Raw genomic sequence first — 576,716 nt, forward strand, 5'->3', positions numbered from 1 at the left:
GACCCAAGCCATGGTATTTTCAATCACATCATATGCATGTGAAAGCTGGACAATGAATAAGGAAGACCAAAGAAGAGTTGACGCCTTTGAATTGTGGTGTTGGCGGAGAATATTGAATATACCATGGACTGCCAAAAGAAGAAACAAATCTGTCTTGGAAGAAGTGCGGCCAGAATGCTCCTCAGAGGCAAGGATGGCGAGACTGAGTCTTACATACTTTGGACATGTCGTCAGGAGGTGTGAGTCCCTGGAGAAGGACATCATGCTTGGCAGAGTACAGGGTCAGCGGAAAAGAGGAAGACCCACAACGAGGTGGATTGACACAGTGGCTGCAACAATGAGCTCAAGCTTAACAACGATTGTAAGGATGGCGCAGAACCGGGCAGTGTTTTCGTTCTGTTGTGCATAGGGTCGCTATGAGTCGGAACTGACTCGACGGCACCTAACAACAACAACATTATGCTGCTGGTGAGATGATTTTATATTCACTGATGTGTAAAGACCTTTACAAAGGATAACAAAATAAGAAAAACAGATTTTACAACAATGTATATCATCCGGAGCAACCGTGAGAATGATAGATGTGAGCAGCCCATAAATCTCTGTACCAGCATTCTGTTTTGCTCTGAGTAGTGAAATAATAGGCAACCTTTGAGTTTTTTTTTTTCTTTTTTAACTGTATTTTCCAATTCGTCTACAGAAAACATGGAGTACTTGTGTAATAAAAATAAGTAAAGTTTTAAAAATAAGAACGACTACACCTTACTAAGAATTTGCCTTATTCTTTATGAGTAACTTAACCTTTCTAAGTAAATGTGCATGTCTGCCCTCACTTGTTGGTCCTTATTCGGTAAGAACACATATTTGAGAAGCCATCAGCTTTTCCCTGGTGGCGTCGTGGTTAAGAACTATGGCTGCTAACCAAAAGGTCAGGAGTTCAAATCCACCAGGCACTCCTTGATAACCCTACAGGGCAGTTCCACTCTGTCCTATAGGGTCACTATGAGTCGGAATCGACTCTACAGCAGTGGGTTTGGTATTGGTTCTGGTGTCCACTTTCCCAGACTTGGAATTACATTCTGGCCCGGATTTGGACGTGCTGGCAGAATAGGTAAAATGCAAGTTCATTTGTCAGGACAGGGTGTGAAATACAAAGACACACGCTCTTTCTGGAAGACTTCCTTCTTTTCCAAATCCAAGTCCACAGATGGAACATAACTATGTTTCCAAGTGGGATATAAAATGGTAGCAGTATTGAGATAAAGTAATGTGTCATTTCTATGGTTTAATTGGATTGATTTTCTTGGAAATAATCACAGGCACGTTCCCCCTGAAAGTCTTTGGTGCCCTTGCCTCCCTGACAGCGGCCACTATTCTGATTGTCTGGAGGATGCAGACCTTTCGTTTTCAGGAATGGCAGTAAGTGACTTAATTCTTTCAGTTTATAAATATTTAGACTGTTCAAGTTAAATGAAATACATCCCATGCCATCCCCATGTCCTTCCCTTCTCCTCCTTTTTTGAAAACAGCTTATGTTTTAAACTGTTATTCCTTGTTTGAGTTAGAACAGTCTAATGCAGTCCGCTCTTAGACCTACACAGCAGGGAGGATAGTCCGCACCCTTGGGTAAGTGACACATCGCCTGCTTGTCTGGGGGAGGCCATCACACCTACAAATACTTGAAGTATATCCCCACACCTGGCACTGGTAGAGACATGTCAAGATGTTTTATAATAAAAGATTTATTACTTTAAGCTATTAAGAAACTACCTTATTAAAATGCACGTGGGAAAAATCACATATTGGATCTGCCATCATCACTTATCAGAAATGAGTTTATGAGGACTTTGCCATGGTGACATTTAGCTTAGAAACTGGGGAAGAGGTAGACAGCATATGAATTATCCTGGGAGAACATTTAAAGGGTGGAAGTCTAGAGCCAAGTTCAGTTAAGTAAAGATACTTTTGATCAGGATAGCCTCGTGAGAATGCCAGCTAATCAGGAATGACCTAAGAGACTGGAGAAGGAGCGCTTTGGCAAGGTAACTTTGGGAAGACACTAAAGACACCCATGTTCTTTAAATGGCTCACGTCCTTTGGCCAACACTCACCGTTTATGGGGCAGATGGAGGGCACCGTCCTGGAGGCTTACTTTCCCCCACCAGGAGGTGAGGCTTGTCTCTTCTTCCACACCTCTTCTTTATAGGAACTTTACTTCTAGTTTGTATCCCAGTGAACATTCTTGTTCTGTGCCATATCTGACTTGCCACGTCCCTCTCAGGCTGAGAGACAAATGAGCTATGGTAGTCTACCTCAGGATTTCCTTAGTTTTAATGATCCTTGCAGATGCCTTCAGATACATATACTCAGCCTTAGTACTGGCTTGTCATGCAGGTTGAAGGATGGAAGTAATTCCTGCTGCAGTTGGTGGTTTTTTTTTTTAAATAAATTGCTGTTTATTTAGACTATGGAATAGTATAGTGATAAATGAATGAACTATAGCCAGATATAGTAGCATTGGTGAATCTCAGAAATACAATGTTGAGTAAAAAAAAACCAAATTATAGAAGAACATATAGATTACATTTGAAGAAATAGAAATTCCTGTCCCAGTTTTATTTAGCAGCTGTGCTCAAGCTAAATTTTTGTTCTTTTTAGTGTGGTACTTTGTACAGGGCTGTTTTTGTGTGAGCATCAGGGTCCCTGGATGGTACAGATGGTTGAGCACTTGACTACTATCCAGTCTGCTTCCAGAAGGTCATAGCCCCTGAAAACCCCACAGAGTATAGTTCTATTTGAAGCACATGGTGTCTCTATGAGTTAAAATTGACTTGATAGCAACTGATTTTTTTTTACACTTTCGGTATGAGAACCAAGGCCTCACATGTAATCAGACAAAATCTCTAAGTTAGCCAAACACCCTTGGATCAACAGAATGTTGTCAATGGTTTAGGAATGAAGGGACTTCAAGGATGGAAAGAGGCCATGCAAGAGTTTAGCTAAGACTTCTCTGCTCCAGCTAGTGGAGACTAATAAAATATTATTCTTTAAAACACATCTACACAAACTTGAGAATATAGAAATCATCTTTCCATTTTGAAAGAAGAATCCATTTGCTCTACAATAGAGTTCCTTCAGAATCTCATTTTCTCTTGATTTTGAAATTTCCTTATATGTTATTGCATTTTTCTCATCATAAATTATACTAGAAAAAGTCTTAGAGTTTTTTTTTTTTTTTTTGGACGGGGGGGAGGTAGGGCAGGAGTTTCAATCCATAAGACATTAAGTTTTCCTTAATGTATAATTAGGGAGTAACTTCTGTATTGTAGGTGAAATTGCTATGCCCTTTTTTTTTTTTTTTTGTCTAGTTAGGAAAGTGAAAAGTAAGCCTTATGAGGGTTCTGAAATTTTTGCTGCCTCTGTGTAGTAGGGATGGTTGAAAAAAGCCAAAATTGGGCTAAATCATCACAGTTTCAGGCACCTAATTGATAAGTTGTTAATTAATGGAGTGAGTGGGGGAGGGGATAAGGTTCAAGAAGAGTTGAGATCTGATTCCTGTAGAGTCCACATCAGGGAACATCATTTTCTCTAATATTTTATTTAATATTTATTCATTCTGTGGTACTCAGAGAATCTTATGCTGGATTCAACTCAGGGTTCATCCATTCACTCATTCATTTAGTTGTTTATTCATCCATTTATATTTAGAAGCACCTTTTCCTTGCCAAGGAGGCCTGGTGGTGCAGTGGTCACAGTGCTTGGCTGCTAACCAAAATGTCAGAGGTTCAAGCCCACCAGCTGCTCCGCAGGACAAAGATGTGACAGTCGCTGTTGGTAAAGATTTACAGCCTTGGAAATCCTATGGGGCAGCTCTCCTCTGTCCTATGGGGTCACTATGAGTCTGAATTGACTCAACGGCAGTGGAGTTTTCTTTGCCAGGCATTAAGCAAATTTATAAAACTTAAAAAGGAAACAAGTTTCATTTGGACAGAATATCAAGATAGATCATAAACCAGCAAATGCCTCTGCAGATTATTTAGCACCTAACCCACCCAAGGGGATTAGAGCAAATCCAGCAATTTAGTTCTTGGCTAAACTGGCAACAATGTTCCCTCCATATTTCGTGTCCTCTGCAACCTGTTAGTCTCAATTCTTCAGCATAAATCGTGAAGGCTTTGCATCTTCTAATAAAAGGCAGGATTTGTCTTGATTGACTTTGTACAAGAAGACCTTCAGGTAAGACCGTATTATCCTTTGCTTTATTTTTTTTTAGTAACAATTCGTGAAGAGGGTTGTCATTTCCTCAAATTATTTGGGAGGGAAAGATGTGCAAAGAGGACCACGTTGTGTTTGTGAGACAGCTGATCACTTTGTGGGTATGGGTGACCTCCAATAAACATGTCCTAACATTGGCACAGGTTTTGCTACAACAGAAACAACTAGTCTTTGCTGCTGAGAGTTTTAGGTGACAAAAGATGTACTTCTTAGTGCAAGGACTTGAATGACTGCAAAGACATCCATTTATCCTGATATTAGGAAGAAAGGAAAGTCAATTGCTTAAGACAAAAAGTTGAGATGAAAGAGCTTATGCTAAACACATTGGTAATTTTCAGCTCCATTGTGTTTACTAATCCAGGATTGGGGAATATAGCTTCTGGAATATAGTAACTGAAACTAGCATTTGGTCTTCAAATTTTTCGTTCTCCCTGGGTAAAGTCCTGAAATTCTGAAGTTGTTCGTGAACTTGATCCTACTAGTTTGTAATGCTACATTTTAACTACATCACTGGGCTTGTGAAAGAAACATTTACACTGCAAAAAAACATATGGATTCAATAACCCACCCTGGAAAATCAAAGACATCTGGGTTTTTTTGCTATAAACATTGTTTGGAAGTCTAAACACAAAGCACCGGTCCAATTCATTAATATTTTGGAATGAATTTAGTTACATATCATAATAGAAATGAGTTGTGCCTAGCCTTTTAGTAGTTAAAAAAAATTTTTTTTCATACTATCAGTTAAAACTGGGGCAGTTCTACTATGTCCTGTAGGGTTGCTATGAGTCGAAATCGACTCGACTGCACTGGGTTTTGGATCAGTTAAAACCACATTTGAAAGAAGCATTTTGAAAATTGAAAGTAGTGTTTTAAACAAATTTGGTAGCAGATACTCTAGAAGGGAAAACCCATAAAGGATGTAGAAATGTGCTTTTAAGAGTTAAAAGAACGCTATAACTTGGAAACCATTTGACGATGTCTAAAATACTCCTGAGTTTTTTTTTTTTATATACTGTAGTTTATTTATTTTGAACTGGCCATACGGTTTTAATTAGTTTCACTGTGGTAGAATTAGCTTTATTGAAGTAGGTGTACTTCACCGAAAGCTGAACAGCCTTCTGGACCCCAGATTCCCAACATAAACTATAATTCACAAAGGCCAATATGACTCTTTTCTTTGTAGCTGGGTAACCATTTACGTTTGAGGTGAAGATGTTAATATGGAAATTTTGTGAGCTAAGAAAGAGAATGAACACTATCATTCTAATTTATGACCTTTCATAGAAGGCCAAATGTAAAGGCAACTTCAATTGTTTTATATCTCAGGGCTGGCACATAGCAATGTGTGAAATTTGGACCGTTAGACATAAACTTTTATTACCAAATTATAAATAATTTCTCCCACTTATAATGTTCACCTTTCAAGTTCAGCTTGATTAAAATACAAGGGCAGCTTCATAGTGATTTCGCTGAATTATACAGCTCAGAGAGGTTTTCTGGAGTTCATGGTGGAACGAGCAGCAGTAAGCCATTTGGAAGATTCTCTCCATGGTACCTCAGACCCTGAGTACATCTCTTGAAATTCAAGTCATACCAGAATGGTGGCTGGTGAAGTCTGAACATCTATTTAAACACCTTAACTGTTGTGTCTTAAACTTAATGCCTATGATACAGAATACATCCCTTCTTTTGGTATAAATAAAAGGTATACAGAAAAAGGCATTTCCTGGGCAATTTGCATGTCCGTCAATAAGCTTACATTGACTTCTCAGAAGATTTCCAACAACTATAGAATACTTTCCTTTTTCTTTAACAAATAATTTTCACATCCCATGATGAAAGATAGATCACAATGGCCCCAAATACCCACAATTTAGGTGTCACAACTTAGGGTTTAGTTGCTTTTTACTGTTCAGTATTTGAAGGTCCAGTAAAGGAGGTTCCACCCAGTCCATGCCAGCCCTTCATATCAGCTAATACATGGCTCAAACAAGAGCAGCCAGTTTTCTTAGGAGCTTAATATAGAGGCTATGTATTAAAATCTACTTTGGGGACTGTGGTCAATCCAATTCCAAGTTTGTGTCTATCATCATCCTCATAAATATCAAAATACAATCACCCACATGTTCACAGGACTGTCAGGTATTTTATAAAATAAGCTAGGCAGGATGCATTCTCCTATGAACATGAACCATTAAAGGAGATAGCTAGTTAAAGGCATAGATACAAAGAACTGCAGGAAGACGGAACATATAATGAAATGGCAAAAGTTTGTCTTAATATTTTTGTACCAGCATTTGCCTACTTAGTAGCTTATGTCTGTACTATTCTCTTTATAAAGCCTTTTCGTATACATTTTTTTTCTCGTTTGATTATCACATAATTCCAGGGTAATAAAAGTGGCTTTTATTTTTCCCATTGTAAGATAAAGAAACAGGGTCAGATAAGTTAGTATTTACTGGGCCAGGAAAAGTTTTGCAATTCAGAAGTGGAAGATGCAGAATTCAAACAAAGAAACTTCTCACTTCATAATCCTTATATTTTTAGTTTATCGGACAGAAACCCACATATAAACAGTGCTAGAGATGGTTTTTCTTTTTTTAGAGACAGCTGAACTAAACCTTGTCAAATTATTTTGTGTGTAGGCTTTGAAGACTAGTTCTCTGTGGACTACTATTCCAGAAAAAGTCTTGCATGTTTTCTCTGTATAATACAAGATGCTGGAAACACACACACACACACACACACACACACAGAGAAATCCTGCAAAGTACTGAAAATTGCTTTGTAAATTAGAACACACCGATTCTAAGCTGGGAGAGGGTTCTGAGAATGGTCCCATTTTTAATGAGTTTGTTAACTTGTGAGATAGTTCATGGTGCCGAGCCGTTTGTCTAGTTTGGCCCTTACAGATCAGTGGCCCTTGGACAAGGCTGAAGCTGCTCTGTAGACGAGCCATACCCTCAAAATTCCTGACTGTCCCACGCCCACCGTACCAATCTTAATGGCTCAGCCACGGCTCTGTGATAAAGGGGAAAGATGCTATGAATCCAAAAAACTAAGTGATACCAGTGAGGAATGTGGTATAATTTGATATCTTCTGTGAAGGGTTTTATATCTTTTTATCTTATTGTGTTTGTTCTTTGCAACTAATTATTTGAATTAAATCGTGCTCTACTTAAGACTTTTTATTTACATTATATTTTATATAATAAAGAACTTCAAGTACAACCTTATAATAAAGAACTTCAAGTACAACCTTTTCACTATATCTGTAACTGCTTGGTCTTTATCCAAACTGAGCTTTTATAGAAGGTCTTAAGGAAGTCTCTCTTCACCAGATCACCCTCAGTGGTTCTCTGTCCATGTATTACTCAAAGGCTGATATTTTTCTGAGTTACCCAAGAGAAACTTACAAGAGGGGAACTGATTTTTGCTTTAGGGGAAAAAAAAAAATCTGCATCTTAGATCCTGTGATAGTAACAGGTTTAAGGATCTGTTGTTTAAAGATATTAGCACTTAGTTTGTGGTGTAAAAAATCATAAACAGGATTAAAATCAAAGATTTAAACTGATGGGGAAGAATACTGAGAATTCGTGCAAAATTCCAAACCAAAGTTCCCATAGCAGCACTTAAATATCTGCACACATTTCCCATTAGAACTACTGTTGTAATGTAACCCAATTTATGTCATAATAACAAGGAGTTACTTCAGCGATTTTAATTCTTTTTCTATCAATTAACATCGCCATGGAGACAATCTCTTGCTAATAATGACTTCATTAAATCAAAGCATAAAGGTGGATTTAGAGATTTTCAGGCTGTTTGCTTTATTCATTCATTTATTTATTTATTTGCATTGTATTATTCAGAGACATTTCTGGGCACGCAAAGTCATTACCTTGCCGAGTAATTTGTAGTTTCCTATTACTTCAAGCTCTTTCTTATATTTATGCAAAGAATTTCCGCCTAAACGATCACTTTCACTTTTTTTGGAGTTGTTTCGTTTTGTTTATTATTATTATGTTTTAAAATACAGTATTCGGCTTTCTGTTAAGAGAGAACACCGCCGCTTTCTACTTTAACTCCATAGACCGACTTTGCCACGAGACAAACCAAAACTCTCCGATTTGCGCGCTCCGGTGAGGGCTGGCCTTTTTGGCCCCCGCGGGCTGCCGTAGCCGAGGAAAGCAATGATTGGCTGAGGCAGAAAAGTACCGCTGCCCCGGCGGTTTCGGCGTTCGCAGCGATTGTCTGCCAAGGTCCGGCTAGTGTGGCGTCTGGAATAGAGGTTCTGGGTCCGGGCCGCGAGGTGAGCCGGGCGGCCACGCGAGCTATGGGGCGGGGGGGGGGGGTCGCGCGCAGACTCGGGTTCGAGGCCTCGGTGTTCCGTCGCTTCAGCAGGGTCCGGGGAGCGGCTACTGGTGCAGCCCCAGGCCGGGAGCACCGGAAAGGGCCTGGAGGGAGCGGGGTTCGGGGCCGGGAAAAGGGCCTGGCGGGAGCAGCGTTCGGGGCCGGCGAGGATGCGCCCGCACCAGAGAGTGCTGGGCGTCGGGTCCCCACGGAATGCTGTGCCCTCACGCTCTTCTCAGCCCTTTTAATGGCCGGGAGATCTCCGGTCGTCGGCGCCAGGTTACTTGGAACCACTGCCCGCGAAGCGCTGAGACCGGGAGGTGAGGAATGGCGGTCCTGGGTCCCGCCGAGTTTGCCTCCGAGACTGTTCCTGGTTTTCTAAGCTCTTCGGGGCACCCCGACGCTAACCCAGGAGTTTGGTTAGAAAGCGGACCAACACAGGCTCAGGGAATTGGGGAGCCTACACTGACGTCCCGGTGGCTGCGCCTGATCCCCAGAAATTAAGAGCTGCACTTCCCTGCTCCAGCCCGCCTCATGGAGTTGTCACGTGGGGGACACCCACAATTTTATGGTGGCAATTCCTACCGCCAGAAATAGTCTTTGCTCACGTACATAGCTGGTATTTTTGTTTGGGGTGTCTGGGATTGGGACGGTGCAGATAATGTTGTTAGTGACAGTGTGTTCCCCTCACCCCCGGTAGTAATACATGCCTCTTGTAGAAAAATTGAAAATACAGAAGCCTTTAGTGAAGAAAGTAATATTTACTTAACACTTCCATCCACAGTTTCTGTATTTCGCTTTTGTATGTGCTGTTTTCTGCTTGAACTAAGACTATACCTATGTTTTTCACTGAAGAGTATATACAGTTTTCCACTTCCATTAAAAAACTTCCTAGATAATGGTTTCTAATTTTGTATTTTCTTTTGGAGGAGCCCTGGTGGCACAGTGGTTAAACTGCTCAGATGCTGTCCACTCCACAGGAGAAAGATGTGGCAGCCTGCTTCTGTAAGATTTACAGGCTTGGGAACTCTATGGGGCGGTTCTGCTCTGTCATATTGGGTCAGTATGAGTCGGGATGGACTGGATGGCAGTGGGTTTGGATTGTCTTTTGACTGGCTGCCTATTCTGTAGTTGCATAGGTTTCATGAATTATTCAGCTGTTTCCCAGTTGGTGAGTTTTTGCTTTGTTTTAATGTCCCAGATAATACTTGAATGAATTTTTTAAAAATGGTATTTCAGAACTAGATTCTCAAAAATGGAATTATTAGGTTAGATGGTGTGGACATTTTTAAGGGCCTTGATCCACATTGCCAGATTGTTCCCAAAAAAGTTTTAGTAGTTTACATCTTTGGTTTACGAATGTACCTGTTTGACCAAGTGTTGTAGCTCGTAGTACATTTCTCACACATCAACCAGCGAAGTCAAGCCTCTTCTTGGAATCGTTTTTTGTTAGTGGTGTCCAGCAAGTCTCCTCGCTTGAATTTTGTGCAGGAGTCTTCAGAAACTTGTGTGTGTGTTATTGGTGTTACTGCATAGACTCACTGAATGTTAGAGCAGGAAGGTACTGCAGTGATCATCTAGCATAACTCCCTTATTTTGCAGATGAGAAACCGGGGGCCATGAGAGGTGAAGTGATGAGTTATCCAAGCCATGCAGCTAATTAAGTAGCAGAGCTGGGATTAGAACTCAGGTTTCCTGCCTCCCAAGTGAGTACTCTTTATGCTACATCAGGCTCTCTCTCACTGAACTGTGGCATAGTAGGTAATAGAATTTAAAAAGACGTTTATGTCACCTGGATTATTTTATCATTTAAAAACTGTACTGAATAACAAAGAGTTTAACCGTGTGAGGGACCCGTAACACTGAAGAAATTTGTTTGTGGTCATTTGCATGGCCAAGACTAGAAATTCATGGTTTAGCATAGCAACCATTTCAAGATTTTGGCAGTTGTTTTCAAATTCTGTACGTATTGGAACAAAGTATGCCTTTTGTTAGTTGCCATTGAGTCAGCTTGGACTCATGGTGACCTTATGTATAATAGAGCAAAATGTCCAGTCCTGCATATCCCTAATAAGTTATAATTTATATTCCAACTTAGCTGTTGGTTCTCATTAGTTATACCTTGAAGAGTTTTTAAAACTCCTGTTGCTTTAAGACCAAAGAACAATGGTTTTTTGATTTCAGGGCTTATAGCTTGGTTTCTTAACCCCCGTTGACATTTTGATCATTAATCTGTCCTGTGCATTGTAGAATGTTTAGCAACATGCCTGGGCTCTATTTACAGTAGAACCATCCTCCCCCATCATGATAATCAAAAATGTTCCACCCCCAGTTGAGAGCTACTTACGTATAGGAGTTATTTGGGAAGCTTTATAAAATGTAGATTAGACTACTTTTGTCTAGAGAGACTGACTTGAAGTTGCTGTTATTAGGTGCCACTGAGTTGGTTCTGCTCATAGCGACCCTGTGTACAACAGAATGAAACACTGCCCGGTCCTGCACCATCCTCACAATTGTAGCTTTGTTTGAGTGCATCATTGTAGCCACTGTGTCAGTCCATCTTGTTGAGGGTCGTCTTCTCTTTTGCTGCCGCTTTATCAAGTCCTTCTCAAGGAACCTGTCTCTTCTGATAACACGTCCAAAGTATGTGAGACGAAGTCTTACCCTCCTGTCTTCTAAAGAGCACTCTGGCTGTACTTCTTCCAAGACAGATCTGTTTGCTCTGCTGGCAGTCCGTGGTATATTCAGTATTCTCTGCCAATACCATAATTCGAAGGCATCAGTTTTTCAGTGTTCTTATACATTGTCCAGCTCTCACATGCATATGAGGCCATTGAAAATACCATAGCTTGGGTCAGGCCCACCTTAGTCCTCAAGGTGATGTATTTGCTTTTTAACATTTTAAAGAGGTCTTTTGCAGCACAATGGCCCAATGCAATATGTCATTTGATTTTTTTTTTTTTTTAAATTGTACTTTAGGTGCAAGTTTACAGTTCAAGTTAGTTTCTCCTAAAAAAATTTATATACACATTGTTACGTGACCCTGTAATATGACCGCACACTCTCCCTTTTTCTGGTATCCATTCAGCCAGCCCCTGTCCCTTTCTGCCTTCTCATCTTGCCTCTAGACTGCCCATTTAGTCTAATTTATCTGCCCATTTAGTCTCATTTATTTACTTGAACTAAGAAGCACACTCTTCACGAGTATCATATTATGTCTTACAGTCCAGTCTAATCTTTGTCTGAAGAATTGGCTTTGGGAATGGTTTTAGTTTTGGATTAGCAGAGAGTCCAGGGGCCATGTCTTGCTGGGGTTTCTCTGGTTTCAGTCAGACCGTTAAGTCTGGTCTTTTTACTAGAATTTGAGTTCTGTACCCCACTTTTCTCCTCCTCTGTCGGGGACTCTGTTGCTTTCCCTGTCAGGGCGGTCATTGGTGATAGCTGGGTACTATCTAGTCCTTTTGGTCTCAGGCTGATGGACTGTGGTTTATGTGGCCGTTTTTTGCCTCTTGGGCTAATATTTTCCTTGTGTCTTTCATGTTGTGTTCTTCATTCTCCTTTGATCCCCGTGGGTTGAGACCAGTTGAAACATCTTAGGTGGCTGCTCGCTAGCTTTTAAGACCCCAGATGCCACTCACCAAAGTGGGATACATAACATTTTCTTAATCAACTTTGTTATGCCAGTTGACCTAGATGTCCCCTGAAACCATGGTCCCCAGACCCCAGCCGCTGCTACTCTGTCCCTCAAAGTGTTTGGTTGTGTTCAGGAAACTTCTTAGCTTTCGGTTTAGTCCAGTTTGTGCTGACTTCCCCTGTTTTGTGTGTTGTCTTCCTCTTCACCTACGGTAATTCTTATCTACTATCTAGTTAGTGAAAACCCCTCTCCCTCCCTCCCCACCCTTGTAACCCTCAAAGAATGCTTTCTTCTGTGTCTAAACCTTTTCTTGAGTTTTTATGATAGTGGTCTCAGACACTATTTGTCCTTTTGCGACTAACTTCACTCAGCGTAATGCCTTCCAGATTCATCCATGTTATGAGATGTTTCGCAGATTCATCATTTCTTAGTATTCCATTGTGTAAAATAAGTATACCATAATTCATTTTTCCATTCATCTGTTGATGGACATTTAGGTTGTTTTCATCCTTTTGCTGTTGTGAACAGTGCTGCAGTGAATGTGGGTATGCCTATACCTATTCGTGTGACGGCTCTTATTTCTCTAGGATATATTCCAAGCAGTGGGATTGCTGGATCATATGATACTTCTATTTCAAGCTTTTTAAGGGGGCACCAAATTGATTCCTAAATTGGTCTTACCATTTTATATTGCCACCAGCAGTGTATAAGTGTTCCAGTTTCTTCACAGCCTCTCCAACATTTATTATTTTGTGTTTTTTGGGTTAATGCTAGCCTTGTTGGGGTGAGATGGTGTCTCATTGTAGTTTGGATTTGCATTTCTGTAGTGGCTAATGATCGGGTACATTTCCTCATGTATCTGTTAGCTACCTGAATGTCTTCTTTCGTCAAGTGTCTGTTCATATCCTTTGGCCATTTTTCAGTTGGGTTATTTGTCTTTTTGTTGTTGAAGTTTTGCAGTTATCTTGTAGATTGTAGAGATTAGACCCTGATTGGATATGTTGTAGCCAAAAATTATTTCCCAGTCTGTAGGTTGTCTTTTTACTCTTTTGGTGAAGTATTTGGGTGAGCATAAGTGTTTGATTTTTAGGAGCTCCCAGTTATCTAGTTTCTCTTCTGGTGTTTGTACTTTGTTAGTTATGGTTTGTATTCTGTTATGCCATCTGTTAGGGCTCCTAGCGTTGTCCCTATTTTTTCTTCCATGATCTTTATCGTTTTAGATTTTATATTTAGATCTCTGATCCATTTTGAGTTAGTTTTTGTGCATGGCATGAAATATGGGTCTTGTTTCATTTTCTTGCAGATGGATATCCAGTTATGCCAGCATCATTTGTTAAGGAGACTGTCTTTTCCCCGTTCAATGAACTTTGGGCCTTTGTCAAGTATCAACTGCCCTTAGGTGGATGAATTTACATCTAGATTCTCGATTCTGTTCCATCATTTGATTTCTTAAGTGCTGCTTCCATAGGCGTTGATTGTGGATCCAAGTAAAACGAAATCCTTGACAACTTCTTTATTTTCTCTGTTTATCATGATGTTGCTTATTGGTCCCCCCCAAAAAAACCAGTGCCGTCCAGTCGTGAGGATTTTTGTTTTCTTTATGTTGATGTGTAATCCATGCTGAGACTGTAGTCTTTGATCTTCATCAGTAAGTGCTTTAAGTCCTCTTCGTTTTCCACAAGCAAGGTTGTGTCATGTGCACATCGAAGGTTGTTAATGAGTCGTCCTCCAATTCTGATGTCGAGTTCTTCTTCATATAGTCGAGCTTCTCGGATTATTTGCTCAGCATACAGATTGAGTTAGTGTGATGAAAGGATACAACCCTGATTTTAAACTACACAGTATCTCCTTGTTCTGTTTGAATAACTACCTCTTGGTCTATGTCTAGGTTCCTCATGAGTACAATTAAGTGCTCTGGAAGTCCCATTCTTTGCTGTGTCATCCATAATTTGTTATGGTCCACACAGTCCGCAGTGATAGGATAATAGCCACACCCCTACAAGGAAGACAAGTTAATATGACTAGTATTCCAATTTACACACCAACTGCCAAGTCCAAAGATAAAGAAATTAAAGATTTTTACCAACTTCCGCAGTCTGAAATTGATTAAACATGCAATCAGGATTCATTGATAGTTACTGGTGATTGGAATGCGAAAGTTGGAAACAAAGGAAAAGGATCAGTAGTTGGAAAATACAGCCTTGATGACAGAAATGATGCCGGAGATCACAGGATAGAATTTTGCAAGACCAATGATGTATTCATTGCAAAACCTTTTTCAGCAACATAAACAGCAGCAATACATGTGGGTCTTTCCAAATGGAGTACACAGGAGTCAAATCGACTGCACATATGGAACGAGATGACGGAGCAGCTCAGTATCATCGGTCAGAACAAGGCCAGGGACCAACTGGGACAGACCATCAATTGCTCGTATGCAAGTTCAAGTTGAAGCTGAAGAAAATTAAAACAAGTCCACGAGAGCCAAAGTACAACCTGGAATAATAATAATAAAAAAAAAAAAAAACCAGTGCCATTGAGTCGATTCCGACTCATAGTGACCCTATAGGACAGAGTAGAACTGCCCCGTAGAATTTCTAAGGAGCGCCTGGCAGATTCGAACTGCCCACCCTTTGGTTTGCAGCTGTAGCACTTAACCAGTACACCACCAGGGTTTCCCTCCTGGAATATATACCACCTGAATTTAGAGAGCATCTCAACAATAGATTTAATGCATTGAACACTAATGACCAAAGACCAGTGGAGTTGTGGAAGGACATCATACGTGAAGACAGCAGAAGGTCATTAAAAATACAGGAAAGAAAGAAAAAACCAAAATGGACATCAGAAGGGACTGTTGAAAGTTTCTCTGGAATGTAGAGTAGCTAAAGTGAATGGAAATGATGATGACGTAAAAGAAATGAAGATTTCCAAGGCCAGCTTGAAAAGACCAAGTATTACAGTGAAATGAGCAGATACCTGAAGTAGAAAACCAAAAGGGGAGAACACATTTGGTGTTTCTCAAGCTGAAAGAACTGCAGAAAAATGTAAGCCTTGAGTTACAACATTGAGGGATTCTGTGGGCAAAATATTGAACAAAGCAGGAAGCATCAAAAGTAGGTGGAAGGAATACACAGGGTCTTTGTGCCAAAAAGAATTAGTCAGCGATCAACCACTTCAGGAGGTAGCATAAGATCAGGAACTGATGGTATTGAAGGAAGAAGTCCAAGCTGCACTGATGGCATTAGCGAAAAAGAAGGCTCCAAAAATTGACTAAATACCGCTTGTTATATTGCAACAAACAGATGCAGCACTGGAGTCGCTCACTCATCTATGCCGAGAAATTTGGAAGACAGCTACCTGGCCAGCAGACTGGGAGAGTTCCATGGTTTGTGCCCATTCCAAAGAAAGGTGGTCCAACAGAATGTGGACATTATCGAACAACATCATTAATATCACATGCAAGTAAAATTTTGCTGAAGATAATTCAGAAGCAGTCGCAGCAGTATATTGCCAGGGAACTGCTAGAAATTCAAGCCAGGTTCAGAAGAGGACATGGAACGAGGGATATCATCGCTGATGTCAGATGCTTCTTGGCTGAAAGCAGAGAATACCAGAAAGATGTTTACTTGTATTTTATCGACTATGCAAAGGCATTTGAATGTGTGAATCATAACAAATTGTGGTTGGAGCCCTGGTGGCATAGTAGTTAAGAGCTCAGCTGCTAACTAAAAGGTCAGCAGTTCAAATCTACCAGCCCCTCCTTGGAAATCCTATGGGGCTGTTCTACCCTGTCCTGTAGGGTGGCTGTGTGTTGGAATTGACCTAACGGCAATGGGTGTTTTTTTTTTTTTTTAAGTAGTAGGCCTCATGAATCTGCATTTTAACAAGCATCTCTGTTGATTCTAATGTAGCTGGTTCTTGAACAGCACAGAAACATACCTGTTTTTCTCTTAGATTTTGCTTATTTGGTGGTCGTAATAGAAATATTACTGTTTTGGTAGTTGTTGAAATGCACGGAAGATCCTGTACTAGTCGCACTTCCCGTAGTCTGAGGGGAGAAAGGACAGGGGTTTTGCTTGGTGCTGGCCTTGAAGTTGTCCCGCAGAATTAGGCAGTGTGCTTAGGTACCAGGACTACCAAATGAGTAGAACATTCTCCCTGTCCCCATGAAACTTAGATCCCACTGTGGGATGCTGGTCAGCAAACAGGAAAATTACAAAACAGCCTGGTAAGTGCCATGACTGAGAGTGGAAAGGAGGGCTCTGAGTATAGGAGCCCTGTTCACTTGGGCCTCAGGAGAGAAAGGAGGGAAACAGCCTCCTACTGCACAGGAAGGAGAAGCCAAAAAACCAAACCCATTGCCCTTGAGTCAGTTCTGGCTCACAGTGACACTATCGGACAGGGTATAACTGGCCCGCAGGGTTTTCAAGGAGTGCCTGGTGGATTCGAACAGCCGACCTTTTGGTTAGCAGTCATAGCTCTTAACCCCTGTGCCACCAGGGTTTCGTCAGGGAGGAGGGAAGATATTAAGCCTTTAAGAGGGCTAGGCAGCCCACATTCGCAGAAGGGAGATGTTTAGAGAGTTGTTCTTCCCCATGTCTGGTGCTTTCCTCAGACACTGACACATGAGGTTAGTGCTGCATTTACTGGGGTTGTAAGGTTAGCTTCCTTGCAAATTTTTGCTTTCCAAATATTTTTCACCCTGAACTGTAAACATTCTAGAAGTAGATGAAAGTTTACAGGTAAACATTGTCATGAAACAAAGATTTTCATGTCTTCTGCTCAGTGTCATAACTCAAAATCACATCGTTCACTATTCATCTGTTAGAATGACTAAAATCCAAAACACTGACAATACCACATACTGGCAAGGATGTGGAACAACAGGAGTTCTTATTCATTGCTGGTGGTTATGCAAAACGGTACAGCTGCTTTGGAAGATGGACACTTACAAAGCTACACGTAGACTTACCGTACGATCTAGCCGTCAGGCTCCGAGATCTTTACCCAAATGAGTTGAATATGTATGTCCACATAAAAAACCTGCACATAAATGTCGTTAGCACTTTTCTCCATAATTGCCAAAAATTGGAAGCAACCAAGATGTCCTTCAATAGGTGCATGGATACACAAAGTGTAGTGCGTCCATGCAATGGGGTATTATCAGCGATAAAAAGAAATGAGCCGTCAAGCTAAAGGAAAAAAAAAAAGACATGGTAGAACTTAAATGCACGCTGCTAACTGAAGGAAACCAGTCTGAAACAGCTCCATACTGTATGATTTCAACTATCTGACATTCTAGAAATGGCAAAACTAGAGAGCAAAAAGATGAGTGGTTGTCAGCAGTTGAAGAGAGGAAAGCGTGGAAGCATGAATCGAGCAGAAGGGATTTTTAGGATAGTGGAACTATTCTGTATGATACTGTAATGGCAGATAGAGGCCATTACGCATTTCTCAAACCCACAGGACTATACCATACAAAGAGCGAACCCTGTTGTAAACTGTGGACTCTAATGAGTAATAATATGTGAACATTGGTTCATCAGTTGTAAGAGATGCACCACAGGAATACAAGATGCTAATAGAAAGTGTGTATAGAGGGGAGAGGCGGTATACTGGAATGCTACTTTCTGCAGTTTTTCTATAAACCTAGAACTGCTTTAAGAAATAAAGTCTCTCAATTTTTTTGAGAAACCACATTAGATACATTTCTGTTTGGTCGTTATGTTTCTTTTCAGGCTAATTTACAGCACCTTGTCACTTTAGGTATTTCCCCCAGTTTTAATACTTTCTCACTAGTTTTCTCCCTGTCTCCATGGCCATCCCTCAGGCTTGGCAGGAGAATCCCATGCACTGAAAAGAACAATTATGCCTTTTTAAGGGCTTGGGCTTTGGAGGGTCAAGCCGTAGTTCTGCGTAACCACCTGACAGGGCTGCTGTGTGAATTGCTCATGAATCTAACACAGCCTACCACGTAGCTGGATGAATAAAATTTCCTTCTTTTCCCTCCATTCCTTTGCTAAAAAGTCTCTTCTGGGCAGTTTGCAGGTGTCCTGGACTAGACCTCTCAGTTGTTTCTGACAGAATATACAGCCTTTGACTTGATGGGCATTTATGGAAATAGGTCGTTTAAAACAAGCCTGAGTAGGAGTCAGGGGAGAGAGAGGATGCATAGAGGGTGATTGTGGCTTTAATTTTGAAGGAAGATGTTTTCCCAAGGTGACCCTGAAGAAAGGAGGCCTGTTTCCTGTTAGGTGTTGATGGTGCAAGAGTCTTACCTCTTGCTTCAAAAATTGTCAGAACAGTTCCTTCTGTGTTACTCAATTTAAAAGATGAAAACTTAAAATCACTTGAGCCAAGTGATGGGAAAAATTGTGCTGTCAGTACCAACGTACTCATACAAAGTGGATTTGTGGGCACGCCATTAAGTAACAGAGAGTAGTAAGGAAGCCTAATGACGACTAATGTAAAATATATGGCTCTCCTAAAGTGATGGATAAAATGTGTTTGAGGCAACCACCTCTTTCGAAATAACGAAAAATATTTTTTTTTATCCAAGAGGTTTAGCAGAATGTAGATCTTCTGGAGAATAAACGAGAAGCTCGATGTTAATCTAGTTTTCGTTGGGTTACAGTCTGTAGAGAGAGAAGAGACTCGTGTGGAAAAAACTAAAGAATACAAACGAGAGTAAATAGTGGCAGGTTGTATCAAGCACAGCCAAGTGCCAAGTGATAATGATGACAGAACGAAGTGAGATGGCCTGTAGTTGCCATCTCAAACAGAAAGCGGAACCCAAGCAAGTTCCTGCCTAAAACTTTTCCCTGTCTCCTGCCACAGCGGTATTTCCCAGACTTGCCAGTGCATGATACTCTCCTAGGCCTGTGCGGACAGATTAGGAATCTGGGTCCTGCTCCAAAACTACTGAATCAGAATCTCCAAGTGCCACAGTGGTTGCAGTTTGTTCTTTGGCCTGACTCACAGTGCTCCCCAGAATGTGGCCCTGCTCCCTCTGCCCCTGCGTTTCCTCCTTGCCTGCAAACCCTTTTACCCTCAAACACTGTCCAATGCCTTTGCTAAAACTTCTCTCCTTTTAGCTGGTAGACTCCTCCTTTTCCTTCAGACTCAGTTCAGGGGTCACCTTTTCTAGGAGTCCTTCTTTGACCCACCAAGACTGAGCCAAGTGGTTGTTCTCTGTGCTCTCAAAGCATTCTGTGCATAATTCTATCCAAACACATACACTTTAATAAAATACTCTAGTTACAGGGTTTTTTTTTTTTTTTTCCCTCTGGAATTTGATTTCTGAGGGCCCAAGACCATGTCTCATTTGTGTTATGTCCCCAGCTTGTGTGCCTGACAGCTGGTGCTCCAGGAAAGCTTGAAGTGTTAAATGCCTTCAGGAAGAGATTGATGCGAATTGGAGTAAAGACCAGGGTTAAAGGAGGAGGTGTGATCTTTAACAAGCTTAGAAGAACAGATGTATAATATCTGCCTTATTTAAAGGGGTGAATAGATAATATAAGTAACATCTTTAAAATAACCAATACTGCGAGATAATAATAGCCTAGATTTCAATTATTTTTTTCTGTTATTGTGACTTTGGACAAGGTAGTTAATATACCTGTGAACTAGATGTTGGTGCAGTGGTTAAGCGCTCAGCTGCTAACCTGAAGATTGGAGGTTCGAACTACCAGCCACTACACAGGAGAAAGACATGGCAGTCTGCTTCCATAAAGATGTACATCCTTGAGGGCAGTTCTGCTTTGTCCTATAGGGTTGCTATGAGTGGGCATCACCTCGTTGGCACTGGGGAACTAGACGTTCACATGACAGTGAATTTTAGTGGTTTTTTAGGGGAACACGAAACAAAATAAACATTTTTATCTCGGTCTTATACATGAAGAAAGTGTGGCATAATGGAATTTAGCATCTGTGATAGTCAGGAAACAAACCTAAAACTCATGAGTTGAGTCTCTATTGTGCCTTCAGAGTTCATAGTCTACACCTGGTGATGCAGTGGTTAATTGCTCAGCTGGTAACCATAAAGGTGGCAGTTCAGATCTACCACCCGCTCCTTGGAAACCCTATGGGGCAGTTCTACTCTGTCCTGTAAGATTGCTATGAGCCGGAACAGACTCTACGGCAACCAGTTTGGGGTTTTTTTTTGCACCTGGCAACCACAAAACAGCGCGTTCAAGACAGAAACAGGGTAGTTGGTAGATTATTAGGAAGGTTTGTTTTTACTAAACTCTTTCAAGATACTGAATCTGTTATAGGATTTACTTTGTAATTTTTCACCTCCTGTTTACCATAAATGAAATTGTTGTGTGCTTTTTTTGTGAGCCCTGAATGAATGGTGGTTGTCCTGAATAGTAGTAATAATTTCAGTTTTCTATTGAGACTGTGTAGATGGAGAAGTAAGCTGGCAATTCATTGGAAAAATTAAACTTAGCTGAGCAAAACAGTAAATTGATTTTTTTTTTCTTTTAAATTTTTCAAGCTTGGGGGAGAGAGGACTAAATGACATGGCCTGAAATTCAAGAATAGGTTTTGAAATTTGCATTTTCTTTTTTTTTAACTTATGGCACTGACTTTTCTTGGTTAAAGAGAATTATTTTACTTAAATTATGATCACCTTTTTTTACTCACACCCTTTAAACAAGAGTTTAAATTTTTCTTCTGGATTCTGCCTTTAAGGCCAGAGATTGTGTGTGATGTATTCTTTCGTTTCCTGGCACAGTGTGTACATACACATATTTGAATAAATGAAAAACCAGTAATACAGTTCCAGGTCACCCAGACTGCGGAGCCTGTAAACCATGATCCAAACCCAAAATCAGATCACTGAGTAGCTGGGCTTGGAGTGAAATAAGCAGTGCTATCTATGGAAGGCTGAGTACTTAAAAGTTTAATTGAAAACAAACAAAAACCAGTTTGAGTTCTTGAGGAGTGTCCTTAAAATATTGTATCCATATTAATCTTTAAGTCTTAATGCTCAATGGCTACTAAATAATAGTGATGTGAATTTGGCTGAAAAAGAAAAATTTATTTCCATAGTCCTTTTACTGTTAGTTTTTGCTTAAATAACCAGTTTTGTTAGATGTGTTTGCAAAAAATATTCAGAGAACGATAGCTGTTATGTAACAGAATGAGTATGGAAAGGAGCTTTGGGCAACTTTGTATGTCTGATACTATTTGGTGAAGCTCTCTATTTCTCTGTTTCAGATTCCTATTATACTTGAATTTTAAGACTTTTTTCTTTATTATTTAGAGCATATATCTACTGTAGTTATAATGTTATTGTTGTGAGGTGCCATCGAGAAGTTCTGACTTACAGTGACCTTATGTACAACAGAACAAAACGCTGCCCGGTCCTGCGCCATCCTCAGAATCATTGTTACACTTGAGCCCGTTGTTGAAGCCACTGTGTCAGTCCATGTCATTGAGGGTCTTCCTCTTTTTTGCTGACCCTCTACCTTACCAAGCATGATGTCCTTCTCTAGGAACTGTTCCCTCCTGATAGCATGTCCAAAGTATGTGAGACTGGTCTCACCATCCTTGTTTCTAAGGAGCATTCTAGTTGTACTTCTTCCAAAACAGATTTGTCCATTCTTTTGGCAGCCCATGGTGTATTCTGTGTTCTTCGTCAACACCACAATTCAAAGGCATCAGTTTTTCTTCAGTCTTCTTATTTATCATCCAGCTTTTGCATGCATATAGGACAATTGAAGATAAACCTTGACTACATTAGCATCTTTCAGGAGGCTGAATAAGGTCATGATTAAGAGCATGTACTGGCTGTCCTCTTAACTAGCTGTGTGACCTTGAGCAGGGTGCTTAACCTTTCTGTGTTGGTTTTCTCTTCTGTAAAATGAGAATAGAAACATACCAACTGCATAGGATCATGAGGTTTAAATGGGTTAATATATGTAAAGTACTTAGAAAAGTGCTAACATGTAGTAAATTCTCCATTACCCCAAAACCCGTTATCATTGAGTCGATTCTGACTCATAGCGACCCTATAGGACAGAATAGAAACGCCCGTGAGGTTTTCAAGGAGCAGCTGGTGAATTCAAACTCCCAACCTTTTGGTTAGCAGCCAGGCGTTTAACCACTGTGCCACCAGGACCCCTACCTCTCAGGTATCCGCTCTCAATTATGATTATAATTATTTTCAGAGATGGTGTTCAGAGATCAGTTCCTTGTAAATGTGTCTACCTTATATAACATGGACCTTGGAATAGGACTGATTTCAGCTGGAATGTTGATTCTATCACATTTTTGGGCAAGTTCTTTAATTTTCTGTGGCTTCATTTTCATCAACAAAATGAGCATAATACCTGATTCCCAGGATTGTTATAAGGGTTAAATTGGATAGCATTTGCAAGGATCTTAGCAAGAGTGCTCAGCTTAAAATAAGCATTTAGTAAATGGTGGAGGTGGCAGGGATTATAACTATGTCTGAGACAATACACCTACTTCTCACTTACCAACTATCTCGTTATCTGACATTTCACATTTACGACAATAGTGAAAAATTTACTGTCCGACTATTTTGTGCATTAGTGATGTATGTCTGGCAGTAATGAACGCCAAGGCATGAGGCGAGAATAATGCTGGCTGTGATAGTTAAGGTTATGTGTCAGCTTGCCTGGGTGCTGATTCTCAGTGATGTGGCAGTTACGTAATGATATAATTTGGCAGTTACGTACTGATGTAGTCATTCTCCATTCTGTGATCAGACGTGATCATCCTCCATTTTTGCATAACTACCTGGTCTTTGGAACCTAACCATGTTGGTAAATGAGGAGTGAGTGTAGTGACAACTGGTTAAGAACAGGGCCTCTGTAGACACAGGGCTGGTGACTTTGCACAAACCGTCTTTTGTAATGGAGCTATGTCATGGGGTTGTTGTGGGAGCTGAATAAGATGATGCATGTAAAACAGCCTGGTACCTGGTTCATAGTAACTGCTGAAAAAAATTTAAGCTGTAAGCTGTCATGTAGTAGTAGTAGTAGTAGTAGTAGTAGTAGTAGTAGTAGTAGTAGTAGTGGAGCAATAATATTGATTCTTTGTATGTGGTCCTTTGATAACTTGATTTTCTATAAATACGTTAAAGATTTCAAAGCTTTGCCTCTTTTGTTGAAAAATTAACTTTTGTCTTTACTGTTTCTTTTCATATTTCCAATCAGGGTTGTTAAAATGAGTCTACGGAAACAAACCCCCAGTGACTTTTTAAAGCAAATCATAGGACGACCAGTTGTGGTAAAATTAAATTCAGGAGTGGATTATCGAGGTAATATTTTCATGCTTCATCTTTACTGTTTTAACTAAAGGAAATAAGACTTCATGTTGATTTTTGTTAACTTCTTAAACGTTCCCATCTCTTTTTCTAGCTTGGAGAGGGTTCCTTTTTAGAGGTAACTCTGGCAGCATAGTGTGTACCCTGTTTTTACACAAATAACGAGTGCCTTCTACATTTGTTTGCCAGTTGCTACCTCTCCCCTCCCTCCCAAGTATTTTTTTTACAGCAAAAAATTAGCATACTTATGAAAATACCTCTGGGGGAGGGAGTGTTTGGTAGACAAATGTAGAAGGTGCGTGTTATTTACATAAATATATGGCACTTCTGGTTTCCAGTGTGATTTGTATGACTCAGGTCTCTGCTTTGAGATCCTGTGTGCCTAAGTTCCTTGGGTTGCTTAGTCAGCTCAGATGTTAATAACTGGAGACCGAAGAACAGCTTGGCACAGCAACACTTGTTTTTGCAGAGGTATTCAAGATTGGCATGCAACTATTTAGACAGTATCATTTAGAACATGGACTTTCTCACTCATACAACATGTAGGGTATCCAAAGATCCCTCTCTGTTCTTTTAAAGAAAAAAAAAAATTTTTTTTTAAGAGCCTATGACACTTCTGAAATTAACTTTTGTGGTAGGAATGGTATCAAATTCCATTTCTTTAAAGATTACTGAATTCCTAATCTTCCGAAGTTAAGATATGTTACATTACGTGGGATATTCACAGGTATAGATAACTAATTATTAACAGGATTTTGTCGCCTTTCCTTTTCTGAATAATTAATAATGATAATCTTTGGAGCTTTTTCCTCTTTTCATACATATGCCCACATAATTTTATCGAGAGCTGACTATGCACCCAGTGTGTGTTAATCACTTCACATACTTTTCTATTTAATCTTCACAGAAATCCTTTGAGATCTCTGTTGTATTATTTCCATCTAAGGACTCAAATTCAAGCTTGTTTCCAAAGCTTGTTAAGAGCCCACTCTGCTGTTCATGTACTGCTTCAGTTTCCTGGCTTTAACATACCTCCAGATCCATTTGATTTTTATAGTAGGACTGATAGTTTATACTGAATACTAAGGTAGTGTAGAGGATTTATGGACTGCTTCTCACTCATGAGCTTTTGATGAGCTCAGAGGAGGTAATAGCCTTCTGGAGGTTTGAGAATATTCATCTACTGATTAAGTGGGGACATTGTGTTCAATGTCTTCTCAGTACCCACCTTACTGAAGAGAGAAACCACCTCGATCTTTTTTTCTCTATACTCTTGAGGGAAGTTTTTTTCTATTTAATAAGTTGATATTATGTACTTTTATTATTTTTTTTTTTAGACATTTCAAAGCAAACAATGGAGAAAAGCATGTAGCAGAAGGCCCAGCCTCCCAAAATTCCACTATCCAGAGATAATAAAAAAAAAAAATATGCCTTACCAATTTGGACCTCTATGCATATAAACTTAAAAACAAAACCCATTGTTGTCGAGTCAGTTCTGATTCGTAGCATCCCTGTAGGACAGAGTAGAACGGCCCCATAAGATTTCCAAGGAGCAGCTGGTGGATTCGAACTGCCGACCTTGTGGTTAGCAGCTGGGCTCTGTAGAGAGAGATAAGCATAATTTTTACATAAATGGGATCATTCTGTACACACTATTGTGCAGTGTGTTTAGCTTTTTTTTTTTTTTTTTTAAAGCAGTGCACAAGTTCTGACAGTGTAGGGTTTTTAATGACTGCATAGGAAGGGGTCCATTGTAGGGATGAATCATAGTTTTACTTTTGTTCTTGTTTTTAACTAGTTTCCTACTAATGGACATTTAGGTGGATACCAACCTTTTTTTTTTTTTTTTTTTAATCCTTTGACATGCATTTTGAGCACTTGTTCCAATATCACTTTAGAATAAATTCTCTGAGCTAGGATTTCTTGAGTTAGAGAGTATGCCAAATGGCCCTCCACCAGAGAACGAGGATTTGTCCTTTGCCATGTTCTCACCAACTTTTTAGCTTTTTTTTTTTTTAACTTCTTCAGTCTAATTAGCACCAAATTGTATCTCATTTGTATTTCTTTATTAGTCAGGTCAAAAAACCTTTAAGATGGGCAGTAACCATAGTTTTCCTCCTTTTATGAATTATCTGTTCATGGCTTTTATACTATTAAAGCAAAATATCTTACGCTATTAGAGAATACTGCTATAAAGAATGCACTTATTTCGTGGTTAAACAAAAAGAAAAAACAGCTGTCTGTAGCAGTTTCTTTTTAAGTTTGAAGAAAACGTCTTGGCTTATATTATTTATCCTTGTTTACTCATAGCAATCCTATGCACTGGGTTTGGTTTTGGTTTTACACTTGTTTAAAAGAGCCCTCATGGCATAGCGGTTAAAGTGCTCAGCTGCTAACCAAAAGATGGGCTGTTTGAACCCACCAGCTGCTCCGCAGGAGAAAGATGTGGCAGTCTGCTTCTGTAAAGATTTACAGCCTTGGAAACCGTCTGGCACAGTTCTACTCGTCCTGTAGGGTTGCCGTGAGTCAGAATGGACTCAATGGCAATGAGTTTTGGTTTTTATAGTTGTTTATCCCTTGAAGAAGTTACAAGGAGTTATAATTCCAACCTCTTGAGCATTTTTTTTTTTTAAACCTTTGCTGTGAGAATAGGTATTTTGATTAGAAGGTGAATATTTAACACTGAAATGCTTTTGATTAATTTTGAGACAGATTTGCATATCACATTTCAAGTTCCTTGCTCATTTCTGCTTGTGGTTTAGACATAAACTGTAAAGTTGCATTTTAAGCTTTCTTTTGATTTTTTTTTTTTTTGATAGGAAATAATGGTTATTAATTGTTCATAGCCCTGATTCTTTGAACGTTTGCAGGTTCTAGCAGAATTCCGTTAGGTTTATGTCTTGTGCTCTTATTGCACACAGGCACAGTTCTGAAAAGGAGCGTTTTTGTTTACCGGATAATGGGGGCAGAGGCGGAGAGTGAGGAGCATGTTAACCAAGTTGAGACTTTAAATGAAACTATTGACTTGGTTAATCGAATCAAATCTGTGTGGTATGTTTTACTTCATTGTTTTTGGTTTTTTTCCTAGAAAAATACAACTTCAAAGACTCAGAGTTTGGAGGCTTTTTATCTTTTGGAAAAAAATCAGCAGGTCAAAATATTGCAAAAAGTTATACCATCTTAGCACAATTAAAAAGATTCTCGTGAACAGTTTCCTTGAAAGCTCCCTAGAATGTTTTTAGCCACTTTTCTATATTAGTTTTGATTTGAAAAGATTGTAACTGTAACAGAACAGAACGGGCTGTGTTATGATGCGATATGTTGCCGTGTATTCTCAAGCCGCTCTGCCCTGTGAGTCACAGCTCTGAGAGGTTCTTTCAGGAGCACCTGCTGGCTCCTCTTCTATTATTTTAACAGATTGTGGAGACTTCCTCTTAACCCTGGAGTACATTCATCTGCTGCAGAAGATGTCGGGAAAGAATGAAATAAATCTGCCAGGCCCGTATTTCATTTAGTGGCTAAAGTAGAAAAAAAAATGCCACTGGGACAGAGGAGTCTTGGATAGTGGTCATTTGTTCCTGTATAATTGCCCACTCCTGTTTGTAGCTTTCAAAGAATGGTATTTTTGTTGGAGTGCTCATATTATGTTACTTTGGTGAAGGTTTTAAAAGTTGCTGCTGTTATCATACATAGGATGAGGGAAGTGACAGTTCCTTGTTTTCCCTAGTAGCGGTGGCCGCATGACTGCTTTCCCGTTGTACGCTTCTCAGCCTTCATTCACATTGGCATGGAGTAAAGAAAGGTTTTTGTGCTTCAGGCTATTGAGTTTCATTTACAGTGTGAATTTTTATATTAAACATGTGAGAGCTAATGAATAAAGAGATTGTCAGCTCTAAGGTATACCCTGTAATTTTCAGCTCTTACTTGCTTTGTATGTCTTTCTTTTTGACTAAATCTGTCTCCAGGGGTCCTGGCTTGCCTGGATGGCTACATGAATATAGCCCTGGAGCAGACGGAAGAATACGTAAATGGACAACTGAAGAATAAGTATGGGGATGCATTTATCCGAGGAAACAATGGTAACATTCCTTCACTCTCCATTTGTACAGCATCCAAAATAGCCTTTTTAGTTATAATCAGATCACCAGAGAGTTTTCCAGATAATTTGAAAGTTTGATTTTAGTTTGGCTCAGGTCTTCAATGTGACCAGTTCTTTCTTACATGTTTCATAGAATTTTATAACTAGAAATTCACTCTTACTCCTTTTACTGATGAGGAACGTCTGAATACTGCCTCCCTCCCCCATCCAAAAAGAAAAAACAAAAACTAAACTTGTTGCTGTCTAGTTGATCCCAGCTCATACAACAGACTAGAACTGCCCCTTAGGGTTTCCAAAGAGCGGCTGGTAGATTTGAACTGCACATCTTTTGGTTAGCAGCCAAATGCTTAACCACTGTGCTACCAGGGCCGCTGTACTGCCCCAGAGCCCTTTTTTCTTCAATACAGGTTGTCATAGCCCTGCTATATATCCCCTGCCTCTTCCAGCCTGGAAGTTTGAGCTGTGAGAATGGGCACTATTTCCCTGCTGTCCTTGATTTGCATAATTTGGTAACGAGGTTGTCCTAATTGTCCTTTCTCTGTTAAACATTTAGATCTTTTTTGCGTGGATTTGCATCCTTTAGTTTGGCAAAAATGGCAAAATAGGAAAAACGGTTCTAAAGTTACTCAGCTTTTTAAAAGCTAATACATTGCTATGATTTTATTTGTGGAATTTCATGTAAAGACAAATTGTCAATGAAGTCATATTTGATTTTTTTTTTTGGTTGGGGGGAGACCAAATTTATGGGAATTATCCCTTGACCCATGCCCACTTTTTGGTCCCACCCCAAATGGAACGCTGGGACTCCGAGTTCAGATTTTTTATTGAAGTGTGCTCTTTCTTTCCTCCTTTGTTCATATTGTTCTCATTTGACTTCCTCCTTGTGCCATCTCTAGGGAGCTGATAGCAGCAGTCAGCTGCAGGTTCTGTGAGTGGCTATAGGGAATATCCTCTCACTTGAACGCCCTACTGAGGACATAGCCACTTTTCCAGTGGTGTTTTATTGCCCTTCTGATGCTTCCTTTCATATAACCTTTCCATGATTGTTTTTAGACTCCCAAATTCACATGTCTAGGTGCTTTCTCCTTGGGTCTCAAAGCAAATCGTGAATTATTTCATTAATCTGTGCTGTGTTCTTTGACCAAGACATCTCTTAATGTTCATTTTCAACACACTTACCAGAATCTGAGTAGGCATGGAGGGAGCAAGGGGCAGGGCACTGCTGATGAAAGTGTGACCAGAGTGACTTAGTCACCAAATTTAGTCTTTTTCCTTATGTACCACGTGTCCTAACAAGTTCCATTTGGGTTGTTACGAGAGGACTGGCTGGGCAAAGCTTTGAATGACACTGAAGGTGGAGACTCCAACAAGGAACTTTGATTAAGGACCTTAAAAAAAAATTAGTAGCTTTAAAAAAAATCTCAGGTCTTGTGTATTCTGTCACAATTATAAAAGGTAAACAGGAAGTTTAGAGTCTGTACTGGGGAGATGGATGGAAAATATTTACCCTTACTCTGAAGTCTAGCCTGATAGATTTACTGATTTCCTTTCCTGAAAGCATAATTATTACATTGTGATTATAAAACCACCGTGGGGGCTGGTGTGCCGCTGTGATGCCGGGAGCTATGCCACCCGTATTACAAGAACCAACAGGGTCACCCATGGTGGACAGGTTTCAGCAGATCTTCCAGACTAAGACAGACTGGGAAGAAAGGCCTGGTGACCTACTTCGGAGAGTAAGCCAGCGGAAACCTTATGGATCACAACAGAGTATTGACTGACACAGTGCCGGAAGGTGGACCCGTTAGGTTGGAAGGCACTCAAAAGTCACAGTAGCCAACTTCGATTACGGACTTTCCGAGCATACAAACAATTGTGAAGATGGAACAGGACCAGGAAATGGTGTTTCGTTATGTTGTACGCAGGGTTACTATGAACTGGGGCTGACTTGGCTGCAGCTGACATCAACAGCAATTGTAAAACATTCTTAGATTCCAGGGTTTTTCACATATGTTTTATTTCCTCTTCCTGGGCATGATTTACAAAGTCATTGAGATACATAGTTAAGACTAGAACACAATCCTATAACACATCAAACCCTGGTCTAGATTCATAAAATTAGTCTTAAAGTAGTCTAGAATTTATTACCTTGTATGAAAATTCAGGGAGCCCTGGTGGTGCAGTGGTTAAAGCAATCGACCGCTGACCAAAAGATCGGCTGTTCAAAACCACCAGCAGCTATGTGGGAGAAAGATGTGCCAGTCTGCTTCCGTGGGGTTTACAGCCTTGGAATCCCAAGGGGTCTCTCTGGGTCAGAATTAGCTCGATGGCAGTGGGTTATGGGTATGAAAATTCATTTTAAATTTGCACAGGTGTCAGGCCAAAACTTTTTGCCTTTAAAGTTCGCTGCTCTGATACTTAGGAGTATTTTTCCAATTTATTTATTTATTTTTTCTTTTCAGTGTTGTACATAAGTACACAGAAGAGAAGAATGTGAAGACCCCAAGAGAGCAATACTTTCATACTTGGATATATTTTTCATGAAATGTCTTTTCTATTTTTTGGCTCTTTTGTTATATAATTTGTTCTGTTTTCACAGTAGTTGGTGGTTTTTCACTGATACGGTGGTAAGAAATATGTATAAAATTGTTGAATTTAATTGTAAAGAGTTCTTCCACACTTCAGTTTCATTTTCTTTTACCTCTGTCGGTGTACAAGTTGTAAAAAGAATAAAACAAAACATAAAATCTGCTTCTTCCTATGAGATTATTTAACATACATTTCAAGCGGTGTCATTTCATTGGATTTGCTTTACCTATTCAGCTGCTCAAATGATGGACGTAATGAACATACGACTAAAACCTTTTAGAGATGTCCTCCTCTGTCTCATCACCTTCTGTTTGCCATGCAAAATAACTTGCGTGAAAATTGCTACAAAGATATCTAGTTTCAGTCTGAGGCTATAAAAAGGGTCCGTGAGGTCAGAAGTTCTGCAGCTGATTCAGTCACTTGTATTGAAAATAGAATTGGGGATCCAACAGTGGCAGTTCCACAAAGAGTGGGAATCCAAATTGAAATGGGGGAGAAATTACAAAGACTAACAGTATGCCAACCCGTTGCTGTCAAGTCGATTCCAACTGAAAGCGACCCTACAGGACAGGCTAGAACTGCCCCATAGGGTTTCCAAGTTTGTAACCTTTACGGAAGCAGACTGCCACATCTTTCTGCCACGGAGCAGCTGGTCAGTTCTAACTACCAACCTTTTGGTTAGCAGCCAAGCGCTTAACCACTGTGTCAGCCGGGGCTCCTTAACGGCTTGCCGGTTATGTGGAAAACCTGTTGAAGTCAGGTCTGTCTGCGGTCACGTGGCAACTCCTTTGCCGTTAGACATTTTAGACTTCCTCGCTCCTCAGGAGCTTTGATGTTGATGTTGAAAGCTACGAACACAGTGGGGAGGAGGCATGCCTGTAAACTCTCTGGCAGTTATTTAGATTAAACAAAGCCTGGAGTTGATAACCACCTTCAGGTTGCAATTGCTAAGTTGTGATTGGGAAAGAATTTCTCCTAACTGGCTTAGTGAATGGTTTTAGGGAAGCCTTTCTCTAAAATCGGAGCCGTGGTTGAGTGTGACGTTGTCCAGGAGCAGAGCACCAGGCATTCATAGTGCTTGGCACGAGGCTGCTCTTGTGGGTTATGTGACTCCTGCTGAGAGGATTTTCACAATTTATTAATGAGCTTTCCACAACCCTGTTTTATTCTCTGAACAGTTCTACTCTGTGTCTAGGAATAACAAATAAATCTGGGCACTGTGGTTGAATGAACAGCACACAGTTGTGTGAACATTGTATTTGCCTTCCTCTTCCCTCCCTCCCACGTCTAAACAATTCTGTTTCAGGACCCTGGGATGTGATTTTAAACAGTTGCCTGGTTGCAGGATGGGGGGCATGATAAAGAGGGAGGGAAGAGTGGTACTGGTTGTGGAGAGGTGCTGTGTGGAGTTCTGTCTTTTTATTTTAAGGATCAAAGAGTAAGTGGAAACTTTTTAAATTAGTAACTCAGGAAAGGTGAACAGAAACGTTTCAGAAGACTTTACTGTGTGCACACTGAAAATAAAACACTATGCTATGCTTCAATAATTTATCACTTCTTGACAGGGGCTTGAAAAGGGTCCAGTCTAAGTACGGATCACCCATTTGCTCTCTTACAAATGACTTTTAAGGAGAAAATGGATGCCCCTCCAAGTGGAGCGTGCGTGTTCTCATTTGTTTTGTAGAATGTGTGGGGCTGCCAGGTTGCCGTGTCCCTTCATTCACTTCCATCAGCCGCCTCTAAAAGCAGTTCCATTGTCTCCCACCCATCTGTAGCATCCTATTTTTGCTAACTTCCTTCCTGACCTCCCCTTTGGCATGTATGTCTCTATTTTTCCCTTGCCATCTCCCTCTTTAAATAGCTGTGTGGTAGAGGAGTGTTTTCAACCATGGAGCCACTTTTAATCCAGATGGACTTTGGGAAATGCTGCCATTTTTATGGTAATGAAGGCTGTCCCCTGTGTGTGCCTTCGCGGAGAACCGTGAAACCCAGTGTAAGAGCTCAGATTACTTTCTTCTTAGCTAGTCTCCTAGAGGTCAGGGGATGATTGCCATTCGCATTGTAACAAAGCCGTTTGTTCTAGGTTGCAGAATTTTTCACTTGCGTAAATACATTTTCCCTGTCTCTGTGCCCCCAAACCCTGGTTGCTATGCTGTTTCTCTTGGGCTGTGGCAAAACAGAATGTTTAGCAAGAAACAGAACATCGTGCTTGATTTTCAGACTATCTGACTTCACGTTCTGTTTTGGTTTTTTGAGCTATTCCTTGGCTAATCTTCCAACAAGTTGAATTGATTCTTCAAAATTGTTTATCCCAAAACAGAGCTGTTGACAAGTACAAATACAGATGGCAGACATGTGGTATGATTTTCATGTTCTCATCTCAGCGTTCGGTTAAGGGAATGTTACTGAGAGATGGTTTACATCTTCAGCTTTTTGTTCAAGGCAACACGGAATGCATGCTAGCAGTGCTTAATTACGTGACAAATGGTAACAAATGTTTAAGGGGTTTCCTTAAACATCTGAAAACACAGCAGGATTGACTTGACGCGTACAGTTTATCACCCTGGAGGCTATGATAATCTATAAGAATAGAAGCAACCTCTAGAGGGAAAAATTGTCTTTCATAATCACGCTGACTCTCAAGTGACCTTAGTACAGCATTCCAGGCCAAAAGTCCAGTCTGTATTCCCTTACAGGGGACAGACACACCCATCCTTGCACAGACCTCTGTCCTCGGAGCAAATGACCCTCCAGAGGATTGGCTGGCTCTTTTATTCAGAGGCTAATTCCAGCCCACTCTGTGGCCAGGGCTATTCTCCGCAGCCAAATTGTGCGTTAACCATTTTTCTCTTTCCACAAAAAGAAATGGTGGGAGGAAGACAACCGCATTTTCTCATCCCCACCTTGTTGTAGGAGGCCCTGTGCTCAGCAGCACGCCTGACTGCAGTCCTTTGCTAAGGCTGCCCCTGGCCAATGTTGAGCCAGACTCCACCTGAAAGTTGCAGGGTTAGCCCTGACCTCCGTGGGGCCTGGAGAACCAGCAACTCCATTTATTCCGATAACAGCTGCCTGGTTGTATGTACGTGGCAGAGCCTCGAGTCCTGTCCCCATTGTCTACTGACGAGCTTGACTCACCAGTCGGAGTCCAGTTAGCCAGAGTGGGGTGAGTGCAGGAGTGGGCAGGCAAGGATGGTGCGTGCTGTATGGGACAGGACACTGCGGGTAACCCTAACTGCTATCTGCTGTTGCTCCTTTAGCCTGAGTCCCTCCTTTGGGAAAGGGTGGGAGGTCCCCGGGAGTGGAGAGTTGAGAAAGTGGTAGCAGAAATCAGTGTACTGTTCATTGCATGGTAACTGTAGGCATTAGTCCCCTTTCCCAGATGTGGGATAGAAGAGTACACATGACACTGTTCATGCCCCATTTGTAAGGTTTGAATATGAAGGAAAGTGGCACTGTGTAATATTTTTTTTAAAAATTGGGACAAAATTGTGAGAATTCTTTTTAAAATCTTAACACTCTTCTGCATGGATTTGATAGTCTCACCTGTATGTTTACGTTTTGAAATCCTGGATAACCTCAGGACGTGGACTGAGTAATTTTGGGCCCCTACAGGCCCATGTGGTTCAAACTCCACTTTGGGTTTTTTCACCTAGCAAAAGCTGATTTCCTGTTGTTTAGCTCAACAGCCGTGTAGAGTTTTCTCTTTTTTTTTGAAGACCAGTTTTGATTCCTCTGCAGTACTGAAGGATTTTTTTTTAATTGGTAGTAATTGGGGAGTTACAGCAGATGGAAAGGTGGACACACTAGGAACTTAATAAAACACTGGAGTGGCTGGGATAGAGTAGTTTTAGAGACCTAGTCTACCAAAATGTTCAAGTCCACGTGGACTCCATTTATCCCAAGTTTTATCATGGAATGGGTGCTGGTGGGATGGCAAAATATTGAACCAATAATTTAGATTAAAGGAGAGGCCAGTTTGAAAAGTTTAAAATGATTTTAGAGAAGCAGTTCTACCATCATGTGCATACAGTATTCCAAGTCACTATTCAGTGTTTATACCAAATAGAACCCCTACTGAACTTAAACAATAAAAAGAAATTCGTAATCAGCATTTATACAGTTGTGTGGATGTTGCTAGGACAACTGGACAACTTTTTTAAAAACAGTGTATCAGTCACAACCCCAGAATCTCAGTGGTTTGAAACCAACGGCTCTTGCTACACATCCACACAGACCCATAGGTGGGACTCTGCCCACTGTGGTCACCTGGGGACTCAGGTGGAGGGAGATGTTCACCTTATATTTCCACCATCTCCACACAAGGACTCAGGGTTTACTGCCGCAGGGGAAGACAGAGAATCGCGCCCTGGCTTTTAGGTGTTTGTGCTTAGAAGTAACACCAGTCACTTCCATTCCATTTTATTAACCAAAGCAAGTTACACAGCCACGGTTTAAGTTGTCAGGAAAGTGTAATCCTTTGGTGGGCCCAGAAGGAGAGAAAGCCAAAAGGAGGCTACATAGGTGAGCCATGGTAACGTCTACCACAGTATGTTAGCCATGGCCTTTGCATTATTTTAGCACCCCTTCATAGAGCATACAGAAGTCTACCCGAATCCCAGACTGCAGGATTTCCGTGAGATTTTACTGCACTGAAGGAGGAATCTTTTCTTTGTTTAGACTGGGGCCAGAGAACTGTGTTCCTGCTGCCTTCATCACGGTTCTTCATTGGATTCCCCAGAAAAATTGTGATTGTGGTTCCTTCCATGGCTTCAGAGGCTGACTCTGGGTAGTTTGGTTTGGTTTTGTCATTGCAGGATACCATACACATTTCCATTTATTTCTGGATTTAAAAGAAATTGCAGAAGGTAAGAAAAATCTTTCCATAGACCAGGTAAGGATTAGCTCAAGCCAAGCAAATATGTGCTGTACCCAGGTAGTATGCTTTGCGTAAAATGTTTTCAAAGGCACAGGTCTGTTACTTCTGAACTGTACCTTGTGACTCTTGGTGCGTTATGTTTACATGGCTCTCTTCAGTATATGTGAAAGCTTTACAGACCTCTTCATCCGGATAGAGTGAATGTACTGCCTCGGCAGAGCAGTGTGATTCTTTTTCTAATGTGATGTCTTTGGCCCAGCCTGCTTCACAGCCCCTTCTGAGTGCCTCCGGCACCAGCACAGATGCAGGACCTTTGAGATGATTCCCCCACGTTAGCAGTGCAGTAGAGGACCCACGTGGGGACCAAACCTTCGCCTCGATTTTATCAGCCAGCTGAGCAACTAACTCCTCACATCCTCCCTCGTGGTCACTGACAGCGACAGCCCCCTTTGCCCAGATGTGGAAACCTGAAGCAAAGAGACTAAGTGACTTGCCCCCGGGCACTGGGGGAGTCCCTGCCACCAGAGTAACAGTTCCTACTACCATTTGACCAAGCCCTTAAGTGCTGGGCTCCATCGATTCCCTCTCCTAGTGTACATTTAATCAATAAATCAATGCTCTCTTCTCTATTCATCCTCCCAGTAGTGGAAATAAGAAGGTCCCAAGATGTGCACCTGGGCTGCTGTCCTCTGCATTCAGAGATGATGTCGCTGACAGTGATTAGTTATCGCGTGCTCGGGTGTGACAGGAAAAGATCAATAGGTGGCCAGCGGCCCTTCACATGTGAGGCCAAGTAAAAACTGCCCCTTGGCTTGTGCCTACAGACATTGTTTGCAGAGACTAACATCTTTGTTTTAATTGTCCTTTAGATGAAGGTTTACAGAACTAACTAGCTTCTCATTAAACAGTTAGTATACATACTGTTTTATCATTGGTTAACAGCCCCACGACATGTCAGCACTTTCCCTTCTTGACCTCGGGTTCCCTGTTACTAGCTTTCCTGTCCCCTCCTGCCTTCTATTCTAGTCCTTAGCTCCTGGGCTATTGTGCCCCTTTAGTCTCGCTTTGTTTTATGGGTCTGTCTAATCTTTGGCTGAAGGGTAAACCTCAGGACTGACTTCATAACTGAGCTAAAAAGGTGTCTGGGGGCCATACTCTCAGAGTTTCTCCAGTCTCTGTCAGGCGAGTAAGTCTGGCTTTTTTTTGTGTGTGTGTGTGTGAGTTAGAATTTTGTTCTACATTTTTTCTCTAGCTCTGTCCGGAGACTAGCATCTTTTGAGATATGGTTGTCTCTTAGAATTTGTCTCCCTTCCCCCAGAGTGTCCCAATCCTGATTACTCCACAACAGGCTATTTCCCAGCAGCCCTTTGCTGGGCCTCCACGTCTGAAGCAGTGCTTCCTCAGGCCCTGTAGGTACATGAGAGAGAAATGGAGGCAGGCTCTGTGAATCTGACTCACCTCTTCCTCCCTGGGCCAACCCTGACTGAACCATTGTCCTCTGTTACAGGCTCCTTTGCTCAGATGTTTAGTAAAGACTGAAGGACTGTGGTGCCTCTGCCAGATGAGATTTGCCATGTCACTTGGCCCACCCTCTGGGCTGCCCCCTCACCCTCTGTTTCCTCGGGCCCTGATTCCTGAGACATGGCCCCATGTGTGGAGCCACTCCACACTCCCAACCCCGAGCACACGTGGTGCTTACTGTGAAATGCTGTGTCATAATTTTTAATCCAACCATGTATTTCATGTTAAATACACTTTGTTTGACATGGGTCTTAGCCATCTGGTGCTGCTGTGACAGAAATACCACAAGTGGACGGCTTTAACAAAGAAGTTTATCTTCTCACGTTAAAGTAGGCTAAATGTCCAAATTCAGGGTGTCAGCTCCAGGGGAAGGCTTTCTCTCTCTGTCAGCTCTTGAAGAAGGTCCTGGTCCTCAATTTTCCCCTGATCCATGAGCTTCTCAGGTGCAGGGATCCCAGTTCCAAAGGACACGCTCTGCTCCTGGCTCTGCTTTCTTGGTAGTATGAGGTCCCCAACTCTCTGCTTGCTTTCCTTTCCCTTTATCTCTTGAGAGATAAAAGGTGGTGCAGGTCTCACCCCAGGGAAACTCCCTTTACATTGACCTGAGTAAGGGTGGTGTTACAATCCCACCCTAATCCTCTCAACATAAAATTACAACCACAAAATGGAGGACAACCGCAGAATACTGGGAATCATCGCCTCACCAAGTTGATACACACATTTGTGGGGGGACATAATTCAATCCATGACAACATGTTTACTTGTAACTTCTCTTTTACTATTCTCATTATTTTTTAGTTTATCATAAAACTAAAAATAACTTTTAAAACCTTTTCATTGAAACTGATCATTTTGAAAACTGTGAGATAAAGGTCCAGGATGTCAAGAAATGTAGTAGGCCTTGATCAAAATGCTATATTGTGTTTGCCGTTTGGAAAGAAGGGGAGAAGTCTATTTTAAGAAGAATTTAAGTACAGAATTGGTGAGAGATTGGGAGAGAAAAGACTCTTCCCTGGTTAGAACTGTGTTTTCCTAAATGAACCTGTTCTGCCTGTTCAGAGAAATAAAATTATTGTTTCAACCAAAAGAATAACCAGGCTAAATAAGCCATTGGGAGGCAAATTTAGAAGCCATTCTTTTTATTGAAAATCAGTGCTGACTTTTAATAGGATTCCTTTTTGTTATTTTTCATTTCCCATTAAGGAAGGGAAACTTGCCCAGAACTGGCACAATCTCTTCTTCCCTCTGTCTTCCCCTTCCATTTTATGGGTGAGACAAGGTTGTAAACTCTACATTTCCAATTCCCCACGCTTAATTCCTCCCAAATTATGTAGGTACTACTTCTCTCAACAAGGTGGATTGACAACAGTGGCTGCAACAATGAGCTCAAGCATAACAACGATTGTAAGGATGGCTCAGGTCCAGGCAGTGTTTCATTCTGTTGTGCATAGGGTCGCCCTGAGTCGGAACCAACTGTACGGCCCCTAACAACAACAAGAACTTCTCTCAGTGTTGCCCTAATTCTGAGTTTCATATCAAATTATTTATTATTTTAGAAAGCTGACCCAGGCTTTCTGTGGAGGTGGATGAGGGTCTGCTAAAGTCCCTGATGTATTTCAGGAGAAGCACCGCTCACACCTCTTGAGTGGCTGGTGGATGCAGGTCAGTGACCCAGGTGCTTTTAGGAATTTAACAAAACAGGAAGAAAGAGGTTCTTGTCAGGCATGTGTATGTGAAAGACACCAGGACATTAACCTAAACCTGTTGCTGTCCAGTCAATTCTCACACACGGCGACCCCATGTGTGCAGAGTAGAACTATGCTCCATAGGGTTTTTATGGCCGTGATCTTTTAAAAGCAGATCACCAGGCCTTCCAAGGTGCCTCTGGGTGCATTCACACTGCCAACCTTTTGGTTAGGGACTCCATTACCAGAACATTACTGCAGTTTACATTTAAAACAGTGAGGAGATTAGATCAATTTTTGTGCCCTTGTATAGGGTCGCTATGAGTCGGAATCAACTTGACCACAATGGGTTTGGTTTGGTTTTTAGACTGGAAGCTCCTTGAGGGCAGGGCTGTGTCTTATAAGTCTTTTTATTTCCAGTATCTGAAGACATCTAGCACATTGGCGTTCACTGGCTGTCTTCCTGCTGACAAACAGTTGCTTAGAAACACAATCCTGATGTCAGTAAATACCGAGGTCCTTGGCAGGCGTTTTTGTTTCCAGATAGAACCACTCTCGTCCCCAGCACCAGATCCATTATGATTATTTGAAAATTTGAAAACACTGGCAAAGAGGCAAGTTACAGTTCAATAAAAAATAGGGACCTTAATTTTCCTAACATCTGCTGGAGGTTCATTCAGCTATAGCAGACCATCTGATGCATTTTTGGCTTGGCTGGCTGATGGTTTCATTGCCCAGAAATCAGACACAACACAGAGGAGGGCTGAGACTGGACTATGAAGGAGGAAGTGTTCACAGATGGGCAAGTGATGGGAATTTGGGAGAGGAAGTGACTTTGCCATCTTGGCATGTGTGTCAGGGAATAAAATAGATGTTAAATTGTAGTCAGATATGCATCCTGACCTTTATGAAAGCAGATATCAAAAAGTTCAAACCAATATCGTCTTGTAGGAAGAAACTCCCAAAGTTTAGGAATCTTGGTAAAATTTCCTTCCTATGCACAAACCCAAAGAGAAAGAAAAAGGGGAGGGCTTCAGAAAATTCCAAATAATGGTGTTAATGATAGCTAACATTTTATTCAAGGCTTACTTTGTGCTGCACGCTGCTTTAAGCTTTAAAGAAATAAACAAACAAACCTGTTGCCACTGAGTCAATTCCAACTCATGGTGATCCCATGTGTGCAGAGTAGAACTGTGCTCCATAGGGTTTACGAGGCTGGGACCTTTAAGAAGCAGGTCACCAGGCCTTTCTTCCGAGGTGCCTCTGGGTGAGTTCAAAATATCAGCCTTTGTTTAGTAGTAGAGCGCTTAACCATCTGGCCACACAGGGACTCCTCTAAGCTCTTTATAACTCATTTAACCTTCACAACAGCCTATGAGGTAGGAGATACTGTTTTCCTTTTGCAGATGAGGAATCTGAAGCACAGAAAGGTGCTCAACATCACCCACCTAGTAAGTGGCAAGGGTGGGTCTGGCTTCAGGAATAAGACTTTAAACCACCATGTGAATATGTCAAGAACCCTCAACCCCCAATGAACTGAGGCTTTTTCAGAGTAAAACAAGCAAGAAAGGGATAAACCCACTTATTAATGAAGACAAGTTCTATTAACAGGTGGTGAGAAGGCCAGGCAACTCAGGTCTCATTTGCTTTATTCTCCAAACTTCCAAGCTGAAACATTTCTAGGAGAGAAAGGGAATCCACCAAAATACAGAGGACTGTAGCTCCTCTGCAGTCCCTGGGTGGTGCAAACAGTTAACGCGCTGGCTGCTAACCCAAAGGTTGGCAGTTCAAGTCCACCCAGAGGTGCCTTGGAAGACAGGCTAGTGATCTACTTCTGGAGAATCAACAATCGAAAACCCTGTGGAGCACAGTCTACTCTGATGCGTGCGGGGTCACCAGGAGTTGCAGTCAACTCCACAGCCACTGCTGGCTCCTCTCTGTTAAGTCAGGCCTCCGGTGACATGGAATTACAGCCCACTTTGTAAACAGCTTGCCGGTGGCCCTGAGGGAGCACCGTTAGGAACCTGTGAGAGATTCGGGAGAAGGAGACGTGAGCAAACGCCAGGGTTTACAGACGAAAGAGGTTAGCGAGACAACAGACCAGTAAACTCGACGTTAAAACCTTGAAATACTCAAAAGCATAATGCACTTAGGAAAAAAAAAAAAAGAGGGGGGAGGGAGGGTGGTATTTAGGAGCCAGTATAGGTTTGCTTGAAGAAGGAGTGTCAAGACGACATAACGTTTTAATCAGCATCGTTTTTAGAATGGTAGGCTAGAGGAATATCATAACATCACCATCGTCACCATCACCATCCTCCTGGAAACAATTGTTGAGTAGGTTCCATGTGCCAGGCACTGTCTACGGCGCTCAGCATGTATTGTCTCATTGAGTCCTCCTAACCATCTTATGTCAGAGTCATAGTCTTTCTTCATCTTCACAACATACTGAACAGTTTTTCAACTCTGTAGACGAAATAAAATATTCCAGAGTCATTGTTTGTATGATGGAGGACTTATAACTGATTGCTTTAAAGAAAAAGCAGTATATACAAACACACACAGCTGGGCGAACAGCTATTTTTAAAATGTGTTGTAGCCTTCTGTTCTTAGCTCTATACTGTTTAATATTTCCATTGATTTCTCAGATAAAGGAATAAAAGATTTTTCAGATGGTGCAGTATAGGTAGAGACAGATAATACTATAAATAATAGAATCAAGAGTGAAAAGCTTAATAAGCTAGAATATGAGACTGAAAGCAATAGATTGGAAACAAAAAGCACTTCATTTTAGATGCTTTGGTTTCTTTTAAACTGCATAACACAGTTTGAGGAGACCCAGAATCACTGAATCTCAGAGCTGGAAGGAATTTTTGGTCTTTCAGTCCGCCCAAGAAGTTCTGCCACATAGTTCTTAAAGCCTACTGTTTTCCAATCTGCAGGTTCGTACTGAGTAGTGGATAATGAAATCAATTTAGTGGGTAAAGGTCAGCATTTAAAAAAAAATTAAATAGAAAAAAATACCAGAGGACATCATTTGTAGTAATTATAAATAGTGTTACATTGAACTTTTGTTTCTGTTTTATTCTTGGTGGTGTGTGAACTTGGTTGTGATACAAAATATATTTTCTATTATAACCAAAACCAAACCCAGTGCTGCCGTGTCGATTCCAACTTATAGTGACCCTACAGGACAGAGTAGAACTGCCCCATAGAGTTTCCAAGGAGCACCTGGCAGATTCAAACTGCCGACTCTTTGGTTAGCAGCTGTAGCACTTAGCCACTACCCACCCGGGTTTCCATTTTCTATTATAGGTTGTCGTAAAAAAATAAACAAAAGTCATTGCAATGGCTAACTCTTAAATCCCTTCCTTTCACTGCTTCATTAATAGGCTTTGTCTACAGGGAAATTCAGAGACTTCTACTTTGTCTTTGTACAGATCTGACTCTCAGGAACATTTTTTCTCCTATTCAGTTTAAATTCGTCTCACTGTAGCTGGAGCACGCTAATCCTATAATTATGAGCGCGTTGGTTGTGTCTCAGCCCTGCCATGTACTTGCCATGTGACCTTGCTCAAATCATTTTACCTCTTCAATCCAAAATGTCCTTATCTGTAAAAATGGTGTTGATAAAAAATAATAACACTTTACATACCTACCATGAGGGTACAATGGATTTTTTTTCGGAGAAGCCAAGAGAAGGCCCTTCAAAAACTCTAGGAATTTTCAAATGCTGGTAGCACAATGCTTAAGTGCTTGGCTGCTAACCAAAAATTTGGCAGTTCAAACCCACCCACTGGCTCCATGGGAGAAAGACCTGGAGATCTGCTCCCATAAAGATTAAAAAAAAAAAAAATTTTTTTTTTTTTCAGCCTAGAAAACCCTATGAAGCCGTTCTACTCTGTCACGTGGGGTCACTATGAGTCAAAAATCAACTCGACGGCACCTAACAACAACAGGAACAATTCTTTACTACCCTTAGCTTTACCTTGTACAAGCCGAATTGTTTCTTGTCCATCCCTGGAATATTTTAAAGACAATGAGGAGTCCCAGGTAGTGCAAATCATTCAGATCCACCCAGAGGTGCTTCAGAAGACAGGCCTGGCAATCTGCTTCCAAACGTTTACCAAAAAAACCCCCGGTTGCTGTCGAGTCAATTCGTACTCATAGCGACCCTATAGGACAGAGTAGAACTGCCCCATAGGGTTTCCAAGGAGCGGCTGGTGGATTGGATCTGCTGACCTTTTGGTTAGCAGCTGAGCTAAACCTATGGTGGAGTTCAACACTGCAACACACAGGGTCACCATGACTCAGAATCTACAACAGTCATGAACCTTCTCCCTTGGTCACCCGTCAAGTTGAATTTCCCTTGGCTGTTCAAGCGCTCTTCATAATGCACAGTTCAGAGTCCAGAAACCACCGGCCCCTCTTCTAAATGCACTTCAGTTTGCATATGCTGTCTGTTCTGTTTATATTATCCTGCATATTGGTTCTAAAGTGTAGCCTTCAACATGGAAAATGCCAATGCTAGCAACGGCAAGAGCTGTGTTAGGGGGAGGATCTTATTGACAAGTACTTTGCTGTTTCAAAATTTTTCGTTTTAGTATATATATCCTATTTTACATAAAATAAAGCAGGGTGCTCAGAGTTTAATTCCAAATCTAGACTAGTCATCTCAAAGAAAAATGAGACAATTATATCCCTTGCTTAGGAGACAAAATCTCACTTAAAAATTATTGTTTTCTTTTTTGGTGGCATGTATTCATCTTAAAACCCTAAGAGGTTTTTTTTTTCCTTTTAAATGCTTGCTGGTGAGCCAGATCTCCTCCATCCTGGGTTTGTGCCATCAGTTTTTTTCTGACCTAAGAAAGCACTTAACATTTGTCCTTGTTTAATTTCATCTTGTTAGATTCAGCTCATTGCTCTGGTCTGTCAAGATCGTTTTTCATCATTATTCTGTCGAGCGGTCGTCTGCCTGCCCCTCCCAGTGGCTGGTCACTCGCGGGCCTGCTGTACCTACTTCCCACAGCAAGGCCCATCCAGGTGATGTCATGGAGCTGACAATCAGCGTCCTTTTGGAGGAAGTCCTTCAGCCAGTTTAGAATCCATCCAGCTATCCGTGCATGATTTTAGCCCATTTTTCTCCATAAGGTCCATAAGGATAATGAGAGGTAGTCAGCTGATTAGGTTTACCTTTTTTACTTTGCTCCCAGGAGGCTCAGAGCCTAGGACAGCTGCCCATTTTTAATGTGTCTAAACCACTAAAAAATCCAGTAGAAATAATAATAAATAATACATGTAGAATTTTTTTTTTTGAAATGATGTATGTATACTAAGAAGCCCTGGTGGCACAGTGGTTAAAGTGACCGACTGCTAACTGAAAGGTCAGCAGTTTGAAACCACCAGTGGCTCCAGGGGAGAAAGATGTGGCAGTCTGCTTCTGTAGAGACAGATTTACAGCCTTGAAAGCCCTATGGGGTGGCTAAGGGTCAGAACGACTTGACAGCAGTGGGTTTTGTGTGTGTTTGGTGTTTATATAGTATATGTGAATTTGAAGGATTTGACTATTAGAGTAAATCCTACTTAGGACTGTTTTGTATCTTGTTTATTTCACAGTGTACTATTATCTCTCTGCACACAACAGAAAAGCAAAACATATTCAGGCACGGCCATATTTAAATTTTGTTTAAACTTAAACTGTGTTCAAATATTGAACGTTTTCTACTTAAGGACAAATCCTTTGGTAATACCTGTGTTGATCTAGCTGCAGGAGGACAACACAGGTGCTCTGGTAGGGGGAGTAATACTAGCCGATGAAAGCCCTGCTGCTCCTTCCTCTGGTGAGATAGGCAGGTAGGTCAGCAGGGGGCTTAGTCAAAGCTGCAGTTAAGTGGGATCATTGGCTCCGCCTTCAGCAGACCTATAAACTCGCCATCTGGATTTTGCTCACTTTCCTGGGGTGCTTTTACGTGGCTCGGGAGTTGGGAAGTCTGGGTTTCTCCTCCCAGCTTTCCTAGACTGCTGTGTGGTTGGAAGCCAATGATATAACTTCTCCGAAGTGCCTCAAACTCATGATGACGCAGGCCACCCTCACAGATTCAACGATGTTACCAGGCAGTTTGCTCTCATTAGAGCCAGCTCAGGCTCTCCATGTAAGGGCCAGGTGTGGCATTGCAGGGCTCTGGGGTATTGCCCAAGAGGCAGCTTTTACTGCTGTTTAACGGAGCCTGGTGGATGAGGCCTGTCAGCCTCACGTGTCTGCTTAGCAGAAGCCAGGGCCACGATAACAGAAGGTGACAGGACTAGGGCTGGTTTGGGAGAACTGTGGCACGAGCTCTGGAGTTGAGGGTCATAAAGCAAAGGTGGGAACTGGTCCTGCAGAAATGTCTGTAAAAGTGAACTACAGAATCAGTTCTGCAGTTTGCTCTTCGTAAGCGCCTTGAAAACTTTTTTCTTTTTTAATGGAGAAAAATTAAATGTTTTGAGGAAGGACTTACTCAAAGATTTTGATATTCCCTCCTGCCAAGGTCAGGTGGGGCTAACTAAGCAATTTGCTTCTTCTTGCTGCAAAGAGGATAAGAGATTCGGATCGCTTCTTTAAAGGAGAATAAACCCTGTTTGTCGTGACTGCTTCTGAGATGGGAGATGAAAGGGCAGTGAGAGGGTGAGAAAATAAAGCACGATATTTAGATACTCAAATAATTACAGTGCTGCATTCTTTGTTTAAGGAAAAAAAAAAGAGAGAGATAAGAAAACAAGAAAATATATTCTTAGAATTTTAAAATGTTCTTTAATTGGAGAAACTCTACCACAGATGAGAAGAAGGAAGGACAGTTGCAGTGGCCAATAGTGAGCATTCTGAAGTCCAGGTATACAGGGATGGTTTTTACCTGCATGGTATGAAATGGTTCCAAAGACAGTTTGGCCACGTCGGGTTAGTTGTTATTATTTTTTTATACGTGTTTATTATTAATATTTTACCATGTAGCACATTGCTTCATGGCCTGGCATGATGGCACCCATGTTTGTTGTTGTGTTAGTTGCCATCCAGTCGATTCGGACTCGCGGAGACGCCGTGTGTGCAGAGTGGAACTGCTCTATAGGCAGTGGCATCACCAGGGTTGATGTCACCTAGCACAGTAACTCATGGTGATACCAGCCGGGTGGGCGGGGCTGGCCAGTGTACCCCTCCCTACTTTACAGCCACTGGTTTCTCTTTACCTCTATTTTGACAGCTGTTAAACGAATTGTTTTTATGGACCTTCCGGTTGCCCATTGCCATTGTGTGGATTCTGATTCATAAGGACTCTATAGGACAAAGTAGAACTGCCCCATAGGGTTTCCAAGCAGTGGCTGGGGGATTTGAACTGCCGACCTTTGGGGTAGCAGCGGAGCTCTTAACCACTGTGCCATCAGGGCTTCCAACCTCCTACCATGATATATAAATCCCTTCAAAGTTTGATTGCAACAAAAATGTCCAGCCTCTCCTTCCTCCTTCCCAAATATTCTTCTTTCTAGGCATGTCTCAAACATGCCAAGCCCTTCTCGGGACTCCATGGCCAATATTTCACAGGTCGAAAATCAAAAACGAACAAAAAGTATTCTCAAGCTAGGTATGTTAGAATTACAGAGAGCTCTCAGAAATGAAATTAAACTTGGCTTGCCATGTCACCAGTTCCAATCCTAACTTTTCTTAACCTTTAGGTCAAGCAACCTGTATTTCTTGAAAAGTCCAGATTCTTAAGAGACCTTGATGGCCTGCTGCCTGAGCAGTGGATTGACTAGTCTTGGGTACAGTGGCCACCTCTGGCCCAGTCAGCCCTGGAGTGTGTCACAAGACTGAGCTCTGGGTAGATTCTCTAGATCAGTGCTTCTCAAACCTTAATATGTATATGCCCAGTCCTGCACCATCCTCGCAATTGTTGCTGTTTGAGCCCATTGTTACAATCACCTAGGGGTCACGTTAAAATGCAGAATCCAACTCAGTAGATCTGTGGTGGGGGCCCAGATTCTGCATTTCTAACAAGCTCTCAGGTGGTGCTGATGCTGCTGGTCCACAGATCACACTTTGAACTGTGAGGACCTACAAGAGGTTGTAGGCAGGGCATGCAGTAAAAATTACTCGGTGCCTTCCTCTTACTCTAGAATATTCTCCATTTTCCATAGCCAGGAGACATCCTGCTCACTGTTTAAGATGCAGGTCAAACATAACCTCCTCTGTGAAACTTGTCTCTCATGGAGTTAAACTCACATAACCCCTTTATGACACCACACTTTTATCATTTGTGGAGTCGTTAAAAAAAAAGTCATTACTTGTTTATATTTCTGTTGCTTCCATTTTTTTGTTTGTTTATTCAATTTTTAATTTACGTATAATAAAATCTGCTTTTGGGTGTACAGCTCTGTGAGTTTTGATAAGCATGTAGAGTTGTGTGACCACCACCACAATAGATTCAAAGCCGTTCTACCACCCAAAAAAATTTCCTCATGCTGCCTCTTGTATTATTTGTCCCCCTACCCTCCCCTGCTGGCAGCCACTGACCTGTGTTCTGTTCCTATAATTCTGCGCTTTCCAGAATTCCAGTTAAATGCAGTCATACACTACGTGGCCTTTTTTTTTTTTTTTTGATAATTTTTATTGTGCTTTAAGTGAAAGTTTACAAATCAAGTCAGTCTCTCACACAAAAACCCATATACACCTTGCTACACACTCCCAAATTACTCTCCCCCTAATGAGACAGCCTGCTCTCTCCCTCCACTCTCTCTTTTCATGTCCTTTTTGCCAGCTTCTAACCCCCTCCAACCTCTCATCTCCCCTCCAGGCAGGAGATGCCAACATAGTCTCAAGTGTCCACCTGATCCAAGAAGCTCACTCCTCACCAGCATCTCTCTCCAACCCCATTGTGCAACTACGTGGCCTTTTGCATCTCCTCCATTTTGCTGTTAGTGTATAGAGAGCTGGGATGGTCTATGGATTATCTTTGTTTTTGTCCAAATAGATGCCTAACACAAAGTTGGTGTTCACTTATTAGTACTGTTATTGTTAGGTGCTGTCGAGTCAGTTCTGACTCATAGTGACCTTAAGTACAACAGAACGAAACACTGCCCAGTCCTGCACCATCCTCGCAATTGTTGCTGTTTGAGCCCATTGTTACAACCACTGTGTCAATGCATCTCATAGAGAGTCTTTCTGCTTTTCCTTGACCCTCTACTTTACCTAGCATAATGTCCTTCTCCAGGGACTGGTCCCTCCTGATAACATGTCCAAAGTATGAGATGAAGTCTGGCCATCCTTGCTTCTAAGGAACGTTCTGGCTGTACTTCTTCCAAGACAGATTTGTTCATTCTTTTGGCAGTCCATGGTATATTCAGTATTCTTTGCCAACATCATCATTTAAAGGCATCAATTCTCCTTCGGTCTCCCTTATTCATTGCCCAAGTTTGCATGCATATGAGGTGAATTGAAATATCATGGCTTGGGTCAGTTGCTCCTTAGTCCTCAAAGTTACATCTTTGCTTTTTAACACTTTAAAAAGGTCTTTTGGAACAGATTTGCCTGGTGCAATACGTCCTTTGATTTTTTGACTATTGCTTTCATGAGCGTTGATTGTGGATTCAAGTAAAATGAAATCCTTAGCAACTTCAGTGTTTTCTCTATTTATCATGATGTTGCTTGTTGGTTCAGTTGTAAGGATTTTTGTTTTCTTTATGTTGAAGTGTAATCCCACTGAAGGCTATAGTCTGATCATCAGTAAGTGCTTCAAGTCGTCTTCACTTTCAGCAATCAAGGTTGTGTCATCTGCATATCACAGTTTGTTAATTAGCCTTCCTCCAATCCTGATGCTGTGTTCTTCTTCACATAATTCAGCTTCTTGGATTATTTGCTCAGCATACAGATTGGATAAGTATAGTGAAAGTCTCACTTAAAGTAAGCCTTACTGAATCATATAGTCTACTATGTCAGGAATGACAAATTGAAGATGAATGGTGTCACACTCATCATCAAAAAGAACATTTCAAGATCTATCCTGAGGTATGGTACTATCAGTGATAGTATAATATTCATATGCCTACAAGGAAGATCAGTTGATAAGACTATTATTCAAATTTATGCACTGACCACTAAGGTCAAAGATGAAGAAATTAAAGATTTTTACCAACTTCTACAGCCTGAAACTGATCGGACATGCAATCAAGATGCACTGATAATTACTGGTGATTGGAATGTGAAAGTTCAAAAGAAAGAAGAAGGACCAGTAGCTGGAAAATATGATCTTGGTGATAGAAATGATGCCAAAAATCACATGACAGAATTTTGCAAGACCAATGATTTATTCATTGGCAATACTTATTTTCAACAACATAAACAGCAACTATACACATGGACCTCGCCAGATAGAATACACAGGATTCAATTCAACTACATCTGTGTAAAGAGACGATGGAGAAGCTCCATATCATCAGTCAAAGCCAGGGGCTACTGAAACACCCATCACCGATTGTTCATATGCAAATTAAAGTCGAAGGCAAAGAAAACTGAAAAATAGTCCATGAGAGGCAAAACACAACCTTGAGTATATCTCACCTAAATTTAGAGCCCACCTCAAGAATAGATTTGATGCATTGAACACTAATGACCAAAGACCAGACGAAATGTAAGATGATATCAAGGACATCGTACATGAAGAAAGCAAAAGGTCATTAAAAAGACAGCAAAGAAAGACCAAAATGAGCATCAGAAGAGACTCTCAAACTTGCTTTTGCATGTGGACTAGCTAAAGGCACTGTAAGAAATGATGACGTAAAAGAGCTGAACAGAATATTTCGAAGGGCAGCTCAAAAAGACAAAGTAAAATATTACAATGAATGTGCAAAGACCTGAAGTTAGGAAACCAAAAGGGAAGACAACTCTTGGCATTTCTCAAGCTGAAAGAACTGAAGAAAAATTCAAGCCTTAAGTTGCAGGATTGAAGGATTCTCTGGGCAAAATATTGAATGACTCAGGAAGTATCCAAAAAAAAGATGGAAGGAATACAGTCACTGGAGCCCTGGTAGTACAGTGGTTAAGAGCTTAGCTGCTAACCAAAAGGTCAGCAGTTCAAATCCACCAGCCTCTCCATGGAAACCCAATAAGGCAGTTCTACTTTGTCCTATAGGGTAGCTACAAGTCGGAATCAATTTGGCGGCAACAGGTTGGTTTTAGTTTTGTACCAAAAAGATTTGGTCGACGTTTAACCATTTCAGGAGTTAGCATATGATCAAGAACTGATGATACTGAAGCAAAAAGCCCAAGCCGAATTTAAAGCATTGACGAAAAACAAGGCTCCAGAAATCGATGAAATATCAATTGAAATATTTCTACAAACAGACACAACACTGGAAATGCTCACTAGTCTACGCCAATCTGGCCAACTGACTGGAAGAGATCCATATTTATGCCTATTCCAATGAAAAGTGATCCAACAGAATTTGGAAATTATCAAACAATATCATTAGTATTACACACAAGTAAAATTTTGCTGAAGATAATTCAAAAACAATTGCAGCAGTACATCAACAGGGAACTGTCAGAAATTCAAGCTGGATTCAGAAGAGGACATTGAACAAAGGGTATAATTGCTGATGTCAGGTGGGTCTTGGCTGGAAGCAGAGAATAGTAGAAAGATGTTTACCTGTGTCATGGACCATCCAAAGGCATTTGACTGTGTGGATCATAACAATTTATGGATAATATTTTGAAGAAATGGAATTCCAGAACACTTAATTGTGCTAATGGGGAACCTGTACACAGAACAAGAGGCAGTCGTTTGAACAGAATAAGAGGGTATGACGTGTTTTAAAATCAGGAAAGATGTGCGTCAGGGTTGTTTTCTTTTACCGTGTTAGTATTAACACCTATTACTATAATTGGCCAAATGCCTTTTCAGAAGTCCACTATCTGTATGACTAAATCACAGATGCAATGGAGCTGTGGAGGCTTGGGGGTTATACTGACTTAGCAGTGACTCTCTAACTTAGTTTTTCCTAACTTTCCTGGTCATAAGAGCCTTCTGGGATGTGTAATAAAAACACAGATTTCCAGACCTCCCCCTCTGGAAATTCTGATTCCATAGGTCTGGAAAGAAGCCTAGGGAATTCATAGCAGTGGTTTTCAAGTTTAGCTGGTATCATAATTACCTGGAGGGCTTATTAAAACACTGGTAGCTAGATCTGTGTGTGTCCGATTTTGTATATCTGGAGTGGGGTCCAAGACTTGGATTTCTAACAAGCTCCCAGGTGATGTTGGTGTTGCTTTTCTGGGTGTCGCACTTTGAGAACTACTGATCTACAGGAAGGAGCCCTGGTTGCACAGTGGTGAAAGCAATTGACTGCTAACTGAAAGATTGGGGGTTCGAAACCACCAGCGGCTCTTTGAGAGAAAGATGTGGTAGTCTGCTTCCGTAGAGATTTACAGCCTTGGAAACCCTATGGGGTCACAATGAGTCGGAATCAACTTGACAACAGTGGGTTTGGGTTTTGATCTGCAGAGGTCCCTGGGTGGGGCAAATAGTTAATGCTCACCTGCTAATCAGAAGGTTGGAGGTTCCAGTATACCCTGACGTGCCTTGTAAGAAAGTTCTGGCAACCTACTTCTAAAAAAATCAACCATTGAAAACCCTGTGGAGCACAATTCAACTCTGACATGCTTGGGGTCACCCTGAGCGAGAACTGACTTGACAGCAAATGGTGGTGGTAGGCCTGCAAGATCTGTGCTATTATCAACTGTCTCAGGTGGTTTTATGAGCGCGCAAACTGAGGAAATGCAGCTTTAGTACAAGTGATAGCAGTGGGAGTGTGTTGTGTGGTATTTTTTTTGTACCAAACACTGCTCTCTGGCCATGGCGTCAATCCCACCTTACCAGAGATGACTTCTTCAGCCCACACTGACTTAACAGAGTATGTTGAGATGTGCTTTGCATTTGTTTACTAGAGCTGCTATTAAAAACAAAAAAACAAAAAAACTCTGGTGGCGCAGTGGTTAATCACTCGGCTGCTAATCGAAAGGTTGGTGGTTCGAACCCACCAGACACTTCGTGGGAGAAAGATTTGGCAGTCTGCTTCTGTAAAGATTTCAGCCTTGGAAACCTCATGGGACACTTCTATAGGGTCACTAATGATTTGGGATTGGCTTGATGGCAATGGGTTTTGGCTGTAACAAAATACTACAAAGTGGGTGGCTTTAAACAACAGAAATTTATTGTCTCACATTCCTGGAGATTGGTAGTCTGAATTCAGGCTGGTGTGGGAGCATGCTCTCGCCAAAGTATCTGGGGGAAGATCTTTTCTTCTTACCCATGTCAGCCTCTGGTAGCCCCAAGTGTTTCTTGGTGTGTAGATACACTGTCTTATGGCATTCTTCCCTTTGTGACTGTCTGTGTCTGTTCTCTTTTATAAGGACAGAGCTTATATTGCGTTAGGACCCACCCTACTCTGCTGTAACCTCATGCTAATGGATACCATCTTCAAAGACCTGATTTCCAAACAAGGTCACAGTCACAGGAGCCAGGAATTAGGACTTCTCCATACCTTTTTGGGGGACACAATTCAACTCATAACACGTTTGTTCAAACATACTCTTCCTGGCAGGGAAACCAAGATGAAGACATCAGCTTCTGCCAAGGATGCCAGCACCAGCCGTGTGCAAAACCAGTTACAGTTCTTTCTGGTTCCTCCCTTTGGCTTTTGTGGCACAGGCTTGAATACTGCTGATGTGGTTGCAAACTCTGTGAGTATGTGCATTTGGCTTTAGAGAAAACTAACGTGATTAAGTCTGCATTTAGACACTGAGGGACAGTTCCTGTGGATGCTAAGGATTAGAGGTAACAGCTGTTATCCTCCCCATTAGAGGAAAAACTGAAGGGAGAAGAAAAGACTTTTGTTTAAAGGATGTGTCTTCACAACCCTGAGGGGGAAACTGTTCCCTCAAGCCTGAAGGAAAGTGTGTTCCTAGGTAAGTGGACGCTTCTCCGGGTTCAGGCAGACGAGGTGCTGGTGGGAAAGAAGGATCAGACAGGCCTAGGATGGGAGGGTGGGATTTGTGGTGCAGCCGTGGCACTTGCTCCCCTTCATAGGCATCTGTATTTCATCTGCCGTTGGAGAGAGGAGACCACTCTCTACCATCAACAAGGGCTTGAGGGGCATGTTCTATGTGGTCCCTCTGAAAGAAAAAGGGACCCCCTGGGGCCTCTCAACTTACAGCTTATAGCTTATTTCTTAATGTCTCTGGGAAGCTGTAGGAATGGCCCCCAGAGGGGTAGAGGTTTCGAGTTTTTAGTGCCTCCTGGAAAACAAACCTAGAGGAGAAAGGTGTTACCTAAGGGTCTCGTAAGACAAGTTTAAGAGGTTTGAGTTAGAGATGGCATTCCTGTCTCCCCACGTCTTGTCAATGTGAAGGGTGGTGGTCGTAGTGCGTGCATTTAGGGTGGGAGTGGATGGCACTTGAATATTGGTCATATAGATTATTTTCTCTTTTCTATAGCTAGTTTTCACTACACTTTTAGGATCTTATTTTTCACTTTAAAGCCAGCTTATTAAAGAGGATGGCTGTTGTCTTGCATTGCTCCTTGCATCAGAGTATTAGCCAAGCTTTTAAAATGTCTGCACGGGATTATTAAAAAAAAAAAAAAAAAAATTAAAAAAAAAAAAACAAACCAAACCCAGTGCCATCAAGTTGATTCCGACTCATAGCGGCCCTGTAGGACAGAGTAGAACTGCCCCATAGAGTTTCCAGGGAGTGCCTGGCAGATTCGAGCTGCTGACCCCTTGGTTAGCAGCCATAGCACTTAACCACTACGCCACCAGGGTTTCCAAAAAACAAACATAGGCTGATAAAAATATTTATTCAGAAAAAATTTCATCTGTCTTACTTCAGATTTCCTTCTTTATATTCATCTGTAGAGCTTTTCCAGTCAACTTCTAATTTTTTTTTGGTTGGACATTAAAAAACAAAAAGTTGCTGTTGAATTGATTCTGACTTATGGTAACCCCATGTGTTTCAGAGTAGAACTACTCCATAGGGTTTTCAAGGCTGTGACCTTTTGGAAGAAGATCACCAGGCCTTTCTTCCAAGGCACCTCTGGGGGATTTGAACGGCCAACCTTACGGTTATGAGCAGAGCACTTTACTGTTTGCACCACTCAGGGATGTGGTAAAAAAAAAATGAAACTCACTGTATAAATGTTATTTTAGCCAATCATTTTATTCTATTCCTGAGCCAATTTTTTTTTTTTTCTTATCCAGTATATTTAAGAAGGTATGGAATAGATTGGCTGGAGTGTAACTTTCTCTGCTCACCTTCTCTGCTAAAAAGTAGCGAAATAACTAAAAACAGCAGGAGAAAGGATAAGGAGATATCAAAGCTCCGCAAACTTAATAATCTCCTCTAAATAATTGGCAGTTGGCGGCGGTTCAGCTGCATTTAGCTGTATAATTTGCAATCGTAGAGAGAAGACACTAATCCAAGCCACCATATGCCAAACAGCCGGACCATATTGGAACATTGGCTGTGTACTTCAGCAGTAATGTATCGGAGCTTACACTGTCTTCGATGACAGACTGCTTTTAAGGAGTGTACGTTAGAATACAAATGTATTTCTGGTCTCATTTCTTTGACTTAATAATCAAAACCCATCTTTAAAAAGAAGCAATCTGGTCTTATATTATGAGAAAATTGTAAGAAGAGAAGTTTTTCTTTTTTTTAAGTTTTTAGAAATCAAACACCTCTGATAGCCTGCTTTGCCTTTTTGACCTTGACATTGGGCACTTAGAATCTGGGGAGAGAGCACTAAAAATATCTCAGGTGCAAAGGCTGTGTGGGAGTCAGGCCAGTCGCGCCCGAGAAGACTTCGAATTGTTTTCTTAGGTAAGCAGCCCCTGGATTGAAGCTGTTGTTCTCTTGATACAGGAAAGGACAGAATGATGGTCTCAGCGGCGCTCGCAGGCTGGGCTTGTACCACCCTCTGCCTGGCCTCCTGCTCAGCTGCCTTTTCCCATGGCGCAAGCTCGGCAACCTGTGTGGACATGCAGCCCAAACACGTTCAAGTCCGGCTTCAGAGTGCCGGGACCCACCACATTACCATCCACACCAGCAGCAATTCCTACTCACCAGGTGACAAGGTTCCAGGTACATGCCAGTTTACCAGTTGTCGTAGAGTGGACTCCCAATGCCTTCTGTGTGTCAGAGTAGAACTGTGCTCCATAGGGTTTTCAGTGGCTGGTTTTGGGGTAGCTTTTCTTCTGAGGCCCTACTGGGTAGACTCAAACCTCTGGTTAGCAGCTGAGCACATTAACTATTTGCACCACCCAGGGACTCCTCCAGGTACATACAGGAGAAGATTTGAGAGACTGCAAAGAACCCCAGAGCCCCAGGGGCAGATTCCAGATTGTGTCTGTACCAGGCAGGAGTTTCCTGGGCTAAACTTTGGCTTAATTCTAGGGAGCAATTATTTAGCCAAAAATAAGCATGAAGTATTTGACATGAAAAACACATGATAACTAATCTCTATATGGATATTAATCTTTTCAAGAGAAGAGTACACAGGTGGCATTATTACAAAAATTATTTTATCTTTCTCACAGGATATACAGTTAATCTGAACAACATTCTTATATCATATGTATAGATGAAATATACTTTTTTTCTCATTGTTTAAAATTATTTTTCAGATATAAAGAATGTTTTCCACTGTTTGAGTTTCTGCTAAAGCAGAGAACGACCTTGGGTGCAGGTATTTTATTTGGTAGATGGTCCTGGGAAGCACAAACAAGAAAGGAGGGAAAATGAGACAGGGAGGAGAGAGATGCTAATTAAAGGTGTGAAATTGAACAGGTCGCTGCTGTGGGCAACTGGAGCTCAGTTCCAATGGGCAAGCCGTGTGAAACACACCTCTGAATCCTCCGTCAGGAGCATGGAGAGACTGGGAAATGTATTGGTCAAGGACTGCTCTCCTGCCGGGGGCATTTCCACCACCCACTCCTCGCCTAACTTCAGAGTTGTACCCGCTTACCTCAGAGCAAGTTCCGGAGCTAGCTAGAGAAGGCAGAGAAGAAAGCTGCAGGTGCTTAAGGCGAAATGTTAGTGTAGAGAGAAAACCACCTGTGTAGCCACAGGTGAACGCAAATAGGCTGAGGGGATATGGGAGAGACGGTAGCAAGCTGTTTGCTCTACCTCCTTTTGAGTTTTGCTAATTCCTTTGATGGGCACTAGAGGTAGGACGGAGCCCTGGTGGTGTAGCAGTTTGAATCTACTAGGCGCTCCTTGGAAACCCTATGGGACACTTCTACTCTGTCCTGTAGGGTCACTATGAGTCAGAAATGACTTGACGGCACTGAACGACGACAGAAGTAGGAAGGAACCCTCATGGTGCAGTGGCTGAGTGTTTGGCCGCTAACCAAAAGGTCAGCAGTTTGAATCCACTAGCTGCTCCTTGGAAACCCTATGAAGCTATTCTACTCTGTCCTGTCTGGTTGCTATGAGTTGGAATTGACTCAACGGCAATGGGTGGAGGTAGTAAACAAAAAATGAAATGGGCTCTATAAATGTTATTTTATCCAATCATTTTATTCTATTGATGATAAGTATGCGGGGGGGGGGTGGGAATTGTGTGGGTAGTGTATGGCGCTGACAGCAACGTACTCCTCAAACTGAAATGAAGGCTATTCTAACAGAGGGAAAATCTGTAGAGAGCACACTGGGGCTCATGCGAGCCACCGCTCAGTGATAGAGGCAACTTCTTGGGGGGCTTCTTCCACCCCAGGTACACCCTTGACCCCAAGTATGGGGGATTGCTATGTCTGCACCCAGTGATTCACTCTCAGCAGCGCCCCAGTGTTCTGTGGCTAGGGGAGTGAAAACATTGTAAAAGCGACCCAAAATATCATGACACCCAAATCCTAATAAAAGGTGGCCTGAAAGTGTCCTGAGGGAAACATAATTGGATTGTGATTGTAATTAAGACACCATGTGTAATAAACGGCTTGACAGAGCGTCTCAGGGATTCGGTGAGGATCAGTTATTACTTTACATTGTGATTACATTGTTTTTGTTTTGCTGAGATCCCACACTAATTGCTGAGCTTCTTGAAGGTAAGGACTTTGTTACCTTGTTCACAGACGTATAGTCAATGCCAAGCACAGTGCCGGGTGTTGAATAATAAATATTTGTTCAAATGTTTGTTAATAAACATTCAAACGCACAGAAAATAAAATAACTACAGAGACTAAGCTGTATTCCACAAGTCTGTAGAAGATATGACTCTGATTTTAGCCACTCATTTAATTTCCAAATTATTTTTAAGCAGCTTAAAATATTATTACAGTTTTAAAATATTTTAACAGTACCAAAAAAATAGAAAATAAGTTTCCCTTCCCTTGTTCTGGACACTGAATTTGATTCCCCAGAGGTAATCATCATTAAGCTTCTCTCACATCTTTCCTGAAATGTTCCATGCACACAAGTGTATATGAGTCTGATATTTCAAATGAATATAACCCTAAACAGACGTAAATGAAATCACTCTGCTTCACATCTGTATTTTTCACCTAACGGTAGTGCTGAGGTCTTTATCATAGTCATAGTCTATTTTCAATGAATGCATGACAATTCTTTGTCTGGATGTCACATAATTGATTGAACTAAGTTTTTATTGATGGGTATTTACTTTTTCCAATTTTGGGCATTATAAACAATTCTAATGGACATTCTTATACTTATACCTTGGCTCACTCTATAAGTCTTCTAGTCGCAAATATGGGAAAAGCCAATAAAAAGGAACTTATCCCCCAAGACCTTTCAATTTCTCACGGGAGTCTGGAAGTGCGGCTTCTGGATTTGTGAAGCCATTCTGTGATGTCATCAAGATGTAAGGTTTTTCCAGCTTCCTGCTTGGCCATCATCAGCAAGTTGGATTGGCATTGCTTTGTTTGTCCTTGCACAGTGTCAGGACAGCTGCCATAGTTTTAGGCCTCATGCTGGTATCAAAACTGGAATAAAGGGTCAGGGCAAAAAGATGCATCCTCAGGAGTTACCAGCTCTCCCAGTTGCCCTCAGTGGCCAGAATTGAATCACCCTGAAGAAGAATGGAATTACCAAGACTGGTTTTAGTCTAATCACAATTCATCCCCTGGAAATAGGGAGACACTAAAGAAGAATGAAATTACCATCAGTGGTTGTAATCTAATCACAATTCATCCCCTGGAAATAGGGAGAGGACTGTTGTCATAAGCTGCCTTCTAGTTGGGCTCCAATTCATGGTGACCCCATGCATGACTGAATAAAATGTGCATCAGACTGTTGGGATCCACAGGGTGCTCATTGGTTGCTTTCAGAGGTAGATCGCCAAGCCTCTCTCCCTAGTAGTCTGTCTTAGTCTGGAAGCTCCACTGAAACTTGTTGAGCATCATAGCAACACGCAGACCTCCACTGACAGACAGGTGGTGGCTGCGCATGAGGTGCATTGGCCAGGAATCAAACCTGGGTCTCCAGCATGGAAGGCGAGAATCCTACCACTCAACCACCACTGCCCCCTAACTTTTCTGAAAACAAGAGATGTTCACCTGCTACATGGACATAAGGTCGGGGCTCTTTTAGCAGGGAATAAGTGGAGAGAAGCTGTTGGGTAGTGGACTCCAATGTTTGCTGTGCTTATTTATGCAGGTATGTCAGCAGCAAAATTTCTCAGAAGCGAAATTGCTAGGTCAAAGGGCAACTGCATTATTAACGTGGACGATATTGTCAGATTATCCCCAAAGAGTTGCATGGTTTATAGTTCCAGCATCAGTGAATGAGTGCCTTCATTTTTCTATAGTCCTATCATAATCATGTATTTCGTACTTGCTAATACAATAGGTGAAGCCCTGGTGGCGTAGTGGTTAAATGCTACGGCTGCTAACCAAACGGTCAGCAGTTCGAATCCACCAGCTGCTCCTTGAAAACCCTATGGGGTAGTTCTACTCTGTCCTGTAGGGTTGCTATAGTATAATAGATATAAAATAGTACCTTGTTTTTATTTGCTTTTTAAGTTATGATTGAGCTTACTTGCTTAATTTGTTTGTATCCTTTGATAATCTGGGGGGATTGTCTTTTTTATTTATTCACCGTAAGTTTTTGTATCTGTTTTTTTTATGCCTGTTTTATATCTTAAAAACACTTTTTTTCATTTGATGGTTACAAGGGTGGGGAGGGAAAGGAAGGAGAAATCACTAGCCAGATAGTAGACAAGGATCAATTTAGGTGAAGGGAAGGACAACACGCAATACAGGGGAAGTCAGCACAACTGGACCAAAGCAAAAGCTAAGAAGTTTCCTGGACATATCCAAGCACTTTAAGAAACAGAGTCGCTGGGGCTGGGGCCTGGGTACCATAGTTCCCGGGGACTTCTAGGTCAAATGGCATAACATAGTTTATAAATAAAACGTTCTACATCCCACTTTGGAGAGCGGCATCTGGGGTCTTAAAAGCTTGCGAGTGGCTGTCTGGGATACATCAGTGGGTCCCATTCCTCTTGGAGCAAAGGAGAATGAAGAAAACCAAGGACACAATGAAAATACTAGCCCAGAGGACTAAAGGACCACATGAACCAGAGACTCCACCAGCCTGAGACTGGAAGAGCTAGATGGTGCCTGGCTACCACCAATGTCCACCCTGAAGGGAACACAACAAACAGTCCCAGACCGAGCAGGTGAAAAATGTAGAACAAAATTCAAATTCATGTAAAAAGACCAGACTTAATGGTCTGACAGAGACTGGAGAAACTCCCAAAACTATGGCCCCCAGATGCACTGTAAACCCAGAACTGAAACAATTCCTTAAGCCCACTCTTCAGACGAAGATTAGATAGGGCTATAAAACAAAAAATAATACACCTGAGGAATGTGCTTCTTAGTTCAATCAGACATACCAGACCAAATGGGCAGCTCCTGTCTGGAGGCAGAATGAGAAGACATGAAGAGACAGGAACTGGTCGAATGCACACAGGGAACTCAAGGTGGAAATGAGGAGTGTGCTGTCACATTGTGGGGATTGCAACTAATGTCACATAACAATATGTGTATAAATTTTTGTACGAGAAATTAACTTGAGCTGTAAACTTTCTTCTAAAGCACAATTAAAAAAAGACTTTTTTGAGTTCATCTATGATCAGATTTTTTTTTAACGTAGCAAACTTCATTCATCTTTTCTTTTACGGCCTCTGGGTTTTGCTTATGGAGGCATTTCTGACTCCAACATTAGAAAAAAAAGAAATAGCCATTGTTTCTAGTTCTTTGTTATTTATGTATCTTTGATGCAAGTGGAATTTATTTTTGGTGTGAAATGGCCCTTCAACTTTTTCTTTTTCTCTAATCAATTGTTTGCTTTCAGAGGGATGGTCTTAAGCTTTTCTTGTTTTGAAAACAGCCGTTTAAGATCACGGAATGGAACTAAGTCATGCATGTTCCCTCTAATGGATGGTTCCTTGTTTTCTGTTGTAGTGACTATGAGGAGCAGTCATGATTTCATGGGATTTCTACTTCAGGCTCGAAGAGTGTCTAATCAACAAATAGTTGGCACTTTTGTTTTCATTCCTCCTCATTCCAAACTGATGACTTGTTCTGAAGAGGCTGACACAGTTACCCACTCGGACAAGTCCCTGAAGAGAAACTTATCATTTGTGTGGAAGGCCCCTGCCCAGCCTGTGGGGGACATCAGATTCCTGTAAGGAGACAGGAAAGTGCTGTTTCTTAGTAACTGCACCTCCCTCTTTGAGGAGAGGGGCTCTCATCTCCCTTCCTTCCTGTTTCCTGCCCTCCCTCCTGGGTCACCTTATAACAAGGACACGGTCACTGGGGCTGCCCCAACTAGTGAGCCTATCCAGAGAGGAACTAAAAAATATTTTTGGGCCCCCACACCTTTCCTTTGTCATTGTCCGTGACCCTGGAGTGTGGTTATTTCCCTTTTTTCCTAGGCACAGATGAATCCTGGCCACCCTTTCCAAGAAATTCTGACTAGAGGACAAAAGAGCTAAAGGAGAAGAGGGGAAGCCAAGAAAGAGAGACAGAGGCAGACAGACAAGTGGACACTGAGAGACTACTTGTGTCAGACCAGGGAAAGCCACTGAACGCTCTGTGCCTCGCCTTCTTGTCAACCAAATGGGCGTAATACCGAGACAGGGCTGTGGAAGGATAGAAGAGCCCGTCTATGCGAAGTGCTCAGAACAGTTCCTGGCGACTGGGAGCGCTTTATAAGCATCATCATTTCTCAAAATGAGGCCCTTGTTTAGTCATTCTTCTGATAATTGGATTTACCAAGAAAGAGGATTTTTTCACTTTTAGGAAAGGGTGTGTCTTCCTCAGTTTCTCCTCTCCAAAAGGAACGGTTGCTGAGGAGCCGGCTCTACCTCATGGTGGCCCCATGTGTGTCAGAGCAGGACTCTGTCCCACAAGGTTTCAATGCCTGATTTTTGGGAAATATATCACCAGGGCTTCCTTCAGAGGCACCTCTGGGTGGACTCAAACCTTCAACCTTTTGGTTAGTAGCCAAGTGCTTTAACTCTTCGCACCACCCAGGGACTTCTCCTCTCCACACCCTCATAAATGTATCAGGGAGGTTTTGCCTGAAGGTAGAGGCCACCTGACCCCATGCTTCCCCTCCAGGCTTTCCTCTCTGCACTGGGAGCAATGGGAGCTGTGACATATGTCCTCTCCCCAAGGCGTCCCTAGTCCATGCCATCCTGGTGATTTACCACAGCAGGAATGGCAGCTAGAAGGAAGCATGGTGCCCTGACAATGTTTTGGCACTTTGGCAAGGCCAGTGCCCACTTAAGCCCAGCTTCTGCACAGGGCTTTGGTTCTTATCATCTGCAAAGAATGCAGGTTGTTTGTAGGCCTTCCAAACCAAAAACCAAACCTGTTGCCATCGAGTCAAGTCGATTCCAATGGATAGATGCCTTATAGGACAGAGTAGAACTTTCCCACTGGGTTTCCAATGAGCACCTGGTGGATTCGAACTGCCAACCTTTTGGTTAGCAGCCATAGTGCTTAACTACTATGCCACCAGGGTTTCCTTACATCTGTATTAAAGCAAAAACAAAAACCATTGCCATCGAGTTGATAATTCCAACTCAGCGACCCTATAGGACAGAGTAGAACTACCCTATACAGTTTCCATGGAGTGGCTGGTGGATTCAAACTGCTGACCTTTTGGTTAGCAGCTGAACTCTTTAATCACTGAGCCACCAGGGCTTAGCCACTTTTATTTCTCAAAGCACCTCCATTCTTGTTTTCTGACTTACATCAGAGCTGCTATGTGCCATCTATGTAGTGTAGAAGTGACAACCTGCATTTGACAGTCAGAAGCCTCACACAAAGACACCCTCTGTCCTCTCACCTCCCAGAATCCTTTCCCATGATAACGTGGACTGAGTCTGGACACCATATGTTGAGGCCTGAAACATGACCCCTAACTTGACAAAGTTAATGACATTTTTATGACCATCTGAAGAGTTAAAATGCAAAAAATGATACTTGCTGATAATCCCTGCCTCAGCAAAATTTTTGGGAGGATAAATGAAACAATGTTTGTGAAAATGAAGAAAGGCATTATGTATTCAAAATATTATCTAAAAACATTAGTGATTTAAAACATCTCTAATTAAAAAAACTATAATTATAATATAAATGGATTATGGAAATGTTTAATTAATTATGTAATTCCATGAACAATATACCAATAATGGCCAATAATATAACTGAAGACGAAGGCTTTTACTTGAATCTAAACACTTATAGTTCAAGAAGATACCTTTTAGTCAAAATGAGATTTTTAAGGATTATATTTATTCTGGGGGGGCAATTGATTATAAATATCCTCTGCTCTTCTAACTATTTTGTTGCCACTGGGTTTTCAATTTTAAAAAGACTGAAGTCCCTCTAAGGGGTAGTAAAATAATCTCTCCGGAGTTCTTTGTTCTCTTTGACTTTATTGTTCTTCTTTATCTTGCCTTCTCTCTTTTCCATTAGGACGGCCTGAGCTATTATTTAAAGGACACTAAATCCTCGAATCCCTCTGCTCTTTGTTTTTCCACAGTTTATCAGTCGTCCAGTCGTACTTCGTTTACTGGGCACGGATTGAATCACCGGTTGTGTCCCAACAGACGCACAGCAGAGCCCACTCTGCCGGCCACATGGAGGCCCGCTCACTAATGCCAGTGCCTTGGCAGAGGCCAGGTGGTATCGAAGGAGCAGCCCCAGGTACGGCTTTCTACTCTATTTGCTAGCCGGGCTGTCATTATTTTTATAGTTTTCTCTTTTCGCTTAAAAGTTACTACTGTCTGTCCCTGCAAAATAAGCAATAAACGCCTGCCAGGGCCACCGCAGCAGTTCTTGGGGTGGTGACAACGCCATCGCCACCGTGAGGGAGGCAGAGCTCGCAGTTACTTTGTTTGTTGCAGCAAACACACTGTCTGGCCCGCCCTAAGGAGTTAAGTTGGGCCCTGGGGCGGAGGGGTAGCACGGGGTTGCCAAACCAAAAAAAAAAAAAAAGCACACACCTCCCCCCCCCGCCCCCCATTTACCAGGAATCACAATATTTTAGCCGTTTTCTCAGTTCTCTGAAGCTACTCAGGGAGTGCAGGAAAGAAATGAACCTTTTTTCTTTTTTTAATAAATCTCACCCAGTTTATTGGTACTTTCAAGGCTTCCAACCGGTTCCTCACCCCCCCCCCGTTTCCAACCCATGCTGAGACTTCACATTTTCACCCCAGATATACTGAATCAGAATCTACATTTTAACAAGATCCCCAGGTGATTCTTATGTATAATAAAATTTGAGAACCACTGCTCTACTAGAGGTTCTTTGAATTGGTCCCTAGCCAGTACATTAGTATCGCCTGGGAACTTGTTAGAAATGCGAGTTCTCAGCAGAGATCCCAACTGGTTCAAAGGCTTGGTTACTTTCCACGTAGGTAGATGGTGTTTGCAGCCTGGATTGTAGAATGCAATTAGGATTGAGAGGCTGTTTCTATGGGAATGGACTTCTTCTTGGCTCACTGCATGACTCTAGACTCCCTTGGCCCCTGAACTTCTAAAAACAAACTAACCAGCTAGAGAACGTTTGACCTGCCTCCAAATTCCTGGTGGTAGGGAGCTCATTTTCATTATTTGTTTCTAATTAAGTGCTCTGGACAGATATATTCATGAGGCATCCAGTCATTTAAACAGAAGGTCCAAATCCTTAATCTCTTCAAGCCCGTTTCCCTTTATTCTTTATTTTTCCTTCATTCTTTGCTAACGTATTAAGGCCGGAAAACCAATTTGTTTTTTTTTGTTTATTTTTTAAATTTACTTTTGTTTATTTATTTGTCTTATTGTGGCAAAAATATACATACCAAAACATCCACCAATTCAACAATTTCTACATGTCAAATTCCGTGACATCGGTTACATTCTTCATATTCCGCAGCCATTTTCATAATTCTTTTCAAGTTATTTCGCCACCATTACCATAAACTCACTGCCCTCTAAGCAAAAACTCCCCTTTTCTCCCTCCCTCCCACCTCTGGTAACCACTAACAGTCTTTGCTTTTTTAAAAAATCTATTTACTTATGTAAGTGAGATCATACAGTATTTGTCCTTTTGCCACTGACTTATTTGACTCAACATAGTGTTTTCAAGGTTCATCCGCGTTGTGGCGTGCATCAGGACTTCATTTCTCCTTATGGCTGAACAGTATCCCATTGTTTATATATACCATATTCTGCTTCTCCATTCATCTTTGATGGACATTTCTGTTGTTGGCAAGGATCCAATTGGAATCTCTGCCTCTGCTCAGTCTAGCCGACCAGGGCACAGGGATAAGCCCACCACCCTCCATACTCTACCTTTGTCCAGAACTTTTCGTCCCCTCCCCATTTCCCAGTCACCCACCTCCAATCATTCCGCTAACACGAAGGAAAGCTTTCAGAGGTCTGCGAATGTGGCCTGAAGAAGACCCGGCAAACCCAACATTTGTTTAGGAAGTCTGATGTTCTAATTTATAAATCATGCAAGTGTTGGATTCTAATCTCAAGCATAACCATGTTTGTTTTCATATGAATATGAGTAAAAGTGAGGTTTCAGGAAGGTACTTCCTATTTAGTGTGCGGCCTCTGATGATGCCTGACTCCTCTGGGAACCTTGTCCCCCAGGGGGCCGCAGACTCTAGTCTGAGCAGCTACAGTGTCAACTCTTACTATGCCACAGACTGTCACAGTTCTTCCCTTCTGCCCCAGCCTGCCTTTCCTGCCCATCCCTCTACACTAGCCCTGGTTTTCCCCAAGGGAAAAAGGACTCTGTGTGTGTGTGTGTCTGTGTGTGTGTTGGAAGAGGGTGTCATCTAACAAAGTGAAATAAATCAATAGATTTTCTAATTCTAAGAAGACTTTAACAAGTAAATGTAAATGATGAATTTTCAAAGCTGGGAAAATAATATATTGTATCCCCCAAACTCACCTCCCAACAGACCCTCTGGGACACCCTGGAATCCTACCCCACCCTGTTAGGTATGATCTGCTTTTACATCTCCAGGCTTAACCCTGTGGTATTCCCTCTCACTGCACTGTCCTCATGATGATCTCTTTATCTTTCAAGACTGTCCAAATATGTCCTTTGTGAAACTTTTCCCTACACTTCTTGGTACCTGAAAAATCCGTTGCCCTTGAGTCGATTCCAACTCATAGCGACCCTATAGGACAGAGTAGAACTGTCCCACAGGGCTTCCAAGGAGCGCCTGGTAGATTTGAACTACAGACCTTTTGGTTAGCAGCCGTAGCTCTTAACCATTACACCACCAGGGTTTCCCACTTCTTGGTGGGCAAGTGTAACTGCTTCCTCATCTCTGCCATTAGAGCACTTACCACATGGCAATTTATGTGGTAGGACGAGTCCGTGTCTTTCCTCCTGGATTTTGAGTTCAGGGGCAACAATGATAAGCCTGCATCCCTCCTATAACCCAGCGCCTCACAGTGCCCAGTGCGCGGGGCCACAGCAGTGTCTGAATGCGCTGAGAGTTCAGACAGGAGTTTAAACCTCTCAGAATGTTTGCCGCGTTCTGTGTGTCTGTATTATGAGGCTTTGTTCTCCACTTCGATCTTTTTAAGTGATGAAGTCATTGGAAAAAATAGGTGCCCCCCATCCCCCAGAAGAAGGTTTAATCCAACCCAGTTGGAGCCCTGGCCAGAGAACTTCTGCCAGTGCTGTTTTTGTCAACTTCATCATCGTCATCCTAATGATGACCATGATAAACCCTCAGTGAATGTTGCATACGTGCCAGGCACTGCGCTTCGTGCTTCTCCATCAATGATTTCATTTTACCCTCTCAACACCTCTATGCCGTGGGTATTGTCTTAATCAGCGTTCTCTAGAGGAACAGAACCAGTGAGATATATAATTATATCAAATATACATTTGATGTAAATATACATATTTGATATAATTATATATAATATATAACATGTATTTTATTATATATATATAGATGGGACCCTGGTGGCGCAGTGGTTAAGAGCTCGGCTGGTAACCAAAAAGTCAACAGTTCAAATCCACCAGCTGCTCCTTGGAAATCCTATGGGGTAGTTCTCTGTCATGTAGGGTGGGTGTGAGTCAGAACTGACCCAAAGGCAACAAGTTTGGTTTTTTTAGTTTTATACATGTAGATACACACACACACACACACACACACACACACGTATATATACATACAGAGAGAGGGAGAGAGAAAACAAGAGAGAGATTTACTTCAAGGGACTGGCTCACCCAATTGTGGGAACTGGCATGTCCAAAATTTGTAGGTCAGGCAGCAGGCAGGAGACTCCTGCAGGCTTGCATCTCAAAATTCGTATATCAGGTGATAGAAACAGTGTAAAGTCAGAGGGTGAGTTCTGCCAAAGTATCTATTTATAGTCTGGGGACAGAACACATTCAAAGGAAACTCCCTTTTCAACTGATTGATTACATTACATTATTGAAGATGAGTACATTACATTATATTACATTACATTACAGAACAACAATTAGACTTGTGTTTGGCCAAACCACAGGGAACCATAGTCTAACCAAGTCGACACATACCATCACAGGTACCATTATCATCCCATGAAGAAACTGAGATTCTGGGAGGCCTTGACCAAGGCCAGGAATTAGCAGAATGAAAATTCAGACCTAGACGATAACCTGGCCCCAGGTCTTGTTCTTGCTTGTTTGCTGCCCTATTTGAGGCCCTTTCTAACACTCTGGGGAGTCATGTTAGTCGGTTATAGATGAAAAATCAGATGGTGGAGGGTGGTGAACGGTAGCCATTTTGTCTCTGCCCGTAACAAGGGCTCAAGTCATTATCATTGCCACAGATACCTTTATTGTTGATAATAAAACAAGAAAGATTTAAGGGTTCTATCTTTGATTTGTAGGAGTCCACTTTTTTCCTACCTAGAAACAGTTTTTTGCAGAGTTGAGAGAAAATACAGTGCTTGTGACGGTTTCTATATTCCCTGGAGGGTGGTTATTAAAAATGTGCAAGGTGAGAAGGGCTGGGGACTCATGCTTTAAAAAGAGTAGGAAAATGGTGCTTCACTGCTTGGTCAGGGGCTTACATTACTGGACAGATCATCTTTATGTTGACAGTTTTAAGTGGCTCACATTTAATGGTCTGCCTCCAGGCACATTAAAGTCTCTAGCATTTACCCTGTTATTGTTCTAGTCAATACAAGGAGCATGCTCTTTCTCTCCCTGTTATGTCTTTGGGCCTCTGCTTAGCTCCCAGCACCACCATCAGTCTTCTGAAGCAGCACACAGATGCCACTGCTGTTGGTCTAACTGGAAACGTAGAAGAGGACCACTCGGATCCTGTTCCTGCTAATATTGGGGTAACAGAGTTCCCCAGGGGTACAGAGGCTCCGCCCCAGCCATCTTCACACACAGCTACTGCAGTCAGCAATGGCCAGCAACCCAGCAGGGACAGCAATCCAACCCTAGAACCATCCCGGGACATCCGAGCACTAGAGAGGCTGGTGGCCCTCAGGAGGTTCTCCTCACAGGGCTTTGAGTGCGGCCTTAGCACCCACCACAGGTAATGGGGAAGTGGGTGGGCCATTCAGTAGAGGGGAGGGGACCAGGCCAAACACTGAGGCCCTAAGCAAATGTAAACTTCCTGGAGTCTGACAGAAAAACATCTCCGCTACATGCTTTCTTAAGTTCTCAAGAAATCTTGACTATGGAAGGAGTATTGACCATAAAGGTCTCGATTTAGTAATCACACAGAGAAACTGGGCTCTCTTGGACAAGGCAAGGCCTCTGAGATGCTGTTATAAATAATAGCATTTGATGAGTGCTTTGCAGCCATCCGCACTCACTCCCCACCTCCACCACCACCTCTGCCCCAAATCCAAGCTCAGGAGTCTTTCTAAGAAAATCTGATTTGACAAGATACTCACAGTGGAAGACAGCAGTGGTGGTTCAGTGGTAGAATCCTCTCCTCTGCAGGAGACCCGGGTTCCGTGGCCAGTGCTCCTCATGCAAGGAGCTCTGGTGGCACAATGTTAAGCTCTCAGCTGCTAACCAAAAGGTCAGAGATTTGAACCCAATAGCAGCATCGTGGGAGAAAAGACCTGGTCATCTGCTCCTGTAAAGATTTACAGCCTAGGAAACGCTATGGGGCAGTTCTACTCTGTCCTATAGGGCTGTTATGAGTTAGAATTGACTCCATGGCACACAACAACAACAACGACAACGACAAGGGCAGCCACCATGCGCAGCCACCACCTGTCTGTCAGTGGAGGCTCGTGTGTTGCTATGATGCTGGACAGGTTTCAGTAGAGCATCCAGACTAAGATGGCCTAGAAAGAAAGGCCTGGTGATCTCTTTCCAAAAGTCAGCTAATGAAAACTCTATGGCTCACAACAATCCAATCCCACCGTGCATGGAGTTGCCATGAGTGGGGGGCAACTCAACGGCAGCTAACAACAACAACAACAACAACAACAACAACAACAACAACAACAACACAAATTCATAGAAGATGTTGCTGCCAACACACGTAGTGACCCCTTCTCAGCCCTTCCGTTCTCTCCTGTAGGACTCAAGATCATCCAAGCTTTGGTTCATCAGAAACTTGCTTGCCCTCTGGTTGGGATGACCAGGTAATAAATAGCCCGTGTGGTGCAGGGGGAAGGTGGATCAGGTTGGTATTTTGACCCAGAATGGGAAGTTCCAGGCTGGAAAATCAGATCTATTAGATTAGTAGTTAAAGACAAGGGTATGATGAACACAGAGTGTCTTTCTACCAATCAATACTGCCTCTCCATTACACACGGTGTCTCTGAAGTTATCGGCAATTGTAGAAATTGATGGTTTTAGTGATTTGTTTTCCCACTTAGCTTCAGTTAATAATTCCCCTCTTCTATCCCTTCCCCTCCTTCATAACATCAGTCTCAAAAATCTGTGCATGGTCCTAGAGGTTAGATCAATGGCAATATAAAATATACATGTCCACTGATTTACTATTCCTTTGAAGGCTTTGAAGGAACACCAAATAAAACATGGTACAATATTCTTACTCAAATTTATTGGAACCTCCAGTAAGATTAAATGGTCTCCCTTGCATAGATCCTAGCATAAAAAGACACTAAAAGCTTTCAGCCATCTGAGAGGACATACCACCCATATTTGTTTGGAAGCCTCGTAAAGGACCCTAAGTTTATTCATGTAACTGGCCTCCACACTCTCTGTGGGGTTTCCATTAGCCACCCCATCACTGTCAATAACAAGTGCATACTTATCTACTTGGGCTAGGCGAAGCACTGGGTGTTTCAGCTGCTGCCTGGGATTCTTTAAGGAACACAGAATGGTTACAAAGTTCAGTGGCAGCTTGGAGGAAGACCAGCCACTTTAACGTCTTTCTTTTTTTTTTCCTCTGCTTTTCTAGGACAAGACAGAGGTCTCTAATAGGACTGTGATGAGGCCTTCTCTGTATCCTGTCCACCATTCCTACCCTTGCCACCTCTGGTCCTCTGGAGTGTTCACTGGGAATGGAGATGGGACAGCCTACCCAGCCCCTGTCCTCCATAGCTCAGCCACTTCCAGGCACCCTGCTGCTGGCCAGTCAGAGGCATCAAAACCCTCAGCCAGCTTCTTGCCTCAGTCAAAGCACAAGGACCCTGGAGTCAGGAAGCAGAATGAACAGGGTGGTGTGGGATACCCTAGGAAGACCAACCCAAGTTCTGAGGTTGGGCAAGAGGGAGTGAATGCCTCTCTGGACCTCCAGTTCAGGACGCCCCAGCTGGGACTCCTGCTTTGCCTTTCGGTCACCCTGGGCATGGTGCTGGCTGCTGGCCTGCACTATCTGCACACCCAGTATTGCCACAAGCGGACGGAAGTGTCCCTCAGTGAGCCGGCCCGTGATGCCGTTGCCAGAAGTGACGGTGGTGAGACGGTGTGTGTCAGGAGGACAGGAGACAACACTTTTGTTTTGGTTCCAGCAGAATACAACTGGATCACTCCCTCTGTGGGTAGCAAGACCACAGTCCTCTAAGAAGGCCATTATAGCAGGGCTCTGGGTGGCCTCCCTAGATCCTGTGGATTGTGTTGGCAAGAACAGAGCTGATGAGTGTCCCTGATGAGGACGGGGACTCTCAGAGCCTCACCTCTGTGAGCAGCAGTGGAGGAAGCAGCGAAAGGACGGTTAGATCAATAGAGAGAGTTCTTCCCGAGCTTTGTTGTCTTAACATCTGTAATTTAGCTCCTTTTTTCTTTTCTCAATTAGATGTTCTGTTTGAAGAGTTAAACTCAACACAATGAATATTGTATAAGCTGCTCATTAACTAGGCTCCTGTGGCCGCTGAGCTTCCTCTGTCGCCTTAAGGAGCCAGCAGAAATAGAAATTCTGTCCCTCCTCAGCGTGGCAGCCTCGTCTCTTCTAACTCTTTGAAAAAAAGTAATGTTGGGTTGTGTCTCTTACAAGAAAAAGAACTGCACCCCTCACCTTGCCCCTCCAAACCGGCCAAAACGAAGTTTTCCTTTCAAACCTGGAGTTCAGAATGAGCTAGAGTTCTGATCAGATGAACAGGTGAACGCAAGGGTATTCAGTGTTCTTCGAAATGCAGGAGCCTGGCAAATCTGCCATGGACATTGATCGGCAGCAAGGAGAGCTTTAGAGAGCTTGATGAACACAGGGTTGGACCGCATATACAAGCAGTGCAAGGCCATAAACACCAGGGTGCAGCTAGCAAGCCTCTTCCTCGGGTGTAAATGGCTCTGAGACCTCTCCATCCACTTAAGCTTGACGGAGAGGTTGTGTATCCCAGTGGTGGGCTGACATACTCCCTTTTGCAAAAAAATGATGATAGCAGCACAGTTTGAAGGACGACTTCTCCTTGTCTTTTCAGGAAGTGTCAGAAAGGGAGCATCATGGACAAAGACCACCAGACAGCTTTTATATCTCTATGATAGTCACTTTGATTTAGCAACAGTTCTATAAAAAAAAAATTTTTTTAATTTTTTTTTTTTTTAGATAAGATAAAAACCAGTTGCCATCAAGTTGATTCTGACCCGTGGCGACTCCATGTGTATCAGAGTAGAACTGTGCTCCATAGGGTTTTCAATAACTGATTTTTCAGACATAGATGGCCAAGCCTTTCTTCCAAAGCATCTCTGAGTGAACTTGAACCTTCAATCTTTTGGTTAGCAGCTGAACGTGTTAGCCATTTTACCACCTAGGGATTCCATAGATAGTGTGGTCAATACAATAGGTTTGGATATAACTCCAGAATGTGTTCACCTGGTATATCAAACCCAATTCTATTGCCATCAAGTCAACTGACTCACAGTGACCCTATATGACAGAGTCGACCTACTCCATAGGGTTTCCAAGGCTGTAATCTTTATGCAAGCGGACTGTCATACCTTTCTCCCATGAGCAGCTGGTGGGTTCAAACTGCTGACTTTGGGTTAACAGCTGAGTGCTTAACCACTGTGCCACCAGGGCTCCTTCAGCTGGTATAACACATTGGAAAGAGTTATCTGCTTTTTCAAAGGTGAACCTATTTCAGAGTTATGATTCATTCTAATATGGAAACAAAAACTACTAAAGAGTCAGAAAGGACATTCATTAACTGAGCACCAAACCTGTATGGGTATTGTGCTAAGAGCTTCACATATATTTTCACATTTAGCCCTCACAATGGAGAAAGGATGAGTGAGGAATATGAAGCTCAGGGAAGTTCAGTAACTTGCCCAAGGAGTGAGAGGTATTCAGTGACACTTCAACAACAAAATACTTTTTTTTTTAATTGAGTATGTAGGCAAGAGGCAGCTCCTGCTGTTTTCTCTAGCTCCCTTTAGCTCCTTGGGCATCACCATCAAGGTTCTCTCCTCCTGGATTCTGGGTTAGGCAGACCTGTCCCCTGGTTTACATCAAGCGCCTCATCAGGCACCTTGTGGGTTCACAAGTTCAAGTGTTCCAAGAAGGCTATGGGAAGAAACAGATGCAGAGTACTCCAGTGGAAGCCACATGTATCCCTCCTCCATACTCAGCCCTCTGACAAGATATGCTGCCCGTGGTGCAAACAAAAAAACCCATTAGTGCTCTTCTCTAACCACATCACATCAGAGCCAGGTGTAACAGGAACACAGCACCTTCAAGATCTTTCCTGTCCAAGAGGTTATTTTCCTGTGTAAACAGACTGTATTAGTTATATATCACTGTGTAACAAACTACCCCTAAGCTTAGTGGTTTAAAACCACAACCACCACTACCATTTATGGTCTTTCATGATTCTGGGCTTGGCTGGGCTCAGCTGGGCAGTTCTTCTGCTCTGTGTGTTGCTGAATGGGCTGGAACATCCAAGATGACTCACTCATATGGCTGGCAGTTGGTGTTGGTGTCAACTAGGAGTTCAGCTTGGGTTGTTGAATAGTGTAGGAAGCAATTTAGTTCTCCCCTATGTGGCTTCTTACAACATGGTGGCTGGGTTCCAAGAGGGAGTGTTCCAAGAGCAAAAACCAGAAGCTGTGGATCTCATAAGGCCTAGCCTCATATGCTACAAAGCTTCACTTCCTCCACTTTCTATTGGTCACAGCAGGTCACAGGGCCAGACTATATTATTCAAAGGAAAAGACAATAGGTTCCACTTTTTGATGGGAAGAAATGGCAAAGGATTTGCAGCTATCTTTAATTCACTGCATTTTGGTTAGACTGCTGGTGTGCCCTGGGAACTTGTGTGTTCCCTGTTCATCCCTGGGAGATACCTCGGGTCACCTTCCCTGCAGAGCATCAAAGGGAGCGAGGGAAATCTCCCACCTTCAGAGCAAGGCAATTCCTCTTCTCTGGCTGGGACTTCAAGCAGAATAATGAAGTGGCACAAAGGTCCAGACAGATCTCTGGCCTCAGCTTCCTCGTGAGAGAAAAGCAGATCATAAAATTATTTACCCCTTTTAACTGTTGTGAAGATCCAAAGCATGTACAAATAACACTTAAGTTATCTATAACTAACTAACTAAAGAGCCCTGGTGGCACAGTGGCTAAAGTGCTTGGCTGCTAACCAAAAGATCAGCAGTTCAAACCCACCAGCCACTCCATGAGAGAAAATGTGACAGTCTACTTCTGTAAAGATTTACGGCTTTGGAAACCCTATGGGGCAGTTCTACTCTGTTCTGTAGGGTTGCTATGAGTAAGAATCGACTTCAGGGCAGTGGGTTAGCTAACTGACATGCCGTTGTTATTGTCAGCTTGCAGTTGCAACAGTCCCCACTCAGAGAAATTTTGTGACCACAAAAAGTCTGCCCCTCTGTACCCACCCCAGCCCAGCAATTTGAGTACTCACCCCAGGCCAGTTGTCATGGCGGCCATTGAATACCATTTCTGCCTGCTGCCTATCAGATATTCTTGCTGAGACATACTGAGCAAGCTCCTTTTTGGAAAAGGCAGCAGGAGTCCATAGGCCAGTAGTCAAGGGACATAAAACTCCTCTATTCTGTGATCTTGACGGTCCCCCAAGCCTGCTTCAGAGAATCCCAGACGGGAGTGAGTAGGAAGTGTTCATGCAAACTGAAGGGACTTACTAAAGCACAAAGCCTTTACACGTTAAAGAAGGCAGGGGACTTTACAAGTTAAAATAGCTTTTTGTTTTGTAGGAGCAGCCACAGAATTTTTCAACCAACGTTGTCTTGGAAGAAAATAAGATTCAGGGCTAAACACACATTTAAGGGAAAATGATGGAAAAATGACTGCAGAAAACTTTATATTTTAAACAAGTGTTTTCACACCTATGATGTTAATTTAATAACCACATATCTGGGATAAGATGAGGCTTAACCTTTTTACATCTAGAGACTTTTTTCTGATATTTCCAATTAATTTTTCTCCTGGATGCAATGATTTTGGTAAAAGGCTACTTAATACTTAACCTACTTAAATGTTGCCTGGCTGAGCTATCTCCCAGGTGATGCTGTCCTGATTAATTTGCTGTTATAATGTTTGTTTGCTTTTTAATTCTAATTAACAACAACAACAAAAATAGGTCAACAAGCCAGTAAATATTTAAACAAGTACCACATTTTATTCAAAAGGTTCTCTGGAAAGGGCTGGCAATTTATGAATAAATGACGGAGAGCCACGTTCCCGGTCTTGGACTTCCGGTATTAATCAGCGTTTCCTGCCCAGCCTTTCTGGAATGCAGACTCTGGTTCGATTTTATTCACCCCAACCTATTCCTCTTCGAAAAGTGATGCAATGCAAGGAGTTTTTGATTTGGACGAAATGAATTTGCATTCATTTGCTTTAATTAAACTTGAGAACTTCTCCATACTTCTTAAGATATTCAGAAGCACCCTCCTCCATCCCGGCTCTAGGCTGGTACAAAATCATTCATAGTGATCTCTGGTTGAGGATATCAGGAGGGCCTTTAACCAAGAAGTCAGAGGTTCGAATCCATCAGCTTCTCCTTGGAAACCCTACGGGGCAGTTCTACTCAGTCCTATAGGGTGGCTATGAGTCGGAATCGACTCAACAGCAATGGGCTTCTTTGATTGGTTGTTTTTTAATGATAAAAGTCCCTAGGTGAAGCAAACAGTTTGCCCACAACTGTGAGCCAAAAGGTTAGCAGTTGGAATCCACCCAGCGGCACCACAGAAGAATCTGCTTCTGTCAAGATCACAGCCAAGAAAACCCTGTGAGCAGTACTACTCTGTGACACATGGAGCTGCATGAGGCAGAGCGGACTGCATGAGCTGGAACTGACTCGATGGCAACTCTTTTTTTGAATGATAAAAGGAAGGCTGATGTTTTGTTTATTTAACCAGTTCTTCCAATGCAAAAAGAAAATGTGAGAATTTTGAGACTCATGCGTTGGAATTGACCTGAAGGCAAAGGTGATGTGTGGAGTGGCCAGGACAACCGGAGCTTGTAAGATAGTATTTCCCCCTTTCAAGACATTAATCAGAGCCCCTGGATGGCTGTTCATAGAAAGGTTAGACATTCAAGTCCATCCAGAGGTGCCTTGGATGAGAGCCCTGGTGATTAGTCACTGAAAACCACAGTTCTGCTCTGACACACATGGAGTCACCATGAGTCAACTGACTCAATGGCAACTGTTTTTTTAAACATTAATCTGTTCATGTCACACCGTATCTGAACTCTCTAATGACTTCTCATCTCTCTTAAAATAAAATCTGAATACCTGATTGGGCTGACTAGACACCCCACGCCTGGCCCTCTGACTCCACCTCTTCCCTCCCCCACACTCACCGCCAGGCTGGGAATGCTTCCTGAGAGCCCTGTGCAGCTCCCACTTCAGTGCATTGGCTTTTGCTGTTCTTTTCTGGAGCCTTATTTCCCCAGACATCCACAAGCCTTCAGGGCTCTGCTCAAATCTTCCCTCATCACAGAGACTTTTCCTGGCCATTCTGTATAAAATGATAGCCCCTCATCGTTCTCTATCCCCCTACCTTGTATTACAACACGTAAAGCCCTTATTATAACCACTGCTGGTTGCCACTGAGTCAACTCCGACTTAACGGCAGGCAACTCCATGTATGTGAGAGTAGAACTGTGTTCCGTGAGTTCTCAATGGCTGATTTTGCAGAAGTAGCTCACTAGGCCTTTCCTCCTAGTCTGTCTTAGTCTGGGAACTTCCCTGAAACCTGCTCAGCATCTAAGCAACACACAAACTGCCACTGTCAGACAAGTGGTGGCTGCGCTTGAGGTGCATTGGCTGGGAATCAAACACAGGTCTCCCACATGGAAAGCAAACATTCTATCGCTGAGTCACCGATGTCCCTCAATTAAGAAACTAAAACCAAAAACCAAATCATTTGTCATCAAGTTGACTCCAAATTATGATGACCCCATGAGTGTCAGAGCAGAACTGTGCTCCACAGGGTGTTCAATGGCTGATTTTTCAGAAGTAGATCACCAAGCCTTTCTTTCAAGGTGCCTGTGGGCGGACTCAAACCTCTAACCTTTCGGTCAGCAGCCAAGCTTCTTAACTATTTGCATGACTCAGGGACTCCAGTCTAGTAACTAGGAGATGCAATTACAGGCCCCTGAGAGCTGAATTTCCTAAATTGTTCTCACATTCAGTGATTGAGTGGACAATATTGAGATAGAGAACTACAGGATTTTAAAATTGGAGATAGCTTTAAAGATCATCTGACTTGGTGGCTTTCGGGTTTTTAAAAGGTAAAACAGTAAGAGCTGAATGCTGTAATTGAAGTTTGGGGGTATCTTTCCTCCGTCTTCCCTCTCACCTTACCTTGAGGTACCACCTCAGAATATAGGGCTCCAACAGGAACGGACTGAAAACTGTCAACAGCACTTTCTTTTTTACAGATGAAAACAAGGCACTGAGAGGTCGAGGTTAAACAACAAGTTAGAGTTTAGGATAGTCCCTTGAATTCCTTTGTTCCATTCTGAATTCTAGCTCACTTTTTTTTTTTTTTAGTCTTTCCACCATACTCTGCAGTCATTTATTTTCTTGGTGCATTGTGGGTGCTTTAGATATTTCAGTGGATCCAGAGAAGCCTAAGGTCCCTGGGTGGCACGAATGGTTTGCACTTGACTACTAACTTAAAGGTTGGTATTTTGAACTTATAGAGTGGCACCATGGAAGAAAAGTCTGGAGACCTGCTTCCTAAAGATTACACCCAAAAAAACCCTACGGAGCAATTCTGTTCTGTAACGCATGGGGCTACCATAAGTCAGAATTGACTCAATGACAAGTTTTTTTTTTTTGTTGTTTCGAGAAGCCTAGAATACAGGCTTCTAGAATGATTAATCTACAGCTGGCATTAGAACCAAGATGGCGGGACTTTAAGGACTGGCGATGCATGGTGGGCCAGGCCAGAGCAGGACCTGGGTGGCTGCCAAACGGTCAGCAGTGGACTGAGAGAAGAGATGTGGAAGGGGAAAGGGGCTGATGGGCCTGGTTGGGAAGGTGTTGACTATCATGGTCCCACTACCCAGTTAAGAGCCCACTGCTACAACATGGCCTTTCTCTTTTGTTTAATGATGGCATCTTGGACTCGCAGCCTCTCTTCCTCTGGGCTTGCATTTTCCTTCCTTCAAATGGCACCTTGGGAGCATCCTTCCCCCCTTCAGCTGATGACAGACGGCTTCTGCAAAGTGTTTTGTTACTTCATAGAGGAAAGAGGCTGCCTGGAAATACATCCCGCTGGATATTAAACAACGTATTTCCCTGATTTATAGTCAGGCTAGGCAGGGTTGTCTGAGAGGCAAGGAACCAATGGGGATATCTGTTTTGACTAACGATTAATTATTATATCTAAAGTGATGTTTTCCTATCAACTGATAGGCTGGAAAAATAGACTAGAGTTTGCTAGGTTAGCACCACGGGTCACAGATGTTGCTTCTGCATTTTCAGATTGTACTATCCATTACAGGCTGCACCGTCTCATTTAGAAACATAATTTGTTGTTCTCCCAGACCGAAAAGAAAAAAAGAGCTGACATTTCACATGCAAGCCAAAGATTAGAATCACTGCCCAGGATGGCATATGGAACTTTATTAGATGTGTGGTGTCCCTGAATCAAGGACACAGGGGCCTGGTGCTGAGAGAGATGTAGAAGGCGGTGACTTGTGATCTTTATTATGCAAATGTGCAGCCCAGAGTGCCAGGCTGTTTAACCTCATCATGGGAAATGCCGCTGATCATTTCCAGCTGCAAATGTAGCACGAGCATTAGTACCATTATGTTATTATTATTATTTGTAGGGCGTCTGTAAGCCTGAGCCCTCTGATTAAGCTTGAGTCCCTACTTGCCCTGTCCTTCTGGGGAGGAAAATCGACTCCTCTTGATACTGAAAAATACGTATTGTTCTCTCTCTCTAATGCTCCCCCTTCAGTTGGCGGGGGCCCTTCACAGGTCTGGTTGTCTGCCAGGGTGACAGCATCATGAAGCCCAGTTCTTACCTCCAGAGGCTTATGACAAGCTGCTTTCTCTCTCTCCAGGGTTTTATGCCCCACTGGCAGATGTGTTTAGAGAGCACTTAATGAATGGGGTTGGAGCAGGAGAAGGGATAGGTCTGGGGCTGGCAAATGGTTAGGAGGGTTGAAAAGAGAGAGGAGCTACATGGGATTAGAGAAGAACGGGTTAAGAAGGGGAAAGGTCCTTTATCCCTGCTCATAGGTCATTGCTGTCTACCAGAGCCATAAAGTAAACTGAGAAGGCTACCAGATCTGAAAGGTGGATACAAAAGGAGCTTGGACTCAGGCAACAAAGAGAAGGAAGTAAGTGAGAAGGGGAAACGTCAAAGACAGTCGATTAGTGGCCAGGGGTGATGGAGGCAAAGGCTGGACATCTTTGAGATCCAGATCGCATGACCTGACTTGGCTCAGTCCTACTTTCAGAAGAAAAAAGTCTCGTTGTGGGAAATAAAGGAATAAAAGTAAAACTTAAAGCTGTAGTGAAATTCTAGGAGAAACAAAAAGCAAAGAGTGTCTCTCCCTTTGTCTCCCACAGCCTGGTACAAGGGGACAGGGCCAACTTTAATAAGCAACCAAAGAGAGAAACGGTCAGTTGCACAACCAGACAGACTGGAAGCTTCTTCTCCACACACTCACAGGCTTTCTCTCTTCTAGCCCCAATCCTTCAGATATGAACACTGATATTAGGACCCCACCCAAACCCCATCCCAGTCCAATTAAACCAGACTTCCTGGAAGTGGGGCCGACAAGGATATTTTATAAGGCTTTACAAGTGACTCTACTGTGGAGCTAGGGCTGAGAATTGCTGCTTTAGACTCTGACAGATAAAAGCTCCACAGGGACAGGGATTCTTGTGTGCTACTTTTCTGCTATACACCCAGCACCTAGCCTGGTGCTTGGCGTAGAGTAGACATCGAATGTGTAGTTATTCAAAGAAAAGGTAATGAATGAAACAAGGCATTTCTCTTATAGAAATGTCTGAATACAATTGGATTATTCAAGGTGCCTGTGGAGGGTACTTGACTTGAAGACCTTCAAGAGCCATCAGCGGGCTCCCATCAGGCACGTGATTGTCCTTCATTGTTCTAGTGCGAATAGACATGCTGAGTGTTCCAATGCTTCCTAGGTACAAACCAGGAGTTGTCCCCGTGGAACCAGTGACTGTGTGAAACAGTCCCAGGAAGGCAGCTTGGATTCCTTCCTGTGGGCAGTACTTCTCGGGTTCCTTCTGGAAGGCTTCCTTTGTCTCCTGGAAGAGGGGCCTTTCCCTTTCTCCAGTCTTCTCTGGAACGGTCAACAGCAACAGTGACTTGGAAGACGAGAGGTTCAACATCAAGTAATAAAGGAATAAAAAGAGGAAAGACTGATAGGACCAAGCAAAACAAATCCTAAGCAGGACATTCAACTGGAGCCTGAACTAATTCAGATCACTGAGGTAAATTTTGATTAAGCACCTTCTGTGTGACAAGATTTCTGTTAGAGGTTATGATACAAAGGGAAGTAAGGCTTGGGCTCTGCCTTTAAGGAGGGAACCAATGGCAGGGTGCTGATATCATCTGATTTCAAAGCAGGGCCCTAGAGCTAACACTACCACCACCAACACCATCAGATGCTGTTGAGTCCAATTCATGGCGACCCCACATGCGTCAGAGTAGAACTGTGCTCTACAGGGTTTTCAGTGGATGATTTTTCAGGAGTAGATCCCCCAGAACCTTCTTTCGAGGCACCTCTGGCTGGGCTTGAACTTCCAACCCTTCAATTAGCAGTCAAGTGCGGTAACCATTTGCACCACCAAGGACAGAGCTAACACTGTTAAAGTTGTTATGCATGTACCCCACTCCCAGCCCATCTCTTTCCTCTCTCTCAAGCACTGAAAGTCCCTTTTTCAAAAGGAATCTGCTTATGATGGAAGCCCAATATGTAAAACAGATCAAAGTTCTGGGTTAGAGAGGAGTCCTGCTCTTTCACCTCCTCTTCACCTGTCCCTCCATCACTCCTCGTCTAGCTCTTCTTGGCCTCATAAGTGCTCCCCTTAAGACCTTAGGGGCTGAGAACCCGGTTTGAAAACCACTGTGTTGTATAGCCTGTGTTTTCTAGGTTGTTTAATTAACACCAAGTCAACAACCTTATCGCCCAAGGAGCTGATCCATTGTCCTCTTCTTTCCTGGGGGGGATGGTGTGACAGCATGGCTTTCAAGGACAGGAGGCTCTAAGCATGGCACCACTACCTGTGGTTGCTATCGTTCCCCACCAGCAGCCAAGGAATCGTCAAGGGTCACTTCTGGTGGCCTTTCCTTCTTTCCTATTCCTGCTTGGAATTCTGTCAGTGATGAATTTCCCATAACTAAAGTGGAAGGGGTCCATGTCCTGGGGTCAGGAGCCCTGTTCCTTTAGCTGCTGAATGAGAGGCTCCTTGGGAAGAGAAACTAAAGAGGATCCCCGGGTGCAGACTTAGGTCTGAGTTAGTCTGGGGGAGGAAATCCCAGTCTCATGAGGACAGCCTGGGGGAGTCTGAATGCTAGACTTGTGTACTACTCTCAAGAGATAGTCAAACAACACATTCGATTGGAGGTATAGCCAGGGAGTGGTGCAAATCATTAACACGAGCTAACCAAGAGGCTGGAAGTTCAAGACCACCCAGAGGTACCTCAGAAGAAAGGCCTGGTGATCCGCTTCTGAAAAATCAGCCATTTAAAATCCAGTGGAGCAGGTCTACTCTGACACATATGGGGTCTACATGAGTTGGTGTTGACCACAGTCGGTCACAGCCAGTGTGCCATCTTGGTCCTTACTCTGCACTTTAGCGAAAGCCCTGTAACCAGGTGCTAAGAGATAGGTGGAACAGTGTCAAGCTAACCTGCTAAGACACTACAGTGTACCTTTATAGGATCTTTGACTTGAGATGTCATTGTTTATCCCATGTTTTAATCAGGCACGATGGCATAGGAAAAGAAAAAATAAAGGGTTTCGAAGTAAGGCAGGCCTTCTTTCAAACCTGACAGTGCTGCTGATGAACTGCACCACTTTCGGCGAGTTAGTTCATAACTTCCAACCTCAGTTTTCACATCTAGAAAATGGGGATGATATGATCTCCTTGGCAGGTCTGTTGTGACCATAGATCTTAGGGCTCAGTTGTTTGAAATCTTATTAAATTATTGCTCCGTTGTTTGACTCTGAACTCTTCAAGAGCAGGACTGTGTTTTTTTTATCTTTGTATCCTCGATCCTGAACACAGTAAATATCTGGCACATAGTAGGTGCTTAAATGTAACATTTTCAGAAAGGTCTGCCCAAACATTTCATCCAAGTAGGTGCTTTGGGTTGATCTCTGTCCCCCAAAATATACGTTCAAGTCCTAACCTCCCCCCACTTGCAGATGTAAAAAGCCAGCATGAGGCCATACCCGAGCAGCATGGGCCTTAAGCCAATATAACTGGTGTCTTTACAGAAGGAGAAGGGACACACAGACAGATACTATGTGAAGACAGAGACAGGGATTGGAGTTATGCAGCCACAAGCCAAGGAATGCCTGGGACTGCCAGAAGTTGGAAGGATCTCCCCCTTGCTGGAAAGAGCATGGCCCTGCTGACACCCTGAATTCAGACTTCTAGCCTCCAGAACCATGACAGAATACATTTCTGTTGTTTTAAGCCACCTAGTTTGTGGTACTTGTTACAGCAATCTAGGAAACGTATACAGTAGGTATCTCCTTGTTATTCATTACACTCTTAGTAGTTCTTTCAAAGCTCTTGAAACGATACATTTACTTGTATGTTATCTACTTGTGAAACTGTAATTTCCTCTAGATCAGGTGGCCAGAGTCTAGAGCAGTGCCCAGAACACAGTAGGTGTTCAAAACAGATTTGTTGAGCAGCCAAATTAATGAATGGTAGCTATTTTTATTGCTACCAGTAGTAGAAGCTGTGGCTTAGAAGCCTGAATCGGAATTCAACCCAAACAGACAAAAACCAGATAAAAGAAAGGGCTGGTCAGGAGCCATTCACGTTTTTTTTGTAGAGAATTCTGCTTGGGGACCTTTCCTTAGGACTGGTGGGTGTTCTCAGGCTGCCGCCAGGAGGCCTTTGGTGCTAAACCGAGCAGACTGCATGAGGTTTTCTGACGTGGACAAGGGCTGCCTCGGAGCCTGCACGGGGGCCATCTGTGGGGAGCGGGGCGGGGCACGCCCTCTCCCTGGGCACTGCACCATTTACAGGCTCCAGACGGCTGGGGCCCTGGGCCAAGCGGCTCAGTTCCAGTGGGAAAGCTGACCTTGGCCAGGAAGAACCAGGAAGAGGCACAAATGACTCATTGTCCCACATCCTCCAAGGTAAAAACCCGGCAGTGTGTGTGGCCTTTGGGGCTGGACGTTATTGCAGCCTTGGCTCCCTCCTCAGCCAAAATAACAGCCCTCACACGGCGGCACATACGCAGCCGGCGAGCAAAACCAATCCATCTCTGCTCTGGTCCCATTTGACACACTTCCCTGCGTTTAAAAGTTTTAAAACACTGGACATTGAACGTTATGATTTCCAGTTTCTAAAAGTAAAGCGTGACTTCTTTTTAAAGACTGTAAGGCGGCATTCACTTCCAGTCAAGGCCATGTGACATTTTATGGACTTGTGGAAGAAATGCGATCTACTTTCCGATCACGTGTTAAGGAGGTCTCACTTGAATGCGCTTATTTTTGTTCAGGAGTTTGGGCTCCAAGTCACTGAATTGTAAGACGTGCTACTGCCGCCGGATTTCCACTAGAGGGCAGTCTTGGAAAATATTTATAAATACATATTCTATTGCTCTGTCTAGGAAATGTTGCCGTTTTTAAAAGAAAAAAAAATTGTCTAAATTTCAGGGCAAGTCCTTTGCCTTCACTTGGAACGACTCCTCATTCTTCCAGAATCGCAGCTAGAGGAGGAAGACGAGAGCACAAAGGCAGCTGCTTTCCTCTTCCTCTGGCCTTTTGTCGCATGGGATGCAGCTGGCGGCCGGAGGGGCAAAGCTGGCCCCGCCGGAGCCCGAGCCCCCCCTCTCCCCCGGTGCCGGCCCCAGTCGGCAAGGACGATCACCCTGGATAGGGCTGTGAGATCCTGATTTTGGGGGCCTCTGGTTTGAGTTCACCCTTTGTGGAGACCCTCTCCATGGAGTCCCGTCCTCTGCCCCGCCTCACAAGTAGTGGCCGGAAATCTTCAGGAAAAGTGTCAGGAAGGGTCAGAGGGGCGGCTGCGGAGTCACCCAATTAAAAATAGGGCTTCCAGGCAGGCAGCCATGCAGATCTCGCTCGATAAGTATGTAAGTGTAAATAAGACCGGCCAAGTCTTCGCCCTGGAAGGACTCTTTGTGTAGCCAGGGCTGTCCAGGGCCGTGGGGAGCAACTTTTTTGCACACAACCCAATTTAGAAAAATAAATATATTTTCCACTCAAAGAGAAAATAGCTCCATTGAGTTCCATGGAGTGGGACAGGGGTGGGATGCGGGCTGGGGGTGAGGGGGGAGATTATTCTTACCACTTAGATTTCTTACGGGATAAATAGAAGAATGTCAATGAATAATTAGAACTGTAATTTTAGCCACAAAAATTCTGAAGCATATTTGATAAGGAGCTTTCAACTCTCTCGTCTCTGACAGTTGCTTTGCCCTTGAGAGCTGACATCATTCACTCAGATGAGTGGCCTCATTTCATGCTGGAAACAGCCCCCTGAGGTGGGTATTCTCATCACCCCCACTTCACAGAGAGAAGCCAGAGCTCAGAGAGAAGTGGTGTGCACCAGTTGGCATAGCAGTGGCAGTAGGGCTGGGGAAGAATTAGTTCACTTTCTTCTGTGTAACCTTGGGCTGAGTGCCTGCCCTGTGCCAGACTCAATGCTGGGAGCTGGGAGCCAGACATGAAGGGCAAGGCTGTCCTCCCCCCAGGCTAGCACCAGGTTCTCTTGTCTGGAGCTGGGCAGCCGTGAGCGCCCCTCCCTCAGGATAAGTGCCACTTTCTTAGAAGGGCAAGGCCATGCCAAGTGCCCAAGACCACAGCCCCATGACTTCCTGGAGCCAACTTCTTTGCCTGCCTCAGCCCCTCTTCTGTGGACGCCACGTGTGAGCAGAGGAGTAATTCTCGAAAGTTTCCTCTGTGGTCAGGGGTTTGTTCCTGAGCCTTGTTCCTGTTCCCTCTGGGTGATGGCAGCCAGGGCAAAAGGCTGCATCTGGAAGCAGACTGAAGGCTCTGTAGAGGAGGCAGGTGGGCCAGAAGAGCCCCTAAAGAGCTCTTTTGTGGTCTGAAGTCTACAAAAGCAGGGAAAGCTGGAGAGCCAGACAGCGAAGGGGAGTTTCACAAAGTGTGCTCTGTAGATTGTACTTTTCATTAAACTCCATTCTGGTTTTTCCCTCCTGAGTATGTAAGATTATACATACACACACATGCACACACACACATGTGCATGCACACTGCTTTAAAGAGCAGTTCTAGTCCAGTTTCTCAGGGAAAGTAGCAGTGTGTGCCCAGAACAGTGACTCACATATGGAGACGAAGCCACTCACAGAAATTCAGATTCAGGAGGGAATCTATATTGATAACTGCTGGTATATGTGAATAGCAATAGATACAATATGGGCTGTCTCTATTTAATAACACCAGTGTGTCTGCCATGGGGTGGGAATAGAACAAAAAATGCAAATTGGGATATTTGGAGCCTCTTTTGCCAGGCTACTTCAGAAAGCTCTGAGAAGGGAGTAAGACAAACTGGGAAGTGAAAAAGGCAGAAAGAAGCAAAAGGCTTCTGCATTGTCTGGGGATTTAGGTGCCTCTCCTCATGCTCTGTTCTCTTCTTCCTTGTCCAACCAAACAAGGCGTGGAATTGAGCTCAGGTCTGGGGCCCCTTGCTCCCATCCTAACAAGCAGGGTCAGAGTGTTAAAGGGTTTGTTTGCATGAGTTCCTCCCACTGGGTGTAGTAATGAAAGCCTGGTCTGTGGGTGTTTGGTAGACACTCTACCAGGGTTTTGGCAGGGCCTGTCTGTGCACAGGAAGGGAAGAAGGGTCTTTCTAAATGTGGAATGCCTTTAGACTGGTGGCTTTAGATAGTTTTAAGAGGAAAAAACCCAAACCAAACCCAAACCTACTGCTGTCAAGTCGATTCTGACTCATAGTGACCCTATAGCGTTTCCAAGTCTATAAATCTTTACGAAAGCAGGCTGCCACATCTTTCTCCTGAAGAGCAACTGGTGGGCTCAAACTGCCAACCTTTTGGTTAGCAGCCAAGCACTTTAACCACTGTGCAATGGGCTCCTTAAGAGGGAAGAAGAAAGATAAAAATGTCTTAGAGGAATTGTCCCTCAAAGCCCCTCATCCAGATAGCTCCCTCCTGGTGAAGTCTACTCTGCCCTGCCCTGCCCACCCCACTCAGTAGTCCCAAGCCTTCCATCTGGACATTTTCAGCAACCCAGCCCAACCCAAACCAGCCCAGCTCAAGCCAGCCCAGCTCACGCCAGCCCAGCTCACGCCAGCCCAGCTCACGCCAGCCCAGCTCAAGCCAGCCCAGCTCATCCCAACCTAGTCCAGCCCAGCCCAACCCAACACACCCCAGTGCAAGCCAGCCCAGCCCAGCCCAGCCCAGCCCAGTCCAAACCAACCTAACCCAACCCAGCCCAATGCAGGCCCGCCCAGCCCAGCCCAGCCTAGCTCAACCCTAACCCATCCCAACCCAGACCAGTCCAGCTCAGCTCAGCCTAGCACAGCCCAACCCAGTCCAGCCCGGCCCAGCCCAGTCCAACCTAACTCAGCCCAGCCCAACTCAGTCCAGTCCAGTCCAGCCTAGCCCTGCCCAGCCTAATGCAGACCAGCCAGCCCAGCCCGGTCCAGCCCAGCTCAATCCAACTGAGCTGAGTCCAATCCAGCTCAGCCCAACTCAGTCCAGCCTAGCCCAGCCCAGTGGTGGTTTCTGAGAGCTGTGAAGAAGCCAGCTCACTGTTCAGGTTTGAACCCCTGCTAAGAATCTGCATTTCCACCCCAGATATACTGAATCAGAATCTACATTTTAACAAGATCCCCAGGTGATTCTCATATATAATAAATTTTGAGACCCACTGCTCTACTAGTGGTTCTCAGAATTGGTTCCTAACCAGCAGCATTGGCATTGCCTGGGAACTTGTTAGAAACGCGAATTTTCAGCACAGGTTCAAATCTGAAAAAACCAGTTGGAAGCCCTTGAAGCTCACTCAGGATGTTAATATGGAGGTTGGAGATGGGCACCCAAGACAGAATGCTCCCGGCCTGTCCCCATGTTAGTGCTCCAAGGGCAAGGCTATCCATATCCAGCTCAGCTGTCCACAGCTGTGCCATCCTCGCCCTGTGCTGCGTCGTCGCCTTTCTGGGAGCAGAGATTGTGTTTATGGAGCAATGAAGAAGAGCTCCAACTCCTTGCAGGCAGCAAGTCTGACTCCAAGCCTTTGGGTGTGGCCAGGAAGGACTGGAGTTAAATGTGGGGCGCTGGGTTGAAAAACTGGAAGGGGACAGAGGAAGACCCTGTCCTAAAGTTTCCTCTGAAAATAATTTTCCTTCATTGTCAAAACCTTGAAACTTTTGAGACACTGAACTGATTGAACTTGATTTAGGGCCAAGAGTAAAAACATTCTTTTAGAATAGAAAATTAGGATTTTTCTGAAGTGATTTTTGGCTGCTTTTATCTTGATGGTGCAGAATCAGAGTTTCTCAGTCACTCCATTACTTCAAACTACTGGTTAAACAGTTTTTCTAGGGCCGGGGGGTTGATTAATAAAGTGTTCATGAAACAGGTGTGATGAGGGAGCTCTCAGATCCTGACTCAGAGACTGCCAAAATGCAGGCTCGAGCTGACCTTGGAGCCCCTGCCTGAGGCCAGAGTGACTTTCACATGACTTCTACTCAGTCTCCACAGAGTCGCGAGCTGCTTAGTGCCAAGTGTGATGTGGACACTTGCCTGCTGGATGGAGACAGAAATTTATTTCCCGTCTGTCAAGCAGCCTGACAGAATTGGTAATGATTTTCTGTCAGGCGAGGCCTGGCTGGATTTGAACCATTGACCCAGAGGTAAAAGGCCCTGGAAAAGGGCTCCCTTTTCAATAACTGGCCAACTTGTGCCTTGTTATGCCTGATTCAGTACTCACTCTGGCATCTGACAATACTTTCTCCGTGTCCGGTTGATTTTTGGTTGGATTCTATCTAAGCATTGGGGATCTGTGTGGTTAAAGTCCTTGGAGGGTGAGCTGGGGACTCATTCGTGTCCTGGGGGAATGGGAAATGGAAGGAGGACAAAGGACAGAGAGGCGGGCCTGTTTGATAGTGGTCTGGGACCAGAAGCAGTATGTTTCTCCGAGCTTGGTGCTAGGCCCCGGCCTCAGGTCCCTTTCACACATACGAACCACCGGTTGCCACTGAGTTGACTCTGACTCATGGCAAACTCATGTGTGTCAGAGTAGAACTGGGTGCTCCATCGTGTTTTCCACGGCTGATTTTTCAGAAGTAGATCACCAGACCTTTCTTTCAAGGCACCTCTGGGTGGGCTCAAACCTCCAACTTTTTGATTAGCAGCTGAGCACGTTAACAGTTTGCATGACCCAGGGATCCGCTTGCTGGTGAAACAGCTCCCATGGTGACGACTGCGATGTGGAGTGTGAAGCCTACGTTCTCTGGGTCCCAACTATTCTGGGGTTGAAATTGTCATCATTATTTGCACTGATTGTTTTCATGGAAAAAAATCCTTCCATGAACATTCACAGATAGACTAATGCCATGACTCCCAATTTAGTTGATGGTCATTGAGAGTCAGATGCCACACTCCAAACTGGTGTTTTCTAGCTGAATACGCTACCAGACACAGAAGAAAATTCTGGAGGGCTTTTGAGTTAACTGGATTAACTCATTCCATAAATGTTTATTGAGGTCCTTCTTGGGAGCAAAGGTCCCTAAATCAAAACCAAACTCGTTGCTGCTGAGTCAATTCTGACTCATAGTGACCCTATAGGATAGAGTAGAACTGCCCCATAGGGTTTTCAAGGAATGGCTGGTAAATTCGAACTGCCAACCTTTCGGCAGTTCACTCTATAACATGTGGGGTTGCCGTGAGTCAGAATCGACTTGTCGGCAAAGTTTTTTTTTTTTTTTTACTGTCAGACAAGTTAGTTACCAGGGATACGAATATAAACAAAACATGGTCCCTGTTGAAGAAATGAATCATTTAGAGAGGAGAGATATGTCTACAAAGGTATTTAGGTACAACCTGATAAGTGCTATAATAGCAAGTGGGGAAATTCAATAGATGATTGAAAACAGGACTGTGAGCCTGGGGCTGAGACTCAGTCGTCACTAGCACACGGGCGGGGCAAGCACACACATGGCATGGCAGAGACCCCGGCAGGAATCTACGCTTTGCCACGTACAAGCTACGGGTCCTGGAACTTAGTCTCTTGGAGCTTCCATTTTCTAATCTATAAAACAGGAATAATTACAACAACATCAAAAATTGTCATAAGGATTAAACCGTAACCATGTATGAAAAGCAATTAGCAGAGTGCCTGACAATGGTAGGTGATTGATAAATGTCACCAAAGGGTGTCATGGGTGGGAGAGAGGTGTTACCAAAACCCAAAAAAGTCATTGAGCTGATTCCGATTCATGGTTATCACATGTGTTGCAAAGTATAAGGCAGCTCTTTAGGGTTTTCAAGGCTGTGACCTTTTGGAAGATCACCAGACTTTTCTTCTGAGGTGCCTCTGAGTGAGTTGCAACTGCCAACCTTTCAGTTCGTAGTCAAGCACCTAACCGTGTGTACCACCCTCGGACTCTAGAGTGTTACCAGGGGAAAAAAAGAACAGTTAAGAAGTGTATTTAAGACGGTGGTGTGGGATGAAGAGAAAGTACATATTAAGAAGTGGTTTTCAGATAGAATCAAGAGAATCTGGTGACTATTTGGATATGAAAAGTGAAATGTGAAGGCTGAGGGGAAGAAAAACCATGCATAGTTGCCATGGCAACATAGGAAGCTGGCTTGGTGATGAGTGAGTTTAGGGAAGAAAGAGGTTATCTTGATTCTCATTCAGGGTATATGGGGTTAGAGGGCCTTGATGATATCTGGGTGGGAATGTATAAATGCGGGGCTAGAGGCCTTGAGGGTATCTAGGTAGGAATGGCCGAATGCAGTTGGAAGCATGAGCTCAGGGCTCCAGATCGACATTTGGGAGTTCCTGTTGGTGGTGGACACCATGCGAGTGGCCCAGAGGTCCCCACAGGAAAGCGTGTGGGACGGGAAGCAAGATCTGAGAACACAACTCTGGAAATGTCAATATTAAAGGGTGAGTGAAAAAAAGAACGGGGCAGAAAGTTATTCCAGGGCTATGGCAGCACATGACAGAGTGGGAAGGGGACATTTCAGCCTGGACACAGAGCTCAAGGCCTGGCCCTTGAGGGTGCCAGGATCACAGAGCCTGCTCTAGGAGAAGCTCCAAAGTGGGAAACAGTCTTTGACAGGTGTTATTAAATAGGAAGCAATATGGGAGCAACTGTCTACCAGCTGCATCGTCAGAGGGCTCTCAACCAGATGAGAGGCTTGCTGGGAAGTTGGGCAAGATTGCTGCTTGGAGTTCTTTGCAGTAGGTAGAAAGATGCAAAATCCAGGCAGCAATGGTGGGGCCAGGAGGGCCTTTCTCAGTGTTCTTGGCCCTCAGTGCTCTTGTGGAGGCCTGCTAGAAGCCAGGGATTGCTACAACTACCTTAAAATTCAGGATATAGCATCTTCATTAAGTGATGGAGTAGGGACTCATGCCCTGGTCACTTCCTGACTTGATTAGTAGCGTTTAATGGACTTTGGAATAGATCTTTTGCATAGATTTGAAGTCACGCAGCATAGAACCTGACATCTGCTAACACATCCAATATGATTTACCCAGGTCCCATTCACTATTGAATAATAATAACAGCTGTCATTTACTGAGTTCTTGCCAAGTGCTGTTGGCAGGGATTATCTCATTTGATGCTGATAACAACCCTATGATGTTATGCAATGTGGCTTTGGCTTCATGTGCAGAGAAGTGACCTCTGCAAATGGAAATGTGTTTATCTCCAACATGCAGAGTACTTGTCAGGATGGACACAGAGCAGACTGGAAGCGGGAGAGGACGCTGTCACAATTGCCCTAGTACACCACGCAGGAGATAGTAATTGCAGTGGGGCACGGGGTTGGAAGTCATGGAACGCATTCGTTGGTGGAAACCATACAAGATAAGTTCTAGCCATGATGGCAAAGCCAGACCAAGAGTCCACACTGACAACAGTGCTGTCTGTTAATAGCTGGAATCAGGGTGCAGGATACCAGCAGTGAGCACAAATCCACATGGTTTCAAGGATTTCGAGTTTGGAATAGTTGGCACCAAGGAGATGACCAATTTCTATGGCTGCAGCCAAGATCGATTTCCTTAGCATATTCTTGTCCTACCAGTGGACTCGGAGGCCTGGCGTACATGTCAGAAAGCCTAGGTGGCTTCCTTCCTGAGTTGTGGGGCTTTTGACTTGCTCCACATGAAAAGAGAATGTCCTTTATCAAAACTTTGGTTGTAGAACGCAAGTAGAGTTTAGAATCATTGCTAGATTCTGGAATTTTAGAATATGGGAAATTTAAGATTTGCCAAGGACCCTGTGATTTAACGGTTGTCGAGGCAGTCTGCTTAATGGTTGGTTGTGTGGGCTCTGAAGTTAGGAAAGCCTGAGTTCAAACCCTAACTTCGCCACTTAATAGCTGTGAGGCTTGCACTCACTAGTTACATTTTTGGCCTTACTTTACTTATCTGTACAATGTGGATAATAACAGTACATTATTAACTTTGTAGGGTTGTTGAAAGAATTAAATGAGAAATTTGGGAAAAGAACTTCGTATTACTGGTAGTGCAGTGGTGTGCTGGACAGGACCTGGACCAGTTCGTGAGAGCCAATCCTGCTCATCTCTTCCCAACTCTGCCTCCAGTGACAGCGCACTGGTAGCTTGAAATCGGTCAAGGTCAGAGTATTTACACCACAGAAATTGGCAAGTGTACTAATCAGAGAGCGGAATGTAAGCTACTAATTGTTACTACCCCTGAATTCCTTTGAATGCATATTAAATTATATTTAGATCAGATGACTTGAGAATGAATTCCCATGTTCTGTGGGGTGTATTCTCCCCCTAAGATTTTTCTGGGACTTCGATTCTTCTGATTATCTCATGCACAGAACTCCTGTTATGCCCTGGTGTCTTTATTACTGGGTGTTATTATTTGAATTGTATTGAAATCCTAACCCCTGTACTTGTGAATGTGATCCTATTTTGAAATAGGGATTTTCTTTTGCTATGTTAATGAGGCCATGCCAGAGTATAGGGTAGGTCCTAAATCTAATCCCTTCTGAGTGGTCTCATAAAAAAGGAACACAGATACGTGGAAACCACCATGTGATGATGGAGCAGATAGATGCACCTACAAGTCCAGATGTCTGTCGAGGATTGCTGGCAGCTACTACAAGCTTGAAAGAGACAAAGAAGGACCTTCTCTTACAGCTGGCACCCTAAATTTGGACTTCTAGCTCCTGAACTCTGAGGAAATAAGTTTCTGTTGATTAAAGGCACCCACATGCGGTATGTTCTATTACAGCAGCACTAGATAACTAAGACATGGGGCATGCTCTACTTTCTCTTCCATACATCATCTCTTGGTGGTTGCTGAAACTTTTACTTCATTTTCTCCCAGATGAACAGAAACACAAACCAGATTTTTACTAAAGGTCTGGCAGGTGAGTTTCAGAACTGCACAAAGTGCAAATAACTTAGAAACAATTAATGGCGATAATGCTGCTGCTAACAACAACAATCACCACCCCTACTTATGAAGAAGGGCTTACTGATACGAGCCAGGCATTCTCCTAAGCCCTTTACATGCATTAACTTACACAGCGACTGTTCTTTGGAGACCGTTGGACGTTCTGCCCACAGAGAACTCTCACTGGGTGGTTTTTCTCTTCATTCTCGGCCACGTGGCTGAGCCTACTTCCTCTCTTCTCCCTCCTTTTACTCTTCTATTTTTGGACCTCTGGAAAGCCTCCTTTCAAAATCCCACTCACATTAATTCACAGAGCAACCTGATTGCCTTGTTGCCCTCATCCACCCTAGGTTGTGCTTAGGGGCCTCTTCCTTCTTAACCAAAAGATGATTTGCTTGACAAAAGTGCCATGGCCCACCAATGAATTATGCCATTTCCCCGAGAAGTTGTAGATGTAATGTCAGGTGGTGTTACATGCTTATTATAACCCCTTCAAAGCGTGACTAAAGTAAAAATGTAAAAAAGAAAACAAAATAAAAAACAACCTCCTCTTCTGCACTCCTACTGTCTGGGAGTGACCATTGTCACATGTAGTTAATAGTGGTTAAAGACGCCCTGGTGGTGCAGTGGTTAAAAGCGCTTGGCTGCTAACCCAGAGGTCAGTGGTTTGAACCCACCAGTAGCTCTGCAGGAGAAAAGAACTGGGCATCTGCTCCAGTAAAGATTGCAGCCTAGGAAGCCCTATGGGGCAGCTCTACTCTGTCCTATAGGGTGGCTATAAGTCGGTATCGACTCCATGCCATACAACAATAGTGGTTAAAATTCTTTCACTAATTTTGTGGCCTTGGCCATTCCATTTAATCTGTGACTCAGTTTTCTCATCTGTGAAATGGGGATGATGATGCTACCTACCTCACAGTGTTGTTGAGAGGGTTAGATAAGCTAATGCATGTACAGTGCTAAGAATAGTGCCAAGTACAAAGAAAGAACTCAATGTTAGCTACAGTTATCCTTTCAAACTTTTTTATGCACGTCCCTGTACATATGTAAAATATATTTTATCTATATGAAAATATGGAATCTATAAAAATAAGGTTACAAAATGCATATTTTTTCCTGAAATTTACTTTTTTTTCCCACTCAACAAAATAGTTATACAACTTAATTGACCCTCATTCCTTTGAATGGTAAAATAATGTTCTATAATAAGAGCACACCACTGATCGGGAATGTGGATGGTCTCCACTCTGGCATTCAATGCTCTGAAGAATACCCTTGTCAACAGATCCTTGTGTACTTGTCTATTTCTGCAGGGTAGAGTCTTAGAAATGAGAGTTGGATTCAATAACATATATATAACATAGTACTGCCAAATGCTGTTAGCTGCTGTTCAGTCGGCCCCTTACTTATGGTGACCCCATGCGCAATGGAACAAAACGTTGCCTGGTGCTACGCCACCCCCATGATCAGTTGAGGATCTGATCATTGTGATCCATAGGATTTTCACAAGTAGAACACCAGGCCTTTCTTCCCAGTCTGGAAGATGTACTTAAATCTGTTTAGGATCATAGCAACACGTGAACCACCACTGACAGACGAGTGGTAGCCGCACGTGAGGTGCATTGGCCAGGAATTAAACCCAGATCTCCTGTATGGAAAGCGAGAATTCTACCACTGAATCACCAATGGTTACCCCTCCACAGATTTCACGCCCATTTATACTGCCACCAGCAGTGTGCGAGTGCCTTCTCCTGATTCCATCAGTGTTGGGAGATTATCAGTCAATCTCATAGGTGAAAAATGCTCTCTTGTGTAAATGTACATTTCTCTGCTCCCTGGTAAGACTATTTGAAAATTTATCTGTTATTTGTTTTTATTTTGTCTTCCATGAATTGCCTATTCATATCCATCGACTATTGTGTATCTAGAGGACTCCTAGCCTCCCTTCCCCTCGCCTGACACGTGGGCACAGACTGTAGGGAACATACATGGATCCTCATATCACCTCATTCCAATGCCTCTTTAGGAATGTACGTTGCCTTAAAGGAGAGGAAAATGGAAATTGTGAAGCTTCTGTCAGGTTACATAGCCATCAAAGGGAAGGTGGCTTTTTAAAGCCTCCTGTGGCCATTGCAAGTAGGCCCTTGGGCACACGCAGGAAGTCAGAGAATGAACAAAGAGGTAGCTAAATTTTTGTGGCTTTGGGGGTTGGGGAGACAAGAGACAGGAGAGGAAAAGCTGGTAACAGGGCAGGAGGCTGGAGCCTATGGGGTTGCCACGAGTTGGAATCAACTGGACAGCAACTGGTTTTACTGGTATGCAATATATATGCTTCATGTATAATGTATGCTATATTTTTTCGTATATTACATAAAAACATTTTCTTAGAACACGTTATGTACATATATACACTGACTTCTCCCTTATCTACTATCTCGTTATCCAACATTTCACATTTACTACAAGAGTAAAAAATCTACTTTTCAACTATTTTGCGCATTAACAACGTACTGAATGCTGCGATGCGAGGCAAGAGTAACGCTGGCTGTGATGGTTAAGGTTATATGTCAACTTGGCTGGGCCATTATTCTCAGTGGTTTGGCAGTTAGGTAATGATATAACTTGGCAGTTATGTAATGATGTAATATGGCAGTTATTTAGTGATGTAGTCATCCTCCATTTTTGCATTAACACTGATTTTTGCATAACGACCTGGCCTTTGGAACCTATGTCAGTAAATAAGAGTGGGTATATATTACATAAATATATATACACACACACATATACACTATATGTATATTTACAGTATTTTCTACTTGTTTATTATTTTCCCAAATGAATTGGAGTTGCAAAGGCCAACTATGTACTCCTTTAATAATTTACCACAATGCCTATTCATGTTTGGGCATATGATGGATGAGAAAATTCTTGCTGAATTAAATGTTTCTTTTCTTAATTACCTGCTGGCACAATGGTTGGGCAGTTCAAACCTATCAGCTGCTCCTTGGAAACCTATGAGGTAGTTCTACTTTGTCTGATAGGGTTGCTATGAGTCGGCATCAACTCAACGGCAAAGGGTTTGTTTTGTTTTTGTTGGAAACAAGCTTCAGGTGATGACCATGCTGCTGATCTATGGACCACACTTAGTAGTTGGGCTATAGGCAGTCAACAGGTTCAGCTGGGGCACACATTGTGCATTGATTTTGGTAGAGCACACAACAGTACTTTAGGGAGAAGGCACGAGGTTCTGGTTTTTACTTTACCATGGAGCCAGTCTGCCTAGATGTGTAATGTCTCTGTGCTTCAATTACTTCATCTATAAAATGGGGACAATAATACGAGTAGCAGGTGCTCTAGAACCAATTCAAACTCATGGCAATCCCATGTCTGTCAGAGTAGAGCTGTGATCCATAGGATTTTGAAAGGCCGCTTTTTTGGAAGTAGATCACCTGGACGTTCTTCTGAATTGCCTGTGGGTAGAAGTGCACCTCCAGCTTCTTGGTTAGCAGCCAAGCACACTAACCATTTGCACCACCCAGGGAGTCTGGGGATAATAATACAACCTACCTTATAAAAAAAAAAAAAAAAGGGTTATCATAAAGGTTAAATGCTTTAAATGCATGTAAGAAAGGTAGAAAAATGCTTGGTACATAATATGCACTCAGTAAATGTTAGCTTATAAAATTGAGTAAGGCATTTGCTCCAATACTATAGTCTTCTGGCATAATAACTTTAATATATCTTTATTTTTTAGAGTTGGCGAGTCTTATTCTATTTAGAATGATACTTCTTGACCCAGCAATTTTACTTCTAAGAATAAAGGCATTTATTTTAGAAGCTGCCTATTCGAGGGTGGAATATTGTCTGTAGCAGTAAAACCCTAGAAAAGAATTGACATGTGCAGCAATTAGAAACTGGTTAAAAACAATACAGAATATCCAATACTATCTGAAATACTATTCAGATAGTAAAAATATCACATATATTTACATGGACAGATGATGATACACGAAAAGAAAAAAGAGCAAGGTCAGAATAGTTTAAAATATTAAAAAATAAATTTATTGAAAACATATCTGAACATTCATAGAAAAACTAAAAAAATCTCAAAGTATATACACAGTAACATGTTTTCTGGAGCTATTTCTGGGAGTGAAGCTGGGTGACCGACTACCTTTCAATTTTTTTTAATATCTTTTTTTCTCCTGTCACTATGATTCAGTTACTTTTTAAAATTAATAAAAGCTCCAAGCACAACTATTTCTGGTAGCCTGAAGAGGAGTAGCAGCATCGCCAGGTAAGAAAAGCCCTGAGATGCAATCTAAAGCAGTGTTTCTCCGAGTGAAGTCCTTGGATCTCTGAGGATTCTTGCGTATCTCTTTGGGGCTGCTTGAATTCTATTTGATTCTCTAAAAGTTCTAAGTCTGTGAAGATCTGGAGATGCCTACTTGGGATCACCTGGAGAGCCATCTCTGACTCTACACAGCCCTGCGGTCTCAGTGCCCTAGTCTGCACTTGTGTGTACAACCACACTGGCACTGACTGGTCATTAGAAAAACAGCATTTAATGTTAATACAGATTGTCTCATAACTGGGTCTGTGGATGAGTTCTTCAGGCCCTATGAAATTTTCCCCCCTTTATATGGAAACCCTGGTGGCATAGTGGTTAAGTGCTATGGCTGCTAACTGAAAGGTCAGCAGCTCAGATCCACGCTCTGTGGAAACTCTATGGGGCAGTTCTGCTCTGTCCTATAACGTGTCTATCAGTCAGAATCAACTCGATGGCAAGTTTTTTTTTTTTTTTTAATATGGTTAGTATTTTACTCACATTTGAGAAAAACTATCCTATAGTGCAAATTAGTTGGTTTATTAAAGAGATTAAACTCTTACAAGACCTCTCATATATTGTTTATATGCAAATCAACGATAATACACCTACTCCTTACTTATCGATTACCTCCTCATCCTACATTTCACGTTTTTGACAACAGTAAAAAATCTACTATACGACTATTTTGAGCAATAGCGACGTACGTCTGGCAGTAATGAAGACAGAGGTGCGAGACGAGTAACACTGGCTGTGATGGTCAGTTATTTGTGTCAACTTGGCTGGGCCATGATTCTCAGTTTGGCAATTATGTAATGATGTAATCTGGCAGTTATGTAATGATGTAGTCATCCTCCATTTTGTGATCTGATATACTCGTGCTCCAATTTCGCATAATGCCGATTTTCACATAACAACCTGGTCTTTGGAACCTAACCACATAGATTAAGTGAGGAGTGGGTATAATAAGTTTTTTCTAGTCTTTATAGAAAGTAGGTCAGAATTTCTTTTAAAAAATTATTTTTCGTGTATATAACATAATCACTAATCGAGATCAATCTGATTTAATCCTAATTATTGAGGGTTTGTTGCTCTGTCAAATCCATACAAGATGAAAGTTGTTTGCATGTCACATCTGCAGTCTCACTTTGGAGAATTAATATATTCACACAGCGAGAGAAGGCTGGATTGCGAGGAGTGGCACGATGCAGTACTTCACAGTTTTTTTGGGGGGAGGGATTGGAATAGCAGTAAAAAAAAGTTTCCCTTGTAAATTAATAATGAGATATATCCAGGGAAGAGCTCTCTCATAATTTTTAAGGTTCGTATCTTGCCTATTAAGATCAGAAATTGAAAAGTCCATACACATTTTTTTGGCTGCTCCTCTGAGCCAGGCACAGTATCTAGAAAAACAGAAGTGAGGTCCACATCTAAGGAGGAGCCAGAAACATAAGCTAATGATCAGACTATATAACAGTTTCAGAAGACTTGAGGAGCAAGTTCTAAGGGTGTGCCGAAGAAAGCTGCCCTAGCACTGGCTGAGAAAGCCAGGAATGCCTCGTGGAGGAGCAGACATTTCAATCAACCTTCCAGGAGAAGAGGGTTTCTAAACTTAAGAGCCAGCAGAGGCAAGAGCACAAAGGTGTGAAATTCTATGCACAGCAACTTGCTCATCAAAGAAACAATGGGTTTGGAAAAAGTGTTCTAAGGTTTCATCTTCCTTATCCCTCAAGAATATGACAAGGTAGCTAAAATTCAGATCTCCTAAATTTTGCTCCTTCTGTTGAGTATATTTCTCTTTCAGAGCTCAACCCTGATGCAGAGAAAACACATCCCTAGTAAAGAAGCAAGCGCCACCTCCAGGTTTTAACACTGTGGCATGGTGGAGGAACTAATATGGATACCTGGGGAGACCGTGATGTTTGTATCTATTTAACCACCAACGTTATAATAGCACTGGAGTGAATCTAGAGACATCTATAGACATTTGGAAGGTATTTTGAATGCATCTGAAATCAGGTTAAAAATAAGCCACAGTTTTTCTTATGATTTCGGAAACATCTTTGTTTAATCATAGAATTATTTTATCTTTCATTCATCATAAATAATCTGCCCATTACTTCATCAATCCTTCTGAAAAAATTTGGTATTTAGCATAAACAAACACTGAACATTACCCAGAGGTGGGTTAGTTTTAAACAGAATAGGGAAGAATTAAAAAACAAACAAACAAACAAAAAACCCTACAAAAGTTAAAATTTAGAACACATGAAATGATCAAAATTATGCCCATTAAAAAAACCTAATTTCATAACAACCATATTTAAAAAAAAATCCAGGTGGAAAAATGGTAAACTTAAATATAGTCTAATGTATTTTTCTCAAAAATACATTGAGACAAAACAAATGCATAAAACAGCTTGACAGTGCATAAACATAATTCAATATATGAATAGTTAAGTCCCAATAAGAATGAATTAAAAATAAATTTATATTTTAGTTTTTACTCTTTATGGAAAAATATGCTACAGAATTTATGTTTGAAATAAAAAAAGGAAATAGACATAAACCTATCACTAAAGCCATCAAAATTCACCATGCAGAGAAAACACCGAGTGACCAGTTCTAAGGGAGTGCCAAAGAAAGCAATCCCAGCATTGCTTGGGAAAGCCAGGAGTGTCTCATGGAGGAGGTGACATTCAGTCAGTCTTCCAGGGGAGGAGATTTCTAAGCTGAGGAGCCAGCAGAGGCAAGAGCACAAAGGTGTGAAAAAAGAAATGGACATAAGATTATTTGAAAACAAAAACACACTTTTTAAAGCAAAGGATAAAATGTATCATAGCTTTTCAGTTGAATTTTATCCCATAATCACACCTACTACAGGTGTTATACAATAGAGGTAGATCAGTTGGGGAAAAACGAAAATCAGTGTTCCAACGCTAGGCAGAAAGGATTTTATGATAGCCCAGACAGACAGACAGACAGACAGACAGACAGACAGACAGACACAGATAGTCATTTCCACCTGGAAATTCAAAGAAGCTTGTAGAAAAAAAGCATGAAAAGCTTTCGATGTGCCAAATGTAAGTGCCAAAGTATCAAGCAAAATTACTGTGGATTAGACACAAGTGAAATTCTTGACAACAGCGTATCCACAGCCTGTTTATCGCAGATTTTCGCAGGGTCTGGCACCAGCCTTAAAACTTACACGGACGATAACTCCTGTGAAATTTATGAGGTTCCATGATTTTTATGATATTTAAATGAGTCAGAAGTAATAAAAGATGAGACCTGGTAGTAACAATAATGTAAATTCATACTATCATTTCTAAGGAATGATTTTTTTTTTCATTGTTGTTGTTGGCACACCACCACCACCAATAACAACCAGCTGCTGAGGATATAACACAGCCTCAGTAAGACCCAAAATGCAATGTCATCTGCCAAACGAAGAAAGGGCGTGTAGACAGGACGTGACAGAATGGTGTGCAGGAAACAAAGAGAAGGCGTTCCCTAAATTCTGTATATTGCTTCATGCTTCTCTATTCGGGTGCAGTTAAAGCTCTTCCTGCCATTGTAGAAGCAAACGCTGCACGCTCCTTTGAAGGCTGATGCCCACTTGGGAGCTAATTTTACTTCATTTGGTTAATGAATAATTTTGCATTTTCTGTGCCCGTTTTTCTTTCCATCTGGCTAGACAGAAGGTGTGTATGTAACATTTGTTGGCATCCATGACCTTTATGTTTTCATTTATTCAGAAGAGCAAGATGATTTAATTAAGAAAAAAAAATGTTGCAAACAGTTATCAAATCTACCAAGGAAATTCTCATTAAAAAACTGTCTTGAATGCCTTACGTGTATGCTTAATTCCAGGACGTAACAGGCTACTTATGACTAAAAGGGGCAATTTGGAAACTGCTCAGCACACCTTTGTAACGGGAAAGAAAAAATTGGTCTCAGTTGTGGAATGTGACTATAATCTACCTTTAATTGTTGCTTCTCTCAAACTGTAGCGTTTCTGGGTCTTGCATTTGACTGTTATGAGCTTGCAAACTGTGTGCTGGCAAACAAGGAAGAAAAAAAATTATGGAAGAAAGAAAAAAAAAGCATGTTGAAATATAATTTTAAAAACTCCAAAAGCCAAATCCTGCACTTTACCTCAGAACTTGGCTTCCTTCACTCGTAAGTCAAACATTAGACCCTTTTTTTGAAGCAGCTTATAATAAATTTAAGACGTATAACACCACAGTCTCTTATAATGGAACTGAGGAATTTCCATGTGGAAAGGAATGTCTAAAAAAATGATGTCAAGAAATGCAGATAACTTGTGCTTTTCAGCATCTATTCAATCTCTGACCCCTGCTGAGCTGATAAGAAATAGGCACGTCACAGTTGTAGAAAAGAAAGAGTCACACAGTAAATCAAAGTATTCATGAATAAGACTTTGGAAATTTTCACTGTCATCAGAAGGGCATTTTCCTGACGGTGTGACCTCGTTTCAAACAGCACAGTAACGATTACAGAGTTGTACTGCAAACAAAGGGGGTGCAGAGGAGATATGTTTGCTTTTTTGTTACTTCCTATGACTGTTCACTACATTAGGGGGAAAAAAAATAATAAAACAACTCCAAAAGATTGTACTACCCCTGGCAGCAACCCAAAGTAGGTTTTGGAAACAACGCTTATCAAATACATTTTAAGGCACTTAAACAGATATATCATATTTTTGTGTAAAAAAATAAAATATGCATCAAAGCAACATTCACAAGTACAAGTCTTCGGGATTGCTCGTATGTACAAGGCTGTACACATCTACACTGCTGCCCAAAGAGCGCCTCCTTCATTATACCGTTGGCCTCGTCAGCTTCACTCCCTACAGGAAAGGAAAACACGCTGTTCAGAGTTGGACGGTATCCACCAGCAAGCTGACAGCATCAATTAACGCCAGATAACTTATGCTACTAGGTGGAAGAGGAAGCCCACACAACGTTATGTAACTGGTAATCCAAAACTCTGGGAACAGATTCACCTGCCCGTGTCACTGGCCAGCAGACTCTTGTCACCCTACCCACTTCTAGCTGGGCACTAGATGGTGGCGTTGCATCTCAATCAGTATTCTCTCTCTGCAAAGCAGAGGAGATACTCATAAGAGACCCTGAGGGATGACTTCATATTTATTTTAGGGGTCAAAAGGGACAGATAAATATCCGAGGCCTTCTGGCTTATTCTAACTTAGCCAGTGGCACCCTAGTTTGGAGTGGTTTCTGTGTAAAGGGAAAATGAACAGTATTGTCCAATTTGGTCTCCCTTGTGGAAATGCTTCTCTTGCTTTGTAAACTAAATCCCAAAGCTTTTAAACATTTAGAAGAAAAATTCACTCTGATTAATTGCTGTTCACTATGACTGCACATTATTGACAGAGTACTATGATTTTCAAATAATCTTCTTCATTCTTCGTGCTAATTTCTATGTATAAATTCTGACCCACAACGCACATATGCACTGATAAACATAAGCATAAATGCAAATGGAAGCATTGTGTCTAATTTCCAAAAGGGATACATGGAAAGAGAAAGAAAAAAGGTAATAAACAGACAGTTGCTTCTCTACCAATTCTTAGGAGGAGGACTAGAGCCTATAGAAGGAACAAGCAGGGAACAGTAAGTGCTAATACTTTGTTAAATGACTAAATAAATGAAGGTGCTGAATGGGCTAAACTCCTCTGGTAAGCTTCTGGTGGTCTAGAACACGCATTCTAAAAGTGCTGTTATATTTTTGTCTGGAGTGTCATCGGGGTGCCGGGCAAAGATTTTGGGGTCCAAAGAGACCAGGGTTCAAGTTGTAACTCTTGTTGTTAGTTACCATTGAGTTTGCTGTGACACATGGAGACCTTGTATATAACAGAACAAAACACTGCCCAGTCCTGCGCCTTTCTCAGAATTGTTGATATGTTTGAGCCCATTGTTGCGGCCATTGTGTCAATCCATCCCATTGAGGGTTTCCTTTGTTTTCTCCAACTCTCTACCAAACATGATGTCGTTTGCTAGCTATTGGTCTTTGCTGGTGACACGCCCAAAGTAAGCAAGATGAAGTCTCACCATCCTTGCTTCTAAGGAGCATTCTGGCTATACATCCTCCAAGACTGATTTGCTCATCCTGACTACCACTGACTAAACTACCCACATAATCTTGGGCAAGTTGCTCAACTCTCTGAACCTACTTCTTAATCTGTAAAATGGGGATAGCAAAGCCTGCTAGGAACAATGTTATAGATAAACAACAATGACAATCTAATTATAGTGGTTAGCTTTTATTAAATATCTGCCATGTAATCCTCTACAACTCTAGGGTGCAGATATCATTATTCTTCGGGCGGCAGAAACTGAGCACAGAGAAATGAAGTAGCATATGTCCAAGGTCACACAGTGAGAAAGTGGCAGGCTGACTCAGGAGTCCATACTCTGAACCAGGTATGCTAAGCATGGGGCATGCTTAGCACGTACAGTGCTCAATAAGTGGTAGTGTGCTATTCAGTTTTTAGGACAGAAAGGACATGACACGGGCACTTGGTCTTTGGCTGTCTGTTCTTCCTGCACTTGCTGGATAACGACTGCCTCATATACAGACAAACATAAGTCCTGTAAAGTCTAAGCACTCTCTCAGGGCTACAATGGTATGTATATGCATCATCCAAGCCTCTTGGGATTCACCCACTTTTAATCTGGTTTATAATTTAGGAAACTGGCTCCACAAATATCTGTGATGTACCAGGCCCTGAGCAAAGTCTGATGACATTAACGTGGTGTGGGCTCCTTTGTTACTTAAATTTTATTTTTAACGCCAAACACACAGCTTTGCCTTACAAAGGAGTTGTTATGTGTCTGGAAAATTAAAAACAAGGCAGGAATTGTGTGTTTAGAAATTTAAAAACAAAGTAGGACTTCTAGATAAAGCCGGGTTTTGCTGTATTTAGAAGGGCTTGTGAAATCAGGACATTTATGAAAGACGGAGCTGAGGGGAGATGGTATGCCAGAGTGGAGGGGCACAAAGCCCGAGTTTATTTACTGAACCTCGGCCCAGGCAGATGTCCTTCAACAGGAACGATGTAAGAGATTTTTAAAACTGTGTTTTAAGTACAACTGTACTTTTATAACAATTTCAAACATTTGACCCTCAACCCTCCTGTTCAATTTGAAATGGATCAATGAAGCCATATTATTATATTTAGCTAAGAAAATATGTATGTGAGAATGAGGATATGCTACCAAAAGCTAGTGTGTGAACATCTAAGATTCAGGAAGAGCATTTCAATCCAATTAGGATCCAAATAAGATCTTTGGAGAGTCTCACCTTCTGCCGTGACACCATCCAAGACTTGATTGTGGGCACCAGCACACTTCCCAGAAGGATCTGAGCTGGGTGGTAGATGAGCAAGGGCACGGATATTAAAGAGAGGTGCTCATGGCCTGCAAACACAATCTTCAGCATCGGAATTCCTGATGAAGAGAGAAGGCAGAAACACGAAGGCAAATTCAGTCTGTCATCAAATTAAAGACACACTCCGTTAAAACTGGAATAAGTCACTAGTGTATTTCCCCCTTCATGTAATCACATAACTGGAAAGGCAAGTCACCAAATCTGTCCATCTTCTAGTCCCATATACAGCTCTAAGCTCTAAGTAAACCAGACTGAAGCTGAAAAGGTGGGCAGGGTTTGAGGGTACTGATAGCTCTCAGTGCAGATTAGCAGCCTGTCTGACCAGGAGAGGAGAGAAGACAGTGTGGGATAAAGTTGCTCAAAGAAGGCTGAAAAATATGTAAGATAGAGGTTAGAAATGGATCTCTTTTTGCATAGTGCTGGTCTTAAAGGAGGCCTGCCTGGCAGCATTTCAAAGCCCCAAAGCTCACTTTGGAGAGTTGAAAGGAGATAATGTATGGTATATATGACTGTAAGTAGAGGGCACTTCAGTCAAATGAGCATAATAAAGGCTTTGCATGTTTTGGCCTAGGATCTCAAAGCACTTTATAATAAGCCTGTGCAAGGCAGGTGAATTGTAAGATCAGTGCTGAACCTTTCCATCCCACCCACAGCGAAGGTCTTGATGGAGCTCAAGTAAATGACTACTACTTCAGGAGCCTAACGTTCTAGTGTTGTGCAAATTGTAAGCAGCTGCCGGTAGCACCCACCTACTGAGCTTCTATAACCAACTGAATTCAGACAGTGGCAGTTTAACTATTATTACCAATTGTTTTAATATGGCCACGCTCACCAGAATTGCTGTGTACATATGTTAGCTTTTTCAGTGCAATAGCTTTAAGAGCTTTGCTTTCTTCCTGTTTCTCTGAGAACAGCCTCTGAAAAGGACCCAAGCCCCTAAACAATAACACGCACAATGGTGGCAGATAAATAACTTTTTATTATAATCCAACACGGAAGGCCTTGTTTTTTCAAATATTTTTACCTCCTACTAAATTTCCAGGCTTTATGCAAAAATGTATTTCCTGAGTGCTTTCTTTTCCACAGCCTCACATATCATTGCCATAAGCTGAAAACACTTAACCCTCCCCAAAGAGAGGCTCTCTCAGAGCTTCAAAACGAGACATTAAGATTTTTGTACAGTTTCTGTCTTTAATACAAAAAATGAAATAAGAGTTTCTTTTTAAAAAATAATATACTTAAAAAAAATCCACCGACAGCTGAAAAAGCAGCACGTAATACTTCAGCCCTGAAAGATATTGTGGTGAGAAAATATTAAGACCTTGAACTCAACTCCTCCTGCTTTCGAGAAAGCTAACTCATGTCTTGGCCCAAAGGGATGATGCCAAGAAACTGGGGGCAGGCGATGGAGTAAAAGTGAGGCTAATGGGAGCAGGTGATAGAAGTATAAAGATATTTTGTTCCTGATCAGAACAGGGATTTCTGACCCTAAATTCGATGACCACGGCTGCTGGGCTAAATCCCCTTAGTTACCCTTTCTTGGCTAAGAGTCTAAGCTCTGTGTCATTCTTCAGCAAGCTTTCCTGGCATGTTGCCTTCTTAAGTGGTTCAGAAGGGAAGCCATAGAGACAGTCACAGCTGCTGCTGCTACAATAAAAAAAAAAAAAAAAAATCTACTGCAAAACAATAAAAGGTATCTTCATGCAAGCAACACCAGGAATTCACTTTAATGTGGTGAATTAGGTACACAAAGATACCAATAGTAACGATAATAATGGTTAGTGAGTACTGAGTGCTTACTGTGTCTCGGGCACTGTCAAGTGCTTTCCCTGAACTAAGCCTCAGATTGAGCTGGTGAGGTCAGCGAAAAGCACTGTTTTCACCATTTTACCCATGAGGACACTGAAGTACTTTGTGGTCAGGAAATTTTCTGGTGGAGTCTGAACTGCAACCCGGCCACCTGAATTTTCAGTTCTGTGGACCAGGTAGGGTCAGTTTGAGATGTCAAATACAAAGAGAACTTGGGACAAGTAGAGTGAGAGTTAATGTGTCCCTGTTGGAGTGTTCCATGCTACGGTGGCAATCATTCCAAAGTGGGGAGTTTAGTATTTCTGCTCTAGGGCATCTCAGCAATTTTCCTATCACTATCAAGGTGGCTATGAGTCGGAATTGACTCAACAGCAATAGGTTTTTATCAGGACAACACCTGGAAACTCAAGAGAGAGAGGCTATGAACCTGCTAAGGCCACTGCAACCACTATCCTGTGATTCTGGCACCTGGTTATGAATTTGACAAAATCTGGTCTTCAAGTCAGATCGGTGAAAATCAGCTACTTTTCATTCCATGGAACGCATCGAATAATAAAAAACATGCAATATTATGCAATGCACTATTCTTTCATCCTCTTCAGTCATTTAATAATTCACTCCATCACTCATTCACTCACTGACTCACTCATTCACTTATTCATTCAATTAGCATACATATAACGGCGTTCCGGAAAGCAGGATGTGACATGGTTTACTTATGGGCCTATCTACCACCATTTACACCTCCTCCCTCTCATAACCTTCCATCAGGGCACCATCGGCTTTCATCGCGCTTCCCACGTTGTTCTGCAAACCGGTCTTGTGGCCTTCAGGCTTGTCCTTCCCAAGCCATTTCCCACTCTGTGACCAGAGTGAACATTCTAAAGTGCAAATGGGATTATGTCAAATCTGTTAGGAGTTTGTCACGCAGGAAAGACTCCTACGTGTGGTATACAAGGACCTCCACGACCCAGCCCCCAACTCCTTCTCTTCCTCCCCTTTATGTTTCACGCTGCCCCACTCTTCTACCTGTGTGCTTCAGCCAGGATGAGCACCTGGTGGTGTCCTCCCTGCCCATCCCTAGGCACCATCCTCTGCCTCACCTCTAGGCCTGTGCACCTCAGCTTCCTCTGCCCAGAATGCCCATCACCGACTGCTTGACCTGCCCAACTCCTCCGTGCCCTTTTGCCCTCGATTCATAAGTTACCTTCTCTCAGAAGCCATCCTTGATATCCAGGCTGGCCTAAATTTAGATCCTGTCTACTCTGTGCTTACCTGACCCCGGGCACATTCCAGCCTAGCATTCATCACACACGCTATCATTGCCTGCTTTTTGTGTTTTTCCTTTGCTAAGCTGGAAACTTAGGGTCAGGGACTGTTTCTTCATCCTTGAGCATACTGTAGGTGCTCAGAAGGAGTGCACTGAATGAATGGATTTGTGTTTTTCCAGGTTCATCATAAAGTTCGCATGCAGATTACTACTACATTTTCACTCCATTCATTAATTAGGAAAAAAAATAGTAATAAATTTAAAAACCAAATAAACTCGCTAGAATGAGTTTTCTTTCTCAAGTAGAATTTAAATATAGGACTCTTTTCATCTTGCTATCACTTCAGTAATACAAACGAAGCAAATTAATTTTAATGCTCCCAGGTACTGAGTCTGTGTCACCATGGTTGACAGGATCCAACCAGACTTTATGAGATGGCATTTGACTTTATGGAAGTGAACACTAGGCACACATTTACAATTTTACAGGGACTTTAAGCTGTCACGCTGAAAAATGTTTATAAAACATTAATCAAAAAATGCCTCTTTAATACAATGCATTGTCTGAAAGATGTTAGAAGACGCAGCCCATAAATGGATTCTTTTTCTGACTAAAGTAATTTCCACCAAAAGCATTCCCCCATTGCTCTACAAGTACCGCGTGTGGCTAGATAAAGAGCACTTTCTCAGCACATTACTACCTGATCCAAACACTTGGGAAATCACTAATGTACAGCATGCCATATTTCCATGTCACACACGACACATTTGTCTAAAATTATCCAACAGAATTTGACACAGCAGCATATTCCATAAACAGAGCTTTCAACTGACATCTGCCAAGTAGGGACTTCAAGTAAGAGCTTTCCTCTTCTAACAAGCAAGTAAGAGTTTTCTTTTATCCTATACCCAGGATGGAAAGGATAAAACAAGATGTAGAAGAACAAGTTTTTTTTTTTCTATTTTAAATATGTTTATTTTATGTTCTCTGAATTCGAGTATTCCCTTTGTATCAGGGTGTTCAAGTTTCAACAGTGACTACATTCTCCTGGATGGACAGCTTTTTATTTTTCCTTGAGAAACAGACATTTTTCTTTCTAGATTCAATGTGGATTTTATTTAATCCCCCACCGAAGGCTGCTCTATTGTTCATGATTTAAAAAGTTGATCTACTTTACCTCCTGGTTCAGAGTTAACTTACTTGTATGTGCAGAGAGTTCCCACCATTCAATCATGCATTTGGTCAGGCAGTCATTCATTTGGCCATTCAAAAAACACCTTTTAGGCTTCTGCTATATGTGAGTTACTGTATATAAGGAGAACAACACAGACAAGCTCCCTGCCCTCTCCGGCGCCTACATTCTAGTAGCTCATGTCCTGTCCACATCAGCTTTCTACCTCTGAGGGATCAATGCCACATAGCACTGGGGAACCCCTTCTGTCACGGGCTTACGCAGTTTCTACAGCTCAAGTCTTGAGGATCATATTTAACTAATCCCATTTGTCTTTCTACCACTAGATCAAGTCACCTAATTCTGTAGATTCTTTCCTTTGTCTACCACTTCCCTTTCCCCTCAGTTTCCACTGCCACCTTCCTAATTCAGCTCTTTGTAAAATCAAGCCAAGATTATTCTTACAGCCTTCTGACATATCCTCATCTCCAAACTCTTCCCCTCATCAATCCTACAAACCAGGCAGATTAATCTTCCTAAAGCCCCCAATAATTAAAGCCCTGCTCAAGAACTACAATGACTTTCCAGTGCCCATTCATCACATCCTCTATGTACTCAAATGTGGTAAAAAAAAAAAAAAAAAAAGGCGACCACCATTTTGTAAGTATTTACCAAATGCTACGTGCTTTGCATGCATTGTCTCTATGAAAACAGATGGTAGTTTTCCCATTGAAAGATGAGAAAACTGAGGTTTAGAGAAGTTAATTTGCCTAACATCATACATCTGGTAGGTGGTGGAGGCAGAATTAGACCCCAGTCTATTTACTTTCAATTACTATGCCATGTAGACTCCATTAAACCAAACTTTCAGTTGCCATTGCCGTTGCTGGCTCAGGCCTACCACTTTCTTGATTTTGTAAGAGCTGAGTCCCCAGCTGGGCCTTGTCCCTCCTTCTCTCCATGTTCCTAAATCCTATGGGTTCATCCACGATCAGTTTTATATTTCCCTTTTTTTTTATGAAAGGGGCTCCCTATTGATTCCTTCCTCTCCTGAAGAATGAGGCCAGCTTTTCTAGCTGCATCACACAATTTAGCATGTGATCATGTCATCTGCGCGTTCTTTTCTTTTGTGTATCTTTTTGTTCTTCCCTAAACATAGGCAAAGTGTTTTATTTTTCTTTTAGTCTCTTGCAATGTTTAAGCACAGGGCTGGTACTCAAGACATAAATGATTATTTAAGAATAGGTGCTAAAGTAATTTTTCTATGTTGAAAAAGACAAGATTTAGAACAAATACAAGCTGCTTCACCAGATTTTAAAGAGAGTGCATTCATATACCCTTCTTGGTGAGATTACATTTCATAGGACAGAAATATGTTTGATATGGCAGGGAGGAAAGAAACTGGTCTGACCACGAAACACAAAAATTGAAATGAGTATTGAAGTGTGAAGAGGGTATACTGAAAAATACCCTTTGTGTCTTTTGAAGTCTAATATTACGCTTAACTTTCCCACTTAGCGAAGAGGTAGTATACTGCTATCACCTGGATCGTTTTCTGTCTTTCAAAGATTCATTCGCCTCAATTCACACAACTTGTTTTCCACTGAAATGCTTTCTCAGACTTTTCACTGAGTTCTGGACAGTGCTGTTGGCAAATCTGGAATTCAGCTGCTTCACTCTTGAGTTGTCATGGTGATTTCCCACTGTTGTTTCATTTGTTCTTAGATAGAAACATCCATAAGTTTACTATCCAAATGCCCTACACATTGTTATCTGAATTCTATCTCTTCCTCCTTAGTGATTCTCATAAAAGCCCTTGTTTGCTTTTAAAATTCACTGAGATAGATGGTTCTCCCCACACCACTGAATGCCAATTTCTGCCTTCCCTACTACACAAACACACATACACACACACACACACAGAGGCAGTCTGGTATCTTTAGAGACAAATAGTCACAGAAAGTCAAACTCAGTGGCACTGATTTATCTCAATGACTAAGCAAATGGGAAATTATATGCAGTTTCTAGAGTGTGAAATGATGCCATGATAAGGTGCAACAACAATTCTGGAATTCTGGTTGGAATTTGGCTCAGTAAGGACTATTCTAAAGCAAAGCTAATATTTCAGTAATAAAGACTGTCATTTCATGCATGGATTTATAATTTATTATATCCAGCAACCTACAGTACAGTAGTTAAGAGCCCTGGCGTAGGAGTCAGACAGCCCTGGATTTGAATCCCATGTCTACCCCTTATCAGCTGTGTAACCTTGGTTGGGCAAATTATTTAATCTCAGTTTTCACATCTGTGAAATGTATCTACTTCACAGATTTTTTTTTTTTAAATAAAGAGAACGTGAAATAAAGCAGTGTCTGGTATGCAGTAAGTATTTATCCATTATGGGCCACGCACTCCTCGAGATGCAGTGACTAAATCGACAAAATCCCCTGCCCTCATGAAGCTTACATTCTTACTTCATAAAGACAGAAGAGAGAGAGTGCCATGCTAAAGCTAGGCGAAGAGCAAATTCCACCCCATAACTAAATCACAGCACAAGGCAGTGAGACAATGCAGCACTGCTATTTAAAGTTGTTAGGTAAAATGGGCTCAACTGTTTATTCCAATTATTGTCTCTCAGAGGGTGTATAAAGGGCACCTACTTCCAGGCTGATAGGCATGGCTTAGCTGACTGTCTGAGAATTGCTATCAGTCTAGAACTGCTCTGTACAGGTAGTTTTTAAGACCAGGATGGGTTTACTCAGTGCAGCACCCAGGAGTCCATCTGGTCATAATCCTGGCTATTCTAGAATCTGCCCTCAGACCATTCTGGGACCTTCCAAAGACTGGCCAGCCAACTTTCTGCAGCTTTCCCCAGGGAGGGAGGCAGAATTTCCCAGATCATGTGACTGGCTCTCATTGACCCCTATCTAAATGACTGGTCTTTTGTTCAAATTTCAGGGGGCATTTTAATATGCAGATTGCCCTGCCTCATACTTTCTGATGATTGACGTTTGTATGTGTTTTTTGTTCTTTTTGTGTCATTCTATCTTTAAGTGACCATTCCTGCCACATGTATCTTTGGTATGTCTCCACCACAGCACCAGAAATCTATTGTTGCTTTATGAGATGTGGAAGATAAAACATTTTTATCCTCATTATACACTGATTTATATGTAAATCAATACTTACAACTATGATGAACAAATGAGTCTTAGAAAATATACAACCAAAATGCTCCTTAGAAGTGAGGATGGAGAGACTTTGGCTGACTTACTTTGGAAATGTCATCAGGAAAGACCAATTGCTAGAAAAGGACATCATGTTTGGTAAAGTAGAGGATCAGTGAAAATGAGGGAAATCCTTAATGAGACAGGACTGATCCAATAGCCACAGAAATAGACCCAAATATACCAACAGTCATGAAGATGGCATGGGACAGGGTGACATTTTGTTCTGTCATATATATGGTGGCCATGAATTGGAGCCAACTCAATGGCAACTAACAACAACAATGTAAATGCACCTAAGCCGTGAATGGATACCACAACTACACTTCATTTTGAGTATAACTTTTGTCTTCCTGGAATTAGCTGCTTCATTTTTTTCTTTGTTTGATTTGAAATGCAACTATAATTATTTCCAAACTCTCCAAGGAATTATACAACCCCACTGAATGCTGTTTTCCATAGGGTTCTCCATAGTACCCAAAATGAGGTGCAAGTAAATAATACATGTGAATAAGAGCTATCTATTAGTTAGTTTTCTCAGTGTCCCAGTGTTAAGTAGATGAGTCCATGTGTACTTAGGGCATTTCCAAATTGCTGAATACAACAGCCAAGAGCAGCAGCTCTGGGATGTCCAACAAAGCCAACTTGCCAGACCTCTGGTATAAAAACAGATGACCTTGGACCAGTTTAATAGATAGGTAAAAGTGGGATTTTAATTTCTAGCCTCTGAATCTTGAAGAATGTCATACGGTTACCCTCTGTAGGAAGCCTATGAGTGGGAAAGGGACACTTCAAAATAGACATAGGAGCTGTCAGCCAAACGTGTTCATAGTATTGCTGCTCTCACACCCTTTCAGCTGACCACTAAGGGAGTGATTTCCCATGGAGCCTTCAAGAACAACTGTAAAGCTTGGATGTCTTTTCTGGCATCTTCAGCAACTATTTAGTTATGCTAAATATTTATGTAAAATGGTCTTGAGAGGCTGATCCTTGCTACACATTTTAAAATCAGAATTAAAAATATACCTATTTCCAGAAAGGAGAATTAGGCCTGGAAGAACAGGAAAACAAACAAATACAGATGCCTAAGGCTGTTAATAAGAGAAAAGAGCAATCTGTTCAGTAATTGAGATCTTTAGGAAGAAAGAGAGTGGTATTCACGTTTTAGCTGCCCAGCTGTCACACATTCCGCAGGCTTCCCGGGACTTCCGCTCAGGAGCTGTATCTGGAGCTCCCTGATATTTTTGGTCTTCATTTGTATGTTGGTAAGGCGGAACACGGATTGTAGCAAATACCCCGTGTTTATTATGTGCCAAGCACTATTCTGACAGCCTCCAAGTGGCCATCCATTCCTCACATCAACAATGTGAACAAAGTCACCATTATTGTTTCTATTTTGCAGATGAGGAAACTGAGACAGTGGATAATGAAAAAATTGCCCAAGGCCACACACAGCTAGTGACAGGATGTAGATGGGATGTGAATGTAAACAGACTGGCTCCAGAGTCTGTGCCTGAAATGATAGTCCGTGAAAGTAGTTAGGAACCTAGAAAAGAGATGCCTGGTAATATTAATATAGAATATTAACAAGGGACTGAAAAACATAAGGAAAATAATGCATAAAACAAGAAAGAACTGAAGGACCTTTCCACAAAGGTGCCTATGGCCTGGCCAGGCTTCTACTTGCTTTGAATAAAGGGTTGGTGGATGACCATCTTCTGCCCACTAGGAAAATTAAAGGTTGTGTTTTAGCCTTTGGTTACCTGGGCTATCACTTTGCTGTAATCCTGTCACTTTGCTGAAAGTTCTGTGTAAATAAAGACGCAAGAAAAGACCAAAATGAGCAGCTGGTGTTACTTCTGTTTTGAAACAGGTATGCTCTGATTGGAAAAGATGTTTAATGAATGGCCTGAGCCGACTCACCAGATGCCGACAATGAAACGTTTAACTCTGCCAATTGAAGGTTTCTGCCTGAGAAGATGAGATACCCTCTCACCTGTGTGAACGATGCAGGAATAATCAGCACACAGGGAATTCAAGGATGGATTAAAGAACTGAGCCATGGAGGCTTCACTGAGATACGGGCTGTGTCTTCTGGGCAGGGTCATCACGTTTATGGAGACAAGGTAGGCAGGAAATGGAGTGAAATTACTTTTTCCCCTTTCCAGACTGTGAATGAAGAGTCATTAGTCTTCTAAAAAGAAAATCTTGCAAATGTTCACATTTAGAGGATGTGAAAACAAAACAGAACGAGCGTTTCACATTACAAAAAACTGCAGTAGGCCATTACAATATATTTAACGTGGTCACCAACACAGAACTGGCCTCAGAAAGCCTTGTCTCATTCTGCAGAATTTCTTAGACGTGTTTTCACATAAACGAAGGAAAACACTTGAACATTTTAAGTGTGAGGCAAAGAGAAGCTGTGGGTACGTATGGTGTAAACTTTCATTGATTTTGCAACTCCCGACTCCCATTATCCTAAACTTAGTTTTCTCTAAAATTTTGTATTGACAATGTTCTTGTCAGTGGTCAGTGCAACTTTTGGAAGGCTTCCAAATGTTAGTTAAGTGATAATTGTGACCCAAATGTACATCAACCATTTTTAATAAACTTTTTTTTTTTTTTGTCAACATGACCACCAGTTATCCTCTGGCAGTAAATTTCTCCTGGATGATTAAGTGTTCATGGTAAATATAAACCTCAGAAGACGTGACACAAAAGAACACAATAGTTTTGATTTGGGGATTGGAAATCAGAGTTTATTTATTCTTAAATCCTCTTAAGAAGGCTGATACAGGTTTCTGCAGTTTATCTTGGCTAAATGATAATCCTGCTAACCTGTCCCTGCCCTTTATCTACTCTCAATGATATAAAAATTGGGATATTAAGATGTCATCTGGAAGACTTCTAGGCAGAGGAAGAACTGAAGAAAATCCTGGAAGCCATTTCCGGAAATACTGACGCTTTTTTAATCTCCTCAAGTTTCTTTAAACTGAAGAGCTAACATATCTAATCACGATGCAGGTAATTCTGGTTTTCACAAATCAGTACATACAAACAATCTTATTAACAGATGAGCTGGTATAATCCTACCTTACATTCTGTTTGGAACACAGTAGAGCATAAATGCACACAAACACAGCTAAGTAGTCTAATGCAGTGGTTCTCAGCCACAGCTGCACATTGGATCATGTAGGTGGCTTTTAAAAAATAAGATGCCTGGATCTACCCTGAGCGATACTGAGTTGGTGAGTGTGGGGAGGGGTCCTGGCATCCTGGGTATTCTAATGTGAGCTGGTGAGAAGTCTCGTCTGGTAGAAAGGAGGAGCCTGGACTCTGGAGGTGGATAGATTAGACATTGTGTTCCGGCTTTGCCATTTTCTTACTACGTAAACTGGGTTGAAGTTATTTGACCTCTCTGCACTTTGGTTTTCTAGTTTAGACAGAGGGATTAATAATAGGTACTGTGTAGGGTTGCTGCAAAGTTTAGATGAGATAATAGTCCAAGTTAAGTGCCTAATACAGTCCTAGCACATGGTAGGCACCAAATTAAGTGTCAGCTTCTTCCCCTTTTAATGTTTCAAAGTGTCCTCACATCTGCTTCCTGATTTAATGTTCACCCCAACATTGTGAGACAGCAGAAAAATACAAGCTTGCACGTTTAGATGTCTAAGTGGCTGATTTAGATTTTCATATCATTTTACTATCAAAATAATTTCAAATCCCCTATGAAAGGCACTCTGGAGTGCCTCAGGGCTCAGCCCTCGCTCCTTTTTCCTCTGTTTATTCACTCCCTTAGTGATCTCATCCAGTCTGTAGCGTTAAATAGCATCTGTACACGGAAAACTCTAGACTGGACCAGAATTCCAGATTCCTATAGCCCCAGGGGCCCAGTGGTTAAAGCTCCCGGCTGCTAACTGAAAGGTCAGTGGTTTGAACCCACCAGCTGCTCCATGGGAGAAAGATGTGGCAGTCTGCTTCTGTAAAGATTTACAGCCTTAGAAATCCTATGGGGCAGTTCTACTCTGTCCTGTGGGGTCGCTATGAGTTGGGATCAACTTGATGGCAGTGGGTTTGGTTTTGGTATAGTCAACTTCCCACTAGATGCTGAAAGACATCTCAAACTTAACACATTTAAAACTGAACGCTTGATCTGCTCCACTCTTGACCCTTACCCCACTAAAATCTGCTCCTCGGCAGTCTGTCCCAATCCAGCAGACGGTAACTTCATTCTTCCAGTGCTTTGAGTCGAAAACCTTGGAAGCATCTTTGATCCCCAACAATCTCTTATATACACATGCAATTCATCAGCAAACCCTATTACTTCTGCTTTCAAAATATATCCAGAATCCATGCTTCTCACCACTTCACTGCTACCACCCTGGCCCAAACCACCATCAACTCTTGCCTGAATTAAAGCAGTAGCTTCTTTACTGGTCTTCTTTTTCTCACTGCCCAGTTCCCCCCAGGTCTATTTTTAACATAGCAGCCATAGGGAGCTTTTCAAAAAGCAGAAGTTATATTGTGTCTCCCATCCACTCAAACCCCCCAATGGCTTCCCCTCTGATTCTAAGTAAAAGTTAAACCCTTATAATGGCCAATAAGGCTTTACACAATATTACTGGCCCCCACTCCCATTATTTCATATCCTGTAAGTCTATCCCGTACTCATTCTGCTCCCAGCAATACTGGCCTCCTTGTTGGTCATCCAACATGCCAACCACCTTATTGACTTAGGTGTTTTGCCCTTGCTGTTCCCTCTGGCTGAAATCTCTTTCCTCCAAATATCCAAGTGGCTTGCTCCCCTTCCTTCAGGTCTTTGATCAAATGTCCCCTTTAAGCCTGAAACCTTCCTTCCTCCACCCTGGCATGCCCTTATCCTCATTCCTAGTTTTATTTTTTTCTATAATACTTATACATCTGATGTGCTATACATGTAAGTATTTGTTTAACTACATAAGAAACCGAAAAAAAAAAAAAAAAAAACCAACCAAACAAAAAACCCAAACCCATTGCCGTTGAGTGGATTCAGACTCAGAGTGACTGTATAGGACAGAGTAGAACTGCCCCATAGGGTTTGCAAGGAGCAGCTCGTGGATTCAAATTGCTGACATTTTGGTTAGCAGCCATACTTCTTAACCACTGTGCCACCAGGGCTCCAGCCCCATGAGAAAGGAAGATAAAGGAGGGCAAGAACTTTTTTCCATTTTGCTCACTGCTGCACCACCCAGGGCCTAGAAGAGGGCCTGGCACACAGTAGGTACCAAGTAAACGGTAGTTAAATGAATAAACAAATCATGTAGACTGTGTTTTAAAAGCATCTTTTCATTGACACCTTATATAGAAAACTTGCAGGGAAGGCAGCTCTGGGAACTGTCACTTCTAGAGTATCATTAGCATGCTCAGCTTCAGTACAGACGGACGACATTCCAAACCAGCTGGCTTCCTGGGCCCAGGAATCTTTTGAGTTGAGTCCAATCTTACATGTCCTGCTGCCCCCACGGTAACTTGTCAAAACATACTGAGTACCCCCTGGCTTTAAAGAGTGGGCAGCTAATATTAATTTCTGGCTGGGGTTGTTTAAATGGGGCACTAGATGGGGACAGGGAGAGGCTGGGTACCACCCTCGTATTACAGCTGCAGGATCCTTTATTCTTTGCTGTAAAGAAGCAAGGAGCTGGCTGTCATTATACACGCACATCCTGGCTTGTAGTGTCTGGCTCAATTAAGTGAACTTCTACGGAAGAGACACGACCAAATAAATAATTGGAGAGATGGAACTCTGAAACGACAATTGTTATTCATCGGTCTTTGTTTGCAAGTTGAGATTGAGAGATATAAACTTCAAGCGAATGAGATCTCCTGGGTGAGAGGCTTCACTTCAAACACAGTAAACAACTGTTGTTCTGTGATGCACATTTTAGTACTGCTAGAGGCAAACTTTCTGGAAAAAAAAAAAAAAAAAAAACCTCTCTGCAACTGAGAGCAAGTGCACAGATGAGCAGGAGGCATCAGGAAATGGACCTGGTAAAGGCCTCATTAGAAAGGACAAGGGACACCAGAACAGAGCTCCTCTCACTTCTTGTGGAATTTCCCTCTCAGAAGTATGGAGTGTATGTAACTTAGTGCCTGTGAGTAGGTTATTGATACATACAATAAATCTCTTTAGCGCTACTTCTAACTGTGGTTAGAAATACTGGTTTTTAGAAAAAAATTGGTTTGAAATAAATATGGAAACTATGGAATTAAAGCTTCTAACACAAAGAGATGACAGCAGGAGACATACCGGAACGAAGGCTCTTCCCGTGGTTTGAGGTGCCGCTGTACAACATGCGGGGCTTTTGATGTCTCCTTGCCTTTGAGCTGTAGGGGTGACAAGTGCAGGTGGAGCCTGGCCAGTGAAGCCAAAGTATGTAAACACTTGGTCCTTCTGGCTCCTGCTCCGTCACTCAGCGAGCGGCAGACGCTACCACACCACTCTTAGGTACTCCCGAGAGGCTCTGTGGTATGATGCAAAGGAACTGGGCTCTGATACCAGAGACCTGGGTTTCCATCTTGACTGTGCCACCTACCAGCTGTGTAATCTTATACCTAACACTGCTCAGTTTCCACTTCTGCTCAAAATGAGGTTAAAATAACTATCTCAAAGGGTTGTTGTAGGTTTCAAGTGAGACAGTGTAAGTCAAGTACCCAGTATAGTACCTGACATGAGTCAGCGCCTCCAAAATGATAACTGTTAGGGTTATTAAAGGCAGTAGCATTATTAAATTGCATTATGGAGCTTGAATTTAGACTATGGTACACAGGACTGAACAGGGAAGGGGTTTGCAACCGAAGTCACTCAGGACGAAGGCTAAAGCACTTCTAAAATTTTTGAGACTGGTGACTGGTGAGGGCTGCCCAGGAACTGAAACTTCCCACCATGGATACTGCCAAGTGTACAGTGGCCTGCACCTGTTTACAAGTACTCTTGATAAGTGTTTATGATCATATGTGGTTTGCTCTCCTTTTCAGAGCCCTGACTTCTAGAAAGCACTGATTCTCTTGTGTTTCTGTTTTATCTTTCCACAGTACCTATTACAGTTGAGAGATTTTTAGAAAAATCATATATATTTCCTTTTATAAAGGGATTTCTATTAGGTTAATTTTCAAGTACATTCTGAAATTATTTTAAACATGCTTAAATGCTACCATCAACTTTCCAGGGAGACATGGTCTTAAAGAATGCCATACTTGTGCAGTGAGTGCTGGTTACAATGGACATGGAACGATGGTTTTCTTTTGTTCAGGTTGCACCTTATAAAGTACCGGCATGCATCCACATCCAAAGGCTGTGGTTTAACCAGGTTGGCACAAAGGGAACTCAAAATGACATCTGAAGTTAGGCAAAAAGATGGGAACTCCAGCTACAGATTAGAAAAACTGGACCCAGGTTTTTGTCCCTCCTAGATAGGAACATAATACAATAGACTGAAACCATGAATGAGGAAGTGGGTGATTCCTGGAGAGCAGGGTCCAGGCCTATTTAAAAATTTTATTATTTATTTTTATATAGTACCTAGTAGTGTATCATAAACATGATGCCTTAAGTATCTCCTTTTGGCTAATAATGAGATGAAAAAGTATCTAAAAATGGGTCACGCCATGGCCAGGCCAAAACAACAACATAAAAAATAAACAATCAAAAAAGACACACACACACACACACACACACACCCCAACTCAGGGTTGACCCAAACTGCTTCCCACTATTAGCAAAAAGCACTTACACAAAACTGACTGAATGCTCTGCTAGTAAAAAGCTTCCCCAAGTTCCTGGTGCAAAAGCCAGAACCTGAGAGGTGGTTCCACATGGATGTGACGTTGTGGTTCTCAAACTTCAGTGTGCCTAAGACTCTCCTTTGGAGCGTGTTACAAAAATCATATCCTTGGGTCTTAAAAACTCTGCTTCAGTAGGCCTAGGATATAACTACAACAATGGACTCAAACATACCAAAGATCATGGAGATAGCATCAAAAAAAAACCTGTTGCAGGTAGGTGGATCCCATCTCATAGTGACCCTATAAGACAGACTAGAACTGCCTCATAGGGTTTCCAAGGTTGTAATCATTACGGCCCTGGTGGCATAGTGGTTAAGTGCTACGGCTGCTAACTAAGAGGTCGGCAGTTCAAATCCACCAGGCACTCCTTGGAAACTCTATAGGGTCATTATGAGTCGGAATCAACTCAACAGCAGTGGGTTTGGTTTGGGAATCATTACAGAAGAAGACTGCCACATCTTTCTCCTGTGGAGTGGCTGGCAGGTTCTAACTGCTGACCCTTCGGTTAGCAGCCAAGTGCTTTGACCATTGTACCGCCAGTGTTCCCTGAAGATGGCACCCGTAACCTGTTACTGTTGAGTTGAACAGGTCCAGGCAATGTTTCATTTTGTTATACACAAGGCTGCCAAGGTTGGCATGAGTCAGAGCCGACTCAACAGTAACTAACAACAATAACAGGCCTAGAGTAAGGCTCTGGAATCTGCATTTCTAAGCATGCAAGCCCCTGTAATTTTGAGTCAGGTGATCAGAGGGCCACTTTGAGAAAATACTGATCTAATGGTGTCCCTCTGAAGGGCTCACGACTCTGAAGCTAAATACATAAGCAAACTTTTCAAAATTAGAGAGTCACTGGGTGTTAGAACTGGAAGGCCCAGAGATCATCTAATATAAACTTTTTGCAGCTAGTGGATGGTAGGACTGGTACTAGGTCCAGGTCTCCTCACTTACACATGAGGCCCTTTCTCCGGGGCTCTCACTGTAGCTTAGCACAATGGCCAAGAGCCAGGGACAGTCAGACCTGGGCTCGCGTTCTGGCTCTGCCATGCGGGTGTGTATGACTTGGGCAAAGTTATCACTCTGAAACCTCACGTTCCCTATCCTGGGTGATTGTGGGAGTAATGTGAGCTGGTGCAAATAAAGGAGTGTTGGGAAGTGACCTATGTCACTCTGGCTGTGCGTAAGCCCCAGATTCTTTCCGACAATGTGTAGTGGCCAAAGAAGTTTAAAATAGTTGAGGGCTAGCTATACCCCTACAACCTTGCTAGCAGGATTTAATGAAAGTAAGCTGCCACACACACATACAGGTATTTTTAACTCAATATGTATTAGCAGTCAAGCACAAAAATAGTTTATACAACCTACCCTGTAAACTCCAAGTCCCAGCTCTGACCTTCTAGGTGCTCTGACCAGCAGCCTGTGTGAAAGGGTCTCTCAAAGCACATGGCTGCATTTCAGAGCAGAACTCATTACCCTTACAGTTGGCCTCAGGCAAACACAGATCTTCCAAGCCATAGCTGAACACAAAAACAGGCAGGGATTCAGCCTCCAGCATACTCCTGAGGATTTAATACCAGGCTAGGGGACTTACTGGACTCTTTTAGCAAATGAAGAGTGTCTCTAAAGTATTTTAGGCCATCCACCTACCAATGGAAAACCATTTCTGAACATTCATCATGCAAATTAATAAGTCACTCATTTCACCAATAAAAACCTATTTCTGAATTCACTCTGCTAACTAGCAAAATCTCGGGTTGGCAGAGATATTGAAAACAAACACGTTTGTTGTAGCTGCCTCTGGAATATCTCCTTGCTGACAAAATAGTAGCCAAATGCTCCACAGAGAATTTTCCATTACAACAGCCACTGTTCCTGGAGCTGAAGTCTAAACTAACTAGTACGTACATGATCCCACACTGCTGATACAAAAGTATTTTAAAGTGAATCACTTCATGTAACAAGCACTTAATACAGTGTCTGCCGATTAAAAAAAAAAAAATTTTTTTTTTAAGTACCCAATAAATGCTAGCTGTTATTATTGCTATAGAAAACACGTTGAGTGGAGAAAAGAATTTGAAAAATAAATCATCAAAAGGTATAGAAATTCTGTTATTTAAGAAGAAACTAATTCAATAAGGTGGTCTTAACATTTCTGCAAATCAAGAATTATTCTAACTCTTCATTTCACTCTGGATCCTATGTGGTATCAGGAATACGGGTTAAAGTTCAGTGAAAAGGGGACAGCCATAGCCAAAGTCTACATATTAACTATTTGAGGAAGGGGACAAAGCCTCCTGCTAACTAAGCAAGGTATAAAGCAATATTCTTCAAATTTTGATTTATGACCCATTAGTAAGCTGCAAAATCAAGTTAGTGGGTTTTATCTAGCACTTGAATAGAATATATTGCATAAAGTAAGGGTGAATGTGGTTTGTCAAACTTTTATACCCAAGTAAATGTGTACTGGATCACACTGCAAACTATGTTTCTAACTGTAGGTTGTGGTTAAAAATGTTTCAAAGTCCCTGGTACAGAAAACATGGAGGAAGAAGAGAATGTGGGAGTATCAGGGCCTTGGTCTTCCAGATGAACATCTCCTAACATATCACTAAGATGAAGGACCACTTAAATGGTATTGGAGGGTCAGACTGGGGACCCCCCAAAGAGGTTCGATTATGAGACTTTTGAAATTTTTATGACAAAATCTAGACATGTTAGCAGTAATTTTCAGACATCATATTCAGAATCAAAAATTAAAAACGAAGTAGTACAACAAACCTCCGAGGAACATAAGTGTTTCACTTGATTTGAGAACTTAATTTCTCTCTTTATGTGGATCAGAAAATAGTACAAAACGACAGACATGTCCTCCCTCTTCTTCAGCATGGTGGGTCTATAATTTCAGTGGCATCTTTAAGAATCTGTCAGTGACAGAGGCCCCTAAACTGTCTTTCCTTACAGAGCTGCAGCTCCAGAGCAACCTGCAGGACAGAAATATATTTATGGCTGTTTTCCAAAGATAGACTTCTATTTTCCAACTTTAATCTGGATTTCTAGTTCCACTTGAGCAGTTTATTGTCAAACAGCACCAAAGCTCTTAGTTTTCTGAAATGGAGTGCTGACGGTGTTGCCTAATGAGAGGTAAGAATGGCTCAGCAAGACCCACTTTAAATAGAATATAACTTTTCACTAATAAAGAAAATATAAGGAATGAGTGCCAGTTCATGACTGGACCACATGGGAGTATATGTTTCTGGGAACAACTACAGATATCAAGTATTCTAAAATGGAGTGCCTTATAACAAGCTACGTAGTAAGAACTTTTCTTTTGAAATAATTAATAAAAGAACTCAAACCCATGCTGAGATCACACATTTACTGTATTTAGAATCAGCTTAGCACTTTTTGGTTTTCAAAATACTTTCATATGCTATTATCCAGTGCAGTTCTAGAAGTTAGAAGATCTGGAATCTAGTCTCTGCTAGGTATATGATCTGGGATATGCTTTTAAACATTTTTCTAGAAAAGAAATTTTCTTTTTTTTTGTATGTAAAATAACATATAATTACTGACTGGCTAATATCCATGGCTGTGCCAGTAATATGACTTAAAGTGCTTTTCAAAAGTGCCGCTCAATTGTAGGATAATTTTATTAATATTCTCCATGTGCCAAACAGAATCACGGATAAGCTTTCAGAGAAAAGAATAACAGAAATAAAAACTTTCTTATTTCAATTCTACTTCCTCTTGAGAAAATGACCCAAATGCTATTAAGTGACCTTTTCAGCCTAAGTTGTAGGTAATCCATTAATATTCTTGAAAAGCTTCCAATTAAAATTGAAAACAAGCTCTTTTCAAAATTTTGTTTCTCCTATGACATTCTTTGGAGAGTAGTTTTTTTAAACCTCATTAGGAAAAAGCAATAGCCATATTTTCTTTTCTATAATATTCTATTATTTACATAACTAGTCCTTCCAACAACTCTTTTCCTCGCACACATAACAGGGAAACTATTGTTGTCTTATAGAAAAGAAATATCCATCACTGATACAGACTTGTGGAAACTTAAAACTGTAAGGAATCTCAAATATCACCTTGACCACCTTCTCAATTTACAGAAGAGGCCTACAGCAGTTAAGTGATTTGTTGTAGCTTTTGGTGAGAGAACTGCAACTTGAATCCAGACTAGAACCAGAGATGTACTCTTTCTACTTTTTCTAGAATCCTATGTCTACCCAAAAGCTGTCTTTTCTTTTTGCTTAATGCATAGTTTTTATCATAGTTCAGCTGTGTAACTGCAACCACAAACCCATAATGAAGAATAAACAACAAACACTAGGAATAGCTACCTTGATTTGCCTTTGTACACAATTGTTTATAAATGGTTAGATATATACCAAAAAAAAAGAAAAAAAGAAACACCAAAGCCATTGCTGTTGAGTCAATTCTGACTCATAGTGACCCTACAGGACAGAGTAGAACTGCCCCATAGGGCTTCCAAGGCTGTAAACCTTTACAGAAGCAGACTGTCACATCTTTCTCTTGTGGAGTGGCTAGTGGGTTCAAACTGTTGACCTTTCTGTTGGCAGCTGAACACTTTAACCCTTTCATGAGTAATGAGATATATGGTCACCCACCTACATTTTCCACCTCTCAGGTTTCTTGGAAATTTACTTTCCTACTTCTAATGCATGCATGCTGCAAGAGGAGGGCCTGTATAACTGTTTGAAAAGGAAGTGTACTGCAAATTACTGTTTTCACAAGGTATTGTATGAGGTGGTGCATCCTGGGGGATCCTGTAGAGGGCATATGTGTGCCATCAACCTGCAGCTCAATCCAGAGGCAAATAAGTGACTCAGAGGCCAGCAGGACATATGCATCCCACCAATCCTATCCCCAGACTCCAGAGTGACATATGTGTTCCACCAGTCCTACGCCCAAACCCCAGAGTCCAGAGGGACACGAATTCAGATACATTCAATGATCTGCATGCATTCCATTAATGAAAAAAAAAATTATATCAACAAAAAATTTAAAGTGAAAAATAATTTGGTCATTGTTGTGGACTGAACTCTGTGCCCCCCAGATATGTGTCAACTTGGCTAGGTCATGATTTCCAGTATTGTATGATCACCTACCATTTTGTCATCTGATGTGATTTTCCTATGTGTTGTAAATTCTACCACTATGATGTTAATGAGATGGACTAGCAGCAGGTATATTGATGAGATCTACAAGATCAGACAGTGTTGTAAGCCAATCTCTTTTGAGGTATAAAAGAAAGAAGCGAGCAGTTCCGGAAGCAGAGCACATCCTTTGGACCCAGGGCTCCTGCGAGGAGAAGCTCCTAGTCCAGAGGAAGATTGATAACAAAGACCTTCCTCCAGAGCCGACTGAGAGAGAAAACCTTCCCCTGGAGCTGATTCCCTGAATTTGGACTTGTAGCCTACTAGTCTGTGAGAGAATAAATTTCTCTCTGTTGAAGCCATCCACTTGTGGTATTTCTGTTATAGCAGCACTAGATAACTGAGACAGTCATGAAAGGGTTTTAACCACTGCATCTCCAGGGCTCCTTGTTAGATACATACCAAACCAAAAACCTGGTGCCATTGAGTTGATTCTGACTCATGGTGAACCTATAGGACAGAGTAGAACTGCCCCACAGGGTTTCCAAGGAGTGGCTAGTGGATTTGAACTGCCGACCTTTTGGTTAGCAGCCATAGCTCTTAACCACTGTGCCACCAGGACACCGTGAGACACACCAAAAAACAAACCTGTTGGTGTGTGTTAGACACATAGAGGACTTTTAATAAGAATTGATCATAACACTCTACAAAATATTAAAATAGCATTAGTTCAATTCAGAGATATTTTTGGAAATAATTGGGAATCTCACAACTGACTGCCAATAGCCAGCTGACATGCTCAGAGACTATGTGTTTTCATTTTACATTCAAAAACATTAAAAACTAATGCAAACAAATACTTAAGGATCTCAAATATCTTTAAACGTTCTGTTTCTAGGTGTAGTGATTTGAATACTCAAGAGAAAAAGATATATAAAAGAAAAATAAAATGCCAATTCCACCAGGATATCTTGGATCGAATTTCTTTCTTGATGAGATTTACTTGAATGTGCACTGAGCCATTGTGAAGCAGGGTATAAACTGTTCTTTAGTCTCTACTCTGTAAAATATCTCATTATTATACAAATATCAGCATCAAACTAGAGAAAAACTGGGGAGTGTTCATGGTTCTTACGGCAACCCACAGCAAGTGATGGTGCCTTGACAAAATATAAAATCACCTCCAGCCTAAGATGAAACTATAGGGGAGCAGCAAACAAGCCCTGTAGTATTGTTTTAGATGGAGCACAGTGATAGCGCTGCACTTCCTCCAGGCCTCCTCTTTCTTCCTGAACGAACTCCAGGGAATGGCATCATGTCAGGCTTTCCAGATGGATTATGTGAAGCCATAGCTCAATGTCATTTTCAATAGGAAGCCTCATAATTAAAGGTCAAATAGTCACTTCATCTGCAATCAATCAATAGAAAAAGTACTAATACGAAGAACTAATCAATCAATGGCAAATGCACTAATAAAAGCAATGAATCAAATTCAGCATGTGTGTGGATGCAAGTACATGGAAGAGATTGAGATAGGGCAAAAGCAAGAACAATAAAATAATTGAAGGTGTATGTACAAGAGAATATTCAGGAAGCTTCTCAAACAAGTCTTTATCTTTTTGGTTTATCAGTTACATGGGAACACTTGCCTGCAATTATCTGTTCTTAAATACAAATAATAGAGATAGTAATAAATGGTATTTTATAAGACACACTTAATATATTTATTCTATTTGAGATATTAAAGATATATATGGAAAATCACTAGAAGAAATATGCGATGGTGATTGTATAAGGGAAAGATATATTTTTAAGTGCCAAATAGATACTCTAATCTGTTATATTTCACTTTTATGTGAGAAGTGAGAGAAAATATCCTGAGTATTACCTCAGATTTTCCCACCGCCTGCTTTCTGGAATATGAGTTCTCCATACTCTGTGTGATGTTCTTTCATTTCCATGCCTATAAGATTTTCCAACGAGATAATTATCTGCCTGTAGCTCAGGTCACTGTCATGGTATATCCTCTGTACCAGTTATGGCTGGTCACCAGTAGAGGGAAACATGCATTGGCTCTTGTGAGAGCTGATACAGTAAATTATAGGGCTTAACAAGGCCCATTCTAGCAATAGGAACCAAACATACCCCACTATATATGGAAACAAGGGCACTCCCAGGACAAGAGTGATCCATTCTACCTCTCCGAGATAAGCAGAAGAGAGAGTCCACTTTCATAAATGTTACCTAGGACACGCTGAAGGGAAGCCAAGAGTCATCAAGGAATGATTGAATATTTGAGTTGGAAGTCACCTTAGAAATTATTTAGTAAAATTCCCTAATTTTAGAGATAATGAAACAGGGGTCTGGGGAGGCATTCGTAGAAGGCCAGGATGAGTACTCGGGTCTTGCAGTCTCAAGAGAGCTGTCACATTATGGAAGTAACTGAGGATTCACACTACATGGTTACTTGAATACCACACTAGTATCTTATTGGAGGATCTAACCACCTATTTCACAGGAGAACACTGCAAAAGCAAAGGAAATTCCAAGTTTACCCAGCCCTTTCCAGAAAAACAACTACTTCTGACTGGTGTTCAGAGCGCCCATCTGCTTGTCTGGAAATGAGCTTTCAGAAAGCATCAAGAACAGAAGAGTGTGGCTTTGAGATAAGAAAAATGAAAAGACAAAAGATTAGATTGGTAGATATTTTGCTTATAGAAAAGATACCACCACACTGCAATGTTTAGAGTTCTCATTCAACATAGCCAGCTCTGGCATGGAAGAACATCATGGAGGAAAAAGGAAATCCATTTTAGTTTTCCTGACAAAAGCAAATCCTTAGGGGCAGCCCACTGCAGAAATGCAGAAATGTACCTGGTGCAGCCATGGCTCTGCATCTGCTCTAAGGACAAAGGCTCATTTAATCCTGCACTCTGGACTTGGAGGCATCTGGCAGCACCTGCCTCTTGACTACCTACTTTTATAACAGTCCCTTACCTTTTAGGAGCCCTAGAAACCAGATGCCACATCACAATAACACACATGCCTAACAAGAGCAAGATAATTTTTGTGAGGTTAGCAACTAAACCATACTTATTACATGAAAATCTACAAGACAGGCTGAGAAAAACTGAACACGGGAAGCAGTAATACAAATTATAATAGAGTTAATAATAACTAATAACAACTAATAAAATTGCTTCTAGAGTGCCCACTATGTTCCAGGAACTACACCAAGCTCTTTACATGGGCTTTCCCATTTAATCCACAGCAGTTCATACAGTGCAGCTATTACACCCATCTTGTCATGTATCAGCTATCCATTATGTACCAGAGGCTGTTCAGGTACTTTTCAAAATGTGTTATTCTGCCCCATTTTACAGAGGAGGAAGCTAAGGTTCAGAGAAGTGAAGGGATTTATCCAAGGTCACAAAAATCAGGATTAGAATATGGCTTCCAAAGCTCTTTCAACTTTGCTTTAATGACAATTATGAAGAAGAAAGCCAAACAAATATACGGCAGTGTGTAGACCATATATATAATTTATTCTGCTAAAGACCTAGATAACAACCGCTCCTAAAAGAGTTTATTCTAAATCATTTTCTAAACCTGGTAAAATGGATATAGGCTCTACCAGACAAATGTGTTTGGGATTAGTAAAAACATTTTGAAATATCTTCACTTTCTAGATTATGGAGTGATTTTTTTAACATGAGCAGACCCAGAGCAATGTCGTAATTCTTCATTTGCTTAAGTTAGTGAATCACGTGCCAAAATGAGTTTTCACTGATTTCACGTGAGTGTTTACCACAACATGCCTACCATCCCCAAGGACTTTATGAATGATGTATATTTCAATAAAACTTCTGGTGACTTAATGACTTTTAATGGCTAAAAGCATAGATTCTGAATGTCTGGACAGGTTATTGGTATAATGCCACTAAACTGGATAAAGCTAAGTAGAAAATGGCACTTTCCTCTTTGATCTATTTTTGTCCATTAAATAAATACTTATTTCACTTTCAATTTCAGATTGAGTTAACGCTGCTTATATGGTGCTCTTTTTATAGAGATAACATGACATTCCAAAATGAACTTCAAACCAGTGTCAATACTTAATCAGAGTAATCACATTATCTTCACCTTGCTCCAAGCTCCCAGAAACAAAGTTACATTTTCCAGGGGCAACTTTACAGCCTTCCAAAGCAAAGTTTTTGCCAGTTCCTATTTCAGAAGCAGTTTAAAATTTTTTTTTCCCTCTCTTGGCTGTTAATGTTAACATTCTACATTGAAAATCTTTTATAGGAATCAAAAACATGATTACAAATTAAGCTAAATCTAACACTGTTGAATTTAGGCTCTCAGAAACTGATTTCAAAACAATGACTCATCTTCACTTTGCTATTGTTCTTTATCATACAGAGTGGACAATACCCCCATTTCATTTAATTTGAAGAGTTCCTTGAATTTTAAAATCATGAGATATAACTATATGAGTTGGTTTTCAATTCTGTGAATTAAAATGTTGGTTTTCAAGTCTGCAAATCACTTACCCAATGTGAGAGATTTGTGTGTAGAACAGAAAATGATAGCCACTGTGTCTGCTGGTGTGAAACCCGAATTACTCCTAGGGGTAAAAAAAAAAAAGTGTTTTACAAATACTTTTTTCAGAAGCCTATTTAACACATCATAAATCAAATATAATACCTACCTTCATGTTAACATCCGTTTGACAAATCCTGGTGACAAAAGTAATTTTACGCCCAAATGTACAGAAGTATTTGAATTTCTTCTAGAGAATGATTTCTGAGTACTTTTATCCATGAAAAGGAGACCATTTTTTAAAAATGCGTGGTAGAGGTCTCCTAAGATCACATGTACAATATACAATATCCCTATTTATAGATGAGAAAACTGAGGCACACAGGTGGTTTAGTCATTTAAATTGAGTCTGGCTCCTGAGTGTGAGCTCTTAACTACGAAAATAACTACTGCAGTCCAGGACTTCATGAAAATAACATAGCAAGTAACTCTTTTAGCTAAGTCATAGGTTATCTATTACTCCAGTGGTTTGAAAGAGTTAATGCTTCTCTCAAGGATCAACATATCCTTCCGGTAGGGTACGCACACTTTTGAGAAATACATGGTCTGAACAATGACTGAACATCATATGTTTTAGTAAAAATAATATTACTATCATATTTTGAGCAGTTACCATGTGCCAAGCACTGTTTTAGGTCTTTACACATAAAGACAACAACCTTGTAAGGTAGGTGATAAGACATCCCTATTTACAGATGACAAAACTGAGGCACACTGCTAGACAGTGACAGACCCAGGATTCAAATTGCGTCTGGCTCCTCAGCATGTGCTCTTAAACTACTATAATCTACTATTGTTATTTTTTTTTATGTCTATAGGGTCGCTACTAAGTTGGAAACAGCTCTACAGCAATGGGTTTGGTTTTTGGTTTTATGTTAAGCATTAAAAAAACAAAACAAACAAAAAAACCCTCATTGAGTCAAAACCCATTAAATGTTATAAAGGCTCAGTACAGGCAGAAGATATCATAGTCAGAGTTTCCCTTTTAAAGAATTAGAGAACCACAAGTAGAAAAGGTTCGATACGTAATTATTACTATTTTGTCCTCTTTTATATTTTAGAAACTAGTCCCTCCTGCAGAATTCTGGTTTGAAGGTCTAGTGAATCTATTCACTCCCTGCCGAGAATTCAGACAAGAAAGGTAGGAAATGTAAAATTGCTCCAGCACCTGGCTGTATGTACCTAATTTTAAAAAATCTGTGAAGAAAGAGATCCCACCATTTGCCATAGTAAACTTATTCCCATACTTAACAGCTTTCACTGACAGAAAAATCTTCCCTAAATCAAAGGAGGAGAGAAGAGCCCTCTCCTCTCATCACACCCTGTATGTGTGTAGAGAGATTATTTAAGCTGCCCTTTGGCCTTCCCTACTCTGAAAAGTCATTTTCTTCATAATTCCTAATCAGCCGTAACTCCACTTCTTTGATAACAACTTTCCAAGCTGAATTTTTGGTATCTCACCTTGGTATCATTTGAATGTAAGACTGTGTTACTGTTCCACAGTTTATTCTCTTATTTATACTGCAATGTCATGCTTCTTTCTTAACCATTGTACTACATGGCCGACATATTCCTTCACCCCTTTGTTTCTCATGTAGGCTTAACAGGGAAGGGGCTCTGTAAAAGCATGGGCTGAGAGATGGTAAGAGTACAGATATATACTCTCTAAAAAAGAGAGAGAGAAACTGAGAGAGAGGAGAGAGAAGAAGAAAACGAAGTAGAAATAAGGTCTTGGCACCTAAGAGGAGGATTACCTCTGGTCTGTGGTGGAGGGGAGTGCTGGTGGTGGCTGATGATGGAATACATAGAAAATGTTCTTAGAGGAAATAACAGTTGAGCTGGGCCTTAAAGAATAGGTTCAGACGTATTCAGATGTATATTTTAGATAAGGAATAGTAAAACTGAAGTGTGGGAGTGCAGGGGCAGTTGGCAAAAAGAAGGTTCTTCAAGCTGACTTGGGTGCAGGAGCGTGGACTTGATAAGATGGGCTAAGAGCAATCACTGCGGGTCTTTGGACAGTGGAATGACATGACCAGACCTGCTCTTAAGGAGGAGTAATCACACAGCACGGCATAAGACTGAAGATGGTGAGACTGGTCAGGAAGCAGGAAGTTTTAAGAACCTGAAGAATCATAGTGAGAGCAGGAGATGGAGGTAAGACATGGAGAAATCAAATTAGCAGAGCTTGTCAAATGTTAACATCTTATACAATACTCCCTCCCAAAGGCTTAGGAGCACTGGCTTTCAGGCAAACACATCCGACTTGGATCCCAACTATCCTTCTGCTTACACATAAAAGGCAGATAATACGACCTACCACTTATGCAATGTGAGGATAAATGCCAACGTTTGTTAAGATTTTAGCACAGTGTAATTCTTCAATACACGCTAGTTGATACCATTACTGTTATTACTATTGCTTTGAAAGATGAAAAGGAATTAAAGCAAGATTAGAAAATTTGAGCATTAAGACATTAACAGAAATGGGAAACAGAAGGGACGGCCCAAATGGAGTTTGGGAAGGAGGCCACGGAGTTGATGTTTAAGTGTAGTTTATTTGTAGTAGTGAGAAGGGACAGCATTTTCAAGAAATCTGGTGAAGAGAAAGAAAAAGTTGGGAGGGATTTGAATATGATTGTGAGGAGAGACTGATGATGCAGCAGATAGAAATAACTGATAAAACCAAGTCCCCAAAGAGGGCTGAGAAGACAAGACTGAGGGGGTTAGCCCGAGAAGGGAGTTTCCTACAGCCTTTGAGATGGAAGAAGAGAAGATGGGTGAAAAATATGGAAAAATTTCAGATACAGAATGGAAAAGTAGAGGCAATTTGCGTCAGATACTTTATTTTCTTTGTAAAGTATGAGGTTCTTTAGTTATCCACATGCGAGTTTGAGAAATATTGAGGCCTGGGAACTGAGGAAATTAGAAAAGGTTGAGACAGGCAGATTGGGCAATATGGTATCCAGTCAACTCATGATGAATAAAAAACTTCCAGGCAGGAGTGAACACCCCCCTACAATTGTAGTGCATGTAGCATAACCAAGTGGCCTAGTTTTGGAATGTTCTCCAGCAACGCTTGTGGTGTTAGCAACAACACAAAGACCGTTTTAGTCTTTGGCTGCCCTTGTGTATAACCAATCATTGCTGCATCTGAATTTATATGGTTTGGTTTTCTTCCAAGAGAGTTTGGCAGTATATTTCCCCTTTAGTGAACTGTGTTCTGTTTGATATCTTGCTCTTTTCCAGATTATAGTACATTTCCAATGTGTCAAAGTCTTTCTGGCCAAGGAGACTGATTTAATGTGGTGCTAGCTGCCATGAGAGCAGCATTTACAATGTGGCTAAAGAGGATATTTGCAAAATATGTTAACACATCCTCTTCTTCAGTTAAGGAGACTGAAGCTGGGCTCATGCTGGGAGATTTCGGGCCTGATTTGAGTTGGAACTCTGTCCTATAGTCAGTCAGTGGGGAGGGAGGATTAGGATTAAAGAATAAAAACCAAATTTTTAAGGTTAAAAGCAATACTCCCCCTAAGTAGGGTTGGCTTATACTCTAGCTATACAGTAAAAGAATGCTCTACACCACAGATCTAAGGGAAAGCCAACACAGCAGATGCTCAGTCTTTCATTAATACTCATGATGATGAGTAACAACAGCAGTAAGCATTTATTGAGCACCTTTTAAGGACTTTGTATTCATTATTTTGTCCTCCTCAGAATAGCACTGGAAGGTAGGCAGTATTATGACCCTTTTTCTAAACGGGGAACTTAAAGCACAGAGGGATTCAACAGCTTCCCGCAGTCACACAACTAAATACCAAAACCAGAGCAGGACTGTCCCACAGGGTTTCCAAGGAGCTGCTGGTGGATTTGAACTACTGACACTTTGGTTAACAGCAGAGCTCTTAACCACTGTGCCACCAGGGGCTCTGTTAGGCTTCCTCAACTCTTGGAAATAAGCTGACCTTCAGAGAAGGACATTAAAAACAAAACAAAACAAAAAAAACAAAACAAAAAAAACCTCACCAAATATATTGGGTGATAGCAGCTATTATGGTAAGTAACCCACCCACAGTCATGTTCAGTCAGGGGCTGACTCAATGGGGAAGGTCATAGCAATACACAGAAAAAGCAAGCATCCTGGTAAAGTCAGTATATTTAGGTACTAATAATTATTTTCAGTGATTAACATTTCTATTACTTGTGCTCACATTCTTAAAAGGAATCACATTATTATTTATTTTCTAACACCATCTTATCTCTTTTTAATATTGATTTTCTTTTTATCCTGTTTTTATAATTCTTTTGATCACTTTAGCTTCCCTTGAGATGTTTATTTCCTTTTCTTCTCGACTGATCTTTTTATTCTCTCTTACAAAGATTTCAATCAATGCTTTCCACATAATATTTATTTTGCCTGTCTTTGTAAGATCCACAAAGGAAAACATGTCAGAAGGTTTTACTAGTAGAATCACAGAATGTAGGCGCAGAAAAGGCCCTCTGAGATAGTCCCGTCTAAACCCATTGTTTTTAGAGGAAGAAACTTCATGTAAAATACTTTCTTTTGTTAACACAGACCTGTGTTTTGTCTTTACTCATTTTAGAGGACGACATCGTCTGTCATTAGCTGTGCGGCATTAAACAAGTTACCCTGGGCTCTGTAGCTCAGTTGACTCATTCTAAATGGTGGTAACAATGCCTGACTTCCTTCCCTCCCTTCTATCCTCCTTTCAACTCGCCTTCTTTCCTCCTTGGGCTGGTGAGAGTCAGACTGAGGCATTTGATTGAAAACACACTCATAAGGCTTAAAATACCTATTCAAATATTTAAGTATTTGTTTTCTTCCTTTTCTTGTTTTAAGGTTTCTTTTGTCACTCGACCTACCAAAACTGTCTGTTACATGTTTTTTGACGGCTCCTGACTATGGCTTTATTTTTTAAAGCTTTTTCAACATTGTTTTTAAACTTCGACAGTCTTTGGAAGTTGCAGAAAGTTTACGTCATGATGGTCGGTGACTCTGGTTTTAGGAATCAGATGGTGACAGAGGAAAGTAAAAAGGAATGTATTACAAGGCTAGAAAAGTTAATTCCCTCTTTCCACCATCAGCTTTTGATATAATAGATAAACAACTTTGATATAATAAATAACTCTACTAGTGGCTAACTCTTATTGAGCACTTATTAGGTAGTATGCTAAGAACTTTACATATGGGAATATTATTTAATTCTTCAAACAACCTTATGAGACAGGTACTACTACTATCTCCATTTTATAACTGAGGAAACTGGCAAAAGTTACAAAGTTATTAAACAGAACTCAAACCCAAGTCTGTTTGATTCCCAAGCTGGGATTTTATACCCTGACACTATTCTGTGGTCAAATAAATGAGAACACAGAATAATAACTCTCAAATCTATTTTTAATACTCAGAGTAGAAGAGATGCACACATCAGACAGTAGAGTAACAACGGCACCCAGGTCAGCACCTCTAAGAAATGTTAACCAGGTAAGCAGAGCCTTGCAGGAAAGCTGACTTTTTGAGGCTGGGTATCTCAGGGCTTTATGCTTCACTTCCATCATCAGAGTGCGGTGGCATGCTGCACAAAAGAGACAGACCCATTTCCCTGCTGAGGTTTTCATCTCTTGATATCCAGAATAGTTTCAGATTTACTGAATTGGTAAGGAAAAATCTGAGAAAAACACAGGCCAATTTCACAAACTTTAAGTAGAGAGGAAGAAAAAGTAGAAAAAAGAAAATCAAACTCAACAGAGTATAAACCAATAGGGCCCTAGTTCAAACTCCTGATATCTCTGGCTAATTAGTATATGTGTGTGAACTTGAAGAATTCAGTTGAACACTCTCTACAAACTCTCCAACCAAAACGAAACAACAATAACAAAAAACCTGTTGTCATTGAGTTGATTCTGACTCATACCGACCAAAACAAGGATTATGAATTTTAAAAATAAAATAATTTAGCGAAGTGAGAAAAACATGAGCTTTGCAGTCAAATGGAAATGGATTTGAATTCTGGATGTACTACTTGCGTCCTGACTTTGGGGAAGTTACTGAACCACCAAACTCTGATTTTAGGCTTGTTATGTTACTAAACAACTAAATTGAACGACTTTAAGCATGGATCCTCATCTGTGAAATAATAATCAAAATGAACAGTACCACAGTTTTTGCTGTCAGACACGCATCATCCCTTGCCCAGTGCCTGGCGCACAGCACAGAGGCTCAATTACTGTTGGTATCTTTCATTTCTCCCATAAAATCCTCTGGGGCTGTGGGTCCTCTTAGTATGAAAGGAGAACATGGAAATCACCTTCTAAATTTTGTCCAGCTGAAAAATCTCCCATTTTTAATGCCATAATTTGGGGCTTCACAACAAGGAGCTTGATTGCAGGCACTCCACAGTCTGTTTATCAAGGAATATGTGTATCTGACAGTGGGTCCAGGAAGTCTAAAAGTGACAGAACTTTAGCCAAGGCAGAATGAGGCAGAACAGAAGGATTTCAAAGCCCCAAGCCCTTATGAAAGTCCAGCCTACTCCATGCTGAAAATTCTCGAATTTAATTCAAGCAGTTGTGACACCCCCTCCTGCTGTCAACAATCCCAGGAGTGGCTGTTTGGTGCACTATCTTTTCCAAGAATTTTTCAGTCACTGACAGGTTATCTCCATCCTAGTCTGATAGGATGAGTAAGTCTGATTATTACTTCTGCCACAAGGACCTGCTAACAAACAAGTACTGAAAAGCAAGCATCTTTCCTAAGGTGACACAACAAGCCATTTACAAAAAGAACTTTAAAATAACTCCCATTCTCAGTCTTACCCAATTAAGTCACATTTTCTCTGTGACTTTAATAGCTCCAGGCTTTACTCTTACTTCATAAATCACAACCACAAACTTGGAAAAATGGTTCAAATTATATCAATCAATAAGTTTTTATTGACTGTTTACAATCAGCCTAGTGCTCTACCAAGTGCTGTAAGACCCAAGCGTCTAACGTGGGGCCTGAGCCCACCCACTGCTCTGAGAGGATTTCAAGCCTTATAAATGGACCATGCCCTTGTCCTTCCTATAATCTGGCATTCAAGAGCCTTGCAATCTGGCCCAAGCCTACCTTTCTACTTATTACTATTATTACTTTTAATCTCCCTCTACTACTATTGTCCTTCTGTGTTTGGTGTTTGTATGTGTGTATGGCCATGCTTGCATTTTGCTTTTTTTCTCACCAAGAACCTCCCTCCCCTCTCTTCGCCTGTTTGCTGAACAATTACTTATTCTTTGTGACTCTTGTCAAACCCCATCTCTTCCATGAGGCTCACTCTACCACCTTCTTTGGAACTGCTTCCTTCTTCTTTGAAAAAATTGCAGGTTTGCTTGCTGTACTGGTCAGAGGCCCTTAGTTATGAGTGCATGTGTCTAGTCTATAAAGTGATGTAGGATTGGAATCATCTCTCATCTTGTGATATTTACTACGGTACTTTTCTCACACCAAAGGCTTACATAATATCTGCTGAATATAAAATATTGGTGGGAGAAGTTAAATTTGAGGCGAGACTTTAAGAACAGTAAAGATGAACTAGGACATGGAAACCAAATTAGACGTGGGGATAGCCTAAGTAAGGGACAGAAATGAGAAAGTATGGGATTCTTCTAGGGAATAGCACGGAGTTCATTTCACTTAAAGCTTAGAGAGCATGAATGCTAATAGTGGTTTATATGATCGGAAAATAGGTTGAAGGGCCTTGCACTTAGCCCCCCAAAATGAACTTTATTCTGAAGACACTGGATAACCACTGAACATCTCTAAGCAAGAGAGCCATTACCAGAACTTTGGGTCACTGGAAACAATGCTGAAAATGCATTAAATATAGCTGGGCTAAGAAATGGAGACCCTGGCAAGATATCTACTGCAACAGGGCAAAAACAGCAACGAGAGCCTGAATGAGGGAAGTGGCTTTGGGAGCACAAAAAATATTATACAGGCAGGATCAAGAGATTTCTAAAATAATGATGCCAAGGAGTCCAGCCAAGGTAACACTGAGGATGGTGTTTCCATTAGAAAATAAAATAATGCGAGAAGAGGAAATTTTGAGGAAGACTGATTCCATTCTGAATATCTGTGTCTGAGGTCTTGTTAAGACATTCAGGTGAAGGTATCTAAATGTAAGTGAAAGGTAGTGCTAGAGCTCAAGGTCTGGACTTGAAAATCAACAACATGAAGATGACGGCTTGAGCCAGTAGCAAGGAGGAGGTTGTCTAAGCAAATGACACAAGGGCTGCGGCCAGATCCTTTGGTAACATCTAGAGTTTGAGGGGGACAGGAGGAAGACATAATGGTCAGGAAGATAGGAGAGAAGCTAGAACAGTACTGTGGCCTGGGAGCCAAGTAAAGAGCATGATTATTCATTTAGGAAACAAACTAACGGCAGTAAGAGACACAAAATCACTTACCTTGTTGAAAAGATGAAGGTTAAAAGCATAAAGCTCAGCTGAATAGAAAATACTGAAGGAAAAAAAAGATAGAATAAATTAGCATATAAAAACAGTACCTGTAGAGTATATTTATTGCAACACTTAAGTTTTAACTGAAACCATGGGTACTCAAATAGAAAAACAAACACATAAATTGAACAAACGTGCATTGCTCAACTGATAGAATCATTTTAATTAGTGGGACTCAACCTGTTCTTATGGAAGATATCCCCAGATATAATCTATGATACCTACGATTCACGGAAAATCTAAAGTCCTCTTTGATTTGGTTATTTAATTTGGTCAATTTAGGGGAAAAAACAAACAAACAAAAGGAACAAACTCATTGCCGTTGAGTCAATTCCAACTCATAGTGACCCTATAGGACACTGCCCCATAGTTTCCAAGGAGCACCTGGTGGATTTGAACTGCCACCATTTGGTTAACAGCTGCAGCACTTAACCACTAGGCCACCAGGGTTTCCTATCAGAAAAAGTTGGTTTATATTATGAATATTTACAGCAACTACCATAAATGCTGTAGCATATTATATATTTTGGAATAACTTGTGATTTTAATAAAAACAATGTTTGATATTACAATATTATTAAAAGTTACCTTTGGTATAATATAAATAGAACATATGCTAAAGTTACTGAGTAAATATAATATGAAACTATTCTTTTCTAACCAAATTAATGTTTGAAATGAAATTAGAGCAGATCACTACACATTGCTATTGAGGAGACTGAGGAATAGCAAGATATCCCATCTTCCCACTTACTTATGAACACTACGACAACAAGGCTGAATTTATCCAGGTCAATGTTTGGATTAGAGAACGTGTCACAGAACGTTGTGTAGATGATCATGAGGAGCACACTGCTGCTGACGGCACCAAAAGGAGGTTTCTTTCTTTCCAGCCAATCCTTGATGTATCTTCGGACAATCTGAAATACAGAGATCAACAGGTTGCCTCTTTTCAGAGATGCAGGGAGTCGAATTGGGCATCACAAAGTGATTCTGACAGCAGTAAGACATAAAGGGAAGAGAATAATTTGGATGATGGCCACAGTGGATTTCAAAGCTTCCCTGCCACGCCACTCTTCTTCTGGGGAATTTAACATTTGTTGTGCAACTTCCACTGGGTGTCCATAATGACAGGATATTTTCAACTGCATTCAAATCCACCCTTAATTATGCCAAATGCTCTTTGCTAGCTGTCACTGAGACATGCCCATTAAGCCTCCCCAAAGTTTATCTCCTCTGCTGATCCTAATGGATGTGTGTAATTATCACAGTCCCCTTTGCCTCAACAGACAATTCCAAGTACAACTTTGGGAATCTTAAAAATCTGACATCTTCAAGAATTTCTAGACGGTAGATAATCGAAAGTGATCCATGGAACATATTAATATTTAAGATGCTAGCAATGCACCAAAAGTTTTTAATTAAATTATAACTCATGCTTGAAAAGCAAAAGTGCATGTGTTGTGGGAGTTTAAATAATTCAAACTGTGAATATCTATAGAGTTTTTGTGAATCCAAAGACAAATACCATTTGCATGCTCTTAGAATCCCAGAATTAACACTTAAAAATGAATAAACCTGCCCTAACTTTCCTACAAAAGGGTCAGTGAAATCTAAAGTTACATAGCAATCCTCTTGTCTTAAAATCAAATCAGATTAAAACAGAACAGTCTGAATACTGGTAATAACCTTGGTTTGAGCCACTCTGCTTAAAATCTTCTCTCACTTTTGAAAGGAACTGAACGAGCCCTATCCTAAGGGCTAGAGTTGAGACATGTTCAATTTTGACTTGCTCATTATCCTGTATAATTGACCATGAGATTTCACAATAGGCTAAATTACCATGATCCATTAGCAATAATGAGGTCAGGGAACTTCTTGACAGGCTGATGGGGTTCTGGTATCTACAAAATACTCTGTCATTAAAAAGGCTTAACTCATGATGGAGCATACCTTTACAGATACCCAGGTACAAACAAACTGCTCTCAATAGAACCTTTGAACAAATGGCTGTTGGATTGACCTCTATCATTCCCAAGAACTCACTAAGGGAAAAAATAGTGTTAATAAAGGGAGTCTCAGCAGAAAGGTGACTGACTGGAATGAGGTACAGGGGAAAGCCTGGAAGGTTCAGAGGAGTAGGAATGAAGCGAGAGAGTGTTATATGCAGAGTGGATAGCACGTTAACTTGCTAAATAGTAGTTAAAAACATTTTTTTAAGTAGATCTTGTAATAAAAGTTACAGTTGGATTTATAAAAAAATTATGTGCTTTTTTTTTTTGTAGAAATGATCGCAAACCATAGTCATTTATCTAGTGCTCATTTCTTTCTTTAAATTTAAAATGTAGAGAAATAAGAGAAGTTCTATTTTAGAGGACAAATTTTGGATAGTAGAACACGCAAATGGTCAGATATACCCCTGTGGAAGTAGCAGCTTACTGTAAGGCTATAGAGGGGCTTCATTGAAAAGGTCGTTTCATAATCTATTACATTTTATAGCCTAAAGCTGGTAGTTGCCAAAATTTAATACAATGCTTTTAAGAAATAAAATTAATGAAAATTACACAGGGGTTATTAAAGTAGATGTTCTCTAATCTTATTTTAATATACAATAGTTAAAACCCACAAAAGTTCTCTCTATGCAACAGGTTATAGAATGTATGCTCCCAATTCCAAAAGTTAAAGTGTCTTCTTCTCCCACCACTGTCCTTCTCCCAAAATATACAAAAAAATGTAAGTGAGGTTGTCATGGATTGAATTGTGTCCCCCCAAAATATGTGTCAACTTAGGCCATGATTCCCAGTATTGTGTGGTTTTCCTCCATTTTGTGATTGTAATATTATGTTAAAAAGGATTAGGGCGAACTGTAACACCCTTACCAGGTCACATCCCTGATCCAATATAAAGGGAGTTTCCCTGGAGTGTGGACTGTACCACCTTTTCTCTCTCAAGAGATAAAAAGGAAAGGGAAGGGAGCATAGAGGGGGGACCTCATACCACCAAGAAAGAAGCACCGGGAGCAGAGCACGTCCTTTGGACCTGGGGCTCCTGCGTGGAGAAGCTCCCAGTCCAGGGGAGGATTGATGAGAAAGACCTTCCTCTGGAGCTGACAGAGAGAGAAAGGCTTCTCCTGGAGCTGATGCTCTGAATTTGGATTTCTAGCCTACTAGGCTGTGAGAAAATAAATTTCTCTTTGTTAAAGCCATCCACTTATGGTATTTCTGTTATTGCAGCACTAGATAACTAAGACAGAGGTATATCTTGAAAGTCAAAGCCATTTTAAAAAAGAAGATAAATAATCGATTTCGTAAGTAGCAATCACTTAGTTAATCTGTTTTCCTCATTACAGAGTATTAGAGTCTCATAACATAATAGGACTCTTTCAATACAGGGCCTCCTGGGTACTGAATCTTCCTAAGCAAAATGGCTTTCTTCTAAATACATCGATGCTGGACACTTAATTGTCATAAAGAAAATGACTAAAAAGTTGAGAATCAGACAAGGACCCACAAGTGAAACAATAACCCTATAGAAAAACAGGTTGTCCTTCACCCTTTTTAGTTTTATAGTGATCTTTTTCTGGGTTTTCTAAGTAAGGTATCTTCTACCTTGCCAGGCTCCATATAACTTTTCTAACTTCCTCTAAAATTAAATTCACAAAGCAGCTGCGTTTTCATTGTGTAGCTAGAAAAGTGTTAAAATGTTTCATAAGCAAAACTGGGTGAAGTAGTACTGACATGCTTCAAAGATGTGTTTTGGTTATAAACTATAGGAAATCTCACTTTTTCTTAGTTCCACCAATTACAATTTTGACTATCATTCTCCATTCATCAAGAATCTATGTCATTTAAAAAACTTCCAAACTAATCTTGCATTATAGAAATGTTTAATAGCCTCATAGGAAACAAGACTTTGCTAGAGATGGATCAACACAACCTGATATAGACACCTCAGAATTCTCTCCTGGAAAAATAAAAAAAGAAGGCAAGATGAAGGTAGGAAAAGCCAGTCTGGAGAGGTGGCCATTGTATCTTTCTTCAGAATCTACACTAATTCATTTGTCCTCTGAGCTCAGAGAAATTTAGGGATTCTAGATTAAGTGGCAAATCCTCATTAAAGGTTACTTTTCCCTGTGGAGAGAGAAGGAAAAAATTCCTCCATAGGCAGCTTTGATCTTATTGTCTCCAAATTCTTATTTTCTTTATTTTAATTTAAATACCAGGATAGGTTAAAGGAAAACTTAAAATTGATTCCTTGTAATTCTAATGAGTGGGCCAAATATCAACTGCTGCATAACTTCCAAATAGGAAACCTAGAAAAATGATGTCTTGGGTGAAGAATGTTGATACACCAAGATAACTATGAAGTATAATATCCATTTGTCTTAGGTATCTAGTGCTGCTATAACAGAAATACCCCAAGTGGGTAACTTCGAAAAACATAAATTTATTTTCTCATAGTTAAGAAGCCAAAGTCTGAATTCAGGGCGTCGGCTCTAGGGAGAGGCTGTCTCTGTCAGCTCTGGGGGAAGGTCCTTGTCTCCTCAGCTTCTACTCCTTGGTGATCTTCAAGTGGCATGGCATCTATCTTCCCCTACTTCTCCTATCTCTGCTTGCTCCTTTTATATCTTGTTTTATATCTGTTATATCAAGACACACCCTACACTAATCTTGCCTCATTTAACATAACAGAAAAACTCATCCCCAAATGGGATTATAACTAGAGGCATAGAGGTCAGGATTTACAACACATATTTTGGGGGGATGCAATTCAATCCATAACACCATCATTTTTGTTTTCTTCATTTTCTTTTAGTCAAGGTATTTCCTTGCTTTTTCTTTATGCTTTATCTTTACATTTGTAAATTGATTTTGGAGTGGTGCTATATGACAGATAATTTTTCATGTTAAGTCTGAACTTTAAAGTGTGTTTTTCTTTCAGGTGGTTTAAGATCATTTCTGCAATTGTTATCTTTTAATCCACTGAATCCATATATTTTCATAATGTGTTTTCTTTCCTTGTTAATATCCTGCTGCAAGGTATAGTCAGGGATATAAAACCAAATCCAATTTGTATAACACTTTACTTTAAATACATTATTAAACATTTAGTAGATTCAAAATAATATTAATACATTTTGTAAAAAGTATAAAGAATAATAATAAATGGGTAAATAAACACCCATTATCTACTTAACTTTTCAAAAATTATTTTCTATTTCATTTCATTCCCATGAAGAAGGTTGTGCAGCTAATATCTCGCTCATTTTACAGATGAAAGCTGAGACACAGAGAGCCCAAACATGTTCATAAAATGTCAAAAAGCTAATCAGGTAGATGAACAGGAATATGATGACTCCCTCCAGAGGGAACCACGCAAAGGTATGGACTCTGGAGACAGAGTGTATCTGAGTTCGAATCCCGACTGCACTGCTTTCTGTATAGTCTTGAGCAAATTCCTTAACTTCCTTGTGCCTCATCTGGAAAAGGGCATAAGAGTAGTTGTGGATTAAGTAATTAATCTTACTTTAAATGCTTTAGAACCAGGGCTTTACATGGTGAATGATCACTATTCTTCCCTCCAGGTCTCGGAGTAAGGTATTTCTATCACAACACTGTTTACACAATACTGTGTACCAGTATATTCATTGCATAATACAGTAGCTGCTTTTCTCCAGAAATAATTCAGGTAAGGCAATGATAACAGCTCATATCTAATATAATTTTATAGGTAGCAAAAGTACACTAGCATTAATAACACTAACTGTAGCTTTAGTTGAAGCCTATTTAATATGAAAGGCCAATCTCAAACTGAAATAAATCACTAATGGAAAGACTAGAGAATGCGTGAATGATAATGTGCAGATATACCTTTTTATTATTAATCTACAGAAAAAAAGTGAGTTTTAGTGTGCTGCTCTGAAAAATGTTCAAGATGAGAAAAAACAGGGAAAGGTAGTAGAAATTCAATTTCATTAACATTTATTCATAAATCACTTAAATATAGTTCATTAAGTAAATACTTGTCACAAGCACTTAGATGCATTGAAACGGTTGTCAGAAAAGGAGAGGAAATGCTAGAATGGTACACATTTTCTTCCTAGAATCGACAGAAGAAACAATCTCCCAACAATCTATGGAAAGGCTAATTTCCCAGAGCCATAGCACACGAGCTATAAGATATAAAAACCCTTGTTCTATAAATGAGGAAAGTAAGCCTAGAAGTCGTGTATATAGCCAGGCAGTGGCGAAGACCAAGTTAGACCTCACATCACATCAGAATCAGTGAAAACAGGTTTCAACCAAAATGAGGTAGTGTATGGGGAAAACACAGAAAAATAAAATTCACTCTCAGAAATATAAAGTTTTATCATCACTAAAAGATTAAGGAACTATATTCAGCTCACACTTCCTAGTTTTTATCTCTCTTTAATGCCCATTGTTTGCTTAACAGATTATGATAAAATCTCAGCTTAAAGATGTACATAAAAATCTGTGGAAATATTTATTTTCATAATTTGGCACCTCTAGTTACAATTAAGAAACTGTGAGAAACTAGGCTACTTTGCTTGGTATCTATTTTTCTCTGAAAAAGCACATATGAACACTTCTAATGAAACCCTCAAAGGTCACATCACACAGTTTAGGTAAGTCAATAGATGAACTAGACACACAAAGTCTCTTTTCTTATGGACTTCACATTCTAGTTTGGGAGATACATAATAAGCTCAAATAATAAACAAACCAGAAGCAGACAATGATACATAGATGAGTAGAGTTTAAACTGGATTGATATATTAATGACCAAGTGGGTGCTAGGTGACCACTGTGGGGAGGGGGTTCTATGTGAAGTCTAGCTTGGTCTTTGCCCCTGCCTGAACTGAATGACAAGAGGGGCTAAGGCATGTAAAGATCAGGAGGGAGGGTGTGCAAAGATTCTAAGGCAGGGACAAGACTGCACTATTTGAAAACAGAAGCCAAGTCAGAAAGGCCAAATACCATTGTATTTGGGAGAGTGTCAGAGAAGGGATGACCGGAAAATGGATTTGAAAAGAGGAGAGGGTGTGAAATAATCCTTTTGGAATGTTGAAAAAGAAACATCGTAAGGAAGTAGAATAGGATCTGAGAGGTGTTAAAGACACATTTTAAATGTGGGGTCATGAATTTAAAAGGAGATGAGAATAATTGTGTGTTTCACTCTAGCAAAACTCAGGGGTTCCAGAAGAAGCATTATCGGGACTTCGTGAAGTAGAGGGTCAGCATGATGGTTAATGCTATGTGTCAACTTGGCTAGGCCTCGATTTTCAGAATTATGTAATTATCCTCCATTTTGTGATCTGATCTAATTGTCCTCCATTTTGTGCTCTCTTATATGGCGCAATGGTTAAGAGCTGGGCTGCTAACCAAAAGGTCAGCAGTTCGAATCCACCAGCTGCTCCTTGGAAACCCTGTGGGGCAGTTCTACTGTGTCCTGTAGGGTCGCTATGAGTTGGAACCGACTTGGTGGCACATAACAACAACAACAAGTAACATAACGTAATCACCTCAATGATGTGATCAGCCTATCAGTTATAAGGGGAGTTTCCTCAGGGTGTGGCCTGCACTCAATATATATATATATATGGACATTCTGGAAAAACTTGCTTGCTTGCTCTGGATCTTATATCTGGCTCATCTTCATCTGACCTCCGGTTCTTGGGACTTGAGCCAGTGGCCTGTTGTATTTCCTGCTGATCTGGGGGTCCATCAACCTCTGCAGCCTGTGAGCCAGTGGTCTGCTCTCTTACCTGCTGATCTTGGGATTCGTCAGCCTCCGCAGCCTAAGAGCCAGCAGTCTGCCTTCTGACCTGGTGATCTTGGGTTTGTCAGCCCCTGCAGCTACGTGAGTGAGAAGTCTCCAGCCTGATGCTTGACCCATGGACTTGGGACTTGCCAACCTCTACAACCGCATAAGCCATTTCCTTGAGATAATTTTTTCTCTCTCTCTCTCTCTGTATACGCTTCACCGGTTTTGCTTTTCTAGAGAACCCAGCCTAAGACAGTCAGCGAAAATGAGGGAAACCCTCTATGATATGGATTGGCATGACAGCTATAACAATGAGCTCGAATATACCAAAGATTGTGAGGATGGTACAGGACTGGGCAATGTTTTGTTCTATTATATGAGGTCACCATGAGTCAGGGCTGACTCAATGGCAACTAACAACAACAACAAAGTAAGAAAAATGGAGAGAGAGGGATGTAAAGAAGTTAAGAGTTTTGCCAAGGAGTAAGGCTAATGATGGACCATGGAATTTGAGCTGCTCAGTTGCATGCATGGGGTAGGCAGAGTTGAGTCTAACCAGGGTTGAGTCTTTCTGAGCAAATACAATAAAGGGAAAAAAGAAGGAGTTGAGAGTATTTGCACAAGAATAACTTTAATGATCAACTATGGAATCTAGGCTGGGTAAGTCAGGAGGATTGGTGACTGATAGAAAGTAGTATGCTCAACCGGTGCAGGGTCTTGGTGAGACTGAAGAATTACTGAAGTGGATGTAGAGGTTTACTGCAGTAAGTAAGTTTAGAAGGCGAGGAAACGGTGGCTAAGAAATGAGATGCCTAAGGTTAATCATCAAAATCAAACAGACCTGTAGCCAGCCCTATGGCATCTTTTTGCACATTAGAAAAGCCCCCTACCCCTTCCTTCCCATTACCATTGAGTCGATTCCAATTCATAGTGACCCTATAGAATGGAGTAGAACTGCCCCACAGGGTTTACAAGGCTGTTAATCTTTTTGTAACCAGACTGCCACATCTTTCTCCAGCTGAGTGGCTGGTGGGTTTGAACTGCATGACAATTCATTACTCTCTCTAATTACATAAATTATATAACTTTATACAGAGGAAAAAAACCACAAAACTATTGAATAACTTAGACGCAGATCTTTTTTTGTCCAAGTTTTGAGCCAAGCAACACTCCCTCGCTTATTCATTCAACAAATATTTATTAGGTCTATGGTCTGGGTATATAATGGTGTAACAATGGCACCAACTGTAAAAATGGCACGGTGGAAGCATCTGACCTCTTTGTCTAACTTCACTAGGGGGTGGAGGTCAGACATATCTTCTCTCTCCAGTCTTTTTTACCAATTCTGACACCAACCATCCCTCCCAAGACACTCTACTTCTCTGCTCGGTTTGATAATTCATTGCGATGGCTACATAGAGCTCACAGACAATACTCACAATTATGGGGTTTATTAGGAAAGTAACAGGTTGTAATTCAGGATCAGGAAAGACTTGGGATATAGCTCTTTGGTCAGAACAGCTTCTCAGCTGTGCTTACAGGTAGGCCTCTTGGCCCTCAGCCCCTTGGTCCCTCAGCCCCTGCCCTGCTTGGGGAAACGTTACGAAGCTCTCTAGCTCCTCTAGTAAGTGCCTGGGGACACCCCACTCCGTCAGTAAGCCTCAAAACCAAGGCACTCAGCTCCCTCTCTTGATTAGTGGGTTGGCAAGCCTAGCTCTCCCAAGTACCCAGAGGCATCCCACTCTACCAGTAAGCCTCCTGCCTGAAGGCACTCAGCTCTCACTCCATGGATCAGCACACCCACTGTAGCTGCCTTGCTTTGTGGGCTGGGAAGCCCACTGTGCTGTCTTGCACTGGTGTCCTGGTTCTGCTGCCACCACTTCTCTACAACCTCTCCTCATTGTCTCCTGGTCTGCTGCTGTGTTTTTCTGCAGCCACTTCTCATCATCTTGCACTGTCTCCAGTATTACAGCTCTCTCTCCCTCTGTCTCCTGGGTCTAGAAGGTTCTCAGCACAGGGACCCTAGGTCTAGAGGATGAGCTCCACTCTCAGCTCTTCTTCTTGGTGATAGTGATGTCCCCTCTTAAAACGATGGCTCATTTTAAGCCCAGTGGGATGGCAGAACTGACCAATTCCCTTGTTACAATTCCATACACCTTATTTGCATGGTCCCACCTTATTTGCATTATTAGCAAGCTATCCAATCCTCCTGGTGGGCCACAAGCACCTTATTTGCATAGCCCCATTCAATCATTTGGTGGAAGTGACAAGACCATGGTGAGAAAGGCCATATAAATGTGATCCATCACACTGCAAATGATAAATAAAACCAATATGGCTCCTGTGCTCATGAAGCTTAGTCTAACAGTAGAGACAAATAACTAGCAAGCAAATAAAAGGTAAGTATATGACAAGGGCCAAGAAGAAATAAAATAAACTGCTGCAATAAAGAATAACAAGGAGAAAAAAAAGAAGTAATAGCAAATGGAACATATTTCAGATAGCTGGTTCAATGAAAGTATTAATTAATTAAAAAGAGTCAGATAAGCAATGAGTTGGGGGTGGCAGAGCAGGCAGAAAGACACTCTAAACAGACAGAATAAGCAGGAAAGAGCTTGAGGAATTAGAACAAACCAGAGAGGCTAGAGTGCAGGAAATTAGGCAAAGAGGTTAGAGAGGCAGGCAGGGGATATAACATTTGTTCAGAACCCTTGTTATGAGCTCAACACTACAAGAGATACATTTGTTTCAAGAATTATTCTATTTTAATTAAATGATATTCTGTGTCTCCAAGTCCTCCCTTCTCTCCTAAGCTTAGTCCCTTTTCTAAGAATAAAAATAAAAATAATAAAAAAAAAAAGCATGTGTAGTGGATGCTGCAGCACACCACCCCGGCCTGTCTTTTCAGGAGTGAGGTGTTCATTTTTCCAGCTGCAGGGAGTGTCCAGTGCAGAGAGTCACAGCTCCCATTCTCAGCTGAGTTCCTCTTTGGGAATTGTCCTCAGTCTGGGAGTTGACTCAACCAAGGTCACACCCTGGGTATTAGAGGAAGGCAGCCAGAATCTAATAACTGGTCTGTCAGTGCAGGAGTATAAAGGCCAGACCCTCTTGCCTTAAGGCTGGGCAACTCTGAGGGGTCATCCCAGCTCCAGAGTTTCCCACAGGATTGGCCAAGGGCTTTGTTGGGACTGCACTGCAGTTCAACTCCTCCTCTGGCCCAGTTCTACTTTCTTCACTCCCTCAAAGCTGTTGATCCCCAGGGTAGTCCCCAGTAAGCTTACTGCACGGGAAACCTTTGTCTCAGAGTCTGTTTCCTGGAGATCCCAACTTAAGACAGTAGGTACATATCACGTATCTACACATATCTCATTTTGTATAGTCAACATTTCAAAGAATTACTTCCTGTTTTGTATTTGCAGGGAATTTGATGATGATGATGCTGACGATGACGGAAGCTATAGAGAACTTACCTGCGTCAGGTTCTATGCCAAAAATTTTATATACATCTGAGTTTCATATAATTCTCCCAAGAATCCTTTAAAGTAAGTACTATTATCATACTATTTAATAAATTCTGAACTGGAGCTATGAAGATTAAATGACTTGACCAATGCCACACACTGAGTAAGAAAGCTGAGTGTAGGATCTTGTGGTTAAACCAAGTGGTCTTAACCGTCCTAATACACTGTTTCCCTAAGACTCAGTAATTTTAGTAGTACATTAAATTCTGTACTCTGTTAGTGTGATTACCTATGATTAAAAAACCAAAACAAAAGCTTGTGTTTTAAATTTGTGTGCTTATAATTAAATTATGTTTGTTATTAGCTTCTTATAAGTTAAAGTAGAAGAATTTTTTCTATTAGCCTAATTGAATAAGGATAAGAACAGAAATAATACATTTTCTAAGATCTAATTCTAAGAGATAAAAGGATTAAATGCTTATTTTATCAAGTACATGATCACAAATATGGTAACTACTGTTGGAGGAAGCTACGAAGAAGTAAGCCAAAGACAGACGCTTTGGCCCCAAGAATGGCCAGAAACACTGAGCTTTTATTGGAAGTCATGTAGTAAGGTAATAATTTGCTAGATGTTTTTAAGCTAGCTACATAGCTACAAAGAAGGGATAATAAATAAAAATCAATATTTTGTGCTGAGGTCATATTAACTAAAAAATACTGAGAATATTTTGATTGCTGAAGCCTTTTGTTTTCAGTCTTAATTGTCTCTTCCCTCTGAATATCCATTCTTTCAATTGCCCTGACATTACATAAGAATTCACAAAGCTGATGTACAAAGAAGATCTTACCTGACCAATAATGAGAGGAACCACAACAGTCATAAAAAGCTGAGAAAAAATAGATGTAAAAGGCACAGTGGAGGATGAGCCAAGCTGTAAAACAAGAAAATAAGAGAAGTTAGAATTATTTTGAATCAGTTATCAAACATTTCTGTTAATTAAATAATGCAATAAATGAATTCTCTTATATGATACAAAAACATGGTAGTTATATACAAAAAGCAAATGAAGTTACTTTCAATTTACTAAATTTAACACAAAATAGACTATTTCAATATGCAATTTTTTAATTTAAAATTTAAGAAAATTTGTTTAGATCAAAGTTTACAGTGCATACTAGTTTCTCATTCAAAAATTTATATTCAAATTCCTTTGTGACATTGGTTACAACCCCTGCAATGTGTCAGCACTCTCCCCCTTTCCCTTTATACCCTGGGTTCCCCATGCCCATTCATCCAGTTTTCCTGTCCATTACTGCCTTCTTGTCTTTGCTATTGGGCAGGTGTTGCCCATTTGGCCTCGTATACTTGATTGAACTAAGAAGCACGTTCCTCACATGTGTTATTGTTTGTTTTATAGGCCTATCTACTTGTTGGATGAAAGGTGGGCTTTAATATGTAATTTTTATTGGGACACTAAAATTGAAAAAAAAAAACATTGCTTTGCAATTAATTGACTTATTATTAAACATATTTCTGAATAGTAAAGTCATTCTATGTTCATGCTATCTACAACCATATTTGTGTGATTTTCTTTCACCTGTCTGCAAGTACCTAAAACAAACAAGCACGTCTCATTATTCTTTTAATAATATAATATTCTTATTTATCCAATAAAATGGTTTCCAACTTTCCCACTTCTTGGAAACAAAGGTAATAAATCTCATATCCTTTCAAATTTATTCTTAGACAAGTTCTAGCAAATGTGAATTCTGAACCATAACTTATTTTTCAATTTAAAATTTCAATATAACTTTCCTAAATTCCTATGTCTTTAACACTTGTTTTAGTTATCTAGTGCTACCCACTGCTGTCCAGTCTATTCCGACTCATAGCGATCGTGCTACTATAGCATAAATACCACAAGTGTTTGGATTTAACAAAGAGAAATTTATTCTCTCACAGTCTGGGAGGTTAACCTGTTGCTGTTGGGTTGATTCTGACCCATAGCAACCCTAGAGGACAGAGCAGAACTGCCCCTAGAGTTTCCAAGGAGTGGGTGGTGGATTTGAACTGCCGACCTTTTGGTTAGCAGCCATATCACTTAATCACTGCACCGCTAGGGCTAGGAGGCTAGAAATCTGAATTTAAGGTGCCAGCTCCAGGGGAAGGCTTTCCCTCTCTGTCGGCTCTGGGTGAAGGTCCTTGTCATCAATCTTCCCCTGGTCGAGGAGCTTCTCAGTGCAGCGACCTCAGGTCCAAAGGACATGCTACGCTCCTGGCTCATTTTTTGGTGGTATGAGGCCCCCATGTCTCTCTGCTTGCTTCTCTCTTTTATATCTCAAAGAGATTGGCTTAAAACACAATCTAATCTTATAGATTGAGTCCTGCCTCATTAACATAGCTGCCGCTAATCTCCTCTCACTAACATCACAGAGACAGGTTTTACAACACATAGGAAAATTACAAAATGGTGGACAATCACACAATACTGGGAATCATGGCCTTGTCAAATTGATACACATATTTTTGGAAGTCACAATCCAATCCATAACAACAATGTTCATAATTCCTATTTTTTCTTTTTCCCTATGTTTTGAACCTTTCTTCACTGATTGCAATCTCAGCTTCACAAAGATTCTACTTCCAGTGCACAAGTCAGTGTTTATTTTTGTACAGTGCCCCACATGCATATTAGCTTCACCCATCAAAAATTGCTAAGTCTTCCTATCAACTTTCTAATGCTTTTCAAAATCTCCTTCTGTTTTCAAACGTTCCTGGACAAATGGTCTGTTGCACAGATTTCTGTCTCTTTCAGGAGTCCCTTTTGCAATCAGGTCCTCTCAAGTCATCAATAATCATCTCCTTGGCCCCTAGAACTCACTTTTCTATCTTTCCTCTGCACCCCAAACTTATATTTTCCAGATTTTACCTAAGTTTGGCTAAACTTGGAGATGTCTTCTGGAAAACAATGTTTATCCATGACACTGAGGTGGTAATGACTGATGGCACAGAATGTTGAGTAAAACAAATCAAATATTTAGGTAAATTAATAACTCCGGATGAAATGCTATGGGATCAGTGTTTTCACAGATTTCTGCATGATTTGGTGCACCAGTTTTTTTTCTACACTCTGGTGTATTTCATAGAATTCTGCCCCTCACCCTCACCCCCAATCTACATGCCCTAAAATTGCCAAGAATGTATGTCTTGCCCAACATTGGTCCTGCATGTATTTAATACTAGCTTCAACACTCACCACTAGCTGTCATTTTAGCCCATAAAAATTGTAGCCTCTAGCCTTTTCCTTCACAACCAATATAAACTAAAGAAATGAAAAGAGTCAGGAAGAAAACGTGAAACTTGTGCAGAACAGACAGGATTCCTGGTGTGTTAAATGTTACACGGCTGCTATATGTTTCTTTTTATGTGAAACCAAAAATTAAAAAAAAGCTAATAATTGCACCCTATTTTATAGTACCTATGTCCTTGCTCAAGGTGCTTTAGGAATATATTTTCTCCATAAATATGAACCCTAAAGATGTTCCTTGGGGCAAGATTGAAATTTTAAAAAAAGTATATTTACAGAGAGACTAAGTCACTGGAGCAACAGGAAATGAAACTTTAAAGTTTTTTTTTTTTTTTAATTTATATTGCGCTTTAAGTGAAAGTTTACAAATCAAGTCAGTCTCTCATACAAAAATTTATATACACTTTGCTATATATTCCTACTTGTTCTCCCCCTAATGAGAGAGCATACTCCTTCCCTCCACTTTCTATTTTCATGTCTATTCGGCCAGCTTCTGATCGCCTCTGCCCTCTCATCTCCCCTCCAGATAGGAGCTGCCCACATAGTCTCAGGTGTCTACTTGATTCAAGAAGCTTACTCCTTACCCATCTCATTTTCTATCCCATAGTCCAGTCCAATCCTTGTCTAAAGAGTTGGCTTTGGGAATGGTTCCTGTCTTGGGCTAACAGAAGGCCTGCGACCATGACCTCTGGGGTCCTTCTAGTCTCAGTCAGACCGTTAAGTCTGGTCTTTTTATGAGAATTTGAGGTCTACATCCCATTGCTCTCCTGCTGCCCCAGAGGTTCTCTGTTGTGTTCCCTGTCAGGGTGGTCATTGGTTATAGCCAGGCACCATCTAGTTCTTCTGGTCTCAGGCTGATGTTGTCTCTTTTATGTGGCCCTTTCTGTCTCCTAGGCTCATAATTACCTTGTTCTTTGTTGTTCTTCATTCTCCTTTGCTCCAGGTGGGTTGAGACCCATTGATGCATCTTAGATCGTCGCTTGTTAGTGTTTAAAACCCGAGACACCACTCACCAAAGTGGGATGCTGAATGTTTTCTTCCATAAGGTTTTTAATGTTGAGAGAGAGAGCTGGATCCAGGGTTATAATCCTCAAGTCAAAGGTGACAATTCCTGCTTGGAATCTCATGCATGATCTCACACACTCCTGGTCCTCTTTCTGTCCCAACTTAATGTGTTTTATGTTTTTAATGAATAACCATCTAATACTACACTACCTCTGTAAGCTGGTGCTTAGCTCTTAACTGACACAGAAAACATATTTGCAGATTAATGTGTACAGAGTGAATAAACAAAATAATTTGTAAACATGAGATGCTAAAAGAAATTGATATTCTTGTGTTTTCTAATGTAATATATCTCAAAATCTCTTATTATTATATGGTATTATGAAATCACCTGGTATTATTTTTTTCACTGCTAATTTATGACTAGTAGCCTATTTCTAATGTACACCTAGGAATGAAGGACATCTTGTCACAAACAGACCCGTGTGGAGCAAGGACTTACATGAGTGTGTGTGAGACAGAGTGAGACAGAAAGGAAGAGAGAGGGGGAAAGGGAGAAGGAAGAGGAGAGAGAGAGAGGAAGAGAGACAGCACAGAGCAGAGCATGTGCTGTGTGTGTTCTCTGTCTTCAGTTCTCCACTGCCATATCTTAACTCCTCAATGCTGCTTTGGAGGGCTAAGATCTAAAATGGGTAGAATCCTAGCACTGGAAGGGACTTGTAGTCCCATCCTCTGTTTTTAAAGATGTGAAGCTGAGGTCCAGAGAGAAGTGACTTGTAATTAACACTTCTAATACCTGCATCAGACCCATCAGCTGCTTCACTGGAGAAAGATGTGGCAGTCTGCTTCCATAAAGATTTATAGCCTTGGAAGCCCTGTGGGGCAGCTCTACTCTGTCCTATAAGGCCGCTATGACTGGGAATCAACTCAATGGCAATGGGAATACCTGCATTATGATGAGAAATTGACTGTGTTTCTTAAACATTTTCAAACAACTTTTAAGCCAAATCTTCTCTGTGATATTAGTCCTCTGACATTTGGGAAGGTCTGTTTGCTTAAACATAAAGTATTGGCAGAACAGTAAACCGAGACATCAAATGGAGAGAAATTAAAACCTGATTTCATTTATTAAGTTAATTTTGGGATTTATTTTTAATCCTAAACACAAATTGAAAGAGCCTATGAGCCCATTCGATGATAAGTGACATAAAAACAAACATTTAAACATTGGCTTTTAAGAATATCATGTATTTTAATTTGTCTTGTGAAAAAAAAGTCCATCATATAACAGACCGTTTGCATGTTCAATGTTTGGAAGCCCCAGGTTCCTAGCAGAGTGGTGAAACGGGGGTTACAGGGAAAGGGGGAGGCTGGTCACCATAGCCAAGGTTCCTCTGTCCCCTAAAATGCCTCTTATCCCTGTTCCATTGGATCAGGAACACAGGTTAGAGCAGCCCTCCTCTGAGGCTTTGTCAGATCAGACACCAGAGCAAGCTACCAGGGATGTAACTAACTCGGTACAAGGGGCTAGACGAGGTAGGGCAGGGGGGCTTGGGAGGAGGCCCCTTATGACGGCTCTTTTAGAAATCACCTCTGAGAGGAAGGAAACTCAGTAGTGGAGTCTAACTTGGCATAAGTTCTTTCTTTTAAATTTGCCACAGTCCTGTTGCTGTGGTCAAGGTGAAGACACAGAGGTGCCCTTGGGGACGTTTCTGACCCTGTGAAGCATACCCTGGCATCCAGAAGAAAGAAGAGGAGCATCTGGCAGAGGGCAGTGTATGAGAGCCTCACGAGAAAAGTACCAGACCCAATCATTTTGTATGCAGCACTGATTTTCACAAAAGCAGAATATGCTGCCTGGGATATTTGGTTCTTCACATTTTAATGAAGAAAGACCACTGTGTTTGTAAGAAGCATCAATAATTTGCACATTTGGGTAAAGTTGCAAGTTCAGGATAAGCATGTAATCGAGCAAGTGCTGTAGTCTTTGTTGAGCTACTCTGGCAGGTTTAGAGGTAAAATGTCATACTGCCAACCCATGCTTTAAGATATAACCATTATAACCATTGCCATTGAGTTGATTCTGATTCATAGTGACCCTACAGGACAGAGTAGAACTGCCTGTAGGATTTCCAGGGAACAGCTGGTGGATTCAAACTGCTGATCTTTTGGTTAGCAGCCAAGTTCTTAACCACTGCACCACCAGGGCTCGCTTTAAGATATAGAATATTAAAAAAAAAAAAAACCTGGTCATTGACTTACTTCTTGCAGGAATACAGTGGTTTAAACCAGAAAACTCACAATTAAGTTTGTATGTTTCAATATCTTATGCTAAGAAGAAAAGATTCAGTGAAAATCAAATATGTGGGGATTTTGGACCTTTGTGTTCAATCATTCAAATTGTAATTAAGTGCCTCCTGGAAGCCAAGGACATATTCCAGGCAGGGGGATATAACAGCGAGCAAAACACAAAACCCACCTCTTTCTAGGAGCTACTTTCAGAAAGTTGTGATCTGTGTGATCTTGACGCATAACTGAGAAATTCCTAGTTTTTCCCTAAGACTCAGTTTAAGCATCACTTTTTGTGCTCCTCTCTGGACGTATAACTGAGAAATTCCTAGTTTTTCCCTAAGACTCAGTTTAACCATCACTTTTTTAGGATTTTTTTCCAAACTCTCCACCCAAATGCAGAACTGGCAGCCTGCCTTCCGTGGACCACTGCTTTCTGTGAGTATTTTCATTCTAATTTTTTTTTTTTTCTCAGAACACTTGGTTTTTTTTTTTCTCAGAACACTTGGTTGTTCTTGTTCACAAGTCCACCTCTCTCAGTAGAGTGTACACTCCTTAAGGTCGGGGACTCTGTCTTATTCATGTTTATATTCCAGGGCCCCGCCGACTAACTTAAATAGTACATTCAGGGCGGTGGTTCTCAAAATTGAGCACATCAGAAACACTTGGAGGGCCTGCTAAGACATAGATTGCTTAGCCCCACCCCCAGAGTTTCTGGTTCAGTAAGCCTGGGGAGGTGGAGCAATAATTTACATTTCAAGCAAGGTCCCAGGTCATGCTGATGAGTTTATACTTTGAGAACCACTGAGCTAGTACATAAAAAAAAAAAAAAAAAAAATTTTTTTTTTTATGTACTAGCTCAGTGGTTCTCAAAGTATAAACTCATCAGTACATAGTAGATGTTTAACCAAAGTATGTTCTGTTAATGAATGGAAGCCGTGGTGGCACAGTGGTTAAGAGTTGGGTTGCTAACCAAAGAGACAGCAGATCGAATCCATCAGCCGCTCCTTGGAAACTCTATGGGGCAGTTCCACTCTGTCCTATAGGGTCGCTATGAGTCAGAATCAACTGGATGGCAACGGGTTTGATATTAATGAATGAACGTAATACAAAGGTAGAAAAAGAGGCTTGATTAATGTCTTCTTTTCTTTCTATCCTTCCAACTTTAGGTAACTTACGAAGTTCTACCTAATTCACAGACCAAAGACAGGATCAGTGCCTAGCCTCGCCCCCAACTGTCTCTTATAATTACAATAACAGCAACCTGATTGTGAATTTTCTATTGCCAGACACTACTTTAAATGCCCAATGTGTGTTGAATAATTTAATCCTCACAGCAACCCCTTCAGGTAGGTATTATCATTCATATGAGGCCAACAGTGGTACCCAAGCCCATAAACCCATTGCAATGGAGGTGATTCTGACTCATAGTGACTCTATAGGACAGAGTAGAACTGCCCTATAGAGTTTTCAAGGAGCGTCTGGTGGATCTGAGCTGCTGACCTTTTGGTAAGCAGCCGAACTCTTAACCACTATGCTACCAGGTTTCCAACGGTGGCACAGAACCTGTTAACAACTTGTCCAAGGTCACCGTAAAACAGAGCCAGAATCTGAACCCAGGAAGGGAAGCTCCAAAGCCCTCACACTTAATTCCTATGCTCTACTGCATATTATAGAAAGTACCAAACAAAAACCAAACCAAACTCACTGCCGTCGAGTCGATTCTGATCCATAGCAACCCTAGAGGACAGAGCAGAGCTGCTCCACAGGGTTACTAAGGAGTGGCTGGTGGATTTGAACTGCTGACCTTTTTTGGTTAGAAGTTGTACCCTTTAACCACTGTGCCACCAGAGCTCCATAGAAGGTACAGAGGTGAAAATGGGAAAGGTACCGGGAGTAGAAGCCAAAGCTGGACTCCCATTTTCTTGTCTATTGGAGAGAAAGACAGGGGCTGTGTATGTGGAGGGCAGGGAAGGTGGTTACATGGGGATGGAGAACTGAAGGCAGGCAGGAGCATGAAGAGGGAAGAAAAGTAAGAGAAAAATGGAAAACAAAACAAAACAACCTAGTAAGGCTCAGCCTTTCTCAACTGGGATTTTTCACTTGAGCCACAGGAACACAGAAAATTATTGGAGTGATTATTTTCTCAAGTTTACCCCCAAAACTAAAGAAAAGAAACCCATTGCCATTGAGTCGATTCTAACTCATAGCAAGTCTACAGCAAAGGGTGGAACTACCCCATAGGGTTTCTCAGGCTGTAAATCTTTTTTTTTCTTTTTTCCCATATTTTTTTATTGTGCTTTAGATGAAGGTTTACAGAACAAACTAGTTTCTCATTAAACAGTTGGTACACATATTGTTTGATGACACTGGTTAGCAATCCCACAATGCGTCAACACTCTCCCTTTTCGACCTTGGGTTCTCCATGCTAGCTTTCCTGTGCCCTCCTGCCTTCTAGTCCTTGCCCCAGGCCTGGTGTGCCCCCTTTGTCTCGTTTTGTTTTATTGGTCTGTCCAATCTTTTGCTGAAGGGTGAACCTCAGGAGTGACTTCATTATTAAGATGAAAGGGTGTCTGGGGGCCATACCCTCAGGGTTTCTCTAGTCTCTGTCAGGCCAGCAAGTCTGGTCTTCGTTTTGAGTTAGAATTTTTCCTGTATTTTTCTCCAGTTCTGTCTGGGATCCTCTACTGTGATCCCTGTTAGAGCAGTCAGTAGTGGTAGCTGGGTACCATCTAGTTGTACTGGACTGAGTCTGGCGGAGGCCGTGGTAGATGTGGTCCATTAGTCCTTTGGACTAATCTTTCCCTTGTATCTTTAGTTTTCTTCATTCTTCCTTGTTTCCAAAGGAGCAAGATCAGTGGAGTGTCCTAGATGGCTGCTCATAGGCTTTTATGACCCCAGATGCTACTCATCAAAGTAGAATATAGAACATAAGGCTGTAAATCTTTATGGAAGCAGACTGCCACATCTTTCTCCTTTGGAGCAGCTGGTGGGTTTGAATCATTGACCTTTTGGTTAGAAGCCAAGTGCTCTAACCACTGCACCAGTAGTGCTCCTTCAATTTCCTAAGGATGATACATAACTAGTACCATTGTAGACGCATGAGAGAAGTTAATCCAATACAATGGATGCCGCGGGACATTAGGGCTTTAATTCTCTAACCTGGCATAGAAAGGCTGAGTGGAAGCAAGACAGGCTGATATCAACCCCTTCAATTTAGAAACTATTTCATTTGGAAAGAATCGAGGGTCCAGTCAGTAAAATATTATGAGGTCAAACTAACCCAACTCGAAATGACAAATAGTAACAGTTCTTCTTGTTGAAGGGACGTTGACTGTCTGTAAAATCATAGTTATCAACGTAGAGTCAGAAAACAGATGGTGCATTTTAAATCACTCTGTAAGTGAGATGACCTGTAAATTGTCATTAATGCACCAGGTCTTCACTTGCTCTGCTGTGTAATCAGCCTTTTATCTCCTACCAGGGAAATCCATTAGCCACGCGCGTCTCCACTATTTGTGTCTCTTCTTTGCTATTAAAACATTATTGTATTAAATAATTCACCCTTGATGATTGGTCTTAGCTTTCATTAGTACCACATTCAGGGAAAAGTAAGAATAGATACTTATGGATTATACTGTGGAATGATGACTGTTAAATATCTTTTGCTAGAAAATCAGGAAACAGTCACTTCAGACATAGAGCGAATTGTTCCCTTTCTGCCCATTTTCTACTCTGCCCCCATGGAGTCCAGCCTTGGGAAAGAGAATGGGGGGAAGGGACTTGCTTACTCATTAGTACTTTTACCCCCACACAGACACATTCATAGATACCTGTCTCTTTGCTTTCACATAGACAAGCAGAGGGAAAGCAGTGGGACCAAAGAAGGGAGTCTCCTCAGGGCCTAATCCCTAAAGCATTTCCTGTTTTCCCTCTTTCCCCATAAACTACATACAGCTCAGCCTTTCTTTCATTCCCTGCTGTCCCTTCTCTCAAAGATATACATGCAACTAAATTGATTACTTACATGTAATCGACCATGTAAATGTATTCCAGACGACAGGCTCAATGTAAAACTACGATTTTTACCAAAATTAGGAATATGGCTGTTAAACAGCTGCATGTATCAAATGAAAACTGAGTTAATGTGGGGAAAGGGCAAAGATGATCCCTTTTGTATCTAAATGCCTGATAATTTTCCTTCTCTGAAAAAAAATAAAAGAACAAAATACCTTTTAGAAGAAATTTTCTAGATTAAAAAACTGTGCAGAACATGTTTTTACTTTTCTTTTTGTTTATATGCTAATTTAAAATGTTAAGATAAAAAGATCACCTTTCAGTTACTTTGATTGAAATTTAATGTGTACGATCCTCGGTTGCCTTGTTACAGAAACGGCTCAGTGAAACGTACCAAAATGAACTATAAATTGACTTATCATAACTCCAAGAAGATACTTGTGGGGAGATAGGCTTCCAGGACACACAAGGCTGAGGGTGAGATACTTAGAAGCAACTAGGAACAAACTTTGCTCCCCATTCCCTGCCCAAAGGATGCTGAGTTTGGTTCAGAAACCAAAGAGCCTGCTGTTGCTAAGTACCCCCGAAAGCAGAAGCAAAGCTTTCAGTTCCTCCCGAAGAGTGCTCTAAGCTTGGGTACCAACAGACCAGGGTGTAGCAAGGAGACAGCACCTTTCTGGACTCTGGAGGGGCCCTGCCTGCTCAGAGGGCGCCACCAATAGCTCCTGGGCACAAGGCGGAGAAACCGGCTCAGTGTGAAACAGCTGGGGCAATTGAATAAGTAATTTCTCTTTAAGTGCTTTATGTTTTATTATCATTTTATATATCTCACACATGTAGGACCATCAATTATGTAATCACCAATGGGAAAATAGTTTCAAAAACACTAAGACTAGTATAGAGGACAATGACTGTATATCTTATTTTTGTTTATGTTGATAGGATCAAAAGTTGAAAAATTTTCTATCACAACCAGCCAAATTACTAGGGAAACTGTCTTAATTATCTAGTGCTGCTATAACAGAAATACCTCAAGTGGATGGCTTTAACAAGGAGAACACTTTCTCACAATTTAGGGGGCTAGAAATCTGAATTCAGAGCACATGCTCTGGGGGAAGGCTTTCTTTCTCTGTCAGCTCTGAGGGAAGGTACTTGTCTATTCAGCTTCTGCCTTCTGGTTCCTTAGAGAGCTTCATGTGGCTTGGCATCTGTCTTATTCTCATCTCTGCTTGCTTGTTTAATCTCTTTTATATCTCAAAAGAAATTGACTTAAGACACACCCTACACTAATCCTGTCTCATTAACATAAAAGGATAATCCATTTCCAAATGAGATTATAATTATAGGTATAGAGACCAGGATTTACAACACATATTTTTTGGTGGGACACAATTCAATCCATAACATTCTACCCTTTGGCCCCCCAAAATTCATGTCCTTTCCACATGCAAAACACATCCACCCTATCACATCATCCAAGAAGTCTTAAATCAACTCCAAGTCCAAAATCTCATCTTCTGAATCATCTAAATCAAACATGGGTGAGACTTTAGATGTATTCTATCCTGGGGCAAAATTCCTTTTCATCTGTAAACCTGTGAAATCTAGACTACAAGTTATCTCCTTCTAAAATGCAATGGTAGAAAAGGCACAAAGTAGACATTTCTATTACAAACGGGAGAGATTGGAGGGAAAGAAGGGATAACAGGCACCAAGCAAGTCCAAAACCCAGCAGGACAATTTACATTAGCTCTCAAGGCTGGAAGATAATCTTTTGTTCTTTGGGACAATTTGGGCAACGGCCCTGCCTTCCAGACTCTGGGTATTGGCTATGCCCTCTGGATTCCAGGTAGAGGCCCCTAGGTCCTGGGCTTCACCTTCGCCTTCCAGGCTCATTGGGACAGCAACTCTGCTCCCTCGGCTTTGGACAGCCTCGTTCTTCTAGTCCATCTGAGTCACAACCCTACCTCCTCAGCCTGGCAAGCCTGTTCTTCTGCCTCTTGGGCATGGCAGGCATGACCCCTCAGCTTGGGGCAGAGGCCCCATTCCCCTGGCACTTGTGAATGGAAGCTCCACACTCTAAAACCTAGTTGGTAAAAATCTGTCTCTTTGAAACCTAGAAGGCTGTGACCCCATCCTTTGAAACCCAACAGGCCACGAATCCACCCTTTGGTGGGACTGTAAAATGGTACAACCACTATGGAAAACAGTATGGTGCTTCCTAAAAAATCTAGAAATAGAAATATTTGTGATCCAGTAATCCTACTTTTAGGTATGTCCTAGAGAAGAGCATATGCACACCTATGTTCATAGCAGCATTATTCACAATAGCAAAAAGATGGAAACAATCTAAGTGCCCATCAATGGATGAATGGTAAACAAATTTTGGTATCTACATACAATGGTATATGACACAATTGTAAAGAATAATGAGGAGTCTGTGAAACATAACATGGATGCATCTGGAGGACTATGCTGAGTGAAATAAGTCAATCACAAAAGGACAAATACTGTATGGTCCCACTATTATAAAAAATCAAGAATAGATATGCACACGGAAAGCAATGTTCTTTGATGGTTACCAGGTATAGAAAGGGGAGGGAAGGGGAATCACTTTTTAGATAAGATACTTGTTATTTTCGGTGGTGGAAAATGCAATACCAAATATGGGTGAAATCTGCACAAGATGACCAAGGTAACTGAAGACACTAAGAAGTACACAAGAAGAAGAGGCAATTTTGGGAAATGATATAACATACACAATTTTGCAATAACAGTAATAACACCAAAGAATATATGTGTGGTTACATAGGTAGATATATATGCATATATGTACACAGGAAAGCATATATATGCAACTACATGCATGTATAGGTATATCTGTAGGCATATGTATATACAGATTTGTGTGTGCTCCATATATATCCATACATATAATAAAGCACATAGGGGGCATAGTTACAGATACTTCCTGGACATATCCAAATAACTCATGGGACTGGTTTACTGGGTTAAGAGGTTTAGGACCATAGTCTCATGAGACAACTTAGTCAACTGGCATAACATAGTTCATAAAGATAATGTTCTACACCCTGGTTTGGTGAGTAGCAGCATCTGGTGCCTTGAAAGTTTGCAAGGGGCCACCTAAGATACAACTATTAGTCTCTACTCATTTAGAGCAAAAGAGAATGAAGGAAGCCAAAGACTCAAAGAAATTAGTCCACACCACGTCTTCTAGCCTGAGACCAGAAGAACTAGATGGTACTCGGCTACCACTACTGACCATTCAGGTGAGGACACAATAGAAGGTCTTAGATAGAATGGAAGAAACAGGTAGAATGAAATTCAAATGTCTAAAAAAGGCCAGATCCAGTGGACCCATAAAAGACTAGAGGAAACACCAAGATTACCACCCGAAAATACCCTTTAAACTTGATGGTGAAGCTATTCCCAAAGGTCACCTTTCAGCCAAATAATAGATTGGCTTATAAAACAAACAATATCACTTGTGAATAATATGTTCCCTTAAACAATCAACTATATGAGACCAAATGGTCAACATTTGATCCAAAAGCAAAGATGAGAAGGCTAGCAGGAGAAGGGAAGCTAGATCAATGAAAACGGAAGAAACAGAATGGAAATAATAAGAATGCTGACACATTGTGAGCATTGTAACCAATGTCAGGGAGCAATCTGTATAAAAATTGTTAAATAGGAACCTAATTTGCTATGTAAACTTACACTTATTGTTAATTTTCTATTAAGAAAAAAAAAGGTATACACTATTCTGAAAATTCAAGCCTATTGGATTTAAGAACTGCTGAAATGGAACCCAAACAGAAGAGACAGATCAATGGAACATACAGTTAATCTGGAAAGAGCCAGTGTGTATGTATGTATGTGTTTGTATGTCTGTGCATTATGCATATGTACATATGTGTCCAATCATCCCAATGCCTACTTGATGAGGGGCCAGATTTTTAAGAATTCAAGTCATAAGAAATCAATTGATACAGCAATGCTAGCAGTGCTTCCTCTTACTCGTTGTTGTTGTTGTTAGGTGCCATGGAGTCAGTTCCAACTCACAGCGACCCTATCTACAACAGAAGGAAACACTGCCCGGTCCTGCATCATCCTCACAGTGGTTGCTGTGTTTGAGCCCACTGTTGTAGCCACTGTGTCAATCCATCTCCTTGAGGGTCTTCCTCTTTTTCTCTGTCCCTCTACTTCACCAAGTATGATATCCTTCTCCAAGGTCTGGTCCCTCCTGATAACATGTCCAAAGTATGTGATACAAAGTTTTGCCATCTTAACTTTTAAGGAGCATTCTGGCTGTACTTCTTCCAACACAGATTTGTTTGTTCTTCTGGCACTCCACGGTATATTCAATATTCTTTACCAACACCATAGTTCAAAGTCATCAAATCTTCTTCAGTCTTCCTTACTCATTAAGAACCACTCACTTAGGGTGGTTATATGATGTTGAATGGGTAAGTATGTACATAAACATTTGTCAAGTATCCTAAGGTATAGATGTGACCATCCCCCACATATGAAGATGGTCCAAACATGTCCCTAATTTATAAATTCTGAGAACATAAGTCTTAGCAGTAGGCAAAGATTGGATCCTATGTGTTTCAAGAGATCTTAACATACAATTAACTTTCAATGCTGGGATAATGTTGTTCTAATGGCACAGTGTCAACGTCTTACTGACCTTTCACTGCCAAGCATCAGTTTATATAAATAAATTGGTGGGCTATAGAATTAGGGAGTTTGAGACCATGACAATACCATTCAACATCTGGTTTCCTTAAATGTAATTACAGTGAATTAGACTAAGTCATTTCTATGGTGTGAACACAGTTATCCCTGACCTTCTTTCTCTTAACTTTCAGAGGGGTGAGAGAGAAGAGGTTTAGACATTGCTTCCTTTTATCCCTTTTTTTATAGTAAGTGAGATGTAGTGAGGAAGAAGGTGTAAAGTTGCTATTAAGGAGACTGCTGGGAGCAGAAGTCCACAGAAGCAGGGGCTTCAAACTGCCAAATGGACTGTCCTTGACTGTCACCAGCATTTAAAACCTGACTGCCTAACTTCACTGACTACGTGCTTACTCAGCACTTCGGTCTCTTCCTTTTAACTACTATAGCATGCTACTTTTTAAGCTCTAAATTTTTTTCCTTGGGTCTTCTCTATTATTTGCTGCTGAGTAAAGACCATAATAATGGCTGTTAAACATAGTGCTACTGATAAACGACATCAAGGGAAAGGAAAGATATATAAGTTTTGAAGCGATGTTTGACTAACAGATTCAGAACCATGCATATGAAAAAGTTCAAACTAAACAGTAGATCCCCTGAGAAACATCAGATATTTCCATCTACCTTCTCATTCTCCTTCGATTAAAAGTTTTCTTTAAGGACAAAAATTAATTCATGGGTTAAAAAAACAAAAACAAAAACTACTCCTATTTAATTAGTGTTTTCCATTTTAGTAATCTCTTCTGAAGAACTATGAATCTTATACGACTTAGAATTTCTAACTTGAATTTTAATTATACGTGTACGTATCTTATTTTTTTTTTTTTAGAAACCCTGGTGGCATAGTGGTTAAGTGCTACGGCTGCTAACCAAAAGTTCAAATCTGCAGGCGCTCCTTGGGAACTCTACCGGGCAGTTCTACTCTGTCCTATAGGGTCGCTATGAGTTGGAATTGACTCGACGGCACTGGGTTTTGGGTATCTTATTTTTGCTATTAAACTATAAGCTTTTTGAGGGAAGGATCAACATAAAATTGATCATTATAATATTCACAGCGCACAGCAGGATAAAAGAACAGATATTTTGTTTAATCTTACTGAAAAAAATTGTCACTTTTTTCTGATTTTTTTTTATTTTATTGTGCTTTAAGTGAAAGTTTATAAACCAAGTCAGTCTATCATACAAAAATTTATATACACCTTGTTATATACTCCTAACTGCTCTCCCTCTAATAAGACAGCACACTCCTTCCCTCCACTCTCTATTTTCGTGTCCATTCAGCCAGCTTCTGACCTCCTCTGCCCTCTCATCTCTTCTCCAGACAGGAGCTACCCACAGTCTCATGTGTCTACTTGATCCAAGGAAGCTCATTCTTTACCAGTATCATTTTCTATCCCATTGTCCAGTCCAATCCCTGTCTGAAGAGCTGGCTTTAGGAATGGTTCCTGTCTTGGGTTAACAGAAGGTCTGGGGACCATGACCTCTGGGGTCCTTCTAGTCTCAGTTGGACCATTAAGTCTGATCTTTTTACAAGGATTTGGGGACTGCATCCCACTGCTCTCCTGCTCCGTAGGGGTTCTCTGTTGTGTTCCCTGTCAGGGCAGTCATCGGTTGTAGCCGGGACCATCTACTTCTTCTGGTCTCAGGCTGAGGTAGTCTGTGGTTTATGTGGCCCTTTCTGTCTCTTGGCCTCATAATTACCTTGTTTCTTTGGTGTTCTTCATTCTCCTTTGCTCCAGGTGGGTTGAGACCAATCAATGCATCTTAGATGACAGCTTGCTAGTGTTTAAGATCCCAGATGGGATCAGAGAACCCCTGAGGGAGCAGTAGAGCAGTGGGGTGCAGACCCCAAATTCTCATAAGACCAGACTTAATGGTCTGACTGAGACTGGAAGGACCCCAGTGGTCATGGCCCCCAGACCTTCTGTTGCCCCAGGACAGAAACCATTCCCGAAGCTAACTCTTTAGACATGGATTGGACTAGACAATGGGTTGGAGAGGGATGCTGGTGAGGAGTGAGCTTCTTGGATCAGGTGGACTCCTGAGACTAGGTTGGCATCTCCTGCCTGGAGGGGAGATGAGAGGGTGGAGGGGGTTAGAAGCTGCCAAAAAGGACACGAAAAGAGAGAGTAGAGGGAGAGAGCAGGCTGTCTCATTAGGGGGAGAGTAACTGGGAGTGTGTAGGAAGGTGTAGATGGGTTTTTGTGTGAGAGACTGACTTGATTTGTAAACTTTCACTTAAAGCACAATAAAAATTATATATAAAAAAAAAAAGACCCCAGACGTCACTCTCCAAAGTGGGATGCAGAATGTTTTCTTAATAGATTTTATTATGCCAATTGGCTTGGATGTTCCCTGAAACCATGGTCCCCAAATCCCCACCCCTGCTATGCTGGCCTTTGAAGCATTCAGTTTTTTCAGGAAACTTCTTTGCTTTTGGTTTAGTCCAGTTGTGCTGACATCTCCTGTATTGTGTGTTGTCTTTCCCTTCACCTAAAATAGTTCTTATCTACTATCTAATTAGTGAAAACCCCTCTCTCTCCCTCCCCCCCTGCTCTTGTAACCATCGAAGAATATTTTCTTCTCTGTTCAAACTACTTTTTGAGTTCTTATAATAGTGGTCTCATACAGTATTTGTCCTTTTGCAACTAACTAATTTCACCCAGCATAATACCTTCCAGATCCCTCCATATTATGAAATGTTTCATGGATTCATCATTGTTCTTTATCGATGCGTAGTATTCCATTGTGTGAATATACCATAATTTATTTATCCATTGATGGGCACCTTGGTTGCTTCCATCTTTTTGCTATTGTAAACAATGCTGCAATGAACATGGGTGTGCATATATCTGTTCGTGTAAAGGCTCTTACTTCTCTGGGATATATTCCAAGGAGTGGGATTGCTGGATCGTATGGTAGTTTTACAACTAGCTTTTTGAGGAAGCACCAAATTGATTTCCAAAGTGGTTGTACCATTTGACATTCCCACCAGCAGTGTAGAAGTGTTCCAGTCTCTCTACAACCTCTCCAATGTTTGTTATTTTGTGTTTTTTGGATTAATGCCAGCCTTATTGGGGTGAGATGGAATCTCATTGTAGTTTTGATTTGCATTTCTCTAATGGCTAATGATTGTGAGCATTTCCTCATGTATCTGTCAGCTACTTGACTGTCTTCTTTAGTGAACTGTCTGTTCATATCCTTTGCCCATTTTTTAACTGGGTTGTCTTTTTGTAGTTGAGTTATTGCAGTATCATGTAGATTTTAGAGATTAGATGCTGATCAGAAATGTCGTAGCTAAAAACTTTTTCCCAGTCTGTAGGTAATCTTTTTACTTTTTTGGTGAAGTCTTTGGATGAGTATAGGTGTTTGATTTTTAGGAGCTCCCAGTTATCTAGTTTCTCTTCTGCAGCGTTAGTAATGTTTTGTATTCAAGTATTTTTCACGGCAAAGAAAAGATTTTATTAGGTTGAAATCTCAGCTTTCTAAAATTTATTTATAATCCTCATCATTCTAATTATTCATGCCTCATCCACCTTTCTATTCCCTCCCTTCTAGAAGGGATCCCTCTCTCCAACAAATATTTATTGAATACTTGGCATAATGAATAAGACATGCATGGTTCCTGGCCCAGTAGAATTTAAAATCTGGTGGACACTTACCACTTCTAATATAAGGAAAATTAATGTGGAATTCCAAGTAATTAATGTATAAGTGCCATTTGTAAAGCTGGACCAGGCCTTATTTAATCCTCATGGATAAAAAATTAATGTACTGATGCATACCTTCTATTTCCATGCTGGAAATAGTTATCAAGATAACTGTGGTAAGAGAAATTAGATAACTGGGAGCTCCTAAAAATTAAACATTTATGCTCATCAAAAGACTTTACCAAAAGAGTAAAAAGACCAACCTACAGACTTGGAAAAAATTTTTGGTTACGACATATCCGATCTCGGTGGGTCTAATCTCTAAAATCTATACGATACTGCAAAGCCTCAACAAAAGAAAGACAAATAACCTATTTAAAAAACAGGCAAAGGATTTGAACAGGTACTTCACTAAAGAAGACATTCAGGCTGTTAACAGATACATGAGGAAATGCTCGCAACCACTAGCCATCAGAGAAATGCAAATCAAAACTACAATGAGATACTATCTCAACCCGGCAAGGTTAGTACTAATCTAAAAAACACAAAATAACAAATACCGGAGAGGTTGTGGAGAGACCAGAACACTTATACACTGCTGGTGGGAATGTAAAATGGTACAACCACTTTGGAAATCGATTTGGCGCTTCCTTAAAAAGCTAGAAACAGAAGTACCATACAATGCAGCAACCCCACTCCTTGGAATATATCCTAGAGAAATAAGAGCCTTCACACAAATAGATACATGCACACCCATGTTCACTTCAGCACTGTTCAGAATAGTAAAAAGATGGAAACAACCTAGGTGCCCATCAACAGATGATGGATAAACAAATTATGTTGTATTCACACAATGGAATACTATGCATTGATAAAGAACAATGATGAATCCTTGAAACATCTCACAACACGGATGAATCTGGAAGGCACTATGCTGAATGAAATTAGTCAGTCACAAAAGAACAAATATTGTATGAGACCACTATTATAAGAACTCAAGAAAAGGTTTAAACATAGAAGAAAACATTCTTCGATGGTTACGAGGATGGGGAGGGAGGGAGAGGGGAATTCACTAACTAGATAAAAAAAAAAGAATTATCTTAGATGAAGCGAAGGACCACACACAGTACAGGGGAAGTCAGCACAACTGGACTAAACCAAAAGCTAAGAAGTTTCCTGAATACAGCCAAACACTTTTAGGGACAGAGTAACAGGGGCGGGGGTCTGGAGACCATAGTTTCGGAGGACATCTAGGTCAACTGGCGTAACAAAGTTTATTAATAAAATGTTCTGCATTCCGCTTTGGTGAGTAGCATCTGGGGTCTTAAAAGCTTGCGAGTGGTCATCTAAGATGCATCAATTGGTTCCAACCCATCTGGAGCAAAGAATGAAGAATACCAAAGACATAAGGAAATTATTAGCTCAAGAGACAAAAGGGCCACATAAACCAGAGACTCCATCAGCTTGAGACCAGAAGACCTAGATGATGCCTGGTTACCACCAATGACTGCACTGACAGGGAACACAACAGAAAGTCCCTGATGGAGCAGGATAAAAGTGGGGTACAGAACTTAATGGGTTGATTGAGACTAGAGGAACCCCAGAAGACATGGCCGCTGGGTTCTCTATTAACCCAGAACTAAAACCATTCCCAATGCCAACTCTTCAGACAAAGATTAGGCTGGACTGTAAAACATAAAATGATACTGGTGTAAGGTGTGCTTCTTAGTTCAAGTAGATACACGAGGCTAAATGGGCAGCTCCTGTCCCGAGGCCAGATGAGAAGGTAGAAAGGGATAGGAGCTGGTTGACTGAACATGGGGAAATCCGGGGTGGAAAGGGGGGGTGTGCTGTCACATTAAAGGGATTGCAACTAAGGTCACATAACAATATGTGTATAAATTTTTTGTATGAGAAATTAACTTGAACTGTAATGTTTCATCTAAAGCACAATAAAAACAAAACAAAACAAAAAAATGTGGTAATATACATAAAAGCACTTGGATCTTAGGAGAAAAAGGTGATATTTCAGGAAAAAAATCACCATTGTCCCTGTGAGCCATGGTAAACACTGGATACACTTACCCACAAGATTATAAGATTATAGATTACATAGATTATATATTAGATCTTAAAGTTTTAAATTTTAAGACTCAGCCCATCATTAAGGTGTGAATTGGCAGACTCTTGCTTCATTTCAGGTGAGTCCTCTGCAGAACCTTGATGTCCTTCCTGGGATTAATGTCTATTTTTCTTGATAAAGTGTCAGATTTAAATAACTAACATTTACACTGCTCTTTTCAGTTTATAATGTGCTTCAACATAAATGAACTCATTTCATCCTTATCATAATTCTCATTTTACAAAGGTGACAAGTGAGGCTGAGAAGGGGTAAAGAACTAATTCACTCTAATATAACTGGCATTGGCTGCAATTTTACCAAAATTTTATGCTTTTTCACCATATCATGCTGCCTCTTGACAAATAAGATGTGAAGGAAGGTGAACTCATTCCTTTCAAAATGACTTTATAATAAGAAACGCGTCCCTGAAAGGTCTGCAGTTCAAAACTACCAGTGGCTCTGGGGGAGACAGATGTGGTAGTCTGCTTCCTTAAAGATTTACAGCCTTGGAAACACCATGGGGCAGTTCTACTCTGTCCTATAGGGTCGCTATGAGTCAGAATCGACTCGATGGCAATGGGTTTGATTTTTTGATTGCACATTTTTGGTTCCAAATTAATGCAAATATATACTCGAGTTTCCACTGGACTCATGCACACTATGAATTGGTAAAGTCCAAATTCGTGAGGTTTGTTATGCTGAGGGAAGTGATTTGATGATTGGAATGTTCTCCTGTGTCAGTATGGAGACAGTATTTTTCATAAGGGGAGGGCAGACTGAGGATTATGTACCTGGTAGTAATGTCTTTCATGAAAGATGCAGAATCCAACTGCTTAGTATTTCTATTCCTCTCTATTTCCTACACAGCTTGTAAGAAATGAGGTCCCTCACTCTATTACTCTAATTGAATTCCAACTTGGGTAATTATACTATAATTAAATAAATTTTCCCCACAGTTTTAACTCACTGACAAATAGTGCTAGTCAAACAGCTACAATTCATTCCCAGAAATGTATCCCCACTACATTTCAGTGATAAGTGATTTATATTTGGGACATGTGTGTCTGAAAAAATATGCAGTTCATAAAATATTTTAGGTATCATTCATGATTACATATGCTTTGCTCAGCATGAGATAACATTAATTTCTATTATAATCTTTCATCTAATTTTTCATATGCATAGTACCCAAAGAAATAAGACAGTTAATTAGCATTGCTTGTTTTCAGAATGATTTTTGTTTGATTAAACAGTAGCTTGTAACTACCTGTATTTTTTTTTTTTCTAAAGCACATCTCATTATCCCTGGGAGATAAACTGGGGTAAGTGTTATTATTTCCCATTCTACAGATGAGAAAATTGAGGCAGTATTCTCCAAGGTAAGGAAGCTAGTTATTATTAGTGCCAGCTGTGGAACTCAAGCTTCCTCTGGTCCCTGGCCCAAGGCTCTTTCTGTCAAATGCTATCAAACACTGGGCCACTATCACTCACTTTAATTTTACTAATGAGAAAATAAAGAACAGCACATTTTTGACCTGTATTATAGGCCATTAATTTGCAATAATTAATGATTTAACCAGAAGTCAAAGGCCCAAATAACTGGGTCCTGATGCCATCCTTGAATCTGGAGACTACGAAGCTTCTTTGTGTCTGAATGTTACTACTTCGTACAGCTCAACTGGAAGAACAGTCCAAAATGGATTCAAATTTCCATTTTATTCTAATAACCTTTCTTAAAGGGTTGTAGATGGCTTTTAATAAAAGGTATTAAAGACAAGATCAAAGTACTCACAAATAGCAGCAGTAGCAGCGGTGTTATAACGATGCCCTGAAAGAAATAAAAGAAATGATGATCATTTGTCAGCATGGAAAGCAGGGCACTTTCTTTGCCATTTTAAACTCTGATGCATGGAAATGCTTACCCTTCTCACTTTGGTTTAATAAAAAGATCCAATCTTGGTTCTCCCTACAATAATGCCTTAGCATCTCTGTTACAATTATTTGTATTTGGCATCATTAAAAGTACAACCACCTATCTTCCTTAAACTTGTCTTTCCTTTTTGAAACTTAAGTTCCCTTCTACAGTACATGTGTATCATGGGGGTGGAAGCTGGTGGCTGGCAAGCTTTCTCACTCTATGGCTTTCAACTCTAACTTGGATAAAGTGCCCCTTTTCAAGAGAAGACAGGTGGTTTAGTCCCAGTTGGGCTCCTCTCCCGAGCAAAGACCACGTCAGTTGTGATGAATGAGACGTCGTGATTTTGTAATGTGAACTGATCTCCCCTAGGAAATGAGCTGGGATCTTAAAACTCATTTCACTTGATTAGACTCCATGTCTCCATGGTGGAAGGCAAGTCTTTCATCTAATTTAGCCACATAGGACCACCTTAGTCCCTCTGCCTCCCCTAGGCAGAACCGAGCAAAAGATTTGTTTTCTTCAATGACAGGGAACAGTGTGAGGCTGTTGCCGATGAGGCAGGATACAAGCTTTTCAGTTTCTTGAAGGTAAATCTTTAAACTAGGTGTTTGGTTGGGAGTTAACATGACAGGCTTCAGTTTTAGAGCTGCACATGATTATTCACCCCTCTTAGCTGTTCCTTTCTCTCTCAACACTGCATTATGATTTATACAAGAAAAAGCATTTCATATTTTTATTAATGAATTCTACTTGGAACTTTAAAATTTCAGAGAGTCTGAGGGTGTGTGTGTGCGAGAGAGAGAGAAAGCGAGAACGAGTGAGAGAGACAGAGGAAGTGAGAGAGAGAGAGACCAAGACCAGATTGTGCCCAGGATCCAGATCTGGGACCACTTCTTTCATTTTGGAAAAAAGACCTTTTGGTATTCATAAAGAAGTCCTTTTGTCACTAAATTCTTTTGGATGTGGCCTAAAAGGGACTGGCTTACCTTATATGAACATTAATACCATGACTTTCTTGAACACATGTGAATATCCACATACAGACTTGCTTAATTATCAAATAATAGAATAAACGCTTCTTTATTGTATAAACTTTTGTTTATATATAAGTGTTATATTTTTAAATCTATTCATTAAAACATGTATTGTGGCTTATTAACTCCTGGTGTTTATGAAACAGGTTCTCCTTAGCACATTTAAGAGAGTTAAATGTGCTAACTGCAAAAATAACATGTAACTACTTCTTCCAGTGGCACAATATATGTAACAGACTTTGGGGGACACCTCTAAACCCTACCAGGTCATGTTGTTTAAACTTTACAAGGCCAGTGTCCCACATGCTCACAAAGAAATGAGAATGTCTTGTTAACTGCAGTCCATGTGGGAGCCAGCTGATTAAACATATGATTAAATACACTGATGCAATGCGGACAATGGTATGAAAGTGGAGGTGATTGTTTCTCTTAGAGAAGTATGACAAGGAGGAGACAATGAGCAAGGTTTGAATAGTTAATGGAAATTGACCCAGCAGAAAAGTGCTAAGGGTATTCCAGGAAGTGGGAAGGTATAGCAGCAGGATGGATCTTTAGGGGGTTGAACAGGACAGGAAGGAAAACGTGAAGTGAAGTGGTTAGAACCCAGATCGCCAAAGGCCATGTATGCCACGGCAGGGAGCCTGAAACTGATCCTATCAACAGTGGGAAACTATTGGAGAGCTAGAGTGAAGGCGTAATGAGTTAGTATATACTTTAGTAAACAAAGAAAGGATTTGACTTAGTTTATATATTAATGTAAGCTAGCCGAACAGTTTGACCTTTGTTACGTTATCTATGGACTTACCTAAATTCATGTAAAGGATAACAGAAACATGCATTAATGTTAATTATGGAATATCAGTAACACTAATAAAGCATGTAAAAAACTAGACATGATATCTGTGATAGGGCAAGAATTTTTACTCAGAAGCTTGAACATTGTCTCAGTTATCTAGTGCTGCTATAATAGTTGAAATACCGCAAGTGGATGGCTTCAACAAAAGAAGAAATTTATTCTCTCAACTCTAGGAGGCTAAAAGTCTGAATTTAGGGTGCCAGCTTCAGGGGAAAGCTTTCTCTCTCTCTGTTGGCTCTGCTGGAAGGTCCTTGTCATCAATCTTTCCCTGGTCTAGGAGCTTCTTGGTGTAGGGATCCTGGGTCCAAAGGACATGCTCCTTTCCTGGTTCTTCATTCTTGGTGGCATGAAGTCCCTCTCTTCTCTGCTCCTTCTCTCTTTTTATATCTCAAAAAAGATTCACTCAATACACAATCTAATTCTGTAGATTGAGTCCTACCTCATTAACATAGCTGCCTATAATCCTGCCTCATTAACATCACGGAGGTAGGATTTACAACACATAGGATAATCCCATCAGATCACAAAATGGTGGACAACCACACAATACCGGGCATCATGGCTAGCCAAGTTGACGTGCATATTTTGGGGAAACAATTCAATCTATAGCAAGCATTATCACCACTCTGGGGACATTTAGCTTTTGGAGGAATCAATGCCACACTGGTGTTGTATAGTGTGTGGGGATCCATGGTCTTCCTGATCCCCAATTCTTTTTTTTTTTTTGCAATAGTGGGGTAGTAATAGTATTAGTAATACTATTAGTGATATTAATGGTATTTTGCTTTAGCACTTTCATGATATTTCAAAATTTGATCTTCCTCTATTGAGGGAATTAGATTACATATTTTTGTTGGTAGGTTCCCTCGAGCCAGTTATGACTTATAGCGACCCTATGTACAACTGAATGAAACACTGCCTGGTCCTGTGCCATTCTCACAATCGTTGCTATGTTTGAGCCCATTGTTGCAGCCACTGTGTCAATTCATCTCATCGAGGGTCTTCCTTTTTTTTTCTGACCCTCTACTTTACCAAGCATGATGTCCTTCTCTAGGGACTGGTCCCTCCTGATAATATGTCCAAAGTATGTGAGATGAAGTCTTGCCATCCTCACTTCTAAGGAGCATTCTGGCTGTGCTTCTTTCCAAGACAGACTCGTTCATTCTTCTGGTAGTTCATGGTATATTCAATATTCTTTACCAACACCATAATTCAAAGGCATCACTTCTTTTGTCTTCCTTACTCACTGTCCAGCTTTCACATGCATATGAGGCTACAGAAAACACCATGGCTTGGGTCAGGTGCACTTTAGTCCTGGAAGTGATATCTTTGCTTTTTAACATTTCATAGAGGCCTTTTACAGCAGATTTGCCCAATGTCATTTGATTTCCTGACTTCTGTTTCCATGAGCGTTGATTGTGAATCCAAGTAAAATGAAATCCTTGACAACTTCAATCTTTTCTCTGTTTATCATGATGTTGCTTATTGGTCCAGTTGTTAGGATTTTTGTTTTATGTTAGGTGTAATCCATATTGAAGGCTGTGGTCTTTGTTCTTTATTAGTAAGTGCTTCAAGTCCTCTTCACTGCAAGCAAGCAAAGTTGTGTCATTCTCGTAATGCAGGTTGTTAATGAGTCTTCCTCAAATCCTGATGCCAGGTTCTTCTTTATATGGTCCAGTTTCTCAGATTATTTGCTCAGCATACAGACTGAACAAGTATGGTGAAAGGATACAACCCTGACACGCATCTTTTCCGATATCAAACCACAAAGTATCCCCTTGTTCTGTTTGAACAACTGCCTCTTGGTCTATGTACATGTTCTGCATAAGCACAATTAAGGGTTCTAGAATTCCCATTCTTCGCAATGTTAACCATAACTTGTTATGATTCACACAATCGAATGCCTTTGCGTAGTCAACAAAACACAGGTAAACATCTTTCTGGTATTCTCTGCTTTCAGCCAAGATTCATCTGACATCAGCAGTGGTATCCCTTCATCTATGTCTTCTGAAACCAGCTTGCATTTCTGGCAGTTTCCTGTCAATGTCTTCTGCAACTGTTTTTTAATTATCTTCAGCAAAATTTTACTTGCATGTAATATTAATAATACTGTTCAATAATTTCCACCTTCTGTTGGATCACCCTTCTTCGGAATGGGCACAAATATGGATCTCTTCCAGTTGGTTGGCCAGGTAGCTGTCTTCCAAATTTCTTGGCATAGATGAGTGAGCACTTCCAGCATTGCATTTGTTTGTTGAAACATCTCCATTGGCACTCCATCAATTTCGGGAGGCTTGTTTTTCACCAGTGCCTTCAGTGCAGCTTGGACTTCTTCCTTCAATATCATTGTTTGTTGATTATATCCTCCCTCCTAAAATGGTTGAACACTGACCAATTCTTTTTTGTACAGTGACTCTGTGTATTACTTCCACACCCTTTTGATGTTTCTTGCATCGTTCAATATTTTGCCCATTAAAAAAAAAAAAGAAAACCTAACCTGTTGATGTCGAGTCGATTCCAACTCATAGTTACCCTTTGGGGAAGAGTAGAACTGCTTCATAGGGTTTCCAAGGAGCAGCTGGTGGATTCAAACTGCCAACTTTTTGGTTAGCACCCATGCTCTTAACCACTTGCAACTCGTGGTTCGGTTTTTTTCGTCAGTTCTTTCAGCTGGTTAAATATTAACCCCATTTTATACATGATAAAACTGAAGTTCATGGAAGCCAAGTAACCAACCCAAAGTCATAAAGCAAATAAATAGCAAAGGCTGGACTTCAGCCTGCTTCTTCCAACTTCAAACTCAGAACTACCCACTATACCATTAGTAACTAGGTAGCAGATGTCAGTGACCAGTACAGTTTTCTACAGAGTTCTGCTTATGACATCTGTGTTGGTATTAAGTGCTGTATGATCTTGGTCTCAAAATTAATAACCTATTCTTAGTGATAACCTCATTCTGGAAAGAACCGTTTTCTCTGCATATTTTCTGCCTGAGTACTTCAAGTGTATAGTCACCAAAAAATACTAGTTTCTTTGCAGGTCTTCCAAGGAGTTATGATATTTTTTTCCTAATATATTAAGTTTCCTAGTGATTAAGATGTACTTTCTAATTCTGGATTCAAGAGCCCTCATTATTTTCTCAAGAATGACTGTTCAAGTTTATTAACTAAGACTGAATTATTATGCAATGTTGAAGCCTATTTTTCAGTTGTATTAGGGAATGAGTTGGCCACAATGTCATTAATTCTGATATGAGCATCATAATTAAGTTTTTGTGAAGTCATTATAATTATTAGTAAGATAATAAGAACTAACTAACACTTGTGACAAGTACTATGCTAAGGATTTTATGTATGTTATGTAATCCTTAAAATAACCCTATGAGGTAGGTACTATTATTATTCACATTTATTAGGTAAGGAAACTAAGCCTCAGAGACCAAGTGAACTAGTAAGAGACAGTGCCAGGAACTGGATCCATACCTCCCTGGACTCCAGGGCCTGTGGTGCTCTTGCAGGGTGTAGATAAAATCCTTGCGATCTTAAGCTGTTTCCTCAGGGTTATATTTTAAGAGTAAATCTGAGAGGGGCTTCCGTCTCTGTACGTCTTTATGATGGCATGAAACAAATGGAGAAATAAACCTTGATGGGACATGGGGAAAGTGATTTTGATACATTTTTTTAAGTCAAGTTTTTGCAAATATCAATGGTACAAAGACTGAACTAAAAATTTAAACTGTGACAGCAACGATCATTGAAAGTCAGAAAGCCCAATAAACATGTAATATTCTCTCAAAATAGGGCTCAATTTGATTTCTTTCCATCCTATTTCCCAAGCAAATCCTAAAAAACGTAATGGATAAAAACCAAAGAGGCAGTGGATGAGCAAGCACTTCTGGGAAAAAAAAAGTCACCTCCTGCCTTCCAGGTTCATTGTCTATTGAAAAACTTAAAACCAAACAAAACCATTTACACCTCCGATGTGAATGACTGGGTAAATGCATTTCAATGATTTTACTGGAAAGGGAAAAAAAGTGTCAACTCTGAGACACTGAAATTTAGTTACATTAAAACACAGAGAGCCAAAAGAAAACAAAAACAACAAATTTCTTTCAGCAGTTATACTTGAAAAAAGGAAAACTAAAGTGAACTTAGGATCTGTTTTTAATAGAAATTGTTATCAAAGAGTTTACTGCAACAACTACCATGCTCACACAGATAGTAAAAGTGACTTAGGTTTTTGTCTCCAGGGTACTGAACACAAGTCTTAGAAATGGTGCTTTTTGTCTCCTCGACATTCTCATCAATGACAGCTGTGCCTTTGTCAGAGGACTTTCCTGACAGAAAACTCTCTGCATCTCAAGGTAAACAAAGCCTCTGGCTGAAGCTCTCCACAAAGTGAAAGCTTTTTCTTATGCTCATCCCAGTCCACTCCCATTGCAGCCCAGTTTTCCCCTTGGAGCAATTTAACTAGTTTTGCCTCTAGTTTGTCGCTATTGTTGTTAGTTGCTGTTGAGTCAATTCCAACTCGTGGAGACCCCATGTGTGCACAGTAAAGCTTCTCCATAGGGTCTTCAAGGCTGTGACCTTTCAGAAGCAGATTTCCAGGCCTGTCTTCCAAGGTGCCTCTGGGTGAGTTCAAACTGCCAACTTTTCAGCTACTAGTCAAATGCTTGACCATTTTCACCACCCAGGGACTGTTTAAGAATGCCATTGTGATGGACTATATAATCCCCATTTCTCTAATCTCTTTGGAACCCACTTTATCATTCTGCTCGTTTCCGCATTATTCAGTTAAATAAATGTTGGACGTGTTCATTCTACATTTCTGAGAAAGTCTTGTTTTTAACCTTTTGAAAACTGTACTTTGACAAGTCATTTACTCTGTACCTTATACTTAAACAATAAAGAGAAGTTCATTTTAAAAAATAAGATTAATGTCAACTAAAAGCTACAGGCTGACTTCATATTTTGTCCTGTGGTCAGTATATAGTGATATCTTTAAAACGTAGAGAAAAGTTTACTCTTCAAGAATGAAATTGTATTGCACCGAAACGTGATAAGTGAGATCAACCAGTACATCTTATACAATAAAGTATAAGGAGATCCATGGGGGATTTTGGAGACAACTAAATTTAAACAAAATGTTCAAGGTTTATGGTCTCCAGAGAATATGATCCTGGAAGCATGGATATCAAAATATATACAGTTAAGTAAACTGTATAGACAAAAGAAAGAGGCATTTGGAGCCTAGGGAAGGGAAGATTGGAAAGTGGTGGTTGGTTGGCAGATGACGGTCTCTACTCCCTTCTCTGCCTATAGTTTTGTCTTTAAAACTGGACCTTTACAGAGTGAACACCTAAACACTCCCAAACTTAAACTTTAACAGCATGTTCACAGCTCTGTCAAGGGAAGAGGGTGTGCTAACAGCTAACATGACCAATCTGGTTTCTTTATCAGGCACTGTACACTATAGTGTAGATGGCTGCATCAAATTATTTGAGCTGGATAACACTAGCTACCGAAACCATCTAGTTAATTCTCCCTAGTCTGAGTCCATGCTTACCAAAAATACTTTTAGTAACAATTTTGTTTTCCAAGTAGTTTTTCTACAGGAAGAAAACACACTGACTGCCTGTCATCAGCCCCCTGGAACACGACCACACTGGGATGTGCTAATAAAAATGAGTTTCTGGATCTGCAAAGCTAAGGAACTATTCCAGGATTGAGGTGACTCCATTAAGGCAATGTTGCCCTGTGAGGTTTTTACATGAGTGGCAGCTGGCTTGTCTCAATGACATTACATTTAATCAAACAAACAGTTATTGAGTGCCGTCTATGTGTCAGATATGATTGGTGCTGGTGGAAAAAGGTGAATACAATGGTCCATGTCCATAAGGGGGTCCCCTTATAGAAAGCAGCTCTATTTTGTATTTTTCTAACTTCAACACTTCTATGAAAAAAAATCTCTATCATCTTATTCTCAAAAGATGATCATTTCCTCAGACCAAAATTGAGGACTTTATATATATTCATATTAAATTGTTACTAGAATGACCTATTATCTTTTTAGATCTCGATCTGTCACTGATACATTCAACAGATATCTATTTAGTCACTACTACACCAGGCCTTGTTAGTGAGGAATGGTGATGAATGGAGCACACATACTTGGTGCCCTCGAAGTTTTTTTTACAGGAGACAGACAAGTAATGACAATTAGACAATGAGTATTTAGAGATGAAAATCCCAGCATGCTATGAGAGTGTTTAATTGGAGGAGGGGGATAATTAGGATGAAAATGGAAAGGAAAGTAGGAGTTAGCTAGGCAAGGGAGAGATAGAAGAGAGGAAGAGGACAGAGAGAAAACTTAGGCAAAGAGAAGAGATTGCATAAAGCCTTTGGAGGAAAGAGAGAATACAAAAACACCGGAAGTGGAGAGGGGAGTGTGAGGCAAAGTTGTGAGATGAAGCTAGAAGCCAAACTAGAAGGCCTACTAATCCATGTTAAGGAGTTTGGGCTTCATTTCAAAGCAAGGGAAAGCCACTGAAGGGATAAATGCAGGCACGGATGTAGGGGAGGGGCCTTGTGGCAACGGCATAATGATAATTGTGTTTAGGGTAAAAATCACTCTGGGTACAGCTTAAAGAATAGATTAAAGGGGAGGAAGATTAAAGGGAGGAAGACTAATTAAGAGGTTGTGCAGAAATTCAGGCAGGAGTTCATTTGGGCTAAGATGATGGAACTTCAGTGATCAAGACAGACATAACAGATTCAAGAATTATCTGAGAGGCAGACTGGTTGATTAAATAAATACGAAAGGTGATGAAAAGGAAGGAAGGAAGGGCAGTTTCTTAGTTTTTGGAATTAAGTGTCTCTTGATCAAATTGGTACATTCTTGAGCCAATTATTGAGACAGGGGAGAATAGGGAAGCAACAGATTAATTTTTCTTGGAGAAGATGATGAGTTTGAGGTGTTTGCAAGGCCTCCAATTAGAGATATTAATGACAGTACTAAAGATATTATGACATTATAAAGACCAAAGAATTTGAGTTATGGTGCTGATGAACAACAGTGAATATACCACGGACCTCTAGAAGAAGGAACAAATCTGTCTTGCAAGAAGTACAGCCATAATGCTCATTAGAAGCAAGGATGGAGAGACTTCATCTCATGTACTTTGGACATGTTATCAGGAGGGGCCGGTCCCTGGTGAAGGACATCATGCTTGGTAAAGTAGAGGCTCAGTGAAAAAGAGGAAGACCCTCAATGAAATGGATTGATACAGTGGCTGCCAACAAGGGACTCAAGCATAACAACAATTGTGAGCACGGCTCAGGACCGGGCAGTGTTTTGTTCTCTTGTGCATAGGGTTTCTATGAGTCGGAACAGACTCGACAGCTCCTGTCTTAGGCTGGGTTCTCTAAAGAAGCAAAACCAGTAAAGCATATAAATACATATAGAGAGACATTTATATCAAGGAAACAGCTCACACAATTGCAGAGACTGGATTGTCCCAAGTTTGTGGATCAGGATAGAGGCCTCTCCTAATTTGTACAGCCACAGGAGCTGGTGAGCCCAAGATCAGCAGATCAGTGATCAGGGCTCCCACTCACGGGCTGTGAAGGTCGATGAATTCCAAGACTGGCAGGCAAGACTGCAAGGTTTCTCCTGGTTCACCTAGCTGCAGGGGTTGGTGAACCCAAGACTGGCAGGTCGAGAAGCAGGACTCTTGCTTGCAGGCTGTGAAGACTGAAAAATCCCGAGATCGACAGGTAATCTGCTAGCTCAAGTTCCAAGAACTGAAGGTCAGATGACCAGAGATAGCTGCTGAATCCAGAACAAGTCAAAAGCCTTGGCAAAGCAAGCAGGAAGGAAGTAGGTGGCAGGCAGTCAAGAGATGAAGGCTGAGGGGGCGGAGGGCCACCACAGGTCCTGCCCCCACTGGTGCCACTCAGCAGATTCCATCATGGGGGTGACTACACATCAAATTTCAACAGTGAAGTGATCACAACATTATACAAGTGCCAAAACAGTGAGACTCATGGCCCAGCCAAGTTGACACACAATCTTAACCATCACAGTGTACCCCCTGTCAACCTGGCACCTGTACACATCTCCCCGACCATACATAATCTCTGAATAAAGACAAAGTCATACTTGTGCCTAACATGATACAACTAACACATGTACAACTGAAAATACACTAGCCCCATTTACATCTTATATTTTATAAGAAAACAAAAATATCTGATGCACACATACAAAACGGAAATACTCAAAAGAGTTACAGTCCTCATTTCTGCAACTGGTCACGTGGCCATAACTGGTATGTAGAACTACCTTCTCCCACCACCCATTCCATATTCCCTTTGCCCTCAGCAAGCACCTCAGCTGGTGGTAGTTCTTTGCCTGGGCTGGGCCGGTGGGGGGCGGGAGGTGGTTGACCCAAACCTTCATTCCTGAAGGGTCTGGGCTATTAGTCATGTCGGAATTGGGTTGCTGTAGTTTTCCATTGACTTTACTCACAGGACATGGTAGTACTAAGAGACGCCTTAAGAGATCTCCTGCATTCCAGATATACTCTTCTTTACCTACATTATGTAATATCAATCCAATTTTCTCTTGGTAATCAAGGTCAGTGACACCAGCCAGTACTGTAACTTCTTTCTTCGCCTGTTGATCCAGAGGCATAAGGAGCCCAAAGTGGCCAGGTGACATTCTTAGCTTCTAGTTCAATGGAATCAGTGATGTGTCTCTAAGTGGCAGCATTCTTCCCTTTGGAACTAAGACCTCCAGACCTGTAGAGCATAAAGTCACGGGGACAGAAAGCAAAAATCTTGCGAGTAGGTCACTAGCGGTAATAGTGAGTGGTACCACATCCATTTCTACCCCTTGATTTCTGGACCCATGAATCCTGGGTATGGGAGAAACAGCACCATATATTGGATGCTGGTTTAGAGCATATACAATCTCCTGGAGAACACTGCCCCCGCACTGCAAGGTACTGCCACCTAGCTGGTGCCGTAATTGTGTCTTTAGGAGGCCATTCCATCATTCTGTCAAGCCAGCTGCTTCAGCATGATGGGAAACATGGTAAGACTAGTAAATTCTATGAGCATGGGCCCACTGCTACACTTATTTGCTGTGAAGTGAGTCCCTTGATCAGAGGCAATGCTGTGTGGGATATCATGATGGTGGATAAGGCATTCTGTAAGTCCATGGATGGTACCTTTGGTAGATGTATGGCATGCAGGGAAGGCAAATCTATATCCAGAGTAAGTGTCTATTCCAGTAAGGACAAAACGCTGCCCTTTCCATGGTGGAAGTGGTCCAATGTAATCAACTTGCCACTAGGTTGCTGGCTGATCCTCTCAAGGGATGGTGCCATACTGGAGACTCAGTGTTGTCTATCTTAGCCATCTGGCACTGCTAAAACAAAAATACCACAAGTGGATGGCTTTAAGAAACATAAATTTATTTCCTCACAATAAAGTAGGCTAAAAGTCCAAATTCAGTGTGTCAGCTCCACAGGAAGTCTTTCTCTCTCTGTTGACCGTCTCATCAATCTTCCTCCAGACTAGAAGCTTCTCTGTTGTGTAGGGACCCTGGGTTCAAAGGACACGCTCTGCTCCCTGGCACTGCTATCTTGGCGGTATGAGGACCCCTGTCTCTCTGCTCACTTCTCTCTTTTATATCTCAAGAGTCTGCCTCAAGACACAATCCAATCTTGTAGATTGAGTCCTGCCTCCCTAACACAACTGCTGCCCATCCTCCCTCATAAACATCACAGAGGCAGGATATACAACATGCATATATAGGAAAATCACACAATACCAGGAATCATGGCCCAACCAAACTGATACACACATTTTTGGGGGGACATAATTCACTCCACAACAGCACCTAACAACAACACAGATACTATACATAGTTGGATATACTCAATTATAGCTGAGAAGAGAGCCTGGAGAGGAGATATAGGTAAGTGAGTCCTCAGAATATATTTGGTGGCTAAAGCCAATGGGAATAAATGAGATCATCAAGACAGAGTGTGTCCATGAATAGATATATGCACACCCAGGTTCACTGTAGCACTGTTTATAATGGCAAAAGATGGAAACAACCTAGGTGCCCATCAACAGATGAATGGATAAACAAATTATGGTGTGTTCACACAATGGAATACTAGGCAACGATAAAGAACAATGAATTCTTGAAACATCTTGTAACATGGATTAAAAGCTAGCTAGCGGCCACCTAAGATGCATCGAGCGGTCTCAATTCACCCGAGGCAAAGGAGAATGAAGAACACCAAAGACACACAGAAAATATGAGCCCAAGAGACAGAAAAGGGCCACAAAAACCAGATACTCCATCAACCTGAGACCAGAAGAACTAGATGGTGCCCAGCTACCACCAATGACTGCTCTGACAGGGAACATAACAGAGAGTCCCTGATGGAGCAGGAGAAAAGTGCGGTGCAGAACTCAAATTCTAGTAAAAAGACCAGACTTAATGGTCTGATTGAGAATGGAAGGACCCAGGGGACATGGCCCCCGGACTCTCTGTTAGCCCAAAACTAAGACCATTCCCAAAGCCAACTCTTCAGATAAAGATTAGACCTGACTACAAGACATAAAATGATACTGGTGAGGAACGTGCTTCTTAGCTGAAGTAGACACGTGAGGCTAAGTGGGCAGCTCCAGTCCAGAGGCAAGACGAGAGTGCAGAGAGGGACAGGAACTGGTTGAATGGACACAGGAAATACAGGGTGGAGAGGAGGAGTGTGCTGTCACATTGTAGGGAGAGCAACTAGGGTCACATAACAATGTGTGTGTAAGTTTTTGTATGAGAAAGTGATTTGAATTGTAAACTTTCACTTAAAGCACAATAAAAATAAAATAATGTACAATAAAAAAAAGAGAGGTAGAGGCAGTGTGTCCAGTGAGAAAGGAAGGTTGCTAGGGCAGAATCCATGTGAAGAAGAGAAACCTACAAAGGAAACTGGAAAGGAGCAGCCAGAGAGCTAAGAGGAAAACCAGAATAGTATACTGCCATATAAATCAAAGGACAAGAATGTTTTAAAAAGGGGGACCTTGTCAAGATGGTGAACTGCTACAGAGAAAACAAGTTAAGGAGTATAATTGAAGCTCAGAAGAGCCCTAGAAGAAAAAATTTCAATGGCGTGACTAGTGGGAAGTTAAATTATAAAGGATTGAAGTTGAGAAAGAGGAGGGGAAAGAGACAGATTTGGACAATTCCCTTAAGTTTAGCTGTAGAGAGGAGGAGCAGTAACTTAAGAGGAATGAACGTGAGGTTAAAACAAACAAAGAAACAAACAAAAAAACAAACCCACTGCTGTCAAGTCGATTTCGACTCATAGTGACCCTATAGAACAGAGTAGAACTGCCCGAAAGGGTTTCCAAGAAGCGGCTGGTGCGTTTGAACTGCCGAACTTTTGGTTAGCAGCCTGAGCTCTTAACCACTGCACCACCAGGGCTCTGAATGTGAGGTTAAGGAAGTTTGTTTTTGTTTTTGTTTGTATGCTTTTGGATGGGATAGACTTGAGTATTTTCAAATCTTATAGCAAAATGTCAAAAAGGGGCAGGGGACTGAAGGATTGAAAAAGGATTATATTGATTGCACCTAAGGAGGTAGAAGGGAAGGATTTCCAGAGCCCAGCCAGAGGGTTTAACTTTAGGGGTGGTATACCTCTTCACTGTAAAAGGAGGGAAAAGGATAGAGTGGGTGCAGGTGAAGATGGGCTGTTTACCTGATGTCTCAAAGTTGAAAACATTTTCACTTAAGTTTCTCTGTTTTCTCCTTTAAATAGAAGTGAGAAATTTTACTGAATAGAGGGGGAAGTGGATACAGAGTGGGAAAAGTCAGCGATTGGAAACCTGTGTTGTGACTATTGGGAGATGGTGTCAAAACTGTGAAGCATCTGAGATTTTACCCTACTTGCAAGATAACAATTTAGTCTGCCACAGTATCATGGATGCTGACAGAAGACATTAGGCTCCTGGGTGACCGTCAAAGGACTATTACTCACGGCACACAAGGCAGCTTAAGCATGATGTCAGCCACAGTTCCCCCTGCCCCCAAGATCCATGGGGTGACACAGAGGGGATCAGATGGATGCTAGCACTTGCCTTGGGCTGCATTATAGGAGAGGAATCCTTACGTAGGGAACCCAAATTTTTTATAATGAGCAGGAAGCAAGTCTGCCCTTTGCTCTAGAGGGAGACATTAACTATATCATCCAAAGCTTTAGAGGTAAGCAAACTTGCCCTTTGCTCTGGAGGAACATATAATTTCTATCTTTCAAGGCTGTTCGCTATACAAACATCCTCAAAAAGACACTTGAGAACAAAGGACAGTCAATGCCTCTGCTCGCAAGACATGCAGAAATGTGTCCTAGAGACTCATATAGGATTGTCTTTCAAAAAAGGAAATAGCCAGCAGACCAACCCAGCTGACATTGGTCATCTAAATACATAAGTTTGCAAATTCATTACCGCTGCATTCAAATATCACTGAATTAATGTCTTCATATGAGAAAATGATGATCAGATACTCATTTCGAAATAAGAAGAAAAACTTCCCTCTAAGATGACACCTCTAACACCCATTGGACACTATCATGCAAACAGGTAACCCATAATTCTCTCCCTCTCTTTTTATAAATGGAGGAATTAGCTAAATGTCTTTCTGAAATCTGGATCCCTACTACTCAAAACATGGTCTGAGGACCTGTAGCATTGGTATTACCTGGGGGCTTGTTAAAAATAGTTGAATTTCAGACCCCTCTCCAGGCCTACTGAATCATGATCTGCATTGTAACAAGATACCTTGATAGCTTGTATGCACATTAACATTAAAAAAGAACTGCTCTATGATGGGATGCAGACCCCAAATTCTCATAAGACCAGACTTAATGGTCTGACTGAGACTGGAAGGACTCTGGTGGTCATGGCCCCCAGACCTTCTGTTGCCCCAGGACAGGAACCATTCCTGAAGGCAACTCTTCAGACATGGATTGGACTGGACAATGGGCTGGAGAGGGATGCTGGTGAGGAGTGAACTTCTGGGATCAGGTGGACACTTGAGACTAGGTTGGCATCTCCTGCCTGGAGGGGAGATGAGAAGGTGGAGGGGGTCAGAAGCTGGCAAAAAGGACACGAAAAGAGAGAGCAGAGGGAGATGGCAGGCTGTCTCATTAGGGGGAGAGTAATTGGGAGTGTATAAAAAAAAAAATTGGGAGTGTATAGCAAGGTGTATATGGATTTTTGTGTGAGAGACTGACTTGATTTGTAAACTTTCACTTAAAGCACAATAAAAATTATTAAAAAAAAAAAAAAGAACTGGTCTAGCTTCTAGAGCAGAGATAGGTAAACTCTTTCTGTAAAGGGTCAGAGAGAAATATGCTGGGTTTTGTGGGCCAGTCTCTATACAGTCTTTGTTGCAACTATTCAACTCTGTCATTGTAACTGGAAAACAGCCAAAGACACCAAAAAAAAAAACAAAACAAAAAAAAACCAAACTTGTTTCCATCGAGTAGATTTTGACTCATAGCGACCCTCCCTATAGGACAGAGTAGAACTGCCCCATAGGGTTTCCAAGGAGCAGCTGGTGGATCTGACCTGCTGACCTTTTGGTTAGCAGCTGAGCTCTAAACCACTGTACAACCAGGGCTCCAGCCAAAGACAATAGGTAAACAAATGGACAAGGTCAGACTTGGCCCAAGGGTTCTACTTTGTCCACCCCTGCTCTAGAGTATATCTTTGAATAGCAATTATACTTAAAAAAGAAATTAAGTAGTAAAACAAACTCTTTTAATGAATTGGTTTTTATTGACTTCATGCTGGTTTCTAAATATCAGAGAATGTTCCCTTGCTTATAATCTACTATTTAATTACTCATTCTTCAATTTTTCTCTAGACACATGTCAAAATTACCAGCTAATACTGTATCAAATCCACTTTCTTCCTCTTTTTGATATTTGCAATGACATTTGCACATCCCTAGCTGCTGATTCTACTCCTTTTTTCTCTATGATTTGTCAAAGAGAGCGATTCAGCAATCTCAGATGTTAGTTTTCTCAGGGCCCTGTGAAGTAATTTGTCTGGTCCAGCAAAGAGAGCCTGCTTTTCTTGGGCCTGCTTCCCTTTTTGCCAATATTGACTTTACCATTTCTAATCTGAAGATAGTGCTCCTTGCCAAGGTGATGGAAGCAAAGGGAAGAGGGACAAATTCAGGACACTGAACAGCAGGCAGAAGGTGTGGAGTTCTGGGTTCTAATATACAGAGATAAAGATAAACACTGTCACATGCACGCTGTTAATGAGAACTATCAGAGTGAGATCTGCGCTAATGCTGAAAAACAGTGTTTAGATTTGTGATTTATCTTTTTAGTTTTTAACGGAAAAAAGGAATCTTCTTTTCAGGCCATGTAAACTCATAAGCCTGTACTGAAACTATCAACTATTAATGTCAGTGAAAATGTTGGCTAAGCTTCGTTTTTTTCTAGGCCAGGTTACTACTGATGAAAACAATTTGAAATTTGATTAAAGCCCAAAGCAGGGTAGATGTGGAAATATTCTATATTTTCCAAAAATTTTCATGTAAATGTCTTTTAAGTTGATAGTATTAACATATAATAAATAATTTTCCAAAGAAGCTTTTAAAGATGCTTATCTGTAGAGTGTATAATAGGACAAACAGAAGTAAAAAAAAATTGAGTCAAAATGCACAGGCTTTTGTACCTGAAGAACGATCTGCCAGCGTTCATTCCAGCCTGCAGGCCTCCACTGTGGGTTTACAGCCTCATCTACTGTGCTGCGGTTTTACTTTCCCTGGGAATACATTTGGCAGCCTAATAAGGATCCTTAGTCACACTGCACACATCACACACGAGACGCACAACTATCCTAAAATGCCAAGAGGATGGTCCTACATGAACCAATGGTCAGAAAAGTTTTTATGGCCTGAACCCTATTCATAGGCACTTTTGGATTCTTTGTTTCAGTTGATACCAAATACCACTATCATAATAAAAACCAAAATAATGACTCTATAGGACAGAGTAGAACTGCCCCATCGGGTTCCCAAGATGCAGCTGGTGAATTTGAATTACCGACCTCTTGGTTAACAGCCAAGCTCTTGACCATGTGCCACCAGGGCTCTACAACTACTATAATGGCAGCCAACATTTATTGTAGTCATACTGTTTACTAGGAATTGTGTTAAGTGATTTATAAACATTACCTATTTTAAAGTTCCAATAAGTAAGTTAATTACCCTAATTTCACTGGTGAGAAACAAGGCTTAGAGAGACCAGGGAAACTACGGGAAGTACCAGGAGGAAGAACCCAGTAAGAGGAATAACGACAAAAGTTGAGAGGTCTGGAGATCATCCAAGGAAAGTAAAGTTGTTAAAAAAAAGAGCAAGTTGGAAATTTAAAAGAAAAAAAAATTAGGAAATGGGTTATAGAAAAAAGATATAAAATAGACACTCAAAACGAAAGAGGGTCAAAAATTACATTCATAACCTATCAGCGGTGTAAGAATATAAGAAAATAACGCACCAAGTTGCCTCTTCTAGGTCACTGGGGTAACACTGGGCATTTTTCACTGACTGGCTTAAAAGAGTTAATGTGTCTCCGCTAACAGTGCCCGGCATGTAATTGTTGTTGTTAGTTGCTATAGAGTTAATTCTGACTCATGGCGACCCCATGTGTGCAGAACAGAACTGCTGCATAGGGTTTTCAAGGCTGTGACCTTTCGGAAGCACATTGCCAGGCTGTCTTCTGAGGTGCCTCTCGGTGGATTTGAACCTCTAACCTTCTGGTGAGTAGTCGAGTGCTTAACTGTTTGCGCCACCCAGGACTCTGGCACAAATTTTTGTTATGTGAATCAATGAATGAGTGAATGGGTGTTCATAAATGCTTTTCTCAGGGAGAAGCATATCCATTTGATGAGAAATACACACTTTCTGAAATGCTATAAAATGCCTAAGTTTGTAATAATAATGAGACTAGCTGACAATCACTGAATGCCTCCTACATGTGTGTCTGAAACTGTTCTAAAAGCTCTTAAAAAAAAGCTCTTAGCCCGTATTAATTCATTCAGTCCTCACAACAAACCCGTGAGGAGCAAATAGAGGCACACAGACATTAGAAGAACTGTATGAAATTATCAGACAACGAGTGGCAAATGGGAAGCAAAGCCATGCAGTCTATCGAGATCCAGAATCCAGAAGTCTCTACCGTTATGCATTTATATTACAGTGGTGAAGAGTTCTTTGAACATTTACAGAAATCAGAGAATTCTAGCTGAAAAGGACACTAGAGATAACTTGCTGCGGCACTTTATGGATTGCCAAATTGAAGTTCAAGTAGGCATTGTTTCTCACCCATTAGTGTTATGGAAACACTAGGAATAGCAACTAAGTGTCTCAAATTCTCTGCTCAGTTCTTTATTGACAATACCTCCCTGACTCCTACAAACTAGTTGAGTAAAAGCAAAACTCACATATGAGAGAGCTAAAGCCATTATTCAGCGCTATATTATTTATCATACACATAAGGCAAAAACCACTTAGATAATGAAATCAGAACAGACTAGAGAAGAAATTTTTTAAGGAAATCCAGTCTTGAAATGGGTTCCCTTCTCCCCCCAAAATCGGCCATGAATTGACAACAAGGCTACGTGAGAACATTTTTAGGGAGGGCAAAAGCAATGCAGAGACGTGGGAGATGGAGAAGAGGATGAGGGCTAACCAGGATAGAGGAGGGAGGTGATGAAAGGTGATTTGGTGAAGGAGCATTTAATGTAGGTCTCTGATGTCAAAATAAATTTCTAGAATAACTGTGAACTTATTTTCTTTTAAATAGGACATTCCAAATAATGGTTTAATTAAAACTAGTGTCTGGAACTTTAACACAGGCAAACAAACAGAAATCCTGACCATGCCTATACAGTGAAATGAACAGGCTTGGCACAGCTCATCCGTTCCTTCTGGATGTGTCCAAATGACAGCACACGCTGCCGTTAGAGCTAGCTGTGACGGTCGATACTGAGTGCAAAGATGGACAAAATGAATGGAGACAGCTGCATTGCCCTTGCCTTGTCTCATATATTCATGGTCTGATTTGCCCTGTTTTTTAATAATATTCCTGAGCCAGAACCATTCTTACAGCTTAGAAAACTGAACTTTGTGACTCAAGGAAAAATCAGTCAGGGGGAGGTGGATTAACTACTGGTCCTAAAAAAAATTTGTACCTTATGTGAATATCATCAGTGCACAAATCCTCCCACCATCACCAGGGCAAAGGGGCACAAGGATTCCCATATTCACACTGACTTTCGGGACTCTCTTTTTGCTTTCCCTCCCTACCCCTTGCCTATCGATGTCAAATTTTAAAACAGGTTTTGCCTTAATAAGATGTTTTTTTTAATATCAGTGAGTAGAAGAGAAACATACAACGTGATATGCCTTGGGGTCTGAACAACCTAAAGATGGTCCTCCCTAGGGCAGTCCTACCCAAAGCCTGACAGAACTCCCAGAGACAGGAGAAAAAGCAACCAGGAGGGGAGAAGAATGTTGGTGAATGCGTGTTGCTCTTTTATAATCATGTGTTTTTTAATACAAAAGTTCAATAATTAAGACAGCAAGCAAATCACTTACCCATAATCAAATTTCATCTTATGACCCAGGAAGATGCAAAGGAGCTAGCCAAAAAAAAAATTTTTTTTGTAGAGTGCTTAGATTTTGACACCCAAAATTCTTGTGGTGAATTCCTAAAAAGTCCTGACTCATTTTTGGTTGTATAACTATATACACTAATTCCCTTTAGTGTTTCAGTACTCATCCCTACACAATTATTTCTAGACCTAAACTACTGGGTGTTGTCGCTAAGTAATTTCTTAAAAAGGGACAGCCAATATTTTCACACAGGAATGGCTGTGTGTGTGTGTGTGTGTGTATACCTAGTCACATCAGATATTTACTTTTAAATGCACTCTGCTAAGCACTTCAATATATTTGGAATTTGAAAGTGCCAGGGTATGAGAAGTGATTGTCTGGCAAATCACATCAACGAATTTAACTGAGAGTCTTTAAGGAAATGGAAACTCTATGTCACCATAATTTTTCCAGTTCCCCAGTAGAGGGCAACTTCTACACACTTTGACAGTTTTAAAAAAAAAAAAATCTATGCATACCAGCCCGCTACTAAGAACCACTGTATGTTTAAAACAAAACAATACCGTTTATGCCTGTGAATGGATTGTCACTGACAGCTAACTATAAAATGTCATGAAATTTTAAATAAGTAATTAGGGATTGAGTATATTTAGTAATGAGTAATTAACACTTTATGATTAACAGGAGTGTAATTGCAGGAACTTTAGAAGTGGCTTTCATTTAGGTCACTATGGTAGAATTATCAGTAGAAAGGCAAGTGATCAGAGTACTACTGTTCTTTAGTAGTCACTTTGATTGAATTTCATTATGACTGAGTTCCAGGTATAGATAGTGTGATGCATAAAGTCTTCTAGTAAGAAAAGGCAAAAAAGAAAAAAGGAAGGAAGAAAAGAACACAGCACAAATATTTGAAAGTATAAATGAACATCTTTGTTATACAAACTCTGAAAAAATTCTTATCAGTGTTCATGTTTTAAATTACATTAGACATAAGAAAGTAACCGTACATATATATTTATATATATGCAAATAGTGTAAAATTCTACTATAATACATTTCATTACTACACAAATCTGGACACGATGTGATATGTTCATATTCGTTCATTCAACATTTATTCAATGAGCACTTACTATGCGCCAGATACAATTCTACAAGTCCAGGATCAGTGTGATAGAACTAACAAAATTATTTCCCTCCTTGGAGCTTACATTCCCCATAACAAAAAAATAATCTATCATAATGCCATTGGCTGCTAAATGAAAGGCTGGGAGTTTGAGTCTACCCAGAGACGCCTCAGAAGAAAGGCCTGCCAATCTATTTACAAAAAACCAGCCCCTGAAAACCTTGTGGAGCACAGTTCTACTCCGACACTGTGCGGTTGCCATGAGTTTGAATCGACTTGAAGGCAACTGTTTTTTATAAGATGGATGCCTACTTTGTCTCACAATGCCAGTTTTGTTTTGTTTTTTTAATTAAAAAAATTAGGGATTATTTTTAATACAGAGAAATATTACAAGGAAAAATAAAATGGTTCATAATCTTAATGCCCAAATAATCCTTGTTCTAAAATAAAGCAATACATAAATCTGATTAGAAAATTTTAATTATATAGACAAGTACAAAATGAAATATTCCCCAGAAATATCCAACATTAAGTTTCTTGTGAGTCCTTCCAGAAAATAATACACTAGCATCTATCAATCCATCCATCCTTCCATCTAAAACCACCAAGCCTGTTGCCATTGAGTTGATTCCCACTCATAATGACCCTATAGGACAGAGTAGAACTGCCCCACATGGTTTCCAAGGCTATAAATCTTGGAAGCAGACTGCCTCATCTTTCTCCCAAGGAGTGGCTGGTGGGTTCAAACCAATGACCTTTTTGTTAGCAGCTGAGTGCTTAACCACCACACCACCATTTAACCTTCTTAAATTATTCAAATGTATACAGTTTTCTTAAGACAATCACATTATTCTACATAGCTTTATTTTTCCTCATTTCACTATATTTCCTAGAACTCGTTCCATAAAATACACAGGTCCACCTTATTCTTTAACTCATTTTTTAACGTAGAAGTATTTTATAACAGTCCATCTCTCAATATTTTACAACTGTAGTTTTAAAAGGAGTTACACAATTTTGTGTGAAACAGGTAAGAGCTGTGACATATGCTGTTAATTAGTCAAATCTATGAAGACTGCAAACGCATAGGCTTTAAAAAAACACAAAACCAAACCCGCTGCCATCGAGTCAATTTCGACTTACAGCAACCCTACAGGACAGAGCAGACCTGCCCCACAGGGTTTCCAAGGAGCAGCTGGTAGATTCGAACTGCCCACCTTTTGGTTAACAACTGAGCTCTTAACTACTGTACTACCAGAGCTCTGGGCTTTAAAAAAAAAAAAAGAACCCTGGAAAAATTACCTTTAAGTTATTATAGAGCAGCAAAAGCATAAATAAATAAAATAAAAGGAATAAGCAGATTCTCTGGATAAAAAATCTTACTACAACTCTGTTAGATAACATACAATGTAACAATCTTTTAAAGTGCACCTTTGAAAGTGAATTACTAATTTTTACAATTACTGTTACACAATATTTTGGGTTACACAATCACCATTTTTTAGAGTTCCACCTAAATTTTTCAACTAAACATGTAAGAATTACTTTATGTCATTCTATTTCTAACACTGTTTACACCATGTTTTTATTTTAGTTCTGTATTTGGAATTAAAATGTGATCATCAGAATTTTTAAAGCTATAAAAATATTATGCAAAATAAATATCGGGCGCTAGGTGGTGCTGTGGGACCTTCCAGATAAACCAATGCTGAGAAGTTGTGTGATTCTACATATTTAAATGCACAGAGAGAATATTTTTTCTAGATAAACCAATGCCACATAAATAATAAAAGTCGCATGATGCAAAAACAAAGTTTTGACAGATGATGTCTTTCAGGAAGACTTCACCCCCTCTCACAATTACATAGCGTAAACTCTATAGGGTCGCTATGAGTCGGAATCGACTTGACGGCAGTGGGTTTGGTTTTTTTTTTTGGTTTAAACTCCTTTGTTAAGCTATTAAAAACATCTTTATAAAATAAACGTCATCTTTGAGGCATGTTTCTCAATCATTGTTTCCCACTTGCGATTAAAGTTATTTTTATGTCCAAGTATAACAAAAAATATCAGTAATTACTAATTCTTGTAAATTTTTTTTTTCTATTAGGGGAAATTATATTTCTTATGTCACAGTATGTATTGCAATCTTCTTGGCTTCTATTTTTCTATCCCCCCTAGATGTGACTGCTTGTTGTAGGGCTGCTAATTCAAATGCTGACAGTGGCCAGACCACATGGTAAGTGTATGGCTGGAGCCACGTGTAAAATAATAGGGAGTGGGAGGGACCTAGCAAACATGGGAGTATATGCATTCAAATTCAGATGAAAAACAAAACCAACACACACATGCACGTGCGTGCGCGCGCGCGCACACACACACTCGAGAATCTGTGGCCTATATTTGGCCAGTGAGCCACTCATTTGCAACCTCTGATCAACATAACCCCAACCATTTATCCACGAGCAACATATCTTAATAGAAAATCCAAGAATTTCAATTCAAACTAATAAGTACAAATGATTTTTCAACTGTCCTGGGTTTTTTATTTGTTTTAATCACTTATGTATGTCCCTCTTTAAAGAACAGACATTACTAATAACTCAAGAGAGAAACTATAGTGCTCAACAGTATTAATCACCCCTGATGAGCTACTGGCCCAAGGAGAAGTGCAGACAGATCGGCAGCCTTCTTTCATGGTTTCTCTCTGTCTGCAGGTACTTTTATGATTGTGGGGAGGCAAAAAATAAGTACTTACTATTGGACAAATAGAAATACATGATTAATATAAATAGAAAAAGAACAGAACTTATTCCTAACAGTAGTGATAGTGCAATTTAATATTATAGGTCGAAGGTGTGATTAAAATGAATTTTTAACGAATGCAACAAGCTCTTTAAAAGAATGCCATTCTTTAAGTTTGCCACTGAGAGAAGCCAAACCCATTTTAAAATGATGCACCACTGCAAACATTTTTAGCTCCCTTCAGAGATAGCTTATGTGCCACATGATAATACAAAGTCATGTCATTTCTGAACTGGAGAGCAGAGATTAACAATCCTCTCGTTACTTCAGTTACACTTCACAAATCAGCGCTTCCTGAAAGACTAACACAAGGAAACCTGCACGGCTCGGCGAAGCTGTGTCATAGAAAACTAAGTGACCTGATTCTCACAGGAACAGATAAGCAAATCACAATTTACTTTGAATGGTGAAAAAGCCTTACACTAGCAACCAAGGTAAAAAATTTCAGGAATTTCAAATATTGCCCAAGCACTCACAAGAACTTCTACCGATACTAAAAATCACTTGGAATTTTCAGAGAATTTATGGGTTCAAAAGCAAACGCTGGGAAGAAGTGGTGAAAAGCCTGAAGTCTTTCTGTTTATTTTTGAGACGGCCTAAGATGCCATCTTGGATAAGATTCTTTTGGCTTAAAACGCATCATAATTTTAAAACTGCATGCTTTCTTCAAGAACGGCAGTTCTCACAGTGCAGTCTGGGGATCCTGGGGTCCCCAAGACCCTTTTAGGGGTCAGTATGACAAAAGCTACTTTTTCACAATACTACTAAGATCTTATCTGCCCTTTTCACTTTCTTTCTCCCACAATTGTACAGCGGAGTTCTCCAAGGCTACATGAACTGTGATACCGAAACAGGCTGAAAGCAGAAGCAGGTCGGAGACCCCAGCTGCCTTGTATAAAGCCAGACATTAAGGAGATTCGCAAAATGCACAATAATGGCACTCTTCTCACTACTTTTTTGAAATTATAGTTATTTTTCATAAAAATATGTACATTCACAGGTAATGGGGTTTATTACCGTTATTTTTAATGCATTAACACATAACAATGCTATCAGTTTTAATTTCGAATATGGTAAATACAGATAAACACATAAATGAAAGCTCTCTGTAGTCTTCAACAATTTATAGGAATATAAAGGGGTCCAAAATTTTTAAAGTTTGAGAGCACTGTTCTTCAGATAAGCCGTTCATATCTTAGTCTAAATGCCATTAGTGTACCTTCTTCCAAATACTTTTACGAATCTAAAGGTTCTATCCAAATGAGACTTTGGTTAGAAGCAGCAGGAGGCACTTTTATAGGTAAGGCGGGGCTATCTAGATTGAGGGCTCCGGGCTGTAGATGGAATGACTGGGGTAGGAGAAGGAATAGCAAGGCAGTCAGAAGGGTGCAATGGCAAACATTCTGTTTACAAAATTTGGCTCCATCTAAAATTTTTTTTTAAGAAACATTCATTTTTCTCTTCCCTCTTGTACTTTGGGAGGCTCTAACCTAGTCTCCGTACGGCAATGATTTCCCACTAGTCTTTAAAGATTAGTATTCTAATCCTGGCCTACAACACCCTGCATGATCTGCTCCTGCCTGTCTCTTCACCTCCATCTCTCACAGTTTTCCACTTGCTCCATGCTCCATGGAGCCCAAGTGGCACAGTGGTTAAGAGCTGGGTGGTTAATCAAAAGGTCGGCAGTTCAAATCCACCAGCTGCTCCTTCAAAACCTTATGGGGCAGTTTAACTCCATCCTGTAGGGTTGCTATGAGTTGGAATTGACTGGATGGCAAGGGTTTTTTTTTTTTTCTCCATGCTCCACCTGCGGTACCCTTGGTCCTTGTCCTTGATTGGGCTACTTTCTCTCCCATCTGCACATCTCAGTTCCCATCAGCCACCAAGGAAGGCTTCCTGCCAGTACCCATTCCTCCTTAAAGGACACCCTGTGGCATCACGGATCTTCTTTGCAGCACTCACCACAGCTGCAGTTTAACATTTACTTGTGCTTCTTTCACTAATGTCTGTCTCCTTTACGAGACGGTAAGCTTTACGAGGGCAAGGACCTACTAATTTTCACTCCATTTTATATTCCCTGTACCTAGTAAAACGCCTGGGACATAGTAGGAGCTCAATTAAACTTTAGAATTAAGGAATAAATGGTTCCTTGCTTCTAGAACTGATTAATATGGAGCCTTTGGTTAAGAGGTTAAGAGCTCATCTGCTAATCAAAAGGTCAGCATTGGAATTCACCAGCCAGTCCCTGGAAACCCTAGGGGGCAGTTCTACTCTGTCCTATAGGGTTGCTAACAACAACAAGAAGAGGTGATAGTTACTGAGCACACATGCCAGATGCTGTTCTATGCAGTTTTTAAGTGTTTCATAATTTTGAAAACAAGTCCATAAACAGGTGCGATTATCATCCGCATGCACAGATAAACAAACCTAGGTAGTACACACAGGTTAACCCATTTGCCCAAGGTCAAACAGTAACTTTTGAGGTCAGGATTTGAACTCAAACACTTTGATTCTAGAACTCATGAAACTATATTGTAGTTCAGTTCTTCTAAGGATGAATAAGCACTTTGTGAGTCTAATCTCCCTTTATAAGATTGGAATTAAAGATTATTTCTCCACAGAAATCAGTGGGTGATTTACACACTTTGGGAAGCTACTTTACAAACTACTGGGAACTGTGGACTATGTTCTGAAATTAAGAGGGATTAAGAGAATAACAAATAGCCATTTTTGTGCTCAGGCTTGAGTTAACATCTGTTTCATCGGTCAAAAGAGGAAAAGATGATTATGCATTCTGTTCTCTGAACATATAAGGGCAGTTCGAGAAGTAGTGACAAGAATGATGCTCTCGTCTAGATATCTAGCCCTACATAGTCCATATATTAGGATTAAAAATAAAACTCTGTATTTTGAAGAAGTCTTTTTTTTAAAGGAAATGAATAAAAATAGAACAATGAGCTTAAATTCTCTTAAGCAGATGGATATATGTACCCCCTGAAATTTTGGGTTTAATTTGAAATATAATTCTTTGGCTATTTAATTTCTTAAATAATTCAAGTTTTATTTACATGAACCTGTTCATATGAAATAACAAAAGTTTCATAAGTCTTTAAAACACATAAAACAATTGTAATTCAAGTCTATTTTTCTCTGGTGTCACAGTATTCTTAAGAATATATATTTCTATAAGAGAAACAAAGTGGAAATCTAAGAAACATATAAATTCTAATAATATATCATCACCAAATCTAAACATTTTTATGTTTAAAGTACAATTTTGTATCACTAGGGTTTTTGTAGTTTCATTCAACAAATAATTATTGGACACCTTCTCTGTGTTGGGCATATTCTAGAGGTTGGGGAACCAGGATAAAAGTGGCCTCGGCTCTATCCTACTCTTACAGTCAAGTTGTGGCAAAGTAAAGAGATAAGGGCCACATACAGGGCTAAGAAAAGGCTTCTAACTTCACCTGGGTGACAGATTCCCCAAAGTGGTGACATCTAAACTGAGAACAGGATGATTAGTAGCCATGGTGAAGAGAAGAAGGGTACCCAAAAATGGTCTCAGGGGAGGGAGCAGCATATGCAAAGGCCTAGAGAAAAAAGTGTGCATGTGGTCGTAAACTTGTTCCCGTCAAGTCGACTCCGACTCATATCGACCCTATAGGACAGGGTAGAACTGCCCCATAGGGCTTCCAAGGCTGTAAATCTTTATGGAAGCAGACTGCCACATCTCGCTCCTGGGGAGCAGCTGGTGGGTTTGAACCATCAACTTTTTGGTTAGCAGCCAATGCTAGAGGAGAAGACAGACAGGCCACTCCCATGACAGGAATATCACAAAAGCCTTATGAAAAGATAACCAGTTATATCTACTACCTTTCTTATCTTCTGGCAAATCAAAGAAAGAAATGGCAATTAGATTAAGGAAATAACCTTGAAAAGTACTATTTGGAATATAACTTTCCTCAGCACTAAAACTTTTTTTTTTTTAAATATTACTACCAAAATGTTAGCAAAACCAAAGACTACCCGTGCTGCTGAGATGCAGTTGGGGTAGAAGATAGAAACATAAAATTAGGATCATAAGACTGTTCAAATCTTCTACTGCTGGCAAATTCTTCATTCTCGGAAGAATACATATGACTATAGTAAACTTACTCCTTCTGGAATTTTTGTTATTTAGTGAGGAGTTATTTCTATTCAGAAATGGAAAATTCAAAGGCCTAAAAACCCTCGCTGTATGGTAATATATATTGCTTGTGCACTGGTGCTGTCTGCTCGGCCCCAAGCCATCAATTATGTATAGAAATGTACAGCTACAGCAGTCGCCAGTGTCATGGGCCTGCCAGGGTTTCTTAAGAGGAACAAAAATATTTGATTGTGTCTTCTTTTAGAAAACACGCCTAGGTGAAAGAGGAAGATCCTTAAAGGAAATATGAATAATCCTCAATACAGAAATTGACTCCTTTTTACAAATGAAAAATAAATTTAAAAAGAGTGCTTTAAATGAAACCAGAAATGTAACTAAGGGAAAGTCTCAGAAATAGATACGAGAAAGGCTGACATTGGCTCATCGAAATCAAACACTTCAGAATACAAATCCATTCCTTACATATTAGAGGAAAAATAACTAATGGAGGTCACCAAGCTCCAACCTCTCCAAATCAAATGCAATGGATTCGGTGTTTACAACAAGGAGTAGTCAGTTATTTGAAATAAAATGTCTTGTAATTACCAAACCTGGCTGGCTTCTGAGGTGTGAGTTTTCATTCCAAATGAATGACGCATGTTTACAGACTGACCCGGGAGCACGAGGAGTATGAAGATTAACATGAAGAAAATGCAATCTAAGCTATCTTATGGAATTTTCCCTATTATACCAAACACAACAAAAGCTTTCACTGGGATTTCAATAAATTCAGTTCTACACATAGCTGCAGAAATTTAGTTATTCTCCCTTTCTCTAGTGGATAGCTAGGGTAGCAGCTGGTGTGTTTTGTATTTAAAATGTGAAATAGAACTCTGTTCTCTCTCAGTACCTGTATAAATGTGCTTGAGAAAATTTGGAAAAATGATTTACTTTAAGTAAAATGGCTTTATTTACTTTTCTGTAAGGTGTCTGACAAGCTTTTAAACACCTAAGAGTCATGTTTTCAAAAAGCATACAGATTTCGTCTGGAGAAAATTATAGTACATACAAACCTATCATTTACATTTATGGAAATTTTCCTGAACCACAACACGCTTAAATGTATATCTTCATTCATCAACACTTTCTGGGGTAGAATTTTTAATGCTTGATTCTTATAAAATAGCTTAGTTGACATGTAAATAGTGTAGGTAGTCAGATAAAGATATAATTTTATATTACTTTAAAGAGTGTGTAACGGTCTCATTTTGTCATTAGTATACAAGTTAGATGACATTGCCATATTATTCAACTAAAAATTGAAAGCATATTTAAAAATCAATGCTAAGACATTAGGGAATGCTGAAACAGATGAGAAGCAAATCAATTTCCTCATTTCTGAGATTTAAAATGGTCATAATTTGTCCCTCATTCACAGAAATTGTAATTTAGCAAAAACAGACCTTTGAATGCTCAAATATTTGATTTTCTTAGTTCTTATTTATTTTTATTTTTTAACAAATGATTTTGGCCAGTTTCAATGTGAAAAATTCCATCATATTTAAACACATGACCATTAGATCAAATTAACCACTTATTACTAATAATAATATTTAAACACATGACCATTAGATCAAATTAACCACTTATTACTAATAATCTGTTTAAAAAGAGAGTGCTACAATTCCCCAACTGTTATAGTTTAATTTATTGGCTTCCATATTTTGGTTTACACACAATTAATTGAACATTTTGCAAATTCAGTGAGGAACTGAGTTCAGAACATTTAAAAAATACACTTTCCTATTAATTTTATGAAGCCCTGGTGGCGGCGCAGTGGCTAAGTGCTACGACAAGCCAAGGCTACTAACAAAAGGTCGGCAGTTTGAATCCACCAGCCTCTCCTTGGAAATCCTATAGTGCAGTTCTACTCTGTCCTATAGGGTTGCTATAAGTCCGAACCGACTTGATGGCAATGGGTTTTTTATTAATTTTAAAATTTTATTATACACATGGAATGTGAAGAAAATCTTTGGGTATAAAGAGCCAATTTTATTTTGTCATCTAAACCCAATTCCAGTTTTTCAAGTCAAAGAACAGCAGATGTGACGAAGAAATTCACATTGGTTGAGTGTCTACTATGTGACACGTGCTTTACATCAATCATCTCACTTAATCCTCAAAAATATATAATTGACTATTGCTCCAAGAAGTTAAGTAACATGTCCATGGCCACATGGCTACTGAGAGATCCCGTCTTACTCCACCGTTTCACAGCATTTGACTCCCTCCTTGAAACACACCTTGTTCCTTTGGCAGTAATATCGCTTTCTCCTTGCACCCAAGAGAGCCTAGGTCATTCAGTAAATCATTGTTATATTTGGCTCGAATATAATGATTCACTTGAGAGGTAAGTACAGTAAAACCTGCAAAAGCCAGAATCTGTGTAAGGTGGAAACCTGTCAGAGAAGGAAAACTAAAATATTTTTCACTAACGGAGAGTGACAGAAAAGTGGTTTAAGGCTGCACCCTGTCAAAGGTGGAAAACTTGTTTGAGGCCCAGAAAAACAAGACAGTCCCATCAAGTTCTGGCTCTCACAGGTTTTACTGTATATCTTGTCTTTTTTTTTAAATGAACAATCCTCCCAGCACAGGCTTGAGACACTCCCGATCTATTAGCTCAGTATATTACAGATATGACATAGTCTTACAGAATCAGGAGATTTTCCATTACTGAATATAACTTCAGTGCCCTGGGGCAACTACACATAGATGTGCTTCTCTTAAATTTGTTTTTCTTAGAAACGGTATTTGCTATTGCAGTGTGTGTGTTGTAGTGAAAAGATGCTGTGTTTCCAGTCCCAGTCTGCAACTGACTACCTAGCAATGGCTCACTCATGCCCACTGGGTTGATCTTCCACAACTGCACATTACAGGGCTGGTGTCTAACCTGTCTTTCTGCACCCACCCTGTAGTTCAAAACTAGAAACCTAGAAGTCATCCTTAACTCCTTTCCCTCTCATCTGCTACATCTAATCACTTAAGAACAGGCTAGTCTACCTCTTAAATAGCTTTTTTAACATATTTGCTTCTCTTCATTCCCACTGCCACTATATTTCTCCAAGCCACTGTTCTTTTTCCTTGAATAAATTGCAACAGCTTCCTAATTAGTCTCTATGCCTCCAGTCTAGATTCCTCCAATCCATTTTCCACATGCAGTCAGGGTGATCGCTGTGAGTTAATAATGGCTAAGTTTTCTACAGCACTTGCTCTGTGCTTGGTACTTTATTAGCATTATCTCATTTAATGTTCACAATAAACCTATGAGATAGGTACTATATTTCTTTCTTTCCAAATGTAATCATTGAGGCTTAACAAGGATGAGTAACTTTCCCAAGATCATTTAGAGAGGTAGACATAAACTGGGATTCAAAACCTGGTAGTTTGTCTTTGCTCAGGACTAAATGACTATTCTAATCAAGTCCTCCACACAAACCTCACCTGGTTATTTCTCCATGCTGGGCCCCTGTGTATACTGTGTTATCTTCCTGGAATGTTTTTTTTCTACTCTGTACTCCCCATGCCCCTTTTTTCTAACATGTCTCCTCATGTTTCAGTCATTAGCAACCCTGAAGTTCCTAGATTGAGTTAAATGTCTCTAATATATACCTCCATAGTTGCCTATCTTCTCCCATCATAACATTTATAAATTCTATTTTAGCATGTCGTTATTGTTGTGTGCCCTCCAGTCATTTCTGACTCATAGCAACCCCACGTGACAGGGCAGGAATGCCCCACAGGGTTTCCTAGGCTGAATCTTTACAGAAGCAGATCGCCACATCTTTCTCCCACGGGGTGGCTGGTGGATTCGAACACCAACTTTTTTATTAAGGGCTGAGTACTAAACATTTGGGCCACCAGGGCTGCTTTAATTTAGTACAGCATTTATCACATCATTTTATTTTAAAATCGATTTGCCTTTTTCACTAGAAGTACACTTCATATGGTAAGAGCTGTCCATCTTGCTTTTTACCGTATCTGTAGTATCTGCATAATGCCTGACTTTTGGGAGGCACTGAACAAATAGTAGCAATAGAAAATTTTCAGCAAAAAGTTGTGATTTGTTGATTGATTCATAAGAAATACAACTGACCACAGACTGCAAAATAAACCATCAAATAGAAATTATATTCCTACATCAAACTGTATCCAAATAGACAAAGATCCAAATAGAAGGTTGTAAAGACCTCCTATAAGTTCTTTGAGGGCAGTGTCTGTATCCTATTCATTTTGTAGTGCCTTCCAGACACAGTGGGCATTATTAAATGATTGTTGACTAGAATTGCTCACAACGATACCTCCCTTTCGATGATCTTCCCCCATCCGTCACTCATTGCTCATGTCTCCACTCATTTGAAAATATAATGTAGTATGGATTCTGCCTGCAGCCACACTGTTGTTGTTAGGTGCTGTCGAGTTGGTTCCAACTCACAGTGACCCTATGCACAACAGAACGAAACACCACCCGGTCCTGAGCCATCCTTAAAATCGTTGTCGTGCTCGAGCTCATTGTTGCAGCCACTGTGTCAATCCACCTTGTTGAGGGTCTTCCTCTTTTCCGCTGACCCTGTACTCTGCCAAGCATGATGTCCTTCTCCAGGGATTGATCCCTCTTGACAACATGTCCAAAGTATGTAAGATGCAGTCTCACCATCCTTGCTTCTAAGGAGCATTTTGGTTGTACTTCTTCCAAGGCAGATTTGTTCATTCTTTTGGCAGTCCATGGTATATTCAATATTCTTCTCCAACACCACAATTCAAAGGCATCAATTCTTCTTCAGTCTTCCTTATTCATTGTCCAGCTTTCACATGCATATGGTGTGATTGAAAATACCATGGCTTGAGTCAGGCGCACCTTAGTCTTCAAGGTGACATCTTTGCTCTTCAACACTTTAAAGAGGTCCTTTGCAGCAGATTTACCCAATGCAATGCATCCTTTGATTTCTTGACTGCTGCTTCCATGGCTGTTGATTGTGGATCCAAGTAAAATGAAATCCTTGACAACTTCAATCTTTTCTCTGTTTATCATGATGTTGCTTATTGGTCCACTTGTGAGGATTTTTGTTTTCTTTATGTTGAGGTGCAATCCATAATGAAGGCTGTGGTCTTTGATCTTCATCAGTAAGTGCTTCGAGTCCTCTTCACTTCTAGCAAGCAAGGTTGTGTCATCTGCATAACGCAGGTTGGTAATGAGTCTTCCTCCAATCCTGATGCTCTGTTCTTCTTCATATAGTCCAGCTTCTCGGATTAATTGCTCAGCATACAGATTAAATAGGTATGGTGAAAGAATACAATCCTGACGCACACCTTTCCTGACTTTAAACCAATCAGTATCCCCTTGTTCTGTCTGAACAACTGCCTCTTGATCTATGTAAAGGTTCCTCATAAGCACAATTAAGTGTTCTGGAACTCCCATTCTTCGCAGTGTTATCCATAATTTGTTATGATCCACACAGTTGAATGCCTTTGCATAGTTAATAAAACACAGGTAAACATCCTTCTGGTATTCTCTGCTTTCAGCCAGGATCCATCTGACATCACCAGTGATATCCCTGGTTCCACGTCCTCTTCTGAAACCAGCCTGAATTTCTGGCAGTTCCCTGTCAATATACTGCTGCAGCTGTTTTTGAGTGATCTTCAGCAAAATTTTGCTTGCGTGTGATATTAATGATAAAAAAAAAAAAAAGTGTTCTATAATTTCCACATTTGGTTGGATCACCTTTCTTGGGAATAGGCATAAATATGGATCTCGTCCAGTCCATTGGCCAGGAAGCTGTCTCCCATATTTCTTGGCAAAGACAAGTGAGCACCTCCAGCGCTGCCTCTGTTTGTTGAAACATCTCAGTTGATATTCCATCAATTCCTGGAGGCTTGTTTTTCGTCAATGCCTTCAGAGCAGCTTGGACTTCTTCCTTTAGTACCATCGGCTCCTGATCATATACCACGTCTTGAAATGGTTGAACATCGACTAATTCTTTTTGGTATAACGACTCTGTGTATTCCTTCCATCTTCTTTTGATGCTTCCTGCGTCGTTTAATATTTTCCCCATGGAATCCTTCACTATTGCAACCCGAGGCTTGAATTTTTTCTTTAGTTCTTTCAGCTTGAGAAACGCTAAGCGTGTTCTTCCCTTTTGGTTTTCCATTTCCAGCTCTTTGTACATGTCATTATAATACTTTACTTTTTCTTCTTGAGCGCCCTTTGAAATCTTCTGTTCAGTTCTTTTACTTTGTCAATCCTTCCTTTTGCTTTAGCCGCTTGACATTCAAGAGCAAGTTTCAGAGTCTCCTCTGACATCCATCTTGGTCTTTTCTTTCTTTCCTGTCTTTTCAACGACCTCTTGCTTTCTTCATGGATGATGTTTTGATGTCATTCCACAACTCGTCTGGTCTTCCTTCAGTCACTAGTGTTCTGTGTGTCAAATCTACTCTTGAGATGATCTCTAAATTCAGGTGGGATATACTCAAGGTCTTATTTTGGCTCTCGTGGACTTACTCTGATTTTCTTCAGTTTCAGCTTGAACCTGCATATGAGCAATTGATGATCTGTTCCACAGTCAGCCCCTGGCCTTGTTCTGACTGATGATATTGAGCTTTTCCATCGTCTCTTTCCACAGATGCAGTCGATTTGATTTCTGTGTGTTCTATCTGGTGAACTGGTGATAGTCTGGCAGCCAGGCTATCTGTGTTCAAATTCCAACTCCACCACTTATAAGCTGTAGGAGCTTGGCAAGTGATTTAACCTTTATGTACCTTAATATCTTCATCTGAAAAAATGGAGATATTTTATATATACATATATATAATATATATATCCTCATCTGAAAAATGGAGATATAATATATATATATATACACACACACAGGGTTGATGTAAGGATGCAAGATTAAATGAATATATATATTAGAATGGTGCCAGATAAAATGTTATATGTACTGCTGCTCTGCTGCTACTATTCACACTACTACTACTAATAAAAATACTACCACTGAAATCAATCCTTACCTTCTCTGAACTTCTTGAAAGCAAATGCATTAATTATCTTTTTTATTCCCCCTCCCCTCCATTGCCAGGTATAATGCCTCACACATTGTTGGTCTGTCATTGGGTAGACGGAGAGATGATTCTATATCTACAAAAAGCCAATGCCAGACAAAGTCAGACAGGGATTTTTTTTTTAAGGTGGGTCAAAGCTTTGCTATTAATTTCAAGCTAAGTCAAACTTGTGTTTTGTAGGTAAGTTGGAAGAATGGATTTGGAAATCTTTGGAAAACTTTTTTTGATGGAACCAATTAAGATGTAGCTGCCAAAGGAAAAGCACAAAGAGGGTTAGGTCACTACCTATTGCTTACTTTTCCAAGATCCTGAGAAGTACACAATCGGAGGGAAAAAAAATTTTTTTAAAAACCCTGTAAAAAGTTGAATTGGCAAAAGTTGTGTGATATATTTATAACAAGGACAAAAAAGAAAAAAAAAAAAAGAGTAGCTGCTGAGGCTGCTTACATTCAACCAAAAGCCTCATAGGATTTGGTTCCTTGGTTTGGAGGTTTAGGGTCCTAATTTTATGGGAAATCCCAGTTAACTGACTGGCCTAATAACATGTTTAGTGCTTCTATTCTCTTAGTTAGCTGCATAGTGCCTGGGGTATTAAAAGCTTGCAAGTGGCCATCCAAGGCATGACAATTGGTCTCTGTTCACCGGGAGCTACAGAAGAGAAAGGAGAGTCAGGAATAGGAGGAGGATACGGAATGTGTGGCTAATTGTCTCCATGAACAACTTGCCTCCTTTACCATGAGACAAGAAGAACTAGATGATTCCTGGCTACCATTAGTGAACATTTTGACCAGAGTTTCTACAGAAGGATCCTGATCTAAAAGGGGGGAATGCAGAACAGAATTTCAAATTCTCATGGACTACAGACTTTCTGGAGCCACGGATGCTGGATTAATTTTTGAAATAACTGCCCTGAGATAATCTTTAAACCTTAAACCAAAAATATCCCCTGAAGTCTTCTTAAAACCAAACAATAGTTTAGCTAGAACGTCTGTCTTGAGCATTGTGCTCTTTTAAGATCTATCTATACGGGATCAAACTGACAACAGTAGCTAGAAAGGTTAGATAGGAATCTTAGGGAGCAGTGAGTTTATGTTAATGGGGGAGGAACAATTCCGAAAAGGAGGGTGAGAATGGTTGTACAACTCAAAGAATGTAATCAATGTCACTGAATTATACATGTGGAAATTGTCGAATTGGTGTATGTTTTGCTATATATATTCTCAATAACAACAACAAAAGCCAAGACATAGTGGAAGCCACTTTCATTTACTCTCACTGGAGAGCAGACCCCTAAAAAGACCAGACTGCAAATCTTGGGCAGCAATTTAAGTCACGAGCTCCATGGACTGAGCGAAGAACCAGGGAAATCTGTAATTCTAACTCTCATTATTTTACATTAAGAACCTATTATTACAGCTTAAGGTCAGTAAATATAGGAAATATGAAGCTTTACAAAAAATTATGATACATTAATTGTATCTCTTCCACTCCTAGAAAGCATGAAACAAAATCCCATATTATATTGACATAAACACTTAATTGGTAATGATACAGATATTTACTTCCTTTCTGTCACGGGGTCGCTATGAGTTGGGATTGACTTAACAGCAACTGGGTTTTTTCTGTCAAGTATGTAATTTACATTTTTATCTTTAAATTTTATCTCGATCTCTAACATTATAAGATATACTAATCACATATATTATTTAAAAATCACAAAGTAGGTACCAAATATCATTTTAGTACATCATGATTGACAGTAGTCAACTTTATGATTGCACTCAACATTAATGCTTACCTCTAATTACTTAAAGCAAAGGTTGCAAAATTTTTGGCATTAAATTATTAAATTCAGGTTCAGAATCTTAATAAATTAGTTTTTCCTGACCATTGATATATTCGGTTGCATAGAAAGGGGGAAGGATGGTTATTGTTATCAATATCCGAAAAGCTCTGTTCAGATTCTATCAGGCGAATGAGTATGTATTCACTGTTTCTCAGCATACAGCAATTTTACTCAAATGAAGTACAGTATTAGGCACTCAAGTTCTGGAGTCAGACAAGACCTGTGTGAGTCTTGGCTCTGCTTCCTACTCCCAGAAACCCAGTGCCGTCGAGTTGATTCCAACTCATAGCGACTACTAGCCATGAGGATCTGGGCAAATTACTCAATGTCCCTATGTCCTCCTCAGGAATAATACAGTTTTACAGACCTTATCCAAAAATCTTGGGATCAGATGGAGTTAAAAAATTTTCAGAATTTTGAAAGATATTATGATACATATATTAAGTAACAGCCCCAGTGTTTGCGGTTCTGCAGCAAACATATTGCTATTCATACTTTGTTGTTGTCGTTGTTAGGTGCCGTCAAGTCAGTTCCGACTCATAGCGACCCTATGCACAACAGAATGAAACACTGCCCGGTCCTGAGCCATCCTCACAATCGTTGTTATGCTTGAGCATACTTAGAGAAGTAAATAAATAAATCATACTTAGAGAACTAAATAAAGAATAAAAACAGCCTCGTGTCATTTCAGGTCAGATTTTGTCCTAACACAAACTCTCTCAGTTTTGCTCTTGGTTTTCAGTTTCTGAACATGGAGCAGGTGTGAGAGACCTCCTTCATGGGGCTGCTGTATTAAATGAAATAATACGAAGACAGCGCAGAGCATATACTGAGTCACACTGAGTTGCCAATGCCATTAGACAGTCATCAATATTATTATAATTTTAAAAGACCAGAAAACAGATCAAAGTGTTAAAAGTGATGCCTGCTGACCAATGGAATTACAAGTGAATTTTATCTTGTTGTCTATACTTTTGTGTGTTTTATAGATTCTCTCCTGTGGTCATTCACCATTTTTATAATAAAACAGTTTTATAAACCTTAAGAAAACGCTTATTCCTCCTCCATTTGGAAGGATTTACTTTTTCAAGTCATTGTATTTACTTCCAAATTTTCTTGATCTTGCCTTTTTCTTTATCACACAGACAAAAATTCTTCTAGGTTTCCTGTGATAAAAATATGGTTGCGTTATAAATTCACTAAAGGCAAAGAAACTTTTAATTCCATATTGAGACTTTTTGTCTTCTGCCCAACCTGAAAGCAAGGCTTTTTTTTTTTTTTTTTTTTTGCTACTCATACTAAAAACGTGGTTTAGTTCATCTATAGGAATTTCTTCAGTTACTAATTACTGGAATAATGTATTATAGATCTGTGAGTCATTAAACATGACAAAGTAACACAAATATCAAAATTCTCACACTAATTCTTCTAACAACTATAGTCTCTACTTCCATAAAGACATATATAAAACTTATAACTAAAAACCAAAATAAAAAACAACTAACAAAAAACTTCTGTTGCCTTTCCCTGTTATTTTCCAATACAGTGCTGTCCAACAGAACTGTACATGGTGATAGAAATGTTCTACAGTCTACACTGTCCAATATAATGGCCATTAGCCACGTGTAGCCGTCAAGCGCTTGAAATGTGGATAAGGCAACCAAGCAACTAAATTTTATTTAATACTTAATTTAAATTTAATCAGCCACATGTGGCTAGTTACTAATATTAGATAGTGCAGGTCCACAAAACCCTAATCGTTTACGCAGTCCGTTTCGGTGGAGGTATTGCATGCCCCTTCTATTTTAAAACTAGTTGTAATGTTATCCAAATGATGAAATTTGGGAGCTCTTTTCTATAATCTTACTTGAAAAGCTTGATTTGAAATACCAATTCTCAGAGCCTCCACAAACGAAAGTTTCTGCTTCATTGTGCTGTGTTAGAAGTAGCTGACTGAAGAATTCATCACCTGACCTAACACTTGTGTTTGTTTTTGTCTATCTGCTAGTTCTTTAGGCTGTTCTGTCCACCCTGCCTTACCAATTATGTCTCATAAGTAAATATTTCCAAAAGTGGCTTTAGTTAGAGAAACAAAAAACAAAACAAACATCAACAATGCAATGCCAGAGTCAATAACAAATAAGTCTCCAAAGAACTGTGGCAAGTGACAAAAGCAATCAAAAACCTATCACAGGCAAAAACCTCTTTACATTCCACTTCAGTACACTGACCCTATTGTTCATTACTAAAGACTACGTGATTTTTGCAACATCCAGAAAGCTTCTGTTTTGGGATTCATTACACTGCAGCTCGCAATTAACACTGTCAGACAGTTTTCTAATCAATTATTTGTTAAGATGTTGAGCACTTCTTTGAAGCCCCGTACCTCAACATCAGAACGGTTTAAGAGATGATACGTGTGTGTACTTTTCCAGCTAAAAGGCAGACTTTAAGCAGGCTTTAACACTAAATGAGAATCAGGCTAAGAGAAGAGGAATCAACCCTTTTAGTCAAAGTTGAGCTTCTGGCGAGCTGCAGGCAGTGCACAGCATGAGAGTCTCTGGATCCAGAAAGTGCCCCTGTGTTGACAGCTAAGCAAGAGTTTGAAGGCTTAATGGTGCAAATGCTGTCAATGGTACTCTTACACGGGGCTTTACTTAACCAGAACTGCCAAAAAATCTCCAAAGCTGTTGACAACCAAGGACATGAAATTAATCCATTCTAGGCTTTGACATTAAATTAGCAAGCTATTAGTTTCACATAAGTAATAACCCTGCCCTGACTTGATTAACTGAAGAAAAGAAAGGGTCATTTTACCCAGCCTACAACTTTAAAGGAGTAGGACTTGATTAAAGACCACAGAAGAACACATTTGCACCCCTTCCTTCCTTCCTGAATCAACCCCCTAAATATTAAGTTGGCATTGAGAAACATATGATCAGCAAGTATGAATTCAATTGGTGCCACAGGTGAGAATTCTACAACTGGAAAATTTCCCAAAGGCATAACTACTCAAAATAAACCGAGAGTAAATTAGAATTGGTAACAAATAACTCCTACCAGTATCTAGAGTCACGTGTAAAATAAAGACACGGCAGATTATGAAATTACTTCCAGTACTGCCATTCAGCGTTTGGAATTTTAAAGGTTTTCCTAGTCATCTCAGGTTTAAGAAAATAATGACAAGTTGTTTTGAGAGCTACCTAGTCTATCCTAGTCTTCGTCTTCTCTTGAATACCAGCAACACCTCTCAGGGCACTTATTCTGTTACTTAATAATCTGTTTTATATTATGATTTAATATTCATTGTTAGTATCACCACACTGAGAAAGCAAGCTGCTGTGAACAGGGGCTACAGCTCTCACATATTCCTCCTGCAGGTACACTACAGTGGTTAGAACACGGTCCCTGGGGCCAGATGACTTGGGTTCAAATCCTGGTCTACCACCCACTGTCTGTGTGTTCCTGGGCAAGTTATCTAACATCTCTGGACCTCAGTCTTCTCATCAGTAAAAAGGGGATAACAATAGTACCTATATATCTTAGTATTATTGTGAACAGTAAATGAGTTCATACCTGCAAAGTACATGGTATGGTAGCTGGCACATAATAAACATTAAAAAAAAAATGCTAGTTAACATGATTGTTATTCATTGTTTTGAACAATATAGTTAAAAATAACAAAAGAGCATCCTTTTTTAAACATCAGATATCAAGACAAACAGAAGGAAACAGACCAGTAAACGGGGTTATCTGCCTTCGAATATATGTTTACTGGTAATGTTGACAGGTAAATTTCACCATCCTAATGGTATTTTGGAAACCCTGGCGGCATAGTGGTTACGAGCTATGGCTGCTAAGCAAAAGGCTGGCAGTTCGAATCCACCAGCCGCTCCTTGGAAACCGTATGGGGCAGTTCTACTCTGTCCTATGAGTCTGAATCAGCAGCAACTGGTGTGGTTTTTAAATATGTTTTTACGAAAATTCACCTTGTGTTTCATACATTATGAGGGCTGTAAGGCAGAGAAATGAGGTTATTCCTAAGGACTGGTTACTGGTAGAACATATAATGAGTAATGTTAGAGGCATTATCTTTGTTATTACAGCAAATGATTTATTCCATGATATAGCTCAGGAATCCTAATACTAACATATCTCATAGCAATCAATCATATTCAATTTTGACTTTCAAATCTTTGTGAAACATCACATAATCCTGCTAAGCACACAGCTTAATTGTATGGGCTGGTGGGTAACATGGACAATAATGCCATTAGTGGGCCCCAAATGCTAACTCAGCAGAACTGAGCCTGAAAAATAAAAGAGGTTGGAATTCTGAAGAAAAAGAGTTAACCTACCAATTTAAACAAGATAAAAACAGTAAAAATAATTTGCAAAACAATTTTCTTCATGCATTTAATAAACACGCATCAGAATAAACAAAAATCACAGAAGCTGAAAGTAAAAAAAAAAAATCAATTAAAATAAAGTCACGGGGCATGGTAGGGAATTATTTCTGGCAGTTATTTGATATAATATGGTTAATACTTCTAGTCAGTCAAATTAACACAATTTTGCCACTGTAGACTTACAGTCACAAAATGCACACTCCCAAGAGGCTTGTTCAAAGAATCAGAATAATAAATTCCTTTTAGGCAGCTAAAAAAAAACTTGACCATACTCTTCTGAACACGAGTAATGAAGAAGAAATCATCCCTCAAAAAGTAATGAAATTAATTTGTTACACATTCTCATGTGGCCATCTTTTCCCTCCTTGATTTCCCCTTCAAAGTCCTTGGGTAGAAACCAGTCCATTAACCTCTCCATTTGTATCAACAGATATGCTTTTATTTCTTATGGGTCTGCCTATCCATATTAGGGTAGTCTGCCATGTTATTGATTGAAAAAAGCTCCAGCGAGGTGGTGTCAGCTTATACGCCTGAAGGGGGTCCCCTGAGCAGACTGGTACGGCACTTAAGGTCAAATCAAAACGGTCTCTTCGTGTTCCTATGTTAAAATTCTAGGGCACAAAGAGAAAAACATAGAATTTTAAGCACGTAAAACAAACGCCAGCATTCAACCTGTTTTTTTTCCCCCCACTTTTACTTTCCCCAACAGAGCTCAGAGGTACCTTTCATGGAAGAAAACTTGTTTTTTATAAACCATACTTTTTACTCTCTTCCTCTGTTGCCTCTCTTATTTACCTTTCCAAAATATTAATGTTACTCCAGAAAGAGAGAAAGTATAAGGCAAATAAACTCACTAAATCACTCCATGGCTAGAGAAAGAGGCTCTAGTAGCTACCCTCAGAGGTTAATCTGATATTTGCCTGAAGGTTTATGAGGTAATCTGTACACTTTGAAGAAGGAGAAAGAAAAGTTAACATATTTGCAACCATGTGTTCGGAAATGCCATAAAAATCCCCCAGATCTGCTTTATGGAACCTCTAAATTCATTCATCAAACACTTTCCAGAGCATATATTATATACGCAGTACTTTTTCTGGAACTAGGCTTTCAAAGATGAATATAATATGCTTCTTGCCCTAAGAGAATTCATGATTCGTTGTCTTACAATGTGATATATGTTATGACATGACATGAACATGTCAGAGGATAAAACAACAGGTCACGGCGTGAAGAACTTCGGCAGTCTGACTAACTGGGGCTTAAATCTGCCTTCCTCCACATACTAGGGGACTCCTGGAGAAAAAAGCACCACACTTTCTGAACTTCACATAAAACAAAGACAAAATGTTATTTACCTTACTGGGTGCCACTGGTAGATGGTTAATAAATGTAAGTTTACTTCCTTCCTTGTATACTAAGTCAAGAACAATTCATTTGGTCTAAAAGCAGTGAAGATGATGGGAGAAGGGGTCATAGAAAGGGTAGAGTTGAGTCTGGGGCTTGCAGAACAAGTAGGATTTCAGTAGAGAAGAGTGGAAAGTAAGGTATTCTCAGCAAAAGCAGCATCATGAGAAAAGAAATGAGCTATAAAAGGCATGTGGTCAAAAAAAAAAAAAGAGAACATGGTATGTTTAAAACCAGTAGAGCAGAGTGGCTGAATATGAACTACGGGATTAGCTTGCTTGAGCTTGGATTTTGGCTCTGATGCCTCCTAGGGGTCACTTGGGGTAATTACTTACCTACTTGGCACTTCAGTTTCTTAATGTATGTTGCCCACACAGTTGTTGTTAGGTGCCATCGAGTCACTTCCGACTCATAGTGACCCTATAGGTCAGAGTAGCACTGCCCCACAGGATTTCCAAGGAGCAGCTTAGTGGATTTGAACTGCTGACCCTTTGGTTAGCAGCCAAGCTCTTAACCACTATGCCACCAGGGCTCCTGCCCACATAGTAACAGTACCTAAATTATAGGGTGTATTGAGGATTGTCCTCTAGGGTCGCTATGAGTCGGAATCAACTTGAGGGCAGTGGGTGTGGGTGATTACATACATGGAATCCTGGTAGCACAGTGGTTAAGAGTTTAGGCTGCTAACCAAAAGGCTGGCAGTTTGAATCCACCAGCCGCTCCTTGGAAATCCTATGGGGCAGTTATACTCTGTCCTTTAGGGTCGTTATGAGTCGGAATTGACTCAACAGCAACAGGTTATTATTATTATTATTATATACATATCCATTTAATACAGTGCCTCACGTATTAAATGTTATTGCTATTATTATTAGAGCTATTATTCACCCATACCTATTACTATTAGAGAAGTCTAGACAGCTAGAAAAGGCTCAAAACCAAAAAACCAAAGCCACTGTCATCAAGTTGATTCTGACTCACAGTGACCCTATAGGACAGAGTAGAACAGCCCCATAGTTACAGCCTAAGAAACCCTATGGGGAAGTTCAAGCACAAGAAAAATGGAAAGAGTATAGGTTATCAAAGTGACATTTCTCATTCTGTCACTTGATTCCTGGGCATCTTCATAAGTAGCATTAATTTTGAGATAAACGTAATATTTTACCTCAAATGGGAAAATGTGTTACTTCTATCAGGTTACACTATACCTCTTCCCATTGCTAAAGATATTCTGGTCCAGTGGTTCACAAAGCTGCCTGTACATCAGAATGACCTGGGGATCTGTTGAAAAAACAGGAACTCTTGGGCCTAAACCTAGAGATTTGTACTCAGTAAATCTAAGGTGAAGCTGAGAAACCTACTCTACATTTTAAAAAAGTTTCCCAGGTGATTCTAGGAACCTTTGGAGACCTTTGTTCTAGTCTACTCACAAGCCAAGTTAATATGTTTTATTTTTACTTTTATTGTTCACTGAATAAAAATAACATCTAGCTTACATAACAGTTAAGATTCCTGAATACACGAGTCTCTCTCTTTTTAATCTTACAAAAAGATGCCTCTGGTTAACTTAAAGAAGGCATTGACAAAGAAGGCAAATTTTTTCTTAAAAATTAAAGAACTTCTGAAATATTTTGCAAGGAACAACAGAGAGGCAAGTTAACTTTTCCTAAAACATTAAGAAAGAAAATACCAATTTCTTGGACTGACTATCACAGCACTGCCAAAATAAGTTGTTTCACCATTATTTACTCAATTCTGAGTTACATACAGCAATATAAATTATGAAGCAAGAAATCCAAGTAATTCATCTAGGTTTCAACTTATTACTCAAAAGATCTAAGTGTTAATTTCCCAGGATGCACTTTTTTTGAGTAGGTCTGTTTTAAAGAATATCAATGAACCATACCAGAGAGTCCTATTTGCTTCATAAAATACTTGTTAACTTCATTAAAAATCACCTGTAGCTTCTTAGTGTATGCAAGGGTTTTTGATCATTATTTGACCAACAAGAACAATTTAAGCAAGAGGCTGATTAGAAATACAAATAAAGCATCCTTGAAGTTATAATATAAAATAATTTTATGTGGCTTATAAATAAATACAATGGCAGGGTAAGATATGAGGGTTGGCAAGGTAGGCAGAAGGCCCAGATGATAAAGCGTCACGTTAAGGTTAGACTTGATGGAGAGCAACTGAAGGTTTTAATAAAACTTACATTACAAAATGGAAAAATGTAATAGCTCTCAACCTTGAATACACATTAGAATTACCTGGAAGTTTAAAAAAAAAATCAGCGTCCACGTTCCCTATTATAGATTGAATTGTGTCCTCCAAAAATATGTGTTGTAAATCCTACTATACCTGTGGTTATAATCTCATTTAGGAATGGGTTTTCTTTGTTATGTTAATGAAGCACTATTAATGTAGGGTGTGTCTTAATCTCTTTTGAGACATAAAAGAGTAGATTAAGCAAGCAGCAAGTAAGCAGAGATAGGGGAAGAAAGATGCCATGCCATATGAAGATCACCAAGGAGCCAAGGAATAGAAGATGAAAAGAGACAAGGACCTTCCCCCAGAGAACAGCCTTATCCTAGAGCCAGTGCCCTAAATAAGGACTCCTAACCTAAACTGTGAAAAAAGAAATTTTTACTTGTTAAAGCCACCCACTTGTGGTATTTCTGTTATAGCAGCACTAGATAACCACGTTCCTAACTTAACTGGTCTGGAGTGAAGCACATCCACCAACAATTTTTTGTAAAACTACCTGTCTTAGTTATCTAAACCAAAACCAAATCAAGCCTGTTGCCACTGAATTGATTCCAACTCACAGCAATCCTGTAGGGCAGAGTAGAACTGCCCTATAGGGTTCCCAAGGAGCTGCTGGTAAATTCGAACTGCCGACCTTTTGGTTAGCAGCCTAACACTTAATCACTGCAACACCAGGGTTCCTGTCTTAGTTATCTAGTGCTGCTATAACAGAAATACCACAAGTGAATGGCTTTAACAAGAAATTAATCTTCTCACAGTTTAGGAGGCTAGAAGTCCAAGTTCAGGCTGCCTGCTCTAAGGGGAGGCTTTCTCTGTCAGCTTGGGAGGAATGTCCTTGTTTCTTCAGCTTCTGTTTCCTGGTTCCTTGGAGATCTCCATGTGGCTTGGCATCTATCTTCCCCCCATCTCTCCTTGCTAGTTTAATCTCTTTTATATCTCAAAAGTGACTTAAGACACACCCTACACTACCACTGTCTCATTAACATAACAAAGGAAATCCATTCCCAAATGGGATTACAGCCACAGGTATAGGCATCAGGATTTCCAACACATTTTGGGAGGACACAATTCAATCCATAACGCTACTCAAGTTATTTTAATATGCAGTCGGGGCTGAGACTCACTGCTCATGACTGGAAGTGAGGAGAATTGATAAATGGCCAAAACAGACGATGGCTGAGCGAGGGTCCTGGTGGTAAAAGATAGAGAAATGTGGATAAACTGCATAGCTATTTAGGTGATAAAATCATCATGATGTATTGATTGATTACCTATGGAAAGTAAGGCAATAAATGAAGAAAAATTACCACGAGGTTCCTCCTAGGAAAATGGAAAAACCGAGGGCCTATTCATTGGCCTTAGATCCTAACGGACTTGGATGTGGGTCTGGCTTATCCATTTCCTTTTATGAGGATTTGAGCGAATTATTCAATCTCTGAATCTTTTACAAAACGGAGATAACAACACTTCTCTCATAGAGATATTGTAGAAATTACATGAGATAACATATATGAAGCACTTAGCACAGTGCCTATCACTTAATAGGTGCTCAATAAATATTCTTCCCTTAATGTTGTAACTACTGCAGCTACAGCTACTATGAAAAGTCAGGTGTAGTCATATAAATTCCTAAAGAAACTGTGTTTTTTCAATATATTACATTATTTGAACAGAGTATTTAATAAATATCCCTTAAGATGATGATTTATATTTCTTCTCAGAAGATATAAGAAATTTAAAAGGGTATCCTGGATGTTGGAAAACTGTACTATCATTTTTAGAAACAGACATTAAGAGATCTTCTAATAAGTTTAAATTATTTTCAAAAAAAGCAGTAAGAATAAACAAAATGCAGAAGCTTGATAATAAAGACAGGAGCCAATTTTAGGAAAATCATTTTAGTTCCCATTTATAAGAACAGGGACTTTGAATACATGGTGTAATGCTCCTCCCACCTTAGGGCCTTTGCATTAGCTGTTCTCTTTGCCTGAAATGCTCTTCTCCGGAAATCCTCAGGACAAACTCCCTCACGCCCCTCATGTCTGTCCTCCTAAATGAGGCCAACCTGACCCGTTAAAAAAAAAAAAACCATTGCTGTCGAGTGGATTCCAATTCATAGCGACCCTATAAGACACAGCAGAACTGCCCCATAGGGTTTCCAAGGGGTGCCTGATGGATTTGAACTGTTGACCTTTTGGTTAGCAGCTGTGGCATTTAACCACTACATCACCAGGGTTTCCCCAACCTGACCACCCTCCTTAAACTTGCAACTTATACCCCACCCCCACCCAGGCACTTCCAATCCAATTTACCTTAACTCTTTTTTTTTTTTTTTTTTATTGTTTTTCTCTTAGCATTTATCTCCTTCTAACAAAGTATATAATTTTTTTAATTTTCCTTGTTTTTTATCATCCAGCTACTCCCAATAGAGTGTAAACTCCACGAGGGTAGAGATCTGTGTCTGTTTTATTAATCAAGTACATATAAAAGGAATGCCTGTTGAATAACAAAATGATTTAAAGACTGCAGACAAAAGGCAAAATTGGTAAGTTTATATACCAGCACACCCTCTCCTCACTTATCAGCATGGTTGAGTTCCAAACACCAGGTTATTAAGCAAAACCAGTATTATGTGAAAATGGGGGATGACCACATCAGATCAAAAATTGGAGGATGACCACATCACTACATAATTGCTGAATTACATCACTACATAACTGCCAAACCACTGGGAATCATGGCCCAGCCAAGTTGACACATAATCTTAGCCATCACAGCCAACGTTATTCTTGCCTCATACCTTGGCATTCATTACTGCCAGATGTATGTCATCATTAATGTGCAAAATAGTCAGAGAGTAGAGTTTTTATATTGTCATAAATGTGAAATGTTGGATAATGAGATAGTCAATAAGTGAGGAGAAGGTATATTATAAATAAAAGGAGTCTCGGTGGAGCGATGGTTAAGCACTTGGCTGCTAACTGAAAGGTTGGTAGTTTGAACCCACTAGCCACTCTGTGGGAGAAAAAAACCTAGCTATCTACTTCTGTAAAGATTACAGACTAGGAACTCTATGGGGCAGTTCTACTCTGCCCTATAAGATTGATACGAGTCGGAATCTACTTGATGGCGCAAAACAACAACAATTATAAATAAGCATGCTACTGATATAAGACCAGTTATCAAAACTGACTTTTTTTTTCAAAGATAGGTGAAGCAGTTGTTAAAATAAAAAATTCTTGTTCACTGGCACTAACCAGTGCTTTCTCTAAGAGCATCTACGCCAGTGTTAATGGAACTTGGGGACTATGAGTTTTGAGGAAAAAAGACTGTCTTTGGAAGCAACATTTTGGGAGGAAGGCAATAACTAGGAACGAGAACAAAGTTTTGCTTTTAAGTGGGTAAGGACATTTTCTTATGTCAAAGAAGGGTATAAATCCACTTCCTTATCAATAATTTATCAGGGTACGACCTGTCCAGCCATAGATAAGATCATAATAACATATACGGTTCAACAGTCATTAGTTCTCTCTTCCTCCCTCCATTTCTCTCCTTGTTTCAGAAAACATGGGAGAATGTTGATAATACTCTGGTCTTTAAAAAAAAAAGAAAATTCACAATCCAGCCATGATTTCCTAATCCATAGAAACTGTGACTGACATAGATAACCAATCTCTCTGATCAAAACCCAGCTGCCTTGCAGGGGTACAGTCAACCAAGATTACCAGGATAGCAACGTAGGTTAGAAAGACTTCATGAGTATTCAGAAAAGAATAAAATTACATTGTAATGCTATACCTACATTACAGAGAATGTGAAAGAAGGAAAGGTGTTTGAGTAATTCCATTCTGCGTGGATTTCATGACCTGACTGCTTTCTGGTCTAAAGATTTCTAGGAGGTAAGAGTAAAATAAATGTGATTAAGGCAACACTAGAGAATACAGATTAATATAGAGAAAATGCCAGACCAAACAAGCCTAAAGTCATTTAACAAAGCAGTGCTTGTTGATTGATTTATATTTGGTTTTATAATGGGACTGCACACAGAGTCCACTATGCCGAGCTTCGTGCACTTCACATCTCAGCCCCGTGCTCTGCAACTGAAAGCCCAATGGGAAGGCTGATGATAGAAGATCAGATAATCTGCAAAGCAGATAATCTGCCTCTCACAATTGAGTATTAGAACAGTCCAGTTGGCCACCTGAGCCCCCATAATATACCCTTTCCAGGCCCACAAACAGAGCCTTTAAGGCTATTGACCTGAGCCCAGAGGCATCATGGAGGCTCACAATTAAAAGGCTTTGACCCAACTTCTGACCTCAATGTCCGCTTCCTGGGGAGAGTGTCTGAACTGGCCTAACAGAATTGCAGACTTAGGAATGCTGTCCAAATTACTTGCATTCTACCTTCCAGCTCACAAAACCATTAGGATTCTATTTGCTTGAATATATGCTGGTCTAACAGCTCAAAACCGTTCATATCAGTCTGTGTTACAGAGGACTTTGTTGTTCTCAACAATTGCTTACCCCTTAGTCCTATCAAAAGTGACAATCCTTATTTTAATACATGTGATGAATGTATGTGCAGCTTCACGTCTATCCTTAATTGATGAATGCAACATTTCTGCTCGATGCAGATTTATCAGAAGCCTTAGTGATATCATCGGTATAGATGGGTCTTCGAGAAACAAAACCTCGGATCAAGTTAATGGTTACCTTAATATTGTAATTGCTGTTGCTGATAGAATAAATGTATACTCAAAACTAGGATAAAAAAACTAGGATAGCTAGTTTAAATATTTTATTTCATTTAATTACTTACGAAACTGCCTGAATAGGTGAGAAGATCAGAAAAGTGAGAAATAAGTCTCTCTAAATAGAGATAAAAACTCTAACACTGAGAGCTTCTCAGTTGGAAAAAAACTTTTTAATGGAGAATGTTTTTACTAGCAATTAAGTACTTTATTCTAAATTAATGTATTTCTTCCCACATTTTCTACTATCTCCAAAGAACATGAAGCATGGCAATAAGAGACAGTACTCTCTCAGTGAGTATTTCTAGACATTCCCACCACTGAGTACAGAATCAGATACATTATTCCTAGCTGAGGGATATAAAATTCCTAATAGCTTGAAGAATGGCCTCAGCTCTTGTCAAATTACACAGTTCAGAGGTCATTCAGTGATTCATGTTACAGAAATATCTGCTTGCCAAATCTAGAGATCTGCTAGTATCTCTGTGTATTGAGCATGTAGGGGTGTGTGTGTCTCTGTGTGTATATGTGCGTGTGTGCGTGCGTGCGTGTACATGTGAAAGAATACCATGAGCAAGTAAGAGAGAGCTAATCTCCTGTTTCGTAGAAAGCAGTCTGAGCAAAGTTTGATATCCACTGGGAAGAAAACTACCCAAAGGATAACTTTCAGACACAAGCATACAACAAGAAGTACTACTGGTCAAATAAAATTTTGTCTATAACCAGGTATACTGCACTAGTTATAATTTTTCCAGATCAATCTATAACCCTATCGAAGCAGAGAAAGAGAAGCAACAACAATAAGAAAACAAATCTTCTGAACATATGTGGATTTTCAGAAAAAGCACATAGGGTCTTTGAGTTAACCATGTACTTGCTAATCAAGTAATAACGTGATAAATTTTTTTTTTAATTATCATGTTAACTGTACTTGCCAATTAATGATTATGTAATTTCTCAGATAAGAGTTCTGTTCTACAAAAGTTAGTTGCCATCAGCAGGCAAACTGCTATATTTAGCTTATGTGTTGTTTTTTTCAAACCAGAGAGATCCTGCAAACATTTATTTTTAGTTTTAAAGCAATTCTATTTATAACATGTATTTAATTTAAATTCAACGAATACTTTTTAACCACCTCTTATGTATGGGGGGCCTGGTGGTGCAGTGGTTAAAGAACTCAGCAGCTAACCCAAAAGTCAGCAGTTCAAACCCACCAGCCACTCCTTGGAAACCCTATGGGGCAGTTCTACTCTGTCCTATAGGGTCACTCACTATGAGTCAGAATTGACTTGATGGCAATAGGTTTCGTTTTGGTATGTATGGGGCACTGAAGTAGGTGTTGCTAAAGGATACAACTATAGATTACACCACAAGTCAGAATATGGGAAATCTGTTGAGTCTTTTTGAAACTAATCCATTTGATTCTCATTTATTATTATGTCAGTACACATACATATATGCACTAGGTACCTTTACATTATTGTGTGATAGTTTTTTTTTTTTTCTTCTACTTTTTAACATCGCTAAGACTATTCAGGGAATAAAGTAATCACTAGACTCACAAAAATATGCAACTAGCTAGTACAATGTTTATCTTAATTGCTAAAATTACAAAAAGTCAGATAGAGTAAACAGAAATCTAAGCACTTATTAAATTTAAACAGTTTCAAAATCCCTTAAGAGTAAAGAAACGCTGGTCATCATTTTGCAGAACTTTCAGTTTATGCCAGATCATTCATTACAGTTTGAATTTTATTGGCAGGAGTTGTCTTAGTCACCTAGTGCTGCCATAACAGAAATACCACAAGTTGACAGCTTTAACAAAGAGAAATTTATTTCTTCACAGTAAAGTAGGCTAAAAGTCCAAATTTGGGGTGTTGGCTCCAGGGGAAGGCTTTCTTTCTCTGTTGGCCTTCTCATCAATCTTTCCCCAGACTAGGAGCTTCTCCGCACAGGGACCCCAGGTCCATAGGATGCGCTTTGCTCCTGGCACTGCTTTCTTGGTGGTATGAGGTCCCCCTGTCTTTCTGCTCCCTCCTCTTTTTTATCTCAAGAGACTTAATCTTGTAGATTAAGTCCAGCCTCACTAACACAACTGCAGCCCACCCTCCCTCATTAATATCACAGAGGCAGGATTTACAACATATAGGAAAATCACACAATACCAGGAATCATGGCCCAGCCAACTTGATACCCACATTTTTGGGGGGACATAATTCGATCCATGACAGGGATGGATCAAAGTTTTGGAGGTTCCTTTTCAAGAAAAGAATACAAAACTTGGTCCAGGGCATTAGAAGGGGTTGGTGAAGTGAGGGGCCCTACACTTAAGCTCCAATAGCTTCTGGGTAAATTTGCCTCTGGTTATCAGCCACTGGTAACAAATTTTCATTAATGACATGATGTAAAACAGAGCAACAAGTATCTGAAAACTTATGTTGGGACGGAAACATATTTCTCTGAAATTTAATTATACGAGCTGTGTGGACTTCTGTGAAATCGAGCTACTAAGGAACCCCCCAGGAACCTACTCTAACATTGCCAAGCAGAGCATCAGGAGGAGGCTCAAGGTTAATCACTCATTTCCCCTTTCAATCTGTCTCAATTACTGTTATGGGATGCTTCAATTAGTCATTCTCATTCTCTCCAGGGATAAGGAGAGATTGCAGATAACTCATCCCAAACAGACTTCACCATTTGAAGCCAAAGAAAAATCTTCACTGGAGACAAGCAGGACTTGCTATCATCTACTCTGTACTCTGTCAATGCCACTCCTTCATCATCAGACAAAGAGAAGCCATCAGTCTTCAGGGATGCAAGGCCTCCTCTTCCCTTCCCCCAAAGGAGCAAGTTCTGTTTCCACCACACACTCAGCCCAAGACAGCCCTAGGCAATTCTTAAAACTACTCTTGGAAGGTCCTTTCCAGAAGCTAGCCTCTGAGACAGACAGCCACATCATCAATCACCCAGACAGCGTTTATACCTTTTTCTATGCCTGCTCTCTACTTGCCATAAGAAGACCGCTTAGCTCTAGAGTTTAAAATCCACAAAAGGAGACATTTCAACGAATCTTTAAGAAGCACTGGTGGTATCAATAGTTTACAGAGGACTATACAGAAACTAATGATTACATTTCTAAATCTAGAAAGAATAATGCCTACCCTCATTAAAAAAGGCATTTGATGTCTCCATATTCACGAGGTAAGAAATTCTAAGCCAACAAAGAGCTTTGTTGCAAAGGTTGTGTCTTTGTCTTTGCAAAAACTCTAAGTAGACTGCATTTTGTTATCATGACATGGGATTACACGCATCTTGCAATTACAGCAATAGTACAAAATAATATCTATGAATAGATAATGATTTCTAGTACAATAACATTTTTGGTAATTTTGTTTATTCTTCCTTAGAAGGACTAAACCTGCTCAAGGACTACGTAAAGTGGTCTATTTCTGATCGCCATTCCTTCCTTTGTGCCATCACTGTATCCACCCCATCACAGCACTGACATCATGCTGAAATTATCTGTTCTCGCGACATTTTCACCCATTTGATTACAAACTGCTGGGGGCTTGTGCAGGGATAGGGGAGGCTGGGGCTATTTCCATTTTTTGTATCCTTAGTGATGAGAGCTGACACATAGTTGACATTCATGAAGTGGACTGACTAAAGGGGAGTCATGGGATGGATATTAAATGGTGAGATCTGTATATTTTAAAAACTGACTCTGAATTATGTTCTTCAAAGTAAATGTGAATGGCAATGACCCCAATATTTTAGAAGTAAACAAGGGATTAAAAGAAAAAAAATCCTGTTGCCGTCAAGTCAACTTCAACTCATCAACTCATAGTGACCCTATAGGACAGAGTAGGATTTCCAAGTAGTGGCTAGTAGAATTGAACTGCTTACCTTTTGGTTAGCAGCCAACCTCTTAACCACTGCGCCACCAGGGCTACAAACAAGTCAGTATGAAAACCAAATAATGAAGCTACTTTATAAAGATCTGATACAGAGATACTCTCAGTAGAACTGAGCAGTCCTGTGTACAACGCAATTTTTAATGCAGTAATGTCTCCTTCCAGAAAAAACTTTAAAAACTCAGAGATCAAAAATATTCCAGATGTGTTTAAAATGATATAATTTATTTCAAATTTCTTATAAGATTGCCACCTTACAGATAGATAGATAGATGTTAGATAGATAGAGATACCCTGACATTCTTCTTCATAACATTTGTATTTTTGCACATAAAAAAAAAAAAAAAATCCCTCATCTCTACTCTGTCTTGGTTTATGAAACTCTTCTATCTCAAAACAGAATTATAAAGAGATAAATGGTAACTTTGGTGAAGGGTAATACAGTACACAATACTGGAGAAGTCAGCACAACTTGACCAAGGCAAGGCCATGTAAGCTCCATAGACACATCCAAACTCCCTCAGGGACCAAAATACGGGGTTGAGGGCTGCGGGGACCATGGTCTCAGGGAACATCTAGCTCAACTGGCATAGCATAGTTTATAAAGCAAATGTTCTACATCCTATTTTGGTGAGTAGGATCTGGGACCTTAAGAGCCTGTGAGTGGCCATTTAAGATACTTCACTGGTTCCCACCCCATCTGGAGTGAGGGAGAATGAAGAAAACCAAAGACACAAGGGAAAGATTAGTCCAAAGGACTAATGGACCACAACTACCACGGCCTCCACCAAACTGAGTCCAGTACAATTACATGGTGCCTGGCTACTACTGCCAATTGCTCTGACAGGGGTCATAATAGAGGGTCCTGGACAGAGCTGGAGAAAAATGTAGAATAAAATTCTAACTCACACAAACACACACACAAAAATAGACTTACTGGTCTGACAGAGACTGGCGAAACCCCAAGAGTTGGCCCCTGAAAACCCTTTTAACTTAGTACTGAAGTCACTCCTGAGGTTTGCCCTTCAGCCAAAGATTAGACAGGCCCATAAAACAAAAGGAGACTAAATGGGCGCACCAGCCCAGGGCAAGGACGAGAATGAAGGAGGGGACAGGAAAACTGGTAACGGGGAACCTAAGGTCGAAAAGGGGAGAGTGTTGACATTCCGTGGGGTTGGCAACCAATGTCACAAAACAATGGTGTAATGTTTAATGAGAAACTAATTTGCCTTGTGAGCCTTCATCTAAAGTACAATAAAAAAATAATAAAATAAAATAACAGAATTATACCAGTACTAGGGCTGTGACAGGGGTTAGATCTAATCAATATTGGTGAAACTTGCAGGTTTAACCTCCTCTTGGTACCGCCTCCCCCTGGACAGCTCCCACATTTTCTTTTTGCACACAGCGCTCTGGAACAATTGAGTGTTTGATGTGTCTCCTTCTCTTTGTGTTTGACTCCCATCACACAGTATAAATAAGTATTTTTATTGTTTCAGTGACTATTTCAGACTATGCTTATAAATATGAATTCAGAAGAGGGTGAGAAACAACTAGACTACATCAATTGGCTCAAAGTGATTCTAGGAGACTGTTTCTATAATAATAACTGTAAATACTTGCATAATGATTATTTTGAAGCAGATAATGCTCCAAGGGCTTTGCATATAAAAACTCATTTAATCCTCACAACTCCCTAGAACAGCGGACTGGAAGTCAAGGAGACCAAATTTCAATCCAAATGCTGATACTGATTAACTGTGTAACTTGGGGGAAGTCACTTCAAATACTCTGAGGTCTGACATTATAGGGTGCCCACTCAGAATAGGGCATCAGAAGAGGCATCTGATATAGGCACAAGGATGCTAGAATGAAGTTACGCTCCTGCTCTCAAACAACGTCAATGATTGAGGACCACCAAAGATTTCATATGATACTCAAAACTATTTGGTAGATTAACACAGAACACAAAATAAAATTTGGTAAACAAAAAGAATTAAAAAAAATTTTTTTAAACAAGGACTCTAGGGGTTATAAAGGGAAAGATTGATAAATTTAATAACGCAACACTTAAAAAATTTTTTTATCACCAAAAAGACTGGAAAAATATTTGATACAGATGTAGTATACACAGGTTATTAGTCTATGAATAGCTTATAAAATTCAATTTAAATGTTTAACAGGAAAATAGGTGAAAAAACATGAACATGTTTCTTTGTATCTTTGGTGCCTAGCCCAGTTCCTGAGAGGATGAGATGGTCAGGAAACCAATGATGAATTGAACTGAATACATAAACTATGTGATTTTACTGTTAGTCTCTTTTATTATTTTTTGAAAGTACATAGCTTTATATAGTGATTTGCATGATAATAAAAAGTTAATTTTATAGTTACATCACAATGTTATATTAAAAAATATAACATTACACATTGGCACACAAAAGCCAATGAACATTTGAGAAGCTGCTCAACCTCATGTGTAGTAAGTAATTGATGATAAACAACTTAAGTAAAGCCATAATAGATAATAGATAAATGCACATCTAAACAAGATAATACACCTACTCCTCACACATCGACTATCTCATTATTTAACATTTCACATTTACAATAATAGTAAAAAATCTACTACCTGACTATTCTGCGCATTAACAACATACATACGGCAGTAACAAATGCCCAGGTGCAAGGTGAGAGTAACGCTGGCTGTGATGGTTAAGATTATGTGTCAACTTGGCAGGGCCATGGTTGCCAGTGGTTTGGCAGTTATGTAATAAGGTAATTTGGCAGTTATATGATGATGTAATTTGGCAGTTATGTAATGAGGTGGAAACCCTGGTGGCGTAGTGATTAAGAGCTACGGCTGCTAACCAAAAGGTTGGCAGTTGAAATCCACCAGGCGCTCCTTAGAAACTCTATGGGGCAGTTCTACTCTGTCCTATAGGGTCACTATTAGTCAGAATAAACTCGACGGCAGTGGGTTTGGTTTGGTTTTTGGATAATGAGGTAGTCATCCTCCATTCTGTGATCTGATGTGTTCATCTTCCATTTTTGCATAACACCAGTTTTCACATAATGACCTGGTTTTTGGAATCTAACCATGTCTGTAAGTGAGGAGTGGGTGTATTTTTCTCTTATAAATTTATAAGTTGGTAATACCCACTGTCGGTGAGGGTGTTAGGAAACCAGTATTCTTACACACTGTTGGAAGCAGGGTAAAACAGGTGAGCCTTTTTGGAGGGAAATTATTTATTACAAAAATAAAAATATAAGTACTTTTTGGTCCAGTAATTCTACTTCTAGGAACCCATGCTATTAATATGCTCAAAAAGGAAAAAAAAAAAAAGCACCTAGAGAAATGCACATTAATGTTCATGACCAGTTGTTTGCTATAAATAGTAAAAAACTGAAAACAACCATATATGTTCATTCATAGAAAAAACTAGTTAAATCCATTAAGATATAACGTGTCAATGGTCTATTATGCAGACGTTAAATGGTATGAAAGAAGATATTATTGAGTAAAAAAAGCAAGGCACAGAACTTTTATATGCTTTGTTACCATTTGTGTAAAATTTTAAAAGCATGCACATATACATTATACTGGTATTTTCATAAATATTTTTCTGGAAGAAAACATGAGAAACTTTTACAGTAGTTACCCATGAGCAGAGGTTGGGGAAGGGATACTTTTTTTTTTTTTTTTACATTCTATAGTGTTTTATTTTTTATGTGCCTATATTATGTATTTATTTTTTAAAATCTTAGAGCATTTATATAAAACAAGTCTTTAAATTATGGGTCTATCTTCAATTTATAAGCTACAACTACACTTAAGAAGAGAAAACATGCCTTCAGAAGGTTCAACAATCAGTGTGGCAAACAACCCAATTAACATTTCTTCCTTTTTATAGTAATGTCTTCCAGTTTTCAGCAATTTTTCTTTGAAACAAACAAAGAACACCTTGAGTTTGTCCTGAGATGGCTTTTCTCTCTCCTCTGTTCTCAGCAACCTCATTACCCCGTTATCTCCGAGTCTGTTGCAGTCCAGTTGATCCCAGCTCATGGTGACCCAGGGTGCATCAGGATAGAGCTGTGCTCCAGTTCTACTTTGATTTTTGGGAAGTAGATTACTAGGCCTTTCTCCTGAGGCACCCCTGGGTACACTCAAACTTCCAGCCTTTCAGTGAGCAGCCAATTGGTCATTCTTATATTCTTCTGTGGCATTTCCTGACCATATGTTTTGTCCATTTTTTAACTAGTGCTTTAGTCCATTATTCACTGACTTATAGGACTTCCCTATATATTTGACTTTTCCCCTCAGCTTTTTTTTTTTTTAAATATCAAACCTACAGAAATTTGCTAAGAATAGTATAATCAACAACTATATACTCTTCACCTATATATTGTTAACATTTTGCCACCTCTCAATCTACCCAGCTCTGTTATTTGCAGAAATCGTGACACTTTGTGCCTAAATACTTCAGCATGCATTCTATGCCTGTTAATACCTTCTGCCAGCTGGGTCCTTTCATATATCTGTTCTCCGGCCCAATGAACTCCCGCCACTTTCTGTATCATGCATTAATTCTATATGTCCCACATCCCCTAATAGTCCATGAGCCCTTAGAGACAGGACATGTATGTGATAGCAATTTGTATCTTTCATAGAGTTTAGCATAGCTCCTTGCAGACAGATAGGAGACACTCGATAAACACCTGCAAAATCAACCAGTGAAGGAATAGGTGTGTGTTTGTGAGAGAATGCTAGATTCTATATCTGACACTTTTGGCAATTTTCTATGTGATTTTGTACAAAGAACTTAACTTCAGTAGTGATGATAAAACCAAAAAAAAAAAAAAAAACCCTTGACATCGCATCAATTCTGACTTATAGTGACCCTATAACTTGGAGTAGAACTGCCCCATAAGATTTCAAAGGAGTGGCTGGTGGATTTGAGCTGCTGACTTTTTGGAGCTGCAAAGCTCTTAACCACTGCACCACCAGGGCTCCAGCAGTGATGACACCAAAAAAAAAAAAAAAACAAAAAACTAAACTCGTTGCTGTCGAGTCGATTCTGACTCATAGTGACAGCGTAGAACTGTCCCATAGAGTTTCCAAGGAGCGTCTGGTGGACTCAAACTGCCTATCTTTTGGTTAGCAGCCATAGCACTAGTGATAATAGTGATGACAAGATGAGAGCTCTTTCTTATTCGAGACTGAGCACCTCACATATACTGTGCTTTTAGCCCTCATAACAGCCTTATGAGGTGGGCATTATCACCATGTTACGAGAGAATCCTGAGTTGTAAAGAGGTGTCCAAGGCCACAGAGTGGGTACTGGCCTTTGATTTTTGTCTTGTTCATCTTGTATTGCTTGATTGATCGGTAGTAAGGTTCAATGTTGTTCTTGTCATTGTGGGCTCTCAAGTTGATTCCAACTCATAATAACCCTATATGACAGAGCAGAACTGCCCCATTGGGTTTTCTAACTGTAATCCTTATGGGAGCGAGTTGCCAGGTCTCTTCTGCAAAGCTGCTGATGGGTTTGAACTGTTGACCTTTTGGTTAGCAGCCAAACACTTAACTATTTATTGCACCACCAAGGCTCCTATAGGTGTTCAATAAGTATTTGCAAACTGACTTGCTTAAAATTGGGTGTGTGTGTCTGCTCAGGCATATGTAAATTCAATGGTTAGTGCTGCTTAACAACAACAACAAAAAAACAGCCAACCAAAGGAAAAAAACAAACAAAAAACTCAGACTTGATAGATAACTAAAGAAACGCTGATACTTCCTGTTAAGACACAAAAAGTGACATAATGATCTTTGGGACTTTATAATAGATTTATTTGGCTTTTAACTTTTTGATTTATCACGAACAGCAGCATACTTACAGAGGCACATGCTTGAAACATTATGCAAAATTAAGAAGCTTTTTCTTTGGGGGGTTCTGGTGATGAGCTAGGTAATTTCAGTTCTGCCTTTATAATTGGAAATTCCATCAAAATCCCTGAGATGGGAGTCTGTGACTTCTCTATTAAACATTTTATATTACCTCAGAAAAAGCACAGGCCAAGAGACCAGTGTCGGGACCCTTCGTTATCAAACAGGAGATCTGACTCCCAGCTCTCACAGGTCCGGCAGTCAGTGGGCCAAGTGCAATCTTTCTGGCTGAGCAGGGCTGTGGAATTGGAAATAACTAGGCTGTTGTTTCAGTGCTACTAAAGTTTGACACCGAAGTAACTGATGGGCTTTGCCCTTAAAATGAAAAGAAAAAAAAATGTTAATGCATAGAAAAATTTTAATCAAATTTCCTGTTTGCCTGGATCATATAGATGTTCTCCCAAACCACTGCTGTGTGTTTTAAATTTGAACATACACTTTTAATGAAATGTATTAACTCTTAAAAGTACTAAGTAGTGCCAAGATAAGTGCAAATCAAAACCTCCAGAGAGAACTTCAATCTCCTTGGTCTAGCCTCTGCGTTATTATGGGGAAGGTCTAATAGAATGGGACAGAGGGGGGAGGGGACTGATGTATGGATAAGAACTCCCAACTTGTAATTACAAATCACTTAACCTGCCTCTATGATCCTTACAGTCCTCAGCTGTAAAATGCAGACAACCATCTCCTCTACTGGCTGTTTTTAGGGTTAGTGAGATAATGGATGTGGAAACACTTAGCACAGTTACCTATCTTAATACAGCAGAACCTGAGAAAGCTGGAACTTGTGTAAGGCAGAAACTTGTCAGAGCAGGAAAACTCAAGTATTTTCTACTAAAACAAGCAGTGCAAGAGTGGTAGGACTGTACCCTGTCAGAGACAGAGAACACAAGGCAGTCCTATTGGGTTCCAGCTCTCACAGGTTTCACTGTAGATGTTTGATAAATGTAACCTTCAAGGACCCTCAGAACATATATTTTAGGGGTTATGGTGATGATAAAGTTCTGCTGGTACAACGGTTAAGTGTTCAAGTGCTAATCAAAAGGTTGGCTATTCGAGCTCACCCACGGGCTCCGTGGGAGAAGGACTTGGTGATTTGCTTCCTGAAAGTTTACAGTCAAGAAAATGTTACAAGGCTGTTCTACTCTGTCACAATGGGTCTCTATGAGTCAAAATCAACTCAATGGCACCCAACAACAACATGATAATCATAAAGGATAACAATTTTTTACATCACTAAACTGCATGTATGAGTTTTAACTTTTTAATAATAAACTTTGTTGAAGAATCCTAGATCCTTCTATTTGATGAACTATTCTTATTCATATTTTACATCTTGTACAGAACAAATAATCAATAAACGTGTGTTCATTAAACAAATAAATGAATACATTACTGAAAATGGGCTCTTTGGTTGTAAACATAATCTGTTCACAAGAAACTATACTAAAACTGACAAAAGCCAATGATAATATTTTATGGTTTCAATTACTGATTGCAATATTATTAAAGCTAATCCCAGCCCCCCCCCCAAAAAAAAAGCTAATAGTTATTTAAAAACCCACTGCCCTTGGGTTGATTCCGGCTCATAGCGACCCTATTATAGGACAGAGTAGAACTGCTCCCTGGAGTTTCCAAGGGGTGCCTGGTGGATTTGAACTTCCGACCTTTTGGTTAGCAGCCATAGCTCTTAATCACTATGCCACCAGGGTTTCTATGGCTGCTAACCAAAAGGTTGGCAGTTCGAATCCACCAGGCGCTCCTTGGAAACCCTATGGGGCAGTTCTACTCTATCCTATAGGGTTGCTATGAGTCAGAATTGACTTGATGGCAACGGGTAACGGGTTAAGAGTTATTTAGGGCTTAAAACATGCTAGGCATTGGGGAGGGGTGGGCAAGAACACAAATCAGAATGCCAGAACCGGAAAGGTTCTGAGCAGGAAGTGCTACGAAAACATGAGTCATTTCCCCTTTCCTACTTTACCAGCTATATTACTTGTAAATTACCCAAATGCTTTAAATGTACTGCATTTAAACTTGACTGCATTTTTAGCATTGCAAGTAGCTTTTGCTCTCAATTCTAACTTCAGATTTAACAGACATACAGAGAGAAAATTCAAAAGGAAAAAGGAAATAATGACTGTAAAGGTGGGGAATTTAAAATCAAGAGGGTTTTCAGGACAAACTAATACTTACTGAAACTTGAAAGGAAAAACAGATAAACTTTGATCTGTTTTCATTAAGGAGAAAGACATACCGAAGCTAGAAGGCCATTATTCTGCTAGTTAAATATTGATGTGTTATGTAACTGAAATCACTAATTGTTTATGAAAAGAAGACAAATACATAATACGTCATCTTGATTTATAAAGAAAAGTTATGCTTTGCTCAAAAAAGGACATTTAGACCATATAAAAGGAGCCCTGATAATGCAACGATTAAGCTCTCGGCTGTTAACTGAAAGGGAGTTTTGAACCTACCTGCAGTCCCATGGGAGAAAAGACTTGGCAATCTGCTCCTGTAAAGATTATAACCTAGAAACCCTAAAGGGCAGTTCTGCTCTGTCACATGGGGTCACTACGAGTCAAAATCAACTTGATGGCACCAAACCCATGCCCTTAATTCAACACTTAGCAATCATCTGTAATTTTTTTTTTTATAATCCTCATATAATATCAGAGCTTTTAAATATCGGCCCCCCAAATTGGAACACTGCAAATGTGTTAAGAGGAAAACAATGTCAGGTATCCATTTGTGGCTGCAAATCAATGGCTCTAAAAAGAACAGCCTGGGCTATGGGTAATTCTTGTTACCAAAATGAAAAACAGTCTGTGTGATGGTCACCAAAAAAAAAAAAAAAAAAGTGTAAAGTTAAAACACTGCTAAAAGCAAAGAGCATTCACGAACTCTTCGACCTAATTTGACTTGAGAGATAAAGTGTACCTTAGTCTCTCAGTTTATGGTCTACTCAATCATTTGGGGCAAAAGTCTGTGGAGCTGGATTTCATTGAGTAGCTGCTCAATTGTTAGGGGCTGAGTTGTACAAAAGGCAGATGAAGTCTTCTCTTCTGAAAGTCAATACATCTTCTCTCAGGTCCCCAAACAACCCTAACTCTAATCAGTAACTGTCATTAAAAGCTCTCATTATGTGAAGTAAGTGTAATTACAGCATCTTGCCCTCACAGGGTGTACTGCACCGAGAAGGCTGGAAGGTTCATCAATTAGTACCAATTCACTCTCCCTTCATCTACTGTGCAATTTGCTGTGAGAGAGAAAAATCATATTTATACATATTAAGGGAAAAGCCCACCAACTCCTACAAAATTAGCCTAAACAGTAACTGCAGTTATTTGAGGGACTCCTCATTTCATTATGAGTCTCAGAAATAAAAGAGACGAAGTTTGCCATCAATAATACTGAGCATATCTGCTGAATCCCACAGATTCCAAGACATTAATAATTCAAAATCTTCTGGGAATTTTGTCATGGCGGGGATACAACTTGTCTGCAAAAAGAGCTCGGGGATACTCAGTATGATCTATTCTTGTATATACACACAACTGCTGTATTCATCATGACAGAGAAGAAAACGGGATTGTCTTGTATCTCTACAATTTCTGAAATTTTTGAATCTATATTATTAAAGTCATTATGTATAATATAATACACTCCCATTCTCATATGAAGAGTAATAATCATGATATACCATTATACCTTATAGATTTAAGGGACTGGAAAATATATTTTCTTTCCTTATCTCTTTACACATATATTAAGATTGAATGGTCCCACTCAGAAAATAGGACAGAAAAACATGTTGGGCTCTTTCTCTATTGGTTGAGACCATATATATACACACACACACATATATATACATATATACAGTCCCTGTCAACAGTCAGTGACATAGTATATCACCAATTTCTAGTCTTCTATAACCAGATTTACTGAAAACCTAGAAATTGGTGATACTATGCTACTTGACTGTTGACCCAGGGACTGTCACCTAAGAGTTGACACTAGCAAAAATATCTAGCAATACTTTCCCCAAAAAGGTTCCTTTAGAGACTAGCCAGACCTTCAGTTCTTAATGAAGGGTTTTGAATCATTCTTGATAATGAAGATAGAACTGTCCTAAAATTTCAATCTAATGATGCCGTTCCCCTGTAGGATTTTTTCCTAGTGCTCTTATAATAAATGTGGCATGACTCAAAATGAGAAGAAACAGCTGCAAACATCCATTAATAATCAGAACCTGGAATGTACAAAGAATTAATCTAGAAAAACTAGAAATCATCAAAACTGAAATGGAAAGCATAAACATCAATATCCCAAGCATTAGTGAGCTGAAATGGACTGGTATTGGCCATTTTGAATCAGACAATCATACAGTCTACTATGCTGGGAATGACAAATTGAAGAGGAATGGCATTCCATTCATCATCAAAGAGAACATTTCAGGATCTGTCCAGAAGTACAACACTGTCAGTGATAGGATAATATCCATAAGCCTATAAGGAAGGCCAGTTAATACAACTATTATTCAAATTTATGCACCAAGCACTAAGGCCAAAGATGAAGAAATTGAAGATTTTTACCAACTTTTGCTATCTGAAATTGATCAAACATGCAATCAAGACGCATTGACATTTACTGGTGATTGCAATATGAAAGTTGGAAACAAAAAAGGAGGATTGGTAGTTGGAAAATATGGCCTTGGTGATAGAAATAACATCAGAGATTGCAAGTTAGACTTCTGCAAGAAAATGACTTCTTCATTGCCAATACCCTTTTTCAACAACATAAACAGCAGCCATACATGTGGACCTCACCAGATGGAATACACAGAAATCAAATCAACTACTTCTGTAAAACGAGATGATGGGAAAGCTCAATATCATCAGGCAGAACAAGGCCAGGAACAATTGTGGAACAGACCATCAACTGCTCATATCCAAGTTCAAGCTGAGGCTGATTTAGAGACCATCTCAAGAATAGATTTGGCACATTGAATCCTAATGATCGAAGACCAGACGAGTTGTAGAATGACACCAAGGACATCATACAAGAAGAAAGCAAAAGGTCATTAAAAAGACAGGAAAGAAAGAAAACACCAAAATGGATGTCAGAAGAGATTCTGAAACTTGCTCTTGAACGTCGAATAGCTAAAGTGAATGGAAGAAACGATGAAGTAAAAGCACTGAACCGAAGATTTCAAAGGGCAGCTCGAAAAGACAAAGTAAAATAATATAATGACATGTTCAAGGACCTGGAGTTAGAAAACCGAAAAGGAAGAACATGCTCAGCATTTCTCAAGCTGAAAGAACTGAAGAAAAAATTTAAGCCTCAAGTTTCAATATCGGAGAATTCTATTGGCAAAATATTGAATGATGCAGGAAGCATCAAAAGAAGATGGAAGGAATACACAGAATCACTGTACTGAAAAGAATTGGTCAACTTTCAACCATTTCAGGAGGTAGTATATGATCAAGAACTGATGGTACTGAAGGAAGAAGGGAATACCAAAAGACAAGGCTCCAGGAATTGATGGAATACTAATTGAGATGTTTCAACAAAGGGATGCAGCATTGGAAGTGCTCACTCATCTATGCCAAGAAATTTGGAAGACAGCTACCTGACCAAGCGACTGGAAGAGATCTGTATTTGTACCCATTCCAAAGAACAGTGATCCAACAGAATGCGGAAATTATTGAAAAACATCATTAATATCACATACAAGTAAAATTTTGTTAAAGAGCATCCAAAAGTGGTTGCAGCAGTACATCGACAAAGAACTGCCAGACATTCAAGCTGGATTCTGAAGAGGATGTGGAACAAGGGACATCATTGCTGATGCCAAATAGATCTTGACTAAAAGCAGAGAACACTAGAAAATGTTCACCTATATTTTATTGACTAGGCTCTAACAGTCGACTGTGTAAATCATGAAAAATTATGGATAACATTTCAAAAAGTGGGAATTCCAGAACACTTAATTGTACTCATGTGGAACATGTATATAGACCAGGAGGCAGTTGTTTGAACCAAACAAGAGGATACTGCGTGGTTTAAAGTCAAGAAAGGTGTGCGTCAGGGTTGTATCCTTTCACTATACCTATTCAATCTGTATGCTGAGCAAACCATCCAAGAAGCCGGACTCTGTGAAGAAGAATGGGGCATAAGGATTGGAAGAACACTCATTAACAACCTGCATTATGCAGATGACACAACATTGCTTGCTGAAAGTGAACAGGACTTGAAGTACTTACTGATGAAGATCAAAGGCTACAGCCTTCATTATGTTATACCTCAACATAAAGAAAACAAAAATCCTCACAACTGGAACAATAAGCAACATCAGGATAAACAGAAAATACTGAAGCTGTAAAGGAGTTCATTTTACTTGGATTCACAATTAATGCCCATGGAAGCAGCAGTCAATAAATCAAATGACGTACTACACTGGGCAAAGCTGCTGCAAAATATATCTTTAAAGTGTTGAAAAGCAAAGATGTCACTTTGAGGAGTAAGGTATGCCTGACCCAAGCCATGGTGTTTTCAATCGCCTCATATGCATGTGAAAGCTGGACAATGAGTAAGGAAGACAAAAGAATTGATGCCTTTGAATTGTGGTGTTGGCAAAGGATACGGAATATACCATGAACTACCAGAAGAATGAACAAGTCTGTCTTGGAAGAAGTACAGCCAGAATGCTCCTTAGAAGTGAGGATGGCAAGACTTCATCTCACATACTTTGGACATGTTATCTGGAGGGATCAGTCCCTGGAGAAGGACATCATGCTTGGTAGACAGACAAAACAGAGGAAGAACCTCACAAGATGGGTTGACACGGTAGCTGCAACAATGGGCTCAAGCATACCAATTGTGAGGATGGTGCAGGACCAGGAAGTGTTTTGTTCTGTTGTACACCGGGTCACTATGAGTTGGAAATGACTTGATGACACCTAACAACAACAATTCTTTGCTAATAACTATCATATAATTAGTTGCTTATCGTTTGCTTTGAATTCTAGAACATAACATTCATAAACAAAGTGTCTACTCTGTTCACTTTGTATAGACACTGTGCTGGTGCTGGAGACACATAGGTGAACAAATATTTTTTGCTGAAGGACAAGTGCATGACACATTGAGTAGTTTGTAATGCACACACACAAGAAAAGGGTAACTTAAAGAGTTCAATATAAACTACTACCTATCTAATTCAAGTGCTGAATTTGGAAAGCTGTAATGGACACAAATTATAGAATCTGAATGTTTTTAGGGAAGGCAATGCTGTATGCACGTCTAACTCTATATTGGCATCACCAGTGACAGCAATTACTCTCGACACTTTTGAAAATTCACCACTCTATAGCTTTCTGAGTAGGCTTGATAGCTACGGACTGTAATTTCAAAGTACAAACACATTTGAAATCCCTTTGAAAAGTTACATATAATTAAGGTAAAATTGTTTCAAAGGCCCATAGATGATCTACCTCAATGAATACAGCTGTACCTTAAGGCATCTAAACGAAGTCCATATTTTTCTGAATTATTTCAGGAAATGTACTCAGAATGATTGCAAATTTTTTGAACCTAATTTAAGAGGCCAATTCCACTGATTCTGGGGACTGATCTAGGCCAATCCTATATTCCAAATCCTTGTAATCCATGGTTATAACATGAATGAAAACCTGGCTTAAGTCTTTATTTCAACATTCTACCTCATTAAATCTTTTATCTAGCGATGTTTCAACCAAAGAACAAAATAAATAAGTCTTGTTTCATATTCATTTTTTAAGGGAGTAGCTAATAAGTATTGTAATAGCCAAAGTCGTGAGGCAGTTTGCATGAAGAATTTTTCAAGGAAAACAAATAAGATGCTTTAAATCACAAATTATATAGGGCAGTTATACTAGATCAGCATTCATGTGAGGATGCCAAGACTTTGTCTTTAGGAAAATACTGATTCAGAGAGCCCACAGAACCCAAGCATGTATACATGTAATAAATATGAACCACATGAACAAATCAAATACAGAAGACCTAGGAAAAGGTTCAAAGCCATCTTCCTTCTAAGTTCTTTTTCCTACCTATGGGATCACTTTCCTTCATACTCTTTTTGAGTCTAAATGAATAATTGTTACTAAAAATGCCTTATTAGCAATATACAAACTTTGTTCCACTATCAAAAATGTTTAAAGAGAATATTGTCCTTCAATCAGCACTCCAAGCTTCTTCCAGAAGCCTTCCCTGATCATTTCCATCCTCCCTGCCAAATCTCTGAACCCTCACTCCATGTTACCATGTTACCTGTCTTCCCAGTACATCCTTCTTTGTTAAAGCACACATCTTTTACACACATGTATTCATATATTTGTGTACACATACCCCTTTTTAAAGTAGAAGTTCATTCAGGGCAGGTTTTACATCTAATTAAATTTTGTCCTTATTCTCCATATCTGACACTCCAGCACTTTTCACAATAACTGCGCATAATAGGCAGAACAATTCACTTCACAAATAAATGAACATGGGTGCCTGCCAGTGAAGTCAGAATGAGTCAGGTGCTAGATATACATTTGCTCTCAACATCTACTAACATCAGATATTTCTCTGTAGTGCTGAAATTCCATAACTTAGATGAATAGCCAAAACAAGTGCACAGACATTGCACAGCATGAATATTTTGCTAGAGGAGTGTTACTACTTTGGTTATTCAATATTTCAATGTATTTTGTATCCTCTGAGTCACCTTCCCCCCATAATAAGAAATGTCATTGCTTTTTCTTTGCTCGGTTTGGATTTTACACAACTTAACATTTATAAGAATCAATAAGATGTCCTCATAAAAGTAACCGAAATTGGCCCTTGAATTCAAAGCTCTGGTCATTCTTTTCTTTGCTATGGATCATGGATTTTTCCAATTATAGGACAATCTATAAAGTTTATCTTTCTCCACATCCTTCCAACACTAATTATTCCTTCTTCTCTCCAGCTCAGATTACTGTCCAATAGGAAGCTTAATCACATGCATATGAAAATAATCAATAAGGTGGCTAGATGGTGGTATCATTTAATACTTCGTTCCCCAATTGAATCACCCTGCTTAGTCAAGTTCTCTGACCACAAAGGGAGACCACTACATTAACTTTTAAATAAAGGAATAATTATTAGGCCAAAGTAATTCAAAGGGCTCAGAACGCTGAACGGGAAACGGACACTGGTAGGCAAGAAAATTTCCATTGAAGGAACATGCTTAAACATAAATTTTCCCGCCGGTGATGGACACTTTACCAAAAGCTTTAAATAAAATACATTATTTTATACATTATGGTATGAAAGTCAAAAGCTCTTGAAAAGCAGAAAAGGTTGATAGTTTTTGATTACATTACTCTAAATAAAGAAAGAATTGTTGCTGACATTATGTTTAATATACTGCATATTGACATGTTTTTGAAGGAATTACAGTGTGGCACGAGTCAAAATCAAATTTAGTTCAATCAGCTGAAGCATATTTTTAAAAAACAAAAACACATTAGAATACAAGCACATGAAAAGACCTTTATCAACATTGCTCTTTATGTAACAAATTTTAAAATCCCTACTTATTTGCAAGCAAAAATTATGTACACTGGTGAAATTATAAGATTATGTATATACCCACAAAAACAGTAATTTCACACACACAAAAAAATTCCTGACCACTATGTTCCTCAAATGCTCACTGAAAAAAAAGAGGGGGGGGGCAGGGAAGAATCTGCTCCTTTAGAAATTCTTTACTAAATGCTTAAACCCATAAAAGGAAAAGTCACTGGGATTTAAACATAAACAACAAAGGAAAAAGGAGAAAAAGAAACGAGAATTAAGTCAAATGCTCTATAAACTGAATTCAGACTTCGGGGCTTTACAGGACATTAATCTAATATAGGCCAAATTAGGTTTTCAAATTTGATATTATTTGATTTCTAAAACCAGTTTACCCCCAATCCCAGAAGTTTTTCTTTCAAAGATAAACTACAATCCTAAGTGGGACTTTTATTCAACTAAGAACTCTGTTGTGGTTTTCCTTAAGTATTTATGAATCATGTTTATGATTTTACCCTCCCTAAACATTACTTTTGACTCCAATGAAGTTAGGACTGATGTAAGAACTAAAAGATGGTTTACTGTAAATTAAATAATGCTCATTTTAGAGTGAGGCCACTTGCACACTGTTTGTCAACTAAAATAATATCAGAAATGTTTTTATACATCTGAGACTTTCTTCCAACTTAACTACAAGCAACATGGAAGTCATCCAGGAATTTCAGAGTAACACACTCTATTCCAGAAACATAATTCCAATAATATACACAATTGATCACAGGTTACTTTGCTGGTCTTTGCTGTGAGACAACATCCTCTAGCTTGAAGAAACCATGACCATGTTCCAGTCTGCACCAGAAAGAGTTCATAAACAACAGCGTAGGACTCGTAGCAGTCAGAGAGCTTGAAGCCTTTCTTTATACTTTGCTTAGTGGGACTCTGCATTAAAACCACTTCTAAAGTTCAAGTTGGAGAGTGAGATTATCCACACACAAGTCCTTCAGTGTAGCTAGTCCACTCATACTGAAGCAGTTTCGAAACATAAGTCTGTGGGTTGTTCAAAAGCAATGAAAGCCTGTGGCAGGATACCCAAGCAGTCATTGCATGGTGAGTAGATTTGAGTTGGTTTCAAAACAGAAGAGCAGAGAAATACCTTTAAGAATTCTCTGGAGTATAATTTAACAACACAAAACAAGAGTGGAAACTAAAGCTGAATGAAAAACTAGATAAAGCAATAACACAAGAAGTTGTTCATTTTGGTCAGAGACTCTGGGGACCAGAAGCTTAAGAGGTGGACTTGTAGAGCACAGTTAGCTCTTCAAGCAGCACAGATGTATACGCCATCACAGTGTTCTATGTGTGTGGACAGAGTAATGAGATTTCAGCAAACATCATGTAATCAGAGCGCAATCACTCTTAAGAGTATTTTAAGATTTCTGAAAAATATGTGGATATGAGCATGCACAAGCTAATGCCTGTAAATGAACCCCCTTTCTGCTGAACACTTGCAATAAAAAAAAGAGAGAGAGAGATAAAAGTTCTAGTCCATACAGGGAAAAAAAAAAAAACATAGATAAATGTCTTTAAGTCAGTGACCTACAATTTGACATTTTTTCTGACAATGAGAGAATAAAAGGAAGATTCATATAACAAAAGGTAATAATCATATACACTTATTTTATACATCTACACTTATACACACACATACAATATTTGGTTACATCTTTGGTTTAAAGGTATACTCAGAGAAGCAGTATCAAAAAGATTCTTTCTCACAAAAGAAGAAAGAGAAGAAAAATGAAGATTAAGAAAACAAGGAACTCCAAAGGAGAATCTATACTAGATCTACTTCTTACCAACAGTGGTATCTTTGTTATTTGAGTAAGTACAAAAGTGGTACCTTGGACCAGTGATTAGGAAGTCCTTTAATTTGATATAATAAGAAACAGACAACAGCATTCTAGAATTGCTATGCTTCAGAAAAGAATCTCTGGGTGATGACAAAAGACAAGAAGGATAAATTGTGGCTTTGTTAAGAGACAAGTCCATTTTGAAAAAGGAAAATAGATGGGGGAGAAAAAACAGCCAAGACTGGAAAAGTGAAGCCCTGTATATGAATAGGGCTGTGTGATAGACCGGACTGGCAAGCTTCCCAAAGCCCCAGGTTTTTTGTTCTAGCTGTATCCCAAAAAGTGTTTGATTTGTTCTACAAACATTTATTGCACCTACTATGTGCTAGGCACTGTGCAGGCACTGGGGATATTGGAGTAAAAAAGAAGATAAGGACCCTGCTGTCTCTGAGCTTGAACTTTAGTGGGAAGTGACAGACAATAAGTGAACAAGACAGCTATTGATAGTGATAATTGTTGTGGCAAAAATAAAACTGGCTGATGTACAGAAAGCACTGAAGAGGTACTCAAGAAAGGCCCTTGAGGCAGGGCCAAGATGGCGGAATAGACAGATGCTTCCAGTGAGCCCTTTTACGACAAAGACCTGAAAAAAACAAGTGAAACGATTATATTTATGATGATCTAGGAGCCCTGAATATCAAAGGCAAAGTTAGAAAATGGACTGAGTGGCAGGAGGAGGAAGAGACGGTTCAGAAGTGGAGAGGAGTTACCGAATCTGAATTGCCGAGAGCCCTTAGGCACCATTCCCAGGAGCAACTGTGGCAAGCTGCTACTAGCATTTGGCAGCAGTTTCCTCAGGGAGAGGCAGACAGCCGCACAACCTACTCAAGCCTCCAGAACCAGAGAAGAACGGTGCTCTCAGCAAAAGCTAAGTACTTGTATATATTTAACCACGACTCCCGCCCCCAAGCCAGCTTCAAAGGCTGTTGATTTCCCTGGGCCTCAGATAGGCCGTGTGCAATGCCTAGAGCCATCCTCTTGGCTTTGGAGAAGGAATAAATTTGCAATTAGGGGAAGAGATAATTTGCCAGCTCAACTAACCTGGGGAGCTCAGGACAGAAGCAGCTCCTATCAAAGCATAAATGGACCATGGACTTTGAGTATCTCTCCCTCATGCGTGGACTTGTGTGGGCCTATTTCAGGAGAATGGGTACTTGTTGGCAGACCACAAATGTTCCAGCCGTGCAGTGGAGAGGTGGGTGTTTGATGTTTGACATCGCTTTGCCTATTAAACAGGGTCCTCACCTACTCACAACAGGGGCCTAAGGACTGGTGGCTCCTCTCAGGTCACCTAGCCACCCGTGACAGGAGTCCAAGGATAACTGGCATCTCCAAGTCCTTACAACCAAAAACAATGGGTGCTCATGGTCTGTCTGCAGAACCCACCCACCTGTACACTCTAGGCGAGAGAGATGAGCTTTCCTCAGAGACACCTGGGGGAGAATTCTCAGCCCCCTGCCTTGATCAGAGTGTGACCCCCTGTTGCAACCAGATACCAATATCTACACCAATCACTCCTGCCCCTCTAAGACTGTAGGACAGAGTCTGTACCACACCCTTGATGAGCAGCTACATGGACACCTGAGTTGAATCCATACAAGAAAAGTGAAAGGACTCCTAGACTGATATATCTGATAACACCTCTAGCTATTTGTTGACAGGACTTCAGAGCTTTAAAAGTGCAAATAATCAAGCCAGCTCATTCAAGCAACCCATTTGGGCAAATCCAACAAAACAAAGCAAGCAGCTAGGATACAGTAAGCAAACATAAAATAAACTAATACAATAACTTATAGATGGCTTGGAGACAACAGTCAATATCAAATCACATGAAGAGACTGACCATGATCGCTTCAACAAGCTCTCAAAACAAATAATCAAGGGATCTTCTAGATGAAAGCACCTACCTGGAATTACCGGATACAGGATACAGAAGATTAATATACAGAACCCTTCGAGACATTGGGAAGGAAATCAGGCAATACACAGAACAAGCCAAGGAACACAAAGATAAAACAGCTGAAGAAATTAAAAAGGTTATTCAGGAAAAGAATGAAAAATTTAATAAGCTGGAGAATCCATAGACAGACAGCAATCAGAAATTCAGAAGATTAACAATAAAATTACAGAATTTGACAACTCAATAGAAAGTCAGAGGTGCAGAATCAAGCAAGTGGAAAGCAAAATTGTTGAACTTGAAGATAAAGCACATGGCACCAGTCTATTTGAAGAAAAATCTGATAAAAGAATTTAAAAAATGAAGAAATCTGAATAATCATGAGGGACTCTATCAAGACAAATAACCTAGGAGTGACTGGAGTGCCAAAACAGGGAGGGACAACAGGAAATACAGAGAGAATTGTTGAAGATTTATTGGCAGAGAACTTCCCTGATATCATGAAAGATAAGAAGATATCTATCCAAGAAGCTCACTGAACTCCATATAAGGTAGATTTTAAAAGAAAGTCACCAAGGCATATTATAACCAAACTTGCCAAAACCAAAGATAGAGAATTTTCAGAGCAGCTAGGGATAAACGAAAAGTGACCTACAAAGGAGAGTCACTAAGAATAAGCTTGGACTACTCAGCAGAAATCATGCAGGCAAGAAGGCAATGATATGACTTATATAAAGCATTGAAGAAAAAAAATTGCCAACCAAGAATCATATATCCAGCAAAGCTGTCTCTCAAATATGAAGGTGAAATTAGGACACTTCCAGATAAACAGAAGTTTAGGGAATTAGTAATAACCAAACCAAACCTACAAGAAATACTAAAGAGACTTCTTTGGTTAGAAACTCAATAATATCAGGTATTAACCAAAGACTAGAACACTGGACAGAGCAATCAGATATCAACCCAGACAGGGAAATCACAAAAATAAAAAAGAGAAAGAAATTAAAGCAAGGTAAAAAAATGCTCGAAACAGGGAAACAGCGATGTCGTTACGCAAAAGACAACAACACTAAAACAATAAAGAGGGACTTTTTTTTTTTTTTTTTAAGAAACGTAGTCATAGATCTTTCCTATGGAGAGAAGGACAAGGTGATAGAGAAATAAAATTTAGGTTTAAATTTAGAAAACCAGGGGTAAATATTAAGGCAACCACAAAGGAGACAAACTATCCTACACATCAAAATAAAATATAAGAACAAAATAGATACTCAGCAGAAACAAAATCAACAGGAATTAAAAGGAAAACACAATATATACACTACTCAGCACAAAAAATTAAGTGGAAAAAAGAAACCGTCAACAACACACAAAAAAAGACATCAAAATGATAGCACTAAATTCATACCAATCCATAATTATGCTGACTGTCAATGGACTAAATGCACCAATAAAGAGACGAAGAGTGGCAGAATGGATAAAAAAACATGATCCGTCTATATGCTGCCTACAAGAGACACACCTTAGACTTAGAGACACAAACAAACTAAAACTCAAAGGATGGAAAAAATATAGCAATCAAACGACAATCAAAACAGAGCAAGAGTGGCAATATTAATTTCTGACAAAATAGGCTTTAAAGTTAAATCCACCACAAAGGATAAGGAAGAACACTATATAATGATTAAAAGGACAATATTTTTTTTTATACCAGGAGGATATAACCATTTTAAATATTTATGCACCCAATGACACGGCTGCAAGATACATTAAACAAACTCTAATAGCACTGAAAAGTGAGATAGACAGCTCCACAGTTATAGTAGGAGACTTCAACACACACCACTTTTGGTGATGGGCAGGACATCCAGAAAGAAGCTCAATAAAGACACGGAAATGCCACAATCAACCAACTTGACCTCATAGACATATACAGAACACTCCACCCAACAGCTGTCAAGTGTACTTTCTTTTCTACTGTACATGGGACATTCTCTAGAATAGACTACATATTAGGTCATAAAGCAAGACTTAGTAGAATCTAAAACACTGAAATATTACAAAGCATCTTCTCTGACCATAAGGCCATAAAAATAGAAATCAATAATAGAAAAAGCAGAGAAAAGAAATCAAACACTTGGAAACTCAACAATACCCTGCTCAAAAAAGACTGGGTTACAGAAGACACTAAAGATGGAAAAAGAAATGCACAGAACCCAATGCGAATGAAAACACTTCCTATCAGAACCTTTGGGACACAGCGAAAGCCGTGCTCAGAGGTCAATTTATATCAATAAATGCAAACATACAAAAAGAAGAAAGGGCTCAAATCAAAGAATTATACCTAAAACTTGAACAAATACAAAGAGAACAATAAAAGAAACCCTCAGGCACCAGAAGAAAGCAAATAATAAAAATTAGATCAGAATTAAATGAAAGAGAAAACAGAAAAACAATTGAAAGAATTAACAGGACCAAGAGCTGGTTCTTTGAAAAAACTGACAAAATTGATAAACCATTAGCTAAACTGACAAAAGAAATGCAGGAGAGGTAGCAAATAACCCAAATAAGAAATGAGATGGGCAATATTACAACAGATGCAACTGAAATTAAAAGAATCATATCAGATTACTATGCAAAATGGTACTCTTACAAATTTGAAAATGTAGAAGAAATGGATAAATTCCTAGAAACACACTACCTACCTAAACTAATACAAACAGAGGGTAGAACAAATAAATAGACCCATAAAAAAAGAAGAGATTGAAAAGGTAATCAGAAAACTGCCAACAAAAAAAAGCCCTGGTCCGGATGGCTTCACTGCAGAGTTCTTCCAAACTTTCAGAGAAGAGTTAACACCACTACTACTAAAGGTATTTCAGAGCATAGAAAAGGACAGAATAGTCCCAAACTCATTCTATGAAGCCACCATATCTCTGATACCACACCCAGGTAAAGACACCACAAAAAAAGAAAATTAGAGACCTATATCCCTCATGAATGTAGATGCAAAAATCCTCAACAAAATTCTAGCCAATAGAATTCAACAACATATCAAAAAAATAATTCACCATGACCAAGTGGGATTCAAACCAGGTATGCAGGGATGGTTCAACATTAGAAAAACAATTAATGTAACCCACCACATAAATAAAACAAAAGACAAGAATCACATGATTCAATTGATGCAGAAAAGGCATTTGACAAAGTTCAACACCCATTCATGATAAAAACTCTCAGCAAAATAGGAATAGAAGGAAAATTCCTCAACATAATAAAGGGCATTTATACAAAGCCAACAGCCAACATCACCCTAAATGGAGAGAGCCTGAAGGCATTCCCACTGAGATCAGGAACCAGACAAGGATGCCCTTTATCACCACACTTATTCAACATTGTGTTGGAGGTCCTAGCCAGAGCCATTAGGCTAGATAAAGAAATGAATAGCATTCAGATTGGCAAGGAAGAAGTAAAAGTATCTCTATTTACAGATGACAGGATCTTATACACAGAACACCCTAAAGAATCCTCAAGAAAACTACTGAAACTAATAGAGTTCAGCAGAGTATCAGGATACAAGATAAACATACAAAAATCATTTGGATTCCTCTACACCAACAAAAAGAACATCGAGGAGGAAATCACCAAATAAATACCATTTATAGTAGCCCCCAAGAAGATAAAATACTTAGGAATAAATCTTACCACAGATGTGAAAGACTTATACAAAGAAAACTACAAAACACTACTGCAAGAAACCAAAAGAGACCTACATAAGTTGAAAGACATACCTTGCTCATGGATAGGAAGACTTAACATTGTAAAAATGTCTATTCTACCAAAAGCCATCTACAGATACAATGTAATTCCGATCCAAATTCCAAAGAAAATTTTTAATGACATGGAGAAACAAATCACCAACTTCACATGGAAGGGAAAGAGGCCCCAGATAAGTACAGCATAACTGAAAAAGAAGAATAAAGTGGGAGGCCTCATTCTACCTGATTTTAAAACCTATTATACCACCATAGTAGTCAAAACAGCCTGGTACTGGTACAACAACAGACACATAGGCCAGTGGAACAGAACTGAGAATCCAGACATAAATCCATCCACATATGAGCTGCTGATACCTGACAAAGGCCAAAATCAGTTAAATGGGGAAAAGACAGTCTTTTTAACAAATGGTGCTGGCATAACTGCATATCCATCTGCAAAAAAATGAAACGAGACCCTTACCTCACACCATGCACAAAAACTAACTCAAAATGGATCAAAGACCTAAATATAAAATCTAAAACGATAAAGATCATGGAAGAAAAAATAGGGACAATGTTAGAAGCCCTAATACATGGCATAAACAGTATACAAAACATTATAAAGAATGTAGAAGAAAAACTAGATAATTGGGAGCTCCTAAAAATCAAACACCTATGCTCATCCAAAGACTTCACCAAAAGAGTAAAAAAACTACCTACAGACTGGGAAAAAGGTTTTAGCTATGACATTTCCGATCAGCGCCTGATCTCTAAAATCTACATGATACTGCAAAAACTCAACTATAAAAAGATAAATAACCCAATTAAAAAACGGGCAAAAGATATGAACAGGAACTTCACTAAAGAAGACATTCAGGTAGCTAAGAGATACATGAGGAAATGTTCACAATCATTAGCTATTAAAAACAAAAAAAAAAACAAACCCAGTGCCATTGAGTTGATTCCGACTCATAGCGACCCTACAGGACAGAGTAGAACTGCCCCATAGAGTTTGCAAGGAGCACCTGGCGGATTCGAACTGCCGACCTTTCGGTCAGCGGCCGCAGCACTGACCCACTACGCCACCGGGGTTTCCCATTAGCCATTAGAGAAATGCAAATCAAAACTACAATGAGATTCTATCTCACTCCAACAAGGATGGCATTAATTAAAAAAAAAACAAAACACAAAATAATAAATGTTGGCGAAGTTATGGAGAGATTGGAGCACTTCATTGTTGTTGGGAATGTAAAATGGTACAACCACATTGGAAATCGATTTGGCTCTTCCTTCAAAAGCTAGAAATAGAACTATCATACAATCCAGCTATCCCACTCCTTCAAATATATCCTAGAGAAATAAGAGCCATTACACAAACAGATATATGCACACCCATGTTCACTGCAGCACTGTTTACAATAGCAAAAAGATAGAAGCAACCAAGGTGCCCAATAAAGGATGAATGGATAAATAAATTATAGTATATTCACACAATGGAATACTACACATTGATAAAGAACAGTGATGAATCTGTGAAACATTTCATAACATGGAGGAATCTGGAAGGCATTATGCTGAGTGAAATTAGTCAGTTGCAAAAGGACAAATATTGTATAAGACCACTATTACAAGAATTGGAGAAACAGTTTAAACAGAGAAGAAAATATTCTTTGGTGGTTCGGAGATGGGGGAGGGAGGAAAGGAGGGAGACGGGATTCGCTAATTAGATAGTAGATAAGAACTATTTTACAGGATGGGAAAGACAACATACAGTACAGGAAAGGTCAGCACAATTGGACTAAATCAAAAGCAAAGAAGTTTCCTGAATAAACTGAATGCTTCAAAGGCCAGCACAGCAGGGGCAGGGGTTTGGGGGCCATGGTTTTGGGGGACATCTAAGTCAACTGGCATAATAAAATCTATTAAGAAAACATTCTGCATCCCACTTTCGAAAGTGGTGTCTGGGGTCTTAAACGCTAGCAAGCGGCCATCTAAGATGCATCAATGGGTCTCAACCCACCTGGAGCAAAGGAGAATTAAGAACACTAAAGACACAAGGTAATTATGAGCCCAAGAGACAGAAAGGGCCACATAAACCAGAGACTACAACAGCCTGAGACCAGAAGAACTAGTTAGTGCTCAGCTACAACCGATGACTGCCCTGACAGGGAACACAACAGGGAACCCCTGAGAGAGCAGGAGAGCAGTGGGATGCAGACCCCAAATTCTCATTAAAAGGCCAGATTTAATGGTCTGACTGAGACTAGAAGGACCCCGGTGGTCATGGTCCCCAGACCTTCTTTTAGCACAAGACAGGAACCATTCCCAAAGCCAACTCTTCAGACAGACTGGACAATGGGATAGAAAATGATACTGGTGAAGAATGAGCTTCTTGGATCAAGTAGACGCACGAGACTATGTTGGCACCTCCTGTCTGAAGGGGAGATGAGAGGGCAGAGGGGGTGAGAAGCTGGCCAAATGGACATGAAAAGAGAGAGTGGAGGGACGGAGTGTGTTGTCTCATTAGGGGAAGAGCAATTAGGAGTATATAGCATGGTATATATAAATTTTGGTATGAGAGACTGACTTGATCTGTAAACTTTCACTTAAAGCACGATAAAAATTAAAAAAAAAAAAAACGGGAAAAAAAAGAAAGGCTCTTGAGAAAGTGTCTTTTGAGCTGACACCTGAGTGACAAGAAGGAGCTAATCTAGTGATGACCTGCAGAAAGAATGATTGAGAGAGATGGAATGGCTAGGGCAAAGGCCTGGGGGAGAAAACAGGCTTGTTTATTTGAGGAAAGAAAGCTTGTGTTGCTGTAGTATGTATATTATGGGGATTGTGGTATAAAATGGGCCTATAAAGAAAGGAAGGGATAGAGGAAGGGTGCTACAAGTTGGAATAAGGAGTCTAGATTTTATTCTAAGGGCAACAGAAAGACACCAGAGGTTTTTAAACTAGGAAAGAGTTGAGGGTAGGAGTGACATGATCTAAATTTTATATTCTAAAAATGTTATACTCACTGATGTGTGGGGTTGGGATTTCAGGGGTTTAAATTAGAGTCAGGGAGAGCATTTAGGAAACAACCGTAGCACAATAAGCAAGAGTTGATGACATCTTGGATTTGGGCAGTAACCGTGAAGATGAAGAGTAGTTCATGAACTCAAGATATATTTTGAAGGTAGATCAATAGGATTTGCTAAGAATTGGATACAGGTAGTGGGAGATGATGTCAAGAGAGAAATCAAGGAGCACTCTTAAATCTAAGCAACTAGTAGAGCCATTTACTGAAGTGAGGAAGATTGGGGGAGAGGCAGTTTAAAGACGGGAAATACAGAAGTCTACTTTGTATATGGTAAGCTTGAAATGCCTTTAGACATCCAAGATGAGACATCAAATAGGCCTCTTGCATTTGGGGGAGAAGTCAGAGCTAAATATGTAAATTTGGTAGCACAATCATTGTGATGTGGCTTAAAACCATGGGACCGGATGATCTCTTCTAGGGAGATATTACAGACAGAGACAAGGCAAGGACCTACAACCAAGCCACACTCCAACATTTAGAAGTTAAGCAGAGCAGCAAACCCTCATAGGAAACTGAGAAGGAGCAGTCAATGAGGTAGAAGGACACCCCAGGAGAAGGTAGTATCACAGATATGAAGAGAAAATTGATCACAAGGAGGAAGTGATCAATTGTGTCCAGTACTGCTGAGTATTTAAGTAAGACAAAGACAGAGAAACTATTACCGGATTTGGCAAGATGGAGGTCACTGGAGACCTTGACAAGAATAAGCAGAAGGCTGATTAGAGTAAGGAGATCAGTTAAAAGTGTACAATTAGGACTGCTCTTTCAAAGTTTGTTTGGAAGAAGAGCAGTGAGAGTGGGGCAGTAGTTAGAGGGGAACTTGGGAAATATTATAGGATCATGATTTAATAGTATAGAAGATCACACTCAATCCTACTGTGGTTTCTAGGCTTTAGTACAAATATTTGGGATAGAAAGCAGGATCTTAGGGGTATTTACTGAGTCACTTATACAATAAATACTTATTGCAACATTTATTGAACATCTACTAGATGTAAGGTACTGTAATATGAACTGGAATAGAACTGAGAATATGAACTTAGAATTCTAGCCCATGAGGTCTTGCTAAGGAGAAAAACACCTAATCTAGGACTTACGGAAATGAGTTCCAAGGACCAAAAACAGACTAAGTTTCCGGTCCCATTGGAGTGAATGCAGTTCTCATCCAATGACAGACAATTGAATACACAGGTTGTAAATAGGAGCTCCTATGCTCCACACACATGCAACATTTATTTAAAATATACCTCATCAGTCTGGCCGTGTAGAAATTGAAGGAAAAAAAATACAAAAGAAATAGAAAAGCTAAGATGCAATAAAGATTACATACAATGTAGGTTGACATTTAAGGAATATATACTTGTATATAAAAGTGTAAAACAGGTTAAAAAAGAAAAAAAGCCAAACCTATTGCCATCGAGTCTATTGTGACTCATAGCAATAAGAAATACTGCCAAAAAAGAACAAAGTAAGAACGAAGCTATCAGTGAAAGAAAAGAAACTGCAAAGCACTGAATGGCCCCAGGACTCAGAACAGCTACAATTTGCTTGCTGAGTAAGGAGCCAGAGAGGAGCATCAGTCTGAGTCATTCCACGATGATAAATCAGTATTTTTCTTAGAGCTTATAAGCTACTCTGACAGCAGACAATAATAGTTTCCTGTTTGGAAAGATCTACTGTAATGTAACCTCCTTGCCCACACTGGCTCCTGGTCTCCTCAGTGCTATGTCAATCCCCCCATGCCCTCTCTACCAGTGTCCCCCTCCCCCAAAATTACAGTCACCTGACCTATGAGCACTGTCTGGCTTGGTTCATCTTCTGGATGATGATGGATGACTCAATTACAGAAATAAAGACACGAATTATATCCAAGGAAGGAGGCCAAATATGAACAAAAGGGCAGGGATGGAGGCCTTTTACTGTGGTTCCTTACTAATAAACTTTGTATTTCCCTATGCCCAGGAGACCAGCATTAACGCTTTTGGTGACAGAAGGCATAAAGAAAGAAAGAAGTGAGGGAAGGTTACATTTACTGCATGTCTCCTACCTGCTAAAAACTCTGCCAGGGCTTTTCATGTTTCCTCATTTGTTCCTGACAACAATCCTGAGTTGCGAGTGGATGAGGAAACTATGACAAAAAAATGGTCAGAAATTTGCCTAAATTCGTACAGCTGGGGAGAGACACAACTTGGGTGCAAAGCCAAGTCTGTCTGACTCCTAATACCATTCTCTTCCCATTATAAAACATTGTGAATTACATATGCTTAAAATATATCAAACTGAGAAGAAATTACATGAAATTAATTAGTCAAATAATGAGTAAATAGAATAAATTTGTGATCTGGGGTGCTTCGAATCAACTTTTTTCTTTGGTACAGGTTGCAAAGGTCAATTAAAGTAGATTAAAATAAACATTATGAGACATTTTTTAGAATCCAGGTTAAATGTTGATAATGAGCTATAGGCAGGTCTGTTTAGCATGGAATAAAAACCTGCATCTACACAAACACCACAAGAGGTAAAAGCACACACACAATTATTATTTTCAGAACAATTTGGAGTGTAAGTTGCAGACATGATATCCCATTAATACTTCAGTGTATATTTCCTAAATGACAAGGACACCTCCTACATCACTCTATAAATCAGGATATTAGTAATAATACTACCATCTACCATCAAATCCACAAAACCCCATTGCGTTTCACCAAGTATTCCCATCTTGATCCAAAATCGGATCATGTTCTGCATTTAACTGGTATGTCTCTTTAGTTTCCCTCAATCTGGAAGAATTCCTTAATATTTCATATTCTTGACTTTTTAAAAAAGTATAGGCCAGTTATTTCATAGAATGTCCCTCTGTTTGGGTTTCTCTGACGTGTCCTCATGATCAAATTCAGGTTATGTGTTTTTGACAAAAATACCACAGAAATGATGCTATGCTCTTTTCAATGTATCAAATCGATGTCAATTTGCCCCATAAATGGTTATGTTAATTTGATTGCTTGCTTAAGGTGGTTTCTTCCAGGTTTTGTCTCTGTAAGGTTACAATTTTTCCTTTTCTAACTAAAATACTTCATAAACTTTCATGAACTAGTTTTAACCTTCGTTGATGACTCATGCCTGAATCAATTATTAGTATTATTTCTATGAGAGTTGCCCAATGGTTATTTTCTAATTCCATCATTCCATTTACGTTTATTGGCTAGCATTTTGTCCATTTATTCATTGATTTATTAGTTTGTTTATATCAAACTAATAAATCAATGAATAAATGGTGGAAACGTTAAATATCTGTTTGTTTATATCAAACTGATAAATCAGTGAATAAATGGAGGAACTCATGGGTTCCTATTTTATTCACTGGGTTATAATCTTTTACTATTATTATTTATTTTGATGCTCAAGTAATCTCAGATTTGACAATGTAAACCCCTTCATGGTCGATGTTCACACATTTCAGGAGGTGGCATATAATCAAGAACCAATGGTACTGAAGGAAGAAGTCCAAGCTGCATTGAAGGCACTGGCAAAAAACAAGGCTCCAGGAATTGACAGAATACCAATTGAGATGTTTTAACAAAAGGATGCAACACTGGAAGCTTTCACTAGTCTAAGCCAAGAAATTTGGAAGGCAGCTACCTGGTCAACCGACTGGAAGAGATCTACATTTGTGCCCATTCAAAGAAAGATGATCCAATAGAAGGCAGAAAGTATCAAACAATATCATTAATATCGGAAACCCTGGTGGCATAGAGGTTAGGTGCTACGGCTGCTAACCAAAGGGTCAGCAGTTCGAATCTGCCAGGTTCTCCTTGGAGACTCTATGGGGCAGCTCTACTCTGCCCTATAGGGTCGCTATGAGTCAGAATTGACTCAATGGCACTGGGTTTTACACAAGTAAAATTATGCTGAAGACAATTTAAATACAGTTGCAGCAGTACACTCACAGGCAACTGCCAGAAATTCAAGCCAGATTCAGAAAAGGACAAGGGATGAAGGATATCATTGCTGATATTTTGGCTGAAAGCAGAGAATACCAGAAAGATGTTTACCTGTGTTTTATTGACTACGCAAAGGCATTTGACTGTGTGGATCATAACAAATTATGGATAACATTTTGAAGAATGGGAATTCCAGAACACTTAATTGTGTTCATGCAGAACATGTACATAGACCAAGAGGCAGTTGTTCGAACACAACAAGGGGATACTGCGCTGTTTAAAACCGGAAAAGGTATGTGTCAGGGTTGTATCCTTTTACCATACTTATTCAATCTGTTCACTGAGCAAATAATCCAAAAAGTTGGACTATATGAAGAAGAACATGGCATCAGGATTGGAGGAAGACTCATTAACAACCTGCAATATGCAGATGACACAACCTTGCTTGCTGAAAGTGAAAAGGACCTGAAGCACTTACTGATGAAGATCAAAGGCTACAACCTTCAGTATAGATTACATTTCAACATAAAGAAAACAAAAATCCTCCCAACTGGACCAATGAGCAACACCATGATAAATGGAGAAAAAATTGAAGCTGTCAAGGATTTCATTTTACTTGGATCCTCAATCAACGCCCATGGAAACAGCAGTCAAGAAATCAAAAGACATATTGCATCAGGCAAATCTACTGCAAAAGAACTCTTTAAAGTATTAAAAAGCAAAGATGTCACTTTGAGGACTTGGGTGCGCCTGACCCAAACCACAGTATTTACAATCATTTCATATGAAACTGCTAACCTTTTGGTTAGCAGTTGAGCTCTTAACTACTGCACCACCAGGACTGCGTGCCTGTGAAAGCTGGACAATGAATAAGGAAGATTGAAGAACAATTGATGCCTTTGAATTATGGTGTTGGCAAAGAATATTGAATACACCATGGACTTCCAGAAGGAACAAATCTGTCTTGGAAGAAGTACAGCCTGAGTGCTCCTTAGAAGTGAGGATGGTGAGATTTTGCCTCATGTACTTCAGACATATTATCAGAAAGGACCAATTCCTGGAGAAGGACATCATGCTTGGCAAAGTAGAGGGTCAGCAAAAAAGAGTAAGACCCTCAACAAGATGGTCTGACACAGTGGCTGCAACAATGGACTCAAACACAGCAATGATTGTGAGGATTGTGTAGGACCGGGCACAGTGTTTTTTTCTACTGTACATAGGGTTGCTACGAGTTGGAACCAACTGGACAGCGCCTAACAACAACAAAGCCCTTTCAAGCTGGTTCCTGTGTCCTTCTGACATATTCTCATCCTTTTTCGAGCACTTCCTTACTTTCTGGCACAACAAATGTTCCAGGCTCATCTTGCACCATTCCTGCCCCAGCCCTAGAATTGGCCATTTCTCCAAGGAGTCCTAATTCCTTTCAGTGAGAATAGCATTTAGAAAACAAGACGTGCTGTACTAAGTGTGCTTATTGCTACTGGGGTGAATTTGATTTTAGGCCCCTTCAGCAGACAGAAGTTTGAAAGATATATATGCGTATGTGTATATACGCACACACACCTATATCTATTCTACATCTATATATTTTTTTTAAAAAAACATGAGACCATACTGATACATCCAATTTTAATCCTACACCACAGGATTTATTCTAATCTTCACTCTTTCCATATTTCTAACTCTCTTTCCAAGAATGCGAAACCAGGCTCCCATTTTCTTTAATTTATTTATTTCCTCATAGTCCCTGTATGTAACCAATCTTCTGGTCCTGTCAGCCCTGACTGCCTCCTCAGTCTTACCCATCTTCCAAGACTTGAACCTCGTCACCTTCTAAACCACGACCACTTCCTGAGTATAATTCTCCTCCGCTCCACACCTCAGGCCTCAAGGAAAGGCGTGGTGCAGTGTGCTTCTCTTATGTGGCCTTTCAGGCCTTGGGTTTGCAATTATCCCAAAATGATTGATTGGGCTGCAATCTGCCAGAGGATTGGTCAGTTTGCTCTCTGCATAAGGGGCTTACAAGGATTGGTTGGTTTACAATCCACCTAAGGGATTGGTTGGGGGGGGGGGCTCTACCTTGTAGCTGACCTTTACACTAATTGGCTGGTGGTCCTACTCAGTACCTGTCCTTTACCGGGATTGGCTACGGAGGCTGCCTTGTAACTGACAGTACATGCGCTAGTGTATAAAAACCCTGGAACCTGAGGGCAGAGCTGTACTGAGAGTCACTCTGAGGAAGATGAGTTCCAGCTGGGAGCTTGTCAGACACTGCCCTGGCTGCTGAAGGGAGTGATGCACTCTCTTCTTCAAGGCCCTTCCCAGACCTCACCCATATACTTTCCATGAGTTGCATCCTCAGTTTCTGATGTTGACCCTGAGTCGCATCCTGAATTGTATTCTGTTACTTCTGTGTTATTACCCTAATAAATCACATAACCATGAATATAGTCTGTGAGTTGTATGTGACTGTTGTAGTGAATTATTAAACCCAGCAGAGAAACAGAAAGTGAAATAATGGAGAAGTTGGAAGGTGGCGGTATATTTGACCTCTGCATCATAGGAACCAGCCTTATGCTGATACTGGTTCAAAATGTTCTTACAGAAGGGAACAGCACCAAAAATATTTTTAAAGAAAAGATGGTGGGGTGGGAGGGAGAAGGAAAGGAAAAGCTCACCCTCACTTTTGAATGGCTGTGTATTTGGAAATAATTTCTTAAGCTGGCAGTCATTTTCCCACAGCACTGGAAGATATTCCATTTTATTTTGGCCTTGATTACTGCTTACTAGAAGACTGCTGTCAAATTAATTCCTTTTTTTTTTTTTAAAAAAGAAATGTGTCTTTTCTCTCCGGTAGTTTTTAGGATTTTCTTCTTTTTTTTTTTATTTCAAAGTTTTTACTTGTACAATTTAATGATATTAATTTCGTTAACCATGTTGTACAACCACCACCACTACTCATTTTCAAAGAAGATTTTCTCTTCGAGCAGTATGTGCAGTGGTTAAGAGCCCAGACTTGGTAATTAGATTGTCTAGGTTGAAATCCCAGCTCAGCTACATACTGTGTGATCTTGGGAATATATTTTAAGTTCTCTGTGCCTTATTTTCCTCATCAAAAAGGGGATAGTAATAGTGAGTTACTTAGTACTTATAAATAAATAAGTGTGGCGTAGTGGTCAATAGCTAAGGCTGCTACCCAAAAGGAGAGCAGTTTGAATCCACCAAAGCGCTCCTTGGAAACCATATGCGCCAGTTCTACTTGTCCTATAGGGTTGCTGTGAGTCAGAATCAATTTGATGGCAACTGGTTTGGTTTTTGGTATATATACAATTAGAAGATTACCTGGTACAAAGTAACTAGTATACTATTATTATATTGCTATTAGTAGTAGTAGAAGTTGAAGTAGAAGTCTTTGTTGTATTGAAGTTTCATTATGACGCAGATAGGTGTGAATTTATTTATATTTATTCCACTTGGGCGGAAACCCTGGTGGCACAGTGGTTGAGTTACAGCTGCTAACCAAAAGGTTGGCAGTTCAGATCCACCAGGCGCTCCTCGGGAACCCTACTCTGTCCTATAGGGTCGCTATGAGTCGGAATCAACTCGACAGCAATGGGTTTGGTTTTTTTTTGTTTGTTTGTTTATTCTACTTGGGACTTGGTGAACTTCTTCAATTCATGTTTTACTAATTCTGAAAAATTCTCAGCAATTTTCTCTATTCTTGCTTTCTAGAATTCCTGTCTGGAACTAATTTTTACATTAATTTCTAGGCTAGAGTTTTTGGTGCCACGAACAGTAAAAATTCATACTCTACAACTATCTGTCACAGAGGCTTAGAGTTTCAATTTTTCACAGAAGACTTATTTCCCCCACAGTCTCTGATTAAGACTGGAGTTTTTCTAGTACACCTTTCTCTCAGGAGACACATTTCCAGGTTGCCAGGTTTATTCTGTAGTTTTGAACGTGACCAAGGCTATATGTCATATATCTGCATGTATACTTAGCCCTTAACTGTGATGGTCTATAACATTCTTGTGTATACAACGTGGGCATTTGCTGATTGTCTTTTTGATATAAATTCCTAGAAGTGGAAATGACCCACCAAAAGCAGGCTGAAGAGCATAGTGGTTATTATCTGGAGTTGGAAAGACATAAGTTTATATCTTGACTCCACCACTTAATAGTTGTATAACCCTGGTAAAACAATCAAACTCTCTTAGCCTTGGTTTCCTCATTTATAATATAGAAGTGATAATAGTTATTGTGAAGATAAAATATAATACACACAAAGTGTTTAGCAGAGAAACAAGTACACGCTAGCTTTGGTAGATGCTATCTATTATTATGGCTGGTATTATTCTAAGTGTTTTCAATTTTAGTTCACATTGCTCGACTACAATTTAGAAAGACTTTACCTATTTACACACCCACCAACAGTGTATTTCTCTGTCATTCTGTTCTCGCCAACAAAAAATTTTGTCAATCTTATTAAACTTTGCTAATATTATAGATAGAAAATATGGCGGGGGGACCTCATTACCATAAAGAAAGAAGAGCCGGGAGTGGAACACTTCCTTTGGACCCAGGGTCCCTGCATTGAGAATCTTCTAACCCAGAGGACAGAGAGCTGTAACACCAGAGACAGCGGGAGACGGCAGCAGAAGAACAGCAGCAGCAGAACTAGAAGACTGGCACAAGACGGCACAGTGGACTTACCAGCCCACGAAGGGAGGTGACTACAGTGGATGTGGTGACCCACAGAGTGAGAGAGGTGAATGCCTTCGAGCCGAGGCTTAGTGGTGGAGTGGGGTGCCTCTGGGTACTTACTGGCAGAGCTAAAGAGCTTTGTAACACTTTCCCCAGCAGGGCAGAGGACAGACCAAGGGGCCGAGGGGCCGAGGAGCCAAGGGCCAGAGAGAGACTTGCCTGGGGACATGACTGAGAAGAAGCTATCCTTATCAAAGAACTATATCCTGAGTCATTCCTGATCCTGAACTGTAACTTGTTACTTCCATAATAAACCCCATAACTGTGAACAAAAAAAGAAGAAAGAAAATATATTTTTATTTTTATTTGCATTACTCTGGCTAGCAGTGCAGTTGTGCATCTCTTCATAGGTTTACTACCCATCCATGGTTGTTCCTCTATGAATAGTTAAAGACCTTTATTCATTTTTCTACTGATATATATATGTATATTTGTTTCTCTTTTTATTTGTAAGGACTCTTTCTATATTAAGGAACCCTGGTGGAGGCAGTGGTTAAGCATTCAGCTGCTAACCAAAAAGCCAGCAGTTTGAATCCCCAGCTGCTCCTTGGAAACCCTGTAGGGCAGCTCTACTCTGTCCTATAGGGTTTCTATGAGTCAGAAATGACTTGACCGCAATGGGTTGTTTCTACATTAAAGACCAAAAAAAGAAAAAGAAATTCTTGTCTATATATCGCTTCTTTAATACACTGAACCTTGAGAAAGCACTTTGTTCACAGAGGATGAATCCACTGACTTATCACAAAAACAAATGAAAGATGTATCCTTTACTGATGTGTGTGTTGGTGGTTTTGGCTATTAGTCTTGTTTGCCAATTTCAGATGAAAACAGCATAGGATTATCTTTCTAGGTCAGGTCTCATCTGGCCTAAGCAGTGCAGAGCTTTACGCAAATAACGCATACCTCCTATGTTTGTTTGCTAACCACTCCCTCCCTCTGTAAGCATGCTGTGCTAATTTTTTTACAGCAACATATAAAAAAAAAAATTGGCATAGTGGCACTTGTGAAAATACCTCAAGGGCAGAGGGTGCATTTGGCAAACATATGTGGAAGGCACACGTTATGTGCATAAAAATACAGTACTAAAGGATGTTCCAGAGAACATAATAAAAATAAGAGAACATGGTTTGCATAACGATACTAATAATTACTTAGGATTTATTTAGAGTTCACAGAGAGATTTACTTTTTCTTTGGCTCTGAGTAAATTTACCCAAATCTTTTTAAAATTAGTTTTCTGCCTCTGTTAAGTGGCTTTACTTCTTATTTGTTGTAAATGTTTTCAGAATGCCCCTTCATCTTTCTATTCCCAAATCTAGCATCTTGGTGCATGTCCACCTTATGCATGCCATTTATGACTTGATAGATTTCCACTTTCCAAGCCAAAGAGTCCTAATCCTTCACTTTGTCCTCATATGTCAATTCTTCCTCCCTCCCTCCTATTCCTCTGATCATTTTATAATGAATTGGTAACCACAATAATGAAATTTATTGAGAAAACTAAATTTTGAGATGCTGCCATAACTAATGGAGTCAGAGAAATGATGAAAAGGGCTTTAATGAGTTTGAAATATGGTTAGAATATTACTGATAGAAAATCAATTTGGAAAATGCTATCAGCTTCATCCACAGGCGGAAAAATTATTCAAACACACATCTAAAGAACATGAGTAACTTTGAAGGCAATGAAGAACTGAGAATTATTTTATAATAGAGTAAAATAGTTCTTTGCTATATATAGGCATATATATATACATGTATATATTTATATATTATATATAGATAATATGTCTATATATAAAAAATATATATATAGCAAAGAATTATTTTGCTATGATTAAAAGTCTAACTAGCCAAATTCTTTGGGCATTCAAATTCTAGGAGGACTAGTAAATAATTAAGCATTTGACTACTCTCACTAATTTACCCTTAATTCTATATAATCTTAGAGGTAAAAGGAATAGTTTCTATGACTCCTTTGCAATACCACTTATAAAAACAATGCAAAATTTTACTCATCCCGTATATTTTATCTTCCTCAAGAGAAAAAAATGAATTTCATGGACTCCAAACGGACAAATATTTTGGATAAAAGCATATCTTTTCCATAAAGCCACCTGTGATATACACTGTACATGCTATGAAGAACCTTATATATCAAAGAGACATTACTGTTAGAAAGGATTATCAGGTCATAGAACGATCAGGAGTTATAGTTCTCTTACGATAACTCTTATGAGACCTGGAAACTGCTTCAAGTCTGGGTTATTAAAGCATTCAACAAATTCTGATTTTAATCTTTGAGAATTAGATGAAAGCTACAGCCTTCTCTCCAGACAAATCCATATACAATTATAGAATACATTTTGAATATACATTTTTAGAACTTACCGTGAGTCCACAACTTCTAGACTAAGGAACCCTTGCTCTAGAGCAAATTTTGTTTTTAAGACTATCACTAAATACCTAATATATGAACTAATCTCCTGTACCTACCTTAGGCACTCCAGCTATTTATTTTAAAATCCTACATCCTCATCCATACACTTGTCATTGGCTGTTTCAGGTAAAGCCTTGCCAACCCTGAAACTCACTGCTGCTGCAGTTCCTATCTGACCTCCACTCTCTGCTAGGGACAGCTCACATGGAGCACTACTGTCTTGACCATACTGAAGACCTTGCCAGCACACCCTTGGCAATTTGACATATAGGAAGCCAACCTTCACCCATCTGTTCAATGCCTGGTATTGCAGCTCCTTCCTTATGAGTTCACTAAGTGATTCTGGTCTCTCATTATAAACCTGATTTACTTTGGTGATAAATCCGTTCCTATCCCTCATTTTCTCTTTGCAGACTACCAGGGTAACTCAATGGTATGCAGGAACATACCATATAACCACACTATATGAGGAAAAAAGTCAACTTTCCAGCTCCAAGCCTCGTTGACAGTATAGTTTCATTACTAAAGGGGGGTGGGGGTGGGGGGCAGGGAGTCACTTCTGAGAATAAGAGATACACATTTATTCAAATCTAAATACAATACATTCTAAAATATAATTTTTTTTTTAGGATAACAGCTACTGTGCCAGACTGTATTAATTGCCTACCCAATAGCCATTCCCACTATCTTCTGTACTACCAGAACCCTGTTTCCTTTGTGGCAACAATACATCCAATTTAGGATATGACTCATAATTATACATGACCCATTTCCAATTCCAACCAATGTGCTGTGGTACACAGGTATTTCTCAAATCTACTATGTTGTTGTTGTTCAGTGCTGTCAAGTCGGTTCCAACTCATAGGGACCCTATAGGACAGAGTAGAACTGTCCTACAGAGCTTCCAAGGAATGGCTGGTGGATTTGAACTGCCCATCTTTTGGCTAACAGCCGAGCTCTTACCCACTATGCCACAAGGCTCTCAAATCTACTATAGATAGCCAAGGTATTGCCTCCTTAACTCTCAGGGCAGAAAAGAAGGGCCTGGGGCAGAACACTCTGTTTACCCCAGGGTGTATGACAACTGTTATCATTTCCTGTGTACGCAGTGAGGTGGATAAAGGTCTAAAAACTCTTCCAAATCAAATTCTGCTCCCCTTGCAGATACTCAATTTCTCTGTTTTCCTTGTAGCTTGTGGTAACTTTGTGATCCAGTTCTGGTCAAATAGGGAAAGTGTACTGAGGGTTCCCCAGGAACACTTGCTCTTACTCACAAAAGGACAGAGGTAAGATGAGAGTTCACTAGCAACTCCTTTCCCCTTTCATTCTTCTCTGAAAAAGGACACAATGCCGGAAGGCACAGCAGCCATCTTAACACCGCTAGGCAGCAAAGCTTGAGGCCAAAAGACCAACAACTAGGATGGCAGAGCAGAGAGACACAAAGAGCCTGGTACTTGATTATGTTGTTGGGCATCAGAATCAGTATCAGCAATTGTTTACCTTCCATCTCTTATTAACCGGAATAATAAATGTCTACGTTATATAAAATTGACTCTGCACACTAGTGAACGGGAGATTTTAAGTCAATTATTTTTTTTCCCATGAAGAATCCTATAGTTCTTAACTTTGTAGGAACATCTGCCCTCCTGTTCCTCCCAGCTTCTCTAATGCTTTACTATTAATGCCTTCACCACTTTGAGTCAATGTGAGCAAGGCTTCCTGGGGTGACAAGTTTAACGCTATGATTGTCTATTGTACGCTCCATAGCTCAGAACTTAAAGTCTACTAGGAATTTTAGTATATTATGAAAGTATTGTGTATAATTTGTAGCTATGCAGAAATTTCCTAAGCCACTATAAATTCTTACATTAAAGGGTTTGGGTTGTTAAAGAAAACAAAAACCAAAACTCTGAACTGAAAACCAAGGAGCAAATACATTTCCAGTCGTTCTGAAAGACAATTTCTTTAGCCATTGTTTTCATTATATAGGACACACACAGAGAATTTTTAAATATGTATGTATAGGCAAAAGCTCGGAAATATTTAGGGAGTCTCAAGCTATCTACAGATATATAAGCCAAGAAAATCAACCAGTATTTTCCAATAACTGAAAAGCACACTAAATAAATACAGCTTTGGAAATCCCTTTTAAAAGAATAAGCGTAATAACACTTTTGTTTCCAAATAGGAAAACGGTGTTTAAAACTGGCACATTAAAAAACAAAAAACAGCACATCTGTCAATCTCAAAAGAATATGTGAATGATTCTATCTATATGATGTTCTGGGAAAGACAAAACTACAGGGACAGAAAACAGATAGGAGAGTGGATGGAAGGGTTGTCTACAAAGGGAGCCAGGGAAACTGTGACAGTGATGGAATGTTGTACATCTAATTATGGCAGTGGTCGAAACGCACAGAGCTATATACTAAACAGGGTGAATTTTAATGTATGTAAATTATATCTTCATTTAAAAATAGGGCAAAATGAGTTATTTGTGAAGAGATGAAATCAAAGAGTTATTCCATGCTGGGCTAATCCATGCTGCAGTAACTAGATATACAGCTATTGCCCCACATATTATGTATATATTTTAAGCTACAAATGTCTGCGGCAGAAACAATCCTGTTTGTGGGAGACTGTTACGTGTGTTTAAGACTTTTATAATGGTATCAATTTCTTACCTGGGTTGTATATCAAATTACTGGACTTGGTTTACCAGGAAGGAATTACAAAAAGTGATATCCTCTGCTGTGGAAGTAAACAACTAATCTTAATATTTCTTATCATCATTATGTCTTCCAATGAGGAGGGCATGCATGATATATTTGATAATGGCAGTTTGCAGACAGTAATAGCTTGCTTAGTTTTTAAGAACATTTAATAGTTTACAAAGTATCGTATATACATGATCTCATCTGATTCTCACAGTAATCTAGTAAAACTCATAAGTGAGGTTTTATTATTGTTATTTTCCCCACTATAACGCCAGTGCCGTCGAGTCGATTCCGACTCAGAGAGACCCTATAGGACAGAGTAGAACTGCCCCATAGAGTTTCCAAGGAGCGCCTGGCGGATTCGAACTGCCGACCCTTTGGTTAGCAGCCATAGCACTTAACTACTACGCCACCAGGGTTTCCAGATGAGAAAAACAGAGGCCCAGTAGGTTAGATGACTTGACTATAATACTTTTCCCTGTGTACCAGCCTGCCTATTAATGGCAATATATCTCAAAATTTCTCTCTAAATCTATAACTACAAAAAAAAAAGCCACCTAAAAATGGAAAAAAAAAAAAAAAAAAAAACAAGCCTCCCTTAAATGCAGTTCTGCAGCTTATTAACTGCTTCTATAAAATTGAAATAAGGTAAGATTTTCTACAAGAGCTACTGCTTTAATGAAAAGGAAGGCAGACACACAGTGAGTCCCCATATGTGCCAGGCCCACTATTTTACATTTAATCTCACAACAACCCCTAGGAGTATGTATTAATTGCTATTCCCATTTTACATTTAGAGAAATTTGGGCTAAGAGGTGTTAATTTAGTGGCCCAAAGTCACACAGCTTGTAAGGGATATGAATCCAAGTTTGTTGGACTCAGAAGCCCTTTGTCCTAAAAGACAAAAGACATATATTTTAAATCTACACATTTGTACGGGCTGAGTCAAAATTTCAGTACTTCCATGACTTTGGATGTCAACTGAGAGAAAAAAATAAATTATTTATATAAAAAAGAGCTTATCTTGTTCATTGCTTCTTCACCTTTAAAAAGAGGGAAAAATGTCTATGTTTTCCTCCAGACAGGTATAAAAGTTCACTGGGTGTCCTGAGGAGCTGTGGTGGTGCAGTGGTTAAGAGCTCAGCTCTGCTAACCAAAAGGTCAGCAGTTCAAACCCACCATCTGCTCCTGGGAAACCCTAGGGGGCAGTTCTACTCTGTCCTACAGGGTCACTATGGGTCAGAGTTGACTCAACGGCAACAGGTTTGGTTTGAGGTGTCCTGAAGTCATCCAAGTTCTTTAAAAGCAGGTGTTTCAACCTCTGGGTATTAGTGCGGTGCCCTGTAGCAAGATCAGCCGGCCCTTGAGACCAACCCTTGAGACCGAAAAACAAAATAAGGCACAATGAGAGTAGAAAAAAATTCTAGTAATTGTGATATTTCCCTTAAAATGTAACTCTACTTTAAAATTATATATTAAATGGAAAACAAACAAAAAATCTGTTTATTTTTAAAAAATCAGGACTTTTGTGTTATAAGATTATGGAAGGAATGACATAATCTTTTTAATCTTCTAACCTAGCACAAAATAATACACATACAAGCACTTGACAAATACAGGATGGTAAGGGTGATGGTAATGATGGTTACACAGCTACTTTTATGTTGATTTGTCATTAGTGGCTTTCATTTAATGGAAGTGAAGAACAAAACTCATTTCTGGTTTCTATGGTTTTAAATGGTCGCCTAAGCCTATGGGTTATCTGATTCTACGTGTGTTTATATATATATTTAACTTATATATATAGAGAGAGAGAGAAAGGCAGATTTATATGTATGCATATATAAAGAGGAAACCCTGGTGGCATAATGGTTAAGTGCTACGGCTGCTAACCCAAAGGTCGGCAGTTCGAATCCACCAGGCGCTCCTTGGAAACCCTATGGAACAGTTCTGCTCTGTCCTATAGGGTTGCTCTGAGTCAGAATCAACTCTGTGGCAGCGGATTTGGGTTTTGTTGTTGTTTTTTTTTTTGGTATATATAAAGAGATGTAAGGCATTCACTTGCTAGAACGAAACTTAAAAAACGAAGTTCGTTTTGCTTGTCAAATGCAGATAAAAAGAAGAAGGGGAAGAAACAGTTTAAATGTAAAAGGTGCCTTTTCCCTAACTCCTGAACCAGCTCCCACAATAAAATGAATAATGTAACTCCCTGAAACTTCATGTGAGCAGAACACTGCACGCAGGCCAGCGGCATTTTCACTTCAAATTTGTAGAGTCTTTAGTCAACACCCTTCATCTGCATTTCTAACACCTGCTTCAGTCAGCTGTGAAGTATTCTGTTACGTCTATAGTTGACTTTTATCTTTACTCTATCCATCTAACCAAAAAAAGAAGAAAAAAAAAAATCATTGCATTGTAGAATATAATTACTTGGCCTAAAAGAGATAGGAAGTAATTCATATGATCTTCTGGAAGCTATTTTCTTTTATCTTATCAAAAGGTAATTTTAAAACAAGTTACTAATTAATGTTGTCATTCTTTATAGTCTACATCTCCTTCAAACATTAATTCTGTATTGCATCTATGCTTCTCTGCAATCAGTATCTGCGTTAGGTGCAAAGGGAAGTAAAAAATTAAATGCATGGACGGGTATTATTTATAAAGTACTATTTCTTATTACACTGTTATTAAAATGATGCTCTTCTAGCTTAGCCTCGCTAACATGACCTAAGTTAAAATTTTATGGACATCACCATAAAACACCTGACAGCCATATTTTGACTGTCAGCCAATGTAGCGTTAACATTTCTGTTGTTGTTGTTAGGTGCCATTGAGTTGGTTCTGACTCATAGCAACCCTATCTATATACAACTGCCTGGTCCTATGCCATCCTCACATCACTGCTGTTTGAGCCCATTGTTGTAGCCACTGTGTCAGTTCATCTCATTGAATGTCTTCCTCTTTTTCACTGACCCTTTACTTTACTAAGCATGATGTCCTTCTCCAGGGACTGGTCCTTCCTGATTACACATCCAAAGTAAGTGAGACAAAGTCTCACCATCCTTGCTTCTAAGGTGCATTCTGGCTGTACTACTTCTAAGACAGATTTATTCATTTGTTAATGATTCACATTATATGCCCTAAATTACACAACTGTATATGGTGAACTTAAGCAAAACTCTTAAAAGCTATGGTTCCAAAAGGCATTATTTTAGGAGAGGAGGAAAAATGTGGAGTACTTAGGAAAATAAGAAAGGCCTGGAATAAAATTGAACAAAATTCTGGTTTATCATCACTCTACTTATTTCCTCCAAAGCACTTTTAATCATGATGTGATTATTTTCTCTCTTGTCTATCTCCCTATTCAAATGTCAGCTACATTTGGGCAAGGATCATGTTTAGCTTGTTCACCACTCTGTTCGTTAATGTCCAGCTTAGTCCCTGGCACACAGTAAACACTCAAAAAATATTTCTTAAACAAATGTATTTTTAAAATTCCTACTAGGTTGAACTGGAAGGAATTCTGAAGAACTATTTAAACTTCTCTATTTCCTTAAAATATTCATGCAAGGGAAAAAACCCTCATTATCTAGGATCATCATAGAATAGTATTTTCTAAATAAACTGACTTTTTCAGACAGCAAAAGGTAACTCTTTAAGATATTAAGACATTTTAACTCAAATATTTTAAATGAGTCATTCAAAGATACATTATCACTTATTTCCCTATTTTGCTTTAAAAAAAAAAGTAGGTTTTATATAATTTCATCATTCCTTGATGTCTTACACTCAAAATTATGTATTAAAACTCTCTTACCTTCTGCCATATAACACACCATATTTTTATGCAAATAAGGGACAACTTCCAACACTGCCCTCGCCCCACAAGATATTTTTGTGAGCACCACTATGCCAATTTTTTTTACATGTTGCTGTAAAAAAAAAAAAATAGCGTAGCACACTTACGAAAATACCTTACAGGAGGAGGGCGTGATTGGCAAACAAAGACTGTTCATGTTATTTGCATAAAAATACGGTAGTAGTCCCCAAGATGTTAGGTAAGGTTATTTGTTCCTAAACCAAGAAGATCTACCAACACAGACTCATATTTAATGATTTTGTTTCCTTTCTTTTACTTTTCAGCATTTCAACCTCCGGCTGCCTTTCTTCACTACAAGTTCCTGCTCCTAACAAGTTATAACTGATCATTCAAGATGAATTAAAAAATAATCTTGCTTGTTAAGTCAAAAATTTAAGAGCCTGCATAGATGTCTGGCCATGACTTCTTGTACATTAGCCGTAACTGAAATGCCCGACAGTGGAAGCTAGGCACAACAGAAGCAAGAGTCAGGTGGGAGAGCAAAAATCACCTTAAAGTCTTAATAGTCTCAGAATCTGTCCTCTCATTCCTAATGAAAATAGAAAATAGCAAACAGCTGAGAAAATAGAAAGAAATTAAGTGATTTCTAAAGAGATGAATTCACTTAACATTTCAAAGGAAATCCAGACTTTCAGCCTATTTTATGAAATAAAAGGTTAAACTTTATGAATAAATAGGCACACGGGGAAGTCTTAATCATGCAGAATGAACGTGAGTCAAAGTCGTGTACTGAATAGTTCAAATTATAGAATATTCTAAGAGAAAGAAATATTTACTTTTTATAATGAACTACTCACTGGTTTAAAATGGAACTTCTTCAGCTACATGATATAATGGAAAGTAGGCTCTACCAGAAATAACAGGGACTGGATTCTAGCTAAGGGTTCTTCTCATCAGTAGCAAGATAAGCTTGGACAAACCACTTGACCTTTCCAAATCTGAATTTCATTATCTATTAAAAGGCAAAAATAATAACAGCTAATATTCACTGGCTATTTACTAATGTGCTAGATACTGTAATAAATATTTAACACTAATACCTCATTTTATCTGTCCAACAACCCACAGGGAGGGTTGGCACAGTTTTGCTATTCCCAGGAAATGGCAGCATAGTGAGGGAGCAAAACCCAGGCAGTCTGACTCCAGAACCCAGTCTTATTTGAAACCTGGTCTCAGCAATGCCATGCCTGCCTCACAAGAGACATGTAGTTAGTGCTTGCCTCAGAATATACATGAAAATCAACCTCAAAAACTATAAAATGCTAGCATATATAAGAAATCACTAGTAATGATTTCAGCTTATTACTCAAGTACATTAAAAATATCTGCCACAAAATTATTGGCTGTATGAATACAGATGATAAACCTTAAATGCATTTTAACTCAGCTTAAAATTGGTAATTAGTGAGGTACAGAAGTATGTACAGGAACAAGGAGCACTGTATAAATACAGAGGAAAACTCAGACTTTGTCATTTATTTTTGAACTCAATTATAAAGAACAGATTTTCCAGTCTATAACAAATTAATGGAAAGCGGGCTGCCCCAGATGCTGTGATCTAAGCCACTGCACCTTAATCCCAGGTATGTTCTGTGCCCAGCACAGTGTCTGGCATGAAGCAGATGCATGGCAGAATGACTGAGTGAGAATGGTTAGCTTAGAGCAAGGGAGAAGTCAAAACTTAAAGCGCAGATTCACAAGTTCAAAACGCACTGCAGTGTAGGAGTCATTTAATGTAGAGGCAAAAATCCCAAATACTTCTCGGCGCCAGGAGGTCAGCATGTAGTACGATTGTCAATACAGTAATGATCACCAGAATGACTAGATGGTGCCCGGCGTACCACCACCGACTGCTCTGATACGGATCACAACAGAGGGTCTCTGACAGTGGGAGAAAAGTGTAAAACAAAATTCAAACTCATAAAAAAGGACCGGACTTATTGGTCTGATAGAGACGGAGAACCCCGGAGAGTATGGCCCGCGGACACCCTTTTAACTCGGTACTGAAGTCATTTCTGAAGTTCACCCTTCAGCCAAAGATTAGGCAGGTCTATAAAACAAACAAAAACATACATGAAGAACCTGCTTCGTGGTTCAACCATTTATATGAGACTAAATGGGCACACCAGCCCCAAAGCAAAGACGAGAAGCACAAAGAGACCGGAAAACTGGACAAATGGAAAACAGGGAACATGGGGTAGAGAAGGGGGGAGTGTTCACACATCATGGGGTTGGCAAACAATGTCACAAAACATTTTGTACATTGTTTAATGAGAAACTAATTTGCTCTGTAAACTGTCACCTAACACACAATAATAAAAAAGAAAAAATACAGTAATGATCAACTTGAGTCATCAACAAAAGATTAAAACACAGTTTCAGAAGACTTCAAGATTATTTTTAATAAATGTAGTTAAAAACTTTTTTTAATGAGCTGTTTAAAAGGGGCAAATACTCAGCTAGCTAGAAAACTTGGACCTATTTTCTTATCTGACTATATTTGAAGAACTCTGTTAAAATATACAAATGAGACATGGCCCCTGAGCTCAGAGAACTTATATTCTAGTGGAGGAGGACAGGCCTTACAAAAAGATTACACAAATAATTATTTGATTAGTGTTCTGATAAGTGCTATAAAGGAGCTAAAGGTAGTCCACAACTTATGATGTATCCCAGTTACGACAAACCGCTGACGACAGTGTTTTTTTTTGGTATATCTTGTTAGTAATATGTACTACATACAGTGTTGTCGTGTACAATTTGCTAATGTTATCATTCCCCGATGTTCACTAGCAGATGTTCAAAGATATTGATAATAAAAGGCAATAATAATGAAAACTAAAAAAAAGAGGTATTCGACTTATATCAGAAATGACTTACCATGGAGTCATTGGAACGGAACGAAACCCCTTTGTAAGTCGGGGTCTACCTATATACCATATACATGTATTCAAGTGGAAAATTTTGTCTAAAAAATAAGAATCGGAAAACAATTCTCTGAGGAAGCGATATTTAAGCTAAAACTTGGGGTATAAGAAGTTGATCATGAAGCTGGCCCCATGAGTCAATGGGAAAACAATTCAGGTAATAATCTGTGAGAATGCCCGAGGCTGTAATGAATTCAGCTCAGTAGCTACTATGCTGGTTCAAGCCACTCTCACCTCCTGCTTAAACTAGTGGACTTGGTATAGTTCTTATAGTCCATTCTCAACAGAGTGGTCATTTGAAGAATTAAGTCAGATCATGTTACCACTCTGTTCAGAGGTCTCAAATGTTTTCCCATCTCACTCAGATTTAAAGCCAAAGTCCTTTCACCGGCCCACAAGGCCCTAACTGTATAACTGGTTTCTGGCTACATATCCGGGTTGGTGGGTTTGGCTACATATCTGAGCTCATGCTATTGCCTTCTGCAGCTTCAGGACCTTTGCGCTTTGGTTTTCTCTATATGGAGCAGCTTCCCTGTGGCTTGCTCCCTCACCTCCTTCAAATCTCTGCTCAACTACTCTTTTATAAGTGAGACCTTCACCTTTTAAAAAATGGCATCTCCTCTGGCTTCCTTCCTTTTCTGCTTCATTTTCCTCCAGGGTACTTATCTCCATGCGGCATGCTAGATATTTTAGTTGTTATATCCCCTCACTAGAATGTAAGCTCCCTGAGTTTTTGTGTTTTGTTTATTTCTGCAGCCTCAATACAGAGTAGGTGCTCCGTGAAATATGTGCTAAATGAATGAACTGCAAGTATGCTCATAGGGAGGATGCCTTCTGTGTGACGAAGAAGGTAGCCCAGGCCGAGGATGGAGAGGGAGGCAAGGGCTAGATCATGCAGGACCTTGTAAGCCATATGAGAGATTTTGGTATTTATCCCCAAAAATACCCATTGAAGGATTTTAAGCAGAAAATGACATGATCGATTTACATTTTTTAAGATCATTCTCTCTGCTATATGGAGAATGGAATGAAAGGAAAAACAAAGAGAGAAAAATCCAGAGCAACTCTCATTTCCAGGATTAACACGGGTTTTGTTGTCTCTCTATGTGAGTATGTTCACATTCTTAATGAATGCTGATATAAAAATTAGTCATTGTTGGGCTTATCACAGTTGTGTTTGCAAATATCCCAATACTCTCTCAAAATTTAAATGCTTCTTTTCCAAGCCTTTTCCTTTTCAATAAGTCCTGAAATGAAAATATACTGACAAAAATGACATTTAGCAAGTTTTAAATACTTAGACACCAATATACAACATAGTCAGTACTTGGAGCCAGTATAAAATGCATCTCTGAATAAGGCTCATAAAGGTTAACACAAGCCTAATTTTCTGAGATTCTTTTAGCTACAAATTTGGCTAAGAGCTTAGGTAGTACGGGAAAGAAGATAAGTGAGAGAAACATTGGTGATTTAACCTCCAGCGTTCCCTTAAGGACAAACATTTGTCACCTTGACAGCAAGGTGAAAGGTTTGCAGCAGGCATGCTTATAACCAGGCTCTCCCCTCTCTCTTCACCCTGGGGACCTGTGATTTCTGAGCAGGCATTATCTGAACAGATGATGATGATGATGATGAGCCACAGGAAGGGCTAAGGGGAGGAAAAGAGGTTGAGACCCACATAACTCAGAGCCTCAAACTGAAATGTTGCTCCAGGGACTGTCACAAAGATTTACCATTTGCTGCTCTTCTTTCTAAGGCTCCACTTGAGATTGGAGTAATCAACCCTATAAATTATCACAAAACATTCAAACAGTGTCCAATGTTAACAGCATGGATCCCATTGCTAATAATTCCTAGAGTGTTATAAAGCTCAAGTCTTAGACATATACATCCCCGCTTTCTACCTTCTGATTTTTAGGGCTTACAATTCTGGTGTGAAAATCTGCTGCAGACACTAAGTCAGGCACTAAAATGAGCCTAATTTTTACTCTTGATGAACACACATATCCAAATTAGTATTAATGTGATCCCATACATGCATCAAAAAGGGTAACAGGATCTCTGTCTTAGCCTGAAAGCAAAATTACTCATTATTATTCTCAGAAGTAAAATCAGAGGGGATACTTTGAAAGATAAGGGTTTTAAAAAAAAATAATTGAAGTTATTCACTTATGAGCATTTTTGGTTCTAATATAATTTCCGGAATCAGCGGCACTTATTTATGTGTCCCTGTGATGAACAGAACTTTGCCTGTGATACTTTTACTTAGAAAAGTATCTTAAGCTGAAATCATTATAAAATAAAAATTTAAGCTATCATCCATCCATTTGAATATTCATCACCTCATCATTATAGTCTTTAAGTACTTTCAGAAGGGTCAAACTTAGTTTTAAAAAGAAAATACGTTTTTTTTTTTTTAAACATAATTAACTCAAACACACATAATTAAATAGAAGATTACGAAGTATACCAAAAAATGGAAGGGAATGGAAGGCAGTGACAGTAGAAACATAAAAAATGAGGTCAGAGGTTTAAAAAGAAAAAAAGGAGGAGGGAAGAGATTTAATGGTCAATCTAAAAGAATTTATATTGGCTTATGATTCATGTATCTTTCATGAAAAAGGGCAGGTATCAACCATGTCCCTCCCTGGACACCTGGCTTTAGATGTTCCAGAACCACCACACAACTACCAACTGCCATGGAGTGAATTCCAACTCATGGCAACACCATGGATGTCAAAGCAGAACTGTGCTCCGTAGGATTTTTAATGGCTGATTTTTCAGAACCTCCAACCTTCTAATTAGCAGCTAAGGGCATTAACTGCCACCCAGGGACTCCTCCACACAATTAACAGGTAGTAAATCAAACTCTTAATTATCTCATAATTATTCTCTTGCTTACACTCCCTAATTTTGTTCATGAAATAACTGTCCTAAAATCTTTGGGTCCCCAGTTTCTTTATGTTCCTTGCATTTCCTGACCCTTCTACCACATAGATATCACAGACACTTTCATGAAAAACTTGGCTCGTGAAAGTAGGGTAATAGGGTTGTAATTATGTTTAAAAAGTGAGAGGACCCTTACCTATTAGAGATTCATGTTGAAATGCGATGGTGACTGAGATTTGCTTTAAAATAATACCTGAGGGAGGGAAGTGGGTGGAATTACAAAGGAAAAAAGACTGGACTGAGTAGACAACTATCGAAGCTGGGAGATGGGTATACCAGGGTTCATTAATATTACTTTGTCCACATTTCAATTTTTCTAATAAAAAAAAATTTTTCTTTAAGGGGTCAGAGGTTGTTAGCTATCATCAAGCCAGCCTTCAACTCGTGGCAACCCCATGTGTTACACAGTAGAACTGCTCAGAGTGTAGGTATGAAATGGAGATTTAAAAAATACAAAGGAAAACTCCTGGATGGTATAATTGTCTTTCGATAATGCATAATACTTTATAAGTTCTACGAAACAGCCTTTTTCATTATTTTTTGCATTTTATAGAATATAATTTAGAGGCCATACCATAGCAATAAGGCTCTGCTATTTTTATGAAGTCAATAATATTGATAAAAGCAAATTAAGTCTTTACTTATTTAACTGTTTTTAAAGGAAAAATTATTTTTCAAAACAAGAAAAGATTAGTATTCATCTATGTGTGTGTATCTTTTACATTTACCTAAAAAGAATATTACAATAGGTTTAACCATGTATATATAAAAAAAAACTAAAAAGTTTAATAAATGGCCCTGCAAACTTTTCATGTCAAATACACCATTCTCACAGAAATCCAGCTATGCAAATATTTGACCAGGCTTCTTTTTATGTATTATTTGTCCCTTTTTAGATTATTTCACATTTTGTCTAAAATAATATTATCCTGGTGGTACAGTGATTAAGAGGTAGGTTGCTAACCAAAAAAGGCTGGCAGTGAGAATCCACCAGCCGCTCCTTGGAAAGCCTATGGGGCAGTTCTACTCTGTCCTAAAGGTTTGTTATGAGTCGGAACCGACTCAACGGCAATGGCTTTATGCAAGGCACCAACATTCTAACCCCTCATAAGCTAAGCCTCCTAAATAAATTTTGCATAGAGAATCAGCAAAAGTAAGATCTTCTTAGTCTGGAATGAACTTATTTTCCCAAATTTTACCTATTCTGTAAGGCTTCTTCTTATACCACTCATTCAGGGAGGCCTTGAGCTAACCTTTTACATGTACTTTTATATATACTTAATTACTACATTGCAAACTCTCTGAGAGCAAGATCTGTGCCTACTTACATCTTTGTACTTCCCGCAGCAGCTACACTGAACCCACTAATTTTAAAGGGCTCAATAAAAAATATGTTTTTCTCATGACAAGAACAATTGTATATAAGAATATGGATGAATAAATATATACCTGAGTGTATGTATATGTGTATGTGTATATGACATATATGTGTGTATGTATGTGTGTATATATATATATAGCACAACTTCTTTCACAAGTATGAGCACATAAAAAAATTACAAGTAAAAATTACATACATATTTTTAATGGTTCTTAAAAAAACATATTTTTCTGAACTACTTATTTTTATTCTAAAATTCTAAGTTATTGACAAGTGAGCAAAATTATCCTAGCACCCAAATAGACTTTTCTTTGACATCGGATTCCTAAGTCTACTTAAATTATTTTTTCTTTAGCTCTTCATTTTCATCTTCCTCCAGTTTTGAAAGATATATCAATTTCTCCCTAGCCCCTATAGAGTATAACTTAGTCAAGCTTAACTCAGAGTCTGAATTAGGCAAATGAAAATTAGGTTAACATTAATGTGATTAAAACTATTAAATATTTTTTGATAAATCCCCATCACTATCAAATGTACCGTCTGACCCTGATTATATTATAGAATTTTCTTGAATAGAGACAGTCTTGTCCTAACCAACAACATAACAACCAAAAACAAAAGTCTAATTCCAATACATATAAATCACCAAATAAACCCAAAAACCAACTCATTGACTCAATTCCAACTTAAAGCGACCCTGTAGGACAGAGTAGAACTACCCCATAAGGTTTCTAGGGAGCAGCTAGTAGTTTCGAGCTGCTGACCTTTTAGTTAGCAGCTGGTCTCTTAATCACTGTGCCACCAGTGCTCCAAGTGGTAAAAAGACCAAAGAAGAAAAAAACCAACTATCAAAGGTTGTTAATTTCAACAGTGAAGAGTTTAGGGTTGGATTAGTTGAAAGCACTAAAGAATTAACAGGATAAAAGAGAAGAATATAGTGTGCCTATCATAAATGTTATGTTATTCTGAAATCTTTCTTTTTGGGTTTTACAATTTAAATGGTCATTCTTTCACGAAATGATGATAAGAACAAATAGCAGTTCTTATTTAGCAGAATAAAGAACAGGCAACACTAGGCATTTCTCAAAACTTCATTTGAAATTTTACCAATCGGTGAAATTCAAATGTTAGAAATTACTGACCTAGTCAAACGGCCACTGAAGAAAGACAAGCCTTATTGAGGAGAATCTTTCAAATGTGAAGGGATTTAAACAGAGAAAAAAAATGATAACAGTCCCATGAGAACTGTTGTTAAACACAGGAGAAGGCACATAAAATTTTCAAAAAAACCATATTCAGACTCTGAAAATGAATTGAATTTCAGGGACTTTCAGCCACATTACATTATTTTCTAAAGGCATTGCTGCCACTGTCAGCATTTTTGAAGGAGTATTATTACTTTATCAAAATAGTGCCGTGGTTAAAAAAAAAAAAAAAAAATCCACAATTTTGAGAAGTCAAAATCATATAAATTATAATTTAATGATTAAAAAGGTTTTGGCCATGCACCAGAGTCTTTTCTAATATCCTACAGTAAATAATCCTCTCAGTAAGGTAAAGGAGAATTGCAAGTGAAATTCATTAGCCATTTTTTAAAAAAGCAATAAGCATAAGTGCTGGATATTAACCAAATAATATCTTAACAACAGCAAATCCCTTTGCAGCTGAACACGTATGTATGATGTACTTCAAATTCACTGAAGAGTGGGATGGGAAGCTAGGCTACCACCTGAAATAAATTTACAAAAATAAAGACATCTAAAAGAATCCAAATTATAGGAAAAATACAATAGCAAACAGTTTGTCCACTAAACACCTTTTTTTTAGTGCTGTCTAACAGAACTTACCACAATGATGACAACATTGAACACTCTGCATGTCCGATACGGCAGTAATTAACTACATAGGCTATTGAATAGATGAAATATGGCTAGTGTGACTGAAGAGGTGTTAAATTTCGTTTAATTTTAAGTAGCCACATGTGGCTAGTGGCTACTGTATTGGTCAAAACAGTTATAGATGATACAAAATGCAAATAGTGAAGTATCAGCCCCCCAAGTCGGAAATAAAGGAAATGCCTTCACAACAAAGGCAAACAAAATCACTTTTAAAATTTAGAATAGTTTCAATGTCAGCAAGAGTTCACTTTAAGGTATGGTGGGTCAATAAGAAGAAGAAACTGGTCAGGAATAGAAGCTGAGAGACAGAACCTGAAGCTATTAAGAACCTTTATCAAAATCCTGCTTAACTTCATCATAACATTTAACATAGATCAAACTATGTTGCAATTTGTCTTAGAAAAAAATGTTGCATGTTGGGGAGTGTCAATTGCCTCTATTGGCAATACCCTGACCTTTTTTAGCAGGATAAACAATGAGACGGTATACAAAGGATAAACTTAGAAGCAGAATTGCAGAATGCAGTGATTAAAAACATGGGCTGTGAGGTTAAAATACCTCGGCAAGGATCCTTGTTCCTCAATTTATTAGCTATGCTCTTGGCGATGTTGCCATCTTTGTGCATAAGCTCCCTCATCTGTAAAATGGAGCTAGTAATACTATCAACTTCCTAGGGTGCTTGTGAGGGTTAAATAAGTCAAAAAATGCAAAAGGCTTGGAAATAATACAACATATAGTAACACAGTAAGCACTCAGGTATTAGTAATTATCACTGTTATTGTTATTAGGGTAAAGTTTCAGGTTTAACAAATAGAAGATCCCTGAAAAAAATGGCAGTTTCTACCGGTGGGACTGTAAAATGGTGCAACCACTATGGAAAACAGCACAGCTCTTCCTCAAAAAGCTAGAAACAGAAATACCATACGATCCAGCAATCCCACTCCCAGGTATACACCCTAGAGAAGTAAGAGTAGTGACATGAACAGACATATGCACACCCATGTTCACTGCAGCATTATTCACAATAGCAAAAAGATGGAAACAACCTAAGTGTCCATCAACGGATGAATGGATAAACAAAATGTGTTGCATACATACAATGGAATACCATGCAATGATAAAGAATAATGATGTATCTGTGAAAATCTTAGAACATGGATGAACCTGGAGGACATTATGCTAAACGAAATAAGTCAATCACAAAAGGACAAATATTGTATGATACCACTTTTATAAAAAGTCAAGAACAGGCTGGCACGCAGAAAGCAATATTCTTTGATGGTTACCAGAGATGGAAGGGAGAGGGAAGGAAAATCACTCACTAGATAGTAGACACATGTTAATTCTGGTGAAGGGAAAGGCAATACACAATATGGGAAGTCACCACAATGTGACCAAGGTAAATGAAGTCGCAAGAATAAATGACAACTACACTAAATGCTATAACATATATAATTCTGCAACAACAATAATAACAACCAAAAACTTGTGAGTGGTTACATACATAGATATGTATGATAGATAAGTGAGGGGAGGGGAAATGGGAGTACATAAGTACAGTTGTAGGCATTTGTATGTGCAAATTTGTATGTGCTGCACATATATTCATATATAATAGAGTGCCTAGGGGCACAGTTATGGAAACTTCTTAGACACATTCAAATACCTCATAGGACTGAGTTACTAGGCTTGAAGGCTAAGGACCACAGTCTCAAGTTGCATGTAGATCAACTGGCATAACATAGTTCATAAAAATAACGTTCTATATCTTAGTTTGGTGAATAGCATCTGGGGTCTTAACGGCTTGCGAGAGGCCATCTAAGATACAACAATTAGTCTCTTCCCATCTAGGGCAAAGAAGAGTGAAGAAACCAAAGACTCAAGGAAGTGAGTAATTCATAGGACTAATGGCCCACACAAACTACAGCCTCCTCTAGCCTGATACCAGAAGAACTAGATGGTGCCCAGCTACCACTACTGACCACTTTGACCAGGGACACAACATAAGGTTCCAGTTAGAACGGGAGAAAAATGTAGAACAAAACTCAAATTTATATTTAAAAAAAAAGAGAGAGAGACTTACTAAATTGATAGAGACTGGAGGAACCCCTGAGACTATAACCCTAAGATACCCTTTTAACCTGGAATTGAAGCCACTCTTGGAGGTCACTTTTCAGTCAAATAATAGATTGGCTTATAAAATAAACAGTAACATCTATGAGGAATTTGCTCCTTAGAACAACCAACTATATGAGTCCAAACAGGTCTCAAATGAGAAGGTAAAGAGGGGAAGGCAAACTGGAGGGATATAAACAGGAAAGGCAAAGTGGAAATGGGGAAAGTGCTGACTCATTTTGGGGATAGCAACCAATGTCACGGAATGATTTGTGCATGAATGGCTGAATGGGAAACTAATATGCTGTGTAGTTTCTCATAAAACACAATAAAATGTTTTAAAAAAAAGTTTCAATTGAATTAAAAGGCAGAAGACTTCTTGGCAGGAACCAAACCTATCTTGCTGTTGTTATATCACCAGCATTGTCTTAGGCTGGGTTCTCTACAGAAACAAAACCAGAAAAGCATATAAATATACATAGAGAGAGATTTATATCAAGGAAACAGCTCACACGATTGTAGAGGCTGGAATGTCCCAAGTCAAATCAGGATAGAGGCTTCTCCTGATTCACATAGCTGCAGGGGCTGGCAAACCCAAGATTGGCAGGTCAGAGAGCAGGGCTCTTGCTCACAGGCTGTGAAGACTGATGAACCCCAAGATTCGCAGGTAAGCTGCTAGCTCAAGTCCCAAGAACCGGAAGTAGATGTACAGGAGCCAGCTGCAGGATCCAGAGCAGGCAAAAGCGAGAACATCCACTTATATCTGCATGCTGGTCACACGCCCAAGGAAACTCCCTTTCAACTGACTGCCTATTCACAGCAGATCCCATCATGGAGGTGATCACATATAAACACTGAGAATCATGGCCCAACCAAGTCGACACACAATCTTAACCATTACAAGTACCTAACACAATGCCTGATACATAAAAACTAAATTTGTTGAATGAATGAATAGATGGAAAAACCAAAGCAATTAGTAAAAGATCAGCCTTAAGAGGTACTTAAGTGACTAGCCCCTTACTCTAACCTCCAGACAGAGGAAAAAACTTACAATCTCTGGGAAATAAACAAAACAAAGCAAAAAATATCATACTTGATCTCCATTGTTTTTAAAACTCAATAACCAGAATACAATAAAAAATGTTACAAGAAATATAAAAAAGCAGGAAAATGTGATCCCTAATCAAGATAAAACAGCCAACAGACACAGACCCACAGATGACTGTTACTGGAATTAACAGATAAAAACTATAAAATAATTCTTATAAACATATTTAAAAATTTATGGGACTAGATGAATATAATGGTTTAAAAACATGGGGTGTTTCAGCAGAGAAACTGAAACTCTAAAAAAGAACTAAATGGAAATTCTTGTTAGTAAATTGAAAAACACCAAATATAAAATAAGAAATTCATTGAATGACAATAACAAACTGGATACAGAAGAAAGAATCGGTGATCTAAAGATGAGTTGATTGAAACTATCCAAATTAAAATAGAGAAAGAGCGGGAGCAGCAGGAGGAGGAAATAGAGGATAGTGAAGTGAAATTTTTAAAAATAGGGCCTTTTCCTGATATTTCTTACCAGACTCTAAGTTCCAAGATGGTAAAGTCCTTATCTGACATAGAATAAGAGTTAATTTTTGAATAGAGTAAGTGGAGGTAAAAAGAGGGAAAGAGCCATCACATAGGAGATGAGATTAGTGTAGAAAGCAAATGTAACTAAGTTTGGTGATCTGCCAGCTGTAAGCTGAAGCTTTCGTACAGAACAAGGAACAAGGTTTTGTGTTGAGAGTAAGGAAGAAAATGACAGGGAATGCAGTTTGGGAAAAACTGCTGTTGTTAGGTGCGGTCCAGTCAGCTCCCACTCATAATGACCTTATATATAACAGTTCTGTGCCATACTCACAACAGCAGGTATGTTTGAGCCCATTGTTGCAGCCACTGTATCAATCAATTTCAATGAGGGTCTTCCTCTTTTTTACTGACCCTCTACTTTACTAAGAATAACATCCTTCTCCAGAGATTGGTCCCTCCTGACAACATGTTCAAAGTAAGTGAAACAAAGTCTCGCCATCCTCGCTTCTAAGGAGCATTCTGGCTCCTGAAGAATCTATATGTAGACCAAGACGCAGTCCTTGGAACAGAGCAAGGGGATATTGCATAGTTAAAGTCAAGAAAGGTGTGTATCAGGGTTGTATTCCTTCAATTCCTTCACCATACTTATTCATCTGTATGCTGAACAAATTACTCGAGAAGCTGGAGTATATGAAGAAGAATTCAGCATCAGAATTGGAGGAAGAATCACTAACAACCTGCAAGATGTAGATGACACAACTTTGCTTGCTGAAAGTAAAGTGGGCTTGCAGCACTAACTGATGAAGATCAAAGACATAGCCTTCAATATGGATTATACCTCAACATAAAGAAAACAAAAATCCTCACAATTGGACCAATAAGCAACATCATGATAAATAGAGAAAAGATTGAAATTGTCAAGGATTTCATCTTACTTGGCTCCACAATCAATGCTCATGGAAGCAGCAATCAAGAAATCAAATGTAGTATTGCACTGGGCAAATATGCTGCAAAGATCTCTTCAAAATCTTAAAAAGCAAAGATGTCATTTTTTTTGAAGGCTAAGGTGTATCTAACCCAAGTCATGATCTTTTCAATCTCCTAATATGCATGTGAAAGCTGGACAATGAAAAGGGAAGACCAAAGAATTGACACATCTGAATTTTGGTGTTGGCAAAGAATACTGAATATACCATGGACTGCCAGAAGAATGAACAAATCTATCTTGGAGGAAGTGCAGCCAGAATCCAGAGGAAGTGCAGAGGCTTAAAAAGCCAATGTGGAGGATAAGAGAAAGTGGGCTAAAGAAACCTAGAGGAGTTTCAGAGAAGCTCTCAGTGCCTGTTTGAGGTGTAAGGCTATGAATTTTTAGCAGTTGTTCTCAGCCATAGCAATTTTGCTCTCTAAGGGGCACGTGGCAATATCTAGGGACAGTTTTATTTGTCGCAACTCGGGGGAAGGGGAAGGGAGAGCTATTGAATCTTCTGGATAGAGGCCAGGGATGTTGCTAAACCTTTTATGACAAAGTACCCTACAATAGAGAATTATCCAGTCCAAAATGTCAATAGTGTCAGGTTGAGAAAACTTGATCCACAGGGACTTCAATCCGTTGAGGAGTATGATGTTTCTTCTACCACACTCAATAGCTTAGATTTAGGTACAAGGGATGTCTTAGGCTGGGTTCTCTAGCGAAGCAAAACCAGTAAACCATATAAATAAAATAGAGAGATTTATATCAGGCAAATGGCTCACGTGGTTGTAGAGGCTGCAATGTCCCAAGTCCATGGGTCAGGATAGAGGCTTCTCCTGATTCATGTAGCTGCAGGGGCTGGCGAGCCCAAGATTGGCAGGCTGGAGAGCAGGGCTATCGCTCACAGGCTGTGAAGACCAATGAATCTCAAGATTGGCAGACAAGACCACAGGTAAGCTACTAGCTCAAGTCCCAGGAACCCAGGATTCAGATGAACAGAATCCAGCTGCAGGATCCAGGATAAGCAAAAGCCCCTGAGTCCTGCCTGAATGTCCACCCACACTCGATGCAGGCCACATGCGCAAGGAAATTCCCCTTCAACTGATTAGCTACCCACAGTGGATCCCATAATGGGGGTGATCAGGTATCAAATCTCAACAGGGAAGTGATCATAACATTATACAACTGCCAAAACACTGAGAATCATGGCCCAGCCTAGATGACACACAATCTTAACCATCACAGTGGAATTTGTCCAGGACTGATTTACACTTTGGACTACCTTCTCACACTCAAAAAACAGTGGCCAAAAAAATTTCCAGCTAGCCAGCCATATTTTCTTAATTTCTAACAAACTTAAATTTGTGTCTGATTTGTGACTAGAAGTTACCTATGTGAGGTTCAGTGCTCACAAAACCAATTTCTTCTATACTGTTAAAACTTGCTTAAGAATCAAGTAAAGAAATTACGGAAAATTCCTACATACTGTATGTTGCCCCAGTGAAAACCAGATTCACAGAAACTTGTATAGTTAGGAAAAGAAAATGAAACAAATTCTTTATCAAGAAGAGGAAAGGATAAAAATGGAAATAATTATTACAGAGCTAGCTCATTGGTATAGAGTAAAAATGTAACATGCTTTAAAACCAAAAAGGTCCTATGGAAAAAAATTCTGCTCAATCAACTGTAAGGCATATCTATAATTTATGCCCCAGAGTACTTGCATTTTGGGGTGAAATATCTATATTTTCAACCATCCTCAATAGTCTGAATAAGGCACAGTTTTTTCCATCTACCACTCGTGATCAGTTTTCTGCAAAAACATATATCCCTGACAGTAAGGAGCTCAGTATCTTGAAAACGTGGGCTGATTCAAATTGACCATGAAAGAAACTGTGATGTTACTGGATGTGACTGTTTGAGGTGACATCACACTATTACCAAGCCAAAGGATGGAGCTCTCAGATCTCTGAGTTATCAAGAGTGGTTTCGAGCAAAGAAAGAAAAACTTTCTTAAAAACTACATGGCTCACAACCTGTCCTTCTTTAAGGCAAACTATTTCCCCCTCTAGTTTGTATTTTTCAAAATGCATATCAGAGCATATACTTTAGAGAGATGTTGATGCTACTCTTCAAATATATCTTGAAAATTAATACAAAAACAAACAGCAACAACAAAAAAACAATAAAACTTGTTACAAAAGTGTGTATTCTTTCTAATCTGAATGTTTGCTACTGTTATATACATTTAAAACGCTTTTTTTTTGGTAATGACTTGTCTGCATGAGTGGGAGCCTTTGTTCAATTCTTTTTAGAGCTAGAAATTTATCCTTTGGACTTCAATAATTGTTTGGCTTGAAACTACGTAAGATATGGATCCAAAATTCTATAGAGATGCTTAAAGATATAAAATCAGGATTTAACCATCTTTGAGGTAAAAATACCCATGAATTAAAGGGTAAAGGCAGGAAGCCTCTACATTTCTGTGAATGATTTTCATAATCTCTACCCATCTTTTTTCTCCTCAAAGAGGTAGAAGTAAATGAAGAAAAGGGAAAAAGTAACGTGTAAATCTACTATTATTTTATTTGTAAACAGGAAATAATCTTTCATGAATATAGTTATTGAAAATCTGTACTGCTCCATATTTATGTTCCTCAGCAGTTACTGATGAATTCTGAATGGCTTGGTGGGCTGCTACCACAGATGATGTTGTCACAAACGTATTTATGGCTATCGTAAGTAAACGTAACCAATTTTACCGTTAAAAAATCATGTCTGATTACTCTAACTATACATCCCTTAGTATCTTAAAATGCTGTCTCCTTTTCGCCTTTATATAGAGATATATATTGTTCTCCAAAGCGCCTCCAACCCACATCATACCTATATTATTTTCTGTATCTCCTTTAACAAATTTTAACCTCTGAGATGACGAGACCAAAGTCAAAGCAATATTCTGAATTATGAACCTGCCAAACTCAAATGCAGATGGCTGTAATATGACCCTTCTACAGAAGGAGCTGCATTAGCTTTCATCTGCTGCCATATCACATTGCAAGTTCAAGTTATCTGGTTGTTCACTATCACCTTCACTTTCCTTCCTTCTTTCCTTCAGTCCTTCTTTCTGTCCTTCCATCCATTCTTCCTTCCTTCCATCCTTCCTTCCTCTTCCCCCCTGCCCCCAGCACTTTCTCCTTCTTCTCCTCCTTCTTCTTCTTTTTGGGGGAAGGAGTCATTTCTATTTTCCAAGTACTTCTAATGCCTCTCAGATATGGATTTGATTTAGTTTTTATACATCTTTGCATTGGTTCTTTTGTTTTTCAGACCTACCCTTCATTCTTCTCTAGGACTTTGTACGGTTTCTTTTTCAACACTGTCTAGAAATTCAGCTTTCATTTGTCGATTTAATTGTATTATATATTTCACAAGTAGTTAAGGATAAACCTGAAAAACAAAATACTCTCCTTGAATGCCATCAGTATAAAACTTCTCTAGTGTCATAACATGCCAGTCGCTTATTACAACCTCTCATTTATAATTCCCCAACTATTTAAATGTATGCAATAATCACATTTGTAGTAATCTTTCATGGAGAAGTTACTGATATTTTTAATCAACTATTTCAATGATAAGAGCATACGGGTTGGTAATCTAATACACAGGGTCATCTGTCCTCATCTACTTCAAAGGGGTTGTTATAAGGAGAAAAATCTTACAAATGAACCAATATCAAATTCAGAGGTGCGAATGAGTTTCCACCCTATTCTAAATCAACGCTGTGACTATAAGGAACACATGCAGCTTATGGCTGTAACATATGTTACAGTGAGACTTAAAAGCTTACAATTTAAAATTGCTGAAACATAGTAAAGGAAAATTCAGTGGATGACCAATTAAAGTAATATTGAGATTTCTGTCAAACCAATTCAATATATAATTGCATAATTAGCATATATTCCTTAAGTACATATTATATATCAATATTTTATAATCTTAGAGCTATACAGAAGAGAGACTAAAATAACACTTATGGAATGATTTCTATCTATTCATTCAACAAATACTTTTAGAAAGCTAATTGTGTGTCAGGTGCTATCGGTGCTTCAGATAAAACAGTGAACCAAACAAGTATAGGCTTCTTGGAGCTTTTATTCTAATAGGGGGAGACAAATGATAAACATAATAATAAATAATGTAATATGTTAGAAGGACAGGGAGTGCCAGAGATGGGAGAAAAGGTCGGAATTTAAACTAACTGCACTAACCAGTTACAATTTAGGTAGAAAGTCATCCCCAAAGTGAAACAATTGTAAAAGGAAAGCTGGAGAAATTGTTTCAAGGGACACACCGGCTTAAGAGGGATGAATAGGATAACAGAAAGAGTGGAATTAGTACAAGCGAAGGGGGACAAGAAAGCACACTAAATGCTGGAGGAGCAGGGAGGGTAACAGTGAATCCACAGTGAATGTAAGAATGAAAAAGGGACACTGGAGAGAGGTGGAGAATGGGGCAGGTGGATGGGGCCGCAACGGAGAGTTAAGAGCCACTAAAGGGTCTGGGTTTAAAGACATTGGGGCATAGGAGTGACATGTAAAGTCCTAAGTAAAGATGGTTTATCTTACAACAATGGGTAAGATGGCAAGAAAGAAGATAGGCTGCATCACCTTGGTATCTGGAAATGACAAAACGCACAATGATGTTAATAAATATGATCCCTCAGAAATAAGTAAATAAACAAATTAGCAATAAGCTTTCAAGTGAAAAACTACATTTTAGAAAATAACTACTTACAAGAATTTTTTTTTCTTTTAATCTATGGGATAAAAAAGGGGTGGGAGTCATAGTCTTCACTACTGGACCAAATACTGTGATAAGACTATAAACACAGTGGAAATATTTAATGACTCTACTTAAAAAAAAAAAAAATCACAAAAACGGTACCAGGAAAATTAAACAAGTGTGTGATTCAGGCAAAAGAGAAGGAAAATGTACAAACTGTACACTCAGAGTACAACCATCACTGGAGTCGCGAATAAGAAACAATGTTCATCTCTGAGTCTGAAGATCTGTGATGCCCTGACATCAATTTCCAAGAATCCATGTTCCCAATCCTGGGATATTTTTTTCCCTTTCCAGTATGGTCTTTTCTATTATAAAGAGTCAAAATTAAATTGCTCAAGGCTTTTATAGTTGTAAATTTTACTTTTAAATGTTCTCTATTATTTGAAACTCTGTTACTAAAAAAGCTATCTACCTTAGTTCATAAGCCTCCAGATATAAACATTTTACTATTTATTTGTGTGAAAATTTGCAAATTAAATTGATAGAGATTAAAATGATGCTTCTGTAATTCTCGATCTCTCCTCTATGTACATCCGCATCTTACACATTGAACAATTTTATTTAAAGTAATTGCATTAATGTCATGTATAATACTCCAAGATAAAGAATTTTTAACAGTCATGAATATTGATTGAATTATTTTCAGGAACAAGCATATATACCTCTATGTAGGTGTGAGAGTAACACTACTAAGCTGGACATGCATTAAAAGACCCAGAAGGGACAACAAACAGAAAATGACTTCTTTAACCAACGATCCCACAATCAAGTGAAGTACTTTCCAACTATTATTAATATTCATTGAGCTCCTATATGAAGGGTTATACACTGCTTTTTAACACAGATACTCATTTTGACTATGCAACAAAAGATTTGAATGAATTTTTATTTGACATTGTGATAGGGAAGGGCTTTATAAATATGAAGGCAATGGAAAAATCTTTAAAGGAAAAGACGGATATATTTCACAGAATTAAAAACTTTAACTTCTACAGCTATATGCAAAAAATGAACTGCAGCCTATACATTGTACCATAAACAAAAATTAACTCAAACTGGATCACAGGCCTAAATGTAAAAATGAAAGCTATAAAACTTCTAGAAGAGTACACAGAAGAAAATTTTGTGACTTTGAGTTAAATAAGAATTTCTTAGATTGGACACAAAAAGCATGAACCATAAATATGTATGATATACTGGATTTATCAAAATTTAAAAATCTCTGCTCTTTGAGGTTTACACACAAAAAGAAACAGTCTTTGATGGTTACAAGGGAGGGGAGGGGTGGGATGGAAAAACACTAAATAGACAATAGGAAAGTGGTAACTTTGGTGAAGGGTAAGATAGTACACAACAATGGGGAAGACAGCACAATTTGTCCAAGGCATGGTCACGGAAGCTCCACAGACACATCCAAACTCCCTGAGGGAACGAATCACTGAGCTGTGAGTTGTAGGGACCACGGTCTCAGGGAACACCTAGTTCCACTGGCATAACACAGTTTATAAAGCAAATGTTCTACATTCTACCTTGGTGAGTAGCATCTGGGGTCTTAAAAGCTTGAGGAGTGGCCATCTAGGATTCTCCACTGGTCTCACCCCGTTGGGAGCAATGGAGAATGAAGAAAACCAAAGACACAAAGGAAAGATTAGTCCAAAGGAGGCAAGCAAGGTTGTGTCACCTGCATAACACAGGTTGTTAATGAGTCTTCCTCCAATCCTGATGCCTCGTTCTTCTTTTTATAGTCCAGCTTCTCGGATTATTTGCTCAGCAGACAGATTGAATAGGTATGGTGAAAGAATTCAACCCTGATGCACACCTTTCCTGTTTGAACAGCTGCCTCTTGATCCATGTAAGAGATTCCTCATGAGCACAATTAATGTTCTGGAATTCCCATTCTTTACAATGTTATCTGTAATTTGTTATGATCCACACAGTCGAATGCCTTTGCTCAGTCAATAAAACAAAGGTAAACATCTTTCTGGTATTCTCTGCTTTCAGCCAGGATCCATCTGACATCAGCAATGATATCCCTGATTCCACGTCCTCATCTAAATCTGGCTGGAATTTCTGGCAGCTCCCTGTCGATATACTGCTGCAGCCACTTTTGAATGATCTTCAGCAAAATTTTGCTGGCACATGATATTAATGATATTGTTCGATAACTTCTGCATTCAGTTCGATCACCTTCCTTGGGGATGGGCATAAATATGGACCTCTTCCAGTCAGTTGGCCAGGTAGCTGTCTTCCAAATTGCTTGGCATAGACAAGTGAGCACCTCCAGTGCTGCATCTATTTGTTGAAACATCCCAATTGGTATCGCATCAACTCCTGGGGCCTTGTTTTTTGCCAGTCCTTTCAGTGCAGCTTGGACTTCTTTCTTCAGTATCATCAGTTTCTGATTATATGTTACCTCCGGAAATGGCTGAACATCGGCCAATTCTGTGTATTCCTTCCATCTTCTTGCGTCATTTAATACTTTCCCCACAGAATCCTTTAGTATTGCAACTCGAGGCATGAATTTTTTCTTCAGTTGTTTCAGCTTAAGAAATGCTGAGCACGTTCTTCCCTTTTGGTTTCTTTCTCCAGATCTTTGCATGTGTCATCATAATACTTTACTTTGTCTTCTCAAGCTGCCCTTTGAAATGTTCTGTTCAGCTCTTTTACTTCATCATTTTTTCCTTTTGCTTTAGCTACTCGACGTTGAAGAGCAAGTTTTAGAGTCTCTTCTGACATCCATTTAAATCTTTTCTTCCTCTCCTGTCTTGTTAACGACCTTTTGCTTTCTTCGTGTATGATGTCCTTGATGTCATTCCACAACTCATCTGGTCTTCAGTTATTAGTATTCAAAGCGTCAAATCCATTCTTGAGATGGTCTCTAAATTCAGGTGGGATATACTCAAGGTCATACTTTGGCTCTCGTCAACTTGTTCTAATTTTCTTCAGTTTTAGCTTGAACCTGCATATGAGTAACTGATGGTCTGATCTGCCATTGGCTCCTGGCCTTGTTCTGACTGATGATATTGAGCTTTTCCACTGTCTCTTTCCACAGATGTAGTCGACCTGACTCCTGTGTATTCCATTTGGCAAGGTCCATGTATATAGTCACCCTTTATGTTGGTCAAAAAAGGTATTTGCAATGAAGAAGTCGTTGGTCTTGCAAAATTCTATCATTCAATCTCTGGCATCGTTTCCATCACTAAGGCCATATTTTCCAACTACTGATCCTTCTTCTTTATTTCCAACTTTCACAATCCACATCACCTGTAATTATCAGTGCATTCTGATTGCATGTTTGATCAATTTCAGATTGCAGAAGTTGGTAAAAATCTTCAATTTCTTCATCTTTGGGCTTAGTGGTTGGTGCGTAAATTTGAATAACAGTCTCATTAACTTGTCTTCCTTGTAGGTGTATGGATATTATCCCATCACTGACAGGGTTATACTTCAGGATAGATCTTGAAATGTTCTTTTTGACAATGAATGCAACACCATTCCTCTTCAAGTTGTCATTCGCAGCATAGATGACCATATGATTGTCCAATTCAAAATGACCATACCAGTCCATTTCAGCTCTCTAATGCCTAGGATATCAATGCTTATGCATCCCATCCCATTTTTGATGATTTCCAATTTTCCTAAATTCATTCTTCATACATTGCACATTCCAATTATTAATGGATGTTTACAGCTATTTCTTCTCATTTTGAGTTGTGCCACATGAGCAGATCAAGGTTCTGAAAGCTTGACTCCATCCACGTCATTACGGCTGACTACTTTGAGGAGGTGGCTCTACCGCTGTAGTATTTTGAGTGTCTTCCAACCTGAGGGGCTCATCTTTCGGCACTGTATCAGACAATGTTCGGCTGCTATTCCTAAGGTTTTTACTGGCTAATTCTTTTCAGAAGTAGACTGCTGGATCCTTTTCCTAGTCTATCTTAGTCTGCAAGCTCAGCTGAAACCTGTCCACCATGTGGTGACCCTGCTGGTATTTGAATACAGGTGGCATAGCTTCCAGCATCACAGCAACACACATGCTCCCACAGTACGGCAAACTGACAGATGCGTTGACGGGGGGCCACAATAGATGGATCCTAATAGAATGGAGGAGCCCTGGTGGTACAGTGGTTAAGAGACTGGCTGCTAATCAAAAGGTCAGCAGTTCGAATCCACCAGCTGCTCCTTGGAAACCCTATGGGGCAGTTCTCCCCTGTTCTATAGGGTCACTATGAGCTGGAATCAACTAGACAGCAATGGGAAAAATGGAATAGAATGGGAGAAAAACATGGAACAGAGCTCAAATTCTTAAAAAGTTCAGATTTACTGACCAGTTGGGACTGGAGGACTTACTATTGCCTTGAGATACTTGTTAAGCCTTGAACCAAAGCTATCCCCTGTGGTCATCTTTTAGTGAAATAACAGATTGGCATGCAAAATAAAGGATATTATCAATTAGAAAAACATCTATTAGAGGTCAAAAGGTCAACAATTACTCTAAAGCAAAGATGAGAAGATAAGGGGGCAGGGAAATTAGACTACTAGAAACCAAACAACCACAATGCAACAGAGACTGTTGACACATTGTGAAAAATATAACTAATGTCACTGAACAATTTGTGCAGAAACTGTCAAATGGGAGCCTAATTTGCTATGTAAACTTTTACGATGAACACTATAAAATACACGAACCCCTCACTTAGTGACATTGTTAGGTTCCAAAGACCAGGTCATTATGTGAAAATTGGTGTTATTTTTTCTGTTTTCAGACCATCCATTTATTCGATTTTTTTTTTTTTTTTTTTTTAGAAAATATGATCATAGAAATAATAACAACTAGGATTTACTGATATGCTCATCATTGCGACGAGTCCAGTTACAGATTATCCCTCTGTGGAGAAAGAGGCTTGGCGGAGACAAAGCTGGATAAAGCTGGGCTGTGTGACTGGAGGGCCCACAGCTTAATCACTTTACTTTCCTCCCGTGCTGGCTCAGAGCTTCCCTCCATGAGCTGCCTCCAGGGCTCCTCTCCCACCCCTGCGAGTCCTGTGTGGCCATGGTGGAGGCTTGCCCTGTGCGGCAGCTAGACGAGGCATCCCCGCACGCAGGAGGGAGTGGAGGGCATGGGGCAGCATGGCCCAGCTTCCTGGAGGCTGCCCAGAAACCCTCCTCTAGGGAGGGACGCTCCATAGCCTTTGCTGCCATGCCTGCCACCTGGTTAATGCAAAAGAGTTAGACAGTAGGTTTTTTACTATTGTTATAAATGCAAAATGTTGGATAACGAGACGGTGGATAAGTGAGTAGATTTTTTTAAAAAAATAAAGGAATGAACTACTGATGCATACGACAACATACATAAATCACAAAAGCATATGCAAGTGAAACAAGTCAGACTCAAAAGGCTTCATACCCTGTGATTCCATTTACACGACCATCTGGAAAAGGCAAAACTACATGGACAGGAAGAAAATCAGTGGTTTCAGAACTCAGGATATGGGATGGAACTGACTCCAAAGGCACAAGAAGGAACTTTCTGGGGGTGATGGAAACATTTTTTATCTTGACTGAGGTGGTAGTTTTGTGTCTATACATATTTGCCAAAGCTCATACAACTGTACGCCTAAAAAGAGTAAATTTTTCTATATAAAAATTACATATCAGTAAACCTAACTAAAGAACTTTTAAACTTTCTCAATAAAAATCACCCTCTCTTATCCACAAAAAAATTAAAGGGCTAAAGACAAACATGGAAAAATATCTGCAACATGTTTATAGAGTATTCATATCCTTGATATATAAAGTACTCTTCGAAACCAAACATCCTAATAAGAAAACTGAACAAAGAATATGAACAAATAATTTACAATAGAAGAGTATCAAATGGCCAATAAGCATATAATAAAAGACCAACTTCTCAATCAAAAAATGAAAATAAGCATAAAATATCGGTTTGCTAAAACTTTTTAAAAGAACAATAACCAGAGGTATGAATGCTTCTGTACTCTTGATAAGATGATAAAGTGATCCAATATCTCCAGAGGGTAACTTAGCAATATCACCAATATTCAATCTTTCAAAAGTTCATACCGTTATACCTAGTTATTGTTCCTTTAGAAATTGATCCTAAAGAGAATAATTAAAAGGGAGGCGCACAAATATTTATGCACAAAAATTGGGTGGCAGATACACATACACATTGTAAGTGGGGGACAACCTGTATATATATACATATATATACACACACACCAAATTTTTATGCAAAAAATGTGCACCTGCTATGTTTGTTTGCCAACCTTGTCAGCACCGTATACTAGTTTTTTTACAACAACATGTAAAAAAGACTGGCATGGCCACGCTTGTGAAAATACTTACGGGGGGGAGGCGGAAGAAGCAGTTGACAAACAAACATAGAAAACCAAACCAAAAAACCAAACCCATTGCTATCAAGTCGATTCCGACTCATAGTGACCCTTTAAAGGGCAAAGTAGAACTGCCCTATAGGGCTGGCATAGGGTTTCTATGGAGTGTCTGATAAATTCGAACTTCCAACCTTTTGGTTAGCAGCTGTAGCCCTTAGCCACTACACCATCAGAAAGCATGCATTATTTGTGTTAAAAATATAGTACGTATAGGTAGTCATAACCTATTCAAGTTATAACGAACAGCACTTATGACCACCTGATTGGTTTTTTTTTTTTTTTTGGTACATCTTATCGTTAGTAATATGTACTACACGCAATGTTGCAGCATGTAATTTGCTGATGTTATCACTCTCAGATATTCACTTGTAGATATTCAATGTTATGATTTGCTGTTCAAAACACTGCTGCATAGCAGGCTACGGCCTGGTCTACAATGAACTCAGTGTTAGTGTCAGGAGTCATGACAGACAGAAAGCTGGGCAATGTTCAATCTAATGACATATGACAATTCAACTGGCCAACAACCATGATTGTTAACTTCATTGTTATGGCACCGACAATGACTTCATTGTAGACCAGGCCTGTAGGGTGAGCTTACTCAGCATTTCATACCGTCAGAAGCATCAGTTGTTAAGTTCATCATTGAATAAACGTTTATGATTTTCTAATTTCCGTATTTTTTATGTATATATGTATTAATATCTGTAAGTTTATATGTAATGTTTCCAACCCTCAAAGACAAATAAAAACCAGATTTATAAAGATACAAATAATGAAATGCAATAATAATAAAATAAAAAAAAAAGGGGGTATTTGATTTATGTCAGAACCAACTTACAATGGAGTCTTTGGAACAGAACCTTGGCGGAAGTCAGGGACTACAAATATATAGAAAGAGGGAGAGAGGGAGAGAGGGAGTGGGGAGAGACGGGGAGGGAGAGAGAGAACGACAGAAAGAGAGAGGGAAAGAGAGAGAGCGCACCTTGGTGGCACAGAGGTTAAGCACTTGGCTGCTTACTGAAAGGTTGGCAGTTCAAACCTACCAGCCACTCTGCAGTATAAAGATATGGCAGCGGCTTCTGCAAAGATTTAAAGTCTTGGAAACCCTACGGGGAGGTTCTACTCTGTCCTATGCGGTAGCTTGGAGTTGGAATCCACTTGACGGCTATTGGTAAGGTTTTATGTATGTGTCTGTGTGTGTGTATATATATATATATATATATATGGTTAAAATAATGGAAACAACCTAAATGTCTATCAATGGAGAAATGATTAAATAAATAGTAGTACTCCATCCAAAAGAATCTTATACATTATCCAGCCACAAATTTAAAGATAAAATCCAGTTTTCTTTGGAGTTGCAACAAAAATAAGAGAGATCTTTTTCTTCTTTTCAAATAATTGGAGACAACAACTACTTCTTTGCTTGAGGTTTTATAGTTAAAAATAAGCGGTCCTCAAATTCTGTGGTGCCCAATCATCATCTGGGGGTGATTCAGAATCAATTGTCTGGGGATCACACTGCGAAAAACGCCATTTAAATCCAAGAATTTAAGTTCTTTGAGGGCAAGAACCATAGATCATTCATTTTTTCCTTTTAGTTCTGGAACCTAGCCCAGGGTCTAGCACACAGTGCTACATACAGTGAAACAGAGCTAAACAAAAATAAAAATACTTGATAAAAATACTGTGGGAGCTCCCTCTTTGATTAGGTGATTGAGAAATGATATCTGAGGACAGTCCTTTCCAAAGTGTAAGAAGTGTGAGCAAGGTGAGCTAAATGACACATGGACTCGTACTATCCAGAGAATAAATTATTAAGCGCATTTTCTTTTCAAACCTTTTTCAGTTCTTCAGACTACAGGAAACGAAAGTGCTCAGTTTGATACTGGTGCTAATGTCTCTTTTTACCAAAAAGAAGGTAGGCACTAGCCTCAGAGCCTATTGTAGGCAGCAGAGTTTAGGAAGAAATTAACACTAGCTTTTTCTCATTTGATTTAATTTGTTACCTTTCTTTCCTGACAAAACTTTTTTTCATAAAGTTCTGGTTTAAAATAAATTTAAATTTCAATCAAACTGCACTCTGCCATTTCCAGTAACATAAACCACTGTTTTTAGACATGCTAACCTCCCTGGTGGAGTATGATGTTTAACATTGCTTTTATCACAAAGGAAACCCTGGTGGCAAAGTGGTTAAGAACTCAGCTGTCAACCAAAAGGTCTGCAGCTTGAATCCATCAGCTACTTCTTGGAAACCCTAAGGGGCAGTTCTACTCTGTCCTCCAGGGTCACTATGAGTCTACAAGTCAGAATCCACCCAAAGGCAATGTTTTTTTTTTTCGTTTGTTTGTTTTAATCACAAAAGCCAGAAATGAAAGAGAGATTCTCTCTGGTAGGGAGAAATCACCAGTTTACACAGTTTATTCATCCTCAATTTCCCTCTTGCTTTTCTCCACAAATCCAGATTTATTTTGCAGTGGCAGTGAGGTCTTACTCTGAGGTCTGAGTCCATAGATATCTTAATATAGGAAAAAAAGTTCAAGAAATTCTAAGAAAATTACCTAATACTATCCCTCCCACTACCACCACTACCCAACTGGGACTTCATATTCTTACCTTAAGAATCAATAAAGCAGATGAAAACATGGGCTTTAATTGTTCGGTTTGCCACACCATTATCCTCAGAGCCCCCAAAATATTAGCTCTATAAATAGATTTACTGTGGCAAATTTTTGATTTGGAAAAATAAAAGCATAAAAATGAGAACCATCTACCATATAATCATCAACTAGTAGTCAGTGAGCATCTCCAACTAAAGGCCATAAACCAAGCAGTTCTGTAGCGGGCTGGATTCAAATTAATGAAATTCAATCTTGGCTTTAATTACAGGGATCATGTTTCTCAAGAGGCCATTTACAAATATCCTGGTCCAGAATAATATGTATGTGTTTGTTTTTACCCAAATGGATGTAGGGGAAAATATTTTTCCAGTTTGGGAATGATGACATTTTAAAAATTAATAAAAATAAAAATGAAAGTACATGGCATTTGTTAAAGGGTAATAAAATAACTTAGTCAATTGGCTAGTTCTACACCAGTAAAAATTCCCTTAAATAGTAATGAAATCATTGCTTTAAAAAATCCATCATTATTAAAAAAAAAAAAAAAAGTTGCCTCAGCCTCCACCAAAATTAGATTTGTAAGTTGCTGGTCATTCCTATAATTAAATCTATGTCACAAATTTGCAAGAAAAATGGTCACTGTGACTAATGCATTTAGTTGCTACACAAGTCCTGTCAGACAGCATAGAGTATTGTGCTGCTAAAATGGAGTAGGTAAGGATTCTATATATTTTTATTATGTAACAAAGACCTTTTTTTTTTTTTTTTAATGACTGTACTTCAGATAAGACTTTGTTTTAGAAACAAATCCAAATATGGCTATCACAGGATTTTCCTCACTCAAGCATTAGGGCATAGTTATAACCCTACACTGTCTGAGACTTCAGCTCACATGCATGCTGCTTTTCTGGACAGATGTAGAAAATACTCCAATGAAAAGAACATGGAGACGTTTAGGCTGTCAGAGCTCCTGACTGTGGGAGCTCCCTCTTTGATTAGGTGATTGAGAAATGATATCTGAGGACAGTCCTTCCCAAAGTGTAAGAAGTGTGAGCCAGGTGAGCTAAATGACACATGGACTCGTACTATCCAGAGTATAAATTATTAAGCGCATTTTCTTTTCAAACCTTTTTCAGTTCTTCAGACTACAGGAAACGAAAGTGCTCAGTTTGATACTGGTGCTAATGTCTCTTTTTACCAAAAAGAAGGTAGGCACTAGCCTCAGAGCCTATTGTAGGCAGCAGAGTTTAGGAAGAAATTAACACTAGCGTTTTCTCATTTGATTTAATTTGTTACCTTTCTTTCCTGACAAAACTTTTTTTCATAAAGTTCTGGTTTAAAATAAATTTAAATTTAAAAAGTGAGACTCATTGACCTTAATAATACAAATAGGATGCTGACATGGCAAAAATCACAAAGGGGCCTGAAATTTGGAAAACTGCATTTGAAGGCGATTCCTGTCTTTCTTCTTAAATCTGTTACTTATTTTTTAATGTATCTATGTTTCATGCATTTAATTCATTATCTAGAGGAGTGCCCTGAACCTAACGGTCTGGGCATGCGTGTTAGTTTTATATTCCCTTTTCCTATTTTGTCCCACACTGCAAATTGAACCAACGGCATTTTTCCCCCCAGGAAAAGTACTCTGTTCCCAGCAACCCAGCTTTTATGACATTCCTTTGTCCACAGAGATGATCAAATGAAATGTATGACACAGTGATGAGTTCCATTTTATAAAGCTGCAAACCAGCTTCTCATTGTCTGAACATTGTTCATAAGACATTTGCAAAGCCCAGGATTGGTCATTTTAAATTTTGTTTTTTTATTGAGTCCTGAGCAATAAAAAGGTGAAGTTGAAACAGCATCTTATAGTGTGGTAATGAGTACTGCTTAAAAAAAAGAAGTCATGAACTTTTGGGGGAAAACCAAGGTCCCAAGGGAACAATTTGGGTTGGTTAAGGTGAAAGCAAATTAAGGGGGAAAAAAACAGCCCAGTCTTCAGTATTGCACAAAACAGGATACTGCCTAAATATAAGCTAAATAAAAAATTCGCACCCTAGATTTAGGTGAGAGGAAAACCAAACTAACAAGTGAGTCTTACCTGGTGCCACCCTTACCTTTCCTTTGTTAATATTTGAAACTCTTGTTCTAATTTTTAAAAAGCAGTGGGTTTCCCAGAGTTGCACAGTAATCAATGAGTCAGAAAGTTACTGTGCTTCCTCTCTGACCATTTAAAGTGCAGCTAAGTATATTTTTGTACAAGAAAGGAAGAATAAAAGAAGGTGATAAATAGACATCACAAGTTATTAAAACATCTGTGTTTGGGATTTGTTTTCTTTCAGAAACAACAATAACATCAGTTAACTATTCAAATCTTTCTACAAAACTGGGTAATAATGAGGGACCAGGTAAAGCCAAGAGGGGAGACAGAAGAGTAATCAAAGAAAACTAACTGCTGGGTAATTCTTCAGCTCAAGGCAAGGAGTTCCTTTTAACCTTTGGTCTGGCATGAAAAGAACAAAATTTATCTATCCCTCTTAGTGAAGTTTCTGCAAATTCCAGCAATGACTATTTTAAAAGAGAAGAATTATGTGAAAGAAATTCATTTTTGACACTTTAAATGAAGAGATTTAGAAGGTAAGCAGTGACACAGAGATGTTTAGACTACCTGTCTACCCGTTACCGTCCCGTCGATTCTGACTCATAGCAACTCTATAGCAACTCTATAGGACAGACTAGAGCTGCTCTATAGGGTTTCCAAGGAGGGGCTGGTGGATTTGAACTGCCAGCCTTTTGGTCAGCAGCCTGAACTCTTAACCACTGTGCCACCAAGGCTCCTCCTCTTTGGGCTAGGTGTTATGAATTCACAGAGATGATTTAGCTTTGCTTATACCTATTTGTTGCTGTTTCAGGAATTCTTACATTTTGTTGCCATGAATTGCTATAATGTTGTTTCTCATAGTTACTAGAAATTCAATTTGGCATGATCAACTTTATCATTCACTAGCGTTTCCCTTTAATATCAGGAATTACCAAAAATAATAAAACAGGCTGAGAAATTCTAAAAGTTCTACCTTTACCTTTTAAACTTTAACCTGCAATGCTTAGAATATCGAAACATTGAATTTAGCTTCCAAACAAAAAAAAGCTAAAAGTCTAACAAATTAAGTGCTCTAACTTTAGTTTGGGAATTTTTTCTTCAACACAGCTGAATCTTTTAATATTAAATAATTTTTAATTGGAAATTTTCAAAAATTTATCAAAATCTATATTTTTGAAAATCTTTCTCCTGATGAGAATGCAACACATGAGATGGTAGAACTTAAAATACAGTGTTTTACACAGAAATTATATATATTTATACACATAAATTCTGATAGCATTTCAGTTATTCCAGGTGGCTGGCTATCAAATTTTATTAAAACCTCATCAAGAGGGAAATCACTTACCATGCTCCACAATTATTATAAACTGAACAATTTAAATGAGGAGGAGATAATGACATTAACTTCTTAACGTAAAGCAATCCTCTGTGGCATGATTTTCAAATATCCTCTTGGCCTGAAATTTATGTAAATTGAATTCATCTATCATTAGTTATTACCAGCCTAGCTACATTAAAAAAAAAAAAATTCTGTAACAATTAGTTCTTTAAAATACTGTGCTTTAATTAGACCTGGGACATTATTAAACTAGCTATAAATATGTACAGTATTTTATCTGGTATACCCAGATGCCTAAAAAGCAACCAGCATGCCCTCAGAGTTCTTTCTTCAAAAATTCTTCTAATCAAAGCTTTTCATTCAAAGTTTCAAGGCAATCTGAAGTTAAAAATACCCTTTTCAGACTCCATTATGTAAATGTAAAAGGAATGGTCACTTTTTTTTTTCCATGTCTTACTTTATTTATTTATTTTTTATTGTGCTTTAGATACAGGTTTACAAAGCAAATTCACTTCTAATTAAACAATTAATACATATACTGTTTTGTGACATTGGTTGCCAACCAGGAACAGTCGCTTATAATCAGAAAACAGTCATTGAATTGGTGTATTTTAGCGCTGATAGCACCTAGTCAGAAAGAAAACCAATTTCTTCATTTTATGAATGTCCACAGTCACATAAAAAAAATTGATGGAAGAACTTCGGCATAAACTTAGATCTAAATTTTACCTCAAAGCTATTTCCACCATATAATAAATACGTTTTATGTAGATTATCTCATTTAATCCTCCCAGGACTCTCTAGTTTAGGTGCTATCATCACCCCATGTTACATATGTTGTTATTAGGTGCCATCAAGTCAATTTTCAACTCATAGTGACCCCATGTGACAGAGTAGAACTGCCCCATAGGGTTTCCTCAGCTGTAATCTTTACAGGAGCCAACAGTCACATTTTTCTCCTGTAGAGTGGGTGGTAGGTTCAAACCTCCAACCTATTGGTTAGTACTCCAGTGCTTAACCAGTGTACCACTAGGGCTCCTTATTTTACATACAGGGAAGGTTACATGGTCAGGAAGAAGCCCTGGTGGCATAATGGTTAAGTGCTCAGCTACTAACTGAAAGGTCAGCAATCCAAACCCATCAGTCATTCTGTGGGAGAAAAGACCTGGCAATCTGCTCTCATAAAGATTTCAGCCTAGGAAACCCTATGGGGCAGTTCTACTCTGTCATACAGGGTTGCCATGAGTTGGAATTGATTCAATGGCACTTAACAACAACAACATATGGTTGGAGTGGTAATCAATCAGTAAGAATTCGAATTCAGGCAGTCTGACTCCAGAAACCATACTACTACCTATCACCCTAAATTTTAAGGATAGGTCAATATTTTCCATTTATTAAAAAAAATTTTCAAATAACTATAACAAGAATCACCTGTTAAGAATAACTAATAAAACATAAAGACTATAATTCTGAATTGAAATCTGGGGCTGGTGGTTTTTTGACACTTTCCCTCCTCTGAAATAAGTCCTCTTCCCAAGCCCAGCTCAAGTACCAAATTCTCCTGGAAGTTTTCCCATATCATCTAACTGAGATTAATCTCTTCCTTTAAACCCATGATAATTGTTGTACACTGCCCATATGGCTCTAACTATCCATTCTCCTTAGTAACAGAAATCCAATTTTTAGATCTTGGCACACTGCCACCCAGGCCACATTTTCCAGCTTTCCAGTGGAAACCCTGGTGGCATAGAGGTTAAGTGCTGCGGCTGCTAACCAAAGGGTTGGCAGTTTACATCCGCCAGGTGATCCTTGGAAACTCTATGGGGCAGTTTTACTGTGTCCTATAGGGTCACTATGAGTTGGAATCGACTAGACAGCAGTGGGTTTGGTTTTTTGTTTTTTCCAGTGCCTAGGTGTTACCACATGACCAAGTTCTACAATTACATATAAATGCAAGTATGGTGTGGGAATTCCAGGAATGCTGCTTAAAGAAAGACGACTTAGCTTTTAGGGGACCTCTTTTGTCCGTTCCCACTTTATCTTCCTAACCAGATGCTTGGGTGGAGCTCCAGCAGTTAGCTTGGGCTATGAGGCAACTATGAGCAATGAAGCTGCACGCTGAGGACGGTGGAGGAGAAAGACAGGAATCTCAGTCCTTGAGAAAGCCGGGAAGCCACCAGACCACACGTGGATAGCTTCCCTCTGGATTTACTTTACAAGATAGAGAAATGTATCTTTATTTTGTATAAGCCACTACTATTTGGGGCTTTTCTGTTAAATAAGCTGAATCTAACTCAACCTGATATAATTTAGACCCATATATATTTCATAATAAATGGTTCGTTGTAATGATGGTAAAGAAGGAAAAAGGAAATAGAATTACTTCTCTTGTGACACTGGCGTAAAATGTCTCCAACCCTAATTTTCATTCCCAAACCCTCTTTGCTTATTTTCAACTTTAGGAAATAAAAAGGAGGGAAAGAAAGGGGAAGGAAAAACGGTAAAAGATATCTCTGCCTCTGCCAATCCTCACAGCATTTCCTCTTCTCTCTTCTCATACTAAGCTCTAACTATTCTCAAGGCCCAGCTCAGCAAAATTGTTTCCGTATGATTTTTTGGAATTCACAGTGCGTATTGCCTATGCCATTTACTTGACAATCCTACATCAATCTAGTAACTTCATCTAGTAACCTCGTTTATGCCGTTAGTTAACATTTACATTTTATTTCTTTTTGTTATGTCATCTCCACAATATGGTGGAACCTGTGCCATATTTCCTGGCACCTGCCATAGCTACTGAGCATCCTCCACAGCTACTAGAAAACTATCTCTGTGTGGCAGAAGATCGATGAATATTTTTGATTGATTAACTCAATTAAGGTAAGAAAAAGAGAGGAAAAAAAGCAGGGGAAGGCCAAGGAGTGAGAATTTACATCTTATTAAAATGAAAGAGCATAGTAAAAATTCCAAAGAGCTCTTTGTTACGGATTGAATTGTGTCCCCCCAAAATATGTGTTGTAAATCCTAACCTCTGTGCCTGTGGTTATAATCCCATTTGGGAATGGGTTGTCTTTGTTATCGTTAATGAGGCAGGATTAGTGTAGAGTGTAGCTAGGGGCACAGTAGTTAAAGAGCTCCACTGCTAACCAAAAGGGTAGGGGTTCGAAACCACCAGCAGCTCTGAGGGAGAAAGATGTGGCAGTCGGCTTCTGTAAAGATTTACAGCCTTGGAAACTCTATGGGGTCGCTACGAGTCAGAATCGACTCAATGGCAGTGGATATAAAAGAGATGAAACAAGAAGCAAGGAAACAGAGAAGATGGGAGAAGACGAATGCCAAGTCACATGAAGACTGCCCAGGAGCCGAAGTTCAGAAGAGATAAGGACCTTCCTCCAGAGCCGACACAGAAAGAACGCCTTTCCCTAGAGCAAGCGCTCTGAACTTAAAAGACTTCTAGCCTGCTAACCTGTGAGAAAATAAATTTGTTTGTAAAGGCCACCCACTTGTGGTATTTTTGTTACAGCAGCACTAGATGACTAAGACACTACTAGGACAAGTTTCACCTAGTGCTGGGCCTTATCAAAGAATTGGGCCTGGTAGAACAGATAGCACGATATGTTTACACAGTCAGTGCAAAGCCCAAACTATACTTAGCTCATTCTCCAGTAAGGGACAGTGTATCTTGCTTCAGTTATTCAGATAATTGCCTCAAGCCTTATTTTTGCAATTAGCCATCCCATTTTAAAGAGTCAGAGACCCAGCTTAGGAAATCAGGATAGTGTATACATAATTTTCAAACCATATACAAAAATTGGCATCCAGCAAGATCATATTTTATAGATAATTGTCGAACAATTGTGGCAACATATAGAAAACAGCACTTGTATATGTGAAATAATGACTTAGCAAAATAGTACTAAATCTAAAATAAGTAGCTCTAGAAACCGATTTTGTTAGACTACATTCCCTCTCTTCTAAAACCCAGTAATAAATAATACAGCATTGGGAGATTATAACATTACTACCTTTTTTAAAAAAATAGGATAGACTCTGAAGCATGTATTTTGCAGAAGCTACATATTAAAAGCTCTGTAACACTAAAATCCAAAAAACCTGTTGCTGTGGAGTAGCTTCCAACTCATAGGGACCCTATAAGACAGGGTAGAACTGCCCCTTAAAGTTTCCAAGCAGCATCTGGGGGATTCGAACTGCCAACCGTTTGGTTAGCAGCCGTAGCTCTTAACCACTACGCTACCAGGGTTTCCTCTGGAACGCCACATGACATATAAAGCTGTGCAGCACTACGTAGAATTAACACTGTGTAACAATATGTTTAAAAGCTTCAACTACATTTAAATACATACAATATTAAATGACATAAAAGCATGTTAAACACAGGTCACTGACATTTTACCTAGATGCATGAATCAGTTTATACCCCACCGACTTTATTCTCAATTTTTTTTAAGTCATTGAACTACATGTTTGTTAATGAGTTATATATCCAAGAATACAACGTTCCAGTTTATTTTCACGATCTTTGCGAAGTTTCAAGGGATAAATAAAAATATGTGATTAACAGAAAATGTATTTTCTTTCCCATTCTTTGAAATCAAGTCTTTGTTACATTATTTATTCAAAAAACAATGATCAAAAATGCTAAAATATAATTGTCCTCATAATTATATTTGGTTGAATGTATGAAAGTTGAACTACTTTTGAATTTGTTTCCATAAACTTTAGGGTTCATACCTCCAAAAATATTGCCTTTTCTTGCAATTTACTCATTAGTTATTTCTACATTTGAAATTTTTTTCACACAGATTTCTCTGAAGTACCCAAGACAGTAAGTTCACTGACAATGAAACGTAGAAAATAAATGACATGTCAACAAGTAAATTAGCATTCCCTTTCTGACCAGCTGGGTCATGTTTCCTTTTCAAAATCTTGGTCCCATGATACAAAATAATAATAATCTAAAAGACCTCATTAAATGATCAATATATTGACATAACCTCTATAAAGAGACATGTAGTGTTTTAATTGATTCCTTGAATCCATTAAATGGAATATTAAACTCAAGCCTCCAAATTATAAGAGAACACTTGCTTTATTTAGTAACTAATTTTCCTCAGGATATTGATGATGGCACATGAAAAAATTCAAGAACTTTTATATTTAACCAAATAGTAAAATGAGTCCAGTTCTCACCAAATTTTTCATACAAACAACATCACAAGTTAAAATAGACAGGTTAAATCATGTTTACTTACCAAAAAACTTCCAAAGGCTGAATTAAATATTGCAGCTGCCTGTAGAGAAAATAAACGGGAGGGAAAAATCACTGAAAAGTAATAAGAATAGGAAAAGAAAAGGTTAGCATTCTCCCTTCCCCTTCTATTCAAAACCGTGAAGCATTGACTCCATAAAGCAAAGTTAGTCACTGCTTACAAAAATTGCCAGTGGCCTGTAGTTTACTAAGATAGATGAGCTGCAGCTTAGGAATTCATAAATAATGGGTCTCAAAAGCAAGCAGAAAAGGCTTGCCATGAGATGCTTTGAATCTATATGGTAATACCAAAAGAATCATCACCAACAGTAAATTGAAACGTTGTTGTTATTGATTTTGTTACTAGACTTAAAACAATCAGAAGTTGATTTATTTGTCAAAAAAAAAATTCATATTCCTAAGAGAGGGAAAAACAGAATTGTAAGGTTAACATTAACTACTGCCTATCAGTGAACATAATAAGCTCTATGAGCTACAACCACAAGTGAGATCTGCAGTTCCCATACACTGCACATTAGAAATATGAACAATGCCATTAAAGCCATGGAAGCCATTGGCTAGGCTGTTAATTCTAAAGTAGAAACGAGCAAGCAAAACTTCAATTTGGAGCTCATAATTCAGAGAAGAAATATTTGACTGTGCTTACCTAAACATCCAGGCAATACACAGTAGATGTAATGTAGCTCTTAACTTTAAATCAATCACTATATTCCATAAAGCTACACCTGAATCCTGAAAGCTTCTTACATGACCCCAAAAGGATAAAAACTTGTATAAAATCCAATTTGATGAAAGAAAAGGAGAGAGAGAGAAAAACAATAAGAAAAGGCAAAAGGAGGGTAGAGAAAACTTATTTACATGCCCTGTAGATCCACAGCAGAATTAAATTAATCATCATGGACATGATCAGCCACATTGTAGCAAGAAGAGGATGTCATTTTAGTAAGTTTGAATAAAGTCCAAAGGCAGGCTAAGAGCTGTAGCTGAAAATGCCTTCTGCTCCAGAAGAAGATGCAATGAGAGTGAATGGGTAATGAGATCCTTGGCTCCAGAGAGCTGAGCTCTCCTATTCAGGTTCATAATTAATTCAAAGCTTTGATAATTTCATTAGATTTCTCCTTTGCTGGCTATATCAATAAAAGATGGCACTGGACCACAGCTCCTCTGTGGCATAAACACAGGCACAAGCACAGACCAGGGAAACCTTTGCTTCCTGACAGGGACAATGGCATATGGTGTTCTGTGTTGTGCAGGGAGCAACAGAAAAAAAATAAACAAATAAAAGATTCAGCTACATAAACCATTACAGATGGCAACTGTAAACTACAGCACCATATTTAACACATCTTTCTGGAATTCCATAATGGAACATTCCAGGACAAAAGCTTTATGTATGGAGTAAAAATAAGTCAAAAGGGATAATAAGTAAATGAGTCTCAGTAACATCGACAAGGAATATTGCCTTCCTTCCCACAAAAATGCACCTTCCCCACAATTTTTACTGCTAGACCCAGTTTTGTCCTTAAAACAGATTATCTCTCTTCTTAGTAAAGAAATGAGGTCTTCCCCTTTCAGTTCATCTCTTTCGGACTTCTTTCTTTCCAGAGCCTTTTACCAACTTTACATTAAACAACTAGCAGTTTTGCCTAGTATTTAAATAAACATGGAATTATGTGAAGAACAAAGAGTCAGAAGTCAAAGTGAAATAAATACCAACTATTAATCATCAGATCAAATCACTATACTTCCGCTCCCACCATTTCTCTTTTTAACCTGAACACAAGCAGTATACTTTACGTGGATTGGCTATGTTCCTGCATCTCATAAACAATGGCGATGACAGTGATGGGCTACCTTAGGTGCTCAAAGACGCTGCAGGCCAACCACGTCAGCGTGGCACTTATCCTTAGATGTTTTTCTGGCGGTGATGATGGACTTGAATGCACTCACCTACACTGTCACCTGTTTCTCCCTCACATTGGCTCTGGCAATATTTTTGAGATGGCTGACTGAGGTTCTGGGTACTCTGCAGAAGCCTGTGAAATCTGAAACTGAACTAAGGATCTTGGACGCAATAGAATCGAGCAACAGATAACTGAGCTAATAGATGGCTGAAGTCTATAGTTGTTTTCCAGAGTTCCAAAGAGTAATGATGAATACTGAAGCATTTAACTGCTATTATGAAAGACACACATGTCTTCTGACTTGAGGAATTCTAAGCTCCTTACCATGATGTATAATGTTTACCATGAACAGGTCTCTGTCTATCTCATTCCCTGCCTCAAATTTTATATTCCTGCAACACTAAGCTACTTGTGATTCCCCAAACTCATCATGTTCTTTCTACCTCCTTGCTCCCTGGCCTGGAATGCCCTTCTCTTTTCCTTCACCTACTTACTCCCATTCATCCTTAGTGATTTGGCTCACACATCACCCTTCCAAGCTTTTAACCACACCCCAACACACACCTTGACACACGCATACATGCACACTTAGGTGAACTGCAGCTTATGCTGCAAGCTAAGGCAAGTCTGTGTCCAGGTACCCTGCTACTTATTCTAAAGATACCAGTCCATGCAGTATTTATGAAAAGACATCAAAGCTAGAACGGGGTCACTTCCGCATACAGGCTGTAGAAGACTGGAAATTCCAGAGAAGACTGATAAAAGGATATTCCTAGAAGTAGAGGATGCTTTGACTATTTCTCTTCCCCTCAGAGTGAAAGTGGACCTGCCCACCACACCTCCCAAGTTGAGGCTGGCAGTGAGGTCTACAAAAGAACTAACAATGAAGATAGGTGAAGCTGCAAGGAAGTAAGAATGCTGGCTGAGTGTCCCCACACCTGTTCCCAGAACATCCTGAGCATACCTCTGCCAAGGCACTTTTCACGTTGTATTGAAGTGACCTATTTACCTGCCTGCCTGTCCCATTACATTCTAAGATCTTCTATAGAAGAATCTCATGAAGCTAATTCTACACACCCACGTTTGCCAACAGAATTGCTGAAATAAGTAGATTCCCAAGGATGTCCAAAGTCTACCTCTCCTACCAAGTTATTCCATGTGCTTGGGAGAATCCAGAGGCTGGATCTGACAACTGTCACCATACCGAACATTAACAATGTCAAGAAATTTAGACTTCATTAGTTCCATCTCCTACCAAATATAAGAATCTTTCACAGTATCTTGTTTTACTTCCCTTAAAATGCCTGAACCTTCCTGTTATGATATTACCACATAAATGCTTTAGAATTTACCACTGCAATACAGCAGTAGATGTATTTGCGTGTAAAATCTATAATTACCGAGGAATACTCTGCAGCCATTACAAAGAGGATAACCTGGATATACTGATATAAAAGCATACCAAGATACTATAAGTAAAAAAAGCAAGTTTCAAAACAGTGTTTATGGTCCCTATTGTGTAAATACACACACACACACACACAACCAAGTGCAAAAAAAAAAAAAATTTTTTTTTCCTGGAAGGTTCTATAAAAAATTCCTAACTATGGTTAACTCTGTTCCAAGAGATTGGGTAGGGGTCCGTTTGCTTTGTTTGTTGGTTGGTTTTCATTCTTTTCTGTTTGTCTTTCTTTTTTTATTTTTTCAAATAACACGTTACTTTTTTATATTTCCACAAGGGTTATCTGGACAGGGAGATGTTGAGATATTTTCTAAACCCCTTTGTGTTAAAACTATAATAAATATTTTATTTTAAAATAAAATTAAGATTTCTAATGCTCCTTAGGATGTTAATGATATCTCCTGCTGGTTGTCTCACAAGCCAGAGGTTGGGCACCCTTTGGAGCACGCGTCATCATGCTGGGGGTATAAGAAGCCACAGGGTGAACACAGTACACCCTCCCGAAACATTATATCATGTGAATGTTTGGTTTTCAAAACACACCAAAAAAAACAGTGTCATTTTTGTATTAAAACAAACGTGGCTTTACAGCTTGTATATAGAATACAAACTTCATGTGCTGATATCAAACGTGAGCCACCAAAGACAATTTGTTCTGAAGGTAGGACCCTTTGGATTATGCCACCATACTCTCTTGGGATATGAGTTTCTACTCCTCTCCTAGGAGGAAAAGCCTGGTGATCTACTTCTGAAAATCAGCCGATGAAAACCTTGTGGATCACAATGGTCCAGTACTGTTGTATATGGAATCGTCATGAGTCAAGGGCCGATTCGGCAGCAACTAACAACAACCGCAACATTTTGGTAGCCGTACCTGGGCTAGTCTGCTGATTTTCAAATATAGCATTCATTTGTTATTATCTTCTTTGCTTAAAAAAAAAAAAAATTTAAAACCCACTCCCTCTCTAGAATGCTCCATCACAACAAAAATTTGTCTAATTTGTTCAAGGTTGTAACCTCAGTGCCTACAGCAGCCTCTGGCTCACCGCAGAGCCTCAAAAAATGTTGCCGAATCAAAAACGGGTGAATAAGTGAATGAACAAACATTTCTTGTGCCAATGAATGATCTGCACAGTAAGTTTCCATTATTAACTCAGGAATTCCATCTGCAAAGTATACACCTTGGTGTAATTACATCTGATAGATAATTAGCTCAATGCTATCAGAAGAGTTCATATTGAACTATTTTTTTAATACTGAGTAAGTTGGCTTCCTTTATATTATACATTTTTAGATAATACATTGATTTTGGTATCTGCCCAATTTACCCAATACGCAATATTTTACTTTTGATTCTTTATATAATGTGCCAAAACCAAACCAAACCCATTGCCATCGAGTCAATTCCGACTCATAGTGACCCTATAGGACAGAGCAGACTGCCTGATAGAGTTTCCAAGAAGCGCCTAGCGGATTCGAATTGCCGACCTCTTGGTCAGCAGCCGTAGCTTTTAACCACTACGCCACCAGGGTTTCCATGTAATGTACAGCATGCCTTTATTTATTTTGGAAAACTGAGCAAATTCAATAGTGAATTTCTTCATTACCTACTCAGAATTATTTCAAATAAAAAGGCAAATTTAAAAAAAAAACAATGGGGGACAAAGATTTCTCCAACTCATAAAAGCAGGTTCTTCCATTGCTGAATGCCTTTAAATGTTATGAAGTTCTACCTTACACTAACCTTGAAACCTTCCCATAACTGCCATGTACTGACCATGCTCTACAGTTACGTAAGTGTGCCTAGTCCCTCTTTTAAATGACGGTACTTCAAGTACGTGAACACTGCTAGGTCCTACCCAAGTTGTCTCCTAGGACATTACATCTAAAATTTTCATAATGCTGGTTCATAAGTAAAAGAAAAATCCATTGTTTACAATGAGTGTAAACAATGTAGTGCAAGTTAATTTTATGAAACTTTTGGTTTTGGCTGTTGCACTCTTTGCTTTCCAGTCAAAGTATACAGAAATGCTTACCAAAACGTTAAAATGGGACATTTACTTTTGTCTCAGAATTGGCAACTTATGCTGCAAACTAAGACAAGTCTGTGGCCAAGTACCCTGCTATTTTAAAGATACCAGTCCATGCAGTACTTATAAAAAGACAACAAAACTAGAACAGGGGTCACTTCCGCATGCAGGCTGCAGAAGACTGGAAATTCCAGAGGGGACTGATAAAAGGATATTCCTAGAAGTAGAGGATGCTTTGACTATTTCTCTTCCCCTCAGAGTGAAAGTGGACCTGCCCACCACACCTCCCAAGTTGAGGCTGGCGGTGAGGTCTACAGAAGAACTAACAATGAAGACAGTAGAAATTCCAAGGAAGCAAGAATGCTGGATCTTTACTGAGGTGAAATATCACAGGAACAGAGACTGCACACTTTAAGAGGTCTTGGAAATATCATCATGCATTCCCTAAAATTGGGGAAGACAAGAGGGTACGGCAGTGAACCAGACACAAGTACTTGCTTCCCGACCGGAAAAGGCAAAGTGGAAGGCTGCCTAGAACAGACCACAGTGGTAGGGCAAGGAGAGAGGGTAAACAACTGGGCAAAGTATACTCCGATTCTGATATAAGGCAAGGTTTTGACAATTCCCTGTGGGCCAAAGAGATGCCCAGGAAGACTCCCCTCAGACTCGATTCCTTGTGAGAGACTGCACCCAAGACAGCAGGAAGAGACTTCAGCAACAAGAGGCCGAAGGCATTCAATTAGGGGCAGGGGCTGGAGGTGCATTCTGAAGAACCCTCTCTCACAATGCAGCCAGCAAAAAGAGTTAACATGTGGACACCTGCTATGATAGAGGGCATTCGTGGCCAGACTACAACAGCACCAATTCTGCCTCTTCCTGACCTCCTCGAGTGTACTTGACCTCCCCTTAATCCTGACTCTGAAGAAGCCAGAAGCAGGAAAGGTTAGAAGGTTAAAACAAAATAAAACAAAAACAGTGAAACAGATCATGACTCCTTTCCCACTGGTCTTGCCCATCTATATTTTTACCATACAAGTAGGTATTCGGTAAGAAAAAAGTATAATTTTCTACGTTTTAAAAACATAGGTTAGGCCTACATTGGGGAAAAAAAAAGAACCTGAAGCTCCATACTAGACTGGCCAAGATTATTTAATCCCTAAAAGTTAATCCTAATTACTAACTATGAGATGATTTTTATAACCAACAGTGGCCCGAATGCTGTGAGATCTGCCAGAGATGCTGTCAACGGCAAGTGGGAAAGAGAACAGGTGAGAAGGCATTACATGCCTATAATCCTTGAGTTTGTGCCACTCAATAAAGAGATTGCAATGACAACACAGCATTTTAAATAGATAAAGCCAAAAGCCAAACCCGTTGCCGGTGAGTCGATTCCACTCATAACGCCCCTGTAGGACAGGGTAGATCTGAACAAAACAAAACAGAAAAACAAGTACTAGACATAAAGAAGTTAGTCAAAGCCAGGGTGGTACAGCACGAGTTGATGCTACAGTGTCCTGGATGGTACTGATTCATGCATAAAGCAGAGCAGAATGCTAGAAGGACTGCTCCCACTCACTGTATAAGAGAAACTGCAAAACCCTACATACAAATTCCAGAAAGCAACATAAGACCTGCATAAAGGGCGGGTGTGAATTACACTACCCATATGATTGACGAATACCAATCTAAAGATTAATTTTTGAAAGAAAAAAAAAAAAAGACAAGACAAAACAGTTCAAGGACCAGTAGAACTCCTGAGGCCCTGGAAGAAGCAAATGGAAAACTTTTTGGGGGCACTTCAACAACTCAGAACAAAGTGGATTCCCAGTTAAAACAACTCCTCTGAACAGCAGCTTATAATAAAAAATTACAAACCACATGAGAAAGCAAACACCAGAAGCGAGACAGTAGGTAAACTACACAGACTTGGCACCCCTAGGTCTGTGGGTAATATAAAAGTCTGAAATGACTATTAAATAAGTATGTGTAAAGTTATTAAAGAGATAAAAACCGTAATGAAAAGGGATGCCCCCATATGTGTGTATGTATGTGTGTGTGTTGAGGGGGAATAAGAAGACAGACTATTAAAAGACTAAAACTGCACTTCTGAAACGGAAAACCAGATGCATATATATGCGTGGCAACTGGTATATGACAAGAGTGCCATTACAAATCCCTGAGGAAAGGAAGAATAATTGTCTCTTTCATTATATACTAAAAAAAAAAAAAAATAAAATACTAGATACATTAAAGACCTAAATGTGAAAGGCAAAGCTTTTAGAAGAAAATATAAGAGAATACTTCAGAAAAGGAAACAATTTTTCAAACGAGATACAAAAAGCACAAACAGAAAAGGAAAAGCTAAGCGTTGCCATACAACAAAGTTCTGGCCAATGAAATATAAACTGCTATGTGCTAGACGGGAGGGTGAGAGGTTAGTTTCTGGCACTGCCCCTTCCTCTCCTCTTCCTGCCTAGAGCCATGAAAGCTATCTTGCAGCCATAAGAGAAAGGCCAATAGAGTCGCAGAGACAGCCGCTCACTGAGCTACTGAGCAAATGCCAGCAGCCCTTAACCTCCAGGCATCTTGGTGTATGCTCGTGTAAACTGCTTGTAGTCTGATGTCTATTACTGAAGGCCTAACTGATACAATCATGTCCCTAAACAAGAAACAAAACAATAAAGGAGAAATCAAGCAGATTGGATAAATCAAAAGTGCTTCCTTTAAGACACAGATTTTATTTGTGTATGTAGCATACTCTCTTGTTCCCATTACATATGGCATAATACGTCACTGAAAAAAAAGGAAAAGAAAATTGACACCGGTCACAATTGGGGATCAAAGCTGAATTGTCTAACTCTGAAGAAGTTCCTCCACTACGTGAATTTATATCAATCCAGTCTCTGATTCCCAGGAAGGAGACTGGCCTTAATACTTATTTCCTTCCTAAGCCTGGGTTCAGTTTGAAAAAACTTAAGAACTAAAGCATCAAAGACTGAAGTCCAGTCCTTGGCCTTCCATTAATATGGAAACCCAAAATATTTTATTTGTCAGAGATTTTGTAAACTGCTACATAAAGGCAACTAAAAAAATAAGAAAAGTTTATTCTCTGTTATTTTAAACAAACCATAGCTCTATCAGCCAGTTATAATTGGCTTTCCGATGAGCACCTCAAAAGGGTATTTTAATACTGACCACTTGATTACTACTACTTTTACCATATAGATCCCATAAGAACTATGATTTTAAATAATTATGTTTCTATATCACATGTATTATTAAGCCATACCAGAGAAAATTAAATGTATAGGGAATACAGGACAGCAGTTAAAACAAATTTATGCACCATGCTCAAACTTAATGGAGCACCCTTCATTTAAGTCCATTATTTATGGCATTGGATTTTTTTTTTTAAGTAGCAATGGTAAAAAGTAGAATATTATTTAAAATCATTACTATTTCTTCTCAACAAATAAATCTAAATGAAGACTATAGTATGGCTACAAGTCATTCTCCAATTTGAAGAGATTAATTTTAGAACAGGTACCAAAAAATCCACCTTCTTAATGATCACTTTAATTCTTTGTTTTAAAAATATTACAGGAACTATGAGAAGTTTAAACATATATAAGTATATTTGTAATTTAAGAGTAAATGTTTGACATCAACTGCTTTTCCAAGAGGAAGCTACGTTTCTCACCTATTTCTACAGATCCATTTCTTGATACTAGCGGAAAAATTATTTAATATCCTTAATCTCGAGGTGAATGCGGGGGGCAGGGGGGCAGGAAGGCTCCTATTCTTGTTTGTAACTATTCATCTCAATTCAGGCAAGAAAAAAATATATTCAAGTTACTGTTTGCGGGTGCTAAATTGAATCAGGTGTCCTCTCCTCTTAAGAAAATTAAGTTGCTTTTGTGCAAGAGTGTTTTAATGAGAACAGAGACCGCCGACAGTGATAAATGGGAATGACACCAGAGAGAGCATGTAAGCAGGACAATATGTGCATGTTACAGTCTTACAGCCTATTTTTCACTGACTATTCTGAATGACTTCGCCGTTTCTTAAGGGGCCTATTAATCTCAAATTTAGTTATTGCACAACGTTTATTTGAACATATATTCTGAGGATGATGACAGTTAATAAAGGAGATCTTTCACAAGCTGTATTTTTACATATTGTTCCAACTACAGCTCCCAGTCATTTGATGGTATTGATGGAATAACCTACATTGTGCTGCGGCTCTTTTAAAAAGGCACATATATTCAGATTCCTTTCTAAGCACGTGGGGACTCTTAAATAACCGTTAAAATGCATACAAAAAAATCTGAGTGCAGAATGGTAAGAGTAAAAGGACATGTTAACTGTCCAACAAAAATTGTTTAATGTGCAAACCGACCCTCCTAAGACAAACCAGACACCTTTTAACACTTTTAAAGCCTTGGCACGTAACACACAATAGTTCTTGGATACCAATCTACATTCCCACAATATGCAGCAGGCAGGGCTGGGCAAAATCAATTTTCTTGAGGTGCAAAAAGAATCAAGTTACACACAGCTGCTTTTTCTCCTTGGCACACTTTTGTAACAAAAGACCATGTACTTAAAATAGTGGTAATTCTGTATTTCTTACTTCTGACAGCATGCTTAAAAGCTTGCAAGAATTCTTTTAACATTTTCCTAAAAACATATTTATCAACTCAAATAACTACATCAATTGTAGTTTTGCCTTCTAGAGGAAATGTAAGTTATTTTAAGCATTACTGGTTCATAATAAAAAAAAAACTAATGATATTAGTGGGAAATAGATAACAGTTCAAAGTTTTAAATTTGCTTTAAAATTGAGATGAATATAGACTTATGCAAACACTTTTAATTGCATCTTCCTGAAATCTCAGTCTTCAAAGGTGTTCAATTTCAATGAAATCAGAATTTTCAAGTGCGAAGGGCCCTTAGATACAATGACAATTCCTTTATAAATGAAGAAACAGAACTCCAGAGATGTGAAGCATCTTTCCCAAGGTCATATTAAAAAAAATAGTGGCAAAGCCAGAATACACTTTGTCTCTAGACGTTCCCCATGCTCTCTCTATTATACCCACACTGCCTATTTTATATACTGATTTTATATACTGTTTTAAACATATATTTAGAATATATACTGTTTTTAACATACATACTGTTCTTAACATACATCTATACTGTTCTAAAAACAGTGTATAAAATATATATATAAAGGGCATATGTGAAAACGTCAACAGTGGTTATGGGTGCTTTTCCTTGATTTTCACTGTTATACTGGTTGTGTATTTATTGGAAAATATATATATACAATGAATGTTATATGTTAAGTACAACTGGAATTTTAGAGGTTCCCTCTTTAATCTTAGGCAAACTTAATGCTATGAACACACTGGTTGCTCAATAAATGTCTGACTAAAATTTAAATGAAATTGAGGATGATACCAAGAAGTTTAAATTACTGAAACACTCAACTCTTAAATAGAAAATACATACTACCTTTTATTTCAAAACTTGTAAAAAAAAAAGATTAAGTTGAATGAAATTTAACTTAAAATCTTACACACTACTTGACATTACATCTTTTTAAAACGCCAGTTTCTCAATATTCCTAAAGTTTAATTGTTCTTAAACTTTTGGGTTTTGTGTCTCTGCCAAAAAGTGAATAAGACAAAGCTCCTCTAATTGGTCATTCATTCAACAAAAATTTATCAAGCAATTTATTTAGCTAGGCACTGTGGTTACAAAAATAAATACCACAGAGTGCCTGCTCACAGTCTAGGTAGGGCTAGAAAACAGACATACTAAAAGCTGTAACACAAAAAGAATCAATGGTATCAGAGACTTATGGAAGGATAGAAATAAACTACTAAAATTTCCTTTAAAGTGTGCTTTTTCAGTATCTCCTAGTTATACAGAACAAGCATTTCCCTGATCAATTAATGGAAGTTCTATTTAATGGCAACACAGGGTCTAAGCTCTCAGCACACCAACAGAGGACTTGGCCAAGAATTCCCCTAACACTTTGTTTAGAAGGGCATCTACAAAACATAAGTGACAACCTAAGTGAAAGCATCTGATGTTTCTTACAAATTTTAGACTCTAGCTACCTAACTCTGTTATTTCTGCTCTTTTCCATCCGTTAGGTCTGGGAATCTCAGAGCTTCTTAAGAGGGCAATGGATCAATCCCTGAGCAATAACTCTCTCATCAGCTTTTCATTAGCAATAAAATAGCTTGCCTGCCATCTTCTGGGAAATAACTTACCACAGATTCACAGAACTGCAGTGGACTTCTGCAGATCATCTAATCGAGCCACTTTTCCTCAAACAGGGATATGCCGAAATCATTAACAAAAGGTGCCTGCCTATCCTATCGTTCATGTCTTCCAGATCAGATACTGCATAATCTCTTAGAATCCTAGATTTAAAATCTAGATTTTAAATCACATTTTTCACTAACAAGTCTGTCCCTTTTCTATATTAACTCTTCATTTGAGATCATTTTTTTATGTGAGGTCCCCTCAGAAGATTAAAAAGAGCCGTATTATTGATATTACAAGTACTATGCTGGTGAAAGTTAACAACTGGCTCTTGCCATGAGGAGAGAAACACCAGTTTGTAATATTTGCTGATTTCATGGTATAAATACTCCTACCATGGCTAATCTCAAGCTACATGCATGATGTCACTGAACACCAAGATGGGAACAGATAGCATACTTCCAAAGACATAATTAGAAAAAGAAGAGTAAATTAAACACAAAATAAGTACAAGGAAGTAAATAATAAAGGTACGAACAGAAACTAATGAATTAAAAAACAGAAAAACAATACAGATGATAAACTCACTGCTAGTTCTTTGAAATAAATATTAATAAAATTGGTAAACCTCTATAACAGGTTGGCAAGCATTTTCTGTAAAAGGCCGTATAATAAATGTTGTAGGTTTTGTGGCCCATATGGCCTTGAATTCTCAACTCTGCTGCTGTAATGCAAAAGCAGCCACAGCCAACATGTAAACAAATGAGTGTGGCTATGTTCCAATAAAACTTTTTCTAAGGATACCAAAACTTGATTGCCATATAATTTTTACATGTCAGTTTTTTTTTCTTCTTCTTTTTTGACTTCTTCCAACTAAAAAATATAAAAAACATTCTTAACTTGCAGACCATACAAAAACATCCAACAAGTCTGACTGGGCCTGCAGGCCATAGTTTGCCCATCCCTGCTCTAAAAGAAAAGGCAAAAGACATATTACCAATATCAGGAATCAAAGAGAGGATATACTAGAGATCCTTCAGATATTTAAAGGATAATGTGGAAATATGGTAAACAGTATTATGTACCAAAATTCAACAACTTAGAGGAAATAGACAAATTCCTTGAAAGATACAAACTACTAAAGCTCTCTCAAGAAAGAACAGATAACCTAAATAGTCCGTTGGATATGTGGTTAAACCTTTCCTAGAAAGAATCTCCAGGATGACATGGCTGTACTGTCTGTATAGTTTTGCCTTTACTGGTGAATTCTACCTAACATTTAAAGAAGAACTAATGCTAATTCTGCAAACACTCACCCAGGAAACAAAGAGGAGGGAAAATTTGCCAAATTATTTTATGAGACCATCATTAGCCAGATACCAAAACCAGACCAAAACATCGTAAGAAAATTGCAGAACAATAATCCTCATGAACATAGACAGATAAAAAACTCCTTACAAAATGTGAGCTAATTGAATCCAACAAGATAAAAAAAAAAAGGATAAAACATCATGATCAACTGGGGTTCATTCCAAGAATGCAAAATTGATTTAAGATTTGAAAGTCAATCAAGGCAATTCACCTTATCAACAGATTTAAAAAGAAAAAAAACATATGCCAATACCAAACCCAAAACCGAACCCACTGCTGTCATGTCAATTTTGACTCATAGCGACCCTAAAGGACAGAGTAGAACTGCCCCATAGTGTTTCCAAGGAGTGCCTGGTGGATTCAAAATGCTGGCCTTTTGGTTTGCAGCCATAACTCTTAACCACTATGCCACCAAGATTTCCATGATATGTCAATAGCTGCAGAAAAATATATGACAAAATTCAATATACATTCATGATAAAAATTCTCAGAAAACTAGAATTGAGAGGAATTTCATCTACCTGATAAAGGATATCCTTATCAAAAACGAATGGCTAACATCACACTTAATGAATAGTGAATGACTAAATGCTTTTCTCCTAAACTCAAGAACAAGGTAAGGATGTTCAGTCTCACTGCTACCTTAAAGTTCAAGTCATGTAATCATGCAAGAAAAATAAAAGGTTGGAAAAGAAATAGATCTGTCTTTATAAACAAATGGCATTATCCTAGACAATCTCCCCAAAATCTAAAAAACAAAAAGCTACAAGGAATAATAAGTGAGTTTAGCAAAGCTGCAGAATACAAAGTCTATATGTAAAAATCTATTGTGTTTCTGTGTACTGGCAAGAAATAATTTTAAACTGAAATTAATGAAATAATACCATTGACAATAGCATCAAAAACATACAATATATAGAGTCTAGATATAGACCTACATATGTATGGTAAATTGATTTTGGACAAAAGTGTGAAGGAATTAAATGGAGAAAGGATAGTCTTTTCAACAAATGGTGCTGGAACAATTGTATATCCGTATTAAAAAAAAAAGAGAGCTTTGACTCTTACTTCACACCATATATAAAAAGTAAGTTAGAATGAATCACAGACCTAAGTGTAAGAGCTAAAACTATAAAACTTGTAGAGGAACACATAGAAGAAAATCTTCATGACTGAGTTAGAATAAGATTTCTCAGATTGGATATAAAAAGGAAAAAAAAAACTTAAAAAAAATTGAAAATTATACTTATCACAATTTAAAACTTCTTTCCTTCAAAGACACTGCTAAGAAAAGAAAAAAGTAAGCCACTGACAGGTAGTATTTACAAAACACATATCTGATAAAGGACTTGTATACAGAATATATAAAACTCTTACAACTAAATAATAAGAAGACAACCTAATAAAAAAAAAAAAAGGGCGGGAAATACCTGAAAAGACACTTCACTAAAGAAGAGATATGGATGTCAAACCAACACATGAAAAGATGCTCAACATCATTAATTATTAGAAAAATGTAAAATAAAATCACAATGAGATACTACCACACACCTACTAGGAGGGCTAAAACTTAAAAAGAAACTGACAATACAGGACTGGTGAAGAATGCAGACCAACTAGGACTCTCAAATGTTGCCGATACAAATCCAAAATAGTACAGCCACTTTGGAAAAACTTGGAAGTTTCTTTTAAAATTGTATCTACGTTTACGACATGACTGGGCCATCCTACTACTATATATTTACTCAAGGGACAGATATTCACATGCTCACACAAAGACTCATAATCAAACATTTATAGCAGCTTTTGCTTTATTTGCAATAGCTCTAAACAGGAAACTATCCAAATGTCTATCAACTGGTGAATGAATAAACAAATCATGATCGTTTCATACAATGGAATACTACTTTACTATAAAAAACAATGAACTACTAATACATGCAAACACAGAGATGAACTGCAAAAGCATTATGTTAAACTATATTTTTTATATGCTTAGGAGGAAACCCTGGTGGCGTAGTGGTTAACTGCTACGGCTGCTAACCAGAGGGTTGGCAGTTCAGATCCACCAGGTGCTCCTTGGAAACTCTATGGGGCAGTTCTACTCTGTCCTATAGGGTCGCTCTGAGTTGGAATCGACTCGGTGGCACTGGGTTTGGTTTGGTTTTTTGGATATGCTTAGGATATCCATTCGTGTAATGTTTTGGAAAATGCAAAACTATACAGTCAGAAATCAAATCAGTGGCCGCCTGAGGCTGCAGGAAAGGAGAGGGTGTGAAAGAGGCATGAAAAAACTTTTGGGGATGTTAGCAATGTTTTATGTCTTGATCAATAATAGTGTTCACACAGCAATATAGATTTCATATTAAGTAAATTATTTTAATTTAAAATCATCACAGAAGCATCTGTGAAATACCAGAAACAGCACTGATAATCGAGTCAGAAGACCTGGTTTCAAAACTACTTGTTTACATACTCAGCTATGAAAACTCTTTAAATCGCAGTTTCCTCGTTTTATTAAATGGGGATAACAACATCAACTTCAAAGATTCTTTGTGACAATTAAGTGAGATGGCAAATAGGAAACCTCTGGGTACTCTACAAGCAGCATATAGTAAGGCCCAGCAACCCTTCATTATACAAATATTCATTCTCTGAATCCCCGAAGAGCTTAGGCTGTGCAAGGAAGCAAGGGACGACATAGCAGGGTAATGTTTGCTCAGGGCTGACCATTTATAAAAGGATCCCCAAGAAAGCATTTTCCCTTCTGGCACCCACACTCCAACTACTTCACAACACTATCTATCTCTGCCCTTTATTTATTGTTGCTTATTCTCTCAATGATTGAAGAGATTATACAGTATTACACAAGCAAAACGCAAATAGATTGCCAAATATAACTGGAAGTCCTTCAGAAGATCAGAATTTCATTAGGCCAATGAAACCAGAACAAAGCCAATGACAGATTTAAAATTTAATTTAAATTTAATGAGAATTTTTTTTCTAAAATGATGATAGGATAGGTGCTTAAAGGGTGGGTGAAGTGATCTTTTTTTTTTTAAATGAGAGGGTCTGTGAAAATTGATAAAGCCTCAGTTATTTTTGCAAAATTGTATATTTATGATTGTATTTATGATTACTGCAAAAGTAAACAGGACAAAAGAAGTGCCATAATGTTATACAATTATCTCAGGAAAATTAATTAACCTGCACCCCCCCCAACGAAAACACTTGATTCTTTCTTTGTTCATTCTAAGAATTAGTAAATGGTTATAACCTGAATTTTGTTAAATAAATGATTTTTTTTAAAAAAGCTTATTTTCATAATTTATAGCTTCAATTCTTCAAAATGAAGACCAATTGAACATATTTTTCAGTAGTCATTATAAAATGCTAGTTTTTTTTTCAAGTTAATTCACGTTAAACAGGCTTTGCTCTCTATCATTTACCCTTGAATAATGTGCACCTTCCTTTTTTACTTCTAGTTACTCAAATTTTTATAGGGGGCAGAATACAGCAGGTCCTTTTGTTTCCTATAAAATCACACCTGAAATTAAAAAAAAAAAGTTTCACTTTGTTACATTCTCTAGAATGTAATTTAAATTTTCTACAAGCAAAGAGTACTATCAAAAGAAATACCACAGAACTTCTTCCTTATTTCCTAATTTTCCATATAAGCACTGGAAAAAAGTCCAGAATGGGAAGCGACTTGCGGAAGATTAAAACAGTTGACATCAGCAGAGTCAGGATGGCAAGGAAGATCTCCAAAATACTCTTCCTTCTCTAGGCCACTGGAAATCCTGGTGGCGTAGTGGTTAAGAGCTATGGCTGCTAACCGAAAAGGTCAGAAGTTCGAATCCACCAGGTGCTCCTCGGAAACTCTATGGGGCAGTTCTACTCTGTCCTAAGGGTCACTATGAGTCGGAATTGACTCAATGGCAAAAGGTTTGGGTTTTTTTTTTTCCTCTAGGGGATTAATCCTTACCTGACTTTAAAGGTAGATAAGATATACACGAATATCAAAAACACACGGAATGGAAATTGTATAGGCACCCTAAAAAGTAAACCACTACTCAGCAAGCAGTGAGGCACTAAATCGACTTCGAATTTTTATTAAGGTTATCCTTCTGTTAGTGATTGAAGGTCTGTTAGCTTAGTTGGCCATGCAATAGCTGTAGCACCACAACTAATGGACTGCCAAGAGATGATTTAATAAAGAGGCCCAGCTGAACAACGGTGTATAAGTAACTCTGACAACCTGAGGCTTTCTTCTGGTCAAACACTTTATATCTATAAGTGACTTTCTCTAAAAAAATTACACGAGAAGATACTCTCAGAAGGTTTCAGTGTAATAACAGCAGCCCAAACACTCTTATATAAGTTCAGGTTCTCCAAGATTTGAACTGTGATTAAAAAAAAAAAAAACAAACCTTAAAGGTCTTGTCCCCAGATCCTTCTACAGGCATCATTTATAACATGGACAGAGATCTAGTTAAACAACACATGCTGCAACTACAATGTGTATTTCTTTTGGTTAAAGTAAAATAAAGAAGTAAAACAACTTATTAAATGTTCCTCCCTAGATTTTACTTTATAAGCACTGAAGTGGATGGAGGGAAGTGTGAAATAAAAATATTTATCAAGTATACATTTCTATAAAGTATCATGTGGATTTACCATCTTTATAACATGGATCGACTTGTCTCAAGAGTAGAAAACAAAAGCAGTGTGGGGAGAAAACTACCCAATTTGCAAAGATTTTGAAAAATGATAATGCTTATGATTAACGAGAATTCAGGAGAAAAGTGCCTTCATGCCCTTTAAACCCAGCCTTTGAACCCCTGCTGAGAATCTACATTTCCAACAAGTTCCCAGGAAGTTTTACATAAGAATCACCTGGGGGCTCTTATTAAAAATGTACATTCTGATTCAGTATATCTGGGGTAGAAATGCAAATTAGCAGCTGGGAAATTGTTAGAAATGCAAATTCTCAGCAGGGGTTTGAATGAGAACCAACTGGTTCAAAGCCCTCATTTAAATCTTGCTGGAAATGTTACAATAGGTATTGAATCCTTAAGAATGCCCATATATATTCCTTGACCCAGTGATTCCACTTGTAAAATTTTATCTAAGAAAACAAAATAGATTCAAGACTTACCTAAAAAGGTCTTCACCATAACATTATTTTTAATAGCAAAAAAGTTGGAAATATCCAGGGCTGAAATAAATCACTGCACATCCACATATAAGAAGCAGTCTTTAAAAAGAATACCATAAAACACTATGGAGACATGTTCATAATATATTAAGTGGATAAAGAGAATTACAAAAAACAGTATGCATTGTATCATACCATTTTGTTAAACGTGTGCAGAGAAAAAGGTCTGGAAGGATAAACATAAAATATTAATATGATTATCTGATCATTGGAATTATCTTCATTTTGCTTATCTATGTTTTCTAGATAATCCTCTATGAATACATGTTGCTTTAATAAGAAAAATATATTATTAAGAATTTTTAAATAGTATAAGAATGTAAAATTTTATTATATAGTCATTCTAGAATATCATGTGTGAGTAGGCGATGTCACAATGCAACGTGCTATAGGACAGTGAATGAATGGTAGGTCTTTCCCTTCCTATGCCATTGGTCAAAAATTACATTTACGTTTATGTGAACCTAATGCAAAGGAAAAAAAATCCTTCCATTGGGAATAACAGTAATTTTATGTTATTAGAAAAAGAACTCATAACAGCCATTATCAAAGTACTCATTTCTGTGGAAAATAAGTTGCAAATAAATGGAGAAATTTATGTGGAGTTGCAAGCAAAATGGATGAGGGTTTAAATACTCAAAGCTGCAGACAGTATCTTAGGTCAAAATCTGATCTGCAGGAATACAATCCACACCTACCCTTCGGTTAGCGGCCCAGCGCTTCACCACCGCACCACCAGGGCTTCTTTTAGCTAAAGTGGAAGAATTGTTTCAGATGTAAAGCTCAGCTAGATCCATGATTCTTCTTTAAGGGTGTTTAATTTCTCATGAAACAAAGACAAAGCTTCCCATCTGAAATCTTCACGTGAAATATTTCCACTCAGAGTAACATTTTTAATGCCTTTGAAATTTGTTTAAAAATGCATCTGTTTACAAGTCCAGTAAAAGGTTAGGCAGCCAGAATAACTAACTCACTCTCTCAAAACTGCTTTATGAAGTTAATTAATATTTTCCTTTTCCAGACACACATGAAAATAAAGAACTAAATGACTTAAAAACAGGAATAATACTTTTGCATTAACTATGTTAAAAAAATGTTTAGATTGTCTTAAAACTAATCCCTGATTTGAAACGTATTCCTAGGAAAACTTATGAATAAAAAGGTTTACAGGTACAGTATTATTCCAGTAGCCCTTGAACATCTGTTTTCAGATTCAATATTAAATAGTTAACACGTCAATTCCCCCAATCACGGGGAGATATGACTGCTTCACACTTTTAAATCTCAAGTTTTAGTATTCTTTAACTACGATAGTAAGGAGACCTACTGGGGCAGTCGTTAATGGTTTGGCTGCTAACTAAAAAGTCGGCGGTTCAAACCCACCAGCCGCTCCTTGGGAGAAAGATGTGACAGTCTGCTTCCTGAATGATTACAGCCTTGGCAACACTACGGGGCAGTTCTACTTTCCTATAGGATCGTTACGAACTGGAATTGACTAGACAACAACGGGTTTGGGTTTTGGTTAACACAGTAGAAAAGAAAAAAAAAAAAGCAGCACTAGAGTTTCTTCCAAGGCTACTACTCTTTATTTCCATTAATATAGTAAAGCTTTAACAGAAAAAAAAAAAAAAAGAAATTTAGAAAAGCACTGCTTAAATATGAACTGTCTATGCACAAAGTGCCTATTTACATCTAGTTATTCATAAATCACCCCCTTGGCCAGGATAGTAGAAGGAAGACTGAAGCGTCAGATAACGTTTGGACCAGAAGACCTCTGTTGCCACTTCCTGCCCAATCATTCCCTGCAGTTCTTTCAGTTTAAATGAAGTCTTTAACAGACACCAAGTGAGCTAACACGTATTGAAAGGCTCTTCAAGAATATAAATGAGGTTACTCAAACCAGCCCTGCAACTTTAATCACAATTACCTTAAACTGACGATCCAAGTGACCATAGAGTAATATTATTCTAAGACGTCCTTTAACCGCTTTCTCCTGTATTTCTAGTATTTCTCTTCTGTATTTCTAATCTTTCTAGGCTTAAAGTTGAAAGAGGTTTACATTTTTTAGAAAAAAAATTGATGCTTTTAAAGAATGTATTCCCTGAACTACTCCTTACATCTACTTTCTAATCCCCAACTCACTTAATTATATTCAGCATGAATTTAAATTGCAATTAACATCTTTTGAGGGATTACATGTTCTAATCACAATTATGCAGTGAATATTTGAAACACATACATTTTGTTATATTATCTGAAGTGCAAATTGGAGTCCAAAAAAGATGTTTAATAAAAATGTATAGCACTGAAGACTTTATTATGGAAGCTAAGGGACTAAAAATGAGATTTAAAAGAGTAAAAGTACTGATACAAGTACAAAAACAAATTGCTTCAACCTCCAAAACCCCTGGAAATGGCCCCACTTGGTTCCCATTTAACCTAGCTTCACCACAGTTTAAAAACTGCCTAGTAAGAGGTTTTATTAATCAAACTGAATTTCATTTTTCTTCCCTAGATCAGCAGCTACAGAGCCTTAAATGAATGATGATGCATAAAATTCTACAAGGGCAGGAGACAAAATGTTTTTCTGGTCCAGGAATTTACAATGGAATGATTTAACTTCCTTACTTTTCCTTCAAAATAGTATTTCATGAGCAGAAGAAAAAAATCTGACATTTATTGAGTACCTTCTATAGGCCAGAAAATGCATTAGCTAGATGCCTTAGAAAACCCTGGTGGCGTAGTAGTTAAGTGCTACGGCTGCTAACCAAGAGGTCAGCAGTTCAAATCCGCCAGGCGCTCCTTGGAAACTCTATGGGGCAATTCTACTCTGTCCTATGGGGTCGCTATGAGTTGGAATTGACTCGATGGCAGTGGGTTTGGTTTAGATGCCTTAAGTATTTTTTCATTTAATCCAAAAAAAACCCTACCAGATAAGTGTTATTCCATTTCATAGATATGAAAACTAAGAACCAGGGACGTTAAATGAATCAGTGGTGAAATCAGGATTTGACTCCTAAATCCACGCTCTTGTTAGGAAAAAAGATAATATCATTTCTGCAAGTTTGAGACCTTAAGAGGTCTAGGACAAGCCTAGAACAAAGTACCAACTATAAACTTTGACTACATCCTGTCAAAGAGGCAGCTGGGACTCCAGTGGCCACAGAAAGTGCCTTCGCCTTTTTTGGTAAATTTGGATAAATGCTTCAAGAATTTTCATTCTTGGGGCTCTCAGAGCTTTTTCTGAAAAGCCCAAGAGCTTGCTGAAGCCCAGGTTTACTTCATTGTCTTCTCAATCAGTGTCCAGTTGTGTCAGGACAGGCTTTACCGTGACGGAAAGATCTGGTTTACTCATTTACGCCCAGTTGCCTTTTGATAACACAAAGACTTATTTTATCTGGATATTTTTGTGCACGTATCAGACCTTTAGTTCTAAGGCAAGGTTTATCTGCAAGGAAACGAATGCAAACTCAGGTTTTGCCTTTCACTCCCCTCAACTGTCAGTTTCCTGTCAACTAATCACTAACATACAACTTTTACTACTATACTATACTAGTAAATGAGGGATAGTTAGATTAGCTCTTACATTTTACTAGGAGATCGTCAATATGAGATATCACCAATTACTAAACTGCCTACTCCGTCACCGCTGAAAAGTAGGGTTAGAAAAAGAAAACTTCAGCGCCCCTTGGTACCGTTTTTCTCTCATTTATCCATGACCCAGGCTCCTTGTTCCATGTGACAGGAATATGCCTACTGTGACACCACTCCCTGTATGAGAATAGACTCGACATAACCCAAATATTGGAGGGAGGCAGGTGGAAGAAGAGGGCTATGTTTCAGTAGTTTATCACTAGACATGCAGGGGCTAGAAGGCACTAGACTTAGTTTGTTAGTTGCCATGGAATTGGCTCCAACTTACAGATACCTTATGTATAACAGAACACAAGGTTGCCCAGTAGTCTTGTGCCATCTTCATCCTAGGCCTGAATCCAGCTCTACAGCTACAGGACCTCAGACAGGTTGAACTTAACCACTTCAAGCCTCTGTTTACTCATCTCAAAAAATAGCCATAATATGAGTAACTGCTTGTACGGACTTTGTGAGAATTAAATGAGACAATTCATGTAAAACATTAGCCATGCCATGGGACACTGAAGTTAGTAAGTGCTCAATAATTACTAGCTATTATTAACTATGTCAACATTATCCCATTACTAAGCGGCAGGAACCATAGATCAATGGCTTGCAAAATTAGAAGTCCAGAAACAGAGATACATAATTTCTGGCAAATTCTATATAGAATAAACATTTTAGGGTAGGAAGAAGAAGGAAGGATGGACATTGGGCGGGGGTGGGGGGAGCCTTTTAAAATGCAGTCTTTATTTGTTTACCATAAAATTCACTGTGATTTTAGATTCATAGCCTGTTATGTAGACCTTCTTTGTTAATATTTAGAAAATTTAGAGATTTGAAAGGCATAAGAAAAAAATCAACAACAGAATTTTTATTTCTCATCTTTGGGGAAAAACCTGAAATAAGTCCTTGGGAGAAAAACCTGAAACAAGTCCTCAGGGGGAAAACAAACTTGTATGGAGGAGGGCATCCTAACAATTCTAATTAGGATTGGGATTTGGAATAAAAGAACTATTCAGGGTACCCCTAAATTTTCCTGAAAACCAAAGGCTGAAAGGGAAATACAAGCAGAGGGACAGCACATTCCTTGGAGATGCTAATGGCATCTAGGAGGGCAGAAACCAGGCCCTCTGGAAAGATCCTTGCATCTTTCCTATGAAGCACATCTCCTAACTCAGCCATCATTTCTCAAACTCTGGCCTTTGATAAAATATCAATATGGGGAGGGTGTAAAGAGGCGTGAATGGTTGGTTGGTGGAGGCAGAAAGATGGTGAAGAGAGGTAGGAGTTTTCAAGGTTTCAGACGGGTTGGAAGTGTAATTCAGTGGCACCTGGAGAATGCTTCTTTTAGAGTAGTTCCAGGGAAAGGTAAGAGAGAGCAAGGAATACCAGGATTCATAGCCTCGGAAACCTTCTACTCAAATCTAAGTACTATCATCAAACGCAATGAAATTATTCAGTCATTTAATGAATTTCTACTGCGTAAAAGGAACTGAGTTTTTTTTTTTAATATGTGATTCCTGTCCTCAAGAACAGTTCAACACACAAGGGAGAATACCAGTCCATTCTGACTCTGACTCAAAGACTCCATGTGTGTCAGAACAGAACTGTGCTCCATGGCATGGCAGTGTCAAAGCCAAAACTACTTTAAAGAAAACCAGGCACTGCACAAACGCTTATTTAAACCTCACAAATTACACAGATTTCCTTCAAAGTAGAATTCCTTTAAAACAGAGTTTACTATTTAGTCTGTGATAGGCTTCTTTCTATATGCAATGGCTATATCTGGGTACCACCACTCATCTGTCAGTTTGTTATACTGTGGTGGCTTGCATGTTGCTTGATGCTGGAAGCTATGCCACTGGTATTTCAAATACCAGAAGGGTCACCCTTGGTGAACGAGTTTCAGTGCAGCTTCCAGACTAAGACAGACTGGGAAAAAGGACCAGGCAATCTATTTCTGGAAACATTGGCCAGTGAAATCTTATGAATAGTAGCAGAACATTGTCTGATATAGTGCTGGAAGATGAGTCCCTCAGGTTGGAAGGCACTCAAAATGCGACTGGGAAAGCACTGCCTCCTCAAAGTAGACTCAACCTTAACTATGTGGATGGGATAAAGCTTTCAGAACCTTCACTGGCTGGTATGAAGAAACTCAAAATGGGAAGAAAGAGCTACAAACATCCATTAATAATTGGAATATGGCATGTAGGAAGTATGACTCTAGGAAAATTGGAAGTTGTCCAAAAAAAAAAAAAATGGGATGCATAAAAGATTGATACCCTAGGCATTAGTGAGCTGAAATGGACTGGTATCAGCCATTTTGAATCAGACAATCATATGGTCTACTATACTGGGAATGACAAATTGAAGAGAAATGGCATCACATTTAACATTGAAAAGAACATTTCAAGAATTATCCTGAAGTACAGTGCTGCCAGTGATAGGATACCCATATGCCTAAAAAGGAAGACCAGTTAATACAACTATTATTCAAATTTACGCACCAACCACTAATGCCAAAGACGAAGAAATTGAAGACTTTACCAACTTCTACAGTCTGAAATTGATCAAACATGCAATCAAGATGCATTGATAATTACTGGTGATTGGAATGTGAAAGTTGGAATCAAAGAAGCATCAGCAGTTGGAAAATGTGGACTTGGTGACAGATATGACGCCACGGACTAAGAGATAGATTTTGCAAGACCAACAATTTATTCATTGCAAATAGCTTTTTTCAACAGCTTAAGCAGTGACTATGTACATGGATCTCGACAGATGGAATACACACGAATCAAATCGACTATATCCGTGGAAGGAGATGATGGAGAAACTCAGTAACATCAGTCAGAACAAGGCCACGGATGGGCTGACTGTGAAATAGACCATCAATTGCTCATATGCAAGGTCAAGTTGAAGCTGAAGAAAATTGAAACAAGTCCATAAGAACCAAATTATGACCTCGAGTATATCCTATCTGAATTTAGAGACCATCTCATGAACAGATTTGACACACTGAACACCAATGACCGAAGACCAGATGAGGTGTGGCATGACATCAAGGACATCATACATGAAGAAAACAAGAGGTCATTAAAAAGACAGGAAAGAAAGAAAAGATAAAAATGGATGTGAGAGGAGACTCTGAAACTTGCTCTTGAACACTGAGTAGCTAAAGTAAATGGAAGAAATGGTGAAGTTGAAGAGCTAAACAGAAGATTTCAAAGGGTGGCTTAAGAAGACAAAGTATTATAATGAAATGTGCAAATACCTGGAGTTAGAAAACCAAAAGGGAAGAACATGCTCAGCATTTCTCAAACTGAAAAAACTGAAGAAAAAGTTTAAGCCTTAAGTTGCAATACTGAAGGATTCTATGGGCAAAATATTGAACAACACAAGAAGCATCAAAAGAAGACAGAAGGAATACAAAGACCATTTGCTCAACCATTTCAGGAGGTAGTATATGATCAAGAACCGGTGGCACTGAAGAAAGAAAGTTCAAGCTGCACTAAAGGTATTGGTGAAAAACAAGTCTCCAGGAATTGACGGAATACCAACTGAGATGTTTCAACAAACAGATGCAGTGCTGGAAGTGCTCACATGTCTATGCGAAGGAATTTGGAAGACAGCCACCTGGCCAACAGACAGGAAGAGATCCATATTTGTGCGCATTCCAAAGAAAGGTAATCCAACAGAATGCAGAAATTATGAAACAATTTCATTAATATCACACGCAAGTAAAATTTTACTGAAGACCATTCAAAAGCAGTTGTAGCAGTACATCAGCAGGGAACTGCGAGCATTTCAAGCTGGATCCAGAAGAGGATGTCGAACCGGGGATATCACTGCTGATGTCAGGAGGATCTTGGCTGAAAGTAGAGAATACCAGAAAGATGTTTACCTGTGTTTTATTGAGTATTCGATGGCATTTGACTGTGTGGATCATAACAAATTATGGATAACATTGCAAAAAATGTGAATTCCAGAAGGCTTAATGGTGCTCACGTGGAACACGTACATAGATCAAGGGGCAGTCGTTCAAACACAGCAAGGGTATACTGTGTGGTTTAAAATCAAGAAAGGTATGCATCAAGGTTGTATCCTTCCTTTTATCATACCTATTCAATCTGTATGTTGAGCAAATGATCCAAGAAGCTGGACTACATGAAGAAGAATGCAGCATCAGGATTGGAAGAAGACTCGTGAACAACCTGTGTTATAAAGATGACAGCCTTGCTTGCTGAAAGTGAAGAGGACTTGAAGCACTTACTGATGAAAATCAAAGACTACAGCCTTCAGTATGGATTATACCTCAGCATAAAGAAAACAAAAATCCTCACCACTAAACCAATAAGGAACATCCTGAAAAACTGAGAAAACATTTAAGTTGTCAAAGGTTTCATTTTACTTGGATCCACAATCAACACCCATGGAAGCAGTAATCAAGAAATCAAACAACACATCTCACTGGGCAAATCTGCTGCAAAATACCTCTTTTATATGTTAAAAAGCAAAGATATCACTTTGAGGACTAAGGTGTCCCTGACCCAACCCATGGTGTTTTCAATCACCGCTTATGCATGTGAAAGCTGGACAATGAATAAGAAGACTGAAGAAGAATTGGTGCCTTTGAGTTACGGTGTGAACAAAGAATATTGGATATACCATGGACTGTCAGAAGAAAGAACAAATCTGTCTTGGAAGAAGTACAGCCAGAATGCTCCTTAGAAGCGTGGATGGTGAGACTTCATCTCATGTACATTGGACATGTTATTAGGAGGGACCAGTCCCTAAAGAAGGACATCAAGCTTGGTAAAGTAGAGGAACATCAAAAAGGGGAAGACACTCAATGAGATGGATTGACACAGTGGCTGCAACAATGGGCTCAAACATAGCAAGGATTACAAGGATGGTGCAGGACCTGGCAGTGTTCTGTTGTACATAGGTTCACTATGAGTTGGAAGTGACTGGCTGGCACCTAACAGCAACAAATATTTCACCAGTTGTATAACTAGGCTCTGACAACAGGCAGTGAGTGTACAGACCCTACACAGTTGGTTGGTGGAAAAACAAGGATTTAAAAAAGGTGCTAAGTTTTGACTATTTCTCTACCTTTCTCACCGTCTTACTGCTTTCTTCAATGTCTTTTCATCAAAGTCTTAAAAACAACTGTGCAAATTGAATGCATTATTTAAAATGCCACTTTTTTAAAATGTGCTTGACTGGGTCGCCTTTTGAAACATCCCTGGTATACTTCTGATTCTAAGATATAGTTGTACACACTATATATCTATAGAGGTAAACATAGATATACATATACCCACATATATATTCACGTACATACATATATACACATATCCCATACACACATATACACACCAAAAGAAAAAAAACACACCATGTACAGTTACATGGTCAAATAAAGACGTTACAAAAGGATTTTGCTATAACTACCAAGAAAGAAAGAATTGCTTTGAACTGGTTTTTTCCCCCTTTATTCTTAATATGTAAAGTCAAATGCACAATTACCTCTTCAGAAAGAAATCTCTTTTCTGAAATCACACAAGGTAAGTACCTCAAAAAGGATTTGAAATTATTTCAACAAAATTTTCACCAGAGTGTTATAATGATATTTGCATATTCATATTTTTTATCGTACTTTAGATGAAGGTTTACAGAGCAAATTAGTTCCTCATTCAACAATTAATATACACACTGTTTTGTGACATTGGTTGCCAATGCCATGACATGTCAACACTCTCCCCTTCTCTATCTTGGGTGCACCCTTACAAGCTTTCCTGTTTCCTCCTGCCTTCTTGTCCTTGCCCCTGGGCTGGTGTGCCCATTTAGTCTCATTTTGTTTTACAGGCCTGTCTAATCCTTGGCTGAAGGGTAAACCTCTGGAGAGACTTCAGTGCTGAGTTAAAAGGGTGTCCTAACAGTAGCCCCCAAGAACATAAAATACTTAGGAATAAATCTTACCAGAGATGTAAAAGACTTATACAAAGAAAACTACAGTACACTTCTGCAAGAAACCAAAAGAGACTTACATAAGTGGAAGAACATACCTTGCTTGTGGACAGGAAGACTTAACATTATAAAAATATCTATTCTACCAAAAACGATCTATACATTTAATGCAGTTCCGATCAAAATCCCAACAACATTCTTTAAGGAGATGGAGAAACAAATCATCAATTTCATATGGACGGGAAAGAGGCCCCGGATAAATAAGGCATTACTGAAAAAGAACAAAGTGGGTGGCCTTACTTTACCTGATTTTAGAACCTATTATACCGCCACAGTAGTCAAAACAGCCTGGTACTGGTACAACAACAGACACATGGGCCAATGGAACAGAATTGAGAATCCAAACATAAATCCATCCACATATGAGCAGTTGATATTTGACAAAGGCCCCAAAACAGTTAAATGGGGACAAGACAGTCTTTTTAACAAATGGTACTGGCATAACTGGATATCCATCTGCAAAAAAATGAAACAAGACCCATAGCTCACTCCATGCACAAAAACTAACTCAAAATGGATCAAAGACCTAAATATAAAATCTAAAACGATAAAGATCATGGAAGAAAAAATAGGGACAATGTTAGGAGTCCTAATACATGGCATAAACAGTATACAAAACATTATAAAGAATATAGAAGAAAAACTAGATAACTGGGAGCTCCTAAAAATCAAACACCTATGCTCATCCAAAGACTTCACCAAAAGAGTAAAAAGACTACCTACAGACTGGGAAAAAGGTTTTAGCTATGACATTTCTGATCAGTGCCTTATCTCTAAAATCTACATGATACTGCAAAAACTCAACTGCAAAAAGACAAATAACCCAATTAAAAAATGGGCAAAAGATATGAATAGACACTTCACTAAAGAAGACATTCAGGTAGCTAACAGATATATGAGGAAATGTTCACGATCATTAGCCATTAGAGAAATGCAGATCAAAACTACAATGAGATTTCATCTCACTCCAACAAGGCTGGCATTAATCCAAAAAACACAAAAGAATAAATGTTGGAGAGGCTGTGGAGAGATTGGAACACTTCTACACTGCTGGTTGGAATGTCAAATGGTACAACCACTTTGGAAATTGATTTGGCGCTTCCTTAAAAAGCTAAAAATAGAACTACCATACAATCCAGCAATCCCACTTCTTGGAATATATCCTAGAGAAATAAGAACCTTTACACAAACAGATATATGCACACCCATGTTTACTGCAGCACTGTTTACGATAGCAAAAAGATGGAAGCAACCAAGGTGCCCATCAACGGATGAATGGATAAATAAATTATGGTATATTCACACAATGGAATACTATGCATGGATAAAGAACAGTGAGGAATCTGTGAAACATTTCATAACACAGAGGAACCTGGAAGGCATTGTGCTAAGTGAAATTAGTCAGTTGCAAAAGGACAAATACTATATAAGACCACTATTATAAGAACTTGAGAAATAGTTTAAACTGAGAAGAAAACATTCTTTTGTGGTTACGAGAGGAGGGAGGGAGGGGAGGTGGGAGAGGGGCATTCACTAATTAGATAAAAAAAAAAATTAGATAGTAGATAAGAACTACTTTAGGTGAAGGGAAAGACAGCACACAATACAGGGGAGGTCAGCACAATTGGACTAAACCAAAAGCAAAGAAGTTTCCCGAATAAACTGAATGCTTCAAAGGCCAGCATAGCAGGGGCAGGGGTCTGGGGACCGTGGTTTCAGGGGACAGCTAAGTCAATTGGCATAATAAAATATATTAAGAAAACATTCTGCATCCCACTTTGAAGAGTGGCGTCTGGGGTCTTAAACGCTAGCAAGCAGCAATCTAAGATGCATCAATTGGTCTCAATCCACCTGGATCAAAGGAGAATGAAAAACACCAAGGACACAAGGCGATTACAAGCCCAAGAGACAGGGCCACAGGAACCAGAGACTACATCATCCTGAGACCAGAAGAACTAGATGGTGCCCGGCTACAACCGATGACAGCCCTGACAGGGTGACCGGGAACACGGCAGAGAACCCCTGAGGGAGCAGGAGAGCAGTGGGATGCAGACCCCAAATTCTCATAAGACCAGACTTAATGGTCTGACTGAGACTAGAAGAACCCCAGTGGTCATGGCCCCCAGACCTTCTGTTGGCCCAGGACAGGAACCATTCCCAAAGCCAAGTCTTCAGACATGGATTGGACTGGACAATGGGTTGGAGAGGGATGCTGGTGAGGAGTGAGCTTCTTGGATCAGGTGGACACTTAAGACTATGTTGGCATCTCCTGCCTGGAGGGGAGATGAGAGGGTGGAGGGCGTTAGAAACTGGTAAAATGGACATGAAAAGAGAGAGTTGAGGGAGAGAGCAGGCTGTCTCATTAGGGGGGAGAGTAATTGGGAGTGTGTAGCAAGGTGTATACGGGTTTTTGTGTGAGAGATTGACTTGATTTGTAAACTTTTAATTAAAGCACAATAAAAAAATTTTTTAAAAAAGGGTGTCCTACTACAAAAGGGTGTCCTAGTACCACCATCGACCAATCTGACAAGGATCACAACAGAAGGTCTCAGACAGAGCTGGAGAAAAATGTAGAACAACGCGCATGTTCATATTTTTAATGAAAGCAATCACATGGATGCTTTTTTCATTAGATATATGGTAACCATCCTACTAGTCCATGCAGTCTGTGTTGTTGTTGTGTGCTGTGGAGTTGATTCTGATTCACAGTGACCCCGGAAGATAGAGCAGAACTGCCCCATAAGGCTTCCTAGGCTGTGATCTGTATGGGATTATGTTGCCAGGTCTTTTCTCTCACGGAGTCACTCACTACACTAGTCCCAAAGCTCCATACGTGACCTGAGAATCTCTCTGAAGTTCCTCCTTTTAAATCTGCAAAGCATTGCTAACACAGGCTGTCATGCTGTTTGGAAAATACACTGACACTAATAATAATGACCATCATTTATGTGTACCAGGCACTGGGCACACATCATATTTACATACATCATCTCATGCAATAGGTGAAAATGCAAGAGATGTATCTATAATAGTTCCCAACCACATATTGCCATTTTAAGTTAGTTTAAATAAACAAATGTATTAGAAACAGTTAACAGAAAGAGATATTTGGAACTTTCCCAAATTCAGGCTAAAGATCTCCAGAAGATACTAAAGTATCTCCAGAAGCTGTTTAGACCACTGGTCCAACTAGATTTTTTTTTTTTCCCCCAATTTAATTTTCTTTTAGCCTTTGAAATGTGGCTTATTCTAAAACTAGTAGCTTAGGAATATAGTTTAGGAATATACATTATACTGAAATCAGCCAAAGTAGTGAAGGTAGGCCCTAGATAACAAATGATTTCCATTCCTAAGTCTGTGTTTAAGTCAAATTTGCATGTAAGTCGAAACAGGTGCGGTTTGTCTTAGTATACAGTGTACTTTCCTATGCATATTGTTTGAAGAGCCTTTAACCCTTTAAGTTAAATGGTATCTCAGTATTTTTCTATACTAAATTCTGGTTGAAGCTAAAGCTATTCTTATTTGGTGAGGCTTGGTGAAAAAGTGGACAATACAGGGGAAAATATAGAAAATCTTCAACCCATGGAAAGTATATAGCCTTTCACATTAAAATAATGGGTCATTAAACTGGAAATTATAATTGTTTTAATGACAACTGTGACAAGCATTTAATGAGTACTCACTGTACTGTATGTCAGACTAAATGATTTATATTTATTATCTCATTTAAAATTGGTATTATACCTATTTTACAGTTGGGGTAGCTGAGATGTAAAGTAATTTATCTAAAACCAGATAGCTAGTAATTAAACAGCAGAGTCAGGATTTGAACAGGTCTGTCGACACCAAAGCTTACACTCTCTTCACTATGTTAGAGTATCAACACCAAAAACCTCCACTAAAAACAATACGTGACTGCAATTTGAACTGCCACTCATACCAAACTCATAAACCCAAGAAAATTATCTCTCTACCTCATCCAACCCATTTCCTCACCTCTGATCTCGTTCACTTCCAAAAGATAGGTCCGGGCAGTTTTCTAGATCTTCATCAAAAATAAAGAGAAATCAAGTGTTTTCTTAACACAAAATATAAGTCCTTCAGCATCATAGAAAACAACTTTCACATAAAACACACTGGAATAACTGCAGGACAGGTATTAAAAAGCAACAAAGGTACTAAAAAATGCTCTGCTATCAGTACTATACACAGGCACCAATGTGTTAGCACAATTTACTTTGAAACAAATCAGTGTTAAGTGCCCGTTTTGGAACACGCTTGCGATGGATACCAGTGTAGGGAAAGAAAGCCAGCCCAGAAACTAAGAAATTAATGGTTTTTCAGAGCCCTATGAGAAGTTTTATATTACAACTTTCTAATAAACTTTCCCTCTATAATCTGAGTGAAACCTTCCTACAGATTTCCTTCCTTCATTTACATATCTGTGCAGGTCTATTCTTTTTTTTTTTTTTTCCTTCCAAGCCCCTTTGCCCTTTCAATCATGAAGCATATTACTCTACTGTCAGTGCAAAGCAGTTCCTAACAACAGGGAACCCAGCTGGGATAGGAAGAGGGCAGCAGGCTCATGCATTAACATAATAATCCAACTGTGTTCCCATAGGCCCTTAGGGCAGACAGCATATTAGGTAGGCCTCCTGTGCAGACTCCGGTGGAAGCTGCCTTATCACCTGCCTATCAACCTGTGGCAGCTATAGCCGGCTCAATAGCACCAGCTCCTGCCAAGCAGTGGTGCCCAATTACCTTACTACAAAAGACAGAAATCCATTTTTCTATGTCTGTTTAATGTACTCAATGTATTTCCTTATTTATGATTTGAATCTGCGTTTCTGCATCATTTCCAGGGGACTGACTTATTGCCTTTTAACTTTTGAAAGTCGAGTTGTCTAAAGGCCATACCACTGCATAGGCAGGAATGAGACTGAAAACCAAATTTCAAACACAAAATCCCAGGTGGGTAAAGCTAACTGCATGGTTACCAGTTATCTAAAGACTCTTCAATGAGTAAAGATGACTAGAGGTGTGGGGATACCTGAATGGTTGCCATTGCTATTTCCTCAAGGGGAAAACAGTAGGAGAAATCCTATACCAATGTCTTCTTTAAATGTACTTTCTCATTCTCATCCAGGCTTATTCTAAGACAGATTCCCATACAGCATAAGCATTTGTGCACACCGATCCCCTGTGTGGCTGAAGGAGAGTCACAAAAGAAATGACAAAACTATGTTTTAAAATCTGAAACTATTATTAAAGACTCCCTTTTTCAAAAAAAATGCTGACCCATTTGCCTGCTTTCTACTGTTTGCATTCAAAATATGCATGTCTTATTTTAACACTCCTCAGCTCTTGGAATCTTTGATTTAATTCATGTTTGATTTTCTTTCTAAGTCACAATACACAGCAAATAAGGAAAAGCCAGGGGGTATATTCCACTCAAACGATGTTACTCCCTACATGTTACATAAGACCACCTTTAAAAAACCATAAAGAGATGTTTAAAATTATAGCTCACTTCAGTGAATTAAGCAGTCAACGGCACCCAACAACAACACAGTCTTGTTTCTTCATGAAATTTCCCCTTAAAAAGGTTACAGTAAAGTATATAATATGACATTTGTTTAATATGGGAAAAAAGGTGCTCTTAGAAGTATTCTAAATAAAGCTATTTAAAAGAGCACAAGGTGACTTACTTGGCTAGAGAAACATTTTCTACTAATCAGGTATTTCTTTAAAAAAATTAGTTTCTAGAATTGTTATGTTTTGTTTTTGTGGGTATTTTAATAAAAAATGAATCCTCCAGTCAAATAAAAATGCATTTATCTAACATTTCTATGAATTTTAAATGTCATGGCACCAACGCTATTTAAGTCAGCCAGCCTGATATATTTTATGAACATTCTAATAATTAAGTAAAAATTAAGTATCAAGGGCCATACCTGCCAATGGTGCTGCCTTTCACTGTCAGGGTTACCTCTGTTACCTTAGAATTAACAGTCTGTGCTTTACATTAGCAGATGATGGTGGCCATTCAACAACTTGTCAGCCCTTAGGATTACTTCCACACACGCCATACAGGGCTTTGTACAAGGTAAATACCCTCATCATGGAGAAATTTGTCTGCTCTTTACCAAACAACCTGGGGAAAATTCAAGTAAAAGAGAAAAAAAAAAAAAAACTAAAAGAATTTTTCTTCTTCTGTGAGTAAATTCTGAGCTGTTTAATAGTCTCTAAACGCTACACTATAATATATATGTTGATAGAAGCATAAACACAAAATACTAAACTCAATTATAAATATTAATGCTTATATATGTGTTAAGCAGGGAAATTATACACATCCCCTTCTTGATCTTTTGGGGATTCTAGATGCTCTTTATTCTTCATAAATTCTTACATTTTGACAAAATGTAATGCATCTTCCAAGTCATTAAGTAGGGGAACTTGATTTTTTATTAAAAAACAATAAACAGCAGCAATGTGGTGACAGGATAAATAGTGGCCTAGACTTTACCACTTTAATTTCTTAAAGGTGTATGCTTCTACTCTAGGGTAAACAAAAGAAAAGCATTTTTATAAAATTGAAATCTAGTTATTCCATTGGTAAGGACTCGATTTTAACTTAAAGAGCAACTTCTGCTGCTAGAATAATTTGGTCTTCAAACAAAGGTGGAGAAGGAAATAAGGGACACAATTATACTGCCATTTCTAGCATTGACAATTCAACTTTGGAAGAGCTGAAACATTAAAAAAAAAAAAAAGCTAAACATAAATGAATCAAATGTTATTTAAAATTTTAAATAGGAGTGAATATAAAAAAATTCATGTAAAAATGCATTTATATTTAAGTATGATAAACCAATTTTAAAATCTGCCCCCGCTCCCCACAGATTCTTTAGGCTGTCCATTCCTACATTTGAAATCTACCACATCTTCATCTTGATTCTACCAGAGCATTTGCTTTCCTCCAGAGAATTATCTAGAAAAGACTCTCCTCTCCCCATGAAAAACTGTTTTATTCTTAAGGACTTTATCTACCCAGTTCAATTTGGTAGTGTAGATATGGCTTCAGAGGTAGTTTTCAGCTAGCATGTTTTGACATTTCTGCCAAGAATAAGATTAAGTATGAAATACCGAAATTACGCTTTAAACTAGATGCCATTTTACTTTGTTTCTTCCTGAATAGCCCTTCAGCTGTTGAGGCACATACATTTTTCCCCAGGCAAAATCCCCAGGCTAAAATAACTGAGCTTCATATCTTCAGGAAACCCAGCTTCCCAAACATTATTCTTAGGTATCTGATTATCTACCAGCTGTAGTTTCATTTCATATTTAATCATGTAAATCTTACTCGAAAAAGGACAAATAATCCACTTAAGACATTTCCGTCAATCGCTCATTTTGGATATAATTGATGAGAATATTTAATTTTTACCACTTCATTTTAAAATTTCAATCTTTATTTTAGCAACAGAGTTACAAGTCAAGAACTCAAGAACGGATCATTTTTGCACACAAAACATACATTTCCTCCCAGGACTTCCCTCTCAGCAGTATGCTCCCCCACACTGGGGAAAGTACCCTCCCATCTGCAAAGATTTAATCCTACCACTTTGCAACCTCAGCCGCCCAGGCAACTTAGAGTCAAAGACCTCCATTCGGAACCTTAACAGGTATTCCCAGGCTATTGCTCCAAACCTCAGGTGAGGATAAATATAACTTGAAACAAAAACAAGAGAAATTTAACAAGTAAAAAAAAAAAAAGTACATAAATGAATACCTCACATTTTAGGTCATCATAAACAGAAAAGGTTAAAACTATACACAACCTCAAAGCTTTTAAAATTAAGAGAAATTAAAATGCAGATTGAGTCATCATATACTCACAAGGCCAACCTGATTTATAGGCCAAGCATTTTTATTTATATATAACTCTATCACAAAAAGTTTACAGATTACTACCTTAATACCCACTCAGGTGCTAAATCATTATGCATTCAGTTGTTCAAGCAGGTCTCAGTAAAGGAAGTTTGGTTTATGTAATTGCCTGCTCAACTTAGCTGTTATTTCAAACCAGGACACTTCCTGGAAAGTTACAGATAGAATGCTGAAACTGAATTAAGAACTATATGATGAAGGAAAATGGGAATAAAATACAAGAACATAGGGGAGGAGACAATGTAAAAAAAATGTATAAATAAGTAAGGTGAAAAAATAAGAAAGGCAGAGTGAGTAAATAAAGAGCAGGAATTAGAAAACTGATACTCTTCATCTTCTTAAATTTGATAACATCGATTTTCTTAAAAGCATAGTTAAACACTTCTCTTTACACAGTGCTGTGGGAGAGAAGCTACAGAGATGCCATACACAGTAAAGCTTCATGAAGTAAATACACGTATATGTATATTTGTATACATACGTACACACAGAGGCGGTGGTGGTGCAGTGGTAGAATTCTGACCTTCCATGTGAAAGACCAGGTTCAATTCCCAGTCAACACACCTCAGGCACAGTCGCTACCTATGTGTGCTGCTATGATGCTGAACGGGTTTCAGTCGAGCTTCCATACTTAAAACAGACTAGGAAGAAAGGCATGGTGATCTGCTCCCTAAAATCAGCCTATAAAACACAACGGTCCAATCCCATTGTGCATGGAGTTGCCATGAGTCAGGGAACTCCACGGTAGCTAACAACAACATCAATATATACAGCTATATATGTATGTGTGTATATATGTATGTATGTATGTACATACACCACAAAGCAAAAAAAAAAAAACACTAAATTTGTTGCCATCACGTTACAGTGCAAAGCTGCTTCTTAGGGTTTTTCTCGTCTGTAATCTCTATGGAAGCAGATAGCCAGGCCTTCCTTTCACTGATCAGGTGGGTTGAAACTGCCAATCTTTAGGTAGTAGTTGAATACGAACTGTTTGCACCAGCCAGTGACTAGATATATTGTTGTTGTTAGGCGCTATTGAGTCAGCCCGACTCATAGCAACCCTATGTATAACAGAACGAAACACTGCCCAGTCCTGCACCATCGTCGTATTTTGAGTGCCTTCCAACCTGAGGGGCTCATCTTCCGGCACCACAGCAGACAATATTCTGCTGCTATTTATAAGATTTTCACTGGCCAATTTTTTAAGAAGTAGATCTTCAGGTCCTTCTTCCTAGTCTGTCTTAGTCTGCAAACTCTGCTGAAACCTGCCCACCATGGATGACCCTGCCGGTATTTGAAATACCAGTGGCATAGCTTGAGCATCACAGCAACATGCAAGCCACCACAGTAAGACAAACTGACAGATGAGCTGACTACATATATATATCTTAGGTTTTTATCTTGGGTTGCTTCACTGCCATGCTCTCTTGCTCTGCACGCGTGCGCACACACACACACACACACAATAAATGTATACACGTATACGTATGTATGTGTCTGTGTGGAGAGAGAGCTGGAGAGCCTGCCAATGAAGCAACCTAAGATGAATTAAAAGGTCAGCAACACTGGCAACTTCTGAAGGATGAAAAGAGGAGTGACCTTTTTGGTCTCCTCCTTAGCAAAATCCCCAAAGTGTGTGCGTGTCTTGGGGGCAGGGAGGGAGGGGTATGTGGAGATCTCTGAAGAGGAGAAGCAAGGACAGCTTCCTGAAGCACAACAGAGTGGGGTGCTGCTTCTCCTTCTGGACCTTAGACAGTCCTGGAACACATCCCCCTATGTGGCCTCAGGTCAAATATTACCATAACCAACTCCAAGGTACTGACAGAACTGCATTCCTGGAAGGTGAATACTACTTGCTTAAAGTAAGCCATTAACCGGGGCTTAGAAATATTTATGGTGAAGTCGCCATGCCTGACTCAACTTGCATTCAAAACTGAAAAACGGATAACCAGAATGGTTTAATGACAGCAAATGGTATTGTTCACCATATTGCTGGCTGGTAACAGAAATACAAGTGTAAAAAGTGAAAACACAGATCAGCCTTTGCCGCTGAAGTAACAACAAACTCTGCTCAGGAAAAGAAAATATAGTTGCTTTTCCAATTCTTCATGCAAGAAGCCAATTTTATTCTTGCTTTAATACTGAAATCTAGAAACAAAGAGACAAATCAATTAATCTTTATAAATTGCTCCTCAGAGCTTTGTTTTCCTCAAGGAGTTAAAGGAAGCCTGGACCACTACCCAAGGAATATGAAATCTCTGCACTGAATGGCAAACACATATCTCCAAAAATGGTTAAAGACATTTTACAGCTTTTATGCCAAGTTTATGTTACTAGATAGTAAAGAATGTGTTATAGCAGTTATATGTGCTAAAGCTGGCTCATCATGCTCTTGATAACAACGGTTTATAACTATACCTCAAGGAAAGCACGAATAAGGCTTTTACACAATTTGGTTGCTACATGATGACGTTGAACAGAAACAAAAACAAGCAGCAAGGTCAACCAAAATCTTTTGTTCTCTCTTTTGATACTATCATCTAAAGGCTAAGACATCAAAAGTAGTAGTTGGATTTTTATACATCCCTTGGAATAAACTCTGCTGAAAGATTTCAGGAGCTCTACAACTAAGACTAGCCTAAAATAGTAAATGTATTTATATTTTTCCCAATTTCTATACACTTATACAATGTAAAATTGTACCTAAAAAGCAAACAGGTAAAGAATAATGAGAATTTTGAATTAGCATTTCATTAGCAATACCGATGTGAAAAGACGGAGGTCAACTATTAATAAGGTACAGATTTCCCACCACTGGGATTTATTCTGAATTCATTTTAAGACCAGGAAGCTGTGATCTAAAAATCTCCACTTTAAGGCAGTTAAAAGTTGAAATGATAGTGCTTAAAAAGTAGGGACTGGGGACTCAGGAACAACAGTTCGCACACATAAGCCTTGTAGTTCCTAACCATTAATCTATAATTTTAACTGAGAACCATAAGGCCCATTTATTTCATGATAAATGATTACCCACTGCATAGCATATCTATTTTGGATAAGACTAACAGTTTACAGATTTCAATCAAGCACATGAGTTCCTTTTTCTTCTTTTTTGGTATGTGCAGTTCTCAAAACTACATGCACCACAAAAAAAAAAAAAAAAAGAAAGAAAGAAAAGAAATATACTCACTAAAATTTAAGGTTACTCCAACAAAAGGGTTAGTTAGGGAAACAAATTTTCTCAGACTGTTAATAATGGGAATGACACATCCTCGGTGCCCATAAGTAATTCTCAGGTATCTTTGATCTTCAGCCCCACGTGGTTTCTGCTGCCTACTGTAGCCTGGCCTCTGGGACTCTCTGAGAACCAGACATCTGGCTACTTTGTTGTTTTAGACTAATCTCCTCCCAGGAGAGCTCAAGAAATGACACCAGGCAAGGAGGGTCCTGGCAAGGGAAAAAACAGTATCAGCAGATTTTTTTTTTGAGTGGCGGAGAGTATCAAAATTGTCTGCAAATTTCTACAGGGGTCTTACGAACTCTTCTGTGGTTTTCCTCTGGCATAATTTAAATAGGGCATATATATATATATATATATATATATATATAAAATATCTTTAAGGCCCATCAATCATCTTTAAGAATTCACTGAATGTTAATCATAGACTATTTTGATGTGCAGGAGAAAGTTGTGGGGAAAAATACAAATCAGATTAATTCTTCATCCATCTGATAGGGCTGGGTGATGACTGATAAAACAAGGATTTTAATTGTCAGCTGAAGAGTTACACAAAAATTGTGGGATAATATCTAAGATTTGCAAATACAGTTGCATGCCTCCCATTACTTCAACTCCCTATCCTGTTTCTTCTTTTACCTGGGATTCAGGCTACCCAACTACCAGGAGGCTAATATTTGTAGGTTTCTGTAAAGTGCCTCTGAGGAAACCAGGAGTAACCAAGAGGAGGGCGTAAGTGACACAGGCTTTAAAAATAAAACGTTTAAATCAAGGACATAATGTTATTTTAGAAGCAACAAAGATCATCAATATTTTATCCAAGACAACAAATAATCATCAGTACCTTAACACCTCCTTAGGGATTATTGTTCAATTGCCAAAATTTATATGTTCTCAGAAAAAAAAAAAAACTTATTATTTGTTACACAAACAGAATATAAGCCAAGTAATAATTTCTGAACATTAATATTTTTCCTAAATTCATAGTGTATGTATTTCTAATAGATGATTATAGATTTAGATAATACCTGAAACCAAATGTTACATTAAACATGACACTGGTGACGGAAAACTCACCAGATGGCTTAAATACCTAATACATCTATTTCGTGTCTACAGGCAGGAGAAATTCCTTGTTTTATGCTTCAATTATCTTTATAATAATAAAAGCATATAACTATATAGTGACTTCTACCTTGTGCTATATTTTATACATTCACAATTCTAATTCTCTACTTTGTCCTAACACTGTCTACTACACTTACAACCATTTTAAGCACTCCTACAGATGGAAATTTTCAGAAGATGAGCATAAGAAAGAAAATCTTAAGCAATATTTAATTCATGATTAGTTTCCCAAGTAAAACAAAAGAATTATGTTAGAAACATATAATATGAAAATTGAAAGATAAAGAAAACTCGAAGAGATCTTTTATTTTTAATTTCTTTCCTTGGCCAAAGATGCATAAAGATTCTGAGAAGCTTCACAAATCACACTTTATACGTACATATCACCATCATTCAAGAGACAAAAAAAAGTTAGCACAAAATTGGTCCCAGAACATATTAGCAAAATGGATTTCAGTAGGAATGCTCCCAAAAATTCCTCTTGATGTGTGGGGTTTTGTACGTAGCATTAGGATCAGTGCTGCTAAGTAACAAAACTATTTCTCTTGTTAATCTGCATTTTCTGAAGAATCTGAAGAAACAGAAAATTCAAGACAAGCAATGAGATGCCATAATGCTGCATGCTATTAAGTTATAATGACTCCAGAAGGCAATCCAGAATTGCATTCTAGATATCATATTATTTTAAATTATATTCAGTGTAGTTCTAGTCTTAAATGTACTTTATTCTATTCTATTACTTGAAAATTGTATCCTGATATACTTTATATTAATTGTGATTAAGTTCAGCTGGATACAAAAAATAGATTATAAGCAGTAGTTTACACAAGGGAGATGTTCATTTATCTTTCATGTAAAGAAAAGAAGTTGAGAGATAGGCAATCCAGGGCTAGTCTGGCAGCTCCATAGTCAAAAGGGCCCAGACTCCTATTCTTGCTGCTCTACTATCATTGTCAGCTTGCTTCATGACCCAAGATTACTCTTCAGACTCTTGTCATCAAATCAACATTCCAACAAGCAGAAAGAGGAAGGAAAAATGAAAGCTGTTTACGGGTGATGGCCGCACAACATGATTAACATAATAAGAAAAAAGATATCACTAAATTGTACACCTGAAAAATGCTGAATTGGCAAATGTATTATATATTTTTTTACAGCAATAAAAAAACATAAAGACTGTCCCTTTAAAGGACACTTGCTAGACATAATATACATTTATTTACATGTCACTGGCCAGAGTTTGAAGGAGTCCTGGCGCCATAGTGGTTAAAGTGCTCAGCTGGTAACTAAAAGGTTGGTGGTTTGAATCCATCAGGTGCTCCTTGGAAACTCTATGGGGCAGTTCTACTCTGGCCTATAGGGTCACTATGAGTTGGAATCAACTTGACAGCAATGGTTTTTTTTTTTTGGTCTTCATTATCTAGGGCTGCTGTAACTGAAATATCACAAGTGGATGGCTTTACGAAAAAGAAATTTATTCTCTCACAGTCCAGTAGGTTACAAGTCCAAACTCAGGGCGCCAGCTACAGGGGAAGGCTTTCTCTCTCTGTCAGCTCTGGAGGAAGGTCCTTGAAATCAATCTTCCTTGATCTGGGAGCAACTCAGTGCAGGAACTCCAGGTCCAAAGGATACACTCTGCTCCCAGCACTGCTTTCCGGGTGGTATGAGGTCCCTCTGTCTCTCTGCTCACTTCTCTCTTTTATGTCTCACAGAGATTGGCTTAAGACACTAATCTTGTAGAACTCATCCAAATAACTGCCACTAATCCATCTCATTTCATCACAGTGGTAGGATTTATAACATACAGGGAAATCACATAAAATGGTGGACAATCACACAATACTGGGACTTATGGTTCAGCTAAGTTGACAGATATTATGGGGGTACACAATTCAATCCATGACATATATATATATATATATATATATATATATATATATATATGTCAGTTAAATGCAACTACTCTTGTAGGTAAATAAATGAGTTTTAAAAAAAGGAAAACAAATTCATTACTATTGCTGGTTTTGTTTTGTTTTTTTTACTGGTATCAGATTAGCTTAATTCAGATGAAAGTGCAATGGGAGTTACTGCTAAGTGAACATAATGAAAATAATAAAGTTAAAATTGGATCAATTTGAGAAAACAATATCCAAGAGACAGATGCAGAGAATTATTTCCTTGAAACAAAATTAATATTTCCTTAAGTATGAATTGAGTACTTATTAAATAAATGTATCAAGTAAATCCTCCCAGTGAGTTAACATTCTGTATTGGCTTAGACAGAGTCATTGTGGGGACCAGAACATAACTTTAGGCATGGATGGAAGTCAGTAATTTTCCATCACCCCACCCATATTTCTTGCCCCCACGGGGGGGGCGGGTGTAGGAAAAGAAGAAAAAGTGTGAAAATCAGGATAATCAAACTAACTCCTTATAGGGTCTACCTCCCAGGTCAAATAATTATTTATAAAGAATCACTCAAAAGGGAGTTAAATGACATTATATGACTTGACTCTGACTATAGATTTTTGAGAGTTATAGAGACAGCCCAGGTTCCCCTAGGTCAACCATCTATCTCCTTGGCTTTTGTAAACTTCAAATAGAGGTGCAGTGATTCGTTCCCAGGTGATTCTGAAGCACACGTCAATGAGTAGAAGAAAGTCCCAAGGGGCATTATAGCAGCAGCATGCTTTGGAATGGGTCTTGCAGTCACAGGAAAACAGGGTCACACAGTGTGGAAGAAGTTTCCTAACATCTTGGTGGTCAGGACAGAATGTCTCAGGGAGTCCCAGTGGACCCTGAAAACACCTGCTATATACAAAGCCAATGTTGAGGGTAACTTGATGTCCTAGAAGACCTTCAGAGAATATTACTGCTGGAGCAGACTGATCAGCCCTGACAACTTCCTGAAGAAGATGCAGTGCCAGGAAAGTACATGCTTTATTCATCATAAGGCCAGGTTCAGGAGCCCTGGTGGCACAACGATTCAGCGCTTGGCTGCTAACCAAAAGGTTGGCAGTTCGAACCCACCAGCCGCTCTGTGGAAGAAAAGACCTGGCAATCTGTTCCAGTAAATATTTCAGCCTAGGAAACTCTATGGGGTAATTCTATTCAATCACATGGAGTCTATATGACTCCAGATCAACTCAATGACACACAAAAACAACAGCAAAGGCTAGGCTCAGGATTTGGAAACCTGAGTGCAAGTCTCACTCTGGGCTGAAAAAAGTTATGCCCAGAGGAAAAGACCACAATGATGATGAAGATGATACCAATCACAGCGATGGCAACAGCAACTGTGGAAGGGGCAATCTGAATGCAGCCTGCTGCCTTTCCCTGTGACCACAGCTGAACCTTATGCTTAGGACCAGATGTGTTGGCCTGGCTTCTTGGACAGGATGAGAGTGTAGGCTGACTCTCTTTCTCAGGGTGTCTTGACTCAAAACACATCCTATAGCAGCTGGTGGCCTATCAGCACATCCTTCCCCTCTTGCCCTGAGCATATGTCAACAATCCCAGGAACTACTTAACTAAGTATGTGCATTATATGGCAACTGGCTAACCCCATTTCTGAATCTGTTCTTGGAGGAGAGGAAACAAGGTGTCTCAACCTCAGCACAAGTGGGGTGTACACAGCTTACCAGCCCTGCATCAGCTGTAGGGAGTGACCCACTGGCCATGGTGGGACTGGCCACTATTGAAGATGACCTTGCTCCTTCTCTTCTCTTTGTGAGTAAAGCGTTGTTCCATTCAATGACTGTGTTTTAAGTTGTGCTTTTGCTGGGGACTCTGGACCGTGGCTCCACAGTTTGGTGCAGCAAGCCAGGGTCAACAGCAACAAAAAAGATGCCAGAGGACCATGCAGGGTTCTTCTAAAGAGTCCAGCTTGGTCACAATCTGGCTGGTGGAGGAACTAAAATTCACAAAGAAAGAGGCAGAGGGACATGATGAAAGAAAAGGGGGGAAAGAACAGGAAAGAGAAAGGGAGAATCTAAGAAAATAGAAACACGGAACTTAAAAATACAAAGATAATAAAGAAGCTTTTAAAAAATCAAGTAGACTATAAGGGTATTCCCTCTTGCCAGCCTTATGAAAGGAAAAGAATCAGCAAACCTGAAGATAGGTCAATTAAAATTATTGAGTCTGAGGAGAGGAAAAAAAAAAAGAATGAAGAAAACTGAACAGAGCCTAAGGGACTGGTGGCACACTATCAAGAGAACGAACACATGCATTATGTGTATCCCAGAAGGAGAAGACAGAGAAGGGAGCAGATAAAATATCTGAAGAAATAATGCCAGAAAAATTCCCAAATCTGACAAAACACATGAATCTACACATCCAAGAAGCTGAATGAACTCCAACTAGGATAAACTCAGAGAGATCCATGCTAAGACACACTATAATCGAACTCTCAAAAACCAAAGATATAGTCTTGAAAGAGAAAAGAAAATCACATATAAAGGATCCTCAATAAGATTAAATGCCAGTTTCTCCTCAGAAACCATTAGGTCAGAAAGCAGTGGGATGACGTATTTAAAGTGTTGAAAGAAAAGAATTGTCAAACAAGAGTTCTTCATCTGAAAGAACTGTCCTTCAAAAATGAGGGCAAAATTAAGATCTTCTTTTTGAGATCTTCCTAGATAAACAAAGGAGACTTGATGGCGCAGTGGTTAAGAACTTGGCTGCTAACCAAAATGTTGGCAGCTTGAATCCACCAGCCGCTCCTTGGAAACCCTATGCAGCAGCTCGCTCTGTCCTACAGGGTCACTATGAGTCTGAATCAACCCGATGGTAACGAGTTTGGTTTACAAGTTTTGAGACAAATAAAAGTTTAGATAGTTTGTTATCACAGACCTGCCTATAAAAAATGCTGAAGGGAGTCCTTCAGTGTAAATGAAAGAATACTAAACAGTAAGAAATGAAGAAAAATGATCTCCAGTAAAGGTAATTTTCTTGGTAAATATAAAAGCCAGATTTACGATATTTTTGGTTTTTAACTCTGTTATGTCCTATATGATTTAAAAGAGAAAAGCATAAAAAATTATTATAAATTTACCTTACTGAGCACACAACGTAAAAAAAAAATGTATTTTGTGATGACAACAAAGTGAAAGGAGGAGTGGTTTAGGAACAGAGTTCTTGTATGCTTCTGAAACTAAGATGGTATCAATTTAAACTAGGTTGTGAAAATTAAACAGCATAGCATTAGGCAACCAGTGGGTCAAAGAAGAAACCACAAGGGAAATTAGAAATTACTTAGAGATGAATAAAAACTCAAGCACAATACACCAAAACTTACACCATGCAGCCAAGGTGGTGCTCAGAGGGAAATTTATAGCTGGAAATGCCTACATTAAAAAAGATCTCCATAGATGACATGATCCTATGTATAGAAAATCTCAAGGAATCCACAAGAAAGGTACTAGAGCTAATAAATAAATTCAGCAAAGTTAAATGATATAATACCAACACCCAAAAACCAGTTGTTTCTATATACTAGCAATGAATAATCTGAAAAGAAAATCAAGAAAACAAACCCATTTACATTAGCAGCTAAAAGAATAAAATATCTAGGAATAAATTTAACTAGGGACGTGAAAGGCTTGTACACTGAAAACTACAATACATTGTTGAAATAAAGAAGAACCTAAATAAATGAAAAGACATTCTGTGTTCATGGAATGGAAGATTTAATACTGTTAGGATGTCAACACTACCAAAAGTGATTAACAGATTCAATGTAGTCCCTGTCAAAATCACAACAGCCTCCTTTGCTGAAATGGAAAAGTCGATCTTCAAATTCATATGGAATTTGAGGGGCCCCGAAGAGCCAAAACAATCTTGAAAAAGAAAAGTATAGTAAGAGAACTCACAGTTCTTGATTTTAAAACATATTACAATGCTACAGCTATCAAAACAGTGTGGTACTGAAATAAGGCTAGCCATATAGGCCAATGGAATAGAATTGAGAGTTCAGAAATAAACCCATGCATCTACAGCCAACAGATTTTCAACAAGGGTGCCAAGTCCATTCAACGGGAAAAAACAGTCTCTTCAATAAATGGTGCTGGGAAAACTGGATCTCCACATCCAAAAGAATGTGGAGATACTTCACACCACATATGAAAATTAAGTAAAAATAAATCAGTGACCTAAATATAAACACTAAAACCATGAATCACTTAGAAGTAACAGGGATGAAGATCATGTTTTTCATAATGTATTCTTAGATACACACTAAAAGCAAGGGCAACATAAAAAAATTAATTAATTGGACTTCATCAAAATTAAAAATTTATGTGCATCAAAGGATTTTATCAACAAAGTGAAGAGACAACCTACAGAATGGGGAAAATATTTGTAACCACGTACTTGGTAAGGGTTTATTATCTAAAATATGTAAAGAATGCCTATGACTTAAAAAAAAAAAAAAACCAACTAAAAACGGGCAAATGACTTTAATAGACATTTTTCCAAAGAAGATACACAAAACACCCTATAATCACAAGAAAAGATTCTCAATGTCATTAGTATTAAGGAAATGCAAATCAGAACCACAATAAGATACCACTTCATACCCACTAGGATGGCTATTACCAAAAAAATAGAAAATAACAAGTCTTGGCTGGAAACCCTGGTGACGTAGTAGTGAAGAGCTATGGCTGCTAACCAAAAGGTCGGCAGTTCAAATCCCCCAGGCGCTCCCTGGAAACCCTATGGGGTGGTTCTATTCTCTCCTATAGGGTCACTATCAGTTGGAATCCACTCGACAGCAGTGGGTTTGGTTTTTCTGGTTTGGGTGAGGATATGAAGAAACTGGAAACCTCATTCATCATTGGTGGGAATCTAAGGTGGTGCAGCCACTGTGGAAAAGTTTGGTGCCTCAAAAAGTTAAACACAGAATTACTATTTGTTGTGTTGTATTGTTGTGTCCTGTCGAGTCAATTCCGACTCCTACGACCCTACAGGACAGAGTAGAGCTGCCTCACAGTGTTTCCAAGGTTGTAATCGTTATGGAAGCAGACTGCCACACCTTCCTCCCACAGAGCAGCTGGTGGGTTCAAACCAACGGCCTCTGGTTGGCAGGCGAGCACTTATTTCCGAACTCTCAGTTCTATTCCATTGGCCTATATGGCTAGCCTTATTTCAGTACCACACTGTTTTGATAGCTGTAGCATTATAATATGTTTATAATATGTAATATGTTTATATTTATTATGGCACAGTAAAATATAAGAAAAAGACCATGAAGGAAAAATGGAGAACATAACATTTTTGGGAATTAAGCGACTCCATCATTGTTCTGAACAAGTCTGTTGGGGCTTGATTTGTCAGAGGGAACAAACTGAAATCACCATCTAACTTCCCTAAACCTCCCTTGTCATTTTTATTATGGATACTCTTGTATTATGGATCCAGTACCATGGTGGAACTCTAAACTCTATTCTGTCCAAGTAACAAGTTTCCTCACTGTCCAGAATAGGAATTCATATAAACTGAATCATTAACTGAGCTCATTCTGTGTGCAAAACATTTCTTTGTAGAGAAATAACTCCTGCCAAGAATATTAAAAAATGGGTCAGGGAGCCAAACACATGCAAAAATATGTGATCAAGGGAGGTGATAAGTGTCACAAAGAGTTACAAAGTACTCTGCTGTGGAAGTGTATTAGCTATCTAGTGCTGCTAAAAAAGAATACCACAAGTGGACGGCTTTAACATAGAGAAATGTATTCTCTCACAGTCTAGGATGCCAGAAGTCCGAATTCAGCATGCCAGCTCCAGGAGAAGCCTTTCTCTCTCTGTTGGCTCTAGGGGAAGGTGCTCGTCATCAATCTTCACCTGATTTAGTTGCTTCTCAGCATAGGGACCCCAGAGTCAAAGGATGCACTATTCTCCTGGCTCTTGTTTCTTGGTAACATAAGGTCCCCATGCCTCTCTGCTCGCTTCTCTCTTTTATATCTCAAAAGAGATTAGCTTAAAACACTACCTAATCTTGCAGATTGAATCCTGCCTCATTAACATCATAGAGGCAGGATTTACAACTCATAGGAAAATCACATCAGGTGGACAATCACACAATATATGGAATCATGGCCTAGCCAAGTTGTCGTATATTTTGGGAGGATATAATTCAATCCATGGCAGGAAGGAAGAGAAGACTAATTCTGACTGGAGATCTGCAAAGGCTTTTTTAGAGGGAAATGGTATTTGAGCCAGCCTTGACTGATGGACAGGGCTTCAACTGATAGGGGAGCGGATGGGGCGGTCCCTGCTATAATATCCCTATTATGGCCAGACAGGTCAAGTGCACTGACCACAGGACAGCTGAAGAATTCATCAGGAAGACAAATTCTTCAAGTGGTCTGAGGGCCAACACCAAAGGAACTGTCTACAAGTAACTGGACTCGAAGAACTCCCCTGAGAATAGACCCAAGGGCAAAAAGTTTGTCCAGACAATCAGAGAGGCTGACTCAAGAGAAAACATGGATAGCAGGAGTGTTTCCAAGTTGTGGTTCAAAAGTCAATTAGTAAACACAGATCAGCACTTTTTTTTTCCCCAAAAATGGATAGGAGGGAAAGGAAAAGAAGGGAAGAAAAAGAGAAAGACAGAAGGGCAAAAGGGGAGGGGAGGAAAGGACAGGAAAGAGTGAACAACACATACAGTAAGTATACTGTGAGAAACTTTTCAGTTTCTACATGTGGCTGGTGTTAAAAAAATGAATTGACAATCACTCGCTTAAAGGGCCCTGCAAGTCCAATATCTTGGCACTTGATTAGAATGCATTCTCAGTCCTGTTCAATTTATTCAGACCATTAGTGTGGATCCCAGTGTTCTTGGGCATGAGTCATCTACTCGAAAATCTTGTTGCACCAAGCATGATGTTCTCATTAGATAGTTAGAAGACACACCCTGACATCTTCATAAAGCAAATAAAGTTTAAAAGGGTCATTTCCAAAATTTGTGGCAGCATGGTAAAGATTAAGCCTGACTCCTTGAGCCTATCTTCACAATTTCCATGTTCTTAATAAAAAATCTGATGGATGTCGAATACCTTCATATGAAAGATACATGTACAATATAGTTCTCTTTTACAAAGCATATACTCTCATAGAGAGAAAGGATAAAGAGCTATAATTAATACAATAAAATAGATCATATTTCACTAAGAAGCAAACAGCTTAAGATGAAAGACTGCCTCCTCTCATTTTACATAGGTCCTTTATGTGTTTTTTTCCTGAAGACCTTTTATCTAAACAACCCTGTCCATGCACAGATATCTAAGAGCACAGAACTAGTTAGGGACAGGGCCAAGGGCAGAAGTCAAATCTTCTGACATTTAATTTATTAATATTTCCATGAATTCATGGCTTAGCAAATCACTGACAATAGGTTCTTATTTTCAATAATAACAACTTGACAAATACACACAAATACATGTTCAACAGGCATGTAAACCATATACGGATGAGCCACAGGATACAAATAAGGGACACAAATATGGGAATAAAGGTAAAAATAATCAAATTCTCTATAATGAGATGCAACAAATATGAACATTAATCAGATAAAATTAGCTATGAGAAAAGTTATGTGTGTTGCTATTTAGCCTAGTGTGTTTCCTCAAAATCACTAACAGCTCCAGGGCGTCTCACTAAAAAAGGAGGATGATATTTAAAATGTAACTGATCAAAATAAACAAAATATCGAAAATTGTTTTATGTTAGCCACTATGGAGACATTCTGATATTGAAAAAGAAGAATTAAATAATAACATGTTTTCAATGTTTAGTTAGAACTGTTCAAGGGAGACAATGCACCTGGTAGTCTCAGAGGTAGTTTTTTGTGGGTTGTTTGTTTGTTGGAATGGAACTGGGATTGTTTTCCAGGACTTATAGCCTATGGGAAAAATCCTGCAAACCAATCCAATCCCCTTTGTCTTGTCCTAAATTCCCAAAGCAATCTTTCAATTATTAATTTGGCTTCCTATGCCCTTTAATTTTCAAAAGGGGTTATCTTGAATATCTGACAGAAGTGTTCCAGGTTATGGCAAACCAAACCCAAACCCACTGCCGTCGAGTCAATTCTGACTCATAGCAACCTGATAGGACAGACTAGAGCTGCCCCATAAAGTTTCCAAGGAGCGCCTGGTGGATTCGAACTGCTGACCTCTTGGTTAGTAGCTGTAGCACTTAATCACTATACCCCCAGGGTTTCCTCAGGTTATGGCAGGAAATATTTATTCAAAAATATTGAGGATTATAAAACTAGGATGGCACAAGACTGGGCATTTCATTCTGTTATACATAAGGTCGTTGTGAGTTGTACGAGACTCAACAGCAACCAACTACAATATAAAACCAAACCTGTTGCCATCGAGTCAATTTCGACTCATGGCGACTTCTCATGTTTCTGAGTAGAACTGCATTCCACAGTGTTTTCAATGGCTGTAATCTTATGGAAGCACATTGCCAGGCCTGTCTTTCACACCACAGCTGGGTGGACTTTTTGAGGACCTATAATACAGCCTAATAAATTGGGATAATCAATCTCTTGTAAGTTGATTTAAAGAACACCATTTTATATCGCAAATTCCTATTTATATCACTTACTAAACTGAAAATTCTATGAAGATGCTATAGCAAGCACTCAACATATATTTTTGAATGAATGAATACAGTTAATGAGTGAACGAAGAAGATCAAGTTTCTCAGAAAGCAATGGTAATAAGACTTAGAATACTGGGTGATTTCATTAGTGACGAACCTCTGCAATGAGGATAATGCTGATGTTTGCTTGCTTTGTTCCCCTACAGTTTACAAGTACTTCCACATACAACTTTATGATGTCCTTGTAAAACAACTCTATAAAATAAGTTCACAAATAATACTACTCCTCTGATGAGGAAACAAAGGCTGAGAGGTGTGGGTCAAATGGTTTCAGCTATAAAGATTCAGAAGCAGAAATCTGGCAGGACTAAACAAAGCACTTCAAGATCAGATCCCTGGAAAACACTCCCACTGGGGTAGGAAAAGAACCAGATAAGAAGAAAGAAGTGGCAAGTGATACAGGAAGAGAATTAGGAGATAATGTCAGAGAAAAGGGCCTCAGTGGTACAGTTTAAGCCCACTAGCCATTCCAAGGGAGAAAAGACCTGGCAATCTGCTCCCATAGACATTACAGCCTAGGAGACACTATGGTGTAGTTCTACTCTGTCACATAGTGTCACTATGAGTCTGAATCAACTTGACGGCACACAACAACAGTGTCAGAGAAGCAGAAGGAAGTTAGAGGTGAATGGCCATAATGTCAAAGGTTGCAGTAAGTCATGGGGCATGGAAATTGAGAAGCAGCCACTGGATTTGGTGACTAGAAGTCACTGGTAACCATTAAGAGGATGCTTTTGGTTAAACTAGTATAAATGGAAACCAATTTGAGAGGTACTGCAGTGCGATGGATCACTTCTGCGTGGTCTTTCTTGCCATGGTCTTGTAACTCCCACTCAAGCAACTGGGTGACTATGTAAATAAGGTAATCTTTGCCCACCAAAGGGACTGGTCAGTTTTGCCATCCCACTAGGCTTAAAATGAGCCATCTCAGAGGTGGGGAGGGAGAGAATCTCACCACCACCAAAGAAGAGCCAAGAGCAGAAAACATCCTTTGGACCTGGGATCCCTGTGCTGAGAAGCTCCTGGAACCAGAAGGCTGAGAGAAGAGAGGGAGAGAGCTGTAACACTTAAGACCGCCAGAAACACCACATCATGGATTGAATTATATCCCCTAAAAATATGTATCAACTTGGTTAGGCCATGATTTCCATTTTGGGATTGATATAATTTTCTGATATGTTGTAAATTCTAATCTCTGCCTGTGGTTAATGAGGCAAGATTAGATTATGTTGAAGAGGATTAGCGTGGGATGTAACACCCTTTTGTGGATTGAAGTATGTCCCCCCCAAAATGTGTATATCAACTTGGTTAGGCCATGATTCCCAGTATTGTATGGTTGTCCTCCATTTTGTGATGGTGATTTTATGTTGAGAAGATTAGAGTGGGATTATAACACCACCCTCACTCAGGTCACTTCCCTGATCCAAGGTAAAGAGAGTTTCCCTGGGGTGTGGCCTACACCACCTTTTATCTCTCAAGAGACAAAAGGAAAGGGAAGCAAGCAGAGAGTTAGGGACCTCATACCAACAAGAAAGCAGAACCAGGAGCAGAGCAGAGGCCTTGGACCAGGGGTCCCCGCACCTGAGTAGCTCCTCGACCAGGGAAAGCCTGAGGACAAGGACCTTCCTCCAGAGCTGACAGAGAAGAAAGAGCCCTCCCCTGGAGCTGATGCCCTGAATTTGGACTTTTAGCCTACTTTACTGTGAGGAAATAAATTTCCCTTTGTTAAAGCCACCTACTTGTGGTACTTCTGTTACGCCAGCACTAGATAACCAAGATACACCCTTATCCGGGTCACATCCCTGATCCAATGTAAAGGCAGTTTCCCTGAGGTGTGGCCTGCACCACCTTTTGTCTCTCAAGAGATAAAAGGAAAGGGAAGTGAGCAGAGAGGGGTGACCTCATACAACCAAGAAAGCACCCCCCAGCGCACAGCATGTCCTTTGAACCCAGGTTCCTGTGCGGAGAAGCTCCTAGAACAGGAGAAGATTGATGACAAGGACCTTCCTCCAGGGCTGACAGAGAGAAAGCCTTCCCCTTGAGCTGACGCCCTGAATTTGGACTTCTGGCCTACTAGACAGTGAGAGAATAAACTTCTGTTTGTTGAAGCCATCCACTTGTGGTTTTCTATTATAGCAGCAATAGATGACTAAGACACAGTGGCAGAGAAATGGCAGCAGGAGAGGCCAGAAGGAGATGGCCTAATGGGCTTCCTGGCCCATGGAGCAAGAAAGCTGAGTGCATTTGGGCAGGAGGCTTGCTGGCAGAGTGGGGTCCCTCTAGGTACTTATCAGCAGAGTTACAGAGCTTTGTAACACTTGCCTGAGCAGAGCAGAGGCCGAAGGGCCAGAGAGAGGTGTGCCTGCAGGCACAGCTGAAAAGAGGCTGTTCTGATGGAAGTACTGTATTCTGAGGCCTCCTGAACTTGAACTGTAACCTATTACTTCCCTAATAAACCCCATAATTGTGAGTACTGTCTGTGCGTTCTGTGTAGCCATTGCAGTGAATTATCAAACTTAACAGAAAAGCAGAGAGTGCCTTGGGAAAGACAGTTGGTGTCAGAATTGGTAAAGTTGGGGGACAGAAGACATGTCTGACCTCCACCTCATAGGCATCAGCCTTGGGCTGTTGATCTTCATTTTGCTTCCTCCTGGTAAAGTTAGAGGTCAGATGTTGCCTCCACGCCGTTTTTATAGGCATTAAAGGGTTAATTGGGAGACTTCTAAGTTACAAATAAAAATCTTGAGAAATCTAGGTATGTTTCAAGCAAGTTTTACAGCAGCTTAAACACACTCAACCCTTTCTCTAGTGCTCCCAACACTAACCCAACCCAGGACATGAGAAAGTTATTGCTGCTTGCTGCTACTTTTGTTCTTTCAGCTGTCAAAGAGGAAAAACTGGTACCATTTCTCAGAGAGCACAGAAGGCTGGGAGGTGAAAAGCACACATCTGCCACTTGCAGGAGGGCTCAACACTGACAACCTCATCTTTTTTTCAGACATAAGATTCCTCCAGGACGCCATTAACCTTCCACTGCCAGGGTAAACCCACCCACTGCCATTGAGACGTTTCCAACTCATAGTGACCCTATAGGACAGAGTAGAACTGCCTCATAGAGTTTCCAAGGAGTGCCTGATGGAGTCGAACTGCCAAGGTTAGTAGCCTTAGATCTTAACCACTATGCCACCAGGTTTTCCTCAAGAATAAACAGTAAACCCATTTAACAGAAGAAAAAGGCAAGGCAGAGAAAGGCCAATTGATCGACTGAGGCTGAGGCAGTGACTGACAGGTCAGATTTCCTTCCCACTTAAAGTCCTCTGCTGATTACATCTACTCTAACTGCCTTTATAAATGTTTCAATGAATCTTATCTTCATGCATTGGATTAGCAAGATCAGCTCCCCACTGATAATGCAAAATAACCCTGAAATGTTTCATGCCTCCCTGATAAGCCAAAAATTGAACTTTCAATCTCCATTTGGACTGAGATAATCTTGGTCTTTCACCTTTAGCAGAAATTTTCTCATAGCTATAATTTTAAAGTTAGTAATGAGTGCTTCATTTGCTTTCCAAATAGATAGAAAACCTTTTTTAAATACACTCAGACTAGCATGACCTTCGTCTATGACTTACAGAGTTCATCACATATAATAATTTCCTTTGCTCAGGAGACATTCTTAAATTTTCTTTGAAGAGATCTGGGCACTACACCCATTGATGAAACTAAACACACACACACACACACACACACACACACACATACAATAGCTTTTTCCTTTCTACTATACCGAAATCAAAACATATCTTTAAAATCCTTCAACTTGCTAATTAAAGTACAAGAAAAATAATTTAAAAATATTTGAAATATAATTTTAAAAAGTCAACTAAATACGTTTATATTAAAAGAGGCCTAGGCAAGACATCAGGCTCCTGGCTGTTGTTGTGTGCCCTCGAGTCAATTCCAACTCATAGCGAACCTATATGACAGAGTAAAGCTGCCCCATAGGGCTTCCTAGGCCGTAATTTTTACAGGAGCAGATAGCCAGGTCTCTTCCATGCAACAGCTGTGAGTAACTAACTGCCAGCCTTCTTGGTTAGCAGCCAAGCACTTAACCACTGCACCAGGGCTCCCTAAGTAGCAAACACAGTCCAGCTCCTGAAACTGAAGTTCCGGCTCTCACACAGAGCTGGGTGGGGCTCAACTCACTTGTGTGTTTTGTTTTTTTCTATACTGAGGAAACAGTTATTGAATGATAAGGACTAATCTGAAGCTATTTCACTTTTCTTGCCTATTTGAGAGGTTTATAACATGAAATGAGGTTTCGAATGATGTAATATCACACTAAATGTACCAGATCTTATTCACTTTTTCATGCCCTATTTTAGAAAGACGGTATTTAATAACCACTGGTTGAACATTCTATGTCTAAAGCTGGACAGTGAACACAGGTATTTATTATTATCCTTTAACCGTATGTATGTGTTTTATACACCTTTTGTAGATTCGATAAACCAACCAAATCCGATGCCATTGAGTTGATTCTGACTCCCAGTGACCCCACAGGACAGGATAGAACTGCCCTATAGGGTTTCCAAGGAGTAACTGGTAGATTCAAACTGCCGACCTTTTGGTTAGCAGCTGAGCTCTTAACCACTGTACCACCAGTGCTCCATATATATGATGGATTTCATAATTTTAAAAAGCAGCAGATTCCTGAGCCCCATCCACCAGACATTCTAATTCAATAAGTCTAGGGAGGAATTGTTTAGGGGGGAACTAAAGTTTATTTTTCTAATCATATCTAATGCTAGTGCAAATGATTCACGGAATTTGTTAGTGGTAAAGATTTCTTATTTTCATGGTTCAAATTACTAGGCTTAGCCTTAAACACAGATAACAGAGTTTAGCATAAAATATTACTCCCAAATATGATTGGAAACTCCTTCCTAACCTGCCCTGATTTTTATCTATTATGATTCTTAATGCTTTTCTTTTTTTTCTTCAAAGATTTGAAGGCAATATCCTTACCTATAATTCCCTCCTACTTGGTTTAATGTCCAGACTCCCAAAATTTTACAAAATTACATAGTTTTACAACTTCACCCAGAAGTTAAGGCCTCATATTTCACCTCATCTTTTTAGGCAGTGGCTTTTAGCTGAGTTCTTCCGTTTCTCAGCTTGTGAGAGAAGAAATATTAAGGTCAAAGAAGATAGTGCATCTTTTCTCAAAGGACCTTTCTTGCTTTCTCATTGAACACCAGCATAAATGATACAGAAAAGAAATATCTCCAGAATGATAGCATGAAAAACCACATACCTCTTCTTTTCGAAACATTAAACTCAAAACCAAACTCACTGCCATCAGGTTGATTCTGACATAGGGGAATAATTTTCCAGACTCTTAAAAAAAGCTTCTTTCTTAAGAGAAATCCCTGTGGTAGTTACCATAAGGCAGAAGTTGGCTGAATTTAAATATAATGATTCTCAAAACTATTTCCATTTAAAGATTTGAAACCTTTCTAAGGCTTTTGGAAAGATATTATATTTTTTTACCACAGAATTTTACAATTGGAACAGAAATTTAAACCCAACAAATGTATATGGTTTCAAAAAAGAGTACATGTTTATCCTAGGCCTCCCATGTTACAATAAAATATACAACATTTTGATTTATCTTCTTTCTTATATTTGGCAATGCGATTAGGGTTCACTAAGTCTAATTAATTTTTTATTTAAAAAAGGAACTACAGGCATGCACGATCAAACGTGCAAATACTACCATCACCATCGCCATCAGTCGGGTCATGTCAATAGCACACTCTAAAGCATTGGAATGAATAAACAAGTCACAAAAAAATAATCTAGCTATATTTCCAGTATTTAAATAAAGTAGTTAAAATTTAAAAATCACAAAATAACACTGTCAGTCAGCTATACCCTTACCAAACCAAAAAAAACCCACTGCCGTCGAGTCAATTCCAACACATAGCGACCCTATAGCACTGTCCCATAGGGTTTCCAAGTAGCAGCTGGTGGATTCAAACTGCCGACCTTTTGGTTAGCAGCCGAGCTCTTAACTACTGTGCCGCCAGGGCTCCAACCACAGGCATAGAGGTTAGGATTTACAACACATATTTTTGGTGGCACAGTGGTTAAATATCTAAAGGACATACTAGCATTTCAGTGCATATGTATTGCTATGCACATACATAGAGTTCCTTTTGCTGCTAAAAATTATTATAAATTCTAGTTGACTCATTGAAACAAAAACAATGAAGTTATTTAAAAAATTTGTTTTTAATATTAAAACAAATTAATAAGGCAACATCTCAGTAAAGTACAAGCTGTGAATTTAAGAGATGCAATAACTCTTTCAACCCATAATAAAATCTTTTCTTAACCAATAGTTTAATTAAAAATATATTTAAAATAGAAAGTGCCTAGGTAACGGAAAAAAAAGTTTTCTACTATGAGTTGGAATCGACTCAATGGCAATGGGTAAGTTATAGAACAACTTTGCAAAATCGAAAATAAAGGAATCATTTCAAATGACACCATTATACCTTCATTCATCCAAAAAATCATTAAAAACAAATATGCTTGCACAATTATATGCATTTTCTTTCATGTATTATGCATGGAAACTAAATGTAAAGAAGTTTAATAACAAAATTCTGAAGAAAAAAGTTGTCTCACAGCTCATAAACACTGTCAAGAGTAGTCCGTTTGAAAGGACTGCACAACATGCAACTGTGCTGCAGCAATTTCACTGCCGTGTTGAAAACGACATGAGTACAAAGCCCACATCAAGACAGAGCAGGGAATCACAGAGAAATGCAACCAGAACCTTCATCAAACTGAACCAAACAATGCACCCGGCTTTTGGACCTTCTCACTTGCATACACCAATAAATTCACTTCGCATTCTTAAATTAGACTTTTTCTATTATACACAAAAGGTTAATTTTCCTTTATGTTTACTTCAACAAAAGCCTATATTCAGTTACCTTACAGCATTATTTTAGGAAAACATTAAAATTATCTAATGTCTTTACCTGCAGATCATTTTTTTCCATAATCTGATATGGATATAAAATAGTCTATTCATTTCACATCAGAAGATGGGACCAAACTGGACATTACAAACTTCATTCCCGAAGCTCAATTTTCAATATTCAGAAATTATCTCATAGTCTGGTTCTACAAAAATGCTTGATAATCATGAAGTTTCAAAATATAAACATTTAAAGAACTAGGCAAACACTTGTAGAAAACAAAGGACACATCCCTAAATTCAACATTATTAACAGGAAAAATTGATGTAAAAAACTTAAATATCTATGGGGAGTTAACATGTAAATACACTTCAGAAGAATCTAAGGTTATATGCTAATGTCAAGAAAATTAATGAACTTGGAATTTCTACCAAAAGCCATTTGAGAAAAAAAGGCTTTTTTGTCTTTTAAATCAATGTAACCTATACAACTGTTAAGGGAATCAAATTAGAAAGAAAGAGATAAATGACACCTTTCAACCAGTTAACACTGGTCTCAGATAAACCAAAAGGCCCTTTTCTCAGGTTCTTTCCAGGCAATAGAAAGTAAGGCAAAGTAAACACTAATCCAAAACTCCTATAATTCCCCGGCACAATGCAATTCTGGTTAAATCCCTAACCACCTGCCAATTTCCATTCAATACCAAGAAGCTAAATGTAGCTAAGAGAAAATGCACAACCATGATGCTTGGCTTTGTTTTAAATGCATGACTATGGATCTCTAGTGGATCCTTAGTGCTACCTGGCAATCCTGTCACCCTCTTAAGGTAATTTCACTCTCCTTGTCTAAATGACAACTGCATACTTTCTCATCTCTCCTCCAACATCCAATACCTCCTACTCCATCACCACTCTCAGCTGCTCATCTTGCTTCCTACTTCACTAAGAAAATAAAAGTCATCAGAAGAGAACTTCCAAGTAAACCCCCACCACTTCTACCCATCTGAAAAACCAGTTGCAGTCAAGTCGACTCCATCATGATGATCAATGTATGTCAGAGTAGAACTGTGCTCCACAGGGTTTTCATTGGCTCTTTTTTCGGAAGTAGATCACCAGGCCCTTCTTCCGAAGTGCCTATGGGTAGACTCAAACCTCCAACCTTTTGCTTAGCAGCTGAGCATGTTAACCATTTGCATTACCCAGGGACTTATCTACACGCATTTACATCTATACACTCTGCCTATCCTCCTGTGAGGGCACTCTAAAAAATCGAGGCACTTGGCATGACTAAAATGACAGACACAGGGGTCTGAGGCAGGCTCCATTTTGTCTTAAACTTTTGCTTCTGCTTTCAGAACATGTGCACCCCCATTAATTCTCTTCCCATGAATACACAAGAATGTGGTTCTGCTTCATCAAGGTTATTGGAAAGAATGCTTGCACAGATGTTTTAGATAATTTTTGGGGGCAACTGATTGTGTGAGTTGGCTCCAGGAAGTCCATATTAGAACACAGACCAGCTGACAACATTAAACTTTAACTTGTGATTGTCTTGTGACCTTTTCGCAACACCCAGACCCATCCTTGTAAAAATCCCCCTGTGACTGTGGTCACCTATTCCCTTCCCCATTTTACTGTATACAAGGCCCACCTCTTTTCCAATGAATTTGGAACACATTGTGATCCTGTACTGCATTGTGTTGCCCTGCTCGAGCAGTTCTTGATTTCCCTCAATAAACTGTTTTTACTCTTAACAAAGTGTGAGATTTGTTTTCTGCGTCAGCATTTCTGGTGCCAAAAACTGGACACTGAAGGTGCATTATCTGCTGTGACCACCAAGGCACTGAGAATCTGGGCCACAGGTACTAGCTGAGACATTTGGGCTGTCTCCACAGTGGACTTTAGGGAATCGCTTTCAAAGTAAATACCCTCTTGGATCCAAACTCCACTTTCTTGCATTGAAGCTTTCTGAGTCTACTGTGGGACCTGTTTTCTCTAAAGTAAGTATATTGATTCAAATGCTTTTGTTTAAGTTTTTAAAAGTGGCCTTTTGATTCTGTTCTGCTGCCAGGATGCTTGTCTGGCTTTAAGTTGAACCAGGTTTTTGTGATTTGGTACTAGGAATCCTAGAGTCTCACAAGCCACAAAAAACTGTGAATGTGGACAGAGCAATGAGAAGCTTCTAGGGTGCTCATCACCACCTGAAAAGACGGACTGGATGTGAAATGGGCCAGAAGCATTAGGCTGCTCACCAGCTGCAAGCAAAGTCTCATGCAATCTTAGGCACACGTTGGTTAAAGCAAAATATTGTCCAAACCCTATGGGAACTCCCTGATGGGGTTTTTGCCTGACTCCAGGAAAACCAAGGTTTCAATCTAATTTTTGGTTTCTGGCTAAGTTGTTTTTGTTTTCATCTTAACCTGTCTGCTGGAGTTATGAGAAATGCCATATCAAGGGGCAACTCAGAATACATGAACAAGCAATTTAGTCATTCAAGGTGTGCGTTTTTGTCTGGCTGGAGTATTCTCACCAGAGACAGTCCGGAAAATCAGTGGCCACTTCGGGGTTCTTTTAAACCTTCTAGATTGGTTTTTCTATGCAGTCAATTAGAAACCAAGGGCTCCCAAATTAAGCCACCTCAATGGGATGCCCATTTTGATTGGTACTTGAAGCTTCTAAGAGACACTAGGACAGTAAAACTGACAACGCTTTATCTGAGCTTCCTTTCTTCCCTAAAAAACTTTTTATCTAAAATAACTAAACCAATTGAAAATTCTCTGCCTGAGATGCCCTTTAAAATAAAGCACTTGGAGGAACCTAACAAACCTCCACAGGTTACTTTCTCACCCTGATCTAAAGCAGAACTACACGTGAGCATAAAGAAATTTCCTAACGCTCACAAGGACCCTCAGAAATTCACAGAAGAATTTCAGATCTTAACTGAGACCTATGAGCCTAGACTATCTGACTTTTTTTGTTGTTAGGTGTCGTCAAGTCGGTTCCGACTCATAGCAACCCTATCTACAACAGAATGAAACACCACCCAGTCCTGCGCCATCCTTACAACCGTTGTTATGCTTGAGCCCACTATTGCAGCCACTGTGTCAATCTACCTTATTGAGGGTCTTCCTCTTTTCCGCTGACCCTGTACTTTCCCAAGTATGATTTCCTTCTGCAGGGACTGATCCCTCCTGACAACATGTCCAAAGTATGTAAGATGCAGTCTCGCCATCCTTGCTTGTAGGGAGCATTCTGGTTGTACTTCTTCCAAGACAGATTAGTTCATTCTTCTGGCAGTCCATAGTATATCCAATATTCTTTGCCAATACCATAATTCAAAGGCATCAATTCTTCGGTCTTCCTTATTCATTGTCCAGCTTTCACATGCATATAATGTGATTGAAAATACTATGGCTTGAGTCAGGCACACCTTAGTCTTCAAGGTGACATCTTTGCTTATCAACACTTTAAAGAGGTCCTTTGCAGCAGATTTACCCAATGCAACGCGTCTTTTGATTTCTTGACTGCCGCTTCCATGGGTGTTGATTGTGGATCCAAGTAAAATGAAATCCTTGACAACTTCAATCTTTTCTCCATTTATCATGATGTTGCTTACTGGTCCAGTTGTGAAAATTTTAATTTTCTTTATGTTGAGGTGCAATCCATACTGAAGACTGTGGTCTCTGATCTTCATTAACAAGTGTTTCAAGTCCTCTTCACTTTCAGCAAGCAAGGTTGCGTCATCTGTGTAATGCAGGTTATTAATGAGTTTTCCTCCAATCTTAATGCCCTGTTCTTCCTCATACAGTCCAGCTTCTGACTTATATTAATTAATAAATATGTTATTTGGGCTCGGAAAAGCTCAATTATGGATAAAAGAGGCCCACTGGAGAGACCCAGAGGAATTTATAACTATAAAATCCTATGTCTCTGGCTCTGAATTATTTGATGAGGCAAGAGGCAAAGCTAAACAGGTTTTAGATGCTACACCAAGGCTGCTGCCTCAAAGAAAAGATTGGGCTGAAGTCCAAAGCCGTAAACAAGAAAAGGATGAAAATGTTTATAATTATAAGGACCGTTTAGCTAAGGTTTTTGCTGAATATTCTGGGTTGACCCTTACTGAAGAAGGAGCTGAAATTGTCTTTAATTTGATATTCTTACATGGCATGCATCCAGAACTGTCTGAACTAGTCAAATGCCATAGATTAGATTGGGCAATTGTGCCCATTACTCAGCTAACCAATATAGCCTTTAAGTTGGCCCAGACTTTAGAACACAAGAAACAGGATAACCAGAACAAGTTAATGGTAGTACAATTCCAGCAATTACAAACCCAGGCCAAACTTCAATCTAATCTAAAACAAACAAAACCTGGTCTTTGCCACTATTGTAAAAAACCTGGTCACTGGAGAAATTAATACTATAAAGAACACCTTTAATTTAATTTATAAATTAAATTAAAGGTGACAGCTTCCCAGCCAAGGACAGATGCCCCTCAATCTAATAAGGAATAAAGGGGCCCAGGGAAAAAACAGGGACCTTTCCCATGGTGGCAGTTAACCTGAAAGGAAAAACTATTATAAACATTAATGGAGATACTTGTCAATTTTTAGTTGACACTGGGTCCACTCTTTCTGTCACTAACCCCACTTCTTTGCAGAAGCTCCTGCCCAGGAGAACAAAAACCTCAAAAATGGTGGGGGTTACTAATCAAGAACAGACTTTAACTCACTCTGAACTTATCTCAATATCCTTTTTTCTTAGCCCTGATACCCCAGTTAACTTGTTAGCAAAAGATCACTTAACTAAATGGAATTGTCGTTTACAATTCAATAAAAAAGAGGAAATTTTATTAAGCCTACCAGACACTCATAAGCAAATAAGTCCTGAATTAGATACCATTCAAGAGAATGAGGAAGTTATTTGCTATATGCATGCACTTGTTCTGCCTCTTCAAGACTCAGCCCTGCCTCATCCTATCCCACTAGAGGCCCTTTCCTTAGTTCCTGAAACTCTGAGGGCCACCAAATCAAATGATGTATGACAAGTCTTGTCTGCAGAACCAAATAATATCCAAGTAGCTTTATCCAAGCCTTTGCCAAAAATTCCCCAGCATCCTCTCAAACAAGAAGCCAAAGAAGGCTTACTCCAATACAAGATTTTCTTTCTAAAGGCCTCATTGTCCCCTGAACCAGCCCTTACAATACTTTTGTCCTCCCTGTTAAGCAACCAAATGATAGAGGCTGGGGATTTGTTCATGATTTGTGTGCAATCAACCACATTGTTATTCCTAGGTTCCTGGTAGTTCCTAATCCCCATTTATTACTTTCCAATGTTCCCTCAGATGCAATTCATTTTACAGTTGTGGGTCTTTATAGTGCCTTCTTTAGCATTCTTGGGAATTCTGAAAGTCAGTATTTGTTTGCCTTCACCTGGGAAAACCAGCAATTTACATGGACTGTAATGTCCCAAAGGTTCACTGAATCTCCCACATATTTTTCTCAAATTTTACATGTAGAATTTGCAGCCTTTGAAACCTGCAAATAAATCTACATTGCCACAATATGTTGATGATTTGCTATTCTGCTCTGCCTCCTAGCAGGCTTGCCTTGAAGACAGTGTAGCTTTATTAAAACATTTAGTGGCCAGAGGACAGAGTTTCTAAAGAGATACTACAATTGGCCCAGCTTTCTGTCAACTGTGTAGGTCACTTAATTTCTGCAAAAGGCATTTCTATTGATCCTAAGTGGAAAGAAGCTATTTTTCCCTTCCCTATACCTGAAACCAAAAAAACAGCTGCAAGAGTTCCTAGGACTCTGTAGCTACTGCCGAGCCTGGATTCATAGCTTCTCTATAATGGCTCAACCTTTGTACAAATATTTGAAAGCCTCTAAACTGGACTCATTCCAAACAGCACCAGAAGATAAAGAAGCAATAACCAAATTAAAAGAGGCTTTAATGAACACACTCCCTTAAGTTCCTAACTACCATTTAGATTTGTCCTTGTTTTCATGAAATATCTGGAAACTCTTTAGGCCTTTTAACTCAAAAACATGGAAGACAACAGAGATTCATGGGCTACTATATCTTGCAACTTGATCCTGTGGGCAGAGGATATCCTCCTTGCCTCAGGGCTACGGCTGCTACAGCTAAGTTAGCAGAAAGCACAGCAGATATTGTGCTAGGGAACTCTTTAGATGTTTATGTGCCCCATGCTGTATCTGCCTTACTTAATTCTCTTTTAACTCGGTAACTTTCTGTTAGCTGACTTACTTCTTATGAAGTCCATCTAGCTGCTTCCAATGTTAGTCTCAATTCTATAGCCTGCTTAAATCCAGCCACCCCTCGCCCCATTGCTGATGAAAATACCTGTCCTTCTCATGACTGTTTAGATTTAACTGAACAATTATTGACTCCTCAAAAGGAATTGAAGGAAACTCCTTTGACTAATCCTGATTTAGTTTTATTTGTGGATGGTTCCTATCTGAGACTTGACCCTACTTGCCCTTGCTAAAAAGCTGGGTATGCTGTTACAACCTCTACTGAAATCTTTGAAAGTCAGACTCTTCCCTGAAGTCACATCAGCCTAACAAGCTGAATTAATTGCTTTCACCAGAGCCTGGAGAATTGCTTCTGGAAAGCCTGTGATTATTTTTACAGATTCTCGGTATTGTTTTGGAGTTTTACATGATTTTGGTATGTTATGGAAACAGGATTTTTAATCTCTTCTGGGACCACCAAAAAAAATGAAGCCCTGGTGGCAGACCTTTTAGATTCCCTTTTACTCCCTTCTGAAGTCACTATAATAAAAACACCAACACATCAGCTGAAGGGAATACCTCAGACTGAAGAAATTAGAGGGAACAGTCTTGCTGATACTGCTGCAAAAAAGGCAGCTTTGCAAAACACCCTTGCTCCTATGATACATAAAGGAGTTTTTAACTCACCTAAATCTTGGTGGCCTAGTGGTTAAGAGCTATGGCTGCTAACCAAAAGGTCTGCAGTTCGAATCCACCAGGCACTCCTTGGAAACCAGATGGGACAGTTCTACTCTGTCCTATAAGGTCACTATGAGTCAGAATCGACTCGAGGGCAATGGGTTTGGTTTTTTGGTTTATAGCTGACCCAAAAAAAGCCCAAGCCCATTGCCATAGAGTCAATTCCAACTCATAGCAACCTACACCCTTATAAATCAACTTTAGACAACTCCTTGGAACATGAAGAATTGTCTCCTACCACAGAAGTTAAAATTTGGAAAAGGAGGGCTCCCACCAGGACCCCAATATTTAATTATGGGTTAGACCAAATAAGAAACTAGTTTTACATAATTTTTTTTCATGTTCCTATGATATGGATCCTACATGGAAGCTCTCACCTAGGAAATGACAGCTGATCTAGGTCATGAAAAACTGTTGGTGAGGGAAGTTCTTTGAGGACGCTCTATATGTAACTACTTATTGCCCTATCTGTCCCATTATAATCCCGAACAACCTTTTAAAGTCCAACCTGGAGAATATCCCCTTGCCTTTAGGAGTCATGTGCAAATGGCAGTTAGATTTTATTAAGTTCCACCCTCAAATGGCTATAAATAGGTGTTAGTAATGCTTTGTAGATTTTCACAGTGGGTGGAAGCTTTTCCTTGCCACCAAGCCACTACAACTTTTATGGCTAAGAAACTTCTTGAAAATATCATTCCTACTTGGAGAACACCAAAACCTCTTTGTAGTGATAGGAAAACTCACTTTGCTAGCAAAATCATTCAAGAATTATGTTGAGTTTTCCCCCATTTAGTGCAGATTGCATTACCTCTATAACCCTCGATCGTCTGGTTTAGTAGAAAGAACTAACGGAACAATCAAAGCCCAACTTGCAAAACTTTGTGAAACTTTAACTTTACCTCCCACCAATGTTCTCCTTTTAATCCTTTTGAATCTGAGGTCCATACCATTCAGACCACATAAACTTACTCCTCATAAAATAATTACTGGAAGACCTAAAAAATCCAAACCAAACCTTTTGCCAATCGAGTCAATTCTGACTCATAACGACCCTAGATTAGAAGTGCCCCATAGGGTTTCCAAGGTGCAGGTGGTGGATTCAAACTGCTGACCTTCTGGTTAGCTGCCATAGCTCTTAATCACTGTGCCACCAGGGTTCCATACCTATGTTCCTCCCTTATGTCATTTACCCTGACCCTAACATTGTGCAGGCTGATTTACTGAAATATTGCCAACACTTAATGTAATACTCTAAGAAATTTCTTTCACAGTTTAACGAAGCCTTTGATGACCAAAAAACAGATACCCCAGATCTACCTAACACTGCCCCTAGAGAATATGTGTATTGGAAGAGACATCAACTAAAGGACTCATTAGAAAAAAAACATTAGAACCCCATTGAAAAGTACCCTCTTTAGTCCTTCTCACCTGGATGACAGCACATAGTGAGGTTAAATGACTTCTTCTGACCAATTTAATATGAACAGAATGCAACGTATTACTACCAGCCTGGGCAGTGAAAAGCCCATTTGTGATTCTCTGATCTCTCTCTTTACCTGCCTTTGCAACTGAAAATGTTCTGTGTTCCATCTAGATGGTAAAGCTACATGTCATCATACTATCAGAGCAGAGGTATACATGAGGGACGTGTACAGCCTCCATCAACCAGGCTTCTGTAATGATGGCAACAGATCTTTCCCCTGATCCACAATGGACACATACCATGAGCAAGAAATAAACCTGTATGTTTAGTTATTGTTGTGGACTGAATTGTGTGCCCCCAAAATACGTGTTAGAATCCTAACCCATATACCTGTGGATGTAATCCTATTTGAAAATAGTCTTCTTTGTTATGTTAATGCAGCCATATCAGTATAGGGTGTGTCCTAAATCCAATCACTTCTGAGTTATAAAAAGAACAGACTAGACACAAAAAGATGGACAAGGAAAGTACAGAAGCAGAGATAACGATCCTTCCCCAGAGCAAGCAGAGAGCCCTCTCCTATGGCTGGTACCATGAATTCAGACTTCTAACCTCCTAAACTGTGAGAATATAAATATCTGTTCTTTAAAGCCACCCACTTGTGGTATTTCTGTTACAGCAGCACTAGCTAACTAAGATAGTCATTGAGATTTTGAAGTTCTTAATTCTGGCTCATGGTGACCCTGTGAGTAGAACTGCTTCATAGGGATTTTAAGGCTATGACCTTTTGGAAGCAGATTTCCAGGCCTGTCTTCTGAGGTGACGCTGGGTGGAATTGAGCCACCAACCTTTCAGCTAGTAGTTGTGCTCTTAACCGTTTGTACCACCCAGGGACTCCCTACTCCCCAAACCTCCCTCTTTCTCTCATACCCCATATCCAATTCATTACCATATCCTGCTATCTTAGTTATCCAGTGCTGCTATAACAGAAATATCACAAGTAGAAAGCTTTAACAAACAGAAATTTATTCTTTCACAGTCTAAGAGGCTAAAAGTCTGAATTCAGAGCACCAGTTCCCAAGAAGACTTGCTCTCTGTTGGCTCTGGGGAAAAGTCCTTGTCGTCAATCTTCCCCTCATCTAGGACCTTCTCAGCACAGAGATCCAAAGGACGCACTCCTCTCCCAGGGCGTCTGTCTTAGTGGTATGAGGTCCCTCTCTCTCTGCTGCTTCTCTCTCCTTCTATCTCTTGCAAGATAAAAAGTGATACAGGTCACACCCCAGCGAAACTCACCTTACATTGGATCAGGGCTGTGACCTCATTACTCAGGTGTTGCGTCTGCCCTAATCCTCTTTAACATAATCTTGCCTCATTAACCATAGGCAGAGATTAGGATTTACAACACACAGAATAGTCACATCGGATCTGAAAATAGTGGACAACCACACAGTACTGGGAATCATGGCCTAGCCAAGTTGACACATATTTGTGGGGCGGGGGAGGGGACACAATTCAATCTAAGACACCTGTACCTTCAACATACATCTAAAATCCAGTCATCTTTTATTGCTTCTACTACCATCTTGCTCTTCAAATGACATTGAAGAAAATGAAAAGATAAGACACAGACTAAGAGGAAATATTTAAAGCACGTGTCTGAAGGACTTGTATTCAGAATATATAAAATGCTCGTAGATCAACAATAAGAAAACAAACCACTCAATTAAAAAAATTTTTTGAACAGATATTTCACCATAGAAGGCATATGGATGGTAACTAAATACATGAAAATATGCTCAATATCATTAATCACTAGAAAGGCAAATTAAAACCACAATGAGGTACCACCACATACATATTAGAAATTAAAAAGACTAACAATACTACATATTGAGAAGAATATAGAAGAACTGGAAAAAGAGTTTGACAATTTCTTAAAAAGTTAAGTTAAACATACACCTATGGTAAAAAGAAGATTGCTTGTATTTAGGGGTAGCAATTGTCTGTATTAGAAGCCATTTAAAGGTGATTTATGTACATCACCAGGTGATTCTTCCTTGGTTGAAAGGTCCTAAAACATATGCTTACCATATGATTCAGCCACTCCACTCTTAGGTATTCCCAAGAGAAATGAAAGGATAACCATACAAATATTTATATACAAATCTTCATAGCTCCTTTATTTGATATCACCCAAAACTGGAAACTGCCCACTTGAATGGTATCTTAGTCATCTAGTGCTGCTATAATAGAAATACCACAAGTGGATGGCTTTAATAAAGAAAAATTTATTCTCTCACAGTCGAGTAGGCTACAAGACCAAATTCAGGGCATCAGCTCCAGGGGAAGGCTTTCTCTCTCTGTCGGCTCTAGAGGGAAGTCCTTGTCATCTATCTTCCCCTAGTCGAGGAACTTCTCAGAACAGGGACCCTGGGTCCAAAAGATGTACTATTCTCCTAGCCCTTGGTTTCTTGGTAGTACGAGGTTTCTGTGTCTCTCTGCTCACTCTCTCTTTTATATCTCAAAAGAGACTGGCTTAAAACACAATCTAATCTTATAGATTAAGTCCTGCTTCATTAACATAACTGCCACTAATCCCACCTCATTAACATCATAGAGATACAGACAGTATTTATAACACATAGGAAAATCACACCAGATGACAAAATGGTGGACAATCACACAATATTGGGAATCATGGCCCAGCCAAATTCATACACATATTTTTGGGGGACACAATTCAACCCATGATAAATGAATAATAAATTGTGGTATATCCATACAATAAATTACTACTCAGCAATTAAAAGGAATCAACTATTGACACACACAATATAGATGAATCTCAAATAAGTATGCTGATTAAAAAAAGCCAGAAAAAAAAAAAAAAGACTATATACGTATGGTTCCATTTATAAAACTCTAGAAAATGCAAACAAATCTATGGTGATGGAGCAGATCAGTGGTTACCTGAGAAGGATGGGTCCTGGGAAGGATAGGGGAGAGGGATTACGAAGAGGCATAAGAAAACTTTGGAGAATGATGGATATGTTAGATGGATATAGTCACTACCTTGATTGTGATGATTATGATCATGGGTGTTATAGGTTAAACTGTACCCTCCTAAAATGTGTTTGAATTCTACCCCCTACACCTGTGAATGTAATCCTGTTCAGAAATAGGGTCTTTTTGTTATGTTAATTAGATCATAACAGAGTTGGATGGGTTCTATATCTAATCACCTCTGAGTTATATAAAAAGAACAGATTAGACACAGAGGCTCTCAAACACTGGGAGATGCCATGTGAAGATCACAAAGGAACCAAGGAACACCTGGGGCTACCAACAAGGAAGGAATCAACACACCTGAGACCCTGATTTGGACATTTAGCCTCCAGATCTATAAGAAAATAACTTTCTGTTCTTTAAAGCCATCCACTTTGCAACATTTCTGTTACAGCAGCACTAGGAGGTACATAAACAGCGTATAAAAATACGCCAAAATATACCAAATGGCATACTTTCAATAATTGTGGGTCAATTATACTTCAATAAAGCTGTCTTAAAAAAAGAAAGCTGTCTTAAAAAAAGAATACAGTAAGTACTCAATATATACTTTAAGAATGATAAAGTGGACGAAAATGAAAGTAGACGCTAAGAACGACACATCGCTAAAAATGAATTTAACTAGGAACCCCTTATGTCTTCCCTCATTCAACAGTATTATTTTCTGAATCAGAAAATAGAGGTGGAAAGGAGAAATAAGCTATCATAAAGAAAAAGCCCCTCATCAGTACAAGTTGTAGGGCCTTTCAACCAAAGGAGAACCGCTTATAAGTAGATTCTGAAATGGATGATTGCTAAACCAATATACAAGCACTCTTCATTTACCATAGTCCTCTACCAGCTGAATAATTTCTCTGAGCTCATCTTAGAAACCTGGTCTAATTTCTCACTTTTTGTATGATCCTCATTGGCTATTAAACTTATATTGACCTTTTCTCCATCAATTTAGATTCTTACAAATTTTTTAAGAACTAAAGAGTAGCCAGAGCTGGTGCCTGCAGTCCATGAATCTTGGATGAAAATTCCCTTTCCTTGGATTCTTCCGCCCACTTCTTCCCAGTTTCCCACTGAGGTAAAAAAATCACCATCTCTACTTCATTCATCTCCTTTGGGCTTTTCTTTGAGATTCTAAATTCCATTCACCGTCATCAATTTCATCACCATTCTACCATGTGAACACACCTGCTTCTTTCATAACTCCTATGGTTATGAGTTTTCTCGACATGACTCTTCTGTATTCAGAACAGGCATTGAAGCAAAGCACACACCTATATTTAAATAAAGTTAACCCCATAACTCACCTCATTTCCACCAACTGCCTTCGTTAAAATCACTGCAGAAGACACAGGGGGAGGCATGCAACCTACTGTCTGCAAACTGGAAAATAAAAGAAAATGCAATTATAAATGGTTTTCACTACATTCATTCTAAAATAGCAGAGCTGAGCAAATGAAAGCAGAAGAGTGTTTATTGACGTGTGTGCCTTGCTAATTTAGATAATTCTATGTGAGGCAATGTTGCTTAGAAGATGGTGCATGTGCATGAGTTCAGAGCTCTTGTTCTGTTCCACAGGCTTGGATGGTTTTATTTTTGAAGTTACTGAAGCTCTTACTATACAATTCAAAAACAGTCAAGTTATAACAAAAAATGGTTATTCATTTGGTGGTGTTTTTAGTTGCTGTTGAGTCAAATCCAATTCATGACTACCTTATGTATAACAGAATGAAATGCTGCCTAGTCCTGTGCCATCTTCATGATCTCTGATATGTTTGATCCTTTTGTTGTGGCTATGAATAATTTTTAAGAGGTTCTGAAGTTGTATTTTTACTAAAAGAATTCCTACAAAAAAATGATTTTTGCTTTACCTGAAAATATCTTAATATTTGAGAAATGTATATAATTTTAGGATATTTTCAGGTAAGGTAAAAATCTTCGTACATTTTTTGTAGGAATTCTTTTAGTAAAAATACAACTACAAAACCACTTAAATATTCAAAAATATTTAATAAAACACAAGCTTACATGTGCATATTCCTTCCTATTAAACCAAAACCAAACCCGTTGCCATCGAGTCAATTTCGACTCATAGAGACCGCTACAGGGCAGAGTAGAGCTGCCCCATAGGATTTCCAAGGAGTGCCTGGTGGATTTGAACTGCTAACCTTTTGGTGAGGGGCCGTAGCTCTTAACCACTACGCCACCAGGGTTTTCTCCTATTAAACAGCTGTTCTCAAACTTTCATCTCATAAGAGAAGTTTATGTGTTGGAAAATCAAGCAAATAGGCATGACACAATCATGCTTCTTGGATTCAGACTCTAGTAAGTATTCCCCATTTAGTTTTTATAAAATTATGTGCATACTCCCCAGGTCATGACAACACATCTATTCTCTTAGTTTAGGATAGAGAGTGAACTGCATAATCAGTAAATGAAACTATGAGTTGTAAAGTTAAATACAAAAGATGAAAAACATTACTTAACATTTATACAGAATATACATTCTGGGAACACTGAGTAGTCAGCCTGACTGAAGTGCAAAGTGCATACAGGGGAGAAGTGGACACAGAGCTTCTGACTGAAACATATTTTGAGTGGGTAGGATTACACAAGATATTTATTCACTTTCATAAAAATGTATTATCTGAACTTTCTGCAATGAATTTATATTGCCTCTAAAATAAGAAAAAAAAAACAATAAAATTTATCACTTCATTTTAACTGAAAATATATATGAAAACACATTTTATGGACTTTTCAACTCAATTCAATTCAATGATATTTGTTGACTACCTACTATAAGACTGCTCTGTGCTGACCCTAGTTATAATAATTAATTATAGATATTAAATTTATCACTAAAGTAGTTCTCATTCCATTCAGTTAATCTGGACACATCATCAAAAAAAATACTAATATCCCCTAAGTCTTGCAGCCTAAACTAATATTTAATATTGTTCCAATTTTATATTTATAATTAGTTTCCAATTTTATATTTATAATTAATTTAATACGATCCTCTTTTAAGGTCTATTTTCCCAAATGGTGCGAAAATAGCCTGTCCTATTATGAATTATCAATCTCTCAGCCTTTACTGTAATCATCACCATCATCATCACTAATACTTTCCGAGCATTTATCATCTGTAGTAGACACAATTCTAGACACTTTACCTGCACTAACTCAATTATTCCTCACAAGTATTTAGCCTGGTGGCATAGTGGTTAATTGCTACGGCTGCTAACCAAAGGGTCGGCAGTTCCAATCTGCCAGGCGCTCCTTGGAAACTCTGTGGGGCAGTTCTACTCTGTGCTGTAGGGTCGCTATGAGTTGGAATCGGCTCGACGGCACTGGGTTTGGTTTTGGGTTACTATTATTCTCATTTTATTGAAGAGAAAACTGAAGTTAAAACAGAAGTTAAGTAAATTGCCCAAGCTCATAAAGCCAACTATCTAAGGCCGAAGTTTTATTCTACCACCCAGGGTCAAAAGACTTTTCAGGCCTACTCCAGTCTCTCTCCTTTCTATCTTCCTCACCAACACTAAAGAAAGGCCTTTCCAGCTTTTTCAGTCTTTCACTTTCTTCTGGTCCTTTCCTCTCTATTTACAAAGAAACAGAATTCTCCCTATCTTTAAAAAAAAATCCTAAACTATACATTGAATACACCTGCCTTCTGTGAACAGGATATTATTCCGTGAGGGTATAAAAAAAAGTTTAAGGATGCAGGAGATTCAACACACAAATACAGATAAAAGCAAAATCAGTATCACTGCCTCCTCAAGACACAATCCTGCTTTTTGCACTGTTGCTCACTGTTGATCTTCATTAAACAGCAGAGGACACACAGTGTCTAACTCCATGATCCCACAACTCATTCTCGTTTTACTCCCCTGGAATCTGAACTCTGCCCCTTCTACTAGTAAAAGCAGTAACCTTAAAAGTAACCAGTGGTCTCCTAATTACCAAATCCAATATCCTTTCCCCCATCCTCATCCTCCTTACATTCTTCCTTCTCAAGGCACTCTATTCTGTTAGTTACCATGGCACTTCATCATTCTAATTTTATCTCCTATCTTAAACCAGCCCAATCTGGTTTTTTGCTAGCTCTTCTGCCTTATTCTTAATCTTATATTTCCAAATCTATAGGAATATTTTCAAATTTACATATCTAGCCCTAAACACCGTTTCCAAATTTGTGGCTGCCTATGACTGCCACCTCAAACTAAACATGCCTAATATTGAGTTTATATATTTTACAAGAAATCAATTTTTGACGGCCACCTCAGACTAAACATGCCTAATATTGAGTTTATATATTTTATAAGAAATCAATTTCCCCTTTGAATTTCCCTATTTCTGTCAATGGGACCAGTTTTTTTTCCTAATGATCCAGTTTGAAACTTCGGAGCTATATGTGACTCCTCATACTTCTCATAATCAATCGGTCACCACAACCAACTTTCTATTCTCTGTGACTATTGCCATTATCCCCATTCAGATGTGTTTTGGCCAAGTCTGGACACTTACAAATGCCTGCTGAACAGTCTCCCTACCTCCACTCTTTCCCTTTAACATCACAAGGTAAGGAATATGTGCTCAGAATATATTTATTTCAAAGTGATCCTGAGGTAAGAGCCAACAACTTCCTCAAGTTAACATATTAAGTGTGTTCTCTTTTAAGTGGGGGAGGAGGAGGGAGAAAGCATGAGCTAGAAAGAGCTTTCTCTAAGTTAGGCTAGCGTATGCTCCTTTAAGTTTAACTTCCTGAGGTAAGAGTTGCATGCTTGTGATATTTCACATACTGAAATTACAAGAACTACTCTTCTAGTAATGTACCCAGTCCAATGCAATGAGAGTAATCTTCCTTAATGACCACTTTTGAGCATGTTGTTCTCTCTTTTAGTATTTTTAAGAATTCTCCATCATCTATAGATATAAATCTAAGCTCGTCAGAACAGTAGTTCAGGCCTTCTGCAACCTGGCCCTAATGAATCATTTTAACTCTGTCTCTCACTAAACCTTGCTTTGAATTCTCTACTTTAGGAGTACACAACACTTTCTGAACCTCCTACCCCATCAGCGATTACACCACTCATTTGACAAATCATATGCTGCCCCTTTTTGGTTTGTTACTGTCTTAGTCACCTAGTGCTACTATAACAGAAATACCACAAGCGGATGGCTTTAACAAAGCGAAACTTATTTTCTCACAGTCTAGTAGGCAAGAAGTCCAAATTCAGGATGTCAGGTCCAGGGGAAGGCTTTCTCTGTTGGCTCTAGAGGAAGGTCCTTCTCGTCAATCTTCCCCTGGACTAGGCGATTCTCTGTGCAGGAGCCCTGGGTCCGAAGGACGCACTCTGTTCCTGGCACTGCTTTCTTGGTGGTATTAGGTCCTCCCTCTCTGCTCACTTCCCTTTCCTTTTTATCCCTTGAGAGAGAAAAGGTGGTACAGCCCACACCCCAGGGAAACTCCCTTTACATTGGATCAGGGATGTCACCTGGGTAAGGATGTTACAATCCCACCCTAATCCTCTTTAACATAAAATTACAATCACAAAATGGAGGACAACCACACAATATTGGGAATCATGGCCTAACCAAGTTGACGTATATTTTGGGGGGACATAATTCAATCCATGACAGTTACTATTTTACATGTACATCCTACGTATCCAACTCAATAGGGGCAATGGCGGTTCAATGGTAGAACTCTTGCCTTCCACGTGGGAGACTTGGGTTTGATTCCCTGCCAGTGTACCTCATAAACAGCTGCCACCTGTCTGTCGGTGGAGGTTTGTGTGTTGCTATGATGCTGAACAGGTTTCAGTGGAGCTTCCAGAATAAGAGAGATTAGGAAAATAGGTCTGATAATCTGCTTCCAAAAATCAGTCAGTGAAAACTCTGTGGATCACAACAATCCAGTCTTTCATTGTACGCGGGGTTTGCCATGAGTCAGAGGCCAACTCAATGGCAGCTAAGAACAGCAACAACCAACTAAACAGGAAATTCCCTGAAGAAAAAGTAAATGACTTAATGTCTTCCTATTCCTTTAGTGCCCTACAGATGACATATTCTTAGTAAATATCAGTTCTTGATATGCATCATACATTGCTGTTTTAATAATAATGTCATCATATTTACGTGGCATTTTATACTTTTTGGCAAAATTTTATGTTCATTATCTCAAACTCAATCTGGCCAAAACAGCACATTCTATTTCCCCTTCTGCTCCCAACCTATTTCTCCCCAGCTAAGCCCTCCAGAAAAAAAGAAAAATTTTATTTTTTTAAGCCATCCAGGGGCTGATACCTAAAACCCAGAAGTCATCCCTGGTTGCTCCCTCTGCTTTCTCTGTCTATATCCTATCCACCAGTGGGTTCTGAGGGCTCTAGTTTCAAGATAGATTCTGTATATATTCATTTCCCTCTATGAAACTGCTTCCTCACCACACTTGCCTCCAAGCTGTTCTCCTAGCTTCTTTCTGGCCCTTCTAAGAATCATTTGCAAATACAAATCAGACCTCATCACTCCCTCATTTAAAACCCTCCAATAGCTTCCTGTGGCACTCAGAATAAAATCTGAATGCTTTACCAAGACCTACAATGCTTCTGGCTCTCTAACCCGAAATCATATTATTCTCCCACTCTATCAGTAGGCTCTGGTCATCGTGACTGACCCTAGAACACACCAGGCTTGTTCCTGCCATAGAGCCTTTGCACATTCTGTTTCCTTCGCCTAGAACATTCTGGTCCCAGAACTTTGTGATCTAAAGTAATCGCCACTCTGTTCACTCAAACACTATCAATCACATCACACTGTTTACTATCTTCACGTCACTTATCTCTATCTCGTGTCTCTATTTACACGTTTATTGACAATCACACCCCCTGAATCTCCCCAAAGCTCAAAACTAATTGTCACTTTGTCGATCATATTCACTGTTGTTTCCCTGGTACCCATAATAATTCCTGGCACATACCAAAACCAAACCAAATCTACTGCCACTGAGTCGATTTCAACTCACAGTGACCCTACAGGACAGAGCAGAGCTGCCCTATAGGGTTTCCTAGGCTGCAACTTTATGGAAGCAGCCTGCCACATCTTTCTCCCACAGAGCAGCTGGTGGGTTCTAACTACCAACCTTTCCATTAGCTGCTGAGCACTATAACCACTGCGCCACCAGGGCTCCTTTCCCGGCTCATAGTAGCAGCGAAATAAATGACACGACTAAATGAATGAGAGGTGATCTCAACTGATACTGACAACACTGCTATAAAGCAGGCAGTAAAAGTATGGTTATCTCCATCTGATAGACAGGAAAACTGAGGCTAAAAACTATTAAATGACTTTCCCCAAAGTCACACAGCAAGTTAAGGATAGGGAATGTCCCTAACTCAGAACTCAATCTTTGGGCTCTAAGTTCAGTGTTTTAGCTATTATACTATGATGCTAGAATGTGGTTAGTTTTAAATTCCTTCAAATAATTTTCACAATTCATTAAATTCTTCTAGTAAACATGGCAATATTTTTAACGAAAGAATAAAACCCAAACGACCCACTGCCATCGAGTTGATTCCAACTCATAGGGTTTCCAAGGCTGCAAATCTCTACGGAAGCAGACTGTCACATCTTTCTCCCAAAGAGCTGCTGGGGGTTTCGAACCGCCAACCCTTCAGTCAGCAGCTGATCGTTTTAACCACTGTGCCATCAAGGCTATTAATTCAACTATTATATCAAACATAAGATACAACAAGTGAAAAAGTAAATGTTTGTCCTATGTGTATGTAAATATGTATATATATGTATTTTATTTCTTTCCCTCTAAGTTTTAAAAACACATACTATGCTCAGCCATTATCTGTACACATCCAGCAAGATGTAGAATGCAGAGGATGACGGCCTACATCACACACACGCATATAGATCTTAGATAATCTTGTCCCTTCCATTCTTCTCCCAATATCACTCGTTAAAATTCCCAGAAAAGCGTCCATCCTAGAACCTTGAGATTAAGCATGACGGTGTATTTTAAGAGTCCATTATAAAATTATTTTATGAATCTCCCTGAGGAAACACTATTATTTTAAAGGATAAAAATAATGTTAAAGAGTGTTTTTATTTGAAGATGCCACCATAAGCCCTTTTGTATATAGTTACCATAGAAACAACAGTGTCACTTAAAGATGCCCCATTAAATGTGGACCCCTCAAAAGATTTAAACGTACCCTTTTAAAAGCCATTCATTGATGGGTGTGACTGATAAAAGCTGAAGAAAAAGCCATACTGCTGCTGGGAAGAATGCAAGTGTAAAGATCTGAATGAAAAGATGCAGTTTTACATGCATCAAAGCACTGGTCAGCTCCTGGAAAAATGAAGGACACAAAATAAAAAAGCGTAAGAGAACTATTTCTGAATAGAGATTGTTACTAAAACAACATCAAATAAATCAGTGCTTGATTACAGTTAGTTCACAGTTAAAAGCTCTGTCTGTGCACACATGCCTAAGAGGCAGAACTTCAAAGGAAAAAAGTCACTCATGATGATTAGAAAAGTATTTTGATACAAAATTTCTGAAATACTCTAATTTCTTTTAAATATACAACATACCTCAATAATTCAGATTTGTGAGATTCTGGACAATGACTAAGCTAACTACTTTTCCACGAGCATCGTTTTGAGAATTGTGGACACTATGAACAAACATGGATGTTTACCAGCATTTAAAAAAAAAATTTTGTTTAAAAACTTTAGCAGGACCTATTACATTTTAATTAAATATAATTAATCTCTATTCAGTACACCAGACTTAATAAGGCCTCCATTTGGCAAGATGTTACTGAATCTACACACAAATAATAATTTTTTTAATGTTTTCCTCAATGATATTCTGTTACTCTAAATGGCTTTTCCCCCAAAACAGCCTCATAAAATATCTTTGTTATTAACATTTACTGAATACCAGCTATATGCCAGGCTCTGAGCTTGGCACGTTATGTACCTTATCTCATTTAATCCTCACAACAACCCCATTAACCCATTGCCATCGAGTTGATTCCGACTCATAGCAACCCTATAGGACAAAGTAGAACTAACCTATAGAGTTTCCAAGGAGCACCTGGTGGATTCAAACTGCTGACCTTTTGGTTAGCAGCCATAGCACTTAACCGCTATGCCACCAGGGTTTTCTTAGGCAGATATTATTATCCCTATTTTACTGATGAGGAAATTGAAATTCAGAGCTACTGCAGTTAAGCTCAGAATCAAACCCATTTCTGGTACGCCCTCAAATCTATGCCTGCTTCTTCCATTATATCACACAGCTGTCCCAGGAGAGGGGGAAAAAAGTGCATATTAAACATGGCAAACCAGGTATACGAGTCTCATAGCTAAAAAATGGTAATTGGTTAATCTTTCGGGTTCAATTATATACAAACATTTGCATTTGAATTTCTTTGAGTTATGTGTTTTTTCAACTCAAATAAAACAAATTCAGAAAGTAATATAAAAATTATAGTCCTTTAAAACATGCAGGCAGTCATTAAAGCATATTCAGGATGCCAGAGACGCACTGGCTGCAAACATAGCGCTGTAATGGCCCCCCACAGACTGTTCGAGTAAGAGGGTGAAGAGATCCTCAGCCTCAGAGGCATTAGCCAAAGTTTATCAGTTTATTAAATAGTATGTTAACGTGGGCTCATTCACTGACGAACACATTCTAGGATCTCTCAATGGCTCCCACTATCTACCCTCCAGTGAGGAGACACACAGCAGCTCCTGTGTGGTCACAGGACGTCCCTGACGATATCTGAGGAACTTCCAGAAATCTGGGTCTAATTCAGGGCCACTGGGCAACACTGGGCAGACCAGAAGTCACACCAGGGCCTTCGATCAGACCTAACCCTTAGAAGATAAAGCCAGCCATACAAATTGAATAAGAATTAACAGTCTACACCAACAGCACACAGAATTCTCAGCAATCTTGGGAGTAAATCTCCTTCAGATCTATTCAGAGGTATCTAAGATACTTCTTTTTATTTTAAAGAATACCGTAATAAAAATGGTGAGCCGGAACACAGCACCTAAGGCATCCGCATACACTTCTGGTAGGAACATAAAACAGTATCACTTTTTTGAAAAGTAACTTGGGAATACATACCAAAAGCTAATACAAACACATTCTTAAAACCAAAAAATTCATGTCTAGGTACTAGGTATCTGCCCTAAGGTTATAAAAAATGATTATAAACATTTATATACAGTACTTTATCACAGCATTATCTATTAGAACAGAATCCGGGAACAACTGAAATCTCCAAAAACGGGAGAATAATTAAATAACTTACGGTATAACCAGCATGTTATAAGCTATTAAAACTCACCTTAAAACTGTACTGACAAGAATGTGGGAGTACAAGGTCTCTCCTACTTTACTGATAAGAGTATAAATTGACGCAATCTGTGGAGAGCAATCCGCAACTCATCCCTTCCCCTGTCACGATCTAAACTCTGCATATCATCTGACCTGGCAATTCCACGTGTAGGAATTTTTCCTTCAAATATGCTCCCAAATGTGGGAAATGACATGTTTTTAGGTTATCCTTTCTGGTATTGTTTGTAACGGCAAAATTTTATGAATTACCTAAATGTTCATCAGCAGAGGACCGGTAAAATATAAGATACATCCATACAATGGAGTACTAATCAGCCTACAAAAACAAACAGGAAATTCTTTATGTGTTGATATGAAACAATCTCCAAGATCTGTTGTTAAGTAATAAATAAATAAATTGTCAGACAGTATCAAATACCACAGTTTATAGAGGGAGGATGTATGATTTGCAAAGGATATTTCTGAAAGCATACACAAGAAACTGTTACCATTAGTTTTCTTCAGAGAGGAGAACTAATACCTGGTGAAAGGATGAGAGGGAGGCTTTTCATCGCATACGTTTCTTTACCTTGTGTTTCTAAACTTTCATAAAAGTAAACAAATTTTAAATTATTTTATTTTTAAATATAACACAACTAAATGAATAAAAGTTAAATAAAAATATTAAGTTACATGACAAATAATCATTATACAATGTTATATGGAAAATATAAGATTGCATGTGTTTGTATATGTGTGTGTGTTCGAATTTTATTTTTCAAACACATGTTTAGGGAAAAAGCATGTTTTTTATGTATAAAACATGTTTAGGGAAAAAAAGACTAAAAAAAAATATAGTGATGTTAATAGCAGTTTCTTTCATTCCTTTCTAATTTTTCTGATGGGTAAATACAACTTTTATGATCAGAAAAAAAAGTTATAAAAAATAAAATGTAATTAGAATATACTAACTAGCTGACCTAATAAACGACACTTAGAAATAGTTGACATTGCATCTAACAGAAGAATGCCACAGTAAGGAACCCAGCAAAATGAGTTACAAGGGCCTAGAGGCTATCTTGGGCCATGAGAGACCTCTTAACAACAGGGAAGTAACAGGCTTGAAGTGCTCCTAAGAAAAATTTTCAAGATAGTCACAAAAACCCAGTGTCATATATTTTCTGCATCTTACTTGTGTAGCCATAAGGAGAAAATAAATTAACACTGAAAAAGAAGTAAGTAAAGACTATAAAACTCAAAACAGTATCATTCCATATATGTATCCATCTAAAGTCTGGGGTCACATACTCATATAAATACCATCATGAATAACCGAAAAGGCTCCTCTGCATACATTTTATTTACCTGTAATACAGGTCAAATTCCATTACAATAAACTTAAGGAGATACTCCACACTGATTATACCAGAGTCTCCCTGACAGCACCAAGAATTGCTTAAAATCAGGGGCTCTGACTAGGACATAGAAATATTTTGATTACATACCAATTTCCCTTCCAACCCATGTTTGGCCTTTATCTGATTCACTTTCTGAGAGTCAGCCTTATAACTCTGGGCTTGAAACAAGTAGCATGAGCCTAAAGTTTAGAATTTGCTATATTTATTTCCAAGTCAATAGAATAAAATAAGAAAATAATCTGCTTAGGAAAATAAGGAAAAATCTGTATACTTTTCCCTACTCAGGACCCTTTTTGAGGCCCTGAGCTTCCTGCTCGCCTTTGCATATCCATCCCAAGCATAGTGCCTTGCAGCCATAGGCACTTAACAGGTCTCTGTTTAATTGAACTGGTCTTGTCATAATCTTTTAAGTGACAAATCCTCTGAAACTACAAGTTTGGAGTTGGCAAAATATATTTCAAATATGACTTTAATTCACTTCAATACAACAAAATTTCAGAAACCATTTCAACAGGAATTTCAAAAACTAGAAATCACCAACAGTCATAAAATTGAAGATCTGGTCTTGCATTGGCACAAAGTGTCCTTTATAATTACAATACATTTACTAAAACAAATTTTAGAATACATGTCACTGAATCAATGTGTGAGCAATACTACATGAACTGTTTGACATAAATCAAACTTGAATGGGGCCAACGTAAATGTTTTCAAAATAAACTCATCAATAATAAGTCATCCTGTGTCTCCTGTGTGCAAAAACACACTATCGTGGGACCTAATGGATGCAAAAGGAGTCGTCCCCGCTGAAACGAATTTGGGATTATTAACTAGAAAACAAATGACAATAAGATCGCTGCCTCCTAACTTACAACGGTTCAGTTGCCCAGGAAATTAGCAGGGCTTAGAGATGGTTTAATATTACACAATGATGCAATCTAGGACATCTTAAGTTAAATGGCTCTGAAAAATGACTTAATGTTGTCTTAGTCTGAAAAGGGCCTTTGATGGAAGAGATGGCTTTGATGGCTACTTAGATACCACAATAAAGAACAGGATCAAGGCATTTCATCATTAGCTCCAAATTAGTTGGATGGCTCTTAAGATTTCCTAGGTGCCTACAGAGGAAGGCAGTCCTTAGAGAATGCAGAAAGCTGTAACATTCTTCCTTCTTCAACTCCTGCATCCCACAAAGTTGGCTGCTATACAGAATAGCATTAAGTAAGGGGTGAGAGAAATCAAGTCCCTTGCCAGAGTTCCCATGGCCTAAGTAACAGCTGTAGCCATTAAACAGCCATCAGAAGACGTAATGAGAGCAACAACCCAAGGAGAGGACTTGGGTAGGCAGCTGCGCCACAAAGAGCATCAGCCAAGGCCAGCAGGAAGGCCTCAGCGTAAGATCAGTTCGGCACCAGGGTAGTGGCAAGCATGTTTTGGCATCACTGTGCCCTAGATTTAAGAAGCAATATTAAAATTCAGGTATTGACAGAAAAGCCTGTGCCTATAAGTGTCGTTCATGATTTTTCATATCACTGTCATTTGCAAAAGGTGGAATTTGGCATATTTAGGAATTCCTGTTCCATGTCATTTGTCTCCGAACAGCAAGTAATTGGTGAGAATACCTAGAATTTCTGAGGCACCATTTATCAACCATAGACACTAATCGTATGTATTAGAAATATGCCAATTAAAAGATTCATACCAACCTGAGAATTATAAAAAAAAAAAAAAAAAATTTATAGAATACATAAATTCAGGAAAATTGTCTTTTTTCCACATTGCCACTAGGGTGATCTAACCAAACTAAGTAAAGTCTGGTGCCATCAAGTGGATTCCAACTCATAGCAACCCTACAGGACAGAACAGAACAGAACTGCCCCTTAAGGTTTCCAAGGAACAGCTGATGGATTTGAACTGCCCACCTTTTGGTTAGCAGCCTGAGTTCTTAACCACTGTGCCACCAGGGCTTCAGGGTGATCTAAGAAGGTAACTAAATTTGGTCTTCATTCAACTCACACTTAAAAATAAAATAGAAACATTCTGCAATTTGGAAGATAAACATTAGACATGATGCTGAAACAGAATTTTAACTTTGAAAACCATCCCCCCCCAAAAAAACCCTTGTTACATAATAAGACCTCCCCGTATACCCAAGAATAAACATATTAGAATGACAACTTCCAAAACTCTATATAATGTCTTCAAAAGCAAACAGGTTTTTCTCCTTTATCTCTTCCACTAGAAATCAAAAGAGAATCACAAATTTTACTAATTCCACTCTCTGACTTAAAAATATCTTCATTCCTTTACTTCCAAGAGAACCTTATGTTTATGAAACCTGGATCGGTCAGGAACATTAACTATATGTCTTCAAAGTGGATTACGAACTAATACAAAAAACAGCGATATTTCTCTTAAAATATCTATTAATAATTGATATGCTAGTAGAGAATATAAATTTTGTTTGAATTGGTTAAAAGTTATGACGTAGCAAACATCACTTGAGCAGCATGGGTCCTGGGAACAAAAGATGATCCACAAAAGTTACAGAAACCCAACTAAACATCAATAGCGCAAATGGGCTCAAGCAGCTGCCACCATAATTTGAGGAAGACCCAAATAGATGCTTCGGTTCAGCTGCTGTATTAAAAACATACCCATTATAATCATATCCTCAGGGTCCACGTTGCTCAACTAGGAATTTTCTAGAATATGTAGGAACAAAATACAAGTCCTTTGCTGAAGTTTAAGTTACCTTCCTTAATAGTGTGGGCTTCAGGGTACAGGTACAAACAGCTTTACAAAGGACCCTAAAATTTCAAAACAGTTAAGTATGAATTAAAATTTTCTCCCTCCTTTTCATGTGCCCCATAGATTACAGTACCTCTGTTCTTAATGACAGTCCACTGTTAAAGAATATTATTGCGACAGCAATGTAGGTTACAGTTATTTCTGGCTTCAGGGGTCCTAAAAAGAGAAAAATGAGTTACTGTTACAAAAGAATTTCCACTAGATAGCCTGGAATGAAAGAAGAACCTATAGCATTGCCCCTTGTGTACTACTGCCCTACAGAGCTAAGCATTTGCTGTGGCACCAGCCTAACTCCAGAGAGTTAGGGCAGGGACCGTGGCAATCTGGTTCAGCACAGAGTCCTCAGAACAGAAGAATAAAAAAAGCACACAAGGAATGCAGACAGGCAACATCCTTCAATAAAACCCACCAGTTGCCGTCCAGTTGATTCTGACTCGTGACGACCCCAGGTGTGTCAGAGTTGAACTGTGCTCCATAGGGTTGTCAGTGGCTGATTTTTTCGGAAGTACACTGCCAGGACTTTCTTCAGAGGGGTCTCTAGAAGGACTCGAACCTCCAACCTTTTGGTTAGCAGTCAAGCATGTTAACCATTAGCATATCCTTCAATATAGGTCCTAATTATATCTACCACTATAAAAAATCAGTGATTATATAAGGAGCTTTTACCTCCACAAGCAATCAAAGTTCTCCAACCCAAAAGAAGAGAACCAATGGAAGAAATATTTTTCTCTTTAGCAAATGTTATTTTATATCTCCCTGGATATGCATTCATACATTAAGTTCTGCCAAGATTTGCTCATTCAACAAATATTCATTGAGCACTTACTATTCAGCATTACTATAAGAATGAGACAATGCATATAAAGTACTTAACAATACTGTTATGACTACCATCATTATTAAGTTGTGTTAGGCCCTAGGGATACCATGGTGAACCAGACAGGAATGGTCCCTGTGCTCCAATCCTCTCTGGACTTAGGCTGACAACACAGTAAATGTGTTAACTGTGGGTACAATAGGGGCAACAATAATATTTAAAGTATCCTCTTTGGCTTGCACACAATTACATGAAGACCTAAACTGCTAACCAAAGAGCAACAGTCTTTTAAAAGATGCTGGTATGAGGTAATGCCACATCTTATACCTGTACACCAGTGGTTCTCAGGTAAGGGTGATTTTGCTTCCTGTGAGACATAAGGCAACGTTTGGAAACTATTTTTGGTTGTCATAACTTGTGGGGGAGGGGTCTGAGGGTGGTATTGACATCTAGTGAATACAGATCAGGACTATTACTAAACATCCTACAATGCACAGAATAACCCTGCAAAACAAGAATTATCTGGTTCAAAATGTCAACAGTGCCGAGGTTGAGAAACCCTGCTACATACCAATATTGTAAAATCTGAGATGATCTGGATTGAATTGTGTCCCTCAAAAAGATATGCTGTAGTCCTAAATCTCATACCTGTGAATGTGACATAGTTTGGAAATAAGGTCTTCAAAGATGAAGATTAGGGTGGGTCCTAATACAATCTGACTGTGTCCTTATAAAAGAGAAGAAACAGAAAGACACACATAGGAAAGAACCCCATATAACCTGTCACTGCAAGCCAAGAAATCCCTGGGGTTACCAGAAGCTGGCAGAGACAAGAAAGGATCTTCCCCAGAGCGTCCATGGAGAGGATGGCGCTGCCAACACTATGAATTCAGACTTGTAAACTCCAGTACTATGAGACAATAAATCCCTGTTCTTAGAAACCACCAAGTCTGTGGTACATTGTTACGGCAGCCCTAGGAAGCTAATAAAGGAGCCCTAGTGGTCAATTTTTTTTTAGTGGTCAACGGTCAAGCGCTCAGAAGCTAACCAAGAAGTCGGCAGTTTGAACCCACCAGCAGCTCCACAAGAGAAAATGCCTCGCAATCTGCTCCTGGAAAGACTACAGCCTGGGAAACTCTAGGTTCTACTTTATCCTATAAGGTCACTATGAGCCAGGATGGACGGGACAGCACACAACAACCATAGGAAACTATTACAATATTCGCCATTCCATTGGCCTCCTTAAGCAAAATAAAAGGACCACGGTGGGGCTCCTCTACAGCCTGCAGCTCTCCACCATACCTACAGACACTGCCCAATAAATGGACAGAAGACCAAGTCAGGAGAAATCACCGTTCATTCATTCAACAAATATTTACTTAGCACCTACTATATCTTAGGCACTTGAATAAAAGAAAAAAATGAATGAAACGAACACTTCCCTCAAGCACTGCAATAAATTCTTTTAAAAACCTAGCACTCACACAAATCATTTAGCTGAGATCTGAGAAATGGGAGCAAAAGGGAGAAGGCAAGTGCAAAAGGCATTACATGTCAAGGCAGTAAAGGCTGCTCAAAAACTTTTAAAAAGAGGTACATTATTTTTATACCCGTGAATGAATCGGCCTCAGGAGCCCACACCTAAAAGCAGTATTTCCTCAACAACGGAGCAGATTTTAAAGGCAAGGGAACCTGGTTTGTTGTGAAAGCAGATGCCTCAAACGAATTTAAAATACCCTGGTATTTCTGTTTTTTTGGTTTTTTTTTTTTTTTAACTTAATATCATTTTTATTGTTTCCCTCCAATTCCTTGCTTCTTATGAGAACTTATGCTTGTCAACAGTATGCCCCCAGTAGTGCTTCCAGAATTGTGTATAATAGGGTTTAGAGTTAGGAATATGGTTGCAAGTGAGAACTAAGAACATGTCCAAAGATAATCTCCACAGAAAGCATATGGCTTTTACTTAGATTGCGAGTTTCTTTGTGGTAACTACAGCATCTACCTTAGTTGGCCAACAACTGCACCTTTTAAGAAGCTAACCTTTCCAGGCTCCACACACATACATAAATAAACATGACAACTCTTAACTAATGGCATAATTCAGTGAAATGGTTCCTGACTTTTAATGTTTTTCGTATTAGATGCACACCTAAATAACTCTAATCCATGAAACGGGCGTAGTGAGGGTTTGCCAGGGGTACCTACAATGTGCCTGTAAATCAGAGACTAATTCTAATTTGGAGACACCGAAGGCTCCTTTAAGACATGATCAACTCAGATGCTAAGTGAACCAGAAGTCACCCAGGGCTGGAAATAAAGCCTTGGTAAATATTGGCAGAGTTGAGAGTTAAAACCAAGACATGAAAGTTATATTTACTCCCCCCAAAAATTAATGACTACATCCTCCAAGTTGCCAAAATAGTCATAGTCAGATCTTATGGTAACCATAAAGCTCAAAGTGGAAATGTACGTTTTTACTGGGATGACATTCCTTTAAACAAAATTTAAAAAATTATTTATCAGTGAATATAGAATGGAGTAGCACAATCAAAAGAAAAATTGCCATAAAAAGCAGTGAATTTTGAGCTCCAAAGACCATGCCATGCTTTTCAATGGGGGAAAAAAGAAAATGTTATAGAATGCTTAAGAATGCAACGAAGTATCACTATTTCACAAAATCTGCTCGTCGCCAAAGTAAATTTCACTTCTAAACTTAATCTAAGAAATTCACGTTAATATACTTAAGCTTATAGCATGTTTCTTGTTATGTTTTTATAAATGAAAAAATGAAGCTGTTTCCTTTTCAGGATTAATGTCTTATCGATAGCAATAATTTAAGATGCAGGTAGAAAGCAGAAATTTACTCTGTACTTCGAAAGAAGCAAACCCTTCTCTCTCAGAGATTGAATAGCACAGTGTTGAACTCTGGCAAACCTGATGGTGTGCGCAGCTCTGGGCTTCCTGAGCTTGCAATGGAATATGATTATCTACACCTCAGGACTTACCTATATATTTACTTCTACTTTTTACTTTCGACCTTCTTTCATATATTTAAAAATGAAATGTAGCTGAGTGAAAAGAAAGGTGAACTAAAAATTAAATTATCTAGGCTGGTATCAACCAGTTCGGTTTTTTTGGTTTAATATCTGTTATTACACTTCTTCCCATTTGGAAAGCCATTCGACTTCTCAAATTTTAAGAGCACGCACACCTGTTAATTTCCTGCTATGCTTAACTCATCAGTAGGCTGTGAAGATTTTTTTTTTAAGTGAAATTAGGTCATAGATGTGCCACTTTAAGGTAAAGATCTTATGCTTTTTTTAAAAAAAAAAAGTATAATCCTTAAAGTATTAATCCAGGTAAAGTTGAAGAGAATACTTTAATGATGAACTGAAGGCTACTAAAGCTTTTCCTATTCGAAATAACGTCTAGAAAATTGTTCTACTGAAAACTGTTCAGTCAACTTGAATAAATTAAAAATCATATGCTCAGCGTATGCCAAAACCAAACAAAACGCACTGCCCTCAAGTCGATTCCAAGTCATCTGAACTCTATAAGACAGAGTAGAACTGCCCCACAGGGTTTCCAAGGCTGTAAATCTTTCTGGAAGCAGACTGCCACATCTTTTCCCACCGAGCAGCTGATGGGATGGCTGATGGGTTCAATGGTGGGACTTCAACCACCGCTCAAGTAGGGCTCCCTGCCCGGTGTATAGAGCCAATAAATAAGACCTTTTGACAAAGAATTACAAGCAAAAGAGGCGCTTTAGGCCAGTCTAAAGAGCAGGAGATGATGAAAACATTTTCAGCAGCCATTCCTCTTCTTGTTCATAGGTTTCTGTTGTTTTAGCTAGTAGAGTGAAAGTGTTACTTGATACCACTTGGAGGTTTGTTTTTATTTAAGAGGTTTTACAGGTGAGGAGGTTCATTAAAACCTCAACAGCAGTGTTAAGAACTTAGCCTGACAGCCTACATAGGAAATCTCAAACAATTACTCATTTATTTAACTTTTGGTTTTAGAGAACATAACTTTTACACATGGACAGATATCAAAGAAATACACGTAATACATTGTTGTGTAATATTAGTTGAATTTGCTTTGCTCCTTTGGGCTAAGAGTCAAAACCCGTTACCCTTGAGTCAGTTCCGACTCATAGCAACCCTACAGAACAGAGTAGAACTGCCCCATAGTTTCTAAGGAGCGCATGGCAGATTCAAACTGCGGACCTTCTGGTTAGCTCTTAACCACTATGCAAAAAAGGTTTCCTTGTTGTGTAGTATTAGTCGAATTTGCTCTGCTCCTTTGAGCTAAGAGTCAAGGCTTGGAAATTGTCTTTATTACATAGAGCCCTTCTTTATAATGGTTATTTTCCTTTAATTAATTTTTCTAGGACAATTACTATGGGTTTTGCAACTGGTATGAACTAAGGAGGTGCCCTAGTCACTAGTCCTTCCTCTTCTCTAAGCTAGCTAACTTAACTTACCGTGAGTCACCTCACCTCAGACCTTAGTATCTTCAACGGTAAAAGAAGCATGTTGAACTAAGATACTTTTAAGGCCCCCTTCAGCTCTTATATTCTACTCCTTTATAACTAAACAAGGAAAGGAATTATCCTGTATTAATGGCATAAGAACTAGTGAAAACGGGAAGCATACTTCTAAGATACAATAATGTACCAGAAAGTTCAATAAGCAGTCAAGGAGAACATATAAGATTATAGAATCCATCTCATACCCGCCACTGGGGAGGAAGCCCTAGAGAAATGATTCAGGGCTCAACCCTTCTCCCCACAAAACATTCTGGAAATACAAGATAAAAGTTATTTTGTCAAAACTAGCATCTGCAGATTGAAAGATCATACATTACCTATAATTTCACCTTAAAACTGAACAAATAAGAGATCTAAAACTAGAAGTTACAAGTAGTGAAGTATGCATTCCAGATGGATGGATCATCACAAAAACTCTCTTTAATTCTTACTCTCGAGTTAGCGTCCTGAGAGAGAGGATCCTCATTCCACAGAACCTGAAGCACTAGCATTCACACGAATTTTTCAAAAGGTCACAGAGAAGCTATGTCAAAGAAGAAACTGGTATTTTCAGAGGGAGGAATAACAGCTTTATTCTCACAGTTATATGCTGTACATATTTTATACTAAATTAAATATAGAAAAACAAACAAAAAAGCTTTAATCTCCACCAACGTTGTTCAAATCCTTTTAAAATATTCCCAGAAGTTATTTCTAAAGGGGAGGAATTGGAGTGAGGGTAGGAGGAACCACTGTTCTCCTGAGAGAGCATTTCATTCATTTCCATCATGTTTTAGCAAAAGACTACAAATATAAAAAACACATTCACAATTGATTTTTTTTTTAAGTTCAAGTTACTTTAAATACCCTCATGAGCATTTCCTATCGTAAGATTTTTTTGTGGTCACTTCTGTCCTTATTTGCCAGGGGTTGACTTACGTATTAAACTCGCCAATAAGCTTAAATGACAAACAAGGTCAAAAAGGCTAACGAATTTAAGAAATAATTGTATAAGGAGAAGGGGGGGAACAAAGGGCTAATGTTATTTCCAGTTTGTTTTCACCAATGCCCATCCCCACATTACAACACTCCCTCTATTCAGAGAGTATGTTTTAGCACGCCTACATTTCCTTGCCAAAATACACACTACACAAAGTCTAACACAGCGTGTATCTGTTAGACTGCGAGTGTAGCACACGGAAGTAGTGTCCTGTAATGAAAATGTGCAACGTGTCAGTCAGCTTGGGAGTTTCTGGAGCGACAGAAACTGCAAAAAACCATCACTCTCCAACATGTGGGCCACAAAAACCTGTGCTTGGTGGTGGACGTGGGTCCTTTTCCATTTTTATCCTCTCCCCCACACTTTTTTTTAAGCTTGAGGGGTTCGTAATAGACTAGGTAATGATCTCCACCTCAAGATAGACAAGGAATTCCTGGCAACCTTGGGATAGAATGCTACTCTGAAGGCAAAAGGAGTAAGTTTCATTCTCTGTAACCTCACTCCTTGACACTGAGAGACTGTCATTGATTGTTCGCGGAAAAGACAACCTGCGCTCAAATTCCTTTGCCCCATTCCTAAATACAAGTCCTCGCTGGGGTTGGTAAATTAAAAAATCTGCAAAAGGGCCAAAGGGGGCCTTGGGGTGGTCACTGCCCCTAAAAGGCAGGGACTTCCCAATTACCGTTTCCCCCTCTTTTCCAGACTCGTAAATTAGTCCTGAAGTGGGAATCGCGGCGGAGCGTGCAGAGGAGTAGCACTTACCCCCATTCACCCCCACGGAGGGCTCCAGCTTAGCCCCGGAGATCGCCAGCACTATTCCGAGCATGAACCATTCTTTCCTCATTCTCTCCAGCAGCCCCATGTTTGTTAGGGTGGGTGGGTTTTGTTTATTTGTTTGGCTTTTTTTCTTTTCAAACTGCGATCGCTTAATACCCGGGGCGTCTCCACACTTTCCTCGTTCCCTCCTGACATGCAGCAGAGCAAGTCAAATCGCCACTTGTAAACTAAAGACTAGGGGGTTGCTCCAGCGGCTTTGAGGAGGGCTGGAGTAGTAGTATCCAGTGACAGGAAAGTCTCACCGAGTGCCGCCATCACTACCACTCTACTTCTAATAAACGCGCAACAGCGGACTGCACAGCGGCTCTGGCCACGCGTTCCCAAGCGCATATACTCTGAACCTGGGACTTGGGCCGAGCCCGCAGGCGCGGGCGAGGGCGGCAGGGAGGTGGGTCACATGACAGGCCTGACAGACCTGCCGCCGCCAAGACCTGCGGAGCTTTAGGCGCGACAGGCCCGGTAAGAAGCGCAAGGCGCCACAGCCACCCAGACTCATCGAGAGTCCCGCTGCAACAAACCTTCAGGAACAGCGACCGGCGCTCCTGGAGCATATCCACAGAGAGCCTCTCTTGGGGCTCCGTCATCAGCCTACGGAAAGAACTGCCCGCGAAGGCAGCGGCGGCGGTGGGATGCAGGGTTTTTTTTTTGAGGCGCGCTTCTTCGAGGCATTACGACGCTTCCCCGACGCCGGCGTTGACGTGTGCGCGGGGGGAGGGGGAAGCCACTCCGCCTCCGGGTTCCCGGCTGGAGCTGCCGGAGTTAGCCGCTCCTGGTGGTCGGCTGGTCACCGCGTTCCTCGTGGGCGGTGGGCAGCGGGCGGCTGGGGGTGGGGGGCTTTAGCCCCAAGATGGGTTGGTAGGTAGGTGCCTGCCCTACACTCAAGTTTGCAGAGTTCCCGCCGTCCCTCGTCCACGCAGCAGGGGAGGGCGGGCCGGACCTAGCCCGGTCGGTTGCCTGCAGGTGGGCTCTGGGCCCTGAGACCCCTCCCCACCGGCCCCGGAGTAGGAGAACTGCAAGGGTTCAGGCCCCTATCGGGAGGTGGGGGCAGAAATTCCTTTAGGCCACCTTGAGTGCTCAAGCCTTCACCTTCTCCTACCCCCGCGATGCTACTGTGAGGGCGAAGTGGGATCTTCGCCGCAAGTGGCTGACGCGCGGTGCCAGCTCTGGCTTGACCCGCAGAGTTGACCCACCGAAGCAGCAACACAACTGCGAGAAGGGGGTCAGGAACTCCTAGGCCAAACTGGTGACGGGCCGAGGGGAGTGGGGGGAAGGAGAGGGATTCCAGCCTTCCATTGCCCCGCGTGCTAGGTTCTGTGTGTCCCTCAGCTTGTCCCTTGGAGTGCTTTTCTGGCAGCGAGTGACATTGATAGTTTCATGAATGCACTTCTACCGGTAGACCATGCCAAGAGCATCAGTTCCTTCCTATTAAAGCCCCCCCCCCCCACAAAAAAAACCCACTGCCTTCCAGTGGATTCTGTCACAAAGCAACACTGTAGGACAGAGTAGAACTGCCCCATAGGGTTTCCAAGGCTGTAAATCTCTAGGGAAGCAGACTGCCACATTTTTCTCCCACAGAGCAGCTGGTGGGTTCAGAACAGCCAACCCTTTGGTTAGCAGCCAAGTGCCTAACCACTGTGCAACCAGAGCTCCTTCCTCTCCATTAAAAGAAAATAAATAAAATAGTGTGTGACATTTTGAAGTAGCCTGGCTTCTGCCACTATAATGGTTTGGAGGGGACTTCCAGGATTGCTTACTGATGCCAGACTTTAATTCTGAATTTATTCAAAGCTGGAAAGAGGCTTATCCTAGTTTCTTCTTTTTAATTTAGCTTCAGCTTAATACCATGACTCGCTGTCCAACAACTAAACTGGCTTAGTTGTGCTACAAGTTGTGGGTTAGACAGCATAGACAGCACCATCGTCTAATACATTCAGGCAGCATAAAGAAAAGTAAATCTCAGGATTAAAAGAACCTAATAGGAAGACACAGATGACGTTAAATAACCTGAAAAAAAGAAGGAGGCACAAAAGATATGATAAAATGCAATGTTAATTATCAGGCAGTCACAAGGTAAGTGGAGAGACGTGAAAGATAGTTTACAACACAATTACTTTCTTGTAGTAATTTCTTACTAAGTTGAAGATTCATACACCTCAGTCATTGAAGGAATGCTTTTGTATTAAAAGATCATTAAGTGTTATGCTTTCAGAAATTGAGGCGCTTTATCTTTATGGCTGTTCACAAATTCTTATTTACTAAGAACTCTGATCTGTTTAGAGCAGGATCTAACTCATGGAAAGGATTTTTGTTTCGTTTTTAATGATTACACTTAAAGAATATCGTGCACTCTGAATTCTGTTCAGTTAATGTCTGTATTCCCTGTGACTATCAGAACAAATATGTAAAACTGGTTTGCTTAAAACAACAAATGTATCCTCTCATTGTTCTGAAGGCCAGAAATCTAAAATCAAGGTATCTGCAGGGTTGCTTTCCCTGTAGAGGCTCTAGGGGAGAATCTTTCCTTGCATTTTGCACGTTCTATGGCTGTTGATTTTTTTTTTTTTTTCTTATGGCTGTTGGCATTCCCTGGTTTCCTTCGCTTGTGGCCACATCACTCTCATTTCTGCCTGTGTCTTCTCATGGCCTTCTACGCTGTGAGTTTGGCTGTGGCCACATCACTCCAGTCTCTGTCTCTGTCCTGTCTCCATCTCCACACTGCCTCCTCTCTGTATCTTGTCTTCTGTGTGTCTCTTCTAAGGACGCCTGTCATTGGGTTTGGGGCCCACTAGGAAAATCTAGGATGTTCTCATCAAAAGATCCTTAATTACATCTGCAGAGACCCTTTTTCCAAATAAGGAAACATTTCACAGATTCCAAGGATTTGACCTGGGTATATCTTTTGGGGGCTACCATTCAACCCACGATGGTGCCCTTCCTTGCCTTTCTTTCTTCCATTAATCTCTTTTTTTTTTTTTTATAACTCTTTGACTTTTCCTTCTCACTCATTTTGTTCTTGTCATTTTTGTCTCTTTCCTCTGCCTCTTCACCTGTATTTTTTCTCTTTGTCACCCACCACTTCACCTGACTTCATCCCAACTGAAATACACATACACAAAAGGATGCTGCTGTAAAAAGGCATATGACAATCTCTCTTTACTAAATGAATATTATATATATTTATTGAACAAATATTTTATGTGCCTCCCCTGTATGCCAGGCACTGTATCAGGTGCTGGACATGCAGTGGTGAACAAAAAAGACACAAGACCTATTCTGAGGGTGTTTATAATCCAGTGGAGGAGACAGATGCAAACAAATACATAATTACAAATAGTGATTAATGGAAGGAAAGGAACAGGCTACCGGTAATAATCTAGATCAGAGATTAAGGAAGGCCTTATTGAGATCTGAAGGATGAGCAGGCACATGTGAGAAAGCTGTTGCTAAAGCAGGGGAGAGCTTGATTCTCTGTAGCACTGAAAAACCCATGTGGCCAGACTACTCAGTAAGAGGGAGTGATGTGAGAGAAGTTTGAGGATCTAGACAAGGGTATTCATTTCCTAGCGCTGCTGTAACAAAATACAGTGAAGCCTGTGAGAGGGGGAACTCGATGGGACTGCCTTGTTTTTCCAAATCTCGCAAGTTTTCCACTTTTGACAGGGTACTTTTTTTTTTTTTAACCACTTTTCTATCACTTGTTTTAATGGAAAATATCTGCATTTTCCTTCTCTGACAGGTTTCTGCTTTACACAGGTTCTGATTTTTGCAGGTTTTACTGTACCACAAACTGGGTGGCTTATAAGAACAGAAATTTATTGTCTCAGTTCTGGAAGCTACTACACATCAGCTGTGCCATGCTTCCTCTGAAGTTACTAGGGGAAGATCTTTTCTTGCCTCTACCAACTTCTAGCAGCCCCAGGCATTCCTTGGCTTGCAGATGCAGCTTTCACATGGCTCTTGTCTTAGGCAGGGTTCCCTAGAGAAGCAAAACCAGTAAAGCGTGTAAATATATATACAGAGAGATTTATATCAAGGAAACAGCTCATGTGATCATAGAGGCTGGAATGTCCCAAGTCCGTGGATCAGGATAGAGGCTTCTCCTGATTCATGTAGGCCTCAGGGGCTGGTAAACCCACGATCAGCAGGTCAGAAAGCAGGGCTCTTGTTCACAGGCTGTGAAGATCCACAAATCCCAAGATGAGCAGATAAGCTGCTAGCTCAAGTTCCGAAAACCAGAGGTCAAACAAACAGGAGGCAGCTGCAGGATCCAGAGCAGGCAAAAGCCAGAATGTCCACTTATATTTGGATGCAGGCTGCACGTCCAAGGAAACTCTCTTCCAACCAATTGGCTATTTAACAGCAGATCCCATCATGGGGGTGATCAAATATAAACACAGAAATCATGTCCCAGCCAAGTCGACACACAATCTTAACCATAACAGCCCCCCATCCTCTGTCTCTCTTTATAAGGACACTGCTCAAATTGGACCAGGACTCCAGCATGACCTCTTGTTAAGGGATAACATCTTGAAAGACCTTGTTTCCAAAGTGACCTTCACGGTTACCAGGGGTTAAAACTAAAAAACCTGTTGCCATCATGTCAATTTCAACTCATAGCAACCCTATAGGACAGTGTAGAGCTGCCCCGTAGGATTTCCAAGGCTATAATTTTTACGGAAGCAGACTGCACATCTTTCTCCTATGGAGCAGCTGGTGGGTTCTAGTCGCCAACTTTTCAGTTAACAGCTGAGCACTTAACCACTGTATCACCAGGGGTTAGGACTTCAGCATATCTTTTGTGGGGACACAATTCATAATAACAACAAGGATGATGTAAAACGTTTTGTGTTATAGGTAAAGATTTCAATATTATTAAATAGTTTAAGAAGCCATGCGGGATTTTAAGCTAGGAATGACATGTCCACTTTACATTTTAAAGAAGGAGCTGGGGGTGGTATTTTAGATGTAGTCCCTGGCTAAATAGTTCAGGAAGAGTGACTTAAGTCATGGAACTGTAGATGAAAAAGAGGCAATTCATGTAAGAACTGTTGAGTAGAAAGAATAAAAAATAAATTACCAGTCATTTATTGGTAGAGGCAGCAGTCTAAAATCACTCCCAGAAACAGTTTGGGAGATCAATGCTGGTGCCATTCACTAAGCCAAGAAATCTAGAAAGAGTGGATTCAGTAGTGAGATTATACATGCAGTTTTATAAATCTTGTGCTCAAGGGCCATTGGAGCATGTAAATAGAGCTATCCAGAAGGCAAGTAAAATAGATACCTGATCTCATGAGAAAGGAGTTGACTGAAACTGTAGCTTTGGATTTCTTTAAAAGTAGATTATGGAAATCACAGCATTGATGCAGCAAATATCTCCTTTTAAACTTGGTTACTTACGTTGGTTTCTTAATCTCTTTGAATATGGTTCATTCACTTAAAATAATTATGAATACTATGTGGCAAGAATTTATGAGTGTTGGGGCATACCTATGCCTGCTCACGTGGAGTTTATGTTTAATAAAATGGTGATAGGAATTCTCTCCTGAGTTGTTGAAATAATTAAATGGTATTGTGTATATACATTGCCATGCATGGAAGAAGCGCTCAGTCATTCATTATTCAACAAACACTTTTTGAACTCTTGCTCTGTGCTAGGCATAATAAGGTTAAACGGAGAGTTAAGAGACAAGGTTTCAACTCTCCTGGTGTGTTCTAATAATTAGATAAAGAAAAATAAAGTACTACCTAGTACATTACATAAAGTAATGATAGGTGTCATGAGGAAAATAAAGCAGGGGCATGTGATAGAGAAGAGGCTACTCGGATTGTCAGTGTTATGGACTGAATTGTGTTCCCCAAAAATATGTGTTGTAAATCCTAGCCTGTATGCCTATGGTTATAATCCCATTTGGGAATAAGTTGTCTTCATTATGTTAATGAGGCAGAATTAGTGTAGGGTGTGTCATGAGTCAATCTCTTTTGAGATATAAAAGAAATTAAACAAGCTATCGAGAAGCAGAGATGGAGGAAGAGAAAAACCAAGCCACATGAAGTTTGCCCAGATGCAGAAGCTCAGAAGAGACAAAGACCTTCCTCCAGAGCCAAGAGAAAAAGATCTTCACCTCGAACCAGCACCCTGAATTCAGAAATCTAGCCTCCTCTGCGAGAAAATAAATTTCTGTCTGTTAAAGCCATCTACTCTTGGTACTTCTGTTATACCAGCTCTAAATAACTAAGACAGTTGTGGAAGGCCTCTCTGAAGGGGTAACTTAAGAAGAGTCCCAAATGATGGGTGTGATGGTTAAGATTATGTGTCAGCTTGGCTAAGCCATGATTCTCAGTGATTTGGCAGATATGTAATCATCCTCCATTTTGTGATCTGATGTGAGCAGCCAATCAGTTGAAAGGGCAGTTTCCTTGGGGGTGTGGCCTGCATCCAATATATATGGATGTTCTGGCAAAGCTCACCTTCTCTTGATCCTGCATCCAACTCATCTTCTTCTGACCTCTAGTTCTTGGGATGTGAGCCAGCAGCTTGCCATCTGACCTACAGATTTTGGGATTAGCCTGGTTTATAGATGGGTTTGTGCAATATGCAGGCACCACTTGGAAATGGACAGTGGCAGCACTGCAGCCTCTTTCTGGGACCTCCTTGAAGAACAGTGAAGAAGGTAGAGCCTCTCAATGGGCAGAACTTCAAGCAGTGCACTTGGTTGTTCACTTTGCTTGGAAGAAGAAATGGCTCGATGTGTGATTGTATACTGATTCATGGATGGGCTATGGCCAAAAATTTGGCTGGATGGTCAGGGACTTGAAAGGAATGTGATTCTAAAATTGATGACAAGGAGGTATGGGGAAGAGGCATGTGGATAGACCTCTCTGTATAGGCCAAAGAAGTTAAGATATTTGTGTCTCATGTGAATGGTTATCAAAGAATGACCTCAACAGAGGAAGATTTTAACAATCAAGTGGATAGGATAATGCATTCTGTGGAAAACTGTCATCCTCTTTCCTCAGCCACTCCCATCATTGCTCAATGGGCTCATGAACAAAGTGGCCATAGTGGCAGGGATGGAAGTTTTGCATGGGCTCATCAACACAGACATCCACTCGCTAGGGTCAACTTGGCTACAGCCATTGCTAAGTGCCCAGTCTACCAGCAGCAGAAACCACCACTGAGCCCCTGATGTGGCACCATTCCTCTGGGTGATCAGCCAGCAACCTGGTGACATTACACTGGACCACTTCCATCATGGAAAGGGCAGTGTTATGTTGTTACTGGGATAGACACAGACTCTGGATATGGATTTGCCTTCCCTGCATGCGATACTTCTGCCAAAAGTACCATCCAGGTACTTACAGAATGCCTTATCTATCTTCATGGTATCTCATGCAGAGTTGGCCTTGAATCAAGGGACTCACTTCACTGCAAATGAAGTGCAACAATGGGACCATGCTCATGAAATTCACTGATTTTTACCATGTTCCCCATTATCCTAAAGCAGCCATCTTGATAGAACAGTGGAATAATTTTCTAAAGGTAAAATTACAGTGCCAGCTAGGTCACAATACCTTGCAGGGTTGGGGCAGTGTTCTGCAGGAGGCTGTTTATGTTCTAAACCAGCATCCAGCGTCTAATGTTGCTTCTCCCATAGCTGGGATTCAAGGGGCCAGGAATCAAGGAGTGAATCATTTTAATCAGCATATGAAAGTACTCTAATATCACCTAACTTCAAAAGAGGAAAGCACTCTTTGATACCACAACTCTGTACAGGTGCCTTGTAATTCTACTCACCAGCGTAGCAAAACTTCTGGACTAAATTGTCTACGCTTGCTGCAGCCACTTTTCAACTCTCTTCCATTTGGCTTTGGTATTAGTTATCTATTGTTGCATAACAAATTGCCCCAAAACTTAGCAGCTTAAAACAACAAACATCTCACAGTTCTGTGGCTCAGAAATCTGGATGCCTATGACCCAGGGTCTCTCACAAGTCTTCAATCAATGTGTAGCCCCCAAGAAGATAAAATACTTAGGAATAAATCTTACCAGAAATGTACAAGATTTATACAAAGAAAACAACAAAACACTACTGCAAGAAACCAAAAGAGACCTACGTAAGTGGAAAAACATACCTTGCTCATGGATAGGAAGACTTAACACTGTAAAAATGTCTCTTCTGCCAAAAGCAATCTATAGATACAATGTGATTCCCACCCAAATTCCAAAGACATTTTTTAATGAGATGGAGAAACAAATCACCAACTTCATATCCAGGGAAAGGGGCCCTGGATAACTAAAGCATTACTGAAAAAGAAGAACAAAGTGGGAGGCCTCATTCTACCTAATTTTAGAACCTATTATACCGCCACAGTAGTCAAAACAGCCTGGTACTGGTACAACAAGAGATATATATACCAATGGAACAGAATTGAGAGTCCAGACATAAATTCATCCACATATGAGCAGCTGATATTTGACAAAGGCCCAAAGTCAGTTAAATGGGGAAAAGACAGTCTTTTTAGCAAATGGTCCTGGCATAACTGGATATCCATCTGCAAAAAAATGAAGCAAGATCCATACCTCACACCATGCACAAAAACAAACTCAAAATGGATCAAAGACCTAAATATAAAATCTAAAATGATAAAGAACATGGAAGAAAAAATAGGGACAATATTAGGAGCCCTAATATATGGCATAAACAGTATGTAAAACATTACTAACAATGCAGAACAGAAACTAGATAACTGGGAGCTCCTAAAAACCAAACACCTATGATCATCCAAAGACTTCACCAAGAGAGTAAAAAGATTACCCACAGACTGGGAAAAAATTTTTAGCTATGGCGTTTCCGATCAGCACTTGATCTCTAAAATCTACATGATACTGCAAAAACTCAACTACAAAAATATAAATAACCCAATTAAAAAATGGGCAAAAGATATGAACAGACACTTTACTAAAGAAGACATTCAGGTAGCTAACAGGTACATGAGGAAATGCTCACGATCATTAGCCATTAGAGAAATGCAAATCAAAACTACAATGAGATTCCTCTCACTCCAACAAGGTTGGCATTAATCCAAAAAACACAGAATAATGTTGGAGAGGTTGTGGAAAGACTGGAACATTTATACACTGTTGGTGGGAATGTAAAACGGTACAACCACTTTGGAAATCGATTTGGTGCTTCCTTAAAAAGCTAGATATAGAACTACCATATGACCCAGCAATCCCACTCCTTGGAATATATCCTAGAGAAATAAGAGCCTTTACACGAACAGATATATGCACACCCATGTTCATTGCAGCATTGTTTACAATAGCAAAAAGATGGAAGCAACCAAGGTGACCATCAATGGATGAATGGATAAATAAATTATGGTATATTCACACAATGGAATACTACGCATCGATAAAGAACAGTGAGGAATCTGTGAAACATTTCATAACATGGAGGAACCTGGAAGGCATTATTCTGAGTGAAATTGGTCAGTTGCAAAAGGACAAATATTGTGTAAGACCACTATTATAAGAGCTAGAGAAATAGTTCAAACAGAGAAGAAAATATTCTTTGATAGTTACTAGAGTGGGGAAGGAAGGAGAGAGGGGGTATTCACCAATTAGATAGTAGATAAGAACTATTTTAGGTGAAGGGAAAGACAACATACAATATAAGAGAAGTCAGCACAACTGGACTAAACCAAAAGCAAAAGTTTCCTGAATAAACTGAACGCATCAAAGACCAACATAGCAGAGGTGAGGGTTTGGGGACCGTGGTTTTGGGGGACATCCAAGTTGACTGGCATAATAAAATCTATTAAGAAAACATTCTGCATCCCACTTTGGAGAGTGGCGTCTGAGGTCTTAAACGTTAGCAAGCAGCCATCTAAGATGCATCAATTGGTCTCAACCCACCTGGAGCAAAGGAGAATGAAGATCACCAAAGACACAAAGTAATTATCAGCCCAAGAGACAGAAAGGGCCACATGAACCAGAGACTACATCATCCTGAGACCAGAAGAACTAGATGGCTCCCAGCTACAACCGATGACTGCCCTGACAGGGAACACAACAGAGAACCCCTGAGGGAGTAGGAAAGCAGTAGGATGCAGACCCCAAATTCTCATAAAAAGACCAAATTTAATGGTATGACTGAGAGACTAGAAGGACCCTATTTGTCATGGTCCCCAAACTTTCTGTTAGCCCAAGACAGGAACCATTCCCAAAGCTAAATCTTCAGACAGGAGTTGGACTGGACAATGGGGTAGAAAATGATACTGGTGAAGAATGAGCTTCTTGGATCAAGTAGACGCATGAGACCATGTTGGCATCTTCTGTCTGCAGGGGAGATGAGAGGGCAGAGGGGGTCAGAAGCTGACCGAGTGGACACAAAAAGAGAGAGTGGAGTGAGGGGGTGTACTGTCTCATTAAGGGGAGAGCAATTAGGAGTATATAGCAAGGTGCGTATAAATTTTTGTTTGGGAGTCTGGCTTGATTTGTAAACTTTCACTTAAAGCACAATAAACTTTCACTTAAAGTCAACAATTACTTTAAAACAAAGATGAGAATGTAAGGGGGCTGAGAAACTAGATTGATGATGGAAATGAAACAACCAGAACAGAAATAATGAGAATGTTCACGCATTGTGGAGAATGTAACCAGTGTCACTGAACAACTCGTGTAGAAATTTTTGAATGGAAACCTAAATTGCTGTGTAAACCTTCACCGAAAGCACAATAAAATATCATTAAAAAAAAAATCTGGGTGCCTATGACTCAGGGTCTCTCACAAGTCTACAATCAATGTGTAGGCTGGGACTGCAGTCATCTTAAGGCTCCACTGGGGGAGTATCCACTTGCAAGGCTCAGGTCATGGCTGGCTGTTGGAGGGAGATGTCAGTTCCTTGGCATGTATGCAGCTGCATAGGGCAGCTCACATCATGGCTTCTGGCTTTCTTTAGCAAGGAAGCAAGCCAGCAGAGAAGACCCCACCAGAAGCTATAGTTTTTTTGTAACTAATCTCAAAAGTGACATCTGATCACTTATGCCATGTTCTGTTTATTAGAACCAAGTCAGTAAGTCTACCCCACACTCAAGGGAAGGAAATTTACACAAGGGCATGAATACTGAGAGGCAGGGATTCATCTTAGTGGCTGCCTGACACAGCCTCCTTTCAAACTGTAACTGCTCTTTTTGAGGTCACTCACACCCTCCATGTAGTCAAATCCTCTCAACATTTGACCCAGATGACTGCTCCCTTCTTCATCAAAAACTTTCCCCTCTGGACCACGGACTTGGGGAACATCTAGCTCAGTTGGCATAACATAGTATATACAGAAAATGTTCTACATTATACTTTAGTGAGTAGCATCTGGTGTCTTAAAAGCTTGTGAGTGGCCATCTAAGATACTCCCCTGGTCTCACCCCATCTGGAGCAAGGGAGAATGAAGAAAACCAAAGATACAAGGGAAAGATTAGTCCAAAGGACTAATGGACCACAACTACCACAGCCTCCACAAGACTGAGTCCAGTACAACTAGATGGTGCCTGGCTACTACCAATGACTGCTCTGACAGGGATCACAATAGAGGGTCCCAGACAACGCTGGAGAAAAATGTAGAACAAAACTATAACTCAAAAAGAAAAAAAGGACTAGACTTACTGGTCTGACGGAGACTGGAGAAACCCCAAGAGTATGGCTCCCAGACACCCTTATAGTTCAGTAATGAAGTCACTCCTGAGGTTTACCCTTCAGCCAAAGACTAGACAGGGACAGGCCAATAAAACAGAACAAGACTAAGTGGGCACACCAGCCCAGGGTCAAGGACTAGAAGGCAGGAGAGGACAGGAAAGCTGGTAATGGGGAACCCAAGGCTGAGAAGGGGAGAGTGTTGACAAGTTGTGTGGTTGGCAACCAATATCACAAAACAACATGTGTATTGTTTAATGAGAAACTAGTCTGCTCTGTAAACCATCTAAGGTACAGTTAAAAAAAAAAAAAAAACCTCTCCCCTCTGACTTCTGTGACTATACTTTCTTGATTTCCCTCTACCTTTCTGGATGTTCCATATACTTCAAAGCAGCATCCTGCTGCTGTATCCAATCTCTTCCTTTTTCCATCAACACTCACTTTCTAGGTCATCTTATTCTTCACTCTGCTTGTGAAGACCGAACCCCATGGCATTAGGTACCATCGTTATACCGATCACTACAAAATGTACATCTCTCGCCCAAATATCTCACCTGATTTCCGGACTCATATTCACCTGCCTTCCTGACAGCACTATGTGGCTATACAGTAGGTGTCTCATACTACACAAGTCTAAAATAGAGCTCTGGTTTTCCTCAAAACCATTTATCAGGATGTTGCTCTGATAAAAAGCGTTCCAGTTTTATAATATTAGGAAAACAAAACTACAAAAATCCCAAAACCAAAGCTACCCACCAAACAAAAAATACTCAAGATTCCAGAGAGTTTAAAAATATCTTTAAGGTACTAAATGTAAAAATGAGAAAAAAATTTATTCTGTAGAATCATAGCTTATGTAATGGATTTTTTTGTTTTTAAAATCAGAAACAGCCATCTGCAATGTATTGAAAATTTTGCATGAGACCTAGACTTAAAGCAAAGCTAAGGCATTTTATCTATTCAAGTAAATTTTTGCAGGGGGAGGGGGGAGTGGCTATATGTATTATAACTAGTTTCCCTACTTTCCCTTTGAAATTCCTTCTCCACACAGCAGCCAGAGTGGCCTTCTAAAAACAATATTCTTTCCTTGTCCAAAATTTCCGTATTGCTTCCTACCATACTTAAATAAAATGTAAACTTCATAGCCTGGTCTACAAAGGCCTACATGATTAGGATGAAAAGCTCAAAAAAAGACATATGTCATCTCCAAATTAACATATAGTTTAAGAGCAACTGTTTTAATTAGGGAATGCTTTTTATACTAGGGAATATTGTTAGCCTCAACTTATTACCGTGGAAGGAAATGCTGAGTCCTTTTCCTGTATTCTGAAGATAGCAAAGATAAAGATATATAATGGCCTTGCCAATTACAACAGAATACTATCGGTATTTGCATAATTTGAAAACATATTGTAGCTAACTGGATAAGTTCCAAAATAAATGCCTGGTAATCTGCTTTTCTGAGCATTGCTTAAATACTTTACAGAGATAAAGTACTATTTCCTTCTTTTATATTGCCTCTCCCCTAGAACAACTCGCAGACTAATATTAAGCAGTTATGAAAATTCCAACTCAAATATAGGAGGCCATGTTTTGCATTAGACTAGGAGTATAACTACTCCTCCTCTCTCTGCACAGGAACTTAGGCACTTAGCTTCTATTGTATTCCTGTTAATGCAAGTTACGCATGTAGATTCCCTCAATTCAAATGCAATTATGCCCTCTTCGCATTTGATATCTACTGGGTTTGTCAGCAAGGAAGATATAAGGCCACTTTCTTTTCTTTAACCCATGGTGGGTGAACATATCTCTTTGCAGAAGACCTTATGCTCTGTTGGTTTGTGGCAACTCTCCATCGAATAGTTTCTCAGTCTCTTAAGTGGAAAGCTGTCTTAGAAAATTAAGGACAAAGAAGAGCGTCGACAGCAGTGGATGGTAAGCTATCGGGAGGCACAGTAAATAATGGAGGGAAATGCGGCCCGAAAGAGAGGGATCATTTAAGGCTAAGGCTATTAGATGACAAATCCACTTCAGTGCAGTTATTATACCTGTAAATATAGAAAAATGATAATGTTGACAACTCTTCATCACGCAATCTGTGTCATTAATAAATGATGAAGGGTAGAAAGAGTAGAAGAAATAAAACCAATGCTCTGTGCATAACAATATCACAGCAGCACTTGTAAAACTAGCTAAGCTGAAAACAAAGACATAACTCGGCACTATTCATGAAAGATGACTGGAATAAAAAGGGAAAATTCAAGTGTTTGTGAGTGGAAACTACCACTAATAATATTGCTTTTGTTGTTTAAAATCAGTTAAATATATAACTTTACCTTACATGATCAGACAAAAAAATTAATGTATCATGATTGCCTATGTAATTTTCGTTAGTTTCCAGGGAAAGACAATACTTGCTTTTCTCCAGAACAGGTCAAAGCTCATTTATAGAGAGGTTGTCCATTTCATATTTCTGAGAGAAACGCCAAGCATATTAAAATTCTGGAGAAGGCATTTTTTCTTCTCTAGAAAATTATATACAGCTGTACATCTGAGTCTCCTGTAGGATGGGGCTTCAACTGGAGTTATAAGTCCCATTTAAGAAAGAACAAAGATATAAAAGAAACTGGGAGAGCCACATTTCTTTGTGATTTGGAGGAGTTCCTGAGTGGTACAGTTAATACACTTGGCTGCTAACTTAAAGGTTAGAGGTTCAAGTTCTTCTAGAGACACCTCAGAAGAAAGCCCTAGCAATCTTCTTCAGAAAAAGATCAGCATTGAAAACCCTATTGAACAGTTCTACTCTGATACACATGGGTAGACATGAGTCAGAATCAACTTGCTGGCAACCAGTTTTTATACATTACTGTAGGTTTATGGAGCTTTCAAAGACTACACATTTCAATCTTGTGGAGAGTTCTTGGCACTCTTTCATGACCCCTTCTCTCCCTTTTCCTGAGTAAGAGTACCCCGGGTTCTAGCTGCGCATATGGCTGCCAAATAGAGATTACAGCTTCCTCTGCAGCTAGTAAGTGGGAGTGTGTCTAAGTTCCAGGGGTGGAATATAACTGAAAGTGTCTGATTTAAAGGAGAAGGACAATCACTTCTCTATTGCTTCCTTCTTGTTGCTGGCTGGAATGTAGGTGTAAAGGCTGAGACCCCAGCTGCCATCTTCCACCAAGACTGGCAGAACAGAAAGATGGAAGGATCCTGGAGCTGCCATACTAGAGCTAGACTGCCTACTTCCAGAACGTATACAAATAAACATTGATTTTGTTTATCACTGTTATTTTGGGTTTCTATTATTTATAGCGGAAACCCTGGTGGTGTAGTGGTTAAGAGCTATGGCTGCTAACCAAAAGGTTGGCAGTTTGAATCCACCAGGTGCTCCCTGGAAACCCCATGGGGCAGTTCTACTCTGTTCTGTAGGGTCACTATGAGTCAGAATCGACTCGATGCCAACGGGTTTGGTTTTTTGGTTTTATTATTTATAGCAAACCCTAATCTTAACTAGTGTGCTATGCATTTCTGAAAACTAGAAAAGCAAACAGTGATCTCTTAATGTAAAAGTTGATCAGAAAAGTGAGTCATTAGCCCCTGTGGAAGGAAATGGAGCCCTGGTGGCACAGCAGTTAACAGCTATGGTGTGCTGCAGCTGCTAACAAAAAAGTCCAGTAGTTCAAATCCACCAGCTGCTCTTTGGAAACCCTATGGGGCAGTTCTACTCTGTCCTATAGGGTTGCTATGAGTAGGAATCGACTCGATGGAAACAGGTTTGGTTTTGGTATGGAAGGAAATGCCTAATTGGGGTCCCTGGGTGATGCAAGCAGTTAACGTGCATAGCTGCTAACTGAACGATTGGAGGTTGGAGTCCATCCAGAGGCATCTTGGAAGAAAAGCCTGGCAATTTACTTATGAAGAATCAGCATTGGAAGCCCTATGGAGCACAGTTCTACTCTGACATATGTGGGGTGACCATGAGTCAGAATCAACTTAATGGCAACTGGGTTAATGCCTATTTGATTGCTTTCAACTCATATATTCTTTTGAACTTATACATAGTAGATACTGAATGACTGGTGATTGATTACTGAATGAAAACCAAGATTAGGATTTCCTGTTGTGACTTACCTACCTGTCTTGGTAAGTCTAATTTGTGCATATTTGGAAGAAGAAAAAAACTTGATCTGGAGGCCAGAAGCTATACCCGCAGACACCTTAAGGCCATACCAGGGCAGGCATTCAGAAGTATGATCTTTTAATACATTGGGGCTCCTTGGATCAATTGTGAGACTAGCTCTTCAGCTCAAAGTGGCCCTGAAACGTTAGGGTTGAAACCCTTGAGCAATGAGAAGGAAAACACGGGCCATTACCTTTCTCGAAGGGTATCCTTCCCCTACTTCAGGGCTGCTGCAGTTGTGTTTCCCTAGAAACAGAGTTGAATGATCAAGGGGTATTAGGCTAACCCCTCATTTTACAACTGAGAAAACGGAGGACCAATGGCATTTCCAACTCTATACAGCTTATCAAAAGACAGTTCTTCAATTCGTATCTCCTAATTACTAGTAGGAGCCCTGGTGGCACAATGGTTAAGTGCTCAACTGCTAACCTAAAGGTAGGCAATTCAAACCCACCCAACAGTGCTGTGGAAGAAAGGTCCTGGCAATCTGCTTCCATCCATTAAGACTGTTGTTGTTCTTAGGTGCTATCAAGTTGATTCTGACTCATAGCAACCCCATGTGACAGAGTAGAACTGCCCCATAAGAAACCCCATGGAGTAGTTCTACTCTGTAACACATGGGTCGCCAGGAGTCGGAACGGACTTAATGGCAACTAACAACAACACCATGGCTGTTTTCACTACAACAGAATTGAATAGTTGCAACAGAGATCTTAGGCTGGCAAAGGTGAAAATATTTACTATCTTGCCCTTTACAGAAAAAGTTTGCCAGCCCCTTTCCTATACCATATTGCCTTAGACAAGAAGTTAAGTTTCTTAAGGTTCGTCTTTGACTTTCAAACCCTTCCTTCTCCAGGATAACTCCCCAGATCTGTCAGCTCTTTGGTGCAGCTTAGATGCTTGGCTGCAGCATGAATGGAAATTTATTGTTAAATCCCACTGATGAATTTCCCTGCATCAACCCCAAACTGAAAATGCAATATAGAAGACAGCAGCCAAAAAGTGTATCAATGAAACTTTGCACCTGCGTCTAGAAAAGTAAATCCTTGGTCCACCTACAGGATTGGACTATCCAATAGTGGATATCCCTCCATCAGGGATTGTACATTTGGAAAGAGGCTTTGATTCTGTAGGAAGGCGGTGTGGGGTTGGGAGAAAGACAGATGCCAGCCACACCTAGAAGCAGAACCTTTGATGTGCTGAAAATATATGAAATTGTTTACTATAGATGATCTGGTAAGCAAGGTAAACATCGTGCTTATCTTGACTATTGGATAATCAGTCCCTGCTGAGCACTTAGTATCCTTAAGGTGTTCTCAATCATTCTAGCCCCATAATCTTTTATGGAATCATATTAGAGAATATGGAATGTATGAGAGATCAGTGTTTTAGCAGCTAGAGTAAAAAAAAGGAGAGCTGTGCTCTTATATACTCAGGAATATTATGTCATAATGGTGTTTATATTTTTATGCTTCCTTGTGATTGCAGTTGTACTTCTTCCTCACAGAGGTCACTTCTTTGTCTTTACCTGAGTGGCAGATAATGTTTTTTGCATCTCTACTTCAGCTGAATACCAGCTGCATTCTCTCAGTGACTTTCAAAAGGAGACTAATGGGCCCAACCCATAAATACTGAAGCCAGACTAAAGGCAGGAGGCTCAGTTTATTGGCCATTAGTCATCAATAAAAGATAGCAGTGTTAAACAATAAACACAAAGCTCTGAGAATATCATTAACATTACTTCCAAAATAAATGTTTCTGCAACATACTGAATGTTTAGTAGCCAAATCCCCAGGGGGCTTTTGGACTGGATTTGTCGTCTGCTGTGTTTTAAACTGAAATATCTTTTTTTTTTTTTTTTAAATCTATTTCTGGTTCTCAGCTCTGATGGACTTGTAAACATATCTGGATTTTCTCAGAGAGTAAGGTCTTCACTTCCTCTGGCTATGTGGCATGCCTATATCGGGTTAACTTGATAAAGAGCTGGAATATCTGACAAATATTTTGATCCCTTCACAATTTGGGCTCTTGTACTTGAAGTGGAACCCTGGTGGCACAATGGTTAAGAGCTCAGCTGCTAACCAAAAAGTTGGCAGTTTGAATCCACCAGCTGCTCCTTGGAACGCCTGTGGGGCAGATCTACTCTGTCCTATAGGGTCGCTATGAGCCGGAATGGACTCATTGGCAATGGGTTAGGTTTTTGTTTTGGGCATACTTGAAGTACATTATAGGAACCACGACAAACCCCACCAACTACCTAACCTTACTTCATAAGAAAGCAAAGTATAAACTTCGAGACCTTAAGAAATAACTAACCCCCAAACAAAGTAAGTCTGTTTTCGTATTTCTTTCTAGAAGAACAATAAGAAAGTACTTTGTAAACAGTTAGCTCCTCCCCCTTTTTCTTGAAATGATATGCCACTTCACTCAGTACCATATTGTAAACAGTTGGCATCTATCATACAGAATAGTTTTAGGCTTACTTGTTGAATTTCCTAAAACCAGACACTCTAAAAACAAAGAGGAAAAGAATAAACATGTTTTTAAAATGATTCCATTTTCATGCTTTATGACTTTCTCATGATCATTTTGGTCATTTCCCTAAGATTTATTTTGAAGGCTAAGTGGTGATTACGATGAATGCACTTCTAAAACCAGTTTGAAATGCCTTACTTTAAAGCACTTAAGAACGCAAGACAGCGTGAAAACCTGGAGCTTCATACCCTTTGAGTAAATAACCAACCACAATTACAGGTCTGTTGCTTCATCAATAGAACAGAATAGCTGAGGCACAGGCTTAAATAGCTGGCAAATTTGAATTCTCAGAAGTCTTAGAAGAGATATAATCTTGTTGTTACTTTCAAAAATTGCATAAAAATCTTAAGCTATCTCATTGAGAGGTGAGTGACTCTTCTATTCCCTGGTGAAACAAGTCGTGGTTAATAATACCTACTTCATAACGTTGTCATGAGGGCTAAATATAGATAAAGCACCTAGTGGTAGAATTAAGGGTCAATCAATACTAATTCTTTTCCTTTTGTGTTCTCTCCTTCTTCCTGTTCTTAAAGAGAAGAATATGCCATAGTGATCCTAAGCATTAATATATGTGGAATGGACTGAGGAACAGAATAGGATGAATGGCTAGATGTCTAATGCATTTCCAGAATCTTTGCATAGGGCAAACGCTGTACAATTGTCCTCATTTTACAGACACAGAAGTAGAAGCATCAAAATGTTAATGGTTTATCTGATGTTACTTAATAACAGATCCAAAAAAGAATAACAAAATCCCCAAATTTGAAATTCAACATTCTAAAAATAAGCACACTGTTTTTATAGAGATATTACTCAGCATATTTGCATGTGTATCACTGTCATGGATTGAATCGGGTCCCCCAAAAATGTGTATCAGTTTGGCTGGGCCATGATTCCCGGTATTGTGTGATTTTCCACCATTTTGTCACCTGATGTGATTTTCCTATGTGTTGTAAATCCTGCCATTCTGACGTTAGTGACGGGGGATGGATGGCAGTTGTGTTGCTGAGGCAGGACTCAATCTAAGGGATAGGATTGTGTCTTCAGCCAGTTTCTTTTGGGATATAAGAAAGAGAAGCAAGCAGAGAGACTGGGGGGCCTCATACCACCAAGAGAGCAGTGCTGCAGCAGAGAGCATCCTTTGGACCCAGGGTTCCTGTGTGGAGAAGCTCCTGGTCCAGGGGAAGATTGATGAGAAGGACCTTCCTCCAGAGCCAACAAAGAAAGAAAGCCTTCCCCTGGAGCTGATGCCCTGAACTTGAACTTTTAGCCTACTTTACTGTGAGGAAATAAATTTCTCTTTGTTAAAGCCAGCCATTTCTGGTATTTCTGTTATAGCAGCACGAGATGACTAAGACAATCAGTGAACAGCAGCCCTGGTGGCATAGTCTTAAGAGCTTGGCTGCTAACCAAAAAGTCTGAGTTTGAATCTACCAGCTACTCCTTGGAAACCCTTTGGGGCTGTTCTATTCTGTCCCATAGGGTCGCTATGAGTTGGAATCGACTCGATGGCAATGGGTTTTTTATCAGTAAACAGTAGTGAAATGACTAATTTTTTTTTAGGTCATATGGATCTTCTGTGAATTTTTTTAATAGAAACCCCATCATATGTGTAGGTCAGGAAGGCAAAGAGGGAGCCTAAGGAGAATACCACAGTGAAGAGCAAAGAGTGAGGTCATAAGCAATTGCACATGCAGCAGCCATGGCTTTAGTTGTTTGAGAAGCTGTTGTATTTCTGTGATTGACATCATTGCCCATTGCCTCTTACTGAAATTCCTGTTCTCTCCACTGCTGAGTCTTTGTAGCTTATTCTATGCCACATTCTAGAGCCAGGATCCACTTGCATAGTTGCCCTAGATACCTACCAGGACTACGTTGCTCGAGATTAATTTCCTTCGTAGTTCTCTATGTTGCATTTGTTGGCTTACCCCCCGTCAACTCACACAGGCTTCAGAGCTGCCAGGTCACCCTCCTCTGTAACCGCATGCTGATTTAGTTTGTGATCTCGGAAAGTTCTAAGCCATCTCTTGCTTGATAGGTTATAAAGCATTGTAGTGCCCTATGATAATGTTACAATATTCCCCCATACACGGTAAGCAGGCAATGTATGGTATTTGCATACACATAGCTTTAAATATATTCCAGAAGCACAGCCTAACTCTCAGATCATGGCCACTTGAGGGATGAGAGTTTTGCCCCTGACTTCCTGTAGAATGTTTTCCTGAGAGTCACCTTGATCTGGTTTTAGATTAACCCTGATGGGATGACTTTAATGTGCCTAAGGAACTTCAGTCTATCACAGTGGAAGGCTTAGATCCTGCCACAGCTCAGGACCCTCAAGATTTCCCCAATCTTAGCTTTCTCAAGATAGATTGCATTGCCCTTGGAGGTTCTAAGACCAACTCACTCTTTGGACTTTCCTGGATCACAAAGAATGCAGAAGCAGGCCATTGCCTTTAAAAGCTTCCAAATAGCAGAACAGGATAGGCTACTGGAGCTATACACTGCAATTTAGGCTAACAGTCAGTATTGTTTGAGACAAGAACCCAGATATGTGCTCAGCCTGTCGCTACACAGCAAAGTGCACTTCAATTTAAAGCCGATATGTTTACTTTCCAGGGTTGAAATTGTTGTCACCAGTTTTCAGTTTAAATAGAAGTTCCAGTCACTTGAATTTTAGAATACTTCGTATTTACAAAGGTGCATTTTATAAGAACATTCTAAAGTGCTGTATGAAAATTATTTTATTTATCTTTATAATATCTCTGTTATGGAAAGTGGTCCATATTGCTCTCACTCCTCCCCTACCCTAACCAGACCCACAAAAGTCCAACAGGGAGGATTTCTAGAGAATGGAAACAGAACTCACATAAACCCAACAATAGGCCTCTTAATGTTATATAGGAAGGTTCAGGCTCTAGCAAAGGGCTGAGGAGGGGCATAATTCTATCACGCCAAGACAATAACACTTTCTCGAAGGTAGAAGATGGAACATGAGAAGAGAAAGTTTCTGAAATTAGCCTGTTCTATTGAAGACCCTTCCTCTCTGCCCTCTTCCTTCTCCAGTTACCAGTTATTATTATCACTATAGAAAGGGAGTGAAGCATAGGCAGGGAGTGAACTGGTATGTGAGCATATAGAAAGATGATCCTGTTACCTGTTTTTGAAATACTGTGTTCTAAAAAAAAAAAAATTTTTTTTTTTTTTTTTTAGATCAGAGACCAGAGATTATTTTTCTTTTTTAAAATATTTGTTTTATATCAATGAAGGTTTACACAGCAGTTTAGGCTCCCAATCAACAATTTCTACACAAGTTATTCAGTGACACTGGTTGCATTCTTCATAACGTATGGACACTCTCATTATTTCCATTCTGGTTGTTCCTTTTCCATTAATCTAGTTTCCCTGCCTTATACTCTCATCTTTGTTTTGATGTAATTGTTGATCATTTGGTCTCACATGGTGATTTTTTAAAGGGGCACAGTACTTTCACAAGTGATATTAATTATTTTGTGAGCCAATTTGTTATTTAGTTACAAGGTGACCTCAGGGGTTAGTTTCTGCTCAGGGTTTGAAGAGTATTACAGGGCAATAGTCTCAGGGAGACCTCCAGTCTCAACCAGACCAGTAAGTCTGACTTTTTTTTAAATGAATTTGAGGTTCTGTTCCACATTTTTCTCCTATTTTATCAGGGTCCTTCTATTGTGACTCTGATTAGAACAGTCAGTAGTGGTAACCAGGTACCATCTAGTTCTTCTGGTCTCAGGGTAGATGATGCCATGGTTCATGTAGGCTATTTCTCCTGTAGGCTAGTTTCTTCTCTGAGTCTTGGTTCCCTTCTTTCTCTTTTGTTCCTGATGAGTAGAGACCAATAGTTGTATCTTAGAAAGACCAACTGATTTTCACCCTATAGTACTTTTCAAACGATTAAGATAATCCATCAAGTATATACTAAGAACCTGTATTTCCTAGGAATAAGTCAGTTTGATTGACTCTTTAAATAATTCCATAGGAATGTTTGATAACTATATGTAATTTTGGCAAAAAAAAAAAAAGTTGACCCACAGCCACCAGAAGAAAGGAAATAATAAAGATCAGAGCAGAAATAAATGAAATAGAGACTAGAAAAACAATAGAAAGAATCAACAAAACCAAAAGTTGGTTTTTTGAAAGGACCAACAAAATTGACAAACCATTGGCCAAACTGACAAAAGAAAAATAGGACAGGATGCAAATAACCCAAATAAGAAAGGGAATGGGGGACATTACAAAAGACCTCACTGAAATAAAAAGGATCATAACAGAGTACTGTGAAGAACTATACTCCAATAAATTTGAAAACCTAGAGGACATGAACAAATTTCTAGAAACACACTACCTACCCAAACTAACAAACTGAAGTTGCAAAACTGAAGAAACCCATAACAAGAGAAGAGTTGAAAAGGTAAAAAAAAAACTCTCAACAACAAAAAAGCCTGGCCCAGATGGCTTCACTAGAGAATTCTACCAAGCATTCAGAGAACAGTTTATACCAATACTACTCAAACTATTTCAGAACAAAGAAAAAGAAGGGATATTTCCAAATTCATTCTATGAAGCCAGCATAACCCTGATACCAAAACCAGTCAAAGACACCACAAAAAAAGAAAATTACAGACTAATACATCTGATGAGTATAGATGCAAAAATTCTAGCCAATAGAATTCAGCATCATATCAAAAAATAATACACCACAACCAAGTGGGATTCATACCAGATATCAAGGATGATTCAACATAAGAAAATCAATCAACGTAATCCACCACATAAATAAAAGAATCACATGATCATCTCAATTGATGCAGAAAAGGCATTCGACAAAGTTCAACACCCATTCCTGATTTAAAAAAAAAAAAAACTTCCAATAAAATAGATATAGAAGGGAAATTCCTCAACATAATAAAGGGTATTGCTATGAGTCGGAATCGACTCAATGGCGCTGGGTTTGTTTGTTTGTTTGTTTATACAAAACTAACAGCCAACATCATTCTTAATGAAGAGAAGCTGAAAACATTCCCCCTGAGAATAGGAAGGAGCAAGACAAGGATGCTCTTTATCATCACTCTTATTTAACATTGTGCTGGAAGTCCTAATTAGAGCAATAATGCAAGAAAAAGAAATACAGGGCATCCAGATCTGTAATAAAGAAGTAAAACTGTCCCTATTTGTGGATGATATGATACCACACATAGAAAACTCAAAAGACTCGATGAGAAAAATACTGAAACTAACAGATTTAGCAGAGTAGCAGGGTATAAGACAAACATATAAAGATCAGTTGGATTCCTATACACCAGTAAAGAGAACTATGAAAAGAAAATCAGGAAAACAATACCATATATAATAAAAAAATATATATATATAATAGGACCTAAAAAAATAAAATACATAGGAATAAATCTAACCAGGAATGTATAACACCTATACAAAGAAAACTACAAAACACTACTGCAAGAAAACAAAAGAGAACTATATAAATGGAAAAAATGTCATGCTCATGAATGGGTAGACTCAACATTGTGAGAATGTCAATTCTACCCAAAGCAATTTACAAATACAATGCAATCCCAATCCAAATACCAACAGCATTCTTCAAAGAGATGGAAAAACTAATCATTAAATTTATATGGAAAGGGTAGAGGCCCCAGATAAGTAAAGCATTATTGAAGAAGAAAAATAAAATAAGAGGATGCGCACTACCTCACCTCAGAACCTACTATATAGCTAAGGTAGTCAAAGAAACCTGATACTGGTACAACAACAGATACATTGACCAATGGAACAGAATTGAAGACCTAGATGTAAATCCATCCATCTACAATCACCTGATTTTCGACAAAGGCCCAAAGTCCATCAAATGAAGAAAAGACAGTCTTTTTAACAAATGGTGCTGGCAAAACTGGATGTCCACTTGCAAATAAAAAAGAAACAGGACCCATACCTCACACCATACACAAAAACTAATTCAAACTGGATCTAGGACCTAAATATAAAACTATAAAGATCATAGAAGAAAAAACAGGATCAATGCTAGGCGCCCTAAAACACATCATTAACAGGATACAAACCATAACCATCAACACACAAACTCCAGAATATAAGTTCAATAACTGAGACCTTCTAAAAATCAAACATTTATGCTCATCAAAAGCCTTCACCACAAGAGTAAAAAGAGAACCTGCAGACTGGGAAAACATTTTTGGCTATGACAAATCTGACAAAGTTCTAATCTCTAAAATCTACAGGAAAATCCAACACCTCTACCACAAAAGACAAATAATCCAATTAAGAAATGGGCAAAGGATATGAACAGACACTTCACCAAAGAAGACATTCAGACGGCTAACAGACACATGAGGAAAATGCTCGCAATCACTAGCCATCAGAGAAATGCAAATCAAAACCACAATGAGATACCATCTCACCCTGAAATTACTGGCACAAATGAAAAAACAGAAAATAACAAATTTTGAAGAGGCTGTGGGGAGATTGGCACTGTTATGCCCTGTTGTTAGGAATGCAAAATGGTACAAACACTTTGGAAAATGATATGGCACTTCCTTAGAAAGTTAGAAAGACTATATGATCCAGCAATTCCACTCCTAGGAATATATCCTAGAGAAATATGAGCTGTCACACAAATAGACATATGCACACCAATGTTCATTGTAACATTGTTCACAATAGCAAAAAGGTGGAAGGAACCTGGATGCTCATCAACAGATGAATGAATAAACAAACTATGGTACATACACATAATGGAATACTACACAATGATAAAGAACAACAACGAATCTACAAAGCATCTCACAACATGGATGAACCTGGAGGGCATTATGCTGAGTAAAATAAGTCAATCATAAAAGGACAAATATTGTATAAGGTCACTACTATGAAAACTCATAAAAAGGTTTACACACAAAAAGAAACAATTTTTGATGGTTACAAGGAGGCGAGGGGTAGGGATGGAAAAGCACTAAATAAAAAAACCAGAACCAAACTCGCTGCCATTGAGTTGATTCCAACTCATAGCAATCCTATAGGCAATAGATAAGTGGTAACTTTGGTGTAGGGTAAGACAGTTCACAATACTGGGGAAGCTAGCACAACTTGTAAAAGGCAAGGTCATGGAAGCTCCATAGACACATCCGAACTCCCTGAGGGGCCGAATTACTGGGCTGAGGGCTGTGGGGGCCATGTCTCAGGGAACATCTAGCTCAATTGGCATAACAGTTTATAAAGAAAATATTTTACATTCTACTTTGGTGAGTAACGTCTGGGTTCTTTAAACACCTGTGAGCAGCCATCTAAGATACTCCACTGGCCTCACCTGGTTTGGAGCAAGAGAAAATGAAGAAAAACAAAGATAAAAGGGAAAGATTAGTCCTAAGGATTAATGGGCCACAAGTACCACTGCCTCCACCAGACTGAGTCTAGCATAACTAAATGGTGCCAAGCTACCACCACTGACAGTTCTGACAGGGATCACAATAGAGGGTCCCAGACAGAGCTGGAGAAAACTGTAGGACAAAATTTTAACTCAAAAAGAAAGACCAGACTTACTGGCCTGACAGAGACTGGAGAAACCCTGAGTATGGCCCCCAGACACCCTTTCAGCTCAGTAATGAAGCCATTCCTGAGGTTCACCCTTCAGCTGAAGTTTGGACGGGCCCATAAAACAAAACAAGACTAAAGGGACACACCAGCCCAGGGGCAAGGACTAGATGGCAAGAGGGGACAGGAAAGCTAGTAATAGGGAACCCAAGGTCAAGAAGGGGAGAATGTTGACCTGTTGTGGGTTTGGCAACCAATATAACAATAAAATGTGTCTTAGTTATCTAGTGCTGCTATAACAGAAATACCACAAATGGATGGCTTTAATAAATACAAGTTTATTTTCTCGCAGTAAAGTTGGCCAGAAGTCCAAATTCAGGGTTTCAACTCCAGGGAAAGGCTTTCTCTCTCTGTTGGCTCTGGAGGAAGGTCTTTTTGGTCAATCCTCCCCTGGACAAGGAGTTCTCTGTGCAGGAACCCCAGGTCTAAAGGACGCACTCTGGTCTTGGTGCTTCTTTCTTGATGGTATGAGGTCCCCTTGTCTCTCTCTGCTTACTTCTCTCTTTTTTGTCTCAAGAGATTGCCTCAAACCACAATCCAATCCTGTAGGCTGAGCCCTGCCTCACTAGCACAACTGCCGCCCATCTTCCCTCGTTAACCTCATAGGGACAGGATTTACAACATATAGGAAAATCACACAATACCAGAAATCATGGCCCAGCCCAATTGATGCACAGATTTTTGGGGGGACATAATTCAATCCATGACACAATGTGTATACTAACTGTTTAATGAGAAGCTAGTTTGTCTTGTAGAACATCTAAAAGTGCAATAAAAAAAAAGTTGGGGAGGAGGGATATTATAGCAATTTATCATTTCTTTTACCAAGAAGTAAAGAAAATGAGTATTTATTGAGTATCTACTGAGTACCAGTAGCTCTTCTAGATGACATCATCTATGCAATTCATTTACTCCTGAAATTTGGGAGTTATGATTCCTATGATGCCTTTGAGGAAACCAAGCCTTGGAAAGAATAAATAACTTACTCAACGCAACACATCTAGTAAACTGCAGCCAGCATCACAACCCAAATACCAAAAAAAACCAAACACATTGCTGCTGAGTCAATTCTGACTTACAGTGACCCGACAGGACAGGATAGAACTGCCAAGGAGCGGATGGTGGATTTGAACTGCTGACATTTTGGTTAGCAACCAAACCCAGACCTTTCTAATTCTTCAACTCCAGCTAAGAGCTACTTTGGACTTGGTTTCATATGTTAACTTTGGGCTACTCATGGAAACAGCAGAGATTCTCTTCCCAAGAGTCAGTTGTATTCGTTCCCAAACCAGTTTATGTCATTTGTACTTGTTATTTGAATTATATACTAGTGAAATATGAATAGAAGAAAGAAGATTATTGTTTCTATGAAGACTTGAGAACACTGTTTAAAAATTGCAGCCTTATAGATATGGGTGAGGCATGTGCAAAATATTGGGGAAAATTCATAAAAATCTAGGATCCTACATTGAGATTGCTTCACAATTCTTACTGCACCCTAAAGAAATGGAAAGGATATTATAGACAATAAATTATGGCTGTGCTTTATTCAAAAAAGATGATGCAGAAATCAAAAAGGCCTTAGCCTTGCATCACAAGATTGACAAAATCGAATAGGCATATAGTATATAAGGGGTGTGTGTGTGTGTAAACGTATAATTTCTTTTGTAAGGATCAGCAGAAGGCTGGTTCTTAGGAGGTGGAGGTTAAAGATGTCCCAAACGTCCAAGTTTTCCAAGCTGCTGTACCACTCCATCATCTCTAACATCAACTACTCCCTCTCCCCTTAGTACTCTCCTCCTCTTCTGGGTTCCCTAATTCATTGCAATGTCTCACAGAACTCACAAACTGTATAAAAGAAATGGCTTACACAGTTGTGGAGGATGGCAAATCCCAAATTCATGTGTCAGATGTAGGCTTCTCCTGACCTACATGGCTTCAGGGGCTGACAAATCCAAACCAGTAGTTCAGACCATAGGCTGCTGGCTCACCAGGCTGCTGAATCTGGTGAATTAGGTCACATGATAGGCCATTGGCCCAAGAGGCTGTGGAGGCTGGCAAAGAATTGACAGCCAGACAGCAAGCCTCTGGCTTGAGCCCCAAGAACTGAAGGTCAATTGATCACGAACGAGATGCAGGATCCAGATGCAGAGAGAGCAGCCTTGCCAGGACATACATATATGTCTTAGATGTAGGCCACACCCCAGGGAAGGGTGTAACTTTAGTAAGGGTGGAATGTGAGTCATGCACTTCTGCAAGGCTGTGACTCAAGACACACCCTACACCAATCCTGCCTCAATGACATGTAGAGGTCAGAATCCACAACACATAAAATGGAGGACAACCATACAATGTTGGGAATCATGGCCTAGCCAAGTTGACACATAACCCCAACAATCACAGGGTCCATAAACCTTATTTGCATAGTCCACTTAATCTTTGTGTGTGAGTCACAAAGACCATGGCCTTAAGGGCCATATTAAGTAACTCATTGCAGTGTGTAAAAGGTGTGTGTGTGAGTGTGTGTAGTTTATATATACATATATACCCTCAATGAGGTGGATTGACATAGTGGCTGCAAAAATGAGCTCAAGCATAACAATGATTGTAAGGATGGCTCAGGACCGGGCAGTGTTTCATTGTGTTGTGCATAAGATCGCTATGAGTAGGAACTGACCTGACGGCACCTAACAACAACAACAACATATATATGCTTTAACCATCTTTTTCAGTTAACTAACCAGTGCTTTGGGTAAGAAGATTGCATCTTCTGCATCTCTTCCATTATCTATCAAATCCTATCAGCTGATTAATTATATATATTTCTTCTAATCTGAGAGAAACTTTTACTTGAACCTCAATTTCACATTAGGGGAGGAAAAAAATTGAAAACAATAGGAAGGGGAAATACTTAAAGATGGGTTCCCAAACAAAATTGAGGTAAATGTAAGAACTGAGTATCCAGTTGTGTTAATTGGTGGTTGTTGTTCTTATTTTTGTATGCCACAGAGTTAATTCTCACTCATAGCAACCCCATGTGACAGAGTAGGACTGCCCCAAAGAGTTTTCTAGGCTGTAATCTTTATGGGAGCAGATTGCCAGGCCTTTTTCCCACAGAGCTGCTGGGTGGGTTTGGCCCACCAGCCTTTCAGTTAGCAGTGGACCACTTAACTGTTGGGCTACCAGGGCTCATTAATTGGTGGCTAAATCTTTATGTTTAATTAAAAACCCGTATCATGTAAAATTATCTGTTTCTGTAGCCATTGTTTTTGTTTGTCTTCATTTCCTAATAAAATCTTTATTCTGAGGCACTCCAACTTTCTCCACAACAACATTGTTTTTTCAGTCTCTGAAGTCAGAAGTCAAGGAGTCTGTGATGATTAAGATTGTGTGTCACTTGGCTGGGCCATGATTCTCAGTGTTTTGGCAGTCATGTGATATTGTGGTCACTTTCCTGTTATTTGATACGTGATCACCCCCATGATGGAATCTACTGTGAGTAGCCAATTGGTTGAAGGGGAATTTCCTTGGGCATGTGGGCTGCATCTAGTGTGGGAGGATGTCCTGGCAGGGCTTAGGGGCTTTTGCTTCTTCTGGATCCTGCTGCTGGCTTATGTTCATCAGACCTCCAATTCTTGGGACTTGAGCTGGCAACTTACCTGCAGTCTTGCCTGCTAATCTTGGGATTTGTTGATCTTCACAGCCTGTGAGCAACAGCCCTGCTCTCCAACCTGCTAACCTTGGGTTTGCCAGCCCCTGTGGCTACATAAATCAGAAGAAGCCTCTATCCTGACCCACAGACTTGGATGTTAGAGCCTCTACAACCACGTGAGCCATTTCCTTGATATAAATCTATCTCTCTCTATATATTTATATGCTTTACTGATTTTGCTTCTCTAGAGAACCCAGCCTAAAACAGAGTCATTTAAGCCTCTTCCTCCTCCTCATTGCCCACATCTGGTTTCCAAGTTCCTTGATTTCCATTTCCATAATTTCTTTTCATTTCTGTTCTTTTAACTTAATAGGGCCAGAGAGATTAGAGAAGAGGGAAAGTATTTACCAAGGGCATGTGTCTTGGTTATCTACTGCTGCTATAACAGAAATATCACAAATGGGTGGCTTCAACAAACAGAAATTGATTTTCTCACAGTTTAGGAGGCTAGAAGTCTCAATTCAGGGTACCAACTCTAGGGGAAGGCTTTCTCTCTCTCTGTCGGCTCTGGAGGAAGGTCCTTGTCTCTTTTGTGCCTCTGCTCCTGGGCCATCTTCATGTAGCTTGGCATCTCTCTTCCCCCAAATGGGATTATAACCACAGGCATAGAGGTTAGAATTTAAAACATACATTTTTGGGGAGGGGGACACAATTCAACCTATAACAACATGAATTAAGGCCAAATCCTTGCTTGCCTCACTTGTGTCTCTGCCCACCCTGTGATGGTTAATGTTATGTGCCAGTTTGGCTAGGCCATGATTCTCAGTATTATGTAATTATCTTCTATTTTGTGATCTGATGTAAGTGGAGTTTCCTTGGCAGTATGGCCTGCATCCCATATATATAGGTGTGGGATAATGGTGCACATAACATAAAGTTGGATCAGCATAAGTTTACTGATATGCGCCCACTAAGTTCTGGTAAAGCTCCATCTCTATCTCTTAATCCTGTATCGGACTCATTATCATCTGACATCCTGTTTTTGAGACGTGAGCCAGCAGCCTGACACCTGACCTGCAGATTTTGGGATTCACCAGCTCCTGTAGCCCCGCAAGCAGGAAGCCTGCTATCTGACCTGCCAATTTTGAGTTTGTCAGCCCCTGCAAGCACAAGAGCCAGGAGAAGCCTCCAGCCTGATGGCTGACCCATGGATTTGAGCCTTGCCAGCCCCCACAACTGCATGAGCCATTTCCTTGAAATAAGTCTCTTTATGTATATCTGGGGCCCTGGTGGTGCAGTGGTTAAGCATCCGGCTACTAACCAAAAGGTCAGCAGTTCTAACCCACCAGCCGTTCCTTGGAAACCCCATGGGGCAGTTCTACTCTGGCCTATAGGGTCACTATGAGTCAGAATCTACTACGTGTGTGTGTGTGTATATATATATACATATATGTGTTTTACACATATATACATACATATATACACACTATGGCAATGGGGTTATATATATTACACACGCACATGTATACATATATGCACACACACATATACATATATATATATACACATAGCATATATACACAGTATATATACATATACACAGCCTAAGACGTTTGATATCAAGAGTGATTCTAGAGAAACAAAACAGTAAGAATGAATTTTCTGAATTAGTTCTTAAGTCTGGCTAATCTTAAAGGTGCTGATGACTCTGCCTCCAGTACTAAAGAGGGCACTGCTAATCCATGAGATGAGATGGCAATAGAGACACACAAAATATCACCACCACTGGATCAAATACTTGTGGGAGACAAGGCTCTGGGTAATTACATATATGATAATTTTATACAATTTTCTCAGAATGAGAAGTATAAGAAAGCTCATTGGTTGGTCCTACTTTTGCTAGACAAAGTGGTGAAAGAAAGGGATGAGCTCAAAGCTTCAGAGTCAAAGCTCAAGTGCCACATACAAGACCTGAAAGATGCCACTTGTGCCCTGAAAGGAAGCCTTATTTCTTGTAGTAACAAAGCTGATATTGCTGAAAACCAAACTCAGAGTCTTATCATAAGAGTGGCTGAATTACAATGCTAATTGAATTTCCAAACTAGTTGGTGCCTGAAGTTAAAGTGAGGGCATTGATCGGGATGAAATACGATCCTGAATCTCGAGATGGGGATATATGGGCAGATAATCAGGAAGCTGGGGACAGTGAGCCCCTGAATTTCATTGACTCACTCCTGCCAAAAGAACCAGCCCTCCTACTCCCATCTGAAGAGATTGCTGTATCTTTGTCTGCTAAGCCACCCTCCCCAGTTAAACCATTATCCCTTCCTCCCCCTCCCCCATCTCATGAGATTAACCCAGCTGAACCTGAAGAGTCTTTGTCTGACATATTGCCTGGGAAGGGCCTGAGGCACTGCCGGTGGTATCTCCTGAGGCAGATGCCTTATAAGACATTGCTAAATGTCCCCAGAACCTGCCCTCACCACCCGTTTTCACTCCTAGACCTATAACTAGACTTAGGTCCCAGTGACCTCCAAGAGGTCAAGTACAAAGTGTGACCCAGGAGGTGGTACAGTGCATTCCAAAAGAACTGCTTGATTTTCCTAATATATACAGACACAGACGCAAACCTGGGGAATATGTATGGAAATAGCTATTAACTGTGTGGGATAATGATGCAAGAGACATAAAGTTGGATAGGTTCAAGTTTATTGATACGGGCCCACTAAGCACAGATTCTTCATTCAATGTTTCAAACCCAGAGGTGAGAAAAGGATTTAATAGTTTATTTGATTGGTTCACTGAAGCATGGATTAAGCAGTGGCCTACACTAAATCAAGTTGAAATGCCATACCGGCCTTGGTAGAAGAAGGTATCCAAAGGCTTAGGGAAATTGGCATGTTAGATAGATTTTTCAGGTTGGACCCACAGACTCGCCCATGGAGTGCCCAGATGACATGCCTTTTACCACAGCAAAAAACAAATTTGTGAAGGGAACCCCAGCATCCTTGAAGACTGCTATGGTTGCTATTTTATGTAAGTCAAATGTGACTGTGGGAACTGCCCAAACTGAATTAAGACACCTAGGAACAATGGGGCTGATTGGACCTAGTAAGGAAGAAGTGCCAGTGACACTAGACTTATTGCTAATACATTTGCATGCTACAGGGTGGGAAATTAACCCCAAAAAATATTCAGAAGACTTCCACCTGAGTGAAATTTCTAGGGATGCAGTGATGTGGGGCATGTCAAGATATTCCTTCCAAAGTGAAGGATAAGTTGTTGCATCTGGCCCCTGCTACAACTAAACAGGAGGCACAACGCCTACTTGGCCTCTTTGGATTTTGGAGATAAAATATTCCTCATTTGGATGTGCTACTCTGGCCTATTAACAAGTGACTTGAAAAGCTGCTAGTTTTGAATGGGGCCCAGAACAGGTTCAGGCTGCCATGCAAGCAGCTTTGCCCCTTGAGCCATACGACCCAGTTGATCCAATGGTGCTTGAAGTGTCAGTGGCAAATAGAGATGCAGTTTGGAGTCTTTGCCAGGCCCATATTGGTGAATCATAGCACATGCCCTCAGGATTTTGGAACAAAGCCCTGCCATCCTCTGCAGATGACTACTCTCCTTTTGAGAAACAGCTTTAGACTTATTACTGGGCCTTAGTAAAGACTCAACGCTTAAGTATGGGCCACCAAGTCACCATGCAGCCTGAGCTGCCCATCACTAACTGGGGTGTTGTCAGATGTAAATAGCAGCACTCCGTCATTAACTGGAAATGGCATATACGAAATTGGGCTGGAGCAGGGCCTGAAGGCACAAGTAAGTTGCATGAGGAAGTGTCCCATTTGCCAATGGTCTTCACTTTTACCGCATTTCCTACCCTCACCCAGTCTGTACCTATGGCCCTATGGGGAGTTCCTTATAATCAGTGGACTGAGGAAGAGAAAACTTGTGCCTGGTTTACAGATGGTTATGCACAATATGTAGGCACCACCCAAAAGTGGGCAGTGGCAGCACTGCAACCCTTTTCTGGGATCTTCCTGAAGGACAGTGGTGAAGGAAAATCCTCCCATTGGGAAGAGCTTGAGCAGCGCAGATGGTTGTTCACTTTGCTTGGAAGGAGAAATGGCCAGATGTGCGATTGTATATTGATTCACGGGTTGTGGCCAATGGTTTGGCTGGGTAGTCAGGGACTTGGAAGGAAAGTGATTGAAAAATTGGTGACAAGAATATATGGGGAAGAGGCATGTGGATAGACCTCTCTGAATGTGCCAAAGAAGTGAAGATATTTGTGTCTCATGTGAATATTCACCAAAGGTTGTTCTTGGCAGAGGAGGATTTTAGCAAGTAGATAGGTTGATGTGTTCTGTGGAAACCTGTCATCCTTTTTCCCCAGCCACTCCTGTCATTGCTAAATGGGCTCATGAACAAGGTGGCCATGGTGGCAGGCATGGAAATTATGCATGGGCTCAGCAACATGGACTTCCATTCACCAAGGCTGACTTGGCTACAGCCAATGCTGAGTGCTCAGTCTGCCAGCAGCAGAGACCAACACTGAGTTCCTGTTATAGCACCATTCTTTGGGGTGATCAGCCAGCAACCTCGTGGCAAGTTGATTACATCGTACTGCTTCCATCATGGAAAGAGTAGTGTTTTGTGGTTACTGGGATAGACACATACTCTAGATACAGATTTGCCTTCCTTGCATGCAATGCCTCTGCCAAAACTACCATCCATGAGCTTATAGAATGCCTTATCCACTCTCATGGTATCCCTCACAACATTGCCTCAGATCAAGGAATTCACTTCACAGCAAATGAAGTGTGGCAATGGGCCCATACTCATGGAATTCATTGGTGTTACTTCAACTCGGTGGCAGTGGGTTTTTGGGTTACTATGTTCCTTATTCTGAAGCATCTGGCTTGATAGAATGATGGAATGGCCTTCTAAAGACACAACTGCAGGGCCAGCTAGTGGCAATACCTTGCAGGGTTAGGGCAATGTTCTCCAGGAGTCTTTATGTGCTCTAAACCAACATCCAGTATATGGTGCTTCTTCTCTTACAGTCAGGATTCATGGGTCCAGGAATCAAGTCGTGGAAATGGGAGTGACACTGCTCACTATTATCCCTAGTGACCCACTTTCAAAATTTTTGCTTCCTGGCTCTGTGACCCCATGTTCTGCGGGTCTAGAGTTCTTAGTTCCAACGGGAGGATGCTCCTACCTGGAGACACAACACTGATTCCATTGAACTGAAGGTGCTTTGGGCTCCTTATGCCTCTGAATCAATAAGTAGAGAAGAGAGCTACCATACTGGCTGTTGCATTGGTCCTGATTACCAAGGGTAAATCAGATTATTACATAATGGAGATAAAGAAGAGTATGTCTGGATTATAGGAGATCCCTTAGGGCATCTCTTAGTACTACCATGCCCTGTGATTAAAGTCAGTGGAACACTGCATCAACCCAGTTCTGACAAGACTACCAATGGTCCAGATGCTTTAGGAATGAAGGTTTGGGTCACGCCACCAGGCAAAGAAGCATGACCACCTGGGGTGCTTACACCGAAGGCAAAGGGAGTACAAAATGGGTGGTGGGAGAAGGTTGTTCTAAATACCAGTGATGACCATGTGACCAGTTGCAGTAACAAGGACTGTAATTGTATTTCTACCTTGTTTTATTATACGTGTGTGTGTGTATCAAATATCTTTGTTTTCTTCCCTCCCTTATTCCAATACTTATAAAATATAAGATATAAACAGGCCAGTGAATTTTCAGTTGTACGCATGGTAGTTGTACCACGTTATGCACAACTATGACTTTATAATTGTCTTTTATTTAGAGGTTATGTACGGTTTAAGGAGATGTGTAGAGGAGCCAAGTTGCTAAGGAATGGACTATGATGGTTAAGGTTATGTGTCAACTTGGCTAGGCCATGATTCTCGGTATTATGTAATTATTCTTCATTTTGTGATCAGATGTAAGGGGAGTTTTCTTAGGAGTGTGACCTGAATCCAATATATAGATGTTCTTGGTTGGTTCTGGGTTCTGGCAAAGTTCTTTCTCTCTCTCCCTCTCTCAATCCTGCAACCAACTCATCATCATATGACCTCTGGTTCTTGGAATCTGAGCCAGCAGCCAGCTATTTGAACTGCAGATTTTGGGATTTACCATCTCCTGTAGCTCCATGGGCCAGCAGACTGCCATCTGACCTGCCAATTTTGGGTACACCAGCCCCTGTAACCACATGAGTCGGGAGAAGCCTCTAGCCTGGCACCTGACCCACAGGCTTGGGACTTGCCAGCCTCCACAACTGCATGAGCCATTTCCTTGATATAAATCTCTCTATACATACATTTACATATATATTCACACTTCACTGGTTTTGCTTCTCCAGAGAGCCCAGTCTAAGATACTACTATACCTAAACAACAACAAAAAGTTCTGTTGAGTTGATTTTGACTCTTGGTGACCCTGAGTGCAGAGTAGAACTGTACTCCATAAGGTTTTCAGACTGTGACCTTTCAGAACTAGATTGCCAAGTCCTCCTTCTGAAGTGCCTCTGGGTTGGTTTGAACTGCTAACCTTTCAGTTAGTTGTTGTTGTTGTTTTTTGGTTCTGTTGAGTCGATTCTGACTCATAGCAACCCAACAGGACAAAGTAGAACTGCCCCATTGGGTTTCCAAGGAGTGGCTGGTGGATTTGAACTGCTGACCTTTTGGTCAGCAGCCAAGCTCTTAACCACTGCGTGACCAATACCCAAAGACTCCTCCCATACCTACATCATTTCATTTTTTAGGATCTTAGTAGAATAAGAAATAGGACAGATAACATTCTGTCATTTCCTATCATACTCACTATATGATCATGGGATGTTCTCAAAGTTAGAAGGCTTTCCTGATGCATGCTGTTAAAATTCACTTGCTGTCTCACCTGCAACTACTGATGTCAGCAAAAAAAAAAACACAGTTATGGAGCCAATTAGAAGCCTCTACACACTCTCTGGCTCATCCCTACTGTCTTGGGCTGGGTTCTCTAAAGAAGCAAAACCAGTGAAGTGTAAAAATATATATAGAGAGAGATTTATATCAAGGAAACAGCTCACAAGATTATAGAGGTTGGAACATCCCAAGTCTGTGGATCAGGGTAACAGCCTCTCCCAATTCATGCAGCCACAGAAGCCAGAGAACCCAAGATCAGCAGGTCAGTGAGCAGGGCTCCCACTCACAGGCTGTGAAGGTTGAGGAATTTTAGGATCAGCAGGCAAGAGCGCAAGGTTTCTCTGATTCACGTAGCTGCAGGAGCTGGCAAACCCAAGATCAACAGATCAGAGAGCAGGACTCTTGCTTTCAGGCTGTGAAGATTGACAAATCCCAAGATGGACAGGTAAGCTGCTAGCTCAAGTCCCAAGAACTGGAGGTCAGATGAGAGGCATCTGCTGGATCCAGAACAAGCCAAAAACCTTGACAAGGTGAACAGAAAGGAAGTAGGTGGCAGAGGGCAGAAGGCTGAGGGGAGCCATAAGCCACCACAGGCCCTGCCCCCACTGGTACTCAACAGATTCTATCATGGGGGTGATCACATATCAAATTTCAACAGGGAAGTGATCGCAACATTTACAACTGCCAAAACACTGAGAATCATGGCCCAGCCAAGTTGACACACAATCTTAACCATCATGCCTATAATCACTGTCCACATTCAGGTCCTCATCACCTTTCCCTGAGTTTTACATACCAAAACAAAACCGAACCAAACCGGTTGCCACTGAGCCAATTTGAAGTCATAGCAACACCATAGGACAAGGTAGAGCTGCTCGATTCGGCTTTCAAGGCTGTAATCTTTACCATTCAGAAGCTGAGTGCTTAACCACTGTGTCACCAGGGCTCCTTGAACTGTTACATAGCTTCCCAATACAGAGAACTCTTGTATTGACCATCCACCACTTCCAACCTCGTATCAAATCTACCTTCCCCAATTCTGTTAAGTTGAGTTCCCTTACTTATCTAGAACCCAAATCTCAGTTTGTAATTGGTCTGCTTAAAACAAAGCAAGAACAATTCTACTCTGCACACATGGCATCACCATGAGTCAAACCATCTCCATGGCAAATAAAACCAGACAAGTTTCTCTTTGCCTATTCTACTGAATCCAAGCTTGCCTTAAAATATGAAGCCCTCTGTAATCTGAATCCCTTCCTGTTTTTATAGATGTGATTCATCTTCTCTTCCCCCTGTAGCTTTGCTTTTCTGGACAATTTCTACTCATTCTCTAGGACTCACTTTAGGTGTCTTCTCCTGTAGGAAGTCCCACTGACATCCCCAGGAGAGAAGGTGAGGGGGTGGGGCCAAGATGGCAGAATAGACAGATGCTTCTGGTGAGCCCTCTTACAACCAAGACCCAAAAAAAAACAAGTGAAATGAGTATGTCTGTGACAAGCTAGGAACCCTGAACATCAAAGGCAAAGTTAGAAAATGAACTGAGCATCAAGAGGACGAAGAGATGGTTCAGAAGCAGAGAGGATTTACCGGACCTGAATCGCCAGGAGCCCTCAGGCAGCGTTCCCAGGAGCAGCTGCGGCAGCTGATACTAGCGTTCAGCCCCAGTTTCCTCAGGGAGAAGCAGCCAGCCACAGAGCCTACTCACACCTCCAGAACCAGAGAACGACGCTCTTGGCAAAAGCTAAGTACTTGCACATATTTTACCGTGCCCCCCCTGCTCTCAAGCTAGTTTTAGAGGCTGATTTCTCTGGGCCTGAGATAGGCCCTCCTGAGCGCCTAGAGCCATCCTCCTGGCCTTGGAGAAGGAATAAATTTGCAATTGGGGGAAAAGATAATTTTCCAGCTCCACTAACCAGGGGAGCTCAGGACAGAAGCGGCTTCTGTCCGAGCATAACTTGTCTGTGGAATTTGAGTACCTTTCCCCTCTGCATGGACCTGTGTGGGCCTATTTTAGAATAGGCCCTTGTTGGCAGACTGCAACTGTTTCAGCTGTGCAGTGGAGAGGTGGGTGTTTGATATTTGACGCTGCTTTGTCTATTAAACAGGGTCCTCACCTGCTCACATCAGGGGCCTAAGGACTGGTGGCTCCACTCAGGTTACCCAGCCACCTGTGACAGGGGTCCAAGGATAACTGGTACCTCCCAGTCCTTACAACAAAAACATTGGGTGCCCATGATTCATCTGCAGAACCCACCCACCTATACGCTGTAGAGAAGAGAGATGTACTTTCCTCAGAGACACTGGGGGATGATTCTCAGCCCCCTGCCTTGTTCAGAGCATGATCCGCTGCTGCAACCAGATACCGGTACCTACACCAATCACCCCTGCCTCTCTAAGACTTTAGAACAGAGCCTATACCACACACTTGATGATAGGCTACCTGGAAAACCGAGATGAATTCATAAAAGAAAACTGAATGGACTACTAGACTGATATACCTGATAACATCTCTATCCATCTACTGACAGGACGTCAGAGCTCCGAAGGTGAAGATAATCAAGCTAGCTCACTCAAGCAACCCCATTTGGGCATATCAAAACAAAACTAAGCCAGAATCTATGATTCAGTAAGCAAGCATAAAATAAACTAATACAATAACTTATAGATGGCTTGGAGACAACAGTCAATATCAAGTCACATAAAGAAACAGACCATGATCACCTCAACAAGCTCTCAAAACAAAGAATCAAGGGATCTTCTAGATGAAAGTGCCTTCTTGGAATTACCAGATAAGGAATACAAAAGATTAATATACAGAACCCTTCAAGACATCAGGAAGGAAATTAGGCAATAAGCAGAACAAGCCAGGGAACACAAAGATAAAGCAGTTGAAGAAATTAAAAATGTTATTCAGGAAAAGAATGAAAAATTTAATAAGCTGGACAAATCCATAGGCAGACAGCAATCAGAAGTTAAGAAGATTAACAATAAAATTACAGAATTTGACAACTCAATAGAAAGTCAGAGGAGCAGAATTGAATAAGTGGAAGGCAGAATTTGTGAACTTGAAGATAAAGCACTTGGCACCAATATATTTGAAGAAAAACCAGATAGAAGAATTTAAAAAAATGAAACTTTAAGAATCATGTGGGACTCTATCAAGAGAAATAACCTATGAATGATTGGAGTACCAGAACAGGGAAGAATAACAGAAAATACAGAGAGAATTGTTGAAGATTTGTTGGCAGAAAACTTCCCTGATATCAAGAAAGATGAGAAGATATCTATCCAAGAGGCTCATCGAACTCCACATAAAGAAAGTCACCAAGACATAATCAAACTTGCCAAAACCAAAGATAAAGAGAGAATTTTAAGAGTAGCTAGGGATAAACAAAAAGTCTCCTACAAAGGAGAGTCAATAGGAATAAGCTTGGACTACTTGGCAGAAACCATGCAGGCAAGAAGGCAATAGGATGACTTTTATAAAGCATTGATGGAAAAAAATTGCCAGCCAAGAATCATATATCCAGCAAAACTGTCCCTCAAATATAAAGGTGAAATTAGGACATTTCCAGATAAACAGAAGTTTAGGGAATTCATGAAAACCAAATCAAAACTACAAAAAATACTAAAGGGAGTTCTTTGGTTAGAAGATCAATAATATCAGGTATCAATCCAAGACTAGAACCCTGGACAGACAATAAGATGTCAACCCAGACAGGGAAATCACAAAAACAAATCCAGATAAAAAAATGCTCATATCATGGAAACAGTGATGTTATTATGTAAAAGAAGGCAACATTAAAACAATAAAGAGGAACTAAGAAATGTAGTCATAGATCCTTGCTATGGATAGGAAGACAAAGCGATACAAAGAAATAAAAGTTAGGTTTAAATTTAGAAAAATAGTTGTAAATATTAAGGTAACTACAAAGGAGACAAACTATCCTACACATCAAAATAAAATACAAGAAAAAAATAGAAACTCAGCAGAAACAAAATCAACAACAATGAATATGAGGAAAGGACAATATATAATGATAAACTACTCAGCACAAAAAATTAAGTAGGAAAAAGAAACTGTCAACAACACACACAAAAATACATCAAAATGATAGCACTAAGTTCATAAAAAAAAAAAAAGTTCATACCTATCCATAATTATGTTGAATGTAAACGGACTAAATGCACCAATAAAGAGACAGAGAGTGGCAGAATGGATTAAAAAACACGACCCGTCTATATGCTGCTTACAAGAGACATACCTTAGACTCAGAGACACAAACAAACTAAAACTCAAAAGATGGAAAAAAATTTATCAAGCAAACAACAATCAAAAAAGAGCAGAAGTGGCAATATTAATTTCTGACAAAATAGACTTTAAAGTTAAATCCATCATAAAGGATAAGGAAGCACACTATATAAAGCTTAAAGGGACAATATACCAGGAGAATATAACCATATTAAATATTTATGCACCCAATGACAGGACTGCAAGATACATGAAACAAACTATCAGCACTGAAAAGTGAGACAGCTCCACAATAACAGTAGGAGACTTTAACACACCACTTTCAGTGACGGACAGGACATCCAGTTAGAGGCTCAATAAAGACATGGAAGGTCTAAAAGCCACAATCAACCAACTTGACCTCATAGACATATACAGAACACTCCACCCAACAGCAGCCAAGTATACTTTCTTTTCTAGTGCACTTGAACATTCCTTGGAATAGACCCAGGAAGGGAGGTGAGGTGCACCTCTTTTTTATCTGCAACTTCCAGCACGTCCATAGCGTGAAAATGCTCTGTACATAGAAAGCCCGATGCAAACAGGCCAGAGGGAATTCGCCAATACTTCATTCAATGGATAGAGAAGAATAAAGACACTCGCTACACCCTTTAGGGACCAGGTGCAGTGGACCAGTGTGTAACACAGCTGTGAATATTGAGGAGAGTCTTTGGAATGTAAAATTGGGAAAATTCCAGCTGTGGGAGTTTTCCTTCATACCTGAGCTATTCTCCATTGGTAATTATTCCATAAATGGCAAACTTCAGTTTTGTTTTGTTTTTATTGTAAAAAAACAAGCATCAGTTTTAATCCTCTTTATCTTCACTGAATAGCACTTTATTTTTTTATAGTTGTATTAATTCATCTAGTTAAAACATCAAGGGAAAATACCAAAAGAATTACAATTTTTTTTTCAGCAGCTTGAGCTTGCCTTTTGGCTCTCAACAAGAACTATAAATTTGATCTGGCAATAAATACAATTCTTGAGTTCTGAGACTTATACTATATTTACAATTAATGTAGATTTGAACTTGCTTATTCTTAGAGCCTGGCATTCATTTCATTAGTGTGGAACATATTTGGAAATTATCACTAATTTTAATTTTTCCAGTTCTAAAACTATGTACTTATCAGATGTTGTTAAGAGGCTCCATTTTTGTTTTCTTAAAATTGTGCTGAGTAATAATTATATTGTATATATAATTATATGTAATACTTTACAGTTATGAAAAACCACATGAATTCATTTGTTCTCACAATCCTGTAGCATAGACAGAGCTGATATTATTATCCCCATTTTACTAATAGGAAACTTGGAGTGGTTTGAGAACTCTGGCCACATATGCCTTGCTAGCGTTGGATTAACAAACAAACAAATCAATTTTTCTGATTCCTAATAAGGATTTGTGCAATAAGGAGTTGTATAGAATTTTTTTTTTTCTTAAGACAGCACTGGGTTTTGGGTTAAGAGAGGAATGTATAGGATGTAATATTTTAATCTTGGAAAGAACATGTTTTTAAGAATGTCAAAATCTATTGATAAAACGAAGGAATAGAAAAAAATGGGTTCATAAATAATTCTGTTTTTTGGGGTTTTTTTTTAGTTTTGACTTTATTAACTAAAAATAATGATTAAAAGGAGAAATGTTATTGAATACACTTAATTATTTTTGAAAATCTTTGTGATACACTGATTTGAAGATCTGGTTCTAATCAACGGAGTTCAGTACTTTGAATGGATGTCACAGCTGAGATAACCTCCAAAGATATTTAAATTCAGGTAAAAATAGCATACTATTGGCTGTACTATCTAAATACAAAAACCATTCAGAAATTTCTTCCACCAACTGTGCAAGAGTTTTTCTTTTTTTAAAACTTGGCTAGTAAGTTGCCATCTTAGCTGATGCCAACCAGTCTTGCAAACTCACTGAAGGTGGTGCATTTTTTATATTTTCTGTGCAATGATTCAAAACTGAAGCCGTCAATTAATAGGTTTTTTTTTTTTTTTTTGTATTGTCCTTTTTTTTTTTTTTATAGGGTTGCTATGAGTCGGAATCGACTTGATGGCAGTGGGTTTTTGGGTTATTGTGCTTTAAGTGAAAGTTTACAAATCAAGTCAGTCTCTCATACAAAAATTTATATACACCTTTTTTATATATATATATATATACTCCCCCTAATGCAACAGCCTGCTCCTTCCCTCCACTCTCTTTTTTCATGTCCATTCTGCCAGCTTCTGACCCCCTCTGCCTTCTCATCTCTCCTCAGATAGGAGATGCCAACATAGTCTCAAGTGTCTACTTGATCTAAGAAGCTCATTCTTCACCAGCATCTTTTTCTATCCCATAGTCCAGTCCAATCTCTGTCTAAAGAGTTGGCTTTGGGTAAGGTTCCTGTCTTGGGCTAACAGAAGGTCTGGGGACCATGACCTCCAGGGTTCTTCTCAGCCAGGCCGTTAAGTCTGATCATCCCACTGCTCTCTGGCTCCCTCTGGGGTTCTCTGTTGTGTTCCGTTCAGGGCAGTCATCGGTTGTAGCTGGGTGATTTCTTTACCATGAATCTATATGAAGACAATGGTTTTATTAAGCAGTCACTCTGTCATTAGTTTATTGTAAGTCTATTTTAACCTCTATAGCCATCTAAAAATACTTGAGTAAAGAACTAAATATTTACAAAAATTAAATATAAAAGGCTTTCCTGATTTCTATGATTCTGACAGGAGTGCAGTTAAATTTTTAAATACCATAGAAGGAAGGAAGGAAGGAAGGAAGGAAGGAAGGAAGGAAGGAAGGAAGGAAGGAAGGAAGGAAGAAAGAGGACATTCACACTTGTCACTACTGTTCTCACAATCAGTGAAACTATATGTGAATAAAAGAACTTAAGATTTTAATGACTAAAAAGTAAGCTTCAGGAAAGAAGAAACCTTGTCTCTTTTGTTTACTGGACATTTCTAAGGCTTAGAACAGGCCTGGAGAACTTTGTACTTAAATATTGGTGCTTAATAGGTATTTGTTGGGTAAATAAATGAAAGAATAAAGGAAATAGAGGGGCGGAGCCAAGATGGCAGACTAGGCAGATGCTACCTCGGAGCCCTCTTACAACAAAGACACGGAAAAACAAGTGAATCGATCACATACATAACAATCTACGAACCCTGAACAACAAACACAGATTTAGAGACGAAGAACGAACTAATACGGGGAAGCAGTGATTGTTTTCAGAGCCTGGAGCCAGCATACCAGTCAGGTACGGCACAAGCACAGAGAGCTGCTCCACCCCCCTGAACTAAACCCGGGAGGGGGACCAGCCAGTTCCGCGGGTGGCGTGGGACGCAGCCGGTAGAAGAAGTCCCTGGGAGGCAGTGACTGGTCTTGGAACGGGGAGAGCAGCGTCCCAGCCAGGGAACCATCCCGCCGGGATTTGGACTGGACGCAGGTACGGCATAAACACGGAGAGCTGCCCCACCCCCCTGAAGTAACCCCGGGAGGGGGCCCGGTTGGGTCGCGCGGGCGGCGTGGGACGCAGCCGGTAGGAGAAGTCCCTGGGAGGCAGCGACTGATATTGGAGCAGGCAGAACAGCGTCCCAGCTGGGACACTCGGTCACAGCACAAGCACGGGGAGCTGCTCCACCCATCTGAACTAACCCCGGGAGGCAGCCCAACTGGTTCGCGGGGGCGGCATGGCAACGCGGCTGGAGGGACGAGAAGTCCTCGGGAGGCAGCGACTGATTTTGGAGTCGAGAGTGCACTGTCCCAGTAGGGGAGGCTTGACGCTGGGCGTGGGGCTGGAAGCGGAGGATCTGACCTTGACTCCAGCGGGCCAGACCCCCCGGGGGCAATCTCCACACAGCCAGCACACATAGGCGACACGCCCCGCGGGAATCTCAGATATAATAGTCATTCCAAGCAAGACAAGCAACTCTGGCTATATTCTGAGGTGCTACTCTCCTATCTCTCTGTTCCCTCCCCCACCCTCCCCAGGCGGTTTCATTAACATCCGAATAGCCTGAGCCAGAGGGAGAACTCTGATAGGGATCTGACTGCATTTTTTTTTTAGCGGATTTTCTGGAAAAACTAGTTTCCCAGTGATGGCTCGGAGACAACAATCCATATCAAACCACTTAAAGAAGCAGACCACGACAGCTTCTCCAACCCCCCAAACAAAAGAATCAAAATCTTTCCCAAATGAAGATACAATCTTGGAATTATCAGATACAGAATATAAAAAACTAATTTACAGAATGCTTCAAGACATCACAAATGAAATAAGGCAAACTGCAGAAAAAGCCAAGGAACACACTGATAAAACTGTTGAAGAACTCAAAAAGATTATTCAAGAACATAGTGGAAAAATTAATAAGTTGCAAGAATCCATAGAGAGACAGCATGTAGAAATCCAAAAGATTAACAATAAAATTACAGAATTAGACAACGCAATAGGAAGTCAGAGGAGCAGACTCGAGCAATTAGAATGCAGACTGGGACATCTGGAGGACCAGGGAATCAACACCAACATAGCTGAAAAAAATCAGATAAAAGAATTAAAAAAAATGAAGAAACCTTAAGAATCATGTGGGACTTTATCAAGAAGGATAACCTGCGGGTGATTGGAGTCCCAGAACAGGGAGGGGGGACAGAAAACACAGAGAAAATAGTTGAAGAACTCCTGACACAAAACTTCCCTGACATCATGAAAGACGAAAGGATATCTATCCAAGATGCTCATCGAACCCCATTTAAGATTGATCCAAAAAGAAAAACACCAAGACATATTATCATCAAACTTGCCAAAACCAAAGACAAACAGAAAATTTTAAAAGCAGCCAGGGAGAAAAGAAAGGTTTCCTTCAAGGGAGAATCAATAAGAATATGTTCTGACTACTCAGCAGAAACCATGCAGGCAAGAAGGGAATGGGACGACATATACAGAACACTGAAGGAGAAAAACTGCCAGCCAAGGATCATATATCCAGCAAAACTCTCTCTGAAATATGAAGGCGAAATTAAGATATTTACAGATAAACACAAGTTTAGAGAATTTGCAAAAACCAAACCAAAGCTACAAGAAACACTAAAGGATATTGTTTGGTCAGAGAACCAATAATATCAGATATCAGCACAACACAAGGTCACAAAACAGAACGTCCTGATATCAACTCAAATAGGGAAATCACAAAAACAAACAAATTAAGATTAATTAAAAAAAAAATACACATAACAGGGAATCATGGAAGTCAATAGGTAAAAGATCACAATAATCAAAAAGAGGGACTAAATACAGGAGGCATTGAACTGCCACATGGAGAGTGATACAAGGCGATATAGAACAATACATGTTAGGTTTTTACTTAGAAAAATAGGGGTAAATAATAAGGTAACCACAAAAAGGTATAACAACTCTATAACTCAAGATAAAAGCCAAGACAAACGTAACGACTCAACTAACATAAAGTCAAACACTATGAAAATGAGGATCTCTCAATTTACTAAGAAAAACGCCTCAGCACAAAAAAGTATGTGGAAAAATGAAATTGTCAACAACACACATAAAAAGGCATCAAAATGACAGCACTAAAAACTTATTTATCTATAATTACGCTGAATGTAAATGGACTAAATTCACCAATAAAGAGACAGAGAGTCACAGACTGGATAAAGAAACACGATCCATCTATATGCTGCCTACAAGAGACACACCTTAGACTTAGAGACACAAACAAACTAAAATTCAAAGGATGGAAAAGAATATATCAAGCAAACAATAAGCAAAAAAGAAGAGGAGTAGCAATATTAATTTCTGACAAAATAGACTTTAGACTTAAATCCACCACAAAGGATAAAGAAGGACACTATATAATGATAAAAGGGACAATTGATCAGGAAGACATAACCATATTAAATATTTATGCACCCAATGACAGGGCTGCAAGATACATAAATCAAATTTTAACAGAATTGAAAAGTGAGATAGATACCTCCACAATTATACTAGGAGACTTCAACACACCACTTTCGGAGAAGGACAGGACATCCAGTAAGAAGCTCAATAGAGACACGGAAGATCTAATTACAACAATCAACCAACTTGACCTCATTGACTTATACAGAACTCTCCACCCAACTGCTGCAAAATATACTTTTTTTTCTAGCGCACATGGAACATTCTCTAGAATAGACCACATATTAGGTCATAAAACAAACCTTTGCAGTGTCCAAAACATTGAAATATTACAAAGCATCTTCTCAGACCACAAGGCAATAAAACTAGAGATCAATAACAGAAAAACTAGGGAAAAGAAATCAAATACTTGGAAAATGAACAATACCCTCCTGAAACAAGACTGGGTTATAGAAGACATCAAGGAGGGAATAAGGAAATTCTTAGAAAGCAACGAGAATGAAAATACTTCCTATCAAAACCTCTGGGACACAGCAAAAGCAGTGCTCAGAGGCCAATTTATATCGATAAATGCACACATACAAAAAGAAGAAAGAGCCAAAATCAGAGAACTGTCCCTACAACTTGAACAAATAGAAAGTGAGCAACAAAAGAATCCATCAGGCACCAGAAGAAAACAAATAATAAAAATTAGAGCTGAACTAAATGAATTAGAGAACAGAAAAACAATTGAAAGAATTAACAAAGCCAAAAGCTGGTTCTTTGAAAAAATTAACAAAATTGATAAACCATTGGCTAGACTGACTAAAGAAATACAGGAAAGGAAACAAATAACCCGAATAAGAAACGAGAAGGACCACATCACAACAGAACCAAATGAAATTAAAAGAATCATTTCAGATTATTATGAAAAATTGTACTCTAACAAATTTGAAAACCTAGAAGAACTGGATGAATTCCTGGAAAAACACTACCTACCTAAACCAACACATTCAGAAGTAGAACAACTAAATAGACCCATAACAAAAAAAGAGATTGAAACGGTAATCAAAAAACTCCCAACAAAAAAAAGCCCTGGCCCGGACGGCTTCACTGCAGAGTTCTACCAAACTTTCAGAGAAGGGTTAACACCACTACTACTGAAGGTATTCCAAAGCATAGAAAATGATGGAATACTACCCAACTCATTCTATGAAGCCACCATCTCCCTGATACCAAAACCAGGTAAAGACATAACAAAAAAAGAAAATTATAGACCTATATCCCTCATGAACATAGATGCAAAAATCCTCAACAAAATTCTAGCCAATAGAATCTAACAACACATCAAAAAAATAATTCACCCTGATCAAGTGGGATTTATACCAGGTATGCAAGGCTGGTTTAATATCAGAAAAACCGTTAATGTAATCCATCACATAAATAAAACAAAAGACAAAAACCACATGATCTTATCAATTGATGCAGAAAAGGCATTTGACAAAGTCCAACACCCATTTATGATAAAAACTCTTACCACAATAGGAATTGAAGGAAAATTCCTCAACATAATAAAGGGCATCTATGCAAAGCCAACAGCCAATATCACTCTAAATGGAGAGAACCTGAAAGCATTTCCCTTGAGAACGGGAACCAGACAAGGATGCCCTTTATCACCGCTCTTATTCAACATCGTGTTGGAAGTCCTAGCCAGGGCAATTAGGCTAGACAAAGAAATAAAAGGTATCCGGATTGGCAAGGAAGAAGTAAAGTTATCACTATTTGCAGATGACGTGATTATATACACAGAAAACCCTAAGGAATCCTCCAGAAAACTACTGAAACTAATAGAAGAGTTTGCCAGAGTCTCAGGTTATAAAATAAACATACAAAAATCACTTGGATTCCTCTACATCAACAAAAAGAACACCGAAGAGGAAATCACCAAATCAATACCATTCACAGTAGCCCCCAAGAGGATAAGATACTTAGGAATAAATCTTACCAAGGATGTAAAAGACCTATACAAAGAAAACTACAAAGCTCTACTAGAAGAAATTCAAAAGGACATACTTAAGTGGAAAAACATACCTTGCTCATGGATAGGAAGACTTAACATAGTAAAAATGTCTATTCTACCAAAAGCCGTCTATACATTTAATGCACTTCCGATCCAAATTCCAATGTCATATTTTAAGGGGATAGAGAAACAAATCACCAATTTCATATGGAAGGGAAAGAAGCCCCGGATAAGCAAAGCACTACTGAAAAAGAAGAAGAAAGTGAGAGGCCTCACCTTACCTGACTTCAGAATCTATTATACAGCCACAGTAGTCAAAACAGCCTGGTACTGGTACAACAACGAGCACATAGACCAATGGAACAGAATTGAGAACCCAGACATAGATCCATCCACGTATGAGCAGCTGATATTTGACAAAGGACCAGTGTCAATTAATTGGGGAAAAGAAAGCCTTTTTAACAAATGGTGCTGGCATAACTGGATATTCATTTGCAAAAAAATGAAACAGGACCCATACCTCACACCATGCACAAAAACTAACTCCAAGTGGATCAAAGACCTAAACATAAAGACTAAAATGATAAAGATCATGGAAGAAAAAATTGGGACAACCCTAGGAGCCCTAATACAAGGCATAAACAGAATACAAAACATTACCAAAAATGATGAAGAGAAACCCGATAACTGGGAGCTCCTAAAAATCAAACACCTATGCTCATCTAAAGACTTCACCAAAAGAGTAAAAAGACCACCTACAGACTGGGAAAGAATTTTCAGCTATGACATCTCCGACCAGCACCTGATCTCTAAAATCTACATGATTCTGTCAAAACTCAACCACAAAAAGACAAACAACCCAATCAAAAAGTGGGCAAAGGATATGAACACACATTTCACTAAAGAAGATATTCAGGCAGCCAACAGATACATGAGAAAATGCTCACGATCATTAGCCATTAGAGAAATGCAAATTAAAACTACGATGAGATTCCATCTCACACCGGTAAGGCTGGCATTAATCCAAAAAACACAAAATAATAAATGTTGGAGAGGCTGCGGAGAGATTGGAACTCTCATACACTGCTGGTGGGAATGTAAAATGGTACAACCACTTTGGAAATCTATCTGGCGTTATCTTAAACAGTTAGAAATAGAACTACCATACAACCCAGAAATCCCACTCCTTTTTTTTAGGAATATACCCTAGAGATACAAGAGCCTTCATACAAACAGATATATGCACACCCATGTTTACTGCAGCTCTGTTTACAATAGCAAAAAGTTGGAAGCAACCAAGCTGTCCATCAACTGATGAATGGTTAAATAAATTGTGGTATATTCACACTATGGAATACTACGCATCGATAAAGAACAGTGATGAATCTGTGAAACATTTCATAACATAGAGGAACCTGGAAGGCATTATGCTGAGAGAAATTAGTCAGAGGCAAAAGGACAAATATTGTATAAGACCACTATTATAAGATCTTGAGTAATAGTAAACCTGAGAAGAACACATACTTTTGTGGTTACGAGGTGGGGAGGGAGGGAGGGTGGGAGAGGGTTTTTTATTGATTAATCAGTAGATAAGAACTACTTTAGGTGAAGGGAAAGACAACACTCAATACATGGAAGGTCAGCTCAGTTGGACTGGACCAAAAGCAAAGAAGTTTCTGGGATAAAATGAATGCTACAAAGGTCAGCGGAGCAAGGGCGGGGGTCTGGGGAACATGGTTTGCGGGGACTTCTAAGTCAATTGGCAAAATAATTCTATTATGAAATCATTCTGCATGCCACTTTGAAATGTGGCGTCTGGGGTCTTAAATGCTAACAAGCGGCCATCTAAGATGCATCAATTGGTCTCAACCCACCTGGAGCAAAGGAAAATGAAGAACACCAAGGCCACACGACAACTAAGAGCCCAAGAGACAGAAAGGGCCACATGAACCAGAGACCTACATCATCCTGAGACCAGAAGAACTAGTTGGTGCCCGGCCACAATCGATGACTGCCCTGACAGGGAGCACAGCAGAGGACCCCTGAGGGAGCGGGAGATCAGTGGGATGCAGACCCCAAATTCTCCTAAAAAGACCAAACTTAATGGTCTGACTGAGACTAGAGGAATCCCGGCGGCCATGGTCCCCAGACCTTCTGTTGGCACAGGACAGGAACCATCCCCGAAGACAACGCATCAGACATGAAAGGGACTGGTCAGCGAGTGGGAGAGAGACGCTGATAAAGAGTGAACTAGTTGTATCAGGTGGACACTTGAGATTGTGTTGGCAACTCTTGTCTGGAGGGGGGATGGGAGGATAGAGAGAGAGAGAAGCCGGCAAAATTGTCACGAAAGGAGAGACTGAAAGGGCTGACTCAAGAAGGGGAGAGCGAGTGGGAGCAGGGAGTGAGATGTATGTAAACTTATATGTGACAGACTGATTGGATTTGTAAACGTTCACTTGAAGCTTAATAAAAGTTAATAAAAAAAAAAAAAAAAGAATAAAGGAAATAGATGAGGACATTGAAGTTCGTGACCTCATGCTGCCAGAGTAGTAAAAGTAATTCATTCATTCAGGAAAGATTTACGAGTGCCTTTTTAACCATTTAAGAGGTTCTGGGGAAGGAGACTTGGTGGTGCAGTCATTCAAGTGCTCGGCTGCTAGGCTGCTAACCCACCCTCCACTCTGTGGGAGAAAGATGTGGCAGTGTGCTTTCGTAAAGATTTACAGCCTTGGAAACCTTGTGGGGCAGTTCTACTCTGTCCTACAGGCTTGCTATGAGTCGAAATTGACTTGACAGCAGTGGGTGGGAAGAGATTCTGGATAGATTCCAAGGCTCTAGAGTAGAACCACCAAGTCTCCGCTACTGCCCCAGGGCAATGTAGTTTAATTTAGACTGGGTGGCTAGGGAAGGCCTCTCTGAGTTGCTGCCATATGAGATCTGAATGAAGTGAGAGAGCAAGCCATGCAAGGATAATATCAGTTACCTTGCTCTGTTGTCGAAGGATTAAATTAGATGATGCAAAGAAAGCACTTAACAACGAGCAAATGGTAGACATTATTGTTATTTCTACAGATTCCACGCATTGCAGAGTAGAAGTGCGCTCCATAGGGTTTTCAAGGCTGTGACCTTCGGAAACAGATTGCAAGTAGATCAGCGGTGCAGTTGAGGACCTAACAGTGTGTGTCACCCAGGGACTTGGTCCACTTTCTGTTCTTGAGCCACAACATATCAGCATAATATAAATCATTTATGCAATTTTTAAAAGTCTGCCAAATTAATAATTTTTTTTTTTACTAGCCTGGAGTATATACTAAACCTTACGCTTGAAAACATATACATGTGTATATATATATTTGCCTTTCAAAAATGTTTATAAAATATTTCTGTATTCTATATTTTATAGATTAAAAATTTTTTTTCTTAAATGTTATTTATGAGACTGGCCGTCTGCCCACTATCTTGACTAGGCAAAGGGCTGTGCCTGCCATCTTCTGTGATATAGGAACTAACTTCCTGTCTTTAAGCTATGTCCTTATTTAGGTATACTCCCTGTTTCTGGCCAAGTTGAGGAAAACTAGAGACAGGGGTCGCAGGACCAGCTGAAACTGGAGAGATCTAGATCTGGCCTACCTGACAGGAGCAGGACCATCAACCTCCATCCTCTGGGCGACCCTGGAACTCTTCGCCTAACAGAGGGAACCAAACTTCTGTGGCCCAAGATTGGGAGAAAGCTTTCAGAATGAAGGGTCCAAGCCCAAGATCCAGTTTGAGAGACTCCCCAATTTTTCAGACTGAGCAAGCACAGAAAACCCAGACTGCCGGAGAATGCCTTTTCGGGCCTGACCAGCCAGCAAGCTGACCCACCTCGAGGCGTTCCTGAAGACCCCAGACCGGATTTCCTTCACCCATATAAACCCTTTGGGCTATTATTCCATGAGCCATCCCAGTGACGCAAGTCCTGGTGTGCTCCTTTGCTTGGCCAACCAAATAAAGCTTCTTCTTTCGCTTTCATCCATTTTGTGTCTCTCTGGCCCATCATGGGAGCAGACCTGGAACAGTCCAGTTACATTTATAATATTGAACCTGCTATTTTACTGGTAATTAAACTCCCTTCTAGTCCATATAAATCAAATATACTTACTGCAAAATATTCAAACACAACTAAAATTCGACTGAGATAACCACTATTAACACTTTGATGATCATCCTTCAATACAGCTCTTCAGATTTATAAATGCTTGCTTACATATAAAATTTTGAATCAATAGAATCATATTATACATGTATTTTATTGCAAATATTTTTAAAGCGCTTTGTTAAACTATCTTTCTCCTCTCCCTCTCTTATCCACCCCTCTCCACCACTGCTCTAAAAAATGTTAGGAAACTGTTTTTCTCGCTTGAATGCATAGCGTAAAACCCTTCCAAATCAATTAATACAGACCTAACTTTTTCTGTTTCATGGGTGAATGAAATTTCACAGTATAGATGGATGAACTGCAGTTTACTTGCTCAGAGGGTTTATTCCGACTCATGGTGGTCCCAGGTGTGTTACAGTGGAACTGATTTTTCGGATCACCAGGCCTTTCTTCTGAGGTGCCTCTGGGTAGTCTCAAACCTCCAACCTTTCAGTTAGCAGCCCAGCACATTAACAATATGTACCACCCAGGGGCTTCTATCTACAACCCCAGAGATGAGCATTCCCTCTGTCTCTTTTTCCCACTATTAACAAAGCTGCACTAGCCATCCTTGCACCCGTGTCCTTACATGCTGGCAGTTTTATTGCTATGGAGTTGTGAGGGGAAGTGGTGTGTGTACTTGTACTATATATGGCCAAAATTGCAATCTCAAATACATTAGTAGCTCACATTTCCTCTTTGTATTTTATTCAGTATTTATCTTTAGTGTTTATACACATACATACACATGTAATGGAAGATAATTACTATAGATCTATTACATTATTAATGAGGCAGAAAAATTCAATTATTACTCGAGCTTTACCTGGCTCCTTGGTCTTATCACCCGTAGTTTAAAAGTAAATGGAGCAGGACTCCGATAACCATGTTTCCAAAGCTATGCTACGAAGCCAAATGGTTAGAACCTAGCGAACAGCTCTTGAAAGCCAGTGGGAAGTGACTCCCTTAAGTTCCACCAGCTCCTGAAGTTTAGAATGCCCTCTGCATTCCATGTAGCAGAGAATAACGTTTCCATCTGGCCAGCATCGCTTTCTGATTTTCATAATATTGCCCTGATATTTGCTTCCAGCTCCTGAAAACAGCATAAAAATATAGTTTAAATCATGGAATAGCATTTCTTTTATGCCCTGATTTGTGTTACAGGCTTAAATAAAAAATAAAACAATTTAGAGCTATAAGTCTCAGCTTCTTGACAGCATTCTTATTTTTTAAATGCTGGAAAAAAGAAAATCAAGATTGCCCATCAAAGAAATGCAATATCATTAACCCATTGTACTGATACATGATGAATTATTTATACTTTAATTAATATAATTACAGCTAATGTACTAAACACATTCAAGCTCAGGTTTCAATCTGATTGATTTTTTGAAGTACATAATAATGGGTATATATCTCTGCCCAGGTAGAAATTGGGGACTCCTCTGTTATTTTCCCAGGTATACTTTGTCCCTTACCCCTGAACTCTTATGCCAAGCTCTAAGCCATAGACTGTAAAAAAGGCAAAACATACTATTCAGCATCAACCATCCTATTCTCAATCACTTCTTCAAAAAATAATAGTAATAAAAGATTAAATTATTTCTAGTATGACCCCAAAACCAAACTAAACCCACTGACGTCAAGTCGATTCTGACTCATAACGACCCCGTAGGAGCTCCAAGGCTGTAAATCTTTATGGAAGCAGACTGCCACATCTTTCTCCATGGAGCGGCTGGTAGGTTTGAACTGCCGACCTTTGGGTAGCAGCCTAGCAGCCAAATGCCAGCACCAATGCACCACCAGGGCTCCTTCTCCTATAACCACTGAAGGAGTTTCTAAAGATGAATTAAATATTTTTAAAAGCCTCGACTGTGGTTATTTGATTCACACTATAAATACCTATTCATCTCCAAGTACAGAGGCAAAACAATCTTGGGATATAAATGAAGCACAGACTTTTTCTTTTTTTTAACTTCTGTTCAGTAGCTGTGTATAAGCAGAGTAGCGAGTGAGCCCCAAGTGAAGCACACAGCAATAATCACGGTGTACTCGCCAATCCCCAGTGAGCTGTGTATTAATGTCTGGCTGGTAATTTAATGGCACCTCTAGGCATAAACAAAGGTTTATTAAAATAGTAAGTAAAATATTCCTGGGCATTGAATCACTTTTTAAATTTTGCTTTTGGAAACTAAGAAAGCCTAGATAGTGATGCTAACAGACACTGATTGAATCAATACTTGGCATCGTTTTATTTAGGTTCTATTTAACATGGCCCAAAGCAAACCATCTACCCATAACTGTATTCAAGAATTTTTGTTTCTGGGAGAAAAGCTATAATGGTAGTGAATACAGTCCCTTTCTCCAGATTCTTTTCTTCAGTCTACCTCCCAGTTTTAGCTCTGTCCACTCTCTACACAGCTCCCCAGTCCCTTCCCAATGACAAAATCCCCAGAAGCATTTTTTTTCCATGAAAAACAATCAAATAGCAGAAGCAAGTTAATGTTAGAGAGACTGTCTCATGAATCCCTCTTGAACAAGCAGCTTTGAAGTTCTTGTAATTGCCCTAGAACAGTTGTATCCAACATGACATCTGGTGGTCCGCAGATCAGAGTCAGTCTTATTTTTTCAAGGAAAAGAGTCTGGGGCTGTTGCCAACACCATTGGACATCTCTTTATAGAATCCCAGGAGGTAGAATGCAATGATTTCTTGAGAAATATTAACTTCAAGAAATGTGGTGTGGTAAATCACTATGCTCATAGCTTAGGATCTTTGCCTTGAAGAAAGAGCAAAACTGCGCTTAATGGTATTCTCTCTCTCATCTCCTCCCACAAATGACAACACAACTATTTTTGAAGGGGCTAGAGCTCATTTTTCTTAAAATGATTCTGAAGATCTGTTTAGTCAAAAGGAAAGCTAATATTATAAAGCAAATGATTTGTGACTACAAGTTTGTTACTAAGATCTTTTAAGATGGTTTTTGCCTTACGTTATGAAAGGACTACTTGGCACTTATATTTTATCCATTGCATAGAGCTCAGGTCATATCGGTTGACTATTCAATAGCTGAAAATGATATTTAATGTTGAAACTTGGTATACATATTTTATAGTAGAAGTTTGTAGTGGTGTGTATAACAAGTTCATTTTCTCCGCAGACATATTTACAGGTAACAATTTTAGCTGTGGGTGCTAGCAAGTCACTTTGATAGGCCTTCATGAAATAGCTTGAGCAGTTGTGACTAGTTTAGGCACAATTTTTCCCATGTAAAAGAATGAATGCATTTCGGAACCTCTGGGGGACATCTTCCTTTGGTCCTATGATATAACGTTTTAATCTAAAATTTACTTGCTATAATGTCCCCCAAAGCAAACATTGTTTTCTTATACTAAAAAGGGTATTTTTCCAACCTTCATCCAGAAAACCTACGTTAAAATTATAATGACGGGCATAATCTTTCCTGATGAGTAATACCTGGGAGATTTATTTCCCTTCCAAAAGTGTATATTTCTTCTTTATGTCTTTCTGCAATGCAGAGTGTAGACAAAACATTATCACTTTATGAGTTCTGTCCTCTAGTTTTCGTAAAAAGAATTGCTTTGCCAATAAAAGGAGTGACACAGGAAGTTAAGAAATAAAGAAAGGTAGGTTGGTCTCAAAGAGAAGAAGATTGTTTAATTCGGGAAACTCTGCCATGCCCCGTCTCATAAAACTCATTTTATTAAATTTATGTTCCATATTTTTGCCACACTATATTGCTATCCGCACTTAAAATCCAGGCATGCGGATATGAAATTATTTTCCCACTCAGTCATTGGCTTCAGGGGACAGGGTTCTGATTTTGCCAGGTTCTTTGATCCTTTTGCCCTTTTGTGCCTTATTCAGAAGTTTCAGCCAATTTGACCTCTGAGAAGATACAATTTCCTGTTAGCCTTACAGTTTGACTTTTCTGTTTGCATATTAGAACTCTGCAAAGAAGTAGAAAGTCTTACAGCTGAGCTCAGGAACCAGGGCCAATATCAAGCGAAGTTTTGTTGGCAATGTATTTCACAACTAGATCAGTTTCCTTACCCTAGGACTTAGTATCTGAATCATATTTTTTTAGGGTCCATTTTGGAGTAAATTGTCTTGAGTATTATCTGGCTAATTCTGTAAAATGTATTTGCCACCAACATTAAAAAATGCTATCAAAGGAAAAAAAATGTTTTTCATAAGCCTAGATTATCTAGGAGAGCTGCCTACGCTGATAACATCTAGAGAAGCACTCAGTTCTCCTGCCCACTTTATTTGTGGTGACCTAGCCTGACCGGAAAATTCTAGTTTGGTCTTCTTTGAGAAGAAGTGATATTTCCAATGTATACTCGAATTGTTTTCAGAAGTTCATTCAGTAGCTAGCTGCTTAAAACTCCTTCTCCAATAGAATCGGTGTTAAAAGTTAGAGACTGACACCAGTCACAGGCATTTGGGATCAGGCAAGTACTAGCAATTAAAAGAGGAGTTGCCAGGATGGAACAAGCCTGATTTTTTAAAATTTCAGTGAAACAGAAATGACTGGACAACAAAGAGCCTTGGCTTTTACTCTCTATTAAACGCAATGCCAGGGAATAACTGCCCCTGGGTGCCACAAACGGTTCAGCACTCAACAACTAACTGAAAGGCCAGCGGTTCAAGTTCACCCACGGGTGCCTCAGGGGAAAGGCCTGCTGATCTGCTTTCAAAAGGTCACAGCATTGAAAACCCTATGGAGCAGTTCTTCTCTCCACACATGGGGTCGCCCTGAGTTGGAAATAAGGTGACAGAAACTAGTTTGTTGTTTGTTTGTTTATGCATGTCGCACTCGTCCTCTGCCTAATGATGGAATTCTCCCATTGTCAGATGGCTCAAGCCTTCAGGTCACTCAACCTTTGAAGAGACAACAGAGGGCAGCCCATGACTTGTTTGTATGATTGGGTAATAACTCAGAGAGGGGATAAAAAGGTGGAGTCAGGAATTGCGTTCCGATTCATTTAATTAATTAATCAGGACAGAAATCGTGACCCTGTGCGACATTCCAAAACAGATGTGTTACTAAGCCTGGGGACACTGAGGGACGATTGTTTCCCTATTCTTTTATAAACCAAAAACAACAACAACAACAAAACAAACCTGTTGGCATGGAGTCAATTCCGACTTACAGCAACCCTATAAGACAGGGTAGAGCTGTCCCATAGGGTTTTCAAGGAACAGCTAGTGAATTCAAACTGCTGACTTTTTGGTTAGCAGCCCAGCTCTTAACCACTTCAGGGTTTTTAAATAAAGACCCTTAAACAGGAGATTTTTCAAACATGACATATTTTCTTTCCATGTGGCCTATCTTCTAGACAGCGGTATGTAAATTTGGTCTACCTTGCTTAGGAAAAATAGACAGTGATCACAGAGAGTCACTATATGGTTGTATCAGGGGTCTGAGGTCTTATAAAAAACCCATCGTTGTCAAGCCGATTCCAACTCAGGAGCCCTATAGGATGGAGTAGAACTGCCCCATAGGGTTTCCAAGAAGCAGCTGGTGGATTCCAAGTGCCAACTTTTGGTTAGGGCCAAGCTCTTTAACCACTGTGCCACCAGGACTCCATGGTTAATATAATAAAATAGTAGACATTTGCCATGAAGAAAAGTAAAAATATGATTTTATAATATCAGCCAAAATGCAAAGTAGTGAAAATTTAAAGAGAAAATACCTTGAGCACTAGGACTTGAGGAAAAGTTGATTTAATTTAACGTAGATGAAGTGTTGGACAGAAGCTCGAGGAAATTCTGAAGTGACTACTGTGTATTTTTACTTTGTCAAATTTAATTTTAGAATTTATGAAATTTCCCTCAACATAATAATTATACAGCACTACTACCATTCTTGCTTTATTTGCTGTGATTAGGACAAAAGTGGCAAACTGATGGCCTGCAGGCCAAAGACTGTCTTACGGGTACATTGTTTAATTCCTAAAGACTTGAATATAAGTGGTTTGGAGTGTGGTTGGCACTCTCCATCATGCCCTAGTTCTACATCCATATGCTTCACATATTTATTGGCTACCTGCTAGGCCCCAGAACTTTTTATTTTTGACCCTAATTATGTTACTTTGGCACTCAGAAATATTAAGAAAAGAAATGAAAGGGAAAGGACCAGGAAAGGAGAGAATGAAAAGAAGAGAGCGAAAAAGAAAGATTTTTCTGGACTAACGAGGCAAGGGTTGGAAGAGTAGAGAAAGAAAAAGGAAGGTTTGTTTAACAAATCTCTATTCAACTCTTATTATCAGGAGCTCTGGTGGCACAGTGGTTAAGCATTTGGCTGCTAACTCAAAGGTTGGCAGTTTGAATCTACCAGTCACTCCTTGGAAACTCTATGGGGAAGTTCTACTCTGTCCTACAGGGTCGCTATGGGTTAGAATTGACTTGACGGCAATGGATTTATTATACATTAAGTACTGTTCAAAACAGAAATTCATAAAAGAGTCTTCAGATTATGCAAACAGTTAACAGACTAGGCTGCTAGCCGAGTCCACCCGGAGGTAACTCAGAAGAAAGGCTTGGCAATCTACTTCTGAAAAATCGGCCATGGAAAACCCTATGGAGCACAGTTGTACTCTCCTCAGGTTGTACTCAGAATCGGCTTGATGGCAGTTTACTGTTCAAAACACTGGGTAAAAAACAAGCAAGACCAATAAAGTCTCTGCTCTTATGGTTCTTATATTCTAGTGGGGAAAAATATAACAGGCAAATATTGTCAGTGGAGATAAGAACATGAAGAAAAATAAAGGGTATAAGATAAGAAGAAACGCTATCATATAGGGTGGTCAGGGAAGAACATGTTGATAAGGTTATATTTGAAAAGAGAGTGTGCTGAAGAACGTAAAGGAATAGCCTTTGAATTATTTCAGGCAAGGGCCTTCCAAGCAGAGGAAATACGAAGTGCAAAGGTCTTGAGAAAAGTGAATAGTTGGTGAGTTAGAAGAGAAAGGAGACCAGCTAGGCATAGGGGAGGACCTGGCAGAACATGTGGCAGTGGGCCAGATGATGTAGGACAGAGCCAAAGTAAGAATAAGAACTTACTGTGAGGTAGATAAGGAGAGGGTTTTGAACAGAGTAGTGATACGATCTTACATGAATTTTAGAATAAAGGCTCTGCTTGTTGTGTTGAAAATACAGAAGCTGTGGCAGAAGTTAGTAGGCCAACTAGGAGGTTCAGTAATTCAGACAAGAGATGGTGGTGGCTTAAATGGGGGTAATAATGGGGGGGGGCGCGCTGAGAAATGGTCTGTGTATTCTTTGAAGGTAGAGTGAATAGGATTTATTAATGAATTAGATGTGTGGTATGAGAAAAAAGTGGGTCAAGGTTCTCTTTACTTTTGTGTATGCTTGGAAATGTCTATAACAAAAAATAGAGAGAGCAATAAGGATAACTCAAGATTTTGTGCTCAACAAATTGGGAAAATGGAGTTGACATTTGCTGTTCTGAGCAAAAATGGAGAGAAGTGCATTTGAAGGACGGGACCATGAGTTCAGTCTTGGACATGGTAAATTTGAGAAGCCTATTAGACTAACTAGGAGCCCTGATGGTGCAGTGGTTAAGCATTCAGCTGCTAACCAAATGTTGATGGTTCGAACCCACCAGATGCTCTACAGGAGAAAGATGTGGCAGTCTGCTTCCGTAAACATTAGTCTGGGAAACCCTATGGAGCAGTACTACTGTGCCCTACAGGATTGCTATGAGCCAGAATGCACTAGATGGCATTGCGTTTGTTTTTTTTATTTTGTATCAGACTAACTGACCTACACGTGGTAATACCAAGTAGGAAGTTGATTATATGAGTCTGGAATTTAGAGGCAAGATCTGAGCTATAGATAGAAATTTGGAATTATCTGCATGTAGATGTATTTAGAGTCAGAAGATTGAGATCATTGGAAGAGTGAATGTCGAAAAAGAAGAAACCTGAGGATTGAATACTTGGGGACTCTCAAGTTTAAAAGTCTGGAATATGAAGAAGAACCAGCAAGAATATGGATATGGGAGGGGGGCAACAGAAGAAATAGGAAGACAAAAAATAGCCAAGCAAAAAAAGTATTGTAAGTGGAAATGAATAATCAACTCACTGAAAAGCTGCTGATAGTGGGATAAGATGAGAACTGACTTTGGGTCACTCTAGGGGATGAACAGAATTATATGGCAATATGATTTGCAACAATGAGTGGTGACTGGGGCTTCTTGTGGTCACCAAGATAGAGTGAATGTACATAAGTTGCAATTGAAGAGAAATTTCCAAGACAATGCACTGAGTTTTGAGCATAGAGTAAATGGAGACCATGGCTTGTGCATGGGCTACGGCAGTTTTATTGGACAACTTACCACCATGACCAGTAAGTGGTGCTACGGGCCCAAGATAGTTTGGTTACTGTTCAACCCAGAGTGGAGAAGGGAGGGAAGAAGGTCACAGATTGGGTATGAAGGACTGAAGACAGGATGTCCCTCACTCAGTAAAATGTAAAGGATACTGGTAGATCTAAGAGATGTTTCTTTGTTTTTAATTTTATTGTGTTTTAGGTGGAAGTTTACAGTGCAAATTACTTTCTCATTCAAAATTCATAAATAAATTGTTTTGTGACAGTGTTTGCAATCCCCACAATGTGTCAGCACTCTTCCCTTTTCCTTTATACTTGGGGTTCCCCGTGTCCATTTATCCAGGTTTTTTGTCTCTTCCTGTCTTTGCTTTTGGGCAGATGTTTCACGTTTGCGCTCATATACTTGATTGAACTAAGAAACACGTTCCACATGTGTGTTATTTATTGTTTTATAGGCCTATCTACCCCCATGTGTCTGTCAGTTTGTCGTACTGTGGAGGCTTGTGTGTTGCTGTGATGCTGGAAGCTATGCCACCAGTATTTAGATACCAGCAGGATCACCCATGGAGGACAGGTTTCAGCTGAGCTTCCAGACTAAGACAGACTAGGAAGAAGGACTTGGCGGTCTACTTCTGAAAAACATTAGCCAGTGAAAACCTTATGAATAGCAGTGGGACATTGTGTGATATAGTGCTGGAAGATGAGCCCCCCAGGTTGGAAGGCACTCAAAAGATGACTGGGGAAGAGCTGTCTCCTCAAAGTAGAGTCGACCTTAATGACATGGATGGAGTCGAGCTTTCAGAACCTTCTTTTGCTGATGTGGCACTGCTCAAAATGAGAAGAAACAGCTGCAAACATCCATGAATAATCAGAACCTGGAATGTATGAAGTACAAATCTAGGAGAATTGGAAACTGTCAAAAATGAAATGGAACACATAAACATCGATATCCTAGGCATTAGTGAGCTGAAATGGACTGGTATTGGCCATTTGAATCGGACAATCATATAGTCTACTATGCTGGGAATGACAACTCGAAGAAGAATGGTGTTGCATTCATCGTCAAAAAGAACGTTTCAAGATCCAGCCTGAAGTACAGCACTGTCAGTGATAGGATAATATCCATACGCCTACAAGGAAGAACAGCTAATACTACTATTATTCAAATTTACGCACCAACCACTAGGGCCAAAGATGAAGAAATAGAAGATTTTTATCAGCTGCTACAGTCTGAAATTGACTGAACGTGCAATCAAGATGCATTGGTAATTACTGGCGATTGGAATGCAAAAGTTGGAAACAAAGAAGAAGGATCAGTAGTTGGAAAATATGGCCTTGGTGATAGAAACAATGCCAGAGATTGAATGATAGAATTTTGCAAGACCAATGACTTCTCCATTGCAAGTACCTTCTTTCACCAACATAAACGGCGACTATACACATGGACCTCACCAGATGGAACACACAGAAATCAAATTGACTATATCTGTGGAAAGAGACGATGGAAAAGCTCGATATCATCAGTCAGAACAAGGCCAGGGGCTGACTGTGGAACACACCATCAATTGCTCATATGCAAGTTCAAGCTGAAACTGAAGAAAATCAGAGCAAGTCCACGAGACCCAAAATATGACCTTGAGTATATTGCACCTGAATTTAGAGACCATCTGAAGAATAGATTTGACACACTGAACACCAGTAACTGAAGACCAGAGGAGTTGTGGAATGACATCAAGGACATCATCCATGAAGAAAGCAAGAGGTTACTGAAAAGACAGGAAAGAAAGAAAAAACCAAGGTGGATGTCAGAGGAGACTCTGAAACTTGCTCTTGAGCATTGAGCAGCTAAAGCAAAAGGAAGAATTGATGAAGTAAAAGAATTGAAGAGAAGATTTCAAAGGGCCTCTCAAGAAGACAAAATAAAGTATTATAATGACATGTACAAAAGAGCTGGAGATGGAAAACCAAAAGGGAAGAACACACTCGGCATTTCTCAAGCTGAAAGAACTGAAGAAAAAATTCAAGCCTCAAGTTGCAATAGTGAAGTATTCCATGGGGAAAATATTAGATGATGCAGGAAGCTTCAAAAGAAGATGGAAGGAATACACAGAGTCATTATACCAAAAAGAATTAGTCGATGTTCAACCATTTCAAGAGGTGGCATATGATCAGGAACCAATGGTACTGAAGGAAGAAGTCCAAGCTGCTCTGAAGACACTGGCGAAAAACAAGGCTCCAGGAATTGATGGAATATCAATTGAGATGTTTCAACAAACAGATGCAGCGCTGGAGGTGCTCACTCGTCTATGCCAAGAAATATGGAAGACAGCTTCCTGGCCAACTGATTGAAAGAGATCCATATTTATGCCTATTCCCAAGAAAGGTGATCCAACCGAATGAGGAAATTATAGAACAATATCATTAATATCACATGCAAGCAAAATTCTGCTGAAGATCTTAAAAAACGGCTGCAGCAGTATATCAACAGGGAACTGCCAGAAATTCAGGTGGGTTTCAGAAGAAGATGTGGAACCAGGAATATCATCGCTGATGTCAGATGGATCCTGGCTGAAAGCAGAGAATACTAGAAGGATGTTTACCTGTGTTTTATTGACTATGCAAAGGCATTTGACTGTGTGGATCATAACAAACTGTGGATAACATTGCGAAGAACGGGAATCCCAGAACACTTAATTGTGCTCATGAGGAACCTTTACATAGATCAAGAGGCAGTTGTTCAGACAGAACAAGGGGATACTGATCGGTTTAAAGTCAGGAAAGGTGTGCGCCAGGGTTGTATTCTTTCACCATAGCTATTTAATCTGTATGCTGAACAAACAATACGAGAAGCTGGGCTATATGAAGAAGAACAGGGCATCAAGATTGGAGGAAGGCTCATTAACAAATTGCATTATGCAGATGACACAACCTTGCTTGCTGAAAGTGAAGAGGACTTGAAGCACTTACTAATGAAGATCAAAGACCACAGCCTTCAGTATGGATTACAACTCAATGTAAAGAAAACAAAAATCCTCACAACTGGACCAATGAGCAACATCATGGTAAACGGAGAAAAGATTGAAGTTGTCAAGGGTTTCATTTTACTTAGAATCACAACCAACGGCCATGGAAGCAGCGGTCAAGAAATCAAAAGATGCATTGCATTGGGCAAATCTGCTGCAAAGGACCTCTTTAAAGTGTTGAGGAGCAAAGATGTCACCCTGAAGACTAAGGTACGCCTGACCCAAGCCATGGTATTTTCAGCTGCATCATATGCATGTGAAAGCTGGACAGTGAATAAGGAAGAGTTGACGCCTTTGAATTGTGGTGTTGGTGAAGAATATTGAATATACCATGGACTGCCAAAAGAACGAACAAATCTGTCTTAGAAGTACAACCAGAATGCTCCTTAGAAGCAAGGATGGCAAGACTGCGTCTTACATACTTTGGACATGTTGTCAGGAGGGATGAGTCCCTGGAGAAGGACGTCATGCTTGGCAGAGTACAGGGTCAGCGGAAAAGAGGAAGACCCTCAACAAGGTGGATTAACACAGTGGCTGCAACAAAGAGCTCAAGCATAACGATTGTAAGGATGGCGCAGGACTGGGCAATGTTCCCTTCTGTTGTGCATAGGGTCGCTATGAGTCGGAACCGACTCGATGGCGCCTAACAACAACAGGCCTATCTAATCTTTGGCCGAAGGGCGGACTTTAGGAGAGGCTTTAGTTCTGAGTTAGCAGGATGTCTGAGGGCCATAGTTTCAGGGGTTCCTCCATTCTCTGTCAGACCATTAGGTCCGGTCTTTTTTTTTGGTGAATTTCAAATTTGCTCTACATTTTTCTCCTGCTCTGTCTGGAATCCTCAATTGTGATCTCTGTAAGAGCAGTTGATGATGGCAGGTGGGCACCATCTAGTTCTGGGCTCAGGCTCATGGAGTCTGTGGTTCACGTGATCTGTTAGACCTTTGGACTGATATTTTCCTTTTGTCTTTTGTTTTCTTCATTCTCCTTTGCTCTGAACGTGATGGTTTTGTTTTAGATTGCTGCTCACAAGCTTTAAGACCCCAGACACTACTTAATAAAGAAGGATGTAGAACATTTTCTTTATGGAATAGGTTATGTCAATTAATCTAGATGTCCCCTGAGACCATAGTTCCCAGCCCTTGGCCCCAGTAAATCGGTTCGGTCCCTCAATATGTTTGGATGTACCTAGGAAGCTTCTGTGGATTTGTTTTGGTCAAGTCGTGCTGACTTCCCCAGTACTGTGTGTTGTCTTTCCTTTCATCAAAATTAACAGTTGTCTATTATCTTTTTTTTATTATCTAGTTAGTGATTTTATCCTCTCCTCTCCCGTCCCTCATAACCATTAAAGATTGTTTTTTTCTGTGTGTAAACCTTTTCTTGGGCTTTTAATGTAGTGGTGTCATTCTGTATTTGTTCTTTTGTCATTGATTTATTCCACTCAGCATAATGCCCTCCAGATTCATCCATGTTGTGAGATGTTTTGTGGCTTCATCATTGTTCTTTATCATTGCATAATATTGCATTTTGTGTATGTACTGGAGTTTGTTTATCCATTCACCTGTTGATGGAAACTTAGGTTGTTTCCATCTTTTTCCTATTGTGAGTAATGCTGCAGCTTACATGGTGTGCATATGTCTATTCGCGTGACAGCTCTTATTTCTCTAGGATATATTCCTAGGAGTGGGATTGCTGGATCGTATGGTATTTCTATTTCTAGCTTTTTAAGGAAGTGCCATATCATTTTCCAAAATGGTTGTACCATTTTGCATTCCCAACAGCAGTGCATAAGAGTTCCAATCTCCCCAAAGCCTCTCCAACATTTGTTATTTTTTGTTTTTTTGATTCATGCCGGTAATGTCAGGGTAAGATGGTATCTCGTCATAGTTTTGATTTGCATTTCTCTAGTGGCTAATGATTGTGAGCATTCCCTCATGTCTGTTAGTTGCCTGAATATCTTCTTTGGTGAAGTGTCTGTTAATATCTTTGACCAATTTTTTAACTGGATTATTTGTCTTTTTGCTATTGAGATCTTGAAGTATGGCATAGATTTTAGAGATTAGACCCTTGTTAGATATATCATAGCCCAAAATTTTTTCAAGTCTGTAGGCACTCTTCTTACTCTTTTGGTGAAGACTTTTTATGAGCATAAATGTTTAATTTTTAGGAGTTCCCATTCATCTAGTTTATCTTCTGGTGTTTGTGCATTGTTAGTTATGGTTTATATTGAATTTATGCCATGTATCAGGACCCCCATTGTTGTCCCTATTTTTTCTTTCATGATCTTTATTGTTTTAGGTTTTATGTTTAGGTCTTCGGTTCATTTTGACTTAGTTTTTCTATATGGTGTGAGGTATGGGCTCTGTTTCATTTTTTTACAGATGGACATCCAGTTTGCCAGCATCATTTGTTAAAAAGACTGGTTTTTCCTCATTTAATAGGCTTGAGTTCATTTTCAAAGATCAGCTGACTATAGGTGGATGGATTTATGTCTAGGTTTTAGATTCTGTTCCATTAGTCTATGTGTCTGTCATTGTATCAGTACCAGGCTGTTTTGACTACCATAGCTGTGTAGCAGATTCTGAGATCAGGTACTGTGAGGCCTCCTACTTTGTTCTTTTTCTTCAATAATGCTTTGCTTATCCGGATCCTCTTCCCTTTCCATATAAAGTTGGTGATTAGTTTTGCCATCTCATTAAAGAATGCTGTTGGTGTTTGGATCGGTATTGCATTGTATCTGCAGATTGCTTTGGGTAGAATTGACATTCTCACTACGTTGAGTCTTCCTATCCGCGAGCATGGTGTGTTTTTCCATTTATGTAGTTCTCTTCCGGTTTCTTGCAACAGTGATTTGTAGTTTTCTTTGTATAGTTCTTTTACGTCCTTGGTTAGATTTATTCCTAAGTATTTTATCTTTTTAGGGACTATTATAAACGGCATTGTTTTTCAAAGTTCTTTTTGGTGGTGCATAGGAATCCAACTGATTTTTGTATGTTGATCTTGCTTCCTTCTACTCTGCTGAATCTTTCTATTTGTTCTAGGAGTTTTGTTTTGGAATCTTTGGGGTTCTCTATGTACAGGATCATATCATCTGTGAATAGGGATAGTTTTACTTCTTCCTTTCCAATTTGGGTGCCCTTTATTATTTTTTTTTCATGCCTTATTTTTTTAATTGCTCTAGCTAAGACTTCCAGCACAGTATTAAATAAGAGCGGTGATAAAGAGCGTCCTTGTTTTGTTCCCATTCTCAGGGGAAATGCTTTCAGCCTCTATTCATTGAGAATGATGTTGGCTTCTGCTTTTGTATAGATGCCCTTTATTATGTTGAGGAAATTCCTATATTATTGAGAGTTTTTATTAGGAATGGGTGTTGAACTTCGTCGAGCACCTTTGCTACGTCAGTTGAGATGACCATGTGATTTTTTTCCTTTGTCCTATTTATGTGGTGGGTTACATTAATTGATTTTCTAATGTTGAACAATCCTTGCATACCTGGTATGAATCCCACTTGGTTGTGGTGTATTATTTTTTTGATATGATGCTGAATTCTATTGGCTAGAATTTTGTTAAGAATTTTTACATCTATATTCATAAGATATATTAGTTTGTAATTTTCTTTCTTTTTATGTCTTTGCCTGGCTTTGGTATCAGGGTTATGCTGGTTTCATAGAAAGAATTTGGGAGTATTCCTTCCTTTTCTATGTTCAAAATAGTTTGAGTAGTACTACTGTGAGCTCATTTCTTAATTTTTGGTAGAATTCTTCAGTGAAGCCATCTGGGCCAGAGCTTTTTTTGTTGGGAGTATTTTTAATCTCTTCAAACTCTTCTCTTCTTATGGACCTGTTCAGATTTTCTATCTCGGTTTTGTTAGTTTAAGTAGGTAGTGTGCTTCTAGGAATTTGTCCATTTCCTCTAGGTTCTCAAATTTGTCGGTACAATTTTTCATAATATTCTATTATGATCCTTTTTACTTCAGTTGAGTCTGTTGTAATGTCCCCATCTCTTTTTTTATTTGGATTATTTGCATCTTCTTCTATTTTTTTTTTGTTAGTTTGGCTAATGGTTTGTCAATTTTGTTAATCCTTTCAAGGAACCAACTTTCGGTCTTGTTGAATCTATTCTTTTTCTGTTCTCTATTTCATTTATTCCTGTTTAATCTTTATTATTTCCTTTCTTCTGGTGCCTGTGGGCTTCTTTTACTGTTCTCTGTTTGAGTGGAAACCCTGGTGGCGTAGTAGTTTTGTTTGAGTTATAGAGCTAACATTTTGATTTTGGTCTGTTCTTCTTTTTTGATAAGTACATTTATTGCTGTAAATGGAACTTTGAGCACTGCCTTTGCTGTGTCTCAAAGGTTTTGGTGTTATGCATTTTCATTCTCATTTGATTCTGGGAATTTTTTTTTTTAATTCCCTCTTTCACTTCTTTTATTACCCAATTGTTTTTAAAAAAGGTGTTATTCAGTTTCCATGTATTTGATTTTTTCCCCTTGTTCTTTGTGTTTTTTATTTCTTCTTTTATGGCGTTATGATCAGAAAGGATGCTTTGCATTATTTCAATGTTTTGGATTTTATTGAGGGTTGCTTTGTTGCCTAAGCTGTGGTCTACTCTGGAGGATTTTCCATGTTCCTGGAAAAAGAATGCATACTTTTTTGCCGTTGGGTGGTGTCTTTGTTACCTAGTGCTTCTATAACAGAAATAGCGTAAGTGGATGCCTTTAACAGAAATTTCTTTTCTTACTGTCTAGGGGGCTAGAAGTCTGAATTCAGGATGCCAGCTCCAGGGAAGGCTTTCTCTCTCTGTTGGTTCTCAGGGAAGGTCTTTTTCATCAGTCTTCTCCTGGTCTAGGAGTTTCTCAGTGCAGGGACCCAGGTCCAAAGGACATACACTGCTCCTGGCACTTCTTTCTTGATTGGTATGAGGTCTCTGTCCTCTCTGGTCAATTCTCTTTTGTATCTCTAAAGAGATTGACTCAGGATACAACCTAATTCTGAAGATTGAGTCCTGCCTTATTAGCATAACTGCTTGTAATTTTGCCTCATTAACATCATAGAGGTTAGGATTTACAACACACAGGATAATCACATCAATCACAAAATGGTGTACTATCACACAATACTGGGAATCATGGCCTAGCGAAGATGACACACATTTTTGGGGGGACACAGTTTAATCCAAAACAGGTGGAGAGTTCTACATATGTCTATGAGGTCATGTTGATTGATTTTAGCCTTTAGATCTTTTGCACCTTTGTTAAGTTTCTTTCTAGATGTTCTCTCTTTTACAAAGAGTGGTGTGTTGAAGTCTCCTACTATTATTGTGGAACTGTCTATTTCTCTTTTCATTGCCATTAGAGTTTGTTTTATGTATTTTGGAGACTTTAGATATTTTTTAAGGTTATGTTTTCTTGGAAGATTGTCCCTTTAGTGATTATATAATGTCCTTCCTTGTCTTTTATGGATGATTTTGCCTTAAAGTCTCTTTTATTTGAGGTTAGTATTGCCACTCCTGCCCTTTTGTGGCTACTGTTTGCTTGATATATTTTCTGGTATCCTTTGATTTGTAATATATTCATGTCTTTGTATATAAGGTGTGTGTCATGTAGGCAGCATATTGATGAGTCATGGTTTTTTATTCATTCTGCCACTCTCTGTCTCTTTACAGGTGCATTTAAGCCATTTACATTTACTGTGATTATTGATATGTTTGATGTGTTGTTTTGTTTTTATTTTTTGTGGTGCCAATGTTTCCTTTGTTCCTCTTACTTTCCTGTGTTGAGTTCCTATTGTTTGTGGATTTTCATTTCTTATTTTTAATATAGATTTTGTGTTTACTTAGTCTTTATCTTTTTCCTCTTTATTTTGATGAGTAGCTTTGTTAAATTTCTTTGTGGCTACCTTGAAATTTACCCTTATCTTCCTAAGTTTGAAAAAAAAAAAAAAACAGCCTTTTATTACTTAATATCACCTTGACTTCCTTTCCATTTGAAAGTTCTGTCTATACCTACACTGTTTATTTCCCCTTTTATTGTTTTGACATAATTTACAGATCGACATCTCTATTTCCCTTCTTCAAGTCTTTTTGCTTTGTTTTATTATTGAGAGCTCTTTACCTAGGTTGGTATCTGGCTGATGCTGTCCCATGTTAGACTCCAGTTGTTTTCTGATGTTATTTGTTCTCTAAAGTAAGGACTCCCTTTAATTTTTGTTGAAAGTTTGGTTTGGTTTTTACTAATGACCTTAATTTTGTCCAGACAAGTCTTAATTCCACCATCATATTTGAGATAAACTTTTGCAGGATATATTATTCTTGGTTGGCAGTTTTTTTTTCTTTCAAGATTTTACATATGTCATGCCATTGCCTTCTTGCCTATATAGTTTCTCCTGAGTAATCAGAGCTTAGTCTTGTCATGTCCCCCTTGTAAGTGACTTTTCATTTTTCTCAAGCTGTTCTCAGGATTCTTTCTTTGTCTTTGGTTTTGGGAAATGTTATTATAATATGTCTTTTTGACTTTCTTTTGGGGGGTCTATCCTATATGGGGTTCATTGAGCTTCTTGGATGATTAACTTTTCGTCTTTCATAATATTTGCGACTTTTTTTGCCAGCAAATCTTTAACAATCTTCTTAGCATTTTCCGTTTTCTCCGCTTGTTCTGGAGCTCTGATCATGAGCAAATTTTTGCTCTCGATTGTGTCCCACGTAGTTCGTAGGTTTTCTTCATTCTTTGCTCTGATTTTTCCTCAAAGAGGCTTCCATGGATTTTTCATTCTTGCTGATTCTGTCACCTATTGTTTCTGATTTGCCCCCAAGACCTTCTATTGAGTTTCCATTTCTGAATTTTGTTGTCTATCTTTTGGATTTCTAGTTGCTGTTTCTGTATGATTTCTAATTATTCATTATTTTGATATTTTGTTCTTGTATTATTTTCCTGAATTCTTCTATTGCATTGTCTGTGTTTTCCTTGATGTTGGCTATGTTTTCATTGGTTTTGTCTATGTTGTCCATGATTTTGTCCATTTTTTCCTTGGTTTTGTCTGTTTTCCTTGATCTCTTTCCTAATCTCTTGGAGAGCCCTAAATATTGGTCCTTTATAATCTGATATCAGGTAGTTCCGCTGCCTTTTCTTTTACCAGAAGGTCAACTGATTCTTTATTTTGGTCACTTGCTGGAGCCGTCTTGGCCTGCTTTTTTGTATGTTTTGATATCGTCTGCTTTCTCTGAGACATTAAGGCATTATTTTCTTATTTATTTATGGGTTTGGGTATGTTCATTTGTATCATCTTGCTTTTTTGTTTTGTTTTGATATGTCAGGATTGGCAGGCCAGGTGTGTTTTGCTGTTTTCTCTTCAGTTGGCATGATAGCTCTCATCACCTGGTCTGGGCAGGCAAAGCAGCAGCAGACAGGGTGAACCTACTTCATTGTAAACTGGCTTGACAAGGTGGCTAAGGGCAGACTGGTCAGGAGCTGCCTGCTCCCCCAGTGTTGGTCCAGCAGTGTGGGAGAATTCACAGCCCCTTGCCAGATAGGCAGGGATGTTGGATGAGGAGTGATATGGGCTCACCTCCCCCCATTCAGAAGCTGGTCTAGGGGTTGGAGGGGAGAGGCAGTGCAAGCCTGATGTGATGGTGGGCCTGAGCATCAGGGATGCTGTAGCCATGGTGGCACGATGGGGGCCAGTGGAAAGGTAGGATGTCATACAGGGCCAGGTGAGGGACAGAAAGAAAAGAGAAGAAAGAGAAAAATGAAAAAGAAAGAAAGAAATGGTGGCACAGTAGGAGCCAGCCAGTATGGGTGGGATGGACTCAGGGCTAAGGGGAAGGGAATGGAGGTGATGTAGTGGTCTTGATGGGATGCATAAAGAAAATAAAGAAGAAAAGGAAAAAAAAGTTGGCATGGTGGGGGCTGCAATTGGGGGTGGGGTGGACCCAGGGGGAGTGGCAGGCTGGCTCAGCAGTGACTCTCTAGCTGTGGTGGTGCAGCAGGGTCTTACGGGAAGAGAGGAAGTGGCATATATGGCTAGGTGGGAGGGAGAAAGAAAAGGAAGAGAATAAAACTGGCTGTGCAGTGGGGAATGGCAAGTGGGGGCAGGGTAGACGTGAGGGCCAGTGGGAAGGGAAAGGAGGTGGCTTATGTGGGAAGAGAAAGAACATAAAGAGAAAAACAATGGTGGCATGGTGGGGGTCTGTGGATTGGGACAGGGAGGACTCAGGGCAGCAGCAGGCCAGTGGCTCTCTAGCTGAGGTGCAGCAGTGTGGCCTGGCAGGAAGGGATGGAGGTGGCATATGGGACTAAGTGGGAGGGAGAAAGAAATGGAAGAAAAGGGAAAAAAGAAATAATATATAAAATAAAGCTTAAAAATGGTGTGGTGAGAGCCAGCTAGTGGAGGTGAGGCAGACCTGGGTCAGCAGTGGGCTTGTGGCTCTCTAGTTGAGGCGGTGTGTTGTGGCACTGCAGGAAGAGGTGGAGGTGGTGTATGTAGCTAAGCAGGAAGGAGAAAGAAAAGGAAGAAAGTGAAAAAAGAAAAAAATGGCACTGCAGGATCTGGCCAGTGGGGGCAGGGGTGGGGGGGACCTGGGGGAGTGATGGACAGATGGTTCTCTAGCCAAAGCAGCCTTGTGTGGCCTGAGGAAAGGGATGGAGGTGGCATACAGAGCTAGGTGGGTGGGAGAAAGAAAAGGAAGAAAGGGGAAAAAATGCATGATGGGAGCTGGCCAGTGGGGGTGGGATGGACCCAGGGTGGCGGTCGCCAGTTGCTCTCTAGCTGAGCAATGCAGCATGGCCTGTTGGGAAGGGGTGGAGGTGGCATACATAGCAGAAGGATGAAGGGTGGGAAAGGGTGTTTCTGTGGTTACCAGGTGCTTTGTCTCCTGTTGGGAGCTCCATAAAGTTGCCTCCTGTACTCCCTGTCCAGGGTCATTGCTTGCTCTGTTCCAAGGTGGTGATGCTGTGCTGTGTTATTTGGCAGGGGACCACCACTCCGTATCTTTCCTCTTTCTCTGTTTTCCACCAGTTTCTTCTTCCATTTGGAGTTTAATCTAGTTCTTATCCCTTCAACTGATGCTTAGGATTCCAGGACTGACAATCTGTATCTGTTTTATTTAGTTTTTCTAGTCTTTGCTGCAGAAGTTCAGCATGGTGCATCTGTCTACAGCTGCATGTTTGCTCTACCCTCCCCCCGCAAGAACTTCTTTTGAATTAATCATTTTTATATAAAATTACTGTTTGTTAGATGAGCCAAACAAGCACTTATTCACAGAAAGTACTGCGAATTAAAAAAAAAAAACGCATGGGGCAATTATAGAAATTTACAAAGAGCAAATGATGGTGTTTTTACTTTTTATTTATTTGTTGTATTAAAAAAATTAAAAGAGGAAAAAATACAAGAACTTATATAGGCCACTTGAGATAATTCAGGATGCCAAGCCATTTGGGATTTCTCTTATTTTGCCTCTCAAACAACCATGGGCACTAAATCTTGGTAGTCAAATATAAGAGAAGTCACCTGGGTAAATACTGATATTTATATGAAACCACAATGCTCTGTAAATGATACTAAAATTGCTTATTAAATTTCTAACCATTACCAAATAGTTTTTCTCAACTTTATCTATATATTAAGCCATTTGGTAAGCTTTTAAAAATACAAATGACCTGGATAGTACTTATACAGATGTTTATTATTATTATTATTATTATTTATTAAACTGTACACTTAGGTTTTTCTTCACTGAATGAATGTTTAATTTCATAGTAAGAAAAAGTTTTTAAAATTAAAACTCCTTGATTTTCTCTCTTAAATTTCTTCCTCCCCCAGTGTTCTCCACCTCAGCATAAGGAGCATCCCTACACTGCATTGCTCATGCCAAAATCTTGGAATCATCCTTGACATCTCTCTTTCTTTTACACCTCATATACAATCTATGAGCAAATTTTATTGGTTCTACTTTCTAATTGTGTCTTAAAACTGACTATTTCTCACTACCTTCATTTCTAGTACCCTCATCCAGACTATCATCATCTTTTGTTTGAACTGTAACTCTATCATCATCTTTTGTTTGAACTGTAACTCTAGACTTCAAACTAGTCTCCCTACTTCCAGCTTGATCTTCTACAAGCCATTCTCAACACAGCAATGAGACTGATCTTTTAAACTTACGTCAAACCACATTCACTTTCAGGCTCTTATTCTTCCGCTGGCTTCCCGTCACATTGAGAATAAAAACCATTCCTTACCATGGCTTGCACAGCTTTACATGATCTATCCCTTAGCAACCATCTAATCTCATGTTCTGCCTCTCCTTCACCATTCCGATTCCTTCACTACACTCTAATCATACAAGCCTCCTTGCTATTTTTCAAGAATCCTTAGCCTTTCCTGCCTCTGAACTTTGCGTAACTCTTCCGTCCTCTTGGAACACTCTTGCCTCATAAATCTGAAAGTTTGGCTTCCTCTCTTCCTTTAGGGTTCAAATGTCACCTGTTCTAGGTGGCCTTCTTGAACTACTTTATCTAAATTAGCACATGATCTGATTTTACAGATTGACTTCATTATTTGTTAATTATCTGGTTACCCCTCTAGAATGTAAGTTTAGGAGTTTATATTCAGTGTTGATTCCATAGCAACTGTAATTCAAGTAATTCAAGTGAGTGAATGAAAATTTGTTTTTGTCTTACAAAGAATGTATTGCTGGATGACTGGTATGAAGAATACATTACACTTTAAACCTTCATTTTTCATTTTCCCTCCAGTACAGGCCAAGCTGAGAATGTTTTAAAACAAACCTGCTCTCGATATTTCTAAACACATCTTCGTTTCAAAAAGCCTCTGTGTTCTATCTTTAAAGTTGAATTTTCTAAATATGTATTCTACTTCTGAAATAAAAGATTTCAAATAGGATTTGGGTTTCTCTTTGGATTTTTTTGTTTTCTGTCCTTTTTCATGTATTTTTTATTTTAAATTTTATTTTGTTGTTATTGATAATATACACAGCAGACCATACACCAATTCAACAGCTTCCACATGTACAATTCAGTGACAACAATTACATTCTTCAAGTTGTGCAACAATTCTCACCCTCCTTTATGGAGTTGCTCCCCCCTCATTAACATAAACTCACTGCCCTCTAAGGTTCCTATCTGTGATCACTAAGGTTGTGTGTCAACTTGGATGGGCCATGATTCTCAGTGGTTCAGCAGTTATGATGTAGTTTGGCAGTCATATGATGATGTGATCACTTCTATGATGAGATTTGATATAATGTGATCGCCTTCATGATGGGACCTGCTGTGAGTAGCCAATCAGTTGAAATGGAGTTTCCTTGGGACTATGGCCTGCATCAAATATAAGTGGACTTCCTGGCAAGGCTCATGGCATTTTGCTGTCTCTGGATTTTGCAGTTGGCTCCTGTTTGGCTCCTCTGGTTCTCAGGACTTGAGCTAGCAACTTATCTGCCGTCTTGCCTGCTGATCTTGGGATTTATCAATCTTCACAGCCTGTGAACAAGAGCTTTGCTGTCTGACCTGCCAATCTTAGGTTTGCCAGCCTCTGAGACTACATGAATCAGGAGAACCCTCTTTTCTGACCCATGGACTTGGGACATTTCCACCTCTACAATTGTGTGATCCATTTCCTTGATATAAATCTCTCTCTATGTATATACTTATACACTTTACTGGTTTTACTTTTCTAGAGAACCCAGCCTAAGACACTATCTAATCTTTCTAGCTGCTGTTGTCACTTTGATCCCATACAGATATTCCTTAAAAGAGTGTAATGCTCAAGACAGACTTTTTTTTTTTTACTAGTTAAGCTAAACTATTGTTTGTTTCTAAGAAGACTTCAGGCGATGTTTTTGGTTTAAGTTTTAAAGATTATCTCAGGCTGATAATTTCATGGATTCATCTAGTCCCCATGTCTCTGGAAAGTCTGCAGTCCATGATAATTTGAAATTCTGTTCTGCATTTTCCTCCTTTAGATCAGGGTTATTCTATAGAATCTTCAATCAAAATGTTCAATAATGGTTGTTAGGTACCATCCAGTTCTTTTGGTCTCATGGCAAAGGGGGCAGTTGTTCATGGAGGCAATTAGCCACACATTCCATACCCTCCTCCTATTCCTGACTCTCCTTTTTCCTCTTTTGCTCCAGGTGTATGGAAACCAATCATGCGTTGAACGGCCACTTGCAAGCTTTTAAGACCCCAGGCCCTACACAAAGAACTAGGAGGTAGAACAAAAGCAGTGAACACATTATTAGGCCAATTAACTGGAATGTCCCATAAAACCATGACCCAGAACCTCCAAACCAAGGAAAAAAATCCCATGACATTTTTGGTTGTACATATGCAGACTTTATTTTATAAAAGTCTTGAGCCATACTACTATCATTCCTGTAAATATATGCACCAAATTCTGTCTGCTGTGGAAAGCACTCCCTTGGCAGCAGGGACTTTTTAGAGTGAAAGAGAAGAAAGTAAAATTTTGAATAATGGGAAAGTCTACCACACAGCACTGGGTTTAGAAGATTTCTCTTTTCAAAGCCATGACAGAAGACAAAATCCCTCACAGTTTCAGGAAGTATGCTAGAGGAGGTAAAAATCACTAGGAAAGGTGTGGCTCAGGAGTCTTCCTCTTCCATGTCTTGCCTTATATGCATTTGAACAATGGAAATCAGAGATAAGATTAGAAATAGTAGCAACAATGAATGAACTCTGCCATGAAACAAAATGCTTAAAATTTAAGGGGGAAGGGGAAGCAGTTGCAGACAAAGTGACTCAAGTCCTGTGCAGTTAACCAAAAAACTCAAACTCGTTGCCAATGAGTCGATTTGGACTCATAGTGACCCTATCGGACAGAGTAGAGCTACTGCATAGGGTTTCCAAGGAGTGCCTGGTGGATTTGAACTGCCAACATTTTGTTAGCAGCTGTAGCTGTTAACTACTACACCATCAGGGTTTCTGTGCAGTTAGTGAATAAATATTAGTATAGAAAGTGGCCAGATAAGTGTGGGCCAGAATGAGATGAGGAGTAAATGGTTAGCCAGAGACACAGAACTAGGACAATTAACCAAAAGGGAGATACCCACAGGCACTAGTTCAGAAATTACCATACCCTAAAAAGGGCTGGGAGTCCCTGGGTGGTGCAAATGGTTAACACCCTTGACTGTAAACCAAAAGCTTGCCAATGAGGTGCACCCAGTGGAGCCTCAGAAGAAAGGCCTGGTGATCTATTTCCAAAAAATCAGCAACCAAAAATCCTGTGGAGCACAGTTCTACTCTGACACACATAGGGTTGCCATGAGTTATAATCTACATGGGAGCAACTTTTTTTTTTAATGATTTATATTACTTTTGTTGCTGTTGAAAATATACACAGAAAAACATACACCAATTCAACAATTTCTACATGTATAATTCAGTGACATTAATTACATTTTTTGAATTGTGCAGCCATTCTCTCTTTCCTTTTCAGAATTGTTCCTCTCTCATTAACATAAACTAAATGCCCCCTGATGTTCCTCTCTAATCTCGTGAGTTGCTGTTGTCAGTTTAATCCCATATGGATAGTTCTTTAAAAGAGCACAGTGCTAAAGGAAGACATACTTTACTAATTAAGCTAAACTATTGTTTGAGTTTAAGAAGACTTCAGGGGATATTTTTGGCTTAAGGTTTACAGATTATCTCAGGGCAATAGGTTCATCTAGCCTCAACGGCTCCAGAAAGTTTAGAGTCCGTGAGAATTTGAAATTCTCTTCCACATTTCCCCCTTTTGATCGGGATTCTTCTATAGAATCAGCTGTCTTTTTAAATAGGGGTGTTTGCAGGTAAACTACAGATCAGCTATGTGCATTATTGCTGAATTCCTGTTTACCTGAAAATAAACTGCTTATCTATAGGTTACATTCAATTTATCCATGTCTTGTCTCAGTAAAGAACTAAGTAAAAATGATTTCTTTAATCATCATTAGGGAGATGAAGCGGACGGTCTGATCGGCCATTTGAGTCCTTAGATATAGAAAGAAAAGCCATGGCACATGTAAAATGGCTCTGTAACCTGGATTTCTGTTTAGGTGACTCATCCCTTAAATTGACACATACAGTAAATTATGCATTGAAGGTATTTAAATGAACTCTGAGATAAAAGGAAATAGACTGAAGGTGTATGTTGAATTTTTCTGAATAATTACTCAAATTTCCTACTTTAGTCTGTATGTCCATATATTCAGAGTTTCTTCAAATGTAAGTATATAATACATTTCTAAAGTCCAAAAAGCCTTTAAATCATAGTTCAATATTTTGATTCTCAGAAAAAATGTTTAGCCAAAAATACCATATTTTCTTCTTTTCCTAAGAAACTGAGATAATAAAAACAAAAAAACCAAACCCATTGCCATTGTGTCGATTCCAGCCCATAGCGACCCTACATGACAGAGTAGAACTGCCCCATAGAGTTTCCAAGGAGTGCCTGGTGGATTCGAACTGCTGACCTTTTGCTTAGCAGCCGTAGCACTTAACCACTACATTACCAGGGTTTCCTGAGATAATAGTACTGCTTTATACCACTGGAGACAAACAAGTATTACTTGCTAAAATTAATTCTGTAAGTAAAAAGTCTGAAAAAAAAAAAAAAGAAGGGCTACATAATCCCAACGGCAATTTTGGCATAAAAACACTATTACCTAAGACTAAATATGCCCATATTTAGTGTTTGAATATACAGTTAGCATTTAGAAAAAAGGAACCAGAAAAAAGCGTTGTAGAATCTTCAAAATATATTACTATATTCTGTTCTCCCTCCAACACTATGATTTTTCTTACTCTTAGGATGACAAGAATCTGCATTTAACCAAGACATTCAGAATTCTGTGTTAATAAGAGAATGTGCAAGGACAAGGGCTCCTTGGCTAGTTTGCCCTCTTCCACACGGTTAAATATTACAAAATACCCTGCAGAGAAAGAAAAAAGAAGAAACATCATGTGGTATAAGCTAATAAGTATTTACAGTCCTAATCAAAGCCCTAGAGTTTTACACGCATGGTTCACTGACCCACTCAGACCCTGAAGCTATTTTTATTTCTCCAAATTAGGAGTTTGCTGATCAAATCAAATGCTTATTCTAATTCTAAAATGATATGTTTTCTCTCTGCACAAGTGATTAGGTCCTGCTAAGAAACTAATCGCTGCCATTTCACAAGTGCAAAAAGAACTTTCCCGTAAGAAAGCATTCCAACTATATCCCCCATATTTTATCACTGTTTTAAAGCCATGTTTTTCTTCAGCTCTGTTGTTCACTCTATTAAAATGGCGAGGAGTAATTGAATGAAATAATAAGGCAAACATGGGTAAAATTTCAAATAATTTTAATCTGTTAGCTGTTGGGGTTCTACTAAGATTTGAAGAAACCAGTTAGAATTAAAGATGTATTTCCTTTTGCAAATGTGTAACCTCTCACCAAACTTATATGCATGTAGATACTTATATGCATATGGATGCTAGTATGCATGAAGGAGCCCTGGTGATGCAAATAATTTGAACCCAGCAACTCCGAGGGAGAGAGGTCTGGTGATCTGCTCCTATAAAGATTACAACCAAGAAAACCCAATGGAGCAGTTCTGCTCTGTCACTTGGGGTTACTATAAGTTGAAAACGACTCTACGACACAAAAAAACCAACAACACTAACATGCATGTTGAAGTATTGAAGACAATACTTGAACCTTACCATTAATTGTACATATTGACCCTTTGTAGGGTTTAAATTCATTTGGCAATAGGCTAATTCTCCACTTGTTTTACCAAGTGCCTCCAAGTAGTCTCATCTCTATTTGTCCTGTCCAGACTAACAAGTACGTAGAATAAACAGTCACTTGTATTACAGGTAATCCCCAATTTACGACAGGATTCTGTTCTGACAATTCTGTTGTAAGTCGTAAATCGGTTCTGACATAAGTCAATCTCTCTCTTTTAATTTTTTGTTTTCATTGTTATTGCCTTTTATTATCAGTATTTTTATAAACCTGATCTTTGTCTTTGGGGGTTGGAAACATTACATATAAACATCTGCTAGTGAACATCTGAGAATGATAACATCAGCAAACTATGGGCTGCAACATTGTATGTTGAGACGATAAGATGTACCACAAAACAAAACAAAAACACCTTCCCCCCTTCAAAAAAAAAAAATATGTACATATAACCAGATGGTTGTAAACTGCAGTTTGTTGTACCTCGAATACATTGCAAGTCTGGGACCACCTGTGTATGATTTCAGGGCCATTCCTCCTACACCACTGGCTTCTTTGCTAATGCTGGGTGATCCACAATTAGAGATTCACTTTGAATCTATTAAATACAAGTTTCCCCAGGAAATGTGGAACTTTACACCTGGCTGTTACATCAGTAAGTCCATTACGCCTTAATGTGAATGAATCTATCCTTGCTTTCCTGAGAGTAGGTTTTGAGGAGGGTGGGACCAAGAGGGCTCTGGAAAAATGAGAAAAGGCAGAGGATTCAAAGGCAGTTCTTTTGCAGAAGCAGTTCAGGCCTTCTTCCTACTAAAAATGTCTTTACAGGAAAATCTTCAGGGAACAAAATGTTCTGCCGCTGAAACCTCTTTGAGGGCTCCTGTTAGTGGTGAATAATCAAAAGCTGCCAAGTAGTGCAACCCCACGTGTTTTGGTTTCAGAAAGAACATCTCCAATGATTTCCTTTCTCTTTTTGTGTTGCCAGAAAAACTGAGCCAAGTGATGAGACAGTTTTTTGGCAAGAGGGTGAATTTGCCAGAGGAATAAAGAATGAAAACAAGGAAAATTAAAATGAATTTACCACTAGGGATTTTATAACATCCCACCTGTGAGGGAAAGGATATTAGAAACTTGTGCTTGAACATCTAAGGCCAACCGGAATCAAACTCTTTTTTGTGTGTGCTCACTATGGTAAAGCTTCACTCACAGAAGTTTCTCAATACCTAAGTGATCTACTTACAAGTTTTACTGTTGCACAAAATGAACTGAAATTTAAGGGAAAAAGTATTTCTTTATATTACTCTTCTGATGCTGTAGTCCTTCTCAGAATTATTTCTGCTCAAAAGAATATTTTAAAATATAGCACTATTATTTATTTAAGAGATAAAAATAATTTTAAGGGAGAAATTACTAAGAACATGGTGACCCTACAGAACAGAGTAGAACTGCTCCATAGGGTTTCCAACGCTGTAACCTTCAATGCTGTAAGCAGACTGCCACATCTTTCTCCTGCAGAGCAGTTGGTAGGTTCAAACCTCTGACCTCTCAGTTAGACTCTGAGTGATTAACCACTGGGCCACTAGGGCTCCTTCTAAGATATTTTTAAATATATTTTAATTTTATTGGGAAAATAGTCCTGGAAATGTTCCATAGCTTACACTTTGTATGACTCTTCTACGAGAACATATTTTTATACCTAAGTTATAAATCTCAGAAAATATATTTTAGTGTCTAAATGATGGTACATAAAATGCTTAGTTCCAACATTTAAACCTATGCTACAGCTCAAATAAAAATTGACAGCATTATGCTATTGTTGTTAAGTGCTATTAAGCCTGCTCCAATTCATGAAGACCTCATGTATAGCCCAACACGGTGTTGCCCATTCCTGCTCATCTTTACGATCATTGTTTCAGTTGCTGTGTCAATCCTCCTCATTGAGGGCTTCCCTTGTTTTCATTGGCCCTCTACCAAACATGATGTGCTTTTCAGCAATTGGTTTCTCCTGATGATGTGTCCAAAGTAAGTGAGTTGAAGTCCGCCATCCTCTTCTAAGGAACATTCTGGTTGTATTTCTTCTAAAACTGATTCGTTTGTTCTTCTGGCAGTCCACCTCAGGATAAATCTTGAAATATTCCTTTTGACTACAAATGCAATGCTATTCTTCAATTTATCTTTCCTGGCAGAGTAGACTATATGATCGTCAGATTCAAAATGGCCAATACTAGTCCATTTCAGCTAAGTAACACCTAGGATATTGATCTTCAATTTTTCCATTTCATTCTTGATGACTTCTAATTTTCCTTGATGCATACTTCATACATCCCCTTATTCTAATTATTAATGGATCTTTGCTGCTGTTACTTCTCATTTTGAGTTGCTACACATCAGCAAATGAAGGTCCTGAAGGCTTTACTCCATCCATATCATTAAGGTTCACACTACTTTGAGAAGACGGCTTTTCCCCATTGGTATTTTGAGTTCCTTTTAACCTGAGGAGCTCAACAACCAGCACTGTATCAGACAATATTCTTTTGTAACCCAGAGGCTAATTTTCGATAAGTATATCACCAGGCCTTTTTTCCTAGCCTGGAAGTTCCACTAGGGCCTGTCTACTATGGGTGACCATGTTGGTGTTTGAAATACTGGTGGCATAGCTTCCAGTATCATAGCAACATGCAAGCCAGCACAGTATGACAAACCAAGAGATGACTAGTGCTATCACTCATGCTTAATTTTTAAATCAGCTTTTTTTTTTCTAAAAAAAAAAAATAAGTGGGTAAAACTAGTAGTCAGACATATATTTATTTGTAAACTATACTTTTCAATTATATCCACTTTTCTTCTATATGATCTCTAAGAAGTAAAAAACATTAAAAGCTTTAGAAAATGACTATTTGTGTGCTCAACTTTGACAAGAAATAAAATATACTAACAAAGATTTTAGCCTCATAATTTGAGCAAAAGCAACAACCTAATTATATAATTGTTGTTATTTTTAAATACACAAACATTTTCTTATTAGAAACTCAAACTGCATCTTTAGAAGCTTCCAAGCTGTTTTTAGTTTGATTAGGGCCAATTGCTACATGAAATTTATGCATTTGACATGCTGCAGTTGATCAATGCCTGCCTGTAAGGGTGCAGAAGTGGTACTGGTAATTGGCCAGGTTTTCTTAAAAACCAACTCAGGTCTACACCATGCTGAACCAACAGATTTCTTAGACATGGCTTTTCATGAAGACTGAAAAATGTTTAATCTGATTAAAAAAAAAAACTGATTATGAGCCACAGCTACCAGTTGTAGTAAGTTGATTCTGACTCCTGGAGACCCCAGGGAAGAGGAGAGCCTTGTATTTTCTTTTTAATTGTAAATATATATATATATATATATATATATAACACAACATTTGCCAATTCAACATTTTTCACATATACAACCTAGTGATATCAATTACATTAATCATGTTGTACAACCGCAGTGCAATGGACTACTTAAAATGGCCCTTCTAGCCATAGTCTTTGTGACTCACACACAGTGATTGAGTGGGACTATACAAATAAGGTGTATGGAACCTGTGATGGCTGGGATTGTATATTGGCTTGGCTGGGCCATGATTCTCAGTATTGTGTGGCTATCCTCCATTTTGTGATCTGACATAATTATCCTAATTATACTCCATTTTATGTATTGTAAATCCTATTATATGTTAATGAGACTGGATTAGTGTGGGGTATATCTTGAGTCACAGCCTTGTAGGAGGACATGACTCGGGTTCCACACTTACTGAAGTCACGCCCTTTCCTGGATTGTGGCCTGCATCTAGTGTATATGTGTGGGTGCTCCCATGGGGCTCTCTCTGACTGCATCTGGATCCTGTGTCTGACTCAACTCATCACTGTCTGACCTCTGGTTCTTTGGACTTGAGCCAGCAGCCTGCCATCTGACCTGCTGACTCTGGGATTAGATAGCTTCTGCAGCCTCATGGCCCAGTAGCTTATTGTATGACCTGATTAGCCAGCTTCCACAGCCTTGTGAGCCAGCAGCCTTGTCTGGTCTGCCAATTTGGTTTTGTTGGCCCCTGCAGCCACATGAGTTAGAAGTCTATGCCTGACCCATGGATATGGTATTCGCCAGCTTCTACAACCCCATGAGCCACTTCATTGATATGGTTCAGGAGTTCTGTGAGACACTGCATTGAATTACAAAACCTAAAGAAGGGAGGAGGAGTACTGAGGGAAGAGGAGTAGTTGATGTTAGAGATGATGGAGTGGTACAGAAACATGGAAATGTTGGACATCTGGGACATTTTAAACATCCACCTCATAGGAACCAGCTTTGTGCTGATCCTTATATTCATTCAGCAATCATTACCATAATAATTGCCAAATTTCCCATCACTATAAACAGAAACTCATTGCTTCCCAAAAAATGGTCCCCTCTCTCTCCCTCCCTCTTGCCCCTGGTAACCATTAATGAACTTTGGTCTGTATACATTTGCCTGTTCTGGTCATCTAAGTGAGACCATGTAACACTGGTCCTTTTGTGATTGACTTATTTCACTCAGCATAATGTTTTCCAGGTTAATCCACGTTGTAACATGTATCAGGACTTCATTTCTCTTTCTGGCTGAGTAGTATTCTATCATATGTGTGTACCTCATTTTGTTTATCCATTCCTCCATTGATGGACCTTTAGTTTGTTTCCACTTTTTGGCTATTGTTAATAATGCTGCAGTGAACATTGGTGTACTTGCGTCTGTTGTGTTACTGCTTTCAAGTCCTTTGGGTACATATTTAGGAGTGCCAAACTGTTTTCCCCAATGGCTGTGCCATTTTGCATTTCCACCAGCAATAGATAAGGATTCCAATTTCCCTGAAAACTCATCAACATTCATTATTTATTTATTTATTTATATCTTAGCCACCCTAGTGGGATGGTTTGATTTCAATCTCTCTGATGGCTAAAAATGTTGAACATCTTTTAATGTGTTTATTGGCTATTAAAAAGAGCCTTTGATCCCAGTTCAACTAGGAAGAATTTAATATTTCTGAAGTTCACTGCTCCCACAGTTCTCCAAAGACTTCAAAAACTTTATTTTTAGATTATTTTTTTTGCATTTTAATTGTGGCAATATCAGCAAAGGACGGCCCGACAGGGTATTTTACAGAATAATAAGATATTAGATTAAGAAATAAAGTCAATATTCCCATACAAACTTAAAAATATTGGTAACCAAGAAACAAACTTCCAAAACTGTCATAGAATTATCTCCCCAAAGGCTCTAGGCCCACATGGTTTTACCTGAGAGTCATTTCAAACTTTCAAAGAACTAATATTTCTATAAATTGTTTCAGAGCATATATAAAAGATACACTTATACCCAGTTTATTTTCTGAAACAATCTTTATCCAATTATCAGAAGTTGGCAAAGATAGCTCTAGATTTTAATATTTTGAATCTTAAATAGTACATTAGCAAACTAACTCAACATAATTTAAATAATAATCTACCATAATAAAATGAGATTATCCCAGAAATTCAGTGGAAAGAGTATAAAGTAATCATTAAGAACATGGGCATTAATGAAAAAATAGCCTCAAGCAAATCTAAATTCAACCTCCAGCTCTAACACAATAATTGGGTGAATTTGACACAGAGACATAGGAGGGTAACGAATGCCCAGGGGTTATCTCTAAGTTTGCGCCCTCCCACACTGGCCTAGTCAATGGAGGTCGGGGATAGAGGAGTAGGGGGCTGGGAGGTGGGGAAGTGGAGGTGGGGGGCTGTGATTCATCAGCTGGCCTCATCTGGCACCCCCTTGGATTTGTGCCCAGGGGCAAATGTTCCCATCTAACTTCCCCCTCACTACTCCTCTGACTTGCCATCCTCCACAATCTCCTTAAGTTTCAGTTCTTGTCAACAAAATAGGGATGATAATAATAATTATCACACAAAGTGGTTGTCTGGGGATAAGAGCTTCTTAAACAATGACAGCTATTATTATTATTTTTTGTATTATTATCAATATTAATTCTGGGATTAAGAAATATAGTAATATAATATATTAGTTTTTTCCTAACATTGACATTTGCCACATTATAGGCACAGTTGCAAGTGCTTTACTTAAGTCATTTAATTCTTATAATGATCCTCTGAGGTTGGTAACATGATTTCACCAATTTTACTAATGAGGAATTAGAAAAAAAGCTTATGATAGCCTCAATTTCCATTCCTCATAAAATATTATAAAACCTTTCAAACATTATAACAAACATTTATATTTAACCTTAAAATCCCAAAAAAGACAAGAATGTTTGATATTATCAATATTATTAACATTATTTTTAAAGTTTCAGCCAATGAACTAAGACATGAAAGAAAAAAAAGTAAAAACAATTTCTAAAGAGAAATCAAAGACATCCATTATTCATATGGCATAATCTCTCTGGAAAACTCAAGAGAATAAACTGGAGGAAAAGCAGTAGAACTACTAGGACAGTTCAGAAAAATGACGGAATATGAGATCTGTGGGTAAAAATCAACAGCCTTCCACTTAATGGCAATTACCAATTATAATTTACACAAAAGCAAATTATAAGAGTTAGGAGGGGAGGGGTAGAGAGTCTAGTAAAGTAACAAATGAACCATGAAACATGTAGGGATAGATCTAAAAAAAATTGCAGAACACAAAAAAGAAATTGGCAAATGTTTATTCAATCATAAAGATAAAAATTGAATTAGCAAGCAATAGTCTTGGCTGGGAAATAAAATATTACAAAGCTTTCATTCTTTCCAAATTCATTAGTTAATTGAGCACAATTTTAATTAAAATACAAATGAGAGTTTTTTAAGAATCCAGTGAAAGCATTTTGAAAATCTTCTGGTGGGACAGAATAGTCTAAAAAAGACCTATGACTATATAGGAAGTTGGCCTATGACAGAGATGGTATCACAAATTAGTGGAGAAAGAATGGATTGCTTAATAAATAGTTATCAGTGAAAATGGCCCAAAGTTGTATCCCCCTTTCATATTAGAAGGTGACCCCAGATAAATTAAGACCTAAACGTGAAAGAAAAATTATAAAGCTCGTAGGAGAAATGTAGGTGTATATCTTTGTTAAGTGGTATGCTGTGCAAGCCTCCACTGATACAATTTAGTTTAAAACGAGCTCAGGGCAAAGCAGTCAATAAGCCGAATTAAGGGCTGCGTGAATGGTCAACACCCGTGAACACTGGCACTTAACCCTGTGTACAGACAACTGGGTGGTGGCTTGGGGGCTGACTATGTGGATAGACCAATGGCATAAGGAGCAGTGGACAATAATAGATAAAGCCCTGTGGGAGAAAGCCTTGTAGCACGACTTCTAAAATTGCCTCCAAACCCTGGATGCTGACCTGTTTTGCGTGTAGCAGTCCTTTCATTCCTTTGCCCACGGAGAAACCAAGAAGCAGATGCTATAACACAAGTTAGAATGGTGTATCCCAAGGAGGAAGTTGCCCATTAAATTCACCAGAGAAGCAGATATTGTAGTGCCTGTGTTGGTTAAAAAAATAATCCAAAAGACAGAAATAATAGTGAAGTAAAAAAAAAAAAAAAAAAATTTTTTTTTTATAGTGATCTGCTGGGTGGTGTACGGAATTGCCTCCTGTGCTCATGCCAATGCCCAAGGCATGAGCCCCTACCCCCAGTGAAGATCCGAAGGACGCTGTCGTTTGTGTGGACACTGTCACTGTCTTGACTCTAAACGAGCAAACCAGGCTGCTATAATAAAGGGGTTACAAAAATTGAATGTTCTGTATAAAATACCCCGAAGGGTTGACAGTGACCAGGGGACACGCTTTACAGGTCATGATGTGTGTGAATGGGCAGCTGAGAACGAGATACAAAGGCATTACCACCTGCCCTACAACCCACAGGCCTGGTAGAAAAGAAAAACGGAGTCCTAAACAACAAATATGAATGCTTACAGGCAAGGCTTCCCTGGGGGGGTAGATCAAGGTGCTACCTGAGGCTCTGAGGTTGATATATTTGGCTCCTACTAGGGCTTTAGCCCCATATGCCAGACTAAGAGCCCCAACTGACCCTCCAGCAATGATCTGAGTGATGTCACCAAGGTTGTTGCCAAAACAGAACAGCATGGTCCTCCGGACACTGCAGAACCTGGTGCTGGGAAGTGGAACCATCTATTGACACCTTTCATGGGTTACCCCACCAGGGTGAATTGGTTACTTTGTCCCTCTAGAGGCAGAGGATCTGATCGGCCTAACGTGGGAGCCCACCATCCTACTGCATGGAGGGTCTCAGCGGTCATGCTTCACATTGGAAGGGAACGGCAGCTATACCACAAGGGATGGAAGTGGGTCTCCTTTTCTGGCATATGACAAAGTGGGTGACATTACTCACAACCCCTCAGGTGACCTCCCCAGGGCAGCGCATATGGTACACTCAGCCAGGTAAAATGCCTAAAGCAGCTGCAGTCTCACTAGTTGAGGGGAGGCCACTAAAATGATCCTAATAAAAAGGGAAGATTTACCCCTCTTAGTACCTTCCCCACCTTGGGTATGGCCTACTCTGCTTTCTTCCCTTAGGGCTGCCACCCTGTTCCTCAAGTGGGCTGACAGCTTTGCTGTAATCCACAACAAAAGCAGCTGCTAGGTCTGTGGACAACTCCCCTTCTCAAGCACTGAAAACATGGCTTGGAGTGTGGAGCCCCTGATCAGAACCGATTGGGCAGCTGTGAGAGACATGGGGAGTGGGGTGGAAGCCTCTTTAACTCACTGGGGCATAACAGGAGAGGGAACACAGCATCATTTTTTCCTGGACTCAAACTCTCACCAACACCCACATCCAAGTAAGAAGCTGCAATGCCTCTTGGCAGGGGCCATGAGAAGTTGTTTACCACCCCTGGGACACTCAAGGTTGGTCAGTACCTGAACAGAGGGTACTAAGGTAACCTGCTTCTGTCTGTTTCAAACCAAGCAAAACCCTTATGGGTTCCCCTGTACCCCCCACCCCCCGCCCCTTCCGCCTCATCTCTCTTTAAGTCCTCCACCCCCATAAGGGGCTGGACTCTTGTGTCCCACTGGCAACGGGTAATAGGACCTGATGCCACTGACTGGTTGCAATATATACACCCCAGCTTTAAAACAGGAGTGTTTCTTACTCCTAAGAGTTCCCAGGGGCAGTGTGGACGCTTCCTGTGGCCCTAGTTACCATATAATTAGATAGGATGCTACACTTTGGGGTTATACTATGCTACAGAGACCGCTGAAAAATCTATCCAAAAACCACTGAATTACTCCGTGGTGAAAGCCAGGTGGAACAAGGGTAGCCTTTTCCACTGGTATGATTACCCATGGGATCCTTAGAAATAATGGGTCAAATTGAAGCGTTAACAAATTTTACTAAACACGCACTGAATAATAGCAAAGAAAGCTTACAGCTATTGACTGCCTAAACCACCCATATGAGGAAGGTAGTCCTTCAGAACCAAATTTCAGAGCTGAATGGCTCTGGACATTCTAACAGCTGCTCAAGGTGGGATATGTGCCATAGTAAAAACTGTATGTTATACCTATACGCCAGACTTCCACCAGAACATAAATGATCTGTTAGGCCGCATGAAGAAACAAATAGAGACCCTAAGTACACCAGATGGCTGGTCTGCTATGTCTGTCTAGTTTTCCTCTTTCCCCTTGTGATGGATTGAATTGTGTCCCTCAAAAATATCTGTCAACTTGGCTAGGTCATGATTCCCAGTATTGTATGATTGTCTACCATTTTGTCATCTAATGTGGTTTCCCTATGTATTGTAAATCCTATCATGATGTAATGAGATGGATTAGCGGCAGTTATATTGATGAAATCTACAAGATTAGATAGTGTCTTAAGCCAATCTCTTTTGAGATATGAAAGAGAGAAGCAAGCAGAGAGTCATGGGAACCTCATACCGCCAAGAAAGCAGTGCTGGGTGCAGAGTGCATCCTTTGGACCTGAGGTTCCTGAGCTGAGGTTCTCCCAGACCAAGGGAAGACTGATGCATCACAAGGACTTTCCACCAGAGCTGACAGAGAGAGAAAGCCTTTTCCTGGAGCCAGCACTCTGAATTCAGACTTCTAGTCTACTGGACAGTGAGAGAATAAACTTCTCTTTGTTAAAGCGATCCACTTATGGTATTTCTGTTGTAGCAGCACTAGATGACCAAGACAGAATTTGGAACCAAGAGTGGGGTGCTGCTCTAACAGATACCTAAAATGTGGAAGTGGTTTTGAAACTGTGAATGGATAGAAGATTCAAAAGGAAGTGAGGAGAACTGTTAACACCAGAGAAGGTGCAGATGGTGAGAAGCAGCAGCAGAGAACCTACAGCAGGAGACCAGGGTGAGAAGATGCTACAGCCAACCCACGGAGTGAGAGAGCTGAGTGCCTGTGCAAAGGAGGCTTCCTGGTGGAGTGGGGTGCCTCCAGGCACTTACTGATGGAGCTACAGAGCTTTGGAACACTTGCCTCAGCAGGGCAGATGCAGGCATGAGGCCCAAGGGCCAAGAAGCCAAGGAACCAGGAAGCAGAAGTTGAAGAGACAAGGAACACAGGAAGCCAAGCTGCCTCAGTCTCAAAAGGTATGGCCATGACCTCTGAAGTTTCAAAGGGTGGATCCAAGGCCTCTGGTGTTTCTGAGGGTGGAGTTGCCACTCAAATGGACTAGGAGAATGGTGCACCTAAAGCTGAGGGAGCAGAGTTGCCATCCCAGTGGGTCTGGAAGGCAGAGCTGAAGCCCAGGGTTGAGGGGTCTCCACTAAGAATCTGGAGAGTGTGGCCACTACCTAGAGTCTGGAAGACAAGGCCATTGTGTAAATTGCCTCAGAGAACAGAGGCTTATGTTCAAAGACTTGAGGGCTAATGTAATGTGTTCTGTTGACTTTCTTGGTGACTGTTATGCCCTCCTTCCCTCCAATTTTTCCCGTTTGTAGTGGAAATATCTACCTGTGGCTGTTGCACCACTGTACTTTGGAAGCAGATAACTTATATTCTAGATTTCACAGATGAAGAGGAATTTTTGGATTTTGGACTTGATTTAAGACTTGTGCTATGATATTGTGGGGTGAATATATTTTACATGTGGCAAGGGCATGAATTTTTGGGGGCCAAAGGGTGGAATGTCATGGATTGAATTGTGTCACCCCAAAATATCTGTCAGCTTGGCAAGGTCATGATTCTCAGTATTGTATGATTGTCTACCATTTTGTCATCTGATGTGATTTCCCTGTGTATTGTACATTCTATCACCATGATGTAATGAGATGGATTAGTGGCAGCTATATTGATGAAATCTACAAGATTAGATAGTGTCTTAAGCCAATATCTTTTGAGATATGAAAGAAAGAAGCAAGCAGACAGACATGGGAACCTCATACCACCAAGAAAGCAGTACTGGGAGCAGAGTGCATCCTTTGGACCTAAGGTTCCTGCGCTAAGATGCTCCCAGACCAGGGAAGACTGATGCATCATAAGGGCCTTACTCCAAAGAAGACAGAGAGAGAAAGCCTTCCCTTGGAACTGACACTCTGAATCCTGATTTCTAGCCTACTGGACTGTGAGAGAACAAATCCCTGGTTAAAGCGATCCACTTATGGTATTTCTGTTATAGCAGCACTAGATGACCAAGACACGCCTCTGGCTGGCATGGTATTTTAATAGGTCTTGATCTTTTCCTGAGTGTAGGGATTGTCTGCTGTGTTTGTCTATACTGCTAGCGTGATCTGTGCCTCCAACTATAGCAACAGTCTGTCCCTACAGTGAAACCTCCTCTCCGGTCCTTCAGGGACTTTACAGAAGAGGAGGAATGCATCAGGTTGTAAGAGCCAGCCTCGAAAGGTAAAGTGGAAAGCAGGTTTTGCAAGGCAGACATAGATGCTCTATGCTTTCTATTAATTCACTGCTGTTTCTGTTAGTTCACTGCATTTTCCAAGCCCCTGTTATGTGATCTTGCTGAGGCAATCTTATGTAACCCTCTGTCATGGAGCCACCTTTGTCCTTAATCACTATAAAGCCTCCGGCCCTCTACTGCTGGGTGTGGAGATCTGCCTTGGTCCTTCTGTTGCCAGGGACTATTGCCTCAGTATGTAAACTTTCCTAATAATAAACTCTTTCACCACCACACGGGAGTTGCCTTCTTCTTCCTTTAGTCTCTTCATACCCTCCAATTTTGGAACAAATTTCAAGTTAGTAGTCCATGCCTGGACAATTGTTGATAGGAATCTAATTTGCTGTGCAAACTGTCACCTAAAACATAATAAAAAAGCATTTAAGTAAAAGATTAAAAAAATAAAAAACAAAACTTCAATCTTATATTTGATGAAAAACTTTTCTACTTTCCAAATTATAGGCTATATGTCTAGCTTGAGGAGAGCAATGAAGAGGGAGACATACTCTGTTCTTTTATTCCTCCCACCCAAGCTCCTTTAGTGTGGTTGAGTGGTGTTTCAGGATGGACTCAGTGACTCTTTCTCTTCCCTCCTGATTCTTCCAGGGTTGGGGACAAGAAGAAGGGAAGGATGAGCTCTTTATAGGCAAATATTACCAGTCGGTGGTGTGCAGTAGTCCTGGTCTTTCTTAGGCTCCCATCTGCTCCAATCTTCCACTGGTGGCCTCAATGAAGGGGATGTACCTGGTTTTCATGAAGTAGTAATCAGCTTCTCTTTGTCCCCCTCTTGGGCTGAGGACACTTCAGAAAATGGTCACTGGCTCTCCCTTAGGCTTCTTCCTGCCAATGGACCATGATGTATTCAATGCCTTTCAAGTAAAATGTCCTCTTTTTCGACAACCATCTAAGCAGACCATTTTTTATGCTTTTACACAACCTGTGGGGCCCTTCATGCCAAGCCATGGTAATCATTACACCTCTTTTTTCTGCCTCCAAAGGCTGCAGTGAATGGAGACAGGAAAGATCCTCATCCTGTTCTTCCTTTCTGTTACTGCTCCTTTGGGTTCCTCCAGCAGGCTTCCAATCTCCTAACATCATCTGATATAAATCAGCCACTAGTTTTATGTTCAAGCACCCCATCCACCTTCAGGAAACTCTTCCAAAAATTCCCTCACCATGTCTTTCAAATGAGGCCTGCAAATTCTGAAATTTAGCAAGTATTTAGGCAAGGAGTGAGATTACAACCTCCCTTTCTTATAGGCCCCTCAGTAACTAGGAATGATTCTTTAGGAATCTGCCTCTCTCACCCAAAACTCAGCAAACAATCTTCACAGTGTAACAGACATACACTTATTCTATCCTAAGCTAGTCTCCAATGCCTGCTATCCTGCCTAGTACGTAGCAGGCACTCAACAAACACTTATTTAACAAATGACAGAAATGAAAAAGAAAATCAGTTCACCTACATGCCAGGTGCATGGTAATGAAATGAAATTTCAACTAAAACTAAATCTAATTTTGGATTTTATCTGGACTTAATTTACTTGGTTAAACATTATATGATTGTCTTTCCAGCATCAATATAAAGTAGATTGGTGGGGAAATTATGTAGAACAAGCATTTGAAAAATTAGATAGATAACTTAAGAAAAATCATTTGTGTGTAAATTCAGCAGATTCAGTTACAAATTAATTTTGTAACAGAATTATCTAGATACTCTTTTTAGCCCTGCATTTTCTTTTCACTACAGATTCTCTATGACATTTGGGTTCTAGGTAGCATTAAGAAGGAGAAGAATTTAGTGTTCTTCTTCAGTAAATTATACCTAATTAATTATTGCATAAAAGATATTAAGGAGAAAAATTTGAATCATATTAATCTCAGATTTAAACAAACAAAGGAACCTTATGTGTACAGTTCACTGTCAGTGCATTCATTGGTTGATAGGAGGGTACGTGCCCATACAATTATACCAATTTGCACTTGGACCTTTGTCATGAGATGTTATTTGATATGTTTGTAACTGAATCAAGTTCTCTAATCAAAGAATAGAAACAGTCCTTCCAGACACCCATAGGTATAAATTCTTGAGTGTTCCATTTGAAAAGAATTACTGACTATGTAATTGCTTTGTTCCTCCCTAGTCACTGATAGTTAGGGAATGTAATCATTAATCTTCTTTCCTCATCATGCCACTGTGGGATTTTCTTTTCTTATATTTTATCTAACTGTGCCATGGGTTAGGAGCTAATGGTGTTGTCAAAGATTGAAATTGCTACACCATTTTGAGAAGTAAGGCCATAATCATTGTGTATTACCTTTTCAATTAAACGCAACAACTACTTTACAAAAGTTCTCCAAGCATATATCATGTAAGGAATCCAAGGCATAGGGTACAATGGTCCTGCCTTTGAGACTGGGGATAGTGTTTTACCTCTTTCTTAACAACATGTCATTTTTCTAATCAAGTGGGCATTCTTTTCCATAATAAAACATTTGTAAGAGTGAAAATAAGGAGCCTGATAATGGGTAGAGGGAGGGCTACATAGCTGAAAGGAAAGAAGTAGAATGGTCACCTGAGCCCATTACTCCTTCTTGTCACTCTCTTAGCTACCTGGGGACCATCTGGTCTAGCTGTCAGCAAATAGGAGTAATATGATTTACAGTTGAAGTAAGTTAGCCCATATTTAGAGGATCATTCTATAGGATCCCCAGCTAAGCATGTGACGACAGTCAAGCCTAGTTTCTCTACTTAAATCTGTAAGCTTTTCATGTTTCAGAGATATAGCATAAAGTTCAGATGGCAAAATATATTCCTCTCATGTCAATTAAGTAGTATTTTCAGTCTATAAATATTCACTGCAGCTAGTGATAGTTCAGCTGATGGTTTGGCTGATGGATCACTTAGTTACAGCAGTTTAAATAAGAGATACAATGAATCTTATGTGAAAAGTGTGTAACCTGGGAAAAAAACTATATCTAAATTTATACATATATATATATAATCCTGATAACAGTAAGAGGAAGAGAAGAAAGTTAAAATCTCTCACAATCCAACACCCAAAATAAAAACATTTTTCCCTTTCCTGACAAAAACTCTCAGCAAAATAGGAATAGGAATAAATTTACTCAACATAACTAGGGCATATTTAAAAAAACAACAGCCACCATCATACTGAGGAAAGGCTGAGAACCTTCTGTTTAAGAGTGGAAATGAGACAAGGATGTCCATTACCACAACTCGTATTCAGCATTATCCTGGAAGTCCTAGGCAGAGCAATAAGATAAGAAAGAGAAATAAAAGGTACCCAAATTGGAAAAGAAGAAGTAAAATTACCACTATTTACAGGTGAATATATAGAGGACCCTAAAGATTCCACAAGAAAACTGTTAGAAATAATAGAAAAATTTAGCAATGTTGTGGAATACAAGAGCAACACACAAAAATCAGTTGGGCTCCTCTACACTAACGAATGCTACTCTGAAATAGAAATCAAGAAAACAATACCATTTACAATAGCCCCCAAATCAATAAAATACATAGGGATTAACTAAACAGGGATATAAAAGACTTATACAATGAAAATTATAAAACACTGCTACAAGAGACTAAAAGAGACCTGTAAAAATGGAAAGACATCATGTGCTCATGGATGGAAAGGCTTAATATAGTGAAAATGTCAATACTACCTAAAGTGATCTATAGATTCAATGCAATCCTGATACAAATCTCAACAACATTCTTTACTGAAATGGAAAAACTAATGAGCAACTTTATGTGGAAAGGAAAGAAATTACAAATAGCCAAAGCAGTATTGAAAAAAAAAAAAAAAAAAGAACAAACCAGGAAGCTTCATACTCCCTGATATCAAAGCATACTATACAACCACTATAATCAAAACAGCCTGGTACTGGTTCACAGATAGACACATAGACCAGTAGAATAGAACTGAGAACTCAGAATTAAACCCAAACATCTATAGACAACCAGTTTTCAACAAGGGGTCAAAGTCCATCCAGTGAGGCAGAGACAACATCTTTAATAAATGCTGCTGGCAAACCCAAATATCCACCTGAAGAATATTGAAAAAGGACCCATACCTCACATCAAACACAAAAACTAACTCAAAATGAATCAAAGACCTAAATGTCAAGCCTGAAACAATAAAATTCTTGGAAGAAAGCATACGGAGAAAACTACGGGACTTAATCGCCTATAAAAACAGGATAAAAAGAATGACAACAAATTTATTAATAGAAGAGAAAAGAGATAAATGAGGTCTCATAAAAATTATGAAATTCTGCTCATCAAAAGACATTATCAGGGATGGGGGGTCCAAGATGATGGAGTAGTCAGATGTTTCCAGTGGTGCCTCTTACAACAAAGACCTGGAAAAACAAGTGAATCAATTATATATGACAACTTAGGAGCCCTGAACATCAAAGGCAAAGTTGACAATTCAGACTGAGTGACGGGGGAGGGAGAGATGATTCAGAAGCAGCAAGTAGTTGCCAGACCTGACCTGACAGGAATCCACAACCTGCAGGTCAGAATTGGCTGATGAGTTTGGTAAGGCAAGCAGTGGCGTTGGGGATGCATTTTCCATACTGGGAGAGACTGAGTGGTGGAGAGTCTGCTCAACCCTCCAGAACCAGTGAGAAGCAGCCCTTAATCAGCAAAAGAGAAGTACATGCATCTAACTTACCATGTGGATCAAAAAACACCCAGTTTGGGAAGAACCTCTCTCCCTGCTCCCTCCTTGCTCTGCACCGGGTACAGGGCCAGCTTCAGCGATTGCCGATTGCTGCTTCCCCTGGGCCAGAAGTAGGGCCCATCATGCACTCTGAGCCATTTTCCTGGTCTGGGAGAGGGAACAAACTAACAGCAAAAAATAATCTGCTAGCTCCCCTAAGCTGGGAACTTAGAGCAGGCAGAGTTCCTTTGCCTAGACACAGGCATAAGGGGTCTGCTGTCTGAATACCTTTTACCCCTGCATAGACCTGTGTGGGCCCATTTCAACAGCATAAACCTTCATTAGCACAGTACAACAGGGTATATACTTGAAGCCTAACTTCCCTGTATTAGCAGTATGGTGGAATAGCAGGTTTGTGATATTTGACACTGTTCTGCCCATTAAGCAGGGTCCTCATTTACCCACATCAGGGGCTTAAGGACTGGTGGCTCCACCCACACCACCTAGCCACCTGCAACAGGGGTCCAAGAATAAGTGATGCCTTCCAGTCCTTACAGACAACAGCACTGGGTGCCCAGAGTCCAGCTGCAAAACCCACCCACCTACATACTCTAGGGAACGGGGACACGCTTTCCTCCCAGAAGCTCAGGGGCAATTGTCAGCCCCCTGTCTTGCTCAGCGAGTGAACCTCTACTGCAGCCAGATAACTGTGTCTACTCCAATCACTCTTGCCCGTCTAGGACTGTAGGTAAGAACTTGCACTACATACTTGGTGACTGACTATCTGGACACCTGAGCCTAATCCATATAGGAGAAGTAAACAGACTCCTCGGCTTACCTACCTACCAACAAATCTAACCACTTGGTAACAGGAAGTTAGAGCTTCAAAGGTACCAATAATCAAACTAGCTCACACCAGCAGCCTATTTGGGCATATCAAAACAAAACAAGAAGCTAGGACACAGCAAGCATACATAAAATTAATAAATATAATAACTTACTGATGGCTCAGAGATAACAATCTAAAATCACACAAAGAGGCAGACCATGATGGTTTCAGCCAGCTCCCAAAACAAAGAATCAAAAAATTTTCCATAGGAAGAGAAATTCCTGGAATTACCAGAATAAAAAAGATTAATATACAGAACTCTTCAAGAAATCAGGAAGGAGATCAGGCAAACTGCAGAACAAGCCAAGGAACACAAAGACAAAGCAGTAGAGAAACTTAAGGTTATACAAGACTGTAATGACAAATTTAATAGGCTGCAAGAATCCATAGAGAGACAGCAAACAGAAATCCATAAGGTTAACAATAAAATTTCAGAATTAGACAACTCAATAGAAAGTTGTAGGAACAGAATTGAGGCAATGGAAGTCAGAATTAGTGAGATTGAAGATAAAGCACCTTACACCAACTTATGTGAGGAAAATCAGATAAAAGAACTTTAAAAAATGAAGAAACCCTAAGAATTATGCAGGAGTCTATCAAGAGGAATAACCTATGAGTGATTGGAGGACCAGAACGAGGCGGATAATAGAAAATACAGAGAGAATTGTTGGCAGAAAATTTTCCTAATATCATGAAAGATGAAAACATATCTATCCAAGATGCTCAAGGTAGATCCTAAAAGAAAGACACCAAGACATATTATAATCAAACTTGCCAAAATCAAAGATAAAGAGAGAATTTTAAGAGAGGCTAGGGAAAAATGAAAAGTCATCTACAAAGAAGAGTCAATAAGACTAAGCCTGGACTACTCAGCAGAAACCATGCAGGCAAGAAGGCAATGGGATGACATATATAAGGATTTGAAGGAAAAAAAATTGCCAGCCAAGAATTATATATCCAGCAAAACTGTCTCTCAAAAATGATGGGGGATATTTAGGCATTTCCAGATAAACAGAAGCTTACGGAATTTGATAAAACCAAACCAAAATTACAAGAAATACTAAAGGGAGTTCTCCAGTTAGAAAATCAATAACATCAGATAACAGTCCAAGGCTGGAACACAGGACATAGCAATCAGATATAAACTCAGATAGGGAAGTCACAAAAATAAATCAAAGCTAAAATGCTCAAAATAGGGAAACAGAGATGAAAATATGTAAAAGATGACAATATTAAAACAAAAAAGGGACTAAAAATGTAGTCATAGATCTTTCATATGGAGAGGAAGTCAAGGCGATATAAAGAAATAAGAGATTGGTTTAAACTTAGAAAAATAGTGGTAAATATTAAGGTAACCACAAAGGAAACTAACAATCCTACATACCAAAATAAAAAACAAGAACGACATAAAGATTCAGCAAATACAAAATCGGAACAATGAAAAAGATGAAAAGAATATACATAAACAAAAATGACTCCACACAGAAAATAAAGTGGAGCAAAGAAACTGTCAAAACACACAACAAAGACATTAAAATGACAGAACTAAACTCATACCTATCAATAATTATGCTGAATGTAAATGGACTAAAGTCACCAATAAAAAGACAGAAAGGGGCAGAATGGATTAAAAAAACAGGATCCATCTATATGCTGCCTACAAGAGACACACTTTAGACTCAAAGACACAAACAACTAAAACTCAAAGGATGGGAAAAAATATTTCAAGCAAACAATCAACAAAGAGCAGTAGTGGCAATACTAACCTCCGACAAAATAGACTTTAAAGTAAAATCCAACATAAAGGATAAGGAAAGACACTACATAATGACTAAAAGGTCAATACACCTGGAGGACATAACCATAATAAACATTTATGCAGCCAACAACAGGGCTAAAGAATACATTAAAAAAACTCTAACAGCGTTGAAAAGAGAGATAGACAACTCCACAATAATAGTAGGAAACTTCAACACACCACTTTCAGTGAAGGACAGAACATCCAGAAAGAAGCTCAATAAAGACATGGAAGATCTAAACGCCACAGTCAATCAACTGGACCTCACAGATATGTACAGGACACTCCACCCAACAGCAGCCAAGTATATTTTCTTTTCCAATGCACATGGACCATTCTCAAGAATAAACCACATATTAGGCCATAAAGCAAGCCTTAACTGAATCCAAAGCATCTAAACATTACAAAGCATCTTTTCTGACCATAAAGCCATAGAAGGAGAAATCAATAACAGAAAAAAGCAAGGAAAAAAAAAATCAAACACACGGAAATTGAACAACACCTTGTTCGAAAACTACTGGGTTATAGAAGAAATTAAGGACAGAATAAAGAAATTTACAGAATCCAATGAGAATGAATACACATTCTACCAGAACCTTTTGGACACAGCAAAAGCAGTGCTCAGAGGTCAACAAATGCACACATCCAAAAAGAAGAAAGGGCCAAAATCAAAACCTTAATGCTACAACCTGAACAAATAGATAGAGAGCAGCAAAAGAAGCCCTCAGGCACCAGAAGAAAGCAAACAATAAAAATTAGAGCAGAATTAAATGAAATAGAAAAACAATTGAAAGAATTAACAAGACCAAAAGCTGGTCCTTTGAAAAGATCAACAAAATAGATAAACTATTGGCCAAATTGACAAAAGAAATACAGGAGAGAAAGCAAATAACTCCAGTAGGAAATGAGATGGGAGATATCACAACAAACCCAACAGAAATTAAAAGAATCATAACAGAATACTATGAAAAATTGTACTCTAAGAAATTTGAAAACCTAGAGGAAATGGACAAATTTCTAGAAATACACCATTACCCTAAACTAACACAGAGATACAACAATTAAATAAACCCATAACAAAAGAAGAGATTGAAAAGGTAATTAAAAAACTCCCAACACAAAAAAGCCCAGGCCCTGACAGTTTCGCTGGAGAATTCTACCAAACTTTCAGAGAAGAGTTAACACCACTACTATTAAAGGTATTTCAGAGCATAGAAAATGACGGAATACTCCCAAACTCATTCTATGAAGCCAGAATAATGCTGATATCAAAACCAGGTAAAGACACCACAAAAATAGAAAACTACAGACTAATATCCCACATGAACATAGATGCAAAAATTGTCAACAAAATTCGAGCCACTAGAATTCAACAACATATCAAAAAAAAATTCACCATGACCAAGTGGGAGTCATAAGTATGCAGGGGTGACTTAACATTAGAAAAACAATCAATGTAATCCATCACATAAATAAAACAAAGTCAAGAACCACTTGATCTTATCAATTGATGCAGAAAAGGCATTTGACAAAGTCCAACACCCATTCATGATAAAAACTCAGAAAAATAGAAATGAAAGGGAAATTCTTCAACGTAATGAAGGGCATTTATACAAAGCCAACAGCCAACATCATCCTAAATGGAGAGATTCTGCAAGCATTCCCCTTGAGAACGGGAAGCAGAGAAGGATGCCCTTTATCACCACTCTTAGTCAACATTGTGTTGGAGGCCCTAGACCCAGCAATTAGACTAGAAAAAGAAATAAAGGCATCCAAATTGGTAAGAAAGAAGTGAAAGTATCTCTATTTGCAGATAATATGATCTTATACACAGAAAACACTTAGGAATCCACAAGAAAACTACTGTTAACTAATAGAAGATTTCAGCAAAGTATCAGGATACGAGATAAACATACAAAAATCAGTTGGATGCCTCTACGCCAACAAAGAGAACATTGAAGAAGAAATCACCAAATCATTACCATTTACAATAGCCCCCAAGAAGATAAAACACTTAGGAATAATCTAACCAGAGACGTAAAAGACCTATACAAAGGAAACTACAAGACATTACTGCAAGAAACCAAAAGAGACCTACATAAGTGGAAAAACATATGCTGGTCATGGATAGGAAGATTCAGCATTGTAAAAATGTCTATTCTACGTAAAGCAATCTACAGATACAAAACAATCTTGATCCAAATCCAATGACATTTTTTAATAAGATGGAGAAACAAACCACCAAGTTCATATGGAAAGGGAAGAGGCCCCAGATAAGTAAAGCATTACTGAAGAAGAACAAAGTGGGAGGCCTCATACTACCTGATTTTAGAGCCTATTTTGACTACTATGGCAGCATTAAAAAAAAAAAAAAGAAAAAGTTTTTTTTTTTTTAATGCTGCCACAGTAGTCAAATTTTTTTTTTAATGCTGCCACAGTAGTCAAAATAGCCTGGTACTGGTACAACAACAGATACATAGACCAGTGGAGCAGAATTGAGAATCCAGATGTAAATTCATCCACCTATGAGCAGTTGATATTTGACTAAAGCCCAAAGCCCATTAATTGGGGAAAAGACAGTCTCTTTAACAAATGGTCCTGACCTAACTGGATATCCATCTGCAAAAAAATGAAACAAGACCCATAGCTCACATCATGCACACAAACTAACTTAAAATGGATCAGAGACCTAAATATAAAATCTAAAATGATAAAGATCATGGAAGAAAACATAGGGACAAAGCTAGGAGCCCTAATACAGGGCATAAACAGAATACAAAACATTACTAACAATGTACAAACACCAGAAGAGAAACCAGGCAACTGGGAGCTCCTAAAAATCAAAAATTTATGCTCATCAATGGCCAAGCCCAAACCCAAGCCCAAGCCCAAGCCCATTACTGTCAAGTCGATTCCAACTAATAACGACCCTACAGGACAAAGTAGAACTGCCCCATAGAGCTTCCAAGGAGGGCCTGACGGGTCTGAACTGCAAACATTTTGGTTGGCAACTGTAGCACTTAACCACTGCACCACCAGGGGTTCCATGGTCATTGAAAGTAAAAAGACAACCTACAGACTGGGAAAAAATTCTTGGCTGTGACAAATTCAGTCAGTGTCTAATCTCTAATATCTACAAGATACTGCAAAACCTCAACAACAAAAAGACAAATAACCCACCTAAAAAATGGGCAAAGGATACGAACAGGCACTTCACCAAAGAAGACATTCAGGCGGCTAACAGATACATGAGGGAATGCTCACAATCGCAATCATTAGCCATTAGCAAAATGCAAATCGAAACTACAACGAGATACCATCTCATCCCAACAAGGCTGACATTAATCCAAAAAACACAAAATAATAAATGTTGGAGAGGTTGTGGAGAGACTGGGACATTTATACACTGCTGGTGGGAATGTAAAATGGTACAATCACTTTGGAAATTTATTTGGCGCTTCCTTAAAAATAGAAATAAAAGTACCATATGATCCAGCTCCTTGGAGTATATCCTAGAGAAATAAGAGCCGTCACAGAAATAGAAATATGCACACCCATGTTCATAGCATCACTGTTCACAACAGCAAAAAGATGGAAACAACCTAGGTGCCCATCAACAGAAGAATGGATGAGCAGATTACTGTATATTCACACAGTGGAATACTACACCGTGATGAAGAACAATGATGAATCTGTGAAACATCTCATGACATGGATGAATCTGGAAGGCATTATGCTGAGTGAAATTAGTCAGTCACAAAAGGACAAATATTGTATGAGACCACTAATTTGAGAACTCAAGAAAACGTCTAAACAGAATAAAACATTATTTGACGGTTACAAGGGTGGAGAGGCAGGGAGAGGGGTATTCGCTAACTAGATAGTAGACAAGAATCATCTTAGGTGAATGGAAGGACAAAACAGTGGCAGTCAGCACAGCTGGACTAAACCAAAACTAGGAAGTTTCCTGAATACAACCAAATACTTCGAGGGTCAGAGTAGCAGCGGCAGGGGCCTGGGGACCATGGTTTCAGGGCACTTCTATGTCAATTGGCATAACAAAGTTTATTAAGAAAATGTTCTGCATACAACTTTAGTGACTGGCATCTGGGGTCTTGAAAGCTAGCAAGTGGCCATCTAAGACTCATCAATTGGTTCCAACCCACTTGAAGCAAAGGGGAATGAAGAACATCAAAGACACAAGGAAAATATTAGCCCAAGAGACAGAAAAGCCCACATAAACCAGAGACTCCACCAGCCTGAGACCGGAAGATTTAGATGGTGCCCGGCTATCACCAACGACCACCCTATCACGGAACAACACAACAGAGAGTCCCTGAAGGAGTAGGAGAAAATCAGGGGGCATAACTCAAATTACAAGAAAAAGACCAGACTTAATGGTCTGACTGAGACTGGAAGACACGGCCCCTAGACTCCGTGTCAGCCCAGAACTGAAACCATTCCCGAAGCCAACTCTTCAGACAAAGATTAGACTGGACTATAAGATATAAAGTGGTACTGGTGAAGAGAGTGCTTCTTAGTTCAAGTAGATACATGAGACTATATGGGTGGCTCCTGTCCGAATGCCAGATGAGAAGGCAAAAAGTGACAGCAGCTGGTTGAATGGACATGGAAAATCCAGGGTGGAAAGGAGTAGTGTGCTGTCACATTATAGGGATAGCAAATAGGGCCACATAACAACATGTGTATAAATTTTTGTATGTGAAACTAACTTGAGCTGTAAACTTTCACTTAAAGCACCAAAAAAAAAAAAAAAAAAAAAAGACATTATCAAAAGAATAAAAAGAGGACCTACAGATGGAAAAAAAACTTTGAAAAAGACATCAGGTAAGGGTCTAATCTTGAAAATTTATAGAAAACTTCAACAACTCAACAACAAAAAACAACCCAATAATAACATGGGCAAAAGACATAAAGAGAACATTCACCAAAGAAGACATCCAAGCAGCCAACAAACACATGAAAAGATGCTCAAGATCATTAGCCATTAGAAAGATGCAAATCAAGACTACAATGAGATACCATCTCACTCCTACTAAAATGACACTGATTTAAGAAACAGAAAATAACTAATATTGGCAAGGATGTGGGAAGATTGGAACCCTTATTCATTGCTGGTGGAACTGTAAAATGTTACAATCACTAAGGAAAATAGTTTGGCTCTTCTTCAAAAAACTAGAAATAGAGGTACCTTAAGATCCAGCAATTCCACTCCTACGAATATACTCCAGAGACCTAAAACTACTGATACAACCAGATATATGCACCCCTATGTTCCCTGCAGCTTTATTCACAATAGCAACACAATGGAAACAATTGAAGTGCCTATCAACACATGAACGGATAAGCAAATTGTGATACATGCACACAATGGAATACTATGCAACCATAAAGAACAATAATGAGTCCAAGAAACATAACATGGATGGGCCTGGAGGGCATAATGTTAAAGTAAAATGAGTCAAGCATATAAGGACAAATACTGTATTATCCTTCTTTTATAAGAAGACAGTAACACATAAATATAGACAGACCGATATTCTTGGCGGTTACCAGGGAGAAGGGGCGGGGGATAAGTATACTTTAGACCTTAGAGACTTGTTACTTTTGGTGATGGAAATTATGGCTCCATGTGTGGAAGGTGTGAGCACAGCACAGCCATAGTAAAGACAAGTGTTTAAGCACAAATAGAAGGGTATAGATACAATTAAAGAGAATGTTGGCAAATTATGATAAATGTAACTAATGCCAGTGAACAATTTATGTGGAAATTTGTAAAAAAAAATAAATAAATTCAGTGGGGGATATACAATTTTGCAACAACAGTAGTAACAACTAAAATATATGTTTGGTTACATAGATATGTAAGTATACATAAGTATGTACAGAAAGGCATATATGAATAAAAAAAAAAAAAACTAGTGCCATAAGCGTAGGTATATGTATATACACGTTTATGTGTGCTGCATATATTTCAAGTGCAAAATAAAGCACATAGGGGGCATAGTATGAATACTTCCCAGATACAACCAAACACCTCACGGGATTGGTCTACTGGGTTTGAGAGCTTAGGACCATAGTCTTGTGGGCCAGTTCAGTCAACTGGCATAATATAGCCCATAAAGGCAATGTTCCACATCCTAGTTTGGTGAGTAGCATTTGGGGTCTTAAAAGCTTGTGAATGGCCGTCTAAGACACAATTATTAGTCTCTGCTGGTCTGGAGCTAAAGAAAAAGAAGGAAACCAAAGACCCAGAGAAGAAACTAGTCTATAGAATCAATAATCCATATGAAAACAGTATCACCTACCCTGAGACCAGGAGAACTAGATGGTGCCCAGGTACCACTACCAACTGCTCCAACCAAGGGCTTATCAGATGGTCACAGGTAGAATGGGAGAAAAATGTAGAATTAAACTCAAATTCCTAAAAAAAAAAAAAGGCCAGACTTACTCAGCCGGTAGAGACTAGATGAACCCCTGAGACTATTGCCCTGAGATACTCTTTAAACTTGGAACTCAAACCACTCCCAGAGGTTACTTTTCAGCCAAATGACAGTTTGGCCCATAAAATAAATAATATTACCCTTGAGTACTGTGCTTCTCAAAATAATCATCTAGATAAAAACCAAATGGTAAACATTTACCCTAGACCAAAGGTAAGAAGGCAAGCAGTGGGGGAAGGAAGCTAGATTAATGAAAACAGAGCAACTGAAATGGAAATAACAATAATGTTGATATATTGCATAGAATGTAACCAATTTCACTGAACAACATGCATAGAAATTGTTAGATGAAAACCTAATTACCTGTGTAAACTTTCACCCAAAACACAATAAAATATTTAAAATTTTTTTTCACTATTTTCTATGAATCTGTATACTTCTGAACAAAAAGAATCATATTGTTTTATACCCTGCTTGCTTTTCCTTAAATAATATGCTTTCCTGTGTCATTAAATATTCTCTGAAAACATGATCTTAATGGCTGAATACCATTTAACAGTATGATTGTACTGTTAGTAAAGAATTTCTAGTAGTAAACAATTCTTCTATTACTGGATATTTAGATTGTTCTGATCATTTCTCTATTATTGGAAACTTAGATTGTCTCCAATTTTCACTATTACAAGCAACATGGTAATTCATCTTTGTATGCATTTTTTATTGTTTTCTTAGGAGAGATTTCTAAAAGTAGGGTTTATTGGAGGAAATAAAGTCTGTTGAGGTATATATATATATAAATTGTACTTTAGATGAAGGTTTACAGAGCAAATTAGTTTCTCATCAATTAATACACATATTGTTTTGTGGCATTGGTTGCCAACCCCATGACATGTCAACACTCTCCTTCTCAACCTTGGGTTCCCCATTACCAGCCTTCCTGTCCTCTTCTGCTTTCTTGTACTTGCCTCTTAGATGGCGTGCTCATTTAGTCTCATTTTGTTTTATGGCACTGTCTGATCTTTTGTTAAAGGGTAATCCTCAAGAATGACTTCAGTAGTAAGTTGAAAGGGTGTCCCGGGGCTATACTCAAGGGGTTTCTCTAGTCTCTGTCAGACCAGTAAGTCTGGTCTTTTTGTGTGTGTGTTTGAGTTGTGATTTTGTTCTACAATTTTCTCCAGCTCTGTTCGGGACCCTTTATTGTGATTCCTGTCAGAGCAGTCGGTGGTGGTAGCTAGGCACCACCTACTTTTGCTGGACTCTGGTGGAGGCTGTGGTACTTGTGGTCCATTGGTCCTTTAGATGAATTTTTCCCTTACGTCTTTGGTTTTCTTCTTTCTGCCTCGCTCTGGACAGAGTGAGACCAGTAGGGTATCTTAGATGACTGCTCACAAGCTTTTAAGACCCCAGACTCTACTTACCAAAGTAGAATGTAGAACATTTTCTTTATAAAGTATGTTATGCCAATTGAGCTAGAGGTTCCCCAAGGCTGTGGTTCCCAGCCCTCAGTCCAGTAATTTGGTCCCTCAGGGAGTCTGGATGTGTCTATGGAGCTTCCAGAAACCCTGGTGGTGTAGTGGTTAAGTCCTACGGCTGCTAACCAAAAGGTCAGCAGTTGGAATCCACCAGGTGCTCCTTGGAAACATTATGGGGCAGTTCTACTCTGTCCTATAGGGTTGGTATGAGTCAGAATTGACTAGAAGGCAATGGGTTTGGTTTTTTTGTTTGTTTGTTTGTTTATGGAGCTTCTATGACCTTACCTTGGTTAAGTGGTCCTGGCTTCCCCACTATTGCGTACTGTCTTACCCTTCACCAAAGTTACCGCTTATCTATTGTCTATTTAGTGTTTTTTCACTCTCCACACCTCCCATCCCTTGTAACAATCAAAGAGTTTCTTTTTGTGTGTAAACTTTTTCAAGAGTGTTTATAATAGTGGTCTCATACAATATTTCTCCTTTTGTGACTAATTTCACTCAGCATAATGCCCTTCAGATTTATCCATGTTGTGAGATGTTTCACAGATTCATCATTGTTCTTTATCGTTGCTTAATATTTCATTGTGTGTATGTACCATAGTTTATCCATTCATTTGTTGATGGGGACTTAGGTTGTTTCCAATTTTTTTCTTCCGTGAATAATGCTGCAATGAACATGGATGTGCATATGTCTCTCCGTGCGAAGGCTCTTATTTCTCTAGGATATATTCCTAGGAGTGGGATTGCTGGATTGTATGGTATTTCTATTTCTAGCTTTTTAAGGAAGCACTGTATCATTTTCCAAAATGGTTCCACCATTTTGCTTCCCACCAGGTGTGTATAAGAGTTCCAATCTCCCCACTGCCTCTCCCACATTTGTTATTTTCTGTTTTATTATTATTCTTCTTACTATTGGTGCCTGTAATGTCAGGGTGAGTTGGTATCTCATTGTAGTTTTGTTTTGCATTTCTGCAATGGCTAGAGACGCTGAGCATTTCCTCGTATGTCTGTTAGCTGCCTGAATGTCTTCTTTGTTGAAGTGCCTGTTTATGTCCTTTGCCCATTTTTTAAGTGGATTATTTGTCTTTTTGTGGTAGAGGTGTTGGATTTTCCTGTAGATTTTAGAGATTAGACCTTTGCCTGATTTGTCATAGCCAAAATTTTTTTCCTAGACTGTAGGTTCTCTTTTGACTCTTTCGGTGAAGCTTGATGAGTGCGCGTTTAATTTTCAGAAAACCCTAGTTATCTAGCTTATCTTCTGGTGTTTGTGCATTGTTAGTTATGGTTTATATCCTGTTTATGCCATGTACCAGGGCCTCTAGAATTGACCCTATTTTTTCTTCTATGATCTTTATAGTTTTTGGTTTTATATTGAGGCCTTTGACCCAGTTTGAATTAGTTTTGTGTATGGTGTGAGGTATGGGTCCTGTTTCATTTTTTTGCAGATGGACATCCAGTTTTGCCAGTGCAATTTGTTAAAAATACTGTCTTTTCCCCATTTGATGGACTTTGGGCCTTTGTCGAAGATCAGGTGACCATAGGTGAATGGATTTACATCTGGGTTCTCAATTCTGTTCCATTGGTCAATGTGTCTGTCATACCAGTACCAGGCTGTTTTGACTATTGTAGCTATGATCTGAGATTCTGAGGTCAGGTAGTGCAAGTTCTCCTACTTTATTCTTCTTTAATAGTGATTTATTTATTGGAGGTCTCTTCCCTTTCCATATAAAGTTAATAATTAGTTTTTCCACCTCTTTAAAGAATGCTGTTTTCCATCTGTTTTAAAGAATTTGGTTCAGGATTGCATTGTATTTGTAGATTGCTTTGAGTAGAATTGACATTTTCACAATGTTGAGTTCACCTAAACATGAGCATGGTATGTTTTCCCATTTATGTAGGTCTCTTTTGGCTTCTTACAGTACTGTTTTGTAGTTAGTTGTATTGGTTTATTACACCTTTGGTTAGGTTTATTCCTAAGTATTTTATTTTTTTAGGGGCTATTATAAACGGTATTGTTTTCCTGATTTCCTTTTCATAGTTCTTTTTATTGGTGTATAGGAATGCAACTGATCTTTATATATTTATCTGATATCCTGCTTCTCTGCTGAATCCTTCTATTAGTTCCAGTAGTTTTCTTGTGGAGTCTTTTGGGTTTTCTATGTATAGTATCATATCATCTGTGAATAGGTACAGTTTTTCTTCTTCCAATTTGGTTGTCCTTTATTTGTTTTTCCTGCCTTATTGCTCTTGCTAGGACTTCTAGCACAATGTTAAATAGGAGTAGTGGTAAAGGGTATCCTTATCTTTTTCCTCTTCTCAAAGGGAATGTTTTCAGCCTCTCTCCCTTAAGAATGATGCTGGCTGTTGGTTTTGTAGAAACCAAAGGAAAAAAAAAAAAAAACCAAACCCATTGCTGTGTACTCATAGTGAGTTTATAGGACAGACTAGAATTTCCCCATGTGGTTTCCAAGGGGCACCTGGTGGATTCAAACTGCTGACCTTTTGGTTAGCAGCCATAGCTCTTAAATGGCCTTTATTATGTTGAGAAATTTCCCTTCTATACCTATTTTATTGAGAGTCTTTTATCAGGAATGTGTGTTGGCCTTGGTTGAATGCCTTTTCTGGGTCAATTGAGATGAATATGTGATTTTTAAATTTTATTTATGTGGTGGATTACATTGATTGATTTTCTAATATTGAACCATCTTTGCATACATGATATGATTCCCACTTGGTCATGGTATTTTTTTTTCTTTTGATATGTTGCTGAATTCTATTGGCTAAAATTTGGGTGAGAATTTTTGCATCTGTATTCTTGAGAGATATTGGTCTGTCATTTTCTTTTTTTGTGGTATCTTTACCTGGTTTTGGTATCAGGGTTATGCTGGCTTCATAGATTGCATTCGGAAGCATCCCATCCTTTTCTACATTCTGAAATAGTTCGAGTAGTACTATTGTAAGCTATTCTCTGAATATTTGGTAGAATTCCCCAGGGAAACCATCTGGGCCAGGGCTTTTTTGTTGTTGTTGTTGTTGTTGTTGGGACCTTTTTTTTATTACCTTTTCAATCTCTTCTCTTAGTATGGGTCTGTTCAGATTTTCAACTTCAGTTTGTGTTAGTTTGGGTAGGTAGTTCGTTTCTAGAAATTTGTCCATTACCTCTAGGTTTTCAAATGTCTTGGAGCATAGTTTTTCATAGTCTCCATTATGATCCTTTTTACTTCAGTTGGGTCAGTTGTAGTGTCCCCAATTTCATTTCTTATTTGGGTTATTTGCATCCTCTCCTGTTTTTCTTTTGTCATTTGGCCAATGATTTGTCAATTTTGTTGATCCTTTCAAAGAATCAACTTTTGATTTTGTTGATTCTTTCTATCGCTTTTCTATTCTCTATTTCATTTATTTCTACTTTGATCGTTATCAATTCCTTTCTTCTGGTGGCTGTGGGCTCCTTTTGCTCTTCTCTTTCTATTTGTTTAAGTTGTGTAGCTAATGTTTTAATTTTGTCCCTTTCTTGTTTTTTGATGTGTGGCCTTATTGCTGTAAATTGACCTCTGAGCACTGCCTTTGCTCTGTCCCAAACATTTTGGTATAATGTGTTTTCATTCTCATTTGATTCTAGGACGTTTTGGATCCCATCTTTGATTTCTTCTATTACCCAGTGGCTTTTAAGCAGAGTGTTATTCAGTTTCCATGTATTCAATTCCCCCCCGCCTTTTTCTTTGTGTTATTAATTTGTAATTTGAGAGTGTTGAGGTCAAAGAAGATATTTTTGTATTATCTTAATGTTTCGGATTTTGTTGAGGATAGCTTTGTGGTCTAAGATGTGGTCTATCTGGAAAATGTTCTGTGTGCATCAGAAAAGAATGTGTATTTTGCTGGTGTTGGGTTGGGTGTTCTACATATGTCTGTGAGATCAAGTTGCTGCCGGCCTTTAGATCTTTTGTATCTTTCTAGGCTGGGTTTTCTAGAGAAGTAAAACCACTAAAGTATATAAATATAAACAGAGAGAGAGATTAATATCAAGGAAATGGCTCACGTGATTGCAGAGGCTGAAATGTCCCAAGTCTGTGAATCAGGATAGAGGCTTCTCTTGATCCATGTGGCCACAGGGGCTGGTGAACCCAAGATCAGCAGGTCAGAGAGAAGGGCTTTTGTTCACAGGCTGTGAAGATTGACAAATCCCAAAATTGGCAGATAAGCTGATAGCTCAAGTCCCAAGAACCAGAGGTCAGATGAACAGGAGACAGCTGCAGGATCCAGAATGAGCAAAAAAGCCAGAACATCTGCTCATGTTCCAATGCAGGCCACACTCCCAAGGAAATTCCCTTTCAACTGGTTGGCTACTCACAGCAGATACAATCATGGGAGTGATCACATATAACACTGAGAATCATGGCCCAGCCAAGTTAACACACAATCTTAACCATCACAGCATCTCTACTGAATTTCTTTCTAGGTGTTCTGTCCTTTACTGAGAGTGGCGTGTTGAAGTCTCCTACTATTATTGTGGAACAGTCCGTTTCTCTTTTCAGTGTTGTTAGAGTTTGTTTTATGTATTTTTGAGCCTTGTTATTGGGTGTGTAGATGTTTATTCTGGTTATTTCTTCATGGTCGATTGTCCTTTTAATCATTCTATAATGTCATTCTTTGTCTTTTATGGTGGATTTGGCTTTAAAGTCTATGTTATCTAAGATTAGTATTGTTACTCCTGCTCTTTTTTGGCTGCCGTTTGCTTGATATATTTTTTCTATCCTTAGATTTTTAATATATTTATGTCTTTGTTTCTAAGGTGTGTCTCTTGTAGACAGCATATTGATGAGTCCTTTTTTTTCTTTTAAATCTACTCTGTCACTTTCTGTCTCTTTATCAGTGTGTTTAAGCCATTTACTTTCAATGTGATTATTGATAGGTGTGAGTTTATTGCTATCATTTTGTAGTGACTTTTTTTTTTTGTGTGGTGCTGACATTTTCTTTGTTCCTCTTACCCTGCTGTTCTGAATTCCTTTTGTTTGTGGGGTTTTTTTTCCATTTCTTTCATTTTTGTAGATTTTGTGTTTACTGAGACTTTATGTTTTTCTTCTTTATTTTGATGAGTAGGTTTGTTAACTTTCTTTGTGGTTATCTTGAAATTTACCCATATCTTCCTAAGTTTGAACCAGTCTTTTATTACTTGATATCGCCTTGACTTCCTCTTCATTTGAAAGTTCTTTACCAACACCATTTATTCCCTCTTTTGTCATTTTTTTTTTTTTTTTTTGTCGTCATTTACAGATTGACCTCTCTGGTTCCCTGTTGTAAATCTTTAAGTTTTGTTTAATCCTTGAAAGTTCATTACCTAGGTTGGTATCTGGCTGTTGCAGTCTTGCACCCTAGATTCAGGGTATTGTCTGATGTTGTTGGTTCTCTAACCAGAAGACTCCCTTTAATAATTCTTGTACGTTTGGTTTGATTTTTACCTGTTCTCTTAATTTCTGTTTATCTGGAAATGTTCTAATTTTGCCATCAAATTTAAATGAGAATTTTTCAGGATATATTATTCTTGGCTGGTAGTTTTTTTTTTTCTTTCAGGGTTTTATATATATCATCCCATTGCCTTCTTGCCTGCATGGTTTCTACTGAATAATCAGAGCTTAGGCTTATTGTTTCCCCTCTGTATGTTACTTTTCATTTTTCTTGAGCTGATTTTTGTCTGGTTTTAGCGAGTGTGATTATAATATATCTTGGTGACTTCCTTTGGGGCCTATCCTGTACATGGTTTGTTGAGCTTCTTGAATGTTCAACTTTTTGCCTTTCATGATATTAGGGAAGTTTTCTGTCAGCAAAACTTCAATGATCCTCTCTGTGTTTTCCATTTTCTCCCCCTGTTCAGGAACTCTGATCACACACATTTTTTTTTTTTTTTTTTTTTAATTTTGAGTATCCTACATTGTTCTTAGGGTTTTTTTTTTTTTTTGCTTCTTTCTTTTCTCCAATTTTCCCTCAAACAAAGTGGTATCCAAGGATTCATCTTCACTTTCCCTGATCCTGTCTTCCATTGCTTCAAATTTGCTCCCCAAAACTTCTATGGCACTGTCCATAGTTTGTTATGATCCACACAGTCAAATGCCTTTGCGTAAGCAATAAACCATAGGTAAACATCCTTCTGGTATTCTCTGCTTTCAGCCAGAATCCATCTGACATCAGCAATGATATGCCCGGTTCCATGTTCTCTTCTGAAACCGACCTGAATTTCTGGCAGTTTCCTGCCCATATACTCCTGCAGCTGTTTCTGAATGATCTTCAGCAAAATTTTGCTTGCGTGTGATACTAATGATATTGTTCTGTAATTTCCACATTCGGTTGGATCACCTTTCTTGGGAATAGGCATAAATATGGATCTCTTCCAGTCACTTGGTCAGGAAGCTGTCTTCCATATTTCTTGGCAGAGATGAGCAAGCACCTCCAGTGCTACATCTGTTTGTTGAAACACCTCAATTGATATTCCATCAATTCCTGGAGCTCTGTTTTTTGCCAATGCCTTCAGAGCAGCTTGGACTTCTTCCTTCAGTACCATCGGTTCCTGATCATATGCCACCTCTTGAAACAGTTGAACATTGACTAATTCGTTTTGGTGTAGTGACTCTGTGTATTCCTTCCATCTTCTTTTGATGCTTCCTGCATTGTTTAATATTTTCCCCATAGAATCCTTCACTATTGCAACTTGAGGCTTGAATTTTTTCTTCAGTTCTTTCAGCTTGAGAAACACTGAGTGTGTTCTTCCCTTTTGGTTTTCTATCTCCAGCTCTTTGCACATGTCATTATAGCACTTTACTTTGCCTTCTCGAGCACAGAAGAATGATAATTCCAGAACACTTAATTGTGCTCATGAGGAACCTTTACATGGATCAAGAAGCAGTTGTTTGGACAGAACAAGGGAATACTGATTGGTTTAAAGTCAGGATAGGTGTGTGTCAGGGTTGTATTCTTTCACCATACCTATTCAATCTGTATGCTGAGCAAATATTCTGAGAAGCTGGACTATATGAAGAAGAATGGGGCATCAGGATTGGAGGAAGACTCATTAACAACCTGCGTTATGCAGATGACACAACCTTGCTTACTGAAAGTGAAGAGGACCTGAAGCACTTACTGATGAAGATCCAAGACCACAGCCTTCAGTATGGATTACACCTCAACATAAAGAAAACAAAAATCCTCACAACTGGACCAATGAGCAAAATCATGATAAATGGAGAAAAAATTGAAATTGGCAAGAATTTCATTTTACTTGGATTCACAATCAGCAGCCATGGAAGCAGCAGTCAAGAAATCAAAAGACGCATTGCATTGGGTAAATCTGCTGTGAAAGAACTCTTTAAGGTGTTGAAAAGCAAAGACTTCGCTTTGAAGACTAAGGTGTGCCTGACCCAAGCCATGGTATTTTCAATGTCATCATACTCATGTGAAAGCTGGACAATGAATAAGGAAGATGGAAGAAGATTTGATGCCTTTGAATCATGGTGTTGGCAAAGAATATTTAATATACCATGTACTGCCAAAAGAAGGAAAAAATCTGTCTTGGAAGTAAAACCAGAATGCTCCTTAGAAGCAAGAATGGAGAGACTGCCTCTTACATACTTTGGACAAGTTGTCAGGAGGGATCAGTCCCTGGAGAAGGACATCCTACTTGGCAGAGTACAGGGTCAACGGAAAAGAGGAAGACCCTCGACGAGGTAGATTGACACAGTGGCTGCAGCAATGAGCTCAAGCATAACAACGATTGTAAGGATGGCTCAGGATTGGGCAGTGTTTCGTTCTGTAGTGCATAGGGTCGCTGTAAGTCAGAACCGACTGGACGGCACCTAAAAACAACAACAAACTTTCCAATGTTTATGAAGATGATAGTTTTACAGTGGTATCTCATTGTTTTAACTAGTGTTTGTCTGGTTAATCCCATTACCGTCAAGTCAATTCCAACTTGTAGTGACCCAATAGGACAATTTAGGCTGTAATTTTTAAGGAAGCAGGCTGCCACATCTTTTTTCTTTGGAGTGGCTGATGGGTTTGAACTGCTGACCTTTCAGTTAGCAGCCAACTGTTTAACCACTGCACCACCAGAGCTCACTTTTGCCAGGTTACTTAGAGATATTCAGCATCTCTCCAATATTACTTAGCCATTTGGAGTTTCCAATTGGTAAATTGCTTGTTTATATCCTTTCCCCACTTTTCTATTAGATTTCCTTTCATTTTATGTTGTAGAGGTGTCTTGTGAAATCTAGTAATGAATCCCTTGCAGTTTATTTTTTAGTCAGTGCAAATATTTTCTCTCAGTCTGTCATCTGTCCATTAACTTTGAGTCAAGTACTTAAAAATATTCTTGCTCACCAGCATTAGTGATATTTTTAATGCATGACATTAGTATAATTTGCTATCATAATGATCACCCATTCATTCATTCAGCAAACATGTATCAAGCGCCTACTCTATGCAGAATGCAATGGTAAGTATGCTTCAGCCACAAAGAGAAGTTAAACATAGACCCTGTCTTCAGGAACACCCCAACCTTGCAAAGGTGTTTAGATAAGGAAAAACAAAACAAAGCATAATACAAGTGGAAATTAATAAATTCCATAAGCGAAATGTTGGTATGGGTGTCAATATTTGGTCTGGGTGTGCACAGATTGGATTTGAAGGTAGAACAGATACCCAAGTGGAGAAATCTAACAAACTGTTGGAAATTTTTTCAGAATAGGTCAGCATGATTCAGTTTGGGGAAGCATTTGGGTGAGATTAGTATCTATAAAATTAACAAAATTAGCAAGAGAGAAGAGTGATATTGGGAGGGGCGGAGCCAAGATGGCGGACTAGGCAGACGCTACCTCGGATCCCTCTTACAACAAAGACATGGAAAAACAAGTGAATCGATCACATACATAACAATCTACGAACCCTGAACAACAAACACAGATTTAGAGACGGAGAACGAACTAATACGGGGCAGCAGCGATTGTTTCCAGAGCCTAGAGCCAGCGTACCAGTCAGGTACGGCACAAGCACAGAGAGCTGCTCCACCCCCCTGAACTAAACCCGGAAGGGGGACCAGCCGGTTCAGCGGGCGGCGTGGGACGCAGCTGGTAGGAGAAGTCCCCGGGAGGCAGCGACTGGTATTGGAGCGGGGAGAACAGCGTCCCAGCCAGGACACTCGGTCACGGCACAAGCACGGGGACCTGCTCCACCCATCTGAACTAACCTCGGGAGGAGGCCCAACTGGTTCTCGGAGGCGGCACGGCCACGCGGCTGGAGGGACGAGAAGTCCCCAGGAGGCAGCGACTGATTTTGGAGTCGAGAGTGCACCGTCCCAGTAGGGGAGCCTTGACGCTGGGCGTGGGGCTGGAAGTGGAGGATCTGACCGTGACTCCAGAGGGCCAGACCCCCCGGGGGCAATCTCCACACAGCCAGCACACATAGGCGACACGCCCCGTGGGAATCTCAGATATAATAGTCATTCCAAGCAAGACAAGCAACTCTGGCTATATTCTGAGGTGCTACTCTCCTATCTCTCTGTTCCCTTCCCCACCCTCCCCAGGCGGCTTCATTAACATCTGAATAGCCTGAGCCAGAGGGAGAACTCTGATAGGGATCTGACTGCACTTTTTTTTTAGCGGATTTTCTGGAAAAACTAGTTTCCCAGTGATGGCTCGGAGACAAAAATCCATATCAAACCACTTAAAGAAGCAGACCATGACAGCTTCTCCAACCCCCCAAACAAAAGAATCCAAATCTTTCCCAAATGAAGATACGATCTTGGAATTATCAGATACAGAATATAAAAAACTAATTTACAGAATGCTTAATGATATCACAAATGAAATTAGGATAAGTGCAGAAAAAGCCAAGGAACACACTGATAAAACTGTTGAAGAACTCAAAAAGATTATTCAAGAACATACTGGAAAAATTAATAAGTTGCAAGAATCCATAGAGAGACAACATGTAGAAATCCAAAAGATTAACAATAAAATTACAGAATTAGACAACGCAATAGGAAGTCAGAGGAGCAGACTCGAGCAATTAGAATGCAGACTGGGACATCTGGAGGACCAGGAAATCGACACCAACATAGCTGAAAAAAAATCTGATAAAAGAATTAAAAAAAATGAAGAAACCCTAAGAATTATGTGGGACTCTATCAAGAAGGATAACCTGCGGGTGATTGGAGTCCCAGAACAGGGAGGGGGGACAGAAAACACAGAGAAAATAGTTGAAGAACTCCTGACAGAAAACTTCCCTGACATCATGAAAGACGAAAGGATATCTATCCAAGATGCTCATCGAACCCCATTTAAGATTGATCCAAAAAGAAAAACACCAAGACATATTATCATCAAACTCACCAAAACCAAAGATAAACAGAAAATTTTAAAAGCAGCCAGGGAGAAAAGAAAGGTTTCCTTCAAGGGAGAATCAATAAGAATAAGTTCAGACTACTCAGCAGAAACCATGCAGGCAAGAAGGGAATGGGACGACATATACAGAACACTGAAGGAGAAAAACTGCCAGCCAAGGATCATATATCCAGCAAAACTCTCTCTGAAATATGAAGGCGAAATTAAGATATTTACAGATAAACACAAGTTTAGAGAATTTGCAAAAACCAAACCAAAGCTACAAGAAATACTAAAGGATATTGTTTGGTCAGAGAACCAATAATATCAGATATCAGCACAACACAAGGTCACAAAACAGAACGTCCTGATATCAACTCAAATAGGGAAATCACAAAAACAAACAAATTAAGATTAATTAAAAAAAAAATACACATAACAGGGAATCATGGAAGTCAATAGGTAAAAGATCACAATAATCAAAACGAGGGACTAAATACAGGAGGCATTGAACTGCCACATGGAGAGTGATACAAGGCGATATAGAACAATACAAGTTAGGTTTTTACTTAGAAAAATAGGGGTAAATAATAAGGTAACCACAAAAAGGTATAACAACTCTATAACTCAAGATAAAAACCAAGAAAAATGTAACGACTCAACTAACATAAAGTCAAGCACTATGAAAATGAGGATCTCACAATTTACTAAGAAAAACGCCTCAGCACAAAAAAGTATGTGGAAAAATGAAATTGTCAACAACACACATAAAAAGACATCAAAATGACAGCACTAAAAACTTATTTATCTATAATTACGCTGAATGTAAATGGACTAAATGCACCAATAAAGAGACAGAGAGTCACAGACTGGATAAAGAAACACGATCCATCTATATGCTGCCTACAAGAGACACACCTTAGACTTAGAGACACAAACAAACTAAAACTCAAAGGATGGAAAAAAGTATATCAAGCAAACAATAAGCAAAAAAGAAGAGGAGTAGCAATATTAATTTCTGACAAAATAGACTTTAGACTTAAATCCACCACAAAGGATAAAGAAGGACACTATATAATGATAAAAGGGACAATTGATCAGGAAGACATAACCATATTAAATATTTATGCACCCAATGACAGGGCTGCAAGATACATAAATCAAATTTTAACAGAATTGAAAAGCGAGATAGATACCTCCACAATTATAGTAGGAGACTTCAACACACCACTTTCGGAGAAGGACAGGACATCCAGTAAGAAGCTCAATAGAGACACGGAAGATCTAATTACAACAATCAACCAACTTGACCTCATTGACTTATACAGAACTCTCCACCCAACTGCTGCAAAATATACTTTTTTTTCTAGCGCACATGGAACATTCTCTAGAATAGACCACATATTAGGTCATAAAACAAACCTTTGCAGAGTCCAAAACATCGAAATATTACAAAGCATCTTCTCAGACCACAAGGCAATAAAACTAGAGATCAATAACAGAAAAACTAGGGAAAAGAAATCAAATACTTGGAAAATGAACAACACCCTCCTGAAAAAAGACTGGGTTATAGAAGACATCAAGGAGGGAATAAGGAAATTCATAGAAAGCAACGAGAATGAAAATACTTCCTATCAAAACCTCTGGGACACAGCAAAAGCAGTGCTCAGAGGCCAATTTATATCAATAAATGCACACATACAAAAAGAAGAAAGAGCCAAAATCAGAGAACTGTCCCTACAACTTGAACAAATAGAAACTGAGCAACAAAAGAATCCATCAGGCACCAGAAGAAAACAAATAATAAAAATTAGAGCTGAACTAAATGAATTAGAGAACAGAAAAACAATTGAAAGAATTAACAAAGCCAAAAGCTGGTTCTTTGAAAAAATTAACAAAATTGATAAACCATTGGCTAGACTGACTAAAGAAATACAGGAAAGGAAACAAATAACCCGAATAAGAAACGAGAAGGACCACATCACAACAGAACCAAATGAAATTAAAAGAATCATTTCAGATTATTATGAAAAATTGTACTCTAACAAATTTGAAAACCTAGAAGAAATGGATGAATTCCTGGAAAAACACTACCTACCTAAACCAACACATTCAGAAGTAGAACAACTAAATAGACCCATAACAAAAAAAGAGATTGAAACGGTAATCAAAAAACTCCCAACAAAAAAAAGCCCTGGCCCGGACGGCTTCACTGCAGAGTTCTACCAAACTTTCAGAGAAGAGTTAACACCACTACTACTGAAGGTATTCCAAAGCATAGAAAATGACGGAATACTACCCAACTCATTCTATGAAGCCACCATCTCCCTGATACCAAAACCAGGTAAAGACAGTACAAAAAAAGAAAATTATAGACCTATATCCCTCATGAACATTGATGCAAAAATCCTCAATAAAATTCTAGCCAATAGAATCCAACAACACATCAAAAAAATAATTCACCCTGATCAAGTGGGATTTATACCAGGTATGCAAGGCTGGTTTAATATCAGAAAAACCGTTAATGTAATCCATCACATAAATAAAACAAAAGACAAAAACCACATGATCTTATCAATTGATGCAGAAAAGGCATTTGACAAAGTCCAACACCCATTTATGATAAAAACTTTTACCAAAATAGGAATTGAAGGAAAATTCCTCAACAGAATAAAGGGCATCTATGCAAAGCCAACAGCCAATATCACTCTAAATGGAGAGAACCTGAAAGCATTTCCCTTGAGAACGGGAACCAGACAAGGATGCCCTTTATCACCACTCTTATTCAACATCGTGTTGGAAGTCTTAGCCAGGGCAATTAGGCTAGACAAAGAAATAAAAGGTATCCGGATTGGCAAGGAAGAAGTAAAGTTATCACTATTTGCAGATGACATGATTATATACACAGAAAACCCTAAGGAATCCTCCAGAAAACTACTGAAACTAATAGAAGAGTTTGGCAGAGTCTCAGATTATAAAATAAACATACAAAAATCACTTGGATTCCTCTACATCAACAAAAAGAACACCGAAGAGGAAATCACCAAATCAATACCATTCACAGTAGCCCCGAAGAAGATAAGATACTTAGGAATAAATTTTACCAAGGATGTAAAAGACCTATACAAAGAAAACTACAAAGCTCTACTACAAGAAATTCAAAAGGACATACTTAAGTGGAAAAACATACCCTGCTCATGGATAGGAAGACTTAACATAGTAAAAATGTCTATTCTACCAAAAGCCATCTATACATTTAACGCACTTCCGATCCCAATTCCAATGTCATATTTTAAGGGGATAGAGAAACAAATCGCCAATTTCATATGGAAGGGAAAGAAGCCCCGGATAAGCAAAGCACTACTGAAAAAGAAGAAGAAAGTGGGAGACCTCACCTTACCTGACTTCAGAACCTATTATACAGCCACAGTAGTCAAAACAGCCTGGTATTGGTACAACAACAGACACATAGACCAATGGAACAGAATTGAGAACCCAGACATAGATCCATCCATGTTTGAGCAGCTGATATTTGACAAAGGACCAGTGTCAATTAACTGGGGAAAAGATAGCCTTTTTAACAAATGGTGCTGGCAGAACTGGATATCCATTTGCAAAAAAATGAAACAGGACCCATACCTCACACCATGCACAAAAACTAACTCCAAGTGGATCAAAGACCTAAACATAAAGACTAAAATGATAAATATCATGGAAGAAAAAATTGGGACAACCCTAGGAGCCCTAATACAAGGCATAAACAGAATACAAAACATTACCAAAAATGATGAAGAGAAACCCGATAACTGGGAGCTCCTAAAAATCAAACACCTATGCTCATCTAAAGACTTCTCCAAAAGAGTAAAAAGACCACCTACAGACTGGGAAAGAATTTTCAGCTATGACATCTCCGACCAGCACCTGATCTCTAAAATCTACATGATTCTGTCAAAACTCAACCACAAAAAGACAAACAACCCAATCAAGAAGTGGGCAAAGGATATGAACACACATTTCACTAAAGAAGATATTCAGGCAGCCAACAGATACATGAGAAAATGCTCTCGATCATTAGCCATTAGAGAAATGCAAATTAAAACTACGATGAGATTCCATCTCACACCAACAAGGCTGGCATTAACCCAAAAAACACAAAATAATAAATGTTGGAGAGGCTGCGGAGAGATTGGAACTCTTATACACTGCTGGTGGGAATGTAAAATGGTACAACCACTTTGGAAATCTATCTGGGGTTATCTTAAACAGTTAGAAATAGAACTACCATACAACCCTGAAATCCCACTCCTAGGAATATACCCTAGAGATACAAGAGCCTTCATACAAACAGATATATGCACACCCATGTTTATTGCAGCTCTGCTTACAATAGCAAAAAGTTGGAAGCAACCAAGGTGTCCATCAACGGATGAATGGTTAAATAAATTGTGGTATATTCACACAATGGAATACTATGCATCGATAAAGAACAGTGATGAATCTGTGAAACATTTCATAACATAGAGGAACCTGGAAGGCATTATGCTGAGCGAAATGAGTCAGAGGCAAAAGGACAAATATTGTATAAGACCACTATTATAAGATCTTGAGTAATAGTAAACCTGAGAAGAACACATACTTTTGTGGTTACGAGGGGGGGAGGGAGGGAGGGTGGGAGAGGGTTTTTTATTGATTAATCAGTAGATAAGAACTGCTTTAGGTGAAGGGAAAGACAACACTCAATACATGGAAGGTCAGCTCAATTGGACTGGACCAAAAGCAAAGAAGTTTCCGGGATAAAATGAATCCTTCAAAGGTCAGCGGAGCAAGTGCGGGGGTCTGGGGAACATGGTTTGCGGGGACTTCTAAGTCAATTGGCAAAATAATTCTATTATGAAATCATTCTGCATCCCACTTTGAAATGTGGTGTCTGGGGTCTTAAATGCTAACAAGCGGCCATCTAAGATGCATCAATTGGTCTCAACCCACCTGGAGCAAAGGAAAATGAAGAACACCAAGGCCACATGACAACTAAGAGCCCAAGAGACAGAAAGGGCCACATGAACCAGAGACCTACATCATCCTGAGACCAGAAGAACTAGCTGGTGCCCGGCCACAATCGATGACTGCCCTGACAGGGAGCACAGCAGAGGACCCCTGAGGGAACAGGAGATCAGTGGGATGCAGACCCCAAATTCTCATAAAAAGACCAGACTTAATGGTCTGACTGAGACTGGAGGAATCCCGGCGGCCATGCTCCCCAGACCTTCAGTTGACACAGGACAGGAACCATCCCCGAAGACAACTCATCAGAAATGAAAGGGACTGGTCAGCGGGTGGGAGAGAGACGCTGATGAAGAGTGAGCTAATTATATCAGGTGGACACTTGAGATTGTGTTGGCAACTCTTGTCTGGAGGGGGGATGGGAGGATAGAGAGAGAGGGAAGCCGGCAAAATGGTCACGAAAGGAGAGACTGAAAGGGCTGACTCAAGAAGGGGAGAGCAAGTGGGAGTAGGGAGTGAGATGTATGTAAACTTATATGTGACAGACTGATTGGATTTGTAAACGTTCACTTGAAGCTTAATAAAAGTTATTAAAAAAAAAATTAGCAAGAAAGAAGCAAAAATAGAGGCGACAGTTTCTTAGGCAATTACCACATTTCAGAAAATATAAGAATATCTGGGGAATAAAAGAAAGAAAGAAACAGAGTGTCACAGAAGTTAAATTCACAGAATGCTCTCGACTTGAGAAAAGGAACCATATTGAATATGCTTAGGTTGAGAGATATTGAGTAGGTTTTTTTTTTTCCATATTCTTTTTTTTTTTTAAGGAAATAAGTTAGAGATGATGTGAAATTGATAGATGATGGCTGGTCATAAAATTTTGGGTCTCCCTGAGCAAGATAAAGCATTGACCAATAATAATTAACTCCTTACTTATCTGAGTGGGTCTTTGAGTTAATAAATGAATAATACAAAAACCCATACTTTGGATATAACAGTCTTTGGGAGATGGGCCACTGGGGAGCTGGTTGTTTGATGGACAAGAAAGTGTGGGAAAAGAACACCAGGAAAGGGAAAGTCCTGGTTTAAGGGATGATTCTGCTGAGGCTGGTGCATCCTGTCTTTATAGGTCATAGGTTGAGATTCAAGCCAATGCATTTGAAGAATGAGAGAATTACCACCCCTCATTCTGCAGGGGGATGGTCATTGATATTGTTTTATTATGAGCTAATATTTAATAAGTTCTTATTACATACAAGGAATTATGCTACATCCTTTACATAAAATATGTCATTTAATCTCCTCAATAACTGGGGAGAAGAATATACTATTATTATCTACATTTTATGAGGAAGAAATGAGAATTGGAGGGTTTTAGTTACATGCCCAGGATGTTCCTGGGTAGCTCAAACAGTTAACCCGTTTGGCTGTGAACCATAAGTTTGGAGGGTTGAGTCCACCCAGAGGCACCTTGGAGGAAAGGCTTTTCTTCTGAAAAAAGAAATCAGGAATTGAAAATCATATGGAGCACAGTTCTACTCTGACATACCTGGAGTCACCATGAGTTGGAATCGACTCAACAGTAACTGGTACTGGTACTAGCTATATGCCCAAAGTTGGCCAGTTAATAAGTGACAGAGGCAGCACAGAATGCCAAGACTGGTCTGCCTGAGTTTGAAGTCCATGCTTTCAGAAAAAGTGCCACAGAATTGTAAACTAAAAAGTCATTACTACTCTGAAAAGGAGCCTTTTCAGTAGCGTGTTAAGGATAAATGTGATCTTGCCGGAAGTGAGGAAGTGACTGGACAGTGAGAAGATGAAAACAGTAAAGGTAGCTACCATTTCCAAAAGTTTTTAGTGATAGAAAGAGAGACATTGGAGGAAAAAAAATCTAATGGCAGTTTTTTTTAAATGGTTATGACATCTTCAATATATCTGAAAGATAGGAAGAGAGAGAGTGGAGAGGAATGACTGAAGATGCAAGAAAAGGAGTAAAACTGGTAGGCCAAGCTTCTGAAGGAAACGAGGGAGTAAGAGATCACAAGCACATGAGAGGGTTAGCCTGGAAGGGGAGGCTTCAACACTTCTTATGGGAAAATCAAAGAAGGCAATGTTGGGTGAATATTTAGGAAAAAAAATGGTTAGGTGCCAGTAGAAAAAGAAACCTGCACCATTAACTATTTTCTTAGTAAACTGTGAGGTGAGGTTATTTGCTCTAAGTAATGATAGTAAAAGTTGAAAATATTTTGCACTGGATTATGTAGGGAATGAGATGGGGAGTCAGTTGAAGGTGAGTACAAGGGTTACTGAGCAGTAAAGAAAATCGTGGTAAGTCTGGAGTATCAGTCAAGGTTTAGCTGCAAGTGATAGAAACCGCTTTATTTTAAGCAGGAAGAAATTTAATACAGGTAGCTGCTTACAAGTCTTTGGAAAGGCTGAAGGAGCAGGCTCCAGGCTGCACTCTCAGAACCACAGTGCAGAGCGATCTTGCCAGGACAGCTGGTAGCTCTGCCACAATCAGGAAGGAGGAGAATGAGGAAGGCAGCAGCAGAACTGCAGACTGTAAGAATGTATCATCTTAACTGGCATACGACCATTGGCTCTAAAGGAGCACCACTCCTCTGAGATTCACACCAGCTTGGAACAAATGACCTACACTACTTTTTCTCAACCACAACTAGTATGTAGGCTTTAAGAGCGTTCATAAAATGTCATTTTTCTCTTCACAGGCTGTGCAGCACAGGTAGGCGTACCAGAAGGAGGTTGGAGGAGAGGTTGAGTGCTAAGTTACTATATTTTTCACAAATAGAGAGCATGAATATACAGTAAATTACAACTTAAAGAGAAAGTAACCTGTTCTCCTTACTTTCTTCGGCTAAGTCAGCAGTCCTTGGGCAGAAGTGGAGAAAGCAGAGAGTTTGATATGGGAAAGGATAAGGAGCAGAGATAACAGGGTGTAGTAGGCTCATTATAGAAATGACCGATGATGAACTTCAGACTCGATAAGTAGTCAAAAGAGGCCAGGAGAGATCAAAGAAATACACGAATAGGAATATGCCAGACGAGCATAAGACTGATGATACCTATTTTGGCCTTGCCCACCCAGGCAAAGCCAAGGGCAGGATGCAATGGGCACACGGCGTCACAAAGCATACAGCATTCGTGTTTCGAAGACAGTTCTTAATGTTTTCAAATGTTTGCTTGTCATAATGCTAAGGCAAGTTGATGTCTAGAGTGCATAGCAAGAAAAACCAGTCAGGACATAAAGACACACCATCTATCAGAGCACATGTTAGTTGAACTTTATCTTGGTGATCTGCATATGCATATAAAGGAGAGAAGGGGGGAGGGAAAGAAGAGCACATATATTTGGTCGCAAAAATGGTGATGCTGAAGTTGATTTCAATATTTCTGTATATATGAGATTTACGGGCCAATCGAAGGCCATATGTGAAATTTCAAGAAGAGATAAATGTTCACAGACAAGCTTGTTGTTGTTCTACTGTCCTTCTGTTACATTAACAAAAACAAAACAAAACTGAGAGTCAGTGCCTGCAAGGAATTGAACATGTTTTCTTGCACTCAATTCATATTTATATAGCTAGGAAGTATTTATAATCTTTGCAGTCAACTTATCAGCATTTCTCTCTAGGTTATTCAGTTTCCTGCAAAAGACACACTGTTCTGTTTTTAATTCATCTGGGGATGAGGAAGGAAGGAAGGAGGCTTCAGATTCTTCAGATGCATGATTTGACATGCGCTGTAGGTCTCCACTTCCTGGTGGCTCCCCAGCAGATGCCTCAGCCATGACTTCACTGAATTCCAGTCGTATGTCTGCAAATGTCTCCTTTTGTAAGATTTCCCTTTATCTCTGAAGACAGGCAGTGAAATTTGCTTTCCACCAGGCTGCTTTGATTTCCTCCCACTGCCACCAAACATCAACGGAACACTCTAGGGGCAGTTCCATGTGCTCCTCAAACAAAATAAAGCCAGAATATGTGGTGAAAATCAGAATCGAGTCACTGCATTTTCTTCCCAAAGCCTTTTTTTGAGGCTTAGGGCATGATTAAAGCTTCAGTGCATGATATGTGTAGAAAACTGCTTTAAAATCTTTTATTTCCTAAAGAAAATAAATATAGTTCAAGTAACTAAAAATACATTCACCCAATTGTTACAGTGGGACACAGCTCCTTTGGTGAGGAGTACATGAAAAAGACTGGCAATGAGTCCCAAAATGATGATCAATCTTTTTTTTTTTAAGTGATCACAAACAGGGACAGGAAACAGATTGCTACCTTTAAAGGGCTTTGGCTTGTGAAATCTTGTGGAATGAGATTGTGCAAACAAAATATATTACAGGGCCATGTATCTCTTTGTTATTGTTGTTGTTAGTTGCTGTTGCTCATGGCAACATTATATACAGCAGAACAAAACATTGCCCGGTCCCGTGCCATCTTCATGATTGTTGTACCGCTTACCTACCTGTTGCCGTCGAGTTGAATCTAAATATGTGTCAGTGAGGCTGGTTAATAGACAAGTCATCTGGTACCCTCCATCCTCAGAACTTTATAAGATCTATATTATTATTGCTCAAGAGATTTTTATTGTATTGATTCCGTGACACTCCGTGAACGTCCTAATGGAAGACGAAGGTCCAAGCTAACTCTGAGAGAATAAAAATATGCCGATGGAGGAAACAAGGCCACTCATCTCCTTTGACAAATGCACAGTCCTTGGTTAACTTCTTATTAGCAGTCTGTTCACATCTCTATCCCATTAAGAGTATTCCGTTTTCTTTGTCTAAAGTGTTGAGCGGTTATGAATAGTAAGGATAGACTATCGGTAATTATTTTTTAATTATTAATGGTTTTGTTAGATCCTTTCACTTTTACATTACATTTCTGTTAATGTAAGTTAAATCAAAATGTACTTCAGTTTCCAAGCTGTTCCCCAATGTATTTTTCATTCTTTCATAACATTACTTTAGATTCTATGAGGTGTCTATGAGAAAGTGTGCATTTATGCAATTACCCTCACCATGCTAATAAATCCAGGGACTGAATTTATTGTACAAATCCACCAGCCATAGCATTAGTCATCACTGAATTCCTCAATTCCCAGTAGTACCCAGTGTCAGAGTCACGATATGTACCAAAGTCGTTTGATCTTAGCTAGCATCTTTAAGCTGAATGGGGGAGTGCCTCTTATATTTAGTGCCCCCAGATGATATAGAACATTCTGAATCAATTAGAAACGAATAGGCAAAGGAAAGGAGAAGAATGAATGAGTTTGAAAGGGACAGATATCAGAGTAGGAAATTAATGTCCAGGGCTTGTGGTCCAGCTGAGAACATTTAATAGTAGTTTAATCAGAACAAACACTCTAGTACTATGCCTTAGGGAGATAATGACACTCAAGGAAAAAAAAAAAAAAAACTTCCCTGGAGAGAAGAAAAAAAAAATCCACCTTTTAATCACTTTTTCCATCACCAGTGGAATGGCACTTTTTGATGGTGCACTATTCCCTCAGAGAAATAGTAGTCCTGGCTTGTATTTACTAAGAGGCCTGGTTTCAGGTCTAAAGATAAGCAACTCACACAAATTCAAATAATAGCCCTAGTCAGCAAAAAGAAAAAGAAGAGAGAATGGATGAGATTTTTTATTTTTTAACTCCATACAACACTCAGCCCCCCGGGGTTCTACTACCGTTACAGTTGGTGGCTTCTGAAAAGCAGACTCAGTGGATGAGCACTGCGGGGTGGGAGGAGGGGGAAGCCTAGTGCAGGGCAACAGCTCAGGCTGAGGTGAGAGCAGCGACCTCCAAGGAACCGACTAAGGGGCCCAGATGTTAGCCAAAAGTATAGAGTTAACATACACTGCACTGAACACAAACGCTACTAAAAATGACTGGATAAATTATGCAGAGGGATTTCTGGATTTCTTTCAAGTAATTAAGTTTCGATCTCTTGCATTTATTTTCGTTCCAGGAAGCGCGAGGCGCCACGGATTGCAAAAGTCTTCATTGATTGTTCCAATGCTTTAAGTTTGATTTCGTGACTGGACTTAACTTTGGGAAAAGGTAAACACACGGAACAAGGAAATTCACTGCTAAGAAAAATAACAGTTTCGTCGGGGCAAGTAAACACAGGAGTGTCTGCTAGTCGACAGACTCTGGAGGCCAACCCTCTCCCTCCCCTCCTCGCACCCCGAAGTGGCGCACTTGATGGGAATGGAGAAGCGTGTGTGACTGTGTGTGTGTCTGCGTGAGTGTATTTGAGCGTGTGTCTGTGTATGAGTGCGTCTGTGTGTATATATGACCATTGAAGCCCAGCCGCTCTGGAGAGTGCTGAGTTGGACGCTGAGGACTTAAGTCCTTCCCTTGTGCAGATTTTAATTTCTTAGCGCTTATTGTATTTGCTCCTAAGATTGGTCCACTCCAGTGGGTCCAGTCAGCTGTCTCCGCATGCGGGTTTCTAGCCACACTCAACTTCAACAATCCCACAAGGTCGTGAAGGTGTCTATGAGTCCTGTGGGCATCCAGCGGGCCTGGGGCTGCTTGTTCCTCCGTGTCCCCCTCCTCCCCGTCTGCTTTACTTGACTGAGCTGTGTTCTCTCCTTCTATGGGGAAAAGAGGGGACACTTTCTCTCCACTCTACCATGCCTACTTCTCTCCTCTCCCCCTCCCCCATTCACTTGACTCCTGCCCAGCCGCTTTCTTCCATCCAGAGCTATCTACAGAAAACCCCACCCACGCGGCTTATTTAGCAACTGCAGGCTCCGGGCTGAGGCGCAAGCCTCTCCCTAACCCCCCACCCCGTGTCTGAGCGCGTCTTCTGGAGCAGGGGTAGCCGCTTGTCTTTGGCCACTTTATCCCAGTGCCGCCCTGGTAGCAAGAGGAGGGAGATTGCCAGCCTGGACGTGGATCTAGAAGGGCCTGGGAATTGCTGGATGCAGAGATTTCTGGAGACTGCTTGCCTTGGGAGGCTGGAAGTGAGAGAGTGTTAGCCAGTAAGGCACTGAGGAGAGGCATAGAGGATGCAATGGCATCTCTGCGTGAAAACGGGCTCCTTCTAACCTCTAGGAAAGAAAACCTTGGGGGTTTATGGGGAAGTTAGAGACAAACACAAAGGTAATGGCAGATGTGCTTGGAAAGATGTTTGAGTGATATGCATATGTCACATTTTGAATAGAGCCCCCCCCATCTCAGGTCTTAAAAAGTCCAGGAGCTTTTCTGCAACGTTGCTTTGCTGCCAGCTTCCTGGAGCACCCGGAAGGCGCCCTTTCGAAGACAATCTTCTCCTTCCCCTTATGTTTCTGTATAAGGGAGGCCCTGGGGAGTCTAATTCCCCCCTGCCCTCCCCAGACGTCTGCCCCAATCCACAGAGTCCGGTGAAGAAGAGGAAGGCCCTTCTATTCAGAATCTGGACCAGGTTGGTTGATCTCCTTGAAACCCCTATAACTCAAAGATGGGATGAGAGAATTTGTACTTCTCCTCTTTCCTTCCCCAAACCCTGTCTATGGAAACTGAAATGGAACACAAATAGGCCAGAGATGTCCTTTCCATAATCTTCCTTGCAGTCCGACATAATTCTGTGTTTGAAATACAAAGAAATCACACTGCCCTTAGTAGAATAAATTTTAATAAAACACACATTAGGTCCAGTAAAATATGAATGCACTGCTTAAAATTTTAATCGTAAATTAGGACCCAGATACATGGAAAGAGACAGTGATTTTTCCCCTTAGGATGGCTGCAGGCACGGGTTGATTTCAGGGTGGGGGCACCTGCTGCAGGGACATCACTGCCCAGGAGCCTCAGTGAAGCCTCCAATGGCTCCTCTTTGCTCAGAGGGCAGCCGGCCACATCTGTCCACATCTGGCAGCTAATGGGAAGGAAGCTATTGTCAAACAAAGAGGCTTGGCAAGAAGAAAAGCACACCCTGTGTAGTCAGAGAGTTGATCCAACTTCCGTTTCTTTGCTTTTAAAACACCCACTTCTCTGTTTTCAGTTTACTAGGTAGGTCTGTAGGCATGCAGAGCCACCAGTGTGCATTGGTGCTTGGGCACTGAAATTTATATTGAGGTCATATGAAGTAGGTTTTGGGTACTGGGCCATTCTCTTCCACCCCTTGGGTTTATTCCCACCTTTCCAGTTGTTTAGATGGCCCCTACCCTGGGGAGCCGACATCTTCCCTCCTCCGAGAGCGGCTTCCACACTCACTGGAGCACTTTGTAGCAATGCCTGTGGGCAAAACAGAAATGGCTTTTATTGATATCACCATAAAAACGCTGGTATTCTGGACACCCCGGAAGGAGAGATTGCAAAATTGCAAGTCGTGATGATGAAGGGAGAATTGCATTTTCCCTCTAATGCAACGCAGGCACTACTGTTCATTTTTCACTTTGAGTGGGAAAAGGAGAAATTTAACTCTGTGACTTGATTTTAAAAAATGTATGTGTTTTCTAGGGGGAAGGGACTAACAGGAAAATAAACTCTTGGGTTGCTCTACAACTGCATATTAATTTATCAAGTTGATAATTAGAATACAAAGGCTTCCTTTTTTTCCTGTCTGGAACCAGGGCTATTCCTGAGAGACATATGAGAGATAAAAAGTTATATTCAAATTTGAATTTGATGATATCTAAATTTTAGTCATCAGGAAAACATTCTTCTGGGAGGTCTTTGAAGTAGTTTTAGCCAATAAATTCAATATCAAACAAAGTGTGTCCAGTTATTTTAACAGTGGCATCTTTATTTAATGAATTTATTATACTTACCTTATTTACCATATGAAGTGATGGTAAGTGTTTAGCATTTTGGAGATCAGTTGTCAGTTGCTGTTAAAGTCAAGATTAATTCATATTAACAATATGCATTTCTCAACACTCCCAGGTGGCAACATACATTAAAACAACTATTGCAAGTGATAAGCTCAGTGAAGGGGGAGGGGTTCAAAACACCCCAAATATTTGATTTTGTAATGCAAGTTCAGCAGACTGTTGCCACAGTAATGCTTGGGAGACTCCTCAGGGTTGCTTTTCACTTTACATCTAATTAGGCACCTAATGAAAGAGAAGAATTTTTTCCCCATGTGGTTTGTCTCCTTGATATTCTTAGGCCTTTATTTAGACACATAAACACACTATTTAGGATGTGCAATACCCAAAAGTTTTTCTTGTGATTCACTTGTTATTATAATCTGGAGGAAGTAGGCAGATGAGTATAGTTATTTCTCTCCTCCATTCTCCCTTTGAGCCTTTGGCCCTTACACAATACTGATAGAAAACATGCCCAAAATATTTTTATGGTTTTTTTTTATGAGGCTTGAGAGGTGCTCAACAGTTTATACTAATTAGACCATTCAAAGCCTTCTGAAATTAAGCAAATTGGACAACCCTTGTTAATTAGAACATAATTTGAAGTTTGAAATTATATCACTGATGAAGTAGCCTAATTAGTATGACGATATGTTAATGGACCAGTGAGACAAAGCGGCTGTGGAGTTTGGTGTGAACATCTCCAAGGCTTGCAAGAAAATCCTCCCTCTTATACAGATATTAATAAAAGATTTCTATAGACTTCAGCTTTTCCACGATGGCATACAATTTGCAGTACACACAATGCATTAGCCCATAGTGCTGCTCAATTTTTTCACTATTATGAAAACTAATAAATTCGTCAAGCTGAATTAAGCATACAAATCAGATGAGGCATAGCAGATTACACAGTGAAGCACGGTGTCTCCCGAGCCTAAATGAAATTTCAATCTAATAATTCCTTCCTGGCCCAGTCATAATTTGTTTAGAGATGTTGTTCTACTTCTTTCAAAGCGCTATTCGCACTATAATTAAATGATACTCAAGCTTTTAACTTTGATTTATTTCATTTCTTGAAGCTTGAGACAGTGAGAGCTGTAGGATGTCATTTTTTTTTATTTCCTTGAAAATTACCCTGGCTGTTGTTGAGGTAGAAATTAAACACCTAAGCACTTACTTGAAGCGTCCAGCACAAGCCACATTCATTCATGTCAACATCCCCCCTCTTCCAGTCTCGTGCCCAGACTTCTTCGGAATCACTCACCTCGGGGTACGGCTCGTAGGAATCCCCTTCCTCTACTATTATTATTTTCCTCCACACAGGGGAAGAGAAAGGAAAGCCCAGGAACAGCGCAGGAAAAGCCCAATGGGGTTAAGGACCATGGACAGGGCCCGCCGCGCGCTGTTGGCTGCTGCCCTCCCACTACGCACTCGGGTGACTCCCTAGGGCAGCGCTCCTAACTTGAACCCGCCGTCCTTGAGGTCAGGGACGAACACCACGAACCCCCACTCGTGGCCGCCGCCGCAGGGCTGCCGGGCACTGACCACTCGAAGGGCCCCCTTCGCCACGCTTCTTGCCATTCTGTTTTTGTCCCATTGCGCGCCAGCGCCTCTCAGGCTTGCCGCCTGCTCCCGCACCTGCTCGCCTTCCCTAGGCGCCATGCGTGCACCTGCTCCCGGCCACCCCTTTCCCAGTCCGGCCACCCGCGGACTGTGGCGTCCGGGTCGAGGGGCCTCCTCACATTCGCCTTCGCCCCGTTCGTTCTGCACTCTGGGGAGGTGACTGAGCAGCCCCCAACACCGCGGGAAGTAAAGAGAAGACTGGAGCCAGGAGCAGGGGGAGGAGGAGGTGTGTAGGGGTGCGTGTGTGTGTGCGTGTGTGTGTGTGGAAGAGGTTGTCTTTCTTTTGCAACTGGAACTGAGCGGTGTGTCCACTTCTAAGAAAAGTGACCCGCACTGGGACAAAAGTGCGAGCAAAGCGTCAGCTAAAAATAGGTGCTCTCCGCGCCGAGTCGCTGTGGAAATGAAGATAAGTGGGGCTGTGCCAGCCCCATCCCCAGGGGGTGCGTGTGTGCGTTGGGGCGGGGGGTGGTTCTGCAGCACATGCGCTTTGTGATCTCTGACCCTCCCCCCTCTTCTGTCAGTTGCCCCTTTCCCCTTTGATTGTGGCTAATGAAGAAGAATAAATCCAGCAGCAGGGTTTGCCAGTGGATCCGCCCAAGACCCAACTCACACACTGTACTGGATACTGAGAAGAGGGGGAGGAAGAAGAGGAGAGTTGGAGGAGCAGGACCCGGAGAAAGAGAAAAGGGGGTTAGAGGAGTGTATGGGGGGGTGCTTGGGGGAGAGGAGTCGCATGCGCATAGGCGACCCAGGCGGACTCCGCGGCCGTCCAATCTGCTGAGAGCTGCGAGAAACAGAGTGAGAGAAAGCCCTGCAGCCCCGCCGACCCCACGTCTCGTCGGCACCGGGCAACCACCGGGCCGAGGGGGTGCGGAACCGAGAGCCTACCGCGGCGCGTCCGGGGGTGTGTGCGCAGAGCAGTGCGGAGAACATCCGTGTTCGCTGCGGTGGCCGGGAGCCTGGGATCCCGGGTCACCTGAGCTGCCGCCAGGGGCGAGCGAAGTTGGGGGTTGGGGGGCTAGAATTTAGAGGGCAGTAGAAGGCGGGGGAGGAGGCAGCCAGGTAAGAGGCGCTCCTAGTAGTCTAGGGAAAACCCTATCCCAGGCTGGCTTGGCCCACAACTTTACTTAGGAGTTTCTTTTCTGGGAGAGGCTGGGATAGGGCGGAAGAAGCGGGAGGGGCTTTATGCCGGCCCCGAGGTAGTCACTTCCCGGCTGCTGAAGGGAGGTTCTGGCAAGCTGGGTGGAGCTGAGCAGGGGCGCGAGTGTAAGTGGGAGCTACGCAGCGCTAAGGAGGGGCGACACATCAGAGCGTGGGCGGGGGTAGGAAGCAGAGCAGAGGGTGCGGCGGGGGAGCGGAAGGCGGGGGCCGGGAGAGCAAAAAGGACCGAAGCCTGGGGGAATCCAAGAGGGAGAAGAGGCGACGGGAGAAACCCGACAGGATCCAGTGCTTCCTGGCAGGGGAGGGAGGAGGCGTGCGGGAGGGAGGGAAAGAGGGCGGGGGAGCGGGGGCAGGCGCGTGGAGAGGGGAGTATAATTCTGCGGCCGCGAGGCCCCCGGGCAGTTTCGGGCGGCAAGGTCTGCAGCCAGTCAAGCAGAGCCCGGCGACCGCTCAGACTGACGGCGGAGGCAGCGGAGTAGCACGCTACCAGGACTAAGCGCGCAGAGCCAGGAGGCGGCGGCGAGTGAGTGCAACTTTGCACGGCTCTTCCGTGCTCGGGCTTCAGCCCCGGGCTTCTCAAGAGGGTCTCTGCAGCCGGTGCCGGTGCGCTTCGGACGAGCGCGCGGGCGGTCAGGAAGATGATGATGATGTCCCTGAACAGTAAGCAGGCGTTCAGCATGCCGCACGGCGGCAGCCTGCACGTGGAGCCCAAGTACTCGGCACTTCACAGTGCCTCGCCCGGTTCCTCCGCGCCCGCGGCGCCCGCGGCCAGCTCCCCTAGCAACTCGAGCAATGCTGGCGGCGGTGGCGGCGGTAGCGGAGGTGGAGGCGGCAGGAGCAGCAGCGCCAGTAGCAGCGCCAGCAGCGGCGGCGGCGGGGGCTCCGAGGCGATGCGGAGAGCGTGTCTTCCAGCCCCACCGGTGCGTATTTCTGCATAATCACCGCTTAAAGGCACATTTTGACAGCCCCCTTTATCTGCTTGATGTTTTTTTCATGTCTGCACAGCAAATCACCCCACACCTCCAACCGGTTTCCCCCCTCTCCCTCTTATGTATTCAGCGGGTCTTGCCTTTCATATTAATTTTTATGACCTGGAATGTTGTTTGTGCGCGTGTTGTGTTGTGTTATGTCTGCGGGTCACTTTCTTCCTCCTCCTGCATTCTCAGTTTCTCCCGGTGACTTCCCTTCTTTGCTCCTCACTTTCAATTTTCAGGATTGTTATTACTATCATTTTTACGATTATTATTTTAACGTTCTGGGAATGCTGTAGGCGCGGCGGCGGTGTGGAGCGCCGGGCCGGGGCTTCCGGGGAGAGCACGCATAATTCCCTGCTGAGCGTAATGTGTGCCTTCTACTTGCAATTGCAGAGCAATATATTCGGCGGGCTGGATGAGAGTCTGCTGGCCCGCGCCGAGGCTCTGGCGGCCGTGGACATCGTCTCCCAGAGCAAGAGCCACCACCACCACCCGCCCCACCACAGCCCCTTCAAACCGGACGCCACCTACCACACGATGAACACCATCCCGTGCACGTCGGCCGCTTCCTCTTCGTCGGTGCCCATCTCGCACCCGTCCGCGCTAGCCGGCACGCACCACCACCACCACCACCATCACCACCACCACCACCAGCCGCACCAGGCACTCGAGGGCGAGCTGCTGGAGCACCTGAGCCCTGGGCTGGCCCTGGGCGCCATGGCAGGCCCCGACGGCACCGTGGTGTCCACGCCGGCGCACGCGCCGCACATGGCCACGATGAACCCCATGCACCAAGCAGCGCTCAGCATGGCCCACGCGCATGGGCTGCCCTCGCACATGGGCTGCATGAGCGACGTGGACGCCGACCCTCGGGACCTGGAGGCGTTCGCCGAGCGCTTCAAGCAGCGACGCATCAAGCTGGGGGTGACCCAGGCCGACGTGGGCTCCGCGTTGGCTAACCTCAAGATCCCCGGCGTGGGCTCGCTTAGTCAGAGCACCATCTGCAGGTTCGAGTCCCTCACGCTGTCGCACAACAACATGATCGCTCTCAAGCCCATCCTGCAAGCTTGGCTCGAGGAGGCCGAGAAGTCCCACCGCGAGAAGCTCACCAAACCTGAGCTCTTCAACGGCGCGGAGAAGAAGCGCAAGCGTACATCCATCGCGGCTCCCGAAAAGCGTTCGCTTGAAGCCTACTTTGCCATCCAGCCGCGGCCCTCCTCGGAGAAGATCGCTGCCATCGCGGAGAAGCTGGACCTTAAGAAAAACGTGGTGCGCGTCTGGTTCTGCAACCAGAGGCAGAAACAGAAAAGGATGAAATATTCCGCGGGCATTTAGGAGACCCTTGGCTTCTCCAGGGACGGTTCCCTCCGCGTCCTCTCTTTTTCCTCCCATCCCCTCCTGCCTCTTTTCTTTCCACTTTCGGCGAGCAGAAACAATTCCGGTAAATGTGAATCCAGAGAAAGTGAGGATTGGAGAGGGAGCGAACGAGCGAAACCCTGAGCCTGAGCCCCGCAAGAATGTGAAACGGTTTCTGAAAAGCAAGAAAAAACAAAAGAAGCGATTGGTCAATTTGTAGCAAAGTTGTCCCTTCAACCCCACCGGGAAAAGACACCTCGTCTTCATCAGAGAAAATCTGGAGCTGACTGTTTGCAGGAAGGCAAACGATACAGCCTTTTAAAAGGCCCCGAGAATGACCAAGTAAGATTTGTTTTTATTCTTAAAGACATCACCTTTGTTCAAGTTTAAAAGTACACTTTGCAGCTATTTTTCAGAAATAGAAATTGATTCAGGACTGAAACTTTAAACTAGAGTTGATGCTTAATGTGATAGAGACATCTCTAAAGTATTTTGAATTTTAAAAAAGATGGCAGATTTTCTGCATTTACACTGTATATTATATATATATATATATTTTTATTGTGGTTCTTACCCCCTTTTTCCTTCTCTGAAGTGTTAATGCTTAAGAAAGGAATTGCGCCTGCCGTGTTCACTGATCTTGAAAGCTATTACGTATTAGATTATTGCCCAGCAACCCTCTGTAAATTATTAATTTATCTCTCTAGCAACTCAATTTTGTGCACATTCTAATTAATTAAACTTCTTTAATCTTAAAAAAAGGGGGGGGGAACGTATGGCTAGTGAGCTTCAAAAATTTTTGTTTGACAAGTTTACTGAATTTTTACAGCTTTGCTCTTATACTGGGTTCCTTTGGCCCATATGTATATTCTCACTTTGAATGAAGATTGTTTTTTCTTTGCTTTTACTGGTAGTGTTCTGATTTGTGAGTCAACACTCAGTAATGGATGTCTTAATCGTGCAGACTTGATGCACTGTCTCAAGTATTGTTTACCTCGTTACATATTTAATGGGGATTCCTACATTGTCCACAATACACACGTACTCTCTCAGTCATCCTTACACACACACACACACACACACACACACACACACCCCTCTACTAGGAGAGAAGAAACAGTTGGAAACATGGCTATAATACTATAATGCATCATTTTCTAGCTTTAGGTACATTTGCCATTTGGTGTTTGCCCTTCCAGATTCTAAGATTTACCAAGGTATTTCAACACTTTCAGTTTTCAATTGCTTTGTTTGCTGCATTTTAACATTCACAGTAATCTTTTGGTTTTTCCTTTTGGAGGTTTGTTTGTAGAAAAACTAACCTGAATGATAAGAGAAACGGTGCACTGCTTGTAAATTCACATTGGTAGAATTCTTTTGGAACAAAAATAGTAGGTACACAATGACTGGTACCTTATCTATTGTAAATATTTCATTCAAAATGATGCACATATATTCTTACAAACTTTGCTGTATTGCCATTCTGTTTGAGGCTCTCTGAAGTCTTGAGTTCTGTATATGACCTGGTTTCTTGTTTTTGTTAATAGACGGTTTATTTACTATGGGAATGTATTATGTTATTTTCGGTGTTGTTTGACTGTCTTTCATTGGAGAAATGATTTTAACGTTTTATTGGCAAAGTATGCTGCTTTTTTTCATTAAAATGTGCTATTACAATTAAATGGCTTTAAAAACGTAATGTCGTTTAATCATTTATGTGGGACTTGTTTTGGTGGGAAATCTTTTAAGGTGGGAAGCGCGTTTTTGATGGTTAACTGAGAAGTGGTTGTTATCCAGGTCTGGTTTGGACTTAGTAAGAGGTGTTTCTCTGGAAAAGTATAAATGAACAGGGCTTATAATGGACTTTTAAAAGCTGGAGCTCATCTCCCAGGGTGCTTTGCTTTTCTGCCCAGTTAAGATCGTGGTACTTGGCTCCAGTTATCTCCCTCAGAGTGTATTCTCCAGATCTGCAGCCATTCTGAGCAGAGGTGTTGGATGGTAACAATTTATCCATTCCCTCCTAACTCCTATGAGTAAAAGGAAGACAGTGTCCTGCTCACTTTTTAGCAGCTCTGGGAAAAGTGTGGCAAGACCCAAAGCCTGGGTTATGAGAGTACAGTATCCTGGTTGGAGCCTAGGGGCTGGCCCATCATGGTTCTCAGTTCAGTCATCACTCCTGGAGAATGGTGCCCCAAGCCAGAGCAAGAAGCTCTTGGGTTAGGAAGAACCTTCCTTTTCTCTCCTGCATCCCCAAACACTTCTCATAATCTTTAGGGAAACTCGATTCCTGCATGAGGCAGAGTGGGGCTGAGAAGGAGATTCTGAGTGGTCAGAAGGAACAAATGTTTGTCCGCATTTGTGAGCCACCCAGATGCCAGAGTTGGTGGAGGTCTACCTAATGGGTGGTTTGGGACAAAGAAGTTTTGCTCATTGAATGCATAGGCTTTTCTTTTTCTGACTCTAGTCTAAAGAGACTTCCTCACCCAATTTAATAATTTTCAGACTCCCTACAAGAGTTGAACAACATACCAGGGTTTCAAAGTTTCTTAAGGAAAACTCTGGCCTAAGTATTTACATTATTAATGATGAGAACATCGTACTAACCCATAGATCAAATAAGAGGAAGGAACCAGGTCATACTCCAGGAGTAATTCTGCTAGACTGAGATGTGACCTCTGTAAAATGGAACTGTCTTGGGGTGTCTTATATCTGGGGGATGAGATTAGTAACTATTCCATAAGTCAATGAAAGTTATTTATAGTCATTCAAGTTGGGATTAAGTGTTGCTGGAAAACTGGTTATGATTTTCAGATATAACAAAAAGAGTTGTGAAAGTTGGGTAGTGGAAGGGTGGAGGTACATTTTTTTTCTACAACTGAAGTAAGCAAAATGCTTAAACAAAATCCATGCATTTGTTTAGATAATAATGGAATACATTGTGTAAGTGCCTAAAGAAATTTTGAAAATTGTAGGGATTTTAGAGAAATAATTGTGAGTTCAGGTATAGTGATATTGATGGTTTAGTCTTATTCCTACATTCTGGAGGCTGAAAGTCCCCCCTCTGGCTTTTCCTTCCTAAAGTCGTCTTTGTCAGCCTCCAGTCTCTCACTATGCGGGGTACGAATTTCAGCACCATGGATAGCAACCACCGGACTTAGCCTCGCTCTAACACATCTTTGTCTAAGCTGTTTCAGGGAGAGAACTTCCTGCTTGCTTACTTATTCCCCACCCACCCCAGAGTGGAGAAGATGAATGACCTGAACTGAATGTGTAACAGATCAGATTTGTTGATATAGAATGAAAATTATCTTCAATAAATAATATATGTGAGTGTTATTGAGGGAACCAAGGTATCTGTGTTAACAGAAAGGTGAGTTAGTTGGGTAGGGGCGGTGGGGGGAACAGGAGGAGAAAGACAAGCTTTTTAGTGTTCCTCTTTCTACAAATAGATGAGATCTTCAAATGAAGAGAGAAATCCTGCAGAAGTAATAAAAGTTTAGGATTATATTGAATAGAATTAAAATGTGTTCTTTTTGATAGATTTTGAGGTACATGACAGCTTGCATGCATGTCCAAAATTGTTGTGAGGAAAGTGACAGACCAGCAACTGTCTATTCAATAGTTGAAAGTGAAGGCCTATATTTACCCCTATTCACCAATAATTATTGTCTCCTGTGTTCCCCAGGCTTTTAAAACTATCATACTTTAAGTTCATCTTCTCTGGGTTATTACAAGGCCAAAGCAAACTCTGTTGCCTACAAGATAGGATTTTTTTTCCCCATTCTCAGAGCCTGCTAAAATGTGTTCATTTTGTGGGAAAAGGAAAATCTTAAAAAGAAATACATTCTGTAAGTATTTACTGATGACAGAAGAGAGACATACCAAAGAAATTTGGAGAGAAGAGGTTGGTCTTTGGAGAAGAAATTAAAGGTAAGAATAGAATGAACCATGTTAAAATTGTTGAGAAATATCCATTTGGTGTTGAGTTTCAAAATATTGCAGAGAATAAATAGCAAAATGTGGCTGAAAATCTTTGTCATATTAATTAAATCCATTGCATTCGTGACTCATTTCCTCATTTTTTTTCTCAAGGTCCACAGTTAACTTACTGACTTAGCGGCATACCTAGGTATCCTACATTTGATGTTTCAGAATAATGTAGTTTATTAAACAAACAAACTTCAAGCAAGATGATCAAATCTTTTTATTCATTGTGACCATCTGAATCCAGACTGGGATGAAGCAAGGGACTAACAGGAAGAATTATTTAAGCCCTGGTTGCCTGGTTGATATGTAAGTACTCTCTATCTCAAAACATTATAACATTACCCAGAAAGAATGAAATTTCCTTCAGATATTTGATATTAAATCAGTTGGTCAATTGTGTATCAGATTTTCATTGACACGTAATTTAGGGAAATAGGAAAAAGCAAATGAAATAGTTACATAAATATAATACTCTTTTTTTTCTTGAAAATGGATCTTAAATAATAAAGTGTAACTAAGTTTTTTTGCTACCAAGGACAGATCCTGGGACCTTTCTTTGCCAAGAGAATTGGCATTTTGCCAAAAAAACAGAGTTGGGGTAAAGCGCTTTGTTTTACATTTTAAATAAACCATTTTAATCTTTTGGGGGAAGCTCTTAATAAGATGCTGGAAAAGGCATTGAAAATTTCACTTCACTTTTAAAAGCATAGTGTTCAGAGGATGAAGCTCAAAATTTTCTAGGCAAGCCATGATAGTAAGTTTAGAAATTCGTCTTTGCAATTTTTTTGTGTGTGAAAACCGTTTACTCCTGTAGGTAAATGATCCTCACTGGAACTCAAAACTGTAGTTTGCTTTCCAGTTGGCCTCCCAGGGAGGGGCTGCAACAGAACGGGGGAAAAATAACTTGGATTGGTATCCTGATAGGACAAAAAGACAGACAAAGATTCTTGGATAGTTGTGAGGATTGTTCCTGAAGTCCACCTTTGTCAGGAGATAGATTTATGACAATAGGAAAGAAATCACTAAATTCCCCCTGCTTTACCCTTTTAAAGGAGCCATTCCCACTACTGAAAGACTATTATGAGTGAATTAATAAATTACACAGTGAATTATTAAATCCAGATAATTACGAGGAATAAGTAAGTAATCATTAGTTATCTCAGCTAATTACTGTGGGTCAGAGGCAGCCGGAATGTGAAATCCTCTGCGGGAATTGAAATTAACTTTGCACAGTGAGTCTCTCTGCTTGACATCCCCAGTCTGTAGGCACATGGCAGCTCCCCTGTGAGCCAGTCTTTTCTATTTAACTTGGAGAGAATAAAATAAAATTAAGTGGTGATGTGATAATAGGAAGCTGCTCAGAAAGCAAACTGTGGTTTTTATTCTGTGCTTTCAACGCCTGGAGATGAAAAGCTTTATTTACACCAGTTTCAAACAAAATTTAAAGCACCCTTGTTGAGATCGGCTCCCCAAACGAAAGTACACACGCGCACATATCTACGGTCCTCTGGTGTGACAGTCAGATTAGTAGCACATGAAGAAGGTTTCAAGAAGAACAAACGTTTGTTAGGGGTGTGTGTGTGTGTGTGTGTGTATGGGCAGAGGGATCAGGCTGCAGTGAGAAAGAAGGAAAATGAAAATGCTGCTTTTCGCTTTCATCCTTCACAGTGGAAAGGCTGTCGAAAAGTGCAGCCTGGTCTAATAATCTGTTTGTTTTGTTTGGGTAACAATATGCTTTCATCTTGCCACAGGAAGAACCAGCTTAGTGCAAATGTTGTCTCTCGTTGATCTTTCGCCAGATGCTTCAAGAGCTGATGTCATTTTTTTTCCCCATATAGCAGCACTTTCTGAAGCCAGCCTCCCTCCCCTCTCTCCCTCTGCTCCCACCAACCCCCCAGGCTTTCTCAAAGGGCAGAGAAGACAGCAAAACCTGGAGCCTGTTGGGGAGTGGAAAATGTATCTGTGTGATAATCTGATTGTGTGTATCACATGGCAAGGGATAGGCTGGAAGTAAGAAGAAAACTGCTGTTAATATATTAAAATGAGGGGGAAAATCTAAGAGCCCCTTTTTTATCAATTGCAATTAGATGGACAGTCTTTCCTCTCATTCCCTGCGCTAGTCTGGGATGATAATAAAAATTTAATGAAGCCTGGGACAAGCCGAGAGCTCTGTCTAGGGACCGTGGAATAGAATATTTTAACTGTACATTTATACCAAGTGTCTGGCTTCAAAGACGTGACTGCTTTTAATCTCGAATTAGAAAACCACAGACTTGAAATTAAATATTAGGTACCCTCGGATCCCCTTCCTTTCTGAAATATTGTCACGACTCTGTTTTCCTCCATTGCCCTGTAACACACATATCTTAGGTCTCCAATTACATTTCCGTGAATAATAGATGGCTTTGATAGGGTGCAGTATTCTGGTGCTTTTGTGTGTGTGTGTGTTTAAATAGAGTTAATGCAATATTAATTGGCTGTAGCTGTTATAAGAATGCACGGCCCCCTTTTCAGGAACAAATCGATGAGGTAGGGGTGTGGGCGAGAGCGAACGCGAAGGCTTTTCCCGGTCTAGATGGCTTCTTTGCAGAGGGGACCTGCTCGGAGCTTTGGGTAAGTGAAGAGTATCCTTGAGTTGGCGGCTGGGGCTGCTACCGCTCAGCGGCCTAGAGAGAGGACGACGGTTGGGGCGGAGGTAGCGAAAGGGAACAGTGAGAGGGAGAAGCCTGGCGTGGGGACAGCCGGCGGCCAGAGGCTTTCTTCCCTTTTGGAGGCGACTGGTTAGCGCCAGCCTGACCGGCTCCGGCGGCGAGGAGGAATCCAGATCTTTAATCCCACCCTCCGGCTCAACACCTAACACACTACACTGGCCGGCGTTGGGTTCCCTGCCTCCTAAATCCCCTCTCCTCTCCGCCAGTTCCAGGTGCGCGCTTGTGAGAACTGGACTAAAAGAGGGTGAGGGATAGAGTCCAAAGGGTTGGGGGTGGCGAGCAGAGCCGCCCCTCCGGCTCTGGACAAGCAGGTTCCGGCCCCGCGAGGCCTGGAGAGCCTGGGGGAGCAGGCGCCTTGCCAGGCGCGCAGCCGGGAACCCCGCAGGAAAGAGGCCCCGGCGCCTCGCCCCCTTGCGTTTTACTAATCACGTCTATTTAAATTCTAGCGCGGTCCGCCGCACTCTCCCCGGGAAAGCTCTGGAGAACTGGACCCATCAATTATTCTGAAAAAAAAAAAAAAATCCCAGACTACGTGAGGCTTCCAGCCTGCGGGAGGGAGGCGGGAGAGGAGGTGGCGAACCTAGCTTCTCTACCCTCTCCGCTCCTCTCCGCCACGTCCAAGGCAGATACCTCGGTGTTCACTTAACTTCAGGGCTCTGGGGCCCAAGGGATCTTGTGCACATTCTGAGGGTTAGCACTTCTGTGGACAGGGAAGGGAGGTGGTGGGGTAGGCTGCAGTCCTGTGCAGACAGATTAGGTAGATCCTCGTTTCCGTTACTACCCTCTTCTGCACCCCCCCCCCCCCACGTTTTGCCAGGTCCCTAGTGCAGGTCGAGTAGTTGAGGGTTGCTGGTCCTGAATCAGTCTCGCTTAGCCTTCCTTTGCTCCACGGTCTTGGGAGGATGAGGCCTTGGGGAGATTCTAGTTCAGAAGCTTTTTAGGAACCTCGATTTAAAGTTCTCTAGCAAGGACCCAACCCCCCATTCAGGCTCCAGGATGCCCCGAGGCCCAGCAGCTAACTGAGCGCGCAGCTGGGCGCACAAAAAAGAACGCCCTCGCTCTAAAGTCGCGAAGGCCGGTGAGCCTGGTTAGTAATTACTGACAACCCCCCCCCCCGCCTCACCCTCCCCCACCCTCACCCTGGGTTTCCAGCCATTACTCCAGCTGTCACTAGGCGTAAAGCAAGCGCCTTCCCGCCTCCCTTACCTCGACTTTGCTGGGGCTAGCAGAAGCCCTCCCGGAGTGCCTGGGTCGTGGTTCTTAAACATTGGTTATAATTTTTCATCAGTACAATGTTCTCTCTTTCCCCTAATCCCATTTTCTGGACCTTGTGGGCATATTCAAAGTCTTGTTTGTGTTTGTTGATCGGTGCACCCTTCCCCTCCCTCTCCCAGCCCCCCTTGAAGGGTAGCTCTTGTAGCTTCTAGGTCTCTTAATAACTTGAAAAAAATGAAAGCTATGTTCCCGATATTATTTGAAAGAAGTCAACTGGCTTCAGAAATTGTTGTAAGATACCAAAGTCTTCCTGTTAAACCAAGAGGGTTTGATTTTCTAAGTGATTAAAAAGTTTATATCAACACACTGCAACAATCGCACAGGGGACAGAGTTTGTATTCTCTGAAGGCTTGATGACTCTGGAGTTAGTGAGCTTACCGGGAAATGGAGGGTTACTACGCGCAAGGCCAGTGGGTTACTCTCCCAGTAGGCTACTAAAGCTTTGCTAAATTGCAGTCTGCATTTCTGTGTGTCTTGGAGGCTCACTGACTTCTAGAGACAGAGTAGGTCTTAGTTTGAAGGGTTATTGCGAGTGGATGGAAGTGGCGCTGAGGGGTGGTGGAATCCCTTTGCAAAAAGAGTCACTTTAAGCTCCAAATTCAACAGCAGTTCAGAGCCAATAAATGTAAGGGTAAGATTTCCTGGGAAGGCCCCAGACCCTTGCCTTAGAACACATATCTTTTCTGCTCCAGACCTGGTCTCTCAATTTCCTGGTTATAAACCAGTTGGCTCCTCCGTGTTGCAAGTGAGTAATTGGGAGTGGGGTGGAGGGGAAGATACCTCTTTCCATTGGTGAAGATGGTGGTCTGAGACTCAGATGCTCCCGCTCCTGCAGAGCGAAAACTGGGTTGCAAAGGCACTCTAAGAACCTGCCTGAGCCAAATTAGAGTGGAGAAGGCACACAGAGGGTCAGAGTACATCTGAGCCTTTGCGGACATGGCCTGAAGCCATAGAGTCACAAGAGATGTTGACCCAAGATCAGCCTCTTCAACTCTGGCATTTTCTTTGAAGCTTTTCATCCAGGTAACACATGCACACACATGCATACACACAAACACGCACACACACACACTCTTAAAGGAATGTCCACAAACCAACACACAGGCATACCCAGAGCCATACCCCGGGGCCAGCATGTCTTGGCGAAACTTCTCAAACTCTCTCAAAATCTCATTAGTCTGATGAAGACTTTTGCTTCACCTGGGGAGGTGCTTGAGACTCACCTCCGTGCACATCTTTTTTTAAGTGCTCCCGACAGGCTTTGCCCTTTTGTTTGCCACAGGTGTCTATCCCGCCGATTCCGCCTTTACACAGAACCCAAACACGATGCTTTTTGGCGGCAGTGACGGTGTCTCCAAACGTGAAGGTAGTCTGTACCTCCCAGGCAGGGCATGGGGACCCTGTCTGAGGCTAGTCTGGGCAGGGATGAGGGGCCAGAATTAGATCCAGGGCTTCTCCTCGAAATCAGAGTTCAGTGCTCCAGGGTCCGGGCTCTCTCAGGCTTTGTGGTGGCTTTCAGCGAAGGGGACCGGGGTGTTCAGTTTCAAGTCCCATTCTGGTACCAATTCTGAGTTTCCAACTAAAAGCTCCCGAGCTGGCTAACTTTCCACCTCAATTCCTGGAGACGACCACTTCTTCACCTGAAGCCATGCTTAAGGCAACTGCTTTCTCCTTCACTTCCAGAGTCTTAAGTCTTTGGGGAGAAGAGAATTTAGCCCCTCACTGCCGAGCTGTGACATCTGATTCCTCTTGAGAGAAGAGTGGTTATTCAGGATGTGGGATTCCCATCCCTAAATTAAGTCTCTAACATCTGTGAAAGTGGCCCTAATAGGCTAGGGAAGACTCCATTCACAAGGTGCGCTTTCTTTCATCAACTTCCCACTTTGCAGCTCTGAGAGCTTTTAATTACAGTATTGTCAGAGGGACCCATTCTTCCATTTCCTAAATCATTTCATTGATTTTTTTTCTCATGCTGCTTTCTTTTTCAGTAAGACTTAATTCCATCCCCACCCCATACCCCTACCCCCGCCCCAGGATTCACTCAGAGTTCCAGAGCTGAACGGGGAAAAAAGAAGTGTGTAAGGGAGACATGGGTGGTTAGAAGGAGAGTGGTTGCTACTTTTCTCCTAGAGGGAGGAAGAAATAGAAAGAACGAAAGCATCTGCCACCTGACCATTGCAGACTTTGCAGTGCAGACCTGCACAAGAGAAAGGGGAGTGATAATAAAATAAAAAGGGCTCCGGAGCTGGTAAAAACCAGACCATCCCCATTTTGGCAGGTGGAGGAAAGCTGGGGTACCCTGATAACTGGGGATTAGTCTTGGTAATATGCATTCTTTAACTGCAAAGAAAATCGTAGAATTCCCTAAAGGTGACCCCAACTATACCCTCTGAACAGGAAGAAGCGGAAGAACAAGCAAATGGAGCTCTCTGAACTGATATGTGGCAACACCACTTCTCATCTGGAAAAGCTCAGCCACTCTTTCTCTTAAAACCAGGAAAGAAAAGAACCCTGCCTTTATGTGGTATTAACGTAACTCTAAATTTTATTTTTTTCAAAAACCAGTTTTTATCATTCAGTTCTGGGGTGAGTATGATGCTCTAAGGTAGCCAGTGAAAACCAGAAAAGAGCGGGATTTTGCTGCCAGACACAAATGAGAGCTGAGGCTGCCCTTTCTACTTGCTCCCATTGCTACAGACTCCTACCCTGGAAGGTAAAAGAAATGCACAGACATTTCCTGCAAATTCTTTTAGTACTAGCAGTGTGTGTGATTGGGGAAGGGGGTTGGAGTCGAGAGTAGACAGATTTAATGGACGCCAAGAACACTCGCATTTATTGTACTTCAGTTGGAAACTACCTGATAGCTCCGTAATGATGGTAAGAAGCATCCTTACTCCACACCATTAAACTCCTGGCCATTGGGTATCAGTTACTGCAAGATAAAATGATTTAATCAGCCTAGGCAAAATCTCTTTAATGCTCAATCCCTTGCTCCTATACTTTCCCTCCCCCTCCCTCTTCTCTACTCTCAGCTCTCAAATGGCTTGGGTGAGGAAATCTTAGAAGCTGGTGTCGATGCTAGGAACGGCTCACTTATTGAGGCGGGGTTTCTCTGTCAACTTTTACACAGCCCACGAATTGCTTGTCAACATGATCCCCCACATCCATATTTGTCTCGCATGTGGAAAGCAGACAAAAATGCCCTGAGATGCAGTAATTTGGCTTTCCTGCAACGGAAAGACTGTGTTTTTCTTTGCTCGTGATTCCTAATAAACAAGCCATTGGCAAACGAGAGTTAGCTGGTTTTCCAGGTTTTGCGAGCTCCCTCTTATACCGATTTCCCCCCTTTCTCATTTAGGAAAGGATGCTGCTCCTGAAACTGCGGCCCAAATGCATCTCTAAGCAATCCCACTGTTACACGTCGCATTTGTCCCGCTGGTGCCAAGCAGAGGTGTTAAAGCAGAAACCCGATATAGGTAACATCATTTTAGGATAACTCCTCTGCCCAGCTTCCCATTAACCACCAGAGGGATGGGTGGGAAAACGACCAAATTTTAGAGTCATCCCCCAAGCCCTTTTATACACTCTGGGATTTCAGACTTAACACTTAAAATGTGGGAGGTTACAGCAGGCAAAATGAAAAACTGCCATAGTGTCTCTTCTACTCTGGTTTGGGTAAGTATTAGGTGCCTCCCACCCTTCCTATCTGAACTCTTTCTGCTCTCAAATTCTCTTCTACTCTCCTCCTTCCCACCTCTCCCACCACAATCATCATCTTTCTTCTCCTTCCCTTCCTCCTCTTCACCTTCCTTCTCCTACTTCCCTCCCCTTCCCAGTATACTCCTACAGAACCAGGACTGTGTGCAAAGCTATAAATGAGATCTCCAGCAATTTCACAGTGAGAGGATTCTAAAAAGTAATATATAGAGCTTAGATCCTGTAAAGTTGTCTGTGCCTTTGAGGGCGATGTGGAGATGTGTGGTTAGGGAGGATATGGGGTCGGCTTGGGTCCTAGTGAAGGGCAGAGCTGTGGTTATTCTGGGCATCTGGACGAGTGTGAAGGTACAGGTCTGAAGGAGCTGGATCTGGATCCTTTTGTGTGTGTCAACCTCTTTAACCATATCGAGGAGGTACCAAGGGCATTTTTTACTCTTCTGGTTGAGGAAGAAACACACACCGACTGGAGAAGAGCTCCTATTTCCTACCCAAGCCCACTGACTTTTAGATGGAAATGCCATCAGTTGTGTCTGCCCAGCTCTGTTGCAGATCTATTAATCATATCCTCAAGGATTGCCAAAATGGCAGGGCTCTCTTCGCTTTTCAGTTTATACAGAACAGAATCATTTACATAAAGTCCTTAAGGCAAATAACTGTTGGGGCTCTAATTTATATCTGATCGAAAATTAGCCGTCATTATGCGCTCCATTAGCAGCGTCTTTAATGTGCTTCTAAGCACCATTTGTCAAGCTGCTTGTTAATATCCTTCAAGTCTTTAAAGTTGAGAGCTCATTAAAGAGTGCGCTCTGTTATTGATGTAATTTAGATGAGTTTGGAAGAGCAAGTACACCATGCCTTGAATGGACAACCTACAGGAGCCAGGGCACGGGGGCATTTGGAGCCCAAGTTCACTGTCAGTGATTTCCCAGAAGGCTTCACGCCTCCTTGACAGCAGGTCCAGTGCCCTGCATGGGTGATTTTGAAGGCCCACTCCCTGATCCTGGTGTAAGTCATTCATTTGTCTGGGAAGATCTGTGCTTGTCCACAATGCTTCTTTCTTTTCTCCTCAATTCATATTTATTGTGACCCACTGAACCTTATGAGGGAAGGATGGGAAAGAAAAATGGGCCCTAATCAATCGGCCTTTATGAAAAAGCTCACCAGTTTTTTTTTTTTCTTTTGCTTCACGCCTCCACCCCCTACTTGATGGCTAGTTGTTTGCTTCCTAACGTCGGCCCTTTATTCCCCAGGGTGGAGGAAGTAAATACCCGTGGAGAAAACCATAGACCAAAAGACAGAGTTAGTGCCCTTGAACCTATTTTGACTGAGGTACACTAAATTCGCTTAATTATGTACATATTATTATATTATCTATCAACCACCCCATCAGAAGAGCATAAAGGCCATAAATTACCTCTGTTATTTATCTAAAAATCCATATATTTTGTCATTTTCTTTCTGAAGGAGATTATGTTAGTGTAACACAATAAAGAAAACCATTAGCACGGCCAGAAAATTGCAACTGAGTGCAACAATAATTCTACTACAGGAATAAATAACAGTTAGAACACAGCATTCTGTCCTGGATTTCCTGATAGGTTGGATCAGCCTCCTTTGGACTCAAGTCTTCAGTGTATTTGTGAATCCTGTTATCAGGGATTTAGTTAGATTTGGCACTCCACGCCCTCTAAATCCTACATTAAAAGAAAAGCATTCAAACTACCACGGTTTTTGTACGCCACTTGTATTCTCACTCTAAATTCACTTCCTCTCCAGAGACCTTCTGGGGACTCAGATTAATGCAAGGTAATGAAAGACATTAGGTATTTTATTCTCTCCTCTAAATTTCCAGCATTCTTTCAGCCTTAGAAGCTTGAGCGTAATGATGGCTCTCTTAGATTAAAATTAAAAAAAAAAAAATAAAACCAAGAGTTTAGGAACTGAGCCTGGGTGGGGGTGGGTTCCAACACCTCCAAGTCTTCACCCTCTCCTCCTTTCCCTCTCAAAGAACAATCTCATTTTCATCATTTGTTGAACAGCTTATTTTTGCACTCCACACCTTAAGAGTTCATTTCATACTCATGGAGAAAGAGAAGGGAGAAAGAAAGATATAATAAGATCAATTTAAGGACATATTGAGGTCATATAACAGCACAAATACTCTCAAGTGCTCTGTATAATGTGCAGTGGGGATTTTGGGCAGTTTTATTGTGTGGTAGGCTTCTCTCATCTCCGTTGTTTTTTACAGGATTCCTCCAGGCTAAAGTAATAAAGCGAGTAATTAGAATGCTAAAGACAGATGTAAATAACAGGAATGAGACAGCGGTGACAGATGAGCGGCTGGGTCAGGAAAGAGCCCAGTTGGTGGAAATGACACTGCTTCCTCGCTCCCGGCCCCCGCCCCCCACCATTGCCTTTCTCTTGCTGCCTCTCATCCCTTCTCGCCGCTGGCCTTAGGCGACCGACCCGGGACACACCGGTCAAAATTGCATTTGAGAAGCGCAGCGCAGTGCCATCTCGAGCGGCCGCGCGGGGACCGTCCGCGCGTCTGGAGCCGAGGTCTCGCTCCCGGACCAGCCGCGTGGTGGGCACCGGCCTCCGGGGCCCTCGGCTTGGGCTGCACCGCCTGGGACCTGCCCCCCGCGTCCCGCAGAGCCCGCTCCGCAGCCTGCGTCCGCGAGTCCGCGTCCCTAAGCCCGCCTCCTGCCCGCGCCCTGGCCCCGCGGCCTCCCGGCGGAGGGGGCGCGGTGGCTGAGGGCGGCCGCCGCTTCGCCTGCCCGTCGGCCCAGCTGCCTGCGGGCCTTCCTCGCCTTTGCTCCCACACCAGGCCCCGAGACGTCTTCCCCGGCGCTTTGAGAAGTCCGGGCCCCTCCGTCGGCCGCTGCGTGCGGCCCAAAGCCCGGGAAACAGCCCGGCTCGCGCGCTCTGCGCCGTGCCCCGGAACGCCCTTTTCCCTCCAGAAAATCTAACAACGAAGAGTGTGTTCCTTTGACTCCTCTCCAAGGCCACCCGGTGGAATTCAGCCTCTCCCACAAGTTACCCATTGTAACGCGACACCTGAGAATAATGACTAGCCAAGTCTTTTGACCAAAAAAAAAAAAAAAAAAAAAAAGTAACATTAACAGTTTCCCTGCCCCAACCTTCATCAATAACTAGGCACGTAGGAGGGCAAATACACTAACTCATAAGTGAACCAGCTTCATTACCCTCCCAACCCCTTTAATAGACTGAACATCCTGGTATGGAAGTCCAGAAAATGGTAAATGCTATTTAACCACTATCTTTGATCTTGGAGAAAGAAGAAGAATTCAATGTAATTCACATCTCATATTGAACTTTTTTTTTTTTTTTTTTTAATGAACAGGTCCCTAGGTCACTAAATCCCAGTAGATAACTTTCAGGATCTGGCTGCCAGAGGGACCCGCTCATTCCTGCTTAGAAGAGCCTGAGTCCTAAAGTTGGGGCCTGTTTAGGCCTGAAGGATCATTTTAAGGAGGATGACGCTGCTGCTCTTTGGAGCCGATGTGGGTAAGACTAGGCAGGAGTGACTGTGGTCTCCTCCTGTTTTAGCTTAGAACGTTAAATGCCTCCTTTCTAACATTAGTATTCTTTAAGGCTCAGGCATGCATTTGTGTGTGCATGTGCGCACACACACACAGGCGCGCACACACACACACACCAAACAAACAAAAACTTCAGAGTGAGCTGAACTAGGCCGGGGGGCAGCTGTAATCTCCCCCTGGTAGTGTGGGTACTGGGGTAGGTTAGCAGCAGCTTATGAAACACAGAAACCTGTATGTCAGCTGAGGAATTTTCCTCTTACTTCCTGGATTATCAACATTCGTTATTCCCACCAGAGGAGGAGGAGAACCACCCTCAGATTTTTAAAGGAGTTCCCAAATGGCTAGGGCAAAACAAGACAATGTATCTTGAGACACCAAGATACATGCTTACCAGTTTTGGTTTTAGTTATTCTGAATGATAAGCATTTCAGACTGATTATTATCTTGTTTTGAGTTCCTGTTTTTATTTTCAAACAGCTATCTCTTTTTTAAAAAAAAAATAGGGAATGTATGTGTAGAGTATTTATGAAGCTAAGCACCTCTAAAGCTCTTATTAAATCTATAGGTCAGATGTTTTTGTAGACTTTTGTTGTTAAGTCTCTACCTGCTAAAAAGGCAAGGTTAAGACGAATTCATCAGCACTGGTTGATACTGAGGAAACCCTGGTGGCATAGTGGCTAAGTGCTACGGCTGCTAACCAAAAGGTCAGCAGTTCATATCCACCAGGCGCTTCTTGGAAACTCTGTGGGGCAGGTCTACTCTGTCCTATAGGGCTGCTATGAGTCGGCATCGACTCGACACCAGTGGATTTTTTTGGTTGGTTGATATTGATGAGGTATCACCACAGAATTCATGGGAAATTGGTAACCTAATCTGCATGATACATATTTTTCTGTCTGTGAAACTGGAGGTCTGATCAATTATAAAGGCTCTGACCTTGGAGAATGGAACTGGGCCTAAAACTAATGCTCAGGAAGAAACATACCGAGTAAATCCCCTCTGCTTATGAGTTAATATGTTGATTTTTGAGGAAGAAAACATTAACTTTAAAAACTCAGTGTGTTGCTCAGGACCTGAAATATAAGTCTGATCTAGATCCTTATCTTGTCAAGTCTCTGACAGCAATTCTCACAATAACTTAAGTGAGAAAGCTTAATAGACTTTGTCTAAGAATCAGGCTGCTACTAGGGAACAGGTAGTGGGAGCAATGTTACATAACAGACTGTAATGTAAATATGTGGTTGCAGTTGAGTGGTTCTGACTCTTGGCTACCAGGTGTTTGCAGAGTAGAACTGTTCCATAGGGTTTTCAAGGCTGTGACCTTTCAGAAGTAGATTGCTAGGCCTGTCTCCCAAGGCAACTCTGGGTGGGTTCAAACCACCAACCTTTTGGCTAGTAGTCAAGTGCTTAACTGTTTATGCCACCCAGGGATTCCCAAATGTTGGGTATGGACTCCTTATTGCTAAGGCAGCCATGTGACTGAAAATGAGGAGAGGTTGGAAGAGGGGTGGGGAGGAGTTAAAGGATAGGGTTGGTTTGTACTTCCTTTGTAGGAAGTAGGAATTACTTTCTGTTTTCCCTTTACCTTTGTGGAGGACTTTTTCTGTGTACAGAAATCCTGTTACGGAAATTTCAGATTTTAGGTGGTGATTCATTAGTGGGTTATGAAATTTATCTAATGGACTGTGACCAGCATAAAGAATAAAATTGATATGAATAAAATAGAAGCAATCAATGTGGATCATAGACTGTGAGAACAACTTTTGTTTCATGAAACATTTAGTTTTATGTATAGCTATATGTTTGTTTTGGGTCATGGCATAAAACGTATTTTCTCATTGTATGTTTCAGTTAAAAACCACTGTCGTAGGGCCTAGTTCATGGGCTACCTACTTTGAGAACTCTTTGTGCGTTACATCAGCCCTTAATGATTTCTCAGTGCCTTTGCCCCACATTTATTTGTTTGATGCTTTGCTAATGCTTCCCTGTATTAGTAACTTCTCATGAGCACATGCCTTTTCTGTTCAATTGAATTTAAACTCCTTTAAAGACCTGTATTTGAGGCTTCTTTGTATGCCTGTTGCTCTCTAATGTGGTGCTCTTCACATAATACCTAGTCAATAAATGTAGATGGCTAATTATGTGCTTCATAAAGGCAAACCAGATCTCAGCTCGTATGCCACTTTTCCAGGGCTGCATTTCTTAACCTGTTCCCTCCCTCCAATATAGGCTAGGGCGTGTCCTCCTGTTACTGGCTCTCATAGCATTTGGCAATGTCTTCATAACTGGTTGATTGATACTGATGAGGGAGCACCACTGAATTCATGGGAAATTGGTTACCTAATCTGCATGAATATAAATACTTATGTGATTATTTGATTTGTTTCCTTCACCAGAGGGTAGGCTTCATTAGAGTGGGCTGGATCTGTTTAGCTCATCTCTACCTAGCACAGTGTTTGGCATGTGGTGGACACTCTATAAATATTGGTTGACTGAATGACTAACTAATGGGCTAAAGAAGCCTAAAGAATGACCAGTAATTGGTTCCAGCAGAGCAGCAGGCCCTTTCTTGTTATCAGGAGAGAATTTTGCTAATGAATTTGGGCTGGGAAGAGGAGACTCAGACTTAATGGTCTGAAGAAATTAAAACTTTGGCAGTGACATTTTCTCATTTTTTTTTTTCTTACGTTGTTTCAGCAGCCCTCTATTTTGGTTTGTCTGTACCTGATGATAAAAATGGGCCAGTATAAGACATAGCTATATGAGTGACATCTCTGCAGTTTCTGAAAAACTGTTACGGAGAAAATGGATTATGTTGTGTGAAGTTAGTTTGTGTCCGACACAGGAAATCCCCCTTAGAACTTGTAGGTAAGCTGTTTCTCCTTGATGAACCCATAGTCCTGTTTTGATTAGATAAACGGGAGCTGTGAACCCTGTGTATTTCTCTCTGAGTTGACTGACAGTGCTGACCTGAGATTTGGGTTAAAGTGCAGCAGGATTTTTCAACATACGTATTTTGGAATATTTATATTTTTCCCCCAGCCTTTTATAACTTTTTTTTTTTTTTACATTTTTTGATTTTGTGCTCTCAGATTTTATTATACCTATATCAGAATAAACAGAAGAAATGGGCTGCACTGACATTGAATTTGGATAGACTTGGACTCAAATTCAGATTCAATAATATTTTCCTCATTGTTTTAATTATTATCTGAGATAATACCCATAGCATAGTGCTTAGCACATTTAAGGTACTCAGTAAATATTTTTGGCTGGAGATAGGTAGGATCCATGACAATGAGGGAATTTGTATGCTAATCTTAAATTTTCAATTTGTTGAGATTTTGGGAAAATAATCTTTGCCTCCATTATGTTATTTATAAAATCCAGAGAATAATAATCATTACATACCACTTCAGGGAGGTATTTGTTAATAACATTGATATATAAATTACTTGAAGGTGCCCATGTATTATTTCAGTAATAACCCAGAAAATGCACCTGCATAAATCTTTAGAAAGATAACTTGATGTACTGAGAATGCCATTGCTACTTTTGACTCTCAGGTTTTTGCATTAACCACTTAAAATACACAGGTCTAAATGATTTTTACTAGGATTCTTGAAGAAATTGTGTTTAAAATAATGCATATTGTCTGCTATCCTAGGCGGTTGAAATGCATGTAGGGAAATGTGAAATAGATTACTGCTTCAGCTTTCGGGGCATAATGCTAAGTTATGAGTAGTGGCTGTAGGAGTGTAGTGCTAAGATTTAAATAGCAGCCAAACAGAACGGGTTAGGTAGGCCCACAGAACCAGGTATCAGAAACAAGCCAAAAGTCTGGGATCTAGGAAGTCAACAACCTGGGAATGAGAAACCAGTTCTTTTTTTTTTTTTTTTTAATTTTTATTGTGCTTTAAGTGAAAGTTTATAACTCAAGTTGGACTCTCATACAAAAATTTATAAACACCTTGCTATATACTCCTAATTGCTCTCCGCCTAGTGAGACAGCACACTCCTTCCCTCCACTCTCTCTTTTCCTGCCCATTTGGCCAGCTCTGACCACCTCTGCCCTCTCATCTCCTTTCCAGATAGGAGTTGCCAACATAGTCTCATGTGTCTACTTGATCCAAGAAGCTCATTCTTCACCAGTATCAATGTCTATCCCATAGTCCAGTCCAATCCCCGTCTGAAGAGTTGGCTTTGGGAATGGTTCTTGTTTTGGGCTAACAGAAGATCTGGGGACCATGACCTCCAGGGTCATTCTGGTCTCAGTCAGACCATTAAGTCTGGTCTTTTTATGAGAATTCAGGGACTGCATCCTACTGCTCTCCTGCTCCCTCAGGGGTGCTTTGCTGTGTTCCCTGTCAAGACAGTCCTCTGTTGTAGCTGGGCACGATCTAGTTCAAGAAACCAGTTCCTGATGTTCCAGGTAGGCAGGAGCTCAGAATGTAGACAACGGAAGTAGTTCAAAATATGCTGCCATGAATAGGGGCATAGAAAGGAAATGAAGAAAGAATGTTTTCCTTTGGCTTACTTTATAATTGTTTAGAGTTATGTATAAATCCAAGCTTAAAGGTGTGTTCTGCAAGTAATTGCAATGTAGGGAATTCTCCTGTTATACTCATGGTTTGCGTGACAGGTGAGACTTTGTGTTCCCCATAATATGGCACTTTTATTTTTGACCAAGATTCCTGGAATTACTACCTTAGTTAATAAGTCACACGTTTCATTCTCTAATTTAACATTTAGTGAGTTTCAGGTGTTTTGAAAGATGCTGGGAATAAAAGACATAAGTCCTACCCCAGAAGAAGTTTACTGTACATGGAGAGAAAGACACCTGAAAAAAGACACTGCTAACCAGTGATGCGTGCTCACAGAGCTGAGTGCAGAGCGCTCTGGCAGGAGAGAAGTTGGAGCAATAATTTATATTTTATCAAACAGTGGTTTACATCCACCCACTTTTTGCCTCACTCTGCAACACACCCTGAGTGGACTTATGATGAAGAATGTCTTTTCTTCGCAGCGTCTTTTGTTTTATGTAAAACTGTAATTATCTGGTAAAGTCCCGTGGAGCAATGAGATAACTATAGCAGTGACTCAAGGAAAGATTCCATTTTACCGTTGCAGCTTGCGTGTATTTTCCATCTCAGTTAGCTGCATCAATCAGTGTACTTTCTGATACATTTACATCAGAATTTTTGGTTTATGCACATTTATTGCAAACATTCTTAGATAAATGAAGTGTTTAATAAGAACAAATCAGTTATTTTGGCTTCCAGAAATAAGAATATTAGACCTAGATGAGAGGAATTAAAATTATCCTTTTCTTATTTTATAAAGAGGGTATGGTTTTATTTTTTGAATCAACACATTTTTGAGAAATTCTATAGGTTGCAAACTGGGAAAGACTGTTTCTCCTTTCCTCTTTTTGTGGATATATGTGATTGTGTTTTCTGTGCTACTGCTTCAAAGATGTCTCCTTTGTATTATTTACATAGTATGTCAGTTCACTGTTTTGGGGAAATGCTGTGGTGGGGAGAGAAAGAGCCAATCTATGCTTTAACAACTGTGAATGTGAACAGTGATCACTTTGCATGATGAAAACCTCATAGTGCGAGTAAAGTGAAGAAAATGATAACAGGATAACAAGCCCCAGTTATCTATTTACAAATCTATATATTTCTGATGTGCTTTTAATAGGTAATAATCCAGCCACTAAAGATGCCCCATGTTTCCTACCAGCTGGGGAACTGGATTTGGCAGTAGGCTACCCTGCAGGATTTGGCCAAGAGCCAGGCCACAAGAAAAGGCAGTGTGGAAGTCGTGTGAGGAGAATTAGTTAAGCTTTTAATTAACTCACCCTTTCCTGTTGTAGGGATGTGTAGAGACTCATTTCTTCAATTATACTTCAAATGATCAAACTAGGCCCCATATTGACATAAGCAATAAAGCAGTTTCCTGAGCTCTAAAAATGACAGTACAGATGTGTAACAAGGAGGCTTTAAAGACATGCTCAGCAGACCTAGGAGACTAAGAATTTACATAGAGATGGAAGGATCTAAGGAGTCCCTGGATGGCACAAACAGTTAAGCGCTTTGCTGCTAACTGAAAAGTTGGAGGTTTGAACCCATCCCTATCAGAAACACCCAGAAGAAAGGCCTGGTGGTCTAGCTTCTGAAAAGTCAGCCATTTAATATGCTATGGAGCACAGTTCTACTCTGATACACATGGGGTTACCAAGAATGGGTATTAACTTGACACCAACTGGTGGAGGGATCTGAGGTGCCTCCAGGGCTGGGAACCCTGTTTCAGTTAGTGTAGGCACCCTTCTGGGTGTGGAAGGCATAGGTGGAGTTTATTGAAGTAAAAATTTAAAGCCATTCAGCCTAACATGTTTGTGTGTGGCGAACCTGGGTACATCTAAACATATTCAATTTATTTACACCTGTGGAATGTTGCACTTATGGGATCCTTAGTCTAGGGATGTTTTTCATATGAACTCCTCCCCCCCTCCCGTTTAAGTGCCCTAATACTTAAAGATCATAATTTTGTGTGGACATATACGAAAGCGGTCACTGTTTCTGAAATCAACTTTTTTTTTTTTAATAATAAAAATGTTTATTGTTATCACATAAAAAAAAGCCTATTGGTTAGTGCAGTAACGAGCACAATCTACAGAACAGTATTTGGTCATTTGAGTCTTAGACTTTTAATAAATACAGACCAGCACATGGTGGTAGGAATTGAGAGGTGGAGGAATCATAGATGTGGTTGCCAGCTATGTTAACTGCTTGTGACTTCTGTATTTTTGTTGAGAGGTTGGGGACAGAGCTGAGGACTGTGAATGTGTGTAATAAAGATACTATTACTATTACCCATTACCGTCAAGTCGATTCCGACTCATAGTGACCTTATAGGACAGAGTAGAACTGCCCCATAGGGATTCCAAGCAGTGACTGGTGGATTCAAACTGCCAACCTTTTGGTTAGCAGCCAATTTCTTAACTACTGTGCCACCAGGGCTCTGTAATAAAGATAGTCTGATCTTATATATTATCTGGGGAGGTTAGTAGACGTTAAGTATGATATAAAAAATGATAAAAGTTGACATCCCAGCTTGTATTTTTCAAATACAAATGAAGTTCTAACTGAGCTTTAGTGAGTTGCTTAAAAAAAAAGGTCTGTGCCCACATTATCTAAAAGGTAAACAAAACCTTCTTTCTTTCCTTCCCTTCTTCTTCCTTTCTTTTTAATAATATTTTATTGTGTTTTAGGTGAAAGTTTACAGAGCAAATTAGGTTTTCATTTAACAATTTTTATGCAAATTGCTTCATGCCATTGGTTACAATTTTTACAGTGAGTCAGCATTCTCATTATTTCCATTCCATTTGTTCTGTTTCCATTGATCTAGTTTTCCTTCGCCTCCTTGCCTTCTAATCTTTACTTTGGGGTAAGCGTTGACCATTTGGTCTCATAGAGTTAATTGTTTAAGGAAGTACATTTACTCACAGGTGATATTTTATAAGCCAATCTATTATTTGGCTGAAAGGTAACCTGCAGAAATAGCTTCAAATCCATGTTCAAAGGTTATCTTGGGGTGATAGTCTTGGCGATTTCTCTAGTCTGTATTGGCCTTTTTTAAGAATTTGAGTTGGGTTCTATTTTTTCTCACATTCTATCTGGGACCTTCTATTGTGTCCCTGGTCAGAATCGTTAGTAGTAGTAGCCCAGCACCATCTAGCTCTTCTGGTCTCAGATTAGAGGAGGCTGTTGTTCACATAGGCTGTTAGTCCTGTGGGCTAGTTTCTTCCTTGAGCCCCTGATTTCTTGCATTCTCCTTTGTTCTGTATGAGTAGAGACCAATAGCTGTATCTTAGATGGCCACTGGCAAGCTTTTAAGACCCCAGACACTACTCAGCAATTTAGGATATAGAACATTATCGTTGTGAACTGTGTTATGCCAATTGACTAAGCTGTCCCCCGAGATTATGGTCTCAAGCCTTCTAACCCAATAAACCAATCATGTGAGTTGTTTGGCTGTGTCTAGGTAGCCTCCAGAACTATGTCCCTATGTGGTTTGTTATTTATGTGGGTATATATGCGGCACACACATATGTGTATACACATATGCCTACAGATACAGCTGTACCTGCACATGTATTTACTAACATATGCCTTTGTATACACATAAACACATATGCATCTGTATCTACCCACATAACTGCACACATGTTTTTGGTCGTTTTTTACTGTTGTTGCAAAATTATATATTTACTGAAATTGTCCTTTTTCTCGTGTACTTCTTAGTGCCTTTATTTACCTTGGTCAGGTTGTGCTGACTTCACCCATACTTGGTCTTCTCTTTCTCATCACCAAAAGTATCAGTGTCTACTATCTAGAAAGTGATACCCCCTCCCTCTCCCTCTCATCCTAGGTAACCATCAAAGAACTTTGCTTTCTGGGTGTATATCTGTTCTTGATTTTTTATAACTCATAGTGACCCTATAGGACAGAGTAGAACTACCCCATAGAGTTTCCAAGGAGTGCCTGGCAGATTCGAACTGCTGACCCTTTGGGTAGCAGCCATATATAATATTATATATGTATAGTGGGACCAGACAATATTTATTTTTTGTGATTGACTTATTTCTCTCAGCACTGTGTCCTCCAGATTCATCCATGTTAAAAGAAGTTTCTTGGACTCCTCATTATTCTTTATGGTTGCATAGTATTCCATTGTATGTATGCACCACAGTTTGTTAATCCATTCATCTGTTGATGAGCACTTAGGCTGTTTCCATCTTTTTGCTATTGTGAATAATGCAGCAGTGAGCATTGATGTGCATATGTCCATTCACTGCTTTTACATCTCTAGGATATATACCTAGGATTGGAATTGCTGGATCATAAGATATTTCTTTTCCTAGTTTTTGAGGAAGTGCCATACCATTTTCCACAGTGATTGTTTACAAGCCCACCAGCAATGTAGGAATTCCAATCCCCCCACAACCTTGCCAACATTTGTTGTTTTCTGTTTTTTTGATCACTGCCATTTTTACAGGGTGAGATGGTATCTCATTATAGTTTTGATTTCCGTCTCACTAATGGCTAATGACAATTGCTCGTATGCAAGTTCAAGCTGAAGCTGAAGAAAATTAAAGCAAGTCCAAGAGAGCCAAAATACAATTTTGAGTATATCCCACCTGAATTTGGAGACAATCTGAAGAATAGATTTGATGCATTGAACACTAACGATCAAAGACTAGGTGAGTTGTGGGAAGACATCAGGGCCATCATACATAAAGAAAGCAAAAGACCATTAAAAGGACAGGAAAGAAAGAAAAGACCAAATGGATGTCAGAAGAGACTCTGAAAGTTGCTCTTGAACATACGGTTGCCACTGCGCCAACGCCACTGCCGTCGAGTCAATTCTGAGTCATAGTGACCCTATAGGACAGAGGAGAACATATGGTAGCTAAAGCAAATGGAAGAAATTGATAAAGTAAAAGAACTGAACAGAAGATTTCAAAGGGCAGCTTGAGAAGACAAAGTAAAATATTACAATGAAATGTGCAAAGACCTGGAGTTAGAAAACCAAAATGGAAGAACACAGCTGTCATTTCTCAAGCTGGAAGAACTGAAGAAAAAATTCAAGCCTCGAGCTGCAATTTTGAAGGATTCTATGGTCAGAATATTGAATGAAGCAGAAAGCATCAAAAGAAAATGGAAGAAAAACATAGTCGCTGTGCCAAAAAGAATTGGTCGATGTTCAACCATTTCAGGAGGTAGCATGTGATCAAGGGTTGATGGTATTGAAGGAAGAAGTCTAAGCTACACTGAAGGCATTGGTGAAAAACGAGGCTTCAGGAATTGACAGAGTGCAAATTGAGGTGTTTCAGCAAATGGATGCCAAGAAATTTGGAAGACAGCTACCTGGCCAACAGACTAGAAGAGATTCTTATTTGTCCCCGTTCCAAAGGTGATCCAACAGAATGTGAACAATATCATCAATATCACACGCAAGTAAAATTTTGCTGAAGATAATTCAAAAGCGGTTGAGACAGTACATCCATAGAGAACTGCCAGAAATTCAAGCCAGATTCAGAAGAGGATGCAGAACAAGGGATATCATTGCTGATATCAGATGGATCTTGGCTGAAAGCAGAGAATACCAGAAAGATGTTTCCCTGAATTTTATTGACTATGCAAAGGCATTCAACTGTGTGGATCATAACAAATTTTGGACAACAATTCTGAGAATGGGAATTCCAGAACACTTAATTGTACTTATGAAGAACCAGTACATAGACCAAGGGGCAGTCATTCAAACAGAGCAAGGGGATACCGCAAGGTTTAAAATCAGGGAAAGTGTGCCTCATGGTTGCATCCTTTCACCATACTTATTCAATTTGTATACTGATGAAATAATCCAAGAAGTTGAAGTATATAAACAGGACATCAGGATTGGAGGAAGACCTGAATACGCAGATGACACAACCTTGCTTGCTGAAAATGAAGAGGACTTGAAGCACTTCCTAATGAAGATCAAAGACCACAGCCTTCAGTATGGATTACACCTCAACATAAAGAAAACAAAAATCCTCTCAACTGGGCCAATAAGCAACATCATGAAAAAAAGAATATATTGAAGTTGTCAAGGATTTCATTTTAATTGGATCCACAGTCAATGCCCATGGAAGCAGCAGTCAAGAAATCAAAAGACACATTGCACTGGGCAAATCTCCTGCAAAAGTCCTCTTTAAAGTGTTAAAAAGCAAAGATATCACTTTGAGGACTAAGGTATACCTGACCCAAGCCATGATATTTTCAATTGCCTCATATGAATGGGAAAGCTGGGCAATGAGTAAGGAAGGCTGAGGAAGAATTGGTTATTTTGAATTATGGGAGGTTGGCGAAGAATATTGAATATACCACGGACTGCGGGAAGAATGAACGAGTCTGTTTTGGAAGAAATACAGCCAGAGTGCTCGTTGGAAGTGAAGATGGCAAGACTTAGACTCATGTACTTTGGACATGTTATTAGGAGGGACCAGTCCTTGGAGAAGGACATCATGCTTGGTAAAGTAGAGGGTCAGCGAAAAAGAGTAAAACCTTTGACAAGATGGATTGACACAGTGGTTGCAACAATGGGCTCAAACAGCAATGATTGTGAAGGTGGTGTAGGACCGGGCAGTGTTTCCTTCTGTTGGAACTGAATCGAGGGCACCTAACAACAATAACAACAATGGCTAATGATTGAGAGCATCTTTTCATGTGTTTGTTGGGCATGTCAATGTCCTCTTTGGTAAAATATCTTTTCATGTCCTTTGCTCATTTTTTTGATTGTATTGTTTGTCTTTTTGTTGAGATGTTGAAGTTTTCTGTATATTTTTTAGAGATTTTACCCTTATCAGATATGTCATTGCCAAAGATTTTTTCCCATTCTGTAGGTTCTCTCCTTTTACTGTCTTGGTAAAGTCTTTTGATGAGTATAAGTTACTTAATTTGTTGTTGTTGTTGTTAGGTGCCGTCGATTTGGTTCTGACTCATAGCAACCCTATGCACAACAGAACGAAACACTGCCTGGTCCTGAGCCATCCTTACAATCGTTGTTATGCTTCAGCTCATTGTTGCAGCCACTGTGTCAGTCCACCTTGTTGAGGGTCTTCCTCTTAATTTATAACAATTTATATACAAAGAAAAAAAAAAACAAACCCATTGCTGTCGAGTCGATTCCAACTCATAGCAACCCTATGGGACAGAGTAGAACTGCCCTATAGGGTTTCCAAGAAACACCTGATGGATTGGAACTGCCAACCTTTTGGTTAGCAGCTATAGTTCTTAACCACTATGCCACCAAGGTTTCCATTTAATTTATAGGAGGTCCCAATTATTTAATTTATCTTCAGTCATTCATGCTTTTCTAGTTTTGTTTGATGGGCTATTTGTGCCAAAAATTAGGTCCCCTAGTTTAGACCCTATGTTATCTTCCAGGAACCTTGTACTTTTAGCTTTAACATTTAGGTCTTTGATTCATTTTGAGTTAGTTTTTGTGCATGGTGTGAGGTATGGATCCTGCTTCATTTTTCTGCCTATGGATATCCAGTTTTGGCAGCACCATTTGTTAAAGAAACTTTCTTCCCCATTGAATGGACTTTGACCCATTGTCAAAATCTGCCCATAGATGGACTGATTTACCTCTGGATTCTTAATTCTATTCCATTGTCATTCAACCAGTACCAGACTGTTTTGTTTACTGTGGCTGTATAGTAAGTTTTGAGATTGGGAAGTGTGAGGCCTACTACTTTGTTCTTCTTCAATATTGCTTTAGCTATTGGGGCCTCCGACCTTCCCATATAAAGTTGGAGATCAGTTTTTTCATTTCATTAAAGAATGTTGTTGGGATTGGATTGGGATGGCATTATATCTATAGATTGCTTTTGGTAGTGTTGACATTTTCACAATATTAACTCTTCCAATCCTGAGCATAGAATGTTTTTCCGTTTATGTAGATTTATTTTAGTTTCTTGCAGCAATGGTTTTATAGTTTTCCTTGTATAAGTCTTTTAAATCCCTGGTTAGGTTTATTCCTAGATATTTTATCCTTTTGGGGGCCGTTGTAAATGGTATTGTTTTTTTGATTTCGTTTTCAGAATCCTCGTTGTTAGTGTAGAGGATCCAGCTTCTCTTGGACTCTACCACTCTGCTGAATCCTTTTAATGAGTTCCAGTAATTTTCTTATGGAGTCTCAGGGATTTTCTATGTATAGGATCATCTCATTTGTGAATAAGAACAGTTTTATTTCTTCTTTTCCAATTTGGATTCCTTTATATTTCTTGCCTTACTGCTCCTTCTAGGATTTCCAGAACAATATTGAATAATAGTTGTAATAAGGGGTATCCTTATCTTTTTCCCATTCTCAAGGGGAATGAACTCAATCTTTCTGCATTGAGAATAATGTTGGCTGTTGGTTTTGCATATATGCCCTTAATAATGTTGAGGCATTTCCCTTCTATTTCTATTTTGCTGTGAGTTTTTATCATCTTCCTCCTTTCTGCTATTGCCCCCCCATACATCCTAATCCTTGAATTCAGTCTGTACTTCACAATTCTCTTCCTTCTCCTCCTCAGCATATATTTTATGTGAAAACTATTTTATATTACAATGGATATTATCTTAATTTTAGTTATATAGCTAATTTTTAATAGCTAAACAAAATGTTAAATGGAAGTGATCCCTTTTTGTTTTTAATAGTAGCATTTGAGTTTATGGTTGAACTTAAAGGCTTAGTCTATATAATAAACACATTGCTAAACTGAAAAGTTTCAAATTCATCTTGTGAGAAGGACCCAAGGGAAGGAGAGTTAGCAAGCAATAACAAAAGATGTCGGATTTATTGTGCCCTATATTTCGAAGCACACTAGCTAAGGCTTTGTAAAAAGACGTCCACAGGATAATAAAATGTTATAGCCAAAAGAGATGACTTAGTCCAAACTCCTCAAATCGGAGAAATAGAGAGATGAAGTGACTTATTCCAGGTCACACAGCAAGTGAACAATATAGTTGGTCCTAGACTTCAGGTAGAAGTCCCTAGGTGATTCAGTTGGTTATGGTGCTTGACTGTTAACTGAAAGGTTGTAAGTTCAAGTCTGTCCAGAGGGACATTGGAAGAAAGGCCTGGTGATCTACTTCCAAAAAATGAGCCATTGAAAAACTTACAGGGCACAATTCTGTTCTGACAACACATGAGGTTGCCATGAATTGGAATTGGCTTGATGGCAACTGGTTTAGACTTCAGGTAGAATGAAACTTTATGCTGTATCTTTTTTTCAGATAATGATCTCATAAGAAATTAGGATAACATAAAAGCAAAATAAATCAATACAAATTAATGCTGGCCTGGTAATAAATGTTTGTATAAAAAATTTTTTTTTTTTTTTTATATCATATCTGTACCTCTTTCAGACTTAGTTTCAAAGCAGTTTTTCATTTTGCTGTCTGTGAGGCTGAACTCTGAGAGACCATGGCAAGGACATAGTCTATTCTGTCTCAGTAGTATGACTAGGAGGGGCAGGTGTACAGTCCGCCTCTGCCCCTGAAGCCGTCACACCCCCAGTGCCTCATCTTGCCTTATTAACCTCGTGACTAGAAGATAATTCTTAATGACCTTCCTGTTCTTCCTGAGTTGAAACCCGAAGAGTGGCGTGAATCACAATGCACAGGGGTAACGTTGAGGCTGGGAATAAAGGACATATGTGGACTGGGAGTGGAGGACGTGAGCCCTGTGTACATCAGGGCGTGGGGTCAGAGGATAGGAAAGCCTGACTGCTTTTGAGGAACGCCTTGAAACCCTGGGAAGTTCAAAGAACACCCATCTGACCATCTGATGCTTACTTTTTTTTTGAACCTTGATGCTAATCCTTCTGTATTATGAAAGTTACACAGGCTTGTTATAGAAAATACAGAAATGATGGAAGAATAGTTGTAAAGGATAAATAATCAGCCATTGACTCACTGTCCAAAGTCTGTTAATATTTTAAAATTTTGTTGTTGGTTTGTTTCTTCTCATATGTTTTTTATCACTTCTTTTCCCAGAGTAGTATTTGTATTTTTGTGGTTTGGTTTTTTTACTTAGGCCAGGAATCCTGGTAGCAGACAACTCCAGACAGCTGGAAGTATTCTTTATTATGTTGTTGTTGTTTGTGGTACGCTGTCAAATCGATTCTGCCTCATAGTGACCAGATAGGACAGAGTGGAACTGCTCCATGGGGTTTCCAAGGCTGTAATCTTTACAGAAGTAGATTGCCAGGTCTTTTCTCCTGTGGACCTGCTGATGGGTTCCAACCGCTGACTTTTTCAGTTAGCAGCCTAGTGCTTAACCATTGTGCCACCAGGGCTCCTTTGTCTTTATTGTGGCAATACCCCCTTCTGTTGTGAGGTTATTCCATAATTTACTTATTTGCTTTCCTTTTATTGGACATTCAGGTTGAGCACAGTTTTAAAAAAAATTGTTTTTCATTGTGGTGAAAATATACACAAGAAAACACACACCCATTCAACAATTTCTACACGTACAGCTCAGTAACATTGATTACACTCAACTTGTGCAACCATTCTCACTGTCCTTTTCCAAATTATTTTACCACCATTAACTTAAACTCACTGTGCCCTAAGCAAAAACTCTCCCTTTCACCCTCCTTGCCACCCCTGGTAGCTACTAATATGTTTTGGTTTCTATAAAAAAGAAAAAAAAATTTTTATTTTTTATATATATTTTTTAATATATTTGCTGGAAACCCTGGTGGTGTAGTGGTTAAGAGCTACAGCTGCTAACCAAAAGGTTGGCGGTCTGAATCCACCAGGCGCTCCTTGGAAACTTTATGGGGCAATTCTACTCTGTCCTATAAGGTCGCTATTGGTTGGAACTGACTCCACTGCAACGGGTTTGGTTTAACAGATTTTATATATTTGCTTGGAGCCCTGGTGGCACAGTGGTTAAGAGCTACAGCTGCTAACCAAAGGGTCGGGAGTTCGAATCCACCAGCCACTCTTTGGAAATCCTATGGGGAAGTTCTACTCTCTCCTATAGGGTCACTATGAATCGGAATCAACTTTACAGCAATGGGTTATATATTTGCTTATTTTATATCATTGAGATCATACAGTTTGTCCTTTTGCGGCTGATTTATTTCACTCAGCATAATGTTTTCGAAGTTTATCCATGTTGTGGCATGCATTAGGACTTCTTTTCTCTTTGTGGCTAGAGCACAGTTTTTGATATTATACAGGATGTTATAATGCACTTTCTGTGGGTTGGGTGGGTTGCATATGACTTCTGAGTTTGGAGTCTTTTCTTAGCATAGATCGTAGTAATAGAATGACAGTATCTTCATATATGTTGTCAAGTTACTGTCCAAAAATGTGAGTTTGCACTCGGTGTTAGACATCCGAAGCTGTGTTTGCTCAGCACCCCTTTACTTCCTGTTCTGGTAAGAGTGCCCACCCTCTTTTGATGACCTCACTGTAACCATGTAATTGTGGACACGGGGTGGGGGTTGCTCCCATGCTGCCTTCCTAGTTCATAGAGATCCATTTGATGGGTACATGTGACCCAATCCAGGCCAACCAGACTTCTTTCTTTGAGATACTCTGCCTCCTGAGGTTTCTAAGCTGTGATGATATGACGTGGAGCTGGCTGCCGCTAGGACTCCTGACTTAAGGAAGAAACTTTGCAACTGGAGAGGATGGCAATACAAAGAGAAAAGTTGAGATGGGACACTGTGAGTTGGGGGTGGTAAGGGGAGAGAAAAAGGGACAGGAAAAGTTAGGAGATGAGAGAAGGGAATAAGGAAAAGAAGTAAAAGAGAAGAGGGAGTTGAGTCCCTTAATTCACTTATCACCAAGGTCAGTGGCATACATGTCCTTTCCAGGTACATGAACCAATAAATGCTTCTATGTGATTAAGTTTGTTTGAATAGGATTTCTGTGGCCTGTCTTTGAAGGAGTCTTAATATGTATCCCACTTTTGTTTTTTATAAATTCAAAATCTAAGATACATTTTCCACCTTACGTTACACTGATACCAAGTCTTAATCAGTATTTGATATTAATCGAAATGGCTATCCATGCTTCAAACTAAAAATGTTAAATGAGTTACAGGCTTCCTGATTCAAGATTAGTGACAACTGTAACCAGAAGTAAATACATTCTAAATTGATATATGCGGTATTGAATGAATATTAAAAGTTTATGGGACATTTATTCAGCACCTTAAATTTAACAGGTTTGTAACTTTTTTGTCTGCCCCCATTCTTTGCTATACTGTCTGTTCTTAGGTAGAAAAATTACAGGGAGAGATCAATTTTGCTATCATGAATTCTTAATTTGTTTATGAAAATGTAAATTTATATTTATTTCCCTCAAGAGCATCTAATATATTTCTTAACTATAATGTTTCGAGCATAGCTGGAATCATATCTGAGGGGACATTATTTCTATTCCAGGTGTCTAGAGATACTCCTGAAGTAGGCTGAGTTGGTATACACCATTGATTTGAGCAATCCCTAAGAATCTTCCACCACAGAGTGGCTGTAAGGTGGTCCGGGGATGGGGTGGGGGAGCTGGGGGGGGCTTCCTTGGTTTAAAATATTTTTTTGCTGTAGAATTCTCAAAGCCATTAAAGTGCTGATTTGCACTGTCAATTCTCCAAAGCGGAATGCCGAAGGCAGCATTTCCCAAACATTTTTTAACCATGGGGCACCATTTTCACTTAACATTTCATGTGCTGTGTGCAGGAAATAGCGTAGTGTACAAGATGGAAGTTTGTTTGCTCTCACAGGACTTACAGTCATTTTCTGTGCTGGAGCATGAGTACAAGTGGGCACCCACACAGCATAAGTGTAAATCTTTAAAAGCTATAAATGAAGCTAAAACCCAAACACTACTCATAGTGACTCTATAGGACAGAGTGGAACTGCCCCATAGATTCTTCTAAGGAGCACCTGGTGGATTTGAACTGCCAACCTTTTGGTTAGCAGCCATAGCACTTAACTACTATGCCACTAGGGTTTCCATAAATTAAGCTAACAAATTGTTAAATAAGCTGTGTTCTCTGCTCCTACCTTGATTGATATACCTACAAAACAACCTGGAAGGCCAAGTTCTCATTTAGAATTTTTTGGATTCTTTGGAGTTTCGTGCCCTGATGCCAAAGGAAGGGCTTGTTCCTGGCTCCCTGCTGTGGGCTTCTATCCCACTTTTTTCCCACCCTAGGAGTGGCCTTAAGTGCATGTTTTTGGACATAAAGCACAGCCCCTTCATCCAGAGTCTCCCTTCCTGGGCAGAACCCCTGAACCTAGGACCTGTGGAGGGGGCATCATGGACTGACATCGACTTGATTAGGCCATGATTTCCAGTATTGTGTGGTTGTCTTCCATTTTGTGATTTTCCTATGTGTTATAAATCATAATCTCTGCCTGTGGTTAAAGAGGATTAGGGTGGGTTGTAACAACCTTGCTCAGGTCACATCCCTGATCCAATGTAAAGGGAATTTCCCTGAAGTGTGGCCTGCACCACTTTTTATCTTACAAGAGATAAAAGGAAAGGGAAGTAAGCAAACAGTTGGGGACCTCATACCACGAAGAAAGCAGTGCTGGGAGTAGAGTGTGTCCTTTGGACCCGGGGTTCCTTTGAGGAGAAGCACCTAGTCAGGGGGAAGATTGATGACAAGGACCTTCCTCCAGAGCTGACAGAGAGAGAAAGCCTTCCCCTGGAGCAGATGCCCTGAATTTGGACTTCTAGCCTACTAGACTGTGAGAAAATAAATTTCTTTGTTAAAGTCATCCACTTGTGGTATTTCTGTTATAGTAGTACTGGATGACTAAGACAAGGGGTGTCATGGACTCCAGTGGGTATGCCTCCTTGGATCCTCGAAGATCCGTGGGAGGGGCGAGCCCTGAGGAAGATCAGAGCCCGAGAATGCTGGGGAATGTTCAGGAGAGGGACCCATGCGTCTGTTCTAAGGGTTGTACTGCTTACTATGCGTCCTGTGAATATCCTATGCTCTGAGAAATATGCGTGGGGAAGCAGATTGAGTTCACTGTATGTGAAAATAATAAAAATCTTGAGAAGACTGTTTTTACTGTTGTTGTTAGCTACCATTACATCAGCTCCTGTCTCAAGATGACCGCATGCATAATGGAAGGAAATGCTACCCGCCATATGCCATCCCCTTGATGGGTTGTGAATCAAACTATTGTGATCCATAGAGTTTTTGTTGGCTGATTTTTGGAAGTAGATTGCCAGTCTTCTCTTCCTAGTCTGTCTTAGTCTGCAAACTTGGCCAAAATCTATTCAGTGTCATAGCACCACACTCTGAAAGATGAGGTGCCTTAGCAGGGGATTGAACCCAGGTCTCCCGTATGGAAGGCAAGAATTCTACCACTGAGCCACCAACGCCCCCACTGAGAAAAATAATACATAGGATTTTGTTTAAATACAGCTAGTGTTGTCTTTTGTGACAAGATGTGGATTGGAATACTGAAACAGTTACCATGAAGACTTGGGTCTGTATTAAACGAATACATCACTTTTCCAGAAGTCAGATTTCAACTAGAACATGTGTTGTCCTAAACCTGGAAGTAACTGATATAGACTTCTGAGCAGCAAAGAGCTGCCCTGGAGTGCAAGAATTTGTTTCTGTAAGAGAGATCTAGAATGACTGTAAGTCCTCACTCAGTGTTTGAAAAATAGGCAGCAGGTGTGGTTTTTGTTTTTAGGTGCTGTTGTGACAATTTTCAACTCATAGCTTCCCATGTGACAGAGCAGAACTGCCCCATAGAGTTTTTTAGGCAGTAATCTTTACGGGAACAGACTGCCAGGTCGTTCTTCTGGAGAGCAGAGGGGTGGGTTCAAACTGCCAACCTTTTGGTGAGCAGCCAAGCACTTAACTGTTGTGCCACCAGGGCTCCTTAGCACATATGGTCAGGAAGTTGAAATGATAGCAAATAGCAGGGAAAAGAGAGACAATGCAAAAAGGTGACGGAAAAACTATAAAAGCCCAACCATCAGTGGTCATCTAGTAAAGGAACAAATAAATTTATTCCTCTCAATCTTTCCTCCATAGGACTTCATAGTAGCTCCACAGGTCTCCATAGATTTAAACAGTGAAGTTGTTTTTGTAATACTCTTTGTTTAAATAATGGAAATGTGATGCAACAGATTTTTAAAAACATGTTTAAAAGGCAAAAATAATTCTTCCAGGCAATGACCTCTGTTATTTGGAATGCCTTATTTTGAATGACAGCATTAAAGGGGCAGGTTAATGTGTTTGTTTAGTAATTCCTGAAAATTTACAGATTAATGATGTTCACTAGCATAGGAACCAGCATCTGACACTTAAAATCCTGTGCAGTGTGGCTTGTTCTGCTTTTTAAAGGAGGCTGTGTTTTTCAGCATCTCCTCACTCCTACCCTGTAGAATCCTTTTGGCCTCAAGGTTGTGCTCCTGGCTCCCTGTCTGAGGGACTCCTTTGCACTTGTCTACCCACCCAGAAGGGGCCTTCAGCCAAAGTCTACCCTCCTGGCCACCCCTTACCTCCCTCGCGCTTAGGACCTGTGGAGTGCGCACTGAGGGATGTACTAAGGAGGACTCAGCTCAGCCCCTGATAAGGATTCCTTTGGATATTTGATGAGAGAATCCTTCCTGCCCCCTGACTAAAGCTGCTTTTGGGGCTGGAGCAGTGTTTGCTGAAGGATATTGACTAACTGGATCGTCACTTACTGGACCTGATTAAAAGTTCCCTCTTCCTTCAGATTCTGTTGCAGACATTTTTCTGAAAGAGCCTTGTTATTATTATTCCAACAAAATGTTAATTTGCCAGTATACGGAGTGGATGAGGAGGGAGAATTCTGGGTGTACGGGTATTATGTACGTGCTATGAATTTAAGTTGTTGACAGGCATCAACTGTGACAACACCGTGCCACAGATTTCTTTCTTCTTTGCAGCTAAGGTTCAGAGACGTGAATTACACTTGATTGCACAGCATCTTCTCGTAGAAATGATAAGGTGAGTGGCTTGCCCTAACAGTGCTTATTTATACCGAACACCCTCCTTCGCTGTTTCCCCTCTGGCTTTTCTTAAACAAGCAATTTCTTCTCAACAGTTTTACATTTAAAATCAATATTTCTAATAAAATAGTTTTACACTTTTCATCTTTACGTATGGATATGGATTGGAAGAGAATCCAAATGAGTTTAAGGAGTAAAGAAGAGGCTGTCAAAAAAAAAAGAAAAAGTCCTAGACAAGTCTATGAAAACTAAATATTTCTGTTTCTCTTTCAACACGAAAGTGAATGTGAATGGACAGTTAATATACGTTTTCATTCATTCACTGTATCTTAAGTAGTAAAACTGGTTGCAGGGAAAACCTGTTGATTGTAGTCAAATTTAAAAAATGTGTTTGGTATGGTGAAAATAGAAGCCGTTTTCTCTTTTAAAATAAACACCGAGCGAATCTCTTCATGGACGGTATGCTTCAGCAGAAAACATGTAAAGAAAATTTACTCGGGAGTCTGGGGATTTAAAGCTTTCTTGACGTTGCTCTAATTGTTATAAATTAGATATGGAGAGACTACCTCATTTATACTCTGACAGTTTGAGGAGGTGCGGGCAGGTTTTTAAAATCACTTAAAATCACACATAATGTAGGTAATACGTATTTACAGTATTGTAGAAAACTCAAAAAATATAAATAAGTAAATGAAGAGACTCAAACTCACAAACAAGTAAATGAAGAAAACGAAAATCACAGAAAGAAATATCGTTTAATATGTCAGACTTTCACTCAGTGTTCTTTCACATTACTATTTGCACGTGTTTAAAAAAAGAATCATACTACAGCTTTTTATTTTAATTATTTTGTAGTGAGTTGGTAATGCAGTCTTGCAATAGAAAAAGAAAACATCCACTAAGGTATACATTGTGGAGTCTAGCTTTCACTCATGTTTCTGTCTTCCCTATTACCCATACACCCTACTTATAACCACTTTTATCATTTTCTTGTGTATCCTTCTATTGTTTCTTTATGCAGATATAAGCAAATATGAGTGCACATTCTTATTTCCCTTATTTCATGTAATAACAGCATGTAATATATGCTATTGTGCACTATTTTTATTCTCTGGACAGTACATCCTGGTAGTGTTTCCAATTAAGTATATATTATCATCCCTCCTCCCATTCCTCCTATGTTGTGGCTGTTGTCTTCTTTCCCTCCTCCTTCTTCGTTGTCTTCTTTTTGTTCACCAAAAAAACCAAGCCAAACCCAGTGCCATCGAGTCGATTCTGACTCATAGCGACCCTATAGGATGGAGTAGAACTGCCGCATAGAGTTTCCAAGGAGCGCCTGGCGGATTCGAACTGCTGACCCTTTGGTTAGCAGTCGTAGCACTTAACCACTATGCCAACAGGGTTTCCCTTTTTGTTCACAGCTGTATAATATTCCATTGTGTAGATGGACCACCGTTTGTTTAACAAATTCTCTATCAATTGTCACCTGGATTGTTTCTGATCTTTCGCTCTCACTAAAGTGCTGTAATGAAAAATGGTCATGTACACAATTTCATACTTCTGCAGATGTAGCTATACGATATATTTAGATTAGATTCAAAACCAAACAGTACATATTCATGGCCTTTGCTTCAGTAGTACCAGAAACAGAAAGCAAAATACCCCTTTCTTGAAATGGAAGGGATTAGGAACTCATAATAAAAAAACAGAGAATAATTAAAAACTTCTAGATCAGAGACTCTCAAAATGTGGCTCACAGACCCCTAGGGGTCCCCAAGATCCTTTTGGGCAATTGGAAAAGTCAAAAATATTTTCAAAATGGTGCCAAGACCTTTCTTACTGGGCTGACATTTGTATCAATGGTACGAACGCAATGGTGGGTAGAACTGGGGCCATCCAGCATAAATCAAGGCAGTGGCACCAAACTGTACTTGAACCCATTGGCTTTTTCATCACCATGCACTACCAATTAAAAGAAAAAAAAAAAGCCAGTTTCAGTTAAGAATATCTGCAGCAAAACAGTAAAAATACATTAATTTGCTCAAATCTCAACCCTTGAGTGCACTTTTAAAATATTCTGTGCAATGAAGTGGGAGGTATGCACAAAGCACTTCTGCATTTCAAATTACAGTGATTGATCTGCGAAAACTCACTTGTGAGGTCGCGTTGTGGGCTGAACCAGCCACTTCTTCCCTAGAATACCATTTTTATTTGCAAGAACAACTAGTGTCTATCAGACATTTTCTCCAAAATGAACGAAGTGAGCCTGTCACATCGAGGAAAATAATTGATAGCATTTGTTGCCAATGATAAAATTTGAACTTTCAAGTGAAAATTAAAATTTTGAAAAACTTGTGTCTGTCACTGTGAACTTGACAGCTTTCCAATACTTAAGAGACTTCCCTGATGAGATTGGTGGTAACATTAATGAATGTGATTTTTTAATATTGTATACAGAAATGTGTCAGCATCTGGAAAGTGCATAACTTAGTGAGCCAATATTTTCCAAATGACCAGTGCGCGATGTTACGAAATCATGCCCGAGTAAAAGATTCATTTAAAGTGCAAGGTAAACCAATGGTTTCTATGCGACAAAACAGGAAAAATTCATTGGTGTGGTTTCAGACTCCACATTGCAAATAATCTCTAAGAAATCATCATTTTTCCAATTTTGGTGTGGTATCAAAGAAGAATAACCACAATTACCTAAAAAGATGGTTAAATACTCCTTTGTTTTCCAACTGCATATATCTGTGTGAGGCTGGATTTTTTTCACATACTTCAAAATGATATATTACAACAGATTGAATGCAGAAGTAAACATGAGAAGCCAGTTGTTTTCTGTTAAGCGGGACACTAAAGACATTTGCAAAAATGTAAAACAATGACACTCTTTGTGCTAAGTTTTTTATTTTGGAAATATAGTTATTTTTCATAAAATAAGCTATTTATATTAATAAGTAGTGGATTTCTTATGTTATTTTAAAATAAATATCTAAATTTTCTCAGCTTTTATTTCTAAAATGGTAAATATCAATATTTATAACCCACATAAACAAAACTTCTTTGGGGTCATCAATAATTTTTAGGAGTATGAAGGGGCCCTGAGTTCAAAAAGCTTGAGAACTATTACTCCAGCTACTCTGTAAGGGCTGGGTAGTTTGGGTAATTTGAAAATAGGTGAGGCCCAGAAGGTCTAAGGCAATCATTCATTAGGGCTTTTAAAATTTTAAATGTGCGTGCTCTGTCCTCTGGGTTAATAATCGCATCTTCCTTTTCTGCAAGTGGAAGTAGAATAGTATACAAACTGAGATGAACTACTGTATAGAATTTTTTTGTTTGTTTCTTCTCCTTTCTGTTTTAACCATTTTCATTCTGGCCAAATGATTTCTGTTTATATCAATGCCTTTTAGGGAATAACATTGCTTTTTTCTTTTAGTCAGAATTCCACATGAAACCCACGTTGTCCAAATCCCTTCTGCAGCAGTGCTATCCCAATGGGGCAAGTCCACTGGGAATGGGATTCAGATATGAGTGGTGGTTGCCTGAGGGGATACTATGCAGTGCTACAAATGGCCAAGGGCTACACATGAGAATAAGTCATCTTTCTCAACAACAAGAATAAGGACAAGCACAACATGATTCACTGAGCACCTTTATTTCCCATTCCCTAGGTTTTTGTATTCAGGTAAATTAAGTTTAGGGATAACAAGTTTGTGTATGCATTTATATTGCCGAGTCCCTGGGTGGCACAAATGGTTAAGCTCTCGACTACTGTAGTAGTCCTGCAGACCTACTTCCAAATGACCACAGCCATTGAAACTGGAGTGTCAATGAACTGCCTATGGAGTGCAGTTCTACTCTGCAACACATGGGGTTGCCAGGAGTTGGAACTGACTCCATGAAAACTGGTTGGTTGGTTATTTATATGGATGTGGGATAAGGTTTTATCCCAAAATATAAATGTTTGGTTAAGCCTTTCCTTTTGGTATGCACCATAGTTGGTGTTAGCCTAAATATTTGGCTAAAATTCTGGCTTTGATTTAGGCCAAGACTTTTGGAAGGCTGAATAGCCAAATGTTTACATCAGCTGTCATCCTTCATCTTTTAGGGCATCAGCAACATGATTGTATAAGTTACTATCATATTGAATCAGAATAACAATGTCAACAACATGAACAAGGCATATAATTCATATTTACTGTTAATATCTGGATACCTGTTTCCAAATATAGATATGCATCCTATGCACTTTGGAGTGGGGGGGGGAACTCTTTATGTTCTTAATGTTAACAGTCTATAGATTTGTTGAAGTATAAATGTAAATGGTATTGCAAGAGTAAAATGCAGCAATAATTAATGACAGTTGTGACATTGTAAATTTCATATACAAAAGATTAAAATATTTCAAATAATAAATATATAATGAAATGGGTTTCAAGTAAAAATTAATGTTAAGAGAGACTATGGTAGCTGCACAGTTCTAGGAAGAATATTATATTCTTTTATATGTTGTTGAGGTAAACTTTACATACATAAGACAAAAATTTTAAATGTACAACTCAAGTTTAGAAAATTTAAAATAATAATACAAGAAAGAATAACAGAATTCATATTTTAAAGATTAGAACTAATCTTTGGAATTGTTTGCAGTCCTAGCATTCTAACATTAAAGAGAATAACCCTGATGCTTTTACTTATTTTACAGTGTGTTTTAGCTATTTAATTCCATTAGGCCATGAGCCTTTTAGGAAAAGGGTCTTTTTGAGAATTCTTCACATCTTGAAGGATGAATAAAAAGCAAAGTGTTAAGTTTTCCTTGTTAAAATTTCACGAGGCGGGAAAACAACCTAAATCGTGTACAGTAACATCTGTGATAAATCATCTTTGATCTAGACATAACAAAGAATGTAAAGAAAAAAGGAAGAAAGTGTTTAAAGAAAAATAAGGAACTCCTAAAATATCATGTTTCTCTACCAGCTTCAATTGAAAGATTGCATCTATTTAGCATCACAAGTAGGCTGTGTAAGTGAACACAGGAGCAATCAAGCAGCTGACACTGCTTAGAATTTATTGTTCCTATGTTATTATTTTTTTTAATATTATGTCATGTCAGGAAGGGTGTGTGCCAGGGCTTATCCTTTCACCATACTAATTCAGAGCAAATAGTCGGAGAAGCTGGACTGTATGAAGAAGAACAGGGCATCAGGATTGGTGTAAGACTCATTAACTACCTGTGTTATGCAGTTGACACAACCTTGCTTGCTGAAAGTGAAGAGGACTTGAAGCACTTACTGAAGAAGATCAAAGACAATAGCCTTCAGTATGGATTACATCTCAACATAAAGCAAAATCTTCACAACTGGACCAGTAAGCAATGTCATGATAAACAGAGAAAAGATTGAAGTTGTCAAGGATTTCATTTTACTTGGATTCACAATTAATGCCCATGGAACCAAAACCCAAAAAACCCACTGCCATCAAGTAGATTCTTACTCATAGCAACCCTGTGAGACAGAGTAGCACTGTACCATAGCGTTTCCAAGGAGTGCCTGGCGGATTTGAACTGCCAACCTCTTGGTTAGCAGCTGTAGCACTTAACCACTATGCCACCAGGGTTTCCACCTATGGAAGCAGCAGTCAAGAAATCAAAGGACGCCTTGCACTGGGCCAATCTGCTGCAAAAGATCTCTTTAAAGTGTTAAAGAGCAAAGGTATCACTTTGAGGACTAAAGTGTGCCTGACCCAAGCCATGGTATTTTCAATCATATCATATGCATGTGAAAGCTGGACAATGAATAAGGAAGAACAAAGAAGAATTGATGCCTTTGAATTGTAGTGTTGGTGGAGAATAATGAATATCCCATTGACTGCCAAAAATGAACAAATCTGTCTTGGAAGAAGTACAGCCGGAATGCCCCTTAGAAGTGTGGATGGCGAGACTTCATCTCACATACTTTGGGCATTTTACCAGGAGGGATCAGTCCCTGGAGAAGGACATCATGCCTGGTAGAGGGTCATCGAAAAAGAGGAAGACCCTTAATGAGATAGATTGACACAGTGGCTGCAACAATGGGCTCAAACATAGCAACTATTGTGAGGATAGCGCAGGGCCTGGCAGTGTTTTATTCTGTTGTACATAGGGTTGCTATGAGTCAGAAGTGACTTGACGGCACCTAACAACAACATGTTATGTCAAATTAAAAAAAAAAATTATAGTAAGAGTCGTGTTTTGGGTGAAATGCCAAGTTGAATATTACACTTGAGAAGTTCAGTCTATGCTGGTTAGATTAGACTTTGATCTTGGTTTTGGCTGATTATTGATTTTAACATTTGTTTGTTTGGCATCACCCTATAATTTGTCTTTGGGGTGCTTCTACTTCATTAAAACAGTGTATGATAAAAAAATAGCTCACAATACTGCTAATCTCTAAGTTAATGTGGATACAGCTGTGATTTTTAAATTATAATAGGGTTTTCTCACCCTCTCCTCTCTCCTCTTCTTCTTAAATAGTGTCTAGACTGTTCTTAAGCTTTTCCTTATAAATTTTTAAAAAATTGGATTGGCAAATTATTTGAAAATTCTGTTGTAACTTTTATTTTATTGAAGTCAACTTTACATACATAAAACACAAGGATTTTAAATGTACAACTGAAGTTCTGAAAAATGTATAACCTTATGGAACCAATACCGAACCAAGATACAGAATATTTCTATCATCCAAGAAAGTTCCTTTGTGCCTTTCAGTCAATTCCCACCCACCTGAAGCAATCATTGGTCTGATTTCTATCACCATAGATTGGTTTTGACTACTCTTCCATTTTAGATAAATGAATTCATACAGTATATGCTCTTGTGTCTGGCTTTTTTCATACAAAATAATATTTTTGAGATTCGTAGATGTGTTGTGTGTATTACTAGCTCATTTTTTTTTGTTGTTGAGTAATATTTCATTGCATGACTATACCACAATTTGTTAATCCATTCTCCTGTTGACGGCCATTTCGGTTGTCTTTATTTTTTGGCTATTGTCAGGACGATAATTTATCGTAAGGACATATGTTTTCATTTCTGTTGGCAAATACTTAAGAGCGGACTTGGAGGATGATGGGATAGGTACATAGTCAACTTCAGAAGGAGGTACTGAATGAGTTCCCAAAGTGGTCATACCTCTTCCCATTCACACTAGCGATGTACGAGAGTTTCTGGTGTTTCTCGTCCTAGCCCATTGTTTGGTGGTGTCAATCTTTTTAATTTTAGCCATTTCATTGTTGTTAGTTGCTGTCAAATCGATTCTGACTCGTGCTGACCCCATGTGTGCAGAGGAGAACTTTTCCATAGGGTTTCCAAGGGTATGATCTTTCTGAAGCGCATATCCAGGTCTGTCTTCTGAGGTGCATCTGGGTGGGGTCACGCTGCCTGCCTTTTGGCTAGTAGTCATGTGTTTTACCATTTGTGGCCCCCAGGGGCTTCTAAGACATTTTAGTGGATGTGAAGTAATATCTCATTGTGGTTTTCACGTGCATTATCCTGATGGCTAGTAATGTTGAGCACCTTTCTGTGTGCTGATTGTCCATTCCAAATGTTCTTTCATGAAGTGTCTGTTCAAGTCTTTTGCCTATTTTAAAAAATGGATTACCTTTTTATCGTTGAGTTGTATGAGTTATTTCTATATTCTAGAATAAATTCTTTGTTATGTACATGTAGTTTGAATAATGTCTTCTCATCTGTGAATTGACTTTTCATTTTCTTAATGGTATTCACTAGCAGTGGAAGGCTATTGGTATGGAATTGTCTGTGTTTTTATCTACCTGCAATGTCTTTATTTCACCCATGTGGGATATAGTCACTGGACATAGAGTTCTGTGTTGACAGTTTTTTCCTTCAGGACTTAAAAAATGTCACTTCACTGTCTCCATTATTTCTGGTGAGAAGTCTGCTGTTTGTTGCATGTTATGTGTATTTTTCTGTAACTGCTTTAAGATTTGCTTTTAACTTTGGTTGTCAGTAGTTTGACTTTGATGTTCCCAGGTG

At 39.8% G+C, this 576,716-nt stretch overlaps 4 protein-coding genes across 12 annotated transcripts; 3 read left to right on the forward strand and 1 right to left on the reverse strand.

The window, feature by feature from the left end:
• The first annotated feature begins 8,459 nt into the window (after positions 1-8,459).
• On the forward strand, positions 8,460-30,417 carry LSM6 (LSM6 homolog, U6 small nuclear RNA and mRNA degradation associated). Of its 3 annotated transcripts, none has more exons than XM_010597212.3 (5): positions 8,466-8,590; positions 10,234-10,337; positions 23,458-23,561; positions 27,533-27,646; positions 30,129-30,417. In XM_010597212.3, exons 3-5 carry the CDS (start codon positions 23,468-23,470, stop codon positions 30,161-30,163), a joined length of 243 nt encoding a protein of 80 aa, XP_010595514.1. In that variant the 5' UTR covers positions 8,466-8,590; positions 10,234-10,337; positions 23,458-23,467; the 3' UTR covers positions 30,164-30,417. The 3 variants fall into 3 exon arrangements, with proteins under 3 accessions (XP_003417595.1, XP_010595514.1, XP_064123619.1); XM_064267549.1 differs by lacking the exon at positions 8,466-8,590 and adding an exon at positions 9,561-9,636; XM_003417547.4 differs by lacking the exon at positions 10,234-10,337 and having other exon boundaries at positions 8,460-8,590.
• Positions 30,418-54,193: 23,776 nt separating this feature from the next.
• Positions 54,194-70,266, forward strand: REELD1 (reeler domain containing 1). The gene is made up of 6 exons (XM_023557147.2): positions 54,194-54,496; positions 59,842-60,064; positions 62,435-62,598; positions 67,136-67,448; positions 68,454-68,517; positions 69,303-70,266. Exons 1-6 carry the CDS (start codon positions 54,289-54,291, stop codon positions 69,906-69,908), a joined length of 1,578 nt encoding a protein of 525 aa, XP_023412915.2. The 5' UTR covers positions 54,194-54,288; the 3' UTR covers positions 69,909-70,266.
• A 26,136-nt stretch (positions 70,267-96,402) lies between these two features.
• On the reverse strand, positions 96,403-396,425 carry SLC10A7 (solute carrier family 10 member 7). Of its 6 annotated transcripts, XM_003417546.4 has the most exons (12): positions 396,090-396,424; positions 389,056-389,138; positions 382,610-382,746; positions 375,689-375,764; positions 304,962-305,000; positions 171,112-171,147; positions 149,016-149,099; positions 137,676-137,841; positions 136,871-136,922; positions 128,356-128,429; positions 103,291-103,436; positions 96,403-100,813 (listed from the first exon to the last, which is right to left on the reverse strand). In XM_003417546.4, exons 1-12 carry the CDS (start codon positions 396,187-396,189, stop codon positions 100,784-100,786), a joined length of 1,023 nt encoding a protein of 340 aa, XP_003417594.2. In that variant the 5' UTR covers positions 396,190-396,424; the 3' UTR covers positions 96,403-100,783. The 6 variants fall into 6 exon arrangements, 5 of the variants coding, with proteins under 5 accessions (XP_003417594.2, XP_064123620.1, XP_023412913.1 ...); XR_002787549.2 differs by lacking the exons at positions 96,403-100,813; positions 103,291-103,436; positions 128,356-128,429; ... (1 more) ...; positions 137,676-137,841; positions 382,610-382,746 and having other exon boundaries at positions 149,063-149,099; positions 396,090-396,425; XM_064267550.1 differs by lacking the exons at positions 96,403-100,813; positions 103,291-103,436; positions 128,356-128,429; ... (3 more) ...; positions 171,112-171,147; positions 382,610-382,746 and adding an exon at positions 176,670-176,733 and having other exon boundaries at positions 396,090-396,425.
• Positions 396,426-531,166: 134,741 nt separating this feature from the next.
• Positions 531,167-532,933, forward strand: POU4F2 (POU class 4 homeobox 2). Of its 2 annotated transcripts, XM_010597209.3 has the most exons (3): positions 531,173-531,259; positions 531,407-531,444; positions 531,886-532,933. In XM_010597209.3, exons 1-3 carry the CDS (start codon positions 531,173-531,175, stop codon positions 532,835-532,837), a joined length of 1,077 nt encoding a protein of 358 aa, XP_010595511.1. In that variant the 3' UTR covers positions 532,838-532,933. The 2 variants fall into 2 exon arrangements, with proteins under 2 accessions (XP_003417593.1, XP_010595511.1); XM_003417545.4 differs by having other exon boundaries at positions 531,167-531,448; positions 531,896-532,933.
• The last annotated feature ends 43,783 nt before the right edge of the window (positions 532,934-576,716 follow it).

This window comes from Loxodonta africana, chromosome 13 (assembly GCF_030014295.1).
Source record: "Loxodonta africana isolate mLoxAfr1 chromosome 13, mLoxAfr1.hap2, whole genome shotgun sequence".
In the NCBI taxonomy this organism is placed as follows: Eukaryota; Metazoa; Chordata; class Mammalia; order Proboscidea; family Elephantidae; genus Loxodonta; species Loxodonta africana.

What these genes read in the sequence shown, in the direction of transcription:
- REELD1 (XM_023557147.2), top strand. Translation starts at nt 54,289, where the DNA reads ATGATGGTCTCAGCGGCGCTCGCAGGCTGGGCTTGTACCACCCTCTGC. An exon ending in ACCAGGTGACAAGGTTCCAG is followed by an intron (nt 54,497 to 59,841) that starts GTACATGCCAGT and finishes TTTCTGTTGTAG; the next exon opens with TGACTATGAGGAGCAGTCAT. An exon ending in CCTCTGGTTGGGATGACCAG is followed by an intron (nt 68,518 to 69,302) that starts GTAATAAATAGC and finishes CTGCTTTTCTAG; the next exon opens with GACAAGACAGAGGTCTCTAA.
- POU4F2 (XM_003417545.4), top strand. Translation starts at nt 531,167, where the DNA reads ATGATGATGATGTCCCTGAACAGTAAGCAGGCGTTCAGCATGCCGCAC. An exon ending in CGTGTCTTCCAGCCCCACCG is followed by an intron (nt 531,449 to 531,895) that starts GTGCGTATTTCT and finishes TTGCAATTGCAG; the next exon opens with AGCAATATATTCGGCGGGCT.
- SLC10A7 (XM_003417546.4), bottom strand. Translation starts at nt 396,189, where the DNA reads ATGGGGCTGCTGGAGAGAATGAGGAAAGAATGGTTCATGCTCGGAATA. An exon ending in GACTGTCATTAAGAACAGAG is followed by an intron (nt 382,747 to 389,055) that starts GTACTGTAATCT and finishes TCATTTTTCCAG; the next exon opens with GAGCTGACCAGTGCTTTGAT. An exon ending in GGATGGTGTCACGGCAGAAG is followed by an intron (nt 100,814 to 103,290) that starts GTGAGACTCTCC and finishes CCTTTCCTGTAG; the next exon opens with GGAGTGAAGCTGACGAGGCC.
- LSM6 (XM_003417547.4), top strand. Translation starts at nt 23,468, where the DNA reads ATGAGTCTACGGAAACAAACCCCCAGTGACTTTTTAAAGCAAATCATA. An exon ending in TTCAGGAGTGGATTATCGAG is followed by an intron (nt 23,562 to 27,532) that starts GTAATATTTTCA and finishes ATCTGTCTCCAG; the next exon opens with GGGTCCTGGCTTGCCTGGAT. An exon ending in ATTTATCCGAGGAAACAATG is followed by an intron (nt 27,647 to 30,128) that starts GTAACATTCCTT and finishes TTTTCTTTTCAG; the next exon opens with TGTTGTACATAAGTACACAG.